The sequence below is a fragment of the Rhinolophus ferrumequinum genome, chromosome 27 (genome assembly GCF_004115265.2).
Source record: "Rhinolophus ferrumequinum isolate MPI-CBG mRhiFer1 chromosome 27, mRhiFer1_v1.p, whole genome shotgun sequence".
In the NCBI taxonomy this organism is placed as follows: Eukaryota; Metazoa; Chordata; class Mammalia; order Chiroptera; family Rhinolophidae; genus Rhinolophus; species Rhinolophus ferrumequinum.
Genome location: NC_046310.1, coordinates 195,580 through 660,845, shown reverse-complemented (window position 1 = coordinate 660,845; position 465,266 = coordinate 195,580). Strand labels below are relative to the sequence as shown.

Genomic DNA, 465,266 nt, shown 5'->3' with positions numbered 1-465,266 from the left:
GAGAGTGAGACGGGCATTGCTGGGGGCGTAGACCCTCAGTGAGGGCTTAGAGCCAATGGTCCAAACTGCCTCACGGTCTGATTTGTTAACACGCTGGAAAAATCTGGACGCAGTGAAATGAAAGCATTAGGGAGGCAAGTTGGTACCTGGCCAGCGGCCATCAGACTGCGGGTTGAGCCCATGAGGGAGGGGCTGTGGTGGCCCCCGGCTGTGCTCTGACCTTGGCCCCTCCGACAGCCAGGACTGGAGAGGGTTTTTTGTGCCTTATCCATTTCCAAAGAATCGGGCTATTTATGAAAGAATCTACTAGGTAAGGGATTGCTGCTGGTCGCGTTTTTAGATAACAGGAAACCCCTGGGATCGGCAAGCTGTGAAAACACGCAGATTCTAAGTGGAAGGTATTCTCACAAAGTGCAGGTTGACAAGGCATCCGTGAGAGGTACGGAGGAGAGACGGCCCTCCAGGCGATTCTGTGCGCCACGCGTGTGATCTTGGGGCTGTCCCCGTGTCCTCAGAGCTCCAGTGTGGCCTGGGCTGTGTGACTGTCAGGGTGTTGGACTCAGGTGGTCTCGTTTAGACCGTCGCGGGAGTGGGTGGTTTTGATTACCCCACATAGATTGGTGGCACGAGGCACAGAGATACTGTGTTACCTGCGTAAGGTCACAGCAGGTGTGTGATTTCAGTCCACGTAGACTGGCCTTTCTGCCGTTCTCTCTCTGTGCCTCTGCCAGGCAGATGGGAGGGGAACATTCCAGGGGAAAGAGTCTAAGGAAAGGTCGTCGTGGAATAAATCACCTTTTCTGAGCTTCTATTGGCGTTTCTGGTTCACGGGGCTCTCAGCCAGACAGACAGGAAGGAGGGAGGACAGGTGGTGAAGGGCCCTCCCTGGGGAAACAGAGCTGACATGCTCTGGTTTACTCTCAGACCCATTTTGACGTCAGTCCAGATGTGACTGGAAGGGTGACGTGGGACCTGGGTCGGGGCCTGGAGACCACAGCAGCCGGATGTTGGCGGTGGGTACCAGTGGGAATGACGGGGGAGAGATTTGGTGGTGACTTGACACTGGGCAGAGGCGAGCTTGCCCGAAGTGACAGCCATGAGTCAGCAGAAGTGCCCCCGGAAGCTGGCACCCGTTGGCAGTCACCCATCCTGGGGAAACCCCTCTCCACGGGTGGGGAGCAGAGGGGAACCTCACTTGGTCAGGATCCCAGTGGCACAGCAGCCATAAGGAACTGTCGGTGACAGTCCCAAACCCGGATGCGCTGCCTGTGTCTGCTGGACTGCTGCAGCGGCAGTGCCAGCCGCCCTACAGGGGCCCCATCTTCTAGTCGGGGGTTTGTGAGTAGGTGGGAAAGGACGGCATTACTGTGGTCTTCCTGGGGTTCAGGCTGCGCCCGGCTTTCCAGCCCGTCTGCCGCATGTGGTTTGTGCTGTAGCAAGTGCTGTGAGGGCCTGGCTGGGAGCCTCCGTGTCCCTCAAGTCGAGAGTTGCTGACACGACATGATCACATAGGTGGAGGGAGGAAGCTGGGGCGCTGACACCCCTCGCCTCCTTGGGGTCCCCATCTGTGGGATGGGGACCTTAGCACCTACCTCGGAGGAGCCTCAAGCGGTGAAGTGTCTCGTCCTGTGTCCCCGTGTCCTCACCGGCCGTAGCGGGGAGCCCTGGTGGCTCACTGAATTAGAGCCTCTCAGTGCAGCTCGGATGGTGCTGCAAAGTCAGGGTCTCGGTGACCGAGGGGAGGATAGCCGTCCCTATCTGGGGAGCAGGGCAAGTGGGAGGCCTCCCGCCCTGCTGGGCAGACCCTGCCCCACTCGGATTGGAAGTGACCGCGTATTGGTTCCCTTCGCTAAGCCGCCTCCCCTGGTCTGAGGACAGCCCCACGCTGGGCACCTCTGCAGCACGAGGACAGAACTGGCAGACGGCTGGGCCTGTGGGTTCTGTGGTGAAAGCCTGGGGTCTTGGAGAAAAAGGGGGAGAGGGGGAAAGGGGTCCCAGCAGACAAGGAGGGAACAGAAGTCCATAGGGTGTGGATGTTGAGAACTGTGCCATGAGCCTGGCAGGGCACCTGGAAACAACAGGACTTTCTAAGGAAATGGTGGTACGGGGTCCCTGGGCGTGGGGCAGAGAGCCGTGCGGACGGACGGCCTGCGGGGCCCGCCTCAGCCTGGCCAGGACCTTTCTGGGAGCCTGGGGAGGAGCCTGATTCCTCTTTCCCAGGTTCAAGAAAAGGTCCCCCAGTAAGACTGGTTCCTGCCCGGCCGACACAGTGGAGACAGGCCGCACTGACTCGGCCGCCGGCGGAAAGAAGCAGCGGCGTTTCTCCCGCCCTGGCCTTTGTGAGGTTGCACGGGCCTGTCCCTCAGCCGGGCAGGTCCACAGGGCACCGGTCCCCGGCCAGCCCTCGCCGCCTCAGGCATCCTGGTGGATCTGACTGAGCCATGTCATGGTCCCATCGGCACAGCAGGCCCCGTTCTCCAGCTAGTGGCTGAGCTCGAATCCCAGCTAGACGGCCCTTTATCAGCGGGTGCTTTGGCCAGTGCGATGAAAGACCTGTGCCTCCATTCCCTAGGCCACCGACCAGGCGTATTCTTCCTGTTTCGGGGTGAGGGGCTTGAAGTCGGCACAATGCTGATTAAAGAGCGCTGCCTCGCGTGAGGCTGTTAGCTGTTACTGGTCTACTCCCAAGTCCACTGCCATTCTCGGTGCCCAACCTGCCGTGACAGCAGGTCTCGCCAAGGAAGACCCGGGCTTCTGCACATCCAGCAGCTCCCCCGTGCATGTGGCACACAGACCCAGGTGGGAAGGGTGGGCGAGGGCTGAGGCGATGTCCCTAAGCCCTTCCCGGCAGGGGGTGGGGACAGACGGGACAGCTGTAAACAGCCTTCTTCCTCTCACCCCCAGATTCCAAAAGAGCCCTGTCTGCCCCCCCCACCACCACCGCCCCGAGCTGGCAGGGCTATAGGCAGAGTAGGTGCCCTTCAGCGATCCCCTGGCTCCCTCTGCCCGCGGGCTGGGCTGGGTGGATAATCCGCTACCCTCCTCTCCACACAGACTCCCGTCGGGAGTGAGGGCTGGGCACCAACGTTCCCCCAAGTGCGTGCAGTTTGCCAGGCGTAGCGTGGAGCATTCTAGACCCAACGTTTAGGGAGAGGCTACAGGTGGAGAGGCACGGCCTGGGCCTCAAAGTCACAAAAGTCCATTTCAAGTCCCAACTCTGAGCTGGAAAATTCACCATTTCCAGCCAGTTTCCTCTTCTACACAATGGGACACTCATCTGTACTGTTAGTTGTGAGTGTGATTTCCAGACTCCCTGGGGGAGCCTGCTCCAGGCCCAGTCTGTCTTCTGTGTCGTCTGGTCACAGATTAGCGTCTGCCTCCTGCTTTCTAGGACCCATCCCCTCACAGGGGCCAGGAGACGGGCTTGGTGACAGGACGCTCCTGCGTGCTCTTACCTGGAGCAGGTATCGTGAGGCCCTCCAAGCCGAAAGACGCCCACCACCAGCCAGGCCCATGGCCTGTCTGGACTCAGGCCACCTGGTGACATACCCCAGGCACCAGCGGCCCCACTAAGTGCCAGCTTTCCCCTCTGGCCTCGTCTGTCACCTCCCATCCAGTGGCCTAGAATTTTTCAGTGAGAAAGTCACTGGTGGTGCTGCTGCGTCAGCCAGGGGTTGGAGAAAAAGCAGGAAAGTAGTCAGAAAGGGAGGTGATTCGGGAGCGTGCGGCTTTGTTTAGCATGGTTTGTTTTAATAGGAGACACTTGAGGTTTTGGGGGGAAGGAGAAGGTAAAGGCCCTGAAGAGAAGGGACAGTGAGGACAGGATGGACCCCACGGGTCTACATGGCCCCTGGCGGGTCCACCCACCCCGAGTCATTTAGCCAACGGCAGTTCCTCGGCCAGGGCTGCGTGGCAAGTGACCCATGGCTGCCAGGTCCCTGCGTTCATGGCACAATGTCTAGGGGTGGTGGCTTGAGAGACGTCCCCCTGTGCCCTCTGCACTTACCATGTCCTGCATGAGAAGTTAGACCCCCCCCATCAGACCAGCAGCCTCTTCCTGGTGCAAGAGCTGAGCCTGTCCCCCCGGGCGGGGTACCAGCACCCTCGGGCCCAGGACGGGCAGCTCGTCTGTGACTGTCTTCCCCTAAGCTATTCAGGTTGTGGGGTCCCCTCACCTCAGAACCCCCGGAACTCGTCCACAGCTCCTGCTGTTGGGCCCAGGGATGCACTGTTGACCCTGCCGTCTGGCTGGTCGACTGTGAGCGAGTCCTGTAACTCTGGAGCCCTCCTTCCTCTCCCCAAAAAGCTCATGCCCAGGGAACTCGGGGCCTCAGATGAGGTCCACGTCCTCGTGCTTTGGAAAGTGCTGTGTGGCCAGGAGTTAAGGCGGGCGTTCGACTCTCTCCCTAGCCTGGCCTGCGGCTTCAGGGCAGCCACCCCGTGTAGCATGGGGCGGTCCCCAACACTCAGGTGCACTTGTAAGGCGACTCATCCCCCACCCTAAAACACTGTCTGCCCTGTGACCCCTGGCCTCTGCTCCCCTGGCCATGGAGTGTTTCTGCAGGACCGTTCTCTGAAAAGGGGGTGTCTGCCTGGATGGGTCCTGGGTGGCCAGCAGCCTGCCATCCCACTAGTGAGGCCATAGGCTGGTACATGCCAGCACTGCCCACTGGGAGGGGGAAGGGGCCATCTCAGGAAGCCAGTGCAGCTGGCAGGGTCCAGGCCTGTGGGCACAGTGGGGACACAGCTGCCTGCCTTTCAATGGGTGCCTGTGTTCCAGGAGTGGAGGCGGGGTGACTCCGAGCCTCTCTTCCCTGCCCGCCCCCCACAGGATGCCCCGGGCTGGACGTTGGGGCACAGGAAGGTCCAGCCCTGCCCCTCCAGGGTTGGCCACGCGCTTTGGCCTTGGCACCAGGCTTCTGGGATCTGCGAGCCTGATTGGGCGCAGCAGGGGGGTGAGGCGTGGGCCTCGGCTCCCACGCAGGAGCCAGCGCTGAGCTGGGACAGGCACTGGCTGCGCGCGGGGTTGTGAGCTCGGCGGCTGGGGGCGTGGCCGGTGGGCGGGGTCACGGCGCTGGGACCTGTCAGTCCGGCCCCCAGAGACCAGCCTGCCCCGCAGCACCCCTGCCCGCGTCATGCCGCTCGCTGTGATCGCCCTCCTGGTGCTGGGGGCCCCCGTGGGTAAGGGGCGGGAGCCAGGCCTCAGGTGGGCTGGGCGGAGGGGGAGTCCTCGGCGCGGGGTCCCCCGAGACCCTGGAGGTGCTGCGAGTCCACAGGGAGTGGGAGGGAGAGGACCGGAATCCGGGCCCTGGGTAGCTGTCGGGGTCCGGCTGAGATCCTCAGGGTGGACACAAGAAGCAGCTCTCAGGTTCCAGCCTCCAGCGGCTGGGGCCCACCGTAGGGAGGGGTTTACTGTGGGGGACCCCTGGAGGGGCCCTGGGAAGGGGCTCAGGGGGTGGGGCTACAGGCAGCCGGAGAAGCAGCCTGGTAGCCCTGACTCCCCGCCCTGCCAGTGCTGGCCGGTACCAGCTGTCTGGGGTACCTGGATGAGAACGGCTCCTGGCACCCGGGGTTCAGCTGCCCAGCCTTCACCTTCTGCTGCGGGACCTGCCACCGTCGGTACTGCTGTGGGGACCTGAACCTGCTGCTCTCCAAGTGGCAGCAGAAGCACTGCCAGGGGCTCAGGTGGGCCGGCCTCGCCATTCCCGCATCCTGCCCTCCCTCCCGCCCTGCCTGGTCCACCCACATTCCGATGGGAACCCTGGGCTCCCACTTGGTGACGAAGTGTGGTATCAGGGCTTCCAGGAGCAGCCTGGCGGCGTGATCAGGTGCCTGGGTTGGGCTGAGTGTCCCAGGTCCTTCCGGGAGCCCTCCCCTTGGTCCTGTCAGACCCTGTGGAGCCAGGACTAGGGTCACAACCCAGACCGCAGTGCAGTTTGTGGAAGACTCTGTGGCCGGAGGTGGGAGACCGGGTTCATTCCTAGGCCTTCTCCCTCGCTGTGGCCTCGGGTCATGGTGTCCTCTTTGTAAAAGGAGAGCCTGCTAGTATGAAACATGGGGCGGCTATGAGCGGACCGGGATCTGAGGACCATGCCTCTTGGTTCCACGGCACCTTTCAGTGCTGCTGTGAGCTGCAAGTCCCCAGCGCCCCACGCCGGCCGGGGGGCTGCACAGCCTCGTGGGAAGCAGGGCCCCCTCGGTCTCGCCTGGGCCCTGGCCGGAGCCCACACACCCCCAGACCTCGGCTGCCGCAGCCCCATGCCCAGGGCCCGTAGCAGTGCTGCCGGCTGAGGGGCCTGTTTTCTGCATCAAGTCCCAAGGCCCTGGCAGGCGTCGCCTCCGCTGTGGCCCTGTTTGTGGCCGTGGTCGTCACCAGCCTCTGCTGCTGCCTCTGCACCGGCTACCACTTGCACCGCCGGCAGCGGCAGCTGCACAGCCTCTTAGAAGGTAAGGACCGTGCACGAGGGCCTGGGGCGGGGGGGCTGAGCCCGTGTGCACACGCCTGCCAGCATGTAGCCCCAGCAAGGGTCACGTGTGGGCCCCGCACTGTACGCTGCGCTCACACGCTAATACTCAGACGCCAGTGTGCCGCCCTTTGGGGGGGGGTGCATGCGAAGGACTCCCAGGACGTGCAGGGGTGGCGCTGACTGGTGTGCCTGCCCGAGTGTCGGCATTTGATTGCAACATGCCCAGACCTGGTGACACCATATGGGAGAGCAGAGTGGCAGAGAAGGGCTGGGGGACCCCAGAGGGCCGCTCTGCTAGATTTCAGGCTGCCCCCCCTGCAGCTGCCCTCTCCTCGTCCAGGTAGGACAGCCTCCTGGCTGTGCTGTCTGGCTCGTGGGGTCTCAGACCTGCTGGGGAAACCGTGCTAAACACAGATGGGCCCTTGGAGGCCGCGCCAGCCCCTGCACAGCTGGGAGGCCCGGGCAGCAGGGAGCAGGAGGGCGGGGCCCAGAGGTGGTCACCTGGGGCAGGAAAAGGACACGCCCCCTGGAGGAGGCGCTTTCAGTGCTGCTCCTTGTCCCCAGGCCAGGCCATTCCAATGACAGGCCCTGCAGCCCTGCAGCCTGGCTTCCTGTACCCACCCACTGGTCCTTCCCCGCACCCACTCTACCCGGCTGGGCCCCCGACACACAACCCTGCAGGTAAATGACCGGCCTGCAGCCCCTTGTCCGGCCTGCTCCCACTCCTGCGCCGGGACGTCCCCTGCCCCCTCTCTCACCCAGCCCCCTCCCTCCAGCTGGAGACTTCCTGCTCCCGAGGCATCCTGCAGCCCAGGGCTGGGGGTGGGGGTACTTCACACCCTGCATGCCCCCGACCCTCATCCCTCTTGCTTTCAGCTCCACCCCCGCAGATGCCACCACAGCCCTCCTACCCAGCAGCCTAAGGAGCCAGCACTGTGCCTGCTGCCCCTTCACTGATGGCCCTGCTGTGTCATGGGCAGGGGCCCTCCGCTCAACAGGCCCAGGCCAAGCCCTGCCCTGCGCCTTCCTGGGGACCGAGCCCCAAGGACGTGGGACTTGGTCGTGAATGAGGGCCGGGTGGGCAGGGCTTGGGCTCGTGGACTGTTTGTGCCGGGGCCAGGGGAGGACATGAAAGCCTGGGTCACAGCCCCTGCTTCCTTATGGCCCCTCTGTTCCCAGGGTGCCCGCTGGTGCCGCTGTGGGCAGAAGCCCTGCTCCCAGCCACCCTACTGGATTAAAGCTGTAAGGACGCAGCTCACTGCTGGCAGCTGCCCATCCCTGAAGTGGGGACCAGGGGCAGGGCTGGAGCAAGCGCCACCTTCACCGCACCACAGGCAGGGCCACCTCTGGCTGAGGGCACTCGGGTCTGGTTCCCACTGCCAACGAGGTGGGTTCTGCGCCACTGGGAAGATGGCGCCCATCTGTACCTCAGAGCTTGCTGCGTGCGGGCTGTCCCCCTTTGGGGCCACGTAGATTGCGTTTGGCCCCGTGACTGTCTGACCTTGTGTATGTCTCTGAAGGTCCCCAGGTCTCAGTTTGCTCATCTGCAGAAGGGATCTGTCATGAGGGTGGAATACACACGTGAATTTGTCCTTCCTCCCTCATCAGAGGGCCCAGGACACACTGGTGCAAGGTGCTTGTCACCTGCCTTGGATCCTCGGGACCTCAGCAGGTCACCTCCCTGAGGCCCATGTCAGTGCCTGCCACTGGGAGCTTCCTGTGCGTCCCCTGCCTGCTATCCGGGGACACCAGGGCTTGTTGGGTGACAGAGCCAGGGAAAGGAGTGTACAGGTTTTAATTCAAGTGGGAAAAGTGCCGACTGCCAACAAAGCACTGCCAGCTAGCCACTTCCTGTCCCGCCTGTCCCCCGCCCTCGGTTTCCTCCCCTCTCCACCACAGGCCCCCTCTGCCAGCCCCCGGGGTTGCCTCAGGCCTTTGGGCTCCTGCTATTGCTGGGGCCACAGCTGCAAATCCACCTTCTCTCGAAGGTGGGGGCAAGAGGTGGGAGCTGGGGCCACAGGTGTCCTGGCTCCACACTCAGGAGAGGGCATCATGGGTCATCCCAAGGTTGGGAGCCCCGTCTCCTCTCTCCCCTGAAGCTGGGAGGTGGAGAAGATTTGCAGGATAGGTTTTCTGAGTCTCTCGGGGTCACCCTGCTCCTCAGCTAGTACCCCTGGCAGCCCCCCAAGGCCAGGCAGCCCCCCAAGGCCAGGCGGGTAGAGGATGGGAGCAGCAGTGAGGGTCTCCAGGATGGGGGTCTCCGTGGTGTACATGGGACTTGCCTCCCAGGGAGGGAGCCAGGACCCTGAGAGGAGGTGTGGGAGGCAAGTGCACTCATTGCGGGCGCGGTTGGGGGCGGAGCTCAAAGGGAAGGCAGGGTTCAGATGCAGGCAGAGGGCCAGGAGGGAGCTGAGGAGGCAGCTGGAAAGCATCCACTTGGGGGGACCGAGGGAGAAGGGGAGAAGGGAGCGGAGGGGTCTGGAGAAGGTGAGCGGGCTGGGGGAGGGGAAGCTCACTGCTAGAGGCGGATGGAGGCCTGTCACCCGCCCTGGCCGCAGAGGGTTGGGGACCCGCGTGGGAGAGGAGATGGCAACACGTGACACGCAGGCTCGGGACCTCGGTGGTCCAGAAGCGCGGTGGGTGGTGCCCGCATGCAGACCCTATGCTTCTTAGAAAAGGCCCCTTGCGTGACTGTGACCGCGGTCCGGCCTGGAGCCCGGGGAGGGCGGGCAGGGCGGGAGACTAAGGGGACCTCGCTCGGTGCGCAGAGGGCACCCCGGTCGGCAGGGGCCTGCGCCTGGCTCGCCACCAGGTGGCGCTGCGCTCCCGCATCAGGTCGCGGTGTGTGTGTGGGGGGGGGGGAACACGTCTTCCGTGTCGGGCGGCGCCCCCTTGTCGCTGGTGGACAGTAAGAAGTGCTTTGCTTTTCTCGGTCTGTGTAAGTTTCTCTCTCGTTTGTTGGAAAGGGCTTCCTAAGGTGGCACGTGCTGTGGCACCCTTAGGACTTGGAGATTGCTGCTGCGGTCCCGTCTCCTGGCAGCCAGGTGAGGAGGGAGACCTGAGCTGCCCTGTCATTGGCGGGTGGTGTGATCATGGCCCTGCCAGTGAAGCTCTCTGGGCAGAGCATTTGCGAAGTGGAGGGATGCTGTCCCCCCCTCCGAGCTGCAGGGTCAGCCGCAGCAAACCAAAGCCCGCAGCCAACACGAGCACGGGCAGACGGCGAGTGGAAGCTGGCACCCTTGAGGACCCTCTCCTGGGGACAGCGGGGGCTGAGGCTGTGCCTGGCACCTGAGCTCTGCTCCCATGGCTAGCCTGCGCTCTGTTTTTGGCCAGACCTAACACGACAACCCTGCTTCCTAGGAGGGGTCCCGCCTGTACCCCAAAGATGGTGCCACTGCTATACTCTCTGCAAGTGACCCAGACCCAAAGTGGCAGTGCCCCAGTGCTGGGGGGTGCCAGCACCTTTAAGCTTTCAAACTAGGAGGATGCCCATGATGTACCCCAATAGGGGTGTGGAGGCTCCCTCTGGTCAGGGGTGGCCAGCAACCAGGGCAGGGAGTGGGCTCAGTGAGTAGGGGCCAAGGGTGCTGCTCCCCAAACGGTCACCTTGCTTCTCTGCCCACTTCCTGGGCTGCTGTTGGGAGCTGGCCGTGAGCCCAGTCAGGGAATGAGCACCCCCAGAGCGTGCTGATAGCAAACCTTCCGGCCCTGGGCCCCACTGGCCGTCACCCCTGACGGCGGCCCCAGGCGGCAGGACTGACAGGCTCTTGGCTGTACCCACACTGTTCTTTCTGCGGAGGTGAACTTGTTTTATGGCCAAGTCGGGGGGCATGCTGGGAACCTGAGTTTCTAGAATCCTCCAGGGAGCCTGTCCGGACAGTACAGAGGTGGGCACAGCCACACAGCTCAAGGCTTGTATATATTACCAACATCTATGGGAAACAGACACAGCCGTTCACACAACAGCAGGCGGCTGTGGGGCAAATGTCGCTTTGGCATCAAACCTCCCAGTCCAGCTGCTGTCTGTGGCTCTCCTGCCCCTGGAACCCACGCCTGCCAGCCCTGTGCAGGGGCGCCCTGGCCCGGGAGGGGTTTGGCGCCCTCCTCCCTCGCCCCCTGGCCTCCCGCCTCTCAGTGTCTGCCACTGCCCTGCACAGAGGCTACCAGCCCACAGCTTTGCCCAAGGGCTCCTCAGAGGCCTGAATCCTGGCCCTGGAGGGCAGCGGGGCTGGGCAGGTGACATCCCTGTGGCACATCTTCCCTGGATCACACGTCCTGTGCAGCTTGCGAGCTACGGGGGCCCCGGGCATGCCATCTTCTCGGTGATGGGCTAAGAGGACTCTTCTTGTCCAGAAACTTCAGCTCCAGGTAGAGAAAAAATGCTCGGAGAGCCTCAGGAATAAGGAAAGGGAAGCAAGAAGAGATGCCGCCCTCCTTGAGCACGGCCCAGCAGGGCCATCGTAGCGGTCAGCAGTGGTGGCGCGGGGGTCTGTGCAGCCCTGGGAGGCGAGGCCTGGGCCGTCGGGGCCATGGAGGGTGGCACCCGTTCCTACTGCAGCAGCTTGGGCACTTCCACCTGTAAGGGCAAAGGGAAGACCGGTTAGAGGAGGGAGCCCCTGGCACCTCCTTCTTCTGGGGGAGCAGATACCTAAGCCCATGTCTGAGGTGCTGACACAGGCACCATTTTTCCTTTTCTGTAAAAGCTGGCTGCCATCAGTGACCACTGCGAGCGACTGCAGTTGGGGCCGTCCTTCATCTCTGGTGTGTAGCCCCAGCTGGCCATGGGTGCGGTCACCCAGGGAGGCGGGGCTTTGGAGAGCAGGGCCCAGGAGGGCTGTGTGTGTGTGGGGTGGGTGCTCCCAGACACCTTGGGGATAGGTGGTCGGACGGGGTCGCTGCCCAGGGAAGGAATCAAGCCGGGGGTAGGCGAGCTCCTGGAGGAGAAGCAGGTTTGGCTGTAGGTGGAGAAGGTGGGGCTGCAGTGAGAGGTGAAAGGAAGCTCCTGGAAGGGAGGCTAGCTCCCTCCGAGGGCCATGTGTGCGGTCTGTCTGGAGTCAGGAGGATGGACCCCATGACCCTGGGCGTGTCCTGCCTGCAGCCTGATGCAGCTCCCTCTGCACCATGCCCTGCGGCCCCCCGCCCCCCACACCTACTTAACTTCTTGAGCTGCTTCAGGTTGCTGGAGCGGATGGCGGCCAGGAGTTGGTCGCGCGAGTTCTTCTCCTGGGCAGGGAGGACTTTGTCCCCCATCTTCCTCTGGGTGGCTGGTGACAGTGAGTTCCTCAGGCTCTCCATGATGAGCGGTGGGGCCAGGGGAGGTGGCGGTGGGGGGGGAGCAGCCGGAGCTCCCCCTTTCTTGGGCGAGTTCTTGGGGGAGGCCTTTGGCGATGGCTGCGGGGAGGGTTTTGGGGAGCCCTTGGCGGGGGCCCCGACCTTGGGCACTGCCAGCAGAGCGGCCTTCTCGCCGCCGGCCTGCGCCTGCCGCTGCTCCTGCAGCCGCTTCTGGCGCTGCCTGTCCATGTTGCGGCTGAGCAGGCCGGTGACGGCCATGCGGGGCCCGGCCAGCTCGAAGTGGTAGCCCAGCTTGAGCAGCGTGCTGTTCTCCCGCAGCAGCTGCGCCATCTCCATCTCCGTCTTGCCGCCGCAGATGTGCCGCTGGTTGTGGAAGCGCAGCTCGGTCAGCGTGCTGTTCTGCAGCAGCGCGCGGAACACGGCCAGGATGCCGCGGCCCGTGATGTGGTTGGAGTCCAGGTTGAGGCTGGTGATGGTGCGGTTGGCCTTGAGCATGATGGCGATGGCGAAGGCCACGTGGTCGTCGGCACGCGTGTTGGCGAGCGCGAACACCCTCACCGCCGTGTTGAACTCCAGCGCCTCGGCGAAGCGCACGAGCACCTCGGTGGTGATGCAGTCGGAGTTGTTGACGTTCACCTCCGTCATCGTGGGGTCGTTGCTCCGCACCCGCTCCAGGGCCTCGTCGAACACGCCGGGCGCCGCCTCCTCCGGGCTCGGGCTCGTGCTCGGGCCCCCCTCTGCGGCCGCGCTCCTCCCCTCGGGGCCGGGGTCCCTTTCCGGGGACGCGCCCTTCCCGGCCGCCCCGCCCTCCTTCCCGGCATCCGCACCCCTAGCCTGTCCGCTCGCCGGCTGGTCCGCCCCCGTCTTGCCTCCCTCCTTCGTGTCCCCTCCCTTCTCGTCCTCGTCTCGGCTCAAACCCGGGCTCTTATCGCCACCTCTCTCCTCCTCCTCCTTCCTGGGGGCAGCCCTCGCGTCCCCCCTCGCGTCCCCCTTCGCGTCCCCCTTTGCGTCCCCCTTCACGTCCCCTTTCATGTCCCCTTTCACGTCCGCCTTCGCATCCCCCTTCGTGTCCCCTTTCGCGTCCCCCTTCGTGTCCCCTTTCGCGTCCCCCTTCACGTCCCCCTTCGTGTCCCCTTTCGCGTCCCCCTTCGTGTCCCCTTTCGCGTCCCCCTTTGTGTCCCCTTTCGTGTCCCCCTTCGCGTCCCTCCCGGCCTCTGTCTTATCCACTGCAGCCCGGACCCGGCCCCTGTCAATGCCTCTGATGAGTTTCTCCCCCTTGGGCTGCTCTGTGCCTTTGCCGTCGGCGTCATCTTTGTCCCTCGAGAAGCTTTTCTTCAACACCCCCATCTTTGGCTTCCTCCCCAGGTCTGAGTCCTGTCTGGGGCCCGGGGCCTTTGTGCTGCCATCTCTGCCCCTTTCCTCTCCGTTCTTGGCGTCTGTCTTGGTCTCCACTTGCTTGCTTTCCTAAGAATTTACAAAAGAAAAATAAACATGAGGAGCTGGCTGGACAGGGAGCGGAATGAGGCAGGGGGTGTGTGGGAGCCCTGACATAACCGCCTGGGGCTTCCACCCCTGAGGACACCACAGAAGGAGGGGGCTCAGGCTGCAGACAACGGGCTGACATCACACCCAAAACCTCGGGGCTCCTGAGACACCAGGCGGACACCTGGGGACGCAGTTCCCTCCAGGGTCCTCAACTGCCTGGCACTGCCCTATTATTCTGCCCAGTGGTTTACAAGGAACACGGGCAAAAGGAAAATCACTAATTCTGGTCCTGTCTTTATTTAAAAGTTTTGGCTTTGTGTCCATCATGGCTTTTTGCATTAAGTTTGATGTCCTACGATGTCCATGAAAACACCAGTTGTGGTGATCACTGAGCGCCCCGCACTCGGTGTCCCACCGGCCGGCAGCGCCCCATCCCGGCTGCACCCCCAAGCGTAGGCCACTGGTTCTCAGACCCTGTGATTCTATAGCCAACACCTGTTCAAAGGAAAAAGGGTGGAGGGACCAAGACAGGGCTGCTGACATCTATTTGAGCCGTTAGGGGCATCATACGTGGTCTGCTCGCATCATTGTCCTGAAACTCGAGGGGTGAGGACACACCTGCACCCCCAGGACGTGTGACTTTCTACAAACCCAGTGTTTCCCTTGTTTTTTAGTAGAAACTGTGCTGAGGAACAGGCCTGTCGGCGAGGAGCTCTGGGGCCCGCCCGGTCAGCCGTCCTGTGACTCACCGAGAACAGGAGGATGGTCTGAGACCAGATACGAGGACAGACAGACAACGCCAGGGCCACCGGGACCTCAGGGGCGGCATGTCGGCGTGTCCTTCCCTAAAGGTTTGTAAGAGAAGAGACTGGCCTGCTCATTAGGAAGGCCTCCTCTTTCCAGAGTGCGGGGGGGAGGGGGGGCCTCCATCGCACCCTCTGGCCCAGAGGGCTCCTCGCCCCACCCTCCCAGAGAGGCCCGAGAGCTGCTGGGCGCTATGGAAACAGTTTGTACCTGAGCACAAACACATGGCCCTGGGGACCAGCCTGGGTTGTTTAGCAGCAGAAGTCCTTGGCTGCTCTGCTGGAGTCACAACAGGCGGCCAGGGGGCACAGGGCCTGGTGACACAGGCCCTCGGAATGTGCCTCTCCCTCCCCTTGCCCGGGGCCTGGGCAGGGCTAGGGGCTCCCTGGGGCTATGGAGATGGACCAGGGGCACACAGCGCCCCCCACGCTCACTCTGGCTCCAGAAGAGGCGGTGACTTGACTGTACCTTTCTTTCAAAGGCAGGAAGGGAGGCTGTGCCCCAGGAGGCACTGCCGAGGTCCCCATGGGCCCTCTTGCCGAGGGGCCTGTGACCTGCCCGCCCTCCTTTCCCCAACCCCCAAGTTCAGTAGCCGCCCCCCCATGAATACTGCCGCCCTCTCTCCCTCCGCTCCCCACATGTGCGTCCTGCAGGACTTCTCAGAGCCCACCAGGCACTGCCCGGCTGCCCCCTGAGGTTCCCACGCTGCTCACACAGGCCTTGCTTAGGAAACTGGGGCCCCAGAGAGATGAAAACTTAACCAATTTCTCCTTCCAGGAGAAGGGGCTTCAGACCTCTCAGAGCAGCAGCCAGCGAGTCGGGGGGACCTCCACTGGCCCTCCCCCTTAGAGGTCATGCTGCCTGCCTGGCCTCCCCCGGGGGCCTGCGCCTGACTGCCCCCCGCACCCTGCACACCACCTCCTCCTCTCCCGGCCTGGCCCACCTCAGCCCAGGGCTCCCACCCAGAACCACCCCCATCAGGACTCAGTTTCCAGCTTTAACTCTCTGCTGCCCTCTCCCCTGTCCCGCTCTCAGGGTCCTTCCCGACCCTGGGGGATCTGCCACGTGTCTGCTCTTGGGGAGGTGTGCCAACCCTTTAAAAAGAGCCAAATGAAAACCAGGCGGGGGTGTGGGGGGGCTGATTAATCATCGTTTTCCTCCAAACAGCCAGGAATGAGCAGGCCGCGCTGGCCTGCTGCCCAGAGCTCAGACACGTTGCCTTAAAAGGAGAAGGAGCCGGTCCTCGGCCAGTTGGGGCCAACTGCTTTGCTTCTAGGACTGGTTGTGCATGCACCCTGGTGACCCCCACAGGTCATTCCCGGCCTGTGTCCCTTCCCCTCAGGGTAGATATGACAAGGAACCTCCACCAAGCTCAGGCCACGGGCCAGCGATGACTCCCCTTTGGGAAAGCTTCAGGATTGGGGAGCGCAGGGGGTGGGGAGTTCCTAGGGAGGCAGGCGAGCAGCAAGGATGAGCCTGTGAGTCTCCAACAACCTGTGACATGGCTCAGGGAGGGGCAGCTCCTTCCCCGATGGCACGTGGTGTGGCTCTGTGTCTGTCACTGGGTTAGGACCCAGGTGAAGGGTCTTAAGTCGGCTCCTGTGGGCGGAAGGCAGCACCCTTGTCCCACGTGGGGCCTCCCAGGCTGCTTCCGCTGGAAGTCTTACCTGATTGGACAGAGCATTTCACCACCTGCACCACCGAAGGGGCAGAGGAGAGAATGGGCTGCCTGTGCCCAAGGCCCTAACCATGAGCCCTTCTGAGGGCAAGGCCCCGGTGCCCTGTGAGCTCACACTGGCCACCTCGGGTCCTCTCCTTGCCAGGAGCAGTGACCTCTGCAGACACCCCTCTCCCCCACAGATGCCGGCTGGCCGGGACTTCTCAGATGGGAGGTGAAGGCCCAGGACCGCCTCTGCTGGTCAGCTGACCTTCCAGCCACTTGCCTAGGAGGGGGGCAGAGCCAAGGAGGGCAGGGGCAACTGGTGACAGCTGCACCTCACAAGTGATCTCACTGTCACCAATTCAGGTGCATGGCCCCTGCCCCAAAGCGAGGCGCAGCTGGCCCCTTCAAATGTTCAGGGCCCAGCGCTAGCTGTGTCCCCCAGGGCTGCCTGCTGGGGCCCTGAAGGGTTTAATCTGGAGGCACCCACACACCCCAACTCAGGCTCCAAACTGCAAGCAGGGACTCTGGGGTCCCAAACTCTGCCATCAGCTGACTGTCCCCAGGCCTGGGCAGAAGTCCCTGAGGATAGTAACGGCCTAGGGTGTGTGGAGTGAGCTCATTACCCAACTGGCCGGCTCCTTATTCTCCTGGGTCAGGGAAGGCCAGTGCTTTCCTGCGTGGCCTGTCCCAGACCTGCTCCCAGGGCTCGAACCCCTCGCCCTCTCTCATCCCTGGTCCTGCCTGCACCAGGGCTCCCCACCAGCCACCACGTCTCAGAGCTCGATGGTACTGTCCTGCTCTATGAACGCAGCCCAGCAGAGTGCTGGGGCCAGGGCCGCACTCCCCAACCACCTGGTGACTTCTGATAGCTGGCACTGCAGCTGCCAGGGTCATCTGTCTACAAGCGAGTGCAGGGAGACGCTGGCCCCGGGTGGCCACAGGGCCTGGCAAAGGTCCCTGGGACAGCAGCTCCCTTACAGGGCTGGTGGGAGAGACAGGGCAGGAAAGGAGCAGGGCCCAGGGCTCATGGGGACCTCCTGCTCCATGGGGCACCAGTTCTCTCACTGTTTCCCACAAAGACAAAGAGTGTGGGTTCTCTTGACCGGAAGTCCGGGGGCTTAGCTGGCTTTTGGGGAAGTAGCAGCCCTGGCCTGGGCATCATGGGGAGGACGGCAGTGCCTGTGTGGCAGCAGTCCTCTCCTCAAGCAGACACAGGTCCTATGACTGACAGTGTCCCCTAGAAAGCCCCAGGTCCCTTCTGGGCCATCAGGAGACCTGGGCTCATCGCAGACCCTTCTGCCTGCACTGGCATGGGTACACACGGGCTTTGCAGCCAGCGCCTGTGCGACAATCCCAGCGGTGCCCTACCCGAGCTGTGTGACCTTGGGCAGGTGACTTACCCGCTCTGAACCTGTGCTGTGATACACAGAATGCCACTGAGCCAGGGAGCTCCTCACGGGGTTGTACGTGGAAGACCCAGGCCTCAAACCGAGCGAGGGCCTGATGCCAAGAAGGGCTTGAGCCGGAGACGAGCTGCCACGAGCCGGGCCTCCGTGGTGGCAGGTGGCAGGAAGGTCCCCTCCTGCTCGAGGCACCTGACCCCTGCTCAGTACTGTTTTGCAGGGTGACATGAAGCACTTAGCCAGTGGTCGGTGGAACTACATTTTGTTCTCTTCCATGAAAAGTGAAATGGCCACATCCCACAGCCTGGACAGCTGCTTGGAGGCCAGAAGCTGGAAGGGGGCAAGTCGCTTTGGAAATCTGCCCTAAACCCACCCAATCCTATGTCACAAGGCAGGGGTGTGGTGGTGTGGGGACAGGTGTCACCCCCTCTAACGGGGTGACAGCGACCTGCGAGTGCTGGGTCCTATGTGGACCTTGGGGTATAAAGAGGTGACTGTCCTCTTGGGCCAGCCCTCCACCAATCCCCACCCACTCCCACTGCATTCATCAGGAGGTGTGTGTGCACAGCGTCCTGGGGACACGGTGCGGCAGCAGGTGGTTCAGTCCCTGCATGCCAGTGTCAGTGCAATCCACACCCGTGAGCATAGTGAGCAAAGTCGGGGGCTTGTGCCCCTCGTCCCCCAAAGAACTGGAGCCAAAAAACGCCTCCAGCATGCTCAGGGCTTCTGAGGGGTCACCTCGGTCACCCTGGGGGCACGTGTGCACCTGGGAAGCTCTGAGCTGAGAGCTCTGGGGTGCCACGTGCCCACACTTACCGCCTGCCCTTGCGCTGCCTCCCAGGCTCAGCGGACAGCCCACTGGGGAGCCTGGTGCGGGGCAGGCGGCAGACCGCTCGCAGGTGGTGGGGCCTCAGGTCTGGGAATGGCACGGAGCTTTCTAGGGACAGGCAGGGCAAACTCACGGGTCCCTCCTAGAGGAACCTGGAGGACCTCAGCCCATGGCTTTGAGCCCAGTCCTTCTAAGGGACAGGGTCCCTCGTCTGGTGCCAGGGTGACCCCTCCCCAAGCCCTTAGCCTGGGAGCCGCAGAACCCAGAAGCTCTCCAGCCTGGCCACCGCTAACCTCAGCCAGTGCTTTCAACACGCTGCTCCTAACTCACAGGGCCAGTGTGGTGGCTCTGGCAGGTGGTCACCCTTATTGTCTGTTTCACAGAATATGTTGACACCCCACATGACCACTGCCGTGTGAGGAAACTGGGAGCCAGGCTCTAGAGTCTGAACTTGGCCTCTGTGCTACGCAGGGCTGCGTGCGGGGCTGCACATAAGCCTTTCTTCCCCCTAACGCCCGGTCCGTCAGCCTTCACGCCCGGCTGCCCAGCTCCGACACAGGGGTGCTGCCAGCACCCAGGGCACCTCAGCTCCGGGGGCCACCTCGGTGTGATTAGCCGGGGGGCTGCGCAGGGGGCAGGGCTCAGCTGCAGCTGCCAGGAGCCCAGGACTGTGGACTCCATGAGCTCGCCGCCTCCGGCTTCCTTTACTGCTATTCCCTAGGCGGTTTCATCATGGCCCTGCTGACCACCCCAGGACCTTAGAAATACACTTCTGAAAATTCACCACCGTGAACAGCCCAACGCAGACCTGAAGTTTGTCACCCAGGAGTCACACATATGCGTAGGGAGTGAGAACCCAATGCCCTGTGCCTGGTGCTGGGCTCAGCCCTGCGGGTGAGGGGGCTGGGAGAGGCCCCAGCGCTCCCCTGGGTTTCAGTCCAGTCTGGGGGGAGGCCCCTCTGGGAGGGAAGGGCCCCATAGCTCTGGCCAAGGCAGGGTGGGGGGAGGACAGCCTGGCGAGAATGAGGCTGAGGCCTGCCGCCCGCTGCCCCTCCTTGCACCCCGCGGCACTCGGGTCTGTCGTCCAGTGTCCCCCGTGTGCCTCCCCCCGTGAGCTCTCCCACACTGCCTGCCAATGAGGCTCAACCAGAAGGGTTTGTGTGCTGACTTGGAAGAATAAACCCAAAGGCTGACGGTGCCACTAGGAGCCTAGGGAATAGGGCAAATGAGTGAGTGACAACACTGTCATTTGAGGTGGACGAGGGAGGCGAAAATGTGCTCTCCACCCACTCACCAGTCAGAGGCAGGCCCAAGGCTGAAATGACGGTGGGCTGGCTCAGCAGCCAGCCTGGCCATCGCGTGGAAGGCCCAGGACCTCGTCTGATTTCTTAGCCGCCGGCTCCCAGAGCCACCCCCCCAACCCTTCACCCCAGTGCCCTTAGGCCAGTGGGGGTTCAGTGAGCAGGGCTGTCGGGAAGCCCAGGGCAGGCGGAGCTAGGGGTCCTGCAAGGGGTGTTAGGGGTAAGGGGCCAGGGCTCCTGGGAGAGCCCTCCCGGTCTGGAACAAGCCCACCTTCCCACACCCTCTGCCAAGGAGACCAAGCCTGAGACCACCCTCATTCAGGGACCAGGCTGCACGTGGCCCTGCCCCGTTTGTGCCCTCCGAAGCTGGCTCTCCCAGCTCCGTCCCTTTCCTTTCCGCCCAACACCAGCTGGGGGTCCACGCTGGAATGAGACCCGGACTCCGGCTTGTCTGCAACAGCTGCCCTCCCTGCTTCCCCTCTGATCGGGGTCCTTCACGTTCTGGCAAAACCCCTCCGCGACCACGCCCTGCAGGAAGGCCCAGCTCTGGGTCTCAGGGCCTCCCGGGTGTGGGGCCCCTAGGGCCTCCTGAGTGATGCTGACGGCTGGGGTGGCTGGGGTGACGACAGTGCCAGGTGGGCAGGAAGCTTCCGGTAAGTCAGCTGCCCTCCGGATGGGGTTCCCTGGCCTGCAGCACGTCCCCTGCCCCCAACGCCTCACGGCAACCATCTCTGCTACCTCCTCCCAGGTATGAACAAAGCACTCATGGGGAGTGCCCAGCTTTCCGCCCGCGGCTGTCACTCCCTGGCCCCCCTTGCCCTCTCCGGGTCCCCCTCTCCCGCGGCTCCTTCCTGCCCCCTCTCTGGTAAGGCACCCCAATCCCCGGCCCTCCCAGGTGCTGCCCTCTCTACCCTTTACACCCAAACTTCCCCCAAAAGGCATCTTTTCTGATCCCTATTCGTTGTGGTCCAACGCAGTCTCCCCGCAGCCCCAGCATTCCGGGGAGGAAAGCTTCCTTCAGGTCGTCACAGGCCTCTCGCGGCTGAATCGGCCTTACAACTTGTATTCCTTATCTCGCTCCATCGCTTGGCAAGCATCTGACAGAGCTGGCCCGGCAGACGTGGTCCAGGGAGCCCTGCCACGGCCCCGCGCACACAGCCCCTCCGGCTCCCTCCAGGCCGGTGCCTGAACGCGTGTTCTTATTTAAGCCCCCCTTGTTCTCACCGTCAGACCCTGGGGGACAAGTCGCCTTGGCACTCTGCCCGCTCTGTTCTTTGCTTCCTCCCAGCACGGACACGACCCCAAGCAAGCCTGGAGAACACCGCAAGGGGCCACTTAAAAGTAAGCCGTTTGTCTGAGGGCTGGGTCCCCCTGCGGCCCGGGCTGGCCGCCCACCCAGGGCTGCAGCAGGAGCCACACAGCCAGCTTCCTGCCCACAGTAAACAGAGGCTGCAATGGCTGAGTCAGGACTGGGGGCCTGGGCCACGCGCTCCCAGGGCTGGGCGCACGGCTGACCGCTGTGCTCTGGCCATCTGATGTCCTCCTAACTCCCGGATGGGGCCCCACACCGAATGCTTCTGGGCCTGACAGGAACACTGGACACGGGATGGCCAGAGTGGGGGCCCTTCAGCCCCCGTCCTGTTAGACCTCGGTCAGCTCCCTGGCCCTCCCATGGCCTGCTGTGCTCAGGGCACCAGCTCTGGCCGCCTGTCTTCTCAGCCAGAGATCTTCCTAAAACACACACAGGTTCAGTGGCTGCTGTGCTGTCACATGGAGTCCAGACCTCTGAGCTTGGCACGCAGCCCTTCAGCCGACCTGCGTGGCCTCTGCCTGTCACCTCCTCCACACTGACCCCGGCCACAGGGAAGCACACATGTGCCTGTCCCGGCCTCACGGGTGCTGCTCCTGACGCCAGGACGTCCCCTCCTTCTCCGCCTGCTGTTGGGGGACTTCGCCGGTACACAGACCTCGGGCGCCCGCCGCCCCGCCGCCTGTTTCATCTCCTCGTGTGTGCCCATGCACGCTTGGCCCATCCTCAGGTCATTTCAAAGCAATGGCAGGTGTGATTTCACATAAACACTTCCGTGTGTAGCTCCAAACTTGGAAAAGACACCTGTGACACATTCACCTGCCTGAAACACTGTCGTCGTCATTCCGCTCCACGGCCCAGCCCCGGGTTCGGGCCTCCTTGTGCCCTTGTAGCAGGCACAGCTCACCTGCTTGTCACCTGTCTGCACTTGTCACAGCTCAGTCGCGACCCCTGGACTAGATGGTGAGTGACGTGAGGGGACCTTCACGTCTGTCCCCGGCACTGGGCTGCACAGAGCTGTGCATGTTCTCAATAAATATTTTTTGGGAGGTGGTGAAAATACGTCAGTCCCGCATCCAGTGGCCCGACCAGGTGGGCTGTGCTGGAATATTTCTAGTGACAGGGAACTCAGTCCTTTCTGAGGAAGCCAAGCCTTTGTTTACAAAGCTGGCTCGGAAAGCCCTGTGGTTCCGGGCCGTCCTGGGGCCGCACAGAACCAGGCACCTTTGTCGGCAGCATGAGCGCTCTGTATGCACTCCCGGTTTACAGTTTATAGCGGCCTCTCCAGGCCAGAGGATTTCACCTGTGAGGCCGAGCCCCTCACTCCATCACCCAACCTTCCCGACTGTCCCTGGTGCCATGTGTCTAGTAAGTCACCTTTCCTGTTTTGTTCCCTCTCCCCTCTCCCTGTGCCCACATGACACACTGAAGGAGGCCACCTCTGAAGCTTTACTCTGCCTCCTCCCACTCTCGGCTCCCGCCGTGTATTCCCGGGGTCCTGACTGCGTACACGCCACTGGACATCCCTGATTTCATGCACCGGCTTCCTGCCGTTTGCTGCTTCTCTTCCCCTACATCTCGACTTCCCCCCAGTACAGTGAGCAAAGCCACCTCCCAATTGTCCTGGGGCTTAAAGACTCGGCTTAAAGAGGCTTAAAGACTCGTGCTCAGCTGCCCTCCAACCCTGACTGGCTCCCCAGTGGGCCCTTCTCTCAGCCAGCAAGGGGCATTCCCTGCGCCTCCTTGCACCTCAGCTGCTGGGAGGGACTGGCTGGGGAGCTGGGACAGCCCTGCAGCCTGAGGGGAAGACTCCAGGACGCTGGCAAGGCCTGGAGCCTGGGGAATGGCGGCTTGGTGGCTCAAGGGGCATCCCTCTACTGAGGTAAAAATCCCCCGGAGTCAGCCTTGGAACCCACGACCCCTGCCCTGGCCATAGCCCCGCCTCCCAGAGACTTGAGCAGACTGTGCAGGAGGCCGTCATCAGATGGCGGGAAGGGGACAGGCAAGGGTGCAGTGCGTACCCACGGCTGTGTCCCTGCGCGGCCCTTCCAGGGCATAAAGAGCTACAAGGTGCAGCTGCCATCACCCGAGGCTGAGATGGACAGTGAACCCAGACCCAGAGCGTTCTGGGCAGACTAGAATCACTTGGGCACAGGAGACTAGGCAAGAGGGAACAAAACAGGCGAAAGGTGACTTCCTGGGGACAGGCCGGTGGGGATGCCTCTGTGACAGGTGACGCAGAGCTGTGCCCTGGGCCAGAGCCTGCACACTTCCCCCCTCACGTCTCAGACGGACGGTCAGGGCCTCAGCCAAGGGGCAGTGGAGCCGGCACAGGCTCATCACCAGAGTGACGATCGGTCAGATGGGTGTTTCACAGAGCGCTGTGTCTGGCAGCTGTGGAGAGTGGAGCTGAGGCGGGACAGAGTGCAGGGAAGAGGGCACCGAGGCCCCCACACAAGTCCAGGCGGGCAGTGAGGAGTTCCTGGACTGAGGCTGAGCGGGTGGCACAGGTGACGTCGGCGGCATTGCCCCACAGGGGCCCGTGTGGAAGCCCAGAGGCCGAGCGCACCTGGAGGCACTGGTGCCTTGGCGAGCTGGCCCTGCAGGTGAGGGGCTACTGGGTGCAGGTGCCCGTCCTTCATTCCCCGTGGGACGGAAGTGCTGCTTTGCTCTAACTGCTAGGACGTGGACTAGCCGTGGTACTTTCCAGTGTGTCTGGGAGCAGAAGGATGGACTGGCTGACCTTCCCTTCTTGACGTCCTTCCGACACCTGGAACGTTCCAAGGCTGGAGGCTGATTCTCTCTTTAAGTGGCAACAGTTCTTTCCTCCCAAGGCAAAGGGACCTAGGTCCATCTCTGGGCCACACAGACAGACACGCTCCCGGGATCACAGGGAGAGGGAGGTGGAGGTCTGCCCAGCTCGGGCTCCACCCTCTAAATGACACCACGGGTGCCTCGCTTCCTGGGCTCTGGGGCATCTGCCCTGCAAGGCCGACCATCAGCGCCGTCCCAGGGCCCAGTGCACCTTTCCTTTCCTCTTGCACGTGCATTTCCCCATCTGGCCTAAGTCTCAGCTGGAGGAACAGCGTGTTAAGGGCTCTGTTTGTCACTATTTGGCTGGCTCTATCTCTCCAGGGACAGGCGCCAAAGCCACGGCAGGAGCCTGTACTCCTTGAGTCTGTCTGGAAAATCTATTTATCGGGAACCGTGCAAATGTCCAAATACAGGCAGATGGCTGGGCCCAGCACGTGCTGGGCTGTGATACCAACCACTGAAGAGGAGATTTGGGGAGACTTCGAATGTAAGAAAAACAGCCGGAAACAATGTGTAGGTGAGTGTGTGTGTGCACAAGATGACCTCAAGTGTCCGAGGGAAGTGCAGGTAGAACCACACCCTCGGAAGTTTGACTATGGCTACTGTCTTTAGCTAATAAGACGAAGAATTACTGGTTATTTTCTCTTGTTCCTATGTCTGTATATTGTCTACAACGAGCCTCATTACACGATGACTGCAAGTTATTTTCTGAAGCAGTAACACCTCGGTGCTCTGTGCACCACCCCACTCTGCCTGTAAGGCGAGGATTGCAGGGGCTAGAAGTAAAAAGACAGTCTCCCCACCCTGAAAGGTACCTGGCCTGGAACGCTTGAGTCTTCAGTGCACTGGGCTCCTTACTGGACATTCTCCTGGTGAGTTAGAAATTACAGTATGTTTTTGGCAGTAAAGGACCAGGGATGGACAGGCCGCCACTAAATGGCAAGTGGAAGAGATGCTGGCCCGGGAAGCAGTGAGGTGACCCATCCTGGGGAAACCTGCTGGGAGCAAAGTGGCCCAGGGACAGCCGGTGTCAAGTGGCATTCCAGGAGGAAAATGGAGCCCTTGGTGCCTAGGTACCCGCTGTATGTAATGAGTTAATTTCTCTCCTGTGTGTCTGGAATGGGACCTGCTCTTCAGCACCTGTGGAGGGTTGAGGAAATAGTCACTAAATTAATTTTCTATGGGGCTTAATTCCCTTGCAGAAGCCTGGCGGAGAAAAGTTGGTCGCTTGTGATGAGGACCCAATCCGAGCTGTGCGCCCACAACTCTGGCTCTAGTCAGGCAAGTCTGTGTCCACAGGGCCACAGAGCCTGAGGGCCATCTCACCCACACATCCAAACACGGGCCCCCCAAACGGGGCCACATATGTGGGGGACGCAGGGGACTCTGCTCGTTGCAAGTCCTCTGCAGGGGCCATGTTGGTTTTTCTAAATCTAGAGGCACAGCTGCTGAAGTCCAGATATTTTAGGGAAGAACCCAGATGATGGGAACTGAAGGCTCAGCTAGCTGTGTATGAAGCAAAGTATTAATATCCTTTTCGGGTGGATCTGTGGTCCCAGAGATCACAGGCAGACTTGAGTGGGTCAGGCTGGAAATGTCAGCCTGTAACCTCAGATCCCTAGAGAGCTGGGAAAGAGAACAAGAGCAGAAGGAAAACATGAAGCACATTAGAACTGAGTCCTGCAGGCTCACTCTGTCCAGAGGAGACCGAAGGGACACATGGCAGTAACCAGCCCAACAACTGGATCCCAGAGTGTCCCTCTCTGCACTGATTCAGGCGGTTGTTTATAGAAACTGGAAAAAAGGCATCACTGCCAGTGGGCCCTTCATTTGAGGATTTGGATGCCAAACCTCTTTCAAGTAGTCTCAAAACAGGACAGATGGTTTACAGGGTGTGTAGATCCCACCAAGTATGACAAGACAGTATTCATGCTTTGTTTGTTCAGCAGCAGACGTTTATCGAGCCAGCCTCAGGGACGAGATGACCGAGTCAGGCTGGCCCTCAAGAACTTGGGGGAAGCACAGAAACAGACAGTGCAGACAAAGTGCTATGTACGTGGCACAGACAGTGACAGAAGGGGCAGACGGTGCTTTGTGAACACAGATGGAGGGGTCAGGAAAGCAGAGAGCTGCTGTCACCTGAGCCGAGCCTTGAGAGACGAATGAGGAGTGAGAGCTCAGCACTGCAGCTAGAGGTGGTGGCAGGGCAAAGGCCGAGGGAGAAGGAAAGGGGGGCACCTCCGAGGACGGAGCAAAGGGCAGACGCCAAGCAGAAGGGTATGTATTAGTATTTATTAGCCAGACAGAGAAGGAGGAGTCGTGTGGCCACGGGCCTTCCCAGCCGTGCTAAGGAGCCTGCACTTTCGTGGAAGCTCTGCTGAGCACCCGAAGCCTCTAGGCAGGAGACGGCCAGCATTGTGCTGTCACTGTATAATCAGACACTGGCAGCTGCGGGGAGGCCACAGGGCAATGGGTTGAGAAGAGGGGCAGAGGGAGCAGTGGGACCATGGCGTTTTTCTGGCTGACAAGTGGTACGGTGACAGCAGGAGGAGTGCATCCCCGAGAGGTGCTGGGGACTGGGGGGGCTTGGGGCAGGACAAGCCCCGAGTGCCCACCGTGTAGGTGCCACCTGCCTCTGCACCCCAGTGGAGAACGGACGCAGCAGGAGCAGCGGGCTGAGGGGTGGGCTGGGGTGATGATGACTAATTTATTTTTAGACAGTTGAATCTGAGACACTTGAGGCGCCCAAGAGGAAAGCGAATGATCTAGAACTCAAAATAGAGATCTAGGCCAGAGATAGAGACACAGCCTGTGGGCGGCGGCGGATCCGTGGGGTTGGACGAGGTGCCACGCAGACGGCACAGGGAGGCACAGCCCTGGAAAACAACATGCAGCCCTTCGAGGAAGGGCTGCTCTGTGAGGAGACCGGGCAGAAACAGCTGGAGAGGTGGCCAGAGCACCGGGCGAGTGCGGTGTCTGGGCGCCGAGGGAAGCCGGCGCTCGCAGACGGAGCGAGTGGGCACTGCCACAGCGGAAACAAACAGGGCACTACTCCAAGTGTCCCTGCAGGAGCAGTAGGAGGTCCTCCCTGGGAGGCCTCGCCAGGGACAGGAGACGGGAGAGCAGGGGCAGAACCTGCGTGTCTGGCAGCTCATATGTTTTCATAGCGGAAGAGGAATTTGAAGGTGTTCTCACCTGAAGGCTTCAAGTTTCTCAGGGAAATATGACACTAGGTCATCCGCTGAGGTGAAAAGAGAGATGGTGGGACAGGGAGGTGTGGAGAAAAAGGCGAGCGTTTGAGATAAAGAGGTAAGAGGGACGCGGAAGGGTTGTGGGCAGCCTGGGAAGGTTCTGGGGTTCCACGCATGCGGTGTGTACCTTTCTGCAGGTCTGACCAGCAGCTGGGGGCACGTGCCATGTGGTCGGTCTCACCCAGGCTGGGGCGCAGAAACGGAGGGGGCCCAAGCACGAGGCCTGAGGATAGGGTTGAGGATGGCCCCAGTAAAATCAGAGCTAAACAGGGTGTGTAAAGCAGGAAGGGAGCGGAAGTTGAGGAGTGTGTCCCCACTGGGAGGAGGTAAGTCATCCTGTGGCGGCCGGGCGTGAAGTGGGACACACCTGTAAGCCACCACCTTTGGGCAAGTTAGAGTCCTGGGCAGGGGGTCTGACCTGGGTTTTCATCAAGTGTGCGTCTCGATGGGGGGTCAGGAGGGCAGAAAGCAGGACGTGCTCTGAGGACACGACGGCCCTCACACGTGCTCTGAGGACACGACGGCTCTCACACACGTGTTCTGAGGACACGACGGCTCTCACACGTGTTCTGAGGACACGACGGCTCTCACACGTGTTCTGAGGACACGACGGCTCTCACACACGTGCTCTGAGGACACGGTGGCCCTCGCACATGTTCTGAGGACATGATGGCTCTCAGACACGGGTGGGCGTCATCAGAAAGGACGATGCTGGCAAGCACTCGCTTAAAAGCCTACAGTTTGCAAATCACTACGTTAGACCTTCTCTCAGCCTCTGTACTCCATCTTCAGGGAGACTCTCCAAATCAGGCCGCAGAACCCCTCTTTATAGGTGGAGAACGTAAAAGTCACTGTGCATTTTCTCTGACCCAGAACCCAGTCCTAGGTACATTCCCAATTGAAATGACACCACAAGACACCCAAAATGTACAGAAATGTTCCCAGCAGCATTGTTTATAAGATCCCCAACTGGGAACAACCCGATGTCCATTAGCCGTGAAGTGGATAAATAAACACGGCACGCTCGGCCAGTGCAGCACCGCGCAGCAGTGACAGCTTAAGAACTGCGGGCACCAGAGCAGCGGAATGAGGAGTGAGAGGTCGCACTGCAGCTGGAGGTGATGGCAGGGCAAAGGCCGAGGGGCTGCTCCTGGCGCCGACAGGCCTGACTCACAGATACACACAGAGAACACACTGTGCGGCCTGTGTTTACAAACAGGCCAGGCTGGCCCCTGGGGCTGGAGTCTCCCCCAGGCTCCGGTCCTGGGGGAGCACAAAGGGCGCAGAGAGGAGAGGAGGCTGGGGCAGGGTCTGCGACTCCTGCGTCCTGGTCACCTTGCCCGAGTCCCTGATGCTCTACATTTGCGTTTTGTATGTAATTGATGTTTCAACAAAAACATGTGTGAAAAGAATCCATTATCAAGTAAATACGCCACGCAGAAGGAAGACACTAAAGAATGAAAACAGAAGCAAAGCTTATAAACATGAGATGCCTGCGGGAGACCACACGGCTGGTGGTCCAGCTGGGAGGAGTCCGCCCCGCCCCGCCCGCGGGCCTTGCCACCCCAGCGCATGTCTGAGCACAGCAGCTGTCAGCCGAGTGCTGGGAAAGGACCTGTGTGTCCCCCTTCCCCTTGGGCACAGGTGGCCTTGGGGACAGGAGGTGAATGCACAGGGATGAAAATCTACAGGATTTTCCAGCAGCTCTGACAGCTGGCTGTTGTCCGTTGACTGCTCCTGTGGGGGCTTTCATCCCTGGCAGTGTTGTCACGTTTCCTCTGCCTTGCGCCAGGAAGCACCTGTGGCACTGTCCCAGTCCCCAAGTCAGGTCAGCCTGAATACACTTGCTGGTGTTGTCTTCCCAGAGCAGCACCTCACACACCAAGCTTGCCTTCCTTTGTCACCCTGACGCATCCCTGCCCGTCTGCTGTCCTGCTTCCCCACAGGACAGGACGGCAGGCGCCGAGGCCGAGCCTCGAGTCCAGGCCTCCCGCCCTTCTCGCCTCCCTCCCGTGTCATCAGCGTCCTGTCTACGGCACTAGCTGGTCGGCATCTGACTGAGGTCCGGAGAAATCCTTGGCGCCAGTTTCCTTCCTACCTCTCTGCTTCCTGAGGCTGCGGGTGCCCTGCGCATGTGGCCCACGTCGCACTCACCCTCCACCAGTGAACTCGCGCTCCCCAAGCCCCAGGGCCCCCCCCCCCCGCCCCCCATGCTTGCAGTTGCTATAGTTGATTCTGTTCTCATCTTGGTAACTTCTCAGCAGAACAGACATGGGGATGGTGGGACCCTCCGGTTTGCTCAGCCCCTCTCTCACTGGCTTCTGTGGAACCACTTAGCTTCCTGACCTCTCTGTCTCCTCTCCCAGTGCCTCGTGGGGCGCAGTGGGGACCCTCTCTGGTCCTTCTCCGCCCACAGCCCCCCCTCAGTGGTCTCTTCCAGGCTCATGGCTTTAAACGTCATTTATACATGGATGCTCCCCAACTCGAAACCCCAGCCCTACGTCCCGCTGAGCTCCACGCGGGTCCGCCCTGCGCTGACCCCACACTTCCTCATGCCACGAGGCCTTCCGACTACAAGGAACTGAACTCGTTCAGCTCACAAGCCGACCGCCTCACAGCCTGCCATCCTGCTGTTTCCTCGTTTAGTCAATAGCATCAGTCACCCAAGAGCTCAGGCGGGGCTGGTCACCCCAAGTCCGTCAGCCAGTCCCATCTGTGCTGCCTTTAGCGCTTCCTGAGTCTGACCTCTTCTCCTCAAACCGTCCTTCACCTCTTGTCTGAACCACTTAGCACGTCCACTGTCCCAGTGAGGGGCCGAGGCAGGGCCAGCCCTGGCCCCGGGCACTCCACTCACTCGCCATGAGCCCGCCCCCCTTCTGTGCTGGTTACGCCAAGAGAGGTCGCAGCTGCAGGGCAGCGCAGCCTGGTCTGCAGGGGCCTGCGTGCCGTGGCCCAGGCCTTTCCTCTTTCCCCACCAGGCAGGCCTCTGAGCACGAGTGTCTCGTCCTGCCCCACCCCATGCTCTGTCGCTGTTACCGTGTGTGCGCATGCACACGCGTGTAGACTTTACATGGCCGAGGACAGCACCCTGACCTCTGTCTTTTGTGCTCCCAGCACCTCATCCGGCTTGCACTCGGCTTGACCGTGGGGTGCTGACACTGGCACGGACACACCAGGGGGCTGAGGCCGGGCAGAGAGGCCAGTGAGGGCTTTGTCCCCGAGTCAGTGGGACCCAGACCGGGCCCTGGACAGCCACTGCCCCTGACTGCCGAGCCATCTCCAGTCCGCCTGTCCTGCTTCCCTCTCCACTCGCCCAGCCAGCCGGCTCTCATACCGCCGTCCTGAGAGGGGGTGGTGCTGGGGGCGGTGGGCACGGATGCCTCAAAATCCATCACATTGAGTCTTCTACATGTGCAGATAGAGATTTACACCCTAACGAGCACAGGGTAATGACAGGAAGGATGAGAATGATAAGAACAAGCCCCTGTGGACCCCCCCACCGGTGCAAGGAACAGCCAGCTGCGGCCCAGCTCTGCACAGAGGCCGTGCTTGTGCTCCAGGGAGCGCTTCCACATTTGTCTAGTGCTGGCTGGGTGCCCTCTCTTGCCTGCCATCACCTACTCTGCCCTCCCCACCGGGCCCCCAGGGCTATTTAGGGTGAGTATCCAGCGGAATTAGTCCCCTTACGGGAAGGCTGAGAGCGGAGGCCCGTGCTGCCCAGGGGCTCCCGCAAAGCACAGTCTGCGGGCTCTGCAGCAGTCGGCGCCTCCCGAGTGCCCCCACCCTGCAGAGATACTGTGGACACTGGGCTGTGACCTGGGACAGATGGGGGAGGAGGTGTTAGGGCCCGTGCGCCAGTGACGGAAGGTCAGGAGGCTGGGCCAACAGCCACGGGCCAGTGGGGCTGCTGCTGGTTAGTTTCTCCAGTTTACCGGGGAGAATCTGAAAGAGCTCCCCCATCCCCAGCTCAGCTGCCCAGCTCCTGGCTGAAGCAGGTGCTAATCCTGTGCCCCTGGGAACGCCAGGGAGGAGCCGGGCGGCAGGCTGGAGGTTGTCTTTCCCACTTGGGAAGGAAAGAGGACACACGAGCTGACCTGTTGGGATCCGGTTCCTGAAATCGGAGCCAAGGACACGGTTCACTGCAGCAGGCTGCACACCTGCCCAGGACTCTGTCCTCTACCTGGAGGGAAGGGCTGGGTGGAGCCAGCCGAGAGCCAGCTCTGCCCCTTTAATGGGGGGCGGGAGAGCAGCCAGGGGTCAGTGCCCTGCTAACATTCATTCACCCTCAGAGGAAGGGAAAAGAAACTGACGTGACAGCAACGAGACATCAGGATGGTCATACACGCCTGGTGTCAGTGGGGCCTGAGGCCTGAGGCCAGAGCCTGGGGTGGCTGGGGACATGTTCAGGACACAGGTCAAGTCCCCCCCAGTCAAGACCCACCCCGCACGAGAGCCAGAGTCTGACTCCTGGGGCTGCCCCCCCAGGAAGACCCAGAGCTCAAGACAGGCCCTTGAGGCCCATCACGCAGCTGCTACAGGACCAGGCGGCGGGCAGTCTCAGCTCAGACTCGCCGCGGCCACGTCGCTTTGCGAGAATTCCTGAGTCCGCTACGTGTTTTCCATGACAGTTCAGTGTCCCTGTCTAAGAGACACGCACCCTTCACAGAGCATATTCACGACACTGTCCCACCTACGAGGGCCTAACCAGGATTCCCTAACACACGAGGCGCAGGCGGGATTTACGTCCCCTAACCCACTCCTGCTTTTAATAGGTCCGCTCTCGGGCGCTGGGACGAGCTCCCAGACCAGCCAGTGTCACAGGCACCGCTCCTACGACGACACGTGAGCACGGAGCACGTCTGGTGCTCTGTAGGTATGTCCTGTGATCCTAACTGGACGATAAGCACAGGGCAGGAGTTGGCTGTGTCTGCAGCAACAAGTGTGCACCTGGCAGGCGTGAGGGAGGCGGGGCGGGAGGCGGGAGGACGACTGACGAGGAACAGGAGGAACGAGGCCTGTGAGGAGTCTCCTCACACTCCCTGCCTTGGGGGTTACGAGTTTCAGTGCTTGCGGCCTCGGGAGTATCTTTCTGGGTATCTTGCGGGAGCCACTGGGCACACGGCAGGCATGGAACCTGGGGGGGGGTGCGGACTGCACAGTGACACTTTGGGGTCCACGTGGGGGGTTCACAGAGGAGCCAGAGCCTTGGGGGCATTTCGTTTCTTTCCTACGACTGGATTCCCATGTTGAGGCAGCGGGCACTCACAGGAGGCCCTTCTCTCATTTCTTCCCCAGATGTGTTCGTATTTGTTCATCACTGTCGTTGGCAGACACCCTGCCCGAGGATAATGCCTTCTGAGCCTCCCGGGCCGGCGGAGGACGGACACAGACCCCAGGTCCTCTGTGTCCCTCTCCCTTGTCCCCTCCCCTGCCTCCCCACACGAAGGAGCCAGGGCCATGGCCACAAACGTGCTGCGTGCGACAAGTGTCTGACAGGCATGTCACACAAGTTCCAGATGACACCCTGCCCTCCCCTCCCACTTCCTCGGTGACAATGATCCTGTCACCTGAAGCCCTGAGCGTCAGTTTCCACAGGATGGGAAATGAGGAGACCGAACGTTTTCCTCCAAGAACTCACAAGTGATGGACAACGTGAGCGAGCCGCGAGCGGGTGCTCAGTGGGAGAGAGCCAGCCGGGGCGGGTTTCCTGCTAAACAGCCTTCCCTGTGACAAGGGGTCTCCAGTAGCTCCCAGGTGGAGCTACTCACTCTGTCCCAAGAAAACCCACATATGAACGCACCCTGCACGTCAACCCTGGACGACAGAAAGCAGGTTCTGCTTGGGCAGAAGCTTCCAGAACAGTCACCCTCGCCCCGCCTCTGTCCCCTGAGGGGGGTGGGGGCAAAACGCTGCTGGGAAACACCTCCCGGCCCAGCCCCAGCCCCAGCAAAGGGCCCTTGCTGGCTAACCAGGAAAGGAGGGGGAGATGCTCCCTCGAGAGGCTCCTCTAGAAAGTGCACCCCGCTTCCCGGCCTTGCAGCTGAAGCCACACACTCCCCGCCCCCCCTGGCGCAGGCCCTCCAGCCCCGTCGTGGGAAGCCCCTGCCCACCTGCCCCGAGCCTCCTCGCACAGTCCACGTGCCATGAGCTGCCCCAAGGGCCAGAGGGCTTAGAGATGAGCTGTTCTCCACAGGAGGGTTTAGCTTTCTCTTCTCGGCTGGCAAGAGGCTGCAAGCATCGTTCTATCTTTCCACCCCTGCTCACAAGAGGACGGGATGAGTGTGAAGGAAAACCCACAGGGGCCAGGGGCCAGGATGCCGCCCAAGGACACCCTGCAGGTCCTCGTCTGACACTGTGGCAGTCGCGTCTGCCAGCACCGCACACTCCTGCTTTTACAGGAAATGGGCCGGCTGCCCACCGCCCAGTCAGGGCATGAGATGGGTTCTGAAGCTGGACCCTGTACCATGCACTTTTCTCCTAAGGCAGAAGCCCCGGCCACGCACAGGGGCTCCAGCCCTCCACGCGCCCCTCCCTCTCGCACTGCGCTCACTCACGTCCACGGACAGCTCCCTCTGCATAAGCTTCTTGGTCTCCTTTTCGCAGAAGTTGAGCATGGCTTCCCGGCTGTAGGCGCCCGTGCACGGCCTCTCCGTCTGGTTCTTCTGCCGCAGCCCCACCGGGATGCTGCCGTCGGGGTCCACCACGTCCAGCTCCTTCTCCAGCTCCTCCATCTCCTCGGGAGACAGGGTGGACAGCAGGCTGTCGATGTCCGGGTCCTCACTCACCTGCCGGCGGTACTTGGCTACCTTGGACATCCTGGCAGGGGCTGCAGCAGTCTGGGGGGCGAGCTGATCTGGACGGGGCACAGTGGGCTCGGGCGCAGACCCCAGCGGCGGGACGACGTGCCACAGGTGCTGGGCTGGTAACTGGGAGCAGCAGCCTCCCCACGCCCAGGGCTAGTGGACCTGGCTGAGACCAGCGGCCAATAAGACGCGGTGACTGCCTGGCCCTGGAAGGAGAGGCCAATCCCCCAGCGGGGGTGGGCCTGCCTCACCGTCAGAGCGGTTTGAAACTTGAGGACATTCCAGAGAATCTTGGAGCGCTGTGTGACCAAATTTAGTACAGAGCATTTAGCCTTTTAAAGACAAGGGGGCCACGCCATGAGAAAAAGATACAAAAATGCAGAGGCTGGCAGACGCAGGTCCCAGCCCGGGAGCGCTGGGAGAGCAGGGACAGCCGTGGGCGTTCGTGCCCTTCAAGAGCAGAGTGACTTCTCGCGGGGACGGGGTGGTTGTCTGGGTGCCCTGTGGTCAGCGCGAGGCCCACCGACTCCTCTCTCCTGTCTTGGGTCACGTCAGGGTCATTTACAGCCCCAGGAAACACACCCCATTCGGGATCCACACCGTCCCGCCCTCGCTCTCTGCTGCCGCGAAAGCCTGAGTGCCCAGCACGGGCGGACTCACTGCCCTGGCCACTTCTTCAGGTGCAATACGTCCCCATTGAGACAAGCACCCACACTGCAAACTGGCAGAATGTTTGGGGAAGACAGCCCCACCTGCAGTCAGGAAACCCCCAAAGGGCTGTCAGTGCCCATGAAGCACCAAGGCTCTGGGGAAGAGGTTGGAAGCTCCCTCGGTTCTCTGCTTCTTCTGGGCATCTGTGGACAGACCTCCTGTGGGAGGCCGAGGGGAGCTGCAGGGCAGGTCGCCACCCACATCTCGGTCCAGAGCACGCTTCCCTGTGTCTTCAGGGAAACATAATTCTGGGCTCTTAGGAGAGATACTGTTGCAACTGGGCTGGCGTGTTTCATAAAAGGGCTCCACTGCTCATCCATCACCTGCTGTGCACAAGTCACAGAGACATTCAATCTCCTGGCCCCTCCCTCCCGCCACCACATTGCTTCTAGAAGCCCTGGTGTAACCCATCGGGCTAGATGCTTCGATCTTTCCTGGCGTCTTTCCATGCTAAGCCAGAGACAGTCACTTGATCAGCATTTGCCGAGTTCAGGGATCGTCTGGGACAAAACCAGGCCCTGCGTTTCATGCCCAGTCGTCCCGCTTCAGGTTAGGGCTGAGGAGGGCATAGTGCTGGCTGGTGGGGCTGGAGTGCAGAGGTGAGGCAGGCAGACCTGAGAGGGACCCAGGGTCCTGGGTCGGCACTGGTAAGAGGCGGCAGGCAGTGTGTCAGTGAGTCAGTGGGTGCGTCAGGCCTGTTCTGAGAGCAGGGGATGCAGCTAAAGATAGAACAGAGAGCGGCCCCTCGGGCCTGGAGCCCGTTCTAACAGTGAGGATACTCAACAAACAACTTGTAGTCAGTCACTAACAATGGAGTCTACCCAGTGCCTCAGAAGACGAGGATGAGGCTGTGGGCAGGGCAGCCCCTGGGGAGGCCGGAGAGCAGGCCGGCCCTCGGTGGCGCCCGGGCTCTCACAGAGACACACCGCGTGAGTGTCCTACTGCGTGGGGCCTGAAGCAAACAAGCCACTCGGGGACACAGCACTGACTGGCGGCTGCGTGGTAAGGGTGGGGCTCGGGTGGCGGGGGGGTGGGTGCCGCATGGCAGCCAGACCTCAGGGACCGCTATGCGGTGGGCACACAAGTGAACGACAGCGCGGTACGTCTGAGTGTGCGGAGCCTGGACTAAGTTTACCGCCGTGAAAACAGCCTGGGCGCTGCAGGCCGACACACCTGTCAGCTCCTGGTTTTGCTACTTACCAGCCATGCGACTCTGGGCCAGGCGCCCTCTTCTCAGACTCAGCTTCTCATCTGTAAAATACGGACCGCAATTGTACCAACCTCGCACAATTGTTGAGAACATTAAATTTGAACATAACACGAAACACTTTGTTGACACACCTGATAGAGGTAAACTCTCAATAATTAGGAGCAGTTATTCTAATAGTGTCTATTACTCTTGTCCTGGCTTCTTTCCTCCCCAGCCCACCTCTTCTGTCATCTTTTCCTTTCTATCTTTCAGCAGTAACCACCCTCAGCACACACCACACACGCACGCATGCTCTCACCTGGTTCTGCTTCGTTCATTCATTCACACAAGCATTTATTCATATACTGCTGTGCACCCTGCCAGGCCCGACAGGGAGAAAGGTACAGAAATAACGACAGAGTGGTTATTGTCTTAAGTGCATGACTTAATGGGGTAAAAAATGATTGTACTGTAAGGCAAACCGGAGCAATGGGGAGAAGCAAGTGTCAAGAGCCCAGCAGAAAACTCGAGTTCTGTGGGGAGGGGTGGGGCGGTGTCCCAGAGGGCTGAGCTGGCCCGAGTGGGTTTAGACAGGCTGGGGGGCAGAGCACCCCCTGCTCCAGCCCCTCCCAGGACAGTCAGTCCTCATGCTTGCTCTCGCCCAGAAGGAGCTTTTTGGAAGAGGGATCGTCTTCCGGGACTCCTAGCTCTGGAAGCACCTCAGCCCCCCTCCACCCCCAGTCAGCTGAGAGCAGCTCCTTTCCAGGGACCCTTTTTCCACCGGCTTTTTACCAAGAGTGTTCACTCCTCCTGAAGTGGGTCTGACCCTCTTCACAAACACCCCCCTTGAGGCCCTGCACCTCCTGGTTTCCCTTCTCTTCTAGGCTCAGTAGTCTCTGCTCTACGGACACTCAAAAAATTAACCCGCAGCTTCCAGATGTGAAGTCAGGACTCATGGCCGCCTAACCAAAGAGAACCCCGGTATCTTCTCTGCTTCAGGTCCCACACTCCAGAAGCGGGCCCTCCTGACGTGCCCCAGTGAAGGCTTTTGCTCCCCAGAGCCCCCAGGGCTCCCCACGACTCACAGACCCTCAAAGTTTTCCCTTGAAAGGCATAACAACTGGGGCTGGAGGATTGGGGAACCCAGAGCCCCTGCAACGAGGGACCACAGCCCCCACCTCTGTAGGGGCAATTGGTTCTCCAAGGTCGGAATCCACTTCCACCTGAACCAAGTTCATCCTGGGTGTCAGGGGATGCTGGCATGGCCTCTTCCCCTGAGAAAAACAAGTGCTATTGTGTAGGGGACGGGAGAGAAAGGGGAGAGAGATCCCGAGCTCCAGGCAAACACCTGGCCTGTGTGTGGGGAGCAGGAAACCAGCACCAAGGTAACTAGCGTTTAGGGTGGTTCTCGTTTGGGCCGTGTGACCCCAGAAAAGTCACATTTTCAGGAATATAGGGTGGCAGTATAGGATAGCAGATAAGGCCACAGGCTCTGGAGTCAAATGACATGGGCTCAAATCTGAGATGTGTGACCTTGGGTACGTTATTTAACCTCTTGGGGCCTTCGGAAATGTCAAGTGAGGATACTGCAAGCACCTCCCTAAAGAAAGCAAGGACCTCTCACAGGTTCTGGGCTTACAAAATACACTCAATGAGACAACGCGTGTGAAGGGCACAGCATAGCGCCCAGCATATCATCACACGAGTTCTCTGTTGGGGGAGCTGGAAGGTTCTCTAGAGCAGCTGACTGTCTCCAGAAGCAGCCACTGGCCTGGCCCGGCCTCCTGAGATGAGCAGAAATGGGGAGAGAGCTCCGAGACAGAGCACAGGTCAGACCACCGTCTTCCTGAAAGGACAGCAGCGGGAGGGAAAGAGGGCAGGACAGAGATGAGAGAACCCCTCCCCTCGCTGAGCCCAGCCAGGCTAAAACCCCTTTGCCCACCAAACAGGCACTGGAAGCCCAAACCCAAGAGCTGGCTGTGGGAGGAGGCTTACTTGTCCATGCCAGCCGGAGTTTCTCGGTGGCGGGGGCAGATGGAACTGGGGGCTCTGGAGCCAGGTACACGGCCGGTGACCTTGGGGGGTGGTGGAGCTCTTTAGGCCCCCAAAGCCTGGGGCTCAATGGAGTTCCACCTGCCTAGGTGCAGGGACCTCTAGGGTGGACGTCTGAGTGTCAGGAGGGCAGACTGTGAAATGTGCACTCGGCCCTCTGCGGGCTGGGTCCTAGGAAGGATTCCTGGCTCTGTCACTCACTGGGGCTTATTCTCGTGCACGCTCCTGTAAGGGGACACTGAGGGACTGACAGACGGTCCCCCATAAACGTATGGGCTCGATACACCCAGCCCAGTGCTGTCAATGCATCTGCTCTGGCTTGGGATTTTCCCAACAACCTTTTCTGTTTTCCAGCTGTCGCCACGGTAAGAATATACGCATTTAGTGCATGTGACACGCAAAATACGTTCATCGACCCCCAGGCTTCTGGTGAACACGAGGCTACCAGCAGCAAAGGTTTTAGGGCGTCGGAAGGTACGTCCGGTTTTCTGACTGCGTCGGGGCGGGCGTGGCGCCCCTGTCCCCCCCGCGTCGTTCAAGGGTCGCCTTGTACATCTTAGTGTCAACCGCAGCCTGGAGAAGAGCTGCTTTTCGCCGTCACGTGACTGGCTCGTTGCCCGCCAGGCTGAACGCCCCTACGTCTTCTGGGGACCACGTGGAGGGAGGCCCAGAAGAGGCTCTGTTGTCGCTGTCCCTCCGGACGAGGGCCACCCCTCGGCCCCAGCACCTCGCCCACATCTGTGGAGCATCTGCTACAAGGTCCGGTGCCTGAAGGACCAAAACACTGTCGACCCAAGGGCACCGTGAGAGCTTCACGAACGATGTCGAATTGGGCGGTATTAATCCACAGCCGGCAGCCAAAGAACTTAAAAAAGGAAAAATATTTAGAAAGCCTGTGAACGCCAGCGGCAAGACACCTGGTTTCTGTCAGGCCATCGAGCTTCCGGTGACAGGGAACCGGAAGTCCTCGTCGCCAGGCGGTCGGACCCCCGCCGGGAGGAGCGGGGCGGGGCCAGCCTCACACTGCTCCCGACTCAGGGCTCCCATTGGCTGCGGGAGAACCGGTGAGCCAATCCCCGCAGACCGTCACGCCCTCCTCTGGCATCACTACCGCCTCCGGGCCAGGCCCCGCCCCTCTCTCCCGGCGTCGCTCGCGCGCTGGAGTCAAGATGGAGGAGTACGCTCGAGAGCCCTGGTAAGTTTGACCGGCGTCCCCGCCTGCCTCTGCCCCTCTACCCTCGCTGCTCTCTGTCCAGGCTCCCGAGGTCGTGGGCGCGGGTGTGGTAACCGGGGGCGGCGCGGGCTGCAGCGGCCTGTCGGCTTCCCAGCCCGGGCCGCTGGCACCCAGCCCCCCGGTGACCTTGCGGTGGGCGGTGAGGTCCAGGCGTGGGCCGTATAGAGCGAGCTGCGGACCTGCTCCCACCCTGGGGCTCCGCTTGCCTTGTGCAGAGTCAGTAACCGTGCCCCCTGCCCGCCGAGGTGACCTTGGACACGTCCCTGCCCTGCGCTTTGCTCAGCTCCTGCGTCGAGGAAGGGGAGACAGGCCTCTGAGGGGGTGCCATTCTCGTGGGATTCTCTGTATCGTGATGTGTCAGGCATTTCAGATGGGTGGAGCATAAGCTCCTATAAGCAGGGGCCGGGTTTCAGTGCTTGGAATTCTCCCTGGGAGGAGAAGGGGGGCAAAAGTTATCTGGAGAATGAAAGAGATAGTAGCGTGTGTTCTCTGAAAAGCCATGAACAGGAATTCGTTCTTTCGTTCATTCATTCATTCATTCATTCATTCAGAATTTATTGACAGAGGTCTGTGCTCAGTTTGCTAGGTTCACGGAATAGAAGCGTGAATAAATCAGGCACGCAAATAGATCGTTATAAAAGAGCATGTTTGCAAACAGAGAAGTCTCAGGTTGCACAAGTTTACAGGCTGCTGGGGTCTTAAGAGAAAAGTCAGGTCATATTATTTGGGTTAGTCACCTGTTTTACTGTATTAGAGCAGGAACTGAGGTGTTTTCAAGTTGTGCCCAAGACTTTAGGATATTAGGAAGTGAATTTAATCTTTTTTCCAGGTGGTTCACACCCTTTTTTAAAAAAATTAAATTTGTTGGGGTAACTTGGTTAATAACATACAAATTTCAGGTGTCCGTTTTTATAATACAGCACCTGTGTACTCTAGTCTAGACCACCTGAAGTCTAGTCTCCATCTTGTACTTGACCCTCTTCATTCTCGCCCAACCCCCGTCCCCTCTGGTGACCACCATTCTGTTGTCTCTGTGAGTTTGGGTTTTTTGTCTGTTCGTTGTTGTTTGTTCAGGGCCTTTATCTTACCTTGCCAGCTGTAGCCATGTTGCCTGCTTCGTGCCTTCCCCCAGTGGGTGTGTTTCAGCATCTCCCAGCTCTGTAAAATTCCCTTCTCCAGAGGTAATTGCCCCCATCCTGGATGTGCTCAGACATGCAGAGGTCAGCACGTTGTAGGCTGCTGTCAGCAGTTACTATTAGACGTGGTATAATGACACAGGCTGGCAGGAGAGTAAATTACTTAACTTTTTTGAGTTAAAGATGTTACGAGAATAGTGAGTTTTCATCTAGTCATTCACTAGGTGACCCTTTTGCTTTCTCTTAGTGCGTATGTTTGGAAGCAATACAGAAGGTTTTGTAGTCAAAATTGCTTTGATCTTTTGGACTGTTTGGTAAGAGTATTTTCTCGTCATCCAAGCTCAAACTATAAGCAGCTCCCTCCCACCCCCACCCCATAAATAGTCTGAATTCTTTCAGAACTTCTGCCTTTCAGTTCCTATTGTAGGATCTTACCAATAGCTTCCTAATTGCTTTCCTTGTCTCCAGCGCCCTTGAATACATCATATGGACTTAAACATCCTAAAGTAGGACTTGCCACATCCTACTTTGTATCACATCCTACTGTGTTTTCTTTTCAGAAATGCTTAGTCTTTATGATATAGTGGAAAGAACTTTGGGGCTTTGCAGTACTATATTTTGTATTTAAATTGGTTCTACTAGTTACTGCTTATATGACCTTGAGCAAGTTACTTAATCTCTGAGCCTTTGTTAATCTATAAAATGGACATCAGACAGGAAAAGGAAAACTCTTTTGCAGAGTTAAAAGATAAGGATTCTATCTAGGAAAATAGCATAGCTTTCTTGAAAATCACAGGTTTTATTTGCCTTATAAGGCACCTAAAACATAGTTGATACTTATTAAATGATAACTTGTAATCTTGTTGCTGTGAGTTACTGGTTCTCTGTGGCCTTTACTTGTCTGGCATGTACAGTCTATTAGATTTTGGCTTCAGCCTTTCGTGTAGCCCATCACCTTCCTGGCGGGAACATTGTGCTTTAGTAGGACTTTGTTCAGAAAGTCTTCTTCCTGTCTTGCCTCTGTTGCGGACCTCCTCTCGGAATACACACGCTGGCTGCCCCCTGATCTGAATTCTGCTGCTCTTTACTGTAATGCTCATCACTTTCAGCTCCAACTAATTATGAGGTCATTTCGGCTAGATCTTGAACGTTACTGACCTACCACTCAGGGAGCCACTAATTCATTCTCCTGTGTCTTTCCTCTTTACTTACGGTTGACGTTTCTACCATTTTCAGGAAAGTTTCCTAGTCCTCTTTAGTCCCTCAGCTGCTTCTCAAACTCTTAAAGTGAAGTCAGGTCACCTGTGCTTGGGGTTAAATGATCGACTCTGATTCGGTAGGTCCTGGGTAGGGCCCCAAGAGTCTGCATCTCTGGCAAGCTCCCAGGTGCTGCTGGTTTTGACCCCAAAAGCAAGCTGCGGGTAGCAAGGGCTCAGAGCATCCTGCCAGCAAGACAAGTGGAGTATCTGCTGCCTGAGGCAGTTGTTCTGTGTGGTCCTGAGTTGTGTGTTACTTGAAAAGGATATGTTTAGCCTGCACAGTTTTGCATTCCTGTCTGGCGAAGTCAGAAATTACTCATTATTCAAATTCTCCAGCAGCATCAGTCTGCTGAATTCACAGGTTTACTTGAGCGGGTAGCTTGCCCATAGGCTCATTATAGCATTTGACCCTTAACACTAGATAAAAGAAAAATCTTTTATTTATAGTGGGTTGAAAATGAATGTAACTATTCACAGACTTTTTTATAAGCCAGATTCCTAGACTATTACTGTGCTTCCCCGAAAATAAGACCTAGCCGGACAATCAGCTCTAATGCATCTTTTGGAGCAAAAATGAATATAAGACCCTGTCTTATTTTACTGTAAGATCGGGTATTGTAATAAAATGTAATATAATACCCGGTCTTATTTTACTATAAGATCTGGTCTTATATAATATAATATAATACCTGGTCTTATATTAATTTTTGCTCCAAAAGACACGTTAGAAGAGCTGATTGTCCGGCTAGGTCTTATTTTCAGGGAAACAGGGCAGTTCTGATCAGATTAGTCAGATTCCAGTGTGTTGCATAAGTTAGGGCGCTCCATTTGGACGCTAACTGGGTTTACAGATTTAACCTCTAATTATTAGATATTCCAGTGTGTTAAATGGATCTGGTACAAACTGGAGTTCTAAATGTTAATTTGGACTCAATAAATCCAGAAAGAATTTCAAACTGAAAAATTTGTCTTCCTCTGCACCTGTTGAATCTCCATTCTTTGGGTCTCAGCTTTAAATTGTGCTGCAGCTGGAAGACTTCCCTTGACCCCTAGGCGACTGGGCCAGCCTTCTTGGTTATGATATGATTTCCTGCATATATGTTTGCTCTCACGCAGAGCCCGGCTTACACTAGATACACTGATTGTTAAACGAGTGAATAATGTGTTGCTGACCTGTAGCTTAGGTGACTTGGGGCTGAATAGATGTGGAGTGTTGGGAATCCTTTATCTTTGCCCGTGTTTTGGGGCTGAGTGTTTATTGGCTGCAGAGGACTCTGCATTGTCGTCTGGTGCAGCACTTACTGGGTTAACAAGGGTTTTACGGTTCACGCGTGAAAAACATGGCCATCTCTTCTTCCTCCTGTTCTTAGCCCCTGGCGAATTGTGGATGACTGCGGAGGGGCCTTTACGATGGGTACCATAGGTGGTGGCATCTTTCAAGCAATCAAAGGTTTTCGCAATTCTCCAGTGGTAAGTGGGTGAACGGTCTTCTTTTATTATCACTTGAAACCTAGGTTTGCTAATGTCACTGATGGGCCTCATCAGTGGGTTGGAAATGTATTATACTTCTAATATAATTTTGGTTCCTCTTTTTATAGGGAGTAAACCACAGACTACGAGGCAGCTTGACAGCTATTAAAACCAGGGCTCCGCAGCTGGGAGGTACGAACTCAGAATTTCTCCATTTGTGCTCCAGACTCTTTCTGTTTATTTGAAGATGAAGCTCTGGTTTCTCCTTTTTTACACCAGTTACTGACCGTAGTTCAGTCTACCAGTTTGTTACAAATGAATATCTCTGTAGGTTCTTCTTGACTTACGTTTATTCAGCAATTAACTTGAATTGTTGCTTCCATTTGAAAATCTTGTCTGTCCTTCAGGCACTTGCTGGTGTTCTGTTTTGTCTTGTTTTCTGCTCTTGTCCAGAAGGAAGACAGTGTGTTTAAGGCTCGGGTTTGTAAGACTGAGGCGTGCTGGCTCCTGGGGCAGCAGCTGAAGGCAGTGGGGTGGGAAGGCTGGGGTTTCGTGGGGAGAAGCCGGGGCGCTGGTCGGGCTCCTCTCCAGGGTTGGCTTGTGGACAGTGTCCAGAGCTCAGTGCAGAACTGGAAAAGGGGACATCCACTCCCCCTTTGAAGCTCGGTTATTCAGCAGCTGGGAGAAGAGCGGTGATAAGGGTGTGGAGGTTCCCATCACTTACACAGAAACAGGGCAGAGGCCACACAACACGAGGACGGCAGACGTACTGCTGTGTCCTCAGAGATTTTGTGCGGCCGGAGACGCCGGCTTCTCTTTGTCTCGGGCGTGTTTTCCCCTAGAGGACAGTCCGGTCGCTAATAGCCACCATTGACTGACTGCTTGTTATGTGCTGCGCTACCTCCTGAGTGTTTTACAGCATGTTTTTATTTAATCCTCACAGCAACCCCAGAGGTAAGTGCTGTGTCCCCATTTCCCAGGTGAGGACACTGAGGCTCTGAAGTTGAAGTGATGGTGTCACTCTCCTTTCTTTCCTCTGATAACTGTACAGCCTAAAAGGAAGTACTGGCTACTTGTCCTTTGTTTCCATGGTTACTGTGAAGGATGGCAAGTAGTAGTAAAATTCACACCGACCTGGACCTCCCGTGCATGCGGAAGCCGTACGGATTTTCACAGGTTTTTACATGTCTGCTTCCGTCACATAGGCATTTTCAGTAAATAAAAAAACAGGTAACTGTCACAGCCAAGAAGAGCCTAAGGGGATGTGATGACTAAATGTACCGTGTCCTGAAACAGAAAAGGACATAAAAACTGAGGAAAGCTGAGTGAAGTATGGACTTCAGGTAATAATGGTCTATATTGGGGCATTAATAGTGACAAATGCACTGTGCTAACGTGAGATGTTAGGAACTGGGCAAACTGGGTGTGTGACACGTGGGAACCCCCAGTACTGCCTGCACAACTTCTCTGTAACTCCCAAGTTTATTTAAAAAAAACCCAGCCACAGTGATATGGACGAAGAGTATATCAGGGTATGTGTGACTTGGGATCATTTATTTCAAACCCTCGGGGTCCATCTTTTTAAGGAAAATTGAGAAATATTTATGGTGTCTTGAATTTTAAAAATACTGTGATGACATTTTCAGTTTCGTGCAGTGAGCACTTACTGAGCTCTTCCAATTAAGACCCAGCGCAGGCAGCCTGGGAAGGTCAAGTCGTGTCCTGCAGAACCTTGTATGTTCATAGGGGAAGGAAAGATGTTTTACGTGTAGAAGAGTAGAACACAGAGAAATTAAATCGTCTGTATGTCACCCAGAGATGCTGACCATTCGAGTCTTGGTGGTGTCTTTCTCGACTGTGGGTACTTGTGTATGTGTGGGTGTTTGTGTTTTATTTTGCAAATTGTTACTGTGTTTAGGAAGGGTTTATTTTAAGAGCCAAGTAATCTGATTTAGGGTTGTTTTTAGTTTCACGCTTGAGGCCTCAAGGGTAGAAAAGAGAGAGAAGCGGTGATTTCTACTGCCTGAACCTCCATAATTCTGTTTGTATCATTCATGTGCCACGTTGGCATTGTGGGCTTACACCTAGAATGCATTGCAGAAAAGCTGGGCCGCTTGTATTCCCGTTGGTGTTTTCATAGAGTAGGTACCCAGTGACACTTAATGAAGAAAGGAAAAAGTAGAGGTGAGGCAGAGTGGTAAGAAAGCAGGAGAAGGAAGCAGGGTGGTTGCTTTTGCTTATCATTCGTTCTAAAAGGGGGATTTGAATGTGCTTAGCCTGACTCTCAGGCCTGCCTCATTTCTTGTAGGTTTTGAGTCATTGCTAATTTCCCAACTGATACAATACAGCCCAAGCTTTGTTCAAGAGATAAGCATCCTGACTTTTGTTCAGTGCTTATTTATTCAAACTTGTGTTTGCATGTGTTTGTTTGGAATGTTGTCATTTAAACTTATTCTTTACTATAACATTTTAAATGTAAGATGAAAACATGCAATTTGTGTTGTTTTGTTTTTAAATCAACAGGTAGCTTTGCAGTGTGGGGCGGTCTGTTTTCCATGATCGACTGCAGCATGGTTCAGGTCCGAGGGAAGGAGGACCCGTGGAACTCCATCACGAGCGGGGCCTTGACAGGAGCCATCCTGGCAGCACGAAGTAAGCACTCGCGCAGACACATGCGTGGAGCAGGGCTCGGTGAGCCCCTGCCCTAATGTGGTGACTTCTGGGCTGCATGAGACCGAGCGCTGCTTAGGGTGGTACAGCATGAGTGTGTGTGGCGATTTGGAAAACAAGCAAGAGGGCCTGGTCTGTTAGGAATGTTTGAAAACAAGAGCCGAGGTTGAATCTGTCCCTTACAGTGGTTAAGAGCACTTTGCCGGACTTTCTGTGCCACCGTTTCCTCTTCAGTTCTCTGGAATTTATCGAACCTGCCACGTGGGGTTGTCAAGGGAAAAAACCCAGAACCACCTTCTGGGTCTTTGGGACTCAGCAACCCAGAATTCCTTTGGCCTCAGTGGTTTGGGCCAGGAGTTGGCAAACTTTCTGCAGAGGGCCAGGTAGTAAATGTTTTAGGCTTTTTGTGCTATGAGTTTTTGTCACCATGATTCAGCTCTGCCATCATAGCATGAAAACAGCCATAGACAATACATAAATGAATGAGCACGGCTGTTCCAATAAAACTTGATTTACATAAACGGGCAGTGAGCTGGATTTGAGCCGTGCCCCATAGTTCTGACTCCTGGTCCAGCCAGTGAGAAAGGGTTTGGGGCTGGAGGCAGCACGTAGCTGTATGGACAACTCTTTGCTGTAGCTTACGTCAACGAGGTTTCCGTTCACCTGATCTCTCTGTTATTAATGTATTCAGATGGACCAGTGGCCATGGTTGGGTCAGCCGCGATGGGTGGCATCCTTCTAGCTTTAATCGAAGGAGCTGGTATCTTGTTGACGAGATTTGCCTCTGCACAGTTTCCCAATGGTGAGTCTTTTTTCTGCTTAATACCATTGCTCAGACAGTTTGGAATGGTTTCCTAGGGTTGGAAGGAAACGTATTTTGTCTGCTAAAACCTGGTAGTGATTTTGCGTTCCGTATCAATGTGGTCATGAGGATTGTGATAATGGGCTGATTCTATTTGAAAAGCTGGACGTGATGCAGTTACGTGTTTACCCGCTGGAGCTCAAGTGCTTTGATCGGTAAGTTGCTCTTGGTCGTCTTCCCTTAGTTCTCAGTTGTTATCTGCGCCCAGGTGCTCACTCTGAGAAAACGCTCGTCATCCCAGAGGTGCTTGAAGAGAGGTGCTTGCAGATGTGTAACAAGAATGGTGGTCGGTCGGCAGGTTCTCACTGGACACGAGTGTGCCAGGCGCTGGGGATGTCGTGCTGAGCAACGGCCGGTGGTGGGGACTCCGTCCAGCACGTGCACAGAGAGATGAGTCTGATTGTGGGACTTGCTTTGAAGAAAGGGACACACTTCGGGGTCCTCGGGGACCCTGTTTGTGAGAAGTGATATGATTTGTTGTAATTGTCCCGTTACCCACAGACAGCTGGGGAAGGTAGAGTGTGAGCCGAGCGATCTCTGCACTGCCATGGCACACCGGCCCTGCTGTGCCTTGTGACTCGGAAAACTCAGTTGTCTAAACGAGCCCTCACTCCTGGCTGCCAGTCTGGCTCCCGTTCAGGCTCTGTCCTTGACGGTGGAAGGAAGCAAAAGATACCGTGAGGATCCCAGTGGTGACAGCTTCTGGGGAGGGAAATGAGCCGAGCAGGGAGCCAAGCTGAGCCTGGAAAAGATGCGTGCAGCAGAGGATGGGGCGCCTGGGGCGCCCAGCGGATGTGTTCCCCAGGCGCCCGGGGAGAGCTGCAGCGGCTGCTTGGCAGTGTCAGACGCACTTCTCATCCGAGCTGGGGTGACCTGGACCCTGGACTTGGGGCTCTGGTCTTCAGTCATGACTCGGAGTTAATCCTATTAGGAGGACGGTCACTTTCTAACTTGTTTGTACCACTTTTGTGTGAAAGACTTCACGTAAAACAACAGAAAGGTCCATGTTTCTACAAATTCAGGAGTTGATGTGACGGAAACTTAGCTGTGTTGTCTTACAGAAATTAGCCTCTGTTGCTTTGGGCTTTCTTCCTCAGAGGGAATCTCAAAAAGAGTGCATTTTATTTTGACAGGAACTGTGGGGCGGTGGGGAGGGCGCGGGGGAGAGTCTTTGAAAAGTTAATCATTTTCCCGATTAACTTACACAAAAATGTCCTTAAAACAGTGGGAAAAACTAGATAATACTCTATCTGAATGGTAACAGTGGCTCACCTCGCTTTCTCTTTTTCTCCCCGTGTCTTCTCAAGTGTTCGATAAGGTACAGGTGCCGCCCGGTAGTGAAAGCGCTTGCGTGTCAGTGGCACGAAGCGTTGGGGAGCCCTGAACTTCCCACTGCCCCCCGCATCACGTGGCTGTCAGTCTGCGTCGGGTCCCCGGGGGGAGAGAGGGCTATTCCCAGGGAAGTCTTTTTTTTTTAAGAGACATTTTTTCGTAGTCCACGGGCCCTCCTGTTTGTGAACTAAATCCCGTCAGACTGTATGCGAATTAGGGCAGCTTCCCACTTCGGACTTCAGCAAATTACGGGCGGCTTCCCACTTCAGAACTCATTTCCTACTTGATTGGTTGTAGAAATTGGATTGGCCAGTTCTCTTAAAACATGACTAAGGTACTTAAACTGTGGAAGCAATTTTAAAGAGCCACTGAAGACCGTATCAAGAGGGAGGGGAGACGCTTCCAGGCGGCATGGCAGCTGGTTGCAGCAGTTGCCAGAAAGGTTTGACTCTTGCTTCTTGCTCTCATTGGCCTGTCTGACATTCCTGGCCAGAAGTTGAGAGCTGTTGGCTCTGGAGCATAAGAGGAGCCGGTCTGTTGTGTGTCACCCACCATGTGAAGTCACTGTCACGGAACTAGGCAGACCTACAGAGAAACTGAGGTTACAGACACCTCGTGTGTACTCGTGTTTGTCGAGCTGATTGATTTACTCTTTGCAGAGACATGTTCTTCTCGATGGTGTAACTCTCCGGTGGTTTTTATATTCTTTTCTCTCTCAATCGCAGGCCCTCAGTTTGCTGAAGACCCCTCGCAGTTGCCTTCATCCCAGCTACCACCCTCACCTTTTGGAGACTACCGACAACAGTATCAGTAGGGCTTGTAACGGAGTGAGCTGTAGTTCAAGAAGGATCTCAGCAGCACGTGCGGTCGGTTTCTAAATCACAGGTGGTGCGACTGGCCGATAGGCCACGAAGAGACATTTAGCACTTTTTCTATTTAAAGGAACGTGGGGGCTGTTAAACGGTGATCACACGCGAATGGCATGTGTGCTCAAAGGAAATGTCCAGTATATTTAAAAGAAAACACTCAGTGCTTAGAAGATGAAGGACCAAAGGGCAGGCAGCAGTGAAACATGCTGTCACCTCCTTGGGGACTTCTCCGCCTGGTTTTGTGTGTGCTGTTAGTCAAACAATAAACACTCCTGGAACTTGCTCCTTCTTTTAAGATAGCCTGTAGAGATGTACTTTCCATTCTCCGATACTTCAGGTAGTGCAGAGTACGTTGGAAATCGCATGTTTTGTGCTTAGGCCCTCGTCCCACTGGCAGGGGATTGGGTGTGTGAGAATCATGCCGTCAACATGCATCCTTCCACAGAGATGCTGTGTGGATCGAAGGCTGCGGGAAAATGCTTCCCTTCGCTTGGAAAGGAAAACACACTTTCTTGGTTTGCAGGATGTCAGACACAAAACTCTACGTTCGAGGCTACTGAAAACCCCCGGAACAGCCTCCTTCCAGCGTAGCCGGTTCTGTGCGAGGACGCTTCCCTGAGGGCTGGTGGCACGGGGGGTGTGCTGTTGCGTGTTGCTCGACAATAAAACATGCTGTTTTAATGTGTTCAAGTCCCCTAGCTGATCTGCACAAAGGGTGTGTTTGGGGTCTGGTTGAGCCTGGAAATGGGCCAGCATTTCAGAAGGGGCCATTTTCCTGGTTGACCCGAAAATGACACGTGGCCCTGGAGAAGGCATGATGCCGCCAGCCCCCTGTCTGCCTTGGGGGGAGTGCACGTCCACTGGGCGCGGTAGGCACGCTTCTCGGGCCGACGCCGTCCACAGGAAGCGTTTCATTCCTAATGTGCTTTGGTCCTTCGTGCGCGTGATAAAGTAACATCGTATTTATCACTTTAACTAGTCTCAGGTACAATTCAGTGGTTTAAATAGTCCCAGTGTTGTGTAACTGGCACTGTTATGTGTACCCCAAACTTTCTCATAACGACAAACTGTACCCATTGAACACAGCTCCCGTTCTCCCCATCGGCCCCTGGTAACCACAGTTCTGCTTTCTGTCTGAATTTGCCTACTCGGTACCTTTAAGTAGGACCACACAATATTTGTCCTGGAGTCTGTGATTTCATTTAGCATAACGTTTTAAGATCCTTCCAAGTGGTAGCACGTACCCGAATCGTGTTCTTTCTGATGGCTGACCCATGTCGCATTGTGTGATTGTCCCACTTTTACCCATTCAGTTGGTGATGGACTCTGGGTTGTCTCCTCCACCTTCTGACTGTTGTGAATGCTGCTGTGAACCCCGGTTTCAGATGGCCATTCCAGGCCTGCTTTCAGTTCTGTGGGTGTCCACCAGGAGGAGTTCCTGGGGCATCTGGTAGTTCCGTATCTTTCTGAGAACACGCCAGGCTTTCCCACGTTTTCCATTCCCAGCAGCCCGCAAAAGGTCCCACCTTCCCGCTTCCTCACTACACTTGTTTTCGTCTCAAAGTACAGCCTCCTGGGAGGTGTGGCGTCTCCTGTGGGTGTGGTTTGCATGCTACCGTGATTCCCTGAAAATAAGACCTAGCCAGACAATCAGCATAAGACCAGGTCTTACATTAATTTTTGCTCCAAAAGCCGCATTAGAGCTGAGGTCTGGCTCGGTCTCATTTTTGGGGAAACATGGTAGTGACCAGTGGTGCTGTGCTGACTGGCATTTGAACATCTTCCTTGGAGCTTTGTTTTCGAGACTGTGGCTCTTTAACTTTCAGTCAAAAAGACAGGAGATGTGTATCGAGAGCAATTCCAAGCTAGCAATGGGAATTACACGCAGGCTGCCATGTCTTAGCGTGTCCTACCAAATTCCTTCTCTTAAGCAGAACCAGTTTGAGAAATAAGCTCCTTTCTCAGGAATTGTGATTCTTTGGGGGTTGGGTATACGTGATACTGGTATGTTTTTGCCATTTTATTGGTTAACTCTGACGCCTTCAACTAAGCATATCTGAAGCAATCCTTAGTTATGGATGAATTTTCTGGAATTAGGGGTGGGGTGGAAGAAAAGAAGCTTGAAAAAGATGGAAAGCCAGTTCTTTCTGGAGAACTTGAAATTTTGTTTGCTGTATGCAGGACACTAGGTGGAATGAAAAGCCTTCAGTGTATTCCTGGCTCCACGCCCCTTCTGCTTGGGGGCTGTCCTCCCACTGTCCTGCAGCTCTTGCCTGTGGCGTGGCGTGGTGTGGCACGGGAGCTTGCCTTGAAGGCAGTGGTGCAGGCTTTCCCGAGGCATCCGGTCTGAAGGTGGGGTTAGAGGAAGAAAGGTGAAGGGGGAGAAGGAGCTTTTCTCTGAGTCCTGGGTACCATCTGCTGTGTCAGCAGGGGCATCCTGCCGCTCCCCAGCTTTTTCACTTGTGCTCTTTCCTCGGCCCCCTTTTGTTCTGCTGACTCATCTCCAAAGACCCAGCTTGGGCCGGGTCCCCCTGTACCCCAGGGCTTGGCTTTGTTTTTAGTTTTCTTTCTCTCCCTTTTATCCCCAACATTATTTTTCAATGAAAAATTTCAACCTGTAAAGTTGAGTTTTACAGTGAGCACACACCCACCACCTACATTCTATAAGTTCAGTAAATAATAGAAAACCAGATGGTTTAGGTTCTAATAAGTGTCCTTAAAATACTGATTTAATACATTTAACAAACATTCTAAAACTAATTTGGGTATGCTAGAGTAGAGCCCAGAATAAAAAGTAGAACAACCAAATGTTTTAATTACCAAAGCAAATAACTGGAGAAACAGGCAGACAGGAAGGCGGCTTTCCCTCGCTCTCTCCTGGAACAATGGGCTTTTCTCAGTTTCAAGGTTGAAATGCCCATCAGAAAGGTCCCATCTGCTTTCCCTTTTTTCTTAGCGTGGGACGCTGTGAAATGGGCACGGAGTGATTTCGGAGGGGTTTGGAAGACGAGGGTACAGCGACCCCTGCTGTTCCTACACGAAATGTCTGCAGGGTGAAAGCGCGGTAACAGCTCCACCGTGTGGTCTGTTTTAGCTAAAACACCGTCTCCCTAAGTTCGTTCAGTCGTATCCTGGCTGGGCAGCCGCGGAGCCTGTTTCCCGAACAGCTTCCGGAGCGCAGCCGCGCCCTTTCGTCCCCGGTGTCCCCGCAGCCGCAGAGCTGAGAGGTGACAGCCTGCAGGTACTCAGTGAATAACGAATGAATTACAGGCAGGTGTGCGCGCCGCATTGAAAGGGGAGACTTGAAAGAAACGTATTCGGTATTTCAGGCGCACAAACGGCGTCACCCCCCCCCCCCCCCCCCCCCCCCCCCCCCGTCGTCAGCACGGCTGGGGACCAAACGTCGGTCTGTCGTCGTCGGAGCCTCGGGCGCGCAGCTCCCGGGCTTGTCGCCCCTTCCACCAGCGGGAACTGTTACCCTGAACTTGGGGGCAGCACTGCCGCGTGTCTTTGCACTTTGAGTTCACGGTGACTTGAGACAGCTGCGGGTTTACGTCAAGTGGCAAACGGGCTTTGCGTGTACCTGCTGCCCGTGTCCACACCTGACTCCGGAACAGTGAGCACACCAAGGCTTTGATCCGTTCACTGAACCGCAGGCCAAGTCTCACGTGTTGCTGGGTCATGTCCTTTTTCTGTGCAGGATGTAATTGATTCATGACCCCAAAGTCTGTCAGTCGTCACCTCTCCTTAGTCCCCTCCAATCGTGACAACTTGTCAGCCTTTCCTTGTTCGTGACCTGGGTGCTTGTGAAGAGCAGTGCGTGTTCTTTCGAGGAAACCCTCGGTCTGGGTTTGATGTTTCCTCCTGCGGTTCTGCGTTACTGGAGCGGATGACACACGCCCTGCCCGGTGCGTGGGGTCCGCGGAGGTGGTGGCCGGATCCCTGCGGGTGTAGCCTCGGTCCCTTGACAGGTGATGCCGCTGGCTTCCCCCACTGCCAAGTCACTGGTGTCCCCTTTTTAAAGGGGCATCTGGGAGAAAATACTTTGAAACGAGGCAGATAATCACGTTTTTGCTACAACGTTTGCCTCCTCACTTGGGCAGGAGGTGTTCTCATGGTGACTTCTGTTTTCTCCTCCCACACGGCTGTTAGGGTGCGCTGCCACGAAGAGCTGCCTGGAAGCGCTGTCGTCCGTCTGCTGACTCCGTTCCTACGTCAGCACAGGCTCGTGGGCACGTGCTTCCCACGGGCCTGCTGCCAGGGCTGAGGGTGCTTCCTGAGTGCGTTCACCTCTGGGCCCACACCCTCCAGCGCTGCGCTCTGCGTGGAGCGCTTCCCGGGCCGCGGGAGGCTGCAGCGCCATCCTGATTTCCCTGCCCCCCTTCTCCCTCGTGGGCGTGCTCGTAGTGACGGCTGAGTGCCTTTCAGTGATGAGGCGACGAGATGGATGCCTGTACGGGACCACCCCGCGCACGCACACGCGCCGCACACCCTTTTCTGTGTCCGTGTGTAGACAAAGCGAAACCCACGGCCCCTCCAACTGCAGGGGCACCGCAGGATTCACTGTAGCCACCTCTCCTATCGTAACAGCAGGAAACCTGATTCATCGGCAAGGATGTGTGGGGTCCTCCAGCTCTGTCCATCTCTCTCACTGCTTCTTTGGCTGTTTGGGTTCCTTGACTGTCTCTGCCCCCATACATTTTACGATGAGCTTGCTGATATCCCCAAAAAAGCCTGCTGGGAGTTGTATTGGGGTTGAGTTTCATCAGTGTTTGATCATCTTTAGCATACAGATCCTGCATATAATACTTTGTTAGATTTAAACCTAGTGTTTCATTTGGGGAGTGCTATTTGAATGGCATTGTTTTCAAGTTTTATTGTTTATTGCTACAAGTAGAAATGCAGCTGACTGTGATATACTGACCTTGTACCCTGTAACCTTGATGGACTCAGTTACTAGTTCTAGGAACTGTTTTGTAGATTCTCTGAGTGAGATTTCCTCGTAAACACCACGTTGTCTGGGGTAGAAACGGCTTGCTTTCTTTCCAGGCTGTGCGACTGTCCTTTCTCTTTCTGTCGTATTGCCCAGCACCTCCAGTCCGATGCTGAGAAGGAGGTATGAGATATGAGAGGCGTCCTTGCCTTGTTCCCCCCCACCCTCGTCCCCTGTTGTCCGGAAGGGACAATATTCATTCTTCATCATTAAGGATAATGTCATTGGTAGGATTTTTGTAGATTCTCTTTATAAGGTTAAGGAAGTTCTCTTCTGTTCCTGCTTTGCTGAGAGTGGTTGTTTGTTTTGGTCATGAATGGATTTTGTCAAATCCTTTTTCTGTGGTCTGTTGAGATTATCACATGGTTTTTCTTCCTTAGCCTGTTAAAAGGGTGAGTTATGTTGACTGATTTTCAAGTGTTGAACCAGGTTTGTCCTCTAAGGATAACCCCCCCCACGTCATGATGTATTAACCTTTTTGTATATTTCTGGATTTGATCTGTTCTGATTTTGGTGATGGTTTTTGCCTCTGTGGTCGTGAGGAATATTGGTCTGTAGTTTTCTAGTCATGCCTTTGTCTGGTTTTGCCATTAGAGCAATGCTGACCTTAAATGAGTTGGGGAATGTTTCTACCTCTTCTGTTTTCTGGAAGAGGTTGTGTCAAATTTGTGGTATTTCTCATGGAAATGTCTAATAGCTCATCTGGGCCTAGAGGGGTTTTGTGTTGGAAGGCTTTTTAACTACAGATTCCATTTCTTCAGTAGATAAAGTTGGCTCTCTGTATCTGAGTTTCACATCAGGATTCAACCAGCCGCACCTTGAAAATACAGGAAGTCCTCATTTAACGTTGTCTATGAGTTCCTGGAAACTTATTTTAAGCGAAACAACATATTACGAAACCAATTTTACCTGAGGCGAGTTGATATAAATGAGAGTTAAGTTCCTATGACATATTTCTGGTCACAAAAACTTCGCCAAACTTCTAAATAAAGACCCAAAACACTTTTCATATTACTATTGACATAAATGTGAGTTATCCATACATTTAAGAAAGATGAATAAAATCAGGGAAAATAATGACTTTCTCACCGTCTGATCCCAGTTCAGGGGCACTGGGCAGGAGCCTCTCCCCGCAGCTCACGGCACAAGGTTGAGACCCACCCTGCACATGTCACCCTTCCATTGCAGGGGCACTCACACTGGCACGGTGTGGACACGCCAGCTTAGCTCACATGCACCTCTTTGGGGTGTGGGAGGAAACGGGAGTCCCCAGAGAAAACCCACCCAGACCTAGGGAGAACCCACAGGCTCCACACAGACTGAGGCCCCAGCAGGGGAGCAATTGTTTTTTTCTCATCAACGTTGTAACAAAATGACTTAAAAGAAATGTTACTTGAAGACCTGCTGTATTGGGGGAAAAGTTACATTGTTGCTGACACATACTTGAGAGTAGTCAGGCTACAATGGTTGTCTGTGTGCTGAGCATGTAGACTTTTTTCTTGTTATTCCCTAAACAATACAATGTCACTTACATTGTATTGTAACATAGATGCCACTTACATTGTCTCAGGTATTCTGAGGAGTCGAGATGATTTGAAGTATCCGGGAGGATGAGTGTAGGCTGCATGCAAATACTGTGCCATTTTACGTAGGGACATGAGCATCGTGGATTTTGGTATCCGTGGGGTGGGGGTCGGGTTCTGGAACCCCAGGGACGACTGCATAGGACTTTTTAGACTAACATTTCCTTCTTGAGTGAGCTGTGATAGTTTACATCTTTTGAAGACTCAGTCTATTTCATCTGTGTGTCAAATGTATCAACATAGGGCTGTCAGCAGTTTCTTTTTATCATCCTTTAAATTTTAGGGGTGGTAGCATCCTGGCTCTTGGCTTTGAGGGAGATATTTCCTTTATTCTACTAGACAGTGAGCATGGTTCTAAAGGGAGACACCATTTGTTGTCCAGGGGTGTAGGCTGGGGTTTCTCAGCCTTGGTACTGCTGTTGTTGCAGGCTGGATAATTCTGAGTTGTGGGGCTGGCCTGGCCTGTGCAGGGGAAAAGGTTCAGAGGTTCCCTCTTTTTTTGCTCACTCTTCCTTTTTACATCTCATTCTGTCCTTTTGTGATAATTTTCCTTCTTGAAGTAATTTCTTTAGAATTTCTTTTGTGGGAGTCTGTTAGTGGTAAGTACTCGATTTTTGTTGCCTATAAATCTACTTTGCTCTCATTCTTGAATAATAGTTTAGCTGAATGTACAGTTCTAAATTGATGGGTTTTTCCTCATTCTTTTGAAGATAATGTCTTCTGGCCTCTGTGCTAATTGGAGGTTTGCTGTCGGTCCAGTTTCTACCTGTCATTCATTTGTAACTAACCTGTTCTATTTATTTTGCTGTGTCTTCCTCAATTTAACTAAAACATGTCTACATATAGGTTTATTTTTATTTTTGTGCTTGGAATTTGTTGTGACTTTTAAATCTATAAAATCATGCTTTGCATCAGTTCTGGAAGATTTCCAGCCATTATTTTGAAATGTCCAAGAAGTGTTACATTCTAAACATTGAAAAATAAAAAAAATCAATAAATAATAAAAGCAGTTTGGGGAGTAAGTGGGTTGTAGTCAGCGTGTCTCCCTGCAGAGGTCTTCCTGACTCTCTGTGCTGTGATTGGGTTGTTAGATACCATCTAGAAGTAGATCAGACATGTGGGAGCCACACAGGAAGCACAATGAGAATGACCGGAAGGGGGCCACTCATGTTCCCAGGAAGAAGTTGGCGCTAAAAGGAGAACCGTGGTAACTCCAGAAATGTTTTCCCTGCAGCCAAGGGTAATACTCTTCCCTCAGCAGCATCCACCACAGGCTGCGTGCCTCTCCCTGTGATCGATCCACCGCTCTCTGTTCTTCCCAGGTTATTGTTGCACAGCACATGGAACTGTCATGCCCTGGAATGCCAGCTAGACAGCGCATAGGACCGGGTCTGCGCCAGACTCATTAAAGCTGTGTCCCCAGCACGCAGCCTAATGGTGCTCAACAGAAAACATTGCATCAGAATAATTTGAAGGCAGACGAACGTCTAATAGGTACCAAGCATTGTGCTCAATGCCACATAAAAGGGGTTTTCAGAGTTTTCGGATGTCACTAACCAGTAAGATAAAACTTAACATTGCCTTATATGGAATTTTTAAAAAACTCTACCATATTCATTTCATAAAATAAAAACAAAAAAATTTAAGACTATAAAACGAGGAAACACAGCACAGGATACTATTTCCCTTTATGAAAAGCTCCGGGACGGGTGTGGTCCTGGCTCTCATTTGGGGGGCCGTGGCCCCGCCGATTTCCTGGGGAGCAGGGTCAGCCGGGGGACTCGGCTGTGTCCTGGGGCGTGGCCTCCGCGCTCGCGCGCCTGTGCAGGGCGGTGGGGCGTGGCCTGCGTGACGGGGCGGGGCGTATGGCACAGTCGGTGGCACCATGGCGAGCGGAGGACCTCGGAGCCGGGCCCCGCGGGCGCTGCACTCCGCGCGGGCCGTGGATGTGGCCTCGGCGTCCAGCTTCCGGGACTTCGAGATGCTGCACGTGCACCTGGACCTGCGGGCCGACTTCGGGAGCCGCACGCTGAGCGGCACAGCGGCCCTGGACCTGCGCTGCTTGGCGCCCGCGGGCGCCGCGGAGCTGCGGCTGGACTCACACCCCAGCCTGGAGGTGACCGCGGCGGCGCTGCGGCGGGGGCCGCCCGGCCCGGGGGAGCCGCCCGGCCCCGAGGAGCCCGTGCGCTTCCATACGCGGCCCTTCGCGCGCTACGGCTGCGCGCTGTGCCTGTCCTTCCCAGAGCCCCGGCCTGCGGGGGAGCGCTTCCAAGTGCTGCTCACCTACCGCGTCGGGACGGGGCCCGCGGTGAGTGTGCAGGTGGCGCCCAGGTGTCCACACAGGTGTCCAGGCGCCCCCAGTGGAGAGGGAGGAGGGGACTCCCACCGCCGGTCCCTGGAGGCCTGGAGCCCAGGGCACCGCCGCCCTCCACCCTCCGCGCGCTCCTCCTCCAGGCAGGCACCCTGGTTTCCTACCTCTGTGCTGGGCACCACTGTCCTGTCCAGCCCTCCGGCCTCTCCTCCCTTCTCTTGCAGTGACCTGTCCAGATTATCCCTCAGACCCTCTCTGTGCCTCCCAGCACGTCGCGTGTCTAGCGTCCTTTTCCACGGGGCAGGGAACATTATCCTAGGCGGCTTTCTGGATGCGGAACTCTTCGTAATTTGGAGTTAATGTTGTCCGGTGCTGACTCAGGCCTTCGTGCTGTGTGCCCTTGTTAGGGCCACAGGCGGAACCAACTCTGGACCCGGATAACTAGTTTTAGTTTCCTTCTGTGAAGTCCTGGATTTGCTTAACAAAAGAATTTCAGTAAAAGTAAGAATTGGAATTGGAGTGTACAAGGCTTTATAATAAGGTGGCTTTGTCTTGATTGACTCCTAAGCCTTAGCTGGGTGGGTGGGATATGGTAAATAAGCTGTGGCGGACATCTGTATGTCAGAAAACCCTCCGTGGAGAGTCCTTAGGCTGTGGTTGCACGTCCTGCGTGAGATGGGTGGATTCTGGGCAGCACAGCAGGCTGCTTGCCTGCAACGAGTGGGTTTATCTGGCTAGCAGTTCACCTTTTGCACTTACAGCTCAAAGGGCAATTCCGTTTGCATCTTTCACCACTTGGGGAATAAAGGAAATTGTGAGAGAACTTGTTTTAAAATGAAAGTCCAAAGCAATGCAAACTGACCTCTAAGGCAAAGGAAAATCCTAGGGCTCCCTGGGAATAACAACATCTGGAAATGTGTTTGGTTCCTCTGTTATATTCTGGTTCCTGTTTTGGGGCAGGAAGTATAGATTAGACAGGATAATGGAAAAATTAAGCCCTCGTTGAATTTGCCTATTGAAAGTGTTGCCTAAAATTAAATATCAAAACTAAGGCACAGTGGCCGAGAGCCATGCTTTACAAAGAACTGTCCTTTGCACCAGGAAGGTCTCCACTGGTGGCACCTGTCTTTATTCCTTCCTCTCATTGCCCCCCTCCCAGGAGAGCTCTCGCCATAATCCCGACTTCAGACTCTTTCTATAGTGTATATACTGCTTCATTCTCTTCTCCGTGTCGTTAAAAGAGAAAGGAATGAACAGGCAGGTGGAGTAAGGAATTGCGGTGCAGGGCCATGGCCATGTCTCGACCGAGAGAGGTTCAGCGAGCCGTCTGCGGACCTGCCTAACCGTGCCTGGTACCTAGTGAGAGAGCGCTGTGAGCTCTCGATGTCACGCCTGGAACTTCAGTCATTGATCGGATCAGTTCAGACTAACAGAAGAGCTGAGCAGGCAGTGCAGTTTCCGTGTGCCCTCCACACACTTCCCGTCCGCGTTTTCCAGGTAGAGTGCGCTTGGCGCCGTCGGTGCACCACTGCTGACGTGCTGTTCTGAACTGCAGCCCAAAGCCCTTTCCGATGTACGTAGTTTTTACTTAGTGTCTGTTCTGTTCCAGCGTCCCATCCAGACTACTGCAGTGTATTTAGCTCTCAAGTCTCCTTAGGCTGCTCCGGGCTGGGACCGGTTCCCAGACTGTCCTTGTCTAGGGGGGGCTGACAGTCTGAGGAGTGCTGGTCAGCGGTGCGGTAGGGTGCCCCTCTGTTGTTTTGAGTGACGTTTCTCTCATGACTAGACTGGGGCCGTAGGTTTTGCCTTTTTTAAAAATAGACTTTATTTTTTAGAGCTGTTGTAGATTCCCAACAAAACGGAGTGGGATTTCCCAAAGGTGGGGTGCCGTGTTCGTCACACATTTAGCATACATAGTGACCACATGGTGAGCAACTGGTGCTGGCGCGATCACGTGGCTGAAGTGGCGCTGTCCTCGCCGCTGTGAGGTTACTCGCTTCTGCTTCTTCCCATTTGTACTGTTCGCTTTGTAAATAGGCTCATTAAACTTTTCACACAACGAAACCAAAAACTCAAGCAAAGAAAAATATGCCCATGTGATGTCCTCCTGCCTCTTAGGTAGGTCCCAGCGTTCAGAGCCCCCCCACAGCTGTCCAGGCAGTCCCCCCACCTGTGTACCTGAAACGCACCTCCTGTTCCCAGGGTCCCCTTTCTGTGGCGCCTGAGAACACTTCTCCCATCCTCCGGCGTGTCCGTCTTTCCCACTTTGGGGGCCCAGCCAGTCGCTCTGCTTCTCCTATGAAACCTTCCTGGAACCCAGTCTTGTTTTGAAGTTTTAATGGCACTTGGTGCTGACATATCCTCCATCCTTCCACGAATATATTTTCTGTTGTACATGAACCTGTTTTTGCTGGAGCTGAAAATGGAGTTTGTCGTGATTGCTCAGATCTGCCCTGGGTTAAGGGTTGGCAGAAAACCCCTGAGACTCGTAGCCTGTACCTGTGTTTATTCTGAAAAGTACACTGAGAAAGGAGGACATGTTAGTCACAGGTTCCTGCCAGGGAGCATCGGCTTTGCTGTGTCTTTTATCACAAGTTCAAATAGAGCTGCTTCGTTTTTCGTTTCTTGATGAGAAATGACCACAGCGAGAAGGACCCAGGAGGAGGATGGGATGACAGGGTCAGAGCCAGGCCTGGAATTCCCCAGGTGACCCGTGGGGCTCCATGAGGGATGGACCCATCAGGCTGTCTCTGATGTGTGAGGTGGACGCCACACCTTGGCATGGGTTCCAAGGGGGTGAACACTCACCAGGACAGCATGTCACAGTCGGAGCCCGATGGGCTGGCAGAGCCATTGTAGGGATGACCTAAAACTGTCCCGTACCAGCTGACTCCTTGTCTCTGGCTGCACCAGCTCATGTCGGCTCAGTTCTGAAATGGCCTCTGCTCTCTTAGGTTTGCTGGCTGGCTCCCGAGCAGACAGCGGGAAAGGAGAAGCCCTTTGTCTACACCCAGGGCCAGGCGGTGCTGAACCGGGCCTTCTTCCCTTGCTTTGACACTCCTGCCGTGAAATACACGTATTCAGCCCTAATTGAGGTAAGGGGGGACCGGGGACCTGCCCATGGGACTGGAAACAGACCTTCACGTCTAGGAGGCCGTGTCTCCGTGGACAGACTATGGCATCCGTCCCATTGGAACTCTGAAAATTCCTCCGCCCACAGAAATGTTATCTGCGAAACCCATCAGTTCAGCCCGTTTGGTTTTTGGAAGGCGGCCTCCAGCTCACTGCCATCGCTGTGTAGGTCGCAGGTCGCAGGTCGCAGCCATGTGCAGGAGGCTTTCTCTGTTGTCAGGTGCCAGATGGCTTCACCGCTGTGATGAGTGCTGACACGTGGGAGAAGAGAGGTCCCAACACATTCTTCTTCCAGATGTGCCAGCCCATCCCCTCCTACCTGGTAGCTCTGGCCATCGGAGATCTGGTTTCGGCAGAAGTTGGACCCAGGTACAAGATAAAGATCACGGGCCTGGTCATGGGGTTGACGCCTGAGGCCCTGAGGCCTCTGAGCGGTGACGGTGGCGCCGGTGGTGCGTGCGGCCTGGAGGCTCCGTGAGGCTGGAGCCTGACCAGTTCTAATCCTGTGTCTGCAGTGGGGTCGCTGCCGTCCTGGGCCACCTGCAGAGTGACGTTGGGGCTTAGGCTGCAGCTCTAGAAGACTGATCTTTGTTAGCGTCTTTAAGCTCTAAATCCCCTTCTAGTATCTCTACTCACTTTTTCATCTTTGCATCACGTCTCCCCGTTTTCTCTAGCACTTGGTTCCTGGAAATATGTGGCCTTGATCTCATTGTTTCCCTCTAGAGAAGCAAGTGACACAGATCTGCAGGAAGTTAGGCGGTTAGTTGGAGTACAGCTTTCTCCTGGTTACCATATTATCTGTCAGTGTAGCTTCATCCTGACGTGACAGGACCAGAGGTGGGACAGTACAGCTGGACACTGTCCCCACCTCTGTCACTGGCTCTTTATCTCTGTCCCTGCCTGGGGGAGGTGGGGTCCCTGGCAGGACTAGTTACCAGCCTCGGGCCTCATAGCTGGGTGCTTAGCTCCGCTAGGGTCACGGGTCTTCCCTCCTGGGTCTCAGAGGGGACAACTGATGGGACTCCATTGACATCTGTGTCCCCCCGCACATACGCAGAACAGTACCACAGCCTTGAAGGACAAGCTGCCCCACTGCCTTCCTGATAGATGGGGCATTAGGTGACGAAAGGAGTGGCATTGTAGAGAATTGACTCTCGCGCAGTTTCCGTTCGAGAGGGTGTGAACTGTTAATGGGGCGTGAGAGAACAATGTGGTCTGAGCACACTGGGTAATAGTGAGTTTCGACCCCTCTGTAATAAAGTGACAACGCAGTACATGCATCCAGGTGACAGAGCCATTTAGCTGCTAATGGCTAATTCCTTCCCCATCAGGTGGACAGTCCTTGCCTCACGGGTCACGTCTTAGGGTCGGGGGGGTGGGGATCCTACGGTGTTAACTGGGAGGGTGTTCCAGCAAAGGGTGCCCCCAAACCCAGTCGTCACCAAGGGAAACTGCTGGGTGTCCCCGTGGTTCCTCTATTATAATCTCTTCTATCCGTACACACACTCGATGAGGGACGTATTACTGTGTCCATTTTGCAGATAAGCAGACAGGCTTCGGTGAAATGGTTTGTGCTGTCCCATAGCTGGCAGAACTGGAATGCAAATTCAGGTGTAAATTTCTTGTGTAAATTTTGCACTTGCATCTGGTGGTGAGATTCCAGCTGGACTGAGAGCATCCTAGTCTCTTCTGACAGAGGCGCATGTGCTGGCGGCGATGTCATGGGTTCAGGGACTTCGTTCATTGGCTCCCAGGCTGGGGATGGAGGGTCACGAAGTAGTTCCTTGAAGACACTCGCTCCTGCAGGGTCTTTCTCAGCCCGCTGCCCTGTCACGTGATCTTTGGTGGCTGCGCTCCAAGTGGACGGCCCATCCGGCACCCGGGGTGGAGGGTGGCTTCACCATGTCTGGCCCTCCTCTCTTCAGGGAGCCTTCTGTGCCGACTCAGCCGCCGTCACTGTCTAGAACCTGGGCAGCCATTGCTGTGACCTGCACCTCATTGCAAACTGCAGACCCCTTGGCCTCGGTCGTCTGACCCCCCCCAACCCCCGCTGACCTTCCAGCGCTCTGGTGGCCTTGCTCCCACCGCACCCCTCCGGGGCCTCCGGCCTGGCCACTGTCCCAGCTAGGTGTGTGGTCGCTGAACTCTCACCAACAGGCCAGCGCCTGTCCTGCTGTCCGCTTGTCAAGTCCCAGCCCCAGTTCTCCCCTTTCCTTTCTCGCTTCTCCCCTGGGGTTGGGAGATGGAGGAAATTATGAAGCTGTGCACACTGCCACCGCGCATATTGGGTTTCTTGGGAAAAGTTGCAACTAAACTTGAAATAGACATTTGTGTGATTTTCAGTGTCATCTTCACCTACAGGTGTGCGTTCAGAATCGCCTCCCTCTCTTCCCTCCCTCCCTCCCTCCCTCCCTCCCTCTCCCTCCATCTACCCCCCAAACCTTGGGGCACAGCCCATGTCCTTCCCCCTCAGCCAGGTTTCTCACTGGCGCTGTGTGTCACCCATTTCCTGCTTCCACCCCACGAGGCCGACCTGGGCTCTTGTTAGTCAGGTGTAGGGAGCGGCCTCTTGGATTGGTGCTGGTGAGCTGACCTCGCAGCTCACAGACACCTTCCATTGCTCCAACATGAGATGGAGGCCCATTTTCTACAGGTGTTTTCAGGCTCCGGTCCCTACGATGGTCTATGGACACAAGTCCACCCTCTCTGCTCTCTTGTCAGGAGCCGGGTGTGGGCCGAGCCCTGCCTGATCGGAGCTGCCAAGGAGGAGTACGACGGGGTGATAGAAGAATTCCTGGCAACAGGAGAGAAGCTTTTTGGGCCATACGTGTGGGGAAGGTGTGTTCTCATGGCTGGCCATGCCCTGCCTCCTGTCTGTCCCCTGTCTCCTGGTGTCCCCCTGTCCCCAGCCCCAGAGGGGAAGGGCTGAGCCAGGCCGCATGCACTCTTGTGGGGGAGGGGACCTTGAGGGGAAGCTAGGGAAGTGGTGACAGTGGGCCTCGTGCCTTAGCTCTCCTGGTCGCTGGAGGCAGCCCCCACCTCGTGTTTCCCTCAAAATCCTCAGACTGTAGTCCCCTCGGAGAGGTGACTCTGCTGGGTCTCTGTGACCCCGAGTTGGCCACTGGTGAGCTCAGGTGCTTGGAGGGAGAATGGGGGCAGAAGGTTTGGAAAGCAAGCCTGGGGAGGGGGAGTCCTGGCGAGTTGCCTGGGGACCCAGGAGCCTGGTGTCATCTCAGCACCTGCCCGGCGTCATTTGCAGCCTGTCTGGTGGCTGCATCTCAGTGTCTGGGAGGAGGCAGAGAAAGAAGGTCCTGGCTGGGAAGAGAGGCGGGTCTGCCCTGGGGAGCCCAGGCCTCCCGTGACCTCCCGCTTCCCGGCAGGTATGACCTGCTCTTCATGCCGCCATCCTTCCCATTTGGAGGAATGGAGAACCCTTGTCTGACCTTTGTCACCCCCTGCCTGCTGGCAGGGGACCGCTCGCTAGCTGATGTCATCATCCATGAGATCTCCCACAGTTGGTTTGGGAACCTGGTCACCAATGCCAACTGGGGCGAATTCTGGCTCAACGAGGGGTTCACCATGTACGCCCAGAGAAGGATCTCCACAGTCCTGTTTGGTGAGCCAGCCCCCGAGTGGTGGCACTGGGGGGTGGGGTGGGTGGCACCGGAGGTGGTGGTACGTGTGGGGGAGGGTCTCAAAAGGGCGTGGCCTGAATGACCCTCCGGAGCTGAGCCCCCCACCCACACACACACCTAGGCTGCAGCCGCACTCCTGCTGTTCTCCCTACAGCAGGGCAACCCTGCGGGACAGTGGCCGGTTGTCCCCTGGCAGTGAGGTCTTTACTAGTCAGTCAGATGAGTATAGTCACCACCTGTACTCTTACCAGCTTTGTACTAGGCCCGGTGGGAAACGCATCCTTTAACAGCTTTGCAGCGGCCCAGGGAACCAGGGGTTCTCTCGTGTGTGTGTGTGAGTCCACTGTGACAGCACAGACACGTGCCCGAGCCACGGAGCCGGTGAGGGCGGACCCTCCAGCTGAGCCCAGCTTTGCGTTTACAGTACTTGCCCGGTGCTGTCTCATTATTGAAGACCCGCTGTGTAGCAGGTGCTTTCAGAAATACATTTGTTATTTCTCTGACCAAATTCTATTTTGGTGTTTATGGAAAAGCACACCAAGAAATACGCATCCATCGTCTCTTCGTTCAGAGACAATCAATGTGTTGGGAGCTCAGCAGCTCACCAGAGTCAGAACTCATGAGCACAGGGGCGGCTGGCTCAAACCCCGGACCCCTTCCCACGTTTTTAGGGACAGAATGAGACGTAGACACCTGTAGAAAAATTTTGGGTGATAGTTGCTCTCGTCTGATGGGAGCAGTTCCGATGAAAATGATCTGTTTTCATAAAAGATGAAATTACTACCACTGAATATATTACTCTCAATAAAAATATGTGGATAGGGAAAGGTCACTGTGAGAGGACAAGGTATGACTCCACGTCTCCTGGTCTGGGAGAGACCCACAGCCTGAGCTGACCAGGCCCTGGGAAGCCCAGGGAGCTGGGACTCAGGCCCGTTCTGTCCTGGGGTCCCCAGGACAGGTGGGCATTGAGCGCAGGGATTGGTCTTTCTTTTTGTGGCCACCAGGGTGCATCAAGCCTGCCCCAACAGGACGGCTGGCTTGATGTGCTAACGGGCCCTGGGGCCTCTGGTTCCCTCTGCCCAGGGGCTGCCTACACCTGCTTGGAAGCCGCCACGGGTCGGGCCCTTCTCCGTCAGCACATGGACATCGCTGGGGAGGAGAACCCGCTCAACAGGCTGCGTGTGGTGATCGAGCCAGGTGCGGAGGCCCTGCCTGACACCCCCACCCGACCCCCTGCTGGGGAACGAAGGGAACCGACCTGGGGACAGATGGAGCCCCCGGAGTGGGCTCAGCCATCCAGGCTCGCGGCACGTCGGCGCTCTGTCCGGTCTGTGCGTCCTCGGTGACTTCGTGCTGCATCTGTGCAGATTTGCCCTGTCACCTTGTAGGGCTCTTCGCGTTCCATGCTGTCCTCAAGCCAGACCGTGGGTTTGTAGAGGATTTGACTGAGTACCATTGAGCAGAGTGACTTGTCCAAGGTCATGTGCTTCTGCGTTCTAGCATTTCTCTTCAGTTCCACACGTGACTGATCTCAGACCCTTGTGTGTAGTTGAAGATAACGGTCCTTGGTGGCACTATGAGAATGAATGTCTCGTAGACTCGTGATTTGTTTATTTTAGGCTAGAACCACTCGCGTTCTGGGAGGGGAAGGGACTGCAGGTGGTGACCAGTGGGGCTGGAAAGGCACCGAGCCCTGCGCTCCAGCCTAGGTGTCCTTAGAACCCACCTGGGAGCCTGGAAGGCTGTTTTCCTTGTCCTTCCAGATGGTTAATGGCCCTCGGAGGCCTCCCCCAAGGTGGGAGCCAGGGGGGGTCTGGAGTCCAGCCTTCCATCCTCAGGGAGGCTGGCTGTGACCTCTTCCAGTTACTCGCGGAGCCTGGAGCTCCAGCAGAGCCACTAAGGTGACAGGTTACAAATGCTCAGGTCTGCTGCCCTCTGCCAGGTGTGGACCCGGATGACACCTACAATGAGACGCCCTACGAGAAGGGCTTCTGCTTTGTCTCCTACCTGGCCCACTTGGTGGGCGACCGGGACCAGTTTGACAAGTTCCTCAAGGTACCGTCCACTCCGCGGGTGGGGAGAAGGAAGATGAGCGGTCAGTGTGGCTGGGCCAGAGCATGAGGGCAGAGGCAGGGTGGAGGGTGGAGGCCCGAGGGACGGGCTGTCCTCCCGTGGGAGCCAGAGCAGCTGAGGGGACGTCCCCGCTCGCAGGCCTACGTCGACGAGTTTAAGTTCCAGAGCATCTTGGCCGAGGACCTTCTGGAGTTCTACCTGGAGCGTTTCCCGGAGCTGAAGGCACGGCACGTGGACGCCATTCCAGGTGGGCAGGGGGGCCGCCCACAGGCTTGCGGGAGGTCGTGGACAATGTCATCTCGTCTACACCTGGGCAGACGGGGGGTGGGGGACGCCGGGTCAGAGTCATCTGGCAGGTGGCCCTGGGGGTCGGCCCAGGCCGCAGAGTGATGTCCCTCGCCTCCTCTTGCCTCCTCTTCTCCTGTGTGTCTCCTTACTCACCTCTCCTCGTTTTCCTCGCCCCGGGGCCACGTGGTCAGACCCTTGGCTTGGCCCAGAGCTGCCCACGCGAAGCTGACCAAGCTGGGAGCTCGGAATTGCCTGGGGCGGCCTTCTGAGTGGGGCGGGTCCGAGTGCCACCTGAGGCCCGATGCCTAAGAATGGAGCGCACGCGTCACAGATGAGGCAGCCGTTAGATACCCCGCGTGCTGTGAACTTGGAGTCACCTCGCGGGTTGGCAGAGGAGGCAGCCTCCCCTGACAGCTGGATTGCCCTGGCTGGCAGAGCACCCACTCTGGTCATGCCCACCTGTCAAGGCCATGAGCCTCTGCAGCTAATAGTTAATAATTACTGAGTGGTTGCTGTGCAGCTGGCAGCGTGCTGAGCTCCTGATGGGTATTTATTTGTTTAATCCTCACTGCTGCCAGTGAAGGCAGGGCCTCTCCCCCCATCATACATAAAACTAGGTGCAGAGAGGGCAACTGACATGTCAGGGCCTCCGGCTCGTTGACGGCCGAGCTGGAATCGACCCTAGGGGCCTGGCCCAGAGCTCCAGCCGTGGACGTCAGGGAGACGTGCAGGGTACCCGTCCGCTTGGTTCAGTCAGCAAACCACACTTTCACAGCAAAAAAGAGTCAGTTCCGTCTGCGGCAGTGTCTGGGCGGGAGGTGACGGGAGCAGTGCCATGAGCAGCCAGAGCTGGGTACAAAGGCAGGCGGCCTGAGGCCTGGGGAGTCACGTGGCCGAGTTGCCCCGGAGGCTGCACAGGGTCTGATAGTATCTTCTCTCCAGGCTTCGAGTTTGATCGGTGGCTGAACACCCCTGGCTGGCCGCCCTACCTCCCTGACCTGTCCCCTGGGGACGCCCTCATGAAACCTGCCGAAGAGCTGGCCCAGCTGTGGGCGACAGAGGAGCTGGACAAAAAGGCCATTGAGGCTGTGGCCATCTCTACCTGGAAGACCTACCAGCTGGTTTACTTCCTAGATAAAATCCTGCAGAAATCCCCTTTGCCCCCCGGTAAGAACAAGTAGGTTATGTCTTCGCCGTAGTGAATCACGGCCCCTTGTTCAGGGCTCTCTGTCGGGCCAGAGGGAGACTCAGAAAAGTTGTGACACTTGCTCCCGGGTGACTGCCAAGTGTCAGAGGAGGGCAGCAGGGGGACGCAGCGCCTGTCGGGCAGTGTGTCAACACTGTGGGGCTACAGGTCACACACGTGAGAGCCCCGGGACCCGGAGTAGGGAGCCAGCATCGTGTATCCGGGTTTGCCAGTCATCCGTCTAAGCTCTCGCGTGTGTTATGTCCCAGTCCTGGTGACCCTGGAGTAGGGGCTGTGATTATGTGGCTCCGGCGGCCGAGGCCTCCAGGTGCTCTGCCTGTTTGCTGCTCTGTCAGAAGCTGGCTCCACTGGGGGTGTCCCGTGAAAGCTGAGATGACGTAGGCTGGAGCAAAGTGGGGCCGGGCCTTCAAGGATACACGTGCTGTAATCCAGGAGTGAAGCAGGGTGATCGCCCACAGTCTGTGACACTGTGGGGACATTTGGTGGAAGAGACTCAGAAATTAACGCAACTGTGAGAAGAGCATGTTCTTCTCATTTCGGAGCATTGAGCGGGCAGACTGAGGAGTGAGGGGGGCAGTTGGGACCCCCCAAAGCCACTCCCGGTGCCTGAGGGCCGTCATATGTCTTAGGCCGGGACCCAAGGCTCTGCTGCTGAAGTCATGGCTAACCCTGCCTACGCTCGGCCTGCTGGGGTCACTCGGGTCGGTACATCGGTGTCTAATCACCGTGCTATGCACCTGGAACTACCGTGACACTGTCAGCTGTGATCAAAAAAGTAACACATTATAAAAGATACCCCGTTTCTCTTTCCCAGGGAATGTGAAGAAACTGGGAGACACGTACCCGACCATCTCCCAGGCACGCAACGCAGAGCTGCGGCTACGATGGGGCCAGATCGTCCTGAAGAACGACCACCAGGAGGACTTCTGGAAAGTGCGGGACTTCCTGCAGAGTCAGGTGGGTGCCCCGCCGTGCACCGGCGGTCCTGTGCGCGAGGGCAGCCTGCCCACGGCGGGTGAGGCCTGACGGCAGAGCCGGGGGAGCTAGTCTTGGCAGGGAGGCCAGAGGTCAAGGGGACAAATGACCGTGAGGCTGTAGGTTCCCACTCCCTAGGGAGCCTGTGACTTGGGCAGGTTCCTACGCCAGCTGCGTGTCGTCACCCGGCAGAGCTGCCCTGCGGGGAAGCACTGGGGCAACTCGGATGCTGGTGCTCGGAGCCCCTGAGCCCTCGGGGGGCTCCTCAGCCCCTGGGCTTCCGGGACTGGCCAAGTGGCTGGCGGCAGGCATGCCCACTGTGCGCGTGGGTTTCCTTCTGTTGCCAGTGTCGGGCCTCACGTGCTCCTCAGCCCCGTGTGCTGAGTGTGGCGTCTGCCGTCAGCTGGCTGCCGACCACTGGCAGCTCCCCGAGAGTTTGGGTCACGCTTGTTTTGCTGAGTGTAGCTGTCCCATGCTGTCCTGTGTCTGGGGGGGCACCGATGTCGCCCTGCCTGGATCCTTGGCCCTGATGCCATGCCAGAGCGAGGGCGCTCTTGTCTGGGAAGCCCTTGTCCCAGCCCCGGGGCACCTGACAGGACTGCCGGGACCCGCCCTGGGGCAGGGGCTGCACAGACCCAGGGCCGGGCTGTGGCGGCCACGCGCCTGTGTTTCTTGCAGGGAAAGCAGAAGTATACGCTCCCGCTGTACCATGCGATGATGGCGGGCAGCGAGGCGGCCCGGACCCTTGCCCAGGAGACCTTCGCGGCCACTGCCCCCCAGCTGCACAGCAATGTTGTCCACTACGTGCAGCAGGTCTTGGCGCCCAAGGGCACCTAGGGGCACCTGGGCCATGGTGGCCCTGCCTCTTCCCACCGACCGCAGCTTTCAGAATCGTTGTCCCCAGTTCCCATTTCCCAGGCACGGCCCTGAGTTTATGTCCCTCAGGACAGTCTGTTCTCCGGGCTTGACGTCTGTGACTCGTGGGGATGTCACTGGACCCGAGTCCTGAGACCAGAGACCCCCCTCCGGCTCTCAGTGCAGACCCTGGCTCACCTGGGCCCCCAGCGCCCTGAGCGTCGGGGTGGAACAGAGAGCCTTCTGTTTTGGCTGGTTCCTGAGTCGTAGGCAAAGGGCTGCATTCTGGATATTCTTTTTTTCTGGTTTAAGCTTTATTTTAATAAATATTTTTGAGTGAAAAGTGTTGAAGTTGGAGTTGTAGGTTGAGTGACTATGAAATTCCTTCTCTCAGGTGTCCCCTTTATGTGCAGGTGTCCGAGACACTCACTGGGGGAGACCTCGTCCTTAGGTAGCTCCCAGGCTGTAGGAGGTAGGGGCGCCACAATGCATGTGAAAAGCACGGCAAGATGGCTGTAGTGTAGCTGTTCAGGAAAAGCATGCACACGAGCGGCAGCCCAGCCCTCCCTGAGGCAGGTACACTCCACCTACAGTGTCACTCCGTCCTCCCTCCCACCAGCGGTGCCCTCCCCGTCCTCTCTCCTCCTGCGGCGTCCTCCCTGCCCTCTCTCTTACCTGCATCACCCTCTCTGTCCTCCCTCCCACCTGCGGCGTCCTCCCCGTCCTCCTCTCCACCCTGGGCCTCGCAGGCTTTGTGGGCTCGCCTGCCTCCCAGCCTGGATAACTTCATGTTGTGATGCTGTACTAGTCAGAACCGGTCTGACTTCTGATTGCCTCATTTCCAATGGTGCCTATGCAGTCAGCAGCTTAGGTTTGGAGTATGGGATAAGGGAAGGTTGCAGAGAAATACTTGGATACGTGTAAGTTGCCTTTCTTAAGTACAGGCCCCCAAGCCAGTCTGTGGCTCTCCCTTGGCTTGGGGTGCTCAGTGCAGGTCTCCCCGCCCTGCACAGAGCCCAGCACTTACTTATGAGTAGAGTTGTTCTCAGCGAAATCAAGCTGCGGCTGGCAGGCTGCGAGTGCGTCTTTCCCCACGGAGAGGGGACTGTGGGTCTCAAGAGAGGGTCTTGGGGCCCAGGATTGTACACGATCTAGGCCGCAAGCCTTTCCAGGAGAGGGGACTGTGGGTCTCAAGAGAGGGTCTTGGGGCCCAGGATTGTACACGCTCTAGGCCGCAAGCCTTTCCAGGGCTGTCCCTAGCAGGATGTCCCAGGCAAGGATGATTTTATGGCTATCCAGACGCCTCCCTGCTCCCCACTTACGGTCCAGCTTAGCGGCTCTGAGACCAGTGGCCTCTCCTTGTTGGCACAAGAACCTACAGCATCGAGGAGCCCCTAATAACGGTCACTCTGGGGCTTTTCTGTGACAACCCCTGTGACCCGTGGACTTTCCGCATCCTCACTAACTTGTTCACCTGCCGTCTCGTTCACCTTGGTGGTCACCCAACCGTCCTGCTGGCCGTGGCTGTCCTTTCTGAGGGCTGGGACGCGTGCCCGTGTGTGAGAAGAGGCTGTGCCCTGCCATGGGGAGGGCACTGCCCAGCCTCCACCGCACAGCCCCCTGACCACCCCAGCCTCCAAGGCACTGAGCTGAAAGCTCAGGCTTTTGCAGCACCTGTCAGAGCACCGGCTACTGATGACATGATCACTTGGTGGTGAGTGAGCCTTTGGCCTGAGAAACCCTTCAGCTCAGACCCATGTCTCCCACGAAGGCGAGGGGGCCGCTGTCCTTCCTCTCGGCCTCTCTGGTCCTCTGGCCCCACCCTCGGCAGCCTTAGCCTGCTGCTCTCGGGGCCTGAGCCTGTGAGCAGTCCTGGGCTGGGAGCCGGTTCTCCCACATTCCAGGCTGAGTGACTGGGCAGAGGGTGTGCCTGCCTCAGGCTCCTTGGGGGAGGCCCCTGGGGGGCTGGGGAAAATCCTGGGAGCCCTCCTGCCCCCCCAATAGAGGGGGCCCTGGGCCTTAGCCGTCCCCTGGGTTCCTGCAGTTTGAGAGACAAGGAGGGTGAGAAGCAGGTTCACCAGGCTGCACTTAGTCCTCGGGCTGCGGGGTTAAGGAGAGGGCAGCCCTGCAGGCAAGTTCCCTGTTCTCTGAGTAAGCCCTTCACCCCTGAGCTGGGCAGTGAACCCCCAGGAGAGCGATACTCAGAGCTTACGTCATAGAGGAGAAGGAGCCAGGTCTGAAGGAGATCTTTGCAATCATAAGGTCCAAACAACCTTATGATTGTTTTTACAGATGGGGAAACTGAGGCACAGAATCCCGTAGCTGGGGAAACAGCGGAAAGCCAGGCTCCCGCCTCCGTCCTGCCACCCCATGCTGCCCCCACTCAGGGCCTCAGTGGGGTTTGTAGGACGCGGTCCCTCGAGAGCAGCCCAATGTCAGGGCCTCACGCTGCCCTGGGGACGGCATGGCCAGCCGTGGAGCTGCACAGAGGCCCCTGAAGCCAGGGACACGCGGCGTAGAGCAGCGGCACCAGTCGGTGGACTTAAGTCTAGGCCCCGCCACTTAACGTGCCCCATGTGGCCTGGGCTCTGTGTATGTAAAGGGGGCGACCCTCCCTGCCTTACACGGCTTTGTGAGGATGAAAGGGGACTGTGCTGAAAGTGCCTGTGAAAATGGGAAATCACAGGTAGAGGCCCCTTTTCTTGTTTGAGTGACAAGGGTAGTCAGGCTCTGACCACTAGGAGGTGCCGGCCCGGGAGAGGAGATGAGGTGGGAGACCAGACAGAGGGACCCACAGAGCCCTGTGGGCTGCTGCACCGCCCGCAGCCCCGCGGGGGGCCCGGGAGAGGCATGAGCAGGCAGGGCCAGGTCTCCACACGCAGCTGCAATGGCGCTGATGCTTGTGGGGGCCGAGCAGGCCGAGACGGCCAAGACCTTTGCAGCAAAGCAGGTGCCAGTGAGCAGGCCTTAGGCTGGGGACGCGGGCCCTGGGCGAGGCTGGCAGGCCCGTCCCCGCCCAGCAGCCCATGGACTCTGCCTAGGGAGCGTTTCAGCCTGAGTTCTGGGGTGTGGGGCCCCGAAGGTGTCTGGGCCTTCTCTCCCTCCTGGGCCCTTTGTCCTCAGATCTCCGGACGCTTGGGGCTAGCAGCCTCTGCGACCCAGGTCTCCCCCCTCGCCAGCCGCTCCCTGCCTCCCAGGCCTGCCCCCCACCCTCTGGAGGAATTTCCTGAGCCTGAGGGTGGCCGAAAGTACAGAGCTCTCCTCCCAGCGAGCCTCCCACCACCCGCCCAGGCCTGTGCCCTGTGCCCAACCCCAGAGGGTGCGGGATGACCGTCTGACAATCATTAAACCAGCCAGGCCTGATTTCCCAGCACGCCAGCTAGGACCCGGGCCAAGTGGCACAAAATATGCAAATCACCTGGGGCCAGGCGCCCAGTCTAAAGGCCAGGAAATCCCCTGGGTCCAATGAGCCACCAGCTCAGGTTACTGGCGGGCGGTGTGAAGGCCTGGCGGGGAGGGGCTCCACGCGGCTATTTAGGGCAGGCAGGCGTGGAGCCGCCCGCGCTACCTGGCCAGCTACCTGGATCTCCTGCCTGCCTGCCGGCCCTTACCTGCCTGCCTGCCACACCTGCACTGCCACTTGGTAGGTCCCAACCTGTCATGTTCCGCAGCCTGGGCCTGGGGACAAAGGGGCTTTGCAGTCCTGACCTGCCCCCTGCGGCTCTGCAGTGTGGAGTCCCCAGCAGGAGGGGAGGCAACGGGGAGCCTAGGGACCATCCCTGGGAGGAGCGGGTGGACATGACTGCCCATCCCACTCCAGGGCCCTCCGGCTAAGGTGCGGGCGCGGCAGGGGGCCTGTGCCCCTAGCAGCTCTGAGGTCTTGGCCCTTGTGGAACACGGGGTGTCTGGAGAGATGGGGACCTTCATGTCCCCAGGCTTGGCTGGGGATGAGGCAGCTCGTCCCTCACCAGCCTGCATGTCTCCCCAGGTAGCCTCATGGCTGCCACCTGTGAGATCAGCAACGTCTTTAGCAACTACTTCAGCGCCATGTACAGCCCTGAGGATCCCTCCCTGGCCTCTGTTCCCCCCGCTGCCACCTTTGGGGCTGATGACCTGGTGCTGTCCCTGAGCAGTCCCCACATGCCGCTGGAGGGCGCAGGTGCGTCTGGTGGGGTGGGGTGGGGGTGGGGTGGGGGGAGAAGGCCCCCTAGGAGCCTGCTAGGTGGACAGGTCAGGCAGGGAGGCGGGGGCTGGGGCACTGGTAAGAGGCTGAGCAGCGGGTAATGCAGGTGAACGCCGCCCTGGGAGGGCTCTCGAGCACAGAGCTGGGCCGGGAAGGCTGAACTGCCGCTGTGCTGGCCCCTTGCAGAGAAGGCCAGCTGGCTGGGCGAGCAGCCCCAGTGCTGGTCAAAGGCCCAGGTGCTGGACTGGATCAGCTACCAGGTGGAGAAGAACAAGTTCGACGCGAGCACCATCGACTTCTCGCGCTGTGACATGGATGGGGCCACACTCTGCAGCTGCGCCCCCGAGGAGCTGCGTCTGGTGTTTGGGCCTCTGGGGGACCAGCTCTACTCCCAGCTGTGGGACCACTGTGAGTCCAGGCCCTGGGCCCCCGGGTCACCCGCTCAGTTAGGGAGGCTGGTGCAGGGCTTGGCCCCGTGTCCTGAGCCCAGGTCAGCAAGGCGGTGGGAGGGACCAGCCAGCAAGAGCCCCTGAGGGTGAGCCGGGTGGGAGGGACGCCAGCCTGGGTGCTGACCCCTCCCTCCATCCTCATCAGCTTCCAGCTTTCCTGATGAACTCAGCTGGATCATTGACCTGCTCGAGAAGGACAGCATGTCCTTCCAGGAGACCCTGGGAGACCCAGGCCCCTCTGGTGAGAACCACCTCCCCCATTAGACTTGTCTCCCCACCTAGGAAGGTCAGCAGGTCATCACGCCTCTGGGTGGCCTCAGCTGTCCGTGCGCGGTCCTCTGCGCCCCGTCTGAACTCTCACCTCCTCTTCCCAGACCACGGAAGCCCCTTCGGCCAGGAGATGTTGGACGACAGCCAGCAGGCCAGCCCCTGCTACCCCAGCAGCTGCAGTACAGGGGCCCTGTCCCCCGGCAGCTCCGATGTCTCCATCACAGGTGAGGAGCCTCGCCTGAGACGCAGCCTTCCTTCCCCCAAATGTCCCTGAGACCCTGGGGCCCAGGCCTGGAACCCGTGCCCAGCAGAGGGTACAGGCTGCAGGGGGACTCACTCAGCCCACCTCCCTTAGGGACAGGCGCCTCTCAGAGCTCCCACCCCTCAGACTCCGGTGGCAGTGACGTGGACCTCGATCCCACGGACAGCAAGCTCTTCTCCAGTGGTGAGTGGCGGCCGTCCCAGTGGGCGGTGCTGGGGCCAGCCCTTCCCCTGGCCCCACGCTCCTGACCTTCCGCTCCCTCCATAGACGGCTTTCCCGACTACAAGAAGGGGGACCCCAAGCACGGGAAGCGGAAACGGGGCCGGCCCCGGAAGCTGACCAGAGAGTCTCGGGAGAGCCTGGAGAGCAAGAAGAGCAAACATGGTGAGCCCTTGTCCCCTGCGCCCACTCCCTTCCTTATGGCCACGCACAGGCCAGGGCTGTGTGGCATTGGCCACCACCCAACTGCAGAGCCTGGCATGGTGGTGCCGGAAAGGAGGAGACACTGAGCTGCTGGAGGACGTTCCCTCTGCATTTGCCCCCATCCTGCGTGCTGGGAGGGGCGCCCTGGGTGGTGTGAGGACGCAGCTGCCGGGAGTGGGGAGGGCTCAGATCCAGGATGGGGCCTGGGCGCTGGACCCGCAGCCCACAGACGATTTCTGTGCCGTCGGCCGTGGCCCCCCCCCACCGGGACATTGCCCCGAGGCGCTTCCCTCACACACAGTCCCCTCGCTCGCAAGCACTCTGGGCCTGGCTGTTTTCTTCCTGTCGCCAGGGGCTTATTGCTCCCAGGAAGCGGTCCCCTCGCCCCCCAGGCTGGAGCCGGCTCTGGGGTCCCATACTTGCCGAGCCAGTGAGCTGTTGGTGTGCTTGCTATTTAACTATGGCCACAGCACAGCGTGTCCCCGTCACTGTGACGTCCCAGCCAGGCTTCGGTCAGTCTTGGAGCAGGAGCACGTCTGTGCTATGTGAGAGTCGGGCCTCCCGGGCTCCCCGTTGGGACAGCACCCGGCCTTCGTGGGCGTGTGCTGGCAGGTGGCCAGGCCACTGCTGACGCCTGTGGTCTTGCAGCCCCCAGGGGCACCCACCTGTGGGAGTTCATCCGAGACATTCTCATCCACCCGGAGCTCAACGAGGGCCTCATGAAGTGGGAGGACCGCCGAGAAGGCGTGTTCAAGTTCCTGCGCTCTGAGGCCGTGGCCCAGCTGTGGGGCCAGAAGAAGAAGAACAGCAGCATGACGTACGAGAAGCTGAGCAGGGCCATGAGGTGAGCGGCCCGGCCGGGCCCCCGGGGGGGCCAGGGACAGCTGTCCGCGCTCCCACCTGCGCGTCCTGTAGCGTGAGCGCCACAGCGGGTCTGTCCACTTCGTGGAGCGCGTGGTGACACGGAGGGAGCCGGTGGCTGGCACAGAGCAGCACAGGGAAATGTGACAGCATCTCCGCGTGGCCCGCGAGGCACGCTGTGCAGAGAGCGTTTGTTGGCCAGGCCCACGCCGCCCCCGCCCAGGGCAATCAGGTTGCTTGTCTCTGGACCTCAGTTTCCCCCCAGATCACTACTAAGCCTTAAAATCGAGCAGTTTCATGACAAGCACAGAGCAGAGTGATCAGCAGGGCAGACGGTGGCCCGGTCTCAGTTTAGGCCTGAGCGCTGCCGCCTTGCAGGTGGGACGAGAGGAGTTTCAGAAAGCGGGTGAGGACAGGACACCAGAGGATGGGTCGTGGGGCCGGGAGGGGATATGGGCGGCGGCTGGGCGCCAATGACCGCCCGTGTTGGTGCAGGTACTACTACAAGCGGGAGATCCTGGAGCGGGTGGATGGCCGGAGGCTCGTCTACAAGTTTGGCAAGAATTCCAGCGGCTGGAAGGAGGAGGAGGTTGCAGGGGGTCGGAACTGAGGGTCCCAGTGGACCCGGGAAAGTGATGGACTTGAGGCCGGCAGCCCCTCTGGGAGGACGGCCGGCGAGCTCCCGCGGTGCTGCGCAGGGAAGCTGAGGCTCCCGCTGTCCCCCGCCAGCTGCTCGTGGAATTACAAGCCCAGGGTTTGAAGTCACTTGTCCGCCGATGGTGCCGCGCGTGTCGCTCCCTTACTGGTGCCTCCCAAGGCCCCTCCAGATGTGGCTGCAGACGCCGCCGTCCTCCTGTAGGCGCCTGGTTGGAGGCGAGGAGGCCTGAGGCCCAGGGTGCCGTGAGCGAGGGGACAGGACACCCTGCACCTTCTTTCCATACTGGTTTGGACCCGCGGGCGGGGGTTAGGGCGCTCCCTAATTTATGTGCTATAAATACGTCAGATGTACATAGAAATCTATTTTTTCTAAGACAGCCCCCTCCCCACTCCTCTCCCACTGAGTGCCGTGGCCACACTGACCATTGTCGGTTGGGCCTGCGAGGGGTAGGGGTGCCGGGACCTTTAGCCAGGGCCCGGCTCCTTTCTTCTGAGTGGAGGCACAGACCTCCAATAAAGTGCCCTCTGGGCTTTTTGTAACCTTCGTCTTAGCGGCCTGTGCACTGAAATGTGGGTGGCGGATCGGCTAAGGTCTCGGGGCTGGGAGACGGACCGAGCGGGGTCGGCCGGCCGGAGGGGAGGCTGAGGCCAGCTGCAGGGCGGGGTTCCCGGAGCCACGGCCTGGCTTTGTGCTGTGCTGCGCGGGCCAGGAGGACGTGAAGCTGTTGACGACTACGGAGGCTTCCAGGGCCTGAGCTCAGAGCCAAGTCCCGATGGTGTGTGGTGACCTTGGCCACGCCGGCCCCCTTTGGCTGCTTCCATGTGGCGAGGTGGCGTTTGGACCTGAAGGTCTATCAGAAGCCTAGAATTGCATGTCCGGCCTTGTGGAAGAGATGCTTCTGCATTCCAGCCAAGGTGGCTCTACGCTGACTGTAACCCGAATCCCAGCTCTCGTCATCTGACAAGAAATCAGTTGTGACCTATGGAGGCAGCAAACAAAGCAAACAGATGAGCCTCCACGAGAAAGGGCAGGGAGGGACTGGCCGTCGGCAGCCTAGTCTGTGCCCGGCGCTGGGCCCCCTCGTCGCTCCCAGGATGAGACAAGGGGGTCTGTCATGCCCATTTTACAGATGTAGAAGGTGGGGTTCCACAGGCCAGTGACCGAGCCAAGGCCGCTCAGGCTGTGTCTCGGTGCACCTGCCCCGGGGCTGGTGGCTGATGGCTTAATCCTCAGCACGCCCAGGACTGTCACTCGTCTGGAGCCTGTGAGAGGACATTTCCATGTGGGTGCTGCATATAGGGTTCCTTATGAAGAATGGCTTACAGGGAAGGTCCTTAAGTTTGAGCCCATCGAAGCCCCGCTTTATAAGTTTGAAATGCTGGTCAGTGGTCTTAGAAATACGAGATTATTCACCAAAGGAGCGTGGGTCGGGATGGGCTCTTGGAAAACTGTGTGCATGGGAGTGGGGTTTGCTCTGGAGAAACGGGCAGTCAGAGGACCGTGGGGAAGTTGGCTGGAGAGAGCAGCGGGTCCTGTGAGACCCTGGAAGCTCCTAGAACCATCTGGAAGGAGCTTGCCTCGACATGTGAGCAGGTGACCTCAGAGGTGACGGGTGACATCACAGGCTTCTCCCCAGGCAGACCTGGGGGCTTCCCCGCCAGGCACATCCCCTCTGAGGCCCCTTCGGCAGGTTAGCCTAACAGTACTGTTTCTTGAGAATTCGCATGTGTTAGTGCCGTGTTGGTTTCTACACCCACATTGTTTTTGGGGCCCCAGAGCAAGGTTACCCTCGTTGCAAAGAGAGGAGGATGGGCCTTGGGCACCCAGGGCACAGCCGCTCCACCCGCCTCCCTCTAAGGGGGGCAGTGACACCCACACTGGAGGTGTTGGCGGGAAGTGGGGCCCAGCCACTTCATCCTCTGCCAAAGGGAGGTGCCACCAAGTGCCACCCTCTGACCTTCGTCCTGTTTCGGTTTACAAGGTGCTTCCCTCACCCCATTATCTCATATGGCCGCACCACAGCCCATGTCCCTGATGGAGATGGCGGCTGGTCCAAGGTCACCAGCCAGGTGAGGAGGGCACCAGAGCCCAGGACTCCCGCCTCCAGGTGGGAGCCCAGGTGACCGCTCTGTGAGGAGTCTGGGGGGCACCTGGGCAGTGCTGGGGACAGGAGGGGTCCTCTGCCCCCCCCAGAGATGTGTTTCTTACTCACGTCTTCCCCCAGGGCCCTGCAGAGCTGGGCAGAGTCCTGGGCTGGCCCTTCTCGCCCTCCCAGGCACCCTCTCTATCGGCATCGCCCCCCTTACTCCCGACTCTCACCAGTGGGGCCCCTGCAGGCTCCCACCTAGCGTCCCCGGGAAGGGGGGGCCTCCGCCTGGGCGTGGCCCAGAGCTGCTGGTCACCTCTTATCTGCTTCCATGGGATTGGCTGTGCTGCTGCGCAGGTCAGAGGGAGGTCACCCCTCCCGCGTTTGGGTGTGCCTGCCTGCCAGCCTTCCCGGATTCTCCCACAGCCCACTGCCCCCCACTTCAGGGGACACCTGCTTCACCTGCCCCCCTGGGCGAGGAGGATGGACTGACTGGCTTGTATTGACGGTTTATTCCGATCTGCCCTTCTTTTCCGGTTACTTGCTTCCACGGCTCTCCCTCCTCGAGCGGGTTGTCAGCGTCTCTGGGCAGCAACGGGGTTACTCATCCCAGCGCCTGACACAGCGCCTGGCACAGAGAAGGTGCTCGATAAATATTTGTTAAACGGCCCTGTGACTCTCCCTGCCCCCTCAGCACACACTTGCATACACGCTGTCACATGGTCACACGCACCCCTCAGTCACACAAACCCAGTGTCACACCACAGTCACACACACGCACATACACACACGCAGTCACACAAACAGGTTACACACACACAGCCTCCCCACCGTGGGCTGACCCCCCAGGCTCACACGGCCTCAGTCTCTATCTACACTGCTCGTCTCCTCCCTGGGGACCCACCGACCCCTCCTTGAGGCACTTCCTGGCCTGCCTGGGCCCTTCTCCCACAGGTGGGCAGGCCTCGCCTCCCGGCAGGGCCCGAGTGCAGAGCCTGGGCTGCTGTGAAAGTTGTAGAAGGTTCCAGAGCACAAACCAAGCTCGGGGCTCCTCCGAGCTCGGTCCTCTGGACGAGGGCACAGGTCGCCTGCCGGAGCAGCCAGCCCTGCTGCCTGCAGCCCCCGGGCCTTTCAGAGCCGACCCCCCACACACACACCTTCTCCTGCAGATGTGTCCTCAGCAGTCACCAAAACAGGAATATGTTGCCAACTTTTTGAAATCAGGACAATTCTCAGAGAATAACTTGGAGGTGTGGCTTCTCTTCAGAAATCAGAAAATCTGGCAGAGCGGGTGAGTCTGGAGCCCATCCAATCCCTTCCACTAGGGGGGTGGGACGAGGCCAGAGCCCCCGAAACGAGGGAGGGTCCGACTGTCTCACATTGACACCATTTGCGCCCAGGCCAGCGCAGGCCATTGTCACGGGCACCTGTGCACCCGACTGTTGGTGACGGCTTCCACCAGAGGCCCAGAGGCCAGTGCCGCCCGGCAGCCCTGTCCCTTGCAGACACCCCTCTCCTGCTGAGGGACAACCTGTTCAGCTCTGCAATGGCTCTTCCCGTGTTTCTTTGCAGGAAGAACAGGCCTAAATTAGTCCTGTAGCACCTACCCGTGATTTGTGGTATGGAGCACTGGGTCTGGGTGAACTAGTCCCACTGTGTAGACCAGGAAACTGAGGCACAGAGAAGGAAGGTGACTTGCTCAAAGTCACATAGTATGCCCCCTTAATAAGCGCCTATTAGGTGCCAAGCAATGTGCCAAGTTAGTGCTTACACATGCATTCGTTCTCTGTGAGCGTTCACTGAGTGTTCACTGGCTTCATGTCGACCACAGGGGACCCAGGAGAGGAGAGGACACCAGGGTGTAGGGCGTCGAGGCTGGAGCCTAAGAAGTGCCTCAGACGTCTCCGCAAACCTGCCAAGACGTGTGCGAGGTAGGATGTGCCTGCACTGCGCAGGACCCAGCGTGGAGGACACCTGGACCTGAAAGCCGGTTTCTGGAATCTCTTTCCTCCACCCCACAACTGACTCCACTCTGAGGGGCTGAGCTGCGCAAGCGTCCCCCTGCTGCTCAAGTGCCTGAAATCACCAGCAGCCTCCAGGTAAGACAGGTGACTCCTACAGCCGAGGCCTCCGGGAGGATGAGGAGCAAGCGGCTTTCCACTGCTGAGCTGTTCAGAGGGCTGTCTATTAGGAGGGTCCCGTCCTCATCTTGCCGTGCACTTCCCCTCCCCCTCTGTTCTCCCTCCCCCCTCCTGCTCTGTGCTGGGCTGGGCGGGGACAGCAGCAGTAGCAATTAGCCTAGCTCAGCCACCCGTTACTGGAAACTTCGTGTCAACTCTGGAGCTGATCCAAGAAACCACGCCCAGGGCCCCACATGACAGTCTCACCTGCCCACCTCCACACCTGCCAGCCTCAGTGACCCAGGCAGCAACACAGGGGGAAGTCCCAGCATTCTTCAGTCCGTCCTCATCTACCCATGTGTTTGCCAGGCATGCTGGGACTTAGAGTCCTGAGATCGCAAGCCTGATCTCTGGCTGGTTTCTAACCACGAGGGAAAGCTGCAGGCTGGGCAAAAGCTGGGGTTCGGGAAAGTAGAATCAGTCTGGAGAACGCAGACGGAAGCATCCAGGCTCTTCCCCAGCGTTGTTTGAAGAGCGAGCAGCTCCAGACCGCAGGAGATACTACCTTTTGTAATTAAACTGGCAAAAAAAGAAGAAGAATGCTCCTGATGTCCAGAGCCGGTGAGGAGGAGAAGGGACACAGGTCCGCCTAAAGCTCTGCTCAAGTGTGAGCCCCTAGTGGCCCCTCGGTGACTCCTCCTTAGGAGCCCAAGAACTGGAGGCAACTCACCCTCCAGACCTACTCTTTTGTTGGTGCAAGGATGACCATCGCAGCACTTTTAAAAAGATGATAAAATAGTGGAAACAAAAAAAGCAAGCCACTTTATTGAGAAGTTCTTCCGCGCCAGATGCCGTGAGTATTTTACAGGTGCAAACTCTAAATCGTCACAACCCTCTGGTGTGGTGGGTCGGCCTCATCCCCATTTTATGGGTGAGAAAACCGTGGCACAGAGGACTTAGGCCAGGTTAGTCAAGGCAGTAAGTGAAATGAGCACTCAACGCCAGACAATTTGAAATGAGCCAGTTGGCAATCCAACAAATCAGCTTCAAGGAATCTGTTTTCAGCAAATAATCAGATACATGTGCAAAGATGTATCTGCAAGGAGACTCATGGTGTCTTGATAATAACCAAGATGTCCAAGGAGAGGGGATTTATTAAATAAATCGTCTCACACGCCCCATGAGCACTGTGGAATCACTAGGAAAGGATACGCGAGTATTTAATGAGGTGGAATGCTGTTAGGTGAAGAGGGCTGGCTGTGTAGCAGCATGTTCGTGTGTCTCAATTTGGGTTTTCAAATGTAGAGATGACCAAAGGTGTCCATCAACGGAAACAGCCTGGGAAGAAATACATCGGGTTAATAGCAAAGGTTACCTTTGGATGGTGGGGTTACACAAGATTTTTGTTTGTTTGTTGCCATGCCTGTCTGTATTGCCTGAATTTTCTGTTACAATAAGCCTGTACTGCTCTTAAAACAAAAAAGAAAAGAAAAGTCTTTTTCTATTTTGAAAAATAAACATTAGTAATTCAAAGCAAGTGAAGCAAACGACACGTCTTTTGCTATTTGGGATACATCAGCTGCGGCATGACTCATGTCCATATAATCTGGAATACTACGCACCCACTAAAAATGACTCACGGAAGCGCTCTCGGCGTGCCAGGCATTAGTGACACAAAGGAAGTGGGACTAGGACTCTCCCCTCGTGAGGTCATCTGGGTGAGCAGACACTGACCACTCTTGGGGATCAACAATGCGATGAAAGTATTCACAAAGCGATTCTGAAACCAAAGAGCAGGGTGCAGCCCCTGGGACCAGTGTGGTGGGTTCTGGGAAGATGGGGACTCACAGGGCACAGAGATGGGAGTCATCCAGGCAGAAAGAACGTCGTGTGATCGTGTGAAAAGGTAAAGGTGCCTGAAAAGGCCCCGTTTGCACAGAGTGGTAAGAAACCAGCTGGATTGGAACACAGCGTTCCAGGTGCGGTGTTAGAAACGGGGCTGAGAGGCTCACAGGCCATGAATGCTTCGTTTGGTTCAGGTGTTGGTGACGGGGTGACAGAGTTCTAAGTGTTCTGGAAGAATCCCGCTGAGGCCACTACACAGGGAAGTGAACGGGATGCTAGCCGTCGGCCAGAAGGCGGCATGGTTCCCTGGAAGGACAGCCCCAGCCACCATCTGGCTGCACCTGAGGGGAAGGCGGAGGGTGAGGCCACCGGGCTGAGGACCATGGAGGATAATAATAAGAAGTGATGTTGTGTGAACGTCACTGGTGCCGCAGAAGAAAACGGACAGACAGCCCGGGGGTGTGATGCTGCCGTGGCGCTGGCTTTGGGAGCGGGTGGCGGGGAGAAGCTGAGAGCACAGAGGAGACATGGCAACCTAAGGGTCTTAGGCAGACTGTGAGAGGAGCCGGTGGTCCCCAAGAGCCATCTGTGAGGCGTCCAGAGCAGTGAGCACCGTTAGAAGCTGGAGGAGGGGACTTTGTCATTCAGAGGTGGAGGTTTGGTAACAGAAAACGTGCCTAATGAGTAAATGAATGCAGCCACCTCGTATTTCATGAAGAAATCAGTGGCCATTAAGTATCACCTTTGACCCCCTACCTGGCGACCTCTGGCAAGGCTGAGGACCTTGAGCTCCAGTCGAGAGGTAAAAGGGTGGCATCTTGCCTGCATGTGAATCAGTTCATCACAGGCCTTGCTCTCTGAGAACTGGCAGGGACGAGGGTGCAAGGAACTGGTTTGGAAGGGCAGAGGTGGGGGACGGTGTGGGTGCCAGGCTGGGGACAGGACTGAGGGAAGACGATTGGGACACAGACAGGGTGGCCTGTGCTCATAGCACTGGGGTCCTGTCAGGCTTTGCTGTGGGATCCGGGGCAGGTGCTTCCGTCTCCGTAAAACAGGGCTGAAACGCAGTGCTAGGTGCATGAAAAGCCACCCCAGTTACTCAGAGGGGTCCCCCTTGCCCCCATGCTCAGCACTCGCCCTAAGCATCCTCTCCTAATGACTCAGGTCCTTGGGACATGGGGCAGCCAGTAGCTGGCTCCCACTGGTTTCATGGATGAATCTGGGTCAGCAACAGTTCAAAGTCCCTGCCCAGCCAGACAGGTGACAGAACATGGCCCCAGAGGCTTGGCATGGGGTCAGGGCACTTTGTGGAGGTGGAGCCATCGGTCGGCTGCCCATCAGGCACTTACAGAGGGGACGACAGCCCCCTGCCAAGGGCTCTAGGAATGCGAAGTCTTCCAGGAGAGCTGAGTGACGCCCGCTGGTCCCCTTCCACTCGACCTTTCCGTCTGTCTCGCTGCTGCTCCCGGAGCTCCCAGCGGGACTCCTGCAGCCCCCCACCCAGTGCTGGGCTTGTCCTGAGAAGCCGGGCTCAGTGACAGGACGGCTGCTCTTCTAGCCGCTCGGTTCCCGTCTCCAGTCACCTCGTGCCACGGCCTCTTTGGCAGACCCCCTCCACTACGATTTGCTCTCACGTTTTCCTTTTAAGTAGGCTCCCCTGTACATGACCAGTGAGGTAAGCCAGACAGAAAGGGGCAGATTCTGACGCTGCCACCCACAGAGGTCCCGGGAGGAATGGAGACTAGAGGGTCAGGCGGGGGTGGAGGAGGCCTGGGGGCTGGTGTTTAATGGGTCGGACTTCCGGTCTGGGAAGAGGAGAGGGGCGTGGTCACAGGACAGCATGACCGTGCCACCCAAGTGTGTGCTTCAAAGCTGTGAGAAGGTAACTTTTATTCTATGTACATTGTATCACAATTTAAAAATGTTAAACTAATGGCTAACATTGAACTAATAAGGTGCTAGTGATACATACGGTGCAGATAATGACACATAATAAGGTAGTAATATCTGTCTCCATAACCTAGCAGCCAGAGCCAGAGCGGTCCGGGCTGAGCCACGGCGGTGTGTGACGTCCTCTGCTGTCACTAGAGTCCACACGGAGCCGCTCGGAGGCCCTGACGAGAGACCGGCTGTCCTCCCATCCGTGCCCCTGAAGCTGGTCCCTGGGGTCTGTGTGGCCTCTTTGCTGGGCCCCATGCTGTTTCTGGAGGTTCACGGTGAAGCTCCCACGCTGTCCTCAGGCGTTGACTCAATACTCTCCTCGCAGGTAGGAGGCCATCCTGAGGCACCCCGCCCCCCCCCGCCCCCGTCAGCCCCCATCACCACCGAACGCACGGCACACTGACCCGTGTGCATTAACGTCCTTCGTCCCTGGGGCAGGCCGGGGTCTTGGGGTCACTGGGGACGCGGACACCGGAGGAGTGCCTGGCGGGGCGTCGTCGGTAAACACCCGCAGAATGCCGCGGGAGGCCCTGCACTCGTACCCTCCTAAAGGCCGTGGCCCTGAGAGGCGGGCGGCGTGCGCCTGCCCCCGGCTCCCAGCTGCTCGTGGCTGATGCCCTTCACATGTCCTCAGCCTCCCGGCCTCCACATCCTCTCGCGTGCCCCAAACGGAAAACAAAACCTAACAGGCCTCCTCAGCTCGCGCGGCCATGTGGCGTGCTCTGGCCAATGGCTGCGCGCCGTTGCTGACTCGCTGTGTCCTGGGCCTCGGCGAGCTGGCAGGGCCTCGGTGGAGTGGAGACCATGGCCGGGAGGGGCACAGCGGCCTGGGCAGCCCCGCGAGAACCGTGGGGGGTAAATGGGCAGCTCACGGCCCTGTGTGCCACACCTTGTGGGGGCAGGTGCCGGCGCCCGGTGCCAGCCCTTGGGGTGTGATGTAAGCAGCCTGGGGTTGACTGAGGTGCCAACAAGAGCCCACTGCCTTTGTCCTCCACCTGCCCCTTGTCCTCTGTTTACATCTTCCTTCCCGTAAGGGAGTTGGGCGCTGGTCCCTGCTGGCTCCCAGCCAGAAGCACCTGCAGGACAGGTCGGGCAGAGCCTTGGGGGTGGGGCGCAGGTGACTGGGGCCTGGGGATCTAGTTCAGCTCCTTCCATGGCAGCACTGGTGCCAGGCACTCACCCGCTCGAGAGTGCAAGATGCCTCCGGGAGCTCACAGCCCAGGGAGGCCAGGGAGTGACGTCCACGTCCCCAGGGGCAGGAGGCCAAGACTTTCCTTCCTCAGCGGGCATTTCCTAGAAGGAGACTGAAGTGGAGGCAGAGAGAAGAAAGCTGGCAGTAGGATCCACGCTTGAGCCACTGGCCCCCTTGACCAGTTAGTTACCACCCACAGCGCAGTGGCTGGACTCTGTCCTGCCTTATCGCCAAGGGGCTCTGTCCCTCCCTGAGCTTCGAGAGGGGCAGAGGTGTCAAGGGAGGCCCATCGGATGGACACTCAGGAGACAGAGGCTCTCTCTCTACAGAAGAGCCACTGGTGTCCAGCCCCCGGGGTCTGCAGCCCCCAGGTGTGTTCCAGGCAGATCCAGGTCGGACCAGGGCCTTGGGCGGGTGTGACCCAGTGGGAGACTTTTCTTCCTCCAGTGGGATTAACCACCAAGTTTACGTGAAACGTGTTCTCCGCCCTGCCTCTTCTGTCCTCTGACTGCCTGCCGTGCACGCCTGGTGGGCGCCCCGGCAGCTCCCCCGACCCCTGCGTGAGCCCCTGTGTCCTCCCAGTGTCCACACACGACAGGTGCACCGTCGACGGGTGTGCAGGGCTCCATGTATTCACAGGGAGGGCTGTCGGGATGGAGGGGGTGTGGAAAGAGCAGGCGACAGCAGGGCATCGGTAATGAGACACCCCTTACGTAAGAGTTCCCGTGATTCTTTGGGGTGTTAGGGTGGCCTGGAGGGTCTCAAACCTGACCCCCCGGTCTCCTCCTCATCACCACAGACCTGTCCAGGCCCTAGCACAGCGTGAGCCCAGATTCCCGAGGGCGTGTTTTATTCTCAAGAAAGTTTGAGGGCGACTGTGTGTGTGTGTGTGTCTGTGTCTGTCTGTGTTTCTGTGTGTCTGTGTGCACAGAGACATTTGATGGACACTCACCAATAGGTTATCACTTGTTATCTCTAGGGGTGTAATTTCAGATGATTTTTCATTAGTTCTTTTTACCTTTTGTGGCACCATTTGAATCGTATAATAACCATGTACTGTGTTTAAAAACTAACAGCTGTCCTGAGGTTTAATTCACTTGCCGTAACACTCTCCGTTTAAAGTGTGCAGGCCAGTGCTTTCCAGTGTATTCACAGAGCTGTGCAACTGTCCCCACTACATCATTCCAGAAACTTCCCAGCACCCCAAAAGAAGCCCACCCCCATTAGCAGTGCGTCCCCATTCCTCCCCGACAGCCCCGTGGATCTGCCTGTTCTGGGCGCTTCACACAACGGAACTGGACAACCCGGGGCCTTCTGTGCCTGGCTCCATGTTCTCAGGGTTCCCCGTGCAGCAGCATGCCTCACTCCGTTTTGTTCTTTCAACACGTGATGTTTCGACCGTGTGTCACCGTCTCCAATATGTCCCAGAAACCTGGGAAGCCTAGAATTCAGTGTAAGTGTGGGGACGATATGTAAACTGTTTACGTCGCTTCTTTCTCAGAAACGTTTCCACTGAGCAGCTCTCGTTTGAAGATACAATGTGACCATGACAGAGAAGGTATGTGCCCTGGGGACCTTGAGGCAGGTAACAGCCGAGTCAAGAAGGACCCTGAGTCATTCCGCATGAAGGTGCGTGCTCTGGTGTTGGGGTGACGGGCCACATGCTGGAGGCACAATCTGAAAGGCTCTCGTTTGTGCAGGGTGTTGGAGGGAGGCCTCTCCTAGCACGTGACATGTGAATGAGGACCCGTCTGGGGCACACGTGACCTCTGGGAACAGGAAACAGGAGCCGGGCCTGGAGACGGACAAGTGGGGTACTTTGGAGGGACAGAACAACTGCGTGCTGAAGCCAGCAGTGCCCGGGGACCCAGGTGAGACACAGGAGGCACAGGGGCTGCCAGCAAAGGTGTGAAGAGTGGGCTGTCATCTGAGGGCTCGGTGGAACCCCCCTGACAGTGGCTCTCAGCGCTCACTGGGGGCCGTGTAGAGGGCGTGGGCCGCAGGGTGGTGAGGGATGGGCTGCGTGTGGGGTGTTTTGCTGGTGGATTATGTGCAAAGGAGACGGCGCCATGGTGTCAGGGGCTCTCTCAGAGGCTGGTAACGCAGCTGTAGGCGCAGGCCCCGGAGACCAATGGCCGCGGGGATTGCCGCCATTTCTGAAACCCTTTTCCCAGGCCTGGGGGGTCGGTGAGGGAAGGGCTGAGCTGGACGGAGGCTGTCTTAGGTGCACAGAGCAAGTACTGACAAGCCCAGAGTGGCCTTAGGAGGCACCAACCAGTGGACCCTGGCGAAGGGAAGGGCACCTGCCCCAGCTCTTGGTACCTATGCCAACTAGGCCACCGCACGCTCTAACTGCTCTGAGACCTCAGACCCGGCCTGCTGTGATCATCCTGCACCCGCTTCCTGGGGGATGGGGAGGCCCTCCCACCCAGACCAGTCCTCGTAACCTTGGACACAGCGGTGTAACCTGAGCTGGTCCGCTGGTGTGTGGGCAGCTGTGGTGTGTGGGCCCTGGGCCAGAGGACAGGGCAGAATGTCCGCTCCGGTGGCCAGTGGCCGGCCGAGCTGGGTGACAGCACTCTGCTAATAGGCTCGAGTCACGAACCCTGCAAAGCCCTCAGCTGGGTGGTCATCTTGGCTGCCGCAGCACCCAGGGCAACTGTACCTGTGGAGGACCGGCTGGCCATGCTGGGCTGACCCACTGTCCCTGGTCTGGCCTGCTCAGGGTCATCCTAGGAGACACACTCCCCAGGAGGGCAGATTGGTGAGATCAGAGTGGGTGGCCTGGGGGCCTCACTGGAAACATATCCTGGGGGAATGAAGGCAGGTGTGGAGCTAGTAAAACTGCCTTTTCTGGTTTTGTTCCCCAAGGCCCTTTATCTGGAGGGCCAGGTCCTGCTGACCCCACAAGGGGCTTTGGGAGGACCTGGCAGGAAGCTGCAGGAGACCAAGGCGAGTGCATCCCTGCGTGTCTGGTCAGTGGTGTGGGGCCTGGGCAGGCCTGAGTGGGAGCCCCTGATAAACCTGGCCACCACTGGGTGACAGGTTTCCATGACTCGATGAACACCTGTGGGGCACTGAAGCATGCGTAGGACCAGGCAGAGTCTGGCAGCTTCTGTCCTTGTGGCCGAGACTCCGGTGACACGAGGCGTGGACTCAAATTCCTACACAGCAGCCCTCCGCCTTTCGCTCCCTCTCCTTTCTCCTTTGTCCATCCTTCTATCTGGCCATCCGGCCATCAGAGCCCTCGCCACGCCGCTTCTCATTGTGGATTGAGGTGCCAGCCTCGGGCACCCCCAGTACTCAGGGACTGTGCCCTGAGCACTGTTGGGCACTCAGCACTGACTGGTACTGAGGAACTGCTCAGTCGGTCTGTTGGATGAATGAATAAAAGCATGGCTGACTGTCACCCAGCACAGGCTGTGACAGGCGCCGTGGACAGGGCTGGGTCTCTGGTGCTCACTGCGAAGCCTCAGCGTCTCGGGCACAGTGTTTGCTCTGTAACAATCATTTAAAACGTGAGCAAGCCAGCGCGGAGTGAATGAATGACCCGAGCTCTGGGGGCTTTGAGTCAGGACACGATGGGGTCTTCCGGGGAGAGGGACACAGAACAGAGGGCCGGCTGGCCCCCGAGAAGGCTCCCGTGGCAGGTGGCCCGACGGACGCTGTGCAGATTTACTGGTGGCCAGAGCCCCTTGAAGAGCATCTAGGGATGTGGGGCCCCCGGCGGAGGCGTCCCTGTCACGGTGGCTTGTGGAGCTGAGGTCACCAGGACAAAAGCGTCAAATGCTTGAAGTGAGGAAGCACCACAAGCTGCCGCAGTCAAGAGGAGCCTGAGGAGGCGCGACGACTGCATGCCCTGCGGCCCCCGGATGGGGTCCTGGGACAGAAGAGGACGCTGGGGCAAGACCCACTTAATAATCCTGTCGCTGTTGGATGACTGTTACCCGTGTGCCATGCGGGTGTCAGATGCTGGTAAGGACACTGCACGTGGGGCGCACGGTGGCAGGGCCCAGGCGGCCCCCATGTCCCTGGTGACACGCTGATCATTCTGAATTGAAGTTGCCTGAGAAGCAGCGGGTGCAGGAAGGACTCATTGGCCCACTGTTGTTCCCTTGGAAGCAGGATGAAAACCTCCTGTGAAAGAAAGCCTCCCTCCTTGCCGGGGGTGGGGGGGGAGACACAGCTTTGTCACCAGAGTTAAAGAATTCAGGGCCCAAAAGCCTAATCTAACAGACCTTGTCATTTTTAAACTAATTTACTACCCAAACTTGGGGCGCCCAGTAAATACGGGGGGTGGTCTAGAGTTCTGGCCACGGTCCCACAGGGGACAACCACGAGGTGACACACCGAAGTCCCCGCCAGCCCCTGAGGCCTTCACGCCGCCAGCCTGGCCCTGTCACCACCCTGCATCTATGGGAACCGTCTCCGACCCCGCCTGGGACTCAGCATGCTCTCAGGAGACCCGCCCCATGTCACATCTATTCGTGGCCGCCCAGCAGCTGTCAGAAGCTCTGCTGAGAGGACCCCATGGGGCACATGTGCCCCCTGCCAGAGGTCACCTCAGCCCCTTCCGGGGGCTTTGCCTCAAGACGAGGGGCACGGAGGTGCCCGGGAGCCCCTGGGTGTGCAGCCTGGAGCTCAGCAGACACCCTGGGTTGGGGTCTTAGCTGGTAGCTGAAGGGGTATGCATGGCAGGGCCACCAGGGGATGGGCTAGGACAGGGATGGCAGGGCTCAGAAGAAGGAAGGAATGCCCGCGAGGGACGGCCTGCGCCAGGTGGGCTGGGGCACACGGCCTCCCGGGTCAGGTGGGCCGGCTTCCAGAGGAAGGGAGGGTCCCAGGTCTCGGCAAGGCCCCCGTGGAGCCCCCACACGGCACACCGAGCCTGCCCTTAGTTCCTGCTGCTGTCACCGTCTGGGTGACTCGACCTCGCTGGCGTATGCCTTCATCCAGTCACCTGTAAACGGTGCCATCCACCTGTAAAACAGGTCGTTCCACCTCTGAGGATCAAATGAGGTCAAGCTCGGGCCCTCACACCACGCCCGCCTGGAAGAGTCAGTGCCAGCGTCACCATCATCACACTCACCACACGGAACCTGGGCCGTCCTGGTCTCTGCCCGTGGCTCCTCTGTGACTGCTGAGAGCGGTCCCCCAGCTTGGACAGTAAACGACGCGGTCGCCCGCCTGGGCCAGAGGAGCATGGCTGGCCTGCAACCCCAGTGCACACGCACCCCAGCAGCCTCCAGGCGCCTCGACGCTGTCACCACTCTGGCCAGCCAGCCTTCCGTTTGCCCTTCTTACTCCTCGGTTTTATAAACCCAAAAACGCCGTCTTCACTTTGGATGTCCTTGCTGTCTGCCGTGCCTGGGCCTCTTGCCTTCTGAGGACAGGGCCTCTGAGGTGTGAGACAGCAGGTCAGCCCTGGCTCGACGGATGCCAGTCTCGGCTGACTGTGCCCTCCCTCCCCCTGGTGGGTCTGTGCCATCCTTGCCCACAGTTCCCAGGTGGAGGTGGAAGCTAAGGGCGCACCAGCCGTCACTAAATGGTGCAGCTGGGCTTTGGGGCTGGACTTGCCTGAGGTCCCTGGAGGAACCACTGGCTGCAGAGCGTGTGGTGGGGGGCAGGGCAGGGAGCGGTAGGAGGGGACGGTTCAGAGAGGTGTCAGGCACCCGCAAGCACTGAGTGAGTGCTTCCGCTCTGCCATGTGGGGGGCACCAACCCAAAAGAGACGCAGTGCCAGCCCTCAAGGAGCGCGGCCCGCGTGGAGATGTCCAGTGACCGGGTCACTGCAGAACCTGGAAGCCAAACTCCTCACAGTGGGAGGTAACGGACGGCAGATTAGCTCACCATGTATAAAACAAACATATTGATCGGGAGACGGCCCTGTGCCAGGCCCAGTGCCAGCTGTTGACCGCTGCCAGGAGGTAGAGGGGCACCCGAGGCAGAGGGGGCGGCCTGCCCTGTGGAGTGGAGGCCTGGGCTTGGAGCACCAGGCCGGGCCCCTGGCCCAGAAAGGGGTTTACATCTCACCCTGTGGCTGGAGGCGGGCCCAGCCTTCGCAGTACGAAGACCCTTTTTTCACAAACACTTGAAAACTTCTGAGGACCCTCATCTGCTAGGAGGTTGGCGTTCAGGGTCTTCGTCCTGAGAAAAATGCGTGTGCACTTGTGGGCTCTCTCCAGGTGCCCGTGTCCTCCCTGCACGTCTGTGTCTGTCCCCTTGCAGGGCCCTTCCCCACCCCCAACAGCCAGAGGGTCTTCCAGCCTGCACGTCTGCTGCTGCTGCCTGCCCCCTCCTTAAGCCTTTGACGACTTTCCTTTGTCGCGAGGGTCAAGTCCAAGCTCCGTGACCCAGCTCAGGGGGCCGTGCGTGACCTGAGAGTCCACGTCTTCCGCCTCCCCTGATCCTGGCACCTCATCCCCGTGCTCCAGTCACACAGGCCTGTGCTTACTGTGGGTGACGGCTCCGTGTCCCTAATTCTGCCTGTGACTCTGCTTCTCTTCCTCACTGGCACCTGCTTTAAGGTGTGATCGTGCCAGGAAATAGGGGGTCTAGCCAACTTTGACAGATGTCCCCGGAAGTTTCTAGGACCCCAAGTTTATACACATCCCTACAGTGAATGCAGGGGAGACAGCGGGGAGGGCAGTTGGCACGAGTCCCTCTGGGCCTGTGATGCTGTGCCCCCGCCCTGTCCCCAAGGTACAGGGCATCTGGCCCCCTGCTCCTGTCTCAGTAGGGCTTTGGGCCAAGTGCCACCTGGTGCGAGGTGGGTGAGGCCGTGTCAGCACCGGCCTCCTGGACTCGCCTTGAGCTCCGTGTGGATCTGGGCGCTGGGGGTGGTGAGGAGGCTGAATCCCAGGCCTGGCCATGCTGCAGATGCCCCATCTCCGCCTTGGGCATTAGCTGCAAAGTCCTGAGGGTGACGTGCTCCTGGGCAGGGGAGAGGTGACCTCTCCGGGCAGGGTGGAAGGCGCCTTGGCCTCCTTCTCCCTGGCAAGCTTCTCTCCCTCACTGAAGGGGGTCGCAGCCGAGAATATTCTCAGAGGAGGCCTGATGAGGGGCCAAGGGGGTTTAGCACCTGTCCGTTAAGAGCTTAGTGAGCCAGTGGACCCCTGGGCTAAATTAAGTTGTTTAGCTCTGCCCCTGCCCGAGGTGGCTTGATAGAGGGTCAGCCTGTCTCCTGTCTCTCTTCACTGTGATGAGGGGCTGTGGGGGGCTGGGAGACTGGGCCTTGGGGAGCGAAGGAGGGCAGACACAATCGCCTTCCCCACGCCAGGCTGCAGACCTGGCACTGGGCTCCTAGCAGCCTGGAAAGCTGTTATTCTAGAACCTGATAAGTGCCTGGGCTAGGCCAAGATAAGAGGCAGCTGTTTGAAGTCCAGGGAGATACAGCTTCAGAGAAAGCTGGTAACAGTGGGATGCACTGGACAAGCCCACCAGTCTCGCCGGTTTCAGGAACTCTGCCCCCAAGTCAGGTTTCCGGCACAGCAAGGAGCCTGTGTCACGGTCCCAGACAGGCAGCCTGCGCCCCTCCTGAGCTCCCTCGGGGCCTTGACTCTGGTCCTATATCTTGGCTCTCGGCAGCTGGCGTTGCAGTTTAGCCTTGTTCCTCTGCTTTCGTCCCAAACACATCCACTCGCGGACTGACCCCTGCCTCCTCCCTCTGTCTGCAGGGCCCAGGCCACACCACGGCCCAGTCTGGGGCTCAGTTCTTACATGGTGTGCTGCGGGCCACCTGGTCGGCTGTCCCTGGCCACCCCGTGGGTCCCTCGTGTACCGGCCCACAATGCCCGACCCGGGGCCAGCCAGGGGCAGAGGTGTTGAGCTCCTGCCCATTCCGGCCTGGCTGCAGGCCCTTCCGTCCGTCCCATTCCAGTTCTCCCGCGTGTTGTTCGGGCGTGTTTCTGATGGAATCCCAGGGCGCAGGCTGCGTGTTTGTTCACATCCCCATGTTAGCCCTTATCTAGTCCATCTCTGATTGATTGTAAGCTTCCTCCAGGGAGGGACTGGGTCTCCCAGGCATTTTAATTAATGTTCACCTTGGAGAAGGTCATAAGCCTCAGTGGGTGGCTGCCAGCAGGGAGAAAAGTCACACAGAGGACAGAGAGGGGTCCGTCCGCCTTTGTGGCCAGGGGTTGGGACGTTGTACCCACTAACCCTGCAGAGCTCGCCCCTCTCTGAGCCTCAGTTTCCCCGTCTGTGAGATGATGTGGACGGGCCTCGGAGGGCGGTCCTTACGTTATTTTGAAATACCGACAAAATCTACCATCTCCCAGGAATCACAAACGCCACGGTTGTGATTGGGCGAGTGCGGTCACAAGACCCGGGTTTGTCCCTCAGGCTCCTTCTAGTTCTGATCATGTGGTTTCTGTGCTCTGATTGTCACATGGGCCCAGGAGGCACCAACCTTGAGGGAGGACTGATTTCGAGCCCCACGTGACCTAGGACTTGTTTTTGTTGGGTTCTTAAAAAAGGCATGTGGGACCCACTCATGGAGGCTGTGTGTCCTGGGCCTGCAGCCCTGGATGCGTGGGATGGTGGAGAAGGGAAGGCCCCTGGAGGCCAGCCCCCCATTGTTCCCATGTGGGAGGTGGGGGGAAGTGGGGAGGGCCACAGGTGAGGTGCAGTACAGACAGGCAGTGGGAGGAGGCACGGGGCTGGAGCTGGTGACAGGCAGAGTCTGTGGGCAGACCTCCCCCTGTGGCAGAGCAAATGGGGAGAAGAGGCCCCTGGGAGCCTGAGGGGCTGCCCCCCCACCTTGACTGAGGATCTGGGTGGGGGGCTGGCCCTGGGCCAAGCCAGGCACCACCCTCTCACCTGGTGCGTCTCTGCACGTTCACACCCAGTGCCATGCTGGCAGGCCTGTAAACTGAGCCCTGGGTGCCAGGAGGGGGGACCCACCCTGTCCTCCTTGGCCCCCCAGCTCCCTTCCCCTCCAAAGCTCCCCCGGCCCAGCAGGGCAGAAAGGGTGTTCTCAGTGGGCTCTGGGCAAGTAGGATTGGGGCCGATGCCAGGCTGTCAGTAGCTGGAGGACAGCTCTGTACCCCCAGCACCCACTGCTGTGCCCTTTGATCCTGCCTCTCAGAGCCTGATTACCAGACGCAGCCCATGTTTCCATAAAGGGGAGAACAATTGTTTCCAACACAGACAAAGGGCTCTTTGTGCAGCTTGGGGACCGCCCGGCAGGGAGCCTCTGTGACAGGAAGGGCAGCCCTGCCCCTGGTGGGGGTGGGGGGCAAGGCAGTGCTGGGAGAGGCAGCTGGTGGCTCCCCTAAGCCTGCCCCTGGTGGGCAAAGGGCACTAGTGACATCCCACTGCCCGCCCAAGGGGCACGCTGGGCCCAGAGGGGTGCAAGGGGGCCCCTTTCTGAATCACCCCAAATGCAAGCAGTCTTTACTCCTATGAGGCTGCATGGGGGGTTCAGTGGCCCCCCTCTGTTTAGGGGAAGGGCTGGCTCCTTGTTTTCAGGTCCCACACCTGAGTGAAAAGGTACCAGGATAGGGAGTGAGGAATTTGGGGTGCAGAGAATCTGGGGGTTGGGAGGCTTGGAGAACACTGGAAGTAGGAAAGACAGGGGCACCAATGCAGCCGTCTGTCCAGTGAGGGGTGGTCTGCGGCCATTACCTGCTCTCGTGGCTGCCTGGGCCTGGACGCAGGACACCCTCAGATTTTGCAAAACAAATCAGTTCCCAGGAGACAGCGAGAGCTTTGCTCCCCTTCCAGAGCAAGGGAGGGAAGCCCGGATTGGTGGAGCTTCTACCCAACCCAGTGACCCCCTCTCGCCCACATCCTCCCTCCCTGCCATCTTCTGTCTCCATGTGACTGCCCAGGTGGGCCCTGACTCTGGAGTGGCCTCCAGGTCAGGGGCAGCTCTAGGGCAGGGAGCTGGGCTCAGCCGGAGGAATCCAGGAGACGCACATCCAGGGGCTGGGGCTGAGACTTGCAGAGACCAGAATGGCTCGTTTTGGGGGGCAATACCAGCAGAAAGTGCTAGATGTACCCTCCCATCCCCGCAACATTACTGGCATAACCTCCCTGTAACACAGGCTTACTTCAATGGTCACCTCGGTGGGGACCGGCCACCTTGACACCAGCGTGCCGGCCTCTTGAGGGGGGAAAGCACCTCAGGTCAGAATGTGCTGGCAGTTGGGGGTCTGGGCTACAGCCGTCCCCTCACTGCAAGGGGTCTTGACAAAACAACAGTCAGGATCAGAGGAAGTGGCAGACGTCTCCAGGAGCCCACAGTGAAGAGTTGGAGGGTCGTGTCAGGTCAAGGCTTTTACGTGGGAGAGTAAAGTCACCTGTACAGGGGCAGGGAGTTTCTGTTAGAGGATAAAATCCCCAGGGCTTGTCTGGGGCCTGGGGGAAGGGCGGGGAGGCTGGCAGGTCTGTGGTCCTGAAAATCAGTGACCAGACTGCAAGATGGACACGGAGGAGGGAGAGAGAAACTCCAGGTGACCCAGGAGAGGCCAAAGCCTGGGCCTGCAGGTGTCAGACCAGTGCCTGCCTGTGGAGCCGGCTGTGTTGACTTTGGCAGCCCCACCCAAGCCTCCTCCCTCCCCAGAAGGGCCTGAAACCGGTGGCAGGCTGCTGCCCTGGCAGAGGGAGCCAGGGGCCGTGTGGGGGAGGGCCTGCTTGAGTCAGGGAGGGGGCACCAGGCCGGCCCTTGTTCAGCAGGGCCAGCCTCCGAGGTGCCCGCAAGGCCCCTCCCGTCCAGAGTTGCCACCTCTCCCCTCAGTCACTCCCCTGCCTCCTGCTGGTTACTGGGCCTCATTCTTTATGGGGCTCTGCACTGGGTCTGCCGTCCTCCATTACTGGGTGGTTTCAAAGACTGTGGAGAAGCCCCGTCCAATCCCCTCACCGCTTTGGTCCTGGACTCAACTCCGGAGACATCCCCTCCACCACAGGGCAGCTGCCTGTTTCCAGGGGCAGATCGGCCTGGGGTTGAACCCTCCTGCCCCCACATCTTGAACTGCCCACGCTCTCCTTCCCCCCACAGCTTCTTCGAGGCCTCCTTCCTTCCTTCCTTCCTTCCTTCCTTCCTTCCTTCCTTCCTTCCTTCCTTCCTTCCTTCCTTCCTTCCTTTCTTTCTTTTTTTTAATACATTTTATTGGAGAACAGTGTGTTTCTCCAGGGCCCATCAGCTCCAAGTCGTTGTCCTTCAGTCTAGTTGTGGAGGGCGCAGCTCAGCTGCAAGTCCAGCCGCCGTTTTTAATCTTAGTTGCAGGGGGCGCAGCCCACCATCCCATGCGGGAATTCAATGAACCGGCAACTTAGTTACTGAGAGCTGGCGCTCTAACCAACTGAGCCATCTAACCAACGGCCGCCCCAGAGGCTTTATTTCTGACACATAATTTTGAAACTCCCCAGTGCCCTGGTGCCCCACCTGTCCCTCTGTCTATCAGCCACTTGCTGCTTTGTCCCCTCCATACCCAGTTTATACCTCTGAGCCTGTCATTCCAACACTTTGCCCGTTAGTTACCACTTTGCTAACGTCATTGGGGTTCTTAGCTGTGGACGGTGGGATTCACTGTATTTTAAGCAAAAGGGGTTTTTGTTTTGATGGATAAAGAAAGCTCCCAGATGTTGGGCGGGCAACAAGAGTCTAGGCTGAGCTACCAGGAAAGAACCCCAGACATATGCCAAGTGAAGCCTCTTCTGTCCTGCGGAGAAGCCATGTCCCGCAGGGGCCGATACTGTGCCCTGCTCCCCCAGCCAGGGTGGCCTGTCCAGAGCGTCCTCCGCATGCTGGGGGACGGGGCAGTGGCCCTGCGTCTGGACTCTAAAGGCTCTGTCGCTCCACTTTTAAGAGCATGCCTTATTTTGTAGTCAGAACCAAGGTTAACCATCTGGGCCACTGCCAGCGTCCTCTCGTACCAACACGACTCCCGTGGCGCAGGCCATCGGCACCTCTCACCTGGCTGCCATACTGGCCCACTCATGGGCTTTCGGCCTTATGCCCGCTCCTGCTCCCCAGCCCCTGTGATCTGTTCTCCGTTCTGCCACAGACTCATCTTCCTGAAGTACGAGTCGACACTCATACCCACAATCCTCTGTGGCTTTCCGTTGCCCTCAGGATAAAGCCTCGAGAGGCCCCCCACGCCTGACTGTACATCACTGGGGTCCTCTTCCTCCCACCCGCCATCTCGGCTCCTCTGTGGGCTTGCCCAACCACTCCTCATGTGTCTGGGCTTTTGTGATTATATTTCCTCCACTGTGAAAACTCATTTCTCTGTCTTTGCCTGATTAACTCTTACCCTATGTCTAGAAGGCACCTCTTCCAGAAAGCATTTCCTAATAACATTCTGCCCTCCCGGATTAAATGCACATAAAAATAAAAACACTAACATCAAGTAAATGTCAATATTTTTATGCCTTTTCTCCTGTTCATCTGTTTTTTTGTTAGTTTAATTCACCCACCCCAGTCACTGAACCTAAGAGGGTAGAGAAAAAGCGTTTTCTCCTCTACACTGTCATGAGTAGCAGCAGATGCCGCCACCACCTACTGCCCAGTGAAGCAGCAAGTCCCGCTGAGAAGAGCCCCCAAGATTTAAGTCCTTTATCGGAAAGACCTCCAAGCATCAGTGCGAGTTACCCTACATAAACAGTAAGCACTTGTCTGAGCTTTATTTAATCCACTACTCAGTGCAAAGCTGGGTCAGGGAGGGTACAGGAAACCATACACGTAAGTTGGTGGGAAGAGAGTGTTGGGATAACTGCAGTCTGGCACAGATGTGCTCGTGTGCTATCAAACAGTCAACCTGCAATCTTGGCACTGTCTTCTCTTCCAGATAAAAAGTATTTGCAGCTCATCACCTTCCCACACGTTAACGCCTAAATTTACGGACCCCACGGGGCCTACTCAGCGGTGACAGCAAGTTAAACAGAGCTCTCTTCCCTCAAGTGGCCAGTGGGCCCTGCTGGTCAGTCAACGCTCTCAGACGAACCTGAAGGACCAGGGGTCACTTTGGGCCTTATTTCCAAACTTGGGGTGATTTTTTTTAAGCAGGCCTGCCAAAATACTCAAGGTTTATAAACATCTCTAAGGTGCACGTGTCTCCCCGCCTAAACCGGCCTCCTCCCCTCGGCCTGGCTGACCCTCAGCCCGAGGTCAGAGGCTCGGCACCTGGTTTGGGCACCTCCAGCTCCAGCAGTGCGCCTGGCTCCCCTCCATCCCAGCATCCTCTCTGGCTGCCAGCACAGCTTCCCATGGCCTCCAGGTGAGTGTGGCTTCCACTGCAGGACGTTGCATCTCTGTGACCCCAGAGCGCAGCCCAGCGCCTGGCTCCTCACAGGCTTCTGAATGTTTGCTGAACAAATTGCATGAGGTGCTGTGTCCCTCCAGACTCAATGAGTCTCTCGCAGGGACTGGTTGCTAAGGTTACCCAGTCTCTCTCTCTCTCAGCTGAGGGCTTTGGACACAGAGGCAGCTCTCCACCCGCTCCAGGCGCCTAAGCAAGTGTGTGTGTGTGTGTGTGTGTGTGTGTCTGTGGTCCAGGGACCCCGGCTGGTGTCAGGGCTGACAGCCACCTGTATGGGAAGAGGGTCTGGGGACGGGCTGGGAGCTCAGTGTCTCCAAGGGACTCTTGCGGATCTGGGAACACAGAGTTTCACTGTCTGATGATTTCCTCCTGGCCTGTAGCACCTGCTACACACATCTGTGCATCCTTACTGCCTTTATCCTTTGCTTCCTTCACTCAATAAGTCCCGGAGGCCCCTGAGTGTCCAGGGAGAGGACTTTTCTTGTAGGGGCACTTCCGGACCTCACTTCTCACCTGGGCCTTCCCACGCCCCTTACAACATAGGCCCAGGCTGGGGCTCAGCTTTCCACCCACATCCCACAGCGCAGCTGGGAAAATGAATGAGGGGCTGGGAAGACTGGCCTTCCTGTGCGGGGTTCTCAGGCCCAGGGTGACCATGAAATTCGTCCTTGAAACCCAGACTCTCTGGTGGGTGAAAGGGGCTCTAATGACCAGACGACAGCATAACCTCCACTGCTCTGGGCAGCCCGGGACGTGTCGTGGTCCAGGTCCTCTCAGGGGCAGAGCCCAGAGCAGCAGGTCAGCCAGGGAGCCCGCTGTTTTACTCACGTCACAAAGGTTTCTAGCAGGAGGCCGCTGGCTGAGCACGCTGACAGTGAATGGGGGAGACGACAGCGTGTCGCGGGAGGGCGCGGGATGCTAGGACATCACTGAGAGGACACGGAGCAGGAGGCAGATGGTCTCTGGGGGCAGTGGGGGTGCCTCCCTGCTCTGGGATGGTGTTGGTCAGGTTGGGTCTCCGGGGCTTCAAAGGAGGCATAGAAACTCGCTGCAGGGGCGTCTGGAGTGAGCAGCAAAGTGATTGTCAGGAAGGGCAGCCGTGTGGGGGCACAGAGGGCGGGGCCCCGGCCCCTGGAGCAGCCAGCGGGCGCCCGCCGGCCCTGGCCTCACTCAGCACCACCCTCGTTCCGTCCGTGAGCCATCCTGGGCAGAGGGGCTCAGAAAGGTTAGTGAATCCACGAAAGGCAGGGACTCCACACTGTTCTTCTGTGACGTGGACACAGGCTTGGGACGGGGGCTGATTAACATTGGTGCCCTCTCCTAAATATTTGCACTTAACCTCCCAAGAATGGAACCCTTATTGCGACACGCTATCCACAGGGGATCCCGTTAAATCTTCACGACAGCCCTGTCAGTGGGTACCCTCACCCCGATTTATAGATGAGGCTCAGTGAGGCCAGAAACCTGCCCAGGTCTCAGCTGACCAGGGACAAGCTCAGATTTGCCAGGACGACCCGAAACTCTGCATTCTGTGAATTCCACCCCCAACCACAACAGTCGCAGTCAGGGGAGGCTTGTCTTGATGTCCGTCACATGGCCCCGAGCTGACTCAGCCACCATGGGGGCAGCGCCAGGTCCGGGTTTCGGGGGGGTGGGGGGGAGGCGGCAGCAGGGACGTCTCAGAGTCTCTGTCACCCTGGAGTGGCTCTGCTGCCTCCCGCAGGCGGGGCGGGCTCTGCTGGGTCTCGTGGCAGCTGGATGCTGGGTAGTGTTGTTGTTCTGTTCCCCAGTCCCTGCAGTGCAGGCCCAGACCATGATGTCACACCACTGGGCAGGGCTTCCGGGCACTGGTAGTCCCACTGACGTCAGAGAGGATGAGAGGCCGCACGTCCCCCTGTCCCCAGGCAGCGCTGGGGCTTCACTTGACTGCATCTTTAGCAATGGTTGTGATTACAGATCTTTTCCCAACAGGCAGGGCAGGACCGGGCAGGGCAAGCCTGGCTCTGGGATTGCAGCCCACAGCTCAGGAGTCCCGAGACCACTAATATGCTGTGTGTCTCCAGGTCAGCCACCTGTCCTCTCTGGGACGTCTGTGGGGCACAGCCTCCTAACTCAATGAAATGAACAGGCTGGAGGCGAGATTTTCACCAACCATCCAGCAGTCCTGGAAAGGGGTGTGGGGCCCGCTCAGCCTGTGCTGGGGCCCAGGTCCCTCTGCCCCCTCCTCCCTGCCCCGTTTCCTCCCCGGTGACCCTGCAGTGAGAATGTGACTCACCAGCACCGGTTTCAGCCCCGCCCCTGCCCCAGGCCTCCTGTTGTCTGTTCCCAGGAGCAGGTGCACCTGGTCATCTCACCTGCGGGAGGGAGAGATATGAGGCTCCAGGCCTGGGGATATAGGGCGCTAGGGCCCCACCCTCCACAAGCGGCCCGAGGCCAGGACGGCTGTGTTGGGGCTCCCCAGCGAGGGATTTTGGGGGCAAGCGAAAGCTCCGGATGGGCCTAGCCCCTCCTGCCCACTCTCCCTGGAGGCCCAGCTACTTGGTCTCCAGCTATCCGCCTCTAATCTCCACCTGGGAGTGGGGAGCGGTCATCTGTGGTTTCAGTCACTCACCAGCTACTTGAAGGGCAGTCATGGCCCCACCCTCAGCCTAAGGCTGCTGGGCAGAGCTTAGCTACCCCAGGTGAACGGGGGTAACCTGAAGGGGGTGGGGGCGACCAGAGCTGCTTCCCACATTGAGGTGGTGTGGAGGGCTGGCCGGCCCTATAAACCTTGTGTAAGGAGAGGGGACGGGAGGTGTGAGGGGCTGGGGGGGGTGGTGAGTTTTGCATCCTGGCTGGACCGCCACCTTCCTTTGTGACCTTGGGCACGTCCATTTTTCTCTTGGTGCCTCAGTATCCCCATTTGGGCAGGGCAGGGGTTCAGATGGATGACCCTGGCACTCTGGTCACCCAGGTGGGTTTCTCCACCTCACTGATGCTCCCACATCTCTCTGAAGGAAAATGACAGGCCCTGCTGGCTGCCATGGAACAAAGCAAGAGTTGGCTGTTCCTGCGTGAGATGGCCCAAGAAAGCCTGGGAGTTCTCCCCAGATCCCCAAGGGGCTGGCCTTCCCCAGGCCTAGCTCCAGACCACGGAGCCAATGACAAAGCCGGGCAGGTGGAAAATTCCCTCTGGCCTTCTTCCCAGGCACCCTGGGTGTGTCTGTGCCAGCCTGGGCGGGCAGGAGCTGGGTCCAGAGTACAGACAGACAGCCTGGCAGCCATAGGATGCTGCCCAGGGCCTGCCAAGCTCTCCCCACTTACTTGTCCCCCACCGCCCAGACACAAAAATTATGTTCTGCTCGGGGTGGGGGGAACAGATGGGTGGTCGGGGAGGAGGAAATGCTTGGTAGTCAGTTGAAAGCTTGGAGCTTCTCAGAAGTTGCAGCCCTGAGTCATATGACCGTGCCAGCTCCTCCAGGCTCCCAGCTGAGTGGTCCCTGGGGCACGCGTTGAAGGCTGGGGGCTGCAGCTGTTTCGGTGGCCAGGCAGAAAGAGGACTATGTTGTAGGGGGCAGGTGGCTCTGTGTCTGCTCGTGTGGTCTCCTCCTTGTGACCTTGGGCAGGGAGTGTCCCCATCAAGGCCATGCTTTGTCCACCTGGGATACGGGACAAGCGTCTGGGCCACACCCTCCTGGAAGGGCCTGAAGCCGGGCCCGTGTACAGCTTAGGAAAAGCCAGCAGCTCTGTGTGCACCTGCAGCCTGAGACCGGGAGGCAGAACCCATCCCACGGCCCATGTGTCGGGGTCCCTTATGTGTGAAAGGCCAGAGCAGAGGGTCCCAGGCACCTGCCTTTCCTTTGTTAGGACAGACCCTCAGAAACTGGCTGAGTTACCATGGCAACTCTTCCCTGCCCATCTCCCTGGAGACCTTTTGCAGAGTGTGGAGTCGGTTTCTAGAATGTTTACCCACAAACACTTTGGTGTTGCTAGTCAGTGCAGGTGGGTCTTTTGAGACCAAGGAAACCCCTCTGTGGCTTTGCAAAGTCATAGTCAGCCGCCAGCGGGGGGCCCCTCAGATCACCCCCATGTGAGCACGTTGGACGTGGTGGGGCTGAGGTGTCAGCGTGCAGTGAGGTGAACCAGGCATGGCTGGGAAAGCCACCCAAAGGGCACGTCCCACTGACCCAGAGTCAGCAGCCTACCAGTGCCATGCTGGCCGGGGCGCGCTGCCCGTCTGGGCTGACAGGGAGGAGGCCCTAAAGATAAGGCAGGCCATGAACCCAGTGGCAGGGCAGCCGGTTAGTTCTGCGCCAGGAGCCCAACCGCCGTGACTCACCGACAGCCATGCAGGAGGCCTGGCCCCGTACCTTTTCCAGCCTGACACACCTGCGAGCTGCTAGCCATCTGCTGCTCCACACCCCTGCCCCCACCATCCTAGAAAGAGATGGAGGTCTCTCGGTGTTGAGCAGAGACGCACACCTGCCCAGATGGCGTGTGTGCTCTTTCCCGCCTCAGCCGTGCTCACCGCCATCTCTACTGTCTTCCACACCGGGTCACAGAGCCAGAGGGTTGCAAGGACCTGGCTATGTGTCTCCAGGGGCCAGTGCCCGCTTTCTGTGAACCGATAAGCCAACCCTGCATGGGCCAAAAATTTCCCTCATCCTCTGCAGAAATGAGAAACAAAAGCAAACCAACAAAAACACCAACTAGGTGGGTGGTCTGTGGAAGTTCCTCTGGGATGGTCCCCTCGCGAAGCTGCATGTGACAGATGTCCCCGCCCGCGAGGGGTTCTCCATGCTCTGGAAGGCCCCGGGCTCGCTATTGCTGCTGTTGGAAGGGCCCATCCTGCAGGGTGTCCTGGGTGGGTGCCCCCCCAGCTGGTAGTGGCGGGTCAGGCATGCCCAGGGAGACCTGGTCCTTCCCACCTTCCCCTGGAGCCTGCCCGAGGGCTGGACTGAGTCAGCAGCCGCTGTTAGTTCAGAGGTGCTGGAGCTCAGGGCTGTGCGCCAGAGGGACCTGGTACAGGGAGAGAGGGACCATCTAAATCGGCTTCAGTGTCCCCCAGGGGGGTCAGAAGAAATCCACACCCACATTTCAAGCCCTCCAGGTGGGGTGCTCTTGCTACAGTACCGAGCCCCTGGGCGTGGCCTTGACTGAAACCCGCCACGCCCGCTGCCCGCAGCGCTGCCCTGCTGAGAACAGAAACAATGCATAAGCAAGAAGTGCTCACTCTGTCAGGAGCTGTGCCAGGCCCTGGGGAACCAGGGGAGCCAGGGGACGTCTGCAGTAAAACCCCGGCAGCCGGAGGTGGGAGGAGCCTTGCCTGGGCCCAAGTGCTTGTCTTTACCCAAGATCTTGGGCAGCGGGGTGGCCCTGCCAGTTCCAGGATACTGGGCCGCTTTTCCAGGCGAGACCGGCCCACCAGGGCGGGGCCTCTGTGTCTATCTTTAGCCTCCTTTGCATTCAGGGACATTACCTCCGTCTTCCCACGGGGGGAGGGGGGGTTCGCCAGGGACCTTTCCTCTCCCTTTGACACTCTCTTGGCCTCTTCTCCACCCAGCTGGGGCAGTGACTAAGGTGGACACAGATACACGTTTCACCCCTGGAGAGCAAGAGGAAAATGGGGAATGCGTTCCTGGGTCCCCCAAGTTCCCTGGGGTCTTGGCCACATGGCCCGTCATCCCCAGCAGTCCAAGTCAGGGCCACACCGCTGGTGTCTGGAGACTCCAGGGGGCTTCGTGGGCACAAGGTCCCCCTGAGGAGTGCTGCCAGGGGGTCAGAGGTGAGGCCAGTGTATCAGGGAGGGTACCTTAGGGATGGAGGAAGGGAGCTGAGCCTTGCTAACCCCCACTGGTGTCAGAACAGCCACTTGGCTGGCTACCTGATTCAATGTGCGCCAGCTCTTAGGTGTGCTGTGTCCTCGCTTGCCATCGTGAGCACTGAGGCCACACAGCTAGGCAGTGAGAGGACAGCATGTGTGGGAATGAGTGCTGTGTCCAGTAGCCGTTCAACCGAGAGCCAACCCTCCTCCCTGCTTCGCATTCTTTTGTGCTGAGGTCTGGCTGGCAGCTTCGTTCAGGACATCAGGGCAAGAAAGCAGAAAGGACACAGCCAGGGCACCTGGCAATGAGTAATCTCTGTGTGTTGGCATGCTCCCTGAGGTTTGGGGTGCGAGAGGGGAGCAGGCGGCTGGTGCTACCACCTGAGGGCAGGGGGCTCAGGGCTCAGGGACCAGCCAGCTCGGGGCAGGGCCCTGGATCTGCTCCACGTCGAGAGCTTCACCTCTCAGACTGTCACCCCCTAAACAGAAACTGTGTTGGTTTCCCTACTTTCTCCGGCTACTGTAGTGCCAGTCTGGGGACTGGCTCTCCCACCCACCCCAGGGCTTCAGAACCAGGCCCCAGAGTCCAGGACCCTCCAGCCTACACCACCCCCGTGCTTCCCGAGGATGACAGCCCAGTAGAGGTTTCTGGAACGGGCCAGTGTGTCAGGGACTCCACACCTCATGCCTAAGGTCACCTGGGAGGGGCCGACAGGAAAGGATGGGGACGGCCCTCTGTAGCTTTCCCAGCTCCTGCAGCCTTACCCAGCCCTGCCCGTCTCTTCCACTGCCTGGTTTGTGATTCGGGGCCAGGCGCCCTCCTTCCCCTGGGTGACACTCCAGTCCACAAGCAGGCCGGGTTTTCTGGAATCATCCTGCCTGCCCACCAATCACCCGCCTTCCTGCCTGGAACTTTTGCCCCTCCTCCGTCCTGCCAGCTGGCTCCCTCACGTCCACGCAGACTCTGCGCCAGAAGAAACCCCTTCTAAGACTTCTCTAGGAAGCCTTTGACTCATCCAAGACTATCCACTGCCTGTCGCTGGGGCCAGGCCTGCTCCTCACGGATTTGGTTTTACGTCTGCTGACTGCATCTCACACCTGGGTCAGGACCAGAGCCAATGGGTGGGTTTCCTCGGAGTCACATTTCTAATAAAGGAGCAACGTCCACATCAGGATAGCCATGTAAACCAGGAATGGCTGCCTCAAGTGGTAGTGAGCTGCCCGTCAGTGGAGGGGTGCAAACAGGCTACTCATTCGTTAGTAGCACGTGCCTCTGCCTGTTACCTTGGTGTCTGGCACATAATAAACATTTGTTAAACAAATTGTAACATTTGTTAAACATTGTAAACATTTTTTAAACAAATACCAATGAGGCTTCTTCCACTCCTACAGTGTGTTTGTCTCATACAAATGAAGGATTTTCTTCTGATGGGGCCAACCAGTTGGGTCCTGAAAGCTATGCTAGTATTGAAAGGGTGCTGGCTGGGGAACGCTAACCCAGAGGGCAGTCTCCAGGTGAGCAGGAGAGGCCTCCGTCACACCCGGGAGAGAGAGGCCCGTCTGGGGCTGCGTGCCCCCTGGGACCCTGATATCTGGAAGGCAGGTGGCACCATGCAGACCAGATTGTGGGGTTCCTTGTAACACACCAGTGTGGCACCATAGGCTTTCCCGTGTCTGAACACTCCAGCCTAACCTCAGCTGTGCTGTAGGAGTGAGGAAAGCTGTGATATGTGTTTGTAACACAGCACTCTCAGGGAGCCGGCCGCCATGGCTGGGAGACCGACAGTGAGAGACGCCCAGGAGAGGGAATGGAGGGGACATTGTGAGTCTCGGGTTACTTACCCACCCCCCACTGAAGGGATTTGGGGGTCACGGACCAGGTAGGATTTGGAGAGCAATTCTGTGCCTCTTCTTACCATTGATTTGTCCTTTTTTCCTTAAACAGGTGCATCAAGCATTTACTAAAGCCAGGCACTGAGGACACAGCCAGGAAGACGGGCCCTGCTCAGCAGAGCTCGGTGAGTACACGGTCTGGGATCCTCTGGGCCCGTGTCCCCTCCCTCTGTCCGCTCCTGTAAGCTGCCCCCCAAGGCTTTGCCCCCCCCCCCCAACCACCACCATCACACTCCTGCCTGCATCCAAAATCCCCAGGAGAGTTTGCCGGGTAACATGACCGCCCCCGACCCCGTTCTGACTGTGTGGGGCGCAGTGGGGCCTGGGAGCCCACATCGCAGATGGCTTTCCTACCGTCGGTGATCCAGGGACTGCAAGTGAGGACCACTGACGGAGGTGATGGCAGACGTCCTACCTTAAAGCTGCCATGTCCCACCATTCACGATGACCACACCCCACGTGGCAATGTCCTTGCGACCCCTCCGCTCCAGGATCAGACTTACTTTTACCAAGGGGACGGGGAGGCCCAGAGGCCCCATGGCGTCTTGGCCCCTCTGTTTTCTGGTGTGGCGTCCCCACAGGCACAGCCATACCGTCTGGGGTTCAGCCTCAGGGGCTGCCTCCTTCACTCGAATGGGAGCTCCAGGAGGGCAGAGGTCGTGCCCGCGTGGCCCGCTGTCTCCCGAAAGTCTGAGACAATGCCTGGCATGGAGCAGGTGTTCAGCCAGTGTTTGTAAAATGAGTGAATGGCATCGCATGGCTACCAGCAAGTTGGCACCAGATCCCAGATCCCCAGGTCCAGTGCCCTGGGCCCGTCCTCCAGAGCAGGGTCAAGCACCCTTTGACCCGGGAACCCAGAGCGTGGAGAGCTGGCACAGAGGATGTGCTGGCTTGAGTGCCTCATGTCCCCTCGCCCTAGTCTGGTGCCAGCTGCAGGCCCGAGGGATGTCCCTGTCCAGGCAGGAGACAGGCGTGTCCCAGAATGTGCCGCTTGCCTCTCGGTGCTTCAGTTTCCAAGTGTGTAAATGATGGCAGTGCCGGCCTCACAAGTGCTGGTCAGAATGAAATGGGTCCCTGCAGCCGGTCACTCACACTTGAATAGTGCTTTCCGTGCCCAGGGTGCCCTGGGGACAGGGTCACCTGCTGTCCAGATCCCCGGGTGAGCTCAGCCCATCGTAGGGACAAGCCTGTCGTTACCTAATGGTACAGATGAGGAAACGGAGGCACAAAGAGGTCCGGCAGGCACTTGAGCAAAGTCACACACACACAGCCAGTGGGGGCTCAGCCACTGAGGGGGAAGCCCAGACGGTCTGGTTCCAGAGTCAGCTCTTAGCGGGCGTGTGGCATCGCCCGGCAGAGGGTTCATTGTGTCCTCCTGGCTGGCACTGCACCTCCCCCCAGAGGCCCTCACCTGCTTCAGTGCTGGGGACAGCCCCAGCCTCTGTCCCACCTGTTCGCACCCAAGTACCTGTTCTACAGCCAGCTGTGGGGACATTCCCAGGGAGAAGGAGGGGAATTCCTGGGATCTCGGACAGACAGTCCCATGGGCGGGAGAGGATGGCTTTCTGCCTGGCGTCCTTCCAAACTGGGGATCTGCCTCGAGCTTCGTCCAGAGAGAGGGCTCTTCCTGAAGCAGAAGAGGGGACAGGAGGACATTTCAGAGACCCCTGCGGGGCGCCCTCAGGAGAGGTGGAGGGGCATGGAGGGCACACCCCCGTGACCCTTGGTGTCCCTCAGCCTGCCCCTCAGGGGGCACAGAGAGGCCTGGGCAGCCGGATGGGTGGGGACGGCGTGAGGTGGCCTGAAACCCTGTCACTGAACGTCTGCTTCCACCTAGTGGCCTCTGACGTTCCAACCGCCCAGTGGAACCGAGGAGGCTCAGGGGACAGCGTTCACTGAGCCCCCGCTCTGTGCGAGGGACACTGGTGTGACGCAGGCATGTTCATAAGTGCAAATGAGGAGCAGAGGGGGACACGTGACTGTGCCTCTCTGAGCCCAGGGCCGTGTGGAGGTCATAGCAGGAGGTGACACAGGGCCTGGCCCTTGGTGAGGGCTCAGTCAGTGGGGACCGTGATGATTCTGTTTACCCAGATGGCCACACCTCAAGGCGGAAGCTGGTGCGTTTTGGTGACAGCCGCCTACGTGCCACGGAGTTTAGTGGTGGGCAGGATCAGACTGAGCCTGGGGGTCGGTTCTGTGGGGGGATTGGGGCACCCCACGTGATGCTCGGGGTGAGGCCCCGTGGTCCTTTCTGCACCCCTTCCCGAGGACACGGGATGTGCGGGGTGTGTCCTGGCCTCTCCCCTGCGTGGGGGCCAGCATGCTGGTGGCAATGAAGGGGACCGTCGAGTCCTCGGCTGGTCTGACTTCTGGATAGTTTCCCTGTGACACTCTGGGCCCCAAACAAGCCCAGTCCTGCAGCCACCTGGGTCTCCTGTCCCCACAAAAGGAAGCCAGAAAGAGAAAATGTTAAAGGGCCCCAAGCACTTCTCTTCCCTTGTCAGAGGGTGTGTGAGTCTGTTCCTTTTCTTCTTTTCTTGGGACTCCTGTGTCACACAGCGTGTCGGGTAGGACGGTGGCTTTCCCGGCCAGGAAGTCTCCTAGGACACTCACTGTTGTGTGCTGGACGTCGGGAACATAGCAGGCGCTCAGGAAGTATGTGGTCTCGCACGTGACATCCACCCTGTACCTGGATCAGAACGTCTTCCAGACTTGGCATCGTTGCTGCTTTCCCAGGGGACTGTGTGTGGTCAGGCCAGCAGACGGACACGTGCCAGCTGACAGCAGCGTCAAGTTAGAGGGCCCTGGACTCAGGTGAGCTCCTGGCCTCGCTCTGCAGCCTCGGGTCTCTAACCCCACAGGGCTGCTGTGAGGCATAAAGGGGCCCAGGAAATGCTCAGGGATGACAGTGATGGCCGCCGTCTGGCTTCCAGCGCTGGGGCCATGTTGGGACTGTCTCCTGAGGTGGGTCCTCAGTGCCGGTCCTGCCCCTACTCCTGTGGGACCCCAGGGGAGCCACGTTCCGTCTGGTTCAGTGGCCAGAGCAGGTGGCTTCTGAGGCCCTGGGGCCTGACTTGCTGTTGTCCTGGGGGCCTGAGGAGGAGTGTTCTGGAGGCAGCACAGAAAGCTCTATGTCCAGCAGAGGGCCCTGCCCAGCCTGTGGCCGGTGGGGAGGGAGGGAGCAGCTCGAGGCCACTGGAGCAGGCTGGCGAAGCCAGACGCCTGACTGGGGGCGGACCAAGCGGCCAGCTGCCTCTCTTGAGTCCACCGGGCACTGGGTTCCCGGCCCTTACCTGCTTTCCGTGGGGCAGCTGCCTCCTGCTCGCCCGGCCATGTGGTGGCTGTGGCCTCTGGCCATCTCTCTTGCTGTGGTGTCCCCTGCGGGGCTGAGCAGAGTCTCTGGGGGTGCCCCCCTGCGCCCCGGCAGGCACAGAGCCGAGGCCCCTGAGCAGCAGAGCCGGCCCAAGAGAGGCACCACGGACGAGCAGGACAAGGGGCTACAGCAGTACGTGCCTGAGGAGTGGGCAGAGCGCCCCCCGCCCCTGCACCCCGCTGGCTTGCCGCCCACCAAACCCTTGGCCACCAGCCCCCACCCAGACGTGGATGGGGGAAGCCCGGGCAGCGGGTCAGAGCCCTGGGGCAACCTGACGGGGACGCCGGGGCAGAGGCTGAGGATGGAGAACCCCCTGTACCCGGTGACTGAGGGCTCCTACGGCGCCTATGCCACCCTGCTGCTGGCCCTGGTGGTGTTTGCCGTGGGCATCGTGGGCAACCTGGCCGTCATGTGTGTCGTGTGGCACAGCTATCACCTGAAGAGCGCCTGGAACTCCATCCTCGCCAGCCTGGCCCTCTGGGACTTCCTGGTCCTCTTCTTCTGTCTCCCTGTCGTCATCTTCAATGAGATCACCAAGCAGAGGTTGCTGGGGGACATCTCTTGCCGGGCCGTGCCCTTCGTGGAGGTGAGTGTGAGTCCTGTGGGCAGCAGCGGTGGGGTGTGAGGGCGTGCAGGGCCCCAGGTGCCCGGAGAGCGCTGTCCTGCTTCCTCTCCTCCGAACTGGGCAAGGGCACGAGTGTGCTATGGCGTTGCTTCCCGGTAGCTCCCGGCTGAAGTTGGCCGGCCGGGAGCTGAGGGCAGGCATGCAGGGCCCTGGGTCCTGGCCCCACTTCTCGGTGCGGGCAGCTCGGGGCCTGTCTCGCCCCCTTCGTCTGTGCCCTGTGCTCTCTGCTGCCTGCCTTAACCCTGTGCCATCTTTCCACCGGGGAAACTGCTCTGCCCTTCGTGTCTCCTCCGTTCCGTGCCCACTGCCGCCCAGCACTCACGGCCCCTTCTTTACCTTCAATATCCTGCCCCCAAAAAATGGCATATGCAGGGAGACCCCCACCTCCTACAGCCCCCAGCTCACTCAGCGTCCACTCCCCGTGCACACGAGCGCCTTCCTCACTGACCGGGTCACGCTGCCGCTGCGCCAGGCCCTGCTAAGTCCTGCGGGGAAGGGAAACCCTGGTCTTGTGCTGGAGCTGGGGGAGGGGCTCTCATGCCAGTCGAGTCACTGACACGGGGTGTCACTGGGCGTCTCACATCTCCCCAGTTTCCTGATCTCCCAACCAGGGAAGTGGACTGGACGGTCCTTCCCACTGGCCTAGTCTGCAGCCTGCAAGTGTCCCCATGTCCTCAGCTCCGGGAACTGCCTGGTTAAGACCAGCGCATGGGTGCTGGCGAGCGTGTGGGTCACAGAGAGACGGCTGCAAAAGTACACTGATGCACGCGTGTATGACACATAGCAGGGCTACATGCCTGTAAGGAGCACACGGCGAGTGGCCTGTGAGCCTTGGCCAGGTAGGGTGTAATCAGGAGGCCCCAGCCCACTGAGATCTCCCCGCAAAGGCTGAGTGATGGTGTGTGACCTGGCACGTTCCTGGGAGGAGGATGGCCCAGACGTGGGCACGGGGCCACTGGGGCTCTTCCCAGTTCTGTGCCCTCCCTGTGCATTAGCGGGGACTTTGTATTTGGAGAGACTCTGGGGCTCAGCAGCTGGCACAGCCCTTACCTGTCCTTCCCAACCCAGGGAGGCCCCCCGGAGCGGCCCCAAGACCCCAGACCTGAAAGCAGACCCTCCAGGGGATGGCCTTTGAATCATAGCCATGGTCCCTGCTCAGTACTCGGGTGAGCGGTGACGGCTTGCGCACAGGACTTTGGAACCGAGCAGACAGATTAGAGCAGGCCCTGCCCCACCAGCTGAGTGACCTTGTAAGTTACTTTTCCTGTGCAAACCCCAATTTCCTCATCTGTAAATTGGGGTGACAACAATAATAATCATAGCTACGTGAACGCATTCTTGAAGGGTTAAGTGGTGGTTAGAGTTAAGTAGCTCCCTGTGCAGAGGTCCTTACGGGGAGCAGGCTAAGCCGGACGGGAGCAGGGCCGACACATGGACTCTTGTTTGCATGCGGCTGCCTGGCTGGTCAGCGAAAGCCGGGCCCTGCCTGACTGTGGGTCTCAGCACGCCGGGGACAAAGGCTCTGGCGTGGACTCTCCTGGGCCGCCGGCCACACTTCCTGGGCGGGACAGAGGTCATTCAGGAGCTGGCAGAGCCCCACCCCAAGCTGGGTGATGGGGTGGGAGTCAAGGGACAAAGCCCAGGGCCCCTGAGCCTTTTATGGGGGTCTTAGGGATAACAGGATGTTCTGTGAGCTGCGGGAGAGCTGGTGTTTCTGTCCAAGCCCAAGGATGCTCCTGCAGGGCCAGGGGCATCTCACCAAGGACATGCGGGGACAGAACTAATAAGGGGGGGTTGTGTCCCCAGCCGGAGAGGAAAGAGGGTAGACAGAAGGGGGATCTGAGCACAGTCCCTGTGTGGTCGCGGCTCCTCTCTCTTTATTCTCTCTGGCACTTTCTCCCCACTGTCCTGGCAGCTTCCTCTGGGCTCACAGAGCGGCTTCCCCGTGGGCTCAGTGACAGCTCGCAGGGAGGGTGGGCCCAGGCCGCTTCCCCACGCAGCCAGGTCTGGGCTTCTCCACAGAGGGTGAGAGTGTGCGTGCGTGGGAGCTGTGTCTCTGAGACCACGCAGTCTGCTCAGGACGGGGGCATGAATGGGAGCACCTGCAAAGACCAGAACTTCCGAGTCTCTGTCTTGAATGCCTAGAGCCGCTTCCCAAGTCTCAGGGAGCCCTGTGGGGCCCACAGTCCCCCAGCCGAGAGGTCCCGAGCGGTGGGAAGTCAGGGCACTGCTGCGAGTGGCCCTCATCTCTGCCACCGCCAGGTCACTGGTCCTGCCCGAGGACACTCTTCTTGTGAAGGGGGCTCCTTGGGAGGACCTGATGACACACAGGAAGCGCCTGGCTCACCGCCCAGCAGCCAGGCGTCTTCCGGCCGCTGGTCCGACCATGGATCCCCTCCCCCGGGTCTCGCCCAGGTCTCCTCCTTGGGGGTCACGACCTTCAGCCTCTGCGCCCTGAGCATCGACTGCTTCCACGTGGCCACCAGCACGCTGCCCAAGCTGCGCCCCATCGAGCGGTGCCAATCCATCCTGGCCAAGCTGGCTGTCATCTGGGTGGGCTCCATGATACTATCCGTCCCCGAGCTCCTGCTGTGGCAGCTGGCGCGGGAGCCGGGCCCCAGCACGGGCACCGTGGACTCGTGCATCATGAAGCCCTCGGCCAGCCTGCCTGAGTCCCTCTACTCGCTGGTGATGACCTACCAGAATGCCCGCATGTGGTGGTTCTTCGGCTGCTACTTCTGCCTGCCCATCCTCTTCACCGTCACCTGCCAGCTGGTGACGTGGCGCGTGCGTGGCCCCCCGGGGAGGGAGCCGCCGTGCCGGGCGGGCAAGCACGAGCAGGGTGAGACGCATCTCAACAGCAGTGTGGTGGGGCTGACCGTGGTCTATGCCCTGTGCACCCTCCCGGAGAACGTGTGCAACGTGGTCCTGGCCTATCTGTCTCCCGGGCTGACCCGCCAGACGCTCGGCCTCCTGGGCCTCATCCAGCAGTTCTCTGTCTTCTCCAAGGGGGCCGTCACCCCGGTGCTGCTGCTGTGCGTGAGCAGGCCGCTGGGCCAGGCCTTCCTGGACTGCTGCTGCTGCTGCTGCGAGGCCTGCGGGGCGGGGGCGGCCGCCGGCGCCGACAGCAAGCTCAAGACGGAGATGTCATCCTCCATCTACTTCCACAAGCCCAGGGAGTCGCCCCCGCTCCTGCCCCTGGGCACTCCGTGCTAAGGCCAGGCCCCAGCGGGAGGCCTGGGACATGGCAAGTGCGGCAGCGAGCGGGGCCACCCCAGCCCTCCCGGTGTTTCTGCCCCCATAGGTCTGGCGAGTGGACGGGTCGTCCTGTTGGGGTCCGGGTGTGTCCAAGCCCCAACCCCAGCAGGGCCTGCCTGTCCTCTCGCTGGTGGGCAGCAAAGCTTCTAGGTCTTTAGAACTGCCCAGAAACTGTCCCAGCAGCTGGGAAGCAGAACTCGTGCAGGTCCCGGCCCCGCCGCCGCCTCTGCCTGGAGCCCGAGCACACTTTAGTTGTGTCCTGTGTAGGCCTGGTCTCCCTGCCCCCACCCATCCTGGAATGGGGCTCCCTGGACTCTTCCTCCTCCTGGTGCCGTCTTTCCCAGGGCTTCTCTCCCACCTCCCCCTCTGATGGACCCTGGGTTGTCTTCTCCTACCCCATGTTAGCTGCACACCCCCATAGAAGGCCTTTTTTGTAAAACAATAAACTAGGTGGAACTACCCCTGTGCCCACTGGACTTACTTGGGTCACATCCTGGCAGCGCCCACATGCACCTGGGCCTTCCCAGGTGGGTGGTGCCGCTGCCTGTCCCCTGCCGGCTCCCACCCTGCCCCCCACAGCTCCTCCCGCTGGTCCTGCCTTGGGTGTCCCACCACCTCCCGCCCCCCTTCCGGTCTCCCTCTGGGTCTCCTCCAAAAGCTTCCTTAGCCCTGTGTGGGCCTAGAGAACTGGTACGATGTCCATCAGAAGGGACACTCAGCCTGGGCCACCAGCCACTCCCTGCCCCATAAGCCCAGCTTTCTGCCTAACCACCCAGCCTGTCTGCACCATGGCTCTGGGGCCCACCCAGGACAGCTGCATGGGGCCCGGCTGGTGAGGGGCAGATGCCAGGGCCCTGGGCATCACTCTCCTCCTTCCACCCCACCCCGCCCCCCCTTGGCCTCAGCCTGCCCTGTACCCAAACCTCCTCCCGCCTCTCCCAGGATCTTAACAGCCTTGTTCTCACTCCCTGGAACCCACCCCCAGGCTGGTGATGCCAAGAGGGAGGGACGCTGTTGCCAGGTGATGGCTGCCCGGGCGGGCCCTCTGCTGGGGAGGGACACCCACCCATTTCTCAGCAGACGTGTTGCCACAGTGACTGCAGTCCCAGCTTTGTCTGTAGAAACTTAAATGGGGGGGCAGCTTGGACAGGGGTCCAAAAGCTGGCTTGCCACTTTTTCACCCCCGCGGCCTCTCTACCACCCCCCACCCGCACCCCCAGTCCTGGATGCACCAGGAGCTTCCTATGGGATGAAGGAAGGGGGGCCGGGGTACGCTGAGGTGAAGATTGGGATCTGGGGACAGCTGAGGCTGGAGGGTTGAGCGCCGGGCAGGGGGACGCCTGAGCTTCCTGTTTGGGGGCCTCTTCCACAAAGGACACCCTCTGCCTCTCCCTCCTGCTGGCTGGCAGCTCAGAGCTGAAGGGGGGGCAGCCCTGCCCCCGCTGCCGCCCCCGGCCTGCCAGGCTGAATGGCATACAGAATCCATCAGCAGGCCAGCGGGCCTTGGGAAAGAGCCAGTGTCCCTCCAGCCTGGGCCAGTCGGGGAACAATGTGGGATTTGTTGCTTAGAGGTCCCAGGCTTGGGGTGGGGGGCAGGTTGGCACAGTGGTGGATGGTGGCCTTGAGCCGGGAACTGCCACTCAGTCCCCCTCAGGACAGACTTCAGGAGACCCTGATGCCAGCTGGGAGGAGGACAACCCACCAAGCCCCTCAGCTCACAGTTTGCAGTGACAGTCGCCTCACTTCTGTCCAGCCGGACACGTCACTGAAAGTCTCGTCTTGGCTTTGCCATCTGCAAGGAGGAATGACACCTCCCGCCCAAGGACTAGTCACTAAATAGGACAAGACACATAAAGCACCTGGCGTGACCCCTGGCACCTCTCCGTCCCTCCAGGTAGGAGTTTGATTCTCCAGGACTAGAGAGCCCTGGCGGGGTGGCCGTAACTCAGTCTGTTCCCTGGGCAACATTGACAAGTCCTCTCTGCGTGTTAGGCCCCTGCTGTGTGCAGGCCTCAGGGCAGCTTGGCGCTTGCCTGCTGGTACCCAGCTCAGTGCGTCTAATCACGAACCTCGCTCCTCACTTGGAGGACGCTGCAAAGGCAGCTCAACACACAAGCAGCCCATCCTGCTCCCCGGGAGAATGAGAGCCTCCAGGCAGAGCCAATGCCTGCACCCAGACAGCAGGGGCAGCTGGGCCCCAGCTCCAACTTCACCAGGGGACGCGTTTTAAGGGATGTCTTAGGAAGGCACCCCCAAACCACTGAGCTCCATCTGCCCCCGGTTTCCCCATCTCCTCTGGCAATGGTTCCGTCCTTCCAGGCAGGCAGGCGTCTCTCTGACAACTGGCAGACGCCTCCAGGAGGAAGCCCTGGGCAGCAGGATGGGCTGGGGGAGCTCAGACCCAACAGGGCAGGCCCAGGCCCGCCCTGGCCGTTCTGGAGGGAAGGAGAAGCACGGTGTGTTCTGCGGGGCCTGCTCCATTTCCTGGTTGGGGGGAGGTGGAGCTGACTGTAAAACTGGGTCAAGATGGCCTCGGATTTGGGTGAGCAGGGCCGGCAGCTGTGGGCAGCGAGGGGAGGCACCAGCTCCGAAGGTGGGAAGAGGGCTGGACCTGGGCAGGGCAGTGAGGGTACTGCCCTTCCCAGGACAGCAGCAGCACCCCAGGAGGGAGGCCTCCAGGCTCTGCCTTGAGGACAGTTCACCGACTGCAGGTGGGTGGTGGGGACACAGAGCTGGCTCCCCCCAACTCTGGCTGCAGGTGAGGTCCTGCTCTGGCTCTAAGGAAACAGGTAGGGACAGCTGCTCCTGCCATGATGACCCGGGCCCCCAGCAGCTCCTTAGACGGACCCCTTGGCTCCACTTGGCAGCTGCAAGCCCAGCTGAGGCCACAGGAAGGCCCGATGAGGACAGGAGGTGGTGAGGGCCGGGCGCACGTGCAGAGGCCGGGCTGAGAAGTGCCATTGTGAGCCTGTGTGGGCGCGTGCCTGCCTCTCTGTGGCTGTTTGTGTCCCGTGTACGGGGTGCTGGCGGCCCTGGGCCCGCCAGTCATTCCATGCCATCTACGGACAAGTTACTGGCACCACACGCGCCCCCAGCACAAAATTGCGAATTTATTCTTGTTGTTGTTGTTAGGAGGCAAAAAAATGTACAGTTACAAGAATCATTTTCCAAACAGAGGTTAGATATGAGCTGAAAAGTGTAAAAAAGGAAGAGGGACATCACTTTACAAATCATTAAATTAAACAAACAAACAAACACGAAACCCAAAGAGTCACCCCCCACCCCTCCCACACCAAGTTCTCTCCTTGTGCAACTCTGCAAAATGAGAACAGAAAATGAGGTGCCCGTGGAGTGGGGCCTGGGAGGGGGAGGGGCTGCGGGCGCTTGGCGCTGGCCCCCCCCAGGGCACGGTGGTCTCTGGCAGCTGGCTGTACCTGGGGGCCCTACGGAGGCTGGGGGCAGAGAGGGGTGCCTCTGGGGGCTCCTGCAGCCTGTGACACGCAAGCAGGGACAGCCAGACCGGGAAGTGGGAATGCACAGGACATGGGCCGGCCACCAGTGCCCAGGCTGGGGCCTGCGCCATGTGCCAGCCCCCACCTTTCCTGATCGGGGCCTGCCCCAAGCCGGCCTGCACAGCTTTCCCCTCCCAGATCCTGACTCACCCCTGCAGCATCAAATGGTTGATTTTAGTCTTTGCTTAAATTAAAAAAATTAAAATATATATACATATATATACTATACACACAGGACAATAACAGAAGTGTTGAAAAGGGAAGGGGACAGGAGTGAGGGGAGGGCAGGGGCTGGGGGCCGGGGCTGTGGGGAGGGAAGGAAGCAGGGGAGGGTGAAGGGACAGGTGAGAAGGGAAGGGCGAGAGGTTAGGGGACCCGAAGGGGGCGATTTATTTTACAATAAAAACAGGAGTTCAAACCTCAGCAGAACAGGCCTCTGGGATCCCCAGAGGGCCCCACCCCAAACCAGTGATGAGGGGTGGGCTTAGGGGGACAGTGGGGTGGGCGGGGAGCTCGGCTTCAGGATCAGATGGTGGGTCCCTGTCCGAGGGGGCGGGCCGCAGTCTCAGCTTCTCCGTGACTTTGAGTGTTGAATAAGCCACTGTAGTGTGATGTCTGGGAGGGGACAAGAGAGAGGTGACAGGGCTTCCGGGGCTGGACCCGCGGGGAGGTCAAGACACACCTGAGGCAGTGACGTCAGCCCAGGGCCCCCCAAACTGCAGCCAGGATCAACCCTGGGGCATCGGGCTCCAAACAGCCCGAGGCAGGTGGCAGGGGCGTCTGGGTGCTGAGAGGCGGAAGGGGGCAGGGAGTCACAGGCCCGAGGCGGGGCGATCCCACAGCCAGGCGGGGCCCGCAGGGGTGGTGCTCGAACCTGGCCTCCCCCAGGGGAACTACAGTGCTCTGGGATTCAAGCACCGTCCTGGAGTGACAGGCTGTGGGAGTCGCTGCCCCAAACACCCAGAGGACCCGTCCCCTCCGCCCACACCCGCGACGTCCTAGAACGCGGCAGCTCCCCCAGACCCACGCACCAATGTTGTCCTTTTCTTTGCAGGAGATGGAGTAGCAGCAGATCTCTCGGTCCTGGATGGCAGACAGGTTCCTGGGGGAAGACCAGAGTGGAATGTGCCGGGGCCCTGGGGCGAGGGCACCAGGTGAGGCAATGCTCTGGGAAGGTGGGCTCTGCTGCCCCCGTGTGGCGAACACTGAGCGCTGCAGCGAGCCGGCTGGCTCTGGAGCCTGGGGAATTTAGGGAGCAGGGAGGAGGGGCAGAGGTCGCCCACTCACATTTTCTCGATCAGCTCCTTCTCATCCAGTGCTCCCGGGAGGTCCCGCTTGTTACCCAGCACTAGCACCTACAGAGGACGAGGCACAAGGACCAGGTCCAGGGCGGCCCCCCACCCCTGTGGCGCCCCCCACACCCCCACTCCTCAGTGCCTCACAGGGATCCCCTGCAGCTGGGGCTTGTCCAGCAGGTTGTGCAGCTCATTCTTGGAGGCCTCAATCTTCTCCTGGTCAGCGGCGTCCACCATATACCTGGGGAAGGTGGGGCGGGGCAGCGTGCTGACCAAGCTGTGGCCTGGTCACCTCTCCCGGGCAGCTGGGCCTGGGCAGGGGCTCCAGGAACGTTCTCTGCACTGATGGCAGTGACATGTGCTGGGGCTGCCAGGCCTGAGTATCCCGTCCTCCAAAGTGGGCTCTGGAGAAGCCCTTCCTGGGCCCCCAGCCCCTGAGTTGGGCCCTCGGGGATTCCCCAGAGTCCCTCCCACGGTGACCTTCTGACGGTTGAGTGAAAAAGCAAAGGAAGGCCCGGAAGGTTTCCTTCCGTGATGTCTTGTAGAAATCAGTTTGAACACAATGAAAACAACCATCTTCCGTTAGGGCGTGCACATGAGGGTAAAATTATTTTTAAAAAGCAAGGGAATGACCATGTAAACACGCAGAATGCAGGCCAGTGGTGGCGCTGGGTTGGGGGACTCAGGGAGATAGTGGGGACAGCACAGGGATGCCCGCCGGTTGACGCTCTGGCCCCAGACTGGCTGTGGGCGCCCAGAGCGTTTACCAGACGGGAAACAAGCCCCACAGAGTGAGGTGTGGCTGAGGACTCATGAGTAGCCAGGCCGAGGAGCCCCTGTGGCACTTACACGATGGCACTCACTCCCCGGCAGTAGCGCTCCCACATGCTGCGGAAACGGGGCTGTCCCCCGATGTCCCAGAGCTGAGCAAGAGAGGGTGAGGCGGGGTCAGCAGCCGGCAGCCCACCAAGTACTCCCCTGCTGCCCCCCCCCCCGCCCCCCGCCCAGGTCCCCTGCCCCCACCCTCTTCCTCTCTCCAAGCCCCTCGACTACCTGGGACCCAAGCCTCTGCTTGCCTTCAGCTTCTCCTCCCAGGGCCTCAGGTGCCCTCCCCCCATTGCTTTGCACCCCCCCAACACACACACCACACGCATGCGCGCACACACACACACAGGAGGGTGCCTGGGCACGGCCTGCTGCAGCCCCTGTGCCCCTGCCCCCCGGGTCCCCGGCGCTCACTCACCTTGATGGTCACATTCCCCTTCGTGATCTTCCGCATGTTGAACCCCACAGTGGGGATCATGTCCTCATTGAACTGTCCTGACTGGAGGGAGAGTCACAATCAGAAAAGTGCAAACCCCACAGACGGCAAGGCTGCGGGTGCCAGGGACCAGGCCACCGCTCCTCCTGGCCCCAGGGCAGGGGCGGCGTATCAGCCCCACCTGGAGACCACCTGTGAAACAAGAGGCCCACCAGTCTCTGGACGCCCTTCTCAAGTCTACTCAGTCCCCTCGGGACAGAAGCCCCAGTGCAGGACCTGGTCCCTGGTGGAGAGGAACTCGCACCTCCCAGCAGACCTAAATGGGCCGCGGGACAGTCAGGGGTCACAAGGGAAGCAGACGTGTTTCCAACGAGATGGAAATATTCAAGCCCAAAACTTGGGGCACCAGCCACCCCCAAAATGCAGGGCACACCATGGTGGTGCTTATTTACACCCCATTCCTGTGGGGGTGGGCATCTGTTGACTCTGTGTATCCCCCTGGATGAGAGCTTCTGGGGGCAGGGACCCGTTCTATATTAAGAATATTAGTAAATGTTGAATAATTAGGAGTTGGCTGTCATTCTATTCCCCAGAACCCATTTTTAAACTCTAACAGTTTTTGTTTCTCCCTCTGAATTGTCTCCAAGACCTCCAGACTGTTCTAAAGAAGCCACAGGCCACCCCTACGGCCGGACCAAACCCCCTCCAGGGTCATCTCCACGTTCTGCTGGCTCCCCCAGATGCAGGCTGGAGGTGAAGGGACGGACTTAACCTTGAACCTGGGGTGACAACCTTGTTCCTTTACAAGGCCACTTTCTTCTGCCGGGTGGTGGGTCACGCAAAGAGGTCAGTGCTCTGACCACCAGCAAGGTGTGGATGATGGTTTCTTCTTCAGAGCCTGTGAGCCTGACTGGAGACTCCCGGGTCCCATGTAAAGGACAGAGCCCTGACTCGCTTTTGTCTGCAGGACCCACCCAGCTCATCAACCAGATCCTGCTCAGGACGATGGAGAGAAGGCCCCCAACGTGGACTCACACGGGCTTGGGGACCCCTGAGCCCCTGACACTCACAGTCGTGTGCTCTCTGGGGAAAGCGCCTCTGAGTTTATCAGATATCAAAAGGGTCCGAGAGCCCCTGACAGTCGGCATCACTGAGTAAAAGGGGGTGCCCTGAAGGAGAGCCCCAGGTCCTACAGTCCCCCAGCTCCCAGCAGGGTGCCGCGGCGTGGGTACCGGCTGGACTAACATCTACTCCACCCCCATTCCGGCCGGTGAAAACAGTCAGGAACGAAGCCCAGTTACTGCTTATCTCTTGTCGTGGGGGAGCGGTTTCCTTCTATGAAATGGCAGGAAGGGTTTTGGATTTGGAGACATTGGCAAATAAGGGTTCCAAATGCTTGGACATGGTGGCTGTACAGCATGAGGACCCATCACTGCTCTCTAACAGCCAGAAGACCCACCGGCTCCTATTAAATGAAAAGCCCAGCCTGGTAGAAGGTGATCGTGGTGAGAGTGCCAGGAGGACCCTCAGGGAGCCAGGCTCCTGCCTCCAGCATCTCCAGCTCTGCTAGAAGTCGGAGCTCATTTGGAACCCGTTAAAACTTCGTTTCCCTGCTCACACCTCCTGGTGTCACAAGCTCCTCACTGACGATCAGAAGTCCCTCCTTATCCACGGTTTCACTTTCTGCAGTTTCAGGTACCCGCGGCCAACCACAGGCCAAAAATATTGAACAGAAAATTCCGGAAACCAGCAATTTGTAAATTTTAAATTGTACGCCATTCTGAGTATCATGATGAAATCTCGTGCCATCCTGCTCTGTCCCACCTGGGATGTGAACGATCCCTTTGTCCAGCGTCTCCATGCTGTACGTACAGGACAATAAGACACATAACTTTTATTACAGTCTATTGTTATCATCGTTCTATTTTATTACTCGTTATTTGTTGCTAACCTCTTACTGTGCCTAATTAACAAGTTAAACTTTATCACAGGCACGTATGTATGTACAGGGCAAAACATAGTCTACATATGGCCTCGGTTTCAAGCACCCACTGGAGGTCTTGGAATGTATCCCCGTGGATAAAGAGGGGTGACGACTGTCACCCTAAAGTCAGCTGGTTCAACCTCTTGTCTCTGACATGAATCCCGTTTGGCCCCTTCCACCCTGGGTCAGCTCCGACTCTCCCAAAGTTCTCTAGAATGAGTCAAACAGCCACCCTCCTGTAACTCCCACCCATTCCTACGTCTCCCCTGGGGTGCCCCAAGATTAGTTCTTCCTCAGCACAACCGTCCACACTTGTAAATATTTGAGAAGGGCCTTCTCGGCTCCCTTAGGCAAAACATCTACTTTCGAACATCACATATTTCAGAACTCAAAAGATGAGTGTAAGCTTCTCAGAAGCATTGTAAAGTCTCACTACAATGTTTTTCCAGCTCACATCAGTCTGCTCTATCAACTCAGTTTCTATTTACAGTCGGACCTCACATAGTGAACACAAAAACAGGGTGGAGGACAGGCTGGGGAAACAGACCAAAAGCAGAGGAAACGGAGGTGAGAGAGTCAGTGCTGGGCACGGGAACAGAGCTCAGGGTCCCCGCTTGGCTCCGTCTGTCTCTACCGTGGTTATGCACGGAGCAGGGCACGCTGAGGCACCCGGAGGACCTGAGAACCTGGAGTAACCCTGACACTGCAGCCCTGGGGTGGCTTTTCTTGGGAAGCATCTTTAAAGGGACATTTGCTTGCACTTTTAGAATGTGTGAATTGAAGGGCAAATTTCACATCAAAAGCGAAGATGAATGGGCCAGGGAGGGGGACACGGGTCGGGGAGGGGGACTCTCCCTGGACATCACGGGCACTCTTGACCCAGTGCAGTCTGTAACTCGGGTCCTGTTCCTGACCTGCTGTAGTGTCCTAGTCTCTGGATGTGACGCTGGCCTAGAAGAGATCCCCTGACAAGGAAGCGGAGCCACCAGGGCACCGTGGGACGGCGTCCGGGAGCATGGTTAACAGTGAGAACCCATGGGGATCAGAGGTGACACCTAGACTCAGCCAGGAGGGTGGCAGAGACTTGTTTCTCCTCTTGGCCTGAGCCCACAGAGTTCTCCCTGTCTAAATGCATCCCGCTTGCAGCTCAGGATCTAGGCACTAGGCCCGCAAAGAGCACAGAGCCCAGGTCAATGGCGAGTCTCAGCCGCGCTCTCTGGCCAGGCCCAGGGCCAGGTGGACAGGAGCCCGGGAGCATGTTGGCTCAGAGACCATCACACCACAAAACCCAGCGTGGGCCTGAAGGGGCAGAGGTCACCTGCAGAGCATGTCTGAGAAAGGAAGCCATGCCCAACCGTGTGATGGGAGCTACCTGGCCCCTCAGCCTTCCCTCTGCCCTCCCGTCTCAGGCAGTGTTCCTCTGGGACACTGGGCAACAGTGCAGGCAGGGGGGTACCAAGGCTGCTGGGCCACACTTCTCTGCTGACCTGTCTCATCAGCGTTTTTGGCCGGTCTCTGGCCAATCCACAATTCTCAGAAACCCCAGTTTAGGGAGTGGGACCAGGTCCCTGGACAACCCCAGCCCTGCCCCAGGCTTCCTGAGCCCTACAAGCCCAGTCCAGCCAGGCTGGGGAATGCAGGCCGCAACCATTACTGCAGCCTCAGCTCACACACCACAGAGCTCATCTTCCCCCCGCCCCCTGTTTTTTGAGGAGGAGACTTTAACTCCTTCCCCACCACTGCCCTGGCTCTGAAAGTCTCTCACTGGCCCACCTGCGTCCTGACTACGGAAAGCCCTCAGAGCCACTGTCTCCCTTGTCCCCAGACCGGGCCGTACCCCTCGAACTCGTCCTCTGGTCCCCAGCACCTCCTCCTGCAACTTCTGAGCCTGGAGGAGACTCCAAACTGCTTTCCGATGCCAGCCTCCCCGACCCCTGCCGGCCGCTTTGGTGGAGAAGGGGCTCCAGGAGGAGGGGTCTGGGCCCGAGCCAAGGGCCTCAGCTGATTCCACTACTCCCAGGGGACACAACCCCTCCCCCTCAATAGCGCCGGGGCTTCCTCTTCCGGCAAGAAGGGGTTAAGGCCTCAGGGTGGGGCTGGCCTGACCCAGGCCCCCTCCCTTAGCCCCTCGGCCGGCCGCGGTGCCGCGACCCTCCGCACCAGGGCTGGCAGGCCCGGCACTTTCGCTCCGTCATGCCCCCTTGCGCGGGGGCGGCGGGGGCTGGTCGCCGCGGGCATAGGATCCCTCCGGCCTCGTGACCCCTTGGGGCCGCAGGTCCCGGGTACCAGCCCTGTCTTCTGGTCCCCCGCCCCAGCCGTGCCACCCCGGCCGGGCAGGAGACCGGGTCGCGCGCCCGCGGGTCTCCATGGGCCGCGCTAGGCCCCAGGCGCCCGGCCTCTCCTCCCCGCGGCGCCCGGCCGGGCCAGGCGGCGACCCGGTTCCCCAGAGAGCGGCGGGCGGGGACAGGCCGCCCCGGGCCCCCGCCCCGCCCCGCGCCCCGCGCCCCGCGCCCCGCACCGCGATCACGTTGACGAAGGTGGTCTTCCCGGAGTACTGCAGCCCCACCAGCGTGAGCTCCATCTCCTCCTTCCAGAACAGGGCCTTGAACCAGTCCAGCAGCTTGTTGAACAAAGCGATCATGGTCGCTGTGCTCGCGCTCGGCCGGAGCGGCCTCGGTGCGCGGGGTCCGCCGGGCTGCGCGGGGCTTAGGCGCGGGACGACTCGCGGCAGGATCCGCTCGCCGCTGGGTGTGGCTTCGGCGCCTCCTCCGCCGCCGCCCCCCGCGCGCCCGGAGCCGAGCCGGGGCCGCGTCCTGCTCGCGCCCGAGCGCGCGCGCCTCCCGCCGGAGCCGGGCCAGGGCAGGGTGCGCGGGGGCCCGCGGGCTCGGGACCGGGCCCGAGCGGCCGCCGGCGTCCAGGGTACTTGGGGAGAGAGGTCTGGGTTTATTTCTCCCCTTCCCCGGCTGCCGCGCCCGACTGCACCCGCTTCCTTCTTAAAGGATGTGGGCCCGAGGTGGGTGAGGTGCCCGTGAAGCAGGAGGGGGGGTGGTTCACCCACTTCCCAGGACGGGAGGACCTCTGTGAGAGGGAGGAGACGGAGGCTTTGTTCCCCGAATCCCTCTGCCCGTGAGGATCTCTGGGCGTGGAGGCCCTCCCCCCCTCCAACGTACCTAACGGAGGGGAACACCGTGTTGGGCGTTTCCATACCCATCTTTTGTTCACAATTTACCTGAACCACCTGTTTAGGAGACTCTGACCCAAAGTGAAATAGTTGTTTCAGGTTGACGCTGATTTTTACTAATGTCACCATGATACTAAGAAAAAATCCTGGGGGTGGGGTGGAGTGGGGTGTGCCGTCCAGTGAGGAAGCTCTGTGGCAAATGGAAAAGTTGGTCTGATTTGGTAAATACCAAAGTTTTCTTGGAGGACTGATGGTGGGAGGCCTAAGGCCTGCCCGGGGGCCCTCCGCAGAGGACCCAAACTGAGCCCTGGGGCTGGGGGAGCCCAGACAGCCCCAGGCTTCAGGGCAGTCCCCAACTTATGCTGGGTGCCCCCTAGTACTTGGTTGTCAAATGTACATAAACTATCAGTGCCAACTGTGTCTGTCACACCCACCCAGATGACCCCAGCGACCACATAGTTGCCAGAGTGGAGAATGGCAGTCTTGGCCCCAGAGCATTCTGGGTACTGAGCATTGTCTTTCCGGTCTCTGCCCTTGTAGCCCTCTCCACCTCCTAAGGTACAGCCTGCCCTGGGACCTAAATTGACTCAGTTTCACTTTGTTTCACATATCCCGGAAGAGCTGGAAAAGTGCACATGCGTGGTTAGAGCTGCTCCTTGCCTGTGGTTTCTTGCTCTCTCGATTGCTAAAAACAGGCTCCAGAGGCCTGAGAAGACAGAGGAGAGGTGACAGGAATCAGCCTTGCAAGAATCTTTATTTTCCCACTCGGTCTCTTTTGCAGAGCTCTGCCTTCTACATTCTGGAACAGGGTGGCGTCCTGTGGGGGCCCAGGGTGGGGAGACTGTGGGCTGGCGCCGTCTGTGTAGCTGCTTCCATCTGGCTATGTCTGAGCTCCAGGCAGGACCTCTCAGGCCAGTGTCACGGGGAGACAGGTGTGGGCGAGCCCCTTCCTGGGACTATAGGGAGGGCAGTTCCTGAGTCAGGAAGGAGACAACCTCCATCTCAGTCTCAGCTGTGTGTGTCCTTCAGAGCAAGGTCTGGCGTGAGGAGCCCCTGGTTGCTTCTGGGACCGGAGACTTGGCATCAGCACATGCAGACCTCAGGGGCTGAGTGCCCGGGAGACGGTGCCTCCTGGGCGATGGGCAGCCCGTCAGGTTCAAGGCCAAAGGCTTTGCCTGCCTTCCTGGGAGGTGCAGGTCAGTGCTGCCTGGAGCCGGTGCCCTGGAGGTGCTGCTGTGCAGATGGTGAGGGGATGCAGGTCTCCAGGTGGACTAGCCGGGGCCCGGTCACTCTGAGCCAGGTCTGCATGGAGGGCTTGAACTAAGACTGCTCGTGGGGACAACACGCTCTCCTGTGTCCTCTGCAAATGCAGGGCGGCGCTGGTCGTCTGACATCAGGTGGGTTCTGTCTCCTTGCCTTCCTTGGTGCTTCCAAGGTGCCCAGGGGATCTTCCGAAAGGACAGACAATGCGGGCCTCCCTAGGGAATAGCTGGGGTGAGGGGTCGGCAGCTCAGAGGCAGAGCAGCCCGCTGGGCCTCTGATGGGTCCCCACTTTCCCTCTTCCAGAGACTTCAGCTGCCAGGCCTGGTCACCTGTGCTCCTAGGACACGTGTGGGCTCAGGGGGAATCTGGGTCCTTGTTCTCTGGGGGCATCCAGCCCTCACATGTGGGGTGAGGAAGCAGTCAGTGATAGGAAAATGACCAACGTCAGGCCAGACTTTTCCCAGCTCTGGTGTCTGGCGTGTTCCTGGGCAGATGCAGGCGGGGATGGTCCTGGGATCACCCTCTTGCCAGCTCAGGAAGTGGTACAGCTGGGACAGTTTTTAGAGCTTCTCTGATTGTTTTCCCTTTAATGGCAGCAAAGCACATGGTGTCCGTGTCATACACGCAGAGGCTGAAGCTCACAGGACACCTGGTGTCTCTCAGATCTGCTGAAACGCTAGCTCTGGTCCTTAAGTTCAGAGAGACAACTGAGGTTCACCCTGGTGTCCCGTTGGGGCCACTGGAGGAAGCAGAGGCGTGGCCAGTGGTGGAGACCTGGCGCCTGGCCTTGGTCCTTGCTGGTGAGTGTCTTGTGACCGCACACACTCGCTTCCCCGTGTGCATCCTGGGGTCCCCAGGCTGCAAGGCCTGCTTTCCCCAGACCCGCCTTCCCAGGCCTGGGGAGGGCGCCAGGCCTCAGGGGCTGGGTTGCCCTGGCAGCTGGGCCGCATACAGGGCCAGGGTGTGGTGGAGAAACTGGTACTGCTCCGTGGTCTGGATCATGCCCCCCCTGTGGGACAAGCACATGCCATGAGTCCCAAGGGTGAGCCTGACACCCGTCACACTGACTCCTCTTCTCTGCTTCCTCCTCCGTCTTCTGCCCCTCAGACCTTCCCCACCAGGGGCTGAGCCTGGGGTGGGCCACGTGAGGAGCATGGTCCTGGGGGACCAGCAGCTCCTGGGGCAGACAGGCCCCTGACCCTCAGGCCGGGCCAGGAACATTCCTGAGCCCCAAGATTTCCTCTTCCCGCGATCTTAAAAGTAAAACTAATAACCCCATACATGTGTACAGCAGGTTCTCATGTTCCCAAACCACGTTCACACACGTTCACTCACGGCAGCCCTCTGCGGAAGGGGCCATTACTTCTCTCTAGACAGACAAACGGGGCCTAGAGAAATACCGTGGTTGCTCGGTGAGCTGCAAGTCAGCATTTGCTCCCTGGTCCTCTGTCTCTAAATGCAGTGACTTTTGTGCATCCCTTGTATCTAGATACTTGTATCCGTAGTATCCCTCGTATCTAGAACCAACCGTACGCCATGCCCCCACCTTACCCCTGAGTAGGGATTTGGGAAACAGCAAGACAAAAACAAAAGAGCGCTGACGGCACGGCTGAGCCCACAGAGCGGTCCATTTCACTCCAGGCCCCCATGCTAAGGCTCACGCTCAGATTCTTTCCTGGGGGCTATTGCCAGAGAAACAGCTCTGTAAGCAGACGGGACTCCTTTCTTTCTCACAGGAAGTGCCGTAAGCGCTCTGACCCCGCGACGCACGGGGACCGCTCACGCTCTTGCTCCTGCTGACACCCACGGACCCACCTGTCCAGCCGCAGTTGGCATACGATGCCCAGTATGTCCACTTCCCCTCGGGCCTTCAGCTGTTGACAGCCTATCCGGGTGGCGATGAAGCAGCCGGTCCTGCCAATCCCTGCACTGGGTGTAGGCGGGGAGCAGTGGGAAGTCACAGGGGAGTGGGGAACGTGGGTCTAGGGAGCAAACTCCAGAGAAGGCAGCAGGGGACTGAGCCCACTGCACTTGGGGGCTGGGGACATGGGGCTGGAGAAAGGTGGCAACACCTGTGCAGCTCGTAGCTGGCACTGGACGAGTGCCGTTTCTCACTGGCCTCGCTCTAAACCTATGCCTCGTCGCCCTGGGGTCCCTGTGTGGGTTTCGATGAGCTCTCTTCTTAGCAGTCAACAGCGGTTTCTAAGTGACAGTGCCCACGCGGGACTGGCTGGCCCCCGAGCCCTCCTCATCTGACCAGGACTTCTGTCCAGTGCAGACTCTTTAAGCTCCTGACATTCAGCCTGTTCCCACCACTGGTCCTTCCCACAGTTCTCTCTCCATCACTCCATCTGGCCGTCATTTTAAAACCTTCTCAGCCCCCTTCTTAGCAAGTTGCCCTGTGTGAATCCCTGACAGAAGCCGCTCGTCACCTCCCAGCCTGAGGTCCACGGGCCACTGTGTGTGGGGTCGGGAGCCCCTCTGTCTGGACTTCCTGCCTCTGTTTCCCCCACCCCCAGACGGTGTCCTTGTTTTAGGTTTATCCGCTGCACGCCCCCTACTCCATCCCAACCCACTTTTTACACTGTAGCTAAAGCAAATCCAAGTTTCTCAGCCGCTATGAGGGCCCCTGGTCACCGGGCGTTACCGCCTCACCTGTCCTCACTGTCCCCTTAAGACCTCCTGGCCCCCAGCCTCTAGCTACTCCCAGCAGTGTGTCGATTTGAACATCCGTCTCCAGGCCTTTGCACATGCTGTGCCACCTTCCTGGGACACTTCCCCAACCCTTGTCACCTTTCATGGTTCAGCTTAGCTTAGATGTCCCCTCTCCTGGAAAACCTTCTCTGGCCAAAGTGGGCAACTTGGTCCTGTGACCCCGTGTGCCCTGTGCCATCTGTCACCGCACTGTATCCTGCTTGTCTTATCTGTGCACCTGTCAGGGCAGAGTCCCCCATCCTGTTCACAGTGTCCCCTTAGCCTCTCACACGTCCTGACGGCAGCAGGCTCTCATCCGGCCTTGTCCAATGACTGTTGATCCCCTGCCCCAGCAGACCCCCGTCTTCCTGACACTGTGTTGCCTCCCTGCGTTGTGCCTGGATGTCCACCCACACACTAGGGAACTGCACGAAGGAGGAACTAACGGAGCGCTGGCTGAAGCAAGAGGTTCCTGTCGGTGAGAACTGGGCCTGCCCAGGAGAGGCCCACAGGAGGCAAGGGGACCTGGCCCACGGGCTGCATGGAGGGTGGGCGCCATACCTGCAGTGGACCACAATGGGCCTGGTGCTGGCAGCTGCCTCTGGGCTCTCGTCCACCTCAGCCACGAGGCGCAGCAGCGGCCCAGCCGACTCTGGGGTCTGGTGGTCAGGCCAGGCTGAGAAGAGGACGTGCTTCACTGGCCGGCACTTGTCCTGGTGCTGGCATGGGGACAGGTGTGAAAGCTGGGTCAGGTGTGGCTCTGCCAGCCTTCTGCGCTGGCACCAGCGGAGGCCAAGGCTGGAATGGTCCCAGGGGGCTGGTTACAGTCCCCGAGCCGTAGGCCCAGCCATTTTCCTGCTCATCACCCTCTCCTCCCAAGTGCTGGTGGGAGCGCTGTCCGCGACAGGGGCAAGTCCTGGCTCGGCCTCCAACTAACCCATGACTTTGGGCGGGTGCCTTACCTCGAGAATGGGACACTGACAGCGTTGGTTCACTTCCCAGGAGGCTGGGAGGGTGACGAGTGGATAGAGAAGCACTTTGCCAGCCACAGAAGCCCTTCTAAGCACTTTGCATGTGCTATGTCCAGCTCTTTGGATTTGGACTCCCTGAGGCTGCTTCCTCAGGACTCCAGGGCCCCAGCCCTGCTCCCCAGGCCCTTCCTGCTGGCTCCCACCTGTTCTGTCACCTCTGCCCCGTTACACTGGAGGCCCTGACAGGCACCCAGTCTCTCAGTCCTGTGCCACAAGCACTTCTTTCAGATGTGGGTTCAAGGAGGTTTAGATGAGTGAACCTTGGCTCCCAGGGGAGGTCGTCCCCGAGTCCCAGAGAGGCTAGGGGTGGCCCAGCTTCCCTGTGCACCTGTCCTGTACCTGGATGGTGAGCTGCCGAACCGTGTATTCTGGGAGCTGCTTCTCTTCTTGGACGCAGACCCGGAAAGGCCCATAGGTGTCCTCTTCTGTGGGCCAGTAGTGGACACATTTCTAGGAGGGAGGGAGCTGGGAGTCAGGGGGAGGGCACATCAGCTGGAGCAGAAAGGGATGGGCCCCTCCGCACCTCCCACCCCACTTGGGGGCTCTCCTGGGCTTGACACCTGCAGCTGAAATGCTCTCCCCAGCCCACCTTCTGGCTGGAGGGCCTCCCTGGAGTACATTGCGGGATCTTTGCTGAGAGGGGCGAGCTGGGCCTGGCTGTAGGTGTTCTCAGCTCACAGGGGAGTCCTGAGCTGCCCTGAGTTGTAGCTGTGTGTGTGTGTGTGTGTGTGTGGTGGGGTGAGGCGTGCAGCGCTCTGCATCACCGAGGACTGTGGCTCTCCTCCTACCTCCTTGCCCTCGCGGAGAGGAGTGAGCATGACGATCAGTGACACGTCTTCCTGCCACACCATCTCCCAGAAGTCTGCCACTGTATTGGGCATGGGCCCCTGAGTGGCGATGTAGGTCTTCTCCTGCCCGTCGTAGCCCTGCAGAGGCGGGTGCACAGGAGAAGGGGTGGGGACGCAGTGACAGACAGCTCTGGGAAGCCCCAGACTCTGCAGAGCCTAGGATCAGGCTGAAGCCAGTGAGCGTGCACATGCAGACACACACGTGCACGTGCAGACACACACGTAGACACATGCAGGCACACGTGCACACACAGACACACACCGGAAGCCACATGGTGCAGAGGACGTGGGTTCTGGAGTGAGGACCGCCTGGGTTCAATCCCTTTCGGCTGCTGACTAGCTGTGCCACCTGCTTCCGTGAGCCTCAGCTTCCTCATCTGTAAATTGGGCACAATCTCTGTCTCGCAGGAGTGTATTGCACGTTAAAATCAAAGTACACTGAGAGTCTTGTGCGTATCAGGTCCTCTTTAAATGCTGTCTCCTTCCCTGCTGCTTCCTCTTAGCATGTCATCAGAAACTGCTATTCAATATTTGTTGAATGAATGTTTCTTCTTTTACATATTGCTTTGATGTATTTAGTAGCAAGATGAGGCACACTCTTGTCAGCCCTCTTTTCTCCCCTTCAGAACCCTCAGCCTCTTGCCCGAAGATGGTGGTGAACTCCAGACCTCTGTTCACCTGGTTTCTGCCGGCAGGTGGGGGATGGCGTTCTCAAGGGTCCCTGCCTGACCCTTTCCACCTGTCTGTGCCTCACCGCTGACCTACCCGCTTCGGCCCCTAGAGGGCGCTGCTTTCACATCCGGTATTTGGGGCCTGAGCTGTGGGAGGCAGAGCAGAGCTTGGCTCCCACGTGATGTCCACAAAGGAGGGGCTGCATGGCCGGCAGGTAAGGTGGGCAGGAAAGGCGGGCGGGTGGGGGTGGGGGTGAGGGTGGGGAGAGACAGAGAGAGACAGAGAGAGACAGACGGGCACAGAGGCAGCGAGGAGTGCCCATTTGTGTTGGCACCTCCCCTGCAGGCCTCAGGTGCCATTAGCCTTTCAGGTGCTTCGAGCCACAGGCTTGAAATTGTCCTCAACATGCCCGCTGCCTCCCTATTTCTAGGTTGTCAGGGATGAGGCAATAGGGTGGGTTCATGAGACCTGGGAGTCCCTTCATTTCAGCCCGTTTTCTTGGGGGTGTCAGCCTGCTCAGGCTCCATGCCAGCCTGGCAGGACAGAGCAGCAATGAGTTGGCGTAGGGAAGCCAACTGCCCCGCGAGGAGACGCTCCTGAGGACGTCCCCTCCCCCCACGGCCGCCACTCACTCGGATGTAGTTGGCGTTGATGTAGTCTCCATCCTCCTGGCTCTGTGCTCGGCCAAGACAGACGCGGCTCTGGGGATCTAGGACGTGAAATCAGCAGAGATCAGAGGTCAGACGGTCAGCCCCCTCGGGCCACAGTGTGTGGAGCCCCCCTTGGCCATCTCGCGTTTCTGTGCTCATCAGAGCACCTGTGTGTAGCTGCGGCTTGTTTTCCGTGTAGACAGTAGGGAGCCACAGCGTGCTTTGACCGGGAGAGGGGCATGACCCAGCCACTCGGGAAGGTGAACCAGTGTGGGGGCATGGGCTGCCCAGGAGAGGGGCGGGCAGCAGAGACCTGACGGAGGGCACTTGAGCCAGCACGGGGAGGGCAGCATGGGTAGCATCGTGTCAGGAAAGGAAGACAGGCCCTAGGAGGAAGCTTTTCTGGGGGCAAATACGGGATCCGACAAGTGAGATGCCTGAAGTCACACAGCGATGAAGTGTGTGCCAGCCTGTCCTCCGGATCCAGTCCACTCAGGACGAGGAAGCTACTCGTGAGAAAGGGAGCGGGCACCACTTTCCCAGCACCCTGGGCGCCAGGAAGTTCAGACAGAGGGACCTTCCCTCTGTGGTGGCTGCGGGACGGGTTACAATTAGGACACGGGGAGGGCTGTCCCCGCCCCCCTGCCGAGAGAGCCAACAGCCCCACCACGCCCACGCCCACGCCCACGCCCACGCCGGCACAGGCTGGGCGCAGCGGGACAGGATGGGCAGAGGCCCTGAGCTGAGGCTCCAGGACTGGACGTTGCTGAGGTGGGTCGGCCCCATAAGGATCCTCTGAGGGGGTAGAAGGAGAGAGCGAGCGTCCCCATGGGCCACCTGCTCGCGGGCCTCAGGCTGCCGCTGTGCCCAGTCTGTCAGGCTTGCCGCCCCGTGACCTCCCTCTCCATCCTTATCACTGTTCCCTTGCCAGCCACTGCCCTGCCTCCATGCCAGATTTTCAAAGCCCCTCTCTGGGGACCACAGCGGTGCTGCCTCTTTCCCTACAGACCTTTGCTAGGTGTTTCCCACACGTGAGGAGGAGCAGGAAGCAGGTTTGGTGTCACTAGCTGTGTGACCTTGGGCAAGCTATGCAACTTCTCTGCACCTCAGTTGCCTCATTCGTAAAATGGGGATAATAACCCCACAGTTCCCAACTCAGGTGTCCTTTCAGGAGATGCGTCCCTACGAGCACTGGAGCAGTGCCGTGGCTCTGCCTTGTTCCCTGGTGCTCAGGCCCCACTGCCCAGTGTGTGGTGTTGAGATTTGTCTGCAAGGGGAGAGGCCCACGTGCGGCCACCCTTCCCTGGCCGGGCCGTGCGTCTTGCCTTCGGTCGTCTCCAAGCCCCGGGGCAGAGCCACCTCCCTCGCCCCCTTGCCGTGGTCCTTACTTGGCAGGATGGTCTTGTATCGGTCCTTGGAGGCGTGGCCAGGAATGTCCAGCTCTTCGGGGTTCACAAAGTTTGAGGGGATCTTCTGGCAGGGCAGGACATGCGTGAATAGCCGAGACCCCTCCAGCCCCCTTTGCCCCTCCACCCTTTTCTGGCAGAGCCAGGCCCTGGCTGTTCGGTCCCTCCTGGAGTGAGCATGTGGGTCTGGATGGAGGGAGGGCAGAAGAGGAGCACCGGCCAGTGTCCTCCCTCGAGCTCTACCCACAGGGGCCCAGGGTGCACCAGTGCCAGCTGGCTGCCTCTGCATCAGGGGGGCAGAGTGAACCCCAGGCTCTTACCAAGAATTCCTCTTCCAGCTGCTTGGGGCTGGGTGGCTGGTGCTGCAGGGCCCAGCGGGTGAGGGGGCGTCCAGCTGTGCGCAGAAAGTGTAGGGTGACCTCCCGGGGTGTGTTCACTGAGCAGATGGGTTCCACGGCCCCCAGGGACCGCACGTCCAGCACCAAAGCAACGTTGGAGCCCCGCCTACAGGCACACACAGCCAGGGCCTGGTGATGCCTGGTGACATTCGCTCTGCTCCCGGGGTACATCTGAGGAGGCCTCTCTGGTCTTCCCCCAACTTGTGGCCCAGTGAATTCCAGTGAATTCCCAGCTTCAGGCCCCTGCTGCTAGCCCTTCTCCCTTGGTCAGCCACAGCAGCGCAGCCTGGAACCCAGGCACTTGCACCCGCTGGCCACCTCTTCCCATTCCTGACCTGGCCCCCCAGAGCTTGGCCCCCTTTTCCAGGGACCCCTCCACTCAACCTGGGGCTTAGGGAGCATGGGCAAGGTTGCCATGAGACTTTGCACCCAGACATGTAGGGTATGCAAATGACATGCAAATCAGCACGTTGGGTTTCCCTTCCAGACTGGAGTCAACACCTGAGGGCCCTGTGGACGCAGCTGTCAGGGCTGGTGGGGCCCAGGGAGGGGACACAGGACAGGGCTCAGGGCTGGAAGGCCCCACCCCCAGGAAAGAGCTCACCTCTCCTGCAGACGGACGTGCCTCTTGGCTGGCGCTTTGGCCGGGGGAGGCTGGGTCATGGCTGTCCCCAAAGACCAGGCTGGCAGCTGTGCTCTGGAACGCCCCCCACAGGCCTGGACCATGCTGGGCCCAGGGGAGGCTCACGCAGCCATGAGGCTCTCCTGAAAGAGACAGCTGCTCTGCTGCTGACCTCAGGCCTGCCAGGTGGGATGAGTCTCTCAAGCCCAGATGCCTTCTGCCCTCTGGCTCATTTTCACTGGGGGGACTTCTGTTCCCCACAAAGTGGTATTGTTTTGACCACGGGAAGGACAGGGTTTCCACGGGGGGCCGGCAGTCTAGGTCCGAGGAAGGTCAAGATGAAATAGAGAGTGTGGGTGAAGGTAGGACAGAATCCAAAAGGAGCAGACAGGTGGGGAGGGGCTGCCAGAGCCCAAAGGTCACAGGGCTCTGAGCTGGGGACCCAGGTGAGAGAAGGCGAGGGAGGAAATGTGAAGCGGGTGTTCCGAGTAGAAGAGGGGGCGCGACACCACCTGCGAGCCCAGCCAGTCGGCCTTCTTGGAGTGAGCAGCTTGAGGCTTAGGGAAGCCGTGGAGCCAGGTGGGGACCCAGACGGGGACCCAGGCGTGCTGGTTGCTGGCCCCTTGCAGGACTCGGTCCTAACTGCTGCCAGACCCCCCCCCAAGTTCATCCTGGCTTCTGGTCTCTGTCCAAGGAGCTGGACTGGGGGTGCGTCTTCCCCCTCTGCCCCACCCCCATCTCCTGCTCCCTAACCGTCACAGGAAATGGCCTCACCAAGCCCTTGAGCGGCAGCGCATGGAGAGGCCACAGCTGGGGGCACGAGAGGGGCAGGGAGGTGGTGGGGCCATCTCCTCCTGGGGACAGTCCCCATCTACCAGAGCCAGGGTCACAGCTTCTGAGACACGGTGGGGGCATGTTCGGGTCCCTACGGCCGCGGGGGCCAAGGTGAGGGGACAGAGAGGCCCTTGCAGAGGTGGATGGCCCTTGCAGAGAAAGGGGCTCTCGCACCAGGAGGGCTCCTTCGCTCTGCTCTCCTGGCAGCTCCCTGTGCCCCCTGCTCTGGCCCTCGGGGACGTCAGCTAGACCTGCACCCATTTCTCATCCGGGCCCTGTGGCCCCCAACGCACCTCCTCAGAGATGCGTGCTGTCTCCCCAGGGTTCCCACCACCCCAGGGCCACAGGACCTGTCTTCCCCCATTCAGCACTTACCGAAGCTGCTGTGCCCCCAGGCTGCCTGTTGCCAGATGTCTGTCTGTCCGTCTGTCTTTGAGGCTGAGGAGGCTCCAGGAAGCCAGCTTCCTCCCTCCGCCCCTCCTTGCAGCCACCCACGCACGCCCAGATGCACGCTGCCCTCTCGCCACCGCCAGGGGTCAGGTGCCTCCTGCCGGCGCCCTCCGAGGGCGGGCGGCGGGCACTGTCACAGCTCTGCTGCCATGAGCCCCAGGCCCTGCTCCTGGGGATGGATGACAGCTGATGTTCCTGACCACCCCAGGTCCCCCAGATCCAAACTGTCTTGCTCTCTGCGGTGCTTGTCTGGTCTTCACCACGTCCAGCCTCTGCCTGCTTGCTGCCAGAGCTCAGCTGACCCCTAGCTCCATGCTGCCCCCCACACAGAACCCAGGCTTCTGTTGTGCAAGCTGACCTTGGCCAGAGACTGCTGTCCGCCTGTCTGGTCTGCCTCAGAGCCCTCGCCCCGGAAACGTTTGCCCCTTCCAGTCTTGGGAGCTCAGGGTCGGGCACAGGCTGCGCCTTTGCAGAGCAGAAGAGGAGGAAAGGCCCAGGCCAGGCCAGACGGGTCATCCCCAGGCCCTAAGCCACACCCCAGCTCCCAGCTGCCTCTGGTCCGACCTGGGCCAGCCACCTGGGAAGGGCGTAGCAGAGAGCTTGTAGGAGGACCTGGGGGGCTTTCCCGGGCCCCAACCCCCTCCAGGCCTCCCGGAACCCAGACTCCCACTCAGAATTCTTACAGATAGTGGGGCATCTTGGCTCTCACGCCAGGGCACTCCCATGTCTCCTTTGCTGCTGGGGCGCCTGGATGCCTGGGGCCTGGGGAGTGGCCCTCAAGTCCAAGACTGCAGTGCCCCCCGCCCCAGCCTGGTCTCGGCAGGCCCCTGGCTGGCCAGCAGCCCAGCTGCTTCATGCTGCCTGTGCTCTGCTCCCTTTAGCTTGTAACGTTCCGAACACCCTTCCCTTCCTGGCCCCCAACACGCACAATCCCGTCCTCTCTCTTCCTCCCACTTCTCTGATTCAGCCATCAAACAGTGACAGCAGAAAAGGAATGACGTTACAATAGGCACAGGGGTGGGCACACAGGAGAGGCAGCGGGGAGGGGCTGGCCTCTCGGCCCATGGGGGAGGGGGCTTGAGGGGAGCAGGGCAACCCTTTGGGGCCTGGCCACCTCCTGGCACTGCCCTTGCTCTTGGCGTCAGGGGCCAGGACAGGCCCTTCACGGAGCCCTGCATGGCCAGCTGGCCCTGGCTCCTTTGTCCCTGGTGTGTGCTCCTCTGGGGCGGGGGCTGTTCCTGCGAGGAGGTGTTCAGAGCTGGGTAGTGGTGCCAGGACACAGGGAGGGGTAGGAGCCTGGGCGTCCCTGGACACCTGCGGGGAGTGACCTGGGGCTGGCCTCGGCCTTACCATCTCAACCCAACAGTGTTTCCACTGGAAGATAGTGGGGGCCTTGGGGACCAAAGGGGGGGCAGGAGGGGACTGGAAAGACAGCCACCCCCTCTGGGCCAAGCTGGTGATTGTTTTCAAGAACAGGAAGCGAGGGGACCACAAGGTGGGGGGAGGAAGTGGCCAAACCCCCCACACACACACACTTGTGGCCAGTGCCCCAGGTTGCCATGGCCCGAGCCCATTGGCTGTGAGAACCCTAACCCCGCAGCAACTTGAGGAGCTGAGGTCTTAGGCAGAGAGCAGGGAAACTGGGGGTCGGGAGGTGGAAAGGCCGTTGGGGGTGTGGGTGTGGCAAGACAGGGGCTCAGTTCCCTTTGGGTGTGTCTGCCTCCTGCCCTCCTCCTGCTTGGAAATGCCCAGACAGCCGGACACCCAGATAGCCGGACAGCCGTGGAGGTGTGAGGTGTGACGTGGAGCTCACTGGAGGGGTGAGAGCACCGCCCACAAGCCTCTCCCCAGCCTGGCCTGGGGCCTGGGACACCCCATCTGCTCTGCCTGGTCGGGACTCTGCCCCATCCAGGCTCGGGGGTCGGGGGGAGGGGGAAGGGAAGCGGCCTAGAGGTCCCTGGAGGACTTTAGGACAGAAGAGAGCCCCTCCCTGTCTCCCAGGCCCAGAGTCAGCAGAAAGGACGACTGCTCCACAACGCAGCCCTTTCTTCCCAGGGGCCCTCCTGTGCCCCCACCCCCATGTCCCAGGGTGCCCATAGGTGCACACGCATCCAGACAGACATGATGTCCTCACAGCTCACATGTGCGCATGACTGTGTCCCCTGCACAGGGCCGTCCCTGGTCTCAGCGCCCCGGCCCTCCTCCCTGGTCACTGTCCCAGGCTGTGGGAGGGACACCGGGAAACCTGGCTATCCGTCTGCCCTGCACCTCTTCTGCCTGGCGGCTCTCCTCCCCCCGTGTGGGGTGCCCGAGGCCTGCCTTCAGGCAGAAGAGGAGAGGGCTGGCAGAAAGCTGGCTGGGACAGCTGTGGCAGAGACCAGGCTGGCTCACCCTGGGAGCCAGGATGCCTGGGCGACCCCCACCCTCCTCGGCCTCCAGGCTGGCTCTCTCCAGAAGGACCAGTAAGGTGCTCTGAAACCTGGGGAGGACCCAGAGGCTCTCTGGGGAGAGGATGTGGCTTTGTGGGAGTGGCTGCTGGGAGGCACAGCCTTTGTGGGACTTTTCTTGCTGAGTGGAGAGGCTTGGGCTGGGGAGGGTGCTTTATGCCAGAATCTTTCTGCAGCACCTGCATCCCCAGCTGCCCCAGGCTGGTGGGGGGCTGCAGGTGTGCTTCTGTGGCTAGGTGCCCCATGGACTCCTATGGGGTCCGTGCTGTCCCCAGCAGGCCCTTTTGTGGGGACTCTTGGGAAAGGTCTGAGACACCACTTACCTAAAACTATGTCATGATCCTTGTCCCCGCCTTTGATTCTGAATCAGGACGTTCCCACCACACCCCCCCCACTGCTGTGAGACTACTGGAGGTGCTCCTGGGGGGGCGAGTGGGGCGGGTACCCCACCTCTTGGCCAGACTGAGACCTCCCTTTCACATGAGTTTGCCTGGGCGCTCTCCCCCCACTTCTTTTGAAAGAGCACACGTGTGGACGTGCACACAGAACCCATGTGCACATGGCACACACGTGCACACAGCCTGGGAAGTCTGCTGAGTCTGCAGTGCTCAGTTTCCAGGCCCGGGTCCAGGGGCCGGTGGGCAGCGCTGAGGTTTGGGGCTGGGAGGCTCAGGGGAGGGCGGGCGGCCCAGGCTCTGGCCGAGCTGGTGTCTGCAGGCCTGTTCTCCCTGCCCAGCTGGCCCAAGACAGGCTCCCACGGATGCTGTCTGGTGTCCAGCTCTGTACCTGCCTGCTTACTGCATAGCCCTGCCCTGGTGGTCTTCACAGAACCTGCTGCCAGGTGGGGGCTGGGGAGCCGGAGAGGAGGGGGGAGGAAGCAAGATCCTGGGGGCTCCAGGAGCTCCTCAGAAGTTCCAGGCTGAGAGGACCCCCTTTGAGGGCTGTGAGCAGGATGTGCGTCTGCTCAGTAGTGGGAAGGCCCAGGTTCAAGTCCAGCTCCTGTCTTCGTGCACCCTGGACATCAGCGTCCTCAGCGGGGCCGTGAGGGTGTGTGGCCAGGTGGGCCCTTCTGGACCTCTCTGTAGCGGGAGGTGAGCTGCTTTGTAGCCCGAGAGATGTTTTCTGGCCCCAGAGGCATCTCACCTCCCATCACAGCCGTGGGTGGCAGGGACCCACAATCCTTGCTCTTGGCTGCCATCCCACCCTTGCCAACCACCAGCCAGCCTGCAGGGGCAAGGGGAAGGCTGGGGAGACTGTTCCTCCCCACCCTCCACCCCTAATTCTGCTCGCTGCCCTCCTCTGGCTCTGGGACTTCCTGACCAAGGTAAGGGTGGCAGTAGGGTCCCTTCTCTCAGGGGCCCATCTCCCTCTGTGGCCCCCCAGGTGGTCTGCATTAGGCAGAACAGCCTGCTGCTACCCCCCACCCCGAGGGAGCCCAGACAGAGCCCCTGTGGCCAGTTTCTGGGCTCCCCACAGCCAGGGGCGCTGCCAGCATCCTGCTGCAGGGCCGCTTCCCAGGCCTAACTTGGCACTGTCTGTCCTTCCTGCAGCACCGTGTCCCCTGGTCGTCGTGCTGTGCACCCTGGGTACCAGGGTCCTGCAAGCCCCTGGAGCAGCTCCGAGGGGCCACTTGGCTGTATCTAGTGCTCATGGAACTCCTAGGTCCTCCTAGGTGGCACCAAGCTGCCTGCAGCGTCAGACGGGTCTCCAGCCACACCTTCCTTCACCTCTCCCTGGGCACCCCTATGGGCTGACGCTCACTGCCGGGCCCCATTGGGCAGTGGGACCCAGGGCCACAGTGCGGACCTGTGAGTGCTGGGACATCGGGGGCACAGCAGACACCCCTGAGCTCTTGTCCTCTGAGAGAGCAGGCAGGTGGGGAGGGGGTCCTTCAGAATCCAACAGAGTAGGGGTGAGGCTCAGAGAGAGAGCGCCTGGCAGATGCCCCCTGAAAAGGTGAGGTGATGTGATAGTTTTCACTGAACCTCCTCTCATTTAACCCTGCAAACAGCCCTCTGTGAGTCATACCCCCCACGGCATGGTAGAGGGAGCTGAGGGTCATGGAGGGGCAGGACCCAAGGTCACAGCTTCTGAGGGGCCACGCTGCCTTTGCCCTGGTTTTGCTGTGAGAGGTGGTTTCTTGGGGCGGAGATGGGGACGGGAACCAGATGGCCTGGGCTCTAAATCCCATTGTTGCCACTCGCCAGCTGTGGGTCTCTGGACAAGTTGCTTGCCTTCTTTGTGCTTCAGCATATCTTTCACAGGGGTGGTGACAGTGGTGTCCCCTTTGCGTGCTGCGAGGAGTGAATGTGAGAGGTGGCGTAAGGCCCAAACTGTTTATATTGCTATTGCTGTCCGTGGCCAGACCCCAGAGGGCCCAGGCCTGCACCCATGAGTCCTGCCTGCAGCCCTGGGTGATGGGTGGAGACCAGCTTCCTTTACTTTCTGCCCTTCCGTGTGTCATATTCTTGACTCAGAGGGCCGTCCGTCCATCCAAGGTGGGGCTTTGCACGAGTCTATTTGCAAACACTATTCACCTCCTGCCATCGAGTCGGTCGGCCGGCCAGCCAGCCAACAAAAACTTGAGTGCCTTCCCTTTTCTCGGTACAGGGCTAGGTGCTGAGGCTGAGAATTATGAATAGACAGTGTAAAAAGGAAGACTGACAAGTAAATGGACGGCGTACACACACACACACACACACGTCTGTGACTTTACATCACATGCGTTGGCAAGAATATGCATGGTGTATTTTGAACCATATGAACTGTGTGTGTAGATTAAAATCAATGAGTATTGGGAGTTTTACATGGTTCAGGTCAACATTTCAGGACTCAGAAGGGCCACCTGTGTAGGGAGTCAGGGAAGGCTTCCTGGAGGAGGAGAAGAAACTGAGTGGCTCAGGGGTCTAAGTAGGAGGGGCAGAGAGGAGCTTTATGGACCTGGCCTTGAGGGTGTGAACTAGAGGGACCTCAAGAACCCACCGTCTGGGGAGGCCGCAGAGACCCATGTCTTTCAAGAGGTTCTCCTGGGAACGAGGGAGCGGACTTAGTGCCCAGGGCATCTGGACCTGCGGGGCTGGCCCTGAGAAGGCTCTAGGCGAGGGGTGCGGACAACAGAGAGGGAGGCAGGTGGTCATGCAGGGGGGCTGGGTCATTCCCAATCTGTTTCTTCCTTGACCTTGCAGTCCCCGCTTCCCTGGCCAGCCTGAGCCTGGGCCTTGCCACCCAGCCTCCTGCCCTGAGGGCCTCCTGGAGTCCCTCTCACCCCCACCCCAGGGCAGGGACGCTTCCAGCTGTGGCTTTACAGCTTCCCCCCAGGAAGGCCACCTGCGGGCTGCCTGGGGGTGTCTGCTTGGACAACGGGCTGCTTTGCGGTACCTGCAGTCCTGCTCTGGGTGTGGCAGTCATGCATGAGGACCACCAGCTTGTGTTTCCCTAGGTCAACCCAGCAGGTGTTTATTGGGGGCCTACTGTGTGCTCGTACGTGTGTGTGCGCACAGGCATGTGTGTTTGTGTTACATCCACCCCGCAGTGACAAGTGCTGTAATAAGGGAAACAAGCATGGTGCTTAGGGCACATGGAAGGAGAAATTGAGCCTATCCGAGCAATCAAGGAAGGCTTCCTGGAGGAGGGGACATTTGCTCTCTTGAAGGATGAGTAGAAATTGGATAGTGATGGAAGAGAAGGACAGTGTGTGCAGTGGGGCTGTCGCTGGTGGGGGATGAGATGGGAGGGGCAGACTGGGGCTGGATGCAGGGGCCACCTGACTGTTAGGCTGAAGGCTTTGGATTTTGCTTGGTGAAGAGCACCGGCTGGGAGACTATTCCTGGCACGTCAGTCTTGTTATTTTCCTCTAGGATTTCCTTGCCCCTCCCAGGGGGTGGGGGCCTGGGGTGGTCGTTATGGGGTCTCTGAAGCCACCCCTCCTTGGAGTTCTTGCGGCACACAGGCGTTCATGTGTTTGCACACATACAGGCGTGCACATAATGTCCTCGCTCCTGGAAATCAGATGAGGGCTATTTACTGCTGTGCTTGGTGGGATCTGGGGGACCCAGGAGCCACCATTTCACATGTTCCTGCCCTCTGCCCCCACAGGGCTACACCCACCGGCAGGAATTCACTGCCAGCCAGGGGCCATCAAGAACATTCTGGAGGACTTCTGGCGGCTGGTGTGGGAGCCGCAGGTCCACGTCGTCGTCACGCTGACCATGGGCATGGAGAACGGGACGGTGAGCATGCCTGCAGTTTCCGGAAGTGGCCACCAGATGGTACACGTTCTTGCAGGAATGGCCCTGGCCGTCAGGTCCCCCAGGGCTGGTCAGGCAGGAGTGAGGCTTGTCAGACCTGGAGATGGCTGAGGGTCTCAGGGAGGGGACCAGCTCCTCAAGGTCCCAGCTTGACTCGGTTTCCACTGGCCTCTGCTGCTTCTCACTGTGTCCGCTTGACCTTGCTGTAGGCAGAGAATGGGTCAGGAGACAGATGCGGGGTGGACTGCCCAGGATAAGCACCAAACATGGGGCATTCTGCATCCTTTCCTGCAACAAGCCTGGTGGAATGCGACCAGGGGCTCAGCCGTGGGGAGGCGTGGGGACACCGGGACGGTTCTGCAGGCGCCATCCAGGAAGCCACCAGGTGGCGCTGTGGACCACCGTGCGCTCCGAGGGGTCGGGGCGGGAGACTCAGGAAGCCCTTCTAATCAGGTAGGGCAGGCGGGAGGGGTCGTTGCCCCGTGTCTGTCCCCAGGCGCAGTACGTCCATCTCTACGACTGTCTGAACAGCGCGCCGGCGGACGGCCTGCCCTGAGCGGTCACTGGCTGCACGCAGCATAGCCGATCTCCGCTGGCTGGGCAGCGCCCAGGCAGAGTGCGGAATAAAAAACGTCGTCAAGCCCGAGGCCGAGTGTGTCCTTTCTGTCACCCTCCAAGGAGGAAAGAAACGACCTTAAAGATTGTGGGACACGGGGCCCAACGCCAGGGCCTGGTGGGCAACTGTGAATTGGGCAGGGCCAGGCTGGGCCGCTCGGCCCCTGGGCCGCGGGAGGTTAGCGGCGGTTGCAGAGACCAGGAGGGTTGATGGAGCGTCTTGCGTGGCGATAGGGGATGGCCGGCGTCGGTGTGCACTCTGGATGGACCATGGATCACGCGCCTGCTGCTTGGCGTGGGAGCAAGGGAGCTGCGCCTTAGCTTGGCGTGGGAGACACCAGAGAGAGCAAAAGGTCTAGTCTAAGAAGAGAATAGGGACTCGACCCCCGCTGTAGCCATCATCCGGCACCCCCAGGGCCCTGGGGTTCCAGCCTCAGGGTGGTTGCGCTGCAGTTGCGGCTCTGGCCTCCAGGTGGCGCCAATCTGCCGCGTTTCGTGCCCTGACAGCAGCTGGGATGGTCCCTCAGCCCGGCCTCCTGGCTGGGTCCTGGGCGCAAGATCAAGGTGGTACCAGGGCCGGAGGTCGGCTGAGCCACATGCTACATACACTCAATGGGTGCAGTGCACCCCCGTTTCTTTAGTGGCAGGACACAGCCGCTCAGAGAGGGGGTCCTCCCCTTTTCCCACCATCCCCATCCCAGCTGGCAGGGGAGCCCTGCCCAGCCTGACCCTTCTGAGGACAACCCCTCACTTCCTTCCCTCCCCCAGGAGACAGGGTGCTGAGGACCGACCCCCCCCCCATCAGCAGTGTGACCCCTCTGGGGTCTCAGCTTCCTCCTGTGGTGGTGGAGAGGTTGGGGACCTAGAGGAGCGGTTGAGGGCCTCTCCCACGTCCCATCCCGTGTGACTCCGTGGCTGTCCCCGCAGGAGGCCCTGGGACCTGGTTCCAAACAACTGCAGGTCGCTCGCCGACGGGCTGGCTCTGCTCGCTGTCTTTGGGATCCTCGCTGCTTTTTTCTTTCCTGGGCGGAATCCCTGCCAGCTCGAAGGAAGGAGGGAAGGGGAGCGAGCCGCAGCGCAGACGTTTCCTTGACTCCTCCTCCGCCTGGGTCTCCCTCCCTTGCCAAGCCCAGCCTGTGGAGCGGAGTAACGACGCACTCGGCGATGCCTGCGCCGCTCTGACTACACCGTCCCCGCGCCCCGCCGCTGCGCCCCAGCAGAGCCCGCGGGGAGGTCCCTGCGACGGCGCAGCGCCCGCCGCCACGATGCCCCGCGCGCCCGGGCTGTGCGCGCTGTGGCTGTGCGCCACGCTCTGCGTCTCCCCGCGCGCCCCCCAGCCCAGCCCGGGGCCCGCTGCCTGCCCGGCCCCCTGCCACTGCCAGGAGGACGGCGTCATGCTGTCCGTGGACTGCTCAGAGCTGGGACTTTCTGCTGTGCCCCGGGACCTGGCCCCCCTGACGGCTTACCTGTGAGTACTGGCCGCGTGCCCCTCCTGGCTGCCGGCCTGCGCCTGCTGGCCTCAGTCTGGGCCACCTGCCTTGTGGGTGCTCTGAGGCATGGGCGCCCGGGTCTCTTCCCTTCCAGTGGACGGGCTGCCAGGGTCAGACTGAACGTCAGACAAGAGCGGCTGCGCTTCCCCACCTGGGAGCTCAGGCTCAGTAAGAGGTGGTCTCCCACCCTGAGCTGGAGGGACCTGGCTTGGCAGCCCCTTCGCAGAGGGCCCCAGAGGGTGGCTGGGGGTGAAGCTGAGTGAAGTGGTGGAGGAGAGGGGAGGGGGCTTCCCTGGGTGGAAAGGTTGTCTGTTCCTCTGCTGTGGCAAGGACAGCAGCGCTGTCACACTGAGGCTGGGTGGCCTCTATGGGGGGTCCCAGAAGCTGGGAGAGGGGCCTTACCCACTCTTGTCTCTTCCAGAAGGGACCCTGTCAGCAGCATGTCCCTTGGCTGAGGCCTCCTGGCTCCTCTAGGGACCTCCCTGAAGTCATGTCCCAAGAGGCCGTGTGAACACACTAATTTGTGGGCAGACGCTAAGACTGAAAACAGGGAACCATTTTTAGAGTCTGAGTTGGGGTGAGATGGCACGTGAAGGGGACCCTATTAGGGGCAGCTGCCCTGAGGATGGCTCAGAGGAGCTTCCCCTCCAAGCCTGAGGGGTGGGGACAGGGGGAGGGATGTGAGAGCACATTCCAAACGACCCACTCCCACCCCCGCTCTGGGGAAAGGAAAGGTCCCCAGCTTAGCCCTGCCCAGGCTCCATCACCTTTTCTCAGAGGAGAGCAGGTGGGCTACCCTGGGCCATTTGTTGCAGGGGTAGGGGCCTGCAGCTTTCTGGTTTTGTGGCTCCAGCACCTGGGAGCTCTGAGGAAGGGTGAGTTGGGATGGTTTTCACAGGAGTCTGGCAAATGTTTGTTGAACCACACGGCACTAGGGTGCTCAATGCTGGGGCCGTCCTGGCTGGGTGTGGAGGTCCTGAATTGCTACCCTTCATGGGGCTCCCCTCCCAGTCTCTCTGCCCTTTGTGGGATGTCCTCTTCCACTCCAAGAGGCACAGGCTGGGGGCCGGGGGAGGGAGTGGAGGGAGAAAGTAGTGTCCACATTCCAGGAGGGGACATTGACTCCTTCCTGGTCCAGGGGGTGAATACAGGGGCGACACCCTGAGCTGAGCTGGGGATGATAGTGGTGGGAGCCCTGCAGCTGGCAGTAGGGGTGCTCCGGCCCTGCTAGAGCCAGGGTAGTGTCACTCTTATCCATTTATATGTATATTGGGGGCATATGCCCTTGTTTCATTTGAAGACAGGGTTCTGTGGCTAGAAAGTGTGGAAACGGGGGGTGTGGGCAGAAGATCTCTTTCCCATGTTGAGGAGACAGGGGACGCAGTGCCTTCCAGAGGCCGGTTGGTCCACCTCTGTCCCCAGCACCTGTCCCGCCAAGCGGACCCTTTTCTGGAAGGGCTTGGGGAAGCAGGGCACAGCTCCACTGTTGGAATCTGAGCCTCCCACCGGCCATGCTGATGGAAGATGTCCCCACCATCTTGCCACAGTTCCCTCGAGCTGTGAAAGCTGCATTTGGGTTCAGTGGAGGTGAGATGTTTGAGCCGGTCTTACGTCTCCCTGGGGGTTGAGAAAGCCCCTCTCTCCCAAGACACAGATCCTGCTTCTGAGAGTGGAAGAGGGAAGGAGACAGAGACAAGGTGGGGGAATTTAGCTCTGGATTACGGGAGGGAGGTGAGAGAGAGCCCCGCCCCCGGCCTTGGGCTGAAACGTCCTCTCTGGATGGTGGGTGAAGGGTCACTGCTGGGGTGGCTGGATGGCAGGGCTCCAACAAGGGGCCTTCTCTACCTTTAGGAGGTGCGTGGTCACAAACACGCTGAGGGTGGAGTGGCAGCGGGTTGTCACTGAGAACAGCCCAGGCACAGAGGTCCTGGGGTCCCTTTCCCTTCCCAGCAAGGTTAATCTGGCCAGAAGTGGCCAGTCTGGCCTTGACCCCAGTAGTCAGTCTCCTGCCAAGGACGGTGCAGATTCACATCTGATGACATGGCCAGCAGTGCCTCTGAGTCCGGGCCCCCCAAACCTGAGTGCCTGCCTCATTCTGCCGCCTCCTGAGACTCACTGAACTCCTCTGAGCCTCAGCGTCTTCCTTTGTTCGCAGAAGGAGTAGGTGCCTGGAGGATTAAATGACATCAGACATCTGTATAAAGCCCAGTGCCTGGCACACAGGGTGACACACAGAGTGACTGTCACCGTCAAGCCTCCTGATGGGTGTTCGGTGGAGATGAAGCTCCCAGGAGGAAACTGAGCCCAGGGGTGGCTGTCGATCCCCAGGGAATGGTCTGCGGCAGGGGGAGCGAAGTGTGTGCTGCGAGCCGGCTGTGAGGTGCTTGCCTTGGTCAAGGCCTGGCCATTCTGGGGACTTGGGGTCCAACCAGCTGGTGAAAACGGGGGTGGGTTGGGAGGGGTGTGGACATTTAGGTTTTTCTGATACCGAGTCAAGAAGGCGAAAGGTAAGATTGAAACACTTGATGCCCAGGAAATGGCAGGCCAGAGAGGGAGCTATGCATGGAACAAACCACAGGACCCCCAAGGCACTAGGGCCCCACAAGACACCTCCGGGTCTCTGGCCCCGGTGAGTAGTCCGTCACACCTGCTTCCGCAGGGAGCTGCGAGTCGGTCCTTGCAGTCAGTGCCTTCCGTGGAGGGCATACTCCAACCTCCCCCTTCCTGGTTCCAGGGGGGACCCAGAGGTCTCTTTCTGTCCAACTGCCATTCTGTGCTCCGACCTCAAGGCCAAAACAATGACAACTTGGTTCCCTGTTTGATCAAGGTTGGGAGGACAGATGTCAAATACCCACAGTCTTCCTGAACTGTCCTCTCGGGGAGACTCCTGGAGACTCCCTGGGGCTCGGACGGTCTCCCTGGAAGGGCCTGTTCTGGGAACCCATCTCCTTTCGCCCCCAAGTTGAGCAGTGTCAGGAAGGGGACGGTGGCAGATAAGCTGTGTTGGGTGGCTGGTCGGAAAAGACCTGAGGCTCATTTGCTGATATCCCTGAGCACATTCCCGTCACCCACGGGCCGGGGGGGAGCCAGGTGGGGCCAGGTGGGGCCACTCCATTCCACCCAGCCAGACTGCTCTCGGTGCTGGGGAGAGCAGAGGAGTCAAGATCATGGGGTGGCCACAGCAGGGCAGGGCTTGGTTCACCCCCACGAGGTGTGTGAAGCGGGCCAGTTGATCAGCCCTGTGGGACTGGGTCTCCGCGTTGTGAAAGAAGCTAGTACCCCCCTCCCAGGGGTTTGCTGTGGATCCACTGAGGGGAGGTTTGTGAAGGTCGTGGCGTAGTGTCTGCAGGGGCTCAGTGTGACCAGGGCCAAGAAGTGTTGGAAGTCTTGGAAGTCATGGAAGTCTTCCTGGAGGAGGAAATCCTAGGGGTGGTCCTGGGAGGACAGGAGGGGGCATTGTTCTGTGAAAGGCGTGGAATAGGGGTGTGTGTGTGTTGGGGGCTGTGAGTGGGGAGAGTGGCTGGCAAGGAGACAGGATGGGTTATACTTGGAATGCAGGTGTGGGGTAAAGTGGGGGACCAAAGGACAGCAGACCCCAGCCTGCACCCCTGTCCCATGAAGAAGCAGAGACACGTGTGGTCTCAGTGCAGAATGTGTCCAGTGGGTCAATGTGCCAGGCCTCCGTTTTCACTTCCAAGGCCACCCTTCTACCCTTCCGGGGCCAGGCCTCCGTTTCCCTTTCTAATGGATTCTAACAGCCTGAGCTGTACTCCCCTCCACCCCCACCCCGAAACCTGGGATCTGTGAGTCTAACCCTCGGTCCCTCAGTTGCTGTGCTGCAAGTCCCAAACTTTTCTGGACCTCAGTGTCTACACGTTTTGTTGGAAAACGAGAGCATGGGAGAGGCAGGGAGAAGCCTGGTCCCCTGGCAGGAAGAACTGCTGGGTGGCAGGCAATGGGGGAGGGACAGAGGGAAGGGAGGCAATGGGACAGCACCCAGACCAGTGCAGAGAAGAGAAGGGCGAGGGAGACTGATTCCAGGAAACAGGGTCCTCTGGGAGCCTCCTGTGCCAGCCTCACTCCAAGTGGAGCCTGGGGGGGCGGGCCCATCAGAGGGCAGACCTGGGGGGTCACTGGAGGAGGGTGAGTGTGTGGAGGAGCCAACACCCCAGTTCAAAGGAAAGGCAGGAAGCAGCCCTAGGCAAGAGAAAAAGGAAATGTCTGGGCTCTGGCAGCAGCGGGCATGGGGTGTGGCCGGGTGGGGCGGCTGGCGGAGGACAAGAAAGCCTGGCTCAGAGCAGAGTTGGCCCCCGGCCCACCCCCACTCCACCCGCCTCCCCCATTCCCTGGGCTCTCAATCCTGATGGCCCCACACGAGCCCGCCGCTTCCTGCCCTGACCCACGCCCACCAGGTAGAAGTGCCCCGCGGGGAGGCTCTGCCCACCGAGGACGGTCAGGACCGGCTCTGCAGTCTGGTGCCCGGTACTCCAGTTGCAGCCCCAGGTTTCTGAGCTGTGCGTCTCTGCACGAGTCACTTAACCTCTCCTGAGTTTTCCATTGTTTCTCTTAAAAATGGAACCATGGAGGGGCAGCAGGGAGGAGCAAGTGTGACACAGACAGCAAAGCCCGGCGCCCTTCATCCCCCCTGCTTGTGAAGGTTGAGGGTTAGTACCGTTCTTCTCAACACCTTTACGAGTGAGCTACAGAGGCCCCGAGAGCGAACGACAGAGCTACTGTGACAGGGTGGGATTTCGGGCACCAGCAATGCTGGCTAGTCCAGAGCTTCATCAGATGGCCCTCCCTCGCTCCCTCCCTCCGTCCGTCCCTCTGTCCCTCCGATCCTCCGTTCTTACTACTAGACCTTGTCCCACTGACCTTCGGTTCTTGGGCTCTTGGCCAGGATGGAGGAAGTGCCACCGCCAGGGATGCCTGGAGCAGATGGGCCTGGCCTGGTGCCTCATGGGACACTCTTCAAAGAGGAAAAGCCTAGGCTTCTGGGTCCCTCCTGTCTGGGGAGTCCAGCTTCCCCCAGAAGCGAATTCCAGAATTCCGTGGCATTTGCATCTCCCCCGGCAGCCTGAGGAAGGGCAGGAGTGATGGGCGCTCAGGTTTGCTGTCCATGGCTGCCCAGGGACGTGCCCGGAGCTCATCCCCAATGGGCTCCGTGACTCTATTGGGACAAACCCAAGGACAAGGAGTCCTGCTGAGGCTTTGGGCACCGTGGGAGGCGCAGGAGACGGGCTGGGGGGAAATTTCCAGCCCTCACCCCATGTTGGAAATGACAACTTCTTTTAGCCAAACAAATGGATTCAGTGACTCCGGGGCTCTCAGAACTGTGGCAGCCCCTTTGTGCTAACTGGTCCCTTGGTAAAACAGGGGTGGTCCCCAATTTCTAATGACAATTTGGGTCTGTCCTCCTGCCCTTCAGACATGGGAACAGGTCTTAGGAGGAGAAACACCCAGGAGGCCAAGTTTGGGCAGTGAGCACAGAGTTATTTTGGAAACAGCGAATGGACATGGTGGGGGGAACTCAGGGGCTGGTCCCGTGCCCCCCGCACCCCCAGCCACCAGCCATGCCAGGGCGGGCTTCGGGCATGTTGGCAGCGGGCAGGTGGGGGCTGGGCCCCCCGCTCAGTAACAGGGCACCTCCAGCACTGAGGCCACCTTTGTCCCCTCCCCAGCCTTCTCTTCCTGCCACCGTCTTCTCTCTCCCCCAGAGACCCACCCAGAGGGCCTGTATCTTGCATTCTCCCCAGCCATAGGGTCTGGGGTCTCCTCTGAGTAAGTGCGAGATGTGCATTTGGAGCCTGGGGCCACTAACAGTGGGGACACCTTCCTGCTTGGAGTTCTCACGCCCTGGACTGTGACCCTTCCTCCAGGAAGACTAGATGGTTAGGAAGGCCCATTTTGGGGGCTGACAGCCGGGGCCTCATTAGGCTAGTAAGTCTGCCTAAGACGATACTGCTGAGAAACACACACGTGCATTGCATTTACTTGAGCACATAACCTACATCATCTCAGGTAAACCCTGTGAGGGTGCTAGTGTTACCCCCATCTTTCAGATGAGGAACCTGAGGCTTTTAGATGTGAAGGAGCTGGCCTAAGGCCACTAGTCAGTAACCACCGTGTAGTGGTTACTGCCTCTTGGAGGCAGAGCTGGGGTCCTGAGCTCCAAGGCCCTGGGCAGGCACGTTAACCCCCCAGGCTGAACAGCCCCTCTCTCTCATTTCCCATTTCCCACCTTTCTGGGGAAGAGTCAGTGGTTTTCCCCATCCCTCTCCCACCTGCCAGCTCAGCTGTGGTATCTGGGAGCCCCTCTGTGGGGGCTGCTTGAAGGGAAGGTGTTGGTCCTCAGTGAGGCGCTGTGCCAGGAGAGTCAGGACAAGCTGGCTGTGTCCCCGGAGGGTCAGCAGAGAGGAGACAAGACCGGCTGGGCAGGGGAGGTCCTGGGGAAGGAGGCGAGGCCTGAGTCCAGACAGGGAGCGGCAGGAAGGCCGTGTAGGAGAAGGGAAAGCACGAGCCCACACGCTGGGGCTTCTGTTACTCACAGGGCAGCCTCTTCGCTGCCCATCTTGAGGCATGATGCCCCAAAGCAGGGCTTTCTGCCTTTTTCTCCTGCAGGCACAGATGCTGGGTGTTTTGCAGCCAACTCCAGGCAGCGTCTCCTCGGGGCAGAAGAGACTGGGCACAGCTGGAAGCACAGCTGTCGGGGAGCTCAGGCGTGCTTCCTTGCGGGCAAGCGTTCTGGTCTCCCGCACTGACCAGCCGGGTGGCCAGTGTGTTTCTTCATGGCCCTTAGCCTCTGTTTCCTTAGCTGCAAAGTGGGCGTAAATCTAGTAAGCTCTCTGGATGGCGTGTGCCACGTGGCACCTGGTGCCCAGAGCACAGGTTTTGGGGCCACCCCATCTAGGTCAGGTCCTGCTCTGCCTCTACCAATCTTGGGGGAGGGCTCACTTAAAAAACATTGTCTTTAAACATTCAATTACAGTTGCCACACAATATTACATTAGTTTCAGGTGTGTAACATAGAGGATTTCCTCTTCTGGGCCTTGGTTTCCTCACCTGTGAAATGGGGGTGATAATAGGACTTGTTATTATCCATCTGGTCTCCCGGTGGGAGAAGCACTTGAAAGGAGAAACTGAGGCAGGTGCAACGCGGCCCTGCCTCCTGTCTGTGCACCTCGGCCACCTGACCGACCTGCGTCCTGTCTGTCCCGGGCGCAGCTCTGCTGCTCCAGGCTCAGCGCTGGGGGGAGGCCGCCCCTGCAGCCCGGGAGCGTCCTGAAGGCAGGGTCTGTGTGCACCGGCCCCTGTTCTCAGGCCCCCGTCACCTGCCCTTCACCCCCACGCACGCGCACGCACCTGCACACATAGGCACGCACGCGCACGTAGGCACGCACACTCCCACCACCGGACTCTCCCGCAGCGGCGCGGCTCCGGCCTTGGCCGTAGGAGGGACGGGACCCAGCGTCCGTCCCCGCCCGCAGCTCCGGGTAAGGGGCGCCCAGGGGTGGGGGGCCGAGTGTCCAGGGTCTGCGGGAGGGAGTCGGGCACGAAGGGCTGTAAACGCACCCCAGCCTTTGTGCTACTGGGAGGCCGAGGACGGGAAAGCAGGGGGCTGTTGTCTGGGACAAGGCGGAAGGGACACGAGCTGGGACCCGGACGGGGACAGCGGGGCGGGAGCCAGCCCCCCTCCCAGACCGGCCTGGACGCCAGCGTTGTGAGCTGGGTGACGGGCCAGGCGCCTCCGGGGCGCTTCGGAGACCAGCCACCTGCGCTTCGCACAGGCCCGCGCTTGGAAGGGCCCAGCGCGGGGTGCATGTGCTGTTGTCAGCATCTTACGTTTCTCCATCATGTTTTAAGGAGGGCCCCATTTTCAGTCTGCACTGGGCCCTGCCCTTACCGTGGGAGCCTCGTGTTTCTGCTGAGAGTGAGCATTTCTCGAGTTGCCCCCATAACAAGTGGCCTCAAGTTCGAATGAGACCACTTCCCTGGAGGTGCCCGTGGTTCCTTCTGTCCCACAATCACGATGGCCCAGCCGAGGCCAGGAGTGGGGGGTCGTCTTCTGAGGGACCCTCAGGTTAGAGGAGGCAGCCTCTGTCCCGATGCACCGGAGTGGCCCTGGGGCTGGATGGGGGAGCCTGGGCCTCACTGGGCTGGGCGTGGCCTGTGCGGGACGCGGGTTCTGGATGCTGTGTGCAGACTTGGTCTCGGAGTCGGCACACTTTGTGGGCAAGCCCTTTGCATGATGGGAGGGAGGGCATGTCAGCGTCCTGAGTGTGTGTGTGTGTGTGTGTGTGTGGCTCCTTGCCGGTGTTTCTAGGACAGCGAGTGACACGTGCACAAGCTCTGGGGCCACACATCTAGGTCAGATCCTGCTGTGCCTTCCACCAATGTTGGGGGAGGACTCACTTAAACAGTTTCTTTAAATGTTCAATTGCAGTTGCCATACAATGTTATGTTACTTTCAGGTGTGTAACATAGAGGATTTCCTCTTTTGTGCCTTGGTTTCCTCACCTGTGCAATGGGGGTGATAACGACGACGCCCATAGGGCTGTGAGGCCTGAATGCGCTGACACACGTGGAAAGTGCTTAGAGGGGTATCTGCCTGCAATAACCGCTGGATGGGTGTGAGCCGTTATTATGTATCGATTCAACTGACAAGCATTGCTTGAGTGTATACAGAGTAGCAGGCCCAGGTGACCTAAGCACTGGTATTTTATTAAGGACTCTCTCTATAACAACAAACAGTCCCTGGTGCTTGGAGCATGGGGCGACAAAGACAAAAACAAGCTGTAGGAGCCCCCACCCCCCAGATGTTTTCACCCCCTGCCGAGCTGCTGCTTGGTCCCTTTCCCCCTCCCACTTGCCTGCTGGAGGAAGAATGGAAGGGGGTGTCTGGAAATCTCCTCCAGTTCTGTCAGAAGGCCCCTGACGCCACCCATCTGGGCTTTAGGTTTGCATTCAGTGGAAATGGGACCAGGAGACCTTGGCCAGAATTCGGTCTCTGCCGCCAGCTTGCTGACCGACCTTGGACGAGCCCTCTGACCTCTTTGGCCTATTTCCTGTGGGTTGGTAGCCGCGATCCCAGGATGTGCTGAGATCCTGTGTGAATCGGTTTGCAGAGAGGAGAGAGGGGGCCACGATGAGGCTGCGATGAGGGAGGTTTGCAGTGTCACTCAGCAAGAGAGACTTGAGATCCTGGGCTTGGGACAAGCCACGGCCAGCACCAGCACCTCCAGGGCTGTGTGCCCGGCCAGAACAAGGCCCCCCATTAACTATGTGCAGCCAGCGGAAAGAGGAATGCCCACCCCCCGCCAGCGACACTGTGCCACCCCCAAGCCTCGCCTCACTGCTGGCTGCCTTGCTGTGAATGCAGGAGCCTGGGGTGTCCCCCCCCACAGGCCCCGCCTCTACCCGCCAGGAAGTATTAGCCTTACCGTCTAGATTGGCATGGGGGTGCAAAGGCACCGTGTTGTGGGGCCTGGGGACCTGCTAGGGGTGGGACTTGGGGTCATAAATACCTGGGGCCACCCCAGGCCCCCTGGCGTGCCCAGTGCTGATGGACAGCTTTGGGGCCTCTAGGGGCTGAGATGGAGAGTGTAGTAAGAAGGGAAGGCTTGCAAGGTCAGAAGCTTGGCCTGGGGGCCTCCTGAAGTCTTGCTGTGCCTAACCTGCACAGGAAGCCCCACATAGACCGAGTTGTCCAGCGGCATCCCACCACCTGCTTTAGTATTTGGCCCCCCAGGAATGTGCTCATTGAGACGATCTTCCTTGTTTCCCTCCTTCCTGCTGCAGGGCCCTTCCTATTTTGGTCAGAGGAGAGAGAGCCAGTGGCTACCCCTGTGTCGTTAGCCCGTGGGCAGGTAGGCTGGGTTTCATATCCCTTTCTCCCTGAGGAAGTGAACCTGGCCAGTAGAGGCGACCTTGGAGGCTAGAGTGGTGGTGCTGTGGGGTCCACAGTGGGTCTTGGAGGGCCTGCCTGTTCCTTCTCCCATGGGAATCCCCGTATCACTGCAGCCTCCCTGTCCCCAGTACTCTGGGCTGCAGCTAGCCCACACAATGCCTTTGTGAGAATTAGAAAAAGGCACCCCTTGGGGGCAGTCTTTGGAGGAAGCCAGGAAAGCTCCAGCTTGATGTGGGACACAAGGGCTGCCTGAGATGTCTCTTCCTCCAGGAAGCCTTCCTGGATTGCCTAACCCTGGGAGAGACCCTGCCCCAGGGTCACCCCCTGATGTTTACTTGTCTGTTTCCTAAACCAGGCTAGGAGCCTCACAGATCAGGGCCCCAGCGCCAGTCCTCCCCTGGTGTCCTCAGTGCTGGCGTAAGCCTCTGGCACATAGGTGCTCAAAAATATTGGTGGAATGAATGAAGAAATGAAAGAATGAATAAACAAATGGGTGGCCAGAAGCGGGAGGTGCCGAGCAGAAGGGGCCCAGGCTGAAGCAGAGGTGCTTACCTGAGAGAGAGGCCGGGGTGGGGACAGCTCTCTTCACACCTGGGGGTCCACTGCAGGCCCCCAGGTGTGGCATGTGACCCAGACAGCTGTGGTGAGGAAGGAGTCACGCTGGGGAGCCCTGACACTGCCAATCAGACTGCTCGCCAGGCCTGGATTCATTAGAGTGAGACGTCTGTTCTGTAAACCCCTCTACAAGGAGTGTTTGCTTTTCCTTTTCAGTCTCTTTAATGTTTTTTTTTTTTTTTTTAAAAGAACTTCTTTTGAAAATTTCCACCCAGTTTCCTACAGGCCTGCCCTAGGCCTGAACGGACAGAGCTCTAGTGAAGTGAGGCTGTTGGTTCCCAAATAGCCACTGTGTGTCTGGCACTGGCCTGTCCTCTGAAGGTCCAGGATGAGCAAGGCCGGCGTCTGTTAGGAGACCGCTCAGGCTGTGGGTCGGAGAGTGTCCGGCCTGCAAGTGCTGCCTGGAGACATGCACAGCCTGGTCATGGGGACACTCGCGGTGGGGCGCCATGGGGAGCCGTTGGCCACTCTAGAACCCTGTGATGTTCCAGGGCACGGGGACTGGTGGCCAGGGGACTCTGGAAGGGAAGTCTGGGGACACCAAAGCCCTTGGCCACGCCCGCAAATCTCAGCAAATGATTATTGAGCGCCTACTGTGTGCCAGAGCCTGTGTGAGGTGTGGGGTAGAGAATGACATCCGGTAGTGAACACACAGTTCCAGTTTCGTGCCGTGAGCTGCCATGGGAGGCTGGAGGGCAGCCCTCCCCAGCCTGAGGTCCCCGGAAGCCTTTCGGAATGCCTCTCTCTCTTTTCAACTAACTCCACTGAAGTACAATGTCCATCGCAGAAGAGAGTACCACCGCAAGTGCACAAGCTGGACACACTTGCATGACCAGCACCCAGACCAAGAAACAGAACGCCAGCAGCCTCCTCATCCCCACCCGCCAGGCCTGCTTCCACGCACTGCCCACCCCCCGGTAACCAGACAGGTGTGTGCCTCTGCTCTGCTCTCTGTACCCCAGTGGGGCACGTGTTGTGCCTGGCTTCTTCCCTCGCCGTGTTTGAGATCTGCCGGCGGCTGTCGCCTTTTCACCCATTGCAGCTCACGGCACGACCAGCCCCTTCTCCTGCAGACAGCCACCGGACATGTCCACTTGGGGCTGCTACGGCCAGTGCTACTGCTGCCCTGAGCAGTTTGTATGGTCGCGTGGTGAGCGTCTGGCTGTGTTTCTGGTGGTTAGAAACCCTGGAGTGGAACTGCTGGCTCCTAGAAAATCCAGGAGCGGTCTCAGTGTGAGAATGCATTTCCTAGGTGACGTGTGATGGGTCACTGGCTTGGTCTGAGGCGTCAGGGAGGCCAGTGATGGAGGGGTGAGGAGGGAGGGAGGGCAGGGGGAGCCCAGGGTTATAGCAAAACCCTCTGACGACTCACTGTAGTTTGCAGTGGCTCCTATAGCATTAGTGGCTTACAACACTAGCAGTGGGTTCTCTTGTGGTTTTGGAGGCCAGAGCCCAGGACCAGGGGTCAGCAGGGCGGGCTCGCTCCACAGGCTCCACTGCACGTCGCTTCTAACTCCTGGTGGCGGCCAGCTCCTTGGCTTGTGGCCACATCACGCTAATCTCTCCCTCCTTCTCCACATCACAGGGTGTGTGTTTGTCTGTGTGTCTCTTCTAAGGGCACTGTAATTGCATTTAGGGTCCCGCCAAATAATCCAAGACGCTCGCCTCATTTCCAGATCTTTCACTTATTATACCTGCAAAGACCCTTTTCCCAAGTAGGTCCCCGTCACAGGTTCCAGGGAGTAGGACTTGGACATACATGTTCGTGGGGCCATACGTCAGCCTCCTGCACTGTCCCCCACTGTCATCCAAGGCACCCCAGCTCAGTTCCACCCTTTGCATAGCTCTCAGGACACTTTCTGATGGCTAACCTCTCCCTCTTGATGATCACAGGCCAGGCCTCCTCCAGGAAGCCCTCCCTGACTGTCTCCTTATCCTCAGACGCTTGACATTCCTCCAGCCTGACCGTCAAGGCTCTGTCCAGCTGGGTGTGTGGTTCTGAATCTTCCTCTGTGCAGGGAGTGTCTCCTCTGCCGTGTTCAGCGGGGCTCTGCACACCCGAGTACTAGGAGCAGGGAACGGAGGCTGACAGCACCTTTCCAGGAGTTCCAGGCCGGGCACCATGCCCAGAGCTAGCCCAGTGGCCAGCCTTTCCCCTCGTCCCTTCTCCCCTGAGACACCGCCACCTCAGAGGGAACCTGGCTGTGACCTTGTCCCAGGGCCTCTGTGGCTGGCAGTCCTGGTTACACACAAACAGGGAGGGAGGGAGGAGCCTGGGGAAGGAGGGAGCCCAGCCCTTTGCTCTCCTTGGAGGAGGCTGGGGAGACAGAATGCCTTTGGCTGGGGGACTGGGCCAGAGCTCAGAAGATCAAAGGATGAGAAGATCAGGGCTGGGGCAGGTGCAGTCACTTGGGGCACCAGAGAGAAGCAGCAGCTGGTGCCTCCTAAGGGCAGGGCTGACCCAGAACGCCCTCCCTCCCTCTTTTCCTCCCTCCCTGAGCCTCCCCACCCGCTCTGTGTGCGACTCTGCCATGCTGCTCCTCTCTGGAGATGGGCTCTGGGGGCTGAATGCAGGGCAGGGGAGGGATGCTAGCTGGCATTCATGCCACATGGTGGGCACAGCTGTACCCCGTACACACGAGGCGTCTCCAGGTCGCCCTCACAATTCCCTTACGAGGAACTCTTATATAACATCTTATAGGTGGAGAAACCGAGGCCCAGGGAGGACAAGGGACTTACCCACTATCAAACAACTGGTGGTTGGAAGGGCTGAGACACACTGGCAGTGTGACACCAGGATCCATTAGCAGCCGCCTGGTGGAAGGCCCAGAACATGGCTCAGCCCACCTGCAGCAGCACAGAGTGAGGCTAGACATCAGGAAGGACTTCCTGCTGGGTGGGGTGCAGATTTAGAGCTAGGATCTAGTCTGCACAAGTTCAACTGCCAAATAGGTCTGGAGGTTGCTGGGGCAACACCCAGATGAAAGGATGGAGGTGGCAGAACGGGAGAGGGTCAGCATGGAATGTCTTGGGGACCAGGCGTGGGCCTCAGCCGACGGTGCTAGGAGAAACAGAGCTGCTCCGTGTGGGTACAGCAGGGCCCCCTGGGCCGTGAGTGCACAGGGTGGTGCACAGGTGGGATAGGCGGGGGGCCGAGGGACCCCGAGGCTCATGTGACACGTGGGGCTCCCAGGCCGCCCTACTCCCCCTGGAGCTGTGACAGCCTCCTCGTCCCCACGTCCTTCAGCCTTGGTGCCCAGGTGGGCATCGTGGGGACTGAGCCATTCAGGAACTCGTGAGTGCAGCTGCAATTCAACAGAACGCTCTGTCACTTAGGAAGTGTGTCACCCGGCATGGACTAACGTGATGTTTCCCTGTCTCTGTCTCCATTTAAAGTGGGCACATCTCATTCTTCCCTCCCTCACTGGCCTGAGAAAAGGGTTGAATTAATGCGACTGAGAATGTACAAGAACTCTGTCACCTGCCAAGGACGTTCAGGCAGAGGACGGGGTGTAGTGGCCAGGATGGCCCGGGGTGTCTTGCTGAGCCCCCGTGAAGGGGCCGACAGCCTTCAGCACGTGTCTGCCCCACAGGCACCGCTCCTAATGCACCCTGACCTCCCAGCATCTGCTCTTTCCCCCTGGCCTTGGGTGCGACTGGGACCGGCCCCCTTCAGAAAACTGTCTGGCTGGGGCGGTGGGAGGCCGCGGGCTCCTCAGCATGTCGGGGAGTGGGGTGCTGGGAGGGGACGGGAGGCTGGCGTCCTGCTGGGAGAGGAAAGCTTCCGTGCAGATGTGGGAGAGCTCGGAGCAGAGGGACCCTTCTTGGGTTTTCCGCCCAGACACAGCCTGGCCCTTCATCCGGTGGAACAAAGGCATCGGGACCAGGAGCTGCAGCTCAGCAAACAGCTCAGGGCTGTGGTCTGTGCACTGAGGGGATGACGCCCCCATCCCCCCATCCCCCTCCTGCTCCGCACCCCACCCGCCTCTCCCAGGGGTTTCCCAGCCTGAGGGGAGGTCTGAGCTAACAGGATGTCACAGCCCTTCTCTGCAAGGTTCTTCAAGTCCCCCAGGACCCCGGAGCCATGGCTGCACCCCTGCACACACAGGCATGGTTCCCCTGTAGACCGAGCTCGCGTCAGAGAGAAGGGCTGGGAAAGACGCGGGTGAGTCGGAGGAGGGAGCTCGGCGGGCGAGGCGGGCAGGTCCCCAGTGGGACAGTCGCGGCCGTGCCCTCTGAGGGCTTGTCCTCATCCCCTGGGGCAGGTGTGTCTCCTGCACCTCTTCAGTCCCTCTGCCAGGGCCGTCTGTGGGGTGCCCACCCCGCCGCAGCTGTGCTGGAGTTGTGTGTATGTGCGTGTGTGTGTCAGGGACAGAGGATGGGGGCTGTGGAGGAGCCCCCAGCCCATCTGGGGAGACAGCACGTGAACGAGCTGAGACGCGGCAGTTTGCAGTCAAGGGCAGCGCCGTGTGGCCGAGGACTCAGATGGAGTCAGAGGTCTCATGAGTGGTCCGAGGGAGCCCCAGCCCCAGCATTTGTCACTCAGGCTCCGTCATTTGTCCCCACTGATGGGGTCCTTTGAGGGCAGGGAGCACACATTATTGGGCTTTGCAGCTTCGTGACCTGGCACAATACCTAGTATGTAGTAGGTGCGCCTGTTAATGCTGGTTGAATGGCACATGCCTGGATGATGAAAGGAAAGGCTGGAGGCTTCCTGTAGGAGGAGGCGCTTGAGCTGGGCCTCTGTGAATGGGAGCGTTGGCTGGTGGTTCTCACAGGTCACGTCGGCTGATTCCTTACCATGTGCTGGGCACTAGCTAAGCCCTTTACCAGTGAGGAAGCTAAGGCACAGAGAGGTGACGTAAGTTGCCCAAAGTCACACAGCAACACAGTGGCAGAGTGGGGAGCCAGACACAGGTCATGTGAGTGTGGAGGCTGCAGTGTGTCCAGGGGGCCTGCTCGTGATGGTGGAGGTGCTGGCAGCGTCGTAGCCATGAGCCATGGTGGCTGTTGAGCCCTGGAGTGTGGCTGGTGCACCCAAGCAGCTGACTGAATTTGAGTGAATTTACGTTGAAATGGTCCCATGTGGGCAGGAAATGGTCTCTGTTGGGCAGCGCAGATCTGGGGTGTCGCAGAGATAAGGGGACTATCGCCTGTCCTGTGGCTTCCGAGGCTTGCTCTTCATAATGCCAGAGGCCAGGGTCCCTTCAGCGTTTCTGCCTGTGGGTGGCGCTTGGAAGGAGGGTGCGGCCTTGGGGGAGAAGCATGTGCACTGCAACCCCTGGGCCATGCTTTGCTCTCGAGAGCCGTGCCTGGTCTGGGCCGGGCAGATGGACAGCAGCGCCGGCACCACTGCCCACGGCCCCCCAGCTCTCTGCCTGGGACCCAGGGGCTCAGCGCCCACCTCAGCTGAGCCAGCTGTCACCAGAGCCAGAGGTGCCCCCGAGGGTGAGAAGGGGCTGGCTCCTCAGGAGAGGATCGCAGTGGTGGCAGGGTCAGGGCTGCCCCAGAACTCAGTCTCCAGCTTGGGTGCCTGTTCCCTCTCACTCTTTCCAGCACCCACAAGCTTGCTGCTGCTGTCGCGTCCCCCATTCAGTAAGAGGAAGGTAGGGCCATAGGATTTGGCTGAAGTGGGTTCCCTTGGCCCCAAACCGCAATTTCCCAGGTCTGACCCCCTTTGAGTGGGCGGGGCCTCTCCTGGGTCCCTCCCCCCTTGGCCTCATTTCTTTGCCATCAGAGTTGGGGGGCCCACTTCACACAGGTGAACCATTGTGACGAAATGAGTGATGTCCCCTGACTTCAACCCAGGGCTAGAAAAGTCCCTGCTTTTCTTTTCTCGCCCAACTTTTAAGAGTGTGTCTTTCCCTTGCCTTTCTCCCCGCCCCCCTCAACCCCGCCACAGGAATGACATGGCTCACCACCCCACCCCCATTTCAGCCTGACTCACACAGGCCTCGCCTTTGCTCAGCAACTAGGGGGACCTTTGGTCCCCTCACACATGACCCCCAAATCCAGGTGCCCGCCCGCCAGCCTCCAAGCCTCTTACTTACATCCCCCGGCCTCTTACTTACATCCCCGGTGGCCCCAGGCAGGCTGGAGACATCCTGGTTTCCGATGAGCGAGCCACTGTGACTGAGCCAGCGCCGCCATTTCACTGAGAAACACAGCACTTGTGACGGAGGCTCTGGGAAGCGAGGGAAGGCGCTGAGCTGCGGCGCCCGAGCCGCGGACACTGCCCATCCGAGACGCTCCCTTGTGTGGAAATGTGTGACGCTTGCGGAAATCCGAGAGCACTTTGTGTCAGCGGCTGTTTGGAGCCTCTCAGGAGCCGGCTCTGATAGAGGGCGTCTGGGGCGCCCCTGGACGGAGGTGATCGTGGGTGGACAGGGCCGTGTCCGGGCTCTTGGGGACCTGACTGCAGCACCCCCTTTGCTGTTGACGGGCTGGGTGACCATAGGCAACCCTGCTGGTGTCTGGATCAGGTGCCCTCTGTTCCGGGGTGTTTGGGTGGTCACAGATGGTCACTGAGAACCCCCAGGCTGCAGGGCAGGAGGGTCCTGCCACCGTGGGCTCACTTCCCGGGACTCTACCCCGCCCTCCTCCTGCCCCAGCTGCCTTCCCTTCTACGCTTCCCCTTCTGCGCCTCTGTTATCCTCTCCCGCCTGGACACACAGTGAGGAACTGCGTGGGGTGGTGGCTGTAGGAGCAGCTGCTGAATCGCCCGTTCAGCTGTGGGCTGGTGGTGTGACTTCGTCTGCGTCTGCGGCCGTGCTGAGCTCAGCACGCACCCAGCACCCAGCCGGGGTCAGAACTGAGCCCATCATCCGGAGGCTGGACAGGACCGTGGCGCTGGCCTCATTGAACCAGGTCCCTGATTCCAGGTGCTGGGTTCTTTCTTCTCTACGCTGCCACCTGTGTCTCTTGGTGACAGAGGAACTGCACAGGTGTTGCAGCGGGCCTGTCTGCCAGCCCTTTCTGGCATGTGAGACCCCTGTTGGGCTCTTTCTGTGCTGGCCTGTCCTGCTCCCTGTGGACCGTGTGCTTTCTCCCAGTGCGGCAGGAAGGAAAGGTTAGGCAGCCCTAGGCCTCATGGAGAGGAGAAGGCCAAAGACAAACGTGAGGTCTGCTATCCATCCTTCAGAGCAGGACCCTGCGCTCACTTTCTCCAAAGGATGCCAGACTAAGGGAACAGTCAGCGCTGGGAGCAGCTGCCCCACTGACTCTGCACCAGCTTGGAGCTCAGTGCCCGCTGGGCTCTGCAGACCTTGTGTCCTTAAGGCAGCAGTGGGAGGAACTCAGATGAGACAACAGGAAGAACTTCCCTAGTGAGGGCTGTTAGCGCGGGAACGGAAGCGGGGAGGCCTGTGGTCTGTGTGCATCGCTAATGCCTTCGTTTTGGGGTTTACTGCATGCCCCTGCTTGCCAGGCCCCTGCTCGGACCAGGGGAATCGGACTGGGGTTCAGGCCTTGCCGTGGAGAAGGTCACAGTCACGTGGGCCATTCTGTTCTGATCATTATAGTTCAGTTAGAGGCGTGTACCGTGAATAATGAGCATTGTGTTGGGTTTGCATTTATTAACTCCTGTAATTCTCGCAACAACCCTGTGAAGCGAGTGCTGTTGTCACCATTTCACAGATGGAAGAACAGAGGCTTGGCGGCACCAGGTGATGTGACCAGGCGGCATAGCTCTTAGCCCTGAGCTGGATGACATAAAGAAGCACAGGCTGGGCAGAGGGCAGGAGGGAGCGTGCACTCGGGAGGCCCCATGGGGGAGGTGGCCGGGGGCGGAGCCACACACGGGAGCTGGTCTCTCCGGCCACTCTCTGACTGCCCTTGACCTGGCTGCAGAGATGGGCAACTTGAGCCCATGCAGAGCCGTGGCACAGGGGGCCTGCTTCCTGGTCCTCTGCTCCAGCCAGGTGGGGACAGTCCTCCCAGGGCAGCCCAGCAGAAGCCAGGGGCTGCACCTTCCGCTGTCTCTTCCTCCCATAGGAAAAGCGCACACAGAACAAACTCCCCCGGGCCCTTGGGTACCAGCCAAATCGCCATGGGCGAGAGTCTCCTGTTCCCCCACCAGCTCCAGTTCCCCCAGCATCCCCCTCTTATCACACCTGCTGCTGGTCTCCATGGCGACACCACCACACCCAGCATCCTGGGTGGTCTGGTCGCCTCACAGGGCGAAGCTCTGAGAACATTTTCCTGATGTGCAGCCAGAAATTCCCACTTCCCATGCCCAGGGCTACCGGCTCTTCTCTGCCCTCCCTCCCTCCTCTCCTGCCTGCCTCATCCCAGGACCCCCTAGACACCCCTCCCCCGTTGGCTGTGTCCACTGAGAGGACCCAGGGCTGCTGGGAAAAAAGCTTTTAAGGGGTAGCAACCCATCGTCTCAACCCTGCTGTTCAGTTGGGAAAAGCAGTTTGTAGGGTGGGTGCAAATGGAAGTGGGTGCCTCTTGTACAAAACTTCTGAACAGTTGCAGACCAACAGCAGCATATTTGAGCTGCCAAGTGTGGTCTCTGCAACGGCAAGGGCGTATGTCCGTGAAGCCAGCCCTGGAGCAGTGGTGTGTGTGTGTGCGTGTGCACATGTCGGTGTGTGCATGCGTGTATATGTGTCTCTCTGTAGATGCGTACGTGTGTGTGTGCGAGTGTGCATGTGTGTACATGCATGTGTCTGTGTGCATGCATGTGTATGCGTGTGTGTGCGTGTGCTGGTCGTGGTCACAGGGTGACGGTGGGGCAGAGCGAGTTCAGGCTTCGGGCATGCGATTCAGTCACAAGCTGGGCCCCAGAACAGCGTCCCCAAGCACCCCGTGCTCCTTCCTGGGCCAGGACACAGACCAGGGCGTAGTCTGAGGCCCAGAGACGGTCACAGCCACGAGGTTTTCAGCCAAAGGGTGAGAGCTGGCTGAGGCCATTCGTGTCTCCCAGAGCTCCTGACTGACATGCGGGTGCTTTGAGAGTGTCTGTGACTTTCAACAGCCCAGCTCTCTGAATGCACATGTACAGATACACGCGTGTGCCCTCACACATGACACACACATCCAAGAGCTCGTGTGTCCCAACACCTGCTGCCTTGTAAATCGTCGGCAGTCTGTGCCATCAAGCCGGTGCCACCACAGACAGACCCAGGCAGCCTGGGACAGGGCGCCCTCTGGTCCTGGGTCTGTGCTGTGCTCTGACTGATCTCCCAGGACAGTCCCCCTCTCTGAGGCTGCCTCCCCACAGCGGCTCTTCCCACTCCCAGGGCCTGTGGCTTCAGCTTGGAGGAGCTCAGCTTGGAAGCTTCCATGCACCTCTCCCAGCTCTCTGCGCTCCCCCTCCTTCCCTCTCCTTGGCACCAGCCTCACCCCTTTTCCTTTGTGAGGGGGCCAGGCCTGAGTGGGGCTCCCCCACCGGGACCACCTGAAATCCACCCCGACTGAACAGAGCAGCTGGGCTGTGCCGTCTTGGGGCAGGATGTGGGGGTGTTGTGGCCCCTCCTCCCCAGGGGAGAACAATGAGGCCGCTAGTCAGGCTGGTGGGGCGGAGGGGGTGGGGGCATGGAGCCACATCAGAGCCTCTGCGGTGCGGCCCCTGGAGGGACAGCTGAGTGATGGGGCCTGAGTCACACACCCCGGCTCCTGTGGAGGCACGTTCAGAAATGCACAGGGTAAACATTTAGAGGTAATCGCTTCTGCAGCACCTCGAGGGTGAGCCAGGCCCAGGACTTGCTGGGGGGCGGGGGGGCGTGGCCAGTCCGGCGCAGTGGTTGCAGTGGCTTCCTGGGCCACCTCAGTGCTCAGTGCATCCTGCTTCTGCACGTGGTGCCAGGGCCCCGGCTCAGGGGCCTGCGGACCCCCTGCGGACAAGCCCTGATTAGAGTCCTTTGGCGAGCTCTCTCCGTGCTGCTCCCTAACAGTGGCCACTAGCACCCAGGGCAGCCTGCTGCCTGCCCACACACGGGGTGGGCAGGGTGGAAACCGTGGGCCACACGCAGCCCACGCTCCCTGGCTGGTTTCGTGGCTCTGCCCGGCATGCAGTGCCGTCCTTCCTTGGAGCCCGCGGTGTCTGCCTCGGAGCTTTGTCAACCATGAGACATGTGAGACTAAACGGTCTTTATATGGATTGGAACTGGACTCTCACGCACAGCCCGCCCGCCTTTCGGGGTGCATACATGGAGCACGTGTTTCTTGGGGGGAACGGAGACACTGAATTTGAGGGTGAAAGCACCTTCCTCGAGAAGGGAGAAAGCCCCAGGATGGCCGTGCCCAGCGGCATGACGGTCCGCTCTGGGCCCACTTCTGTGCCCCAGGGAGGGGGCTGGCGGAGGCCAGGAGCCCCTGTTAGCAGCTTGAGCAGGATGGGACCCGACTGGGACAGGTACACACTGAGTAGCTGCTCGCCAGGCACAACCAGAAGAACATGCTAACACAGGGTGGGATCCACCAAGCAAGGCCCCCCCCGCCACCCACCCCAGGCCTGTTGGGCTGGGAGGTCACTGAGGGTCAGCTGGAAGGAGGGACACGAGTACTGTGCACGTTCTGTTAGCTACGCGGTCTGTAAGCATTGCTCACTAATCCTTCCAAGGACCCGAGGACGTGGGCCAATTCACCCCACTTTTATGGATGAGGAAGCGGAGGGTCCCGGGGGTAAGAGCTCAAAGTCACAGGCAGGAGAAGAGGCTTGATCTCAGACCCTTCCTTTTGACTCCGAAGCTCAGTGCTCTCTCTTCTTCATTTTCTTACGTAAAGTGGGGTGACGATAGGCCATGCCTTGGGGTGTTCTGAGGACTGAAGGGGTCATTTGGGTGAAGACTAGCCAGTGCCCCACACAGAGTAGGCCCCTGGCGAGTGTCACCTGTTGTCACTGTGAGAACTTGGTGTGCAGGGCACCTCAGAGGGTGGTGCTGAGAAAGCAGCTCTGGGCAACGTGGGAGGGCCAGGTCTCCGTCCCAACACCCGGGTCGGGCGTTTTCTCCAGGGGCCCCGAGGCCACGGCCTCCTTGGAGACTGAGGGAAGGAAGCCACCGGGGAAGTGACTGGCAGGGGCTCGGAGGGCAGCGCCATCCCCCGGCTCTGCGATTGGCTGGAGGGGCACTCCCAGGGCTGAGTGGCAGGAAGCTCTGCGCCTCAGTTTTCCCACTGGTGCCTGAAGTGCCATTTGTATGAAACGGCCTCTTGCCTCCTGCTCCGAAATTCCCTGGACTTTTCTCTCGCTCGTCCCTGTGCAGACAGTTCAGCTTCGTTCCCCATCCTAATCAGAGCTGGCCCCGTGCAGGCCATGAAGGAAGGAGGAAGGCCGAGGGGACAAGGTGACCGGCCGGTCCCGCCAGGCTGGCTGTCAGCCGGGGCCACGGGTGGGTGTGGGGAGCTGGGCGGGCTGCACGGGGCTGACGGGCATCTCACAGGACCCTCGGTCTGTCCACGCAGAGACCTCAGCATGAACAACCTCACGGTGCTGCAGCCCGGCCTCTTCCACCACCTGCGCTTCCTGGAGGAGCTGTGAGTAGATGCCCCGCGGGCTGGGACCAGGGCTCCTTCGGGGTGTTCAGGGGCACCTGGCCCGGGTGGGGACCCCAGAGTGGCAGTGTGGGGCCACTGGCACAGGAACCCCAAAGTCGGCCTTTCTTTCCTCCCTGAGCTCCCCGTTTCTGTCAATAGCCACAACCCTCCCTGCGGGTCACCTTTGACCTGCTCTCAGCCTGTGTCAGGCACCTGCCACTCCACGTCATGGCGGCTCTTTCTGGAGTGTCCCTCCTCCATCCCCATTGCTGTAGCCCCAAGACTTTCCCTCACACCTGGGGTCACGCCAGCCCCCAGCTCACGCCCCCACCCCTTGCAAGGTGCACCCCACCAGCTTCAGAGGCTCCTGTGGCTCCCACAGCCTGGGGGCCACCTCCAGGGGCCTCGTCACCTGGCCACACCCACCTGGCCAGCGCTGGTCTCCACTCCCGGTTTCCCCTCCTGCATTTGAGCAGATTCCCCTCCCCCCGGGAGGCCCTCCTTTCTCTCCACCTCTTGGCGCCTGTCCTGGCGTGGGGGTATGCTGTGGGGCCACCATGCTGTGCCCCCCCCCCCCCGCCCGCCCCGGTCTCTGCACCAGCAGAGACCCTGCAGCTCTAGTAAGGTTCGGTTTGGCTGCACAAACTGTGGCTCCAGGCCCTGAAAACATTCACAGTCCACATCCACCCAGGGCCCACCCCCCTGACAGGTGTTCCCAGTGCACAGTTGGCTGGTGGCTGCACTTAGGGTCCCATCTATCCTGGGGCCACTGCGGGGTTTGCTAGACCAGCTTTTCTGGCCCCTGCTGTGAAAGGCAAGTTCAAGTTGTTCTGGGGAAAACAATGTGGGAGACCTGCTTGCTGCCCTCAGGGAGCCCCCAGGTGAGGCCAAAAGGCCAGGTGGGCAGGTGACAGGCGAGTGTGGCAGCTTGACGTGGACACCAGGGCATCTGTGAAAGGACTGGTCAAGGGGAGGCCCGGTCTCAACAGAAGTGACAGCGTGAGAGGCCGCAGAGGCGTCTGCTACGGTGGTGACAGTTTGGGTGGGAATGAAAAGCAGGACAGAGGCTGTGGAGCTGCGGGCAGGTGACGCGGGGCACCATCGGAATTTTTAAGGCTGATCCTCCATCTTCAGTTCCCTGAGCGTGGTTGGGCCTATTGCAAAAGCCCCTCTAAGGGACCTGAGTGCAGAGGGGGACCCACCTACAGGGCCCAAGCTTGGGACCTCAAATACTGTCGTGCCCTTTCCACGTGGCCTGTAAAAAGAATAGGTGTCACGTCAAGAGACTCTTCAGAGAGAGAGATTTCAAAGCAGTAGTTTCTGAGGATGGTCAGAGTGGTCCCTGCATCACAGGCGTCTCAGGACTGACACATGTGACAGTGACAGGGGCTTCGGGGACTCCAGGGGCCTTCCGAGTTGTCCACCCGTAAGCTCTGCACTGTCGGCTCCAGCAGGGCACATGTTTTGTCGCGTTTGCTCCTTTTAGGGTTGGTGACCCTGTGACACATATGGAAATGCTTAGTCAGACCCAGGTCCTGACCCTCCTGGGTCCCTGAGGTTAGCTGTGGAGTCTGGGCCGTGGGGACACAGACACCCGTCTGTGTGGAACCCTCCCCGGGGGATGGGGTACCAGGTTCACACGGGAGGGATATAGAGCAGACATGACTGAAAAGTTAGTCAGATCTGGAGACACCAGGCCCTGCCACCACCGAGCTCTGCCACCCTGAGGGGAAGTGACTTGCCCTGTCGAACCGAACCACAGTTTCCTCCTCTGAAACTTGGGGTGATAATAGGCACCCCAAGGTGATAATGAGAATGGAGTGAGGTGATGGGTGTGAAGTATGGAAATACATTGCAGCTCAAAGTACATGGCAGTTGTCACCAGCATCCCAAGACAGCCGAGCGGGGGGGCCCTCAGTGGGTTCCCTGCCATCGTCACCACACCTTTGCTCTGGTTTGCAGGCGTCTCTCTGGGAACCATCTGTCACACATCCCAGGACAAGCATTCTCTGGTCTCTACAACCTGAAAATCCTGTAAGTATGACTGTTTCCACAGAGATGTGACCTTGAGATCTGGGGGCAGAGTGAGTCCTGACCTGTCACCTACTCACTTGTCACTCCCTTCCCTGCACTGCCCATCTAGTTGTCCATTTCTTTCTGTACCCCATGTCTACAACACCCTGCGTGACTGGTGGACGCACATTTCAGCTGCCGCCTGGCGCAGCCCCAGGGAGGCAGACTGTCCCCTCCTTGGTGGTTTGAGCAGTGACATCAGCACAGGTGTCCACGGGGCTGAGCTGTTACAGACCCAAGTGCTGTCCTCTTGGATGGGGGTGGGGGCGGGGGGAGACTGCACAGGAGCGGTCCACGCGGGCTTCTCTCTTGGGCCCCACCGTGGTCTCTGGCTGTAGCCCTGAGCCCCCATTGTCACTGTAAGCGCACCTCCTCCTTCAGGTCTCAGGCTTCTTTGTCCCGGCTCCTTTTACCTTCCCCTTGAAGGAGAAGGAAACTGAGAATTGCAGAGCAATTATGTCACCTGAGCTCCCCCAGGCTTTGAGCTGGTGGCCCATGGGAGGGAAGGTGGAGCTAAGGCACTGTCTCCTGCCCCCACTGATGCGACTGTCACATCCCATCCAAGAATGTCCCCCCCAAGGCCCCAGTCGTGTCCTGATGAGTGTGGGGAGGGGGACGGGCAGAGTGTACAGGGTCTGCGGGTTGTTGGGAGAGTCTCTTCTGGGAGGCGTGTCACCATGGGGACTGGTTTGGAAAAAAAATGAGGATTGTGGGGCTGATTCTGGAGCAGTAGAGTGAGTGTGTGGGGCGTCCCTAAGGTGGGGAGCCGTCCCCAGCTTTGCTATCCCCTCAGCCACAACTTGACGTCAGGTCTTCTCTGTACAGTTGAGCAGGTTGTCTACTGCACAAGACCATCTGGCTGAGGGGCAAGGACTGGCTGAAATCCAGTCCTATGTCTGGCTTGTGGCTACACCCACCTAGCAAGGAATGTCTTTTTCTAGTTCACTCGAAGTTGTTTATGGGCTGGCGGTGCCCTTGGCCTACGAGCCTCGGGTGCCCGGTGAGTGAGGAGTGCACGGTCCACGGCTGAGCATGTTGGTCTCTGGACCTCTGCCCTCAGCTCCCTGGGGATCTGTCTGTGCTCCCTCGCCTGGGGAGCTACTGTCCTGTCCAGCCTGTCTCCCTGTCTCCTTCCTCTCCGGGCAGACCTTCCTCCTGGTTCTCCCTCCTGGGTCTTCCCTGGATCCCCATCCTGGGTCTTCCCTGGGTCTTCATTGCCCCGGGGGGTGGGGTGGGGCGCGTCCTGAACCAGGCCTGCTTGGTGGTGTGTCTGTGCCTTGTGCAGGCTCAGACCTGCAGCCTGGATTAGAGAGCGGGCTGTGTGCTGGGCCTTCAGATGTGAGGCTCACGTCCGTTCCTAAGACTCAGGCTTAGAGACGAGCCTCTTTCTTCCTTGCCTGCATTAGGCAGTGAATCAAAGCCTTGGAGAAACCGCAGGCCCCGCCCCTTCTGCAGATGGCCCTGGGCTCACCCAGTCGGGTGGCAGAAGAGGCTGCTGGGGGGTGCTGAGGACAGCCAGACTGTCCACTGCCCCCAGGCCCCCTTGCCTGTGGGGCTTCTCTGCGGCAGCCTCCGAGCGGGCTGCCACCTGCATCTGGGCCCCAGTGCCCTAAAGTCTGATGTCAGGTTCTCTTGCTGCAGTGCTCTTCCTTCCATTGCCTTGCTTTAGTCCCCTGTAAGAAAGACTGAGCAGCAAAGCCCACCACAGGTGACCGTCACCTTGGCTGCTGCCAGTCTGGGACTCTGAGCTGCGTCTTCCTTTCTCGGAGGCTGGCTGTCCCTACAGGACACTCTGCTTCCCTCTTTCCCTCCCAGCGACAGAGGACAGGAAGGGGATTCCCTGTCTGTCCTGTCCTAGGAGCCTGTGGCAGGGCCCCTCCCTCCGTCCTCCCCGCTAGCCCCACGCCTGACCTGGAGCTATTACTCTGGGACCCTGCCCTCCCCTGTGGGTTCTCCAAGTCTGAACCCCCCAGGCTCTGGCCAGGCTAGATCTACTCAGCCCTCAGGGAATGTCCAGCCTCCTGACTCTTCTCGACACCGTAGGGAAAATGTCCTGTGGAGCTGTGCCAGCCCAGATGAGTGTGTGAGAATGAGTTAGTGTGTGAGTGCATGTGTGAGTGAATGTGTGTATGTGTGAGTGCCTGAGTACACATGCATGTGAGTATGTGAGTGTGAAAGTGTGTGAGTGAGTGTGAGTGTGAGTGTGTGTCTCGAGGGGAAGATAGGATCTAGCCCCGTATACCTTCTTTAAGCTGCCCCAGGCCCTGTACACCTCGTCCCACACCTATGTGCCCTCCCTCTCCTCAGTCCTGGGCCCCGGTCCAGAGGCTCCGGTTCTGATGGCAGCTACTACCCACATCTTCCCCTGCGTCTTCCCCTGCACCAGCCACAGCCTCGCTCAGGTGACGTGTCTTAGGGGACTCCCTGTGCTTTGCGGTGCCTGGGGTCAGCAATGACCCCGTTTCTCCTTGCTGCCTGCTCTCCGACCCTCTGATCTGCACGTGGAGTTTTCCAGGTGCCCCAAGAAGCTCCAGGACTCCTGGTCCTGGGGGCAGGCCTGCTGAGCGGCCATGCCCACTGGCTGGCATGTTCCTTCTTTGGGGAATTGTGTGGCATTGGGCCCTCAGAACAGTGCTGCCACGCTGACCTGGGGTGTGGCACATGGTTTCTATAGACCCGGACTCCGTCAGTCCTATTTGCCTGGGGCCCTGCCACCTGAGGGGTCCTGGCCCTCACCCCATCCACCCTGCCCCAGAGAAACCTCAGCCTCTCAGGTGCACAGGCCGAGAAGTGAGGCCTGGGGAGGAAACCCGCGCTTCCCCACACCCTTCCTGAGCAAACGCCAACAGAATCGCGAGTTCTGACTTCTGACCCTCACTGCCACCCACATGTCTCCGCAGCTGCTTCTCCATCATCCTCTTTAGCTCTGCCTCTCCTTCTGAGACCTCTCCCTGTCCCGAGCACAGACCACACAGCCTGGACAGCCTCTGAAGCTCCATTAACGTCCGGGGGCTGGGCCAGGACTCTGGGCTCTGAGGCTGGGCTTGGGGTGGAGGGTGCAAGGGAGGAGCCCCAGCTCCTCCACGTGCCTGGGGTCCTCCAAGCCCCTTGCTCTCCTTACAGGATGCTGCAGAACAACCAGCTGGGAGGGATCCCCGCCGAAGCGCTGAGGGAGCTGCCGAGCCTGCAATCCCTGTGAGTCACAGCCCAGCCCCCGCCTGCCGTCCCTCCTCTCTGCGCCCCCCTTTCTCCTCCACGGTCCAGACAGCGTGCCGCTCCTGGCTTCGGTTTCTTCGGGGTTTTGTTGCCGTCAGAGTGTGTATGTGCACACGCGTGTGTTTTCCGGGAAGCAAGCCTCTGAGCCCCCGAGGACTGTGGGAATAGGACCTCCCTGGGTGGGGCCACCAGGGCAGTGGTCCTGGGGCGTCTGGCTCTACTACGGAGCCTGGGGTGGTGGGGGTGGGGACGGCCACCCCAAGAAGTGTCAGGAAGGGCTGTCTCCTCCATGTCGGCTGCTCTGGCCCCCAGGGCTTTGGGGGGTAGGCCATTTCCCCTGCTTCTGCGGGTGGGGGAGCTGTGTCTGGGACTCCCTGGCCACCCGGGACACAGCTGTCCTCCAAGGGGCCCTGCACTTCCTCTGTTGCCCACTAGGGGCATGGTGAACACAAGACAGGGCTGAGGGAGGGAGCTGCCCGGGGCTGCTGTGTGGCTGACAGTGGCAGCCACCCTGGGCCAGGTGCTGGGTTGGCTCCCACAGGGCCCGTCGCCAGGCCTGGGATGCAGTAGGTGCCTCAGACATGCTTGCCGAGCCAACTGCATTTTCAGATACTTCTACACCTTATGGGGCAGCATGTAGGTATTGGGGGGAAACCAAAGTTGGGAGGCATCTAGCCAGTGGGGGGAACTGAGGCGCCGTCGGCGCACAGGTGTCGGCGAGCAGGTTCGGCACACGGGCCCCTCACCTGCATGAAGAAACATGTGGGCTTTTTCACACTTGGTGTGAGGCTAATCGGGTCTAGCATGCTGGGGGATGCACGGAGCATGTGGGTTCTGCAGGCAGCTCCCTGAGCTCTGAAGAGCTGCAGCTCCTGTGAGGGGACAGCTGGACAGTCAGCTTCTGGGTGGACATGGCGGGGACATAGCCCGTCCTCCCCTCCCACGCTCAGAGGTGCATGAGCTGATCTGCCTCTGCAGTCAAGGGCAGCCCTGGCCGGAGCCCAGGCTCAGCCTGACTGCTGGGCCGTGTACCCTCTCGGGGCCTCGGTTTCTCCCTTTCAAGTTGGGGGTGACTGCGTCCCCTGCCTGTCTCACAGGGTTGTCACGACGATCAGATGTAGCAAATGGGAGGGGGACTTGAAAAGGAAGCGTCCACATGGTGGTGCGGTGTGGTGGTGCATTTAACTGGCCACGGACCCGTTCCTTTTGCACATATGCTGGAGGCTTTGCTCGGGAGGCAGAGCCTGGCTCGCACTGGAAGGATTGGAAAGTGTCAGTCTGGTGAAGAGGCAGGGAACAGCATGCTAGGCAGAAGGAACAGCACATGCAAAGACACAGAGTAAGAAGGAACCAAGTGCATTGTAGAGAATTTGCAAGGACGCGGGCACGCTTGTAGGACGTGCATGTTGGGGAATTGGAGGCAGCGAGAGAGAGTGCCCGAGAAGGGGACATGCACCCTGCTAAGCATTTGGGCTGAATGGTTAAGACCCTGGGGAGCCAGAGCCAGTCTCAGCCAGAGAGCAGCTGATAGTTCATGCCGTTGCACATGGCTTTGGCAGCAAGCTATGGCGGACAGCTTGGAGGCAGGGAGCCAGTGAGGTGCTCATGGTGCAAGGGGAGCATGATGGCGGGCAAAGGAAAGGCAGGCGCAGTGGCTAAAGGAGAAGTTGACAGACTCTAGAAATCCCAGGCAGCCCGGTCATCAGGACTGGAGTCCGGCAGCCTGGGTTCAGGTCCCAGCTCCTCATTCACCACCTGTGAGACCTCAGGCAGATTCCCTAACGCCCACCTGTGCTCTGTCAGTAAAATGCAGGTACCAGTGTCAGTGTGCTGAGTGGGTAGAGTGAGACGTAAGAGGTACGGGCAGCGTCTTTGCAGTGACTGCTGCAGTTTGTGGTGGTAGAGTAGTGGCAGTGTGGGGCCGAGGGTCAGCAGGGGGCTCTGACACCCAGTGGACGCGAGGCCTGTTGCCCAGAGCCTGGCGCCTGGCGGGAGCTCAGTGAGACCGTGTTGACCGAGCGTAAGTGAAGAGAAGCCCAGAGGGTGAGCAGGGGCGGGCAGGGAGGGGCACGGGGAAAGGGGAGATGCTGACGTAGCTGTTGGACACGTCGAGTTTGTGGAACGTGTAGGTAGGAAAACTGAGAAGTGGGTCCTTGAACCTGCAGGACGTCAGCACGTGCATGTGTCGGGGGGAGGAGAGTGGGTGCATAACCCACCTTGACGGTTCTGCATGGGAGGTATTATATCCTGATCTTTTGGAAGCCAGGGACCTCAGAGGGAAGCACTGTCCTACCAAATTCTTAGATAGTGACAGGCCCGGTTGCTAGGCTGAAAGGAAAGGGTGGGAGTAGCTGACAGTTTTTGGGGCGCCTGGTGCCAGTGCTGCTTTACGTCTGACTTCATCCTCACAGAGCTCTGCTGACAGGTGAGGGGCAGAGGCTCAGACAAGGTCAGGGGCTCTCCCGAGGTCAGAGCCAGTGAGAGGGGGAGGCAGGGCTGCTCCCCCAGTTGGTGGGGCTCCGAGGCTGTGTCCCACCCACCATGGCTGCCAAGGAAGCCACTTTTGGTGGCTGGCATCGGGTGGCCCTCCCTCCTTCCCCACAAGTACCAGCATATAGAAACCCCTCCTTCCTGTTGGAAGTTAGTGGTCAGGAAGGTACCTGGGGACACATGCCCGCCCGTGCCCCTCCCCAGGGGCGCCTCACCTCCAGAAGGGAGGGTCCGTGCACAGATTTGTGTGGACACTCCTGGAACCTCAGTGAAGGTTCCATCCCGTGGTGCACTTTCCACCAGCTGGAAGCAGAGGAGGAAGTGGGTCGGGTGAGTGAGGAGTCGCGCTGGGCCCCCAGGTACCCCGTCGGACACGCGTTCAGGCTGTTTGGCTTGGACCTGGGTGGGCAGCCCTCACCCTACACGCCCTCTCTCTGATGCACATGTTTCCTCCACAACCGACATGGGAGGGAGATGGTGGCAGTGTCAGCCGTGTCACACCAGGCTTGAGCCCAGGCCAAGAGAAAGCACGGGAAGCTGGGGAGCCTGGGGGAAACAGAGACTGGGTGAGGGCGAAGGGGAGAGTCCATGAAAAGCAGCAAAAAGCTCAGAAAGGCCTCGGCCCCGGAGAATGGTCCGAAAAGCACAGTGGCAGGAATAAGCGGAGAAAACAGAACACAGCCCCGTCCTGGCCACCCAACAGGGAGAAACGGGTAACCGCAAAGGACAGCCAGCTGGGGAAACTGATCACGAGTAGCGCCAGGCTCCAAACGAACCCACGCTAGGGCCTCCACGGCCCGTCCGCTCCAGCCAGCCATCCGGAAACACTGGCTGCTGGTGCCAGGGGCCAGGGGTGGAGAGAAGTGTGTGTGGTGTGTGCCTGTGAGCTGGGCTCACGTGACGTGTGGAGGGAGTAGTGGTGCCCACTGATCACACCTCCGAACGCTGAGCACACACCTGTCTCACTTAGCCCCCAGAGCCCTATAGATGGGGCAGCTAAAGCCCAGAGAAGTTAGGCAGCTTGCCCAGCGGGTTTGAGACAGAGCCAGGGCTGGCACCAAGCAGGGCCCGCTGGTGGTGACGGTCCAGAGCCAGCCACGGTAGCCCACCACTCAGATTTCAGGACAAGGAGCTGGTCATGCGTGGGGCAGAGGAATTCCGGAAGGAAACCTTTTCTCAGTCCTCCTGGGTGACGAGGGAAGGAGGAGGACGTCATGAAGGATGGGGAAGGGGTGTCTGGGGGAGAGATGGGGCTAGCAAGTCGTGTGAACATAGAACTCGTAGTCCCTTGGTTCTCAAAGGGGGGCCTGGAACAGCAGCGCCAGCAGCGCCGGGGAGTCTGTCAGAAATGCCAGCTCTCGGTCCCCATCTGGACCTGCTGCACCAGAAACTCCGGGGTGGGACCAGCAGTCTGGGTTCTAACAAGCCCAGCAGGGGATTCTGGTACACACTGAGGGCTTAGAACTGGTCCTGGAAGAAAGGGATGCATTTGTTTCCTGGGCTGCTGTACAAATTGCCACAAACCGGAGGCTTAAAACATCAGAAATGTATTCTCTGATGGTCTGGAGGCCAGAGGTCTGAAATCAAGGTGTCACGGGCCTCAGGCCTCCTTCCCTGCCCCTTCCAGCTCTGGCGGCCAGCATTCCTCGTGGCCGGTCGTTCCAGCTCTGCTTTCTACCTTCACGTGGCTTCCCCTCCCTATGTCTGTACCTCTGAGAAGGATGCTGGCCACCCAGGTAACCCTGCTGATCTCACCTCTGGAGCCCAAACTTGTGACATCTGCAAAGGCCCTTCTTCCGAATAAGACGCCATTCACAAGTTCTGGGAGTTAGCATGTGGACTTATCTTTTAGGGAGCCACCATCCAACCCACGAGAAGGGGTCAGACGGATAGCAGAGGAGAGTGAGAGTGCGTAGGGTGAGAAGCTGAGAGCTGAGATGGAGCCCGGAGCTGCAGGAGGAGGGACCAAGAGCCCCGAGGTCCAGGCGGCTCTGGTCCAGGCTCCATTCTGGAGAGACCCCCAGGCGCCCCTCAGGTCCTCAGGTGATCTGTGAATACTGTCAGCACCACCCAACTCTCCTGCCAGCCAGAGAGGCTGCGAGCCCCGGCCGTGCTGTGGGGCCTGGCCGCGGGGTCCCCAGGGACACGCGAGGTGGCAGATGGCCGCCCTGGCATGGCTATTTTGGGCCCCGTGATTATATGCTACTGTATTTGGACCTCCCCAGGCTTCCTGGAGTTGATTACTACGTGTGTCTGGGGCAGACACTGCTCCTGCTCCGAGTGGGTGGTTGGGGGGACACGGGCAGCCCCTGCACATGATGAAGGTCTGAACATGGGTCATTTGGCTCCTGGAGGCACCAGGACAGTGTCTGTGGTGGGCTGGGGAGGTTCCTGCAGCCATAAATGCTAGTGTGGGGTAGAGCTGGCCTAAGCTGGGCCACCCAGTGACAGCGTGGTGCCTCACCCCCTAGGAGAACCTCAGCCCAGACTCGTGGGTCTCCTCAGCCTCCTGAGTCCTCTGAGCCCTGGAGCTCTTGCAGACCTGGACCTGAGAGACTTGACAGAGGCTGGAGCCCCTCCCAGGGTGGGGCTGTGGGGGCTGAGAACTCAGATGTGGTCAGGTGACATGGGACCCAGGCAGAGCTAGGAAGTAGGGGATCCCCTCCCCCCAGTTCCTACCTCCTGTGTTAAGGCCCCATCCTGGGCAGCTGGCACCAGTGCAGAGTTCTGAGTGTGCCAGAGGGAGGAGGAGACCCAACTGCTGGTGTCTATGCTTCCCTGCATCCATCCATCTTCTGTCCTTCCCTCCCTTCCTCCCTCCCTCCGTCATCCATCCACACATCCATCCACCCATCATCCATCCTTCATCCATCCATCATCCATCCATCCATCATCCATCCATCCATCCATCATCCATCCATCCATCCAGCCAGCATGCCTAGCAGCCACCAGCTCAGCCAGCAGCAGCAGCCAGCCAGCAGCCAGCCACCCAGCAGCCACCCAGCCAGCAGCCAGCCAGCCAGCCAGCCAGCCAGCCAGCAGCCAGCCAGCCAGCCAGCAGCCAGCCAGCAGCCACCACCAGCAGCCAGCCAGCAGCCAGCCGCAGCAGCCAGGCAGCCACCCAGCAGCCAGCCAGCCAGCAGCCAGGCAGCCACCAGCCAGCCACCCAGCAGCCAGCCAGCCCCCCAGCCAGCAGCCAGCCAGCCAGCCACCAGCCAGCCACCCAGCAGCCAGCAGCCAGCCAGCCAGCCAGCCAGCCAGCCAGCAGCCAGCCAGCCAGCCAGCCAGCCAGCAGCCAGCAGCCAGCGGCAGCCACCCCAGCAGCCAGCCAGCAGCCAGGCAGCCACCAGCCAGCCAGCAGCCAGCCAGCTGCAGCCAGCAGCCAGCCAGCCAGCCAGCAGCCAGCCAGCAGCCAGCCACGAGCCCCAGCCAGCCAGCCAGCAGAGCAGCCAGCCAGCAGCCAGCCAGCCAGCCAGCCGCAGCCAGCAGCCAGCAGCCAGCCAGCCAGCCAGCAGCCAGCCAGCAGCCAGCCACCCACCATCCAGGCCAGCAGCAGCAGCCAGCAGCAGCCAGCCAGCCAGCAGCCAGCCCGCCAGCCAGCAGCCACAGCAGCCAGCCACCCCAGCAGCCAGCCAGCCAGCATCCAGGCAACAGCCAGCCAGCAGCCATCCCATCACATCAGCCATCAGCACATCCATCCATCACATCCATCCATCCATCCATCCATCATCCATCCATCCACCTCCATCCACCATCCATCCATCCATCCATCCATCCACATCATCCATCCATCCATCCATCCATCCATCATCCATCCATCATCCATCCATCCATCCATCCATCCACATCCATCCATCCATCCATCCATCCACATCCATCCATCCATCCATCCATCATCCATCCATCATCCATCCATCATCCATCCATCCATCCATCCATCCACATCCATCCATCCATCCATCCATCATCCATCCATCATCCATCCATCATCCATCCATCCATCCATCCATCCACATCCATCCATCCATCCATCCATCCATCATCCATCCATCCATCCATCCATCCACATCATCCATCCATCCATCCATCCATCCATCCATCCATCCATCCATCATCCATCCATCCATCCATCCATCCATCATCCATCCATCCATCCATCCGATATCAGTTTGTTCCTCCAAGCTCTGCTGAGTGCCTGAAATACTTGGCAGATAAGTTACTGAAATCGTTTATCAAACAAGGTCCCTGTCTTCCAGCAGCTTGAGGCCGGTGTAGCAATATCACACTTGCCCCGATCCCCATTTTCACTCCTCCCTCGTACACATTATGGCGTTTCCGAGACAGGAAAGTCAGTGCAGGTGGAGCGCTGTAAGGTTAGTGCAGAAAAGCTAAAAAGGAGCTGACTGGGGCAGTGGAGCCCCGGGGAGCCCGTGAGTGTGCAGGGAGAATCCCACTGCTGACCATGTGATGCCAGGCTCTAGGCTCGTGCTGAGCAGACATCACCTTTATTCTGTGTAGCTGATCGCTGGGGGGGGTCCATGTTCCTCATCTTACAGGAGAGGGAATGAAGGTCTGGGAGCTGATCCCAGAACCGGCGGGTGGTCTGTGTGAATTCTGACCCCAGGCATACTCTTCACATGACTCCTGAGTGTGTCGAGGGCAGCTGTGAGGGGCCCAGCCAGGTTCCCAGGCTGCTGGCGTCGCCGCCCGGGAAGTGTACAGAGTGCAGTCCCCAGGCCCCTTCTCAGGCCTCCTGAGCCAGAGTCCTGAGGGCTGGGACCCAGGAATCTGGGTTTGGAAAAACATCCTCTCAGGTGACACCTGATGCAGAGCTAGACAAGGGAACCGCTGCTGTGGGCCCTGCTGCCCCAGGCACGGCTCACGGGCCAGCGGCCTTGGTCCCAAGCACGGTCCATGGGCAGTGTGGACCCTCCAGCCACACTCCAGCTCTAGTGACGTAGCATCTGTGTTTGAATAGGACCCCAACTCCCCCTTCTGGGCAGTTACTGCGTTCGTGTGTAATTAAAATGTGCGGATCACTGGCCTTTTGTCCAGGAGCCTCTGCCTCTCCCAGCCTCAGTTAGGATAGGTAGCCATCATTATCAGCTGTCCCAAAGGCCCTAAAGACTTTCTGTGCAGTCCTAAAACTGTCCGCTCCTTTGTCCCCCTGCCATCACTTGCACACAGGAGGAGTGTCAGGTTCGGGTTGGTTTGGTTATGGACCTGCCTAGGGGCAGTGAGATGCCAATGACCTCTTGGAGGATGCAGCTAGAGACACAAAGGTTAGACTTTGGGAAGAACTTCCTGCTGTCGGTTACCACCAGGAACGGAAGGACTAGAATGCTTTCTTCTGAAGGCCTTTAGACTCACCCCACTGTCCTCCTCCTGCCTGACCATCTCCCGCTGATCTACTCTCACTTTCTGGGAGCCGACATCTTTTCAGAATTCTGTCCCCGTGCTGCCTTAGGGGAGCCTGGAGACGAGTTGGGAGCTGGCTAGGGTCACAGCCAGGCAGGGGCGGAGACGGCCTGTGTGCCTGCACCCCCTTCTGCTGGCTGCACCCCTGCCATTGGCAGCCTCCCTGCCTCACTGCCACCCTGGGGAGAGAAGACTGGTCAGGAGCCGGGAAAGTGTGATCTTGTGCGAGTCCATGAGTAATTTTCCGCCCGTTTATGAGCCTTTGGAGCCCTGGTGGCTGCCAGCTGCCTGCTGGAGTGTGGAAATCCACACAGCGGCCGGAAAAGGCGGCCAGCACACCGGGCTCCTGCTCTGGCCACCGGCGAGGTGGTGTGGGTGGAGGCCACCCACCGCAGACCACAGGACCTCAGAATACCAGCTGGATGGCGCCGTGGGGTCACCAGTCCGACTGCCTTGGCTCCAGGTGAGGAAACCAGGCGCAGAGAGAGGAGTGACTTTCACAGTATCACCCAGCAAGTCAGGGGAGACTTCTGCCAGCTGGAGCCCAGGCCAGGCCCACAGATGCCCTTCCCTCTGAAAGGGGCGATCTCTTTATGAGCCTCTGTGACCTCTTTAGGTGGCTCAAAGATCAGTTGTTCTGGAATGTCACCCGTCTGGGAGGCGCTCGCCAGGGTGGCTTTTCTCCCCTCACCAGCTCTGACGCTTGCTGTGGACTTGGAGCCCTTAAAACAGCTGCAGCCAGCCTGCTCTGACTCTGTGCACCTTGGATGGGGGCTGGGGGTGGGCAGGCAGGAGGGGCCACGGCGTTCGGGGGTGAGCTGGTCTGGGTGGCATGCTTGAAATTCTGCAGAGACTTGAGGGGCTTGGCAGCCCTCGGAATGGAGGTCACTGCGTCCCCTCCCAAGGCCATCTTTTCTACCCCAGCTCTTACCTTCCCGTGTCTCCTGGAAGAAGTTGACTTCTTCTGGAGGGTGGTTCTCGTGTCCCTTCTTGATCGCCTTGTGCATGGGGAGGGCAGCACCTTTCTGGGGCTGGAGACCATAGAGGACCATAGCAGAGGGGGCGTGGCCCCATGCCACATGTGTGGGCACTCCCACCTGCCTCTAATGCAGGCTCTCCCGTGCCCAGCCTGGGAGCCCTGACACAGGTACCAGCTCAGCTGGACTCTGGCAGCCCGGACAGTCTGTCTCTTCTCAGATGAGACAGTGGTGTGGGACTGCACGGTCTTCCTCTACAAATCGCTGCTGCTTTTCTTCTCTGCTATTCTCTAGATAAAGGATTGTGACTCGTGTAAGCGTTCTGTGCCTCAGTCTTGTGATCTGTAGACTGGGGGTGACAGCAGTTGTTATGGAGACTTATGAGACATGGCTGGAGGGTTAGCAGCGTGCCACGTAGGTCCCAAGTGCACAATAAACGGTGGTCCTCTTAGTAGGATTATTGTCGGGCTGACCTCCAGAATTGTCACCCAATGTCATCCCCCTTAGTGAGGGGACTGAAGCCGGGTGATGCGAGAGTTCAGAGAGACCGCGGCTGTGGGAGCTGAGCCAGGTGGGCGCTGGGGCTGGGACTGGGGTCCTTCTTCCTGCGGCACTGGCCCCGACAGGTGTGGATGCCCCTGCCCGCAGGAGTGGAGCTTACGTCAGGTGCGCAGCTTGCGTCCAGAGCGCACGCGCTGGAACGGCAGGTGCTCAGAGGGAAGGGCAGCAGCTAATCCTGCGGTACCAGCAGTGCCAGCTGTGCTGGCCAATCCCAGCCCTGACCGTCGGGCTGCCCGTGTGAATCTGGGTCCGTCCAGCGTGTCACTGGGGTCGCTGTTCTTTGTAGGTGCAAGTTTGAGAACCTAGTCTCTCTTCTTTCTTTTCTTTTTTTTGGGGGTCCAGGTTTTATAGATTTATTTTCAAAGGGCAGAACATGCAGACAATTTAAATGCAAGTCCGACCGACCCGCTCTGTGCGTGTCAGCGACGATGCCAAACGCGTCCCCACTTCCAGTCGCTCGCCAGGACCACCTGCCTCTCCTCTCAGAGACGAAAAGGGGTCCGACGCCTTACTTGTGCCCATCCTCCTTGCCTGCAGAGCCGTCCCCGACGTCCAGTGGACGGGGGCGCTTTTCCACGTCTGTGTCACTTCAAACCCAACTTCATCCTCCGTGGCCATGATAGTCTCTGCTTGGCGCAGACGCAGCCCAGGCCTTTTGTGCAACAGGAATTTATGGAGAGTTCTTGGGGGTCAATCTTTTCATAGTTTCAAGGCATAGAGGACACTGTCCTTGGTCTCTGTGACATCAGAGGTGGCGTCGCTGTGCTGGTGGCACAGCCGCAAAACAACCTGGAACCCAGGGCCAGGGCAGGAAGGGACGCCACGGTGAACAGGAAATGACTGAACGCAGGCACGGCTATGGACACCCTTCACAGGCTTTTAGGGCTTTAGAGAACCCACGTCATCTGACCCTAAGTGTGGCCACTAGGACACACGGAGTGGCCGGCGGGCAGTCTCAGATCCTCTGAGGTGACAGGCGGGCTCCGTGATGGGTGGGACCCCTCCTGGCAGGAAGATCCCAGGTCTGTGGAAGAGAGAGCAGTGTCTGGGTTATACAGGAGAATGACAGGCGGATTGGTGGAGACGAGAGGACCGCTTTTGTAGGAGGGGAAGTGCCTGAGCACATGGGCCGTGGAGGTGTGACGCTGGCTCAGACTGGCAGCTGGTTTGCTGCAGACCCAGCTCCCCCAGCATGCGGCACCATCTGCCAGTGTATAGGAAGCAGGTCTGCAGAGAGGGTGCGGCCTGCAGTGGCCAGTAAGGACCATCCACAGGCAGTGGACCCACAGTGGGGTTTTCACGCAGACAAACCTGTGTCTCCGAGAGAGCACAGGGAGCCTGGCTGAGGCCAGCAGTGAGGCTACTAAGACGGCGGCAGGATGGAGCCTGGACCCCAGCAAGGGTCGGGGCCTGGAGAGCAGGGAAAGGCGGCAGGAAGCAGTGAGTCCCCTGTGCCCCTCCCAAACCCTTCCCTCCCCAGCGCCCTCCCCTGCTGGCCTCCCTCCTCTCCACACTCAGAGCCCGGGACTTAATTACACACTGACGCAATTTGTTTTTTTTAAAAAAACATGTTTATTTTTGTTCTGACTCATTGTAGAAAATTTAGAAAATACAAAAAACGAAAAGAAGAAAATAAAAATCCCCCACGAGTCTACCACCCAGACACAACGCTCATGAACATTTCTGGGTGTCCCTGTGAACCACACGCTCAGAAACACAGGCGTCCTTTACCACACGTCGGATTGGGGTCTGGTTTTTCGTCCCTTCAGAATTTTCGTAATACAGCACAATCATTTCAGTTTTATGTATAACCTTGTAAAGTGGCTTTCAGTACGTTTACAAACCTGTACGCCCTGTCTAATTCCGGATCGTCTCAGCACCACAGGAGAAAGCGGTCACCATCAGCACTCACTCCCAGCCCCTTCCCCAGCCCTGACAAGCTCGTCTACTTCCTGTCTCTGGCTTTGCCTGTTCTGGACACTTCACACAAACGGAATCACACTACGCGTAGCTTTTTGTGTCTGTTCCTTTCCCCTTAGCATGTTTTCAGGGCCCATCACGTATGTGTTCACGCGTGCTTCAGCCCTTCGTTTCTCTGTGTGGCTCAGGAATCACCCACTGGGCAGCTGGGCACATTTTGTGTGCCCACTTATAACGGACGTCAGATGCTTCCGCTGTCTGTACTGCTGTGCACTCATGTAGACCCAGGTGGGCAGTTCTCTTGGGTGTATCTCTGGGAATGGTACGGCTGGCAGTGGTCTTCCTGTGGGACTGGCAAACTTCTCCCGAGTGTCCGCACGGGCTCCAACCTGCCGGCATGCTGGGCGGGGCAGGGCCTGGACGCAGCAGTGAGGATGTGAGTGTGGGGGCCAGAGTGTGGGGGCCAGCGCCGTGTACCCTTTGGTCAGGAGGCTCCTGGAGGACAGGAGTTTCGGGGAGAGCTTTGAAGAAGCTCATTTCAAACGGCGCCAACCTATACGAAGTACCGAGATGAATAAGCTGTGGACTCTGGGACAGGCAGAGGGCCAGAGAGGAGTGTTTCCAGGAGGAAAGGGGCATGGGGAACCTTCCGAGAAATGCGACTGAGAATCGTTCCAGGGTGGGAAACTTGAAGCCCAAGCCAAAGGGTTTGGAGTTGGCCAGAAGCTACAGATGACTGAGCAGGAGAGAGACAAGATCACAGCAGGGGAGGGGTCTCTGGTCTGTGTGAGTGGCGGACGGAGGGGTGCATGGATGGGAGGCAGAGAGGCTGGGGAGAAGAAGGTTAACACCACATGGCTGTGACCGCCCCAGTTCTTACTCTGGTCCACAGGGATCCTCGGAGACCCTGGAAGTGAGGGAGGAGAAAATGGCTTGTGGGAAGACTGGACCGTGTGTTAGGGAAGGTGAACTGATAGGGACCTTTGCTCCTTCTCCCTCCTTCCAAGGTCCCCTTAAAAGTGTTCACCTGTGGCTTCGTTTTCCCTGGTACCTCTTCCTAAGTGTCTGCTGGGACGGCTTTTCAGTGTCTTTCACACCCTGGGATGCTGCTGTTTGCCTACGCCTCTGGCAGCACTGCCCCCTCTCTGGAGACGCAAGTTGGGAAAACCCCCGTCTGTGTCTTCGTCCAGCAACCACAGCCGCTCTTTGCCAAGGGCGGCCGTCCAGAGTCCGAGTAACCACAGGACCGACTCTTACACACATCTCAGACAGCCCAGGAAGGACCCAGAGCCCGCTGGATGTTAGGAATCCGATGGCTGGAGGCTGGGGGGTGGATGAGATGGCTTTTTGTGGTCCCCACCCCAGGATTCCGGGATTGTCACCCACAAAGCTGGCCTCTGCCCAGATCCGAAGGGCTGTGTCTTCGGGGGAAGCGCGTAAAGGCTGCACACACAGTCTCTTCTCTGCCTCCCTCCTGGAGGGCGGGCAGTTCTGTGTATGCTCAGGTACCTCCTTTGATGTCCTCACAGGAAGCGCTTTCTGTACCTGCCAGGGCCATGCTCCTCCATCAGCTCCTGACAGGTGGAGGGAGGGTGGGCTGGCAGCCCGGAGAACCAGTTGGAATCACCTTCATTTTAATATTCCACCTTTGATCTAGTGAAAGGCTGACAATGAGAAAGGAAGAATCTTATTAGGTGACATAGTGCAGACCTCCCCGTGTGTGGGGGGAGGGAAGTGCTATAGCTCTCACCTGCCCCTGCCCTCAGCCACAATGGCCAGAAGGTCAGCTGGAGGCTCCACCCACCTTCACACCCTGCAGGGGACTTTGGGCTCTCTAAGCTTCTGGTGGCCTCTGTCCCCATCTCTCTGTCACCATGGGACCCCTCCCCCCTGCCGGAGTGCTCAGGTTCCAGCTCCTGAGTGTTCGTTTCCAGACCCTGTAAGAGTCTGCTGCTGCTTCCAAGTGGGTAGAGCCATGACGAGGACCCAAGGGAGGGGACCCCAATGTTGGGTTCTGCCAAGGAAGCTCTAGGAGACCGAGCTCTTCACAAGACCTTGGCCAGCGATGTGGGTGGAGACCCCCCTTTGTGGGGTCTCTGGCAGGCTGTCCCTGTGGCTCTGTCTGTGGGGCAGAGGCTGAGGGATACCTTCTCCTAAGTGGACGCATGTGGGACAGAGGCGGACCCTGCACTGAGAGCCATCTTTGCCAGGTCTTCACTGTGACCTGGATGGTCACGCCTTGGCTCCTTGGTTGAGTGGGTCCCTCAGAGCTCGCTTCTGGGGCTGGTCTCGCAGGCAGTGCTCTGAGCAGTGCTGGAAGCCCCATAATTCCCTCAACAGGAAAACTCGGGTCCCACTGTGGGCACGTTTCAGGGGACAAGGAGACAGCCCTCAGGGTCTTCAGTCCGACCAGGAGAACAGCTGGCAAAATGAGAGCTTGGTAAAGCTGTTCACAGGTCCAAGGTTGGATTTAACCTCATTGACCCAGCTGACACTAGGTAGTGAGGGACATGCCAGGTGACCTGGTACCTGGGGACATCAGAGGCATCAGGGAGCCCTCATGGAGCCACGGGGGGCTTCCCAGGACACGGCCTGAGGGGGCCTTGGGGTTGTTGTGAGGGACAGATGAGGGACCTCAGTCCTGGGCTGGAGCTGCTTGAGTCAGCGTGGTCCCTAGTGGACGAGCCCTTTGTCAGGCTGGGCCACCCGCTGGGGTCCCACAGCCCTGCATACAGGGGAGCTGGTGCGGGAGGCTGGGCCCCACCGCCTGTGGGAGGCCCGGGCACTTCCTCCTGCTCTGCAGGTGCCAGCCTGCTCCCTGTGGTCTCCCTTCCCTGGCAGGTTGGTCGGGGCTGTTGGTTCCCCCCAGGCAATCAACAGCGCCCACCTGTGATATTTCCCCACCGAGGAACCGAGGAACCGTTTCCACGGTGGCTGCTTTCCTTCCTTTTATCACTTTGAGTCCCCCGCCCCCGCCCCTCCTCCCACCTGCTCTCTACCCCACCAGGGCCTGGAGGTCCCACCTCCTCTTTCCTCCCTTCCTTCCCCACATCCCACCAGAGTCATGCATGCGCTGGGCTGGGGGGCTGTGGGTTTTGAGGTGAAAAGTGGCCTGGGGTTTGGCCAGGGCAGCCAGTCGGTAACTAACGGGACGCCAAACGAATGGTCCTTGGCTTCAAGTTCCTGCCCCACCCCCTTCTCCCTGTTGTTCTCACAGTTACGAGTGGGGAGTGGGGACAGCGGCCTGGCCCGCAGCTTGGAAGATTTCTGAGCTCGGAGCAGAACCAGCTGGGGTGGGGCATGAGGCCCGGCTGTTAGTGACATGGGGCCTCAGATTGGAAGGTCTCGGGATCTGCTGTCACCACCTTGAAATCCTCAGTCATTTGTGAGCAGAGCTTTCCGTTCATGTTTCGTGTTGTGCTCCACAAATTACGTAGCGGGTGCTTCTTGGAGAGCCTGCGTGGACAGCAGCTTCCAGGAGAGGGAGGCAGCCCGGCTGGGGTGCGAATGGGGGCAGAGAGGTCCACCACCCGGGCACTGTTCGCAGGCTGGCGGGGGCCCCACTCTGAAGTTCCAGCATCCAGAGTGGCACCTTGGCCCTCCTTTCACAGCCTGACGGGCTGGGAGGGAAAGGGCACCGCAGAGCCGGGCTGGCTGGACATACGTCCCAGGACCAGGGACCACGTGGTGGCAGGGGCGCTGGAAAGCCCACCTCCCTCTGGCTGGACGAGGAGCAGCATTCCTCCCCTTGGTCCCCAGCCCACCGCAGGCCGGCCCGTCCTCACGGGTTCTCTCTGCCCCTGTGACCCACCATGTCTCCCACATCACGTGACTCATCTGGAGCGAGGCCTCCAGTCACGCCTGACCGAGGGGAGCGGACCAGGACACCTGCCCCCTCCCTGCTGGCCTCCTGGTCCTCCCCTGGGACACACTGTGCTCAGGGAGCAGGTACGTGGGCCAGGGCCTGAGCTCAGGGCTTCACACACGGGGCCCCTATTAAGTGAGTTCCTCATGACATCCGTGGGCAGCTGGTGGTGGACTAGGAGCCCCGAATCTGTCCCTCTTGTTTGGCTAAGACCTGGCAGCGTATAGGATGGATTAGACAGAGATTCCAGAAAGCATCCATTAGGTCAGTCTGCTGCTCTGGGCTGGAGGGACCCTGGACCCAAACAGAAATGTGCTCCCTGCAGCTTGGAGGTGTCACGTCAGAGTGGCCAGGCTGGGAGAAAGGAGGAAGGTGGCCCCGACTTTGTGTCCCAGCCCTGCCACTCCCTCTGCATGTTTCTCTTGACCGCCCCTTATTGAGGAGTGAGGCTGGCCGGCCCCTTCCGGCTCTGGCACCGCATTCAGAGTTTACACTCTTGTTCTTCTGGATCTTTGTCAGAAGATCCCTGAATTTGCCCTCCCACCTGAATCTCTGCTGCTGCTGCTGCCTCATCTCGCTTCAGTCGGGGGGACCAGGCACCCATCTCCCCAGCTCTCTGGGACCTTCAGGCTGCCCGCCCCTGGGGACTTGCAGGGAAGGGGCCCGGCCCCTCCATCTGCTCTCTCTGCCTCAGCCTCAGCCCTGCACTGGGGTGTGGGGAGCAGTTTGACCCTAGAGAGGTTCAGCTGGTTCCCCAGGGCCCAGGCAAGCCCCAGCCGGCCTGTGAGGTCCCTGCTAACCTGCCGTGTTCCTGCAGGTAAGGATGGTGCTCGGAGCCCAGGCCCACGCGGGGAGAGGGCCGCTGGGCGTTGACTTTATTCCAGGGCTTAATTCGTATAATTGCTCTCCTCTTCCTGCCAAACCAGAGTCCGTCTGGGCGGCTCTCCCACCTGCGGATGGGAGCTGCTCAGAAAGGTCTTTGAGTCCCAAGTAGCGATTCTGCTGGCTGCACGAGGCTCCTGCAGCTCCCCTCCCACCCGCCCTAGAGGACGAGGGACCCCAGGGCAGCCTGAACTCAAGGAAATGCGGGGAGGGCTGCTCAGAGAGCACCCCATCCTGCCAGGGGCTGGGCCGGAAGAGAGTGGGAGGAGCTTCTAGAGCCAGGCTGCTGACCCTTGGGGGTCCTCAAGGTTCAGGGGTTCGTGGGGTAAGGAGGGGATGTCCCTCGGAGGGGAGAGGGTAGGAAGTAGAAGCCGGTGCTGCTCCATTTCACTGGGGAGCCACCTCAAGGGGACGGCACGGCCGAGATCACCTGGGGACTGCTGTTTGCCAGGTGCCCAGCTCCTCCCGTGGGTCTCCGGGCCCTCAGGGTGGCCTCCCTGTTAGAAGGGCAGGAAGTTCTGGGTGGAAGGCCCTGAGCTGTGCATTTGTCCACATTTAACCTCAAAACCGCATCTGGGTAGGCGGATGGTCACCCCACACAGCTGAGGAAAGCCACCCGAAAGGCTAAGTGAGGATGTGTGACGAGATCGGCCTGATGGCTAAGCCCCGCCCCCTCCACGCTCACCGCTCACCGCAGCCCCTGGGATAGCACTGCATTTAAAAAACAAAAAGCAGCATGAACTACAAATACTAGAGGGGGCCGACTTACTCTAAAAAGTGATTCCTTGTTTATCTGAAATTCAAATTTAACTAGGCATCATCCCAAATATCGCATGGGACATACTTATAGTAACAATTATTTGTTATTTCTCCAGAATTCCACTTTAAATGGGCACCATGTGTTATGCGCTGGATCCGGCAGTGCTACCCCGGGTCCTGGTGGAAGCCTGGGCTCCCCACTCATCCCGCATGCATCCGGCCTGGCTGACACTGTCCCTGTAATCACCAGCTGACACCCCCCACCCTGGTGTTGGGCAGCCCTGTCCCCAGGCCTCAGGGACAGGCTGCGAGCAGCTCCCCCTGGCACTTACTTCTCTGCCCTGCTTTCCTGGCTCCCCCACAGGAGCCGCCCCGCTCCGTGTGCTGCCCCCACGCTGCACTGTGGCTGTCAGCCTGGCTTTGCCGCTGGGTTGAAGGCTCTGGGACGAGGGGCAGGGAGCTCTCACTTTCCAGACCTGTCTGTGCCAGGAGACATCAGGGCGTTCTTTACAAGCAGGTGCCCACCCCTCTGAACCACTCGCACTCTGCTGGGGGGGACCTTCCCAGCTCCAGGCCAGCCGGCCAGTCAGACCACTGGGGACCACGACTGCAGTGACGGGCCTCGCCAGTAGAGGGCGCTCACAGCAGGGTTTATGGTCCCACCAGGTCAGGTGTGCTGTGGGTGGGAGGCGTTTCCTGACTGCGCTTTCAGGTGTGTCCCGGTCAGTTCACTGTTGGCCTGTCCACCTATGGCCCCCTTACTAGTGAGCTGGGGACATTCCCCAGTGGCACTTTTGGCAAGAAGGGCACTGGGGAAACGGCTTAAGGATGAGACAGCCTCTGTAAGTGGCTGTGTTGTGGGAACGAGAGAAAGTCACCTCGTCCCCTCCCCCAGCCCAGTCACATCCGTTCTTCTCTGGGTTCGGATTATGGCGTCTTGGGGCCTTTGGGGATGAGGGCTGGGGTGTCCATGATTCAGCTGCCACGCGGAGAACCACGTCTCGGGGCAGAGCCTCTTCTCGGGAGTAAAGTCCAGGCGTAGGTCTCTGGTCACAGGCCTTGCCCTTCTCTCAGAGTTACTGAACCTTCTGGTCCCTGTGGAACCAGCCGCACAGGGTGATGGGGTTTCAGCCCGTGTCCCAGACTGGAGGCAGACGGGAACACACTATGAGGGACATTGGCTCGGGCACATCTTTAAGGGTACGATGGGCAGATGCCTGGTTTTGTGGCTGCCAAGATCTTCTGGACCCCCCATCAGAAGTTCTCCTGTCACCTCAGAGCCCCTGGTGGCACAGGCAGGGCCACCCCTCTGTTCTGAGAAGTAGTGTATCAAGGAGTCCGGTGGCGGCAGGCAGGCTCCCATAGGCCACCAACTGAGCAAGAAGCCCCAGGACTTTGGCAGGATCCCATCAGACTCCTGGGTCCTGGAGGGGACAGGGAGCAGGCGGCACTGGGGTTGGGTGACACGGCCACGGCCTCTTTGAGAGCCTCTCCTATGGTCAGGGGAGGGGCTCTCGCTCTGTCAGCGTGGGACACGGCCCTCCCATGGCCTTGGACTGGACCTGGGCGGGGAGCCGTGGGCGCCTGGGGGTGGGGGCGCTGTGGTCTCCACGTGTGGGCTCAGCCCTGGGTCTGGGGGGGGTGCCATCGTAGGAACATATGGCATAAAGGATCAAGAACTGGGATGGGGCGAAACCTGGGAACTTGCAGGGCTGGGACACAGGGTCGGGTGGCCTGCTTGCTCTTGAAGCCTGTTGGAGTGCTGGCACCCCACCCATCCCGGCTCCAAGCCTCGGTCTGTGTCCTGCCTGCACTGACCCTCTCCATCCTCTCTCCCACCAGGCGCCTGGATGCCAACCTTATCTCCCTGGTCCCGGAGAGGAGCTTCGAGGGGCTGTCCTGCCTCCGCCACCTGTGGCTGGACGACAACGCCCTCTCTGAGGTCCCCGTCAGGGCCCTCAACAACCTGCCTGCCCTGCAGGCCGTGACCCTGGCCCTCAATCACATCAGCCGTGTCCCTGACTTCGCCTTCCAGAATCTCACCAGCCTCGTGGTGCTGTGAGTACGCTCTGCCCTGCCCCCACGGGTCCTGCTGGGGCCCATGGCCTTGCCCTCCTCTCGGAGTCACTGAACCTTCTGGTCTCAGTTTCCCCTTTGCAAAATGAGGAGGCTCGCGCCCTGTTGACCCCATGGGGTTGTCATGAAGCCGATGACGTTAGGGCTATCGACGTGCTCTAATGTCGACAGAGGACAGAGCGCCGCAACCAGAGAGCAGGACTGAGGGTGCTCTCCTCACCACGCAAACACGAGGACACCTTCTAATGGGAGTGGAAGCCAGGATGCCTTAAATGCTTTGCACCACACCTGAGAACCAGTGGTGCTGTTGTGTGCGCGGGCACGGTAGGGGAGGGTGAATTCACCTGTCTCCCGGGTCTGGAGAGGCACACAAGCCGTCACTGGTAATTACCGGGAGATAGCATCCCTGGCAGGAATCGGGCGTGGGGTTAACTCTGCCTTCTCAGTGGGAACTTCAGAGGCAAATTAGCTTCCAGCTAATTGCTGTGAGTGATTGGTAAGTTCATGGGGTAATTACTCAGGGCTTGGAGGTCATGTGTAACTGCTTGGGGTTCCACACTGATTGCCGCCAGAGCGTGTGTTGGTGACTGCTCATTGCCCCCGTGCTCTTGGAAATCTGGTGTGATTTTCTAAACCAGGGGATGGGTGACGCTTAGCTCCATTTGAGAGATGAAAAAGCAGGTACCAATTTGTTTGTCTACTGTGTTTCCCCAAAAATAAGACCTAGTTGACTAGGTCTTATTAGGTCTTATTTTCGGGGAAACAAGGTAATTCTGTGCTGGGACACTGGAGACCCTAAGTGAACATCTGTAGGGACCACGTCCTGCTACCAGGATGGCCGCCCATCCCTGGGCCTTCTGGGAGCTGGTGGGTACGTGTGGGGGTGCAGCAAGCTGGTGTTTGATATCCCTGTGACATCCTGAGGCAGTGGGCTCAGGTCCGCCGGGAAATGAGGGAGTCGTGATGGGTCCCCCGTGAATACTAGCAGCAGCATTTGCAGAGCCCGTGTGGGACACAGCTGCTGCCCTCAGGGGCTACAGGCGGTGGGAAAAGCAGAGGACATACGAGAAGGGAGCTGATGGCTCGTGGGACTGGGGCCAAGTTAGCCTGGAGATGGCAGACTCACAGGAGTGTGGGAGGTCCTGGGGAAGGTGGGCTGGGCCCCGGCCTGGACGGTGGTGAGGAACGAGGCAGGCCCACAGGTGTCAGTGCAGGCCCTCGGGGGAGGCAGCGGTGCAAACCGGCCAGCCTGGCAGGAGTGGTGTGTGGGAGCAAAGCCCGGAAACGTGAGTTGGGGCCTCACAGTGCCAGAGCACAGTGTGGCTTTGTCTGCCAGTGGGGCAGGGGAGCGGAGGTCCGAGCAAAAGTACAGGGGTGTTTCACGGCCAATTGGAAGGAGGGTTGAAGACAGAGAGGTCAGGCGGCAGGCTCTCGGTGAATCAACCAAGAGTAGCTTGGGGAGGTGGCCGAGGGCCGGAGGGGAGGCATGACAGTGAGGGACGTCTGGAAGGAAGCGACTTGATCCACAGGTTCTCGGATGGTGGAATGAATCTGAAGCATCTCTGGGACCCAGGAAGCTGGAAGCTCAGCTGTGGCAGCTCAGGGAGGGAGCTACCCGCTGGGCATGAGGACGGGCAAGGGGCCAGGAGAGAAAGCCCACCATGCAGGAGGGAAGCCATGGAGGACAGCTGGCCCCCTACCTCTGTCCTTCACCTGCCTACAGCTCCCAGGGCTGCAGAGGGGAGGCTTCCGGTAGCAGGTGACCTGTGAGAGGGGGACGAGCAGGAAGGCTGTGTGTAGGGACAGTGGGGTGAGCCGCTGAAGGCCTAGGAGGCAGATCAGGACAACTGGGAGTGACAGGAAGCAAGGGGATACCCCCGTGGGGGCAGGGAGAAGGGGCTGCAACCGGCGCCCTGCTGGTGTCACGCTGCTCTGACACGCGTGCAGCCCCATCCTGTCACTGCCGTGGCACTGGTGGGACCTGACCCTGAGGCAGCACTTAATTGGTCAGCAGTGGTGTCACGTGTGTACATGCTGTCCCTTCACGACAAGCACCACCATCCTGCCCAGGCGGCTGCCAGAGGCGCCCAGGTCCCCGGTTCAATGGGTGGTTTCGGGGGATCAGAGGCCGGGGGCTGGGATTTTGGAAAGCTGAGACAGTGGTCCAGAGAGGCTGCAAAGGGAGGAGGGGTGGAAAATGGGGAGTCCAACAGGGAGCAGGCAGAAGTGACAGTTTGGGGACAGTGGGTTAGAGGCACGGAGGAGATGGAAATATTAACCCCTTGGTGAGGGGTCCCGGTCCCAGGACCCTCCCGGCCCCCAGCCTGGCCTCTTCCCCTTTCTGCCTGAAGACGGCTTTTCATCCTGGAACTTGAATAGCTGCACTAGAACATGTCAGCGTGTAGAACAGCCTGCGCCCCACTTTCTGGGACAATGGATGCTTTTGAGCTGCACGGTCCACACTTGCCTCATCGTAGAGAATTTCCTTTTGTAATCTGTCTTTGAATGCTGCTTCTGTCTCGGTTCGGATTCCCTCCCTCAGCGCGAGCAGCTGCCCGTGTGTTGACTCACCTCAAGGCCATCTGCATCCATTGAGGCCTAGTTCTACCTTCTCGTCTCCGTCCGCCAAACCCGCCGTGATTATCTCAAACTTTCTCTCTGACTCCAGGTCTCAGCAGAGTCTATGTGGGTGTTTCAAATTTATTGACGAGTTTTTTAATAATGTAGTTGTGGTCCTCAGTCTATATTCTCATTTTTTTCTTTCATTTAAAAAATGTTGTCTTTGAAGTATTGCTTCATGGATGTCTCGTAGCAGAAAGCCATTGTGACGGTTTCTTTCTGTTCCTCATTCGTGACTTACATTTTCTCCAAGCTCGGACCTTTGCATCCTCGTGTCCCCTCTCCCTCTGTCCCCCTCTTAGGCTTGGATAGCTGTCCACTCATTCTAGCTGCGTCATCGCTGGGCCCCATTGGTTTCCACACCCCCCACCCCCCGCCCTGTGCAGAGCTCCAGTTTTTGGGTGGTCTTGCAGGTCAGTTGGGTCTCCTCGCCTGGCTGAGCCCTGGTGTGAGGAGGTGGGTGCTTGCAGTGCTGTCCGGTGTCTGTCAGACCACGGGCTCTGCTCCAGCCAGCCCGCTTCAGCGTGTGGTACCCGCCGGAGCCACACCCTCCACCCAGGAGCTCCCTGGGCTTCCGGCCGTGTCGTGTCCTCAGTTCAGCGAGGAGCCTGGAGCTGGGCTTGCTTTCCCCTCTCACCTGTTCCCCTGGGCAGCCAGGTGGCGAGGGTGCAAAGGATGTCCATGGAGCTGCTTCTCTTTAGATTTGGGGTTTCAGGGTGAATTCTCCAGCTTTTGTTTCCGTGACAGTTCCTTGGCACCAGTTTTGCAGTTTGTTTACATTAAGTGAGGTCTCTGCCCCTTGCTTTGTTGCAAGTGGTAATATTTGGGGTGAGGGCAGGGGTCTTGTTTTTGCTGTTTCACTCATTTCATTAGGAATTAGCAGAAGAACTAAGAGCAGAAGTCTCTTATTTTCAATTAGCTATTTTTACGCCGGAGCTGATCTGCCTCTCCCAGCCTGTATGCGCCCTGGCCAAGCCCCGCACCCTTCTGCACCTGGGTCCTCACTGTTCCCTGCCTGGAATGCCCTTCCCTCTGCTTGTTCAGATCACCACCTCCACAAAGCCCTCCCTGACTGCTCTGGCCGCACCAGTCCCCACTTCGGAGCTTGTCTGCAGCTCCCTGCAGCTGTGACAGAAAGCTTAGCTCTTAATTATATGTTGTCTGCAGTGGTTGTCTGTTGGCTCCCAGAAGTGCGTCTGGACACTGAGTCAGGCCAGCTGGGTTCTGGGGAGCAGGACCTCAGACTGGAGCGCCCCCTCACCCTCACTCTCTGCGGACAGCAGACCTTGTCTGAGAACTTAGTAGGAGACTAGTTAGCTGGGGCCTGGGCATTCCTCTCCCCTTTGCCTTCAATCGCAGTCCAAATGGTGCAGCCCGTGGTCAGCCCAGCCGTGGAGACTGACTTCCGAGGTCGGTCTCGGCCAATCATCTTGTCCCTGGAGACAGCGCTGGACCACTGGGGTCACTCTGCCTGCTTCTTCCTCCACCTTCCTACTTAAGCCCCCGCCCGGCCCAGGGCTGTGGCACCCGTGTGACGTGTCCCTTCTTCCCACACAGGCATCTTCATAACAACCGCATCCAGCATCTGGGGACCCACAGCTTCGAGGGGCTGCGCAATCTGGAGACACTGTGAGTGGCGGGGGTGGCAGGAAAGCCTGGTGTCGGGGGCGGGGGTGGCAGGGGCAAGCCCAACAGGACTGGACGCTGGGGTCTGGCTGTGGGCCTGCTCACCAGGCAACCATCCCTGCCACTTCCTCTGGCCGGTCACCGGAATGAATGCCTTCCCTCTCTGGTGGAAGGTGCCCTCTTGGGGTTCAGGGTGGCCCAGAAAGGGGGAACCTAGGATCCCTGCCAGCAGAGCCCACCAAGAGAATGAAATTTGTCAGTAGAAATCGGAACAGCAAGGAGCAGCTAGAAGAATGGGGTGTTAAGCTTGGGGACAGCAGGGTTGGGAGTGCAGCGGGGCTGGCTCAAGGGTCGTGTGACATCTGTGTGGCAGTGGCTGCTGACGGAGGGAAAGCAATACCACAGAGCAGTGCCGGGCCTGTTTGCCAGTTGATCTCACCAGCTAAGTGATTAATGGGGGATGGCCCCCTCGGCGGTCCCGCCTGACTGTAAAAAGCACCCTAAACATTGACTCCTAAAAAGCCATATTATCCATACATCATTGTGCTGGAATTCTGGTAAGGTCAGAAAGGGCTTAAACTTTCCATCGTTCCCTCCGGAGCACTGCCAACCCCTGCAGAGCAGGCCCCGGCGCCCCGTTTGAGCAAAGAACTGCACCGGCCTTGCCAGCTGGGGTCCCTTGGCTCCCAGGACAGGGGGCTGCACGGCCACCTGGTGCCAGCCTGGAGGGCAATGCTGGGGAGAGAAAGACCCAGGGCATGAGGGTTGGGGAAGGGCTGGCTGTGCCAGGGGCATGGTCAGTTCTGTCACCCCCGACACACACAGCAGAGCGCCCCTCCTGAGGTGAGAGCAGCAGAGGGGAGGTGCTGAGGGCGAGCTTTGGCCCGCGGAGGCCACGCGCTGGGCAAAACCATTTGGGGCACGTAGTGTCTGCGTTTGTGCTTGTGGGGGGCACTGGGGGCCAAGACGACCCTCCCCTCCTCGTCCCATGGGCAGGAGAGCCAGGAGCTTGCTGTTCTCTCAGGCTCAGCCAAGCTGGGTCCGGCTGTCCCTCCCGCTGACCACATGCTCAGCCTGGAGTGGGAACCAACATGCACCCTGGACCCCCTCTGCAGCTCCAGAACAATCTAGCCTTTTGGTCAATAGCTAGAGAACTGATGTCTGGGGAAGTCACTCCCTGCTGGGGCCGAGCAGGGAGAAAACAGACCCGAGTCCCTGCTCACTGCCCTGCTGCCTTCGTCATCTGGGTTGAGGGGGACTGTGCAAGGTGTTTGGGGAGCCCCGAGGGAAGCCGGTGCCCCCACAGCTACCTCTTGGGGATGCAGAGCTTTGGGCAAATGCAGAGCAGGAGGGAATCTGAGGTTCCCTGCCCTAGGATGTGGGGCGTTCTCCCCGCCGGGCAGTCTGTGGGGCATATGTGCTGGGTGTGCCCGGCCCCTCTAGAGAGCCAGCGAGGAGCGATTTCTTCACTCTGGGGCACGCTGCCTGCCGCTTTCTCAAAGGGCCACAGGAGGCCTGCGTGGGCACCTGGTCCACAGGTGCTGACTAGAGCTCAGAGCCTGCCACCTGGCACCCACTGCATCTCTGGTCTGTGGGGGCGCCGGCCCTGCCACTCACATCCCTGCACCCACTGTACAGATGGGGCAGCCAAGGTGGGGACGCAAGGAGTCCCCCCAGTGGGCGCTGTGGAGGCAAGTAGCCTGCTGACAGAGCCTTACACAGCCTGGCGTGTGAAGCCAGCTCTTCCCGCCGGCCGTGTGACCTTGGTGGTGTCATGGGCCTCTGTGCGTCTGCATTCTAATCTGCAATGTCATCTGAATAACGCTGTGTGGGTGACAGGAGAGCTGTCGGGACTCTGTCCTGCTTCACATTCTGGGTCTGTTCTCCCCACCCTCCAGGGCCCAGTTCCTCCAATTTTTGACCTGCAGTTAAAGGGGAGAGTGCGCTCTTTGTCCTCTGTCCTTGAGCACTTGAGGGACAGCCAGGTGCGGGGGGAGGGGCCGGGAGCATGAAAGGAGAAAGAGTCAAACCTTTAATTGTTGCGTAATTGGCGCGCTTTGTAGCCTCCTTATTACTCTCCTCCCTCGGGCATAAATCTCTGCCACTTACGCCTCTCTCATCTTGCTGCAGAGGGAAGATCAAACCACCCGCTGTGGTTTGGCTCCAAGGACCGGCTCCTCTTAGGAGGGAGGAGGGGAGCTGCACCCAGCCCTTCCACCTGGGGCAGGGGGCCGGCTGGTGCACGAGGGCCACACAGCAGACTGTGCACACACAATGCACACGCCTGCGGCTCTGGCCTGCAGGCGCTCGGACCCCAGCGCAGCACAGACACCGCTGCTCTGCCCTGGGAGCTGGGGCCCGCACCGGCTCTGCCCGTGCTCGCCACTGGGCCAGAGAAGTGGCTGCAGCTCTGAGCCTCATTCACCTGCCAGGTGGGCGGCACAGGCATGACAGGCATGGCCCTGCACTCTTTTGCTAGAGAGCCAGGCAAATCCAAGTGGGGGCAGGGCCTGGGGCTGCTGTGCCCTCTCCCGCTGAGCAGGGGCAGCTGCGGGCAGACGTGCAGACGCAGGGCCCCCAGCAGCAGGAAGCCTGGCGTGCAGGGTGGGGCTGGGGACCCGCTCCCACTTCTCCTGAGAGGCCTTGCCAAGAAAGCCCAGCAGGAGGCGGATCGCACAGACTGCCGCCTGCAGGCATGCTTCCCGCCTGCCCCTGCTCCACAAGGAATCAAAGGTGTGCTGGCCCCCAGCCTGTGAGGTGTTATTTCCTCCACTTTCCAGGTCAGACCAAATCCAGACGTGTGGGGCAAATTGCCCGTTTCTAGAACTGGGAGGTGATGGTTAGCTGCTGGCCCCTGCCTCCTGCCTCCTACGTTTCTCCTGCGAGGTCAGGTGGATCACAGGACTCCCCAAGTGTCTCGGCTGACAAGCAGGAGGAGGCAGGACCAAGAACAGTCCTGGGAAGGTCCTCCCAGGAGGCTCATGCCCTCAGGTCAGCGATAGGCGGCCCTCGGAGGCCGGGCAGCTCTTCTGTGGCCACAGCTCATGGTCCTCGGACCCCTGCTCTACTCGCCAGTAAAATCTGTGCCAGAAAGAAAACAATGCCAAGCAAAGCAGGTGCTCCCCGAGGGCCCCCCCCCAAGCCTCAGATCCGCATGTCAGCCAGAACTTGGGGCCCTTGGGAACAGGGCCCTCAGCGAGGCGCTTTGGGCCTCCTGGTAACTGGGAGCCCCTGTGCGGGCTGGGCCTTCCCTTAGGAGGGAGCCTGGGGCCGAGGTGTGGACAGCACCTCCGGACAGTAGTCAGCAGGGATGGAGGGGCCGGCAGGGGTTCACAGGCTTCTGCCCAGAGTCCAGAGGGAGCAGCGGCCCTCTGACCACTTTGCCCTCTGACCTTCCACCCTGCTGAGCACCCACGTGAGACAGTGAAAAGGGCTTTTGTTCTCAAAGGTTGTTGCATCTCACATGTCCCCTGTCTCTAACGCTTGTTGAGGAAGAGAAGACGGGAGTTGTGTGCCCTTGAGTCGCAGGTGGGGAAACTGAGGCAGAGAGTGGCCGCCGTGCCTGAGGTCGTCCAGTTAATGAACAGCCGACGAGGTCGCAGCCTCCGCCTCTGGCCAGCGCCCGCCGGTCCCCCACGGCCTTCCAGGACCCCCGCCTCCCAGGGCGGCAGCACTCGTCCTTCACAGCCCTTAGTCGGCTCACATTTGTGGGTTTATTAGCTGCAAATGTCTGGGGTTTTGTGGCTGATCCAGGAATTTATTGTTCCGTATAAAATGTTTTCTTCCTGGCTTTTCCCGCAGAACCACTAATGATTTCTAACAGGCAGAAAATTGAGCTGCCCGATGAGCTTGTCCTGCGTCTGTGACCATGACAAGTTACTAATCCTTCCTCCCAGCACAACCTTCCGTTCCCATCGCCAGGCACTGGGGGAAGCCAAGGCCAGCCTTCTTGTCCCCTGCTGGCAGTGGGCTGGAGCTTCCACCGGAGCCTGCCTGCCCCCACAGGGCCCCCCTGCGGGTCTGGAATGGAGGGGCGGGAGCGTGGGGCGGGGGAACCACTGGCGGCCCTGGTGGGGCCGTGGCTGGGAGACTAAGAAGGTCGGGTATGTTGGTGAGAATCAATAATTGCCACTCTCTCTCACCTGTTTCTTTAGAGTCACTCATGCCATAAGTATTTATTGAGCTTCTAGAATGTGCCGCGCCGCCATCATAGGCCCTGGGGAAACACTCGGGAACAGGAGTGTGGTGCTATCACAGAGGCTCCAGCGATCTTGGCCAGGCGTCCCGGACTATCTGATCTCCAAATCCCCCCCCACCCCCGTCCATCCTTACTGCGATCGCCCACACCTGTCCCTTGAACCCCAGACTTAAGTGTCCACGCAGGGGTCCTGTCACAGCCTGTCAGATGGCACCGCTGTCCCCTGTCCTCTACTCGGAGGGATGCCCTGGGCGTGTGCTGCACCCCTGGGATCGTGGGTCATCCCCTTCCCACAAGCTCTGTGGTTGAGAACCCCCGACTTTACACCAGCGAGGTGAGGTCAGGAGGACAGGTCATCCGGCCACGTTCTGCTCTGACCAGCAGCACCCCAACGCCTCCAGGTCCCCAGGGCTTCCAAGTGAGGGACGTGCTGCCTGCGGGGACTGCCCACATCTGGAGGATTGGGTCCTGCTGTGAGTGTCACATCTTAAGAGTGACCAGGGCTTCTCTGGGGAGGGTGGTGGTGAAAAGATGAAATGTCTCCAAACCTTGATTCGGAGAATGTGGGAGCTGCCTTAGGCGGAACACGGCGATTGTCTCAGGAAGGCAGATTGCACGCGTCTTACGGTCTTGCAGCCGCCGGGGGGAGGCCCGAGGGAGTAAGACAGGTGGCCCCCCAGCTCAGGATGAGGAAGGGTTCCCTGACCGAGCAGCAGCCCTGGGCCGAGCTGCTGGCGGCAGGTGGCCCGTCACCTCTCAGCCCCGTCCGAGGCCCGACTTCTCGGATCCCCGGTGCTTCGTTCGTTAGGGAACAAGTCCTCTCAGAACAGGGACCAGCCACTCCCACTGAAACCTGCCGCGCTGGCTTCAGGTGTCTCCCGAGTTTTCTGGCGCGGACAAGAGTGTGGGTGGAGGGCGGCCGAGCTGGAGCATGTCTGTGTCTCTCCATAGAAACTGATGACAGCTTTACGAATTGCTGCGTTTATTAATGGGTGGCTTTTTGTGTCGGTTGTTTAGAAGGTAAAACGATGCTATCAGTCATACAGTGTTCGTTGTTGCTGGCTTGCCACATCATCCGCCCCAAACACGGGGAGTCTGATTCCAGATGGAGGCCGAGTCTGCAGGGCCTTTGGGGACGAGGTGGCTGGGTTTCCCGTCTGTGGGAGGTGCGTGTGTTCTGTGTCTCAGGCTCACCCACAGTCCTCCGTGTGACCTTGTCTGTGACCCGGGAATAAACACTGACGTCAGCCTGGAGACTAGTGGAGAGGAAGCCAGCGTATGCTATCGGCCCTTCCTTATGCTGTGAGGAGTACAAAACCACCTCGCGTGTCCACGGGGCTGGTGTGTAATGACCGGAAGTCTGATGTCCAGCGCAAGGCAGAGGAAAGGCGTCTACTCTGGATGAGGCGGACAGAGCAGCCTTGGGGACTGGGTGGCCTGGATAACCGGGGAGGAAGCTCATGAGCATTTTGTGACCTGCTTCCCTGCCATCCTGGGTACACAGAGGATGGGCGCTTTCTACCCTAAAATGGTGACACACACAGACACCAACCTCTGATCACAACCGTGTGGCTTGGATACGCTTATCGGCGCCCAAAGGAACCTCCAGGTTTCTTTCCCCACCCCCCTCCGTGTATTCTCTCCCCATGCTCCCTGAAACTCCCATCGGGAGCTGCTGTGGCGTGTGTGGAAAGGGTATTAATCGGAGCCAGCAGGCCTGACGCGAGTCGAGGCTCGGAGACTTGCAGCCATTTGCCCCCGTGTCCGAGCCTCAGTCTCCTTGCTGTCGGGAAGGCGGGGCTGGACAAGAGGACGTAAAATCCTGCCGACTCCTGCTGCAGGGAGGCTCCCCAGTGGTCTCAGCAGTTGGCTGTCGTCACTCAGCCGATGGAAAGTGGAAAGTGGGGGGGTCCTGGAAGGGAGGAAAGTGGGGTGTGGGTCCTGGAAGGGAGGCAGGTGGGTGTGGGCCCCGGGACAGCTCTGGGCTTCACCCTCTCAGCTATTTTTCCCAGTGGCTGTGTCTGCCACCAGCTCGGTTGGATTTGGCTGGAAACAGCTGAGCTCACCAAGGGGAGGATAAGCTGTGGACCGCTGCAGCTTGCAGACAAGCCTCCAGCTGGAGTTGGGGACGGCTTCTGTTTAACCTTGGCCCTTCCCCATCTGCTCCTGGCTCTCTGGAGCGGCAGACGGGACCATGACCTCCTCGCGGGCTTCTGGCTGATTCTGGGCTGTTAGACGATAGACTGGGAGGACAGGTGTGGGCTTCCAGCTGCAGCCGAAGGCATCGCAAACCGCCCTGCAAGGGAAGGGCCAGGCTGAGGAGCCTGGGGTGGGGGCTTCCCAGTAACGCCTGGAGCCTGCATGTCAGCCTCTGATCCAGGGCCGGAGCAGCCCCCTCTGCAGGCCGTCAGCCTGGACAATGCCACTCACACACGTGGCCCTGAGCCCGGCCTCGGGAGACCCAAGAGGGAACCCACAGGCTTCCGGACGACAGCAAGCTTCCTCTCGCGGGCGAGACAGTTTGCACGCAGATAGCTCTGGCCGGCAGCCATGCCAGCCCGCCCGTTCCTTGCAGCCGAACTGGGATCAGCTGACTGCCTCTGTCTGTGCCTCAGTTTGTCAGCTGCAAAAGGAAGGAAGTAATAGCACCTGCCTGAGCGGATAGATGTACGTCACTGAGCACCGTGGCTGGTAACGACCTGCTGTCTCTGTCATCGTCTTTACCAGCCGCAGGCTGAGCACACTTTTGGACAGAAGTCCAGAAAAATGCTGAGAGTGACTGAGCCGCTCTGGCTCAGGGAGGGGGCTGGACTCATGCAGAAAGCGACGTTTGAGCTGGACTTGCAAGGGTGACGAGGATTTCAACAGCTGAGGCTGTGGGCAGGGGCCCCCCCAGGCCACGGACAGGAGTGACACAAGGAAACGCATGAGGGTATGAAGACACACGGAGGGTGCAGTGGCAGACGGAGCTGCAAGGTCGTGTTGGGCGTTGGAATCGGGGTGTGCGTGTGTGTACCGCGGCGCCGCCCCAGACTTTCAGTAGGAGAGTGGCAGTCAGCTTTGCATTTAAAAAACTGCTGCTCTGACAGACGGGAGCCGCTGAGTGTGGGCGCCAGACTCAGACCGGCAGGCTGGGATGCAGGTCAGCTCCGGAGGCCCAAGGGCTGGACCACGTGTGATGGTCAGACACGGCAGATAGTTCTGGATCACACAGTGGTCCAGGGAGGGTGTTTCTTCTCGGCAGGTGGCCCCCCTCCACGTAGTGACTCAGGGACCCACCCAGCTTCTTGGGACCTGGGACCCTGCTTTGGCAGGCCGCTGGTGGAAGGGTGGAGAGACCATGGAGGAGACACGCTGGCTGTGTTATGAATCCTGTGGCCTGTGCCCCTGCTGCCCACCTTGCGTGGGAGAAATTGGGTCACACGACCCCCCTCTGCTGCACGGGAAGCTGGGACACGGCAGTTCTCGTGTTGCTGTGGGACAGCGCTGTGCCACAGGACTTTCTGCACCGAGCAGCCCTGGGAAAAGGAGAGGGGCTTTTGGCAGACGGATAGTGGTCCTGCCACAGCGTTTAGTAACTGGGTGTGGCTCTCCTCAGCTGTGAAACGGGTATAGTAGTGGTGTCCACCTCGTAAGGCTGTTGTGAGGATGGTAAGAACGTTCAGACGAAGCCCTTTATGCCTGGACGTGGTCAGCTGTCCGCCGAGGTTAGCCCGTGGTGACTGCAGACCGTGAGGAGCGTGCACCGCGGCCCCGGGGCACCCTGCCGCCTGCACAGCCACACCTCTCTGCGGGACGGCCTGTCCTTCCCTGGTCAGCCTTGTGAAGCTTCGCCCTGCAGTCAAGACTGTTCAAACGCCTCATGTCCACGCGGGCCTCTGACGTCGTCTCCGAACGTCCTGCTCCAGGCCGAGGCCTCTCGTCCGGTTGTCCCGTGCGCTTGTCTGGACAGACGTGTTGCTTGTCCATCCTGCCCTTCCGCTCCACCCTGCAGAGTTCTGTGCGCTGCGGGCAGCACACGTCCGTAGCCCTGAACTGAGCCCTGAGCCTCGGGGGCAGGGAGCGGTGGCCTGACCTGATCCCTGGACAGGTAGCATTGCGAGCACCTGTACAGCACCCCACGAAGGGGGCCTGGGTGGTAACCCCGGCTGTCGACTCTCACAGGTGCCCAAGCGGGAATGTGGGGCCACCCGTGGCCTGTGGTTGGCAGAATTCTTTTCGACATTTGCACAGTTTTCATTGCCCACCATCGCTCTGCAAAAATAGCCTTTCAGTCCGCATGCCTTTGCCATGTGTCTTTCCCCACTGTCTGTTAGGCCACTCCTGGCACAGTTCCTGACCAGAAACGGTCAAAGCGGCTGGAACCACTCAGTCTAGTTGCCTGGACGTGGGTCTGGCGACCCTTGAAGGGCTCAGTGACAAGAGAGTCACAGGGGACTCGTCTCGTGGTTTCTGTGGCCCTTGGCAAGCCTGGCAGTGCCCCTCAGGGTTGTCTGGTGCCTTTTTTACATCAACCTCAAAATCTAAATGTTTCCCGAAATACCGTAGATTCCTTAAGAGTTCATTGATGGTTTCATCGGTGTATCTAGAACTTTCCATTCATGTATTCATTAACGAGTATCTGTTGAGCTAAACTCTGTGCCAGTCTGTGAAATGGACAAATGTCCTTTTCGAGAACTTTCATTCTAGTTGGGTGGGAAGAAAGTAAAGTAACAAATGTATGTGAGGTGTCAGTATATTTTGGGGGAAAGCAGGGCACTTCTTTTCTATGGCTTCACAACAGCTCACCCCAAAAGTCAGTGGTTGAAAATGACCATTTATGTTTCCTCAGACACCTGTGCATTGGCTGGGCTCACCTGAGTGTCCCCAGGCCACTCAGAGGCCGTAGTTGCCTGGGGACACGCTGGGGCTCCTGGGTCCTGGAGGGTGTCTCTCGCACACGTCCGGGCCTTGGGCTGGCGGCCAGTCCTTCTCTCCACACGCTGCCTTTATCAGGGGCTTCCTGCCAGGGTGCTGGGTCTTATTTCGGGGAAACACGGTAGTCACACAATGGTAAGACATTTGGAGGAAGATGCTTGTGGTTCCTTATGGGAAATCCAGTTCTGCTTGGGCCGCAGTAGAGAAACCCCAGATGGGCTGAGCCAAGTTCAAACGGGACGCGATCTGGCCACTGAGAGCAGAGGGTGAGTCCTCCGTGCGACCTGGGACCAGGGGCTGTCCGTGCAGTCACCCTGCTCCCCCAGCCTGTTTTCTGGGCGCCTACTGTTGCCCCTGACTCACCCGCTTCTGACTACAGTGCCTGGGTCTCAGGGACACGTCCTGGCCTCGGCCCGTGCACAGCCCATTGGGGTGCTGAGGTTTGTCACTTGGAGGGAAAGTGTCTGATTCACTGCAGGATGGGGCAGGGTGGGGCGGGGGGCTTACACTAATCGCCGGGACCCCCGTGAATCTGAGCACAGTGGGTGACTGGTGGGGGGGTATCTGGCTCACTGGCTGCCAGACCTTGTCACTGCTCTTCCGGCGTTTGGCTTCCTGCCTCTACCTGTGGACTATAAAGTGTGGTGACCCTGTCACGTAGAGGACCCTGTCATTATCTCCATGTTACCTGCCCTGGCACTGGACCACCCTCTCATGGAAGTTGTCAGGGCAGGGGTGGCTTTAAAAGGCCGAGAAGGTGGGCTGCGGTCATTCTGGGGGGCTCAAGAGGGGCATGGTAGCTGAGCCCCCCGAGTGCCAGAGCTGGGACGTGCACTCCAGCCACAGGAACTGAGGGGCACCAAGACCCCCCATTTCCGTGTGGGCCTAACTTGTTGGCTGCGAAGTGAAACAAAGGCCAACTTTAAAAGTGTGATGCTGACAGCTATCCTGAGGGAGCTATCACATGACACAAGGCACCTGCGAGTCCCCTGGGGCCTTTTCTCTCTTCCCAATGAGTCTATTGCCTTCCTCAGGACATCTGCACCCCCTCTTTGGGTGGGCTCCCCTCCACTGAGACTCTTTTCTGTCACAAGCAGTTCTAAATCTTTTCTAAAGAAAATCAAATTTGCTCTTGGTCTCGTTCGTGTCCCCACCTCCTCTTTATTCTGTGGTTACCACAGAGGTCGCGAAGGAGGTCCCTGGAGAGGGAGGAGCCCCAGGGACCAAAGCTGCAGCCACACACGGTCGTCCTGCTGGGACGGGTGTCTGTACGCAGATGTCTTCCCGCCCAGGTGCAGACTTGTCTGTAGGACAAGTCCCTGGACCTCGGGCAACTGGGGATGAATCTTTCACTTAGAAAAGGTAGTGACAAATGACGCCCGAACGGTTGTGCAGATTTAACTTCCCACCTGCCGCCTGGTAGTGTCCTGCCTCCCACACCCCGCCCACCTGCGTTGCTACCACTTGTAAAATCACCATGTTTTCTGATTATACACGTGATACATGTTTGTTATAAAAAGAAAAATTGGAAAATGCTGAAAAGGCTAAGAGAAAATAAAGATGAGCTGTCATGCCACCACCCAAGGTAAGAGGCACTGTTCATTTTCATAGAAGGTGACAGCAGAGGCCGCAGATAGCTCAGGTAGTCACCTGAGGAAACTTCCAGAATCCTGACAGCTGGTGACAAGGTGTTAAAGATGCCCCCTTTTCCCCTCCGCCCTCCCCCACCCCTGATGTCCCCAAAGGCTTAAGATATTTCCTCAGCCAGTCCCTGTGTCCATGTCCCCGAAGGGTCCACTCAGAGCAGCTCCACTTGTCAGGACGGCCGGGAGTTGGTGGCCCGGGAATATCTGACACGCCCAGAATGCACTCCCGGAGTCGACAGCTGGGTCCAATGTTGGAAAGCCACCTGTCCGGCCAACGACCGGCCACAGTCGCGTTCCTCAGGCCCTGAGCTGCCTGCTGGCCACCTGTGGTGACCTGTCTGCCTACCTTGCAGAGACCTCAACCACAACGAGCTGCGGGAGTTCCCGGCTGCCATCCGGACCCTGGGACGGCTGCAGGAGCTGTAAGTGTGTCCGCTGCCCCCGCCCCAGGCCTCCCAGACTCCTGGGGAAGCAGTAACCCGTGCCCTCCGAGGCCAGGTCAGGTCTGAGTGGTCACAGTCCTGTTAGTGTGGCTTCAAGCTTTTTCAAGGGTGTCAGCAGCGGAAACAGCCCTGAGCCCTTCCGGCCTGGAAGACACATGGCAAACGCCACGTCCTGTTAGTCCAGGCCTAGCATCGCCCCTGTCTTGGTTGGGGCAAATGAGGGACTAGGGGCTGGCCTACGGGGTCACCCCCAGCACTGGTGCCGCCAGGGGACGAGAAGCTGGCTCCAGCTTCACTGAGCTCCCACTGTGCTGAGCACACACGGCAGTAGGACAGGCACGGGCCACCCTGAGGGTCCTTCAAGCCCACTGAGGACACAGTAACACAGTTAAGCAGGGACCAGGCCCAGGCCCTTAGGGGCGGCATGTAACTCTGGTCCTAAATTGTACAGTAATGGCTAAAACGATCGTGACACAGAGTCACTGTGACTAATGCATGCTGACATTGGCATTTGGGAGGACGGGATTTCGGTGGCAGTGAAGGGAGGAGGAAGGCATCTCAGACAGAAGAACAGTGCAGGTAAAGAGCAGACAGGCAGACGTGACCACGGGGCGGGGGCCGGGGGGAGGCGGCCTCGCTGGGCTGCGAGGTTTGTGAGCGGAGCCCCGGCTCTCACACAGCGTCTTCACTGAGAGCGACGCTGCCCCTCGTCCGGAAGTTGGAAGGTGTGGAGGCCGGACAGATATAGCAGATTAGGACGAGCTGAGGGACGGGCCTGAGGGGTGCGCGTCTGTCTGTCTCTGTGTCTCTACATCTATGGAGACAAAGCTGCTTGGGGACAGCACCTAAATCTGCAGAGTGTCACTCAGCAGAGTCCCAGAGGCCGGGTTCAGGAACATGAATGAGAGACTTAAGAAAGGGACGGCTGAGTGAATAGCGGCCTGGGGGGGCCTGGCTGGAGGGGTGGAGGTGAGTGTGGGCGACGGTGAGAGCCTGAGGTGGAGGAAGGGCTGAGGGGAGGAGGCGAGGAAGACCCAGAGAGCCAGCAGTGGCCGTGGACGGAGGACGGCTGCTTCTCAGCCCAGCACTTCCTGGTAAAAGTCCTCCCCAGCTAACCAAGTCTTGTGCTTCCAGAGCTGCAGATAGCGGCTGGGCGCCACGTTCCTCGTTTCCCCAGTGCCAACCCCCTCAGCACCCCAATTCTGTGGCTCCCTCACTTCTCTGTCCCTTAGTCTCAGGGGCCCCTGGGAGCTCTGTTTTTCCCACCACCACCTCCTTCTCCCCCCACACCCTCTCAGTTTCCCCCTTGGGGATTCTCCAGGGCTCCCTCCCTCCCCCACGAGTGACTAAGGAGAGGGTGCCCCTCCTGGGAGCTGACTTGCTGTGGGGCTTCCTGAGGGCCCCGCCTGTCACATGGGCCAGGGGACCGGCGGGTGCTTTGTTGGACAAGAAAAGTCAGAGGCAGGGCTGAAGCTGGAGTCTGTGGGCAGCGTTTCCCCGGTCTCACGTCCTTCCCAGTCGGCGCCGGACAGCTCCATTGGTCCCCTGTCCCCTTCTGCATGCTTCTCCTGGCTGCTCACTGACTCCCGGCTTGTGTTCCAGGGGCTTCCATAACAACAACATCAAGGCCATCCCAGAAAAGGCCTTCATGGGGAACCCTCTGCTGCAGACAGTGTGAGCCCCGTTCCTCTGGGCCGTGTTTGGGGAGGGGCCGGCGGAGGGGTGCCCCGGAAAGGGCCGAGTGGCTGACCTCGGTGCCGGGTCTCTCTTCCAGACACTTTTACGATAACCCCATCCAGTCAGTAGGAAGGTCGGCGTTCCAGTGTCTGCCTAAGCTCCACACACTGTGAGTTGGCACCAAGGCTCTGCCCCGAAGGCATGTGCCCGAACCCGGTGGCTTCAGGGTCTCCCTCCCCACGTGGCCTCTTCCCTGACCCCTGATGGGTGCCGGGGGCCCTGGTCCCTGAGCGTCTGTGGGAAACAGACTGGGCCAGAGTGGCGGTTCTCCAGCGGCCTGGGCGTGGGAGCCCCCCAGCCCTTTGCTGCCCCATGTTTACTGCTTTGTTTCCTGCCTCCCATTCGTTTAATTCCTGGCCGAAATCCCACTTCTTCCCAAAAGCTTCCATGCTGCCCTCGGCACAGGGCGCCATCGTGACGTCACCAGCATCTTTAAAGCTCACGCTTCAGCTCCGTGTTTGTCGTTGCAACCCTTTTTCCCCTGTGCTGCAAGCAGGCTGTCTGTACATTTTCTAGACGCATCTGAGTCCCTCGGGCCCTGCTCGGGTGGAGCCCAGGCCCCACGCTGCCTGCTTGGGGTCCAACAGCACATTTTCTGTGCTGCTGATGTCTGCATGTCCTCACAGGACGGGGTGGTGGGGACGGGAAAGCCACCAGTCTGAAGCAACCAAGAAGGAGTAGTCCAGAGCTCTGGTGAAACGCCAGCGGATGACAATTTAGGGGAGACCCCATCCCAGGCTGAGAGCAAACCCAGCAGCCCAGGGCCTTCTCAGGAGCACCTGAGCTGTCACCTCTGACACAGAGGCGCCCCCTCACCTGCCCCCGGTTCCTTGCCTGTGTTTTTTGCAAACTGAGGCCTGAATGCTGAGGCTGCCAGTTCCATCTGGGCTGGTGGCTGCCCAGCGAAGCCTGCACCAGGTCTGAGAGCTGGGGTGACTGAGGGGACGTGGGGGCACTTCCCTAGAGGGCTGGGAGCTGCATGTGGACATGCTCTGACCCCACCCTTCAAGCTGTTGGCTCTGTTTCCAGATCCCTGAATGGAGCCACAGACATCCAGGAGTTTCCCGACCTCAAGGGCACAACCAGCCTGGAGACCCTGTGAGTGGTTCTGTCCCCCACTTCTCACCAGGGGTCTCTGTCTGCCTCCCGAGGCTTCCTGATGCTTTGCTTGCCCCTTATGTGGCCCAGAGGTCCCCTGGCTCTGCCCCAGGGGCCATGGCCACTGCTAGATGTGGCACTGCCACCCGTGGTTTGGGGTGAGGAGGCTGGTCTTCCGTCTTCACTGTGCTTGGATTTTTCAGGGGTGACTTCAGAGTTCCCAAGCCCAGGCGTGGGCGCCGAGGACCCGTGCTGGGGGAGGGGCTGTGGAAAGCGGTCTCTTGTGCCTTTCTGGAGCTTGGTTTCAGCACAGACGCCCTCATGTCTGCTCTTCTTACCTCCTGTGCAGCGGGTGCAGGGCTGTCAGAGCACAGGAGGCCGCGAGACAGTATAAGAGAATGAACGGAGCAAGCGAGCACCCCACTGTCCGGCCCACGTCACGTGGCTCATTCATGACGTGGCCCAATGCGATCGCTCCTCTGTGCCTCTGTGGTCTCCCCTAGATTCGCTAGCATCTGGAAAGGTTTCCATGAGGGCAGGAACAGTTCCCCAAGGACGACCTTGGCGTTGGGTCTTTCCTGGGACACCCTGGCCCTGAGCCAAGCCCCCTCTCCAGGCTACCCCATCTGTCCTTCCCTTCTTTCCCACTCCTCCCCCTCCCCCAGGGAGCCCACTGTGAGCTCGGGTCGCCTGGCTCCACCACAGGCTGTTCCCTAGCTCCTCCCTACCCGCGGCTGCCCGTCCTCTCTAAGGAGAGCAGAGAAGATTCTAGCCCCTGTGCTATAGGCCCAGTGTTGCTGGAGTCCGTTATGGGACACGGTGGGGGGTGGCGAGTGGGGCTGGGCACGCAGTGTCCCTGTGTCCCCCTCTGTCTGCTCCCCACTCGCTGCCCTGTACCTCCCGTCACCTCCTGCCAGCTCTGTGTCTGCTCCCTGCAGGACCCTGACTCGTGCCGGCATCCGGATGCTGCCACCAGGGATGTGCCAGCAGCTGCCCCGGCTCCGAGTCCTGTGAGTGGCTCACGCGCCCTGTCCAGGCCCGCTGTGTACCCACGCACCATGGACTGCAAAGGCGCCTCCTGCTTCTGTCCCACTAGGTCACCTCTCTCCCTGGAGTGGGACAGCTTGGGCTGCTGCTCAGAGCCTGCCTGGGGTGGGGGGGGGGCTGTCCTCTCCTGTTCAGGGGAAAAGGACAGTGGTCTTGGGAGCCAGGCCTGGGTTTGCCACTTTCCAGCGGTGTGAATTTGGACTCACTCTGTAACACTTCAGAGCTCTGATCGCAAATGGGGGTAAATTTGCGAGGGCTGAAAAATACATATAGAGCACCTAGCACATTGTAGGTGCTCAATCATGGGTGTGATTACTCTAGTTTACACAGGAAAATTAGCCCCTCTGGAGCTATGGAGGTTCTTAAGTGTCCCCCCCTGACTCCAGCTGGAATCAGCCTCCCCCCAGGACGCAGTCCTCCCTTCCCCCCAGAAGGACAGGGACCTGGTGCCCACTTGTGGAAGGGCGAGACTGCGTGTCTGAGACGTGGGCTCCCTCCCCAGCCCTCCCTCCACTGACTGGCAGTGTGTCCTGGGCAGGTCCTGTCCCCTCCCTGTGCCTCAGTTTCTTCCTCTGTCAGGTGAAGGGGTTGTGTCCACTGCTGTGTAAAGGCACCAGCACTGACCTCCTTCCTGCTAACTCGACACATGGTGACGACAGGTGGTGGTCATGACCGGCTTGCTCAGTGCCGCTACGTGTCCCCTGCCCTGCCTTCTGCTTCTCATTTCCCGTTCCCCTCCCCCCAGGACCCTGGGGGTCCCTCTGGCCTTCATATGGATGAGGCAGCCCCACAGGTGGTCAGCCCCCGCCCCCCAGGCCCGTGGGAGGCTGCAGACCAGTGTGACTGAGGAGGTGGACCCATGAGAGGTGTCAGCAGCCACGTCCCCAGGGAAGCAGGGCCCTGCCAGACCTGCTCCCCTGGCCCCGCCTCACCCCAGCCCTGGCCTGTGTCCCCAGGGAACTGTCTCATAACCGCATCGAGGAGCTGCCTGGCCTGCACAGGTGTCAGAAGCTGGAGGAGATGTGAGTCTGGGGTCGGGAGAGGTGAAGGCATGCAGCCGGCTCTGGGCAGGCCTGAGGGGAGGGGCTCCACGTGCTGACCCCCGTTCTCTGAGGGCTGGGAGCTCAGCAGAGCCCTGCCCAATATGGGCCCAGGAGCCAGTGCCCCAAAGGGGTCTCAAGGTGGCAGTAGAAAAGCGATGGTGGTGAGAGCCGGCCGAGGGGCAGGGCCACAGTGGGCCTGGTGCCTGGTGGGCTGGACCAGCAAGGGAAGTGTCAGGGCACTGGACGTGCCTGCGTTTCCGAGCACATGCTCTCATTTTCCACAGCCCACCAACACTCACACAGAAGAGACCTGGGATTCTAATCTGACAGGGAAAGGGATTGCTCACACGTCTCTAAGCTCTCCTCACCATCCCTGCTTTCTCAGGCTGGCCGAGCCTCCTGACCCTACTGTGTCTGCCCCTGCCTCTCGGCTGCGTGATGCCTTTTGGGGCCAGGGCATGGGAGTGTCAGGGTCTGTCACGTTTGTCTAGACGCCCAAGGGAGGAGGGTCTCCAACACTCTGAGGCCCCAGGGCCATCGCCTTCAGACAACCAGTCCACTGAGCTCTGCTGCCCCTTGGGACCTGTCACGGCCGACCAAGGGCTGGGTGGGCTCTGATGCTGGACCCGGGTCGGGAGGACCCACAGGGCAAGACCGGTGGGGCGGGGAGCCAGGCACAGTGGGAGCGCAGGAAACTGACTCCCTTTTGGGCCACAGGGATGGGTTTATGGCTTTGTCTCCTGACCCACTTACCCGAGGCAACCGTGTGCTCTGTGCTCCCTTCAGTTCTGATGAGTTCCACGGGCTGGGAGAAGGGCAGGGCTCTCCTTTCTTCTGCCCAGGGTGTGGGGGGTGTGGAATGGAGACAGGGCCCATCGGTCACCCACCTCTCTTGCCCTAGCGGCCTGCAGCACAACCGCATCTGGGAAGTGGGAGCTGATACCTTCAGCCAGCTGAGCTCCCTGCGGACCCTGTGAGTACCGCAGCACGGGTAGGGTGGGGGCTTTGGGAGGCTCCGACCCATCACTCCTGTCCCTGCTGTGCACACAGCCTTCTGCTCCACCTCCCTGCCCGCAGCACACAGGAGAGCGGTGCCTCCCCATGCACAGGGCTTCTCAGACCATGTCCCTGGTGGGTACCCAGGGGGCCTTGAGGCTCTGAAGCCAGGCTGCCACATCCCTTTTTCCGGGGCCACAGCCAGGTCAGGAGGCAGGCAGCAGGTACCTTCCCCAGAGGGCAGAAGGTACTGCTACTGGGGGCAGTTCACACGGGGGATAAGTGAAGGAAAACCAGGATGGGAACAATGAGTCCTCCATTGTCACTGTCCCCTCCTGTCACATCCTCTCTGCCCGTAGGGACCTGAGCTGGAACGCCATCCGGTCCATCCACCCAGAGGCCTTCGTGACCCTGCGCTCCCTCATTAAGCTGTGAGTGCCCACTGACCCCCGTCCTGAATGCTGCAGACCAGTCGGGGCTATGGGCTGGCCGGGGGGCAGGAGGGCCCACCCTGGAGTGGGGACCTACATAGATATCTGACCACACATCCAGGGACACGGTTCGAGCCTCATCAATCATCGTGACAGTCTGTTTGACAGACTGTGGAGCCTGATAAACACAGAGCCGGCCTCCCACAAGCTCTGGGACATCATGTGCTGATGTTCTGCGTTGCTGACGCTCTTGCACCCCTGGCAGAGGTGGGAGCCATGGCCCCGCCGAGCATTCTCCAGAGAGCTGCCAGTTTGCAGGCAGCAGGGACTACAGGCCCCTAAATTACACGGGACATAAGCTGGAAGCATCTCATGCTGGATGCATGGCCGTGATGTCAGAGCTGCAAGGGGCCCTGACGGGCTGCCACACTGTGGCCCAAGTTAATCACTGCCCAAGGGGAGCTGCCTGCCTGCTGCCTGCGTCCTAAAGGCGTGTCCCCTAGATGGGTCCTTTTCTGATTAACATGGAGACCCCATGACCTGGCCCCTACCTGGTCTCAGAGATCCCCCAGGGCCACCCCTCACTTCACAGGGTGGCCCCCAAGGCCAGGAAGCTCCTTCAGGGTCCCACATTCCTCTCCAGTCTGCTGCTTTCCGGGCTCTGGGCCGCAGCCTGTGAAACTCTCCTTCCGTCTTCCCTCTTCTGTTTGCTTTGCTCCTGCCAGACAGGTGGAGTGGGTATTTTTATCCCTTTGAAAGATGAGGACACTGAAACTCAGGCAGATTTGTGACCCCGTGACTCACGGGGTGGTGACAGTGCCAGCTTTCCTGCCTTCCAGGCTGTTTCCACGGCACAGCCTGTGGTTGCAGTGTTTGGTTTAGAGCCCTGGCTCCTCTGGGTCTCGGGGAGGGGAGAGGCCACGCATGGCCTCACATCTGGCTCGGAAACAATGGATGACCGAGTCCCTGCCTGCGACCGGCCAGCCGGCTCTGTCCAACCCCAGTTCTGGGCTCCCGTATCCTCAGAGAGGCAGGGGATGGGGCGACGACAGGCAGGTGCCCGAGGGGGCAGGCAGGGCCTCCGGGCTGGGACTCGGCCCTGGCACAGGCGCTGTGGCTGCGGGGCTCACCTCGTGGTGTGGCACCACCTAGGACGGCCCCAGGTGGACGGTAGGTACTGCTGTTTGCCGAGCGAGTGAGTCATGGGTGCTGCCTCCAGCGGCCGGCCGCCTCCAGCACTTATTTCTCGCTGCGGGAGCTTCGTCCTCCACTCCTGTCCACCTGCTCCGTCCCAGGCACTCTGGCCGCGCCGTCCACGCAGCCCGGACCCCCAGTAACCCTGACCGTGCACTGTCCTAGGGACCTGACAGACAACCAGCTGACCACACTGCCCCTGGCCGGGCTCGGGGGCCTGATGCATCTCAAGCTCAGAGGGAACCCAGCGCTGTCTCAGGCCTTCTCCAAGGACAGTTTCCCCAAACTGAGGTGAGGGCCTGGCTTTGTCCCAGGGCAGCTGGGAGGCATGGAAGGAACAGAGACAGCCACAGGAAAAGCCTGGTGGCCGGCAGCGTAGGGGTTGGCCACGACTGAGTGGGAAGGGCTTGTCTGTCCCCTTCTCAGTCCCAAGTACCAGCCCCAGGGGACACTGAGACCTCCTGTGAGGACAGAAGTAGGATGTGGGAAGGCCCGTTGGCCGCTCCTCCTTGCCCCGTCCTGTGCACCCAAATGGCCCGTCCTCCCTTGGGTAGCATCTGGGCCCCTGGGATCTGAGGAGTGGCAGACAGGCTGCCTGACCAGCCCCTGGTGCTAATGACAGCCTGGCCTCCTGTGTGGCTCGAGTCTCAGCAGCTACAAACTAATGGCTTGCTTGGACGCATCCTCCCTCCCCTTTGGAGGGCAGTGGACCCAGCTGTGATGTGTCCCAGGCTGGAGGGCAGGAGGCAGGTCTTCCTGAGGGCAAAGGTCGCGAGGAGGGTCCCTGTCTCCTAAGCAGAGAGGCTGAGGGGCTGGCTGGGAGGGGCCAGGGCACCTGAGAGCAGCTCCCCTCTCGGAGCCGGCTGAGGGCAGGAAGTTTAGCTCCCGGCGCAGTTCTCAAGATGACCAAGGAACCTGGAATATTCTCAGAGCCGCACACAGAGCCGGGAGGCCACCTGCACAGGGTCGGGGCACTTTGGGGTCGCAGGGCAGGCGCTGGGTGCCGGTGCCTGCCTGGGTTGACAGCCGAAACATTCCTGAGGCAGCTGTCTCACTCCCCCGCCCCAGGACCCTGGAGGTGCCCTATGCCTACCAGTGCTGTGCCTACGGCGTCTGTGCCAGCTTCTTCAAGGGCTCTGGGCAGTGGCAGGCAGAGGACGGGGAGGCCCCGAAGAGGCCCCTGGGCCTTCTGGCCGGAAGAGCCGAGAACCACTGTGAGTGATGGGGGCCCTGGGTAGGGTGTGGGGGGGTGGGGGGCAAGTTAGAGAGGAGGCCTGGGGGGACCCTGACAGGGAACCCCAGGGAGGACCACTGGTGACCTGGAGCACATGAACCGTGTACCTCGTCTCTCCGAGGCCATCCCGAGGTGCTTGGGAGAAAGTAAAGATGGTGACAGTGACAGAATAATGTCCCGGATTCGCCGAGCCCTTCACAGTTCACAAGGCGGTCCCAAGGCCACGTCTCACAGGACCCTGCTGCCCTGGGGCTCCCGTGTCCTCCCATGTGGCTTCAAGTTCAAGCGTTTTCTAGTCAAGCTGGCCAAGTGGGATCGAGCAGAGTCAACTAAGTCCAACCTGCTTCCAAAGACAAAGCCCTCGCTGTGTCCTAGAGCCGAGGGTCAGCAGCTCAGGGAGTGTCACTATCTGCCAGTCTCAGGGTGATGCTTCAGAGGCCACCAGGGCAAGAGGGGCCATCACAACACAGGCCATCTGACCACATTGTCTGTTTCTGAAAGAGTTGGGGTAAATGGCAAAAAGGCAGCTGGGGTCCTGAGGGACCGTCCTGAGCCTCAGTTTCCTTATATTCCATGTCTGCCGGGAGGCTTGAAGACTGTCCTGAGAGCGGGGCCTCGGGAAGGGGTGACATCCAGGACACAGTGTTGGGCAGCCTGGAGGACGTGCCCTGCAGCCGGGCTGACTCTGGGCCATACACGGCTGTCCCCGGGACATCCCGGACATCTGCCATACACTCCCTCTGGGGCTGGAAGCAGGGATGGAAACTTTGCTTCCTCAAGGTGAAACTTTCCACCAGGCTTAGGTCTGGGCAAGCGTGGGCTGTCTGCCGCCCGAACAGGAGCTGGGGCAGGGCCCCCATTTCCTGTGGGAGCTAATGAGCCTGGAGAAGGAGAGCCAGGAGTTGCGGCTGCGGCTGCAGCCAGATCCGACTTCCTCCCGTGTGAAGGGTGCTAACACCTTGGCTGTGACTCCCCAGCCTCAGACGGAGCCGGGTTTCAGCCCTGTATTTCATTCACGCATTTTGATTTCACAGTATGGCTGAGCTCCATCCTGGAGAGCAGGGGCGGCAGGAAGGGAAAGTAGAGAAGGGAGGAAATGCCAGGGCACACGGCGGCCTCCACCCACCCGACTCGAGGCCAGGGGCAGCTCCATGGCCATCCTGCCTCCAGGGCACACTCCAGCTGAGGCGTTGACCCTTTAAGTGGGGAGGGAGAGTCTGTGCAGGAAACAACCCACATGAGCCAAGCACACAAAAAGTGGGACAGACAGTCACCTAGAAAGGACCTGGAGGACGGGGAAGAGCCACAAGGTGCTGGCTGTGAAACCTGACATTGTGTGGGAGTTTCATCTTTATAAGTTATCAAATGTTTAGATTATCATTTCAAAATTCATACAGAATTGGGCCCAGAGATGTCCTACCGCCCCTGCTGGAGCTGGAGTTCGTAGGCCCTCGTTTAAGGAACATTGTAACAGCGACTAAGAAAACATTCCATTTGTTTCAAACATGTTGCGGAATTTCTTGAACATTGTATTTACCTTTCTAATCCTATTTTCTCTGACTGACAGAACCACAGCCAGACTTAGAATCCGAAGGATGGTTCAAGATGATCTTGAACTAGGTGCAGATGTGCCCTTTGTCACATTAGGTGCTGTCTGCTTCACTGTCTCCAGTGACAGCTCATGCCCACCTCATGCATCTGGAAAGCTCCCCAATCCTCGCCCCACACCCCAAAATCCATGGTCCCCTGGGAAAGCATTGTGGTTAAACATTGGGCTGATGTGTAGACGAGGCTGGGTGTGCATTCTGCCCTGTCACTCACTGGCGCTGGGACCTGGCCAAGCTGCTCCGTTTCCGTGAGCCTGTTTCCTCGGCAGTGTCATGCTGTGAAGGTTACTGAGCCCTGACGACAGGAGTCATAGTTCTTCCTGTGTCACGACAACCCTTGGTTGTGCCCACAAGCTCCTTAGCTCAGGGCTGTCATGTGCACCCCTGACAAGGCACCGGCTGGCACACGACAGACATTGGGTCCCACGTCTTGGTCGGACGACTGTCCTTGTAGAATTTTGAGCCAGTAAGAACTGGAACTTCTCCCGTTAGATCCTAATTTGCCACCTTCCAGGATCCATCACTTTTCCTAGCCCCACACTCTGGGCCGACACAGCACATGGGCGTGCGCCTGACAGGCCCTGTGTTTTGGGGACAGCCAGTGCATCCCCATTCACTCTCAGCTCCCTGACTAAACACACCACAGCTGCTGGACTGGCTCGCTCACTCACTGTCCCTGGGTCACCTCCTGGGAACGCGCTCCAGTTCACTGCCCCGTCTTCAGATGTCCTTAACGCATAGTGTCCCCACCTGGATGGGGAGTGACCGTGGTGGACTGGCTGGTGATTAATAGCTCCTGTCATCCAGGCCGCCTCCGCGCAGGCAGCACTCATGGCCCCAGGCTGCGTGGACAGGACACAGCCGTGTTACAGGAAGAACACGTCTCGGGAGACACGTTTGCTGTAAAGAGCCACAGTGCAGACGACCCACACGTGGGTCACAGGGAGTCACCCAACATTCACACCAAGGGCAGGAGCCATGTGCAGGGCCACTAGGGGTCCTGTGCTGAGCCTGGTGACTCAGGGCGACCTCAGAGAAAGTGGGGCGTGACTGATACCCAGCTCGGAGCCCTGAGCCACTTTCTGTTCTCCCCTTTCAGATGACCTGGACCTGGACGAGCTCCAGCTGGAGATGGAGGACACAAAGCCACACCCCAGTGTCCAGTGCAGCCCTACTCCAGGTGAGGAGGCGTCTCAAGGGGTGGCGGTGGGGGCGCAGGTTCAGCCTGGCATGTTTGTAGCCATGCTTCCAGCACTTTCTTTGTCCCAGACCCACCTCCTTGGGGCTCAGCCTCATCGCATGGTCCCTGGGGAAGGAGCTGGAGTTCTCTCCTATGTGGCCGCTTAGAGGAGGGGGGGTCAAAGCAGCCTTTACGAGTCAGCCAGTTAGAGGTTATACATCCAGGAGGAACTGTCTGGAGAGAGACGCGGGAAGAGTGTGCTGAGCCCATTGCTCATCTGGCGTGCAGCGTGGCTTCTGAGCGCCCCCGCGGTCTCAGACCCATAGACTCGGGGGCGGTGGAGCCCTGAAAGCCATCTTCCCACCCCTCTCTTCCACCCAGGAAAGAGACACTGCAGTGTCTCTTTCAGAAACTCTCCAGGGCGGGAAACCCCTGTGTCCCTGGGTACTCCTTAGGCAGTGTCTAACCCTTACCGCCAAGGAACTCCTTGGGACTGTAAGGAAGGAAGGAAATCCTCCTCCTCTTTCCTCCTCCGTGGTGCTATCCAACGTGAGGTGTCAAAAGGGACGAACTCGCTTCTCTCCGGTGTGAAAGGCTAAGAGGCCAGGATGGGAGCTGTGCAGAGTGAGCGGGAAGCAGCGGACAGTGGGCTTCACCGTGTGACCCCACCTCCGTTTCCCACTTTCCCGGCTCTCTCTGGCTCGGGCCCTTGGCCTTCACCCCTGGGCCCCCCCGTCTGCGCAGCACCGCTCCACACCTGCCCCCGCGCTTGGTGGCTGCAGCGCGCCCTCTAGCGGCCGCCCTGGGCAAGTGCGCCAACACAGGAGGCCCCGTGCGCTGTTTTTTCTGACTTGGAAACAAACCCACGCGCTTCATGCCGCGCAGAATTTCACCTCTGAAAACCAACAATCAGCCAAAACTAGGTAAATGAGGAGGACGTTCAAAAAGACAAAGCCCAACTTGAAGTTGCCTTTAAAATGGCCCATACAATGGCCAAATTAGGGTACCTGCATATGGTGGAGTGTTTATTTACAGCCACTGGAAACAGGTTTTGGAGGAATATAAGGATTTGGGAAAGAGTGCATGACAACATTTTAACTTTAAAAGAGAATGAAAAGTCAAACCCCAGTTTAGTTTAAAATATATATGTGTGTATATATATATATATATATATATATACACACACATATTTTTTTAAATGGAAGGGAACATACGAAAATGATGAGTTGTCTATGAAAAGTGGGATCATACGTAGTTTTAATTCTTTCATGTTACAGTTTCCAAAATTTTCTATGATTACCACCTATTACTTGGTGATCAGAAAAAATATATATTTAAAGCATAGCTACCCAGAAAAGCCTCTCAAATTCCCAAGCTACCTGTAATACATTGCAGAACAGGAGTCTGACACTAAAAGAAATAAATAATAGATAGTCCCAAGTTACAAGGTGGTTTGAGGACAGAACCTGGCGACAGAAGGAAACACCAGGATCTCAGCATCTCATGCAGGGCCAGACGGAAAAACCCCAGAAGTCATCGGATTTGGATTTATTTACTGATTTGCCTCCCAGATACTGACTGTCACTGAACGGTAAACGTGGCCTGTGTCCCTGTCGCAGAGCCAGGGAGAGCCAGCCTGTCCGATATACCTATACGTGGATGGTCAGTGCCCGTCCACAGGGGCCTCAGTGGACCCCGGCAGCCCCTCCACTTCCTGGTCTTGACTCCGGCCGCAGCTGGTGCTGACACCTTGCTACCAGCCTGTCCCTCCTTCCTTCCAAATGCTGCCCCTTTGCCAAGACTGCTTTGCCTCACGTTCCCTCACTACCCGGCTGGCATTGCACGGGCCTAAACGGGGGTGCTCATGTGTTTCTGTTTTCTGAGGGTGTCGGGTTAGCGTTCCCTCTGTTGGCAGCTCAGGGCGAGAAGAGTTGTGTGCGATCCCGTGGTCCTCCCCCGACCTCCTTCGGACGGGCCGTCTCTGAGGGCGCAGGCTCCCTGGCCTTGTCCCTGGGACCACGTCCGGCATGATGTCTGTCCTCTCCCCTCAGGCCCCTTCAAGCCCTGCCAGCACCTGTTTGAGAGCTGGGCCATCCGCCTGGCTGTGTGGGCCATTGTGCTGCTGTCCACGCTCTGTAACGGGCTGGTGCTTCTCAGCGTGTTTGCCGCCGGGCCTGGCCCCCTGCCCCCCGTCAAGTTTGTGGTGGGTGCCATCGCAGGCGCCAACACCGTGACCGGCATCTCCTGTGGCCTGCTAGCATCCGTGGACGCCTTGACCTTCGGCCAGTTTGCTGAGTACGGGGCCCGCTGGGAGACGGGGCTGGGGTGCCGGGCCACGGGCTTCCTGGCTGTGCTGGGCTCCGAGGCCTCGGTGCTGCTGCTGGCTCTGGCCGCTGTGCAGTGCAGCGTCTCGGCGTCCTGCGTCCAGGCCTACGGCAAGGCCCCCTCCCTGGGCAGCGTGCGAGCAGGGGCCCTGGGCTGCCTGGCGCTGGCCGGGCTGGCCGCAGCCCTGCCTCTGGCCTCGGTGGGGGAATATGGGGCCTCCCCACTCTGCCTGCCCTACACCCCGCCCGAGGGCCAGCCAGCAGCCCTGGGCTTTGCCGTGGCGCTGGTGATGATGAACTCGTCCTGCTTCCTGGTCGTGGCCGGCGCTTACATCAAACTCTTCTGCGGCCTGCCGCGGGGCGAGCTGGGGTCTGGGTGGGACCGTGCCCTGGTGAGGCACGTGGCCGGGCTCGTCCTTGCCGACGGGCTGCTCTACTGCCCCGTGGCCTTTCTCAGCTTTGCCTCGGTGCTCGGCCTCTTCCCCGTCACCCCTGAGGCCGTCAAGTCCGTGCTCCTGGTGGTGTTACCCCTGCCGGCCTGCCTCAACCCCCTGCTCTACCTGTTCTTCAGCCCCCACTCCCGGGAGGACCTGCGGCGGCTGTGCATGGGGGCCCCGGGGCCCCTGGCCCGTGCGGCTGCCAGCGAGCTGGAGAAGAGCTCCTGCGACTCCACACAGGCCCTAGTGGCCTTATCCGATGTGGATCTCATTCTGGAAGCTTCTGAAACTGGGCGGCCCCCTGGACTAGACACCTATGGCTTTCCCGCAGTGACCCTCATCTGTCAGCAGCCAGGGGCCCCCAGGTTGGAGGGCAGCCACTCTGTAGAGCCAGAGGGGACGCACTTTGGGAACCCACAACCTTTCACGGATGGAGAACTACTGCCGAGGGCGGAGGGAGCTGCTACGGCCCGTGGGGGCCTGTCAACCAGTAGGAGCGTCCAGCCCTGGGGCTCAGCCCTCGCCTCACACTTATAAACGTCCCTCCCCGTTCTTCGCTTCTCTCTCCCCTCCATGAATGATGGCTGCTTGTCAAATGAATTTAACCCAAACTCAGCAGCGGGTCCGTAGCAGGGTGGCCCAGGCCCGTCTGCACTGGTCTCCGCTGTCCGTGGCCATCACCAGGGTGCTTCCGGCCTGGTGTCCTCTGGGCCTCTTCCCGGTCATGTCTGAAGCTGTGGGCCAGAGGGCTGCAAATCTGCCTGACACGGTGACGGGCAGTGGGGACTGAGCATGCAGGCGCAGGGAATGACGGGCAGCAGCACCGACGAGAGGACCGGCCGCCACGGGCATCTGGGCATCTGCCCCGTGACTGGGGGCACAACATGTGTTGGTGTCCATTAGCCCTGAGATGTGCTGTGCCAAAAGACTGCGTATTAAAACGAGTTTGGGAAGACATGACACCCACCACGGCCCTTTCTTCCAGACTCAAGTGCATTGTCGTGTAGGGAAGGCTCGGAGTATTCCTGCAGCAGTAAAATTGTTGGCCTGTGTTTAACCCACTTCCCCAAATTATTTAACGACAGGTTTTGTTAGCCTGTTGGTTTCCGTGGAATATCTCAGAACGTGTCCCAGAGTTCCCGCTCCCACACCGGCCTCGTCTCTGTACTGCCTGGAACTGCCCAGTGACCCCAAACGTGGCACCCGTCCTTGAAGGCCCTGAGCCCAGCTTGAGCTGGGTAAAGTGGGTGAGTCATCAACCAGAAGAGACTGCACACTCTGCTGCCCTTCCCTGGGAAGGTGGGGACAAGCCTGTCCTGGTGGGACCAGCCTCGGCCCCCAGCGCCAGGGCAGGGAGCAAGGGGTCCCACATGTGCCCCCTCTGCCCCCCAAGCCCAGCCGCCGGAGACACTTCTGCCCTCGGTAAGGGGGGGCTCCCAGCTCCTGGCAGATGTGCACAGGCGAGCCTGTGGCTGGCTGTCTGGCTTCCCTCTGGCCCTGTTTTGTGTTCCTGTTTGTCCCTCACGTGCCACATCTTGCCAAAGCCTAAATGTTGGAACAGCCGCTGCTGTTGTGAGGTGGGATGCTGGACTCAGCCAGGTCTTGTTTGGGCCCAGAGTAGCAGCTTGTGCATGGCCTTGACGTAACCACTCTGCTTCATCATCAGTAAAACGGGGGTGATGGCAGTGCCTAAACTCTGCAGGTTCTGGAACCCCCGGAAGAGAGTTGTCATGTAAAGAGCCTCGCTTGGTGCCTGGCGCATGAGGACTTGGGAAATGTTAGCTGCTCTTGTTATTACTCACCCAGCTCCACACAGACAGCCGTCTGGGGGCCAGCTCAGCTTGAGGAGGAAACGGAAGGGTCCTGGGAGCTACTCCTGAGAGGAAGGCAGGCCCCCGGGCGGGGAGCCTGGCAGCAAGGCTGTGGTTCATGGGGACGTTGCTGAGCTATGAAGGGACGGCAGGCCCTGAGGGCGGACCCCTCCCGGTCACCTTCTGAGGTCAGTGGGGGAAAGCAGAATGCTCCCCAGAAGGGAGCACCACCTGATCATGTCCAGGTGGTCCCTCAAACATAACTCTCAGGTCTGGACAGAACCAGAGGAAGTCGCCTCTGCTGGGAGGTTTGGGGAAAGATGCCTCCGCAGGCCATCTTGGAAGCACCGACTTGCAACGTCCTGGTTGAAGGATGAGGCAATGGAAGGAAGGGGTCGTGGTCTAGGAGGGCGGGTCACCTGTCAGCCCTGATGGAAACTGAGAGTGGGAGAGTGGGCTGGGTGCTCTCAGGGGCCCTCGGCAGGAGCCAGGGGCGACTTGCCAAGAAGCAAGAAGAACGTGGGGTGGGTTGTTTCTGGGTAGACTGCGTCTGTGCTCATTCCCCAGCCTGCCCTGGCCTCACAGGCAGCCCTGGGCAGGACTCCGAGTGGCCCTGCCGGCACCAGCCGGGGGACAGGTTCTGAAGCCACAGCCCCACCCCGCTCCCAGTGCTTGCGTCCCTCAGGCTGCCCCAACCTAAACAAGACAACCTGGGAAGGGGCCGCCTGCTGATGGAAAAATACACACTTGGCTGGAAAAGGAGCTTTATTTGTATGTGTTGAATTCCCACAGCAGCCGAGGGATAAATAGCTGGCCCAGCCTAGCTCAGAGACTGCCCACGAGGTGGGTGGCAAAATCTGTTCTGATTTAGATCGCTTTGGGGGAGCAGTGGGGAGGGGCAGGGGCTGCAGGAGAGGGGAGCTTGGAATCTGCAGAGTTTATGTGACCAGTCACGTATGTCATCTCTCTCTAATTAGGGGTTTGGAGCTGAGGTGGGGCTCAGCTCGCCTGTCCTGGAACAGAGCCGAGTGGCGAGCAGGCACGGGGCAGGGCAGGCCCCACCCCTGTCCCCTGCTGCAACTCAGGGACACCAGCCCTGTGCTGGGTTTCGCATGCGTCATCTCAGCAGTGCTCACACAGCCGTCTGTTAGCTGTGTCATCACCCGCGTGTTATGGGACGAGCCCGGGGTGGCACACAGTCGGCAACCCTGAGTCCATGCCGTCAGCCCTGCCACCATTCCTCAGGCGGGGAGTAGGGACCCGGGCTCTTCTCAGCCTTTCCCTCACTGGCGTTCTCCAGCAGGAGTCCTCGCACTGGTTGAGTCGGGTGGACGGATGGCTTCGAGTAACTTGCACTTAGAGTCCCTGCAGTCAGACGCTTTTTCAGATGGCTGCCGTGCTGAGTGACGTCCATCCTGGCTGGGGGCCAGGGTGCCCGGGACTCCTGTCTCCTCAGAAGGGACAGGAGCCTCCGGGCCAGCTGATTTGAGCTGAGACTGTCAGTTAGTATAGGAGGCAGGGGGACGGCATATGTGCAAGTGCTGAGGCAGCAACAGCTGCGTGTGTTCTGGAGCCCGCATCGGTCCATGTGCCTGTGGTGTGGTGTTGGGTGGCAGGGGCAGGAGGGGGACAAGATAAGCAGGCAGGGGCAGGGGCAGGGGCTGGCCCAGGTCCTGAGGGCCAGGGCAGGTGACGGGACTTGTTTTTCTAATTGTAAAAGGAAGCTGCTTGGAGTATTTTAAGGAGGGAAGTCAAATCTGGCTTTTACATCATCAAAAGATGATTCTTGCTGCTGTGAGATGCGTGGGCGGTAGAGGGTCAAGGCTGGGGGCAAGGAGACAAGATAATGGCTGCGACTAATGCAAGTGCCAGATGATGGCGGCTGGAACTCGTGTTAGAGGTGGAGGCAGGGCTGGCCGACTGGGGATGGACTGGTTGTGCAGGGCTTCGTCCTGCAGGAGGCGCTGTTTTCATCCCACTGTGCCTGAGCCCATCTCCCTTCACATCTGAGCTTCACCCCAGGCAGCACATGGCATTTCCTGGCCAGCGACTGGTTTCAGGGTGGTCCAGTCACGGGGACTTTTGTTCATGACCTGCTGGACGAAAGTAAGGAGGCACATAGCTGGCTGGCGCTGCTGGCCACTGCAGGAGGGGGCAAGTGTAAGGGGCAGGCAGCCTGGGCGAAAGGTGTCACTCTGGACGGCAGAGTCTGCGGCCACCAGCACAGATGCTCACCCTGCCCCTTGCGACCACCCCCGTCTGACTTGGGGTATCATTCACAACTGGCCCCAGCTGGCCACTAATGGGGTCTGGGAACCCCAAATCGGGCTTCACTGTGCGTGGGCATAGGAGACAAGCCCGGGCTTCAAAGAGAGCAGTGACTGACTGGAGAACTGGGTCCAAGAATGCGGGAGAAGCTGGGAATGTGTGCTCTGTCTGTCACTAATGGGCTGTACAAATTCACGTTCTTGTCTTCGGGGCCTGACCCCAGACACACGTTCCGTGGCTGCTGCGGACTGAGGGCCAAGGGGACTCACTCATGGCGAGTGGACTATTGTGATGCGTGCTCCGTGCACGGTGTCCCCGTGAGGTCACAGCACCACTGGACACTGACAGGACTTCAGTCCTAACGGCTGCCCTCTGGAAAGTCTCACTCAGCATGGCACCCTGTTTCCACTTCAACTGGTTTCTGTCACCTAACAGGGTAACAGAGGCAAGTCCAAGTGTCTGATAAAATCACAAGGATTCAAGTTTGGCACCTAGTTTTTCAGAGTAGGACTTGCCATGAAATGAAGCGAGGGACGGAAAGGGAATGTAAAAATCCCTCCTTAAATCTGTAAGATTGTTGGTTAATCCCAGGTCTGATTTTCTCACCACTGTGTTCTAAAACACTAGCACAATACTTGGTATATAATAGGTGTTCAATAAATATTTGTTGAACAAAAGAAAGTTATACCACAGTAATTCTGACAAGCTGTGTAACTCAAAAAGTGAAAGCTGCAGAAAAGTTAACCAAAGGATACATTACCTTATTCCCACGTTGCATACGACTGCTGAAAACCTAGGAAGGCCTGGTGCTAACTGAACTGTTTCTAACAGCTCTTTGCATCTGTGTCAAACACCCAGGGTCCCTGGGGATGTCAGTAAGTTGGCAAAACAGAGAGCAACAATTCCAACTGTTTACCATACTCATTGTGTAGCTCTCTGGCCTGTTTGCTCCCAGACATACATGCAGGATAAACACGTACTCAACATTAAATGATTATTTATTTTTCAGGTTTAAATGGTTTCAAAATACGTATGTCAAGCTAATTAAAACAAACTACGCTTCGAGAATCGATGTGGAGCAGAATGGATAAATATACAAGGTCTGCTTCATAGGGTACAACAGTGATAATGTCATCAAAGAAAACACGTGAGAAAGGCAGGCCGACTAGACCATCTTGGCAGAGATGCATCAGCTAAGACGGCCCGGCCGCACAGCCAGACCCTCAGCACCAGGGCGGAATCTCTTCTCAGGGCTTCCCGGCTGCCCGGCCTTCCTTTTCTTGGTCATGCTGTGCACTTCTGAGTCGCTGGTGTCTGGCAGGTCACCAGGCGTCTCCTGCTCGTCAGCCTGTAGGGTGAACACGGGGGCACAGCAATGCCAGGGCGGACGACCAGGGGCTTCCCGGCCCTTCTGTGCTGCTTCCTGTACACGCCATTCCCTCCAGCAGCAGCTGCTCAACTTTTTGTATATTTTCATTTTGTATTTCCTTCCACAGTGACACTAACTCTACTTAATCTGAAAGACGTCCTAACTCAGCAAGAACCAGAATGTGCTCATCTGTGTCCCTGCCATTTGTATTTTATTAAATGAGGAAACTCCGACTTAAACTGGGGAAGGTTTTCCTTCTCCCTCCTCCATGATGGTCCCCTAAGAAAACCCAACTCCCCCTCCCTCCTGTACCTCTCACCCCTCCCCGATTCCTGCAAAGTCCCTTCTCAGTGTTAATAAGACATCAGAAGAAGGTTCTGAGTCGCCTCTCATCTATCCATGCTACCCACAGGATATAAGGAAATTAACCAGCTGCCGCCTGCCCTCTAGTGTTGCCAACAGGTGACAACTGCTGGGAAAATGTGTTGGTTGAGCTTCGAGGCTATTTTGCTGAATAATCACTTAGAAGCTTCCAACAGGAGAAAAAGATCAACTAGCCATCCTAGAGTACAGTACACATTTGGCAAATCTAACAAACACTAGTATGCATCTAGATACAGACCCACTTAATGGGTTGACAGCAGCAGCGAGATCAGAGCTGTACAAACATCATACCTTCTGTTTCTGCCTTGCATGCTTCTCTGTCCACTGCCTGGCATTCCTGAGGAAGACTGGCTTATTGTACTTAAATTCTGAGGACTGACACACAGACAAAAGAAAAAGCGTCAGCGGAGAGAACGGGGCCTGCAGTAGCAGGTGCCAGTTTCTCCCGTGCCTCCCAAACGGAGAACAGAAGCATCGAGAAAGCAGGCTGTGTGCCGGGAGTAGACGCAACGAGGACACCTACTATGTCAGCCATGAGCGGGTCATCGGGGTTGGGCTCCGACATGAGCAGCTGAATGGACGTCAGGACAGTCGCAATGCTGAGGGATGGTCTCCAGGCGCCCTGCGCGCGCGCGCACACACACACACACACACACACACACACAGGACTAAGAACGTGGCCCTTCGAGCCAAGCTGCCCCGACGAGCACCACTGACGGCTGCGGTCAGCCCCGTAACTACCACTTACTTTTGGCGGCAATTTGAGAATATCCAGACAAATCCTTCCAGCAGAGTCGATGTTTGGATGATAGATAGGAGTCAGGAAGCGGATCTGAGGAGGTTCAAATGGGTACCTTTGAAAGCAAAGGGCAACAGAGAAACTTTATTAAAAGACTGCTACTTAACACATTATAAGCAGCTTCCTGGAAAACAGCCTTTGAGAGGTAAAACTGTTCTGTCCCCAAGTGTATCATGGAAACCTACAAACAATCAAAAAGTTGAAATGACAGCATTAAAAACACTGATATCCCTGTATGACGCGGACCCAGCCAGCACACCCGCTAAGTACTTCTACATTAAGTCATGATAGGACTCGTATGAAATCCAGGACCTTCAACTGTGACATTTAACACTCTTCCAATAACTGCGTCTTACCCTGTACGCTTAGAATCTAATTCACACTAACCTCTCAGGAATGATAACTTCCAGCTTGAACACACCTTTTTCATAAGGTGTGTTGGCCCCACCTAATATTTCTTAAAAGAAAAAGAAAGAAAAAGTTAAGAGGTGATTGGATGACCTGAATCACACCACAGGGTCTTCCAGAGAAGCTGGGTCTAGGGCGATAATTCTCTCTCAGGACTTTAACCAGTCCTCATACCATGGACCCCAAAAGGTGTGGGTGTCAAGCCAAGGACATATAGGAGCTCAAAACAGAAGTTGGAATATGAGGGCCATGGATAGGACACGGCCTGCACATCTGATTTGTCTGGACTGCGGACTCTAAGCACTTCGTTTCCTGTCCAGCCTCACAGATATGAGATAAATGCTGCTTCAGAGCAGAAGCCCAAATCTTGGCTACACGTGAGCAGGTGTAACGTAACGCCAAAGAAGAAGTGCCAAGCCAACCTTCTATAAATGCAAACAAGCTCAGGGAAGGCCAGTGGGCAGCTGCCCTCGCACTGTTCCCCACTTCACAGGAATGTACAGATCCCAGCACCATCAGCAGCGCCATGACCCACCACCAGCGTGCTGGTACCTACGCGCACGCAGATTGCCCATCTGGTCCCCGTCTTGCCAGCATGTGATGCCCGGCGGTGGCTCCGCAGCTAATAGGTCCAGCTCTCTCTTCAGACGTGATGCTCTCTGCATGATCCCCAAGTAACAGGAACCCCACACAGTTCACTAGGCCACACGAAAAGCTGGCTGGACTCTAGGGAGAAAAGGGACAACCATGAAATAGACGGCACGGATGACGGGGGTTTTTAGCACATGGCTTCAATTAAATGAAGGACAGAGATTCCTCATACCAACCCCTATTCTGAGAAGGGAGTTGGAGTCTTTTCCATTCCTTCTTGTTACCTATTTAAGCAAACAAATTTTAAAAATAAAGTATAAAAGATGCAAAAAGTCCTACGAACAACAAGAAGACTAGCTATTTTAGATCGAGGTCTGTTTCCACTGATAAACTATAAGCTCCTGAGGCAGAGCCGGGGTCTAATTTTGCTCACGCAGCATCCTCAGCACGGCTGGCACAGAAAGGGATGGACAACTACCAGCTGCGGGAGGAAGCCTACGTGTGCGTGGCAAGGAGAGTGACACAGACAGAGCCATGACTCTGAGACATTTATAAGCTAATGCTGAAGTGTCTGAGGTGGATGTAAATGTAACTGATTTGTAACCAAAAGTTTAACAATGCAAATGATGATCTACTTGGGTGGTGAGGCTGGGGTTGATAACTACACAGCCAGCCCACAAGGCCTCACTGGTTTCTTCCCTTCCAATCCTTCTCCTGCCTGTAACTCCCAGTGCCAAGTGGAATAGAAGAGCTGTCGCGTATGGAAAGATGCCCAACATCGTAGTCACTAGGGGAAATGCTAATCAAAACCACAATGAGCTAGAACTTCACACCGCCAGGATAACTATAATCAAAAAGATGGTGTCTAGTGTTGGAGCATGTGGAGAAACTGGAATCTTCATACGTTACCGGGGAATGCAAAATGATGCAGCTGCTTTGGAAAAGAGCCTGCCAGCTCCTCCCAGTGTTTAACACAGACGACCTTGGGATCCTGCAGTTCTACTCTTAGGTTTACACTCGAGAGAACTGAAAACACACATCTGTGCACAAATCTGTACACAAATGTTCATAGCAGCATTATTCATAACAGCTAAAAAATGGAAACAGCCCAAATGCCTGTCAGCTAACGAGTGAAAACACAAAATGTGCATTTAAGAACTATATAAATGACTTCAAATCTTGCATTTCTAGCATCAGTAAGGATCTGAGTCACTTACATTTCCAAATTATACTTTACGATATTTTGAGGGAAAATTCTACAGTATATTTGAAGATTCAAAAAGATCTCAAGATAGAGCCCTACTAAATGTCAAAGATGCATGATACGGTATATATAATTAATAACTTTTATTAGAAAGCTCTTAAATGGCAAAGTTCCTATTTTCTTTCTTTATTGCTTAGGTGACTGTTGAGTTAATAAATGATTTCAAATAAATGGTGAGAGATCAAGTGGGCATGTTAAGAAAAAAGGCCACCTTTTCAAGGTAGGCCTTCCACGGACACGTGGTCTTGGCGTGGTCCCTGCCATTTCAGATCTGGTTCTCAGTTTTGTAGCCTAAAAACTCAGTTTGGCAGCAAGCCTCAAGTCCACACGGCTTATGTGTACTAGGTCATGCCAGGGTCACTGACAAAGCCTTAAACAGTAATTAAAAGGTCAATTTATTAATCTGTGAAACGGCAGCAACAACTTTAATCCCACACATTCTCTCCCTAAACTGTTTGTACTTGGAGAACTACCGAGAACAGAAGCTGACGCGGTGGGCGTGGCCTGCGGTGACTGACAGGTGTGCAGGGCGGTGCAGGGGCGGGGTCAGGACTCGCGCGGGAGCCGCGGCCAAGGTGAAACGCACGGTCCTGCGCTCGCCTTGTCCTCATCTCCAGGCTCGCTGCTCCTCCACGAGCAACACGCTCTTTCCGAAACATTAATGCGGTCGGAGAATTACTCTGGATACTACACCCGCCTTGCACATAAATTCCTCCCTGAACCACTTCCAAGCTTCCCCAACGCCGTGAGGCCGCGAGGCAGCTGACGTCACCGTCTGCAGGTGCCTCTTACGGACAGATTGCCACGACTTTTCTCAGCAAGAGCCTCCCCGACCTCAACAGCAGCAGCGCCAGGCACGCGGGACCGCGGCCGGCAGGCGCGGCGCGGGGGGCGGGAGGGCAGCTTCTCTAAGGGGCCCCCACTGGCCCCCGGCCCCCGCTTCTGTGCTCGCGCCGAGCGGCACCTGGCCCCGGGGCCCCCACGCCGTCCCCCTCTCCGCGCCGGCCGCCGCCGCTCTCCGACGGCCCGTCACGGGGCGCGGTCCGGGGCGGGTCCCTGGTGGCGTTAGGTGGCTTTCCCGTCAGCGGTGCCTCGCGCGCGGCAGCCCCGTGGTGCGCGGGGCCCGAACCGACGCCGCCAGCGAGCGTCCGTCCGCCCGTGCGACTCCCCACAGGCCGACCGCCCCGCCGCTCCACGGCCGCTCTCCCGAGGGCTCCTCCTCGGACGGAATCCACACGTCAGGCAGGAGGGGGACTCACCCCAGACCCACGGGACCTCCGCAGGGACCGGAGACCGAGCCCCTCGCTCCCGGAGCCGACCGCCTCTCCGCGCCAGCCCGACACCCCGGGGCCACCCGCGCATGCGCCGGCTGGTGTTGGCGTCGCCCCGCCTCCCGCCCGCGCGCGTCGCCATTGGCCCGCGGCGACGCAGGGAGACGAGCGCAGCCGCCCATTGGCCCGCGCTCTGGGGCGCGTCGCTTCAAGTGGGAGCGCGCGACGCTGCGGGTTCCGCTGGGACGCCGGCTGCTCTGGTCGGCGAGTGCCGCCTGCGGCGGTGCTGCTGCTGAGGCCGGTTCCGAGGCCGGCTCTGTTGGTCCGAGCGGGGCAGGCGCTGGGAACAGCCTCGCCGGAGGGACAGTGAAGGGAGCGGGAACACTGGATCTGGCGCGGAGGATCGTGGTACTTCCCGTCGTTTGTTTTAAATGTTTCCCTTTGGAGGAGGATGTGCTTCCGAGGACGCGTCTCCTAAGACCAATGGATGAACGTGAAGGATTGCAGATGTAGCTCAGCGAGGCGTCCTGGCCGTTAGCACTCAGAACGGAACCGGCGCCCCCGGGACGCGGCGATTCCTCCCTCACCGCGAAGGGATCCTGCGCCGGGCCGATCCTTCCGGCTCCTGAGCCGGGACGTGCCTGCTGACATCAGCCGGCGCAGCGAAGGCCCACACCTGAGGGGCTCCAGAGGACCGGCTGGAATCGACCGGCCTCTGGGAATAGACCCCCAGCCGCACCCCACCCCACCCTCATCTCACTGCTCTCAGCGCATTGCCGGCTTCGGAACAGTGATCGCTTAGCAGAGACGGCCAGTCCCCCAAAGGGACCCCGGCGGTGATTTCTGCTTTCAGTCCACGCCGGGTCCCCCGTGACCACCGCACGGTCTGTGCCCTCTGCTCGAGAGACCCACACATTCACCAGGGCTCTGCCCGATTCCCGCCCTGGGCAGCCTCACGCCGGTCGGCGGAAGGGACCACCTAAAGCAGCTTGTGGAGGACAAACGTACGGGGTCCTGCTATCGTCCCGTGTAGCTCCCGGCTGGCATCGTCGTGAAGTGTTTGGGTCCCGACTCTGGCGTTGGCTGCCTCTGTTCTGACTGCCGTTTTCTGGCTTAACCCTTCAGGGTCTTATTTTCTTCCGACGCCAAGTGTAACGGCGTCTCAGGTACAGTTCTGTCTTCAGAACTGACATCGAGTTCTTCCTCGGGCGGTTCTCTTTGAAACGCGCCTTAAACGTGTCTCTTAGAAAAAGCAGGAACTCCATTGAGTCTGGTGGAAAGGAGAGCTGGGAGGACAAAACGAGCAAACACCTGCTGTTCCGGCCACCAAACCGAAAGGATCGGATAAAAGAAAAGCGGAAAACACTCCTCGGGCTAAATGTGCAGTTTCCATTTGTCCACCAGAGGGAAGGATGGTAACTGGTGGGAACAGAAGCCAGGCTGCGGAGTTTCATACACTGTGTACCGGTCTCACTGCTTTTGGAAGCAGTATTCGAACACTGGAATTTACTTTACGTTTCTTCACTTTATACAAGAATATATATATATATATACATCATAGCCAGCTCACTATACATTTAAATGTCCACAAATTATATCTTGTAGCTGTAAGTTAATGCACATAGTAAGGGAAGCAAGGCTTTATAAAGTCTATATTATGACACCTTTTCATGCCCATTGCTTGTTGTTCACGGTTCACACAGACGCCGTAAGACTTAATTAGAAGCTATAAAGTACCTACTGTGTGTACGACTGCCCTTCTCCGCGCGCACACTGACACGGTGATACCTGCATGTTAATGTATTATATGTTATAATGTTAATAAAACTCTAGACCAGGTACTTTAGGCCGAGTTTTCCCCAATGGAAAATAGGGATAATTACGGCCTCTCTTCCACTGCAAAGAAGAGCTGATGTGATAATTAAGGAGCCAAGTTTAGTTTAGAGTCATAGCAAGAATAAACTACGACTCCCAAAATGCCCAAAGAGCTGCCGCCGGTCCAGGAGCCTGTTCCAGCTTTAGGGCAAAGGTGACCCCGCCGCTGGGTCCCGCGGCGAAGCCGCGAGCTGCGGGCACTCGCCCCTTTCCTGATGCATCCAGGGATTTGTGGTTCCCTGCAGACCACGGGGCGCCCCTGGGGCGGGTCTCGGACTACAAGTCCCGTGACGCCCCGGGGCGCGGCGCGCCTGCGTGCTGAGGCCGCGGGAACGCGCGGCGGCGCTGGCGGCGGAGGAATAAAGATGGCGGCGCGGGCGTCTCCGCCTTCTGCCCCCGGCTGACGCGCTCCTGGGGAGGCGGCGGCGGCAGCGCGAGCGGCAGCGACCTGGTGGCGGTAGTGCAGCCGCGGCTGCCGAGCCCGAGCGATGGCCGAGCTGGAGCACCTGGGCGGGAAGCGGGCCGAGTCGGCGCGTGTGCGGCGGGCGGAGCAGCTGCGGCGCTGGCGGGGCTCGCAGACCCAGCAGGAGCCCGCCGAGCGGCAGCCGCGCACCCGCCGCGGGGGCCCCCGGGTCCGCTTCGAGGACGGCGCGGTCTTCCTGGCCGCCTGCTCGAGCGGGGACACCGACGAGGTGAAGAGGCTTCTGGCCAGAGGAGCCGACATCAACACGACCAACGTGGACGGCTTGACAGCGCTGCACCAGGTAACCCTCGCCGTCCCTGCAGGTGAGCCTGCGACCCCGAGGCGCCGGCGCGGTGGTGTCCGCGCCCGCCTGCTGCGCTCACCTGGCCTCTGCCCGACCCCGGGGTCCCCACCTGCCTGGCAGTGTTTGGACTTCCCTGCACCTGCTTGGGTTGTCATGGTTACTGGGGGCTCGGGCCGGGCGTGTCCCTACGATTAGCCATCTTCACTCGCGCAGGTCCGCGTGCCTGGGCGCCGTGTCCCTGCGTGCGGGGGCAGTGCCGGCCGACAGACGCCCTTGCACACAGCTCCCTTTTCTGCGTGGGGCCCCGTTCAGGAATCTCAGGTCCCCGAAGGAGTGAATCCCAAGTTGGGGGTACGAAGCGGACCTTCCGAAACCACACCTCTCGTTTGGCTGATTTGTAACGATTCGAAAGCAGCTTGTCTCCTGCGGCCCCTGCGCCTAGCACCCCCTGACGTCCTGGCTGCCCTGTCTCACTCTCTTCTTAGCAGTTCCCTCCCTGCGGGCCTTCTGAGCCACTTGTGTGTGTTTGACCTTATGGAATGGCCTTTCTCGTTTTCTTTCCCCCAAAGCCCTCTGTAGAAACCCCATGCTCTGTATTTAGCGCAGTCCAGACCGTGGCTTGGTGACACCTTCACTTCTCTCACTGTGCAACAATATTCTGCACATACGCCTGTCCACTAACTCCACCCTCCCTCCCCGAGGGGAACTTCATAGTTATTTTGGTGAGCTGCGAGCTGGACTCCCGCTCTTAATCTTTCTTATTTTCCTTCTGCTGTCAGTGCAAAGTGAATGTGTTGGCACAGGAACCCACTTCTAAATAATACGTCAATTTTGTGTCGTGGCACTTCTCTCAGTGGATCAGCCAGCAGCTTAAAATTACTCCTCACCTGTTTGCATCCTTTCTCTTCTCTTCACCCTATCGTGTCTGCTGCTTCTCTGCTCATAACTGTGCCCTGAAGTAGCAACCAACACTTGTATGGCTTTCTGCTGTTTGAACTTATTTCTCATGCCTCTCCCCATGGGAATCTCAGCAGTGACCCTTTGAGGTAGATGTGCCAGGTGGTGTGTTTATTCCCAGGAGAGGAATCTGAAATCAGCACCATGACCTGGGCAAGATCCGAAAGGAGAAAATTAAGCATGGACTTTTCAGATTTAAATTCTAGAGCTTTACATCCCACCTAACAAAGAGCTGAATATAAATATTATGGATGCTGATAGGCCCACGTTCGTCATTTTAAATTTCTGAACTCTGAGAAGGTGGATATTATTTTTCCCGTGTCCCTGGGATGTTAAGGTTGAGATCTGATTCCGGGAGGGACCGTTTCATGGGCTCAGAGAGCACCGAGAAGTCCATGTGTTCCTTCAGGGATTCACTGTTCTGCCGGAGCAGTTTTCTTAGTCAAACTCCCTACTCATTTCTTTTAAGGTGACTGCTAGTTGAGTTCTGTCCTTACCGTACACATTTTAATTGCGCCCTGAGACAAGCACCGCCTTTGAGGTCACTCTCCTTCCCATATCAGATCACCACTTTTCTGATCCCTTCTCCTGAGACCGACCTCCCTGGTGCCTTTCCTTCTCTTAACTCCCACCCAGCTTGTGAAGTGCAGTAGTTAATATACTCTTCACATTCAGTAATCTCTTGAAATAGGAGTGGAAGGAGATGACAGCTATGGAATTTTTTTAAATACTTGCAGATGTAATACAGTTGGCCCTTCGTATCTGTGGGTTCTGAGAGCCGACTAAGGGACTTGAGCATCTCAGATTTTGGTATTCCCGGGGGGCCTGGAACCCATCCCCCACAGATACTGAGGGACAACTGTATAGGAATCCCTCCCTATTTACAGGGCTGGCAATGAATTGAATATAAGTGTCCTCAGTATGAGACAAACTCAGCTAAAGATGAAGCTACTGGAAGATCTGAGGTCAAACAAACCTTCTCTTGAGAAACCATCTCTTTGAATCGTGACAAGGGGCCTTTATTGGCTCAGGAACTCGCTCATATGTGGATGGGTTCCCGCAGAGTTACAATGTTTCTCCACCACCTGCAGAACTCTTAGGTACATGAAAGATTATTTTCAAAGTGAAATTGGAGCCGCTAGTAGCTGGACAACCTACTTTATGACTGACTGTTCCGCGGCATTGAGAGTGATACCATTATCTGAGTTATTTGATTAAAATATCCATCTGGTACACAAACATGATATGAATCATCAGTGTAATTGCTTCCTTTCTCTCTTCTTTCAGCCACAGCCTCTTGACCATGTGGGTTATCATCTTGTCATGTTGGGAGAAACCCCCACACGATGTCAGGGAAGATTTTCTCCTGCACCGCCAGGTCACAGTAGGAGATTTGCACCTCAGGTTGTGGTGCCTTGATCCCGCTTTTGACTGAGAGACCTTTCTTTCTTGGCCGCCTTTGCTTAGGCCACGAGATGCTTGAGTCAAAGATAACAAGCTCCAGGGGGCCTATTAATAATACTTGAAATAGACTGGGATAAGTCTCTCAAAGGTTAGACCTACTCTGATGAAAGCCTTGGAAGTTGATACAGACGAACTAAACTTGGGTGAATAAATTAAGATTTGGTGTGAATGCCCTTCGTATAGTGGGGTCTTCAATGAAGAAGGAATTAATCTGAATACGTAACCCTTGAAACCACTTGCCTGCTCACAGAGGGATCCCCACTTCATGTATGTGTATACACCACGGGCACGGAGCGTGGCCACGATCCTGAGTGGGCTGAACTTCTTGGAGTTTTATTTATTTATTTTGTAAGATTGATTATTAGCATCTGTCCTGGTATCTTTAGCATTATAATCTCGGGTGCTTTAGGTCTAGATACAGGTTCTTAAAACTGTCTCCCAAATTAGTGGGCTGCTGTAAGGGGCCAGTGCTTGTTCTTGGAAAGGAGATTTTTCTGGATTTGTTGAAATGAATGCAGGCTTATTCCTTCAGAATATATTATATTGACGTTTATATCTGTGTGGTGGGGGATCCCTGAGGTCAGTCCGCACAGATCTTTTCTCTGGTCCAGTGTGATTGGTCTTTGTTCGGAGGAATCCCGAGGCGGCTAGCAGGGTTCTCTGCCTGACTGGCGCTCAGGTTAGTTTTGGAAGGGCTCCGAGTCCAAGTGTGGCCTTCAGGGTCACCCCGACTGGCGTTCCACTCCTAGGAGACTCTGTCATTCTAGAGCTGCCTCAGGCCTCAGGGAGCTTAAAATGATCTTTCTCTGGAAGAGAGTGGAGAAAGGGACAGGTGAGGGAAGGAAAAAGCAGTTTATATTCAGTCGTGCCAAGTAAGACAGGCGACAACTAAGATACTGTGTGCAGTTCAGTACAAGACAGCACGTATGTGTGCCCACTTGACTGGTGAAATCCCAGTTGTGTTCTTCATGCTTTCTCTTATATTCCAAGTTCATCACTTCTTCCTGTTATAGTTCACCTGTGAGGTCAATCCCAGGCCATGTGGGATTAAGAAACTCCTTAACACCACTGTGGATCCCGAATAGTCATCCGATTGTTTTGTACTTTACCTCCTCAGGTTGGCTTGTATGATGCATCAGACCACACTGGGCTTTTACAACTTTGAGAGAGCAGTGTCAGTATTAAGATGTTTGGAGGACTTTAGTGGAGATTCTGTGAGGTGTTTTCCCTGCTAAGTGTGATTTAAGGTAGTCTTTCTGTTGACTTTTGGAAGGAAAAAAAATAGATTTATGATCAATATGATTGTAACTGTAAATTAGGGCCCAAAATACATGAGAAGTCTCCTACAACACTGCTTTCTGGCTAGTTCAAGTGGCTTCATTATTGATGAGTTAAGAAAGTTTTAGGATATTAAACCTGACCTTAGTGGCAGGAAAGTTATCTTCCTATCAGTGAAGAGCTGATTAGCTACCATGTTTCCCTGAAAATGAGAGGGGTCTTATATTAAGTTTTGCTCCAAAAGATGCGTTAGGGCTTATGTTCAGGGGATGTCATCCTGAAAGATCGTGCTAGGGCTTATTTTCCGGTTAGGTCTTATTTTTGGGGAAACGCGGTAGTTCAGATTATTTTGTTTCCTGGTTTCGCCATTTCTCACTCATCAGCCTTGTCCCTGGAAGGCAGCCTTAGGGGAGAAGTGACAGGGAGGTTAGTACGTTCAAGTTTCTTCCGCCATTTATTCTTTGGCATTTATTGAAAGTCTACTTAGTGTCGGCTCTGTGTTTCTTGTTACTTGTTGCTTAGCAATTGATACATTTTAGAAACCAAATAGAATTTTGGGAATGCAGTCCAGAATAACTGGTTCGTGTTTTCATTTATAATAGGAAATTGGCTACATAGTGACTTTCTGTTCTAGCGTTCTGGCTCTTGGGGGTTGGAGGGGGAGGATTATATTCATCAGTGTTTGGGACTATTTTCATCTATGCTTATGAATGAAAAATATTCTAGTTATACCTTTTTGCCTAAAGGTGGTGAAAGATGGAAGTTTGGGATCTTGAGTAAATCATTAGTGGTTTAACATAGTAATAATAGATCCAGATTGAAGATCTTGACCCAGAATTTCATGTAGGGCAAAGCATTTAAACCTCGTTTGGGTTGCTAATTGAAGCGTGCTCAATTTTTTTACTTTCTTGTTAAGGTTTTTTCTTTTTTTCCCTGCTTTGGAAGTGTAATTTTAAAAAATTGTCTCTTAAATCTTAGACTTTAGATTGTAACCAGTATAAGTAAGTTTTATGGGCTTGAAGTTTTATCAGGTGTTCAGAGTTTATATTTGTTTCATGAGTCCATTTAACTGGAAAACTGAAGCCTTAGTTCTCAATATTGAAAATTGACCTGTTTGAGGTTTCTAATACAATATTGCACCACACTGTAATTATGGGATGGGTTTATCTAAAAACTTAGGAAAGATTTTGTACATAGTATAGTTAAATATTGTAATACTGTGACAATGTGTCAGAATCATATTCTAATGCAGTTTTGGAAATCCTGATCGGCTGTTACATTTTTATGATTACTTGTTGGAGAAGGGGGAGGAGTCCCATGTCTCCCCGGTGATTCCTGCTTTTAGTGAATTTCTGGTAACGCCAGCAGAGAATTCCCACTTTGACCTGGTAGCCCCACCTTAAGACACATTTATAGGTTCAGTTTGGCCCATTGCTGCCAGCACTGATTTATTGACTAAACTGTGGTTTTCTCAGGTCTTACTTGTAACTGATAAAAATGAAAGATGCTACATTTTAAACATTGGAAAAATAGCCCAGGACTTCAAGTTGGCATCCACATGCATACACTTAATTATTGTAAATTCTGCTTTACTACCAAACAGTCAAGGAGGGGAGACGCGGAACTTCGAGCTTCTCAGGCTACCTGTCAAGTCCTTCGCAGCTAGTCGTGCTGTGGCAGGTGTGAGACTCGGAGGCCAAGTAGTTTCATTACTCACCTGGTGTTTCCAGCCTGCGGCTGCATCGCCCCATGGAGGATCTATCAGACGGTGCTAATAGACCTGGAATAAAAAGGAAACTGTTTCAAACAGTTTCTGTGACCATAATTAGAATTTCGGATTGTTGTACTTGTTTCTGTCCATTTTAGAGAGTGGCTACACGCTTCCTCCCGACAGCAGGCGCTGGGGGTTCCGCTGTCACCTGCCCTGCCCTTGGCTCGGTCCTCACCTTTTCTGCACAGTGCCCTGGAGGCCTTCTCTCTGCTTTGGTTACTGATTTATTCCAAGACTTTTTGTCTGTCCTGATACATTGTTTCTCTTGAGTGCATCCCTTCTAAGACCTCTTGCTTCTCCAAGGAAATGATTATGCATATTCCTTTTGAATTCTTCATATCTGAGTCATGCTCTGCTCTCACACTTGAAGGCTCAGGTCTCATGTATCTCTGACGTGCTCTTGGAAAGGCACAAATACCTGCGTAGCCAGGCTTAAGAAATAGCCCGTTAGCAAATGCAGTGGAAATGCCTTTGTATTTTTACCTCACATGAATGTATCCCTAAACAATTTGTAATATCGTTTTACATGTTTTTGGTGTTACATAAATGGCATCATGGTCTGCATATACTTTTGCTGTGTGCTCTTAAGAATGTCACGTTTGTAAGGCTTATCTGTGTTGTTACACAAAGCACTGGCTCGTTCATTTTCACCTTGATACATGTGACACTAACGTATTCATCGTCACAGTGCCATCTGGTAGCCCAGTGGATGATTACCCTAAAATGAATGGTCTCCTGTTGGGGGCACCTGAGTTGTTTGCAGGATGATGATGTTACTTGCTTGTTGTTTTGTTTTGCTAGTAAAACATGTTGACATGTAAATCAAAACCATAAAGAGATATTACTTCACACCCACTTGGATGGTTTTAGTACAAAAGATGGACAATGCCAAATATTGGAGAGGGTGTGGAGAAATTGGAGCCCGAGACACTGCTGTTGGGGCTGTAAAATGGTGCAGCCACTTTGGGAGACGGTCTGGTGGTTCCTCACAAGCTTAAACTCAGACTTACCACGTAACCCCACAGTTTTGCTCTTGGGCATACAGCCTAACATCCGTGCACATCCAAGCCCGGACCCACGCGTCCTTCGTTGCGTGTCTGCCTGACCGGTGCCTTGGCTGCGTCGAGCCTCTGCTCCTGAGGTTCCCGGTTACCCTCAGATCGCAATTCTGGCCTTTCCGTTCTTCATCATACTTGACTTTCAGCTCTGTCAACATGCTGACCTTCCTGACGCTTTGCATCCCAGGACTTCGTGACAAATCTCTTTACCTCTCTGGTTGCACGTTCCTCGCTTGCAGGCCCTTTCCCACGTGATTTGAAATGGTAGCATCCCTCCAGGCTTGGTACTGTGTCTTCCCTTCACTCCTGTCTTCCCGTCTGCTGTCCACATGCCCAGCTCCTAGTGGTCCTCCAGAAACATGGGCAGCTGGCAGCACTATCTCATTACTCACCCACCCTCCCTTCCCTAGAGGATTCTGGGCATGACCCAGGGGAATATATTTAAATTTGAGTATTTTGGAAGAAAGAATGAGATGATAATTTACTTATATATTATTATTGCATTGAACATAATATGGCTCTAAATACAATAAGACGCAATCCTGTTGATTAAGTTTATTACGGTAATGTATTATTAAAGTAAGAAAGTTGTTGATATGATGTGTTTAGAATTACTGTTATGAATTAGCTATCATGAGAATATCCAAATTGAGCAATGTATTTACTGAACTTACAAGATAAATACTGTACGTGAAGCTGTCTTGAGGCACTGAAGAAATAAGGTGATGATAGACGATAATCCTAACAGTAGTAACAGTGGCGAGACTTCAGCACGGTCCTAATAAACAGCTTCTACATGTACAATTTTCTCTTCCTTAAATTCGACAGATTCTCACAGTGTATGATCTCATGGCTGAAAAGGGGGAAAGCGACCTCTGGAGAACCCGGTAATTCTCAGCTGGTGTGTTACACACACACACACACACACACCCCAAAAAGTAAGCAGAGGAAATGCAAGGACAAAACAGTTATGCTGGCGTTGTCACAGCAACCAGGTGGCATCTTAGGAATGGGATGTACACTGAGAAAATGGGCAGCTCCTGCTCTGTGTCATGTCCTGGCCGTGTCACCTGCTGGGCGGTGTCTGACCTCCCTGGGCTGTCTTCACAGCTGTCAGAGCGTGGGGCTGCTTCTGATCGTATGAAATTGCCTTCCGGGAAGTGGTCACGCACTCTTCAGGTACTTTCAAGTCCCTTCCCCCTCTAACCTGTTCTTCCAAAACCACTTTGATGTTTCAGAGACAGCGTGCCAGGCCTTCTGGTCAGCCCAGCGGAACCAGCCACGGGGAGCCTGCTGTCAGGGGGTGTTGTGTCTGGCACAGCGTCACAGCGCGCGGGATGGAGGTCGGGGTGAGGGGTGGACTCCCCGTGGGCTGTGTGGCCGGTGGTGCCTTGGGCCACGTTAGTGAAGAGGCTGAGCCCTGAGAACACACCTCCCTGAGTGGCCTTGGCGAAGCCTTTTCCTCAAGAGTTTAAGAGCAGGATCAGAAAAGGGATCCCATTCTGTGGACTTCTTGCCTTTTGCCATCAACAGTGTTATGTTGGTGGACATTTCAGGTTTTATCGTTTAGTCGCTTTCCCTCACTACCAAACACAGATTATTTTGTGTATATTGAGGTAGGAGATGACTTGAATTACAGAAGCTACCATGTTTCCCCGAAAATAAAACCTAGCTGGACCATCAGCTCTAATGCGTCTTTTGGAGCAAAAATCAATATAAGACCCAGTGTTATATTATAATTATATTAAAGACCCGGTCTTAAATTATAGTAAAATAAGACTGGGTCTTGTATTAATTTTTGCTCCAAAAGACGCATTAGAGATGATGGTCCGGCTAGGTCTTGTTTTTGGGGAAGCACGGTCGTGTTGGCATTCTCTGTGCGTACCCTGAGATGTCTGCTACCAGCCACCTGCACTGGGTCAAGCTCAGGTGCTCGCGGACGCGCCTGGTGATGCAGGTGAATGTGTCTGAGCGCACTGCACACGGGCATTGGACATCGTCTTCCCAGTCCGGTGTAGTCACATGCTTGTCATAGAAGCAGGCAAGTTCCATCCTACCATACTCGGAGTATCGGGTTAATAACACACTGCCGCAGTGCTTTCTGTGGGGGGGCACTGCACGGTCCTGGGGCCCTCTTAGGAAGTCATCGTGTCTGCCGAGGAGTTCGGTCTGGCAGGGCGGTGGCTGGCAGAGAACCCCCGCAGTTGTAATGAGCTCTCACCGGCGTGGAGACAGAGGTGGTGGAGACAAACCGCGGGCCTGGGAAGGACAGCCGGGCCAGACGTCACAGAGGAGGTGGCGTTTGAATGGAGTGTTTGAGAGCACGTGGGAGCTCCACGCAGGGAAGGACACTGCAGGCGAGGACCCGGCGTGTGACAGCTGCTGGGGGGCGGGGTGTGCTAGCTCGGCAGCATACAGGGCAGTTTCAGCCTGTGCACGTGAAGTCACGTGGTCCTCGTTACGACACCCTGCAAAAACGTGACTGTCATTCTCACGTGCAGACGAGGCCACCAAGGCAGAGAGAGTTCAGTGACTCACGCAGGGTCTTCCAGCCGGAAGCGTGAACTCAGGCTTCCTGGCCAGTGCGCTACATGGGCCAGCACACCCAGTCCTCAGCACACACAGCCACTGCCTGGTGCTCCTGCGTTTTCATCAGCTGACAAGCAACAGGAGAGGACTTTGTGACACGTGAAACACATGGAATTCCAACCTCTGCGTCCACGATGTTGTACGGAGCCTGCTCCACGCGCTGGCTGACTGCTGGCTGGCTGCGCTCGCACGTGGAGCGGAGTGTCTGCGTGGGGCCTGCCTGGCTGCACAGCCTGAAATCCCTCCTCTCTGGCTCTTTACGGAGAAAGCGGACCGACCTCTACTCTGAAGCAGTGCCCTGGACTATCTCACAGTATATTGTTTTATAAAATCACACAGAGCACGTGCTAATACTTATCTTTTTAAAAATCTGTTTTCAGATTTGTTATCTCATGTGTCCTCAGATCAACCTGGAAATGAAAGGAAGGGTACGTGTGGAACTTTCCGTCTCCCAGCCAGGAAGCGACGCTGTGGAAAGACTGGGATGGCTGTGCCGTCAGGGCCAGTCTTCTGCCTGCGCAGCGTGTTCTCTGTCCCCTGTCCTGTCCTACAGGGACAGTTGGGCTTGGACTCAAGGCCACTCCGTAAAGGAGATGGTAGAGACAGATTGGAGGAGCCGGGGAACGCGCTCCCCTTCAGCGCTGCCTGGCTGCCGTGGGGTCTGAGCCTCGCTGCCCTGTGGGGTCCCCCTAGGTCCGCGCACAGCCAGCGAGGTGCCCTGGAGGCCTTGGGCTTCACTGCACAGAAGCAGCACTCACCATCAGCTCATGGTCATTGCTCATTTAATTTCCATAAAGGACATTGCGAGATGCAGCTGTGGGAAAACCTTTGCCCTTATAGTAAATGTTGAATTTTTTCCCCAGGTTTTCACTTGTCCATTATTCTATCTTTGGAACATGAGGTTTCTACCTTTTTGCTATTCCTTATCTTGTCCTGGTCTCAGGAATGTCTCCTCTGAACAAGCAAAGGACGGAAGGTTTCCTTCCTTCTTATCTCAGCTCTACCGCTTGGCCAGTTGGGGAGAGTGGGTCTGACTCCTCTGCATTTGTCATTTATCGCTTTGTGTTGTTGTTCGTGCCCATTTCCCCGTAGCAGTCTGCAGGCTGAACTATAGGCCATGTGTCTTCTATTACTGAGCTTGATGCTTCCAGGGAAAGAGAAGTTAGTTAGATTTCTGAAGTCCTAACCACTGGCATCTTCTCTTTCAGCCCCAAGAGTGAATTTATATTATCAGCAAAATTGATTGTACCCGGATTTGGTCTGAGGGCCCAGCAGGAATAAAATGCCCCCTTCAGAGAGGTCGGCTGCGTTTCTGCTCACCGCCAGCGTGCCCTCGGCCCTGATGCCCGAGGCAGAGCGACGCAGGAGACCTTGCCGTCCCGGGCGGCCCGGGGCTGCAGCTCACACACTGTGCCACCGTCAGGCTAACGAGCGCACAGCTGTCAGCACTCGTAGGGGTGCGTGGATGGCTGGTGCTTTTCACTGCACGGAACTATAACTGCAGAGGGAAGGCAATGCTATAAACAAGAATTGAACCCTAGTCAGTGAGATGCATGCTGATATGTTGGGGGAATTCCCATGAATGTCTGAAATGGGATGAAGGGGAAGGGACCGCCGAGTGACAAAGTGAGGACGGCACCGTGTTACTGGTGGGCTGCGGGGCACACGGGCATATGGGGACTCGCTGAATTCCTCCAGCTCTGTATGTGGACATTTTCCATATACGATACTTGGGTGAAATGCCTAAAGGGTGGGACAGGAAGTGTGGCTTGATAAAGCTGGGCGTGGCAGTGGGGAGTGGCAGGGCGTGGGCGTGGGCCGCTCATGCTCTCCTGGAGAAGACATTTGCGGCCGCTCCAGCCGGCTGTCCCTTTGCGGGAGTCTGGCCGCCATGCTGCCAGATAGTCTCAAACAGGAGGATTTCAATGTGAAAAAGCTTTGTTCTTAAAAATGCCACATGGGCCGAACACAGTGCTTTTAATTTACCAAGTGTTTTTCCACCCCTAAGATTTCAGTTTTAGAGAAAAAATTGTAGGTGTGTTCTTGAAAAAGTCGCTGTGGTGCCATGTGCCTTTGCAGAGAGCTGAGCTGCAGCTGATCCCCTTTCCTTAACCTCAGCTCCCCTGCCTGTGGGCTGTTGCACAGATGTGCTGTGCCAGGGCCACTCCGCTGCATTCGTGGCACTGCCCAACCAGGGCTTGTCGGGCAGGGGACAGCTGCGAGGCTGGGCTGCGTGGCATTGATTTCCCTGGACTGGCTTTAGGTTGTTAAGTATGGACAGGACAGCAAGCATACCTGCTGCCCAGATGGAGTTAGTTCCTGGCTGTGAGTCACTTCGGCTTTAAGAGAAATGAGCGAGATGGGGATCAGAAACAGAAGACGAAGATTTCTGGGTGTTGCCTGTGTGGGCTAAGTGGTGTCACGGTCCACGCAGGGTCCTAAGCTCTTAAAAACATCTGTGTCATGCTTTTCACCATCGGCATTCTAATCAGCCGCCCGGCCCTTCTACCTCAGGACCCTTCTCAACTCCCTTCCGGCTGCGATGTCTCCACTGCCAGTGCCTTTCTTCAAACGCTCGTCCTCCAGCCTCGATGTGGTTCCCAGGTCATGTCTCTGCCACGCGCTTCTGCCAGCAGTTCCGTCTTCCCACCGCCGTGACCGCTCTAAGATGCAGTTCCCGTAGTACCAGCCCTTGCCTGAAAAGCTCATTGGCTCCCTGCTACCTTCAGGTCAAGGTTTGCCCTGGGGACAGGGACCTGCATTGCTGCCGGCCCACCCTGCCAGCCTCTCTTTCTTTCATTTCACCTTAGCCTGTGGGGTCAAATTCAGACTCTTCAGGATGCCCCGGGACATTCTCTTCAGGTTTTCATGTTTGTCCCACCCCCACCTGAGTACAAACATGCCAAATTCTCACCATCCCAAAAAGCTGCCTTTTGTTTTTCTCTTCCAGACCTTTGTATGTGTTGTTCCCTTTGCTGCTTCCCCTCTGTTCCCTCTGCCTTGTCCTTTATAAATAACCCTTCTGGGAAGTGTCCCCTGGCACCCCAGGCAGTTGGTGACTTCTCGGTCTGCAGTAGCACACTGCATGTCCAGCTCTCTGTACATGCGAGTGTGGTTCCCGCTGCAGGCACGTTGCCACATCTCTGTCCCCACTGAATGGTTAAGTCGGATGCATCGCCCATGCGTTGTGTGGCCTCAGTAAATGTTTGTTACATGAATCAATGGAAAAGCACTTTACAGTCAAGGAACATATTACTCAGATGAATTCTTAACCCGTCCTTTGGTAATGTGAGTCTGTCAGATCCGGGACTTAAATCTGTCTTCTCGGGTTTTCTCCCTGTGCTAACAATAGACTCGATGGGCCTCAGCAGCCAGCGGCTGTGCTGGTGACTCGGTGTGCAGCCCCTGAACGCCCCTGGCCAGCTGGGGACTCATTCTTCCACTCCGGGCTCACGTCTTCCCTTTTCCCTAATCCTACCTTTAATTTACTTCCTTCTCTTATTAATAGAACTTGACTGTGGTCTGTTGGCATCTACTTAAATGTACAGTTATGCTAAGTGTGTAACGTTTGCCGTGGTGTGGAAAGGAGCGTCCTGCTAACTCCTTGGGACTAAACAAGGGTGGTGGGAGCAGCAGCAGCAGCAGCTGACACTTAACTCTAAGCCTGACACGCAGTGTTTGGCACACATTAGCTCATCTGTGACCCCCATGAAGTAGGTACTGGGATCAGTGTACTATGCTACAGATGAGGAAATGCAGAGATGACTTGTTTCAAAAACACAAACTCATCAGTAGGCCTGGGGCTTGAACCCTGGAAGTGTCGTGGCATAGCCTGCACTCTTGGCCGGCACACTGCACGGGACGGGTGGTGTACAGCGGCGTCCTCAGTATCTCCTATCAATAGGACCCTGCTCGGGAGACATGCCAGGAAGTGCCGAGGACAAATGTTATCTTCCCAGTTTTGCTCGGCAGAACCCTTGCTGAAAATATGCTGGGAAAATAATAACCTCTTGTTGAATATTTCCTTTTAGGGATAAAATGTGTGGTACTCATTTCTGAGAATTTAATCTTCCCGTGATTTCTTGTGGCTTTTAATCGTTGCCCAGCTCAGGTCCCAGAGTCGCCTGCCTGCTGACCGCAAGGCCCGCTGGACAGCCCTGGCGTGTTGCCTGTATGGCTTATGAAACGCTTGTTTATGGGCACAGAGGGATCTGACTTGAATAGGAAAGTCCTCTCCACGGACAGCAGTTGGCCCTGCACCCTTGCTGGCAGCGGAGTAGGCCGTGGGGGCTGGGCTCAGCCAGGCAGCGAAGCTCTGAGGGCTGAGACGCAGGGTGGAGCCAGGGCGCTTCGATGCCGTCTTTGTGGTCTGCGTTAGGTCTAGGCAGGAGCGACCAACTCCGACCAACCAGTTGGCCCCCTTCTGCCCATGGAGTCATTGGAGAGCTAGAGCGATACCAGTGTGCCCTATAGATGCCAAAGCACGTTCTTTTTAGGACGGTAGTGTCAGGTATTAACAATGTCCCATGAACCAAGTGGTATCTAGAGCCTGGCCTGAAGTCTGTTTGGGACGTCTCTGAATAGCAGGTTGAAAACATGTAGGTGGTACAGCAACTGAATATGTGACCATCCATCAGTCACTTAACTTTCCTGGGCCTCGTTTCTCCATCTGTAAAGGGAAAAATCTGCACACTCTTTGTTGCCGCTACCATATTCTTCCTTCTTTTATGGCTTTGTTACAGCAGACATTTTGCAAGGAACCTCTTTTGATCAAGTCTGTCGAGGTGAGTCATTCCGTCCCTCAGTGGACTTCATCTCGTACGTGCAGAGTCTGTGAGAAGGGAACCGCAGCGGGACTTGCTTCTCTGCAGGTGTCAGGAACTCAGCTGTGTGCAGTCTTTGGCCCAAGAAACTCATGCTGGGGATTTGACTACCATTACTAGGCCGCACTTACTATTTCTCAGAATTAGGATTATCCACGAGGAACTAAGCAGAAATTTAGAGGTTGGAACTATGAAGCTTCTGCTCGAAGAAGAACTGGGGGCTTTCAGAAGATGCAGCGTGTGTTTTCTGGGCCCTTCCTCCATCTTCCTTCCTCTTCTTGACTTTTCAAACCTGCCTGATGACGAGCGTCAGACCAGAAGGTGCAGCCTGATGCTGTGCAGACGTTGCCAAGGCGATACCTGAAGGACTGGTCTTCGTTTAGGAGCATAAGTGCGTGGGGGTGGGAGAGGTGGGAGAGCATTTGAAGGGTGTGGGCTGCGGCCCTTGAGAGGAGGTTTTACTAAACTCCAGAATGAACATATTGTGAAATCTAAATATTATCAACCCTTAGTCAATATGGTACTATTGTTAACTGAAGGAAGGTGTTCTCTGGTCCCATATGATAACCGTTTATAGTCTTGGGGGCAATATTCCCAGTTTACTGAGGATAAATATCTTAGTCAGTGTGATGCTCCATGGAAAATTCTTTGCTTCTGCTGTCTCTCTTGGCTCTCTTTCCTGAAAGGCTACAGATCTGGGTCCAGGGCCTGCCTGACCACTGAGTACATAACCAGATATATAGTTCTCACCATGTGGGAGCCAAACTGTCTGTGCCAGCGGGTTGTGAGTCTCACACAGAGCTGACAGGCTGCTGTCACCTGTCATGTTGGAGCCGGATGCTACTATGATTCTTACTCAGGAAGTAGTTACACTGTATCACGATGGGAGTGGAGAGACAGGAAGTAGTTACACTGTGTCATGATGGGAGTGGAGAGACAGGAAGTTGAAGGATTGACTCCTGCTGGATCAATTCTTAACCACTAATGGGAAAGCTTCTCGTGGTGATCATCTGCTGAGAGTTGAGATTCTAAATTTACTGACTCTTATCACTTTCAATTTACCTATATAATTTCTTGTCATACAATGAGGCTACCTCTTTGGAGCAAGGGGACATAGAGCTTAGAAATGTTGGGTCTCACAGCAAACTCGTCAATCAGTATTGCCACCCTCATTTTAGTTTCAGTCCTCAGCCAAAATACTTTCAGCAAAATGCCCAATGTGAGAACCATGGTCGGGTGTTTCCGGGTATTTGCTGTTTGGGCTAAAGACTGGTTTAAAAACAAAAAACAAAAGAACCCTGAAACTTTCTGTTTAATACAGTTGTCTTTTAAAAAGTGGTATAGTTAATTTCTGTTCATTGGGCAAAGAGGGGTGAATCACTGCCGTGGTTTCCATTAATAGGAGGAGTGAGGATGTGGCAGGCTCTCTAGGTGCCAGCTTCCCCTTTATGCCAGTTGGATTCGTTTCCAGTGGCTTCTGTAACAAATTACCACGGACTGGGTGGCTTAAAATAAGAGAAGTATATCATCTCCCAGTCCTGGAGGCTGGAAGTCTGAAATCAAGGTGTTGAGGGGGCCACCCTCCCTCTGGAGGCTCCAGGGTCTGGTGACCATCGCGCCTACACATGTGGCCACATCACTCCAGTGTCTGGTCACATTGCCGCCTCTTCTATCTGTTTCAAAGCGCCCCCAGACTGCCTCTTGTAAGAACACTTGTGGTTGGACTTAGGGCCACTGGGGTGACCCAGGATGAGCTCATCTCAAGATCCTTAGTTACATCTGCAAAGACGCCTTTCCAAGCAAGGTCCCGTGCACAGGTGTCAGAGATGAGGACAGGACACCTTGGGGACCACCAGTCAGTACACTGTAGCAGTGGGAAGGGGGTGCATGGAGGTGCCAGTAGCAGTGTGCCACACGCATGCTCGGCCTGGCCAGGGCCGTCCTCGGAGGCGCTGCCTGGCCTTGGTGTTGTCAGTTTGGGGGCCTGGGGAGAAGGCTGGGCAAATCTAGATAACTGCAAACCAACTGCATGTACAGGAGATGTGATTCCTATGCGTCAGGGCACCCATTCTTTCATTCAACAGATGTTTGTGCCGAGTCCTGTTCTCGGTGTTTAGGCTACGCCAGGGGTAGACGGCAGTGAGTGAGGAAAGTCTTAGGTGTTCGGGGGTGTGGCGTTTGGCTGCTAAATGTCTGCGGGAAAGAAATTATGCTCTTTGCTGTTACCTCTAAGCATTTAGGGTTTTCAACGTAAAGTTGAAATTATATAATTTAGGGGATTATACAAATTTTGAGTTACAAGTTTTGTATAGGTTATTATTGAATTACATAAATTGGGGGGGGGATACAGCGCAGAATAGTGAGAGGTATGGATGTATCCCAGCGTCCTCAGCACCCAGCACTTGTGTCGGCACGAGCTGTTGAAATCAAGGCAACATCCAAACAAGTAGGGGTGTCACGCCCTGGCACCTGGAGCTGAGCTTTTGGGGAAGAGAGTTGTTTTGGGGCCCACGCAGGTTGCTGTAGCAGGAGTCTGAGACATGACAGCAAGGTCAGCTCCTGGAGCCCGCGGCACTCGGTGGCGGTGACAGTTGCAGGCTATTTTGGGAACGGAGGCAGCTTTGTTTTGTAAGGCCTCCTCTGCAGTCCCCGATTTAACTCTGGCACGCATCAACCATCAGCCACTTGTGCCTTTGATACAGAGAGAGCAATGTCAGGTACAGTAGACAGCCAGCGCATCATGCTCTTTCCCGTTGCATTGGTAAAATCCAGTATTTTCCTTGGAGATCTCCTGTCGTTGCCAGGGAAAGGTGACATACTCATTTCAGGAAGCCTCCAGTTATTACCTGGCAATGTTTCTGATAGCTCTCTGGACTAAACATTAATGAAACAATAATGAAGTAATAGCCCCCTTTCTTAAGGCGCTTAGAACAAGTTGTTACTTTCGTACCATGCAGTGTGTCTTCAGGAATGCACGAAAGAGGGCAAGGACACGAGCCCCAGGAGTCCGGTTACGTGGAGGACGCCCCGCTGGTGTCCTGGGCAACGGAGGAGACATTAGCCTCCTCTGCCTGTTCAGGGCCTGGAAAGTCACGCACGGGCTGCATGGAGGCCTGGTGTTGGGTCCACAGCCCTGGACGTGGTTTCTGGGTGGAGAGTCTGCAGCACAGGCGTGAGCAGGAAGACATGTACATTTAGTCGTCACTCACTCGAGAAGGTCCCCAGGGACTGTCCATCTCTCCTCCGTGGCTTTAGTCAGATTCCTTCTCTGGAGTCAAAAAGGAGAAAAGAACAGAACTGTCGCTCCAGGATAGTTTGTGCGAGTGCGTCCTCCAGCTCTGCGGCCGGGTCTCTCCAAGGGCGGCTGTCTTCCAGCTTAGCTGTGGCCACACTGTTTTGTTCACATGGCTCCTGAGCTTAGGAACCCACAGGGATTTCCTGAAGTCACACTTAACAAACATGCGCCAAAATCTCGCTAGTTCCAAGATGTCGTTAACCAACTTCCTCCCCCCACCATAGATGCTGAGGTGGTGTGGGGGGCGATGGGTGAGGAGTAGGTACAGTTTGTGCCTTTGCCGGGGGAGTTGCTATTTGTTAAACTATTGGCTTGAAGACCACAGCGGGGCCAGCCACTACTGCGTGAGGTATTTCCTTCAGTCCTCACGAAGTCCTGAGCGGCGGGTTGTGTCCCCCTGCTGTAGATGACGCCGTGGTCCTCAGGTTTGCAGGTCACTCAGGAGTGTGCCGCTGGCAGTGCTGGAATGCAGCCCCGGGGGGCCCGCCCGCCCTGAGCTGGGGCCTTGAACGCTGCCTGCCCTCCACGTGGCGTATGTGGAACCGTTTAACAGTCAGCCAGCCCCGTTTTCTGAGCTGGTTCTTCGGAGACTGACGCCTGCCAGGTTACTCAGATCAGGCCCGCTTGTCCAGGCCCTTCTCTGAGACGCATCCCAGTGACATTCTTATAGAAATACTGTGTCCGGGTTTGGGGTCATAGATGAAAATGTCATGAAACTGAGAAGGGAGAGAACTCAAGTTGTGATGGGGTGAGGGAGAAAAGGAAAGAAAGGGAGAATGAGAGGGAAGGAAAGAGACGTTTTCTCCTTTTTGATATCTGGCCTAGTGGGGCTTAGTTTAGGCCCTCTGGAATTTGGCTGCTGTCATCTTCAAAGGGCAAAGAATGATCTTGAAAACACTGGCTTCCAAAAGTCCTCCTGGTGGTGGTGTGGCCATTGCAGCTAATTTTTGAGACTTTTCTCAGAACCAAAGAAATTTTGCAACCAGGCAAAGAGCAGTCGGCCCAGCTGCTCGACACAGCTGAAGGTGACTCATTTGACCACTTTGACACAGGCACTTACTACCTGGGCAGGGAGTGCACTTCCGGAATGCTTCCTTCTCCTTAACTTCAGCACCATTTGAAAAGCATCCCCGACGTCATCTCGCCCGAAAGCCTGTGTTGCCTGTGTTGACAGTTTTTAGTGAGACGCTCCGCAGTGAGTTGGTAAATCTCGCCCTTTGGCAGACGTGCAGCTTATGAAATTCAGTGAGAAGCATTGTTATGAAATGCTGTACATGGCTAAGGAGTAGAGAGTATGTGGGAAATGCTCGTAGAAGTCAATAAACCTGAGAAAACAGTGTACAAGGCGTGCAATTTGGGAGCTGCTTATTGGAAAGGGACCACGCTGACAACTGGTATAAAGGTCTTCTGGCCTCAAGGTCAGGTGGGACGAATATGCGTATTGCATCAGATCAGGTCTGTTCTGATACGTTTAGCTGATCTCACGAAACGTAAAAGAACATCAAATGGTTGGGAAGGATTAGCACAGATACATTTTGTAACTAGGGCTGCCTGCTCAGATTTTCATCTAAATCCAATCAACCTTTTTCATCCGTCCCGCTGCTTCTCTGCAGGAATGACAGACGTATGTCTTTGAAGGGAGTCCCCGTACGTTCTAGGCAGACACGCATGCACTACCTGAGGCCCAGTCCACAGGCCCGTGGAGTTCTGACGTGAAGCTTCCCACAGTAACCATGTGCTGTTGAAACAGTCACTCATTATCACCATAAAACACTCCTTCATAAGTTTGGGTGACAGCGGTTCTCAAACTGTGCGATCTCAGGATTTCTTTACACTCAACAATGTGTTCAGGACTCAAAGAGCTTTTGTCATATGGGTTATCCTACGTTACTGAGAAAATAAAAACTATGCACTTACAAAGTCATTTAAAGTAGCAGTAACCCATTACCTGTTAACATAAAGCACACAGGTGCTTAATTGAAATAACTATATTCTTCCAAACACAAAGAAACAATGAAAAGAGTGGCATTGTTTTACGTTTTCAGAAATCTTTTTAGTGTCTGGATTCAACCTGTTGTGACACATTATTTTTCCAGACGTACGTGAAGGAGCTCTGGCCTCACAAAGACGCACCCGTGGGAAAGGGCTCAGACAGTGGGGACTGTCCCTAGAGGCGAGGCCACAAGTCCTCACGTCGTGCTTCGTAGCTGTCGGTTGCAGTGTGGAAACTGAAACCGTGTCAGTGGGTTTTCTCTCTTTGTGACATTAAAAGCCAGTGGTCTGACTTGTCCTTTGAGTGATTCCTTAACCGCACACAGTTTTCTGACAGCCTGCATTTCATTAGTGGGGAAATACCGACTCACTGACTTGTGCAGGTGTCCCAGATGTTGGTGTGTTTCACTGTACAATGTCCACAAGTGACACTTGTGTGAAGTCCCATTGGTGTCATCAGAAAGGTGAGTCAGGAAACTGTCGTGCTCGGACCTAGTAGTGGATGTGTTTCCCAAGATTCACATTTCACGTAAATGGTCGGATTTTCTCCTTGACAAAAAGTACTAGTTCTTTTCTTTGAAGTGACAGGCTCACTGAGTCCATTTTCAAGTCTTCATAATCTCGATTTACCCGTCAGTTCTTTTGAGTAAAAGCAGCGCGCCGTGGAAAGAGAACCCATCCATGTCCCGTGCCTGGCACAGGCGCTTTTCTCAGCAACAGCAGCGTGCTTCGCTGGGCCGCCAAGGGGCTGCTTGCGTCCTCAGAACCCCAGCTCGGACTCCATAAGATTAATGAGTTTTACGTCCCATCAAGGTCATCCTCAAGCGGCGCTCTGCTTTTAGCTGGAGTGTGGGAGGGGGGGCCATGAGTGCTGGTACCTTCGGGGTCACTGTGATTGGTGCCCAAGCACCACCAGCACGTAGTGTGACTGCTGACACAGCAAACAGGCCAGCTGTCTCAGTAGTCTCTCAGAAATCGCTTGTTTTCTCCGCTAAAATTTTACCTTTTGTTTTAAGGAGGAGATAAATGACACAAAAGCAAGGTGTCTCATTTGTTTCTGAGTCCCGGCGAATCACCTGAGCCTTGCTAATGGCCCCTGTGTCGTGCAGGCTTCCCTCCTCCCTTCCGCTGCTCCGTGAGGACAGCCGTTCGGTCTTTGCAGCTGCACTGCTGTCTGCCTTCCAGGCCAAGGTGGCCTGAGGCCTCTGTGCAGAAGGTCCCTTGGTGGCCCCCTCCTCGCCCCCCCGTGCTGCTGTGAGATGGGCACGAAGGGACCCTCGCCGTCCGCAGGTCAGACACACTTTGCCCTGTTATGTGAAGCCGTTCAGAAAACACATGTGAAAAACGCAGTTCTTCTGCTTGAAGTGATTACCTGGTGCTTCCTCACCAAAGGAAGGCAGTTTGGAGGGAATCGCCAGACTCTGCATTTGGTCCGGGTGACTAGTTTCTTCTGAAATTCAGAAGCAAATTAGTGGTTATAACATCTTTTTTATAATGATGCAACAGCTCCCCACTTCTAGTACTTGAAAAGTCACGTTCACGATGAACCCCAGTAGGACTGTGAATAAGATTAAGTTTCATTATGCCTGCTTCACGGCGAGATGCTGAGGCGTGGAGATGATGCAGGGCTTTGCATCAGGTGCAGAGCTCAGAAGTCATGCTCTGGACACTTGTGTGCGAGAATTGGAAACTGGCATGTGCCTGGAGCGGCTGTATTGTCAGCACCTGGAGCAGGCCGTGGCACGTGGCAGAGCTCAGGGAGGGTTGCTGAGTCAATGGATGGACTTTTCTTTGCAGGCCTGTATTGATGAAAATTTTGACATGGTGAAGTTCCTGGTGGAGAACAAAGCGGACGTGAACCAGCGGGACAACGAAGGCTGGACGCCCCTCCACGCGGCGGCCTCCTGCGGCTACCTCAACATCGCAGAGTGAGTGGGGGCGGGGCCTGGTGGGCACAGCCCTCATTTCTCTTCTGCTCTGACAACCCGAGTTTCATAAACAGTCAAATCCCTCTTTATTACAAATTATTAAAGCAGGAAGTTGACTTATCTCCAAGGAGTAATTGATAACTGTGTTCTGAGCACATGCCGAAGGGATGGTCAGGGAGGCGGCTTTGGCCGTCGGAGCAGGGCAGTGTGTCCTAGCTGAGGGTCATTTCGGTGGACACGGTAAGTTCCCCCAGTAAAACCAACCTGTGGTCTTTTGAAAATCAGGCTGCTGCTGTATGGCCTTTCCGGTATAATGAGCGCTCCAGGGGGATTGTGCTGGCAGCTGCGCCAGGCCTGGGGGTGGCTGCCCACAGAGCCCGACTGGCATGGGCTCCCCGGGGCTGAGCCGGGCGCCGGTGGGCGATGCTGATGGCGGGGTCAGCCCAGGGTGCTGGACCTGCCCCCAAGCCCACAGAACGGACAGCGCCGTCTCCATCTGTCTTGGGCTTCACTCTGTTCCAGCTGAGGGAAGTCCAGCACCTCCCCGTCCCCAGGCCACCCATCCCGTCTCGCAGGAAAGGCTCTCACTCTTGGCCTGGCCACTAACGCCAGCATCTGATGCCTAAGGGCGGGGCCGTTTTCATATTTCAATTTCCATCGTCAAATTTATCTAAGAAACAGTCCTGACATCTGATTACTTGTGCAGGTGGCTTGGATGTGGTGTCAAACTGCCATGTCTCACTGCATTCAAGGGTTTCACTGTTTTTGCATCAGAAGCTGACAGGCAGGGCTCATGCTTAGAAGCGGATCCTTGGTGTTGGCCTTCCGTTGGTGCAGCAGGCAGAGAATGACTAAATGCTTTGTACAGTGGTTTCCATTCGTCTTCATGGGCGAACAGTTCCTTTGGATGGAAGTCCAGAATGTAACCGTCTCTTGCCAACGAAAATACTACCTTGAATGAAGTGAATCAGTGAGAGTCACTGTTTCCTCTATGAAGTGTTACTAATTAGACCTGTGAGCATCTGACCAGGAGAGGCCATCTAGGCTGGCGCCGTGGCGGGGGCGGGGCTTCTAGAGCTTTCACTGTGCCCATCATCAGAGGGGTTGTCACGTTACGTCATTGTTTACTTGGGGTTACAGCAGTACTTCCTAGACACTGAAAAGGAGCTCACTGCTTACATCATTCATTTGGTCGCTTCGTCTGAGGGAATGTGGACAGTGTTTTAGATAAGATGAGCCCTTGGTCATTTTGTCATTTTTCTTTTTATATCCTAAAGATCTTAAAGTGTACACTCTTATTCTCAGAATCATTAGGAATTCTAAGTTTCAAGGGATTGGAAATGAGCAAAAGGCCAACTGGCTTTCCAGGAGGAATCTAAGTATTTCAGATTCCGTGGTGACCTTTTTTATGTCACATTGGAACTCAGCATGATATGTTTTCTAAAAAGAGGGTGAGAGGCTGCTTTTTCCTCATTTTAATTTGAGTTCAGGCTTCTTGCTTGTTAGCTGGATGTTTTACATTTTTATTACCAATAAGTGTAACATAGAAGCAGCATGTTGACCCAAGGATTCAGCATTTCGTTTGGCTTTGTAGTTTATTGGGTGCTAATTTATTCTGAGTTTTTAACACATTTCATTTTCTTTCAAAGTTCTTCCCTTGGAATAGTAGCAAAAGGACCATCTCTCAGTGATGGGTTAGGGGAGAGGAAGGCGTTATTTTCTAAGGAGTGTGCATACTTTAAGCTAGTGGATATTTCTGAGCTTCTGGGTAACTATGAAGATGCTCAGAGGTGAAGTCAATATTACTTCATAGGTTGATATTTATTCTTGTTCAGGGAAAAGTGTGAAGCTAAAGAGGAGTTTGCTTTTTTTCTGAAAGTGGTTTAGGAAGAAGGCAGCCTTACTCAGCAGTGACCGCTTTCTGACTCTTGGTGAGCCAGGTGACGTTATAGAAATGTCTCCCTACTGAGCAGCCTGAGAACATATCAGAAAAGGCAAAGCAGGGTCCGTGTACCCAATTGACGTTGCGTCCGGCCCAGTGAGCCCTGGAATGGACGCAGGAGCAGAGCGGTCAGGATGCTTCCTTCCTTTCGGCAACATTTGTGGAGTGCCGAGAGAAAAAAGCAAGTGTCAGACGTCATGGCAGTGATGGTGGTGAGGAAGACACAGTGGCTGTCTGTCCCCAAGTGGCTGTCAGCCTGGAGGGTGGGACACGGCGTGTGTCATGACAGTCGGGATTACTGCTGGGGAGGGCGGGCAAAGGCTTCAGGCAGGCACAGGCGTTGGCCTTGAATGATAGGGAAGGTTCCCAGAAGAGAAAGAAAGGGGGGGTGCTCTGTCAGCTGGGAGGGGGGTGCCGAGCTGAGTGAGTGTGTGTGTGGGGGGGGCAGCAGGGGTGTGGCACAGCCCGGCAAGCATGATTGAGGGCCTACTGTGTGTTCTGGTTGCGTTTGGAGTTCTCAGGGTGGGGCGGTGTAGTTGGATGTTCCCATGGCCTGAAGAAGGAACCAGAACAGGTGCTTCTGAATGTGTGTGGGGGGGTGAAGGGGTAATTGGTGGGGGGTTAGGAAGGCAGATGGAGGGCGCTGTCTTCTAGGAGGCCGCTGAGAATGAGAGGGAACCGGCTCACTCCAGGTGGGACTGAGCTACAAAGTAAAATCGCTGTGTGAGGCCCTGTTATACCAGCCGTGAGGCACTCGGAAAGCAAAACACGGTCTCAGTCTGATCTTTGTTGGTCCTTTCTCCTCTGCCAGCCCTCTGAACACAGTGGTCATAGGTCAGTTACCGTTTTTGAAATCACCCACCGTGTCTAACACGTGGTGCCTCAAACGTGGTGGGGGAACGATGAGCGTTTGCCAAGGTGCTGAATGGTGGAATTTTCCCCTTTTAATGCTTTTGAGTATTTGCTGGAGCTCCCAGCTTTATCAGGATTCTCACTGGCCTGAGAGTCACTTGATCTCGAGAAAAGATGAACTAGACGTGAAGTCAAAAGACTGGGGCCATAACCTGTGCCACTTGCCACCTGCGTGATTTTAAGAAAATTACGCATTACGTACGCGCCTCAGTTTCTCAGGGGGGCAATACCACCCACCTGCCCTACGTCATCAACTGGCTGAGACTCACTGTGCAGTTTTACATGAAAGTGCTTTGAAAATCGGAAAGGATCCATGTAAGGATGCTTGTATTAAAATTATCAGACCTTCCTGCTTCAGGGTCAAGTGTTGTATTTTGAGCTACAATCTCAGTATTTGAAATGTAGCTATTCACTTCTTTAGTAGTTCCGTTCCCTCTTAGCATGAGCAGGTTTCATGCAGGTGGCTGGTTGGAGGGAGAGTTTCCTGGAGACATCATTGAGCTCCTCCTTTACTTTCCAATTTTTACACCCAACAATACTTAATGTGCTCCCTGTGGCATTGGGGAAGTTTTCATGAGAATGAGTTCTTTACAAATCTCCTGGGGACCGATTCTCAGAAGTCCGAGTGTAAGAAGTCCTTTTGGGAACCTGTGTTTGACGTCAGGGATGGGAGGTGGGTTTTGGGGCTGCGTGTCTTCCTCACGGCATTGAGACAGTCTCTTGTGCTCCGCTGGGGTGAGAGGGTGGGGTTAGGAACGTGAGTGTGGAAGAAATCTGTTTGTTGGCGTTACTCTCGTCAGGAAACAGAGGCGCTGCTGGCCTGACTCAGGGAAGGCTCATGGAGCTGGGAATTAGTAGTGGGTGCCATACCTGGGACCACAGTTAAACCCCCAAAGCGGAGGTCGTGCTGGACCGCGAGCCGCAGGTGCGTGCGTCCACACGGGTGCCAGCCTGGCAGAGGTGCTGCAGACCCTGGTGTTGTCCCCACAGATACTTCCTCAGCCATGGCGCCAGCGTGGCCGTTGTGAACTGTGAAGGGGAAGTGCCCTCCGACCTCGCGGAAGAGCCTGCCATGAAGGACCTGCTTCTGGAGCAAGTCAAGAAGCAAGGTAAGCCCCAGGGGCCGGGAGCGGCGCCATGGCCACCTCCAGAGAGCCCCCCGCTGTCCCCCAGCTACGTCCCCTCGCAGCTCGGGGGCCGCAGAGGGCGGGCCCCCGTCTCTGCCACCCTCACGCACTCACCCACTGAGCGTGAGCAGTGACCGGGTCTCCTCTGAGGGCACAGAGCGGCCGAGCAGGTGAGCACAGCACTCACCGGAGAGTCCACAGAAGGGCTGCAAGTCCCAGAGCCCGTTTCTGAGTCTTGGCGAGCTCTGGAGGTGCTAAGGGTGCTTTGTGTTCCCTCCAAAATGACCTTCAGCCGCACTCACCGTGCAAACCATTCCAGTAGTTTGTTAGGGTGAGCAAGCTGACTTAGAAGAATAGGCTCTAAAAATACGTACTCCTATTTTCTACTTTCCGAAGACACCATTTCAGAGACTAGGTCAGGACGCTCCTGGAGGTCTCAGGACGGGATTTGATAAAGTAATGTTACGATAACTAGTCAGATAGCAGGAGCAGGGTCTGCAGACTGTCACTGACATCCTGCATGTAATCAGGGGTGACTGCCAGTCTTTCTGTGGAGCTGCCGCACCCACGACCTACACTTCATTCCAAGGGACGTAGTGCCAGGGTCCTCTCCTGCGGTGGCCCTTTCCAAAAGGCCAGCTCTGGCCGCGTCCATCTCTTTCCAGACTCTCCAGAGCCGCCTTTGCACTCCACCAGCCGAGTGGAGTCCTTGTGACAGGCATAGGCGCCCACGAAGCTGAAAATATTTACTATCTGCCCTCCTGGGAAACATGCTGACCTGCCTTAAGCCAGTGCCGTTCCCAGGTTCTTTCTCCTGCCTTCCGTGTCCCCGTGCAGCTTTGTGCTCTGTTGAATTGAAGGAGGTGCTTGGTTTCCCCACCAGTCCTGGGATGTCATGCTCATGCGCTCTGTGCCTGGAGCAAGGCCCTGACCTGTCTGTGTGTGTTTCCTGTGAAATGGGGAGAAACAGATTTACCTGACAGGATGGCCGAGACACTGAAGCGGTGTTAACAAATATATAAGAGGACGTGGAAACGTGTAGCTTTGTACAAATGTGGTCTTTATGTTCTTGAGCTGGAAGCAGTTTCAGGTGTATTCCCCTGAGGCGCTGGCTGGGGCTGTCACTCACCTTGTGAGGACTCAGGAGACACAGCTGCTGACGGCACGTCGTCTGTGGTCTGGGGTGTGTTTGGGGCCCGAGCCCGTCAGGCCGACGGCCCCGTGACCTGGCGCCATGTGCTCCCTCAGGGGTCGACCTGGACCAGTCGCGGAGGGAAGAAGAGCAGTGCCTGCTGCAGGACGCGCGGCAGTGGCTCAACAGTGGGAGGATACAGGACACTAGGCAGGCCCGCTCAGGGGCCACCGCGCTGCACGTGGCCGCTGCCAAGGGCTACTCTGAGGTCCTCAGGTGTGTCATCTGCATGGAACACGGTCGGGAGATGGGCGAGATGGCATAGGCTTTGGGGAGGGGTGAGCACGGGCCCCGCGCTCTGCGTGGTCTCCTGTCTGACCACCAGCCCTCCTATCTCTGCTGGTGTCCATCCACCGACGGGCCCCTCCTGCTGTCCGGGCTTCTCACTGACACGTGACGTGAAACGGGCGAGGTAGGCTGGCCTCGACGGTCCCAGCCCAGGGCTTAGCGTCATCCCCCGGCAGCCCCTCCTGTGGTGACAGGCAGTGCAGTGTGGCTTGGTCCTCTGGGCACAGGTGCTTTCTCTGGGCTCATCCAATTAATGATACAGACCTGGAGAGTGTGTGTCGTGCGGGGGGGACGGCCACACTGACGTGAGGGCTTCAGCTCTGCTCCCTGGTCGTTTTCCCTCATGTCCACACGTGCCCCACGCAGGTCCTACTGCAACATGTTGACACTTTCCCAAGTGCACGGGCTGCCGATTGTGCTGATGTGTGGTCGGCCAGGCTCTTCCAGGCTCCACATTCCACCCCACGCAGGGTTTCTGGCAAGCGTGGCAGCGTGGTGTGACCGGAGTGGCATTCATACTTGTTCAGTCCTTGGAAGGCTCTGGAGGCCTCCATGTGGGAGCCTGCATCAGCGCGGGCAGGTTGGGCCTCAGCAGCCACTCACACCTGCGCCCGCGGGCACGTTAGCCCGAGGTGTACAGTGCGAGAGAAGCCCCTGCACACACGTCTGCAGGCTCGGGGCTGTGCATCCACAGTAAACGTAGGGCGTCCCAGGCGGCCAGCAGAAAGCCAGTAAGTGCAGTGCCCTGAGGAGCGTCCGTCCTGATTGGAGGGGTCCCCACACACACTGGGAACACAGAGCACAAGTCCTTGTAGCCGTGGGGCTGGGCTGATAGAATCAGGCTCAGTTAACGTCAGGTACGCGCCTCCAGTACTCGTCCTGTGTGACACAGACGTGCCCACATGACCTTTCGGAGACGGTGGGTAGATGTCGCCTATGATTGATTCTCACATAGTCACCAGGGGGCTGAGCTGTGCCTGCAGCAGCCTGTGGGTCAGTGGGGGACAGTGCACGCGGCAGGGAGCGGTACTCTCCAGGACATACATGGCCTGTTCGGGTTTTCTCCTCAGACTGCTAATTCAGGCTGGCTATGAACTGGACGTCCAGGACCATGACGGCTGGACCCCCCTCCATGCTGCCGCACACTGGGGGGTGAAGGAGGCCTGCTCCATCCTGGCCGAGGCGCTCTGCGACATGGACGTCAGGAACAAACTGGTGAGTGAGCCTGCCCACCAGGACAGAGGGCTCAGCGTCCTGAGGTGGCCCGGCCCCTGTCCAAGGAAGTGGGACCACAGCACAGGCAGCTGTGGTTCTGCCCGCACCCCGTTATCCCACAGAGCTGTCTGCCTTCTCCTGGGCTTGTGTTGAAGCCCCTGAAACAAAGAAACACACAGGAAAAAAAGAGATTCGTTCTCAGCAAGGTGAACACTGGGGAAGCCCAAGGCCACCGTCCATGGTGACGTACGAAAGATTTTACTTTATTTTTCATTCAAAGACGTTCAGTAGCTGAGCTCTGTTCCCATCCAGTCAGTGAAAGCACCACAATGTCAAGGACCTAGAGCTGGGTTGAAATCATGTTATTCAGGCTCACTGGACACAACACTCCTCCCTCTGTCTGTGGGTTTTCTAAGGTCTGAATTAGGCGGAGACGTTCTTATCCGCCTCCCGTGTTTCGCGAGCCCAGGTCGCTCTTAGCTTGTGGGTTAGGGCCCCTCATTGCTGATGTTTCCCGGAAGAGACAGCCCTTGTCTCACTTCCAGGGACATGGTTTCGTGACGTACCTTTAGTGCACGTGTGCCCTGGACCTCCTGGGGCTCCTAAGAGCCCCTCGACTTGGTCACAGCAATTCAGACCATTTGGAAACAGGCACCGGCAGAGATGCCCAGCAGTAAGCGTTAGAACGGTGGCCATCGCCTCAGTACTGTTCAGAGTGGGGACTCCGTAAGGATTCGCTGCTTCTCCTGGGAGAGGGACACCATCATGACAAGGCCGCGTCCCCGCGTCAGGGCAGCCGCGGTGGCTGGCGTCTGATAGAGCCACGTGCTCCCCCCTTCTGTTTGCTTGCCGTCACGGTTCTCTGCCCGTTCTCTGCCAGGGCCAGACGCCGTTTGACGTGGCTGACGAGGGCGTCGTGGAGCATCTGGAGAAGCTGCAGAAGAAGCAGAGCGTGGTGAGTGTGCGGGGATGGCCCACGGCCCCACCAGCACCCCCGTCGCCTGCTCTGGCTGCGTCTGCCCTGCCCAAGGCGACACTGCTCCCTCCGGGGCTGCCAGCCCCGTGTCAGGAGGAAATACCCAGAAAGTGTGGTTGGGAACAGTTGCTCATCGTAGGAAGCTGAAAGTTAAAAACAACGGCAGCAAACTAACAGCTCCCCTGCATTCTGGAAAAGGAGCGTGGTTTGTTCACGTCAGACTTCTCCCCTCCCCTCTGGTACTGGCCTGTCTTCTGCAGAAGGACAGGGCCGTCACGAGTTCTCACCTCTGCAGATTTCTCACCTGTGCTCCGCCTCTCCCCTTTTCTCACCTTCCAGCTTCGAAGTGAAAAAGAGACACGAAACAAGCTCATCGAGTCAGACCTGGACAGCAGGCTGCCCAGCGGATTCTTCCAGAAGTAAGACATTTGGGGCCGAGGACTGTGAGGGCTCTGCCCTGGGGACGCACGTGTGACACTTAGCCTGAGGGTTTATGCAGTAACGAAACTGGGCGATTTTAGCCCCGTAGTCTTGAAATGTGGGGATGTCTGGGGGCAGGGCGGGGACGCTGAGGTGGGCAAGCCTGTGTTGCATTTGGGAATGAATTCAGACTGCAGCATTTCCTTTTTGCTGCCGTAGGGGTCCTGACTCCCAGCTGCTTCCCTGACCGGAAATGCTGTGAGCTCAGGGACACCACCCCAGTGCCAGCTGCCTGCCCGCAGCTCACAGTCACCCTATAAACAGCCGTCGGATGATCTCTTACTTTTACCTGCACCCTTAACCACCAAGATTCACAGCCCCTGGTCCTTAAGGCTACAGCTACTTAAGTCACGCTCTAAAGCCAAACAGTGAACCTTAGTCCACAGGAAACGGGTTCGGGAGACACAGATGCAGAGGAAGACTAAACACACCTCTGTTACCGCAGCTACACAGAGGTGTCTGGACACTTAAGAAACGGTTTGTCATTTCTGACAAATGACACTCAGACCGTCTCCTTATTTAGCAAAGAGAAGCTGCTGTATGAGGAGGAGACGCCCAAGGCCCACGAAGCGGAGGAAGGAAGCAAGGAGTCCAGCAGCTCCAGCTCCGAGGAGGAGGGTGAAGACGAAGCGTCTGAGTCCGAGGCTGAGAAGGAGGCGGGTAGGCGATGCTGACGCTCTGGCCAGGCCTGTCCCGGCGCCCACTCAGCCCGTCACAGGCGGCAGGCCTCGGAGGGTCCCCAGGGGCTGCTTGGCTGAATGCGGGGCACCGTGGTAGAATACCTGTGCCAGTTCTCCTGTAGCCACATGATGAGGGGCCGCCTGCTCTGACCGGGGGTCACTGGGTGTAGAGACAGGTTTCCCGAGTGCAGTGTGCCGACTGGCAGAGGACGGGCGGCCTCACACACGCATGCCTGGTCAGGTGCGGCTCTGCCTCCAGCCGGGAGAGCCATGAGGGAAGGGTGCGTCGTGTTTATAGAGGTCTGTGTTCCTCTGCACTTGGCCCAGTGGGCGCTGCAGGGAGTGAGTCCTGCTCAGCCTGTCATCTGGGCCCAGCTCTTGGTAGGTCTGCTTTGCCAACACTGTTTCTCTCCATCGTGGGAGACTGCTGCCTTTGTTCGTGTCTCCGTCTCTGAGGCTCACTGACTGTCAGCAAAGGACGTTAGAGACCAGCGGTTCTGTGCAGAGAGCAGGCAGCAGGCAGACTGGCAGTTAAAGGGGGACCTTGACTCACGGAGAGTTCAACTTCTGTGAAGCAGCTCAGCTTGCTCTGGAAATGCTAGTGCCTGTCGGCGTGTACAAACGTCCATCATCTCCATGTGTTCATTATGTATCAGCATTTACATGTCTTAGGCTTCAAGTATGTCTGGCACTGAGATCTGGGCTTGCTCTATGCTAGATCGCTTCATTGAATGCGAGGCCGCTGTAATTGCTTCCTCATGGGCACCCATGCCCTGGGTCTCGTGTTCCCTGCTGCCCATGTCCATTGCTGGGGGATGAAAGCCCCCTGGCACCCTTTGCTCACACTGCAGCCCTGTTCTGAAACCTGTGACCTCCTTCCCCACCCCGTCTTTGCCTGCAGGTAAGTCCCAAAGCCTAGAGCCCCGGCCTCCACGCTCGGCTTTTTAGTCGCTGGCCAGCCGGCCTGCCCCATGCTCCATGGGTCAGGACTCACTGTGGCCACAGGAGCTTCTTAGCACGTACCGAGGAAGAATTCTTATTTGGTATAGAATGTGGAGGAGATTTCTATGTATGTGGGAGTTGGCATTGGAGCCTACCCAGACAGGAGACCACGGAGTTTATTTCCTTATGGCGGCAGTGGTTAGACCTCAGTCTGAGGTCAGGCATTACGTGGCCCTATAATCTTTTTGGATAACGGGGCAGCCTGTCTAGCAGAGAAGCAGATGCACACAGAGACAAGATTTTCATACGCACGTTCCCTTGTCTTAAATAACAGATAAAAAGCCAGAAGCCATTGTCAACCATTCCAGCTCCGAAAGCAAGAGGTGCCTCCCGGAGCAGATAGCAGGGCGGGCTCAGAATACCTTCCCATCTGGGAGAGTGAGTATTTTGCAAGTAATTTGGATATTATGTTTCCCCTACTGCAGTAACATCCAATTAGAAAAGCCTTAAGGATACATTCTTGCAAAGCAATAAAGATACGTCTTTGCCTGCCTTACTCAGTCTGTTCAGGCTGGCTGCCTTTGAACAACAGAGTCTCTCAGCTCTGGAGGAGGAAGTGAAGATCGAGGTGCCAGCGGGCAGTTCCTGCTGAGGACTCTTCTACAGCTGGCATCTCCAGATGTAGTCACACTGGGGGTTAGGGCTTCAACACATGGATTTGGGAGTGGGGAACCCAAACCTGGGTCTGGAACATTGCCCACAAAAACTATACAACCCTCACTCTGTACAATTTTGGTTACAATGTGTTTAGATAACTTAGGATAGTCTGGGACCAAAGAAATTTTGTCAGTTGCCTGTTCTTCATATCTGGAATTAGATAAGTGTATGACCAAAGCTCACATTGGCCCAGGAAGGTGTCAGCATCCAGCATTAATTGTTTTGGTGGCTACTCTCCTCTTTTTCACTCCTTGTTTAAAATTTTACTTTCACAAGTCAAGGCGTCATACCTAGCTGTGATGGCAGAGAGCAGAGGTAGAAGGATGGTTGCCGTGCCAGCGGCGTCTGCCCTGCGGCTTGGCCCAGGCCTCTCAGAGCTGTCGGTGCCCAGTCAGGGGACAGCCGGTGGCCCTGCCCCTTAGAGTGAAGTCAGTTTTGAGGTTAAGAACGGTGGCCCTGCCCCTTAGAGTGAAGTCAGTTTTGAGGTTAAGAACGGACCTGAGTTCTTTACGGTGAAGCTGTCAAAAAGCTCTATGGTTTGATGGATATTAACTCGGTGGTCTTAGTGCCTCAGGCATTGAAAAGGCGGGGCTGGTGTCATGGTGGGACACAGGCTGGGAGCATCTCAGTGACCAGGGGACGGGCCCCCTCTCTCGCCCTCCCACTGCTTCTGGGTGTGGCCAGACCTGCTTTTTTAAAGAAAGACACTAAATTAAAAAACCAAAATGCACACACACACATATACTTGTTCCACATGGCTGAAATAGTGCTGGGACAGGCATTTTCCCTCAGAAGCAGGTGGCTTGAGTGCTGACATGCTTGGGCCTCTAAAGCTTCTTAGAAGCAGCACATAAAAATGTACATTCAAATGACCGATGAAAAGAGAAAATCCAAGTGAGCAGACGAGGGATTCAGAGTCTAATGTGTTCTCACTGTACCTGGCAGTAAAGGTCCCCAGGCCCAGGGAGAGACCGTTGGCTGATGTCCTAAAGGCCAGTTGGACCCAAACTGGCCTTTGGGCCGACACCAAACTATGACGTTTTCTTTGGTCTGCGGCAGAATGAGATGAAGACAATGTACGCTCCATCCATAAAGCTTTCTTTTCCGAAGTTAAATTTCTTTCTTCTTAAAATGAAATGATGGTGATGGGAATGGTAGCCAGTTTCTGAAAACTACAAGCATGGCAGCTCTGTGGCTTCTGCCATGTGTTTCTTTTTGATGTTGCTGCCGGTGAAACCTGCAATGCTTGGACCTGCTGCCGTAGCTCAAAGCAGCAGTTTCCTTACAATGAGAATAGACCTTGAGCGCTGGCCCTCCGTACCTTAGTCATAACGGACATGCACGCCCGGACCATCTCGTGCTGTCCAGTGGCCACGTCGTCTGTGCAGGAACTGAGCTCATGTCACCACCTCTCAGAGGGGTGTGTAAAGGCCCAGGGAGGTGAGGCGTCCTGTACTCAGGTGCACGATGAGTCGAGGGAAGACGTGTGACTGGAACTCGGCCCGTCACACACGGACAACGAACCAGGTTAACTGCTCAGGGCAGCTGCCAGGTCACAGCCCTGCTGACCGGCCGAGGCCCTTTCAAGCTCGGGGACAAAGGGAGCGCTGGCGTCGGCAGAGGAGGATGGGACTTGGCCGAGAGCCAGCTGTGCCCGTGGCCACCTCGCTCCCCGTGTGGCCTCCCTGGAACTGAGTGTGGCAAGGCCACAGGCTGAGAGAGGTGGTCAGGCCCTTTCTTTCTCTTTTCTCCTGCCTGCTCGTCCCTCATAGCTCTCCAGCGTCTGTAACAAGCCGGAGGAGACTGCGGACGAGTCCCCTTCTTCATGGAGACTGAGCCTCAGGAAGACTGGCAGCCAGAGCGTGCTGAGTGAGGGGACTCCCAGGAGCTGGGGCGCCTCCCTGCCCCGCTCGTCGTCCAGCCCCCGGGTCTCGGCGCTGGGGGACAACAGAGAGAAGGTGCGTGGGCCGCGTGTGGGACTCCCCTGAGAATTCCAGTGAAACGAACGGACTTCGTAGGCCCTGGTCTGACTCCGGGAGTACAGTACTTGCTCTTATGTGCTTGACAGAAAGGAAAACCCCTGTCCTTCTGGCACACCTTATGTTTGTCCTTCCTCTTGGATGAGTCAGGAGCCTGACAAGGTGCCTAAAAGGTTCCTCTGAACCAATACAGCAGTTTAACCTTTGGATGTTTGCGAGCGAGTTCCTCCGCTGAGCTTTCCATGTCGGTGAAGCTCAGGCAGATGAGCCGGCAGGGGAAGACGCTCCGGGTCTCGGTTTCCCAGTCAGGTTGACTGTGGTCAGGCTGACTCCACAGCGGCCAGTCTGCGCACCAGCCAAGATGAGCACGTGCCCGTTCCCACGCTGTTGGTCCCAAATCCTTGGGGGCCCCCGATGGTGCCCCTTGTGCAGCCCCTGCCCAGTGCTGCGCTTTGGGAGCCGTGGGCGAGTGGCTACCCCTGCAGCCCGTCGGTGCTGCGTGAAGCTGCATTTCAGGAGGAGGGAGGCTGGGCAGGAGAGCGGGCTGATTTCACGGGCTCGGGAGTGGCCTTCTTGTCCGGCTGCTTGGCTCCCTCCTCCCACAGGGCTGCAGCCAGTCTGTACTGCTCTTCCCTCACTAGATCATCCTGCTTCTCCCAGGAGAATCGGCATCCATGCTGGTTGGAACGGAGGGCCATTAGGAGTCGGCCTCGGAAAGCTAACCTTTTATCTTGCCCTCAAACTGGAATTGGGATTGAATTGAGAAATCCGATTATGTGGGTGTATGAAGTCCTGCCTTTGGCCCAGATGGTTTATTCCTGTGTCCGTGCTATCCCACGCCTGTGCTTTTCCTTGTCTTGGCTTCACAGGACAGAGAAAACAAAAGCTGTTTTACTTCACTGACGTCCCGGAGGCTGAGCGGTACGAGTGACACTGAGGAGAAGGAGAACAGGTAACGCTCACGGAGGCCCCTCTGCAGTGTCCCCAGCACGTTGTGACATCCTGCTCCTTCTGCTCACCCTTCACCCCTGCTCTGCCAGCTCGCGTCCTGAGGTCCGTCCTCACTGCGCGAGTGAGACCCCCCCGGGGTGGGCTCGCTGCCGCCCACAGCAGGTGCTGTAAAGGCAGGGTCCCAGCATGGGCCGCCCCAGGACCGTCACTGTCAGTGCTGTTGTTTGACTGAGTCCGACCACTTCTGACTTGTAGCAGTAACGTTTCAAGTTGTCATCAGTCCAGGTCAATGCGGGATTGTGGGGCGTCACTTCTCGTGTGAACCTGGCCCACAGCCTGTCTCAGGTGTGTCCCCTGGGCGTCACCTGCGCATGTCAGAAACACAGACTCTCGGGCCCCACCCCAGACCTGCTGAACTGGAATATGCATTCTAGCAAATTCCATGGGCAATTCAGTGTGCACTGAAGTTGAGGCCTGCTCTGCCCTGGAGACCCCTGTGAAATCGGCACCCCGTCACTCATGTAGCAAAGACCCTGGGGATACCTGTGGGTCACAGCCCTGCCCTGGGAGCCTTTTCATTTCTGAGGCTAAAGGATCCTCAGCAAGTCCTCTTTTTCCTCTTTCCCTGTGACAGACTTCCTCATCGTCCCCATGTCCCCTTGTCTGCTCACTATAAGCGTCCTGCCTGCTGCTGGGGATGGACTCACAAACCTCTTTAAAGGAGGAGCACAAGTGACTTGTCGTTACAAAAGGATTAGAGCCATTTTCACATAAGGACTGGGTACCTGTGGAAATTAGTTGGCTTTGAAGTTGGTCAAAGAAAGCGGATAGTAATGCTTAAGCCATCCTCTGCCTACACAGAAGGCAGGTGTATAAGAGAATCACTGACCAACGTGTGTTTCTTTAGCGGGATTATAGTCTGCCTGCCTGGCTCTTCTCTTGCAGTTTGCGTGTGTCATGGGCAGAAGCTGGGGTCACTGTGTGGGCTGGTTTTCTTTCCTGCCTCTCAGGGGATCAGCTGTTAACCTGGTGAGGAGCGGTTCCTACACGCGGCAGCTGAGGGGGGACGAAGCCAAGGGGAGTGAGACGCCACAGACGGCTGCTCCTTCCACCTACGTGTCAACCTATCTGAAGAGGTACCAGGTTCCACGGGCGGGAGGTGGTCCCCATCTGGCCATGGGATGTGGGTCGTAATCACACCTCTGTAGCCAACTGGCCCCACAAGAGTGAATCCAGAAATGCATTAGTTGTAGATTTTTGGGGAGTAACATCTTGACTAAATTTAAATCATCTCAGCTGGAGGAAGCTGGCTCCAGATCCTCAGCCCACAGACTGAACTTGCCATCCATCCTCTCAGCCCCACCAGGCCTTCCTCTCCCCCAGGAGAGCCTCCTGAGACTGTGTGGGACTGGATGGGAGCCACCTCGGCCGCTAGCTCTGTCCTTTTGCGACAATGAGAGGCATTGTCCTCTCAGGTTGTGTTTTGGGGGAGAGGAAGGGAGGGCCCGCAGGGGTGGGGTGGGGGATGGAGGCAGAAGCTCCATGTGAAGCCTGTAATGTAGGGACCTGGGTGTTTTTGTTTTCTTTTTGTAATGACTTGAATGACCCTCAGGTCCATTCAGATCTGAAAGTCGCCAGTTGGGTGCAGAGAAGGTACATGAGTCCCCCCTCTGCTCGCCTGTCTCCCTTTTTCTGCAGTTACTGTCTTTGCCGGGTCCCAGCCAGCAAAGCGCCTCCGCCAGAGCCGTTAACTTACAAGATACGCTTAGTTAGTGTTCATTTCAGCTTTGCCACTGCCGTGGGAGAATCTGACTCTCAAGCCTCGCTCTCAATTCTTTCTTGACGCCACTTACTTGCCCCTCCAGCTGCCTCTTCACACCACAGTCCTCGTCAGCAGGTTTTCTAGGTGCTTCCCTGGCTGCCAGAGTAGGCTTTGGCCAGACGATACATGGGGGTTCAAAACTTCGTTCCACTTGCCGCCAGAGTCTTGTCAGCTGGTTAAGGTGTGACGTGGGAACCAGGAAGCTACAGAGCAGACAGCCCCTGGTGCGCTGGGCTTCAGTCCTGCAGGCTTGTCCTGGAGGAAGGACCCCCCAGAAGTGAACGGGTGCAGCTCAGGGGTCTCACTGAGGCCGCACGTCCTTCTCTTCACTGCCAAGGCATTAGTCCAGCTAGATACACCGTCACTCCTTGTGTTTGGATCCAAGACCAAGACGCGACTCTTCTAAGAAAACAATGCTGTAGCTCTAGGGACGAGGACCGCCCTAGAATTTGCAGGCATTCCATTGTTTAGTGGCGGGTTTGCACGTCCATGGTCCAGGCCACTGGCATGTGGCTTGAGGGAGCGTCACGGGGTTTGTGCAGATTCTGGCCAACAGAGCAGAAAGGCCGCCCCTCCCTGGGGTGGGGCACAGGCTTAATTACGTGAGCAGTTTCTGAGAAGAGACGGACAACTTGCTTCATACTTTGGATTCCCGAAGCTCTTCTCCTGCAACCATAAGCCTTTTTTAGTTTTACAAAATCTTATTTTATGATTTTTTTCAAAATGAAAGAATCATGTGTCACCGCTATTTACAAAGAAAGTGTGAGCAGACATTTGTCAATCCTGGCTTTGCTGAACCTCAGCATATGCCCCGTGTTCTAGTCCATCTCTTCAGGCAAAAATGCCTTTTTGTGACCCGGTAAAATGCCTCTTTTCCAAAGAGGGCTTCATGGCGTTTTTGGTCGCCTCCAAGTGTCTGATTACTATTATACTCAAGAAAGTTTTTAAAAAACCCTAATCCAAATAATTGTTTGCTGCAGTTGAGATGGTTCTTTCCTGTCTTCTGTTGCCCTCACAGTATGGCTTTCTGGGCTTAAAATCTGAAACACCCCCAAAGGCGCTTTCCCACGGGGATTCTTTTCCCCGCCCCGTTGTTCCGCGTCGATTTCTGCTCCGCACTTCTCCAAACCCTGGGGCTCACCTTTGCACGGTCACTTCTCTGTCAGGTGGACAGCTGGGCTGCGTGGCCTTTAGGGGCTTGGGGCTTGATGGGATTGTTTTTCTAATGGAATGAGCCTATTTCCTGTTATTTCCCTCTCTGATCCCCACTCCTTTCCCACATTCTCCTCTTCTCTCTCTGGCCGCATCTCGCCTCTCCTCCGCGTCCCTTCTCTCTTCTGGATGATTGACAGATGCCTGCTGGCTGCAGTGACACAGCTCTAGGTGGAGCTGGTCACTCCGCGCCCTGGGTGTCAGGCCCCCCCCGCCCTGCATCCCTGCTAAGTGCACAGGGGGGGGAGGCGGTGCTGGGACGGTGCGAGCGGCCTGTCTGAAGAACCTGCTGTGTGCTGTTTTTCAGTGCTTCCTTTGGTAGAAGTAGTGGCCCCACCCACCCCTACATTTCAGCCAATCGCAATGCATCTCCTGCCACCTCACCCATTACCATTGGTTCATCCACCTGTCGGGGCAGCAAGTGGCCACCTGCCTCTTCTTGTCCTGCACCGGTCAGTGCGGACGGCCCGCATCTGTGCAGCATGGCAGGTAAGGCTTCTTGGAGCCGTTTGAGTGACAGTCATCCCAGCGGATGCCTCTGGACACACTTATGACGTTGGAACCAGAGAGGCTGTCAGGCAGGAGGGAGCGGGCGGCCCCACGCGCACGCCCCCGTCTGCCGAGGGCGCCCTGGCTGGTCTCACCTCGCCGGGGAGCAGCCACAGGGTTTAGGCATCGCTCAGTCTGACTGCTCTATTTCAGCGACCTGGCCAGCTGAGGTGACAGTGTAAGTGTCACACCACTGGGGTAAATCATACACTGAAACCCCCCGTACTTCACTTATGGTGGTTTTCCAGCATCATGCATAGGACTCTCTCTTATTTAGTCTTTTTGGAAGATGGCTGACAAACCCAAGTCAGAAGGAGCTCTAAATCTCTTTCCGGAAGACTCCTACAGCCTTCCGAGAATCCCCAGCCCATGGAAACAGCGTGGGAAGGAAGAGGCACGTGTTGGTCTCCGTCTGTTCCTGGGCCAGCCTCTCGGTTCCTGGTCCGTGTAAGGGGTCGATGGGCAGTGACGCTGAGGAAGCACGGCAGGTCTTCAGCTGCGGTTTCAGCTGGATTTTAGTCCCATATGTGGTCACACGCCTTCTGCTTCTGGGTACGGCAGAGGGACTCCTTTGTGGGGTCGTGTTTCTGCAACTGACAACGACAGTGAAAGTCCTGCATGACGCTGGTCCTCAGGCGACCACGGCGGTGCTTGCTTGGTGCTCGCCTGTAACCCGGTGTCTTCCCCTAAAATCAGTGCTGATCATCCATTTGGCCTGAGGCGGAGGCTTGGATGCATTACGGTGGTAATGCTGTATGATTATGTACAAATTTAGGAGGTCCTCACAGTAATCCATTTGCACAGGCACGGCAATTGTTATCCCCACAGTTGATGAAACCTTGATGAACCATTGAGAACTGGGTTGGGGAATAAGAGTGGCTGCCATCTGTTGAACCCTGTCACATGCCAGGTGTTGGGTCAGGTCCTGGACAAAACTTACATTGGGATTTGGTTTACTCACTCATACCAGTAAATCCAGATAATAGTGGCTTAAATATGATTAAAGATTATTATTTTTCTCTCACTTAGGAAAGTCCAGAAATAGGCAGGGCTGGCACACAGCTCCAAAGTCATTAAAGCATCCAGGTTCCTCCTGTCATTCTGCCGAACAGTCCTTTGATCGTGGCTTCCGTTTCCGTTGGCTGCCTCATGGTCTGTAGTAGCTGCTGGAGCTCCAACCATCACAGCTGCATTCCAGGCAGGCAGAAGGAAGAAAGGGGCAAGCATGCAAAGAGGGAATGCCTCTGAACTGAGAATTTTCCCCAAAGCATTAATTTTCTGTTTGGGTTTTATTGGCTACCCTTAGCAGCCAAGGAGACATGGAAAACATAGGTTTTTAACCAGGGCCATTGCTATCCGAGATAATCTGTGGGGCTGTGTTAGCAAGGAAGAACAGGAATGTGAGTATGGCTTAGGCACTCGCTGCCTCGGGCACACATGTTGTAGTCTTGTAAAGAGCCCCCAGTGCATGAAGTGTCATTCTCGTTTTAGAGATGAGGAAACGGAGACCAAAAGCTTAGACCAAAATCATCTGCTCAGGGCCCCCAGTAAGTTCGGGACTGAAGCACGATGTGAGCCCAGATTTGTGCCTCTCAGAGCTGTTGTCTGTTTCACTATTTGTTTCCACCGAGTTTATATTTTATTCTGGACACTCTACAAAATGTTCTACATACAGTATTTTCTTTAATCATCACAAGACTTCTGCATTTTAAGATCTCATTCTCCCCACTTTACAAATGACAGCCAGAGAGGTTGTCGGATGAAACTTAGCCCCCAGTGGCCCCCACACTGATCCTTGCTCTAGAGTGATTCTGCTCCAACCATCTCTTCGTAAAATTATGCCGCGTTTCAAAATGATAGCGGAAGTCCTAGTCTGTAATTTAATAAAATGAAATCCTTGGCATTTCTATAGCCTAAGAAATTGCAGAGAGACGAGAGCATGTTATTAACCTTTAAAGAATTTCAGGTGAGCTTTTGATAAGTGTGTTTTTTATAGCTTTTTTTCGGCCAATTTTATTAGTACTTCCTATAGACATCTTGTAAGTCTGAGGAATTGTTTACCTTCATTTTTAAAAATTAAAACGTGAATATAAATTTCACCTTTTTTTGGGTCATTAATCGCTGCTGGAGAAGTGGCGTGTTCTTTGGATGGCACTTCAGAACTGTTCTATTTTTATATTTGCATCTAAGTACCATGTTTAGGTTTTCCTGATCTGGTTATTTGTTTCAAGTTCATTCTAATAATGTGATAATTTGAAAGTGAGCTTTCAGTTCTTTGTATGCATTTTTGGGCATTGTGAATAGATGAAAAAATGAGGTTTTTAGCATTCTTTTTGAGCGTTGCTCTTACCATGTCTTTGAGTGTCAATTTTGGGTCTCTGTTACCCCAGCAACAAGCTGTGACATCACAAATGATAGCTTTCTGGGTGGAGAGCCAATGGTGGCTCTCAACTCTGGAGAAACAAAGATCTTGTTTTCATGTGACTGACTTTAATTACACAGCTTGCTGTTGGGAAGTCAGTAGTTAAGGTTTTTGTTTCAGTTGCTCGTGTGCAGTTGTGAATACAGACAATCAGGCATTTGGTCAAAGGGCTGCCCCTGAGGCTGTAGAATGTCCAGCAAGGACCTGCACCGTCCACAGGCAGGGTCCCGTCCAGGCTGAGGGCCGCCACGCAGACTCGCTGCCGGGCATTAGGGGGCAGGTGGGGGCAGGTGGGGACGAGTGGCGTAAGTGATTCAGTGTCTTTTTCGTGTGTGGAGCGCCTGCCCCTGTGTGCATGTGGGGGCCAGATGGTGGCCAGCCACCATTACAGCAGCGTGTCACCTCCTTGCCTTGTGCCATAGCTAGTTTAAAACAAAATTTAATCTCAGGAAAAAAATAATTTTATAAAACATAGCTCCTCGGGCAGAGGTATCTGACTGAACATGCAATCGTACTGTTCAAAGATTGAAGAGCTCAGAATTAAACCACCAACAACCAACCAAACCTGTAGGTTCTCTAGGTCAGCGTGTCTCGAGCTGTCTGGGTTTGAGCGGTGCTTTGTTGTGTGGCTTGCCTGACTGCCTCTTTCTGCTGTGTCTTCTTCATTTCAGGACTCCTTACAAGTCCCAGGCCGACTCCACAGCGGAGAGAACAGCAGACAGCTCCTGTCCCAGCACCCCTCTGTGTGTGATCACCAACCGCCCCCCGCCCAGCACTGCCAATGGGGTCACAGCCGCCACTCAGCTGTCCAGTGCTGGGCTGGACTCATCCGTGGAAGGCAGGGAGAGACGGAGGTGCGTCCTCTGGTGGGCTCCTTGGAGGCGGGAGATGAAGCAGTGCTGGGAAGTCTTTTCCTCAATCTCAAATGCGTTTATGAAAGTAGATCCCACGTTACAGTTTGGGTTTTGTATTTTGCCTCTGGGAGACTTTGGTGGAGACCTTACTAGTGTCTGATTATTTAACAAAGATCCTGCTCTGCCATGGAGACGGGCATAGGTTTCTGTTTGTCTTGTGAGAAGCGGTGTCAGGTGTGGCCTCGCCACTTGGTGGTGGGTACGCTGCTTTGTTCCCGGCAGCCTACGATGATTTCTCCGGCAGCAAAGGGAAGCAATAACATGGTAAAAGGCTCAGAGAAATAGAGTGATGATATCAAGTTTTCATGAATTTGAGACTAATACCAGAAAAGGAACTGAAAGCATGGTGATCTGGTAGCAGCTTGATGACTGGCTCTTCTGCGGTCTCGCGCATTTCGAGAGAGATTCCAAGAGCAGTCGTGGATTGACGCAGACGAGACTTAAGAAGCTGAGAGGAACTTCTTGATGGTCAGGATTCAGAGACCTTGGAAGGTGTGAGCAAGGAGAATTGGGCCATTTCTTCTCGTTGACGAAGTGTGAGAAACTGGAGGCAGTCCCGTTGGACTGCAGGCCAAGGCGGGGGACCATTGTCCCTTCTTTCAGACTAGAGAGAGAGGTGAAATCTTACCCCAATTTAGCTCTCAGTTTGACTTCATTTTCTTTTGAATATCCAGAAGAAGGAGATTTTATTCTGTGAGTGTGTGTATGTGTGTAATAATTAAGAGAATCTTACCATCAGACGTTTGCTCTAAAACATGCATCATGAGAGGAGATGGGGGAGAGGTTACGTGGGTGAGAAGGAGTGTTCTTCCCCTTCCTTCCTTCCTTTGTGTCATCTCTTTACATAAAATTGAAGAAATCCCACTCTTGGGCTAACAGGTCGCAGAGCCAACAGCTGTCATCCCTCCACTGGCTTCCAGCCAGGAGGGTGTCAATAAACGGCCCTTCGGGATGTGATGCTTATGTAGTGCTTGTGCTCAGTTATCACTTAGCTGTCATCCAGGAGGGACAAGCAGAGCAATCTTTCATTGGCTGGAAAATCTCCCTTGAAAAATCCTCTGAGCTGAGACAAGTGAAACGGGTGAAACCCATCACTCGGATCATTGGCTGTGAAATGGGGAGATCGGGCTCTTTGTCGGACTGCATTGTAGATATTGTCTGCATGAACCATTGTTTAGAGAAACCTGAAGACACGGTTACTGTCTCCTGGGAATTTTATAACCTGCGATCAGTAAGACAGCAGCTGCTACAGACTTTCAGTTTCTTACAGATGTTTTTTTCTGGCCACAATTATTTACTGAGTTCCTGCGACATACCCCATGTTACAACTAGGGCATGTCTCCTTAAGAAGCCGCAGGTGAAGAATACAAGGATTAAATCAAGATGTTAATGTGTTACAATGAGAAGGTGGTGTGTCAAGGCAAGAGCTCACGATAACAGAGGAGATGTTCGATTTATTAGATAATAAATAATGTTCATCAAACAATAAAATAAACAAGGAGATGGCACAAGATGAATAAGCAGGACCTTAGATAAAGAGCTGTTGGACGCAGTCACCTGACACGTACAGTACTCGCGCTCATTCTTTTCAAAATATTTACTGAGCACCTGCCGTCACCAAGTGCTGTGATCAGCCCGGACGATACAGCAGTGAGCGCACAGTGAGATCTCGGCCCGAGCGGACGTGTGCTGGGGAAGAGGGAACGCGGAGGTGCTGTGACCGTGTCCTGCAGGTGAGAGGACAGCTCCTGACGGGCGCTCCAGCCCAGGTCTGCAGGTCACGTGGACACCAGTTGGCGAGATGGCCTGAGCGTCCAGCCCACGACCGCGGCTAAGGTGCTCGGCCCTGTGACAAAGCTGCGGGGAGGCCGAGCGTGGACGTGCAGGCTGGGGCGGGCGCTTCACACGGTCCTGCAGCCGATGGGCTGGGAGCCCCGGGGGCCTGGAAGAGGGTCCTGAAGAGCCATGTAAGACACACTTGTGCCGTCTGATTCACCCACTCCAGGTGGCCCTGGGAGGAGGTCCAGCGTATTCACAGGTACGTGCAGCCAGCAGCAGCCCCACTGCAGAACATTCGGCCCCGAACAAGGAAATCCTGAACCTTACCTAGCACCTCACCGCATCCAAACGGGGCCAAGCAGTGGGACACAGAATGACTGGCGCTGCCCTGGAAAGGCACCTCGCAGCGAACTGTGTGGGGACAGGCGGCGCTACCTCAGGGGACATGAGGCATTCCAGGGCCGAGCTCACGGTGCCCGAGCTGGAGAAGCAGGGCCGTGTCCAGAGCGGCGTGGTGTAGATGAGGGGAAAGGCAGTCTGTGCCGAGTGAACTGTGACAGGGTGGCTCACTCAGAAGCCACCCAGGACCACATCTCCTCCGGCCAGAAAGTGGGGTGTGCGGATGGTTAGAATTTGCAGCATTTTCCAAATTTCTGTGTCATGGAAAAGCCTTGTTTCTTTCCACAGACACCCCAGCCTGGTATTGCACTGGGTGTGCTTTGGACACGCTGCACCTGGAGATCTAGGAAGGAGCCGGCCTACCTAGAGTTCTATGTGCCGCACGACGGGCTCTGTCCTCCGGGCTGTGGAATACCGCAGGGTTTTTGGCTGGGGAGTGACCCATCAAATAAAATGTGTCATTCAAGCAATTACAGAATTGAAGCCATTTAGTTTCTCCCTCTAGACCAGGGCTGTCCAAACTTTTTTCAACGTTTTTCACCAAGGGCCATGTGCGGTAAAATACACAAACAGCCGGGCCACTCACTCGAGGTGACGTACGTATTGCCTCACGTCACCTGGTTTATTTAAGTAAACTAGATATATTTTTGGAATCTGCTGTGGGCCAATTAACAATGGATCCTGGGCCGCAGTTTGGACACCCCTGCTTTAGACAAACAAGCTGAAAGAAAAAAATCACGTTTTAAAACCAGCTGAATTTTCCTCTGAAAGAGTATGCTGGGCGCTAATTCTTCTCTGGGAGCTCCAGCTGCCTCTCTAATCTGCTCCTGTGGCCACGTTTTGACTCCTGCTGGGAACCGGATGGAGGCCTGAGCCCGCGTTCTCAGGTCCAGTTGGCAGCAACTAGTGACCAGTGGGGAAATGAGTCTTCAAGACGGGGCCCAGCAAGACCTAAGCAGCGCAAAGGTCACCTCAGAAGCGGGCTCCATCGGCAGCGTGATTGGAGCAGGGATGGCCCCCCCTTTCCGAGAGTTTTGTTCTGAGAGGCGCTAAGTGGGTGCACACATATCCACTGGCCAGCGACCAGCCTGAGCTGTCCACCCTGTGGTGACAGTTCTTATGTCGGCCACAGATGTTAACCACAGATGCACTGTGAAATGGACAGAGCCAGAAACAAAAGGATCCATTGTGATACCAGTTGATGACATGGGAATGTCAACACTAGATTTTTCGAGGGTAGAGGTTATGGGTAATTTTTTCCCCCTGCATTTTCCAAAGTTCCAGCAGTGACAAAGTATTACCATTATAATGGGGGACTGGGACAGGAAAGCTGAAAAACAGTTACCTCTGGGGCCAGCAGTCTCGTGCTGTAAGTCTGTGACAATGCCGTCACTGAGAAGCAAACAGCAGTTGAGATTCGAGATTTGTAGGTTCTGGATGGTTTATGATTTTGCCACATAAGCTCAGGGTGGGACTCCCGAAGCAGTTACCGCTCTTAAGAAGGGCACGGTCTTGGATTTACAAAGTTCCTTTTTTTCTTTTTTCTTCCTGAAAAGCTCAGTGTACATAAATGTATTCTATTTGCACGATGGACCGGAATAGGAGTTAAACTCCCTGGGTTACAGGTGGGAGCACGGAGGCCCTCAGAGTGGGGTGACTGGCCCAGGGTCACACCTTGAGTCGGGCACCGTGGGGACCGTCCCCCAGGCCTCCTCTTCCTGCTCAGTGAACTCACCAACCATTTCTCCTTTGAGATTTAAGAGTAAAGGTTTTGGTGCGCGGCCCGAGGTCTGAGTGTGCAGCTCAGTGTGCCGTCCTCATCCCCAGGCAGGCGAGTCCTGCCGTCCAGCCGAGCCCGGGGGCTCCTGGGGGCTCCAGAGACCAGCGGGGACTGGCTTGTGAAGGGCCTTCAGCGGGAGGGACGGAGAGTGGCCATAGTTGGCACGCGCTCTGCAGGGTTACCGGGCCTCGCGGCAGCTGTCACAGTATCCTGGTTGGGCTCCTTTTCCAAAGCTCCAAGTTTTCCTTAGCAACATGTCAACAGTGCGCTCAGCTAATATTAGAGCCCGATAGTGTCGGCCTCTGGTCTCTGGCTCTGCTCCGCCCTGAGTTTTACATCTTCCATTTTATGGGTGCCCTTTCTTGCCTTCATAGAAATGGCTAAAACAGTTTTTCTCTGCAAGAAGCTAAATTCTTTTCTTTCCCCAAATATGTGAGGATACAGTCAGTGGTCAGTACGGGCTTGGCGACCTTCTTGGTGCCCGGGGTGGGGGTAGGGGGTCTCTGTTCCTGCTAATTGGCCTCGTCCTTGGGATGTTAGAAGTTTAAACCAAGGAATTAAACTCTGAGTCATGGTTTTTAAAAGTCATTTGACTCAGCTCTCTGCCTCCAAGCTAAAGACAGGCAGTGGCCATGCATGAAGGACTCTAGAAAACCGACCTCACAGGCTGCTCCGGCCTCCCTCCGTTTTGTTGTCAAATGAGCATTTTCTGTCCCTGTCAGGACCGCAGTGCGGCTGCGCTGGCCGAGGTTTGCCATGAAGAGGTCTCTGTCTGCCTTCCTTCCGTGAATCTCGGACAGGGAGCCAGTGCAGTGGGGAGCCGTGGCTCAGTTTCTGCTGCTGTGGTTCGAGAGGGCTCTGCTGCTTAGATGATAGTCCTACTGGCTTATTCGTGTGATTCCTTCCCTGCCCTTGTCAGTGAGGTCAGTGCCCGTCGTCTGGTAGCCAGTACACTCGTGCCAGCAGTCTAGGGATTGTTGACTCCAGGATGGACAGTTTTCATACCTGAACTCAGGATGTCTTGTCATTGCTGCACATTGTGTGAATTTGGTCGCGCGGTTCATTGTGTTACTTCCACTGAGTTGTGTGCCTTGTCTAAATAAAGGCTAAAGGATCCCTTTCAATGACTACTAAGTGACAAAAGGTAGTAAGAGGCTGTGTGCCGGGCACAGCTTTTTCCTCTCCGAGTGGTGAGGCGGTGACGGCCAGGTTCACCCAGTGAGAGTGACGCTGTGTCTGCATTTAGACACAGGACATGGGGTGATGCTGACGCACATGGACTTTCTTCTGGGGGTGATGCAAATGTTTTAAAATTAATTGTGGTTACAGTTACATAACTCTGTGAGTATACGAAAAACCAGTGAATGGTACACTTAAATGTATGTGAATTATCTCTCAATGAAGTGGTGTAAAAACAGCTCAGCAGTTCTGGGACCGGAGACCTGGGTGACGCCTGCTAAGTTACTGCAGTGAGATTTCAGGTCTTGAATGAAGGTCGATGATCTTTTGCCTGTATTTCTGTTGCTAAACACGGCTACTGAGATGAACCCACTTCGTTTTCCAGAGACAGTGGCATTTGGCACACAGTTGCTCAGCACACAACTTAATACTTCAGGAGTAGGGGGTTAAAAAGGGTCCCCTCCCCCAGGACACACGCGTTCCTGAGGAAGGTCAAGAACCCTCCTGTTCCCACAGCCGCTGCTGCCCAGCTCCCAGCCGCGTCCTGGCGGAGCCAGCCGTCACCCCACACCCGCTCCTCAGAGGCCCTTGTCAGACACCTTTGTACAGTTAATCTCCTTCCGATAAGGCGGTTCTTTGCTCGGAGCTGAGAGTATTCAGGACACGTGGGGCAAAGCACCATTTCGTGCCCTCATTCAACACCCTTCTGCCAGTTGACTTTCCCAGGGTAGAAGACGGTCGCTTGTAGCAGTCTCGGAAAGCCAGCGCTGTGCTTCCTGGGGAAGGACAATCAGAGGGGTGGCCACCTGGTGGTTGAAACTTGGGCGTCTGGGAGCCTGCTGCCCCGTGTGTGGCAAGGTGTGCCTGAGGAGGCGTGACCCAGCCCCTGGAGGGTCTGACCCGGCCGTGACTTCATGCTGTTCCTGGTTCTATGGAAATCGGAGGCCCCGGAAGTTGGTCTCTGTGCTCTGGGGAGTCAAAGCAGCTTCTGTGTTTAGGACCGAAGGGCGTGCGGAGCTGAGGCCCCGGGAAGTACCAGGCACGGAGCCCAGCAGTGGCCCCAGCAGGTGAACCGTCTGCTTGACAGCGCTGATGTCCGAGGGCGGGCGTGTTGGTTGCATGTGTTGTTTGGGGAAGAGGGTCTGGGAGGGGAGTGGAGAAGGCAGACGGCAAAACCCAGCTCCGCTGTTGAGAGTAACCCGTGTGGAACTTTCCTGGGGTTTCCGCGTGTTCCTGATGATCTCAAACACGAGCACTGGCCTAAGGATCCCACCCAGGAGATGGGGCGGCAGAGGACAGCTAAGAATTTCGAGAATAGAAACGTGATTTCCTTTTAGGAGGAGCTGGTACCGGTCATGTCGGATGGTCATCTATTCTTTATGTCTCTCCTGTTACGGATTATGTATTTTAAGTAAGTAAAGCAGAAAAAACTGTCGGACATTTAGGGCAGCGACAGAAGCTGGTTTGAGTAGGTGAAGAGGCAGACTGCTCCCTGGTTAGCCTTCCAGCAAGAAATCATCAGTGAAGGGACTAGTTCGCGAGGTCTGCATGCAAGCTGTCAGCTTGCTGATTGAATCTTCACGGAGGTCACTTTTCCCGTGCATGTAAAACGGGGCGTTTCCTCACCGCTCTGGGGTGCGCAGAGGACGAGTTTCTAGACAGAACTGCAAACGCTGCCGCCGGGCCGTCGTTCCAACCCCCACAGAGACGTGCGAGGCCTCTGAACGCTCTGCGGACGTCCTCGCTCTGTTTTGTGTCTTCGGTCACCGCGTCACTACCACCCGGGTCCTGTCTTCTGTTACCGTGTCACTCCGCAGCCAGGTAGAAACCTTGGGCGTCTCAGACCTCAACGTGGTTACGTTCGTGCCCCTTTGGGGCCGCGCTGAGGCTTCTTTCTGGAAAGGCCCGTCACCTCTGCTGATCGCAGTCCTGTTCATACCGCGAGAAGCCCTCCGCCAGCTGCAGGCTGAGCCAGGACCCTGTCACACGCTCCTGCAGCACTGCCTCAGGGCGGTGACACTCCTGAGCTTCCCAAGGGTGCTTCACACCTGGCAGGTGCTGGATGAGCTACTGAAAAAAGGGTTTCCGGCGAAAACACGCCCTTGCCGTAACCCCCCGTGTCCAGCAGGTGGCAGCAGAGGCCCGTCAGGCCACTGGGCGCCACAGGTGGCCGGTGCGCGCGCCTGCCCTCCCAGGGGGTCTCGAGGGGCAGAGTGCAGGGCGCTTAGTGGCCTTACGCGCCGTGCTCCTCACGTGAGGGCAGCGGCCCAAGGGGAAGAGGCCCCCGGGTCACGAGGCAGGAGACCCGGCTTACTGCTCGGCGGGTGAGCGAGCGCACGGTAGGCCTTCCCGGGCAGGCGGGCCGCTGGGTGCTCCCCTGTCCATGCGGGGACGCGCTCTCCCCGATGGCCGGGCTCCTCAGTGACGTCGCCCTGGGCCTGGAGCTCGGCAGCACTCGGTGGTTCTGGCGGCCGTTCTGGCCGCTGACCTCTGCTCTCCTCCGTCTGCTCTCTCCTCGCGGCTCTTCCACCCCATGGCCTCCGCCCCGCGTGGGAACCCAGGACAGGCCCACCTCCCGGGTGCCAGCACAGCTACAGCCCTTCTGGGCGTCTTTCTCTCCGTTTCTTCATCTGTTCAAAGTGCCGTTGCAGGTGTGAACTTCTCTAAGAGCGCTCGCCCCTCTGCAGAACGAGGGCACAAGCGAACAGGCCACCCCACTCCCTTCCCTCTGACCTTGAAAAGGCAGGAGAGCGACGCCTGTTTGTTCTCATGTGTTTTTTTAAATCTTCGTCAGTGTTCCTGCATAAGTGTCATCCAGTTGAGGAACTTGATCATCAAACTGGAAGCCTTCTTCTCACCACGAATGACACCCATCACCAAGTCTCGCCTTCCGTTCCCTTAGGAGCCTGGACCCCAGCCTCCCCCTCCGTCTGCTCTGCCCTCTCTTAACTCAGCCCCCCCACCCCCTCCGTGGGACATAAACAAATGAGCGGTAGTTAGGGCCAAGTCAGGGCAGGCTGGCACGACTCTGAATCCCCCCGGACCCACCTGGCAGGCGAGGCTCAGTGCTGAACGCTGCGGTTGTGATGATGAAGGACTTCCAGGTGGTGGCCAGCACGGGGGGACCTTTGGCAATTCTGGTTATAAAGGAAACCACAGTGGCTAAGCTGGCTCGCGGGCCAAGCAGCAGTCACAGCCTCCATTTTAGTGGGAATGAAAACGTCCGTGTGCTCCCTCAATAGTGCATTTTAAGGCTTTTTTGTAATTAAAAGAAAATTCTCCTTAGGCGGGGGCTGGGGGAGGCTGGCTACAAACAGGGCATGAGAGAATTGGGGGGGACACTGGTTGTGGTGACAGTTATGAGACAACACTTGTCACAACTCAGGGACCTGCCTTTAAAAGAGGGCAGATGCAACGCGTGTAAATTATGCCTCAGGAAACCTGTCAACAAGTGCCACTGAGTCTGAATTAAAGGAATGTGGGTCCCCTGGAAAGTGGGGTGATGGACGGGAAGGTCTCTTCAATCTAGGTCTTTGGAGTTCTTCCATTCCAGACCCTTCCCTTCTCAGCCTGGGCCCCAGGAAAGTCCAGGAGCCCCTGAGACTGATACCAAAATTCTGCTCAACGTGCTTCTTTTCTGGGAAGATTGCCATTTACTCAGCGAAACGTAGCTGACGTTCAGTGAAGGTCAAGGCCACCTGTTTGGGGGTCTTCCTCCTGCCTCAAGCCCCTTCTCCCCTGCGTGGGGCCGTCTCGGGGTTCTGGTCCCCGGTGCCCACGGCCCTCTGCTCACACGGGTCCGCCCCTGACGCCTCGCAGACCTGTCTGGGGTGCTGAAATTTCGCTGACAGCATTGCTCTCGTTTCCATCCTGCCTGCGGTCATTCCTCGGGTGGACGAGTGCCCTGGTCGTCCCTCAAGGACGCCTCACTCCTGGTCACTTCCTTCTCAGCAGGTCGTATCTGACTCCTGTCCGGGACGAGGAGGCAGAGTCTTTACGGAAGGCACGCTCCAGACAAGCTCGGCAGACCCGGAGGTCGACGCAAGTGAGTGTGACGCCTTTTATGTCGTTTTGTCTGTCTCCCTTTCTGTTGGGGGAAGAGATGAAAAATAGTGAACTGAGTGCCTTGTCCCCACCCCTGAACAACAAGCTTCCTTCTATGGTAAGTCTCAGCCTGCACACCATCGAACGAGGTCGCAGGGCCCCGGCCGCTCCCACTCCTGTCCTCCAGGTTCAGGGTGCGTTTATCCCCTTCCTGGAGTGGCCCCCAGGACGGGTCACTCCTCTTGTGCTCAAGAATCCCTAGAGGGGACAGTTTGGCAGCTCCTCAAAATGTCTAGCAGTCCTGACCTTAGCGGCACACTCGAGAAATGAAAACGCATGTCCCACAGCAGCTTGTGCACAGCTGTTCACAGCTGCCTCGGTCACAGTGGCCACGTGGAGGCAGCTGTGAACTGGAGCCTGGTAGACACTTGGCTGTCCACACAGAGGGCACTCATGTGCATAGTGAGGAGTGGCACGCTGACGGCCGCTGAGCGCCTGGGGAGGCAGCGGGGCGGTGAGGTCAGAGGCAGGTGAGCAGGCCTGCACAGTGGCCGGTCTCTGGGCCTCCGCCTGGGGAAGCCACAGCATTGTGTTGGGAGTGGGTGTAGACCCACCCGGCCTGGGTTCTTTGCACACTGGGTGTTCATTTTAGCTTGAAATGGCCTCATGTTGAGAGCCTCATTAGGAATTCGATGCTGTTAGATGTTTTAGGGAGAGTCCCTGCTTCTTCCACGGTCAGAGTGGACCGTCTCTGACTTGTGTTATCTTCCCAGGGTGTCACCCTAACAGACCTGCAGGAAGTGGAGAAGACTTTCAGCCGGTCGCGGGCCGAGCGACAAGCCCAGGAGCAGCCGGGCCAGAAGCCTGTGGGCCCTGGAGGCCTGGAGGGGCGTGCCGAGAAGCAGGAGCCCTGCCCAGCGCCCGCCAAGGAGGCCGAGGAGGGCCGCCAGCCCTGGGGCCGCAGTCTGGATGAGGAGGTGAGCTCCTGGGGGTGGCACGTCCTGTGCTGAGGCGGGCGGCCGGCAGCAGTCTCGTCCTCTGCTGATACGGCTGCCCTGCTCCCCAGGGCACGACCTGCAGGAAACTTCACATCTGCCTTTAGTCAGCAGAGCTGTGAGGCCGAAGGGACTCAGACCGTCACCCACTAAGTGCTCATTCTGTCCTCTGGGAGTTGACTAAGGATTTCTTTTTCTGGTTTTGCTGAGATATAATTGACATCACACTGTGTTTAGGTGCATGCGGGGATTCGATGTGTGTACAGTATGTGTGTGAAATGGTTGCCACAATAAGCTTAACTAAATGTCACTTAGGTAGGTTTATTCCTTAGCTAGAGGATCGATGTCTTTCTAGTCTAAAAAGAGAGGTTGTAGCATAAAAAAACACAGAAATATAAGCATTTGCTGCGTGTCTACACCAGGCATCCCCTTAACCATGGCAGAACCGCCCTCCCAGGTGGCTGCCACCACTCCTGCTTTACAAACGTCAGAGGGACGCGAGCCGCAGACGTGACATAGCCTGCCCAGCACTTCAGGCGGCCAAGCCAGGCTGTGGGCTCGTCCTGTTGACTGTTAACTAGCGTGCTCTCCAAACTGCAGCAAACCTGGGAGCTTGCAAAGCGCCCTTCACCCCATGCCACACACAGATGCCACTCTTGGGTGGACTTGTGACTAATGTGCAGCTGGCGGCCAGAGCTGTGGGTTACACGTGGGGGGGCATAACTCTCGCTTCACCTCCGATGGTTCCATTGGCACCGCATGCCTCCTCTCACTCTCCGAAGCAGCCCAGCTGGGATGATCAGCTTTCCTTGTTGCTCTGACTCCAGCGGCCAGGCCGCATAAACTAGCTGAGCTGGTGCTTGTTACCAGCTCGCTGAGTGCTTACTGGGGCCACTGCGCTAAGCACCCAGCCTGCATTGTCTCCCTGGGGCCTCACAACCTTCTGAGGAAGACTCGCCCCGGCTTTTCACACGGGGAAGCTGAGACTCAGCCAAGGTCACCCAGCAAGTGCTGACGCTCGAACTTGGACCAGGTTCTGTCTGACACCAAAACTGACTCTGTTTTAGTGCTTCTGCCCTTATCACTTATAAACAAAATGCAATCTCAGCAGGTAGTAGGAATTTCTGTCTCTGCATCTTCAGTAAACCCAGTTAAGACTTATTGTCAGGTTCTCTTTGTCCTAACTCTCAGGGGGAAGAAAACATTCAAAGGGGAAATGGGAGTTCTTCGAGAGTTCCGATAAGCCCGTTGGGGCAAGTTGGAGAGCTCAGAAATGGGCAGACTGCTCAGATTTGGTCTGTGTTCCCAGCGAAGTCTGTTGTTTTTCACGTCCCTGAGCTTTCTGCTTTCCTATGTAAGCCTTGCCTTTTAACTCTCCATCTTAAAAAGTCATCATCTTTCCTGTTTTCATTCCAAAATCAAAGGAATTTTTTATCAGGGATAATTTTCCTGGTATCATCAGAATACGGGCTCAGAAGCTGCTTCCCTTTTGGCTGGCTGACTGACTGACCGACTGTCTGACTGACTGACTGACTGACTGACTGACTGACTGATTGACCAACCTTCTGACTGACTGGCTGGCTGACTGACTACCTTTAGTCCAGCTCAGGACCGAGCACTTAACTGCTAATAGGCCTCTTCGTGTAGAAAAGGCCCATTTCAGTAAACCTGCGGTGCTGTCCTCTGCTGGATGTGACCACTCCCACCTCGCCTGTGCCTTCCTTCCAGCCTGTGCATCGTCACCTGAGGTGTCCAGCTCAGCCAGACAAACCCACGACACCAGTGTCCCCTTCCGCACCAAGACCCTCTGTCTCTGCCAGCTCCCACCTGCTGCAGCCGAGCAGATCACCAGCCCCCGATACTGAGACCTCGGAGGCGAAGGAAATGGACAGAAACGGTGTGTAGAGTTCCAGAAGCACAGGCCCCCCCCGCCATGCGCCGATCATGGTGTTCATGCTGCTTCTTCTCCGGCAGAGGGTGAGGAAGCCGACGTGGGTGACCCGTCTTCCAGCAGGCTATCGGTCCGTGAGCGGAGGCGGCCCAGGGAGCGCCGCAGGGGCACGGGCATCAACTTCTGGACAAAGGATGTGAGTGACCGTCTGTGCCGGGGCGGCCTCGGAGCCTGGGCTGCCATTCGTTGTGTGGAGCTCACGGGGCGTCCCCCACGTGGCCCGGGCTGCAGGTGTCAGGGGTACTGATGGGGCAGGGAAGGAGAAGGACTGCTGTGGGGGGCTGTCTGGATGCTCCTACTGGGTGCCCAGGGCCTGGAGCACACCAGGCACGTAGTAGGAGCTCAGGACGTGACTCGTGAGGAGGGGAAACTGACATCCAGCCACAGCAGCAAATACGGACCAGCAGTCCCCTCGTCCCCGGAAAGCCCGCAGCCTCGTGCCCCTGTAAGCAGGGGTCCTCATGTTTTAGGGGCGCCACAGGAAGTAACCACGTTCCTCTGACTCAGTTTCACTCTTTTGGGGTGAGAAAGGGAGGAGTAACGTAAAACAGATTTCCCCGCTTTAAAGTCAAGTGCTCGCTGGCTGCAAACACCCTCGTCACTTTACCTCATGCTCAGTCTACACCCCTGTCACCCAGCTCTGTCACTGTGTTTAAAAATCAAGTGGCCGGTAATCACAAGCCGCTGCTTCCAGCGACTCCTTTGAAAATTAGACAAGAAATGTCAGTGATTGTCACCTGTTAGAGACTGTGCTCGCGATAAAGTATTTCACTGTTGAGAACCAGACTGCTGACGGAGGTGAAATAAAGTGTGTGGTTCTTAAGGGCCCCCCCCCAGCTGTGGTGCGGTTGGCACTGTGACGGCAGGTGACATCCGAGCTGTCTGCATGTGCGGCTGTTGAAGCAGCAGCAGCAGCCGCGTCCCTTGTCTGTCAGCCCCTGCGGCCCTGGGTGACAGGTTCAGGGTAGGTAAGTGGCAGACTGTCCCCATGGCTGTCAGGGATGTCTGACTGTGCCCTCTGGTTTCCTTCCTTTTCAGGAAGATGAAGCTGATGGATCTGGAGAGGTGAAAGAAGCACTGGTAAGTGACAGGCCAGCGAGGCGTGTCCTTGGCTCGGCTTGCTCGTGTGCAAACAGTTTCAGTGGGAGAGAGAGCAGAGCGGGGCGGGTGGGGGCAGGCATGCTGTGTGCGGTGTGGCGGGTGGCAGCTGCACCGCTGTCTGCCCTGCGCTGTGAGTGCGGCCGGGACGAGGCCCTCCGTTTCCCACACCCTGCGGTCTCCTGCACAGCTGCAGGGCCTGTGGGTCTGCTTTCTCCCTCTCGGGAGAGTGTCGCTGGGTTGTATAAAGGACTTTGAAATCCTGGGAAGAAAGGGAAGGGCGACACGATTTCCCTGTAGACGTCATTGAAATTCATTTCTTCTGTTTGTGCATGTAGCTGGGAACATGTTGCCAGCACTTTTCTGCAGATAAGATTTAAGGCAGGGATGGCCCTGACGTATGCTATTGATTACATGATAGAGGGAAGACCAGCCAGAATGTCTGTGGTGGTGACACCAACGCGTGATGCTGCGAAGGCTGGCAGTTTGCGTAATTCCCGCGTAAGCGTGGTTTTGTCAGATCCCGTCCCCGTGGCAAATCCATGAACCAGTGAGACTGGCGCTGAGTGTGGAGTGTGGGGTCTTTGCCTCTCCTTGGCAGATGTGCTTAAAGCCACGTGCTCGGCCTGGCACACCCGGTGTGTAAGTCTCGGAGGTCTCAGCCTGCCCCTGGCTGGCTAAGGAGGCAGGTTATTCACGTCGTACCTGAAAACCCTTTGTACTGGGGAGTCTTCTGTGCTGATGGTGACTGCACAAGGCTGGTTCCAGAAGGTTTAGCACGCTGCCCACTGCTGGCCACCGGGCCGCCAACTCCTGCCCGCATCATGGCCGGGGCCCCTTCTTATGATGTGTTTTGTCTGCTGCATTCTTGCTTCTGCTGTGTAACTAGATGCAGCACTAGAGGGCACAAGTGGCCAGCAGACAGACGTTGGTGAATAAGCAGAGTGGGGCTGAGGAGCGGCCAGTAGGCAGCGTGCTTTTGCTGTAAAGGGACTGTGGTGAAGTTACTTGTCCCCCAGCTTTGGGGGATTTGGACATAACTGGAGTTAGGGACCTCGTTTTACAGTTAAGGAAACAGGCCCAGAGAAGTTCAGTATTCAGGGACGTGATGGCCCTGCCAGGGGCTGCCCTGCATCTCTGGGCCGTGGGGAAGCAGGCTTGGAGTCAGAGCTCACAGCTGCTTGAGTGGAGCGATGTCTCTTGAAGAACAAGTTCAGAGCCTGCTCTGGCTGTGAGGGTTCACTGGGTGGGACGGGGTGCACGTCAGAAGCAGGGTGGTCGGAACAGGCCTAGCTGGGGTCTGAGCCTGGCCGGGGGGTGAGGTGGACCTGGGTGCTGCCTGTGGGCAGGGGAACAGCCCCTGCAGAGACTCAGGCAGGAGCGTGCCTGGCGTGCTGAGGACACGTGTGGCAGGCAGGCCACCGTGACCCCAAGGGGCTCCAATCTGAATGAGTGGTAACCATTGTGAAGTCAGAGCCAAGAGTGAGTGATGACACTTCGGTTTCAGAGGGCGAGTCCTTCTCCTCTGACAACTTACTCTAAGGAGGTGTGGGTGGACGCGGAGGCACCAGTCAGGAGTCCGTGGTGATGGTCCCGGGAGGACTGACGGTGGCTGGGGCCAGGGGGTACGGGGGGACCAGTGCTGGGGGGTCTGAAGTTGGGACCAGCAGGTTTGCTGCTGGACTGGGTGGCTCGTGAGGAAAACGGGGGTCAACGCTGACACCACAGCTCCTCCGTCAGGCGCCTGGAAGGACGGCGTTTTTGTGAACTGAGATGGAGAAGCATGTGGAAGGAGTAGACGTGGTGGGCGAGCAGGTGTTTGGTTTTGGGTTTAGGGTGTTAGATTTAATGTGCCTGACTGACGTCCACGTGGGAAGGGCAAGAGGAGTTAGAGGCGGGAGTCTGGAGCTCAGGTGGCAGGTCCACACTGACGTCAGCAAGTGCACAGAGTGCAGCTGAAGCCACGGACTGGATGAGATCACGACACGGGGTGTAGGCAGAGACGAGGCCCCAGGATGGAGCCCTGGACACCCGAGCGAAGAGCCCGCGGGGTGCCGGCTGGTCCAAGCTCTCAGCTCTGAGAGTATAAATGCAGCTTCCCTCTTTTCCCCAAACACAAATGAACCACACGCACACAGGCAGTAGGTCATTTTCTTGTTGTTTTCCTGTTTTTCTCAGCTTGTGTAGGCACATGCCCCATGAGGTCTGCTTGGCCTGGTGTGGGGGAGCCGACGGCCCCCAGTGCCCGCTGACTGCCCCTCTGCAAACCCTGTCTTGGGCCTGGGAAGCCCCGGAGTTCGCCAGGCACCTGTCACAGCACGTTGCTCAGGACGCCCTGCATTGGCTCAGCCTGATTCCTGCAGCTCTGTTGCACGTAGCAGGCTCTCTGGTGCTGTCGTGCCCTAAAGCCTGGTGAGCTCTGGTGGCTGTAAGGCCACGACAACAGAGAGTTTCAGACAATTTCAGAGACAGCAGCTGCGGCCAGAGGCTGAGCACTGCCAGGTCACAGCCGTGTCCCGTCTGTGGCGGATGCATGGCCCTCTGCTGGGTCTCGGCGTGGGCCGTGTGTCTTAGGTGACCAGCCCTGGGGACAAGCACTGGCATGGACAGGTAAAGTGCACGGCCTGGAGCTGGACCCCCGGCAAAGGCTCAGCTCGCCGCCTGTCTGCTCTCCGTCCGGGTCCCTCACCTGTGAAGTGGGGTGCCGTCCAGTGTGCCCTCGGCAGTGTCAGACGCAGTGACTTCCTGCGTTTAACAGTCAAGGCGACGCAGGTCGCTCCAGCTGTTCTCCAGGTCCTGACAGCACCAAGGCGTCTGGAGCTCTTCCGCTGACCTTAGACTCGTGTGACTGACGTTACTTGTTAGTTGATCCACAAGGAATGGGTCACTTGGTGAATCAGACACATAGCCCAGGCCCCTCCAACATATGTCAGGGTCCTGAAAATGTGCCTGCTGGGTCCTGAGAAGCAAATTTTACAGGTGGAAGAGAAGAAGTGAGTGGAGAGGAAGGAGCCCCGAGCCTGTGAGCCGGTCAGGCTGCCTCCACTTCACCCCGTTTCTGTTTCTGTGCCGGAGTCCCAGCAGCTGTGGTGCCGGGGGTTTTTACTGTCCCCCCCACACCCTCACTGTTCCCTTAAGTAAACACTAGCGCTTTTTGCTGTTTGCTCTAATTTTGCACAACTTTGCTTCTGGCTGCTTGCTGCATCTTTCACCCTCTACCCCCCAACAGTGTTTTTTAATCTTGTTTCATAATCTCACAGAGCCCCTCTGCTGGGGGCCCTGAGATTTTCTGTCCCCTCCCCCATTGGGCTGGCTCTGCGCTGTTGTCCTTTTAGGTAAAGTCCCAGGACAGTTGCCTCCCGGCTCTCTGGGGCCCGATTGCCTAATATGGTAAGGTATGTCCTGACTAGACCGCCCTGAGATGGAGCAAGCAGGACGGTTAGAGACCAGGGAGGTGTGCTGTTATTTACGCAGTAAAATAATGTGTTTCATGGTGTTCTGTACAACACAATCTTATTTAAAGCAAGCCTCTCTTCCATTTAGTTGAGTGAACAGAGAGTAAATTACAGATTTTCCTCCCTCAGCCTCTTCATCTTTAGCCAGATAAGAAGGGGGTGGGCAGCTTGTTGGGGGGGAGCATTCTGAGAGATCTGAGGACTCTCATAACATGATCGTGCTTTTGGGGATAGATTTGGTGCCAGCAGCGTCTCGGAGCTCAGGCGTTCCCGGTTTGCACGGGCGATGGCAGTGGGCCGTCCGGGAAGGAGACTGATGAGAAGTGGCAGCCGGCAGCCAGTGTGGGAGCCCGTCTTCCACCCGTGTCCTGACGTCTTCTGGGGGAGACTGCACATCCGCCCCGACGGTCCCCTGCGCTGTGCTTTTGCTCTTGCAGTTTGTGAAATGCTTCAGGTCCCCTGCTTCTCTGATGCCCCCCCCCCGCCCCGCTCCCGCCCGCCCCTTCCACACCCCGAGTTGCACAGACCATCTTAGAGCAATTTCTCTTGGCATCTTCCTTTTAAGGACTCGATTAATTTTAGGTCGTGCTGTTGCCAAGGAAATCTCAGTCATTAAACCTCACGTCTGTTCCTTTGAGACCCTGTAGTTTTCGGGCCCACTGTCCCTTACATCAGTGAATTCTGCTTTAGTCAGAAAGCTTTCTCAAGAGAGAATAAACTGATTTTCACCTTCTCTGTTTGGGCTTTGCTCAGACATCTTACCCCAGGTTGTGGAAGGTTTATCAACCACCAAGGACAGTACAGTTAACCGCGGGATCTTTCCTCGTCTTCCGGTGTCTTCCCTCTGCCTCCTGCTGCCTTCAAGGTGGTAGTTGTGTTGGTGACCTGTGACCTTACGTGTCTTTGTTGGAGAGACACTGATGAGCTTGAAACTCGCTGGAACTTTTCTCGTGATTATAAAGGTGACATAGTTTGTGGTAGAAAACACATGAAGTACAGAAAAGTATGAAGCAGCAGGGCCATCTCTGGAGGGGGCTGTAAGAATTCCTGGGGTCCTTCCGGGTCACAGCGGTGGGGGGGCGTCCTCCTGGGCCTGTCCTCAGCTGTCCGGTGGCTGGCTGCACTACTGACCGTCTCCCTGAGCAGTCACACAGGGGCAGCTCTCTATTATCTGAGTCCGAAACCAAACTTGATTTTATGTATAAATTAACATTTTGTTGGCAGAGGGAGGTTCTAAAAATTCACCCACCATGTAAATTGAGGAAACCCTGCCCCTCACTTCCCTCATCCATGGCGGCTTGTGTGCACATCGCACAGCACGTCCTCCAGGGCGGGGCCGCCACCAGCCTTCTGGAAGGTTCTGTGATGGCCCAAGTCCCCGAGACTGCTTCGTGTGCCTTCTGGTATTATTGGCCCAAGAGTTTCCACAGTGAAACACATATCTCGGTACAAGTTATTTTCCTTCTGTTTCTTCCTAGTTTGTTATCAATTTTTTTATGACTTTAGCTAAGTTTTATATCTGTAAGTTTCATTTCAGGATGGTTAAGATTGGGATGGGGAGTTTGAAAATGTGTGTTATGCAGGAGATTCTTTCTGGTGTAAAGAACAAGAAAAAATTGTTCAGAGTCGTACCACTCAGAAGAAATTATGGTTTAACATTCTGGTGAACTTCTGCTGAAATTTTTCCTAAGGTTTGTTTTTTGTTTTTTAACCAAAATGTTTAAGATCCACTAATGACATTGTTAAGAAAGGGATGGTTTCAAGCTGAGCACCCCTGGGACCCCTCGTTACCCTGATGACAGTGTCAGGTTGTCTTCAAAGCGTCGGCTTCCGTCCTCTGTGGAGGCTGCCGGACCGTGATGGCCTGACTGGGGCCGCCCGCAGGGACCTCTCCTCCCGCGGCGTCTCCGGTCGCCTTAGTCACAAAGTGCTCATTTCTTCTGTTGATGGCGTGTCTGGAGAGCGCTAACTATGGCTTAGGTTTAGATGATGTCAGAGTCCTGGCCCGTGATTCACAGGAAAGGCTGCATGTGGGCTTCGCAGCTCCTTTGCAGCCAGTGGGCCGTCTGCAGGTTTGCCGGGCAGGACTGGGGTGAGGCCCCGACAGTGTTATCTGCTGGGACCTGAAAGCCAGGGTGGTTCGGGTGAAAACGTAAGATGATGGTCACCGTCTCCAAACCAGCTCAGTTTTCAATCAGGCAAGTTCAAGGAGTAGATGGCAGCCATTTAGTGACACGAATGTCTTGCGCAGAAAAACCACCGTGTCATATCCAAACGTGACGCTTTAAGGCACACACCACACAGGTGTTCCTGCACAGGCTGTGAGCTTGGAACGCTACTGGACTTTTTAGGCTTGAGCGTGTTGTTGTTTTCTTACAGCCTGAATTCTTATGCCTTAAACTACGCCACTATTGTGACTACTAAAGAAAGGAGGGACCTTTTAAAAACCCACTGGCAAATTAATAGCTCAAACTCAAATACTTAATATGGTCTTGGAGCTTATAGCTCTGGCCATAGTTCTGAAATGTTTCCAGGCGATAGAAGCATTTTAAGAGGAAAGTAACATGTTTGGGTAGGGTATAACCGAATTAACCATATCATGGTGTCTCCTTAGGCTTGGGGGACTTTCAGAGGTGACTGCCACACAGGGGGCTCATGGGCTGTTTGTGATGACAGAGCCAAGTGTCTGCTTTCTCCAGTGTCCGGTGCCGGCCCCCTGCTGGCTGTCGGGGGCGTCAGCACTCGGCCCTTCCAAGGCCAGGGTGGGCGGGTGTGTGTTGGGGGGACGGGGGGCTGCAGGGCCAGCCTTGCCCCGTCTTTGGCACATAGTGGTTAGGTCGGGCTCAGCAGATCTGGAAAGGGCCTGACGGTGCTTGTTTTCTGCTGTGCGGGTCACAGAGTCCTCCCACCTCCTCAGCTCTGCTGTCCTAGTGGGAAGCAGCCATAACAGTGTGTCAGTCAGGTGCGTGGCTGTGTTCCAATAAAACTTTATTCACAAAAGCAGGCTGGGGGCCAGATTCGGCCTGCAGACCAGGCCACAGTGTGCCAGCCTGTCTGGTGACTGATGGAGAAATTTTCTGCTGCCCACATGGCTTCAAACGCTGGTTTTCTCTGATCCAGGTACTTCTCTGGTAATTCAGTGTTGTCCCAATCCCTCTGATTCTTGGGGGGGTGGGGGGAGTTATGTGCTAGTTCTCCTGGAAAAGCACTGGTGAGTTGGGTCAAGCCATGACGCTTCCTGAGTGAAGATGTGCGGGGACAAGCTCTGTCCTTTTCCTCTGGTCCCTCGGGCTGTCTCCACCTGGCTGGTTCTCCCAGCCTGTCCCCTGTGCTTTTCCCGTCTGATCCTGTCCAAGCTCTGACCTCCCAAGACCTGTCTCTGAGGTTAGCTAAAGCTGCTGTCTGGGGATAAATCAGCACTTTCTGCAGACAAGGGCCGGGACCGTCTGCCTGTAAGGCTCACAGACTCTCAGGAGGGGCCTGTCAGAGTCTTAATTGCTGTCATTCACTGAACTGCTGGTTGTCATTTGAATTCTTTAGTCGGAGTAGATTACATGACAGTTTATTGGTCCTTTGCCTTGTTAACTTTCAGCCTGCAGAATATGCAGGAAGAACCTGGGGGATTTACAGAGGCCGTGGCAGAAATCTTCAAAACTGACCCAGGGCTTACTTGAAATGGTACCGTGTTTCCCCAAAACTAAGACCTAGCTGGACAATCAGCCCTAATGCGTCTTTTGGAGCAAAAATTAATATAAGACTCGGTCTTATCTTACTATAAGACCAGGTCTTTATTATAATATAATATAATATAATATAATATAATATAATATAATACTGGGTTTTATATTAATGTTTGCTCCAAAAGACGCATTAGAGCTAATGGTCCAGCTAGGTCTTATTTTTGGGGAAACACAGTAGTTAAGGGGAAACTGTCTTTTGGAAAGAGAAGCTAAATTCTGGCCCTTGGACCACTCTAAGGAGAAAAAGTGGTGAAAGTTGACAGTAACATGTCCCAGTAAAGACTCATATCAGTATGGGAACCGAACGGGGTCGGCATAGCTGATTCTGTGCCAAGAACACAAAACCCAGCTCTTTTTTTTTTTTTTTTAACCCGGCTCTTTCTGTAGAATAAAGGTTCACCAAAGGCACGACATGTCCAAGAAGTCTCCAAGGACATTGGTGGCCTCTGGTCTCTGGGAGAAAACTAACAAACGTTGTGTGGGCAGCTTATGAGTCTCTCCGGGACTGCCAGACTTAGAGCCCGGGCGGGTTGGAATGCCCTGTCTGGCTACCCGGGCACGTTGGGCAGACACTGTCCTAGAGCTACAGTGGTCAGGGGCTGCTGAGGTCCCGCGTGGGGCCTCATGAAGAGCAGGCGTAACTGGCCCCTGCGGGGCTGCGAGCCAGCCTGCCTCTTCCTGTCCTCCAGAAATGCACACTTCACCCACAGAGAGCCAGGCTCTCAGAGGCCATCACGACAGCCAGGCCCACTCTGCAAGGCTTTCGTGACGCAGCAGCATGCATTTGTTCAGTCAACATATACTTGTTGGTTCCCCCCTGTTGTGTGTTGGGAATGCAGACGTGTGTAAGGGGGACAGTGTCCTACCCCTCACAGCACTCGCATTTGGGTGGGGAGACCCCCAAGTGAGATACACAGGAACTGCTGTCATGGGAGAGGAGAGAGCCGGAAAACATTTGTTTGGGAGGCGCTGCCTCGGAGATGGTGCTGACACACAGGACTGGTGAGACCGAGACGAGCAGAATTAGAAGACCGAGGGCCCGCGGCCGTGCCCGGTGATGCTTTGGGCTGCCCGAGACCAGAGCAGCATGTTTCTTCCACTGGGACAGGAGAGCACACAGGTGGGGTGGTGCGTCTCGTGCCAGGAACATGAAGTCGTTCTGACCCGACCTTTTGGTTCCCATTCTCTGTCCTCGCTCTCTACACCCAGAGAGCAATTTTTCACCTGCTAGAGTCCAGGTGAAAAATAATGAGCTTGCTTTCTGATGCTGGGTGTGGATCGAACTGGAGAGATTTAAGAAATATGAAGATTCAGCAGGGTTTGGTATTTCACCCGACGTGGAGGAGAAGACGGGCACCTTTCCTCCCAGCTCTCCCCTTGTCAGTTACGTCACCACCCCAGAAAAATAGCACAAATGGAACCGAAGTGTGTAACAGATAAGCATGGGGGCAAGGCGGGCACTGAGGACTGCCACTCCCCGAGCAATGAGAGCACGCTGCAGACGGGGTGTCGGCAGAAGGCGCCCCTGCCATGTGTTTAGGCTCCTTAAGGATCTGCTTCCTGAAAGCGTGTTATTACTGCAGGTCAAGGAGTAATTTTGATTTAGATAGTGATTGTCAAAAATGATTATCAGAAGCGATTTCCAAACAGACAACTAGTTAACACACACAAGGGGAAGTATGTGACCTCACTAGTATTCTACATGAAGCTAGAAGTGAAGTAGCATTTTTTTCACCAACCAAAATAGGCAAAGATTTTGAAAAGATAATGCCCAGTTTACTGGGCTGAGAGTGCAGTGAACTGGGGCTTCTCGTAGTTTACTGTTGGGAATACAGATTACTACTTCCTTTTTGGAACGTGAATTGCCAAATTATCAAATGCCCCAAATTGATCCAGGATTTTCATTTATGGAACTCTATCTCTAAGAAATAGTGTGAAATATGAAAAAGAAACGAAAGCTTTGTGTCACAGGGTACATTACGGATTAGACGTAGCTGTGGAAACATTCATTCATTCATTCATTCAGTAAACACTGAGTGCCTTTGTGTGCAAGGCTGTTTATTAGGCACTACTGAAGAACAGCCAGTGAGCTTAGCTTTTCGTGACAGTGGGGATTTGGAAAGAACCCGCATTACAGGCGATGACTCGTCCGGGAAGTAGAATTCTGGGCGTCACGGTTTGCATGCCCATTTCTGACTACTGGCCATTTAGGGTGTCTTCTTGGGACAGGCTGGGGCTAGAGGCCACCATTTAAAAATGAGCTACAAGGAGCGTGTAGTAAGTGGGTTAGTGCTTGTGATACAATGTTACTGAATGAACTGGGCCTATGGTCAGGCGCGATGCGCAATGCGGGATGCGAGTGCTGCTTGGGGCGGGCCTGCGGGGAAAAGCATGAACAAACAGTGCTTGTTTCTACAGACAGTAAATAGGACTGACTTTTTGTTACTTTTGTTTATTTTCTGAATTTTCTTTAATGAGCCCCTGTTCCTTGTGTAAAACACAGAGTTACAAAGTTACAGAAGGTGAAGGCTTGCTATGAAAGCAGAGACCGCTCGGGAGCCTGGTGGGAACCAGGCAGAGTGTGGTCAGCCCCGTGGCTGGGCAGGCATTTCTCAGTGAGCGCAGGGCGTTACCTGCACTGAGGTCTCCAATCCTTCCCACCTGCAGAGTCGGAAGAAACCAAACTGCATGCGAATCCACACGTAATGCAGACAACAGCTGAGCTCCGAGCGCCATTCTTGAGTTTTCCTGTCCCGACGGGTTTCAAATTCTTCATCCTCCTCCTTCCTGGCCTCCCTCGTTCTTCCCTCTTCCCCGCCCTGCGTTTCTAACTGCCTACTGCAGGGTCAGGTCCCGTCCAGAAACCACCCGCTTGCTTTTGTCTGTCTGCACGTTGATCTGCTCAGCCTGAGGTCTGGTTTTGTTTTCTCAGCTCTCAGTGGCACACCTTCCCTTTGTTGGGTCCAGGACTTGTGTGTAGGGTTTTTGTTGGGGGTCTGGGTTGGTTTGCTTTTTTCTGTTCAAAACTCAGATTGTGTCTGCGGCCACACAGAAGCCCCCCAGCCACCAGGCGCCACGCTGCTCCTTGCAGAGCGGTGAGGAGACGAGGGTGTGATCCCAGGCATGCGGGGCTCTCTCCTGTACCCGCAAGGTATTTGCTCAGCAAACTGCAGAACAGAGGACTCAGCATGCTCGGAAAGTACCAGACTGTTGAGGTCACGGAAAATTATTTCTGGAAGGTACTTTAGAAGCTATTCTAGCCCAACTCTCTTACTTTATACATGAAAACCTGGGCCCCAAAGGGCATGGCGTGACCTCAGCTGAACAGTGACTCAGCTGAGTCCCCAGATCACTGGCTTCCCGCAGGCTGGTGGCACGTCGCAGGCCCTGCTGGCGCCGTGGCATGCACCCTCGCCCGTTGCTCAGTTTGGTGCCGCGTGTGGGAACCACCGGGAGTCTGTACACAAGGCTGAGACGGTATCTGCTGTCCCGGGTCTCTCGCCTCCTCAGAGCACCTGCCTCCAGAACATCTGTTGTTCATTCCGGTCCCGACGCTTGGGAGCCATGGGGTGGTCCTGCACTGGCTGCCAGTGAGAGCTGCAGGCACGTCTGCCCCGTTTACAGACCGGTGAGGTCAGGAGACTTGAACCACTGTCACCTCAAAAGCAGAAGCCACTGTCAGACCCGAGGTGAGGACGACAGAGTGAGGACACTGAGTCCCCCGGTTCCCAAACTGAGAAATGATGGGCGAGTGCTTATTCCAGCAGTTTTAGGTACAGTTGTTCTTAAAAACAAGAAAGGAAGTCCCTTTGGGCCAGTAGTGTGGGGACAAGCCCCGTGGTGGGGGGCTGTGACTGCAGCCAGGCAGCTGGGGCGGGGGGTTTGGCCAGGGTCCTGTGTACCCCGCAGGGATCCAGGAGCACGTGAGCTGCCTGTCTGCAAGTGGGGCCTGCGTTGGTTCAGCTCATCCCAGTAGTCCCACTGTGACGGGCAGGCGGGAGCGAGCAGGGAAGCACAGGGACCCGGCATGGCTCAGCCCCGGGCCCCTGGAAGGGGCCTGGCCAGCTGCCCAGGTCGGAGGACCTGAGCGGTCAGCCTCGGGCCTGGCTTGGGGCCGGCGCTGTCAGGTCTGAGCTGCGGGATCTGGAGCGGCCGTGTCGAGACAGGTGCTCACATTTGAAGCTCTCAGAGGAGCTGAGTCCTCAAAATACTGCAGAACCCATATAATGTAAGACTGAAAAGCATTCAGGTCACTGACCCAACAAATGAGATAATTTATACCTCAGAAACAAGATAGTAGAACAATCTAAAAGCCTCTTGAAAGAAGCTTTAAAATTAGTTAAGATTCCCCACAGACAAAGATGTTAGATTCCACACAAGAATAACAAGCACTAGCGGCGAGACCCAAGAGAAAGGTGGAGAAGGACCCCCTGCGAAATCTTGGGAGGAAGTGACAGAGGCAACCCTGTCTGCGAACACACTTCTTACAGCTCAGCACCGAGTGTGCGAGTCCCAGCCTCGCGTGGACAGACTTTTAGAATGCAGCTGAGACAGAGAAGACGTGACAACCCGGGGAGAGCTAACCTATGTCTACAGGACTTGCAAAGGAGAAAAGAGAAAGAATGAAAAAGAGACGATAAGAGGAATGAAAACTGCAGCCAAGAACTTGTCCAGAAACGAAGGTGGGTGTCCTTAGGTAGAGAACCCCACCAGGTGCAAAGCGGGGTAGGTAAACCATGGGGCTGATGGTCATTTCCATGGGGATTGTAGGGCACCGAGGACAGAAAACGGAAATGCCGCGAAAAGATACAACCCACACCAAGAAGGAGGTCCCGTTGGCGGGGCCTCTGGCAGCCGTGGAAGTCGGAAAGCAAAGTGGTATCTTCAGGGCACTGTGGGGGGAAAACGAGTGTGAGCCTGCAGTTCTGGTCCGTGAGCAAAATCACGGTGTTTTCAGGGTCTAGAGGGCTGCGCGCCCCACAAGCCCTGCAGATTGTAGGACGCTGGACTGCAGGCGGCTCTTTGGCCAAAAAAGAGAGAAACACAGAAAGAAGTGGGATCCGGGAAACGAGAAGTGGTAAAATATGGCCATGAAGCTCGTATTTTTTCTTTCATGTTTAAGAAACTGGATCTAAAATCTAGCAATAAAAATGGCTCCTTGTTCTAAGCAGACAAGATGCTGATTAACCTCCTAGACTTTTAAAGAAAAAAACGTATTGAAATAAGTGTGTTACATGTGAGGGTAACCACTAAAGTCACAGAAGTAAGAAACAGAACCCACGGCTCCCACATCAGCGGAGGGAAACGTGGTAATTTCTCACCTTCACTCACTCTGGCTCGTGGGGGCAGGAATGGAAGGAAGTGCCCCTTTCCTGACGACCCCGGCCACATTTGTGGGCTTTAAAGAAAATTACCCAAATATTAAAAAAATAAATCAAGTTGATGACAGTTAAAAAACTTGAACTTAAAGTAGAATTTCTGAATCCATGCATTTGTAATTTATTTTTGTAGGTTTCTACCACTCGTAGCTTCTGATGGTTGTCTGGTTTTATGGCTCGAAGTTGCAGGTTTCATCTTTAAAGCTTGTTGTTCCCAAACACTGAGCCTAAATTTTAGGCATGTTGCCACCAGATGGTAGCTTGCTTTGCTCGACACCCAGAGGATAAGCAGAACCTAAATATCAGAAACATCTCTGGGTGCTAAACAGATTCATTTATTTTAAAGGTTAGAATATAAGTAGTACCTGGTGCTATAAAATGTGGTGAAGAAAACGAGACTTAAACAACTGTACTGAGATAAACAACTTTTCTAAATAACTGTTAGCTCTACTCAATATTTACAGTTTTAAGAAAGTTTCAGGAGAGTTGTAGTCATTCCAGCTCCTTATCACTGTTTAACCAGCCATGGACGCTCTGGAGAGAGCCCTTGGCTACTCTGAGCCAACCCAGGAAGCCTGGCTGAGCCCCGGTGCTGCTGCTGCTCAGGGCAAGCGCCCCCCACATCCCCAGGGCCCGTGGGCACTGGGCTGGGCCACCCCCATCACCTGGGTCTGCAGTGCAGCAGGACACTGCAGTCCCCACCCCACTGGTCCTGTCCAGCCGCTGTGACAGCCAGTGTCCCCGTGTCTCGCCACACCTCTCTGCCCCCCAGGACCCCAGGCAGGCTGAGCTGCCCCCCAGCTTTGCTGCTCATTCTGCCTGGTGAGGGGGGAGGCCGCACAGGTTCCCACATCAAAAGGAGGCAGCTCCCACTTGGGTTTGCCTTTTTTAGCTGTTGCTACATTTAAATTTAATTGAAAACACTAAAGTCGTAAACCAGTTCTGGGACAGGTCCACAGCATGTTGTCTGAAAGGACCTCGATAATCCCTTCCCCTTCGCTGGTTCCTGAGGCTTCAACTTTCAGGGCATGGCTTCCCCCCGCCCCCCGAAGTCTGCCCCTGAGATGTCCCTTTCCAGGCTCTTTGGTGATGAGCCTTAATGTGAGAGGACAGACTGCTCCTCAGCTGGGAACTTGCCTCCTGCTCGGTCCCTCCGAGCTGGTTGTCTCTGAGCAGAGACCCTGGGAGCTGCAGTGGTGGTTCTGGGTCAGTACGTCACCTGGGAGGGGCCAGCGGGGGTTGTTTAATGCCTGGATCCCTCACTTGGGTGGCACTGGATCTGAACTGTCCCACCTGGAAAGCAACTGTGTGTAGCTAAAGGCACAGGCTGTGACCGAGTTTGTTCCCACCAGCATGCGAAGGACACTTTCGCGTTCTCTCTCCTGAGAAAGGAGACAGTAAGTGCTTGTCGGCTGGTGGAAGAAAATGGTGGAAAGAGCGAGTGAACAAAAGCAAGAACGTCGGGGGCGGCGGATGGCTCAGTTGGTTAGAGCCTGAGCTCTCAACCACAAGGCTGCGGTTCAGTTCCCACGGGATGGTGGCTGCGCCCCCTGCAACTAAGATTGAAAACGGCGACTGGACTCGGAGCTGAGCTGCGCCCTCCACAACTGGATTGAAGGACAACGACTTGGAGCTGATGGGCCCTGGAGAAACACACTGTCCCCCAATATTCCCCAATTAAAAAAAAAAAAGGCAAGAACGTCGATGTAACTTTCTGGAGAACTTACTGGTTCCTGTATTTCTGAGATGTGCCTGGAATGTCCCACAGGCCCAGAATCTTCGTGCAGGATTTGAGGAGTGGACGTTTTCAGGCCCTTTACCTCGATCAGCCTGGCCTTCTTCCTCAGGCGTGTCTTTGCCATGTTGGGAGCCTTTCGGGACTTTGGTTTCCACGTCTGTGAGATAATAGTTATGCTTGAGCCTGGGTGAGAGGGCCCGTGAAAGAATGTGTTAGCAAAATACAAGTTTCCATTGTCAGCAGGCTCTGGATATAGGTGTGAGACGGCATGAAAGAGGCAGGAGGCACGGGGAGCAACCGGCCTTCACTGTAAACCTTCCAGAAACAGGTCCGGGGCCGCTGATCTGTGAGGGACAGTGCCACCTGGATGCAGAGCCTCCCGTCCAGGTTCCCTCAGCCTGTCCCTGTGAGTGACAAGGTGTGACAAGCTCTGCTAGACAAAAGCTCACTTAGCACAGGAGGTTAGCTGTGCGGCAGGATCTAGAATGCAGTGCCCTCCTCCGAACCCCGGCAGCGGACTCTGGTTTGGGGTGGGATCTTAAGCAGTTTTTAGGTAAGGAACGGATCAGGACCCCTTCTTTATAAGCTCTACGCAGCCTGTACTCAGTCAATCACTTCCCCTGGTTTAGTTTCACAAGATTGGTCGTAGGAATAAGGAAGATACCAAGACAGTTGGAAGGGAAAAGGGTAAATTTCATGTGGGAAAGGGGGCAGGGTCCCCAAGAGCCCGACAGAAGTGAGTTGTTATTTCGGGGTACACCGCCGGCTTAGAAGGCTTTGAGCCAGAAGCACTGGGCAGGGGAGCACAGTGTTGAGGACACAGTGCAGAAGGTGAAGGAAGGCTTCCTGGCTAAGGCCAAAATCCCCAAATCCCTCGACACCAAGCAAGTAGATTCCTTTCTTTTTAACTGTTAACTTCCCCTGGGGGTGACGCAGTCCTGTCGCTGCTGCCCCTGCTGTCTGGTGCCCCTTCAGGTCTGACCCTGCCTCCTCGCACCCTTTCCCGTCTCCCCGACTGTGGCCTTAGAGAACTCCGGTCAGCTGTGTCTCTGCTGTAAGGAGCGCCCCCTTTGCAGGGGCCCAAGCTTCGATTTGCTGGCTCCCAGCCTTGCAGCAGGAATGACAGGGCCCTACATGGGACATAGGGCCTGGATGTGTCACCTGGGCTTTGTTACTTAAGAGACCTGGAAGCTCAGACGCCCCGTCTCATAACTGGAGAGGCGCTCACAGAACTCACGAGCAGCCCCCACGAGCAGCCCCCCACGAGCAGCCCCCACGAGCAGCCCCCCAGAGTATTCCTAGAGGCTGACCAGCTGGTTTTCCTCCTATAAGTGGAACCGTGTGAGCGAAAGCGAATCTTTGCCCTGGGCCCCTCTCCAGCCCTCCTGGCTGAGCAAACAGGATTTGGAATGTCAGCAAGCAGAGGAGGGAGGGGACGTGTGTGACTGTTTCCCTGCTAAGCAGCTCTGCCGAGGATGTGGGCAAACCTGACTTTTCAGGCTGCTTCCTCCTAAACTCTTGGCTCCTTATTCACATTTGTTTGTTCACTTTGCAAACCCGTCCAGCCCCCTGCAGTCAGGCTCAGGGAAGACGCAGGTTCCCAGAGGGAGCGTGTTCTCCCCTCTGGAGCAAGGAGTTCCCAGGTTTGCCTCCCAGGGTCCAAGGTCGCCTTTCCTCTGGATTTAATCTGTGTCACCGGGAACCCAGGCTCAGGTGTTACTGGGGAGCAGTGTCCCTGTGGGAGAAGCGAGGTCTCAGTCTCCGCAGGCGCTGGCGGGCCGGCCGTGGGCTGGGGCCGCGAGCGGGGCGCGGAGCTGAGCCGACAGGGACCACGCCTCTCAGGCTGCTCCGCGCCGACTGGCCCAGAGCTCAGGCTGTCACTTTCGGGGCGGCTTCCACGCTCTATTTAGCTCCGTGCGGAGCCGTCTTGCCCTCACTGCGGAGGAGCGAGTGTGGACGCCGCCTGCAGGGGCGTCCCGGGCGCGGCAGCCGCGACGGAGCCATGTCCTCCCTGTTTGCCCGCAGTAAGGACTTCCCGCGGACTCGGAAGTCCCAGGGCGACTCCCCGCCGGCGTCCCCCTCCGCGGCCGCCAGGACGCTCCGAGTAAGCGCTTTGTTTCCGGGGCACAGCTGTGCGGCAGGTGGCGGTGGGAGCGGAGCGCAGCGGGGACCGGGCCGCGGGCCTGGGCGCCTCCCGAGGGGCGGTGCAGCTTGTCTGGCTCTCAGCTCAGCTGCAGACCCGGGACAGGGCAGCCTGACACTCCTTGTCACTGCATCTCACTGGGCTTCTCTTAAAGTCGCGGCTATTTTTAGTTGCCCCCTTTCCTGCGTTTTATGGGTCAGGACTGTGTTTTAAGAAAAAAAGCTCCCAAATGGCCGTGGAACTGTGTGCGCCAACCTTCAGTCCCCTGCAAGTTTCGCGTGTCTGTGTGTGGGAGGCAGAGAGCCTTTGCCTGTGTGCGCCCGAGTAACAGAGGCTTGAGTGAGAGCCGTGACACTTGCACTTGCTCCTTGGTCACCAGGAAATGTGCTTAACAAGCCGAGGAGGTCTCTCCAGCGGTTGGCCGCTGGCTGTTCAGGGGTTACCGCTCTCTGCAGGGTGTTTCTGCCTGTGGGTGTTTGTTTCCGGTTTAGTGTCTCCCTCGGACCAAAGCAGGAGCTGCTCCCAGGAGGTAGCCAGGAGGTGGCAGTTCCTTCTTAGGGGACACACAGAGGCGGGCGGTGATCGCCCCTGAGTCTGGGAGCTGTGCCGAGAAAACCTGCGCAAAACACGAACAGACTTGGGCCCTGCGCTGTTTCATGTTGTTTTCACGGTCTTTCTCGTGTGTAAGTTACCGGAGTGGAATTCGGGGTGCGGCCTGTTGGTTGTTGGCCTGGGGCAACAGTGGGGGGTGTTTGCTTACCAGAATATCAGAGGAACTTCCTTAATAAGCTGTTTCATTCATGAGTCCCTTTGTGGGAGGACTGGGGGGGACTCTGACGTACCTGTCCCCCACTGGGCCCCGGGGACCTGCTGCTTCACATTGGCTGGTGCCGGTCTTTCCTGGAAGCCACAGAATGCCTCCCCCTGGGCTGGTGGGTATTTCTTGGTGGCAACCCGTGGAGGCTCACAAAACGGATCCTTTTTCCTCCATTACTGTATCCCTTGGGTCCCCTCCCACTTCCCTCAGTGCCCCTTGGTGACATTTGTTCACACTGAGCACAGCCCCCTGAGCTACGTGTGGTACCTGGTGAGCTCTCAGCAAAGCCTGTGCGGTGACAGCCGTTCCCCCTTTAGAGTTGGGGCTACTCTCTTCTGTCTCCGTCCTAGCCCTGCTGCCCACCCTCCCCCGCCCCTCCTTTAGACAGAGGCCACAGTGAGTGGGACAGAGATTGAGAGTTTGGACAACAGGAAACTGAAGCATGGGTGGCTTTATAAGACTGCTCCCCTTTTAGTGGTCAGTGGCTGTGGGTTCCCACTGCAGCCTTACCGTGACCGCCGTCCAGTGTCCAGGCGGCTGGAGGCTGCCATAGAGAGTGTTGGTTCCCACGTGTCACTTGTGACTGAGGTGCAGCTCCTGAGACAGCACAGCAGCCCCACCCGTCCTTTAGTCAGCCTGCGCTCAAAGCACTGGTCCCGCGTTGTGATCGCGGGCGTGCTGAGCCGGGTGATGACCAGCTGCTGCTCTCTTCTAGGCATATGGGGTCGCCCTCCCTGCCTTGTAACCTGGCGTCACTGGAAGACAGGCCAGACACACTGTTCCCAAGGGTCCAACGGCAGTACAAACGAGGGCATCACACCCATGATGCCCAACCTGGCCAGGCCCTTCGCTTTGGAAAGGTGGGCACTGCTGTCTGCGTGTCACCTGGGGGAACCTGAGGTGCACGAGGCGCTTACCCAGCCCCCTCAGCAGTCAGGTCTCTGTGACTCCAGACGCGTGTCCATCAACAGCTCTGGCGTTCATGTCAGTATACCGAAGGTTAAGGACAAAGTGAGGGTCAAAGGTGACAGGGAAGAGCTTGGGTAGCTGTGGGAGGCCCAGAGGTAGACATGATGGGGACCCAGGAGCTGAAATTGCAGGAGGGAGGAAGGCTGTGTGTGCGGACCAGGGAGGGAACTGGCTGCTGTTCTCAGATGGAGCCAGGGCGGACGAGCCGCAGGACCCGAGACCTGGTGGCTGCAGGGGCTCCAGCCTTCCCTGAGGGTGCCGGGGGCGTCTGTATGAGGCTCCGCTGAGATCAGAAAGCTCTTGCTGTCCTCATCCAAACTTCTGTGACTTGTGACGCACTTTTGTGCTGGAGACTGCAGTTAACGAGGTGTGGCCTCCTCTGGGCGGGCTCCTCAAAGCAGCAGGGACGGCTGAGCCAACGGAGGAAAGTTGACGGTTTTTTTTCTTACTCTGTTAAAGGGGCTGAATATCAGATGCTTCCGTATAAGGAAAACGTTCTCAAAGGGAATGTGAAAATCAGGGCTGTTCACATGGGGACACTGTCCCTTAGTCAGAGGCTCAGGGAGCAGCAGGGGCGGTCTATAAACTACAGGTCAACAGGCCTTATTTTTAACTTGAGAAAAGAAACAGCACGATGACTTTTCAGTCCCCAGAAAGCCGAAACTGTCTCCTCATACCTCTGCTTTTAAACTGCCAGTGGCATCTGACGCTCCTAAAGTTACCGTGTGTGAGTGAGTGCCTCTGTGCTGGTTGGGAAAGCCTGACGTTCCGTGATGTCAGAGGCAGCGCTGGCCCCCAGCCGCGCAGCGCAGGCAGCCCTCGCAGTGAAACCGCACTTCCCTGTGGGGGGCGGACAACGGGCGTGTCCTCAGCGGCCAAGACTTACTCCCGTCCTCCGGTTTGTGTTGCAGACACGATACTTTTCATTCTCTGAACACAAAATTATGCTGTGAAACATGGTTTCTAACGTTCACCCGTCTCCATAAGCTAAACACGCACCGTCCGTCCTTTGGGTCTCGGCCCCCAGACCCCACCGCAGTGGCCATTCCAGCTGTACGCCCCCATCCTGCTGTTTCACTCTTTTGACCCCAAAGAGCGAAATCGGTTTTTTCTAAACAATTCTGTTGACGTTCACACTGTGTTCATCCTAGGTCACACCTCTTTTGTCTCCAAAACTTGGGGTACTCCCTGAGTGACAGATCTGCTCCCCTCCGCCTTCTGGCTTGGGGGCGACTTCCAGCTTCTGTCCGGGTTCTGTCAGGAACCACACAGTCTGTTCATGAGTCTGAAGGTTCTGTTCTCGCCCTCAGCGACTGCACGGGGTGCTGAGTTCACGGTCAATCCAGACGCCTCCTTGGATCTAATTTCCCAGCAGTCACGGCAGTAATGACAGTAGCTGTGAACTACATACAGACACATCACACACCTCCAGCTCTTGCGTTCTAAGCACCGTGTGTATTGTTGAGTCGCAACCTCATAAATTCTAGTAACTCAGAAACTAGTCAATTTAGATGACTTACATTTTTAAATCATCTTGAAAGCAAGAGCCAGGTGATCATTGGTCAATATTCTCAATTACTGTTTGCTAATTTACAAAATACTGTTCAATACAGGGCATATCCAAAGACGAATGCCCGGGAATGCCCACATTGCAGTGCTCGGTTGGTGTTTATTATATTGAATAGTCTTGAAGTGAGTGATCGTCAGCTGAAACCTGGGAATCTTTCAGTGACAGAGTTTCATTGAATCGGTTGGTGTTTCCGATAATAGGATTTGACCTGCATCCGTGACCCCCGTCAGTAGCATTTCCTCACCTAATCTGGATTGCTCCTTCTGCAGGACCACCATCGCAACAGGAAATATGGAGACCCCACGTGATTTTCTCACTCGAGCCATTAATGTCAATAAAGGGACAGTTAACCTGCTTTGTTTGGCAAACAGCCCTATGGATCAATCCGCTGCTGTCCACAAGCAGCTGCATGGGGAAGGGTTGCTGCTCTCAGGGTAGGAGGCCACACAGCCCGGAGCCTCGGGGACGGTCAGGCGATGTCCCCTCTGCCCCCGCGGCAGCCTGAGCAGCCTCTCGTGTGGCCTCATCCGTTGCACATCTCACACTGTATCTGGGCACCACCCATCTGGAATTCCCTTGTACCCCGTTCCAGAATCTGCTGTTGTGGAGAAACACTTGGGAGAGTGATGTTAACTAAGGACGCAGTCTGTGAACCATCTTTTCTCTCTAGTTAAAACCATTAGTGTGTGAGGGTTTTTTTAACTCCCCTCAAAAAAAACGTCCGTAAGCAGCCATTCTTTAGTCTCGGGTCTAGGGGACTTGGTAAGAAGTGGCTTGACGGCACTTAATTGGCAAATGGAGGAGGCAGAAAGGGTGTCGAGTGGAGAAATGGCCTCGCTTTCAGACGTGTCAAGTCAGAGGTGCCTGAGGACATTCCGACAGCGATGTCTGGAAAGGCGGAAGCTCAGGAGAGAGTTATGGGCTGGCAGCTGTGATGACGCCATGGGAGTGGTGAGCCTGTCTCGGGGTGGGTGCCCCTAAGAGTCAGTGGGGTAACAGCGGCGGACAACACTCGGCTTCTCCCCTGTGAGCTCGCCACTGGGATCCCACGCAGGGGACACAAGGCCTGATGTTTGTTTGTTTGGGGGTATCTCGTCGACTCTGTCATGGTGCTGAGTTTCTGCAGGAATACCGAGCCTTAGTGGGGTCAGCTCAGGCTGAGTTGTGTTGAGAGTTGAGGTTTCCTAGCTTTATTTTTATTTTCAGTACATAACCAGTCATGTGATCGGGGTGCTTTTTCCAACTTTGAAGATGTCCCTATATTTTTCAGCGTTGTTTTGTCCTTCTTTTTCTCAGTGTCTTAATATTTGAGTGAGCTGGCAATTAATTATAGTCAGAAGACCAAAGGGAAACAGGTCGAGGTGGCTTTTGTCTATCTGCCTGTTTACTCTGTTTCAGCCGCCTTTTGCTTCTGTTGTTTACTGTGCAGTGGCTGGTGATCATTCACGACTGGGCATTAGTTCTCGTCTCAGCCCCAAACCCAGCTCCTGCTCTGGCCGCGGTGCAGGGAGCCGGGCAGAGGTGCTTGCGTGTCTGGCTTGAAGCTCTTTGTCGTCACATCTTCGTATCGACTTTCACGGTCAGCTCCACAAGGCTCGTTGTCAGGGGGAGAACGTGACCACCAGGCAGCAGGTCCGGACGGGCAGGTGGGAAGTAGCCTGGGGGATCGAAGCCGCAATCATCCAACCCTTCCCTCGATGCCGTGTGAGTGTGTCCCTCTTACAGCCGCAGCCTGGCGACCAGCAGGGACAAGAGAGGGGAGGGAAAGTGCAAGTGTGGTAATGGCAGCGGCTGTGTCTATAGACGCCCACCACGTGCCGGGCACCATCCCACCACCTACCTCTGCTGTCTCGTGTGGCATTTTTGACAGCGTTACACAGCAACACCATTTGCTCTCATTTTACCCACAAGGACACTGAGGCAGAGAGAAGTAATTACCTGAGATCATAACAGGTAAATGCTGGAACCGATAACATTTAGGTAGCATGACCTACAGATACCACAGGAGATGTGTCTGTTTCTACAATGTAATGATTTCTCTCCTGGAACATGTGGCTGGCATTCCGTCACCTCTCTTCTGCTTGCCATGTTAAATTGCCAGGGCGGCCAGTCTGGAGAAACATCAGCTGGATGGAAGCTCAGTGTTCCTTGACGTTCCTGATGTAATTGGTACAGACAGATCAGGAGTATCACCTGACATCCGTCTGTCACTCACCACCACTGCACGCTATATGGGGGTGTGCTGTCCCCATGCACCTGGTCACGTGGTGCCCAGCGAGTCGGTGCCGCCAGCGTCATTCTAAGCCTAGTACGTGATCACCACACGTGATCACAGTGAGTGCTGTGCACGTGGCTGTGTCTTCTGTGACAAAGTTCTAGGTCAGAGAGAACGCGTGTTCTCTAAGGAGAAGCCTGTGTTTGTGGGAAGGTCTAACACGCACCCCAGCGACGTTGTGGCGGCGTCCCCAGGGCCCGTACGTTCGACGAGCGCGCTCTCCTGGGATTGTGTTGTTTGTCCGGGTGGGCCTGGTCTCTTCACATGAACACGTAAAAGCAGCACACTTTCTCAGCTGGTGACAGAGAAGCCAGAGTAATCCGAAGCATGGAGAGGCATCCGTGTACTGTTGCTGTGTCACAGCCAGCAGGGACCCGGCCTGAGACCACAGAGGCGGGGCCCTGCCAGCACCTGAGGGAGCGGGAAGCACACTGTCCCCAGGACCTCTGATGATGGCCCCTGACACCTGAGCAGGGAGCCCAGTGGGGCCAGCTGGACTCCTGACGCACACTCGGTGATAATAAGTGGACACTTGAGCCGCTAAGTTTTGTGCTAATTTGTTACGGCCGCAGTAGAAAACTAATACCACTGAAAACTTGATGTTATTAGGAAATATTCCTGTTTCAGATGTGGGAAAAACACCTGCTGCGGCCTCATCACCATCCTCCACTTTCACACGTTTGCGTAAATCTTGAAAGTGTTTGTTGCGCCCCGCCACGTGTATTTCCAAGTTGTGCTGGATGCCCAGACATATCATGGAGCAATATGGACCCGGAAAGGTCTGTTCAGAGCTGGGGACAGGGGACTCTCCCAGGTTGGGGGGCAGTCTCCTCTCAGACACACCTAGGAAACCAGAATGGGTTTTAACCTCCCTGAATTACAAAGTTACATTGTTTACGTTAACTCCGTTGTGACTGGGTTTGCGTAGCCCTGAAAATCCATAGTCCTGGCTTGTTCGCCCGTCGTCAGAGAACCCGACTGGACAGGCTGGTCCCCTGAGGCCCCCAGAATAGCTCCGACTGTGCCCCCGGCCCTGCCAGAGCACAAGAACAGACGTGAAACGTTCCTGCTGCTCCGTCCCTCTTCAGGGAGAATGTAAGTGGGAGGTTTTTCCCATCACTGTGAGGTCAGGCCCAACTCCAAAGGACTCGGCTACGCTTGCCTCAGTCTTGGCAGCTAACACGTGACTGGGTCTCATTCCTTTCCCTGGGGCCCAGCTTTCCAGAGCCACAATTTTAGTTTCGACTTGGTCAAAGGAGTTTGGTTTTAATTATGTGCCTCCCTGAACTCCTGGTTACTTTCAAGTTAAAAGCTCTTGTGGAGTTTTTCTAAGGCCGTCTCTGGTGCTTTGAGAGCCCTACGCATGTCACAGATCCAAACCAGCCTGGTTCTGCCCCTCCCAGGATCGCCCTCTGAACTGGTGGTGACCTTGACTCTGTTCTTTTATTAGAAACAGGTCCTGACCACGGACGTGATCATGGGAGGATTTCGAGAGATAGGAATGGAAGGGGCTGCTTCTTGGCTTCGGAGCATTTTCAACTGTGGTTGGTCTAGTGAATCACTCTTTTTATTCCCATTTTCTGTGTTCATTCTGGTTTCTGAGCAGCTTTTAGTCCCTCCTGCTCCAGGGCTCCATTCAGAGTATCTATGGCCCCCAGTTGGGCCATGAAAGCTGAGAAGCAGTCCCTTCTCTGCGCAGTTTGTTCTAAAGCAGGTGCCCAGAGTCTCGTCGTAATGGCCAGTGTTCTTTGGGTTTGGTGGAAGGTAGAAAGCGGTCCTTCACAGAAGCCGGAGCTCCTTCCAAGTTCCCTGATGAGAGCATGTGATGACACGTACGTGGGTGTCAGCCTGCAAACTGGATGGAAGACCAGCCTTTTCTAAAATACGGTGTCGTCATGTCCACATACTGTGCACAGACCCTCTGGAAAGACCACAGGAGCTGTTCAGAGGGGTGGGGCGTCCCCCGCGTGCAGGCCGGGGACCCCAGCCCAGCCCCAGTCTCCCACCTTTGGCTGCGGCCCCTGAGCCTGTGCTCTGGAACCTGTCCTCACCCGCCGCCTGCTTGCGGCATCTCTTCCGGGCCCCACCAGCTTGTTCCCTGCTGTCCAGTCACTCAGCTGCCCCCTGCGGTCAGCTTTGTGCAGTGAGATGAGAAGCAGCGGCAGGGTGACGTGTCCTATGTAGTTTGAGTGACAGCAGGACGAAGAGGGAAAATCGAAGCCAGGCCTCCACCAGCTCTGCTCCTTTTACCCAGGAAACCCGGGCTTTTCTCTCCCTCGATCTAACCAACATATTTTCATCAAACAGCAGATTCTGTAGGGTATCAGGATGCAAGCTGAGCAGTGGTTTCTAGAGGTTTTCCACCAGGAAAAGGCTCAAGTAGGAGAAGTGTGCTCTCCGTTGATGCTGCTGACGGAGTGGCCGGCAGGGCTGCCCCAGGAGCTCCCTGAGGGCCCCTTACACGTGCGAGAAGGACAGGTCCTGAATTCCAGATTGGCGAGTTCTAGGGTGCCACCTGCAAGTGTGTGAGACGCGCCACATACTCTTCTTACTGACCCCCATCTCAAATGGTTAAAAAGCCGGTGGTGCCTGCCTGGCCAGGGCTGCACAACAGAAGGGGGGCTTCAAGATGCCTGAAAAAGTACGTCAGGGCGAGAGTCTCCAGGACTGAGGTCCAGCTGTGCACGGAGGGAATTCCGACGACTGGAACCCCGGCTGAAGGAGAACCCGTGGAGAAAGGTCCCTGGTCAGGCCCTCTGCAGGCAGCCGTGCACAGCTCAGGGCTGGCATACGTGGCGTCACACCGTGTGGGTTCACTCCTGCTCCAGACACCCCTCAGGCTCCGTCCTTGTGGCTAGTGTCGTGGATGGAGGGGCCTGGTCTCACTCTTTCTTCTTGCGTCGGAGTTTGTTAGCACCTCAAAAGAGAAAATAAGTAAATACGTTTAAGTCAGCTGGGGTTTTTATTTGCGTGAGTTCTTAAAAACAAAACAGTAGCGACGAGAAGGTAAAGGTGATCTGTGATGAGAAAGTGAAGGCAAAGCGCAGACGGCATCGTCGTCTGTTGTCCATTTACAGTGACCGTAGGTGTGAAGCGTGCAGGTGGCCTTCTGGGACCTCATGCACACGTTCTTTCCAGTTCTTACCACTGTCCTGGGGACCAGGTGGGGACTGTCCCCCTCACGCTCCTCCTTTCATGGGAGACCCGGGAGACAGCCAGGAACTGTCCTGGGTTCTAATGTTTGTAATTGCAGTGTTCCCTCGGGACAGCTGGACCGAGGAATCTGACAGAATGGACACTGAGGCCAGAGTCCGTCACTCCGGGTTGTGGGGGTGGACAGGTTGTGTCACTTCACCTGCTGTTCACATTTGAGGGGCGCCTCACCCCCTCAGTCTGGATGCAGCCTGGAGGGAACGAACTGCACCCCTCTTCCTGTGCTGAAGTTGAGACGTCTGTTTGAAAAGTGCATTTATAAATGGAAATGATAAATACCATCCTTGCTAATGCTGGTTTTAATTTTTGTTTTGTTTTTTGTCTCTTCCTTTCTCTAGCACGAAAGGCTTTCTAGGTAAGGATATCTGTGTTTTACACGCCTAATGCTCGTGCGAGTGCATGTCTGACTAAACTCAGCCTTCGTGGTGGGTACTGTCGCACAGCCCTCGCTCCTGCCCGGCCCTGCCAGCACCGTCCTTCAGATTTTTCTCACTGCCTACCCGCCCGCCCGCCCGCCTGCCTGCAGGAATGCGGCAGCTTTCTGCTCCCTCTTTCCTAACCTGCTCCCGACTTGCTCTGCACCCTTCGCTGCCTTAACTGTCCTGAGGTGCCAGCGTGCCAGGTGCCAGGCTGGGGACGCAACCTTACCTCCAGGAGGCGCCAGGGCAGCCGTGTGGCCTGCATTAGGGCAGGGAGGAGGCAGTGACAGTCTGCCGAGTGGAGACGGAGTGTAGATGCTGTCGCGTGATCACGACAGCACTGCTCCTTCACCTGGTGGTGCTGCCTGACACTGTGTTGGATGAAGTAAAGGCCTGATGTGCAATTGCTGAAAATTCAAGAAGCACCTTGGGGCTTGGGGATGGGCTCAGTAACTCTCCTCCCAGCACCTCCCAGGGCACAACCCTGACCTCCCGCAGAAGGAAGGAAAAATGGTAGAGGCTGTGGGGCCGCAGCCGGAATGTCCTCGATGGAGTCGTTGAGACACTGAGGGAAGGTGCAGCTGGGGCTCAGCAAAGGGCTACTGGATGGAGCTCGTTCTTCTTTTTTAATGTATCTCAAAATCCATAAGCTTGCAAGTACTTTTCCTCTGCTTACTTCTCACCAGGACCAGCTGAGGATAAATAGCTTACATCTTACCTAGCAGAAAATTAGTTTTGCAAAATTGATCGAGTGTGGTGTTTTCCTAGGTAATTTCTTGGGAACTGATACATTATAATGGCCATTTATAAGAAGAGACTCTCCCTACAGACCAAAAATATGCTCTGAAACTGATTAAAACAGTGAGTTCAGGAATAAACAGATCTGTGGAGCACAGTAGGTGACCCTAAAAAAGTCATGGGTGTAAGGTGGCTTTTAAACCCCGGGAGGAAAGAACTACTTATTAAGTGGTCGTTGGGACAACTGACTGACTGTTTGGGGGAATAGATCCTTCCGTCAACCCAAAGTCAAAAGTAAATCATCAAACCAAAGTCAAAAACAAAACAATAAAATAAAACAAAATGAAAACCCAGACTTCAGATGGATTATAATTTTTAAAAGAAAGAGTTCACTACAAAAGTAGTAGAAGAGAGTATTTATAATCTTAATGAGGAAAGACCTTTCCAAGCACGATACCAGAAAGGTAAAAATTGTTGATCTAGTTATATAAAGTTGAAAACCTTTGCTAGTAAAAGACACGATGAAAGAGACAAAATGTAAAGTGGACAACCCCACGTGCAGCCCATGTCAGATCTAAAAGCCATAGGACACGCCTCCCGCCGTGTAAGAAGAGACCAACTCAGACCGAGAGCAGGCAGCTCAGGCACAAAGGGATAAGTGAGCAAAGATGGAACCTCCCTAATGGTCGAAGAACACTAGTGCGTGGGAAAGGACCAGACCTCCGTGCGGGGTGGTCTGAGAACACAGGCAGCAGCATTTAAAACCCCTTTCTTTACCCCTCGACCAGTCCCACTTCTCAGATTTTATCCTAATGAAATAATTGAACAAATGCACTGGATTTGTAGACAAGTCTTCTCATTGTAACATTATTTATATTAGCTAAAAAATTCAAAACAGTGAACATGTGTGTCAGTAGAGGATTAAATTGTCACACAGCCGTACAGTGAAGACTGCAGTCTTTCTTTATAAACGAGGCCAGTTGGTTTTCACTGACAAGGTAAGATAATTCAGTCATAGTGAACGTAGAGAAAAGAGAGGAAGAAGACTAGAAAACTGTCTGTTATCTCGCTTTATTTGTAGAAATATGTTTTCAACATATTTATGTATTTAACATCTTGCGAGGATAGAACTAAACTGTTAAGAGTGGTTATTTCTTGGGCAGGATTATGGGGTGACTTTCGCTTTCTGTTTTAGCCACTTGAGCGCTGCTCACGTTTTCTGTAAGCAAGCATTGCTTGTGAAATCGGGGAGTCAGTAGAGGTTCCCATTCACACATTTAAAAGAAGAAGAATGTTGTGCACTCACATCTGTGAGGCCGTTGATGGGACTGGCCGCTCTGTGTCGTCCTTCTTGCTCCCCACCCCCGCTGTGGCCAGGCCACCACAGGACGGGGCTCGGGTGGAAGCCTACAGCGCCCCAGCAGGAGGACAGAGCTCTGCAGGGCTGGCTTGGATATGGTAGTGTCACGGGCCACATTTAGTCTGGGAGGAGCAGAGCCCCAGAAAAATGTGACGCGGCACTGAGGACCGCTTCCATGGTCAGCTGACTGACCCCCACCTACAACCCTGTAGGAAAGTGGGACGACACCGCCGTCAAGCTGTGGAGCCCATCACAGGTGTCAGTGCTGGTGGAACACGGATAAGAGGGCAGCAGACACGGGCCTGGGCCCCCAGCAGACCTGCCCTGCCCGGTGGCTGCCCCCACACACACCCCTGTCTGGCCTCCCAGCCCACATGTCCCTGGTTCATTCACACTTCATCGGACTCATTTTCCAAGAGCTGTTGCAATCCAAGAAACGTTTGCTTTTAAAAGCATCGTCTTGAGGGAAGCAGCTCAACCCTGAATTTACTGGGAAAGCTCTAAGATTTAAGTGAGCATTTGGGTCCAAACCAGCAAGTTTTCAAGCCAGCTCCATTCCTGGCCGGTGACGGCCTCCACCAAGCTGGGCCCTGCACTCGTGAGAGTCAAGAAGCAGTGTGTGTGTCACTTCTGCCAGAGCGGCCAAGGGCTCAGAGGACATCACGCTGCCCCCACGCGTGGCCCCCTTCTTGCTTCCCGGAACCGCCTCTTATTTCTAACGTGTCTCCCGCAGGTTGGACTCGGCAGGCAGTAACCCTGTGACCAGCGAGTCCTACAGTGACCGGGCGTCCGCGAGAGCACGGCGGGAGGCCCGCCTGGCCATCCTGACCAGCCGCGCAGAAGAGGACACCAGCAGGGATTATAAAAACGTAGGGTCCCATTCAGTTTTCCTGTTCGTGGCTTCTAGCACGTAAAGCTCCCGGCCTTCTCCACAGTGTAGGGAAATGAGCACAGTTCTGATACAGCAGGGAACAGCATTTAAGTGACAAACAATGACAATAAGTCCCCCCCAGGTCTCCCGGCTGCTCCACCAGCTAAATAAGACCCTTCGCATATCGTTTAGTGCAGTAAATATGTGCCCACAATCAGGTACTTAGACGTGTAGGAAAAAGGAAGGCTTAAGAATTGTCAAGGGGGAAGTAAAAGTGAGGCTGTGACCCGGCGGCCGGCTCTGCCCGTGGATGCCAGCCAGGCACTTCTGGAGAGAGGGGCAGTGACCTGGCGAGCGCTCGCTCCTTCCGTGTCACAGCAGGGCCTGGCTCTGGGCTGACTGACAGCACTCCAGGTGCTCATGATGTGGGGAGAAGCGTTTTGTCAAGAAAAGGTTGGTTCTCTCAGGCAGAACGACTAAAATCAGTGTTCACACTACGCCACCACGAGAAAGTCATGACCTTTTCTGTGGGGAACCACTTTTTTCCCCCCTTCTTCTGTTCCCCACCCTGTTCAAGCCGTTGTCTCTCAGTCTAGTTGTCTAGGACCCCGCTCCCTGACCCAGGCTGGTGTTACGAGCCTTGTGCGCCCCCTGCTGAGGCAGTCGGTCGCCGGTTGGGTCGGCCGCTCATGCTGTGGCAGCTCAGCCGACCTCAGGCTGCTCACAGCAGCCCAGCTCCAGGGACAGCCGTTGTTCACCATCTTAGCTGGAGAGGGCGCAGCTCACTGGCCCATGTGGGAATCGAACCGGAGACCTCAGCGTTAGGAGCACCGCGCTCCAACCACCTGAGCCACCGAGCCGGCCCCCAGGGATCCACATTTTTAAGCTGTGCCCTGTAGGAAATGGAGTGACACGTTCTCCCTGACACTGATGTGACTGAGCGTGGGGCGCAGTGCCCTGAGCCCAGCCCCGGGGGCTTCGCTGAGGTTGAGAAGCAAGAGGCCAATGGACGCAATGTGCTCTGGCCTTGCACCTCCGTCCCCGCCCTCTGCCCGGTGGTGGTGGCTGGGGGCACAGCCCGTGGTCCTCACGGGTCACACTGTGGAAACTCTGGTACCAGGAGCCCCTCGGAGGTAACCTGGTCTTTTTCCCATCCCCCAGCTCTACGAGAGTGCACTGACCGAAAACCAAAAACTGAAAACAAAGCTGCAGGAGGCCCAGCAAGAGCTGGCAGACGTGAAGTCCAGGCTTGACAAGATGGCCCAGGTGAGGAGGGTGGAGGCTGGGAGGCGGAGGACACGGGGTTCGGGGGTGGGGGGGGCACGGGCCTCCTCGGGTCGGGGCTCGAGCCTCTCGGATTCTAACTTGACTTTCGGGTTCAGCGGGCGTTTCACTGAACGTGGAGCACCTGCTGGTGGCCTGAGTGCCGATAACCAGTGTCATGGATTGTCTGCGGCGTTCTTGGCAGAGGCACCACCAGTGACCTGGGGTTAGGCCTGCAGTGTCCCTGCTTGTCCATCTCATTTCAGTCCAGTTCACCTGCACGTCACCTCCTAGAGACAGGTAAACGAGACACTTAAACCCGGTGCAGATAGGTCGCAAATCAGGCCCAGAGAAGTGAATGGTTTGCTTCAGACAGAGAACGTGAGAACGCTGCGAGTCCTGAGCAAAACCTCGGTCCTGGGGCACGTGCTCCCCCCACCCCCAAGCCACCACTGGCACTCAGCCTCTAAGGAGGGACATGAGCACAGGAAGACCAGGCAAGCCGTCCCCTCAGCACCAGGCCTCACTAGGTGACATGTTAGGGGGAGCTGGAGGCAGCGGCCGTGTCACCCCCCAGCCACGCATGCAGCTGAAGGCTGCGTCAGGCACCCACTTATTGCCGTGGTAACGGGAAGCCTCCTGGTCCCTGACACTCAGCGTTCTGAAAAGGACTGTATCTGGCGGCATAAATGAAGGCCGGTGGGGCTGTGACACGACCCAAAGCCCAGGCCAGCACGCCAGGGCTGCACTGTGTTGGGCGCCTGGGCTTGCACGGCAGGTACTCAGTACCCTGACATCTTGTCGCAACCCCTCGGGACCGGGGCCGGCATTCGGAAGCTGCACCACAGCTGCCTGGGCCGCAGGATCCCTGCGTGGCCGGGTGAAGGAGGCCCAGCCTGGCCTGTGAGCTGCCCGTCGGCTCAGGAGACACCGTGCCCTCGAATGTGGCTCTGTGCTGGGCTGCTGCGGCCAACTGCCGCACAGGTGACAGGGGGCTGGACGTGACTCAGCAGGACAGGAAAAGCAGCTCTCGGTGCCCCCACTGAGGTGTCAGCTGCCATGAAGAGGGGCTGTTGGACCCCAGCGTCCCAAGGCCACACAGACCTTCAGCAGGTGTGTGAGGCTGGTTTCTGTCTGATTGGAGCCATGAATTGGCAGTGGTTGGTAAACACGGGTCGTAGCTGCTTGTCGTCAGGTTCTGCAGAAAGTCGGGGAGCGGACGTGCAAGGGACCACAGGAGGACCGGCCCGCGGCCCCCAGCAGACGCCTCCGACCACACCTCTCAGCCTCCCCCGACCCCTGCCTCCCAGCGGCCAGCAGCCTGAGTTCTGGGAGTGAACCCGCCTCCCGCTCCCTTCCCGGCCAACTGCTCGCTGGGTGTGTCGGCACATACTTAGTTTGCCAAAGTACAAGTTACCGAAATTCAGAAGTGGTGAGGCTGCAAAGCAGTTCTTGGCTATTTACAGAAACTGGAGTGTTTGGCAGGACAGTGGTTGGGGGCCAGCCAGCCTCACACACTCGCATGGACACAGGTACCACAGAAAAGCACCCCCACCCCAATCCCTAAGGGGGTTCAGATTTAACAAAAACAAAACAACAGAAAAACTGGTTCTTTATCTACGTGAACTCAGTGAAAACGGTGACGTCATCACAGCTTCTGTGCTCGTCAGGCCGGGAGAGCGAGACTTCATGGGTGTAGAGGAGCTGCAGGGTCCCTGTTGGCCTTTTGTCTCCTGCCTCTGTTTCAGAGCAGATGTGGGGCAAAGGCAGACGGCAGTGACCTCGGGACGGGAGCCCCGCCAGGTGCTGTCGTCAGACCCGGTCCTCCTTAGTTGTGTGAGGAAAGGAGCCCGTGCGGCAGACCGTGTGTGTTACACATCCATCCGCTCTCGAATGCTGAGGCCGGAGCACGTCAGCGTCCGTGTCCACGACTCACATGCTTCTGCTCCATCGCTGTGCTGGCTGCACATCCATGGGCTCTCTGCGAACTAACACTGAAAGTCTGAGATGATGGAAAGTGAAGTCCTAGCCGTCCCTTCTCGGGCAGCACCACGGATAGACAGGCAGAGTGGGCCTGGTGTGTCAGGGCTGCAGACGCCATGGGGCTGCAAGGCCCCTGGAGGCTCCTGTGCTCTTGTGGTGACGTTACTCACAGAGAGGCCGCGGGGTGGGGGGCTGTGAAGCAGTGGGAACCGCTGACCTGGGGCGAGTTGGGGGGGGTCCGAACTTGTGCCTGTTTCGAGTGTCAGGGCGTGCGGCTCCTGCCCTCTGGCCCGGCGGGAACCCTGCAGCCTGCAGAGGCCGTGACGTTAGGCTGGGGACCACCAGAACCTGTTTGCTGGGCGCCCCTGCACTGTGCACGTCCGGTGATGACGTCTGGCCTGAGGCAGCCTCACTGACCGCGTTTCCTCCCCTCGCTCTGGCAGAGACAAGAGAAGACGCCTGACAGGTCCTCAGTGCTGGAGGTGGAGAAGCGGGTACGTGTGTCCCTTCCTCTGTCACCTCTTCTCTCCTGGTCTCTCTAACTCTGCTGCTTGGGCCATTGGGAAAGTCCCTTCTCCAGAGGCAGGGGTTGCCACATTCCATTCCAGCTCAATAAATTCTTTTCATCTGACTGGACAGCAGTTTGATTGCTAGTCCTTTGGCTTCCTCAGATGGTCAGTGCTTTTCACATGTTCCAGTCTTGGGGACGCAGGGTCTTGAGGAGATCATCGCGTCATTGTTCTGCCTGTAGGTCGACCTGCACATGTGCGTGTGCGTGTATACATGCAGCCCCCACACACATGCACACACAGCCCTGCACACACACACACGTCCAGTCTCTGCCTTTCCCACCACGCTGGGCGTGAGGAAGCTTTCACTTCAGCAGGACTGTCAGCCATTGATTTGGGTCCCGAGACTCACAAAGCGCCAGCTGCATGTCCACTCCCTTGCTGAGGAGGGTCCTGGCTCAGGTACTGACCTCGCAGCCTCATCAGAATGTTTGTCTGGAACTTGCCCTTCTCGGGTGGGGGCTTGGGCTGAGCTGAGGAGCCCTGGCATTGACCTGACCCTCGGGCATGGTGTTCACAATTCTCCTGCTGGATTTGGAAAGCTGCTGAGTGTTGTATTCTAGTCCCTTGGCCTGTGACAACCTCCTTGATATCGTCCACTGAGGAGCCTGCTTGGGTTGGGGTGACATAGGAGAGGGGAGCGTGCCGGAGGCATTTGCTGCGTCATAGACGTGGTGTCAGCTCGCGTCTGCTCCCAGCATGACAGGCAGCTCCCTGGGGGCCTGGAGGTGCCGATGCCTGGAGAGCCAGGGTCCTGGCCACTGGACATTCGAAATTCCGTGCGGTCTCGCTCATGCTCTGGTCGCATCCCATTTGCCTGTCTTCTAATTTGGTGGGAGGCTCAGGAATGTGGTTCTATCAGGGAAGCCAGTCACACCTCCTGGGTGCGGCGTGCTGGTCCATGGCGGTGGGAGGTGGTGTTTGGGCTCCTTCTGAGCCCAGAGCAGCTCAGCAGGCCCTTGTCTCAACAGGAGAGGCGTGCCTTGGAGCGGAAGATGTCGGAGATGGAGGAAGAGATGAAGGTATGGGGAGGTTCCCGTTTTCTCCTCGAGTCCGTGCCAGGGCTCAGCAGCGGAGCACAAGCCCCTGCACATGGCACTGCACAGGACCCTTCCGGAAGGAGGTGGGGAGGACGCACGAGCCCCTCCTGAGCCGGTTCACACGGCCGCCTCAAAGCCCCTGGGAGCAGAGCTGCCCGGGAGGGGCGTCCGGCAGGCTGGACGGACGCAAGCCCGGCTTGAGCTGTTGAGGGTCCCCATCCCTGCTTCGCCTTGCAGGGGCTGGATGGAGAGGCTGCAGCTCTCCAGGGCTCAGCGCAGGCGCCCGGGGCCTCGGCCCCTGCAGGAAGCACAGCGCCAGCCTCTGTGTGGCGGAGCCAAGATGACTCGCTCACACTGGCTGCCGCCTGGCCGCTGCCCAAAACACCCGGGAGCATGGCCCTGTCCCACTGCCTAAGCTCAGGCCACGGGCTCGGCCCTCGCGCGTCCCACGACTGCAGGGACCGTCCTTTATTGCCCCTTTGGAGGACGACTGCCGTCCGGCTGAGAACTGGCAGTCTCACCACAGGAGTCTGCCCCTGCTGCGGAATGGGGTGCAGGCTGCCCGGGGTGCTGGGAGCCCCTAGCCTCGCCGTGCATGATGCCGCAGGCCCTGCAGTTGCTTAGCCCTGCTCGGCTTTCCTCCTCCTCTGGGACCTCGTTTCCCCGGAAGTCAGATGCTGAGCACTGATCTGGTGGCACATGGTTCCCTGGGACTCCCCGTCTGTGGGCGGGGGTCCTGTGTGCCAGGGGAGACGCGTATTGTTCTGCCTACAAAGCTTGGTTATTCCCTGAAATGAGCTTTGCAGGACTTGACAAGTTCGAAGTTTGTGCAAGAGCCAGGGCTCATGTTCCAGAACGAAGGAGACTTGACAAGCCCTGCCCTTCATTCTGTGTTCACCGTCCCAAGGTCACGGCCCCACAGAACCCAGGCAGGGCCGGCTTATGTCTCAGACGGTGACACTTTGTGCCTTTGAAGTCGATTCAGAGCAGTGAGAACTGGAGGTGATAGACGGTTAGCTCTCCGGGCAGACAAATCAGTGTGATCTTCAGCGTCTCTGCCCTCCGGTTTTCCCAAACCACCCCACGCACCCCGTTCTCACCTCCGTTTGTGGGGCCCCTTGAGTTCCACCGTTTGCTGTGAGGCAGAGGTCAGTAAGAAATGGCCTGAGTGCCGCTGGGAGCTGTGACGCCAGCCCTGCTGCCCTCTGACGGCCCGGCCCGCCCCGCGCACTGGTCACGGGACTGTGCAGCTGTCCTTCCCACGACGTCAGCGAGGGCCCCGTGTGCCGTCCTCCGGGGCGGCCGTGGGAACCCGCCGGCTCCCACCCCCCTGTCCCTCGCCCCGTCCTGCTGGGACTGCCTGAACTGGCTCCTGAGTTCCTCGCTTTTCTCAGTGGAGACGGTGATTCGTGGCGGTGTCTGCCGTCCTCGGTCCCGAGTCATTTGCTGCCAACTTTCAATTCAGTTGTTGAAACTGTCACATGGAGCCAGACGGTGGCTGTGTCGGCCCCAGACCAGGGGGCACACTCATGTGAGACTGGCTTTGTTTTAGTTTAAAAACGCGCCCATTCCGTCAGACGCCATGATTCTCTGTGACTGCCAGGCGAGCAGATGGGGGGCACCCCTGCCTGAAGGTGGCAGGTGCGCAGGTGGCGGCCTCCCCAGAGGACCCCTGGCAGCACCAGCTCTGTGGCATCTGTGCCTTGTCTGGAGGCCAGGCCTTCAGATGTGCAGGTGCCGGCACCATACATGGGGTGTGGCCACCTGAAGAGCCTGAGAAAGGGCGTCAGGCCTCCTAGCTTGTTGCCAGCTCCGTGTGGCACCTGTGCCAAGGTCTCTGTCCAGGCAGCCAGCCAACAGGGCAGGTGATGGTCTCGTCCAGTCTGGGACCCGTGGACCTGAGGGCCAGTCGGACCCGTGCTTAGTGCATGTTCAGTCGGGAGCAGGTGGATGGTGACCGCCAGTGAGCCCCGAGGTGGCAGGTGCTCAGTGTCCCTGTGTTTCTGAGTCAGGCAGGTCGGTGGCAGGTCCAGGCGGGATGGGGGCCGTGAGGTGTGGGTGCTGTGGCTGTGACACGGCACGCCTGTCCGGCCTGGACTCGGAAGCATGAGGTGTGTGACCTGCCCGGTCACAGGACGGCTCTGACGCCTGTGTGTTCCATGAGCTACACTGGCCTGTCCTTGTCTTGGGTCCTGGGGGGTCACTGTGCCACAGCCCCCACCAGCAGCCCCCAAGCGTTTGTGCAAAGGGCCCTACAGCCCATCTACTTCAGGCTGGTCTTACTCTGGAAACGTCCCCAGCTCATGCTGCCCCTAAGCCCCGCGTGCCCTGTCCCCTTCTCCAGGCCTGCTTAGCGCTGTTCCCTCTGGAACATCCCGCCAGACGGCTCCCTGCCTCGTTCCCTGGTGCTGAGAACCTCTGAGCCGCCCACATGTCGGACTGAGTCGTTTCCATAGTTCACGGCTTCCATGCTGTTCCGTAGGCTGCCAGGACCATGGCATCCAGTGACCATGAGTGTTGCTCGCTTTGGTCCAGTGGCAGCAGCAGAGAAGGGCGAGAGCCAGGGGCTTTCCACCATCTCTGCCTCTCCCGCTGAGTGTTTCCACATGCTGCTCCCTGACCCCTGCTCTGTCCTCTCCGAGAGAAGACGGTGGCCTGGCCCTGCCTCTCGGTAGTGACATGGGACTCGCCATGTCCAAGCTTTTTCCAAGCTGGTCATCCTCCCTTTTGGGGACAGACACTCAGCAGTCTGTCTCTGCGTGTTTTTCCTTTTCGCTGTGTCCCCTCACGCTGTCTTCCATCCGTCCATTCCCTCACTGCTTCGTCCTGAGGACGGTGACTCCTCTGAGCCTTCATTCCTATCCTCTCGTCCACATGGGTGGGACAGCCTTTCCTCTGACCCTGCGACCTCTGTGGTCAGCACAACCCACGGGATCGTCTTTCTGCGTCTGGGGAGTCCCATGCCCGTAGCAGTCGTTCTCCTCCTGAGTTTCAGGGTCAGTGCAGATGACCAGCAGCAGGGAGCGGGCCGTCTGTTGGTGGCTTTATGGGGTCCCTGTGGGGGTGAGGAACGCCATCCCTGGGCACTGCTGGTGTCTGCCCCACGAGAGCACAGCTGTAGGCTCAAGTGTGAGGGACTGGGTTGGGCCCGGGAGCCTGAGTCCGTGGGGCACACGGTCGGAGCTCCTGGGTCCTGGAGCAAGTGAGGAGCTTCCCTCTGAGCAGGTGCCAGGGGCCCACGTGCAGGTATCTCTCCATGCAAAGTGCTCACACCGCAGACCCTCTTTTACTGTCATTGTTTATTTTTCAAGGTGAAATATAAGTGAGGTAAGAGACCCAGAAAGCAAGCAGGTGCGAATCGGGGGCCAGCCTGAGGCAGAGAAGGGTTCAGGCAGCCGTGGATTTTAGGACGCTGCGTCCTCACGTCTGGTCCCAGTGATGGGGAAGAGTCCCCGAGGCTGGGGCTCCACCAGAGCCCCCGCCACGTGCGGGCTGTCATTCTGAAAAGCCACCAGATGTCCTTTTGGACAGAGCGCCTGGTGCTGTGCTGGTGCCAACCTTCAGCAGTGAGACCTGGGCCAACCGCGAGCTGGACGCGGGCCCCGCCCACGAGCTGGACGCAGGCCCCGCCCGCTGTGCTTCTCTCCTCATCCCCCTGACTCCTCCTCCCTCATTTCTGTGCATGTGGACTCAAAACAAAGACAAAAGTCATGTGATCTGTGTCCTACTTTTATCTCTTGGTCTGTCTCTGTCTCTCTGTCTCTGTCTGTTCCTTCCATGTTTCACTCTGCAGAACCTCCACCAGCTAAAACAGATCCAAACCTTGAAGCAGATGAACGAGCAGCTGCAGGCCGAGAACAGGGCCCTGGCCCGAGTCGTGGCCAGGCTCTCGGCGTCCATGGAGGCCTCGGAGACACAGGAGCTCTAGCCTCTGCCCCCCCCCTTCCTGCTCCACTCCAGGCAGGTGCTCTCTTCCTGTTGCTTCCAGAGCCCTGGGCTGCCCCCTCCATCAGAGCCCCCCACAGGTTCCTGTACAGGTCGGTCGGTCACGGATGGAAGGTGCTGGGACTGATCCTTCATCGGGGAGGGTGGGGTGACCTTGCTGGGCCCTCGTTCTCACTCGGCTGCACACGCACTTCAATATGGTCGTGAAACTGAGGCCGCGTTTTCTCCATCGGCCACCCCAGTGCAGCCTGGTCCCCAGAGCAGTGGCCCGGGCCCTGGGTGGCCAAGGGCAGGGGCTCGCAGCAGGGATGGTGCCCAGGCCCACTCCCCAGAGAGCCCGCAGTCCGGGTTGAGCCAGGCGCCGGTATTTTCTCAGGGCTCCTGGATGATTCTTCTGTGAAGCCAGGTTGAGAACCATGGCCTTTTGGGGACTGGGCAGAGCCAGCACCCCACATCTGACAACATGCCAGATCAGGGGCTGGAGCTGCTGTGGCCCCACCCCGCTGCCAGCAAAATCTGCTCCCGCCTCCCCGGGTAGATCTGGGGGTGCCCTGTGTCCTCCCGCTTTCATCTCTGTCACAAATCTTGGGGCCCCAGGGATGTGTCCCCCACCCCATTGCAGTGTGGGTTGAGGCAGAAGTCCAGCCGTCCCTCATGGGGCCAGCTTTGCAAAGGACATGGGACGGGAGTGATGGTCCACTGAGATGCCTCTTCCTGGATGTGGGTCTGAAAGAGAAGCTCACGAATGTTTGTGGTCCAACCCAAGGTGGCAGTTCCACTCTGAAATGGGTTTTAATTTTTAGCAGCAGTCGAATTAGTCCTGACCAAAGCCTGTTTGTTTTTCTGCCTGTTTGCTTGCCCCTTCGGGTCAGTAGCCGGCAGCTCATAGCCCCTGACCTGAAGCAGCCAGATGACTGACAGGGCCGAGTGAGTACCGTGCCACATGCCGTGGGCACGCAGGCCCAACGGGGGCCACCCGGCTGGCCCCTCCTCACAGAGCCGTGTGCGGCCTGAACCCTGTGCTTTAAAATCAGCCTCATAGTTCCCAGAAACTTGACTCGAGGAGAACTAGGGACCCCAAGCAGATGTCCCCGTTCTCTCTAGTTTCCGTCTTTGTGCAGATGGTGCAAGAGACAGGAGAAGCCGACCGCGGCCTCCAGCGTGAGCAGCCACGGTGCCCTGCACTCGGCTAAGGCACCTGCTGCGTGTTTTCCTCACCGTCCCCAGAGCAGCCGTCTGACTTTGAAACCCCTTTTCCCCATGAAGTGGCTTGGACCAGCTCACACAGTCAGTGGTAGCCAAAGCTGGACCCACCGCTGGGTGAGCCGTCCCCGTGTTGGGTCCGAATGGTGCAGGAAGGACCTGAGAGCGGCCCCACTGTCCTCACGGTCCTTGCACTGCAACCAGGGGCAATGCCAGCTCTGCAGGAGGCCTGTGTGCCCGCCCTCTTTTGCTCTGGTTTTGTTCTCTGGAAGCCCCTGGAGGAAACGCCTGTCTTGGTGCACAGTGTGTACAGCCACTTCCCGCCTGCCTGGCAGCTCAGGCGACACCCCCTCCGAGTCCCTGTCACCCTGCAGCCCCTGGGCTCTGCAGTTTCGGGACCCTGTGTCCTCCTCTGACACCCTCATCAGAGTCTGTAAGAAGCGATGTTTGAGAAAACGTGCACTCACGTTTACTTGGCCAGGGTTCCTGTACCTCACACCGTCCGTGGAGAACTGGAAGGTGGCAATTAGGAGAGTTGATGTGCAGAAGCTCCTAACCCTTCGTGCCCACGGCTCGCTCTGTGCTCTTGTCATGCCAGCTTCAGTGGGTTGGATTTGAGGCTTTTCCCTGATTGTACTTTCCACTTCTGGGTCTTCCTAATGCTCCCTTAAGCTGCCACTTGGAGAGGGTTGCAGCCGGGCAACTGTCTTTTCAAAGAATTGAGTTCTTAATGTGGAAATAAATGTTTGACAAGGTGTCCATTTAAGAAGGTGGGGCACAGCTCAGATGTGACTCAATGAGCTGCTGGCCGTGAGAAGCAGGCATCTCCGTGTGTTACTGCTCCCGGCCTGTGGAAACACGGCCGTCAGTGTCATCCCTGCCCAGGCTGCAGGCGGGAGGGGAGGCCGTCCGGGTGGGGACACGGCAGAGAACAGCCAGCCTGCTGTGACTGGGTCGGAGGGAGCAGAGAGGAGTCCAAGGACAGGCTCGATGGGGCGTTCTCTGGAGTCAAGTTCTGCTGGTCAAGTTTGTAGGTTACCTACCCGCCCTCTGTCATCCACGGAGCCCACCAGTCAGGCACATCCACTCCCTCTGTGGCCTGTGGGCCTCATAGGATCTCCAAGGGACTAGGGTTCGATTCTTTAGGAACCCAACAGGTCGACTGGTTCGCCCAAGGTGACAGAGCGTTGGTGACATGGCTGGCATTTCAGCTTCTGCACTGCAGTGATTTGTCCCCCCACCCACGCCCCGTCCAATGAGGGCATCATCTTGGACTTGGGCACATGTGGGTTCAGCTCAGCTTTGCCAGTGAGGAGCTGGGCCCTGGAGCAGGCACAGAGTCTTGTTCTCTCGAGACTCCTGGGCCCGTGGGTGTGAGCACCTCCCACAGTGTGCAGGCTCCCACGTCCTTCCCCTGACACATACTCGTGCAAGGTCAGTCACGTCTCGCACAGGACACAGGGCGCAGTGCTGTCCTGTCGGGTCATTTAGCTCCCTGTGCGGTTCACCGAGCCGGAATGAGCAGCACACGTCGCCTGCCACACGTCCCGTGCGTGGACTTCTGCTCTGCACAGACGCCATCTGCATTGTGTAGCCCCACCAAACGCGTTGGGGACTCAGGTGCACCACTTGCCCGTTGGAGCTCCTAGTCACCAGTGGGGACCTGGCCATTGGGCTGGACCTGGGGCTCCTGGACCCCCTGGTCCAGGTTGGGCAGCTCTGCAGGGTTTTGAGGTGGCAGAGCTCATGGGATGGAAACCTCCGTCCCACCTCAAGGCCATTTCCTGGAATGATAGGTCCGCCCTAGAGGTGCTGATGGACAGTTCTGTCCACAGCGAGCAAGACCTCCTGACACCGCGGGCGCCTGTCAGTGGGGAGCTGGGGGACTGAATACGCGCCCAGTGCTCCCTGCGCCTCACGGCTCCATGGGGACCAGATCCCAAGGCTGTGGTGGAAGTGGACACGTGACTCCATCACAGGGGGACCTTAACCCCCCGGGGGCACCAGGAGGGCACGCCCGCCCCAATGGCCGGTTTTGATGGGTATGAGGAACTGTCCCCCTGACTGTCAGCTCACCCCTCCCTGTGTCCTCACCAGCTCACCTTGGCACTGTCCCCAGCTTCTCGAGACTCGAGGTGACTTTAGTGGGAGGATGTGCAGCGTGTGTGCTCCAGGAAGTGAGGCGTCCAAACAAGGAGGGGCCACGATCTCCCTAAAACCTAACCCGATGCAAGGGTGTTTCACTGGGAGAGGGTGGTGACAGCCCCCTCCAGAAGCTGCCTCAGGAGGCGCTGCTCCCTGGCTGGCCGCCTCAGGTCTAACACTCCTTCCCCTGTCGTGCTACAGGTGTTAACGGAACTGAAATCCGACAACCAGAGGCTGAAAGATGAAAACGGCGCCCTCATCAGGGTCATCAGCAAACTGTCCAAATAGGCCGGGCTGCGGACTCAGGAGGCCCGGACGGCGCTGCCGCCCTATCCCAGCGGGAAGGAGAGACTGTGTGCTGGGAGGACACTTGTCCCCGAGCCTCCCGCAGTCGCCTCCCGCATGCCCACGCCAAGTCCAGGACAGTTTCACGGAAGCCTGCCTGTGACCGTTTGCACCACGTGGAGAAGCTGCCTGTCCACGCTGGACGGAGTCCAGACACGTAAGGCCTCGACCCAAACCACAGCCTTTGTGCCGGGGTCCTCCCATGTAGGTGAGTCTAGCGGCGGCCACTGCAGGCCCGTCTGGGACGTCACACAGACGGCAGGGCATGGGAAGCACTGTTTCTGGTAGATTCCACGGCTACGTGAGTGCATGGAGGTCTCCGCCATCCTCACCTCTCAGGAACCGGCTTTTCCTGACTCCCCTCTGCCTGCCTCAGGTGACCTTGGGTGTCCTTTCATTCTCTGTCCCCTGTCCCCCCTGCACTGTGCGGCCCGCTGAACACGCAGAACAGAACAGCTGGCCCCCGCGGTCTGGCCGTCAGGGAACACAGTTTCTGCCGGGACGCCCTGCACTAGAGGAGCTGCGTTGGTGACAGTGCCCCCAGCCCCTCCCTGAAAGGCCAGACCATGGTGGCCGAGCTGGCCCTGCAGACACTGTCACCTCACCCTTGTGACCCTTCCTCTTAGCTCTGCTCCTGGTCTTCAAGAGAAATGACGTCTTCACAAGGCGGGGGAAGGGGGCGCAGCTTGATAAGTGAGGGACTCGGGAGTGGAGGCTGAGGGAAAGGTGTGCGAGCATCTGTGGACACTTGCAGCCTCATGCCAGAGAGGACAGAAGGTGACAGCCCGTCGTGCGATGAGGTGGTGACTGTCTCTGGTGTGTAGACTTAGGGGACAGGCGTTAGTTTCTTAGCTGCCACAGGAGAAAGGGCTTCCGCATGGAGGTCTATGGTGTGGTGACAGCCCGGGGTCATTGGGTCCCGCCTCCCACTGTTGTGTCCCATGGACCCCCACCGCCACAGCTCCCACCCACGCTCAGGCAGCCTTGGTGGCCGTCCTTTGTGTCTCAGAAGCTGGGCGGCTCTATTGATCAGAAGTTTTTCCTGATACAAATTGCGGTCCGCGGTGGGCGCTCGTTTCAGTGCTTCCCTTAGGGTGACCGCTCTTCAGACATGGGCCTGGTGACCGCCCCTTGGTCTGGCTTCCAGCCCACGCTCTCCTGGTCCTTTAAGCCATTCTGCGCGTGGCATGCGTTTCATGCTTGTCACATCTGGGCCGTCTTCCTCTGGACAAAAGCCACCTTTTGCACATGCCCAGGCCTGGACAGCTCTCCCCAGGGTCCAGCACAGAATTCGTCCGCTCGTTCTTGATGGTGACCCGGTATTAGTACTTGAAGTATTTGCTTTTATGGGCCTTTTAGCCCTTGGCTGGTTTCTTGTAAGTGTGCAGGTCACTGAAACCCTCCTCCCTCGGGGGCTGGTGGCACTCAGTACTTAGTGTGGTCCCCCACTTGGCACTTCCTTCCAGAAAATGTCCGTATCGTTATCCATGGCCCTCTGAAACATCACGTGCTGTCAAACCAGAAGCTGTCACTCAAGACCCCAGTTCCGGAAAAGGAGATAAGTCTCCTCTGGCAAAACCCGCTTTCAGAGCGTAGGAGACCCCCTCTCCCGTCTCCGACCGTTTTGACTGTTTTGCGAGAGAAGCCCTCCTGGTGGGGGCTGTCCTGGGCACCCGGCAGCTCAGTTCTCAGGGAACAGGTCGTGTCCTCCATTCGGGAAGAGGCCTCTGCTGACCGACTCTGCTGGCATGTCCTGGATCCTGGGGGAGGGACAGGAGGCTGCCGCCTCTTTCTCAGGAAAAGAAAATTGAGTTGTTAGGAAAACTGCTTGCCCCTCCCCTGTGTGCTGCACTGGGGCTCCTCAGACCTGCTTGTGCCTTTCCAAACGCGGGACGGGTTCTCAAACCTCTCCTCTCCTGGCTCCTCCCTCGTAAAGATGCCTTTTCTTGCCAGAAAGTTTTCCTTGTGATGAAAAAGTTACTTGCTTTTCAGTCTCAGGAATACTGGATTCTGTGGCCAAGACCTGGGAGAGGGCAGGCCCTCCTGGGGGAGTTGAGGCCCCTGGTCACCACACATGGGCTCTGGACTCCGCTGTCCTTCCAGAGACTAACGCCGTGTCCTCAGCTCCGTCGTCGGGGGTCGCAGCCCCAGCCCTCACCCACTGTTCGGACATGCGGCAGCCCGGGCAGCTCAGGCCAGGCCAAGGGCGTGGGCTCAGCTGTCACTTTAGCCTTTGCATGAACTATCGGGATAGGAGCAGGTTCTCGGCTCAGCTTCTCCTCTCTGTCTGCATTAACTTGGGATTTTCCAAAACCCAGCCGCACCCTCGGAGGTGTGCCTGGCCCGGTGCAGCCTCTGGCTGGACTTGTGCTGCCCCGCCCGTCAGTCTGTCTCCCAAGGGCTCCCCCTTTCTCAGACCGCTCGGGCGTGGTGACCCGGCCCAGCCCCGTGTCTAGTGCCAACCTGGGTGTTGCTGGTAAAGAGTGTACAGAGCAGCCAAGCCCTGGGCTCGTGGCCGACCCTCAGCGGGGCCGCCACCGCCTCCTCTGTGACTGCAGGATGCGTCTGCTTCTCTTTGGGGACCCCCACCCCTCGCCCACCTCCCGAGATACACTGATTGCTCTGAGGCCCCTGGTGAGGGAGGTGTCGCATCTCTGTCCGGGGCCATTCCACCCGCCTCCCCTGGCCTAAATGAGACGTGTGCTGGCTGGACCCTCCCACTCAGGAAGCAAGGAGGCGGAAACCCCACTTACCAGCCTGTGGGTCCCACAAGTGTGTGGGACCAGGGGCTTTACTGAGCCACAGCTGAGCGAAGAGCAGACTAAAGCCAGGCGCCCGCTTCAGAGCCTGACTTTTGGCAGCGTCGCCTGTCCAGGCCTGTGGCGCTCGTGAGGTGGCACGCAGGGAGCGAGCTTTCCAGCGTGGCCAGGCTGCTCGCTCCTCCGAGGGGGATGCCCAGGGGGCTTGGCAAGCAGGCCGGTGGGAGGTGGGTCCTGGTCCCACGCCCTGGGGGGGCCACGGTTCCCGGAGCTTAACTGTGCTGCCGTGTCCACCCGTCTGACCACATCAGGCCCCCGTTTATGCCAGCGCCACCCTCAACTCGGGGCACACAGCTGTCAGTCATGGTCATGACCTCAGCCTGGGGCTCCGCCGCCGAGCACTGTCAGTCAGGAGGGTCCATGCCGCTTACGATGGCCCTTCCTGGAGCAGGCGTGCGGAGGGCACCGGCGACCCAAGAGGAGTTTGCAAAGTCTAGGTGCACAGGATTCGAAAGAACAGGACAGCAGGAGACAGGGGCCCTGCACACGGGAGGGTCAGAGCAGCAGGGGGGCGCGTGGGAGCCGGTCATGAACCTCCCCGATGGGGACCGGCCTGCCCCAGGGGGGCAGCCGTCAAGGATGGTATTGACCGCCTGTGTGCTGCTTAGTGGGAAAGTAGAGCAGCTCCGTTGCAGCCCGGGACCTGTCATTGTCATAGCTGCTGGGGAACGGGGGTCTCTCGGGCTGAGACAGCCAGCCAGCAAGTGCGTGAGAAGGAAGACGTGTGCACGTCCCTTTGAGAGCTGTGGCCGAGGGTCAAAACCAAGCCTGGGTGTGGATGTCCATCCTGGGGGAGAGTGTCAGTGACAAGCGGGCCCACTCAGAACAGTCTGGCCTCACTCACCCTGAGGGCTTTGGCGACGGTGCTGCCTGTGGCACGTGGGCATGTTTGCTGACTGACCGGGAGCTTTGGAGAGCGAGTCTGGGTGTCCTTGCGCCCCGCCCTGCCTCCCCCTCCCCCAGGGACTTCTCTGAGCCACATCCCGTCCATTGGTGTCCCGTTCCTGATGGTGAGCCCGCCAGAGCGGACGTCCTGCTTTTCCTCCCCGGCTCCCGCCAGTGCTTCCAGTAAATGCGTGTTTGGTGGCCCTTTGAGGTGGCGTCAGGATGCTCTCGTGTCCCCGCAGTAACATGCCTGCCACTCGCGTACCCCCACACCCTTTACCCCTTGCTCTCCTCACTCGGAGCTGGTGGTGCTTTCGGGAGGGTTTTCCACGAACCAGCCAAGGCCAGAGCTGCTCGGCGGGGTGACAGCTGGCAGAGCCCAGGCCCCCGTAGCCTGGCCGGGGCTGTGGGCAGCGTGTCTGGTTTGCTCGGGCTTCGTCCCGAGAGGTGGAGACAGTGGTTCTCGCAGAAGAAACCTGACCGGTGCGGTCGTGTATCTAACAGCGGAGCCTGGGAGGCTTGCTGACGGTGCCGCGAACATCTGGGGCGAGAGCAGGTCCTGGATGCAGCACGAGCTGCCACCACTCACTGCCCTCACCTACGCACCCGGGCCTTGCCTTTGCTCTCCCACACGCCCACCCGAAACCTGGGGCAGATCGCAGCCTGGCCCCTGGGGAGCCGAGGCCAAGTAACAGGCTGAGGAGGGAAACGGGGGGGCCTCCCGGGACAGCAGCCCCTCCGGCCAGCAGCCCTGAGCCCGCCACCCGGCTGGCACCAAGTCGGGCCACTGTGTCCCTGAAGAGGGAGGAAGCGTGTCACCCTGCGTCCCCGTCTTGGAGAACAGTGGCTCTGGACTCAGGCTTTCTGGTTTCCCTCCCTTCCTGTCGGGGTGCGAAGGGTTCTGAGAACCATGTGGCCTCCTTCTGAGAACCTCCGTGCCTCTCCCACCGGAGGGGAGCGTCGGGTGTCTCTTCGCCGCCCGCTTCACCCTCACCTCCCACCCCCCACCGCAGCCCGTTGTAAATACACCCAGGATGGGGTGGGGACTGCTTTGTGAACTGAATGTACTTTTATGCAACTTTGAGTGGCCTTTCAACCCTGAGATGCATTTGTTTTACTGGTTGTTGTTATATAGTATTATTAAGTATTGTGTTTGAAAGTTTGGGAATGGTAACATTCACATTCTGTGATGCCTGTATCACAACAGTATTTATAAGTCAGTAAATAAAACTGTGTTTTAACTTTGTGACTGTCTCGACAGTTTAGGAAAGGGGATTTATAGGCTCCCATCTTGGGGGGCTCTCGCCCTCCTGCCTCTGTCCCAGGGACAAGTGGGTCACCATCAGACAGCAGGGTCCTGGAGTCAGGCCAAGGGAAAGCCTCGATTGGCGGTTCAACAGAAACATAAGAATCAGGCTCCCAGTTTCCGGCGACTTGGGGGATGGTCATTTCTGAGGCAGCGGGGCTCAGTGACCAGGGTGCTGAGCCCGTCGGACGGCACCGCTGCCCCGTCCCTGGGCAGTCGCGGTCAGAGGTGACCGCTTACTGGGCTCCTGGAGGGGCAGCACCCCCCCAGTCCCTGGGCTTCAGAACCAAACCACCCCGAAGCTCCAGACTAGAACAGGGGCTATGCGGGGTTACTGGAGGTCAAACCCAAACTCGGAGCCGCGGGCCAGGCCCAGGGGGAGGGTGCCCAGCGCTGCGGGCTTTGCCGGCAGGCGGTCACGCCTGACGTCACCCGGCCCAGGTGGGCCTGGCTTCCCTGTCAGCCGTGTCCTGCCTGGCGGGAATGCCTGGTGCCGGATGGTGGAAGCACAGGGACAGTCTTTTCTAGCGGAAAAATGCTTCTGCCCTGCTGTCACCCCGTGGCGTGTGGCCCAAACACACACGCATGATGTCATGGCTGAAGACCTGTCCTGGGCCCAGAACAGGCGGAAGAGCACGTGTGAGGTTTGGAGGAACGTGGAGCCCAGCCCCTTCTCAGCCGGACCCTTGCCGAGCAGGCCGTGCCCCTGCCAGATGGCCACCCAGCCTTCCTGCGAGGGATGAAAGCCGCAGGGCCTTGACTGGCCCTCGAGCTGGGCCCACACGGCCTGAACGTGGGGCCAGCAGACAGGTCCACAGGTTGTCATGGGCGTCCAGGCCGGGCACGTGCCCCCCGCTCGCTTGCCCTAAACTCCTGAAGCCCCGTCTTGGTCCCTGACGGCTTTGCCTCAGAAGCAAACATTTGAAGTTCTTTGCAATGCGCCCGGAGGACCTGGGAGAGTCTCACTTTCCAAACCCCGGATCCCAGCCTCCCGCCGTCGGGGCAGACGTGCCCTCCTGTCCCCAGGCTCAGCTCTGCAGAAGGGACCCCAGGACCTGCTCCATCCGCAGCCCGCCACCCACCCTTCCCCAGGAAATCTGTCATGGGGACACCATAGACTGCCTGTCTGCCCTTCCCCCCTTGCCCGCCCTGGGACCCCCAGCCCAGCAGACACAACTAGAGACACCCCTACCCCCAGGTTTCTTTCAGCTCATTTCTTTAATAAGGAGACGCAGCTCATTACAAAATAATTTGACAAGAGATCAGACAAGAACAGAGTCCACACGAGGGTGTGGGGAGCATTGCCAAGCTGGGCAGGGGGTGGGGAGCTGGCGTGTGTCCACCCGAGAAGGCGGGGTTCCTGGGGGGACCTGGGCAGGCTGGGGTCTGACCGCCCTGCTCTTGAAACTTTCAGAAAGTAGCAAATCAAGTCTTCAGATGGGGGTGAGGGCAGGGCAGTCATGCTTCTGTGAGGATCGTCCTGGTGAGGAAGGCCAGGTGGGGACCCCCCCAGGCACCCCCTCGGGCTCACTGTCTGCCATGGGGGAGCCCTGTGTCCCCCGCACCCCTCCGAGCACCCGGCCAGCTCAGCCACAGCCCCTGTGGTCTCCCCACTCTCCACGTCCTCGGAACAGAGCCCCCGGGCGGCTGTGTGCTGAGGCATCGAGGCTCGTGAGGGGCACGGCCCCCCGGCCCCCGCCACCTCGGCCGCTGGACTCGCCTGCCGGACCTGAGTGCTCACCTCCCTCCTGTGTTCCCAGGACTCGGGTCCTGTGAGGTAAGGGGCTGCAGGCTGCTAGCTATGTGTCCCCCCTGGTTTCACTTGACAACCTGGGGCCTTGGGAGCCCCCGTCGCCCTCTGCCACCGGGCACACCTGGCTGGGCTGCTCTGGGAGCTGACGGGAAGCTGTGTGGAGTGTCCCCTGAGCAGTGCTAGTGCCCATCCCGGGCTGCCCTCTCGGACTGCAGGAGGGAGCGCATGGAGGGACATAACCCACAGCTGCCTCGTTTCCCCCAGGCTCACCCTCCGTTGCCATCCAGGGACCCTGACCCTGACCCACAGGCCCCAGGAAGTACCCCAAACTGTGGCATGCCACCCGGTCCCTGGCCACCACAGGGTGGAGCTGGATGTGGACGGGCAAACCTTGGGGGCAGGGTGGGGGCTGGCTTGCCAGGACGGCATCTGCTGAGGCTCCACCAGGGCCCTGGACGCAGGCTGAGAGGAGGAAGGTGAGCAGACGTCCCTTCACACATGTTCTGTGGGAAGCCAGTCAGGGCGGGGCTCCTGGGAGGCAGGGGGGCCAGTCTCCAGCAGGAGCCCTTTATGGCTTTTCAGTTAATTCACATGGTGTGTGAAGGAGACACCAGACCCCAAGCTGGACACAGAGCTCGGTGCACCGAGGGCCGGCTCTGCAGACGGCTGTGCAGCTGGCGGGGACGGGCCCCAGCGTCCCCACAGCGGGGCAGGTAGCATCTCCGCTGGGGCTTCCCACGGGGACGGGGCGGGGGTGGGGGTGTGGGACCAGCTCCTGCCATGCGCTATTTACAGGAAGTCGGGGACATGCAGTGGACGCGCGCAGCTCGCCGGACCCTACAGACAACCGCCGTCTTTTACACAACTAAACGCACGTGGAGGGTGAGGTGAGGCTCAAATGGCTTCAGAAAGTTCTTGTTTCGCTTAAAAAATAAAGTATATTCATGTGTCTTCAAGTCACAGTGTCCCCTTCTCAATATTGCAGCTCAAAAAGCAGTGAAGTGAAACCCCTGGTGACCAGTCTGGCCCCTGGGACTGAGGGCGAGGGGACAAGTGGTTGTAGGGTCAGCTGCCATGGAAGACACAGGAAGGCCACCCATGTTGTAATTTCAGACAAATCTCATTGAGAGTGTGTCCCAAAGAATGCCCGGGACATACTTACTTAGACTCTAAAATTTCTTGTTGTTTACCTGAAATTCAAAGTTGACTGGGCATCCTGTATTTTTATCTGCCAAATCTGGCACTGTGTCCTAGGGTTCTGGGTCCCCAAGATCAGGCCTTGAGACGCTTCCTTGGCTGCCACCCCCAGGGCTCTGAGAAAGGGCTCTGACCAGCCTCTGTGGGACAAGGGCAGAGGGAGGGCAGCTCCAGGCTCAGTCTCTTCCTGCCTTTGGGGAGCGACACACCAGGGAGAGACCAAGGCCTAACCAGGCGTTAAAGACTCTCACTCCCCAACCCCAGGAAGTTTCCTCAGCCTCTGCCCGGCCGTGAGCCCTGCCTCCCGTCCCCTCCCACTGAGGTCCCGGGTCAGCAAACCCAACAAGTGGATTCTGCAGAAGACGAGCTGGGCGTGGTTTCCAGGACCTGACTGGTCTAACCCTACACGGAGGGGCCCCTTTAGAGCCACTTCTCGCTGTCAGGGTGGCTGCAGTTCTTCCCCGGCCTCAACTTCCATCTCCAAAGTCCCCATCTGCCTGTCGCTCTGGCAGAGTTGGTCTTCCTTCCAGAATGTTCCACAAAGAGAAAGGAGAAGACAGCTTCCAGGCCTACCCCCAGTTTCTGGACGTGGTTGGGTTTGGGTTTCATGGTCCCAGCCCCTTAGTTCACCTCTCCCTGGAATAGACTGGGGGTGAAAACTCAGACCCTCACTCCATCCTACTTGGGGCCAGCACCCCAGCTCCCTAATAGCCCCAGAAAGAAACCTGCGTGACAGTGAGGGTTCAGGACGCCATCCTGTAGTTTGGGTAACGTCACCGCTTGGTGGAGAAAACTTACATGTGTGTCTACCTTGCTCACTGTTTACACAGGTGCCTTTGGCTAGGATGGCTCAGCTGGGCCACGTGCCCACCCCAGGACCCGTGGAGCCTGGGAGGGAGTTGCTCCCCACACCCACGTCTCTCCTGGCACCGACATTCCGCCTCTCAGCCACCTGTCCGGACCCCTCACGGCTGCCCCTTCCAGGTGGGTCCGCGGCAATAAAATCCAGCTTGTCTCCAGGCCCAGGGACACCAGAGCCACTAGAGTGCCTGCTGGTTCCTTTCCTCCCCGTCAGGACAGTGGCCAACCCTGGGCTCTGAAAGGGCTGAACTGGCTCATGGGCAGAGGCCTCCCAAGTGGGAGAAGGTGGATTGGAAAAGGGAGGAAGGCTGACTGGGGGGGCGGGTGAGATTGATGGGGGTGGGGGTGGGGGCCTACGGTAAGGTTGGGGGTGCAGGGAGGGGAGGATGTGGGAGACCCTGAGAAAGCACCAAGGTCCATGGCTCGGGGGGGGGAAGGGCCCAGTGACGGCTGTGTCCCCTCTGCAGGCCCGACTCCTGCCGCCTTTGCCAGGACCACCGCTCCCCGTCCTCGTCAGGGTCCTCCCTGCTCACTGCTGAGCGCACACAGGTACTCACACACCCGTGCGCACACATGGGGTCCGGTAACAAATAACGCCCCAGGCCCGGAGACGGTTGCTGAGAGGCGGGTGTGGCTGAGCCCTCCTTCCCGCGCTGTTTCTGGTGGAGGTGCTCCCTCAGCCCTATTCCAACCGGAAATGGTGGCAAAGCAAAGACCAAACACCCTTCTCCTTCCATTTAGTAAAATAAAAAGACACTCTGCACCTTGTTCATGCTGGCTCCTCAAAGCCTGAATCCTTGCGACAGTGTCCATCTGTCTCAGGTGCCTGCAGGAAGCGGAGGCGGCCCAGGTGGGGCAGGACGGCAAGTGCTGCCGTCTTGGCTGGGAAGGAGCGCCGCTGGGGCAGCTGAGAGTGGACAAAGGGCAAGGCCCAGGGGGCTTCGTGGGTGGAAGAGAGAGGCTGAAGCAAGGGGCCACGACAGTCGTGCCGGCCTGTGACCACGTGGGGGCTGAAGGTTTGGAAGGGGACTCAGTGCAAATTTGACTAACATATATATGGCTTTTTATCAATGCTGGAGACAAACGGTGACAGGGAATGGGACACGACTGAGCGTGGGGTAGAAACGCTGGCAGGAGTCCCCGGCCACCGGTTCGGAAAGGGACACCCTGACTCTTGGCACCCAGAGAGAAACCCCCTGAGGAGCAGTGGGTGGGTCGTCCACACAGGCCGCACTGGGCCGTGTCAGCCGCCCGTAAGCCTCCGCAGGGAGGGCAGAGGCGTGGGAGTCGGGGGCTGTCAGTGCCCCCACCTACGTTAGCCAGGAAATCTCTGCCATCTGTTCACCATCCTCCCCCTCCTTACCTGGACCTCAGGGCAACTAAGGACCGTTAAACCTTCCTTTCAGTTCTCTGGCTCTGTACAGATGACGTGTCTTCAGACAGCATTGCTCCACTTAGATTAAAAGAGAAAACACAAGCAAAAGCGTGGTGGGGAATGAGCACATGATCCGCAGGGCTGACGTTCTGCAAAGGGACAAAGCCTGTCTTTCCCCTGGAGGGGGCGAAGATCCAGAAGTTCCCTTTTGGTCTGTCTGGGTAACAGGTCTTCTGTGTCTTCGTAGTTTGATGTTAACTGCCAACAAGAGGACGTCCCGGGACTGACGTCCCTGTTACACTCTGGCCATCTAGCGACTAGTTCGTGTCCACGAGTGTCCCTGGAACCCCGTGGGATGACCATGGCTGACAGCGGGAAGTCTATGACGGCGTCAGGGGCTTGGTTCTTGCTCTGGACAAACCTCGTCTCCACATCTTGCCTCCCAAACAGCCACCCACGAGGAGGGTGGGAGCTTCTGCCCCCCGACCAGGGTCCTGAGCCCTCGCCACACGCTGACCTCCCGCTCGGACCAGGGACCTCTTCACTTCCGGGTCCCCAAAGAGCCTTCTCTGCCCTCACAGCTTCATGTCCATGGCTCGTTCCAGGAACATAGCGAGATGCCCACACACACGCACACATGCGTGTACACACACACATACACACGTACACACGTGGAATTTTGGCCACTGTGTTGCCTTCCTTATCAGGCAACAGGAAGTGCTGCCACTTTGTTGGTCCAGAACACTCAAAAAACAGGAAGTGCTGCAACTTTCTGCCAAAAGAGGGCCTCACTCAGGTGACGCGTAAGTGAAGCTGTGAGGGGGGACCGTGAGGGCATGCAGCAGGACAGCTCCTGGGACGATGACAAGAGCCAGGCTTCTCTTCGCCTCTTCGGGGACTTGCCTCACAGCCTTCAGAGGGAAGGTGGTCTTTAAAAAGACAAAAAGGAAGGAAAAACGACACAACCACAGACAAATGAAGGAGGAAACGTCTACGGGTGCGTAACTGAGGTATTGATAGCTCTGGGTCTCGTCAGGTCTGTCCCGGCGCGGTCGTGACGCTCTGCCTACTTGTTCTTGCCCAGAAGTGCGTCCACCTCCTCCTCGGGCTTGAGCGAGTGCCACTGGGCGATGGGCCTCCGGGGGTTGGCCAGCATGTCGGACCAGTGCCGCAGCTCTGTGCCCGTGGCGTTCAGGCCCACGAAGATCTTGCCAATGGCCTCGTTTTTGCCCAGCTTGTCGTAGTCCAGCACTGTGACCACCACCTGGACTTTCTGCGGGGAACAAAGGACGGGGGTTGGGAGGCGAGCGCTGGACTCCTCTCCTGCATCAGCCTCGCCTCTGGACTGGTCGAGGCCATGCCTATCGGAAACGAGCCTAGGTATGTCCTGAGCGTGTGCTGTGTGCTCCGGGCTCCGCGCTGCCGCTTGGGGGTGGAGGGCAGTGAGGAAACGTGAGCAGATGAATTTCACCTCTAGTGAAAGCAGCAGACACACGCTCAAACCTTACAGGACAAAATGATGAAGGTTACACAGGGAGGTAAGCACGAGGCTCTAGGGGAACTCAGAGGAGGTGACAGTCCTGCTCAGGTCGATCAGGAAGGCTTCACAGAAGAGGTGACCTATGAACTGGGAGGTGAAGTCACCAGGTACAGGCATAGAGACACGAGTGCACTTGCTGTTAGGAGGCGCAGCGTGAGGACTGAGGTCGGGAGGCGGGTTGGGGTCAGCTGAGGAGTGTGCACTTGATGCATCCGGCCAGCGCAGGGCCTCCTGCAGACATGGGCCCCGAGGTACAGCCTCGATATTTTGCTGGAGAACCCTGGCAGTAGTCACTGGAGGAGGGTGGGACTGATTGCAGGGAGACCGCGTGGGGGCTGCAGGGGCCTGGGGGGTGGACACTGGGTGCCTGGACCAAGGCAGGGGCGGTGGCAAGGAGGCGCGCTCTGGCGGGGCCCAGGAGCTGCTGGTGAGTGGCTGGTCAGCTGCCGACCCTCAGCCTTGCTCCTCCTGCCCCGCAGCTCAGGCTCACCCTCGAGGACCAAGCTCGGGAGCCTTGCTGAACGGCTCTGTCGTCATGTCCCCAGCGTGCTGGCTGCCTGCCCCTCCGCCCGCCAGACCCTCCTCCTGCCAACCCGGCCCCGCCGCCCCAGCACCTGGATCTGCTCGAAGGGGATTTCAAAGCTGAAGGACTCATTGAAGTACGGGTTGAGCGTCTTCTTCTTCACCGTCGTCTTTTTCTTCTTGAGCCTCTTGCCGTTCTGCATCAGGTGGATCTTCACGTAGGGGTCTGCATGAGGGAACCCCAGCCCAGAGGTCCCGTCAGCCCAGGCCGCCCACGGCCTCCAAATCCAAAGTACACAGCGTAGGCATCCAGTTCCGGGTGGCAGGACAGTCCCCACTGGTGTGGCTGCCAGAGCACGGCGTCGGGGCCGTCCCCGAGCCTGTTAGGGTCGCTGGCTGCTGTGGGGCCCGGGCAGGGGAGGGAGGGGCTGCAAAGGGACGAGACACCCACCCAACCCTCTGGCTTTGCAGATGAGGAGCCGATGCCCATAGAAAGGACGTCATCTGCCCAAGGTCACACCATGGGTCAGTGACAGGCCTGGGCTGGCAGCCAGACCTGCTGGTTGGAGCCCAAGCACCAGCTGCTTCTCAGGAAGGCAGGGCAGAGGCAGCAGCGACGTCCACCTGGACTGTGGGCCAGCCCCACCCGGAGCATTCCCCGCCCCAAGCCCCAGAGCCTGTCCTAGGGAACCGTCCCAGATCGTGGAGGCGTCACAGAGAGTCCTGTCCAGTCCCTTCGCTTCCCCGGGAGAAGGAGAATCCTAAGTCGCTAAGTCATTGGGGGATCCTTTCTTCCATGGCCCCCAGGGCACGCAGGGGAGCACAGAATGGCAGCTCAGAGGGGGCCAGGGGGCCCTAAGAGAAAGGGAGGGGCTGGGAACCAGTCCCCCGCAGCACGGTCCTGCCCTCAGGACCCACAGCTGCTCAGAGACACGTCTGTCCCAGGGCAGAAAGCTTGCGAAGCTTCTACCCGCGGGGGCTGCGGAGGGGACTGGCCCTCTGGTGCCACCCAGTGGCAGCCAGAACCTCTGCACGTACCTGACAGGCCGCCCACGTCCATCTTCTTCAGGTTCTTGGCCTCCAGAATGCAGACGGTGAGCTTGCCGGCCGTGGGCACGTAACGCAGGGAGATGCAGATGTCCCCCAGCTTCTCTGGCTGTTCAGGGGAGAAGCGGGACCCGAGGTCACCCCCGCCATCCCACTGCATCTAGCATGGCCAACCCCAGGTCCTCGAGACTCGCAAGCCCAGCTCCCTCTGTCCCCAGGCCCCAGGCTGTAAAGGCTGAGCACCCCCACCCCCGCCCTCGGCCTCCCGCTGCCACTCAGCGCAGCCCCCGAGAGTGACAGGTCGGCATGAGGAAGCCACAGGAGGCTGGCCCGTGGGTGCAGGGAGGACAGGCTGTGGGCAGGCGTGGGGGGTGGGGCTGGGCGGAGGCACAGGTGTGCAGCCCAAGCTCTCGTGTCCCAGGCCCTGGACACCGTGCCTCGGAAGGCGGCCCCCAATCCCTCCACCGAGATGGCGCCCTGTGGGCCCCTCTGTGCAGAGCTATGTGGTTGTCAGAGCAGTTTGCAGCCCTTTCCCTGTGTTTTTGTCCCTGCACCTCTTTCACATAGACAGGGCAAGGACTCCTTGTGACCAGTGAGAGATGGAGGTTCAGAGAGGGGGCGAATGTGGGGGGCGGCAGGAGGAGTGCCAGGCCCCCCGCTCGTAAGCTCTCTGCCCCTAGACACCCTCCAATCACTGCTTCTCAGTGACGGGCACCTAACCCCCTCCGGGTCAGGGCGCGGGCCCTTCCTCAGACACCGTGACCCCCAGCTAGGAAGGATGTCTTCGTGTCTCTTCCCACCCGTCCATCACTGCCAGGGACTGCCTGGCACACGACAGGAGCTTGGACGAGGCTAACAGCACGCCTGGGCACACAGTAGGTGCTCAGTATCTGGTAAGCGAATGAATGTTGTAGCAGTTGCAGACAGCACAGCCCCCATGCCGAGAATGCTTTAGAACAGCCGTGGGCTTTCCTTGTGGGTAAACTGAGGCAAAGTCTGGCATCACTGGCCCCAAGTGACAGAGGCTTAGGAGTAATGAGAGCCCCTGGCAGCTGCCAACACCTACGGGACGCTATGTGCTCTACACAGACGGTTCGTCCTCATCTGCAGAGACCGATCAAGACCCTGTTCTGAGGAGCCCTGTGTGCCCCAGCCAGACCTCCCGCGGTCCCCGTCCGCCTGTCACGCCTGCCTCGGCTCTCACCTCCTCCTTCTCCCCGCCCTGCAGGTCTCGCCACTCCTCGATGGGCTGGCCCAGGTCCACGGTGTTCATGGGCACCTTCACCTCGCCGATGATGTCATGTTTGGAGAAGCGGTCAAAGTCATAGATGGCCATCACCAGGGTCTTGCCCCCCAGCTCCTGGTACGGCACCTGCCAGTACAAACAAGGTCAGAGAGGTCAGGCCAGCGCGTGTGCCACCAGGGCTGCCATGGGCAGATCCCTGGGCCCGGCTCTCGTCCCACTGCTCACGGGACTCCTGGCGAGTCTGCAGAGACAGACAGGAGAGCCCGGGCTCTCGGGGAGCGGAGCGCGGCTGGGGTGGCCCACTCCTCCTGGAGGCTGAGCAGTGACCTCACGTGCAGGTCACAGTCCAGCCGACCACAGCTCTCCAGACAGGGCTGGGTCCCCGGCCTTAGCGCCGGCTGAGGACCGAGGACAGGTCGGCAGGACGAAGGTGGGACGGGAACCAGGAGGGAGCCGGTGTCGTCCTCCAGCCCTTGTCACCTTGAAGGTGAAGGTTTCATTGAAGGCAGGGTTCAGCGTCTTCCGATGGACTTTGGTCTCATATTTCTTCTTCTTGTCTGGAAGCAGGAAGACTTTGACATATGGGTCTGAGGTGCCCCCCATGTCCAGAGCAGGCAGTTCTGCGGCCTGCAGGACGCCAACGGTCAGCTGTGAAATAAGCGAGGCAGGGTCTGAGTCTCAGACTGCTCCAGCCACGCCTCCCCAGAGGAGGCCGCTGAGAAGCGGCGGGGCAGGCTGGAGCTGGAGACTGAGATTGGTCCCCATGTCCATCCCCAGGAATTCGGAATGACACAGGGGTCACTGAAGTTGAGCAGGCAACTGATTTGCCCAAGGTTGGTGGGCAGCTGGACGACAGAGCCCGCCTGGGCCAGGGGTGTCCCCAGAGCCAGGGCTGGCAGCCCACCTTTCCACCTCCCTCCCCCACTGCTCGGCCCTCCAGCCCAGCCCCACACACCTGATTGGCCTGAAAATCGTAGTCCAGGGAAAACTGCAGTTTCCCCAGGTTCTCCGGCTCCTTCTCCTCCTCTCCCTCCCCTTCTCCCTCTGTCAAGCCTGTTTCTGCATCGTCATCATCCTGTGGGGGCTGCAGGGGGAGGAGGGACGAGTTAAAAGGAGAGAACAGAGCAGCCTGGCTTGGCACAGGGGCTGTGAGGGGAAGCCGGCCCTCTGTGCAGACCCTGGCTCAACGCTGGGTGGACTCGGGCCCTTAGAGACTCTGCCCTGTATCTGGTTTGGGGGTGCCTCTCCCTGTGAAGCCCAGCGCTGTGCCAGATGCCCCAGGACTTCTCCAGGGGGGGGTGTCTCCCTTGTTAGCCCCTCCCTAATACCTCCCCCAGCCCAGGCCCCACCTACCAGAGTGTGGTCCAGGCATCCAGGAGCAGGTGAGTCCACAGAGGTGGGAAGGGAAGGAAGAAATGATGTAAGAGCAAATTCTGCAGCTCAGACCAGCGCCTGAAGTCCCAGCCACTTGGGGAGACCAGGCTGGGCGAGGCCTCAGGCATTCTTGGAGTCTCTGCCCCCCACACACACTGCAGGTTCCTTTGGGACCCCCCCCCACACACACACACACACACGTGCACGCCTGCACAAACATACAAAGGCCATTTTGCTCCTCGCCTGGGTGCCTCTTGAGATCAGACCCTTTCCTCCACCCGCCAACCTCCACGCTCCACCCATATCCGTTCCTTAAGTAAAAGATTTCTCCCAGGCATCCCAGTGGGGAAAAGACACGCTCACAGGGGCCTCTGAAAGGTAGAAGGAGAAACGAGGGATCCAAGGGCACCCCAGGAATAAACCAAGTTCCGACATGACTATGGGGGGGCTGCCACGTGGCCCCGTGCTGGGGCCTCACCGGATCCCCCACCCCCGCTGGACGTTTGTCCTTCAGTCCCTAGGGCAGAAAAACACAGGTGCACCCCAGTGTGGCCCCGGGTAGTGTGGGCTCTCTCTCTCCTATGTATTGTCCCACTAGCCTCTTTTGAGGTCAATATATTGTTTTCTTCCTCTGCCTTTGCAAGGACGGGTCGGTGCTAGCACAAGTGCCCCCAACTGGCAGGGGTAAAACCGGAGGTGTGGCCGTCCCGGTGAGAGGCTGCTGGGTGGCCAGAAGGCCGGGCTGTCCTACCTGCCCCCCTTTCATGTCCTTCATGTTCATGGCATTCTTCATGCCCTTGCCCTTCTCCTTCTTGTTCTTCTTCTTCTTGCAGCAGCACTTCTTGCAGATGCAGAAGCAGCAGGTGATGAGCAGGAGGCCGGCGACCACGGCAATGGCAATCAATGCCCACGGAGGTACTGCCCACATGGAGACCCCGGGTCAGCAGTGCCCCCGGAGGTACTGCCCACACGGAGACCCCGGGTCGGCAGTGCCCCCGGAGGTGCTGCCCACACGGAGACCCCGGGTCGGCAGTGCCCCCGGAGGTGCTGCCCACACGGAGACCCCGGGTCGGCAGTGCCCCCGGAGGTGCTGCCCACACGGAGACCCCGGGTCGGCAGTGCCCCCGGAGGTGCTGCCCACACGGAGACCCCGGGTCGGCAGTGCCCCCGGAGGTGCTGCCCACACAGAGACCCCGGGTCGGCAGTGCCCCCGGAGGTGCTGCCCACACGGAGACCCCGGGTCGGCAGTGCCCCCGGAGGTGCTGCCCCCAATGCCCACACTCCACTTTTAACCCCACATTGTGAGAGATCTGTGGGTAGCTTGCCTTTTCATTGACACCTGGCTCTTCCCTTAGCCACCGCCTTGGGAACACAGCTGCTACCTGCCAGGCAGCGACCAGGGATGAGCCAGGAGGAACCACTGTGGCTGCACCGGCTGATCAGTTTGATCTCTGGAGAACCGGCTGGTATTGGAGGGATGTGGTCCCCCCCACACCAGGCAGGAAGAGCCCACGGCCCACCCTCCGCTCCGTGTGGGGAGCCATGAGCCAGGGCCGCTCTCCGTGGTCCTCATGCACCCTCTGCCTGCGTGGGGCTGCACCCTCATGCGGGGCCTCTGGTGTCCCCCACACAGCCTCAGCCAGGAGGGGGCATTGCCACGCACGAGGCTGTCCATCGTTACACTGTACAGCCGAGACTGGCGGAGCTAATGGAACGCTGTTTTCCCACTGTATTTAAATATACATCAAGACAGCAATAAAAGTGGTTTCAAAGTGCAACTGGAAAACTTGAATAGTGCTGTCTGTTTCATAATTTTTCATCTTCTTTTGGTTTCATCTTTTGGCAGTTTTCTAAATTTTACAAGAACTTTTTCCCCAGGGAGTTTGGGGCACATAAACCCCTCTGCTCCGCTCATTATGCCAGTCCACACTCCCCCATTCCTGAAGGGGCTCCCCAAGTAACCCAGCGTGGAACCCAAACAGTAGGAAAGAACTCAGCCAAACCCACCCCAGCGGTGCCCCCGTCCCCCACCACAGGAACACTCACAAGGGATCTTGCTCATCTCATTGAAGAATTTCTCCTTGATCTTTGCAAACATGTCCTCCTTTGTCTCCCCAGCACCCCCACTCTCAGTGGAGTTGTCCACTGGCCCGACTGGCATTGTGGCCGTGGTGGTGGCAGGAGCCACCACGGGCTCCTGGTTCCTCTTGAAAATGTTCCTCATGTTGGTGGGGGGAACAGCTGTGGAGGAGAGGGGACGAGGCCGATGAGTACCCCAGGGGTCCCGCCCTCCCCACGTGTTCTGGGCGCAGCAGACAGAGCACCTGCTGTCATAACAGACCTACAGCAGGTCCTCATCCCCTCCAAAGAGTCCTCACTCAGGCTGTAAGGCCCTGTCTCCGTTCCGGTCGCCAGGTACCTCCTGCACGCCCTCACACCCCCCTGCACGCCCTCACACCCAGCAGGCACCTGCTTGACTCTGAGCCTTGGCACCTGATATTCCCTCTGCCTGCAACACTGTTCCCCGTGGATTTCCACACAGCGCAAGGTCTAGCTCAGCAAGTCCCATGAGATGACCGTACCTGCAGCTGTGACTCCAGGACCCCCAGCACCTCCTCCCATCCCCCGTTTCCCTCCTTCCACAGCACGCATCACCAACACCCTGCGTATTTTGTGTCTTCTATTTGTTGTCTCCTGTCACTAGAATTTAAGCTCCATGAATGCAGGGACTTTGGACTAACACGTAGGAGGTGCTCAGTCAGTTCATGCTAAGGAAGGGATGAGTAGAGGCTCTTGTCGGTGACACCTATGCTCTCCAGCCCACTTGTGATCGTTTGTGTCACCAACCACTTCTCCAGCACTGAGGTGTGTGAAAGGGGTAGATGCTTTTCATCCCTACTTATCCCCCCAGAAGCTAAGGAAACAAAGATATTTGCCACCAGTTCTCGAGACTCGTGTGGGAAAGAGGCCCAGAGAGGTGAAGTGACTTGTCCCAGACCACAGGGCACACGGTGCCGGGGACCATGCTGGGAGCAGAATCCAAGTCTCTGGGCCCTAGGTAGTGACCGCACGGCTGCTCCTCGCCCAACAGCACAGCTCTGTGGCCGGAGGGCTCCTGTGTCTGGCAGGGAGGAGACAAGAAGAGCAAAGAGAGAAAGCCAAGTGCTCAGGGCTGGTGGCTGCCCCGGCTCAGGCTGCAGTGCTGGGGAAGGCAGCCACTGGAAGGCTGAGGATGATAAATGGCCTGGGGCTCCAGCCACCCCAGGACAGAGCAAGCGCCTTGTGAGCTCAGAATCCCCGAGCAGGGAAGCGTGAAACAGAGACATTGGGCAGTGATGGCTGCAGGCTCCACAGAGCCCACCTGCTGGGCTGGTGGAACCTCTAAGAACAAATCCTGGTGAAGAGCTGAGGAAGGTCCCGTCTGTCCCTGGTGAGACCCCTGGAGGGCCCGTTATGACACAGGACGCCTGCCAGGCGCCTGCTCAAGCCCCGTTCCGTGGGACAGAAGGGGGCCAGGAACCTGCCTTTGACAGCTCCCCCTTCACTCTAAGGCACGTGGCCAGTGGTCACACTGCAAAACGAGGTTCAAAGAATTCAGAAAAGCTTCCCAGGGGAACTACAGTTCAAGACCAGGTGGTGGGAGTGAAGCGGGCATCAGGCCACGGGCGACCACCACAGCGTCCTTGTTTATCCACCAGAGGACGGCACCAATATTAGCCCCGTTTCAGAGATGAGGCAAAGTCCACTAGTTAAGAGACCTGCCCGACACGTCAGCAGAGAATCAAACCTGTTTGCCTGAATCTGATCCCCTGTCCTCCGCACCTGCCCGCTCTGTCAGGGCTGAGGTTGGGCGGCCCGGCCTCAGGGAGAGTTCAAGAAGGGCTTCCCCCAAGAGTGGGAGATGGGGCTGCAGGAGCAGAAGTGCACCAGAAGCTAAGACCAAATAGGTGCCCCCAGCAGGCACCTCTTCCTCCCTAGCCCACTGACTGCCTCCACCGGTCTGTCTGAACAGTGTGGCCGCGTGGCTCCTGTGACGACTCAGTGCCTGTGCTCCAGACTCTTCTCTGTCGTCCAGGGAAGGCCTACCTCTCAGCCACCCAACCCTGCTGCACACCACCTCTCCCTGCGGGGACACCGAGGGCCATACCTCCCCAGAGAGCCCATCCAGAGCCTTTGCGTCCCCTTTACTCCAAACACCCGAGATGCTCAGAACCTGGGTGCAGGGTCTACACTGACCACAGCCTGTCAAGTGCAGAGGGCAGGGGTCCGACGAGAGGCAGGGATGGCGTGAGATGGCCTCACACACACGCACGCTCACACTCACACACGTTCTAGCATGTCCTGGAGCTCTGCTCTGCTCTGCTCTGCTCATGGTCAGCCCATGTGGGAGTGTCGTGAAGGCTGAGGTGCTCAGAGCTGTGCTTTTTGGGAGCAGACGAACAATGACCTCAAGAGAGTGTGTTGATCAAAAATCACTGTGCCCAGGAGAGGGCATAACATCCGTAAGGGGTGGCAAATACACACGGCTGACCCTGAACGACGTGGGGTCAGGGCGCAAACCCCTGTGCAGTCCAAAATCCGCGTATAACTTTTGACTCCCCCAAAAGTTAATGACTAATAGCCGACTGTTGACTGGAAGCCTCACCGATGACATAAACAGTCGATTAATACGTATTTTGCATGTTATATAAATTATATACCGTATTCTTACAATAGAGTTAGCTAGACAAAAGAAAATGCTATTAAGAAAATCATATGGGGGGGCGGACGGTGGCTCAGTTGGTTGGAGCGTGGGCTCTCAACACAAGGTTGCCGGTTCGACTCCCACAAGGGATGGTGGGCTGCGCCCCCTGCAACTAGCAACGGCAACTGGACCTGGAGCTGAGCTGCACCCTCCACAACTAAGATTGAAAGGACAACTTGACTTGGAAAAGTTCTGGAAGTACACACTGTTCCCCACTAAAGTCCTGTTCTCCTTCCCCAATAAAATCTAAAAAAAATAAAAGAAAGAAAATCATAGGGAAGAGAAAATATCTTTACAGGATTTATTGAGAACAACCCGCATGTAAGTGGACGCGTGTTGCTGGAGGGTCAGCAGCTTACGCATGCGCAGGGGGTACGGTGACCAAGGCCTTGGGATATCAGCTGTCGTTTCTGGGGAGGAGAGCTGGGAAGCAGCGGGTGCCCAGCATTTCGCTGCGCGCCCTTCTGTACCTTGGATTCTGAATCACAGGAAGATTTCTGCCTGTTCCCGCCCCGAGGCCACGGTCCTTCAGACCAGGAGCTTCTGAAGTCCCAGCCTTGCCACTAGGACCTTTCTCCTCACCCAGAGCCCACCCTGGGCCCCATCCCGCTTCTCCCCTGAGGCTCCACTTGCTCCTGCAGCTGGCTTCCAGGCTCCCCTGCGTCCTCCCAGATGAGACGCCTCCAAAATGGGATCCTGACCCCACATCAGAGACCAGTGAGTGTGCTCCCTGCCCCCCACCAAAATCACACACACACACACACACACACACCACCAACTCACCCCAAACCACTGAGCAGGACGTCCTGTGGACCATCTGCTCAGACCTGTCCTCGGATAACGCAGGTAACGCAGGCGGACAGGATCCGGCTGCTTTCCTCTCCCCACCTGCACCTGCCGGGGCCACGGTGACGGTGATGAGACACAAAGGGGCATCGGCAAGATGCCTGTCACTGAGCGTGGCTAACAAAGACCAACACTTATGGCAAAGCTTACGCCTGCGTATTTCGTACCAGTCCAACACTGTGCTCCAGTCCAACACTGGTCCTGGCGGACAGCGGACGGAATTTAGTGCATTGACTTCTAGCTCGTTCTGAGAATGAACTGCCTGCCTGTGAGCTCCCTGCCCACCGAGGCCCGGTGAGCTTCTGGGGTCAGAGCAAGGTGGCCGCTGCTCGCGGGTCCAACACTGCCGGTTTTTGACCAGCTCTGGGGAAGCAGCCCACCAGGGTCCTGGGGAGTTGGAAAGTCCTTCCCAGTGTCTAACTTCAGTCTCTCCTGCTGCAATGCCACTCACTTCCCTTTTCTTGCATCTAGGCTGAGCTGAGCAAATCCCAGGCCCTCTGAGAGAGGCCTGAGGCTCAGAACCTGAGGGCCAAGTATCGCCTCCTTCCTCGCTCAGCGCTGTGTGTAGCCTTGGGCCAGCCGACTAGCCTCACGTTCGCGAATAAGGGTTGCGCCTACTGCCTGAGTCGACTGAGGAGGCTCCCCAGTCAGGCCTGTGACCCTCAGCACCGCACACCTGACACGGACGTTTCCCTCTGAACCTAGACTTTGAGCATGGATATTTTTAAATCACACAGATGAAGCGCTGCGTTGTGACAGCTTGGGGACCCTGCAGACAATGTAGAACGAAGCCCTTATTGCAAATATGAAGAAACAGGCCTCCCTCAAGTCGCACAAATAACCTGCTGAATGGTGGCAGAGCCCTGAGCTGTCCAGACATCCTGCTGTCTGTCACCCTCCCTCCACCCCAGCAAGTCCCACCGTCCATGCTCATCCTCGGACAGCTCTCGTGGGGTGCAGGGGGCAGGAACATGTTCCCTCCCCTATGCCACCGAAGCTGGACCACAGTTCACCTGGGTGTTGGAGCCCCTCCCCCACCTCCACCCCCGTGAGGAGAGATGTGAGCACCTCCGTGCACCCCACCAGTTGCTGACTCACTGTCCAGCCGCCTGGCCGCAAACAGCCCAACTAAAGGGCTCCCTGTGCCGCATGCCTGCTGCATTCCCTCCTCCTCACCCCCAGGCCCTCACAGGAGTCCCCACGCCCAGCACCCTGCACACCATCACGCAGAGTCTCAGGGGGTGGGGGGACGGCGGCAGGACGCTGGGGAGCAGGCTGGGAAGTGTGGGGGTCCCGAGTGGATCGGTGACTGAGTGGGGACACAGGGAAGCTTGGGGTCCAGCAGGCACCGCTGCCCACTGTGGGTTATGGGAAATAGGGTGCAAGCTGGGCTGGGGGTCTGCCCCCAAAGTCATGGGGCCTTGGGGCACCTGAGTGTGTGCGAGCGGTGTGAGGCACAAAGGGTGGGACCATGGGGGCTCTGCCCCGTCACGCTCTGGGGCGTTTATGTGACACAATTCGATGGGAACCTCCTAGCATGGTCCTGTCAGCCTTCTCACCAGACACACATCTTCATTTTGAGCTAATAACCATTAAAAATTGATGCATCTTCTTCCTGACTAAACGTTACAAGCTTTGAACACAGCAGCTCTGATGAGCCCTGTCTCACGCAGGGACCAGGGGCTGGAGGTTTGGCTGAAAGCAAATGCCGGTGTAATGTGAGTATGTGTGAGCGTGTGTGTGGGTGTATGTGAGCGTGCAGGTATGTGTGAGTGTTCAGTGTGTGCGCGTGTGGTTGGGGAGGAAGGAGCTGGGCTGGGCGGCAGGTGCCCTTTCGCTCAAGGAGGCAAGTTGGAGACACCTGGGCTCCGCCCCCGCCCTCCTTAGGCCCGCACTAGCTCCTCCCTAGGCCCCGCCCATCCCTAGGTCCGTCCCCGCCCCCGATAGGCCCCGCCCACCCCAGGCCCGCCCCCGCCCTCGCTCCCCCCCCAGGCCCGCCCTACCCTCCCTAGACCCCGCCCTCGCTCCCCTAGGCCCCGCCCTCGCTCCCCTAGGCCCCGCCCTCGCTCCCCTAGGCCCCGCCCTCGCTCCGCCCCGGCCTGCTCGCAGGTGTTCTCTGTTGTCCAGGGGCCGCAGGGCCCAGCCCCACCGGCCCCAGCACCGCGGGCGGAGGGTTACTCCGCACAGCTGGGCACCGACCGAACCAGGCTGCCGGGTCCCCGCCCGAGTCAATGCTCAGACCCTGGAAAGCGGAGCCGCAGGCAGCGAGGCCCATTTGCCGAGCGACGGAGCAGAACACACCGCCGCGATGTCTGCCGCCCGCAGTGCCAAGGCCAGGCCTGCTCCTCAGCTCTCAGGCAGAGAAACCGCAGCACCCGGGACATGGAGGCCCGGAGAGGCTCAGCGTGTGCGTGCCACACCGCGCGTGTGGGCACCACGCATGCAGGTGTGGACGTCGCTGCACAAGCATGTGTGTTCTCAGCCACGTGTGGGAACGTGAGGAGTCGCGTGGAGACTTGCACGAGGGGCGGAGTAGAGAGGAGCCCTGGGCTTCGCCCCTGGGAGACATCAGTCAGGTCCCAGTCGTGTCACTTCCTCAACTGCCAACACAGGGTGAAGTGCCTGGTCTCTCAGGAGCTGTGACATTACATAGGCCCGGAGCGCCGGTGCAGAGGGGCCCGGGCACGCGCCTCTCCTTCCTCAGCGCTCAGGGGAGCTGGCTGCGTCCACGCTGACGGTGCACACAGACCACGCGTCCCTGAAGTGAGACCTGCACCCATACTGCCCGTCAAGTGGCTCAGCGCCCTGACCGTAAGGGCTGTCTCGTTTACTCGGCTGCCGTCTGGTCAGGCCCCACCACCCCGACCCCCCGGAGCAGCAGGTAACTGAGAAGCGGGGGTGTCTCTGGCCACTGCACCCTCCCCTCTGGCAACTACCAGCCATCAAGCCCCAGAGCAAAGGAGACCCTGACGCTGGACGCCAGCCTGTCAAGGCCAGACGCCCACACCCGAGGTGCTCAGTGGTCATGGGCTTGGTGGGCGCCGCTGTCTGGGACAGCTCAGCAAGAGGGACATGAAAGGCGGCCTGTGGGTGGGCTCTTGTCCCGCAGGAAGGGGCGGCCGGCGCGCAGACCTTCCAGAGAAGGGAGGGCGTGAATGCTGCTGCTCTACTCAATGAGGGACGCGCAGAAGACTTGTCCCACCTTGAAAGTAACCCTGGTAAGTTTAAGTGTCTAAAAACGCATCCTCTCCCCAGTGCCAGGCCCTGGGCTGAGTGCTGGGACTGGAGACGAGCAGAGCTCAGCTGGGTCCCCAGGCAGCTGACGGGAAGGAGCCACCGCAGGCTGTCAGACTGTGGGGCCCAGGCTGCTCTCAGTGGCAGAGGGGGCCAGCACCTGGGAAGGGTCAGTGAGGAGAACGGGGCCTGTCCCCTTCCTCCCAGACACTGGCAGGCCCTGGGGAAGACGCCGCTCGCTCTCTGAGATGCCCATTACCGCCAGCACTTCTGACAGGCCGGAACTAAAATGGGTCACGCAAGTCCCGGGGGCACAATTATATTCCCCGAAGAAGCCGACTTCCTCCGCCAGACCCGGGGGCAGGAACGGACACTGGAAACGGGCAGGAGAGCGGGAGGGTGGGAGGCCGGCTGTGTCCTCAAAATGCCAACAGGCTGGAGGAGGGAAGAGGGGCAGGGACATTCCAAATTGGAAAGTCCCAGTGTGCGATTCTACACGAGTCCAACCTAGGACACGCAGTGTCCCTGAGGGGGAGCCCAAGAGGGTGTCTCCGGCCACTGCACCCTCCCCAGGCCAGGTGAGGCAGATGAGCGAGTGCCTAGCCTCCAGGCTGACGACCTGGCTTCAAGTCTCGGCTCTGCCCAGGTAGCCATGTGAGCTCCGGCAGGTGGCTTCTCCATCTGTGAAGTGAGACTGAGAATGGGACCTGCCTCCTAGGGTACTGGGGCCCAGGAACAGTGTAGGTAAATGTGACATGATGCCCATGTCCCATCCCAAGGGGTGGGATGGGGCTGGAGGGAATGCAGGGGAGGTCGGCAGCCTTGCCTGATAAACATCCGCGTCCACCCGTGTCTTCTGAGGCGCCTCTTGGGCCTTTGCACTGCCCCCAGCTCCCCCTGCCTGTGTCCACTCGCTGCCAAGCCTCCCTTCCAGCCTGCCCTCCCGGACACTAGCCCTGTCCATCGCTCAGCATCACGGCCCCTTGGGCTGCAGCTGCTGGGGCTCCATTTGTTCTGGTTCCCAAGTTCTCATGTGTGGGATCAGAACTGGACCCCCACAGTGGGGGGCAGAGTCTGGCTGTCCCTCCTCCAGCCACCGTGCCCCTTGAGCAGATGCCAGAACTGAGACGCACTGAGGCCATTGCACATGAAGCCCAGCCATCCACGTGGCGGGTGTTGGGCTGTGGCTCTGGGAGCCATTAGCACAGGTGCCAGGGGGACAGTCACCTGGGGAGAGTGTGACGGGCAGAGGAAAAGCAGCACTCAGAGGGTTCCCAGAGTGGTCAGTGGTGACGAGTGGGGACACCAGAGCTGCTCGTACAGGAGGGCACAGCAAGACTGGGCACTGCCCACTCAGTCAGATGTCATCAAACAGAGAAGCAAATGTGCGAGGACAGAGCAGGGAGCTGACCAGTGGTCTACACCCCAGGCCGGCACTCACGCCTGCGGCCTGCGTGCGGGAGCTGGCCCCAGGACACTGGTGGGAGGAGGCCAGCACCCAGCTGCCAGGCTGCATGCCCGTGACACACAGAGGCTCCTGTTGGGGGCCACGGGGCAGAGGCATGAAGGACAGGGGGCTTCCTGGAAGAGGAGCGCTGGGCCAGGCAGGGTGTTCGGGGTGAGTAAGTCTGACACCAAGTGGCCTCCCCTCTCCATACCTGCCCTCAGATGAGCAGCTGGAGGACGGGGGCGGGGGGCAGCGGGTATCGCTTGGCTACTGGCTGGGGGTGTCTGCAGCCTGCCCATCGCAGTTCTTGGCAGAGACCTTGGGCAGTACTGTCATCCTGAGACCCTTAGCCTGGTCATCAGCTACTGTCCGCAGGTCAGCCTGGTACCACCTGTCACCCCAGAAAGGAAGCAGGGAGGGCGGGGACAAGAGTGCTCAAACCAGGTCCCCAGTTTCCTGGCAGCTTCTCCCTGGCTCCCTGCACTGCCTGGGGATGGGGGTTAAGGCTGCCACATTTGCATCCCAGGGACAGTTCACCTCAGCCTGTCTGGGCCAGAGCGTCCTGCCACCCTCTGCTGTCCGCTTGTACGACACGGGCCAGGTCCAGAAGCGTCCTGCCACCCTGCCAAGGCGCCTTCGGACACACAAACCTGCCATCCCTTTTCTCAGCCAAATGAGGACGAGCAGACACAGAGGAGATTCGGCCCAGAGCCACCCAGGTCCCTGTGGCCTTGCAGGGAGAGCGGCCCACCAGGGGGAAAGGGGGACAGGCCAGGCCGCAGCCAGGAAGCCTGCATGTCATGGAGCGGAGACAGGAAGTCCACGTGTGTGCTGCAGGCCCGCTGGCTTTCTCAGACCACCGTCCACCTCATTTGAATCGGAGCATCTTGGGAGAAATGAGGCAGAGGGTCATCTTCCTCCCATTGTCAAATGGGGGGCACTGAGGCCCAGGGACAGGAAGAGCCAGCTTGCCTGAGGCCTCGTGGTGGAACCACTGGATTCCAGGTCCTTCTAAACAATACGGTCACATAGCTGCCTCACCCCACTCCCATGCTGTTTCTTTACCGGCAAAGTGTCCCTTTCAGGTACAAGAAGGATGGTAGTGACAACAGCTAAACCTTCACAGCACTGTGCGCCGGCCCTGGTTATTCTAGAGCCTGATACATACATATTAACCCATCAACTCCCCACCAACCCTGTGATGTAGAAACCATTTTATTTCCACTTTAAAGATGAGGAAACTGAGGTACCAAGTGTTTAAACAACTTTGCCAAAGGTCCGCAGGAGGTTCAGCAGGAGCTGAACGGGGCGACCAGGCCAGGCGCTGGGGGTGAGGGCTGTCCACGTCCCACCCCCAGGAAGCCCAGTGCCTGCGGGGAGCTGGGCTGTGCTCAGCCGGCCCTGCGCGCTTGCCCCCCACCCCAACCCCCCACTTCAGAACACAGTGCACAGGGAGCAGGAGGCAAAGAAGAGAAAATGAAAGATAACAGAACAAAGGCAGGAAAAATCGTTCACAGCCTATCTTGACCTGCCAAGCGCTTTCCCACATCCTTCCCTGGGCTGGGGGCCGAGATATGCAATTCTTCCTCACAGCTTCGGCGGGAGCTGGGCTCACCGTGCCATCTGCTCCATGGCCAGAGCCCAGAGCCTTTGCAGGTCCCATTTCTCCAGCGGACTTGTCAGCTCTGAACAATGAGGGGGACTGATGAGGGAGCAGGGCTGCTGGGAGGGAGGGCAGGGCGCTGGGCCGAGACACAAAGGGTTATTTAATGCACCAAATGCAAAGCCTCTCTCAGGGAGGCAGCAGCCCTCAGCCCAAGTCAGACGCCTGTCCTTTGGCACAGGGCAAATATTGACTTTCCTTCACTCAGCGTTGCCAGTGGAACTGAGAGGAGAGACTGCCAATTGTCCCCTTCCCCTCAGAGGGCACGGCTGTCAGCAGGGCTGGCGGACACAGGCCACGAAGGCTCTGGCCCAGGAGTCCGTGTCTCCTTGGGCTAGTCCCTTCGTTTCCTTGGACCTCAGTGATCCAATCTGCCAGATGGGAGTGTTGGACTTGGACTGGATGACCTCAGCGTCAAGGTCAGGAGGTACCCCCCTCTCAGTGACCCCACGGCCCTACTGCATTTTACCTGGCGTCCTGATCCTAGCAGACATGACAATAACTGCTCTGAGCTTAGCAGGGAGAGTGGACAGGGTGCTGCCCCGTCTCCGGGGCGAGCATGTGGTGGTACTGGGCACAGTGCTCCCCTCTCTGAGCCCGTTTCCCCATAATCAGAATCAGAGGACTGGATGACACGAGGTCTGAAGGCCCCTTTCAGCAGCCCCTGCTGTGGCTCCAATCAGCCCTTGTCCCCAAGACCTCATTGTACAGCCGTCTCCTCACAACAACCTTACATGGAAAGAGGTCACGCCCGGGCTTGTGCTCCCTAACGCCCAGGAGCCTTCTGGTAGCCTTCGTGCTTCCCTCTGACAGGCTCACGCTCAGCCTGCAGCCCCTTGGCGGTGCTCCTGGGGACACGGCTGGAGCATGCAAACTCCTAAAGCCCACAGCCAGTGGACAGCAGGAAGGGGATGCAGGAAACTGGGGCTCTGTCCCCATCCTTCCTCTGACAGATTGGTGATATTATTCCACTTCACAGATGAGTAACTGAGGCTCAGAGACATTAAGTAACTTGCCCAGAGTCACACAGCTAACAAGGAGAGAGCAGCATGAGAAGCTTGGACTCGTCTGCCTGCAAAGCCACTACTCTCACCACCAGCATTCTTACTAAGATGAGATGTCACCTCTCCCCAGGCTGTCACAGGACTGTGCCCAAGGGCAGCGAGGCCCAAATGGCTCCCAGAACCTCCCATCCACTCCACCTGCCTCGGGCAGTGGAACCAACAGGTTGGGAACTGATTGATCTAAACCAACCTTGAACTTCGTAAATAAGGAGGCCTAAGGTCTCAGGGTGCATCTGGGGTAACCCAAGTCAGGGCGCTGCCACCCTGCGGGTACCCTGGGAGTCCCAGCCTGAGAGCTCCAGGCAGGTCCAGCCTCACCCACTGGCAGCAGCTCATTCCTGCAAGGTGCCAAGTGAGCACAGGTCCTCTCTCAACCACAGAAGAGACCAGGTGGCAGAGAGAGAACGGGAGAGCGGGGAACAGGTGTGGGGTGATAGGAAAGTGGACCGGTTCCTTTCCGTCCCATGAAGTTTCTGCTGTGGAATGACTCCACCAGTCAGGGGGAGAAGGAGGAAGAAGAGGGAGAGGGAGACAGAGAAAGGGAGATGGAGGGAGGGAGGGACAGAGGGAGAGAGAAGGGGAGACAGAGAGAGGGGACAGAGGGAGGCAGCGGGGGTCCCCACTCTGCAGGGCTACTTTGGGGATGACCTGCAAGTCCGCAAATCTTCTCCTGCTGCCCACGGCCACTGTCCAAAGAGAGGTGCCTGCTGCCTGCTACCAGCCTTTACTGTCATCGTCAACGCAGCTGCCACGCACTGAGGACGCAGAGGGCTCAGCATCACACTAAGCATTCTACCACAACCTTAAAATACCACCACTATTATCATTTCATTTTGACAAGTAACTGAAGCTCAAAAATGTCAAGTAACTTACTCAAGGTCACATAGCTCAGAGCCAACAGCTCCCGCATGAGGACCAACCCCAGTGTGCAGGGCCTGGACCGTGGCCCCATTCACATGGAGCATTTTGTCTCAAGTTGTCTCCACTCTGGGGACAGAAGGGGGGGCTAGTGCATTGGGAATTCCTGGAGGCCACCTGCCCCATCACCCTGCCAAGCCCACGTCCTGCTACTCAGACCCCAGCCCAGAACTTCAGCCCAGAGGGTACCCAGTTCAACCCTGTCAATGTCCAGGTGAGAAAAAGAAAAACGGGGCACGCAAATTGCAGGCAGAGACTAGAACTAAACTCAGCCCCCTACCTTACACCCGCCCTCTTCCCACAGCCCCCAGCCCCGTGCCAAGCACTGCTTCCTCTCAACTGAAGACTGGGCCCTCACCCCAGGAGGACAGTGCTGCAGGCTGTCGGACGGCTTTCTAATCACCGTCTGTTCAGAGCATCCCAGCCTGAGACCAGGGACCTCTAAGGGGCCAGACGGCATGACCTTGGGAGGTCCTTGACCTCCCTCCCCCCTTTAACTCTCTGGACCCCAGCTGTCCCTGGAAACCTTCCCCCAAAGACTGCCCCTGCAGAGAATGTGCAGTCTGGGAAGGTGGCCATTGATGCCACCACCGCTGGAGGCTATGAGAGTGGGTGAGCAGGCTAAGGGGCTCACAACCCTGCTGCCTTTGGGGGGGGAGGTTTAGTTTCCCCAGAGGCCAGGTGACAGAAGGAATGCTGCTGGTGAGTCTGCACCCCACCCAACCTTTCAGTAGACCTCACCTGCATGCTGGGGCCAGCAGGTGTCAGGACTGGGACAGGCTTCCGACACCGTACATTCCAAATCCCCATTTTCCAGATGGAGATACTGAGGCCCAGAGGGGTAGGTGTGCTGTCCGAAGCCAGGGCTGACTGAAAGCTCCGGGACACCTTCGGAGCTGCTGCGGCACACAGCTCTGCACTGCCACCCCCTCCCCAGGAAGTGGACGTGGAGTCCCCCAGCCCCCAGAGCGGCCAGCGATCAAAGGTGGAGAATTCCTAAGCACCCAGGGTGGGGGCAGGCACGCCCAAGGGCGGGTTCACCCGACCACCCTGCCCCCACCTCGTCCCCATTCCTCGTCACCACGCGCCTCCATCACCGTGAGGTTCAGAGTTGTGCAGAGCTTGTCCAAGGTCACACAGCAAACTGAGTAGAGCATGCGCTCTTACTGCCCTGTGGCCCCTTCCCCCAACCCCCACCCCGCTCTTTCCAAGCTCTGCCGCGGACCAGGGTCCTTGGGCCCCAGCTTCCTCCACTTCACCCAGCCGCACTGGGGCTGGAAGATGAGAAAGTTTCAAGGAGAGGAAGGGGCGTAAGATGCTTCTACCCATCCCAGCCCCGGACGGCTGCGGCAGAGCTCGGGGCGCCGAGGGGAAGTCAGCTCCGCGCACCGCCAGGCTCCCCCGCACGCCCAGCTCTGCGCAAGGGGGCTCGAAGCTACGCGCGTGGGCCCTCCGGTCCCTCCCCACAGCGGCGGGGCGGGGGTCGCAGGTACCCCGCACCCACTTTCACCGCACCCCACTTCCCCCTCCTTCCCACGTTCTCAGCTGCGGCGCCTTAGCCTCTGTGCTGCCCAGTGCCGCCCGCGCCTGTCCCGGCTGCCGCGAGGAGAACCAGGCTGAGGACAAAGGGTCCCCGGGATCATTCGGGACCCCTCCCCCGGGACTATCCCATGCAAGTAGATTTCCGGAACCCAGTCCCCACCACACGCTCCGTCCTGCACTTAGTTTATCCCGCTGTGAGCGCCCGAGCCCGGAAAGTCCAAGTGTCCCAGTCTGGCGACCCTGCGTCCGCCCGCCCCCCAGGCCCTCGGGGTTGCCGCGCGGCTTCGCCCAGGACCACCGGCTGCCTTCGCAGGCGCCCCGCCCGGCTTGTCTTACCCGGGACGTCAGGGCGCACTGCGGCCTGGCTCGTGCAGAGCGCGGAGGGCGGGACGGCCGGGGTCCCCTCTGCCCCTTCCCGCCGCCGGCCGCTGCGGCTCCCTGCGCGCGCTCGCTCGCTCTGCGGTAGTAACAGCCCGAGCCGCTCCCCCGCCGCCAATTGACATGCTCCTCACATCCGCCTGCACACGGCGCGGGCCGGCCCCACCAGGGCGATCCCCGCCAGCTCCGCGCGGCCCCCGCCCGGGCGATCCCCGCCGCGGGAGCGCGCCCCCTCTCCACCCGGGACGGCCGGTGGGCTGGAGGAGAGGCGGCAGGGGAGGGGAAGTGGGTGCGAAAGGGACGCGGGTGGGGGACGGGTTCCAACTGGCGCGCCCCTGGAGAAGTTTGGGGTGGCGGGGCCGGCTTCGTGCCCCCCGGAGCCCGCGGGGCAATGCGGAGGGGTCCCCGCCTGCTCGGTTCTCTCCTGCGACACCCCCACCCGCCCCCGCCGCCCACCAGCTTTAGGAGCCTCCGGGTGCGGGGATTGGCTGGGGGAGGGGCGGGGGGGGAGGAGGCGGCGAGCTGGCAGGAGGGAGCCGATTTGCTTCAGGGGATACGGATGAAGGTTTCCTGAGTCGAGAAAGAAAAGGGAGGGAGAAGAGGAGTGATATAGACAAAGGGCAGAGTCTGGAGGGGTCGGGGAGGTGGGGGTTCCGCTCGGAGAGCTCCGCCGCCGGCGCCCCCAGCCTCAGTCCCCGAGGGTGCAGTGGGCTGGCGCCCAGGGCTCACCACCAGCCTCTGGGGAGGCGAGAAAGCGGGGCAGAGGGGCCCCTGGGGAGAGTGGGGGAGAGGAGGGAGTGTCTGCCGCACAGGACCCTGGGCCTGCCCCGCCCCGTAGGAACCCACCCGAGGTCAGCCGCAGGGACCCAGCCCCTCCCACCTGCCACTACCCCGCTTTCTCCCCCTTGCGACCGCAGCACTGGGAGGTCGGGCAGGTCCGGCGGGGTACTGCCAGCCTGGGTGTGCCTCCCCTGCCTCCACCTCAGGACCCCAGCTCAGCGGTGGAATTTCTGCAGGTGTCAGGCTGCCAGCGCCACCCCACCCCTGCCCCGTCCCCTCTGCTCCCTTCCTGTTCGCTCCAGTTCTTCATACTCAGAATCATGAATCAAGTTTGGGGTTCAAACCAGAAAGTGACAACCCCCACGTGAGTGTGTGAGGAGGGCCTCACTCAGGGCTTTCCTCGCTGCTGGTCCCCACCGAGTCCCGAGTTCCCGGGAGGAGCCCCGGGAATTTCCCACGGCCTCGGCGAATCCCCTCTGCTCTCCCCGGTCCTGCGCGCCCCTCCCCCCGCCATCGCGGCCACTGCGGCGCTGCGGCACGCGGCTCCCGGCCCCGCAGCAGCCTGCCTTCAGAACCGCGGCAGCTCGCTCGTCACCGACCCTCGTCTGCGGAAAAAGCTGACTCGGGATTTCCAGGCTGCAAGCGAGTGCAGGAGTGTGTGCCACCGCCGGACGGCAGGGAGGGGGCGTTGGGAGACCGCCAGTGCCTGAGACCCGCCCCCCGCCATTCTTCAGAGGGGAAGAGGGACCCGAGGGCCAAGGGCTCAAGGCCAGACGCTCGCAGGAGGGCACCCGGGACTCCACACCTCACAGTCTCGTCTGCCGGTGCCCCACAGGGGCCTGTCATCTGGTGCGCCTCTTCCCTTTCTCCGTGGGGAGAGAAATGCTTCTCTTTTGAAATTCCCCAAAGCTTCTTTTGCCGGGAAGAGGGAGGGAAGGGCGCAAAGTTCAGGAGGCTGGATTAAGGTTAGACTTGGGGTTTCCTGATGCTGAGGGTCCCAGGGCCCCATCCTGCTTCCAGGACGCTTCCACCTTTATGACTGCAGGTGGTGCTGCTCAGAGGCAGCGGGGATGAAACGACCCCCACGGCTCCTTCTGGTAAAACGCTTCAAAAGCCACCTCCAGTGAAACAGGGTCTAATGACAGCAAATAAAGCGTTTATGCAGGATTAGGTCCCCTCCTCCTGAAAGTGGCTGTATGGAATACAGAAGCCTCCTCCCTGGGGGGCAGGGGGCTCTGATGGGGTAGAGAAAGGTCAGAAGACATTTGCACAGCCAGAGGCTGGGTCAACAGGGGGTGGGGGGAGTACTGTGGTCCCTTGAGAAGAGGCAGCTGAGGCATCTGTGCTCAGAGCCACTTAGGCCCCAGAAGGCCCCCCAGCCACAGGGGTGGTAATGACAGCTTACAGCCTTGACTTCCTTCGATTTTATTGAACAATCCAGGGACTGGACAACTTGTCACTCCATGGAGGCACAGGAAGCCCCCAAAGGCTACCCAAGGTGCAGAGTGAGGGCATGGAGCTGGGGCTCGTGACCTCAGATGCTGTCCCTCCCCCAGCCCCCACGGGCTCCACCCTTTCCCCCAGGCGCCCCTCCTGTCATCTCCTTGCAGCTTCCTGTGCCACCATTTCTATTTGTGGCTTCTGGGTGGATTCTGAAGGCAGAGGGGAAGGCAGAGGGTGAGGGAAGTCCCCTCCTGTGCTGTGGGCTGCATGGGGGTCCCTTACACGGACAGAAAGCCCTCGCTGCAGAGCTGTGGGCAGGTGGACAGGCGCAGGGGTTGGTACCGAGGTCCCTTGGAGACACTGAAGGAGATGCAGGGCCTGGGGTGGGGTGGGGTGGGGTGTCCCATGTTCCTTTGAGGAGGAGCGGAGCTGCCTGCCCGGTGTGGTGAGAAGAGGGACTGGGACAAGCCCGAGGAAGCTGGGGTGAGGCACCCAGTCTGCGGCCCATTGTCAGACCAGCTGTGAGCACACTCCCGTTCGTGTATCTCAGAGTCACTTACGTTCCCTCTGCTTCCTTTATCTGCTGTAAACCACCAGCTGATTGTGTGTCCCAGAGTGTTCAGTGACGCGGGGACGCCACATTAACTCAGGCACAGGGACACTGTCAGCCAGCCCTGCTCGGTGCTGAGTCTACGTCTCTTCGTTTCACTTCGCCCATGTGACGGAGACTGCTACCCTCATTTTCCAGAACAGCACGGTGGGGCCCAGGGGAGTTAAGCAATGTTCTCAGTCCCAGGCTCTATTTGTCCAAAAGAGTGGGTGTGTGTGCAAGAGCCCAGGTGTGCAAGGACCGAAGGTTTAGCTTCTGATTTCTGCCACTCGTCCAGGGCTGCGTGTGGGAGGGCACAGGGCAGGGGGATGCCAATGTGGTGACCAGGACCCTCTGTGGGGCAGGAAGTCCTGGGTCAGACAGGAGGGAACGGGGCAGGTGACTGGTGAGAGCCACAGGGTGACCGCAGGCCTGGAAATAAGGCCCAGGGAGTATGGCTGTGCAGTCCTCTGAGCTGAGGGCAAGGGGCTCCTGACCACGCCCAGGCCCCACATCCTGGGGGCTGGGCTGGCGGTGGAGCGGGGACGGGGCCCAGTCCTACTGGGGCTGTACAGGGCCAGCAAGTGTCCCCACAGATGGCCCTGCAGCGCCTGGGTTGTGAGGCACTGATGGGGGAGGCGAGCTTTGGAACACACACGAATCAGAATGGTCAGTCGTGGGGGTCAGCTTGAACAGGGATCAGCCAGAGGCTGACTTGCTCACTGCTGTGTGACTCCAAGACAAATGGACACCTCTCTGGGCCTCCAGCCCTCCAGGCCCCAAGGGCTCTGCTCCCCATGTCCGTGATTGTGCCGCTCTTCACTTGAGACCTAGGGTGGCAGCAGTGCAGTCCTATCTGGGCATTGGGCCCCGTCACCCTGCCCCAGGGCCCTGACAGCCTGAGACCAAGAGTGGTGGAGACCAAGGGACAGGGAGCCAGACAGGGTGGCTTAAATCCGCCCTCCTCTTGCTGAACACACAGCATCGCCAGGGGTCCTAACCTGTCCGACATTCACCTGCCATCTATGAAAGCGGGAAATAACACTTTTCAGCAAAGGACAGTATGAAGCTTCGATAGCTAGACATACCTTGTGTAGAGGGCCCAACACAGGGACACAGGGACACAGCCATCGACGTGAGGTCCCCCTGCTTTCCTGCTGAGCTGTCCCCAGCCCAGGGACTCCCTGACTTGCGTCCCTGTGTGCCCACCTGGCAGATGACCCACTACGCTGGGAGACCCCTTCTCACGGCTTGTGCGCCGTGAAGTGTTCGAGCGGACCTCCTTATCTGAACTAAAGTCTGTCTCCCTGTGGCTTCCAGCATTGGTGAGCGTCCAGCACTCAGCAGACGTGACGGTTCTCCAGCTCCCTGAGAGCAGCCACCACAGCCGCCCTGACTGTCGCTATCTAGTCACAGGGGCTCCTTCCACTCTTGCTCCAGTTTTCCATTGCCTCTACCGGCCTTCTGGACAAGACCCAGTGCGCCTGTGTCCTGGGAGTGGGGTGACCTGAGAGGCACAGCACCCCCAAACACGAGCCAGTTAGTCCGAATTCCAGGTGGGATGGGGGCGTGGCTCCTGCTCAGCACCCTCGAGCCCCCTGCGCCAGAGACATGCTCACCGTGGCCATAGGGCCACCCAGAGGGGAGCCCAAAGGTGGCAGGACCAGGAGGCCCCTGTCCCCACCCAGGCCCACCTGGGGCCCAGACCCTGGGAGGGGGAGCTCAGGACCTTGGACAGAGCTTTGGCTGCTGGGGCAGGACTGGGGTGGGGGGTGCCTCCCGGGAGAAGTCAGAGAGGGAGGGGTCTGTCTGCTCCCTCCCACAGGAAGGCGAGCCCTGACTGGCTCCGGGGTGGTGGAAGGGACAAGCCCCTGCCTGGCCTCCCTCTTGCCCTGAGGACAGCAGCAGCCCAGGCACTCCTGGACCTCGACACTCTGGAAGCCGGGTTGGAGCCAGCGTGGGGACAGGGGGAGGGGGAGGGCAGAGGTCTCCAGGGGGACTCAGCACCCAGAGGAAGCCGAGGGTGGGGTTGGGGGATGCTGACCCTGGTCCTGGCACTGCTGTCAGCACTGCTGTCCTCCTCGGCTGCCCTGAACAGCTGACCCAAGAATCCATCCATCGATTGGCAGGAAGTCACCCGAGCCCTCTGGGGCCTCAGTGGGTCTGTCCCGGCACTTTCGGCAGCACCGCTCGGCCGTGGCTCTAGGACCAGCTCTGCCCCCGGCCCACTGACTGACCTTGAGCAAGTCACTTCTCTCTGGGTCTCAGATTCCTTGTTAATAACATGAAATGATTGGACTGGATGGTCTCTTGGGTGGCTTTCGGCTCTGATGGTTCTGAGTCTGAGCTGGGAAACTGGGAGTGGGTGGATGGCAGAGGCTGCCTGGCCCCTTTTGTGGAAAGAAAGAGGAGAAAATGATGAGGACATGTCACACTGGATGGTGTCAGCAATGGGAACGCACAGGCTGCAGCTAAAAGGTGCCCTTGGGATAGAGACAACCAGGTGCTGTGACAGGGGCAGAGGCAGGGCCTTCCAGCCCGGCCACCGTGTCCCCTGCTCTCCCCCCACAGCTGTCACCTCCACCTCTGCCTCTGCCGAAGCTCCTTGGATCCTGCCTGGGCCAGGCCGGGGCTGGGTCGCAGCATAGCTGGTGACCCACTTCCCCTGCCTCTGGCCCTCAGGGCTGTGACAACAGCTGCCAGAGGGGGCCCAGCACAGGCTGGGGGAGGCCGTGTGGTGCCTCCAACAGAAGCCCGCACCGAGCTCGGAGGCACTGCAATGCAGTGCTCGGGGGTTTTGCTGCTCATTTTTCCCCTAAGAGTCCTCATTTCCCAGGGAAATGTGAAGCCAAATGCTTCCAGAAAGGGGGGGCCAGGTTGCCTGGGATGTGCCAAGGCGTCCTACTGAGGGTGCCAGCACTCAAGTCACCCCTGCCCGCTGCTCCTGCTGGTCTGGGGGAGGGAGCATGGGGGCTGCTCGTCTCCCCGCCAGGCCTGGGACGCCAGGCCTGGGACGCGGGAGGGCAGGTGGACGGGCGGATGGAGCGCAAATGTTTGTTGAATTGGAGCAGTTCTGTTTCCTGGTCCCCAGGGCATCCGACGCCATCAGAGGCTGAGAGGCCTCCAGACTCAAGAATCCGTCTCTGTCTCTCTCTCCATCTCTCCCCGTCACTCTCTGTCTCTGTCTCTCCCTCTCTCTCCCCCTCCCTCCCTCTCTCTGTCTGAATGAGCTTTCTCTTTGGGGGTCGGGGGCCAACACTGCCCCCTTTAAAGTATCAAACACCAAATCTGCTGCAGGGTCTCGGGAAGGCCATGCCCTTGATCCACCCTCCTCGTCTGTCCAGGTGGAAGGGGCCCGTTCCACTGCTCTGCACACACCTCACCTCTGTGTTCTGTTCTGTTCATTTTAAGGGAACTTTTCAGTCCAGCTCTGATTCCCAATGGAAAAGGCCAGCCACAAAAGCCAACGAGAGGAAGAGCACCAGCGGAGTGGCACAGGCACGCCAGTCCCGCCAGCGCCCCTCCCTCCCTCGGTTTCCCAGGAGCTGGAGTTGCCACAGAGAGACGAGGGGCGGGGCCCTTGCTGACCAGAACAGCAGACGGAAGCGGCTGAGATGGGAGCCTGTGCTGGACAGAGTGGCATCCAGCCTGGGAGCCCGTCTGCAGGCCAGTAAAGCTGCTCGGCCCTGTGCTCTCCCCCTCCGTGGCACGGGCCGTGAGGGTCCCGCTGCCCTTCTCCTCTGATGTTGGGTCTCTCTCAGGCACAGATGGCTCCAGCTCAGGGACAACCAGGACATAGCTGAGCCAATCTGGGTACAGCCCAGGGAGAGGTGTTACCAGTCTGCCATCTGCCGAGCAGGTGACAGCCACTGACAGGTAAGTCAGGGGTGAGGAACAGGGAGTCAGGGCAAGGCAAGCAGCTGCCTGCAGGACCTCCCCCTGCTGCCACCAGATGCCCTGGGCAGGGGACAGGAGGGGCCACCAGGCCCGCGTGGCAGGTGGTCTTTAAAGGAAAACAAACCAATTGTCTTTCCACACAGCGCAAGCTCTCCTCCCTACGGTGAGGGCAGGGGCTGGGCTCAGAGGACAGTAAGGGGGGTGGGGTGAGCCACTGGGGGACCCCACGAGGCAGTGTGGTGTTTACCAGCCCAGACTCTGGCCCCAGCTCAGCCCAGCTCACTGTGTGCCCCAGGAGACTTCATTGACTCCATAGCCTGTTTCCTCATCTGTGACAGGGGAGGTCACCAGGCACATTTGCCCTCAGTAAATGAAGGCCGCAGCCCCAGGACAGCAGGTGACAGAGGCCGGGCGCCAGTCCCAGCAGCCTGACCAACGGCTCCCGGACTTTCACGTGCATCACTAATTGCAGGTGCCCAGGCCCAACCCCAAGACTGACTCAGTGGGCTCAGCTCGGGCACCCAGGTAATGTGACACGGCGTCCCCAGACCACTGCGTGAGCGCCGCTCACAGGACAGGAGGGAGCGCCCCAAGCCCACGAGTCCTGACCGTGACCCTGAGTGTGACCCCGCGGCCCCCTCTCTGGACGCAGGGCTGTGCAGCGTGCGAGCTTTCCCACCGGCCTCATCCATTCACATCCCGTTCCTCAAGTCGGCTCTTCCACAGATACTAAGCGAGCAGCTGCTGGACCACAGACTCCAGGTGTGGGGCTCGGGCAGTGAGAATAACAAACTCCTGCCCTCCTGGGCCCCGTGACGCGTGTTCACTGACTCGCTCACCCATTCAGTCGATAGCCAGAGGGCCTGCTCTCCGCACGGCAGCACGCTGGATGCGAGGGTGACACCTGCGGAGCACTCCTTGTCAGGAAAAGACTGCACGCCCGTGGGGACACTCAGCTCCAAACCCCAAGGCAGAGGGCAGCACCAGGCTGGCTACTGTCCCCCCCACACACAGACACAGCAGACGGGACCACTGACCGCAGAATGGGACCGTCTGGAGGAGAACTATCTTATCTGGAGACGGATGGCTTGGCTTCCTCCCCACTCACTCAGCATCACTGCTGGGTACAAAGTGTTTCTTTCCCCTCCCACCCGGCTCTGCCCCTTTACATAATCCCATGCCTCATAATTATGTGTGAGGATGGGCTAATCCCCAAACACAGTGTCACTCCCCCTGCGGTTGTGCTGGGACTCAGGGCCCTGGAGCCACCGGCGGGGGCGCTGAGCCCATGGCCTGAATTTTTCATGCCAGCCTGGCATCCATCACCGGCTGCCAGTGCCACTCTGTGCTCCAAGGGGGCAGGTGTTCGGTGAGAACACTCTGCGGGCGCTGGCCAGTCCTGCCAGCCGTGGGAGTGTTTACAAAGCACGGAGGCCTTCAAATTCACCAGACCCAACCCGCTTACTTTGCAGATGGGGTAACTGAGCTCGCACTGGGCCGAGCGGCGGGGCGGAGATGTGTGGGATGGCCAGAGGGCACGAGAGAACAAGACCAGACAGTGGTGACAGGCGTGGTGTGTACACAGCTGGTGGCAGGATCAGGAGCAGACCCAGGTGTTCAGATCCCGGGGCCCTCCGGCCTCTGCAGGAGCCAGACTTCCCAATCCCCTCGGTGCATCACCTCGGTGCGTCACGTCGGTGGAACGGGGCCAGCCTGGGGCCCCACAAGGTAACCCTCCAGTAGGCAGTGAGGTTCAGGCGGCTGTCACAAGAGAGGGAGTGTACCAACGGTCACTGGGGCCAAGGGCTCCTCCACGGCAGAGAATTCTGTTAATAAATTCAGTGTGCATTAATAAATCCACACAAGCCATGAAAATGTCAGCAACGAATATGAAATCAGACAGCGTGAGTCACATAACTAGCCAGTCTTTGTGTCTCTCTAAATTGTGCATTAAATTGTGCATTACCACTCCATTTAGAAGTACTAGTTGATGTTTAATTCTCATCTTTAAAAGGTGTGAAGACCGTGGTTCCCGCTCAGTCTCCTCACCGGACCCTTGGCCTTTCAGATCAGGGCACACCTGTGTCCCCACTGCCACCTGCCTGCCTGGAGATAGCTTTCCCTGGTTGGTGTGGACAGAACCAATCTGATAAACGCAAAGCTTGTAGGTTCAGACCCACCAAACGATGGCATCACACTGTGTGCCAAGCACGGGCCGGTGTGTTTACTCACGGACTCGTCGGGCAGTGCTCACCAGTCAGAATGGCCACAGCAGCCCAGAGAACACCCCCACGAGTGTTAGTGTGAGGGCAGGAGGGCAGAATTTATTTATTTATTTACTTACTTATGGAGGGCGCACTCACAGTGGCCCATGTGAGGATCGAACCAGTGACCATGGTGTTATTAGCACCACACCCTAACCAACGGAGCTAACTGGCCACCCCAGGAGGTTAGAACTCAGCCCCCTGCAGCCTGCAAGGTCCCATGAGTGACCCCACCTCACGGGAGCCCTGGGAGCAGATGGAGAAGGACCTGAACCCAGATGGAGAACAGGGTGCAGGTGATGGGGAAGCAGGAAAAGTGCACTTGACTCTTTAGCCCCTGTGCTGCCAAATTTCCTTTGGCTGAAAACTGGGGTGAGGTGCTTGGGGCTCCCTGCAGAACCCCCACCGGACCCCCACCCCCACCCCGGGCTGGCAGTCAGCAGGAACTAACACGCTTCCTGAAGTCTAAGGTGCAGGACAGTGAAGGCGACAGGGAGGGGTGTGAGGATACTGGGCACTAAGTCACGATTAATGAAGTCCCCGCCAGAATGAATGACTGCGTTGCCGGGAGGCTAGGAGCCCAACGCGCCGGCCCTTTGGAACGGCCCAGTCTGCTTCTGAACAGCACAGGGACGTGGCGGGTGGCTTCTCACCGTCACACCTAATGTCTGCAGGCAGCTGTAAAGGACAGGAAGGAACCTGACAGCCCTGGGCCACTGCTCTGTACTGAAGCTCACCCCTCCGTCTGTTTGATCAACATGGGCTCTGAACCAGTCGCGGGCCGTCCAGGTGCCGGGGATGGAACAGAACGTCTGCAGTGGCCGGGGTGGTGGACTGACGTCAACCACAGCTCTTCCCTTCACAGGCACCTCCTCCCCTCCCTGGACCCCGAGCGCTCGCCACCCACATGGCCAGTGCTGACCGTGGCGAATCCAGTCAAAGAAGCAATCGGCCTTGTCAGAAGAAATGACACAGTGCGCTGTGGCAAAAAACACGGCAAATGCAGAAGAAAGGGTGACAGACCGAGAGGGCACAGGGAGAAAACATGTATTTAATTAGGGTTACAGTAAGAAAAAGAGTGATGAAGGGGCAGACGTGATATTTTAAGACACGAAGACTGAAAACACCCAGAGTTGATGAAAGACATTATGTACAGATTCGACAAATCCCAAAGGAGAAAGAATAAAAAATTCACATCAGACATATCACAGACAAACTGCAGAAAACCAAATGGAAAAGTCTTAAACACTAAAGCCAACCAACCTGGGGTCGCGAGGGCAGTGCAGGCCCAGGGGCGTCAGTCGGGGTGTTTGCTGAGATGGGCAGTGAACCAAGACACCTGTCAGTCTCGCCTGGACTCCTGGGCCCGGGGCGGGTGGGCAGTTAGGTCTGGGTGGGCCACCTGGCCAGGCGTCCTGACAGTCACCGACCAGCTGGGAGTGTCAGAGCTGCTTTTAAATCTTCCTTAGACATGGAAACAAACTTCTAGAACAATAGCAGGCTAATCTCAGAACTGGCAGGTTGGCTTCATGCTGTAGCACGCAAGTTAAAAAGGAAGCAAAAACAGCCCCAATAGCATTACAAAGTCGCAGCCTGGAAGCTCAGTTATGCTCCAGGAAAGAATCAGCAACCTGCGCCTACATCGGGCCCAAACCAACCAGAACACATCGTGTGGTCTGCACACCCCAAAGCAGTGTGGACTGCAATGTGACTCAGCCGTGCTCCTCCCCCCAGAATGTCCACGACACGGCTGTTTGTGTGTCATGAAGACCTCTGCTCACTTGTGTGCTGACAGAGCAGCACCAGGGAGGGCGGCCTGCCTCACGTGAGGTTCCCTCTCTGCGCCTGGGCCATGAGCAGCCCCAGCTCGCATGCCCCTAGTCCCCCGCACCAGCTCCAGACACCTCTATTTTCTCAGCCTTTAAATGCATTTTCTGCCTCTGCACAAGATTTATCGGAGGCAGGGACATTTCCTCAACACATGTGCACTCAGTGCAGAGCACGTCCTTGCAGACTTCTGGTGTCACCTGCTGTCAGAAGCCTGGGGAGAAGCTCAGGAGACGGGCAGGACTGGCTGTGGGTGAGCATTTCCATGGGCGGGCACTCGGGCTTCTCTCTGCCTGTCCTCACACCCCTGGAAGACGGCTCTGTGCCCTCACCGCTTTCCCCTGGGGCCCCTGGAAACCCTCCCCAATCTCTCTTCCATCTCCCACTGTCTCCTCCATCTACAAATAAACTTGAGTTTATCCCATTTACAATCCACACAAACGTGTGCACATACACACGTGACCTCCATCCAGCTGTCCTGCTGCCTGTCACCACTGGTCCCCAGTACCCTCTGAAGTGCCTGTTCTGGGGAGGACACTGGCCCCTGCCTTGCTTGATCTCACTGGCACCTGACAACGTACTGCACCCCGCTCCCCTCCCCTTCACCCTGTCCCTCTCTCACCGCTCCCCTTGCTTTGAGGCAACACTCAACTCCTGTTCTCCTGCTATTGCTCCCTTCCCTCAAGCTCACCCTGTCTTGCTGCTGTCCTGCGTGGCGTCCCCAGGACATCCCCATCCCCTTCTCTGTCTCCCCACCTACCTCACTGCCCCACCTCCCCTGATGGCAAAGGTTGGACCTCTCCTGGTACCAGACCCACCTGGCAACTGTTTATTGGTAATTTCCACACAGAGGCAACCCAGACTCACCATGTCCAAAATAAAGTCCCTTTGGTCCCTCAGGAAACCAGCCGTAGTCCCCTACGTCCCTTCCCAGCTCAGGCACCATCCTCGCTCACGGCGGCCGGGCTCTGAGGCTCCGAGGCGAAGGGCTCGCCCTGGCCTCTTCTCCTCCACCTCCCACTCGGACTGCCCATCAGTTTGGCGCACACTCTTCTAATTAGGTGAGATGCAGACTCCATCTCCCGGAGGCCCTCGCGTCTGTCACCTAGATTCCACAATTATCTCCTAACTGCCGCCTGTCTTCTGTTGCTCCCCTCAAACCAGAAGTCACATGTCCGCCAACCAAACTTCCTAAGACGCAATGTGATCCCTTCACAGCCCTGCTCCGCGTCCTTCGGTGGGAAAATCCAAACGCCTCTGCAGGCGCTGCAGGCCCTTCACTCAGCCTCGGCCCCGGTGCCGCCCTCGGTGCCGTCAGCCCTTCCGTCAGTCAGCCACGCTGCTCCCTCCTGAGGATGCCCTCTAGCCAACAAGCGCCCCCACTCCTCCAAGACGCTTATAAACATCACCTCCTCTAGAACCCACCATCCCATCCTTCCGAACTTCATTTCAGTTTTGAAGCGACGTTTCTCCCTGTCTGTGTCCTCCTCAGCGTCTGGACTCTCGGGAGGCAGGGCCACGGCTGTTCAGCTCTGTCCCAGAACCCAACACAGGGCCGCCACTTACTTGGGGCGCCAGACGTTTTGGCTAAATATAGAGCTTCATAAAATCAAACATGCGAATTCAGAGGATTCTAATTAACATGGGCCGTTACGTAATTGTTTCTGAAAGAGGAAAGCAGGACACACTCGCTTCTCCCCCAGGAGACACAGCAAACGGGACCCACCTATGGAATCTCTGAATGGTTCTTCCTCTCATCACAGAGCAGCTGGTGAAAAGCATCCCGGCTATAACTGGTGCGGCAGGAAGAGGGGGCCGGGAGGGCCACCCCAAATCCTCTAATGACGGAATCTGCCCTCAGCTCCTTCCTGCCCTGCCTGCTCTTCTCCACCTCAGGGCACTCCCAGAGAACTGCAGCCCCAGCCCACGTCCCACCCCGTCTGTCCAACAAGCCGTAGGTCCTGCAGACACGTGTTGTGGGCCTGGGGCTGAGCTCAAGGGGCCGTGGGAGCAAGCGAAGAGCCTCTGCCAACAACAGCTGTGTCGTCACCACCCTGCTGCCTGAAGCCACCATTGTGCCTCCAACGTGGGCTCTGTCCCTCACTTGAGTGCCAGTGGCACCAGCAGAGCCAGTGCAGACTGGCCAACACGTGAATGAGGCATGAGACCCTGTGCACGGCCATGTGCCCACTCATGCATAGGGCAGGAACATATGCCCACACCTGGGGACAGAGAGACAGACAGACAGACACACACTCCTACCCGGGGACAGACACACACACACACACACACACACACACACTCACTCCCCTCATCCAGCCCCCATTGTCCCCATCGGACACCAGCCGGCCTTCTCAGCACAAGGCTGCCTGTAGCTGTAATTCTATCCTGGGATCCCCATGACATCAATCCCACAGGGTCAGTGGGGAAGCGGAGGAGACAAGCTGAAGGTGGGGTGGGGAGAAGAGGCCATGTGACTGTGGCTGCAGACAGCTCTGTGGAGCACTGCGGGAGGAGCAGCTCCACCACTCACCAGCTGTGTGACCTTAGGCAGACCAGTGAAGCCCTCTGAGCACCCTTCCTCCTCATACGGCCATTTTACAGTGGTTCTAAGTACCCAGGGGGCAGCGGGCATCCTGGGAGAGGCGGGTCCCCCATCCACCATCAGCGCTATGTATGCCCCCCAGATGCCCCCAGGCTATGTGCTGCAGCTTTATTTACCCCCAGCAGCCCCACCTGGGAGTCCACCAACATTCTGAATGGCGGGCAGTGTAGAGACCCTACAAAGCAAGCAAGTCCAGTTCCCAGAATTAGAACGATGGACCCCTTCCCCTCTCAAAGTACACCCTGAGAAAGCTACCCCACAGGCCCCCCTGCACAAAACCCTCTTCTCTCTGGGGAAGTGCCCCCTCCCACGGTTCTGAGAGTCAGGGAAACCCAGGCGTCCCACACCTACCAGGAGGGCAGCATGAAACATCTGATTACAAAATCTGCCACGGTCCCTGCTGAATATTTTATCCAGGAGCGATGATCCATTAGTCACATCAATTATTCATCCCCATCAGGGCCAGGGCCAGGGCCAGCCTGGGAACAGCGGAGCGGAGACCCATGCCACGCCCCCTTCACTTCCCCCAAGGGCAGCCCATCTCTCCGTCCCCTGCCCACCTCGGGTCCTCCTGAGCGCCTCCCCCGAGAAGTGTCCAGGGTAGTCAGGTGGCTGTCCCCTCCTGAACAGATGGCTAGCAAGGCTCCAGCCAAGCCAGACTATAATGCCGCAGCCTCACAAGGAGGATTTCAAAGAAACGTGAAGCAGACACACTGTGTTTACCAACACAACACGCATATTTGGTGGCAGGTGGATACAGCAGATGTGGCAAAAGGTACTGGGCTACGTGTCCCTGAGAAAGACACCCACTGCCCACCCAGCTCTGGCCCCATCTGAAGGTCACCTTTCTTCAGGAGAGGCCCCACAATCATGGATTCTCAGATCTCAAGAGAAAAGGCCTCAAGACCAAGCTGTCAGTGCTGCAGGCCCCCTCCAACCACACAGGAAAGTGGTGAGCGGGCTTCTGCTGACACCGGGACAAGGTGCCGGGGTCTCCTGACGAAGACCACGGGTTGTCTAGACAGTTCTAACCCGCCAACACTCCTTCAGTACGTATCTCCGGAGCATCTTCCAAGTTCCAGGAATTGAATGAAACCTCAGGCTCACACCCCAAACACACCAAGTTCTTGGTCTATTAAAACCGTCTTCCTAAGAGGGGGTCCAAATTCGTCTCCATGGATCTTGTGTTCCCTGGGCCTAGTCGGAGACAGATGCAGTCAATTCTCTTTAAGACCAAAGTCTTGGGCTCACTGCTGTGACACTGTGGGACCCAGCTTGCTCCCCCAGTCTGGCCTTGCTCCCCAGAACTGCCTCCCTGCTCGGGCAGTGTTTGGGAGGACAGGACCTGAGCGATGGGCACTCCTGGTTCTAGCAGTTTAAGCCCCCAGTTCTCCCTCCCCCGACAAGAACACTGCACCAAACATGCACACAACACTCTTCCCTGCCAAGCCGGACTCTGCCTCCACCTCTCCCTGCCCCCCTCTGCTCCTGAGGACTGGGTTTGCCCACTGCTGGGGTAGCTGTCACCAGGAAGCACTGCCTAAAAGATGTGCCCCAGCAGTCCCACCATGCCTGGGACCCCACCATTACCCACCCAACCTTTGTTTGGAGGGGAGGGCATGTTCAGCAGAGGGCAGCTTGAATCTGTGCCTGGGGCTGCAGAAGACATCCCGACCTGTCCTCGGGGCTGGGAAAGGACATGAGGCGAGCAGACCTGGGGGCGTGGGGGGACTGGGGACCAAGTACAGCAGGCAGGCACTTGGCATCTCTGAGGGGAGCTGACGAGGAGAAGCACCTGAAGGGGAGACAAGAGGGTAACCTGAATATCACCTGCAGTCTTCCTTTGGTGTTAGGTGTGTTCTGGAGGGTTCCAAGAGATGCCACCCAATACGTGGAGCCTGGGCTGCCTTTCATGACCGAAGGGTGACAGTGTCACCTTCTGCCCCAGGCTGACTGCACCCTCTACTGGAGAAACAAGGAGGGCTTGCATTATCAGTTTAGTGAGATATATGGTGGTCGAGGAAGAGATGGAGATGGGGGAGGTTGGGGAAAAGGACTCAGAAGGAAGCAGAGCTGCCTCCTTCCCGGGGTTTTCCTGAACCTGGAAGCAGAACGACCTTGTTCAGATGAACCAAGAGGCTGAGAAGCCCCTACTACAGTCACACAGGACGCAGCCACAGTTTGGCACCCTGTCCTCTCTCCACTCCCACAGGTTCCCCAGCCCTCAGAACTCGGGGGAGCTTGCAGCTGCTGCCCACCCCACCCCACACCTGGCCACAGTGCCATGAGACAGCAGGCCAGGCTGCTGTCACTGCAGCCCAGCCCTCCTGCAAGTGACCTATCTGGAATGTGTCCCTGCTCTCAACATTACAACAACTGGAGGGAGATGCAAGTCACTGACCCTGGGAGACCGCAGCCAGAATCCAGGACCCGAGGTCCTGAAGTCCTATTGCCCACCGGCCAAACTGGCCACCCCTTAACCAGGCCATGCATGTCAAGCCGCCTGAAGACCTCCTGGGAAAGAGCCATGGACGTGCGCTTGGAGTTCACCGCCTCATTTTACACAGTAAAGAGCGAGACCCAGGGAGACGAGGGGGCTTGGCCACCATCTCACACTCAGTAAAGGGCGTAAACAACTCCCCACAACACTGGTTTCCCCGCACCCTGCACCCTGCCCCGTCTCCGAAATTGCAAAGTGAGCTGGGGCCGCTGTCCGTGGTGCTGAAAGTCAGGGGGCGGCCTGTGAGCCTCCCGGTCCGAGGGGAGCGTCGCGGAGCTGTCCGTGGTGCTGAACCACGGTCCTGAGCAGCACGGTTTGCGTTTCTAAGCACGGCTGGGACCTCCGGCGTCATAGTGGTGCTATGGCGGGTTCAGGGAAAGGAGGCAGAGACGGATTCCAAGGGGGCACAGGCAGATGTCCAAGAACATGGCGAAGGGGACAGTGCACCATCCCCACCTCTCACTTCTCATCACCTCGAACCAAGCATGGCCCCGATTCTAACACACTGAGACACATACAGGTCCTTTCAAGGAAAACAACGTAACTGACACTAGTTAGCTCCAACGTTTCCAAGGGGAAAGTTTCTAAAAAGGAAATCACCAGAAGGGAGTGCCAAGAGAAATTTGGAGGATATGAGGATAACAACACTCTTTAGAAGACATGGGGTGGATGTGAAAGGTCTTGCCAAGAGCCTGGAGGTTGGATCTTTCAAGATTACCCTCCAAAGCCCAAAATCATGACTGTGATCCTTCTGTGGGTTCTTGGAGTCAAGTGTGGGGGGGTGTCTCAAAAAATAAATGTACTGTCTGTTCCTCCACTGTTGATGGCAAAGTAACCTCAGAGGAGATTTATGTATCTTCTAGCATAACCCTTGAGAAATCCTTGAAAACAACTGTAATGACATCAGGACTGTGTGGAAAAGAAGGAGCTAAATCTATCCTGAGCCCCAGAACTGGAGTCCCTGCTGAACAAATCTAGAAGCCACGATCTTCACAAGGTCCTTGGCTTCTTTTGAAGGCCCTCCCTTCACAATTGAGGCTGAATGATGTAGCTTGTTGGCAGGGCAGATATTCAGCACCTGTGGATGGGCCACAGCCAAAGGAGCTGTTTGTTCTGCTGCAGGTTTGACTCTCATAACTGAAATCTGAAGCTGCTGAGTTCACACACACACGCTATCACCCCTGAGATTACATCGTAACACTGACAAAGGAGGGCTTTTCACCCCCATGAGCCCTATTACACACAGCACTATTCTCTTCCTCCTCCTCTTCTTCCCCGACACTGTGACACACTCCCTGAATACAAGTAAACTACGAAACTGCACAGTCAGCTCTCTCCGGCACATCTCCACCCACATTTCCTTGGATGGAGGGAATCCTGGGGGCCAATCTATCCTTTCCTCATACCTCCCCTGTCCCAGGCTCTCCTTCTCTTTGAAGGAGGTCTCACCACCTGTTTGCTCTTCTGTCACGATGTCTAACCACGTTTACTGTTCAGAAATTCCACTGTAACTACCAGAAGTCCCTCACGCTATAGGTTAATCCTCTTGCCTTTCTTGCACTATAAATCATTTTTAAAGATGTGGGGCATCTATCTCAGAGGAATGGGGAACAGGGTTTCAAAAGACCTTTTGTAACCTGCAGGCAGACGCACGCTCCGGTATAATGCTGCCCGCACCTGCACGCACACAGAGAATCTGTGACCACAGGTAACAACAGAAAGTCCAAGGACACAAAGGACCTTGAGAGGGCATCTGATCCATCCCCCATTTCTAGAGGCAGGACTGCCGCAGGGACCCTGGGAAGAAGGCCTTATGGGCTGCCCGGTCCCATGCCCTCGAAGAGCCACCTCCAGCCCTTGTTTCTGGATCTGAAACATGAAACGCCCTGGCCTCCCCCAGCCCCCAAACCCAGCCTCCGCAGCAATCACATTGCCAGCAACTAATACACTTCTCAGAAGCCATATTTATATTACAGCAGGACAAGAGATCAAAGGTGTAATTGGGCTGCATTTGATTGAGTGTGACAATTGCAGTTGGCCACATATGTCATCGAGAGATGTGAACTGGGGATAGTTTATGCTCAACAGCTCATTTCCGAGAGGACCTGACATCTTCCTCTCACAGACACCCAGACAGCGCTGACATTAGTGGCACCGCAAGGAGAAAGATCCACGGGCTCATCTGAGGGAGGGACCTTGTAAGGTCACCCACCCATCCTGCTCTCCATGCCAATATCTCTCTGAAAAGCTCTTTCTCTCCTTTTCTGGAACGCCGATTTGACACTCTTTCTTCACCCCTACGGTCACCTTCCTGATGTCTCAGTGCAATAAGCAAGAGAGTGCTGCCTAATATCTAACCTAAACCCTGCTTGCTTCAGTTTTCCACCATTACCCCGGTGCTGTCCCAGTGCAATGACAGCAGCTTTCTCTTGTCATATCTCCATCTGCGACTCCAGCCAGTCTGGGAACAGGTCTGTCACGTCCAGGCAGGCATGGCCCATAATCCTGCCTGTGGCTCTCAGCCTCTCTGCAGCTGCTGGACTGTGTGCACTGACCCCAAACTCACGAGACAGCAGGCAGGGAAGGGTACACAGTGGGAGGCATGCGGCTACACACAGGGAAGGACTCCCTCAGCCTTAGGGGTCACAGCAAGTAGCCCTTGGAGGGCCTGCTCAATAAGAAGTGTTAGGCAAAGAGGGGGCACTGCAGGTCCTCCACTGTGAGATTTCTCTCCGAATGGGCTGGGCTCTGGTTCCCTGTGCATCCCCAGAGCTGTGTGGGCAGCACCTGTGCCCCACCTCCAGCAGCACGACCAGTTCTAGACAGCTCTGTGGGTGCCAGCGTGGTGGGCATTCATCCCATCCCCAGGCAGTGGGCCCGCCTGCTCCCCTCTCCAGTGTGCAGCCTGGCGGGAGCGGCACTGAGCAGACAAACCTGATGCTAGATGCTGATTCTGCCACCCGTAGCAGTGTGACTGCTGTGTACCTTCTGAGACCCACGGTTTTCATATGTAAACGGGTAAGACGTCGTATGTCCTAAACTGGGAGTGTTCTGTGCACATCTCATTTCATCACAGAGAATCACCCCGCAGCTCAGACAGTGTCAGCAGCTTCTGCAAAGGCGCAGGCCGGAATGAGCAGCCTTGGCTGGAGCCTGGCCCTCGACTCCCAGCTGCCACCTGCTGTTCCAGGTCTGCCTGCAGAACACCGACTGTGGGGCCTGCACCTTCCTCTGAGGACCCCTGACCTGCGGCTCCACCGTAGGCACAGCTGGCGAGAAGGGGCAGGAGGGGGTGCCGTTCTGACCAATCGGCCGCAGTGGTCTGGAATGCCCCCAAGGCACCTGCCACCGGAATTGAGACCTGCTTCTGCCTGGACGGTATGAGATTCTGAACAAGTCACATAACTTGCCTGGGACCCAGCTGTAAAATGGGGACAGCGGCAGACCTCACAGTGGGGCTGAGGGCCTGAGGGCTGCAGCAGATGTGACAGCTTCATGCTGGAGTAAGGGGGCGGATGGCTTGGGGGTGGGGGTGGGAGAGCTGGGCAAGGAGTAGGCTGGGGGCCGCTGTCTTGCTCAGCACCTGTCAGCATGCTCCTTGCAGGCCAGGCCATTCTGGCTCTGCCTTCTCCTCTGCCTGCTGGTGAGTGATGCCACAGTGACAGCTGAAATCCTGAGGCCCAGACAAAGCAGTTCAAGGGGGGCAGGGTAAATCCCCTTCTTTTCCTGCCCTGACTTCCAGGTGGGGGCTGCTTGGTAGCACCAAACCCTCTAAGCTTCGGGGGCCATTATAATGGTCCCAGCAACTCACATCATCCGTTCCTAACCGGCGAGGTCTGGCAGGGGCCTGGAATTCAGCCTCCCCACCCTGGCATTCAGCTGACGACCTCCTGACCAGGCAGACAGGAGCTCTGTCCTAGTGTGAAATCTCTTGGGGCGGGAGCTTTCTCATCGCCTCTGCCCCATGGAGTTGGGGCGTCCTTCTGCTGTGTAACTATAGACCCGTCGCTGAAGTTCAGGCCTCTTTCAGGGAAGCTGACAGCCAGGTGCTCCCTGCAACCCAGACTCACAGCAACAGGTCAGGTCCCCCTGGGCCTGGAGCCACATCAGCCATCACTCCATCACTGGCCTGAACTCCCAGTTCCAAGGATGAAAATGGAGGCTTGCGGGAACAAACCCTTCCCAGAAATTAAGCTGTGACAAGATACGGCTCATCAGACATAGAGAAAGGCCAAAGGTCAGCCGGAAGAGACTCTGGGAAACCACCAAGGGGGTCAGAGCAGACCCTCCCCTTGAGTCTTTAAGAATAACAGAACAGAAAGTGCCCCCAGCTGGGGAACCTGAGAAACAGGGTGGCCTGTGGGCAGGGGAGTGGTGTGAGGAGCCCACAGGCCCTACTGGAGCCACTCCCAGCTCTCCAGCACTGCTCCGGACGTTACAGAGCTTAATTCAGTCCATCTCACCCAAAACAGCCTACGTCACAGATCTGAACTTTATCTCCATTCTACGGCCGACTTTGATGAACTCGCCCAGGTCACAGTGAGGGGCAGAACCAGAAGGAACCCAGGCAACAGTCACTATCCTGCCTCTTAGGACAAATATCTATGACACGACTTTTCTCCAAATAAACTGCGTTATTCATCTCAGGCTTCCCGTCCAGGATGAGTCAGGACCAAATCCCGGCCTCTGTGACTTGTCGCCAGTGCAATGAGAACTCCCCTTAAGAAGTGAGGTGTGCCTGTCCCACGGCCACACTGCCGTCATCACTGAGCACACTCCACCTGTGGGGTAAGTGCTTTACCTGTTGTAGATGAAACTCTCCTGACCTGGTCAGGTTACCCCATTTTTGCCTTCAAAGCACCCTCTCTACATTCCTAACATTTGTCACAGTTACAATGAATTCTGTGTGCAATTATCTGTTTAATTCCCTGTTACTCTCTAGACTATAAGTGCTATGAGGGCAAGAACCAGAAGTGTTTTGTTCCCAACTGAGTCTCCACCGCCCTGCACAGCTCCCGGCACACAGACTCAAAAACGAAGGTGAACGAACGTAGAAACTCTGCTCAGACTGGGTCACAGGGGTTTGTTGTGTTCACTGCCGTATCCAGTGAACAGAACAGTGCCTGGCACACAGCAGGTGTTCACCAACAAACAGTGCTGAATTTATCAAGTCACACACTTTGCAGTCGGTGGCCCAGAGACCTGAACCCAGGCCTGGAGAGCTCCCAGCCCCTGTGCTCCCTGCTTCCTGTTTTAGCCACGAGCCACACAGAGCAAACACCCCCTTGCTGCTCCCGCTGGCTTGCCATTCCAGTCCTCAAAGAGCTCCCCGTCATCTACTTCAAGAAAAGCAAACCCAGCTTCAGCTAGAACCTGGGTCACCAAAGTCCAAACACAAAATTCCCAAACAGCCTTGGGCAATCCGAGGACACTTCTGTCTGGGGAGGGCGTGACAGCCATTCTTCCAGCCCCTGGAGCCCCAGCTCCCTCCTCACCTGAACCTGCCACCCCATATCTACTTTCCGAGAGGCTGCAAGGCTCGTGCGGAAGAGAAAGTAGAAATCCAGGGACAGGGCCACTGCACTCAGCTTGGGCTTGCCTGGGGGCTGGCAGCAGAGGACACGGGAGAGGATTTTTCCAGGCCCCCTCAAAGCCCACCCATCCCAGGTCCCTGCGGAGCCCAGGACAGCCCCATTGCATCTGCCAGCTCTCCTGAGGGCAAAGAGCAATGTTTACAAGCACCAACAGCCTTCTCTTCCTTGCGCCACTCTGTGGGTGTCAGGACGCAAAGCTGAACAAGTGAGAACTGTTTGCAAAATGCCCCCTCAAAAAGGAAACTTGCCTGAAAGAACTCCTGGATTGCTGAACAAAGCTGACTCAGCAGAGTGGTCTGGGCTCCTCCTCCTGGGGACGGTGGTGAGGCCATTGCCTCCCCCTCCCACAGCTTTCCAGAAACCCCCCAGCTCATCCTTGGGCAACACAGGGAGGGGATGAGGGGAAGATCAAGCTCAAGAGGTCCCCAGAAAAAGCCAGGCATGAAGTCAGAGATGTGTCTGAGAGCCAGGGGGACAGAACCCCGGGGGTGAGGGCTCAGCTAGCACTGGTGGTTCCCCAGGGGCATGTGGAGGAGAAAGGTTGGGGGTGGCCTGGACCCCTGACGCTGACTCACCCCCAGGGCCCTGACACAGGCTGCAGCTTGCAGTCCTTCCAGGCCACTGCTCACCAGGACCCAGGCCAGGCCAGGCACGTCCCACTGCATCACGGCTGCCCTGCCCGCCATGCGCGGGCCCTCTGGCCGGCCTTAGGGGTACTGGGCTTAGCTCTTCTTTTCGGGTCCTCTGGTGGCCACAGATGTTTCCAGCAGCCTTCAGGCTGGACTGGAACCTAAGCAGGGGAGGTGGCTGGAAGGACTAAGGGCTCACCTTCTGATAAAGTGCCCAGGTTGAGGACAATCTATGACACGTGGGAGACCCCCTCAGGGCAGCAGAGGAAGAGACGGGGAAGGGCACCATCCCCTCTCCAGGCTGGACCTTCCTTTCTAGCCCACCTTCCTCTCTTTCTGGGGCCCTCCTGCCCATCCCATCTGGGTGTCCCCACGCAGCCAGCCTCGGCCTTTCTCCCCACTGCAGTGCCCCTGCCAGGGCCAGCACCTCCTGTCCTCACTTCTTCCTGCTGGCAGGGGGAGGCATTCATTTCTCTACCTTAACAGGGGAGGGGAGGACGCTGCAGAGGGAGAGATGGGGCTTTGGCAGCCCCTCCACACACACACCAGGGGCTGGGGGTGTCCTGGAGGCTCCTGAGGGATGTGAGAATAGAAATGGGGAAGGTGCTGGGTTAAAGGGCTGGGAGGATAAATCACCTGTGTTTTTAGCTAAAAACCCAGTGCACTGAAGGGGGGATAGGCCCAGGGGAAGGGGGACCCCAAAAAGGAAAGGTCAGTGAAGGACTCCAGAATGGGGGTGGGTTGTCTGCAGTCTGGGATGGGGAGGAGTGCAGCCCAGGGGCGGCGACTGGAGCGGGCGGGACGTCCTAGTCCTGCTGAGTCATGAGATTTGTGGAGAGGCGAGGGGCCGCCACCCCACGCCGCGCGAGTCCCTGTCCCAGCGCCTCTCGACCCATCGTCTGTCCCCCACCCTCTCCGGATCCAGGGTCTCTGCCTCCGGGTGCTCGTGGACCCTCCCTGCCCTCCCAAGGCGGCGGGGGGGGGATCCCCAAGTTGAGGTGGCGACCCGCAGGCAGGCGGGGGCGTCCAGAAGACCGGAGCGGCGCGGCGCGGGGAGTCAGCGCCCCTGCTCTGCGGCTCATCCCCGGGACCCCGGCGAATCTGCGCCCTCCTCCCGCCCCCCGCCCGCAAAGGAGCCGGGCCCCCAGAAGGAGCCTTCCTTCTGGACGCGTCCAAACTCCCGTCGGCCACAACTTCCCGACCACCCAGCCTGGAGGCGGACCCCGCCCCGCGCCCCTCGGCTCAGGCTGAGAGCCCGCCCGGGAGGAGAAACTTTGGGGGAGCAGGGGTGCCCCACAGCTGGGGCGCGGACTCACCCGGAGCGGTCGGAGCAGCAGGAGAGACCTGGGGCCCCACGCGAGGGCCAAGTGAGGGGCGGCGAGGACGCGGCGCTGGCACAATTCCGCGCCTGAGTCCCCACGCGGGCCCGGCCCCAACTCGGCCAAGAGGCTCTGCCGCAGACTTGCCGGGAGGCTCTGCGTCCGCGGAGCGAGGGAAGGAGGGAGGGAGGGAGGGAGGGAGGGAGCGCAGGCGTGCGCTGCGGCGCGGGGCGGGGCGGGGCGGGGCGGGGCGGCGGTGGGCGGGGCGGGGCGGCGGTGGGCGGTGCCGGGAGGAGCGGGAGGGGCAGGAGGGAGGAGGACGAGGGGGAGGGGAAAGGAGGGGAGGAGGGGACGCACCCCGCGGGCACCACCCGCCTCCGCTGGCAGACCCCGCTCCCCCCTCCCCCGCTCTCAGGGCCCCGCCTGCTGCTGAACGTCAGGAAGTCAGACCGGGGACTCAAGGCCCCTCCAAGCCTACACCACCGGCCTCAGGAGCCCCCCACAGTCACTGGGGATCTCAGAGCCCCTCCCCTCTCCTTTCCCCCCTCCCCCTGTACAGCCCCTCTACCTGTAGTTGTCCACAGGAGTTCAGGGGCTTCTGAGCCTAAAGGGTTGGTGAGGAAGAGGGGATCCTTGGGAGAAGTTAAAGGTGCCTGGAGCCCATGAGAATAGGGTGGGTGGGGGCAGAGGAAGGACAGGGAAGGGTCAAGGAAGGTGGCTAGGAGGATCTGGATGGAGATGGAAAGGAAAAGAGGAAACTACCATTCGCTGAATAACAAACAGGGCTTTCCACACTTGCTAGTTTCTTATTGCTTAAGATGTCCCTTTAAGGTGGGTATCACTATGGGCGGTTTGCACTGAGAACACAGCCCCTGAACGGTATTTTGGCCAAGGAGTCACAGAGTGTGTGGCACTGCAACAGGCCTGGGGAGCAAGCAGGGCCACATGTACGCAGGGGAGCCCTTCCTGGGAGGAGGGCAGCGCCCCGGGACCCCGGGTCTATATAATTTGGACACCCACTTCGACACTTGGGGACTCAGCTTTGCAGTGGGGCTGGCCCCTGCCTCCCTCCCAGGGGTGCTGGTGAGGCTCCCGTCCTGGGGGCCCAAGAAGCACTGGAGGCTCTTTCTTCAGATCACTTTCCAGTAACACCAGGTAGGACACAGAGGCCACACCTCTGGCTCGCCTCAGAGCACGGGGCAGTGGCTGCCACCTGCCAGGCTGTCAGGGAAAGGTGATGGAGACCTCTGGGGTCCTCAATGGGACTGAAGCTGCACCTGCGGCCCAGAGGCCCACCTGCAAGCAGCCTGGCAAGGGCAGAGGAGGAAGTGTGTGGGGGGTTCCGGTCCAAGTCCACACAGTATGAAACTGGGCCCTACCCTCAGCTGCTGGACCAAAGGGACCAGCTCTAGTTTGTTGGCTCCTTCCTACTCTCCATTCGGACAATGAGTCTGCAGGACGCCAGCCAGAGAGGGCTGCACCCCCCCCATATACACACACAGCCCAGAGCCCAGCCAAGCCAGCGAAGGGCTGCCCCCATCCGAGTGGAGGCTTTTGTCAACCTGCTGCCCAACTTCTGCACCTGGGAACCAACGGGCAGAGGAAGGCAGCCTGCCTCCCCACACTGCTTAAGAGTCGAAACCGCAATTTGGCCAAATGAAAAACATGGTGTCCTGGCCACGATCTCAGTGTTATCTTAACTCATCAGGACCAGGAGTGAGTGTCTGCGTTGTAAACCTAATGGGGGTGCAGCATCCCTCCTGCTTATTCCCCAGGCTCCAGGAGCCGGAAAAGGGAAGCATGTGCCATCCACACCCAGCCTTTCAAGTGTCTGCGCTTTTAAAAAGATGAGCCCTTGCTGCTCTCAGACCATCACGGACCGCAAGCTCGTCCAGGGGCCGCTGAGGCAGCCCCTGCCCGAGGACAGTACCGTTGGAAAGCATGAAGGTGAGGAGGGCAACCCCCCTGGTTCCCAGAGCTCTCCAGGGAGAAACGGTCTGTGAGCCCTGGACTGCTGTCTCGCCACTTCCCGTTGCACAGAGCTTCCTGGTGTCTTTCTCTGGTGGCTTCCCTGGCATGGGGCAGGAGGGGCAGGGCTGAAGCACCGCACCCACTCCGCTGTCCCGGGGGACCCACCATCCCTGCGCCCTCCCTGTGGCATCTGACCCACTTTGGGGCCATCCACTCACCGGCCTGCCAGCCCCTGCACCCCAACACTTGCACTGCTGTACTGCTGTCCCTGTCCTGGAGAGGTCCTGGTCTTCACAAAGCTTCTCAAAGCTCTGGTTGTCCAGGGGGTCCACACTGTGGGTGCTGGCCAGCTCGTTTCCTGCTCTCCCTGCCCAACACCATCCCCACAGGGCCCTGTCACTCTGCTGGGCACCCCGGCTCCCCCCGATTCTGAGTAAATGGTCTGACAAACACCCATGCCTTCCTTGTCGCTGAAGGTCTTGGTGTCCTTCTTTTAATCTGATTTTGTGGACATGCATTTTAAAGTTTACTTAATGTATTACATATTAAAATCCATGTAACTTTCAGATATCGCATAAGCGTGCTTTTAACACAGAAGACATTTAACTCATACGATTGGGGAGAAAGAAACGTGGATAAAATGAAATATCGTACAATCCACATAGAACCTTAGGTTTTAATTAAAAACCCTGGTCTCCGAACAGCCAAACCCCCACAATAAAAACAATTTTAAAAACAGCTTGAAGAGGGAGGCCTGACGCTGCTCCTCTATACTTTCCCACTCCTGGAGAGGAGGCATTTTCATCTTTAGGACCATACTTGGCATAAGTCACTAGGTATTAAATAATCACCTGAGTTCTATCCCATCCCAGGACTAGTAACTGTCGTTGGGACCTCACCTACCCCCTAACTTGTCTGAAAGTGAAAGTTTTCTTTTTCTGTCTCAGATTCAAAGGGAATAGTAACTTCAACCCCCGGCACCAGTCACAGTCTGATGTCCCAGGTAAGTCTCTCTGAGCCCTGGTGTTCACCACTCTATAGAGGGGAGGGTTCTCTGGGTCACTCTGCCCAGTGTACAAGCTGCGCCTTCCCGACCACTTCCCCTCACAGCCTGTGCTGAACCCAGGAATGAGCAGGAGGCGCTGTGTTGGGAGGCGCTCGCTCAGAGGCAGGGTGTCGCTTCTCTCCAGGAGGCAGCCTGGGCTTTGAAGTCTGTAGGGGATGAAAGCAAGTCGGTGGGAAGAGTTTCTGAATAATTAACCCTGGCCTGCTATGTCCCCCATCCATTAAAACCCTCACAAATGGAGGTCGTACCCCAGAGCTGCCCTCCACGTGCCCCGCCGTGGCAGGCAGCGCCAGAAGCCAGCGCACAGGACGCCAGGGAGGGAGCTCTAGCACTGACAGGTGCACACTGGGCATCTCAGGGCCAGCTGTCACCCTTCTCTGGGCCTTAGGTGCAAACCTGGAGGAAAGGTCTTAAACTTCAGACCCAAAGTTTTACCCCCTCCTAGGACACTGCATGTCAGGCGCCCCACTCGGGCTGCAAGGTGGAGGCAGGCGGTCAGAGCCTCACCGGAGACAGATATGCAGCCACAGGCACCAGGAAGAGGGCAAGCTGCGTGGGAACCTGAGCTTCCCGCTGCCTCCAGGTAGGCACTGTGGCAGGAGAAAGGAGGCAGTGGGGTCAGGAAGCTGTGACCTTGGAAATGTTTCTTAACCTCTAAAGCAGGGGTGTCGAAACTGCGGCCCGCATTCCATTGTTAATTGTCCCGCAGAAAATTCCAAATATGTAGTTTACTTAAATAAACCAGGTGAGGCAACACATACTTCACCTCCAGTGAGTGGCCCGGCTGTTTGTGTGTTTTACCGCATGTGGCCCTTGGTAAAAAACGTTGAAAAAAGTTTGGACACCCCTGCTCTAAAGCCTCAATTTGCTTCTGTTGATGGGTGATTTCACCGCCTGCCTTGAGGTGTTGTGAAGACTGGATGATGTAGTGTTTCTCCACACAAGGCAGCCACCAGTCACGCTTAGGGAAGTGAAGAGAGCTTGCAAGGGCCTTGGAGGGGTGGGTGAGGGGAGCAGTGGATGGTCACAGGCACAGGTGAGGCCATGGGGGTTCTTCTGAAGGCGATGGAAGCCACCGAAGGTGTCTGTGCAGGAGGAGCCGCAGGAGGAGCCGGCGTCTCAGGAAATCCACTGGCATCGGATCAGGTTACAGGTTAGATCACAGCTCCTGCCGGGTCCGCTCCCAGGCTGGCCTATCACAGGACGTCTGTGTAGTGCTTACCAGGTTGGCTTGTGGAACCCGACTGCCTGGGTTCAAATCTCAGCTCGCTTCTCGCGGGCCGTGAGGACCAAGGCAACTGGGCTTACTTCACAGGAGAGTGGGGAGGTGGCCGAGGTGCCTGACCCTCAGCGAGAACTTAATGTGGAGATGACAGGAATTACGTTTCTAGCTCTAGGCAGCCAGCACACATAACGACGGCCCTCCTCACCTGCCCAAGAAGTAGGGTGACTTTCCCGAGGAACCTGGAAGCCCTGGGCTGGCTGCGAGCCTCAAGCTTAGCCGATGGCCTGGCTAGGGAAGGTGGAAAGGACCGAACACCGGCCAGATGCTGCCCCAGACACTGCCCCGTGTGTGCCCCCTGGGCACGGCACCCACGCTCTGCACGTCTCCGAACCTGTAAGATGCCATGCAGGGCTGAGCACAGGAGCTCAGGACTTTGCTCGGCGCCCTGTAGGAGGCGGCCCAGGGCCTGCTCCCAGCCTTCTGTCTACGACTCCATCTCCCAAATAGCAAGTTAAACGAAGAAGTGAATTTGTAGGAGGTTAACACGGCAGAAGTCTGGGCTGGAGAGTGAGCGAGGGTGTCAGAGCTCACCACTGCCCCCCCAGTGGGCCCAGTCCTGACTCTGGGAACCAAGGGACAGCAGGCCACTCCTGGTCCTCTGCCTTCCCCCGGTTGCCTGCTGCAAGTCCCTGGTGGCCTGTCCTCAAGGGCCTGCAAACACCCTTCCTATCCTGCAATACCGCAGCCCAGCCCAGCCCAGCCCAGCCCACGGTCTCCGTGTATGAGGCACTAATAGTAGAAGCAGAACGGGAACTGTGACCGCCATTGGTTCAGACTACAAAATGGCCGCTGTCTTACTGGGCAAAGAAGCTGTCCCTTTAGGAACTGATGTCCCCCCTCCAAGGACCTGGCAGAAGTGGAGCCAGAGAACAGGCACTGCTCCTACTTGCAGTTCTAAAGCTAACACGGGCAGCTTTGTGTCAAAATGCCAGCGAGCCACAGGTCACCAGGACTTCACAACTGTTAGGACGGCTGAGCAGCACACGCAAAGCCCGAGGACACTCGCTGGCAGTGCCACACCAGGGCTCAGAAACCGCGGGGCTGTGGTCCCCAGACTCGGGCTTGCCGCCTGGCTCAGCAACCGGCCACACCCCACGATGCATCCTCTGTGGGCCCACGGCTCCCACACCAGTTTCCACATTTGCTTCCGAGGTCACAGCCGTCTGGACTCAGGAAGCCCTCCTGCTCTTCTGCCCTGGTCTCCCTCCAGAGGTGGCTTTGGGGGCAGCCCACGTGTCCTGATCGGGGCCAGCCTTTGTCTGTAGCAAGAGGGCCTTTCTCCCATGGTTCCTTCGACCCACAAACCTACCTATTCAAAGGCCAAACTTGGGGAAGGTTGTGTGCAAGACAGCGCTGGAGGCTGTATTTCCTGAAAACACTGACAATTGCCTTAACTCGCTCTTAATTTGTTTCCCTCCTGCCAGTTGAAACGGGACAGACCCACATCTGCTGGCAGAAGAGCCAGGGCACTCAGGGGACCCCACGGCGCCCTCTGGCGGCTGAGCCTGGAGTGGCTCCGTGGGAAACAGGCTGAGCTGACAGCTCTGTGCCCAGGACACCCTGTTCCTGCTCCAGACCCCCAGTTCTCTGGGCACCACCTTCACCCCGAGTTGTGCACGCTGCTGCTTGTGGGGTTTCTTTCGTGGGGGGAGTGGAGTGGGATGGAAACGAAGATGAAAGCAGGCTGGACACTCGTAAGATACCCTTCGAAGGCACACCAAGGCTGAGGCCTGTACTCAGAGCTGCCTGCTTGGGGAACGGCCTGGGAGGCTGCAGTGGCCACCTGGGAAGGCCAGCGCCGTTGGGGGACACACGTCACTGGCCACATGTCCCCGATATCCGTGGGGAAAAGGACACTTATTGAGGCATTTTGCCCATTCGGTGGTGGCCATTTCGAGGCTAAAGATGGCTGCTAGATTTCAAAACACCTCTAGAAAACAAAGCACCTCAACAGAGCAAGTGACGTCCTGGTGGCTGCGGCCCAGGCCACATTCGCCCACTCAATCTGCTGTCTGGGAACAAGAGGAAGTGTGGGAGGGACCAAGGCTATAAGCAGCCTCCCCAGCGCAGGGCCCACAGGCTCCAGAGCCAGCAGGACTGCAAAGCCAGGTGAGGTGTGCTCTTCGCTGCAAGGTACAGGTGCAGACCCGTTCACTGCCCCTAAGATTGGCCACCTCCTTAGTGCAGCAGCAACACTGACCATCACAGGCCACCACTGGGCACTGAACACAATTCCCAGGGTGCCATAAGCAGCTGGTGAATCAGGACAGGTCCAGCAGCTTTCCCTGCGTGCCAGAACCAGACCAGGGGCTGCAAACAGTGGGTCGCACGCTCGGCCGGCCCTGCCAGCAACCCCAGCCTCCTCCTGTTCTCACCTGGTGACCGGCATTTGTTCCCAACTGTGTAACAGTCAATCTGTCAGTGATTTTGTTACATAAACCAATGAAATGTGAAGACTTGTTTTAATAAAAACCGGATTGAGTTGCATATAAAACTTGCTGTTAGATTAAATATCGATGAAAGTCTCATAAAGGATTGAAAAATATTAGTACCATGTCTTCCTTATAAGACCTTACTATATTAATGTTTGCTCCAAAAGACGCATTAGAGCTGATTGTCCGGCTAGGTCTTATTTTCGGGGAAACACAGTATCTAGAATTGTAAAAGCATTCTACAAGTTAAATTCCTTCACGTTTCTATTCTTTAACCATTTCAAAGGAAGCCCACGCTGAAAATCACTGATGGTATAGTGTATCGGAGCAAAGGTCCTTGCCTCCCCACAGCAGTTTCTCCCAATTTTAGTGTTTACTAAAGGGATGTACGAGGTCTGACAAGTTCGTGAACTCGTTGCAACGATGTTGCTAACCTTTTTTGGTATCAGAGGGATTATTCATTATGAATTTGTACTAACTGAACAGTTACCAAGTTTACTATTTGGAAGTGCTGAAAAGGCTTCGTGGAAAAGTTAAGACGACCTGAACTTTTCACCAACAATTCATGGCTCTTGCATCACGACAATGCACCAGCTCACACAGCACTGTCTGTGAGGGAGTTTTTAGCCAGTAAACAAATAACTGTTATTGGAACACCCTCCCTGCTCACCTGATCTGGCCCCCAATGACTTCTTTCTTTACCCGAAGATAAAGAAAATATTGAAAGGAAGACATTTTGATGACATTCAGGACACCAAGGGTAATATGACAACAGCTCTGATGGCCATTCCAGTAAAAGAGTTCCAAAATTGCTTTGGGGTGGACTAGGCACTGGCATTGGTGCATAGCTTCCCAAGGGGAGCACCTCGATAGTGACCGTAGTGACATTCAGCAATGAATTATTCAGGATGAGTTTGCGAACTTAAATGTCTGACCTCATGCCTTCGACTTAGGTTAAACTAAACATCTTTTTCACCATTTAACTGACAAGCTACCCTATGCAAGGGGGGCTTTCTGCCATCTGTGTTCCCACTGGAGTCATGGGCAGACCACTCAGTGGTAAAACAGGTAAGTTTGCCAGGAGCTAGATTTTCTTGGGAGAGATGGTGTCTTTGGCTTTTACTTTTAGTAGAACACGTCACTTATTTCCTCAGAAAGGTAACGTTTTCTCTATTTTCCCATCCAAGAGGAAAGAGAAGGAACAGTCCTCTGGCTTCCACTCACCTGGAATAGATCAAATGACCTCCTAAGTCCATTCCTGTCGCAATGCAGCAGGTCATCCTGAAAATAAAAGACACGTCTAAAGCCAACACGTCCCAGCCCTTCCCCTCATACAACTGACCCAGAAGCAGCAGGGAGCTGGATGATCTGCTGCTGCTGGCTGTGTACATGCTCGGTGTGGACTGATACAAACGCAGTTGGATTCTTACACCAGCAATCTTGAAACATGAAAATTTGTTAGCAAAAATTTGGAAGAAATGCAATGTACACTTTACAGATTGACTCTTTTACGCTTTGAAAATGGATTTACAACAGTTTTACTTTATACAATGTGTGGTTTAGGCAGCTTTTCAGCAACATTTCTATTACACACCGAGCTGGGAGGCTGTGGCCCTCATGCGGCAGCCAGAGGGGCCGCCGACCCTCGTGTGAGCTAAGGGACGGCAATGCCATCGTCACTGTCCCTCGGCTCCTCTTCCCAACGGGCAGTTTCATCAGAAGGGGGCTCTTTTCTGCATCGTTATGGCGAGACCACTTTACTACAGTGCACACCAGCAGTCACTTACTGGTGGCCACAGGCAATGATCCCTGAAACACTCGCCGTCCATTCTATCTCCTGTTACAGAGCCACGGCACCTATAATCACGCCAGGCTGTTATGTGACAAGACGCCAGGCAGGGCTGAGCTCGGAAAAACACCTATGACCACTAGATAAAGTCGAACACCCATCAAATGGTAGGTGGAAGAGGCCAAGATGGTTACAAAGGCCTTCTGAGCCAGTGGGAGGCAGGAGGAGCCAAGGCGCAGCCCTTCCAGGTGGCGTCCACCCTCTGCCTTGTCCCGCAGACACCCGGTCAGCTTGCCTTTTACAGCGGGTACCTCACATACATCTCCCAAAAACACAAGATCCAAATTCCTGTCTTCATACCTCGTTTGTAAAGCTCTGCAGGGCAGAATACAGCAGGGAAATTCCGGCTTTTACCAAGTCCACGCCCCATGGCCATAGCTCGAGTTAGGTTAACCGTGAGACAGAAAAACGAGCCCCACCTTCCCGGCCGGCGCTGCCCTGAAGTGGTCAAGCAGCCGGCCCCCTGCACAGCCAGCCCTTACACACAGCACGCCCTTTATTCTACGTAAGAAACCCGTCAGACTTGGAAGGAAAATCAGCAAGCGGCTGCTGAGGTGCGGTGGGGGCCTTGTCCAGCCTTTGGTGCCAAGCTCACCAGATTCTCTCCACCCACTGACCCTCAGGCTCAGGCCCCAGCCCTCTCAGGAATCCCTCCTCACAAGCTGGAGGACAAAGATGGAAAGTGTCAGCTCCGTGTGCCACTGCGTACACAACAGACAGCACTGGCTGGTGAACGTAGCACTGGCGCAGAGGCCTAGAGACGCTGCCCGGCCTTGTCACCTACTGTGTTTCCCCGAAAATAAGACCTGGTCGGGCCATCAGCTCTAATGCATCCTTTGGAGCAAAAATTAATGTAAGACACGGTATTGTATTATATGTATTATACATGGTCTTATATTAAAAACCCAGTCTTATATTAGAGTAAAATAAGACCGGGTCTTATATTAATTTTTGCTCCAAAAGATGAGTTGATGGTCCGGCTAGGTCTTATTTTCGGGGAAACAGGGTAGGAGCAGTAATTCTAGGCCAGCACTGTCCTCAAGTTCTGTGTCACAAGGTGCTCACATGGGGAGCGGAAGGTTTCAGCCTCCCCCTTTTCCCTCTCCCCACAGATGCTTTGGTCAGGACAACCTATAGGTGAAGAAGATGGAGTGTGTGTGGGGGGCTGTGGTGCGGGATGTGTACCACACGGTCAAACCTCTCCACAGGCAGAGGCTTTTTCTTCCAGCTGCCGGGTCCCCTTTCAAGCTTACTTTCTCAGTGGACCAGGGACAGTTGGCGTCCTGTCCCAGTGTCACGGGCCTCTAAGAATGTGGACATTTAAGGCCAAACCACCATCGCTCCAGATCGCGCTCTGGAGATTCTTCTCTGTTGGCCCCTCAACCCCCATCAGACAAGGAGAAACATCACAACAACTGTGGGAAAGTGCAGACAATCTGGAATCTTAAAGAGATTTAATCACACGAATTGCATAAAAGGGGTTAGTACATTAAAACTCTGCCACATCACAAATTGCCGTTTCTTTTCTTTGTTTTTTTCAATTAAAAACCCACTAATTCTACCCACCTTCAGGTTTATGGCTATAGAGAGTGGAGAAAACCAGTATTAGCAACAGAACAGGAAAAGGCGAGCAGGATTCTGTTCTGGTCACAGGCTGCCTGCTGTGCTGCCTTGTAAAGAACAGTCCTTTGTAAGCAAAGGAGTGAGTGGAGGGCTATGGGCCACCCACAAGCACAGTGGCAGCTGGAGTCAGGAGGACGGGTGGCGTCTGGAGGGCAGAGCCCGGCTGTCCCCAGCTTCCCTCAACCCACAATGCCCAAGCCCTTCAGTTCTTCTGACAGTGAACCCTAAACCGACTCCCTGTGAGCTCAAATGCGACGTCATCACCTCACAGGAGGGCTGAGGGGAGCTGGGAGTAACCGGGCCACATCCTGAGGAAGCACGGCTTTAAAGACAGGTGCCCCTCCTTGAAGACTCGGGGGCGGGGTTCCCTAGCAGTGGGGACTGGCCGCGTCGTGGCCCACAGCAGAGCTGGACACACAGGAGTCCCTGGTGATTGCAGCCTGGCTGGGCAGAGGCAAAAGCAAGCAGCTCCCTGGCAGAGGGAGGAAGGCACCACAGTCCCGCGGCTGAAATAAGCAGCATGTAGTATTCTGTTAGGATCGAGGATTTATTCACAATATGAACCGCAACATTTGATACAAGCTACCGAAGAACAGGAGGAAGGAGGGGCAGGAAGAAAGTCAGCTACAGCTGTGGCAAGCGCTCAGAGCAGTCCCTTTTCCACGCCCCCAGCTCACTGGTGACACTAGAAACCAGACGTCTGCATTCTGCACACCAACCAAAATGCTGAAGCACCAACACACCGTTTGGAAGTTTGTTTTGTTTTAATTCCAGCCACTGAAACCAACATAAAAGTTATTGCTTAGATAAATAAACCTAGTCTACGAGGGAAAAGAAAAATGGGTAAAGAAACAAACAAAAACCCCAAAAGTGAAAAACTTAAGCTCCCCAATATGGTAACAGAGTAAACAAGAGAGAAATTCCTCAAATGAGGATTTACTGGAATTTCTGGTGCCCTCTGGGCACTGAGACTGAGTTGGACTCGTTAAGCCGGTAAATCCCAGACAGAGGTCAGATTTTATGCTGGGCATGAAGAGGTGTGAGCTCCACTGCCTTCCAAATCGTGGAAACCCTGCAGAAACAGTCAGCATTTCAAACCTCGACAACCACAAACAGCTCTTAGGGGAAAAAATACAAAAGGTGTCAAAAATTTTTTTAGTTGTTTTTTCTTTTTTTCAAAGAGTTCTGGAAAAACGATCCATAAGGAATAGAAATAGCACCGTTTACAGGCTGGTCTGGGCCCCAGTCCTGCAGCTTTGCAGAAAACTGAAGGGGTCGTGGGAGAGTCCTCAACGACAGTGAGTACTGAGCGGGGTTTGTGGGGTTACTTCCGGCTCAGCGCATCCTTCACAGTGCAGACCACACAGACGTAGTCCTCCTTCTCTGCCATCTCTGGAGAAACACCAACACAGACCTGGTGAAACCACTGGTTGCAGCTGCCATCACACTGGACCCAGTCCACCTGGTTACAAAGAGCAGGGAGACGGGGTTTTCAGAGGAAAAACGGGATTCAAAACTGGGCAGGCCGGCCTCGAGATATTCAGCCATTTGCCACTAACGGCCACTGTCCCACCACCGGGACCTCTGGCCCACCAGCCAAAGCCATTGCTCAAGTCGTGATTGCTTTGGGGTGGAGACTGCGCTGCCCTGTGGTGAGTGAGCAAAGGGCGTTACATCAGCCTCCCTCCCACCTTCTTAGCGCCGGGACGGTGAAAGCTGGAGGAGCAGGAAAAGGACAAAGGGAAGAAGAGAAGAGAAGAGTTTCTTCCAGAAAAGGGAGAAGACCCAGGAGCGATGGTAGGAGCAGAGGTGTCAGCAGGGGAGGGCTGACAACCCTTTCAGAGCAGCTCAAAGCAGGTAAGCGAAGAGAGGGACCCAGCGAGGTAAGGTCCAGCTCACAGGGTTCCTGAGTTAGGGGGAAGCATGTCCTCTACGGCCCACACCTCACTGACCTCGTCTCCTTCCGGCTGCAGACAGCTCACAGCCGGGCAGATGGCGTCATCATCCTCAGAGTCGTCCTGCTCGGAGTAGGACGTGTCTGAGGGCGGGGAATGGGTTTCGGCAGATGGGGCTGCCTCAGAGCTACGCTCTCTCTCTAACTGGGGATTGTCCGTGTCCTTGGGGTGGCTCAGTTTGATTTTCTTCTTTCTGGGCATCCGCATTTTCCTCACTCGATCCCTCCGCTCGCTGGCGAGGCCTTCTCTTTCCAGGCGTCTCTTCAGTTTCCTCTCCAGGCCGTTCACCCCATCTCTCTTCCCGCGGCAGCCGTCGCTCTGGGTGGGGGAAGGGCAGACTCCATTTTAGCCTCAGGTTGGCCTATGACTGAACTGGTGAGGCTGTGGGAGCCGTCTGAAAGCAGAGGGGCCCCCATCGCCACCATCACCCCCGCCCATCCTGCCAGTACTGCCAGAGTAACACTGGGAGAAGGAAATGGGAGAGACACCATTAGCCGTCAGTGAGCCGACCGGCCAGGCTGTGGGGAGAGAGATGCCTACTTTCTTCTTTGTGCCAAATCCAGGATGTAACTGACTGCTATGAGGTTTCTACCCGGGTGTTTAATATTCACCCTTTGGCCTACGGACGTCTACAGAACCGTGCTGATTCCTTCCTTCCGTCCGTCTGTCCGTCCCCACAGGACCCCCGCCCCTTCCAGGAGGAGCAGCATTAACCGGCCATAGTCGACAAGGGTGTCTGGTTATTTGGTATCACGATGACACATAAATTCCTAAATGCCAGTACCTGCCCTTCTGCCCTCGTTAGGGAGACTATTCCCTCTCCAGACCGTGTTCTCAGGCCTTAAATGTTACAGGTCGGTCAGTTCCCAAACGGGCAGAAAGCAGCGTCTGTCAGGTGCCAGCAAACAGGACAGTCCAGTGTCCCCTTAAGCAAACCAACACCCACATGGTCCTGCCGACAGCCGTCTTGCTGGGCTGAGAGGAGTGAAAGCATTTGCTGAATGTTAACTACAAGAATATCTTTGATTTTTGAAGCCTCTACCCCAGCTATACTTGCATTTTCATCTCTACAGTGTCTTCCTTACAGAACAAAAATGACGCTGCCTCTAGCTGTCACCACGTGGGAATGACGAGAAGCACCTCGCTACAGACTGACTAACTCACGGTGACTTGAACACCAGGAGCGGCCCGGCGGGGCGCCCAGCGCATGGTGGCCAGCGCGTGCCTGCTCCCTGGCTCTGTCCGCACGCGGCTCGGGGTCACCGGGGCCTCAAGTCGTGAGCTGTTCAGGAAGCACTCCTGCAGCAGCTCCCCACCGACTGCCTCCCAGACACTTGCCTTCTCACCGCTGGGTCTGACTGGTGAGCTCCGGCCAGCTGGCTGCACAGAGCTGGGCTTCGCCAGCAAAGTCCGGTAAAGTTCCTGGATTTCGGGAAGCGACACCTGGAGCAGCTGCGCCTCCATCAGCAGTTCACTCACTTCGGTGCTGATGCCTGCAGAGACCACACCAGCATGAGGCCCCGCCCGGCGCCCACACTGCACCAGACCCGGGACTCGGCAGAAGGCTCACCCTCGTGCCTCTACCAGCCTCTCCCTAAACGGCACCCAGCTCAAGTTCAGGTTCACTTCAAGTGCCTCAAGTCCCCCTCCAGCAGAGCCCAGACTAGATTTTCTACGTCCTCCGATGACACGGGGAGTGCTAGCTCTACACCGAAGCCCTCCGCACTCACTCCTGCTGGCGCAGAGGAGCCCCTCTGTCCTGACAGCTTTCAACACAAGGCACAGAACAGGGACCCTGGGCAGGGGCCTCTCTGACATGGTGACGAGAGATGGGGTCGGATCAGGACTGCAGCTGCCGCTTCAGGCACAATTCATGAGGCGGCACTGACAGGTAAAGACAGGCAAGGAGGAGGTCGCCTCCAGGTGGGGCTCATGCCTGGGATTCCCTGCACGTAATGAAGGACCACGGCAGCCTCTGACTTAGCCTGGGGTGGAAATGCTGTTTACCCTCTGGGCCCTGAAGGAAATGGATGTAAATAAAGGGCCCCTCTCTGTTTCCTCTGCACTGATAAGCCTTCAACTGTGGTCCTTCTCTGCCTTGCAAACACATGGTAACCTGCATCCCACATCTCAGGGTCAAATCCTTTTCTATGATCTATAACGAAAACCTACCACACCACCACCTGTTACTATCCATCCTTCAAAACAAAACTAAAACCAAAATACAAACCGTGCAGGGGGATGCGACTCCGCCCAGTAAAGAAGGGAGAGGCTGAATACGAGGTTCTGTTGTCTCTGTCGTCAGGCGAGGAAGAGGAAGTCGTCCCAGGAGGCGGAGACACCTAATGGGAGACAGCACTCTGTGGGGGGCCTTTTCCAGGGCCACAAACACGCCACCAGCCCAGTGAAAGCAGCCGGGGTTAGCAGACAGGCAGCCTAACACACAAACTGGACTTTCCCGACTGAAGGGTGTCTTCTGGCATCTTCGAGGTGGCCAAACCAACCCTCGTCCACACCATGCCCTGGTCCTCCTGGTTTCACTTGGACAGATTTCAGAGAGGGGAAGAGCAGCATTGGGGGTTAAGTCACTTTCGCTGCATGAGAACAGGTCATGCAGCCTTGTACCCCTGTGTAGCTCTCCTTAGGAAGATTCTAACACGGTGAACACAGCACCCGCTGAGTAAACCAGCCGAGGAACTGCCATGATCCCTCACACTCACCTTTCCACCTCCTTCACGTTCATTAAAGGGCAAACACTCCTCGGACCCAGATCAGAAAACTGTTGCTCAACAGCTTTCCCTGTACTAGTCAATTCCTCCCGTACTTCCCTGCCAAGAAGCCCTGGCCGGACAATGAGCTCTAATGCGTCTTTTGGAGCAAAAATTAATATAAGACCCGGTCTTATTTTACTGTAAGTTCGGGTCTTACATAATATAAGACCCAGTCTTACATTAATTGTTGCTCTAAAAGACGCCTTAGAGCTGATGGTCCGTCCAGGTCTTATTTTCGGGGACACACGTGAGCACATCTGGTATAAAGAAAACAAAGGTCTCGACTGGAGGCCGCCCAGTCACAACTCGCCTACACAACAAAAATCTGATTGGTCCCAGCTAAGTGCCAGGCGCTGTATTTCAGAAGCCTAGGAAAAAGGTAAAAAAACGAGGCGATAAACATGGCAGACAGCGGTCTCCAGCCTGCCTCTCCATCTGCTGAGCACGGAACCCAGGCTTCATGTCTGCGTTCCCCCCTTGAGCACAGGCAGCTGTGACGTCTCCGCTGGAGAAACCTGTGTGGGTTGAGCCCTCAGGGGAACTCATAAAGAGAGGGACATTCTTTTCCTGCAGCCATTTCCACAGGAGACAGAAACCGCTGCGATACCAGGGACACTCAGAAGAGTCTGGCTTTCGGCAGCAAGACCACAAATGGTCTGAAACCTTCTGCCTGTCCTCTAAAGAGCAGACACCCAAGAGCAGAAGCTTGCTCCTCCTCTCAGAGAAACACCACTGGGAGGGACCCTCGCTTTCCTACTCGCGGCTTACACGAGAGGACAGAGGGGAAAAACAGTCAGGCAAAAAGGTTTCCCACACCCAGGTATTACGTACGAGTCTGGGTCCATACACCTCAGTGTGGGAAAGGCCCTGTACACATGCGGGCGTGAGGTCTGCTCCACACTGAGCGCATGAGACACAGTCCTGGCCACCTGAGGCCACACGGTCAGGGCCCAGAGAGGGGAGGAAGGGATGGCTCACCTCGCTGGTCTCTGCCGCCTGCCCCGCCGGGGCCTGCCGCCTGCTCTGTGACAGTCCCGGACCCGTGCGGCTGTGCGCAGCCCTGAGGCTCCCTGAGGACAGCAGGTGCTGGGCTCTGTGCTGCCAACTCACGGTCCGTTCGATCATGTACCGCAGAGCGTCCCCCTCGGGGAGCCGGACCCGGATACGCTGCAGTGAAGCCAGCAGGGGCAAGACCTTCTCTAATGGGGGCTTCTCGGACCGCCGGCAGTGGGGACAGAGCCAGACGCCGGGGCCCTGCACAGCACTGGGGACCGCCACGCAGCTGGTGTGGAAAGCATCCCTGCAGAGTTCACACTGGATCATTGGGGCGGCCGGCGCCTTCTGACACATGCAGACCTTCGTCTCCACGTCCGGGACAGGCGACAGCCACTTCCCCTCGTTGGCTAGTCTGAGAGACTGCATGGCTTCCATTTCCCTCAGGCGAGCTTCCCCCAGCGCTGCCATCTGACAGGAGTGAACAAGGAGGTCAGTGTCACAGACCACGCCTTCTCCTGGGCGCCGAGGAGACCGTCTGCATCCAGACGCTGGCTCTGCCCACCAGCATCTGAGTGACCTTGGCGACACACCCCAGGTGCAGGACAAGGAGGGAGTGACACTGCCCACCTACCTCACAGGCTGCAGGGGTGACTGTGTGATGGACGTGTGACTGCACACGCTCTGCCTGGCACAGTCAACACTCAAGGTGAGGGACTACCCAACACACACCACTTCTTAGAACTCCTGCTTCCTCGCTCATTTACCTCCTGGAAAATGTACCTCTCTTGAAAGCTACAGACTTTTGGTTTCACATTCTCCGTGCACTAACTTTTCCTCAGTGCGTTAGCTTGTGTGTTCTCCTGAAAAGGTACTTGGGTGGACGGATCTCCTAGGGCACCCACCACACAGGAGCAGGCCACGCCTCTGGCTGTGTCTGACACTGAGGCCGCACATGTGTGCTGGACAGAGCAACCGTGGAAGACGACACTGGATCCCTCATGAAAAATTAAATAGAAACGACTTTACCAGACTTTCTTACATGCACAGACATACACACAGGCCTGATGAGAGTAAAATGAAATTGTTAGGGCAAAGACAAAAGCAAGATGTTTTTCCGCAGAAAGCAGCAAGTATACTCCAATGCAAAGTCTTTTCCTCTCTATTATCAGAGCCACGTCCCAGGAAAGTGCCAAGTTCAATTAAACCTGTATGAATGACTTGAAAACACAAACAGAATCAAGTTCACACGGAAAGGCTGGAGTGGTTCTGACCAGTCCGTGCCAGCTGTCTATCAGGGGCTTTCACACGACACAATACACACCCACGACATATGCGTACGAGGCACCTCAGACTTACTCAGCACCAGGAAGGAGAGGCAGCGTCTGAAGGTGACAACTTCCAAACTGGCTGTGTCAATTAAAGCCACCGCCACCTCTAACTTACCATACCCTTTCCTCAACAAAAGGCTCGACTACCAGCCGTCCCCAGGACCCCCCGCAATAATCACAGATAAATGGGGAAGCGCACACCTTTAAAACTGATCTTGCCCCCCTCAAGAGACAAACATGACGGGCCACAGGAACTAGTCCTTCCCCAGTTCTATTCCCAAGTTCTGACAATGTTAACTTGCCACAGTTAGACCGTTCCCAACCATCACATTTGCCTCTCGGCAGCAACATGACTCAGGAGATGAGGCACCCTGAGTGCCAAGGCCAGAATGAACCTCCGTTCTGTCCTTTTGGAGAAGAAAATGTGTGAAGGTGGGATCAGGGAAGAAACCAAAAGATCTATAAGTAAACTGGGTAGCAAATCTTTGGTATATGAAAAAACACCCACTTATTTCTGCAAACAAAGACCAAGTGCGGGCAGTACGTCTGTGTCAGTGGTGACAAGGGGCCTTCCTACAGGTTAGAAATGGAGGGCAAACGACTACTGTCATTCCCCTATGAAATAACAGGGAACGGACACGCTCGTAGATGCGGGGCTCACAGTCTAGGCGCCTAAAGACACAGCAGCCAAGTTCAAACCAGTGTTCCCACAGCAGGAGGTGGCTCCTTACAAACACCACAGTTCTGCGTAGGCAGCAGAATCTGATGCGAACCTGACTGAGCATAGAGAGGCCCAGGAAAGGCTGTGTCAAACGCATAAATGAACCAAGGCAAGTCCTACGTCCATCACAAGAGAGACCAGGCTGCTGCAAAGGAAGAGGGTGGGAAGGAGCCCAATCCAGTCCTCGCAGCAGGTGGATTTCTACTCCAGAACAGGCAATGCTTTGTGCCATTACAAGCATCCGGGTGGGACTACATCCAACTGAAAAGCTTCTGCAGTGAAGGAAACCGTCAACAAAAGGCAACCTGCCAAATGGGGGAAAATACTGGTAAATCACGTATCTGATTCGGGTCAATCCCCAAATTACAGAGAGAAGTCATACAACTCAGCAGCAATAAAAAAAATTTTAGAAAAAAAAAAAATCAATTAAAAACCGGGCACAGGATCTGAATGGTCACCTTTCTAAAGAAAACACACAGATGGCCAACAGGTACATAAACAGGTGCTCAACGTCACTCATCATGAGGGAAACGCACATCAAAACCACAGTGAGATACCACTTCACACCTGTTAGAATGGCTGTCATCAAAAAGACAAGAAATGTCATGTGCTGGCGAGGACGTGGAGAGAAGGGAACACCCTGTATACTGCTGGAGGGACGGCAAATAGGTGCAGCCACTGTGGAAAACGATATGGAGGTTCCTCAAAACATTAAACATAGAACTACCTCATCGTGACCCAGCAATCCCACTTCTGGGTATTTACCCAAAGAAAAATAAATCACTAATAGGTATCTGCACCTCCATGGTCCCTGGAGTAGTTCTTACAACAGCCAAGACATGGAAACCACCTAGGTGTCCATCGACAGAGGAAAGGATACACAATGGAGTATTACTCAGACATGAGGAAGGAAATACCGCCATCTGCAACATGACGGACCTCGAGCGCATTCTGCTCAGTGACACAAGTCAGATAAAGACAATTCGTATAATCCTCTTGTATGTGAAATCTAAACAACCTCCAATTCATACATACAGAAAACAGACTGGTGGCCAGAGGTGGGGAACGAGTGACATGGATCAAGGGTCAGAGATACAGACTTCCAGCTGTAACACCAGCGAGCCCTGGGGGGTAATGTAACGTCCAGGGTGGTGATGACCGTTAACACTACCAGGTTGTAGGTTTGAAAGTTGCCGAACAGAGTAAGGTAGACTTTTAAATTCCCTTAAGAAAAAAAGTCTATGTGTGGTGACGAGTGTAAGTAGACTTCCTGTGCTCATCAATTCACAAGGTATAAATACCGAATCAGTATCTGGTTACACCTGAGACTAAAACATTTTTTAAAGCATCAAGATCACATAGCTACCTCCGTTTGTCCTGACACTGTGCTCACTGAACATTAGCCGGACACGGCTTCACCTTGCAGAGGCACCATCTTCACATCAACAGTGCTTTGCAAAGGCAGACGGCCTCGCACGTCCAGCATCCCTGGCCCGACCCACAGGCACGTCACGGTGGTTTCTGGGGGGCCCTAAATCTGCTGCTGCCTCTCCAGCTGGACACTTACATTCGACAATTTTCAGAAAGTTTTTGGCAAAAAACTGAGTATTTGTAAAATTCTCCTTCTACTTGCCCTCCCAAAACTGTAAACAAGGAAGAGTTAGAAACTACCGTCCCCGAGCGACACAGTGGACACGAGAGGCCCATACGCACAGCGGCGGCCGTCTCCTTGCTCTCGGCTAAAGCCCTCTCCAGGTCACTCAGACTCTCCAGTCTGCTGCTTCTCTTCTTTCCACTTGGCAAGGGCTCCTTTAACTTTCTCTGCTTCCTCTTCGATCCCCAAAGGCCGATATCACACCGAGGACACAGCACCTAATGGGGGACACGGTACAAGCACTGGTGACAGGGACTTCAGCTGCAGCCCCAGGGAGCCTCCCGTCAGCCCCAAGCGTGGGGAGGAGGCAAAGCCCGCAGTGTCTAACATTTTCTTTACAACATGCTGCCCTGAAGCCAGAAGACTCCTCTGCAAAGGAAGGAAGGGGAAGAAGAAAACCTCACAAAAGACGGACTTTGAGTCCAGATTCAATCTAACAGTAAGTAAAAATGGGATATATGCTGATTCCAGGCACAACACATGACCAGGATCAGCTCACAAAACACACGAAAAGCCCAGCTACCACACTTTATGAGGAGTGGAGGAGATCAACGGGTGAAGCTTGGCCAAGGTTCAAAGTCCAATCAATCTCAACACGGACTAAGGCACGATCCCCATGACAGGAAGTCCTTCCTGAGACACTGTGTGTCTGGAAAACATCACTACAAGCTTAGAAGCATCTCTCAGGCTCTACTGAAAACAGTGACTCATGAACACAGGTCAGGCAGTGACGCCGCCCTGGGTGGGAGGGACTGCATGCTTAACCCAGCCAGGTGACCCAGGGTTTTGTCACGGGCCGGATGAGACTTACCTCCAAGAGAGAGCATGGAGAATTCTCAATCAAGAATGTATTGGCAGCACATTCTTTCCAAGCCTGAACCTCAGCGACCAGCGATTCCAGTCTTGGTAAAGAATTCAGATGCACCGGGATACAGCGGCCTCGCGTAACAAGTTCCACGAGTGCGTCTAACACTGGCACACGTCCTCCAACCTAACAGATCAAGAAAAACTGTAGTGACTTAGAAAAAGGAGCACTTCTGTGTAAAGTGAGGAGAGCCCAATTCAGAATGGGCCCACTCTACGGCTTCAACATGTTAAATGCACACGGACATGGACGAAACCCACCAGCTAACGGGGCTGTGGGGGTGCGGCGGGGTCATGACATGTTCTTTCCCTCAACAGATAATTAAAGGAACCAGTCTGTGCTGGACCCCAGGGAAACAACTGTGAACACAACACGCACTGTGGCTCCTTCATTTGGACCATGCCCTTCTCAATTCACTTGTCACATTGTTCCCCGTGGATATTTTGAGGGGAAAAAAATCATCATAAATGTAGATTAGTAATAACTCAAAAGACTTTCCTACTGACTTACCTAAATATAAGCAACAAAACAATATTTTACTCCAATCTACTCGCCAACGATGACCTGAAGTAAATCAGTATAAATTACTGAGATTACTCAGTAAAATGAACTGAGAAAGCCCATGGGTGCTCAAATTTGCACATTTCTTCAGAATCATCAGGAAAGCTTGTTTAAACAGCTTCCTGGGCCCCATCCCCAGATGTTCTGATTCAGGTCACCAAAGAAGGGCCCATGAATTTGTATTTCTAACACATTTCCAGGTGGTGCTGGTGCTGCTGGTACTGGGACCACCTTTGGAGAATCAGATACCCAAACTGGGAGAATAAAAGCCGTGGGCGTGTGTGAGGGGTGGGGTGGAGGGGCATTAGTGTGAACCACCCCCAGCCTCACAGAGCAGGTCATCCAGGTGCCTCCTGAGCTGATGCAACTGGGAGTATACACAGGATCACAAAACGTCTGACCTGAATCCATCGAGGCTTTGAAGCTCACTTCCAATTCACAGGAAATACAGAAGAGAGAACACACCAAAAGAAATAACCAGACTAACATCCCACAGGATAAGTGTCCCGGACAATGACATGAAAAAAAAGGAGCATGGGGACGAGAATGTACAAGACTAAAAGAAACTTAACTTGAGTCCTGAGCTGACAAGAAACAACAAGGGACATTCTGGGGGAAACTGGAAAACTGAAGATAGACGAGGCACATTGATGTTTCACTGCCTTTGATGCTTATTCTGATAGGACTAAGACTGAAAGGACATATTCGTAAATGTTCTGCTGGACACGTGAAAATGGTGACTGTCCCTATGGCCTCATTGTAGAAACACATGGAGTCTTCTTCGTGTGCGCGAAGCAGATCTCTGGCAACAGCTTTCAATGAACAAACCACTGAATCCAAAGGGGTTCCTTGTTGTTAGGCCCCTACCAGCCCCGAGATGTACGTGTGATGCAAGTCCGGGGCCAGCCTGTTCTTTCAGGAATGAAGCAAGATGCTCCTGCTCTCCCTGCAGGCCCTGCTGCAGGCACAAAGCTAAACAGTGTGCACATGACAAAACACAAAGGGAGGAACCTACCCAGAATGTACCCCGTCTGATTTCACATGCGCACCTCTCCTGACTGCAAAGAGCTCCCCCTTCTACCATCATGAGTGAAAAGGGGGACCGTGGCCTCAGCTAGTTTCTACGGTCCCCCAGATACTGACAAGAGCCCGCACGCACAACTCCAGTAAGGAAGCTGACATCTGCACTGCATACAAAGACACAAACGTTCCCAAAACAGGTAGTACTTTATTCCGAGAATCTGAGGCTTCAACAAAACAGAACTCAAGACTCAAAGACGACAGAAATTTTAAAAATGTTAAGACATAGCCCATTAAATAACTCAAAGATCTTTTTTCTCAGCAGGTCCGTAAGACCTACTGGTTTGTGATGATTAGAGAGAGCATGGCTCCCCGCCCCATCAACCACTCTTCAAATAAAGTCATCCCGCTGAGAACTGGGCAGTTCCCAGAATGCCGCCTGGGCCTTCCTAACGGAAAGAAGCTGAGTCCCAGCTTCTTTCACTTGCAAGCCAACTCAGTAATATCACCCGCCCAGTGGCCACAGGTTGTCAGCGCTACCTGCCCTGCACCTTGCTACGTTCCACTGCTTCGGGAGGCTGGGGAGGCACTTTTAAGCCACAACATAGTGAAGTTTCTGGGCCCTGAGACCTAGGCAAGCCGTAACTGGAGTCACTGCATCTGCTACTCCAAGCTGCTGACAAGCCACGTGAGAGAACCACTCCTCAAAGACAAGAAATGACATGTCTCTCCCAACTTCACTTTTAGCACGTTCTCTTCGACCCCCAACCAGGAACCCGACTGCAGTGGGCGGCTTTCAGCGCCTGCGCTGACTGCTCAGGCCACAGGTGGACAAGGACCTCCAAGTGCGGACGGCTGGGAACAGAATGAGCAAGGCGCCCCCCCAGGAAATGGTCGCTCTGTGCAGTGAGACCCAACGTACACCCTTCCATTGTCCAACTCCGGCTCCTGACGGACACTCTGGCAGCCAGGCGTCCGCTTCCTGACACCCACCTGCAGGGCCTCCACGTCCTGAAGCCAGTCCCGGGCCCTCTGCACGGAGTCTCGCAGAGCTGCCCCGCTGGGCAGGTACGCAGGGATCTCCTCAATCTCCTTCACGGCCGTAGCAAGGCTGCTGAGTGAGTGCCGTGGTCTGCAAAAGGAGCACAGGCACTGCTCAGCGTGTTGTACAATGGGTCACTTTCCTTGTGCTTTTACAAGACAAACTGGAAAAGTCTTTTCAAAGGAAATTCAGTCCAGCAAGTAATTTTTTTTAAATGGCAGTGACTACTAAGTATCACAGTAACTAGTTTCAAATGGCTGCACAAGACTTCAGAGCATCTAGGACAAAGCAACTGACTGTGTGAAGCGTGTAAGTTCTTATTCCTCATTTGATGCTCGTGTAACCAAACTTCCATTTGCAGTTTACTTAGTGATAATTTACTCTGCGTTAAACTAGACACACTGTCAATACTCACACAGTTTCACTAACAAAATTAAAATTCTCTAGGATAGCAATATATCAAAAGCACAGTATGAAAAAGCTTTGGCCTCTGTTCAATGACCACAACTGCAGAATTACAAAGAATGTCTACAACTTAGATTAGTTTTTTCATACTGTGTCGTCAGCTAGACCCAGCACAAATCTGTCAGACAGACAGCAAGATTAGGGCGAGCTGGTCTCCCCAGCAGATGGTTAGCCTGAGTCCAACATCGTCTCCCAGTACAGACAAGGTGTCCTCAGTCCCCAAGCAGCAGCACAGGTGTGCAGCCATGTTCCTTCATTTACACAACAGAGAGTATTAGCTCTGACAGTTCCCTGTAAGACGCCTTGGGGTCTCCTTCATTAACCGTGGATCCAAACAGTTCCACTTACGTGTAATTTTTTTTCTTCTCTTATCCAGAAAACAAACTCTAGAAAAGGTATGTCCATTTGAACCATTCAGCGAAGTAAGAATTCCATCCCTCCCCAATGCCAAGCAGCTCTTTCTGCACTATCTACACGCACAGCTGCAGCCGCTGAGCCGCCCCAGTCGGTCCCATGCCCGTGACTGGGCTCCGTGCGCGAAGATGGAAATGCCACCCCGCCTCCTCATGGGAGAGCGAGTGCCAGCTTGCTTTCTCACCTGGCGCGGAGCAGACTCCTGGCTTTGTCATCCCAGTGCTCTGACACTGTGAGCAGCTCCTGAAGCCGAGCCATAGCTTTCTCCACGGCTGAGTATGGGGCCAGGCCCACTCCGAGGTCTATGAGACGTCTCATATCATCCAACGTCAGGGAGCTGGGGTCGAGGCAAGCTTGCTGCACCTCTTCTAGCCAGCGGGCCTGCTCCACACGGATGCGCATCTCAGCAAGCTGGGGAAGCTCAACGTCAAATTCAAGGCTGACATCCAGCAAGCTCTGCAGCTCGGCAGCGCTGGGCATTTCCTCTGAGAGCAGTTTCTGGCTGTGCTGTTGGAAATCTTCTACACGACTCAAGAGCCCCTAAAAAGTCACAGGTTGTTGCATCACAACAGCGGCTTCTTTCATACTTAGACTCAACGCATATTCAAAGCGAGCCTCTCCCATCCTGCTTGACTTCAGCAATAATATGGGTAAATGAGACCATACTTAAGCCGACTGACAGCTACAACAAGCCATATAACAAGACCTTCCAGTGCCTACAAGGAGGAGCTGGTGGTCACCTGCAAGGTAAAAATGCCCACCTTTACCTCTCCTTCATAGGCCTGTCACAATCTCTTCACACACACACACCCCACTCAATGTGTTATAAAACACATCTGCAAGTAAATGTACAAATTAACTATCCAAGACGATGACGACTTCATGGTGTCAACCAAACATTTACACCACACGGCATCCCCACTCCTCTCTCACACGTGCATCCATTACCTTCAGCAACGGTGTCTGACTGAGGACACAGGGAAGAGCGTACAGCTGCGTCACAAACTGTCGCAGCTCATTCACCGTCAGCTGATTCTGGGATTTTCCTCCACCAGATCGGTATCTGTAAAGATAAAGGCTGGGCTGCCGTGACAACATACGGACCCAACACTCCCAGATTCACAAGGAAAAACCAGCCAGCAAAATTCTCAATCAGAATACACACCTGGTCTGCCTTTTGCCGTTGAGCAACTGCTGTGCAACAGTGGCACACTTCTCCGCGTCCTGTGTGACTAAGCGAAGGTGACGTAACAGATCATTGTCTGGGAATTTCTTCATTTCAGATTCTTCAATTAAAGCCTTCAAGCTGACAAGGCCTAGGAACAAAGAGGAGGTCGTCTTTCCTGTGACCATCACGTTTATTTAAATCTGTACTTTTGATTGGGGTGGGGGCGGGCGCTGAAGGTGGAGTATTTTTCAACAAGTGCCTCGAGTTGCTCTTCAATACGGAAATGTTTGTTTATGATAGGGAAAACAACTGGCTTGTCAAAACAAGCAAGTGTAGATTCTCCCTGTGCTCGAAGCACTTCCTCCCCTGCATTTACTCTGCAGCTGGCAGGTAACCAGTGTGCTCACACAGGGATCCTGCGTCCTTCCCCTCAACACAAGAGGGCAGAGCTGCCTGTCAGACTACAGGAAGGAAAGCAAGTGAAAACACTCTGAAAGAGATGGAAGGGAAGCAGTGGCTTTCAAAGGTAGTAATAAGAGACAGAGGCTTTGATTAGAACAGGAAATGAAAAAGCAGCACATCAGAGACTCCTCATTTAATGGCATGCTGCCTTTATCATGAGATCTAATTTTAAAAAGTTTTTCGAAGGTTCCATATAAAATGTGAAATGCTTCTGTCTCAGACACAAAGAGGAGCGATGGTTCTTCTGCTTCCCGACCTTGCACAATTCATGTGCCATCTGCAGTGAAAGCACCCACTCTCGTCTTTACACCGTATCTGTGTGTGTTCTGGAAGCCTGGCCGCCAGCACAGAGGGCTAACCAGGACCACGCCGGGCTGTGCGGCTGACTGGTCTGGCTTCATTACAGCAGCCCCCAACTCGCCAATCGCCTGTCCGACTTTCTACACCACATACTTTTCTTCTTGTTGATCTTTGCCTCCAAAGCCTCATTCACATTCAAGGCCCATTCGTTGTAGGATTCTGCTCGAAGCTTCAACGCATTCATCATGGGGTGGAGGTCGTCCAGAGTGTATCTGTACCTGGAGACAGGAGGGCAGACTCAACTCGAGACGTGTGGGTTTGGAGAAAAGCAGAGGTTTCACAATTCATAATTCAGCCCCGAAACAAGGATGTCACTGAGCTTTGATTCAGGAGTTAGTGTTTTCCACAGGGAAAAACCCATGCTTCCTACTCACCGCAGTTTGTACTTGTAAGGAGGACAGGAACACAGCTCCTTCACATGATGCAGGCAAACAAGCAGGCCAGGTTTACAAGAGCAGGAGATGGCAGACATGAAGCACGTGGTTTTGCATTTTATACACTGACGCTCATCATCTGGCAACAGCTCAAAATCCATCCTTTCCGAATCAATGACTCCCTAGAATAAGGTATCCTTCAGAGGTCTCCAAAGGAGAATATAATCCACCAGCCCTCAAGACAAACATGCAATAATTAAAAAAAAAAAAAAAAGCCTTATCAAAATAGGGAGTGCAGGGTTAAAACTGTGTGGGGTGGAAGTAACAACAGCCAGCAAACGTGGGAAAGTCAGCCTACTCTACTTGCCTGGGGAGGACCTGTTTTTGGACAAGGTAGGTCCTTATGTTTTGGCCATTGTGATGTGAGTAGGAAAACAGTAATTAATAAATAGCAGTACTATAAAACTGTTAAGATTACTGTTTATTCTACCCCAAATTGGCCTTGTCCATGCTTTGGGTATAGATAAGAGCAAAGTAAATGTATACACTTTCTACTTCAGAGTAAACACTACATAGGACTTCAGAGTAATACCGCCTTTGGATTCATAAGAAGAACAACTATAAGTAAAAGGATAGAAAATGGGGACGTGGAGACACTATCCTGCAGGACCTGCTCAGGATGGGAAGGTGCTGAGTGGCCTAGAGCCTCTTACAGGAAACGTTACCGGAAGGGATATCATTATCTGAAAAGGTTCGACAATTTGTGCAACAGACACTAGTCATTAATAAAGCATTTCCCAATTCAAAGAGTGTCAAGAAAAATGAGTCAATTTCAACTGTAGTTTGTGCCACCTGACATCTAGAGAGCCCTCCTAGAATTCAGCCTTTGTCATTGAAAGATCGAACTTCTACCACTTTTCTCCTTTTCTGGAACTGGACTCCAACCTGACCTTGGGAATGACTGAGCCTGATGAAGTCAGCTTATGAACCATCAGGTCCCTCCGTCTCAGTCTGTACCAGTCCAGGCGCCGATAGTCTAGGATTCTATCTAAAGGGGCACACGGTACCAAAACCCAGGAGACACCTAATTACCTACCCAAGAAAATACGTTTAAGGTCTGCATGCTGCCACCTACTAACCACTGAATGAAAGAAATCAAGAAGACCTACACGTATGGGGAAACTACTACATCCATAGATTAGAAGAATCGATATAGTTAAGATATCAATTCTTCCCCAAACTATTCATACTTATACATTTAATACAGTTCCAACCAAAATCCAACAGGCTTGTTGGCAGAAATCAATAAGCTAATCCTAAAATGTATATGGAAAAGGAAAGGAACTGAAATAGCCAAAAACAATTTTGAAAAAGAACAAAGTTGGAGGACTCACACTACCTCATTTCAAGACTTACTAGAAAGTTTCACTAATCAAGACCATACGGTATCAGTGAGACGACGAATGCGGACTGACAGACTCGGACAAAGACCAGGGACAGACCCAGACATATGTGAGCTGATTTTCAACAAAGGTGCCAGGGCAATTTAGCAAGAAAGGGTAGGTAGTCTTTTCAAGAAATGGTGCTGGAACAATTAGACATCCAGATGCAAAACCAGTGCTCTAGACCCACATCTTGTACCGTAAACAAAAATTACTTGAGATGGAGTCAAGACTTAAACGTAAAACCTAAAACTAGAAATTCTAGATGACTACATAGGAGAAAATGTTTGTTACTTCGTGTTAGGTTAACAATTTCTTAAGAAGGAAAAACACAAAAAGATTCATAAAATAAAAAGCTGATAAATTGGACCTCATTAAAACGAAAAACTTCTGTTATTTGAAAGACACTGCTAAGAGCATGAAAAGTCAAGCCACTGACTGGAAAAAAAGTTATTTGCAGAACACCTACCTGATAAAGGACTATATCCAGAATAAACAGAAATCGTACAACAATCCTATAAAAAGGGGGCAGGGCAAAACATTTGAAAAGACGCTTCACCAAAGAGATACATATACAGGTAGCAGACAGAGATACTTGACGTGTCATTAGCCATTAAAGAAATGCACATTAAAACCACAGCGAGACATTACTGCACATCTATTGGAATGGTCCTGAAGGAAATGAGATGTGGTCAAGTGCACAGGAACTTTGCTAAGTGACACCAAGGACACACAACGGGGATCCAGAAACCTACCAACTTACGCACAGCATCTCTTAAAGCTCTCTCATCCTCGACCATGACGGCCATGTCCTTCTGAACGGTTGATGCCACCACAACATCTAGCACGGCGGCCTTGGAAGCCATCTTGCAAATCATCTCATCGTGGGAAAACACACAGTAGCGGTGAAGCAGGCGGTAATGCTCCACACACTGACGGCCTAAGGGCAGCTGCAGAGGCAGAGGGAGGGAAGCTCGTGAGACCACCTTCCTCCTTCCCATTTCCACACTTCTGACCTTTATCATCAAATTACCAAAGCTCACATCTGGGTCAGACACTCATCAGCTCTAAAAGCAGACTCTAAGGGGCCTCGGGCCTTTCTTAATCGTTGCATCTACAAGATCTGGCATACTAGGTGCCTTAGTTCAAAAGGGGTTTAAAAAACCCCATGTTAACAATGCAGCACTGTCCACAACAACGCAGACGCTAATGGAAAACAGGAATCGACACCGTTCCTGAAACAACTGCGCTCCACTGGAGGGGCTCACCTACTTCAGGGAACAATAATGGTCCAAACACTGAAAAAATAATTAGATACGGGTGGATTATTGTTCAGAAAAACCCTGAAACAAGGTTGTAAGTCATTAGATTTAACATCACACACTTAAACTAGACAGTCCTTTTTAGGTAGACGGAAAGTATTAACATAAAAACCCACGTTAAAAACTAACTAAAACCAAATGTGTTGTGAAAAACTGCTGTGTTGTGGACAAATGAAGCTTGTGCTGTACAAGGTAGTCTTAAGACTGGACTGTCTGTTACCAGTTTGCAATGAGATACTGAGCTGTAGCCAAAATGTCAGAGACTCTTCTTCATCAACTCTGGCTACGAAAGGAAAAACTGTCACTGGAGCCGAGCAGGGTGCCTGGTGGACAACACGGGCAGCAACAGGTTTAAGCCACCGTGACCCAACATTCCCAAGCGTCCCACACAAGCCTGCAGGAGGCCGTCACAACCCCATACCCAGTCCACAGTGCAGAAGTTCACAGCCTCAGCAAAATTAAAGCCTTGATTGAAGCCACTGTGGTAGGCTCGCGGGAACGTGATCACAAACTCCCCCGCACACTGGTTAGTCCGGTAAACCTACAGAGACGGAATGGGAGACTTTTAGTGACATTCTCACAAAAGACAATGTGGACACAGACTGTCAGATGACTCTCCACCAGGGGCAGCTTTCCACCAATTAAAAGTAAGCCAGGAAAAAACCAAAAAAACCCAGAACCACCACAACCACCATGACAGGGGAGTACCACCCAGAGATACTAGCTTCTGCCCTAAGATGGAGTGCTGCCCCAAACTACCAGGGCTGATTAGCACCTGAGAAGAAAACATGCTTATGCTCCTAAAACATGGCTACATCCAGGGTCAGAACACATCTTTCTAAGCCTAGCCACGACTAAGAACAAGCTATATTGCTAAACCAAAATGGGATCTCCTACCAATTAAAAAAAGAGTTCCAGCTGTTTCAGGATCTCATCCCACAGAGCCCTTCTGGATTTGGACCCCAAACTTACCTCTCCTCATAAATTCCCCCTTTCCCACCACCCTCACCCAAAAAGCACCTTACTGCTCTCGGCACACAAATCCTCAGAAGGAGCTGATTAGTATATAATATCAGATGTCTCCTCATCAATGGGCCTCCAAAATGTACTTCTCAGTAACTGGGAACTTGTTAGATATGCGAGTTCTCTGATACAACCCAAACCCACAGAACAAGAAAACTGGGGGGTGGCCCTCAGCCATGTGTGTTGTAACTGCCCTTCAGGGTTCTGATACAGACCAAAGTCTGAAGACCACCCTCCCACACACGAGCACAGCTCCTTCTACAGGGACCACGTCTCCCTCCCCCAGCTCTTTGCCATACGTATTCCTTATCAGAGCTCCAAGCCTTAGTGCAAATGTCATTCTGAACTCTCTCTGACTCTCCGTGGAGTTACTGGGTCAGCCTCCGACTTGACAGCACCATCAGACCACTACACCCTTCCATTATTGTCTGTCTTTTCTCTTGAAGTGTGAGTCCCCAGTGTGGAAGTTCATTCTTCTGTCTCGGTAGGTCCAGAATCTAATAATTCCATGTGGTATGCTCAATTATTAAAGAGCCAGGGCCAGAGGACTCATTTAAGACAAGCTACTCACAACGAATCAGAGAGATCAATCCGTGTGTGTGGGGTGGGGTCGGGGGGAGTGAGTCAATGTGGAAAATTCCAACAGCGAGATGGTATTTTGGTAGTTACTGGTCATTATTTTCTAAGCTACGATGCTTCAAAGAAATATTCTTTTTCATCTGACCCCATTTACTGGCCTATGAACCCAAAAGCATAAAATTTAGGTCACAGGAAAATCAAGAATTTCCTTTCACACTGCATATGTATTGTTTCCAGTTGATTTAGCTAAACTGGAGTCCTCAATTTCCTGTATCTCCATCTAAACCCCACAACATCCAGAGTATTCTCCAAAGGAAGCCAGTGTACAAGTGTCACTTCATGGAAACTGCTCAGCAGAAACGTCATTGACAGTACCTTTCAGTCCAGAGTGGGAACCCTGGAGTCCAAGCTCAAGAACTTGAAATATCTTTTTCCTTAAAATAAGCTTAAGTAGGGGTTGAGGTGTAACGTAACTAGGATCTACAAGCATGGCACTTCAGTTCATCACTCAAAACGAAGATCACGTCGAGTCAATACATTCTTTTTTAAAGCAGGTAAAGAGTATGAAGTATTCTGGCATCAGAATTTAGACCTAATTCCATGCTCACAGAACCTAGCCAAGGTCACAGTAATCTGTCCTAACAAATATATACACTAGGGTTTTGCTTTGCTGCAGGGCAGGAATGAGGTGGAAAACAAACATGGCAGTGTGGAGAGCACCAAGTGGTGATGGGTGCACAGCCTGTGTGTGCTGAACGCGCCTGGACTGCAGCCAAGGAAAGCAGAATTGCACTTGTTATTTGTAAAGTAAGGTCGCTCAGAATGAAGTTATCAGCTGCGACAAACGAGTGTGACACGGCACCCAATCCACCGACTGAACAGCGGTTTCTCCCATCAAGTCATGCTGTGGGCATCACATAAGCTAATCAACTTCCTAAACAGTGAGTCCCAGGGACAGGGAGAAGTGGCGCCTGGAGCCGGGGGGCAGGAGGGCTGCTGAGGACCTACAGGCACGTGGTGCGTCATCAGGGTGTTGGGGTTCATGATGGTCACCAGCTGGTGGAGCAGGTCGGGCTGGGACACGAAGAGCTCGGGGGCGAGCCTCTTCATGACGTTCTCAAGCTGCTCGGCAGCATACCCTGGGACGCCATACCAGGTTTTCGGCTCACCCCTGAAAACAGATTGTAAAAATAAACCTACATCAATCTCGAAAAACACATAAACGTGGAATTTCAGCAGCACCTTCAAACCACACACACACACACACACACACACACACTCAATTCGCAGCATCAGCAAAGCTGGGGGTGAAGCAGGTCGTCCTTCTTGGAGCCTGCTTTGAGCTGGTGCTGCACAGGAATGTCCAGCTGAAGAAGCAGCATCAGAAATGTGACCTGAACATGTGCAGTGCATTCCCTCTCCAGCATGGAGTCTCAACCTGGGGCGTCCAGCTGAGGTCCCTCTCCTCCCTCCCTTCTGTCGGACCCTTTGGAAAATGAAGATACCTAGAATTTCTGAGAATCGCAGGTATCATGTTCAGCTCCGGGCTATGTGGTTTCCCCAGTTTCCTACAGCAACTGACGAGGCATGGAAACTCCCCACCTTTTCTTCCCTGTTCATTCTGCCCGATGAGCTTAAATCAGACACTAGGGCAATTAGGATTTCTAAAGAGCTCTTATTCTTCAAACCACTTTAAACTGTCAACCACTTAATCTATAACAGCCCTGTGGAATATGGTAAATGCAATCCTCACTTCACAGCTGGGAGCAATTGCCTCGGGAAGCAGAACCCATACTCTACACACACGCCAACTCCCTCTTTCTTGTGGTACACCCTCAAATTCCTGGTGTGGGGACTCAAGTGAGTTATAGATCTTCAAATATTTTTGTACTGAGAAAGCAAGGGAAATGGAGGGGGGCGAAAAACAGATGTGAAAGAAAAAATGGCTTTGGTTGAAGAGTTTAAAAAGTAAAGAAGTCCTACTATCTCGCCCCATTCACACTTGGACGAGGCCCGACTGTGCTGAGACCAGAACTGAGCCCAGAGCAGCAGCAGCCTGGGGCCTGGAGGACGCCAGGGAGCCTGCCCTGCATTCCTCTGCCATCAGGGGTCCCACAGCCACAGCAAGGCGCAGGGTTGTCCCCTTAATGTGAGGAACGGCTTCTGTGCCAACTGGGTCAAAGCTGTCTGCCGTATCCCCAGAAACATGCTATACTTGAAAACAGTGGGTGTGCCATTCAGGGCAGCTCGTGGATTCCCTAGGAATACTCAAGAACCTGTCTTAACTTAGGGTGCCTGTCGCAACAGCAGTGAAAAATCAGTAAGAAAAAAACACCAGCTCTTCGCTCTCCATATGCAGTTACGCGACGTGTCCTCACTAAGAGTGAAGTAAGACACTGCTGAGGTGGGGGCTGCCAACCTGGTTGGCACCCTCGTCAATTCCGCAGAGCTTCTTACCAGTGCAGATAGTTAATCGAGTAGCTCCAGTGGTCTTCAATGTGCCAGCAGAATGAAGAGAAGCACATTCCCACATACAGCCAGGGGAGCTTCATGCCACAGATGTCGGCGGTGATATGGGCCAGCACAGACTGCTCCATCACCGGCATGTTGTTCAAATTCCAGCCGCTGTCAAGATACTCCTAAAAAGGAGACAAAAGAGTAGAGAGGTTTGGCTATATCGTGCAACCATTTTACAATTCTGATAGTTTCAAAAAGACAGATGAAAATATTTTCCTTAAAAATAAAAAGGTTGGGCAGGAGGGCGGGGAGAAGCAGCTATGCTGCCTTCTTGGATGCCAAACTTCTGCCACTTGTACAGAAACGGACTCTCATAGTTTTGTACCCTCCCTGCCCCCCGCAGAGCACACACTGGAGCTCGTAAACTAATCTGCAGTGTCACAGTGTCACTGCAGGGTCAGGACAGTGGTGCTGGGAGTAGGGAGGGTGGCTGTCCTCACAAGGGGCAGGTGGCGAAAAAGAGCGACAGGGCTCCCGGGACCCAAGGGAACATTGCGCTGCTGCTTCCGTGCTGGTTCCTCGGGTGTGTTCAGTCTGTACAAACCCATCAGGCTGCACACACACAGTCATGTACTGTTCTGTGTACAGGTTAGATTTCAAAAAGCTTACAAAAAAAACCAGTCTGACTTCCTATTGGGACAGGGATAGAAACCTTCCTAGGAGTTTGCTAGTGTGAGAAATAATGGGCTCAAACATTAAAGTTCAAAGATAAACAGGTCTGCTTCCAATCCCTCCGATTTTCTTCAAAAGGAGAAACCAAAGGTAAGACTCTGAAGGCCAAGGCAAAAGTAATTTTCCCATGTCATCACAATGCAGTGGCACAGTTGGGACTAGAATTCTTCTGTGGGTTCTTTCTACTTTTCTTGAAATCACTAAAAATCTGGTAATTAAGGATCCGCTGGAAGTAATCATAAAGCATTTCAAGCCAACCAAACAGAAACTGAATTACTAACCCACGGTCCAAGCTACAGACATTTCTGCAGTGAGGCAGCTGCCAATTGTTATTACGCCCGAGAGACCAAGGACACGCTCAGCGGCCAGGTGTCCTCGCCACACGCAGGGCCGCCCCGCGAGCCTACCTCTTCCTCAGGGGACAGTCTGACCTTCCCGTCCCGCACAGGAAAGCCGCTGCCAAATTCTTTCGAGGCGATATCGGCTCCATATTCTACTGTGACATCCTCTTCAATAGTGCTTACCAGTCGCCAAAATTCTTTCTCAACTAGTTCTGTGGGAACCATCTGGAAACAAAACATGAGGAAGAGAAAAACATGCATTTCCTCCGACACCCACACCCTGCCCATGAGCCATCTGACTGGAGAGGCTAAGTGACAGGAGCCCCAGGACAGTATCCCAAGGAACAACTGTCTCCCACATGCCACAGTCAAGCCCGGGCACTTCAGACGTGAACACTACTTTCTAAAAGCAATTCAACAACAAAAAGAATAAGAACTGATTAAGAATTCGTGTATTTCTATCACAAAGCTGGGCACTACTGTAAATGGGAGTCAAGGAAAGCAAAACGCGGACACTAAAGAACTGAAGGTGCTTTTCTGTTTGGACAAATGGAACATACAACGTGGTCGGCTGACGTACGGCAGTGACAGTGGGCTGTGTCAGAATGACGCTTCCTCCTGAGAGGTGTTCAAACACTCCACCCACATCCACCAGAGCTCTCACTGTTCTCACTAGACCTGGCTCAGAGTGGTGCAGGCAACCATGATGACCGGGGGACATAGCGGGCCACCAGACAGTGTCTGGACGGTGTGGCTCGTCTGATGCGAGTCCAAAATCGGTCCCTCAAAGTCCTCATCTTTTAAGTAAAATAAAAAGCCATCCACAGATGGAAGAGGTCATATACAAGTCACCAGGACTGGTTAAGCAAACAAATGGAGAAATAATATAACACACGAGGGGTCAAAAGAACTGAAAAGTCAAACGGAGTATAATTTGAGATTATAAACCCATTAAATAAATAAACATTGGAAGTGACTTAATAGCTAATGTCAAGTGATGCTGGGGGAAAACGGGCTCACTCAACACTGCTGGGGCCCGTAAATGACACAGCGACTAGGGTGGGGAAAAACGGATAAATACTCTCATCTGACCACAGTAACCATCCCAAGAAAATCATCCAACTAAAGAAGCAGGAAGTGTTTGCTGTAGCACTGTTAGCAGTGAGAAAAAACACAGCTGAAGTACTCAGAATTATGGTAGAAAACCATGTAATTGTGGTGTGCTCACTGGATGAAATACTTAATGAAACATGCTATCCTTCCCAAAGAGTCAGAGAGAATTTAAAATGAACTGACCCTAACGTGTAAGGTATTAACTTAGGCAACAGTGTGTATGTGTGTTCCCAATGCCCGGCACACTGGCTGGCACACAGGGGTCAGGCGACCCTTGTGTAACGTTGTCTAAGTTACATTTGTTGGGTGGAAAGAATTGCTGGAGCTCCTTTGTTGGTACTCCAGAAAGTACTAAAGCTAAATCACTCGAGAGACTGGAATGCATTTTAAAGGACTGTGGGAATTTTAATACCACTAAACAAACTAGAGGTCGCACTGCGCATGCTGTGGACAGTCGGCGGGAAGCGCCAACTCAAATCTGTCTCCAGATACATGTTTCCCCGACAGTTCAGAAAACCCTAAAGCACTACGTGTGTACACACATGGACCGGCATGTTGAAGTAATCGGATTTGAACGCGTCTGCCATTTCCCCGAAAGTACGGAGGGTATAGTCCCGGGCCGCTTGCTCAAAGCCAAACGCTTCTTGTGGCTTACTGCACTCCTGCCAGAAAAAGACAAAGACAAAACGTTTTTGATCTATATCTAACCTATATATAGGTATATAGATAAAAAAATCAGATTAAAATTACTTATGTAGTAAAATTCAATTCATTTAAAATAGAAAAAAGTCTGGATGAATATACATCAAAATATTAACAGCAGTTACCTATAGATTATGAACTCACACTTCCATTTCTAAAATCATTCAGCGTTCAAGAATTTTTGCAAAGAGCATACACTGCTTCTTCCAATTAGAACACTTTTTAAGGGTAGTTATTAAGACTTCTTTCTGCCTCTTCGCTTCGGGCACAGCCGTGGGACTCGCTTCCAAGACCATCCTCTTCAGGGCCTTACTGTTATTAAGTGCCACATCCGAAACCCAAAGGCAAAGACAAAAAAACACTCTGCAGGAAATTTTCTAACGCCACCTACCTGTGCCATGAATGCTCACCTGAGCCAAACACTTAGGACACCTCCAGTCCCCCTTGGGAACGTCGTGAAGCGGCGGGATCAAGCAGAAGGTATGGTAACTGTCATCACAGCCGTCACACAGGAGCAGCCGGTCCTCATCGTTGCCACGGCCACACAAGAGGCAGACGTACAGGTCCACCTGCAGCAAAGAAAATGGGCACAGAACAAAGCGGCATGAGCCACTACTGATGCTGCACAGTTCTAAGAATGACCTGGAGCTGACGCACAATCCAGCCTGGCCACCCTGCTCCAAACGAAAACGCTTCTCCTCTAAGGGGACCTGAGCACAGAAACGCGTCACCGCCCCCGGTAACAAGGTTCCCAGCACCTCAGGCATTCCCACTTCTAACACGTAGTCTCCAAGCTTCCTCACTGACTTGTGCTAACGAAAGTTTTCTACTTAACATCCAGTTTTCAGTAGCTTAGAAAAATAACGGGTTGGGTCATAAATTATTGGCCTAGCCCAAAACAGAATTTATAAAGGAAAAACTCAATGTTTAAAAAAAGAAAACCATTTAAGTTAATTCACCACGCTACATTACTGCTTTATATTCTAATTAAGGAGTCATGGTTAAGAATTTCCCCAAATACACAGTGATAACAACACATCATCATTACCTGTTAGGGATTGAACTGTGTCTCCCCCAAATTCTTATGCTGAAGTCCTCAGCATATGACTGTATTTGGAGACAAGGTCTGTAAAGAGGCGATTAGGGTAAAATGGGTAGGCCTAACCCACTATGACTGGTGGTCTTGTAAAAAGAGGAGACCAGGACACAGACACTACAGAGGAGAAACCATGTGAAGACGCCGGGCGAGGACAGCCATCGGAAGCTAAGGTGAGGCCTCGGGAAGACACCACCCCTGCAGACAGGACCCCTGCATCTCAGACCTCCGTCCTCCAGAACTGTGGGAAAGGAAGTGTCTGGAGTTTCAGCCAGTGAGTGGTTCTGCTGTGGCGGCCCCAGCAAACTAATACATGACCCGGTAACAGAAAGTGAAGATTCCAACTGAACAGGAATCTCAGTCTTTCAGACTTTTTGTTGTAGCAGATAAAAGCTTGGGCTCTGCTAACTTGACTGGTTATATTTTGGTGGGGAAGGGAAATGATATTGAGAAAGAAAACGTTTAGTTGCAGTAATTTCACATTCCAAGCAGGAAGGTGCTATCATCAAGCTACTCGCTGGGCTCCAGAAGAGGGCAGAGGAAAGAAGCTCGCAGACCCTCTCGGACACTCCCCGGACCTCAGCTCTGCCCAGTCCTCCGACCCCCATTCCGGTCCCTTTTCCTGCCTTGCTGGAAAGTTGGGAAACAGCAACTTGGTTTTTGATGGAGCCTTCAGCTCATTTGGAGGTGGGCTGGGGACACCTGAGCAATTGTAGCATCACCTAGCTCCCGTCCCTCTGTGCTCACTGGATGCCAGGAGTGGCTGTCAGTGCTCCAGATGCCACTGCTGGGCTGGGGACACTTCCTCATGGAGGAACAAACACGACAAACTGAGCCGAAAAGGTCTTTTCATTGTCCGACACCAGTGAAGCACAAAAGTACACATGGGGATGGAAATGCTCAGACATGTCAACTCACTGCGCTGGTGGTTTTCTTAGGCCGACTCTTGGGCTTCTCCCTCTCACTTTCTACCACGTGCTCCTTCTTCTCCAGAGGTTCTTGCTTGAAGCTGCTTTTCACTTCTTTCTCTGCAAGAGTGATCCAAGTCAGCACGTCCTCGGCTTCGCCAGCCCTCGGCTGCCTCCCTACCCTCCTCACTTCCCGCCCAGAACACCCGACACCAACAGAATTTCACGTTTCTTCCCACTTCACCGCAGTAGCACCCAGTGTTCCTCTGTCCATGGGCTCGGTGCTCATTACCTTACGACTAAATGCAAACTCTCCCACCATTTAAAATCCAAGACGCTGGAAGGTTCTGAGGAGGACGTGGCTCGGATGTGCACACCCTTCAAAGACGTGCTGAAGACACAGCCTTTGTAAGACCAGGGCATTACATACACCGAGGCAAGCAAGCTCCTTCTGATTCTGACTGAGGGAGACTGACCTCTCACCAGGCCACCTCCTCCCCAGTACTGACCGGCCTCGGAGACCTGAGACTACTTACCTCTCCAACGTCCTGCGTCCACAGACTTGAGCTAAAACACCGGCTCTCAGTTTCTGAGCTATCATTGGTAGACACTGTGCTAAACACTTCCCATAGTTACTTAATCCTGACGTTAAAGGAAGTCAAGGAACAGCTCTAAGGTCACACAACTAACCAGTCAGTGGTTGAGCCAGGATTCAGACCCATATTTTTAAAAGTGCACCTACTTTCCATTACATCGTGCTGCCTTTCCACCAACTCGCACAGCACTGAGAATCCACGTAACAGGCTCACTTGCATGTGCGTGCCTACACAGGACACGGGATCTCTCTCAACAGAGTCCCAAACCTACCTCTCAGCAACTGACATCAAGCAAGGGCCAGGCAGCCAACTATCAAGCAACACTCAGATTTGGAAAGCATGTCTGCCGGCCACGCTGCAATAAATCAGGCGTTCAGTCAGAGGCACCTATACTTTTCATAATCACTTCTTTTCAATGAATGCTACTGAACCATATTTCAAAGGAGCAACTAGTGACAGGTGAGAACTCCAGCCCATCTCTAAGACACACACATACACTCATCTGTTGGCACTCCTAATGGTCATTTGCTACAGAAGGACATTAACATATTAGTGTTTTACTTCTCAAGGCCCAAGCCACAGATTAGCATGTAACAGTTGCTCCAATGTTTTCTTAATTAACAAACAATTGTTTTTACTGATTTACTTGTTACTACTTCCCTAGTTGGAGATAAATTTTCTTACCATTTTCACATTTTGGAGTTGGGCAACCCATTCGACGTCTCAGGTTATGAGTCCTGGCTTCTGTTGTCTCTTCTGGTTCTATTTTAATATTCATGGCCTTTAAAAAAAAATTGTGATATACATGAATGTTTCCTTTAAAAACAAATAAATCTTCTAAACTCCAACTGGAACCTCAAGGTGACTACAATCCTATAAATTGTCTCTATTAATAGGGAATTCAAAATGTAGTTCTCACTACCCTCCGCTGGGAGAGCGTGCCCTTCAGAGTACTGTTATTTAAGGAATAGCTGAGGAAATATTAGAAGTTACAAGAATAGTCTTTACTTCAATAGGTCACAAAAATCGGGAAAGGTAAAAGGATCAGGAACAAATCATGGGAAGTGTTATTATCCAAACTGGGAACAGCTCTTCTTTTCCTAATTCTCACCTACTCCCCGATGCGTTCTTCAGTCACCATGAAACCAAAGCCCAGGCAGTTATACACATAATTCCGGCAGCCTGGAAGAGTTTGTTGGCTCCTTCCAAAGTCTGCCCACCCAGTTTTCTATTAATTCTTTCAGTAAACTGTGACTATAAAACCACTTTTTTAACATTGCAAAATTATTCAGGATCCCCTTATCACCAAGGGTATATAAGCCACTCTCGGTTTCCATTATTTTTTAAAATTTATTTTCCACTTATAGTTGATATACGTCCATTATTTCTTGAAGTGCTAATAATTATTGATAAAGCAAAGCAGTGTTTGTGGTCTGTAATGCTGACGTGTTTTTGGAACTGAACTTGGTTGGTCGTTTTTCTGTGTTCATTCACACATGGTCAGGACGTCCACTGGGTATTCCCGTGTTCATTCATACATGGTCAGGACGTCCACTACAAACAGAGCTTCTTCCTGGCTGATATCACCACCACTGTGGCATCAGGCAGACCTAGGCATCCACTGCACTGGGCGTGTCGTAAACATTTACAATCAAGATGTGTTCAAGCAAGAACTGACTTGTAGATTAATGGAACTTGAATTTTAAACATGCTTATGAGCTTCAAATAATCCTATTTTCCTATTCTGAGGTGATCTTGATTCTGAAAAATAGTCACTACATTTTTTTTAATATCTAAGTGGAAAAACAATTCTCTTATTTACCCATTTTCTCAGGAAACAAAATGGCTTATTTCCTTCATCCTCACCCGCAATCATTAAATCACCAGACAGATTCATAAACCATCCATTTCATCGTTAGTGTCACCAGGTTAGAGCTTCCCAGCTCTAAACTGCTCCTGACACACTGCCATCACCGCTCACCTACTCCTAACACTCACACGAGCAGGGCAGGAAGCCACAACCTGCACACCAATGTGTGGGAACCAGGGAGCCAGCAAAACACTTCTCCCAAAGCAAACTGCCTTGTTCTACAGTCTCTCATGCCTGCTGGTCTTGCTTCATGTTTCACCTTATATAGTCAATGCTCCCTCCCCCAATGCTGCATCATTCTTTTGTCTTTACATTAAATGTTTGCCATAGATTCCATACTCCTTTTTCCAGGAAGCCTGAGAAAAATAGAAAATAGCTTTAGCTATCTTCGAAACTCTTTTAAAAAAAAGCTAGTTCTTTTCACCCCAAATCTCCCTGGCTTCACATCTTCTAGCAGTACTCCCCAATAAATACTGCCTAACTTCATGAGGGTAACAGGCAAAGCAGACACCATTCTTCCCAAGACTCTACTGACAAGTAAGCAGCCGTCTGTTCAGGCAGCATAAACCTAGAAATCGATTCCTTACCCCTCTGACAGGAAACACCCCCAAGTGTAAAAGCCACAACACACACAGCACCCCCTGTGGTGTGGACAAGGTTTGAAACTAGCAGAGCATGTGCCCGAGCGAAACCCAGGGTCAGGCAGGCCTGAGTCGAGACGGTCTCACCTCTGCTCTCATGCGTTTTGCTCGTCGAGCTGGGGGGCATGTCTCCAAAGGCTGCACAGACTGCCTCTGGGGAATATCATGGGGCTTGTATTCCTTGTCCTTTGTGTCTGTGGCCAGGTTTGGCTTCTGCAGACACTGGAAAAAAAACACATTGTACTGATGAGTTTCCCTTCTTTCTGAATCTCAGAGAATTTCATTGGATTTTTGCAAGATATATTTTACAATTATCTATGTACATTCATAACAGGTCCGCAAATTTTTAAAATCTAAATAAAACACAGAGACACGTCTGCAGTTGCCAATCATACATCTGGCAGCTTTAAAAAAATTTTTAACAAGTGAATACTGTTGCTTCCATCCATTTCATTGTTAGTGTCACCAGTGGGCTCACAGCACTCCCAGTGGGCCCGCCGCATGCAGCCCTGCTTGCACGTGTCAATTAACTGAAGGCCCAATTGTTAGAAAAGCCCCTTAAAAGTTCCCAAAATAACTTTCCATAATCAAAATACCTCGTTTTCTGCATTTGTCACACCTGACGAGCCTACACTGACATGTCATCATCACCCAGAGCCCCCAGCTGACGTTAGGGTCACCCTTGGAGTTGTGCCTTCTGGATTTGCACAAATGTGTACTGACATGTCGGGTCCCATCCAGAGTAGTTTCACCTCCCTAACCTCCTCTGTGCTCTGCCTACTCATCCCTCCCTCCCACCCCCAAGCCCTGGCAGCCACCGATCTTCTGTCTCCTCACTTGTGCCTTTTCCAGAACGTCACAGAGTTGGAAGCATTTTCAGATGGGCTTCTTTCACTTATAAATATGCACTTAAAGTTCCTCCATTTTCATGGATTGAGACCTCATTTCTTTTTAGTGCTGAATAATACTCCTTGTCTGAATGAATTTATTCTTCATCCACTGGAGGACATCTAGGTTACTTTCAAGTTTTGTTGAATATGACTCATACACCTTCCATGAACATCCATGAGCAGGTATGTTTCGTGTGAACATTAAGTTTTCAGCTCCTTTGGGTCAACGCCAAGGTGTGTGATTGCTGGATTGCCTGCTGAGAGTGTGTTTCCTTTTTGAACAATCCGCCTCACTGTCCTCCAGAGGCTGCACCGTCCACACCCCGGCCCCGACCCCCAGTGCGAGCGCGTTGCTGCCACGTCGTCCAGCGTCCGTGTCATCAGCGCTCTGGAGTGTGTCGCGCTGACAGGTGTACAGTGCTGCCTCGCTGGTTTCCATTCTTTTTAAAAACATTAATATATGTATTCCAATTCTTCTTTCCTCTAAGAATTCTTTTCAAAAATAGACATGAACGTAAAAACATGTGTACAAAGAATGCCCACCACAGTATTATAATAAAAAATTGGAAGCAATCTAAACACTCAGCAATAGGAGAAATCAAATCAAGCTCTGGTTATAAAAATGGAATGCCAGAGTCATAAAAAACAGTATCTTCAAAATTATTTGATGACATGGCAAATGCTTATGATGTGCTAGGTAGGAAAAAAAAGCACGATACAATCTGTGTATGAAGGATATACTCCCTCTCAATTTGTATGGATGTGCAATAAAAAAGGCTTGGGGACAAAGAGGTGAGAGGATTAGCAGTGATTTTTCTCATCATACTTTCCTTTGTTTTCAACTTTCTACAGTGAATGTGTCAGTGCCTAGAAGACAGTTGGCACATAGTAGGCCCCTCAACAGGCACATAATAGGCCCCTGTGTTGCAGACACAGTTTGTAAAGAGTTATCCTGCAATACTGATGTCTTCCAGACTGATTGTATACATGCTTACATGCTTTTCAACTATGAAGCGATACTGCCTCTGTAAGTACATAGACGAGATGCTTCTAAGAGGTTGCACCCCGAAAGCAGGAAGACTCTCTTTCCCGCATTCACTGTCACTTCCTCGCTGAGGTGAGAAGGTTAATTGTGAGAAAATGTACTGTGGGCCACCATCGAGATCTGACTACAAAACAGAGGCGTACAGGTTCCACATACAATATTCTGAACAATTTTATCCACGGGTTCACCAAACACTCATGCAATGTACATTTAAAAAAAACAACACCTTTCTGAATATTAGATTGGGGCATGTTCTTCTAAGCTGAAAAAAAAGCTCACCTGGAATCAAGGAGGGAGGGAAGAAAGCACAATGTGTGGAGCGCGGCAGATTTAAGCACTATGGGTGGTATGTCTGTATCAAGACAATTTTGATCAGTAACTGACCCCTGAACGGACAGTATTACCGCCCTAGCTCTCTATAGCACAGTAACGATTCTCAACGTCTCAGGGTTCACTGCTCTACGAGTAACGCCAAGGGTGTGAATGGATTATGACATTCTTTTGTTTCGACAAGGGCCCTGAAAACTAAGCTTTTATAATATTGTTTTACCTTAATTAGAACAAAAATTTTTGTCTGAATAATTTGGCAAATACCATCTGTGTAAGGAAACAAACATGGCTACACAGGAACATGGAGCCTTACAAGAAGGATCTTTACAACATGGATCCTTCTTGTAATGGATCCTTACAAGAAGGATCCATTAGCTATCCAGTATTATTAAATTCCCTACCCTTTACCAATATCAACATTCGATCTGAAAAGCACCTTGGAGATCTCAGCGGGCAAAAGAGAACAGGCCAGCCAGGTACTTCACGGTGTACGTTCACATGACAACCAGGAATACACGTGGTGAATGCAAAAGCATAAGCCAGAACAAATAGACAATAATCAACTCTGAGTTGTAAGGAAGAAACATCTGTAGTGATGTTAACACAGATTTCAGCTTTTGACAACAAAAGGGTATTTCCTCTACAACCTTATTCATTCCAAAAATAAACGTCTAAGTATGGTTGCTCTCAAAACAGAACAAAAACACTGGAAGAAAATTTCACAAACAAATCTTATGAACAGTACCTTCCACACATAATCAAGGCCTTCTCATTCACCCTGAAGACACTGTGTCAATACGCAGTGGAACAGGACAGGTTAAGGCTCGCCCAAGACTCACCCTCAAACTATCTCCAGACAGGAACAGGTTGTAGGGGTTGAGGATACGCTCGTAATGCCCTCTGATGTGGGAGCCCACAGCTTTGCCAGGAGCAAACCCCATCTTGGTGGCAATTTTGGTCCATTTTCTATCCTTGCAAACAACTGCAAATCCACCTTCTTCTGCAACTAACTGTTAAATAAAACGCAAAAGAAATTAGAAACGCCTGTGTGGAGACCACGTCTACCCCCATGCCGAGGTATGACTCCAAGCACAAAATGTCCTTGGCTGAGGTAATCCTTGAAAAAGACATTTTTCCAAGCCAAAAGAAAATACATACACCCTATTACTTTTAGGCTAGAAAATCAAAACATCACTTTTGAGAGCACGGCCCATAAACATGTTGTACCTCCAAAAGCTGCTTCTCAGTTTCCCAAAGTAGTCAAGATTTTCTGGGAGCAAGAACTAGATTAACATCTCTAATAAAAAAGGGGCCAACTCAATGAACCTTAAAAATCTCCACAAACTACAGAGTAGGAAGGGTAGCAGTGTGCTTGGTGGGAAGAATGTAGGCTTTAGACCAGGGGTGTCCAAACTTTTTTCAACGTTTTTCACCCAGGGCCACATGCAGTAAAATACCCAAACAGCCGGGCCGCTCACTCGAGGTGAAGGACGTATTGCCTCACCTGGTTTATTTAAGTAAACTAAGTAGACACCCCTGCTTTAGACTGAAGGGAACCTTAAGTTAAGATACTGAATTATGACTCAGTCTTTTTAGCTTGGTCAATTTTCTCCCTGAGCCTCAGCTGTCTTATCTGTAATAAAACAGAAAGGAGTATCTTACAGGGCTATTGTGACGTTTAAAAATGACCCCCCAAAAAACAAAAACAAAAAACAAACAATCAACATCAACAAGAAAACAAAAACAGGTAGCAGTAAAATATTTCATAAGGCTTTCAGACCTGACAAGTACAGCCCAATCAATCACTAAACTGAATGGAGAATTTCATTTTATATACTGAAAACAAGTTTGTTTATTTTTAAAGCAAAGAATATCACATTCATGCAGTCAGAACAATTATTAAATGAGAGAGGATGGTCATTAACCTTTTACCTTATTAAGCTGAAACAAGTCCAAGATCTTTCTCTCCACATGTGGGATTTTCAGAGTACTTCCCTGTAACTCCCAGTACTTTGCAATCTGGTCCAGGAAATTCAATTTTACACGAGTTTGAGCCTAAATGACAAAGACCTGAGTTTTCATTTTACCTACCTTAATTTAAAGCTCCTGCCTATTACCTCTGCACATGGTTTCTTAGAATATTTTTAAGTGCAATACCGTTTTTCGAATTCCACAGAGAAACTGCCCAAAATATACAAAATAAAACTGGTTAAATAATTACATATTAACTCCACACAAATTTAATCCCACCCCACCATGTGCCAGGCAAACCCTCCCTCCCGTAACGTAAGCAGGCAGGTGGGCAGGTGCTGGGTTTACGGCGTGCTATGAGCACAACGTTGTTGCCGGTTAAGATGCAAGTTAAGATGCAAGTAAGCTTCTGTACGGCCCCTGGTCTTTTACAATCTGGGTACATGAAAGGCCTGATCTCTCAAAGCACAGATGCTCTTACCTGCTCAAATACAAATCTAAACACAGGTTCACAATGGGGATTCTATATCAATTTTAATGTCCTGATAACTTCAAGATAACAGACAACCAGGGAAACTTCCTTAAATGTTCCAGATGATTACTGTCGTCTACAAGTTATTTTAAAAACTTGTCATTTCTCTTATAAAATGTCAGTCAGACAGTTCTACAAGTTTTACCTTGCACAAGACCAATACTGAGATCAATCTCAGACATTCCCGACCACATTCCAAGACCTCACAGTGAGGATGCATCTCCTATCTTTCAAGCTCCACTTGAAAACACAAATACTAGATGCTATTACCACCAGCCACAGACGTTCCATTTAAGAATGTTCGCTTAGTGTAGAAAAACAAAATATGGCTTGGTCCAATATGAAAATCAGATTAGCAAACGTTGCCATAAATATACGACCGCGATGCTGGCAGCGCCCAAACCGCACTCCTGCACTTTAGGGGTGCAGCAGTGCAGGGACGGCAGAGACACACCCTGCAGCCTCATTCCTCCTTGGGAAACTAAAGCGTTATTAAATCTAAGTGAAGATACATAGACTTGGAAGAAAATTAGAGCTGAAGAATCTTTTCCTTTAGATGGATCTCACAGTACATCCCTTTCAGAACTCAAATTCTAGTGCTTGTCACCTAAATTTGGAAGGATTTAAATGAATGAATGAATGAATGAATGAATGAGCCAACAGTGAGTGACGAAAATCAGCGTTTTTAATGAAACTGGGTTTGCTGCAAATGCCTTCCTGCCATCTGTTTTACCGTGATTATCAATTATTGGCCATATCTTAGCTTTGCTAACACCCACCACTGGACTGGTGGCGGTGCCTCTTCACAGAAGGTCCCTCTGGGGCACAGGCAACCAGAACAGTAGTTAGGACATTACCTCCAATTCATTCAGCCTCTGGATACGTGGGGTAAAATGAAGTTTGTCAACGTCACATGCAAATGGTGGCTGCCAATCCTAGGGAAAAATCAAAGGCTTTTATCAGAAGAATTTATAATTCTGATATTTTAAAAAGTTTTAATACTAAAACCCTGGGTTACACAAATCATGTTATCTCTAATCAGTCAAACAAAATAGAACATAGGGCAGGGGTTCTCAACCTTTTCCCACCAGGACAGCGAATATGTATGATTAGCCTTCCCCAAAGCAGCAACACGTCCTGCACACAACCCTCCTCACACCTTCCAGCTGAGCAACGTCACTGGGCCTCTGGGCCTCGACACCTCTGGTGAAGAATCACTGATTAGGAGAGAGGCTGACTCCTCTGGTCAACAGAAGTATCTCGGGCCATCCCGGTGGCTCAGGTGGTTGGAGCGCCGTGCTCCTAACGCCGAGATCACGCGTTCAATTCCCACACGGACACCAGTGCGCTGCGCCCTCTACAGGTCCGATTGTGAACAACAGCTCTCCCTGGAGCTGGGCTGCCGGGAGCAGCCGGAGGTCGGCCTAAGCGGCCAGCAGCCGGCGAGAGCTGCCGTGAGCAGCCAGCTGACCGACCGACTGATGACCGGTGACCGACTGCCTCAGCAGGGGGCGCACAAGGCTCATAACACCAGCCTGGGTCAGGGAGCGGGGTCCTAGACATCCAGACTGAGAAACAATGGCTTGAACTGGAGTTGGCAGGGGAGGCGGAAGAAGGGGGGAAAAAAAGAAGTATCTCTCTTTTTACAGAACAGCTATAACAATGTCAAATTCTCTATAAACTACACATAGATGATTACTATAGTAGATATGGTTACTATGGCATTATAACAACACTGAGTATTATATAGCATTTTAAAATGCTAGATTTACAGAAAGCTCATACCAACAAATAAGAAAAAGACTAGTAATTTACAAAGAAATGAACAAATTCTATAAATAGCAGGAAAAAATAGCCAATCATAAAATTACTGGTGTCCAGCTTCAATCAAAATTTAAGAATAATAATATAAAGATCCCCTTACTTTTACCTACCAGATTAGCAAAGATTAGAAATACACATCTCACCAGCACTCCCATTGCGTCTCAATAGCGCTACGGCATGCTAAAAGAACACTCTGCGGCCTAGAGCTCTGCTCTCTAACACTTGACAGAGCTGCTGGCTTTCTGAAACAAACTGATCTGGGTTGAAGGTTAGACCAAAAACATATAGACAGCGTGTCAGAATATCCAAGTAAATGATCAAATACTGTCCGAATGGCCTGAAAATTTTATAAACTAAGGCTTATGGGTAATGCATAATGGCAGTAACTGATTACTCAAATATGCCTGCTAAGCCCAAAATACAGTGATATAGAATGAATTCCATCAAGTCTATACATTAAAGCCTTATGAATCACGAGCTACGTCTTTGTTTATATGCAAGTATGTATGTACGTAGATGTGTGTCTCTCTTGGTATTACGTAATTTATGCTTATTTTAACATAAAGCTTTTTAAAATAAAACGAATCCTAAAAATGAAGCATCCTAAAAATGAAATGACAGACAGTACATGTCTGTCACTAAAGAAGTTCACACAGTGGGTATAATATGTTTAAAAACTAAAGAAACTGTTTCAGAAGAATTATTCCTTCATTAAAATCAGATCACTGAAAACTTTGCCTCTTCTGGTTATTATAAAGAATGACAGAAAATGACATAAACGTCATTCAGTAGTCAGCTGCGAAGCTATACTCCAATGAAAGAATTACACATTATTTGCAACGCACACTGTGGTATTAGAACTAAGATGTCCCTGGCGAAGTCTGACTTCACGGGCAGTGATTTTACATGGGGGCAGGGGGAGCCATTTAAAGAAGGGAAGAGATCCTAGCAAAGCCTCTTAAGAATTGAAAATTTTGAAACAGGAAAATAATTCTCAAATTAAGTAGCCAAATAAACAATGAAAATCTCCACTTAGAAACACTGTGATAGTTTTTGCTTTGATACTTTTAAGTATCCGAAAGGAATATTGTATAATGTAACCAAAACTTTTAGCCTCTGCTAATAGTCACTGAACGAAACCGGAAGCAATTTCAGCGCTTGCTCCCCTACAGCAACCTAACTGCTGCAAATCAATACTCCTTCCACATGCCTACAACAAGCCATGTTATGATCAAACAGCTACACTGCCACAGTTTTTCCCATAAGGAAATCATTTAATAAGTAGTTTTGTTTTCTTTCACACCTAGGACCCCAGTGGGGAAAAGACAACTTCTGGTAGAAAACTGAGGCTGTGAAGATTAAGAAAAGATTCCGTACTTCAGAAAGGTTCCAAAAACGATGTTGGTCAGGCGAAGGGGTTTGCCCGCTCAAACTCCCCCCGCAACAGCCACACCTACGTGGGCACCACGGGCAGGGAAAGTCACACATCCCACAGCCTAACTTTAAGACCTCACTGGACCTATAAACACATGCTCTATCTACTTCAGTACTTGATAAACTGGTCACTCTTGGACATTCAAAATCAATGTCATGAAAGGGACAGTAGTGGCACTGAAAACCAGCCTGAACCTCGAAGATATTAAAAGGCTGCAAAATCTGTTTTGCTTGATGTTCCATCTACAGACACATTTGCAACTGTACTAAGAAAAAAAAACCAAACCAGTTAGCCACACATTTCACTAGGTGCAAATATTTAACATCTATTAGTCCTACAATTAAAATATGTTAACTGTAAGCCCAACATTCAAAGCAGAAATGGTTTTGGACCATGTATGATCCCTAACAACCTTATCTGAAGGAAAGAATGGGCTTGAACCTGAACTCGGATTGCTGGAGGCTGCTCAGTTTCCTGCGCGGCCAGGACCTTCATATTGTACAAGGGCAACCTGCACGTGGATTCCATGCACGGCAGTTCTAACCAGCGTCAAGGCGAGGTCCCCTGTTTGAAAGAAAAGGATGGACTAACACACAGGCATGCTCGGTTTAGGATGGCAGAAAAATATAAATGGATCTTATCTCCAAAGACCTCAACATAAATGCGTCCTGATATAAATATCTCAGACCATCCTGTGTTGTGCAGATAGCTCTATCAACTGCCTTCCTACGTTCACATTTACTGCCACATTTCATGATCGATTTGAATTAAAAGATAACCCACTTTAACCTAAATCAAAGCATGAGGAATTTCAGGCTAATAAAACTGGTGTTCACCTGAATGGCTGCCTGGCATCAATGGGACACACATGGTAAAAATTCTGCTATTACCTGCTTTTCCAGGGTTTCACAGATCTGTCTAGAGTTGAAACAAGAAAACCACGACCATGAAGTCAAGTAAGTCTGAAACACTGACACTCATCAAACCTGCTTTCTCTCCTGCGCTTCCCAGCATTTCCTACAGCCTCCAACTGAAGTGTGGTGTTTCTGCAGTTCTGTCTTGATCCTATTTCCTCCCTAAACCCAAGTGTTCCCAGGCATTCCAGGCAGCCCCTCCCCAAAACTCCACACCCCCATCCCTGATGGCTTCGTCCCCACTACTCACACCTACTCTCACTCACACCTACTCACTCACACCTACTCACACTCACACCACACAGTCCAGCCGCAGGTCTCTCCCACCAGTACACCGAGCTTCTTTAACTCAAAGCTGTTTAATTCATTTCTAAAACCCTAAAATAGTAACACAATGCCTGGCACTGACATATCAATAAATGTTCCGAACTGAACCCACAACCAACCCCCAAGGACCCATATCATTTCTTCATTCACCAGAGCTGAGCAAAAAGGACTTCCTAGTTTCCTGGAGCAGAGTGGAGAATTTCTATTAATTAGAAGTCAACAGGTAAGAGAATTCCTTATGTTAACAGCTGCCTAAACCTCATCAGGGAATAATCTACACCAGTAGTTTTCGAACCTTGCTGAGCCTTAGAATGACCAGAGGAGGTACTTAAAATTCAAACACTTGGGCTCCCAGTGGTCAGTGCAAGTGAGGAGCCAGGAGTTTCCATACAAATGAGCCAACCAACAGAGCGTGAAATGGCTAAGCTCTCGTATACTGATACACTAAAAGAATAAGGGTGCATGATTCATTTAAAATATTATAAACTTTTGGGGCAACCGGTTATTAGCTCCGTTGGTCAGAGCGCGGTGCTCTTAACACCAAGGCTGCCAGTTCGACCCCCGCATGAGCCCCTGTGAGCTGCGCCCTCCACAACTAGACTGAATCAACTACTTGACTTGGAGCTGATGGGCCCTGGGAAAGCACAAATAAATAAAAGTTTAATATGTATATATACATATCATAAACTTTATAGACAAACAGTGTAAGAGACAAAAGAAAACGAGGAAAACTACTCTCCTCCCCCAAAAGCCTGTGCGGGAGACGAGAGCAGCCAGGTAACTTCTGTGGTCTGTGAAGGGAGTCACTGCGCATTAGAAGGTAGAACACTACTTGGAAGTAAAATGCCATGGTTTGGAATTCCTCAATCTGTCCTTCAAAAGCTATGTCACCTTAGGTGAGTCACCTTAGATAACTCCTCTCAGCACAGTTTACCTGTAAAATTGTCCTACCTTAGCAACAAAAATGGAACACATACCAGAAGTCAAATGTTTTGATTCCGACTCTAGTATTCTTTCCATGAAATCTCTATACTCCTCAAGTTTTCATTTCTGTCTGGCTAACACCAACCTTCAAAACCAAATCGTCTTGGATCCTAAGTCAAATTCTAAATCCTGTCCTCCTCAAAGAGTCTTGATGAGCAGTTAGTTATTACATAAGAAAAAGATATACTTTACAAATGGAAGATAGGAAAAGCCAGAAGGTTAGCAGTGAAAAACAGAGGAGTTACAGATGAACCCTGAAAAACGGGCTGCCGTCAAGTCCAACTTGTTAAAACCCCACCCCCTGACTCGCCATAAATGCCTGATGCCAGCCTCCCACTGGGCAAACTGGTGGCTGCTCTCGGTTTGTCCGAAATGCCTCATCATGTTGGATACAAGGCTTTCTGGGAGAAAAAGCATGGAATACCTGGAATCTTACAAAAGTCAGGTTAAAGTCCACAAATTATCTTTATACACGTCTCTCTCTCACCTCCATCCCCTCGTCGCTTGACCCACAAATAAGAAGCAGCCAGAGTACAACTCCCAAGAGATCCCCCTCACCTATCTCTTCCCTCCAAGTGAGAGCTGCCCAGGATGAGATGCTACCATCTGCTTCAATATTACCCAGCGATGCGTTGGTCCAGCCACACAGAAAACTGGGAGGATCTTGCCTTAAAGACTTTGTATTTATGTGGTTTTGTTAGGGATTTGTCCTTTGTTTCTGGAGTTATGAATTAGAGTAAAACAGGAATGGGTTGGTATCTGTCGTCTGGAGTATGTACGTATGCCTCACAGGAGTATGTGCGTAATAAAAGCTCCAACCAAGTGTTCAAAATGCAATAGCTTTTAGTCTTTAGTTCTCTGAACATTACAATTTGGTCAAGCCAACGAAATGGCAAGAATTAATACAGGAATGCACAAAAATCTGCCTACAGCCACAGAAAGAGAATAGCTGGGAAGAGAAATCTTAGCCCAGCTACGTGCTCACAACTAAAATACTCAACATTTAAAGATTTAAAACTTGGCATATACACATCATAGAGGATTTTAATACATCTAGAAAGCACTACTGACTAAACTGCTTGATGCAAGACGAAAACAAAAACCACACTACTGGAAATGCAGCACATATGGGTCCACCTAAAAGGTAATGTTATGAGGCCCAATAACAGAAGATCTATTTGAACAAAACATTTGCAAATCCAGGTTTGTATGATTACACAGGAGTTCTAATTAGCTCTCCTTTTCTAAAAGTTTACCTAATAGTAAGGAATGAAATACAATGTGGCTGTGTTCTGAGGATCAAGACAAACATGGCCCTTGCCACCTCGTCACTGCCCCCGCACACACACTTTACAAGTAAGATCACTCTAGAATATTAAAAACTCAGTCGACTATTTACTCTCCTGTCAGGCAAGAATTGGGATTATTTAAACTGCTGGGTGGGCAGAAGGCCCTCCAACGGCACGACCTCCACGCATGATGACCATCCCACACTGAGGGAAGAGAAAATCGTCTTGAACACTCTCAGCCCAACGCTCACCAAATACACACTCCTGCCTGTGTACACACACTACCCAAGATACACATGACACCGTGAACCTGAATATTTTCTACACTTGATCTTAGCCAAAAGGCCGAGAAGCGATAAACCTGAACATTTTCTGAAATAATTTATAACAGCTCTACCTAAAAAAAACTTTTTTTATCCCACTAATTTTTTTTAAATTCCAGATACAGAAACATTTCACCTAAACAACAGAAGAATTACATCCTGTATATTCTAGTTTTGATGCTGGGTAGGTTTTTGTTTTCAAACTTCCCTTTTTTAAAACCCCTTCACTGGAGGGAAACATGAGGCGCCCGCATTCGGCACTAACTCGTCTCGCTAAATCAGTCCCCGGACTCTTCTAAGCAGTGAGCAAATAAGCTTGGGGATTTAAGATCCTTGCAAGCCATCAATTAATGAATCTGGACAGCAGCCCTGGGTCAGTGTCAGATCCCCCTAGAGCAGAGGAGAAGGCATTCATCAGAGAAAAATGACTTTGTCCAAGGTCACAATGGAGTTAGATTCTAGACACTACCCACTTATTTTTCAAAAATCTAGAAACACTGACTCCTTCTTTTACATAATAGAGGAACTGACTTTTGAAAAGTATTACTAATTCGTAAAAATCCACATACACTCTTGATAGAAGCTCATTTTTTTACCCCTGCAAAACAGTCCTTAAATTTCACACCTGATGTAAAACATATTGCCAAGGGAAATGGAATCGACAAGTTCTGAAAAACGATTCATTATGTGATACTCTGCCTGGTACTGTTTAACTAGTCTCCCATATGAAAAAGGAAGTTATTACTGGGGGCTCCGGGGACTTAGATTGTAAAGGGTTACTGACAGAAAATATTTTTCAATGACCTGACTTTTAAATTGCTCATTTTGGACATCTGATACCATATAAATGTTAAGTAGCAACCCTGCTGAGACAGAAACTGCAGTCAAAGCTGCAAGTCAAAGCACTGTTCACAGAAAAGTGAGCCTAACAGTCAGTCTGACCAACAGCTCATTAGGGCCTTTTCGTTCTTGTCTCCATGAAGCTGCTTTCCAGAAATGGGCTTCATCTTCTTTCTTGGAGACTCCTGACTCCCAGCTCCGTGCTGCTGACAGGAAGTCTGGCAGATAGGAAACGACAACGAGCAGACAGAGTGGAGAATGCCCTCCATCCACCACCAAACTTGTGCCAAGAGTTGGCCTGAAGATGGTCACGTTTCTTTCTACACAGGTTCCAACAAATGCGCAACAAACCCACTGACTAAAACCGAAGTGCAACTTAGACAGTGTCCGTCACTCACTGAAGGCAGGGACCGCGTCCCTGAGTGCCCAAGGTCACTCACACCCGGAGGAAGACAAAAGCAGAGCTGTTCTCAACAAGGGACGGCCACGGTGCGCTCTCACCCCACGCTGTACCCTGCCTTCTGCTGTCTTACAGCCGGGAAAGTAGCTAAAGGGACTAGATTCTTCATGCTCACGTATACGCCTAAACATTTCCATAATTAAAAAATTTAATTCACACCGTGGAAGTGATGATTCTGGCAGAGGAAAGTAACTAGTGTTTACATCCAGGAAGAAACTTTAAATCACGATAAAACAAAACAGATGAACGGCTGGGAGGGCTCCAGGTTACGTCTAAAGACGGACGGATGGCAGTGGTGCTTTAAGAGGAACAGTCTACAATTAAAGACGTGAACGCTTCAAAAAGCAAAAGGGACTTTACAAGAAGGCACTCAAGTCCAATTCTACATCTTTGTTCCAAATACCTTACAATTATGAAACAGAAAAGTCTCAATGCTCTGGAGGCAGCTTTTCCTCATTAGTCTGGTTCATAAACTTGGAAGTATAAAAAACTAAATTCACCATAGAACTCATCTAATAGTTAATGGCAGAAAAGGAACATTTTTGGAAGAATTTCGGGAGGTGTACAAAGGTAACAACATCTCATTTAACTTTTCTCTTTTAAATGCTTAAGAAATCTTTGTCGGGCTGCATACAATTGTCATGTCTAAATCAAGTTTCTCACAACTCAGATTTTAAAGTCCAAGTATAAATTTCTCAAAGTAAATGGCAGTAAGCCCGTGATAACACTTTCCCGAAGTATCACTCCACCCATCCAATCACCCCAAAGGGATCCCTGGTGACTTCTCTTCAAGAGACCCAAGCTTGCCCTGTTTCCCCGAAAATAACACCTAGTCAGACCATCGGCTCTAATGCGTCTTTTGGAGCAAAAAGGAATACAAGACCTGATCTTATATTATATAAGAACCCGGTCTTTATATTATATTAAAACAAGACCAGGTCTTACATTAATTTTTGCTCCAAAAGATGCATTAAAGCTGATGGTCCAGCTAGGTCTTATTTTTAGGGAAACACGGTAAAAGAAACTTCAGAAAAGAAAGTACAGCCAGCCCTTCAGTTTCCAACATTTATTCCATCTAATTAAAAAAAAAATTTTTTTTGAGGTTGGCAATGATCTTCTGCACTTAAAACAAGTATATTAGCATAATCTCCAGAGAATATCAAATTCTCTTAGAAGGACAAAAAAACAAGAACCACACCACCAGCTCAACACAGACCAACTGAAAGGACTATGCAAGGAAGGAAGGTTTTTCGAGGTTCCTGGTTTTCACTCTACAGATGGCCTTTGCGAAGAGGCACACAGCAGGCTTCGTGGGACATCGGTCCAGAGACCTCACCACATTTCACCTGGGGGCATGAGCTCTTTGTCCTTTTCTGTAGTCAAACCTTAGTGTGGTCCCACTAAGACAACAATGAGAAGCTATGCAAGTCTACAAAAAGATCCCATTTACAGCACATAAACCAGACTCTTTCTTTTTTTAACTGAATAGTTTACAATATTTTTTGCTTTTTTAAAAGAAAATTCTCATTGGCAGATTTTTGTCTGCCTATATTAAAGTATCCTAAACATCCTGGACTTTGTTATTGTCCTCAAATTAAACACATAATTTTACTACTAATCTATTAACCAGAAACACTCTGAGTCTAGGCCAACACATCATAAAATTAAGTACCTTAGAGACAAAGAATGAAATTGGGGATTAATAACTTTCTCTTATCAGTGTCTCTCAATAAATAACACAATAATTCAAACCCCAGCTTTAATAAAGAACATTTACTAATACTTTTCAAACGCAATTCTGTATTCATTTGCTCTTTAAAAAAGGTTTAGGTTGCATGTTTAAAAACAAATACTACCATCACAGCGAGGGACATTTTTCCAGTAGGGGTGGGACACGACTCTCCAGCTGCCTCATTTATCTGTAATATCACTCACAGTCTAGTCTGAAAGTCTATTAACTGTGTTGATTAGTTCACTAAGAGTACAACTTGATGGATATGTTTGTGGCTCCCAGGGTGACCAATTTACCAATGGCAAAGTCAACTGTAGCTAAACACCCATACAAAGACTACAAGAAATGAAGTTTGTTTTTGCTTTGTTTAAGGCAGATTCCACCTAGAACTGTAGGACTTAATCCAGCCTCCTACCAACTGAGAAGAAAAAAGTTTATCCCCCGAGCAGTACAGTCCTAAATCTGTCTTAAAAAGTAGTTACAAGTGCATGTGGTATTTCTCCTGTGGGTGATGAAAATGTTCTCACGCTGACTATGGTGATTCTTATACAACTCTGTGAAAATACTAAAAACTACTGAATTGCACAGTTTAAACTGATGAATTGGACGGTATATGAATTATAGCTCCATAAAGCTATCATTTTTAAAAGTAATTATAAATTCTTCCTTCGTTCAAGGATGATAAGCCTTCTCTCCAAATGTTAAGGGTTTAAGGTGGCCAAAGTATCACAACTAGAGAAAAGTTTCATGACAGACATCAAGGAAACTGGGAATCGAGGTTAGGCCTTCGTCAATCAAACCTAAATGTAGGGAGAATGACAGGCTGCAAAGACAGGACATGAGCTCTATTATACAAAGAAAGGATTAAGTTCTTACCTGTTCCTAGGGGTAAACTAATAGACTCACTCCAACATGCTGACTGTAAAACACTTAAGTTTTACACGAAGGGATCAAACTAATGACCACAGGAGTTAAAGTTGAAAAAAATGTGTCATCTGGGGTTTGATTTAAATTTAAACCCCTGACTTTTGGACACTACCAAAGAAATTTGTGGAATCTGCCTACTTATGGCCAAATGTTAGATGTTTGAGGACAACAAAGAAAGTTATTAAAGCCATCAACTATATTCTATTCAAACTTGGGAGACTCAAAAAAGTATTTACAAAGCAGCCAACTGTTTTCTGCCAAATAGTTATACCCCTAAAATTAATCATCTCCAACTATCACAAAATGACATGGAAAACATAATTTGTCCTTAAAAAGACATACTTAAGTACATCAAGGAGGAAATGACAAATTTGCATTTTAAAGGTAACAAAACCAGAAGTCAGATTAATTGAAAAGTAAAAGAAACAAGAAACAAGTTTGGCTATCCTACATACTTGATGTAATTTGAAACAAGTTTATTTTCCTCTTTAAACTTTTAACTCAGGATTTGAGCACAGTCTTCTTGATGTATTACCTTTTATCACATTTACCTTAGTATATTTTCAAATTTCTGTGAATCCCAAGTTTTCAAAAGTCAAGCCCCCACTAAGAAAGCAGCTGATAAGTACCATTCGATACAATGAACAAAAGGAAAAGGACCTGCTTTGCAATTCTTCCCCTCAACCTCCTAACAACCAAATACCCACAGACCCAGCTCCTATTTGAAAAGAACCAATTGTATTCCAACAACTGAGTGAGCAAAAGTCGTCTAGGAACACAGGCGTGATGTAGCTACAGCCACAGAAAAAGATTTCATACCTTGTTGTTGCTGCTTTATTTCAACTGTATGAAACCACTTGTTCACAGTCCACTTCCTAAAACAAAACAGTTCCCAGTACAAAGACTGTTTACATCTCCTGAGAAGCCTTTGTTCCACTTAGACCCTTCGTGGAGAGACACCGCCTCAGGAACGCTGTCACCCTCGCGGTTCTATCAACAACAAACACTCCCCAAGTGGCTCCCTGCGGCCCACGAGCGTGTTAAACAAAGGCGGCCTCCAGACGGAGCCTGGGAGCGGGTGCGGACCGCCGAGCTCCGTACCCCCGTCCTCAGGCTCGGGGTGCACTGCCCTCCGTACAAAATGGTGGCCGTCGTGTCGCCGGCCGTCCAGACCACGACACCCTGCGAGGCTCACCTTAGCGTCTCGGCCACAGGAGGACAGGGCGGCCAGGCCCCAGCGGAGCAACATTACCTTTTTGGGAAAAGCGCCTCCAAAAGGCCCAGAGAAGAAAGGAAGCAGGAGGCTCCCGGTCCTGCTCCGCCGCCGCCACGGGGGCCCCGGCGCAGGCCCCCGCCCCGCACACGCTGTCACCCAGCCCCCGCCGAGTGGCCCATTCAGGGACGGACCCCCCGACGCCGACACCGCTCACGGGCCCCTCCCGAAGCCGCCGGGAAGGCCCCGCGAAGTGTCCGGAACGGGAGCCGCAGCCCGGCCCGCGCCGGCCGCCTGCCCACCGCGGAGTCGCCCATTTTCTCCCGGCGCCCGCGCCACCGGCAGGGACCTCCCGGCACGTGTCCCCCGTCCGTCTGCAAACTCGTCCGGGAAACCTGGGCCGGGCGCCGGCGTCTCAGCCGCGGCGGAGGGCCCGGAGCTCTCCCGAGTTACTCCCGCACCGCGGCTCGGTCACGTCACGGCCCCGCGACTCGGAATGTCACCGCGAAGAGCCAGCTGGGGGGTGGGGGTGGGATGGGGGTGGGATGGGGGCGGGGCGGGGGCGGCCGCGCGACGCGTCCCCGCGGGACGGCGGTTAAACCTCCTTCCAACGGCCCGAGCCGTCCAACCGCCGTGCAGGCCGCGCGCGGCCGCGGCGCGTGGGGCTCGGGGAGGGCCTCGGCCCGCGGCCGGCGCCGCCGTTGGGGACCCTGTCCGAGCCCCGGGGGGCGGCGGCGCCCGGCCCTCAGCCCGCGGGGAGGGGGCCCGGCGCCCGGCCCTCGGCGGGGCTCCCGTCCGCCGGCGCCCCCGCCCGCCCGCCCGCCCCCGCCCGCGGGCCCGCCGGCGCCCGCCGCTCACCTCGGCCCCGGCCGGGCCCCCGCCCCGGCCCGCAGGGCGCCGGCCCAGGTGAGGGCCGCTCGGGCCGCCGCCGCCGTCACACAAAGGACCCGGCGCCGCCGCCATATTGAAACTTTGCTGCGCGCACAACTCCGGCGCCCGCGCCCCCTCCCGGCCCGCAGCGCCCGCGCCCCCGGCCCCGAGGTCCCCGCCGCCGGCCCCGGCCCCCCGGCCCCCGCGGCCCCGGCCCCGGCCCTTCCCGGCGGCCCGGCCCCGGCCCCGGCCCCGGCCCCGGCCCGCCTGACTCACCGGCGGCGGCCGCACCTTACAGATGCCCGTCTGTTCGGCGATGGGCCGGATCTTGTGGATGAAGGCGAACGGGTCGGCGAACTCCTCCCAGCTGGGCTCGAACACCGGGCACTCGGGCGGCGGCAGGAACTCGCCCAGCGGGCCGGGGCCCCCGAGGGGCGGCGCGGGGCGCGGGCCAGGGGGCGGCGCGGCGGCCGGCTCCATCGCCGCGGTCCGGCGGGGACGAGGACGGGGCTCCGGGCTGCGGCTCGGCGACGGCGGCGCCGGGCTCCTCAGCCGTCCTCGGGCGCCTCAGCCTTCCTCCTCCTCCTCCTCCTCCTCCGCCGACGACGACGGCGTCTGCGCCAGCCACGCCGTGCGCCTCCGCCGCCGCGGCGAGGAAAAGGAGTCCCGCCCCGCCCCCACCCCTCCGCCCCCGAACGGGCGGGGCGGGCCTGAGCGGGGGCTGTGGGGGCCCCTGCGGTCCCGGGAGCCGGTATCCACTGCCCGTTTGCTACGTGCCCCAGGCCCTTCTCTCCAGAAGCCACATCTGGCGGAGGCGGGCACGCAGGGTCGCATTATGCCGGTGGTGGCTGCACCCGGTGGGTGATACGTGCCTCGGCGGAGATGCACCCCCAGGAAGACCCCAGGGGGACCGGCAGCAGCTCGGCCGGAAGAAAGGCGTGGAGGCGGGAAAACAATAGTGACAAGAGAAGGATGAGCTGACACTTTGAGCCTTGGACCCTGGGCTCAGTTCTCCGGGCTTCGGTGATTAAGCCCTTAACCCCCGCAAGGCAGGACTCTTGTTCCCGCCGTAGGGATAAGGGCAGTGAGGCGCAGCGTGGTGAAGCGACCTCCTCAAATTCACTCGCATCATAAGTGATGCAGCCTCTGTGTATTGCAAGGTGGGGGCGTTGCAGAGAAAAGAGTGGTCCCCAAGCTCCTCTCATGGGTGTGAAAGGAGCCAAAGACTGGAGCCACCCGGAGGAGAAATTCAGGCAGCGGTGCCACTCACTAGGAGGAAGGGATGCAAATGGAGGATGTAAAATTAGGACGTGGTGATGAATGGGGGACGCACAATAAGATATCCAGGATAATTAGGTGGCTGGGGTTGTGTAGAGGGCCGCTGAAAGTGTGGTTTTATATGAGCAAGAGTGACTCCATCTTGGTTGGACACTTGAGTGCTGTGGAAATTTCCCATGAAGACAACTTGTTTGTACAAGTAACCACCACCAGATGGACAGTGCAGCAGCTGTATGGGCTGATAGGAAACAAGGCTGCAAGGACTGATAAAGTGATGTCATAGGGCTCTGCTGAAGTCCTTAAGAACCCAGGACTTTGACAGCTTGCATAGCGGTCTCAATTGACAGAGGACCAAGCTGCTCCATGAACCTCTGAGCTTTGACCTCACTCCCCAGAGAGATCAGATCCTCTCCAGACTGACCTCCAGGACCAGCAACCCCTGCACTGGCTTCTGATTGACTCTGGGATGGGTTTGTTACAAAATACTAACGTATTGCTACCTTGAGGGCTCTATTGCGGGGATTACACTGCGTTGTGACGGGTTAATGTTAGGAGGCTTTTCCTCCCACTGCTTTTCTGTGTGAATAAATGACCATATTGAAAAGCACTAGACCTGAGGGTTTGCCTTAGTTCTCGCTCAAAGCCATGGCTACCCCAGAGGCCTCAATCAGTGCCAGGTAGATCCTGGGGGTCTGAGAGTCTCTCAGGGCTTAGTCCTTTTGACTTGCAAAAAGAGACTGCAGCATGGTCTGTGAGCCTAGCAGGGCTGGTGAGGGGAGTACAGGCCTGTGTGTATGCCGGCCCCTTGGCATTGCAGGCCATTCACCCACATTATGCAAGCGAGAAGTCAGTCTGGGGAGAGAGAGAGTGTGTGTTTACTATGGCACGTGTTGAGTTTGGGGGTCTTTGGTACAGTGGAACTAGCCAAGAAGCTGAAGGGGAGAGATGAGAACTGGAGAGTTACTAACGTATTTATAATAAAGAGCTATTATTTATTTAACGCCTGCTGACTGTAAGGCATTGATGTAAATACTTTGCATATATCAGTATGTTGGCCCATTGGATCTTCACAGCTATCCTGTTGGGTAGGTCCTGCTATATCCCCATTTTGCAGAGCAGGCAATGGAGACCCAGAAAGGTTAAGTGACTTTAAGACATTTCAACACTTTTGACGCACTTTTTGGGGTTTAGGGGAGGGAGGATAGTGTCCTGCCCTAGAAAAGGGGAGAGAGGAAACTCAAAAAATAGGACTTCCACACTAGAAAGACCTTTTATCCAGCAAACAGCCAAACCCATGAAAGGACTGTCTGCCAGGGCCTCTAGGAGCCATCACGAGTCCTGGGCCTGTTCTCAGATTCACCGAGAGGAAGTCTCTATCCTTAAGGGTTCTCCAATTAATGGGGGACGGGGAGCCGCCTTTTCAATAGACTCTTCCTGGAGGTACTTGTTCCCCAAAAGAGTACAGAGAGGTCCTGGGAGAAGGTAGTCTGTTTCTTAGCTCCCCAGCGCTTTGGGACATAGGTGAGCCTGTTCTGCTTCCCACTGCAGTGGAGACTTAAGCCAAGGGGCAGCTGGCATCAGATTAGAGAGAGAATCATCAGTGTGAGATAGATACGAGAAATAGCAATTTTTTTTTTTTAAGTAGAATTTAGGTGCTGTGGTGGGTAGGGAAGAATTTGCTGCAAAATTCTTTTAATTTTGCTGAGTATTTGACAATTTTTCATAATAAAATGTTAGGGAGAAAGGTCATCCTCGTTGCCCTTTGTCAAGGACGTTCTGCGCTTTTGAGGGTCTTGCTGGAGTTGATTCCTGTCCTATGCTCTCTTGGGAGAGCACCAAGACTATTTCACACTTAACAGTGTCATCCTTCAAGCCAGGTAAGCATAACTTTGAGCAAAATTGTAGCCATACATGAGTCGTGACTGTTACTTAATCGAGGCGCACAGAACAACGTAAGGACATCCTTCTAGCTCTGTGTACGTTCTGTGTGCCAGGACTCCCTCCTGTTCGCAGCTCCCAAGCTCGCTCTCAGTTTCCGGTGGTGGCCCTGAGTGCTGAGATTTTGCGGCTCCCAGGTGAGGCAGAGCTGTGACGTTGAGAGGGGCGGTCGCCCAGGCAGTGAGGGGACCCAAGGCCGGGAAGGCTCCGGTAGGCTACGCCCCCGCCCTTTATGATGCGTGTTTACATGGCGGAGGGATCCGCCAGCTGACACCGCCGCGCCGGCCCTTCTTTTTTTAAAGAGCCCGGCCACGGGCGCCGATTGGCTGCTCGGCCTTGGGGGCGGGGCCCGGGCGCATTGTCTGGTCCCCACCGCGGGATGCCCGGGAGGCCGGACCGGGCAACCCCCGCCTGCAGCCCTCGGACTAGGTCTCCCGGACCGCTGGGCGCGAGCCCTGGACGGGGTCAGGTTCGGGCTCCCGAGGGAAAGTGGAGTCGGAGCCGGGGCGGCCGTGGCGGAACCAGCCCCCCTCCGAGTGCCACGTCTCCAGGAACCCCTCCTTACTCCCGGACACCCCGCCCCGCCGGGCCTCCGTCCCCCAACCGCCCCCATCTGTGCAGCCCCGGGTCCTCTGGACACACTCCTAGGGGTCTCGGTCCTCACCCGGCGGGCTGGGCCCCAACCTGCCCGACCCCACCCCCCGGCCTGCGGCCCTAGGTCCGCCAGCCTGTGAGGTGGCGCCCCCCGCGTTTCTTCCGGTGGCCTAAATCGAAAGGCTACGCTCCAGATTTCCAGACTTGGGAACGACTTTGTCCCCCGGCCCCAGCCCCCGCGCACCGCCCGACACCGGGCTCCGGGAAGGGGGGCAGGCCGGGCTCCCAGCGGCCAGGGCGGGCGAGGGGGGGGGCTGGCGGGGAGGCTCGCGCAGCACGTAGCGCACGTGTAGGGCGCTCCCCCCACCCCCAACGCTTGTACACACGTCCCCCCGCCGCCCGCCGCTCTCCAGGGCTCCCTTCCGCCCTGATCTCGGCTCTGCACATTCCTGGTACTGCGCCTCTTCTGACACCACCTTCCCACCAGGCCTGTTGATTCTCCTCTCTGCCTCCCTCTCCCCAGCGATTAGGCCTCCCCTCGGCCTCTTCGCGATCCATCTCAGCTCCTCTCGCCAATTCAGTGCCATCATCTCTCCCACCACTTTTGGTGCCCTGGAGTCTTTGGTGGCAGCAGCCTTCTTTGCCTCCGCGGTTTATTCCTGTGCCCTCCCACAACGCCTCGTTACTGCTCTGGTACTGCACTTAGAACTCGGGATTGTCTTTCCGCGCGGCCGTCTTGCCCTCTTCCCCTACGCTCACCACTCCACCGGACTGCAAGCCGCGCGGGGACCGAAGGAGTGATGGTCTCTATCTCCCCCCTCCCCCACCTCCCCACCAGGCACCTGGTAGAAGCTCCACAAATATTTGCTGGCGGGGGGGGGGGGGGGGAGGGGGGAGGGGGGTTGGCTCGCGTGTCGGTGGCTCCGCCTGGCTGAGGATGGAGCTTTGGACTGGACTGGAGGAAAATCTGGCTGCCAGGTGAAGCCAGAAGCAGATCAGCACGTGGGGGTTGGGGGCGCCACAGAGGCCTGATAAACTGTCCTCCCCGTGGCCCTGCCGTTCTCATTTCCCTCTGCTGGGGTCTCTTTAGGTACCTCTGCCCCAGGGCCAGCCATTGACGCCCCCCTTGCAGATCAGCTCACACCATGACAAAGGTCTCATCTCTGGGCTTCTGTCCCTGGGAAGCTGGTCTGGAACCAGGGACGATACCTGGTAATCAAATATCTCTTCTTCCTCTCCAGTCCTGGAACCCTTCTCTGCTGACTCAGCAGGAGGGGATCAGGGCTCAGGGCCTCCCCTCCCCAGGGAGCCTCCAACAGACACTAGCAGCTGGATGTTCCCATGGTCACCAGCCCTGCCGTGGTGTGGGGAGGGGCAGAGTCACCCACGCCAGGCCAGGGCTTCCGGTGTTTCCTCTCATTCTGGTTGGGCCACTTTGGAGGTCCTGGACTCCCAACCTTGTGCTGCTGCAAAAGGCTGACATCCTGCAGCTGCCACCACCCCTAACTAACTAAGGGCTCTGGGCTGAGCGGCCCCTCACAGGCTCGCTGGCCTTGGAGAGTTGGGAAGTTTGGAATTCCCAATGTCTGGGATGAAAGTCTTCCCTACACCAATGACGTCAGACCTGCACACAACACTAGGCCCCTACGATGCTCGCCTGAAACCACAGAGTTCCACCAAACTGTGTCTCCTGTCCTCTGAGCACAGGGTCTGACACACAAAATCCTAAGTGCTAATTTCCTTTCTTCTCTCCCCTGGCAGGAAGGTGTGATCGGTGAGAACTGGAACCGCTGTACTACCAGGAATAAGACAGGGCCAGTGGCTGGGAGTCACTAGACTACTGGACACAGCAACTGCAGAGTAGGTGGATACTGTCACCATTTTTCAGATGGAGAAACTAAGGCTCAGAAAGGTTAATTGGCCAAAGTGACACAAGTAGTAACAGAGCTGGGACTGGAATGGTCCTTGGGCCTTTGGTCCCCAAACACCAAGCTGACTTCTTTAGAGCTGAGGAAGGGGGACATGGAAACCCTATCCCAGATCTCACCGCTGGCCGCCTCTTACCCTGCGGCCAGGCCCCCATGCTCCCCGTCAGGCCACGCGGCCTCACTCTCTTTTGACTGTGATCTCCAGCACTTTCGTTTACACACCAACAGTCTCAGAAAAGAACAAAAGTTTCACAAAACAATACTTGCCCTTGTACGCTGATGCACTTACATGCGGGTTGAGAGCTGCCCCTGTGTCGTCTTGAAAGCTGCCAAACAGCAGTGAGATGCTGGCGGAGTACCCTATTCTGGATGCATCTCGGAAGAAAAGGTCACAGGACTACATAATGCACTGTGGCACGTTGAGGGGAGAGGCATCAAGGGTGACTCCGGGATTTCTCCCGAGTAACTGGGCGAACGGTGGTGGTGTTTACTGAGCCCAGGAAAATGGGGAGGACAGGTGTGGGAGGCAGCCAGAATCGGCAGTTCTCTTCCCTCTGTTAGAGGCGAGCTAGCTCCTGCTCATCCTGGTTGATGAACAGCTGAGAAATCGGGAACCCAAAACACGGGCGAGGGCTGCTGGTCAGATGTGCCATGGCAGTTAGCGGTGTGTGTGTGCACACGTGTGTGAGATGACCTGTGTACACGTGCGCGCACACTCATACAACACGCACGGTCTGTAAAGCCACGGGAGTGGGGAAGGTCATCCAAGGAGAGTGGGAAGGACAGAGCCAGGCAGCGGCCTGTACGCCTGTGTTCACCGGCTGGGCAGATGGTGAGCCAGGGAGAGACAGAAGGACTGGTCCGTGTGGCCAGGCTGATGTCAGGGAAGGAAGTGTCCCAAGGAAGCGGCTGGTCCTTCTCTGATTCTGTCTCTCTCCTGCGTGTTCCAGAAAACTGTGCAACACAGAGGGCCGAGTGATGGCAGTGCTCCCAGCACGACAGGTGAAGGCCACAGAAGCTGCAGAGGGGACAGAGCCCTGCCTGTGTCAGTGAAGTCCTTCCACTACCCTCATGAAGCCCACTCCGCCTCTCTCCTGGCAAAGCTTCTAGAAGCCATTGGGGTAAACCGTGTTCTTTTACGAAAGGAGGTACGTTTTGCCTTTGTCAGTGCCCCAGGACAGGTGTAGCAGGAGAAGGGCGGTGAGACCACTAGAAGACTGGAGAATCTCACCTTCAAACCTATGAGAGAAATCCGGCAGAGAAGCGTGAGCTCCAAGGAGGGGATGGGTTCCCCAGGGGGAGTGGGGACATGAAGACAAGTAGGGCAGCTGGGAAAGAGAGAAGAGGGAGGAGAAAAAGCAGGACTGTGTCCTGGGAACCCAAACCTGGCAGACAGGTCCCTCCCCACCAGACACATGTATCAGGAATGAGGAAGGAGGATGCAGATGGAAAGTGAGCTGCTAAAGAAAGGCGGAATCGCTGGGATTACAAAAGGCCTTAGAGTCACACAGTCCAATTCCCTCCGTTTTCTGGACCAGGAGCTAAGCTCAGGGGTCAGGGTCACAGGTCACACAGTCAGCGGCCAAGCTGGGACAAGAACCTTGGGCTCCTGGCTTCTTGAAGTGCTTTTCCTAACCCATCTTCTTCAAAGGAGAGCTTTGGGAGGATGAACTGGGCGAAAGCAAAAAGACCCGTACCTATAATAATAGCTAATATTTATTGAGCAGTTGAGCCATGTGCTATAAAATTCAGGCTCGAAGGAGACTTGGAAGGACCCACAGGGAGTCAGCATCAAAGGGCTGACGAGGCCTAAGCTGTCGTGTGCGTACAGGCTCCCGGGGGTGTCACTAAGATGCAGGTTCTGGCTAATCCAACTGAAGCATTCTGACAGGCTTCCAGGGGAGGCGGTGTTGCTGGAGGAAGGACACACTTTTAGTAGCAGGACTTAAACATCGCCTCCACTGAAAGAGAGGACAGATGGGAAACAGGAGCAGGGACAGGAAGAGGCGGTCCCCAAGAGCATGCCACCCAGCCCTGTGCCCACCCTTGCCAGCCAGCGTACACTGACAACGGCATATCGTATCAGCTTTGCCTCCCTGGGCCGCCTCTTGGAAGGAAGGGCAGACGGATCGGGAGAGAGTTCTGGAAAGCGTGGGGTACAACGCGAGCTGTGTAAGGCTGGAGGTGAGCACGGACCAGGTTGGTGGGTTCATCATTGGCCACGTGAACCACTGGGAGGAAAGTGCCAAAGTAGGAAAGCAGCTCAGAGCTGAAGACAAATCAGCAGGGTGTGAAAAAGTAAAGCCACCTCATTCCAGTGACAGGCGTGCAAGGCCACGAGGACAGACAGACTGTCGTGCCTTGGTGCCGCTGAGCTGTCAGCAGACCCGTGCCTTCCTTTTTCTATCCAAACAAGCGACTCACAGAGCGTGTTTTCCTGGGGCAGGTACACTTTAGCCCAAGGTGAGGAAAGGCTTTGGTCACTCCCAGAATCTTTAGGTCCTTGAGCTGCTGAGCTCAGCACCAGTGCAGGGTGTTGTGTGCGCAGACACACGTTCGAATGTGCACAGTTACAGGCAGCGTGCCTGGGGAAGTCAGCGGCAGCGGCGTCCCTAGAATTGACAACATGAGAAGCCAAACTCCCGTAAGTTTAGGAAAGTAGCAGATGGACCCGTAGCAATAAAATACCTCTGAACTGTATCCCTTTAAGTTGCTCATAGTGCCAAAGTATCCTCTCCTCTGCTGACAGACTCATACTTTGTAACGCCCGGTCCCTCCTTCACCCCCACTGGCTTCTGCATCCTGGGTGTCGCTGAAACTGCTCCTGACTTGTAATGACAAAAGGAGTCAAAACTGCGGCATATTTTCAGGCCTCGCTCTCCTTAACTCTGCAGCGATTCACAACACTGGCTAGTCTTCCTCCTGGGAACAGTCTTCTTGGCTTCTGGGCCTCGTCCATTCATCAGCTGTTTACTGAGTGCCTACTATGCGCCAGGCATACGACAACACTGTTGGTGTTAAGTACGGGGGAGCACAAACTGCCGGGGGCTTAGAAAAGGCTTTTTGGAAGATGTGACATCTAAGCCTAGACCTGCCAGATAACCAGGGAAGATGGCCACGTAACGTGGGAGAAGCTCAGGGAGATTCTCCAGTGAAAGGAACGGCACATGGAGAAGTGGACCAGAAGTGACAAGGAACCTGGCTCACTGGGGAGCCGAGATGGAGGAGGGCTGGGGCAGAAAGGGGTCTTCTCAGCGAATGGCATTGGGACAACTGGGTGTCCACCTGCAAAAGGCTGAAATCCATGGAAACAGGAGCAGATCAGCAGCCAGGGGCTGGGGGAGGGGATGGAGCATGACAGCTGACAGGTACGGGGCTTCCCTGGGTGTGACAAAATGTTCTAAAATTGACTGTGGTGATGGCGCCCACTTCTGTGAATGTACTGAAAACTGCTGGACTGTATACTATCAAAAAGAGTGAATTTTATGGTATGTGAATTACATCTCAATAAAGCAGTTGATTTTAAAAAGCTGTAGAAGCCAACTCAGGGTCTAGAGAAGCCTGCAAGCACAGAGCCTCACCGGCCAGCTCTAAGCAGGAGAGGGGAAGGGCCTGGCCCTGCTTTGGAAAGGCGGCTGCCGCGTGCAGACTGGCTCGAAGGGGTCAGAACAGGGAGCCAGTTAGAATCCAAGACAACAAAATGTGCCAGGTGCCCGGCATGTGTCACCATCCACGGCACTGCCCCTTCTCATCTCGCGCCCTTCCTTCTCTCCCTCCCCTTTCCCAACTAAGTTGCCAGAGTCCTCAGGGGTCTCCAGTTGGGGCCTCAGTGTATTACCCCCAACTGATGACGGACACCCTCTGTTGGCTCTTTTCCTGTCATTTCAAGCCCAACATATTGAAAAGCAAATCCTTGCGCATGTTCCAAAAGGCAGTTCCCCATTTCAGACACGTCTATTCCTGGCAATGGTGACTTTAATACCTAAACTCAAAATCCTAAAACTATGATAAGAAGGCGGCCTATGAACCATCGAATCGCCTTGCATTGCTTGTTCGAAATGCTTGCCCATGCTCCAACCTCTGTGATTTCGTATTTCTGTGTCGACCCCCCGGCCCGGCCCATCACGTAGGCTCCTGTTCACAGTTCTCCACAGAGGGAGCTGTGAGAGCCAAGGAGAGCTGCGTGTCAGGCCTTGGGCACCAGAGGTGACAGGGGAAGGCCGTGGACTCTGGCTGCGACAGCTCCTGATCAAGTGGGAAATACTGTGTTAAGGGGCCCAGATGAGGGGTGACTTCTGGAGCCCCCAGGGAAGGGCGCACAGAAGAGATGAGTCAAACAGACGTTTCTCAGGCTTGGAAGCTGAGTGACTAATGTGAGCAGGGGACCGAGACCGCATCAGAGCAGCCTCTCCCTGGACGGTGCTGGGCCCTGGTCACGTGTCCCCAGGGCCCTCAGGTAACAGGCAAACAGGTGGAGGAAGCTAGTAGAAAGTGTTGTCCTAACTGATAGCTGACCTTCGGCCCCCACGGTTAGGCCTGTGGCAGGGTCTGCCCAGCTGAAGGGCAGTGCCAGGTAGGGTTATCTACCTGGTGTGCCAGAGCTGGAGATTTTTCAGAAGCTGGAAACCCCAAGTATGTTAGACCTCCCAATTTTATTTTCTTCCAAACCTGTAGAGAATTTTTACAAAAATTTATTTGAGTTGAACAGAGATACAGCTGGAAGCAAGATCTCAACAGACTGAGAAAAATGCTTCCCAGACCTCCCAATTTTTAAAACGCTCGTTCAAAAGCTATAAAAACACAGTTTTACAACACCATGAGCCACTGCTCTGGTGGGGGCGGGGAGGAAGCAAAGCGGGAGGAGGAGCCCCCCCATGCCCTACGAGGCCTCGGGGTGCCCCCCAAGGTAGGCCAGCTGTCTCCCTGCTGACCTCCTTCCTCCTCTGCCTGCCACACCCGTTACCAGGAGCAGCTGCTTCCTGCCCTCCTGCTGCCCAGCGCAGGCCAGGGGCAGGGGAACAGGGAGGCCTTGACAGCCATCCCTCCTGGGGAGCTGGGGAGAAGCCCACAGCTGAGCCCCGGCTCTGCGCTTAACCCCCACCCCCAGCAGCAGCTTTGGGTCCAGGCTTCCAACCTTCACCGAGTGAAGTGCCTGAGGAGAGTGCTTGGCAAAGCTTCTGAGGTCAGGCCAACAAGGCTCAGTGGAACCCAGGCCGCCAGGCCCACTCACTGCTGGGGGCCTACTCCTGCGGGCACAGCCCCAGGGCTTCAGGGGGCCCACTACTCAGCGGCTGCCCGAACACCCTTCTGCCCAGGAGCCTCAGACAGGCCCAGGCAGGTGGGAGACTGGCTGCCAGCCCCGCCCCAGGTGGGTGGGTAGGGGTGGCTTTTCCTACCAGGAGGCCTCATGGCATGATTCTCCTTCCGGTTGGATGACTTTACACGTCTGCCCTGAGAAGGCTGAGGTGGGACAGAGCCCTCTGTGACCCCAAGTGTTCCGCTGGGTGTGAGGGCTTGGAACCGGCAGGCAAGGCAGAGGTTCCCCAGTTGACCGTTCTGCACGGCTCGTGTGCTAGAAACGGTTCTCCTTTTGAGAATAGAGGTATAGACCTTCTTGCCTAAAAGGCTCATAAGGATCCTTAAAAGTTATGTTAGACGTTCACAGCGCCAGGCTAAAGACCCCTGCCCTTCACATCGCTGGTTCTGGGACCCTGGGACTTTACAGGGCGTCAGTGTGGACGGCGGCAGGCGGTGGCCTCTACTGCCCTCTGCTGGCCGTGAGGACGAGGACACCTAAAATGCCGGTTCGACTCCCGCAAGGGATCGGGGGCTGTGCCCCCTGCAACTAAGATTGAAAGGACAACTTGACTTGGATGGAGCGGATGAGTCCTGGGAAAAACACACCATTGTTCCCTAATAAAAAGTCCTAGAAATATACACTGTTCCCCAATAAAGTCCTGTTCCCCTCCCCAATAAAAATCTTTAAAAAAAAAAAAATTCTGGACTGTCCTACATTAAAAGATTTAAGAGACCAATAACAAACATAATGCCTGATCCTTAATTATACCCTGACTTTGAAAAACTGACTATAAAACACATTTGTGGCAACCGGGAAAGTTTGAATACTGGTAAGCTGCTCTTATTTTGGGGTACTATTAATTTTTTAGGCACAAAACCAGATTTGTACCTTCTGTAATAGCCAAAACACGTTTCAACAGGTCAGCAAATTGAAAAGAAAGTACACACAGGAGAGTCAGATGCTGAATCTAGGTAGTGAGCACACGGGAGTTAATTGTCCTAGTCCCCCAACTTTCCTGTAGTTTATAAAATTAAGTTTAGAAAAGTATATAAAACTCTGTGAAGGTCTCCAACGTGGCCTGTAGTTCTCCCCACTATTGGGCGGCTCCATTTAAGAAAACCGGTATGAATTACTTTAAATGAGTCCTGCTAAAATGACACAGCAGTCAGTGGAGTTTATTTTCAATTCCCTTCACAGGTATTTACGATTGGCCGGCACTGTGCCAGGTACCAGGGTACCATGGCAAACAGGATGTCCCTGGTCCCCAGGCTTATAAAATTTAGAGACTCAAGGGTTTAATTTGTAAACGTGTATAGGTTTTGGAGATAATAGAAAACAAATGCCATCCAATTTTGAGGGAGATAATTAATATTTAGGAAAGTGGGCTTTGTATCGGACCATTAGCTACATTCTTTTAAAAACCTTTTCATTACGAAAGTATAACATATTCAGAAAAGTGCACAAAAGAAGTACAGCTTAATTTATCACATGACCAACACCCATATTTAAAAACAAGATGTTCCCAGCATTTCAGAAGGTGCCCTCATGCCCTAAGTTGTTACACACCTTGGCCACAAATCACTGCGTCCATCTGCCTGGGTCTATTTCTGAGCTGTTTGGTTCCCTTAGTGTACCCGTCTATCTTTGTGACAAACTAGGAGTTCTATCCAACGGAGAAAGTTTCCCATCTTGTCCTTCTCTCTGACTGTCTTGACTATTCGTAGTTCTCTGCATTTTCATATGATTTTTAGAATTGAATTTCACAGACACACACACAACTTGGGATTTTTAAAATTGGGATTTTATTAAATTTGTGTATCAGTCTGGGGGAAAGTAGACAATTCCAGTATTAGTCAGGAGTTGGCACATGTTTTTCTTCCAGGACCAGAGAATAACTGTTTCAGGCTCTGTGGGCTGAGGCTAAGCTGAGGCTATTCTGTAGATACTTACATAACTGAAAAGGTAAAAGTCATCCTCAGCTTACAGCTCCTGAGCCGGAATAAAGCAGATGCTGGCTTGAGTGGACTTTGCCTGTGGGCTGTAGATTTCTGGCCCCATAAATATTTTAATTTCTCTCTGTTGTGTTGTATAAAGTTTTGTGTTGTAGTCTTGCAAATCTATTAATTTCTGGTTCCCAGTTTTCTAGTTTTCTCTTCAGCTGTGCCTAATCTGATGTTAAAACCTTGCCCTGAACTCTTCATTTTGGTTACTGGATTTAAATTCCAAAATTCACGTGTTTTCACATGTTCAGGTAGCCACTGAAATGACGAAACTCGTGTACCTCCTCGAACATAGTAAGCAGTTATCGGAAGGTCATCTCCAGCCTCTTTGGGCCTGCTTCCACTGTCTTGCTTTCCTGGTTTTCTTACTATCTTGTCTCACCTGCTTGGTTACGTTTCACTTCATTCAGGATATTGTATTAGCAAAATTGTCTGTGGAAACAATTCCAGGATTAGGACATGTTCCTCTAGAGAGGGTTTTTGTTTGCTTACACCAAAGGTTTGGGGATCACCTCAATCTAACTGCAATGCTCTGAGAGGCCTGGCGTCTCCTACTTCTGGTTCACCCTTATTTCTGGGGGGCAGAGACCTGAGGGACAGTCACCAGGCCTATCCCCGTCCCCTATTTCTGGAAAGCCTCATTCCAAACTGCTGCCTCCAACTTTGGCAAATGCCCCAGAAGAGTGGCTACCCCTGAGCCCTCCTCCTCCAGCCTCCGCCTTCGCCATGGTCCAGTTTTTTCAAGGTCATGTCAGCCCTCCGATGCCTTTAGAGTTCACTAACATTCTGGCCGGCCTGTCTACTTGCCGTTCAGTGGGTGGTCCCTCCAAACGACCTGTCCACACTTACCAGGGAAGAAGTCTTGTTAGTCACATGTCAGTTACTTGAGCAGCCTCTGCATGTCATGGTAACAATATGTAAAATGTCAGTGCACCACTGTCCATCTCCAATTCTGTGTTAAAAAAATTTCTTTGTAGAAACAATTAGGCCTTGGATAAGTCAAGTGCTCTCCCCAACAGGAACCGCAGCTTTCTATACTCATGGCAGCAGGCGTGAGTTACCTCTACCTACCTACCTACCTACGGCAAACAGCATTCAGCTGACTCAGGCGTTTTTACTGAGAGTCTAGCATGTGAGGGGAACGAAGAGATGACATGCTCATTTTATCATAGATGCTAAGTGATTCATGAATCTGTTGACAGACCTCAAGATAAACCCTCAGGTTCAGGTTTCCTCCCTCCTCTGCTTTTACATATATATTCTTCCCAAGAATGTGCAGGAATCTAATTTCCACTGTTTAAATGCCTTTATTTCTTTCACATCAAACTGAAAAGGCAGAATAACAACTCGATATTTCTGGCGACTGTGGCAACAATGTTTGGCAGTTCCCAAAAAAGAAATACAAATGACCAATAGGTATATAAAAATTTCATTAGAAATAACATCAATGCAAATCAAAACAATGATACTATTTTTTTCTCCTATTAAAGTGGCAAAATATTCTTTTAATGATAATAAATACCCAGTGTTAGAAAGGTTCAGGGAAGTGAGTCCATCTCACACCCTGCCATCCCACTTGTAAGAATGTATGTCAAGGAAGTAGTTGGGGATGCATATGCAGACGTAAGCACAGGATGCACGTTGTATCACACTGTTTATAAGAAACTGGAGACAATCTAATAGTGGATTGTTGAAATAAATTACAGTAAAATACAATGGAATACTAACAACAGTGGTGAACATAGATGGGTATCTACTAACATGAGAAGCCAATGTTTTGTTAAGTGGAAAAAGCAAGTTATAAAAGAGTACAGTGTGATCTGGTATTTGTTTTACCAAACAATACATGTTTACATGGACATGTAGAAAAACACTGAGAATGATAAACACCACATTAACATGGGCAATCTCTGGGTGGTGGAAATATGAGTGATTAAAAAAATGTTTGTACCCATTTTTGTATTTATCTGCAATGACATGTATTATTTCTGTGATTAAAAAAGGAAAGAAAAGTCGAAGCCTAATTGTAAAAAATGCTTTGCCTACGTTGGCTGTGCGAGGAGGGGCCACATGCCCCAGAGGCATCTACTTGGTTTTGTTCCTTCTGACCTGAGTGGATAATTCTCACAGTTGTTTTTCTGCAAATGCCATAATCATGGACATTTGACCGATTCTCTGGAAAACAGTTCTCTCGTTTTCTACTGGAGCTCACTGAGGCTCTGACTGGGGAAGAGGGAAGGGGCGGGTTGCAAAACTGTGCCCACTGCCTGCACTTTAGTTGAGCCCTCAGCGTAAGCTGTGGGGAGAAGGGCGCAGGAAGCAGCCAGAAGCCAGATGCACGCGAACAGACTGCAGGCTGCAGGGTCTCTACTCCAGTGCAGGCCTCCTGGGTCTCCGGGGGGGGGAGAGCACAGCTGAACCTGCTCACACAGATTCCTCCGAAGGCGAGTCATTCCAGAAGAGAAGTGATACACAACTGGAAAGCTACTCAATGGGTGAACAAGTCTGCCAGCACCAAACTGTCGGAGTAACCCCACAGCTGCAGAATCAGAGGTGTCTGGATGCGAAGTTTGTCGTCTGGGATGGTAAATATTCCAAATGAACCGAAACTGTGAGAACCACGCCCTGCAGGTTCAGTACATGATGACACTCACTGTCCTTTAAAGGATTGGTCTCCTAAGAACAAAGGAAGCGTTACTTGTCCACATAAGACAAACCCACAAACTCCTGTGTGGCTGGACAAAGGCCTAGGCCCATCGCCCGCAGCCTCTACCGTGGTCCCTGGAGATCCTGGGGAAACAGCCTAGGCTGAGCTTTCCTTGGGGTGGCCGCCCGATGGAGCTGAAAATCTGATCCTCAACTTATCGGCTGCAGCAGTGAGGTGCTAATGTGACGGCAAGAGGGGCCACATTCACCCTCCCAACACAAGGTCACTGTGGAGCTGGAGCAGAGGCGCTCACACACGGTATCAGGTGTGTCCGAAGTGTCTGATTAGCAGTCTGAGTACTGACACTTGGAAATGCTATACTTCTTTTAAAAGGAATTAAATTATTGCAGATACAGTTGGCCCTACAACAAAGTCGCTCTCAGACACCTGTACGCTCCCTGCAGGAGGTGGAGCTTCAACTGTCAGCACAGAAGCACCATCTGTCATGTGTCCTCTTGCTAAAAGGTGGACGATGGCTGTTCCAGGGCAGGACACAAGGGCCCCTGGGTAAGAGCCCAGGCAGACCTCCGGCTGTGATAAGAGCTTGGTGGGAGCATTGGGCCCTACACGGGGGGTAAAGGGAGGTCAGGAAAGGCTGTGATACCAAGTGAACCGAGCGAGAGGCACAAGCGAAGCTGACGACGCAGGACTACGCTCTGCACGCCCCGCTGGACGTGCGACACGTGTGATTTGTATTCGGACAGAGGAGGCTGTTGCCCAGGTTAAGTACCCGTTCTTGAGAGCAGCAGCTTTTACAGTTGGGGGTGGAGCTGAGCCCCCCACCCCCCGTTACTCATGGGAAACCCGTTCCAAGGCCACGTAGAAACTGTTCTTGTCATCCAGGCAATGCCAGCCGATGGGTCCGATTTCACAGTCCGCACAGACCAGAAACTTGACGTTGCCCACGTCCTTGGTGAAGCCCACGTTCTCAAACATGAACATGTCGTCCACCAGCCAGTGGTCCTGGAGAAGGTCGCCCTCGGGACTGCTGCCGTCGGCCAGAGCTGGCTTCTTCCTCATGGAGGGAAGGAAGAGCTGCAGAGGAGAGAGGCAGGACCACAAGGCTGGGCAGCCTAGTCACCGCCACCCCGTTCTCCGTACCCTCTGCATGGCGCCCGGTGCTTTCTGGGAATGGAACCAAACAAGGGCTCTCTCATCACCGAGTGACAGATGAGGGTGCAGGGTGGCTCCTGTCGCCTGTGGTCTGGGCCCTGATTCTGAAGCGCTGTGAAAGAGGAACCCTGACTGGCTGTGGTGCTAACTTGGCTTCACTGCTCTCCTGCCCACTGGCTCCAAGGCCAGACCTGCTCGTCGTCCCCCAGCTCACGGTGCTCCAGCCACACCAGCCTTCCTGCCATCTTCAAACAGGTAAGTGTGCTGTGCCCGAGGGGCCTGGCGAGGCCAGCTCCTTCTTGATAGGCAGCTCAAAAGTAACCTGCTCAGGGGTCTTCCCTAACCAAGCCATCTGAATTGGCTTCAGGATGCCCACTGTATTTTTATTTTTTAAAACGGCTTTACCGACTTATGTTGGCACATATAGTGCATGCTCAAAGTGTACAATCTGATATATTCTGGCACAGGTTCACGTCAATGAGCCATTACCATAATCAGATAATGAGCACATTCATCACCCCCAAAGACTCCTTATGCCATTCGGCTCTTTATTTTGTACTCACCATTCTCTGAAATTACCTTACTGACTTACTGGCTTCGTCATTTACCATGGGTCTCCTCCCTCCACTAGAAGGCGAGCCCTGGAGAGGAGGAAGCTTACCTTTCTGTTCACTACTGTATCTCCAGTGCCTAGAATAGGACTGACACAGAGCAAATCTCAGACATTTGCTGAAAGAATAAATATAGGATATCCGGCTTTGCTCTATCCTCTCCCTATTATGAATATGCTGGACTTAAAAAAGAATGTTAAAAAGGAAAATCGAGCTCTAGAATTCGGACTGCTAGCCCTAGGACCCTGACCCTCTAACCCATATGCCTTCTGGTCATCAGGAAAAAGCCTCCAGCAAACATGCACACACCTCCTTTCACGCTCTCCATTCGGTTAGTTCACACACCTTCGGCTGCCCCAGTCGATGCCAGCAAAGCCCATGACCCCGCATGGCTGCTGCCAGTACTCTTATTTCCCACCCCGCGACACACCCCCAAACTCTCAGTGTGCTAGTCTGGCATTGGCAAGCACAATAAAAGCAGAATTTTTAAAAATTAAAAAAAAAAAAAGGACTAACATTAGTCCAAAAAAGGAAAATGCTTTCGTAGGGATGACTAGGTGCCCCCCCCCCCATCACAGCTAGGAAGTCCCCAAGAGTTCCTAACGGGCACTGAATACATGGAGGTGCACTGGTGAGGCCCCATAGGGTAACCCCGCAGGGATGAGGGGCGACCCAGAACATTCCTACTGCCCGTCGTGCAAGCACTTGGCTGATTAAAACAGGTATCTGTGCTGTGTCACCTGAGATGGCATCTGAGGACATCGCAAAATAGGATAGTCCTGCCGCCATCACATTGTCATTCCAGTCACTCTTTTTGCCTCATCTGACATTTACATGAGTCCCTAAAGCTTTGTTTTACCCTAAGGGAAAATGGGAACAGGCAGAGGCGAGGAGAGCTAGGAATCAAAATTCAGGCACCAGGAAACCTGGATCCTAGTCCTAACTAACTTTCTGTGGGCCTGAATTTCCTAAAAGCACTTCTGACTTACCCCGTATTGTAGGTGTGAAGTCACACCCTCACTACACATATGGGGAGAAAATCCAAGAGCACCTGAGCCTCAGCACTCAGGCGGCATCCAACGAGGCGCACCGGCCCTCTCGCAGGGTCCCCATTGCCTCTGTCTGATTAGTGTTAAGGGAAATGCTACTACGAACCCTTCCCTCTCCTCCCCAAGAGCCCCATCTTTGTTTAGATCCTGAAGTCAGGCCCACACGATGGCGATGGCGCGTATGTGTGCGTGTGTCTGGCAACAGGACGCCAACCTACTCCCTGCAGAGCCGGCCTGACTGCGAGGGGCAGGGCATGGGATGTAAGGCGTGGAACACGATGAGGCCTTCTGGACGACGACTGGGTAGCAACCAAGAAATTAATATCTAGGCTGAGGCAGCTGACTTGGTGGGTTGGGGGCCAACAGTGCCAGTTAGGCCCCTAAGCAGGTGGCTTGACTTTGCTGTCAGGACCGCAGCCCCAGGGCCTCGGGGATAGGAAAGCCACAACTCCGGGAGGTTCTGTTGGGGGTCTCAGTTTGCTTTTTCAAGAACTGTTAACTTTTTAACTTTTGTATCTCAAGTACCTTTTTAAAAACAAAGTATTTTCTTTCTCTCTGTAGAAATACATTCTCATCGTAAAAGATTGACAAGCACGCTACAATGTAGAGGAGAATAAACACTGTTACAATACAGTGCAATCTTCTGGCAACTTTTGTAATCTCTCCCTTTCTGTGAGCACTTGTGGTGGGTGCACGCCTGTCCCCAGAGCCTGGGCGGGCCACTGGGACAGCCTCGGGCCGCGGGGTGGCCAGCGAACCACTCTGGCCAGTTTCTCTGGGAACACCGTAGGAGGCCGCCACGCGAGAGACGCACAAAGCCGAGCGGCCCCCAAAGGCCCTGCCAGTGCCCGTGCGTCTGCACCTTCCCCGTCCACGGGCGGACACGGGACAGAAGAAGCTCGAGATGGCGACTGTTATGTCAAACACCCCAAACGAGAACGGACAGGACCGGGAACTCACAGGCCGGTGGTATGAACAGTAGAAACAACGAATATTGATAATCTCGCAGGACCAACCGAGATCACAGACCTGCGGGTGCTTCGCAGGCTCGACGCCACGGTTCTCGGCCTCGGTACCACGGACGTCGTGCGCCGGGGAATTCCATCCCTAGACGCCAGCAGCCCGCTACAGACTGGGTGCTGGCGTTCCCCGAAAGCTTACCGTGCACCCCAATTCCCAACGGGAGAGGTCCTGAGGGCGGAGCCCGTTTTGGGGGAGACTTCTGTGTGGCAGCACGCGGCTGAAATGAGATGACACTGCGCCTTCCTGCGGCAAGTGACCCCTCGATGGAAGTTGACCAAAACGGCATTTCCCCCCCTTCTCACGTGGGTGACGGCGGTACGAAGGGTGCTAAGTAAGGCTCGTGACTTGAAGAAAATAAAAATTAGGACTTCCTGCAAAATGGCTTTTCGGGACTCGAGGCATTTGCCCCACCTGCCGTGTGACTCGTCGGCACGGTCCGGGTCCCCGCGGCTACTCGGTCCCCCCACCCGGCTGGGGTTCCTGGAGCCCCTTCAGGGCGGACGCGCGTCGGAGGGGTCGGCGGGGCTCCGCGGGACGGAACCTGGCCACAGCCCCGCCCGGCGGCCCGAGGGGCCGACAGACCCGGACGCCGGCTCCAGACGCTCCGGAGGCCCGACGCCTCGGGCGGGGACTCGCCCGGCCGCCTCCCCTCCCCCGGCCCTTCCGCCCTCCGGGCCCCCTACCTGTCGGCGGGAGAAGAGCGCCGTCCCCGGCTGCAGGACCCGCGAGCCGCAGCGCTGGCACAGCACCGCCTTCCGGTTCCGGCCCTCGGCCGACACCAGCTCGTTCGGCGGCGCCTCAGGCTCCATCGCAGCCGCCACCCCAGCCTCGGGGCCTCGGTCGCGCAGGTGCGGGCCCGGCTCACTCTTCTCCGACTGCGCCGGCGCGGCTCAGAGGGGGCGGGGAGCGGACGGCCACGCCCTTCTACGCCGGCGTCCGCTTCCCACGCGCTAGGCTCGGCTGCGCACGCGCACGCGCACGCGCTCGCGTTCATGGCCGCCCCCCGGTGCTCGGTGTCGGCCCGGCTTTGCGACAGGCTCACTGCCTGGGACGTGACAAACCCTCTCCACACTCACCTGGCACCAGGCTGACCTTACTACTGAGAAAAACCCGGACAAGTGTTTAAGTTGACCATAACTCTAGCTTCCTGAGATCTGAGTTTAGTCCCATGAATGAACGGGGCGCGGGCGCCTCGAAGGGCATCGGGGTCAGAGCCCCGTCAGCACGTTTCAGCCACGTTAGCTCCTGCCGGAGACTGTGCACCCCGGTGGTGTTGGAAAACGAAGGCTGGAAGCTTTGATTGCGCGTCTGTTCTCGTCAGAGCGACCAATACAATGTGGCCAAACCTCGTGTTGAAGCTTTAGGAAGCGACTCGATGGCCACCATTTCCCGTATGGGGCTGCCTCTCATTACCCGCCACCCCTGCACAATGAGCAAGGTCAAGATCAGAGCGGTTCCATCCCAGGGTCCCTAAAGCCACTGCTCTGTCATCACACTGCTTTCTCATCCCCTCTGATTAGTCTTTAGATCTCCAGCTTATTTCTAGGCCATGGGTCTCCTGAAATGGCAGGGGAAGCAGAATATAAGGGGGGACCAAGCCACTTGACTAGGTAATGTCTAACTTACCCACCACCCCCACCTGCATTTTTTCTCCTTTTTCTTCATTAACTCAACACTTAGTGAGTATAATATACTAGCCCCTGAGGATTCAATGACAGGCACTTTGTATCTGAGAAGAGTCTAAGCCAGCCAGGGGTGTCCAAACTGCCGCCCGCAATCCATTGTTAATTGTCCCGCAGCAGATTCCAAAAATATATTTAGTTTACTTAAATAAACCAGGTGAGGCAATACGTCCTTCACCTCGAGTGAGTGGCCCGGCTGTTTGTGTATTTTACCGCTTATGGCCCTTGGTGAAAAATGTTGAAAAAACTTTGGACACCCCTGGTCTGAGCAGAAAAACAGACCCATGCCCAACGATATGTGATACAGATAATCTGGGGAACAAAGTAAATGGAAGCACAGACTAGGGAGTCACAGT

The 465,266-nt window shown here is 56.3% G+C and overlaps 14 protein-coding genes and 1 long non-coding RNA gene across 29 annotated transcripts; 8 read left to right on the top strand and 7 right to left on the bottom strand.

The window, feature by feature from the left end:
* The first annotated feature begins 3,724 nt into the window (after nt 1-3,724).
* SHISA4 (shisa family member 4) lies at nt 3,725-7,722 on the top strand. The gene is made up of 5 exons (XM_033099642.1): nt 3,725-5,181; nt 5,514-5,685; nt 6,314-6,447; nt 7,032-7,148; nt 7,344-7,722. The coding sequence occupies exons 1-5, from the start codon at nt 5,136-5,138 to the stop codon at nt 7,388-7,390; spliced, it is 516 nt and encodes a 171-aa protein (XP_032955533.1). The 5' UTR covers nt 3,725-5,135; the 3' UTR covers nt 7,391-7,722.
* A 2,645-nt stretch (nt 7,723-10,367) lies between these two features.
* Nucleotides 10,368-33,750, bottom strand: LMOD1 (leiomodin 1). Its single transcript, XM_033099643.1, has 4 exons — nt 33,173-33,750; nt 12,804-13,223; nt 11,625-12,710; nt 10,368-11,043 (listed from the first exon to the last, which is right to left on the bottom strand). Exons 1-4 carry the CDS (start codon nt 33,431-33,433, stop codon nt 11,017-11,019), a joined length of 1,794 nt encoding a protein of 597 aa, XP_032955534.1. The 5' UTR covers nt 33,434-33,750; the 3' UTR covers nt 10,368-11,016.
* A 4,681-nt stretch (nt 33,751-38,431) lies between these two features.
* Nucleotides 38,432-48,890, top strand: TIMM17A (translocase of inner mitochondrial membrane 17A). Its single transcript, XM_033099481.1, has 6 exons — nt 38,432-38,568; nt 42,373-42,472; nt 42,601-42,664; nt 44,996-45,124; nt 45,834-45,944; nt 48,062-48,890. The coding sequence occupies exons 1-6, from the start codon at nt 38,543-38,545 to the stop codon at nt 48,148-48,150; spliced, it is 519 nt and encodes a 172-aa protein (XP_032955372.1). The 5' UTR covers nt 38,432-38,542; the 3' UTR covers nt 48,151-48,890.
* Nucleotides 48,891-56,633: 7,743 nt separating this feature from the next.
* Nucleotides 56,634-69,564, top strand: RNPEP (arginyl aminopeptidase). Its single transcript, XM_033099482.1, has 11 exons — nt 56,634-57,089; nt 60,047-60,187; nt 60,445-60,593; nt 62,946-63,062; nt 63,605-63,840; nt 64,946-65,059; nt 65,805-65,917; nt 66,074-66,182; nt 67,166-67,390; nt 68,245-68,387; nt 69,084-69,564. The coding sequence occupies exons 1-11, from the start codon at nt 56,667-56,669 to the stop codon at nt 69,240-69,242; spliced, it is 1,929 nt and encodes a 642-aa protein (XP_032955373.1). The 5' UTR covers nt 56,634-56,666; the 3' UTR covers nt 69,243-69,564.
* Nucleotides 69,565-70,434: 870 nt separating this feature from the next.
* On the top strand, nt 70,435-98,000 carry ELF3 (E74 like ETS transcription factor 3). Of its 2 annotated transcripts, none has more exons than XM_033099480.1 (14): nt 70,435-70,974; nt 71,553-72,903; nt 73,249-73,419; nt 73,630-73,851; nt 74,038-74,133; nt 74,267-74,386; nt 74,518-74,607; nt 74,692-74,808; nt 75,496-75,691; nt 76,204-79,743; nt 80,284-81,425; nt 84,442-84,683; nt 87,052-87,421; nt 97,960-98,000. In XM_033099480.1, exons 2-10 carry the CDS (start codon nt 72,726-72,728, stop codon nt 76,316-76,318), a joined length of 1,305 nt encoding a protein of 434 aa, XP_032955371.1. In that variant the 5' UTR covers nt 70,435-70,974; nt 71,553-72,725; the 3' UTR covers nt 76,319-79,743; nt 80,284-81,425; nt 84,442-84,683; nt 87,052-87,421; nt 97,960-98,000. The 2 variants fall into 2 exon arrangements, with proteins under 2 accessions (XP_032955371.1, XP_032955370.1); XM_033099479.1 differs by having other exon boundaries at nt 70,435-72,903; nt 87,052-87,179; nt 87,251-87,421.
* Nucleotides 98,001-109,588: 11,588 nt separating this feature from the next.
* On the top strand, nt 109,589-114,979 carry GPR37L1 (G protein-coupled receptor 37 like 1). The gene is made up of 2 exons (XM_033099478.1): nt 109,589-110,470; nt 112,925-114,979. The coding sequence occupies exons 1-2, from the start codon at nt 109,643-109,645 to the stop codon at nt 113,723-113,725; spliced, it is 1,629 nt and encodes a 542-aa protein (XP_032955369.1). The 5' UTR covers nt 109,589-109,642; the 3' UTR covers nt 113,726-114,979.
* A 1,878-nt stretch (nt 114,980-116,857) lies between these two features.
* ARL8A (ADP ribosylation factor like GTPase 8A) lies at nt 116,858-124,603 on the bottom strand. 2 transcript variants are annotated; one of them, XM_033099799.1, is made up of 7 exons: nt 124,338-124,603; nt 119,818-119,898; nt 119,424-119,497; nt 118,722-118,815; nt 118,567-118,634; nt 118,311-118,381; nt 116,858-117,894 (listed from the first exon to the last, which is right to left on the bottom strand). In XM_033099799.1, exons 1-7 carry the CDS (start codon nt 124,458-124,460, stop codon nt 117,845-117,847), a joined length of 561 nt encoding a protein of 186 aa, XP_032955690.1. In that variant the 5' UTR covers nt 124,461-124,603; the 3' UTR covers nt 116,858-117,844. The 2 variants fall into 2 exon arrangements, with proteins under 2 accessions (XP_032955690.1, XP_032955691.1); XM_033099800.1 differs by lacking the exon at nt 124,338-124,603 and adding an exon at nt 123,657-123,820.
* A 1,319-nt stretch (nt 124,604-125,922) lies between these two features.
* PTPN7 (protein tyrosine phosphatase non-receptor type 7) lies at nt 125,923-136,052 on the bottom strand. Of its 4 annotated transcripts, none has more exons than XM_033099470.1 (10): nt 135,794-135,953; nt 134,567-134,727; nt 133,885-134,068; nt 133,547-133,628; nt 132,141-132,217; nt 130,777-130,914; nt 130,328-130,438; nt 129,519-129,676; nt 128,079-128,192; nt 125,923-127,272 (listed from the first exon to the last, which is right to left on the bottom strand). In XM_033099470.1, exons 2-10 carry the CDS (start codon nt 134,686-134,688, stop codon nt 127,179-127,181), a joined length of 1,080 nt encoding a protein of 359 aa, XP_032955361.1. In that variant the 5' UTR covers nt 134,689-134,727; nt 135,794-135,953; the 3' UTR covers nt 125,923-127,178. The 4 variants fall into 4 exon arrangements, 2 of the variants coding, with proteins under 2 accessions (XP_032955361.1, XP_032955360.1); XM_033099469.1 differs by having other exon boundaries at nt 133,547-133,631; nt 135,794-135,940; XR_004422244.1 differs by lacking the exon at nt 125,923-127,272 and adding an exon at nt 131,099-131,213 and having other exon boundaries at nt 130,328-130,453; nt 133,547-133,631; nt 135,794-136,052.
* Nucleotides 132,117-224,091, top strand: LGR6 (leucine rich repeat containing G protein-coupled receptor 6). 2 transcript variants are annotated; one of them, XM_033099468.1, is made up of 19 exons: nt 132,117-132,246; nt 142,411-142,544; nt 166,599-166,670; nt 168,633-168,704; nt 171,867-171,938; nt 190,674-190,889; nt 195,084-195,155; nt 206,267-206,335; nt 207,959-208,030; nt 208,131-208,202; nt 209,123-209,191; nt 210,130-210,201; nt 211,195-211,260; nt 212,183-212,254; nt 212,637-212,708; nt 214,068-214,193; nt 214,971-215,116; nt 217,843-217,923; nt 219,975-224,091. In XM_033099468.1, the coding sequence occupies exons 3-19, from the start codon at nt 166,609-166,611 to the stop codon at nt 221,219-221,221; spliced, it is 2,658 nt and encodes an 885-aa protein (XP_032955359.1). In that variant the 5' UTR covers nt 132,117-132,246; nt 142,411-142,544; nt 166,599-166,608; the 3' UTR covers nt 221,222-224,091. The 2 variants fall into 2 exon arrangements, with proteins under 2 accessions (XP_032955359.1, XP_032955358.1); XM_033099467.1 differs by lacking the exons at nt 132,117-132,246; nt 142,411-142,544 and adding an exon at nt 144,443-144,645.
* A 1,652-nt stretch (nt 224,092-225,743) lies between these two features.
* On the bottom strand, nt 225,744-230,959 carry UBE2T (ubiquitin conjugating enzyme E2 T). 3 transcript variants are annotated; one of them, XM_033099473.1, is made up of 8 exons: nt 230,838-230,959; nt 228,551-228,598; nt 228,280-228,449; nt 227,703-227,772; nt 227,265-227,370; nt 227,040-227,138; nt 226,808-226,891; nt 225,744-226,111 (listed from the first exon to the last, which is right to left on the bottom strand). In XM_033099473.1, the coding sequence occupies exons 3-8, from the start codon at nt 228,386-228,388 to the stop codon at nt 225,953-225,955; spliced, it is 627 nt and encodes a 208-aa protein (XP_032955364.1). In that variant the 5' UTR covers nt 228,389-228,449; nt 228,551-228,598; nt 230,838-230,959; the 3' UTR covers nt 225,744-225,952. The 3 variants fall into 3 exon arrangements, with proteins under 3 accessions (XP_032955364.1, XP_032955362.1, XP_032955365.1); XM_033099471.1 differs by lacking the exon at nt 228,551-228,598; XM_033099474.1 differs by lacking the exons at nt 227,040-227,138; nt 228,551-228,598.
* A 1,993-nt stretch (nt 230,960-232,952) lies between these two features.
* PPP1R12B (protein phosphatase 1 regulatory subunit 12B) lies at nt 232,953-334,320 on the top strand. Its single transcript, XM_033099335.1, is given in 27 exon segments — nt 232,953-233,488; nt 254,516-254,646; nt 258,491-258,609; nt 259,876-260,035; nt 261,178-261,322; nt 262,203-262,277; nt 262,638-262,717; nt 263,302-263,438; nt 264,735-264,838; nt 266,890-267,075; nt 267,966-268,048; nt 269,058-269,183; nt 271,389-271,543; nt 271,546-271,570; nt 274,724-274,906; nt 284,058-284,148; nt 284,921-285,124; nt 286,871-287,039; nt 287,117-287,229; nt 288,132-288,173; nt 313,828-313,844; nt 316,740-316,875; nt 318,039-318,143; nt 320,567-320,617; nt 321,664-321,714; nt 325,526-325,692; nt 329,227-334,320. Coding segments are annotated over 26 exon segments (3,099 nt in total). The 5' UTR covers nt 232,953-233,212; the 3' UTR covers nt 325,661-325,692; nt 329,227-334,320.
* Nucleotides 334,321-339,237: 4,917 nt separating this feature from the next.
* SYT2 (synaptotagmin 2) lies at nt 339,238-384,762 on the bottom strand. 3 transcript variants are annotated; one of them, XM_033099337.1, is made up of 9 exons: nt 384,576-384,762; nt 347,342-347,536; nt 346,047-346,213; nt 344,877-344,996; nt 344,402-344,569; nt 343,880-344,047; nt 342,667-342,784; nt 341,721-341,854; nt 339,238-340,839 (listed from the first exon to the last, which is right to left on the bottom strand). In XM_033099337.1, exons 2-9 carry the CDS (start codon nt 347,517-347,519, stop codon nt 340,633-340,635), a joined length of 1,260 nt encoding a protein of 419 aa, XP_032955228.1. In that variant the 5' UTR covers nt 347,520-347,536; nt 384,576-384,762; the 3' UTR covers nt 339,238-340,632. The 3 variants fall into 3 exon arrangements, with proteins under 3 accessions (XP_032955228.1, XP_032955227.1, XP_032955229.1); XM_033099336.1 differs by lacking the exon at nt 384,576-384,762 and adding an exon at nt 361,090-361,515; XM_033099338.1 differs by lacking the exon at nt 384,576-384,762 and adding an exon at nt 359,953-360,087.
* Nucleotides 384,763-394,729: 9,967 nt separating this feature from the next.
* Nucleotides 394,730-444,200, bottom strand: KDM5B (lysine demethylase 5B). 2 transcript variants are annotated; one of them, XM_033099805.1, is made up of 27 exons: nt 443,965-444,200; nt 431,408-431,485; nt 429,980-430,102; nt 428,887-429,057; nt 425,870-426,004; nt 423,956-424,052; nt 422,686-422,795; nt 421,082-421,240; nt 420,512-420,631; nt 418,923-419,081; nt 417,784-417,965; nt 416,335-416,497; nt 414,146-414,265; nt 413,158-413,352; nt 410,961-411,142; nt 410,680-410,804; nt 409,762-409,912; nt 409,545-409,659; nt 408,781-409,136; nt 407,669-407,807; nt 405,041-405,220; nt 404,289-404,447; nt 400,509-400,994; nt 398,990-399,101; nt 398,098-398,252; nt 396,757-397,077; nt 394,730-396,266 (listed from the first exon to the last, which is right to left on the bottom strand). In XM_033099805.1, exons 1-27 carry the CDS (start codon nt 444,166-444,168, stop codon nt 396,129-396,131), a joined length of 4,635 nt encoding a protein of 1,544 aa, XP_032955696.1. In that variant the 5' UTR covers nt 444,169-444,200; the 3' UTR covers nt 394,730-396,128. The 2 variants fall into 2 exon arrangements, with proteins under 2 accessions (XP_032955696.1, XP_032955697.1); XM_033099806.1 differs by lacking the exon at nt 443,965-444,200 and adding an exon at nt 434,251-434,319.
* A 2,915-nt stretch (nt 444,201-447,115) lies between these two features.
* Nucleotides 447,116-454,066, top strand: LOC117018657 (uncharacterized). Of its 4 annotated transcripts, none has more exons than XR_004422279.1 (4): nt 448,583-448,710; nt 449,260-449,358; nt 450,377-450,574; nt 451,480-454,066. It is a non-coding gene; the product is annotated as an uncharacterized LOC117018657 (long non-coding RNA). The 4 variants fall into 4 exon arrangements; XR_004422278.1 differs by having other exon boundaries at nt 450,377-451,610; nt 452,176-454,066; XR_004422277.1 differs by lacking the exon at nt 448,583-448,710 and adding an exon at nt 447,116-448,191 and having other exon boundaries at nt 450,377-454,066.
* Nucleotides 454,067-457,910: 3,844 nt separating this feature from the next.
* On the bottom strand, nt 457,911-464,138 carry RABIF (RAB interacting factor). Its single transcript, XM_033099673.1, has 2 exons — nt 463,912-464,138; nt 457,911-460,467 (listed from the first exon to the last, which is right to left on the bottom strand). The coding sequence occupies exons 1-2, from the start codon at nt 464,035-464,037 to the stop codon at nt 460,222-460,224; spliced, it is 372 nt and encodes a 123-aa protein (XP_032955564.1). The 5' UTR covers nt 464,038-464,138; the 3' UTR covers nt 457,911-460,221.
* Between the last annotated feature and the right edge of the window lie 1,128 nt (nt 464,139-465,266).

Bases quoted from the DNA above. Each gene is read 5' to 3' on its own strand.
- SHISA4 (XM_033099642.1), top strand. From the start codon at position 5,136: ATGCCGCTCGCTGTGATCGCCCTCCTGGTGCTGGGGGCCCCCGTGG. The intron at 5,686-6,313 runs GTGGGCCGGCCT...TTCTGCATCAAG, and splicing joins AAGCACTGCCAGGGGCTCAG to TCCCAAGGCCCTGGCAGGCG. The intron at 7,149-7,343 runs GTAAATGACCGG...TCTTGCTTTCAG, and splicing joins CCCGACACACAACCCTGCAG to CTCCACCCCCGCAGATGCCA.
- LMOD1 (XM_033099643.1), bottom strand. From the start codon at position 33,433: ATGTCCAAGGTAGCCAAGTACCGCCGGCAGGTGAGTGAGGACCCGGAC. The intron at 13,224-33,172 runs GTGAGTGAGCGC...GTAAATTCTTAG, and splicing joins AGAGGGAGCTGTCCGTGGAC to GAAAGCAAGCAAGTGGAGAC. The intron at 12,711-12,803 runs GTGAAAGGGGAC...GCCCCCAGGAAG, and splicing joins AGGGGGATGCGAAGGCGGAC to GAGGAGGAGGAGAGAGGTGG.
- TIMM17A (XM_033099481.1), top strand. From the start codon at position 38,543: ATGGAGGAGTACGCTCGAGAGCCCTG. The intron at 45,125-45,833 runs GTAAGCACTCGC...TAATGTATTCAG, and splicing joins AGCCATCCTGGCAGCACGAA to ATGGACCAGTGGCCATGGTT. The intron at 45,945-48,061 runs GTGAGTCTTTTT...TCTCAATCGCAG, and splicing joins CTCTGCACAGTTTCCCAATG to GCCCTCAGTTTGCTGAAGAC.
- RNPEP (XM_033099482.1), top strand. From the start codon at position 56,667: ATGGCGAGCGGAGGACCTCGGAGCCGGGCCCCGCGGGCGCTGCACTCC. The intron at 63,841-64,945 runs GTGAGCCAGCCC...CCCTCTGCCCAG, and splicing joins GATCTCCACAGTCCTGTTTG to GGGCTGCCTACACCTGCTTG. The intron at 68,388-69,083 runs GTGGGTGCCCCG...TGTTTCTTGCAG, and splicing joins GGGACTTCCTGCAGAGTCAG to GGAAAGCAGAAGTATACGCT.
- ELF3 (XM_033099480.1), top strand. From the start codon at position 72,726: ATGAGCCACCAGCTCAGGTTACTGGCGGGCGGTGTGAAGGCCTGGCGG. The intron at 73,852-74,037 runs GTGAGTCCAGGC...CATCCTCATCAG, and splicing joins CTCCCAGCTGTGGGACCACT to CTTCCAGCTTTCCTGATGAA. The intron at 74,387-74,517 runs GTGAGGAGCCTC...CACCTCCCTTAG, and splicing joins CTCCGATGTCTCCATCACAG to GGACAGGCGCCTCTCAGAGC.
- GPR37L1 (XM_033099478.1), top strand. From the start codon at position 109,643: ATGTCCAGCAGAGGGCCCTGCCCAGCCTGTGGCCGGTGGGGAGGGAGG. The intron at 110,471-112,924 runs GTGAGTGTGAGT...GGTCTCGCCCAG, and splicing joins GGGCCGTGCCCTTCGTGGAG to GTCTCCTCCTTGGGGGTCAC.
- ARL8A (XM_033099799.1), bottom strand. From the start codon at position 124,460: ATGATCGCTTTGTTCAACAAGCTGCTGGACTGGTTCAAGGCCCTGTTC. The intron at 118,816-119,423 runs GTAAGTGCCACA...CACCTTCCCCAG, and splicing joins CGGGGAGTGAGTGCCATCGT to GTATATGGTGGACGCCGCTG. The intron at 118,635-118,721 runs GTGAGGCACTGA...CGTCCTCTGTAG, and splicing joins CCCAGCTGCAGGGGATCCCT to GTGCTAGTGCTGGGTAACAA.
- PTPN7 (XM_033099469.1), bottom strand. From the start codon at position 134,688: ATGGTCCAGGCCTGTGGGGGGCGTTCCAGAGCACAGCTGCCAGCCTGG. The intron at 133,632-133,884 runs GTAAGAGCCTGG...CTGCCCTGCCAG, and splicing joins AGCTGGAAGAGGAATTCTTG to AAGATCCCCTCAAACTTTGT. The intron at 132,218-133,546 runs GTAAGGACCACG...TTCACGTCCTAG, and splicing joins ATACAAGACCATCCTGCCAA to ATCCCCAGAGCCGCGTCTGT.
- LGR6 (XM_033099467.1), top strand. From the start codon at position 144,443: ATGCCCCGCGCGCCCGGGCTGTGCGCGCTGTGGCTGTGCGCCACGCTC. The intron at 211,261-212,182 runs GTGAGTCTGGGG...CTCTTGCCCTAG, and splicing joins TGTCAGAAGCTGGAGGAGAT to CGGCCTGCAGCACAACCGCA. The intron at 212,255-212,636 runs GTGAGTACCGCA...CTCTGCCCGTAG, and splicing joins CTGAGCTCCCTGCGGACCCT to GGACCTGAGCTGGAACGCCA.
- UBE2T (XM_033099473.1), bottom strand. From the start codon at position 228,388: ATGCAGAGAGCATCACGTCTGAAGAGAGAGCTGGACCTATTAGCTGCG. The intron at 227,773-228,279 runs GTAGGTACCAGC...TTTTCTTTTAAG, and splicing joins GATGGGCAATCTGCGTGCGC to AAATATTAGGTGGGGCCAAC. The intron at 226,112-226,807 runs GTATGATGTTTG...TTCACCCTACAG, and splicing joins ATGCAAGGCAGAAACAGAAG to GCTGACGAGCAGGAGACGCC.
- SYT2 (XM_033099337.1), bottom strand. From the start codon at position 347,519: ATGAGGAACATTTTCAAGAGGAACCAGGAGCCCGTGGTGGCTCCTGCC. The intron at 341,855-342,666 runs GTACGTGCAGAG...TCCCTCATGCAG, and splicing joins GGACGTGGGCGGCCTGTCAG to ACCCCTACGTGAAGATCCAC. The intron at 340,840-341,720 runs GTGCTGGGGCGG...TGTTCCCCGCAG, and splicing joins TCCCCTTCGAGCAGATCCAG to AAAGTCCAGGTGGTGGTCAC.
- KDM5B (XM_033099805.1), bottom strand. From the start codon at position 444,168: ATGGAGCCGGCCGCCGCGCCGCCCCCTGGCCCGCGCCCCGCGCCGCCC. The intron at 420,632-421,081 runs GTGAGCATTCAT...TTTTTCTGGCAG, and splicing joins GTCCTAAGTGTTTGGCTCAG to GAGTGCAGTAAGCCACAAGA. The intron at 399,102-400,508 runs GTGAGCCATCCC...GTCTCCCATTAG, and splicing joins AGGCGGCAGAGACCAGCGAG to GTGTCTCCGCCTCCTGGGAC.
- RABIF (XM_033099673.1), bottom strand. From the start codon at position 464,037: ATGGAGCCTGAGGCGCCGCCGAACGAGCTGGTGTCGGCCGAGGGCCGG. The intron at 460,468-463,911 runs GTAGGGGGCCCG...TCTCCTCTGCAG, and splicing joins CGCTCTTCTCCCGCCGACAG to CTCTTCCTTCCCTCCATGAG.